General features: G+C 43.3%; 3 protein-coding genes across 3 annotated transcripts; 1 reads left to right on the top strand and 2 right to left on the bottom strand.

Moving 5' to 3' along the window:
- Window positions 1-2,907: 2,907 nt before the first annotated feature.
- On the bottom strand, window positions 2,908-336,434 carry ESR1 (estrogen receptor 1). The gene is made up of 8 exons (XM_073557685.1): window positions 335,730-336,434; window positions 134,611-134,801; window positions 81,425-81,541; window positions 48,039-48,365; window positions 35,366-35,504; window positions 32,848-32,981; window positions 24,581-24,764; window positions 2,908-9,256 (listed from the first exon to the last, which is right to left on the bottom strand). The coding sequence occupies exons 1-8, from the start codon at window positions 336,164-336,166 to the stop codon at window positions 9,028-9,030; spliced, it is 1,758 nt and encodes a 585-aa protein (XP_073413786.1). The 5' UTR covers window positions 336,167-336,434; the 3' UTR covers window positions 2,908-9,027.
- LOC141063564 (uncharacterized) lies at window positions 312,687-316,177 on the top strand. Its single transcript, XM_073557684.1, has 2 exons — window positions 312,687-315,087; window positions 315,249-316,177. The coding sequence occupies exons 1-2, from the start codon at window positions 314,492-314,494 to the stop codon at window positions 316,132-316,134; spliced, it is 1,482 nt and encodes a 493-aa protein (XP_073413785.1). The 5' UTR covers window positions 312,687-314,491; the 3' UTR covers window positions 316,135-316,177.
- Window positions 317,188-320,093, bottom strand: LOC141063563 (uncharacterized). The gene is made up of 2 exons (XM_073557683.1): window positions 319,865-320,093; window positions 317,188-318,929 (listed from the first exon to the last, which is right to left on the bottom strand). Exon 2 carries the CDS (start codon window positions 318,422-318,424, stop codon window positions 317,240-317,242), a length of 1,185 nt encoding a protein of 394 aa, XP_073413784.1. The 5' UTR covers window positions 318,425-318,929; window positions 319,865-320,093; the 3' UTR covers window positions 317,188-317,239.
- Window positions 336,435-487,587: the final 151,153 nt, after the last annotated feature.

The following is a 487,587-nucleotide window of genomic DNA, read 5'->3' as shown; positions in this document are numbered from 1 at the left end:
ACGAATAACATTGACAATGTAAAATATCACACCAAATACATTTTGGTGCATAAATTTCAAATTTAAACTGGTCTCCAAAGAGAAACATTGAAAAAGTATAATGAAAATTAATGTAATCCAAAACATTCAGATAAGTATTTTTTTTGTCTTATTTATTTATTTATTTATTTATTTACTGGTGCTGCATATTTATAAACTGGAAGCATACACAAAACCATCTGCTTAAAATTAATTAATTTGTAAAGCTTTCATCTTCTGCTTTAATTGTGATGCTTTCAACAATTATATTGGTAGTTTTATAACCTAAATTAAGCGCACATCATATAAAGGTCTCATCTGTAAAGCAGCTTCTCAAGACCCTGGATACTTCTTAGTAAATTTACCAAAATATGAAGAGCAGAATGCCTGTGCTAGTAAATATTACTATTATTATTTGTGTTTTGTAATAAACGTAAAACATCCACACAAAGGAAAGTACCATGTTTGATATACTGGTCCCCCGAATTCCTGAATATCCAGATTTCATTAAGGAAGTTACTCAGAATAAATAATGTTTTATGCAGGGAAAACATCAAAAGTTCTGCAATGTTACACTACATAAATCGGTTGTCCAATTTGAAAAAATGATCCTTAAATGTGTGTAATATAGTAACATGTACAATTACTCATCATACTCTGTAATTCTATGTGCAAGGATCAGCAAAGTAAAGTAAAAAAATGCATGGCGCCATTTCCCACAATGCTAAAGACTCAGTAAATAACTAATAAGATCAGGTACAACTGCACAGGCTTCCCCATAATGTACTGCAGCTATCACATCACACGATCTAGCACAGCTAATCAAGGTGGACCATTACAGCCAGTATAAAAGATGGGGCAGCGCCACTTTTAAGATAACCTGTCAGCACCATTTTGTAATGTACAGTAAAGACATGACTGTAATGGCGCTGTTATACTGGTTTAATTGATACCTTTGTTGATGAAATCTGCTTTGTGGTTCTTTTTTATCACTATTTAAAATTTTCTGCTAATTAGATTTTGGTGCACAGGGGCTGGACTGTAACCTTGATCTTTTCTTCTTTGTCTGTATATTCCCTAGGCCCCCTGCCTGGCCCCAGTCTTTGAAAAAGCAGTTACCTGCCTCCTTTGTTTCGCTTTGTAAGCTCTTCTTCAACCAGCAGAAGAGGAATCCAGTGGTGCCAGGGAATCACAGACAAGGAGTAGAAGACGTAGTGCACAGTCCGGCCCCTGTGCACCAAAATCTAATTAGCATAAAATTTTAAATGGTGATTAAATGAGAACAACAAAGCGGATTTCTTCACCAAAGGTATCAATTCAATCAGTATTACAGCTCAATTACAGCTGTGTTACAAAATAGTGCTGATAGGTTCTCTTTAAACTATTCCATAGTATAGAGGTAGGAGGTCAGAGTGTACAGCTTATTCTACTTAGGAATAGAAAAGGTCTAATCTGATTGTGGTGCACAACTGCAGCTCTGAATTACATTGAAAATGGTAGTGGAAGTCTCAGTCTGTGAATAATAATCCAAGGATTCAATTGATACAGGCAGGTGCAGTACCTGCATAGTCACTCAGCATGACTGTGAACTGGTCTGTGATACACTGTAGTAACAGAACCTTAATAACAGTCTTTTTCCATTTTTCACATACCATCAACAAGCAGGGCAATATTAAACCTTCATTGCTAATTTTGCCATTAAAGCGGAATCCTGAACCAAGACGTGTGTCACTGAAAGTGTGCTCCCTGTATTGTGAGATGGCTTTAAGGTGCAATGATGCACTGCGCTGCTGTAAGTATGATTCAAGGACAGCTCAGGAAACGCGTAGGCACCAATAAAGTTCCTTGAATCATACTTACAGCAGCGCAGTGCATCATTGCACCTTAAAGCCATCTTCACTTACAAGTCCTTGGACCCTGTGCAGACTGCAGCAGCTGTTTCATGCGTTTGTAGGTGTTGTGACCGTAGTTTCACAACCCTATCAGGTGAGTCTCTCCTTGCCTCACCATTACAATTGTGTTTTAAAGGTTTCACACAGTGGATGCGCCCTGTTTTGTTTCTTGTATTGTGAGATGGGACAGCCATATTTTTTTGGTTACATGCCAAAGAAAAAAATCTACATAATCCAGGAATTAAAACACAGCTGTCTACCTCGCAAGGTGCGCGTGTCAAAAAAAAAAATGAATTTGCTTTTTTTGTGCACACATCTTTGTCATAATAGTCCAATAATCCACTGTTGGTTGCAACTGGTTACAATCTGTTTTTCCCTCATAAGTTGGACATTAATGAGGCTATTTCCATAAAAGAGCACAAAACGTGTTCAATACAGTCCTAGGAGCACTTAGAGTACACATCAGTTCTGACCAATTAGACTCTTTTCAATATTGTGATCTGTGACAAATTTATTTGATGAGAATCAACTTTTTGGAGGAAAATTCAGGAAAACTGGTGAATTTGAGCTTCAAATGATAAAACAACTCTAATTGGAAGTATATGAGCAGGTTGTGTATCTTAAGGCCCCGTCACACATAGCGATCTCGCTAGCGAGATCGCTGCTGAGTAACAATTTTTGTGACACAACAGCGATCTCACCAGCGAGATCGCTGTGTGTGACAGTGATCAGCGACCGGCCCCCATGCCGGTATCGTTGATCGCTGCAGGAAAGGCCAGGACTTTTTTTTGGTCGCTGGTCTCCCGCTGGCCAGAACGCATCGCTGCGTGTGACAGGCGGGAGACTAGCGATCTGCTGGTAACTAACGTACACATCGGGTATCCAAGGGACGTGCGTCCCTTAGATACCCGATGTGTACGTTAGTTACCAGCGCGCTGATGCAGGTAGCTGGTAACTAACATACACATCGGGTATCTAGGGACGCACGTCCCTTGGATACCCGATGTGTACGTTAGTTACTAGCTTCCTGCATCAGCGCGCTGGTTACTATGTGCACAGCGATGCCAGGTGCTCGGCATCGCTGTGCTGATCGCTGGTGACGCTGTCTGTTTGACAGCTCACCAGCGATCACATAGCGATTCACCAGCGATCCTGACACATTGATATCGTTGTCAGGATCGCTGGTTAGTCGCTATATGTGATTCAAGCCTTTACTATTTTACACACATTTAAATATTGTTTTTATTTTAACTGGACAACCGCTTTAACTTAGATTAAGATATAATGACTAACATGGGTTAAACCAATAGTTGCTAACTATTTTATCACTGAATTTCGATTGGATTTATAAAAGATGTAAATAAGTGCAGAAGTTGTAAGGCGACACAAGAAGAAATGTATCTAACATGCCTAGCGAGTTGGAGCAAATATATCTTGGCACATTTGCAAGTTTGTAAAGCGTGGCCCCGTGTACACATTGTCTATAAATTATAAATTCAAGCATCTAAGGCTAATTTGGTGTTTGGGGCCTACATATGGCCTGACTTGTACAGACAAAAGTATAGCCAAATGTTTGTAACTGTTTCACTTTGCATATGTTTGCATATACTCTCTTTGTTTCCTTTTTTACCTCTATGGAGAAGTCCAGTTGACTGGACAATTGTATGCAAAAAGGACATCCTTCTGGAACAGGTTTCACCACTAAAGACTATAGGTATATGGATCGACATACAGTAGTCATAGACATAGTATGAGTTGATCCCACAAGACTTTCTAACTTTCATGGTTCTAACCAGCCCAATACAAGGATCATCTCAGGAGATGGATTTCTTTTAATTTAGGTTATTTGATAAATATATTGCCTCCATTCTACCTTGCAACCAACCATATTTTCGCTTCAGCTTTGGAAAGGAGACAAGGTTTAAAGACAAATTTTTGGAGGGTCAATTTCCTAATGTGTCAAAATGCAAACTTTCCAATGAGTAAGAGTGAAAAAACAGTACAAAACTCAGCTTTTTATCCATTCTCGATTTTGATAATGATTTTTATTATTTTTAGTCTTTATATTTTTCGTGTAATAACAATTCTAGGGCATCTTTTCTTATAATGCCTTTTGTGCCTTTTCTGTCATTCCTTGTAATCTTTTTTTTAATAAATTGACAACTGGATGTTACCAATTGTGGGTGTATCCCTACATATTCCGATACTGCCCAAGCAGGGATGATAATGTCAGACTGTTAAGAACAAACCCCCAAACCCTATGACAAGGAAAATAGCAAGACCCAGTTGATTTATTCATAAATATTCTGGAGGAATAATGGAGGAAGGGCATAACAAAAACATGCTCTAGATTTGTTATTTCATGGTGAACACAAGAATTTGCTAAACCATTCAAGTCAGGAGAGGTGACACGACCTATCTAACCTGTATCCTATAATACATTGGACTTTTCTCATTGCTAAAAACTGTTTTAATATCAGATACAGGAATTCTTGCTTTAAATCCCAGAATAATGCTATTTTGTATTTGTTTTTCCATTTTAGTATATTTTCATACCTGTCCTGTACAATTTATTTTTAATTTACTACTGTGTACCTACTGCCATATAGGCAAATGATCAATTTACATGGACCGACCGAAGGCACGACACGGTCAATAAACTTTTACTGTTTGATGCCTGTTTACACAGGGCGATTGACGTTAACAATGCACTGAGCAATCTACACAAGATAGTTCTCAGTAGTGCGAGTCCTGCTTACACAGGATGATGCACCGCCAAGAATGATAATCTTTCATGCTTCACAAAAGATCTTTTCACCCAATAAACGAGCGTCTTGCTGATTCATCGAGTGATCAGCAGCCTGTTTACATGGCAAGATCATCGTTTAACAAATGTCTTTAAAGGGCCTTTCTCACATAGCGAGATCGCTAGCGAGATCGCTAAAACGTCACCGATTTTGTGACGCAACAGCGATCTCGCTTTGTGTGACACGTACCTGCAACCGGCCCCCTCCGCTGGATATCGCTGATCGTGCTCGAATGGCCTGGGCCATTTTTTCATTGTTGGCATCCCGCTGGCCGGCATGCATCACTGTGTTCGGCGCTGACTAGCGACATCGCAGAACTCATGAACGCAGGCGGAAGTCGTCAGAATCGCTGCGGTGTGACAGGTAACAGCGACCCCCGATGGATTGCTGTATCGCTGCTGCATCGCTGTGAGATCTGCCTGTGTGGCAGCTCACTAGCGACCATTTAGCGATGCACCAGTGATCCTGACCGGGTCGTATCGTTGTCGGGATCGCTGGTGTATCGCTAAATGTAATGGGACCCTAACAACGGTCATTCATCACATCATCCTGCAGTGTAAATAACCCCTTAATTCTCTGTCTACCGGAACAAGACTCAAATATATTAGCTGCCAGTATCATTAGACTTAGAACACATCAACAGTTCACCTATATGTTCATCCTCGTTTTTGTTTGCACTTTAAGCTTATTAAGGACAATTGAGATAAAAGGCACAAATATTTGCATGTGCAACTTCCAATCAACACCTACAGCTTCAATTGTAGAAATCATGTGACACTGTATAAGAAATACATTCAACTGTCCAATAGCATAAACCTATTTCTATTATGTAAGGTGCTTTTCTTTATACAATCAAACCATGCATATAGGTCTACAAATATGTAATGTGGAGAAAATCATATACATACGCAAATGGAAAAGAGGCACAATTTTGGGGGTCTTGTATTCACATATACATAATAGACCAATTTATTCCCCACTAACTTTCAGTAACTTTTGGAAAATTTCTGACAAGTGAGGTGTTGAAATTGATTGATTTGGGGCTGATAATTGGTTTACTTTTCAGTGTTAGATGATTCTGCAATAGTGCTATACAATTATATTGCAGACAAATCCAACACAAATTATCAAGTTGAGCTTATATTTGGAAAAATTCATTGTGATATCATTAAAGGGTTATTTGCAAACTCAAAAGCTACCCTCTAAGGAAGGACAGGGGATAACATATTGATTGCTCAGGGTCTACCTTCTGGAACCCCCAGCGATCACCAGAACTCGATTCTGAGGAGCAAGAATCGGGCTCTACAGAGTCCCGTCGTGAATGAAGTGGTGGTAGGCATGCTACATTCATTGTCCTTGAGAATGTAGGAAAAAGCCGAGTATATCACTTTGCGATTTCCAGCAGTCCCATAGATAAAAGGAGCAAAAGTCAAACATGTGCATCTCCACCCCATTAAAGAAGCGTCTTTTTAGAGCTCGTTTTCGACACTATTGTGGGTTTATATACTGTAGGTATCCTATTATTTTATCTTAAATGCCTATGCACACACAACATTATATATCTGTGTGATATGAATGCATAATATGGCACCTAAAAAAATGTATGCCCTTGCATGGTGCCAAGGTTTGCCTCTGACTTCATACAAAGGCCTACAAAAGGTTTTTTATAATGTCATGAAGCCTTTTAGAAAAGTCAATATCTAAACAAGGAGGACTTAAACCATTAAATGACAAAATCATTTCTGTTACATTTGGATAAGAAGAATGAAAGCTGCTATCCCTTCAGACCTTCAGATATACCTATAGTAATGCTCAAAAGGTTATTTTCCTATTATTAAGTTTGTGCAGGAAAACGTAATCGTAAACTGCTGCTTGTGCGCACAGTTCAGCTTTTGGTTCATTAGGATAAGTTAGTGCATTTATGGGGTATCATCCCCATTTCGTCTGGTACCTTTAATAGTACTTTAAATGATAGTGCAACTTTGCTTTCATAACAATGTAGTTTTGAGAAAGTAATCAGAGTATGAGTATATTTTTATTTTAGGTGTTAAGACCTCAGGGGAGACCTAGTGTCATTAATTATTGTAATAAATGTTTTTCGAGTTTGCCCGGTACAGGAGCTGTGACCGGAGATTAGTGCCTCTCCCCCAATGTAAGTAAACAGCATTAGCTTAAAAAAAATCATCATTTTTGCTTTGATAATAGTGCAATTAATACGCCACTCGTGGCCTATGTAAGGTGCATAGCTTTAGAAGTTTTTACATTTTTAGCAGGATCCAAGAAAAAATGAAAACGCATGTGGGAGCATCACAGCTCAAGTAATTAGATTTGGGCTTAAGATCTAAAAAATATTTTGAATAATATATCGAACAATTAATTGCCACTAATGAGACTATTAAGTCAATTCAGAATTGGAATTTTTTTCTACTTTATTAGCGTTTGAGCAGATCAGAGACAAAGATTGTCCCTGTCTTTATTAGTCATTCTATGGTTGAGACAATTGGTGGCAAATAAACACTGAGCAATGGCAACTGTGGGTAGGTGTGCTCAAATTTATACATTTGTGAGCGCGATCTGAGATGTTCCACTTGATTTAAAACCAGAAAATCGATAAACAGGGCTTCCATAGCTGGTTAAAGCTAGTGGAAGAAGGCAATGCCCAATTATCCCACTTTGGGTTAAACCGAATGTCCTTTGCAGAGGAAATAATCAGTCAATATGTACAGAATATTGGTGTCCAAGGTCCCGTGTGTGGGTGTATTGGCAACTGTGTGTAGAAGATGAGCATTAAATATCCTATTTCCATGAATAATTGTATTAAAAGTGGAGAACAGGATTTAAACCAAGGTGTCCAGGTTACAGAACATTTCAGGGTCTGCAAAACAATATATACTATTAGACAAGCTACACAAGTAGAGCTCATGTGGCAGATGATGGACTGAAAGTGGAAAAGGACAAACTTCTCTGGCGAGATATATTCTGCTACATAATCCTGATGGATAATGAAATCCATAATAAATGTATATATCATTTTTGACCAAAAACCGTTTGGAACGTTGAAAACATTTTTTGCCATTAAAAAAGATATAAACTCAATTTGTATGGTTTTATAGTTTAGACTTTCTAACTGATTGATACACACTTATGTAATCTGCAACCCAGTTGTCAGCTGCAATACATTTCAGTCCGGTATAACAACAAATAGTAATGATTTAGAAATTCAACAATCTGCCCAGTTTGGTCAAACCATAGTATTCATTCAGTAAGTTCATTAGTCTATTCTCTCCAATTCATCCAAAATGATAAAATTTTGCCTAATGTATCCTAAGCGAAGGTGAATTTTTTCCTATAACAAATCTGATCATTTGCTTGTCGCTATTGTCTTTACGGCCTTACTAGTGTATATATCATATGGGCTGTGCATAGTGCTGAGCACAACCACTGATACGTTACACAATGGTCAGCAAAAGAACAGATAAATTATGTAGAATTGTCATGGTTAAGGCCACAAACATCTAGTCTAGCGGTATAAAACAGTATTAAGTAAAGACATAGCATAAGATTTCTTTTAGAAAGTAAAAGACTTACAAAAGTAGTTAGGATCATGGCCATGGTGACCCACTGTCGGGGATCAAGATTAATGACTTCTAGCCCTTGAGGACTACACAGTAATTATAAAAAGTACATTGTACCCATTGCAGTTTAGGCACCATGTGTATTCTCATCAATGTACTGTTTTTTATGGAAACTTGTTTGTAAAAGGGAAAGAAATCATTAAGTAATATGGATGTTGGAATCTATATACAGGTAGTACATATAATGGAACGATCAATATCTACAGAAACACTGAGAACTAGATACACTTACATAAGGTAGGTAAGGTGATCTTGTAACTGATATATGTTAATGCTATGTGTTTAATTGGTAAGGACTTGCATGTGTGAACCTATGAAATACACGAAGTGTGGAATGCGTCAGCAACTGTCCATGCTATCCCCACACTATCCATCTAGGAAATACAAGCTGAAGAAAACAACTTATGCACAGCGTTACATGCTAGAACATCACTTAAAGCTTTGATTTTGATGGGTAGAGCCCAATAAAGCAAAGGATCCTTTTCCTTGTGAAGTACAGCAAGCGACTATGAAGACCTGCACCATAAATGATTCAGCATAGATGCATGCCGGAGTGTGTGTACATATGCAGCCGATCTGATACACGGACTATAGTTAGGTAGTATACTGCTGGGAATTTCTTGGCCACAAAAGGCCAATTAATTAAAAAAAAATTAAAGTAAGTAGAAAACACTCTCATACTGTATTCTGCAAACCCGCCTCCTCTCTATTGACATAATAAGACTGTAAGCATGGTGACGTCGTGGTCGCAGCATTTATAGGGCTCTGGCTGTCTTCTTCTTGAGCTACAAATTTGTCTTTAGGTGTATGCATCCGATGGGCATCCAACATCTCCAGCAACAAGTCATAGAGGGGTACGACATTTTTGCACTTCATGCTGTACAGATGTTCCATTCCCTTATTGCTGTAAAGATAGAAGTAACAATATTATTTAGTGCATAAAATGTCTTATTTCACTGACACTGGCTTTATAGTAAAGAAATGTAAAATCAGTTTGCCTGTACCTTGTGCTGTATTAAAAAAAATCTCCAGTTATCATATAAAATCCATCCTCAAGTACCGTAAATGTTTATAGAACACAGTGTTTGCTTCCTACTATGAGTCAATTCACATCTAACTCTGCAATAACTAGTAAAATCACAACTGCGCAATTTTGTCCTTTCATCTCAGCAGTCAATCTTAGGGCTCTTTCATATGTCCGTTTTTTTTCTTAGGCCTATTTCATACCGCCGTCGTCGGTGGTCAGCTGAAATCCGCCAAAGGTTAACAGCAACTGATCCATCTCCGTTCAATGACGGACGGATTTCAGTGGACCACGCTGGTAACAGATCCGTGGGAGAAGGCAAGCGGCGAGATTTAAAGCGACCACAGCATGTAAATCACGCGGCGCCACGACTTGGAGATCGCGCGGCGGTCGCGACTTGGAGATCGCGCGGCGGCCGCGACTTGGAGATCGAGCGGTGGCCTGGAACGTGCGAGGTGAGGAGGAACGTGCGAGGTGAGGAGAGAGAATTTTAGCGGCTCCCGGGACGGCATTTCAGGGTTAAAACTGCTCCCGGCTTTCACCTTTCGGGCATGCGCAGTTAAAATTAGCGGATCGTCAACCAAAAAAAACGTTGCAGTGTCCGTCTGGTCCACCCGGGAGCTGCTAAAATTCTCATGGATCCGTCAAAAAACGGACTCAACGGACAACCATCTGTCAAAATCCGCCACTAATGCAAATCAATGGGGGAAAAAAACAGATCCGCCCAAAAATGGGAGGATCCGTTTTTTCTAAAAGTGGCTGATTTTGACTGACGTCAAAAAACTGAAGTGTGAAAGAAGCCTTATGAGTTCCATCCATATTTTTCATGAATATAACTAAAACCAAGTATAGTCTATGTTCATTGTCTGATATTTTTTGGCAGACTGAGTGGTCCACATAAGACTGTTGAGAATTGGCCGATGTTGATCTGAGTGTCGGATCAAAATCGGCAATACGAGTCTGGACAGGAGAAGGTAGAATTTTTTTTTTTCATCTGTGAAAAACTGATCAAACTTGAACCAAACTTTATTGAAATTGAACTGAAAATCTGATTAAAGTCTGAAAAAAATTACTCATGAAACGGGGACCATTTTTATTGTACGAGAAAAAAGGGAGAACATCTGAATAAGCCCTTAGTCTCAGCAAGAGGTGTAAAAGAGATGGGTTCATTGCTCACATCTGAATTTTCCTATAGACTGCCCTGGCACTCCTCCTACTGCAGCTTTACTAGCCCTACTCTTGAACATTGTTGAATGTTGGCATATAATGCTTTCTGCCTTCTGCTGGTAAAAAGTGACGACTGTCAGATTAGGGAGGTGAACTTTTGCTATGGTATCACAGCGGTGTGAGTTATAGTTTTTAGCTCATCATGACCCATTATTATTTTGTGCTACTTAAATCTATACGAAATAAAAATACAGAATGTAACAATGCATCTTAAGGCTATGTGCCCATGTTAGCATTTTTAAATGTTCAGGAAACTGATCCCCTTCCCAGAAAATGCGCATTTTATTTCCGAGCGTTTCTTGCGCGTTTTTTGCACAAAAGACTCGCGTTTTTGATGCGTTTTTTTCCGCGCGGTTTCTGGGACCATTGGAAAACGCTAAAAACGCTCAGCAATGCGGAAATTAATGAGCATGCCGCGTTTTAAGCCGCTAAGCGATTCCTGAGCGTTTAAAAACGCATGCATTGGCACAAAAAGCCAAAAACGTATGCAATTTCATTTGAAACTTCTTTTAAGCGTTTCTGCAGCGTCTGAGCTGGCACAAACGCTGCGGAAACGCTTAAAAAAACGCAACGTGGGCACACAGCCTAAAGGTAACCTAAGTTATGCTGCCCAAACAGCGGGCAGCATCAATCTGAGCCTGGCTGCATGCTTCAGAATTTTCCACATGGCGAGAAACCTGTCAATTACCTGCAGCAGTGCTGGGAAGAGGCAACAGGGGGCAGTGGCGGGCTAGTCTCATCTCCGACTATAGTGGGATCTTTAAAGTACATTCAATATATACCTGGCTGCAAATGTGCACTGATATTATGATTCATGCTGCCTGGGCTTTGGGCAGCATGAATCAAGTGACACTTTCATTTAAGAGAGCACAGCACCAAATAATATAGATAGGGCCTAATTCATTATTGCATTTTCTCTTGTTAGATACTAGATACTAAATCTAGATACTAAATTAGATACTAAAGTTAGATACTAAATCTAGTTTTTGGTGTTTTTCGCCTGCTTTTATTTGCTCCATATTCTTCTTTTATTTTGTACCTTTTTATGTCTATTTTTTAACGTGTTTGCCTTTTCTTTTAATGTCCATCGTTGTGGGCGAGGTTTGGGTTTTACAAAAGTTTTTACCTGATTCTTGAATTGCGACTTTTTAAAAAGCAGCATCATTTTTGCACAAATATACTCCCGTCTCCCCAGAGGAGTGATGTTATGCACGCTTAAAATTTTTGCATTTTATGACATTTTAGTGAATTGTGACTGTTTTGCTAAAATGTTGAAAAAAGAGCATTTTTTCCTTGGGCACAATTCATGAAGCACATGCACTACTTTGAAGCGTATAGCACAAAAAAAAGGTAATGAATATCAAAGGGCGCAAAAAGTAAAGTGAATAAAAAAAAATAATTGGGCCCTTAGTGTTCTTCACTTCTTGCGTTTACCTTGTATTCTGTGTGGAGCTGTGTTCGTTTGTGCACATGGCAGAGCTGTAAGAGTCATTCTTTTTGTGTACAGTGTGATGGCAGTGCTTAAGAGAAGGTCGATGACACTTTTTAGCAAATTACTACGTTTGTGAGTTCACATGTTCTTGACATTAAACTCTCCTTTCTGAAATCTTGCTTATGTGTGTGATCTCAGAACCTGGAGTTTCACTGAACTAATCTTCTGCCAAGATATTATTAAATTTCAGATGGGTTCTTAAATGATAGTGCCATTTTAAAGAAAAGGATTAATAGTCAGTTCGTAAAAATGATATAAAATAGGAGGCATATAGCACAATATTATGATTTTATGCTTAGATACAGGATCAAATGACAGTTTTATCAAACATTAAACATTAATGTACCGAATAGTGATAAGCGAGCATGCTCTGATAAGGTGTTGTCCGAACATGCTCGTGTGTTAATAGAGTATCTTTGGCGTGCTCAAATACTATGTTTGAGTCGTCGTGGCTGCATGTCTCATGGCTGTTCGATAGCCGCAATACATGTAGGGATTCCCTGTTTGTTAGGCAATGCAGCCATGGGGACTTGAGCATAGTACTCGAGCACGCCAAAGAGACTCTAATAACACTTTATCCAAGTATGCGCTCTAATCACTAGTACCGGACAAAGATACTTGGCACATTGACCCATCAGCTTGTATATCAGTGGTTTGAACTCATGTTGTACATTGGCTGTATTTCCCTATGGAAATCGGAACTTTTTTCACTGTTTCATATTGTTGGAACACTCAAACCACAAAAACACGGCATTACAATCATAATCTCTTTTAAATGGCATCTCTGTTAAGAAATTGGTAAAATCATATTATCTGCTAGGCTCGGCTTTCCACCTATGTGATGTCTCATGCTTGATTTATACCCTTCCAAGACATAAAATTATCTCACAGCAGCCTAACATTTGTTTATACCCTTGGGGGGGCGTTTTATTTTTTACTTAAATGCATTTAACTGGGGCCAAAAATTATTTATTCAATTGGATCTCACTAAAACTTTTGCACCGCTTGTCTTCTATAGCCTTTATGGTGCCCTGTCTATTACTGGCTGCAGAAGGAGATAACTGAGAATCTGTCAGTTGGTGTGCCAGCATGGTCTGATGGGGAATCTGTAACTGTTATCTATCCTTTTCTGCTCTCCTCTGACCTGATTTACCACTACAGATCACAAAGTTGAATGGGCAATAAAACAAAAAGCCTGTGAACGCCAAACAGTCCAGAATTTTTCATAAAACTCAATTGCAAAAATGATTTTTTTAGCCCCAAATACATGCATTTAATTAAAATAGAAAAATTATTCCCAAAAGAGAACAACCCCTTGAACAGTTAGTACATATTGCTTCCATATCAAGTATACCATCTTGTACACTTTGGAAACCTTTTAGAACCATAGTGTTTCACTGTAGACGGTTTCATTTAGGCAGAAGATTTATAATATGAGTTTGGGCCAAGAAATAGTGCATGTTGCTTAGATTTTCTTGCCAAGCATGTCTTATTATTCGAGCAGATCGGAACCCTTACTCCAAGAGATTAACATTTGCTTAAGAGCTTTATTAAAACATTCTGGGAGTAACTAGTAAAAAAAAAATTCCAAGGTTTATCTGTGATATTTTAACAATTTAGCTACATAACTTAAGAATTGGTTTATCAAAGCCAACTGTTAAGAAACACAGCCTAAATCATTTCCTCGTAATACCTGGTCAGGTGGGTTAACATGCACCTTCAATAGCTTTGGCTGAACGCTAATTTAGCTATTCTTCCTGACTCCATCATACACATGCATGCTCGCTTTGGCTAAGCATGTACTGTATGTGGGCTCTCAGTGTGGAACGGGACAGAATTTGCTGCCTGAAACATGTCAGGTTTAGCTTCCTATTTCAATTCATGTGGTAAGACTTTTAACTCAATTCTCCAGGGTGGTACTATTTTACTATTTTAAATTCTGAATTTTTAAATAAAAAAAACATTGATTTGTGCCACCAAGTTTTGAGACCCATAACAATTTCAATTTTCCATCAACGGAGCTTTGTGAGGACTTGCTTTTTTGTGTGGCGTACTGGTGTTTTGGTTGATACTATTTTGATGTAGATGTGATGTTCCTATTGCACATTTTGAGGACTTGTGGGAACCAAAAAAAATCCATTCTTGTGTTTCAACTCTTTTTCTGCTCATAATAACTTGTCACTACAGATGAGCTTCACTGCATTTTACCTAGAATTTTGGTTTGCAGCAAATAACTTAGTGCAAATCTCAATACTTGAAGGCTTGCAATAACTCAGAAAATACACATGGGGGAGAGGAGAGAGAGGACACCGCTGACCATAAGAGCTAACACTCTACGGGAGAGAGAGGACCCCGCTGATCATACACTCTACAGAAAAGAGAGATTTACCCAGTGACTCTTGAGATGGAAAATGACTCTGCTGTACAATACATGATCCGCTGGGAATCGCTGATCTGTGATGGCCCAAGTACTGACCACAACAGTACATGTTAATAATAAAGATAATCCGCTAAATTACACAACTGCAGGGAATTATGAGGAAGTCCACATGAACATGAAAAATTATTTTAGCCCACTATCTGGTGCTTCAGCAGCAGCAAGGCTCTTTTTTGCAAATTGAAACTCAAAATGTTCAAATTCTCGTGAAACCAGAAGTTTCAGAAAATTTGACTTGATTCTCCACGGATCTATCTGCTCATCTCTACTTGTCACCTCAGCAGTAGACAAGACGTCTCCAAACTTTTCATGTGTGCATTCAGTTAGTCTGCTGTATCACTGTAAATTCATTTTGGAAAGATCTACTGTAAGCTTTATTTGTAAAGGCTGCAACATGTCATGGTCCAGGTTAACAAAATTGGAGGCAAACATTTCTAGCCTAGACTCTAAAGCAAATCAGTTTCAGTTGTCATTCAGTAACAGCAGATTAGAGCCCCAGATTATTGATTACCAAATCTGGTTTCGGCCTGCTGTCTAATGTGTTTTGGGCTGACAGCTATCTAATATGTATGAGAGGCTTAAGACTAATCTCTTTCAAGTTGGCATCTTGCTTCCTTTGTGTATTGTGGGTTTTCAAATACAGTGGGGGAAATAAGTATTTGATCCCTTGATGATTTTGTAAGTTTGCCCACTGACAAAGACATGAGCACCCTATAAATTTTAAGCGTAGGTTAATTTTAACGTTGAGAGATAAAATATCAAAAATAAAATCCAGAAAATCACATGGTATAAATTATATACATTTATTTGCATTCTGCAGTGAGAAATATGTATTTGGTCCCTCAAACAGACTTAATATTTGGTGGAAAAATCCTTATTGGCAAGCACAGCAGTGAGATGTTAATTGAAGTTGCTGATGAGGTTTGCGACAACCTCTAAATCATTAAGATTTTGAGGTTGTCGCTTGGCAGCTCAGAGCTTCAACTCCCTCCATAACTTTTCTCTGGGATTAATGTCTGGAGACTGGCTAGGTCACTCCATGACCTTAATGTGCTTGTTTTTGATAAAATCCTTTGTTGCCATGACCGTATATTTTGGGTCATTGTCTTGCTGGAAGACCCAGCCATAACCCATTTTAATGTCCTGGCGGAGGGAAGGAGGTTGTTGCTCAGGATTTTACGGTACTGGCTCCATCCATTCTCCCATTGATGTGGTGAAGTAGTCCTGTGCCCTTAGCAGAGAAACACCCCCAAATCATAATGGTTCCACCTCCATACTTGAAAGTGGGGATGGTGTTTTTTTGGGTCATAGGTATGATCAAGGATACCCTACATGGTGAGATTTTGCATGGAGCCCAGATCGATGTCAATTGACAGTCATTTTGTATTTCTTCCATTTTTTTACTATTGCACCAACAGTTGTCTCCTTCTCACCCAGCATCTTACTTATGCTTTTGTAGCCCATTCCAGCTTTGTGCAGGTCTATGATCTTGTCCCTGACATATTTATAAAGCTCTTTGGTCTTGCCCATGTTGTAGAAGTTAGAGTCTGACTGATTAATTGAGTCTGTGGACAGGAGTCTTTCATAAGGGTGACTATATAAGACAGCTGTCTTTAATGCAGGTAATGAGTTGATTAGGAGCACCTAACTGGTCTCTAGGAGCCAGAACTCTTAATGGTTGATAGGGGATCAAATACTTATTTCTCACTGCAAAATGCAAAGTACATTTGATCAAAGTGTGAGGCAGTTATAACATGGATGAATGTGACATGTATCTCTGTTCTCTTCATACAGGTAACCAGCTTTTTAAATCTCTGCTCTGAATCAACTTCTGTGTGTCTCCACTCCATTCAATGTCAGCAAGCAGTTAATCCTGAATGCTACATATGTGTTTTCAACTATGCAAGCTTATATCTGGTAAACAGCTTTTTCAATCTCTGCTCTGAATCAACTCATGTGTGTCTCCACTCCATTCAATGTCAGCAAGCAGTTAATCCTGAATGCTACATATGTGTTTTCAACTATGCAAGCTTATATCTGGTAAACAGCTTTTTCAATCTCTGCTCTGAATCAACTCCTGTGTGTCTCCACTCCATTCAATGTCAGCAAGCAGTTAATCCTGAATGCTACATATGTGTTTTCAACTATGCAAGCTTATATCTGGTAACCAGCTTTTTCAATCTCTGCTCTGAATCAACTCCTGTGTGTCTCCACTCCATTCAATGTCAGCAAGCAGTTAATCCTAAATGCTACATATGTGTTTTCAACTATGCAAGCTTATATCTGGTAACCAACTTTTTCAATCTCTGCTCTGAATCAACTCCTGTATGTCTCCACTCCATTCAATGTCAGCAAGCAGTTGATCCTGAATGCTACATATGTGTTTTCAACTATGCAAGCTCATATCTGGTATATAGCTATTTCAACTTACTCTGCTTGTCCCCTTATGTTGTGAGGTCAAGAAACTTTTCAAAGTGCTTTATGAACCCTGTAGTGCTGGACATTTGTTTATCTGAACACAACATTGATTGGGTCCTGCTGTCTCAATTTAGTTTGATTGATTAACGAGAAGAGCAGAAAAAAAGGAGATCTAAGCCTTAGCCTCCTATATATTCAGACATAGCTTGGGGAAGGCATTTATGCAGGGGGCATTTATGCACATTTAATTGAAGTACATTTGATCAAAGTATGAGGCAGTCATAACATGGCAGTTAGACAGGGCAGGAGACAGGTAAGACACTTATATACATCTACTCCCTGTACATTTGGATTACAACAAAGATATACCATATGCATTTGTATAATTTATATCCTGGCCGCTGCATTCACACACATCCACCGCCCTGGCATTAACTCTCTACACTCCATCCATATCGGCCCCTCACTCCTTTCCTCTCCTATGTATAGCACTCACGCTCTTTTCACATTGCTAAATTGCACAGATCCAGTCAGTCCCACCATTCAACATCAGAGACGCTCTCACAAATCACTTAACCATCTGCTCACTCTTTCTATCCTCCTCCTAGTCGCAGGAGACATTGCTCCCAACCCTGGTCCCCCATGTTATAGAAAGTCAAACCCCCCAACTGCTACACTCAGAAACCCCTCTAATCTTATTAATATTCCCTGCATGCCATCTGTCTCTCTTAATTGTGCCCTTTGGAATTCTCGCTCAGTGTGTATAAAACTCTCCTTCATTCATGAGTTCTTCCTTTCTAATTCTCTTAATCTTCTGGCTCTTACTGAAATATAGATTCAGCAGTCAGACACTACCACTGCTGCTGCTCTTTCATATGGTGGACTACACTTCTATCATACCCCAAGAATCAGACAATAGAGCAGGTGGAGGCGTTGGTCTGCTCCTATCACCAAAATGTACCTTTCAGGTTATCCCTCAAGTACCATCACTTGACTTCCCTTCTTTTGAGGTCCATGCCGTCAGACTCTACACCCCTTTCTCCATGCGAGTGGTGGTGGTATATCGTCATCCCGGCCCCTCCCATCAGTTCCTGGATCATTTTGCCACTTGGCTTCCATATTTTCTTTGCTGTGACATCCCTACCCTCATCATGGGCGATTACAACATCCCTATTGCTCTTCTCCTCTCCCCATCTGATACTCACCTTTTATCTCTAACCTCCTCATTTGGCCTTTCGCAGCTTACTAATTCTCCAATGCATGAAGACGAAAACTCCCTCGACTTGGTCTTCTCTCAGCTTTGTGCAGTGGATGATTTTGCAAACTCCCCTCTCCCGCTCTCTGACCACAACCTTCTTTCATTCTCTATCAAGAACTGCCAGGCCGCTCAGGTCACCCCCACTGTCCATACTTATAGAAACATATAGGCCATTAACACCCAGAAACCTATGAAGAACTTGCAGTCGTCATTGGCCCCTATCTCCTCCCTCTCATGTCCTGATTTTGCATTGAAGCATTACAATGAAGCACTTCAAAGTGCCCTGGATGAATTTGCACCTGCTATACATAGAATACTACAACACAGATGGCGACAACCCTGGCACACCCTGCAAACACGTTTCCTGCAGCAGTGCACCAGGTGCGCCGAACGTCTGTGGAGAAAATCCAATCTACACGAAGATTTCATCCATTATAAGTTTATGCTTAGAATATACAACACTGCCCTTCACCTCTCAAAACAAACCTATTTCAACATCCTCATCACCTCACTGTCCAATAACCCTAAACGTTTGTTTGACACTTTTCATTCTCTACTCAACCCAAGAGTACAGGCCCCAAACATAGAGCTTCGAGCTGACGATCTGGCCAATTACTTAAAAGAAAAAATTGACCAGATCCAACAGGAAATTATCTCCCAATCACCTCATACCATGCAATGTCCTCCCTCCCCCACTGCATCTAGCTCACTCTCTGATTTTGAACCAGTCACAGAAGAAGTAAGCAGGCTCCTTGCATCTTCTCGCCCAACCACTTGCACCAGTGACCCATTTCCATCACATCTCCTCCAGTCCTTTTCCGCTGCTGTCACCCCTCACCTAACTAAATATTTAACCTCTCTCTCTCTTCTGGTATCTTTCCCTCCTCATTTAAGCATGCCATCATACATCCACTACTTAAAAAGCCATCCTTCGGCCAAAACTGTGCCTCTAACTATAGACCTGTCTCTAATCTTCTCTTCATCTCTAAACTCCTGGAACGCCTGGTCCACTCCCGTCTTATCCACTGTACACCACATCTGGAGGCACGTTTGCACCTCTCCTATATACTGACAAGGTCATTACCTTAGAGAGATTATTCTCCTCAATGCTTAAAGTACCATCATCCTTTCTGATAGATGCCTATAAGCTCTACACAATCTATATACCACACGTAACTGAAGAAGGTCATATTGACCGAAACGTCTTTTTTCGTGTACTACAATAAACCGCCTTGCAAATAACTTTAAGTTGAGTGCTAGGTTTATATTTGTTGCTTTAACGGTTTGGGAATCTAACCTTAGCACCATCTTGAGTTGTGCTCACGGTGTTCTTTCTATATCTAATGATCTACTAACAGCTAAATCAAATGGTCATTACTCCATGCTAATTCTCTTGGATCTCTCTGCAGCATTTGACACTGTGGATCATCAGCTCCTCCTCACTATGTTCTGTTCCATTGGCATCGAGGACACCGTTCTCTCCTGTTTCTCCTCCTATCTCTCTGACCGCTCCTTTACTGTATCTTTTGCTGGTTCCTCCTCATCTCATCTTCCCCTTAAGGCCCTTTTACATTTAGCGATGCACCAGCGATCCGACCTGCGATACGACCCGGTCAGGATCGCTGTTGCATCGCTAAATGATCGCTAGTGAGCTTTCACACAGAAAGATCTCACAGTGATGCAGCAGCGACGCAGCGCACGATACTCACCTTTCACACACAGCGATCCTGACATCCTCCCACCCGCCCCCACGCGTCGCTCGTCGTCACAGCAGGAAGCCCCAGCAGGAAGCTGACGACGAGAAATGGAGCCGGACATTCTCGTGCGATCAGCGATGGACAGCGGGGGAGCCGGTCGGAGGTAAGTATCACACATAGCGATATCACTAGCAATATTGCTGCTACGTCACAAAATCGGTGACGTTATAACGATATCGCTAGCGATATTGCTATGTGTAAAACCCCCTTTACTGTTGGGGTTCCTCAAGGATCAGTCCTAGGCCCCCTCCTCTTCTCTTTGTACACTGCCCCTATTGGTCAAACAATCAGTAGATTTGGTTTCCAGTACCATCTCTAGGCTGATGACACCTAATTATACGCTTCGTCTCCTGATATCATGCCTGCCTTTCTAGAAAACACCAGCGATTGTCTAAATGCTGTGTCTAACATCATGTCCTCACTATATCTATAGAATTTGGCCTTTTCTTACTTTTGACTCCGCAACAACTCTTACTGTTTCTCTTATTCATTCTCATCTCAATTATTGTAACTCTCTTCTAATCGGTCTCCCTCTTACCAAACTCTCCCCCCTCCAATCTGTCTTGTATGCTGCAGCCAGGATCATATTCCTCGCCAATCTACCTTGTGCCAGTCATTACACTGGTTACCAATCCACTCCAGAATCCAGTACAAACTTATTACCCTCACCCGCAAAGCTCTCCATGGCTCAGCACCACCTTACATCTCCTCCCTTGTTTCAGTATACCACCCTACCCGCACCCTCCGCTCTGCTGATGACCTGAGGTTAGCATCCTCAATAATCAGAACCTCCCATTCCCATCTCCAAGACAATACACGTGCTGCGCCAATTCTTTGGAATGCACTTCCCAGGTCAATACGATTAGTCCCCAATCCCCACAATTTTAAGCGTGCCCTGAAAACGCATTTATTCAGACTGGCCTACCACCTCAACACATTAACCTAATCTATCCCTGTGTGGCACAGCCACAAGTTTTACCATAACCAGGATCCCCGCATCATGTTCCTACATGCTTTATGCATCCATTAGCCCTCTGTGTCTGTACTGTTACACACTTAACATTATGGCTGGTCCATATAATCAGGGCAATTGTTACCACCCACCTTTCGTGTCTACCTTTTTCCTCATAGATTGTAAGCTTGCGAACAGGGCCCTCATTCCTCTTGGTATCTGTTATGATCTATGTGATTATTGTTATGCTGTAATGTCTATTGTCTGTACAAGTCCCCTCTGAAATGTGAAGTGCTGCGGAATATGTTGGCGCTATAGAAATAAAATTTATTATTATTATTATTATTGTTATTATGGGCAGTAAGTCAGCCAATTATCTGTTTGTGCAATGATGAAAGGGCTTTAAATTATTATAGGGTCTTATTGGTCTGTTTTACCTGCTTATTTGTCTGTGGGTGGTGGATTGAAGAGAAATATAGAGATATATAGAAGTTTACATCTATTATGTTGATGAGAATTTTCAGAGAACAAAGCTCAAGGGTGGAGATTTCCAACCAAACAAATTATCTTTTAAGACAGGATGGCAGTGAAATTGACAGTGAAGGCATCAACTTTGACATAAAAAGGCATGAGAACTTCAGGGTGAAAAAGAGCTAGCGCAAACACAAGGTATGTAGAATGTAGGTATTTAATGTCACAAATTTTGCCTTCTCATTGGTCCACATCATAGTCCAAGAAATTCTGTACAGCCCCAATGTCAATGAACACTTCAGGAGTAGAGCATGAAAGATCACTGCAATTTTTTTTTCCTATTTGAGAAAATCTCCTAAATCAGGTCAGGAAGTTTCCGAGTCTACAATGAATTAAGATGTAGAACACAAATTCTAAAAAAGGAATGCAGAAACACAAGAGTGATGGCGTTGTGTAGGAAAAATGGAATATTATTTATGGTCTGTATCTCTTTGATATGACCAGAAGGAATTGTGTAAAACTTCTTTGTTCCTAGACAAATCTGAGCCCAGGGTATGGAACTTAAGGGCATATTGGCCAATTAAAGAAAAATTACTCAGCTCAGACTTCCAAGTGAAAATAACACTGGTTCAATAATCCCCATGATGTATTTTATTAATCAAATGTAGTGGATGCAAAAGAGAGAATTATTAGTGCTCTCTTTATAGTTATCCTTGTTTCTGGATGTACTTATGTTTCGCATGTGTGATTTTAACTTTGTGTCAATTTTTGTTTCACTTTTTTTGAGCCAGTGCTAGCAGTGGATTCAAAGGCAATATTTAAAGGAAATACCTATACTTTCTGTTGCATCCGGATTGTATTAGCATTTACTAACTGCCTACATATTAACTCACCTGCCAAAATAAAGATTAAAGTATTTGCCAACTGCATCTTTTTATATGAACTGTTTTAGAAGAATTATTAATCAGAATTCTATTACTTCTGGCACTGTATTGCTAGAAAGATATATGGTAAGTGGAAGATTTCCATATACTGATATTATGTCTGTGGAGTATATCTTGTGTTGCCAATAAAGGGATTTCTTTTATGAGAACATGGAAGCTAAATTTCCTAGACTAACTTAAGTAACAAAATTTCTGCCAAAACGTAAAGTAAACATGATATAAAGGACCTCTTAATACCTATAATCTTAAAGAGCTTACCAAAGGAAGATGTTCTGGATGAAATTGATAATAGGAAGATAGAATTTTCAAAATACTGTAGTGTAGACTAAAGGGCCAATAATATTAATGAACACTAAATAATGTCTCTTCTTGGACTTATGTAAAGTTATACATCTGTCAAGAAACAAGTTCATACTGTTTATCAAATTCGATGAAGATCTCTGAACAAATAATGTACAGGTGCATCTCACAAAATTAGAATATCATCAAAAAGTTAATTTATTTCAGTTCTTCAATACAAAAAGTAAAACTCATATATTAGATAGAGTCATTACAGAGTTATCCATTTCAAGTGTGTATTTCTGTTAATGTTGATGATTATGACTTACAGCCAAAGAAAACCCAAAAGTCATTATCTCAGTAAATTATAATCTACTATATAATCGTCTTATTCTGTCTGTCTGTATGTCTGTAACAGAAATCCCGCATCGCTGATTGGTCGCGGCCGGCCGGGCACGACCAATCAGCGTCAGGCGCAGTCCGGTCACGAATTGGCGCGGCATTCGAACGACGCATGCCACCACTAGCATCTGGAAATCTGCAGTGCTAGCCGCTGATCTCCCGACGGTTGCCGCGGGTTATCTCCTGCTGCACAGAGGTCATCGGAGACGCAGCCGGGAGATGACTGGCGCAGCCCTCAATGTGCAGATAGTACCCAGGGTCCGGAGGAGAGGACTCTCCCCTCCAAGCCCTGGGTACCATAAACCTGTAAAAAATAGAATTAAAATAAAAAATAGTGATATACTCACCTTCCGACAGCCCCCGGTCTCTTTCCCTCCTCTCACCACGCGCCCAGCATCTTCCGGTTCCAGTAATGCTTTGTGCGAAAGACCGCTGATGACATCGCGCTCTCATGAGTGACGTCATCTCCGGTCCTTCGCGCTAAGCATTACTGGGACCGGAAGATGCCGGGAGCGTGGAGAGGAGATCGGGGGCCATATGAAGGTGAGTATATCTCTCTGTTTGTAACGGAAATCCTGTGTGCAGAGCACGGTGCCCTCCCAATGCGATAGCATCGGGCCTCCATCTAGTACTTTATAACACCAACTTGAAAATGATTTTAAAATCTGAAATGTTGGCCTACTGAAATATATGTTCAGTAAATGAACTCAATACTTGGCCGGGGCTCCTTTGTTATCACTAGACATCAAGCAGCTTGGATTGTGTGCCTCTCCACTCTTCCTTCAGACTCTGAGACCTTGAGTTCCAAGGTCTAGTGTGAAGTATCCACAATTAATGATGGTTTTGGGAGCCGTGTCATCTGCTGGTGTAGGTCCACTGTGCTTTATCAAGACCAAAGTCAGCTCAGTCGTCTACCAGGAAATTTTAGAGCACTTCATGCTCCCCTCTGCCGACAAGATTTTTGGAGATGGACATTTCATTCTCCAGCAGGACTTGGCACCTGTCCACACTGCCAAAAGTACCAATATCTGGTTTAAAACCAACAGTATCACTATGCTTGATTGGCCAGCAAACTCACCTGACCATAGCCCCATAGAGAATCTATGGGGTATTGTAAAGAGGAAGATGAGAGACACCAGACCCAACAATGCAGACGAGCTGAAGGCTGCTTTCAAAGCAACCTGGGCTTCCATAACACCTCAGCAGTGCCACAGGCTGATCGCCTTCATGCCACACCACATTGATGCAGTAATTGAAGCAAAAGGAGTCCCAACCAAGTATTGAGTGCATTTATGGAACATACTGTACATTTCAGTAGGCCAAAATTTTGACTTTTGGGTTTTCATTGACTGTAAGCCATAATCAACATTAACAGAATTAAACACTGGAAATAGATCACTCTGTTTGCAATGACTCTATATGAGTTTAACTTTTTGTATTGAAGAATTGAAATAAATTAACTTTTTGATGGTATTCTGATTTTGTCAGATGCACCTGTATACACATCCCTTCAGGGTGGTAACACAAGTTGTTAAATAGTTTATGGCATTTATAACCATTTGCTTACCTCATATGTCTGATATGTGAAAGGATAAGAAGTAATTGAGCCAATCGTCTTTGCTGCTGCTGAAGGGAAAGTCCAGTTTTCGCCATAAAATGCACCAATGTGTCTATAATTTTGTCCAAAATCAAATGAATTTGGTCTGTATCTTCTAGAGATTCTAAGGTACTAGACAAAAATGTATAAACACCTGAGAAAAAATAAAGATAGTTATAATTTACACCTTATTTAAAGACTTATGATGACAGGTAAATTATATCTAAGCCTTCAAAGGCTTGAGGATAACCACTGTATATATGACCTCTTAGATACTTGGCGATACAAGACTGGCCAATGTTCTAGATGTTCATTCAATGGCTGCCTTATGATGCAACTACAGTAGTATCAATTTATAGAACCCTGACCAGGCCATGTAAATAATCTGTGGCTGCTGGATGGAAGCCCTGAGAACCATGCTCTACCTCCCTGGACCCATCTTGCCGGCTTGCTAATCAAAAGCCTGGAGGCAATTGTCAAAGTGAACACAGTTTCCTGGCATTGCCAACAGACCAGGTCCTGAGAATCGGAATGGCACCACTCTAAATCCAACATTTCCCTGCAGCAGCCATGGCTTCCCACAGCAAAATCCACTCTTTGTTAGCAAGGCTTTTTCAATCTTAAAGTTTTTATTGATTAAAAAAAAATGTATTAAAGTTGAACAAACCACAAACAATCCGGAAGAATCACATCGACTTAACCATTTAGTAATATTTAAATCACCTGCCTAAAGATTCATGTAGATCCCTTCGATCACTCTTTTCATAAAGAACATTTATTTTAGTATGGCATTGCATATTATCCTGCTTAAAGGGGCCACATTCATTAAGGATTACAGATGCCATGAAGGGGTCTACTTCATCTGTCCAAGATCATGGAAAGTGTAAAAAGAACAACCATGGCAACTACAGTGGCATAGGGAGTGCAGTAGTAAGTCTAAACCATTCCTCCATTGCCTTTCCTTTGCTGTGGAATAGGAATTGTAGTGAAGGCATGGCTTAGAATTAGCACTCCCAGCTTCCAGACACCAACTTGCAAGCAGAGAAAGGAATGTCGATCTGAGCAGAAGAGGCGCGAGCCAAACAGAGGGTTGGGGGATCATTGATGTGAAATGTCTCTTTTCTGTCCCCGAGGTGGAGGTTTTGTCAAAAGCCAGGACTCAAGGTTTCCCAGCAATATACTGACTATAGCTCCATGCCTTTTTTGCATAATAGATCCAGTTGCCATCTGTCCCTAACATAAGCAAGCACATGTACATACACCTGGCCATCCATATGATGTAAACTGAACAGAAATGTAATTCATCAGACAAGTCCAATTTCTTCAATGTCTTAGGCTGGTTTCACACTAGCGTTTTTTTGTGCTGCGTTTTTGCACATACATGCGCATGCTCCCTTTTCCTCTATCTTTAACATGGGTGCGCATGGTCTAGCGTTTGTACGCGTTCGTACGCGTTTTACGTGTGCATGCGTTTTTTGTAGTGTGCGCCCAAGCGTGCCAGACGCAACCTGTTGCATTTTTGGTCCGTCCGACCTGTCTCAAAAAAACGCATGTGCACGGAATGCGCAAAAAACACATTACAGTCTATGGGAACGCAGATGTGTGCATGGATATGCGCACGTCTGCATTTAAAAACGCATGTGTTTTAAGAGTAAAAATGGCTAAAAAATGGTTAAAACACATGCGCAAAAAAGCAGCAAACGCATACAAAATGCATGATGCGTTTTTTGTATGCGTTTGCACTACGCAAAAATGCAGCGCAAAAAATGCTAGTGTGAAACTAGCCTTATTGGTCCAGTTCTGATATTTATGAGTCAATCTTTTCTGTTGCATACTCACCATCAATTTTCTCTCTGTTTAATTAATTTTATCCCACCGGAATTAGATCTATTCATTTCCCCCCTTCACTATAGGAAGTGAAGTTGGATCATGTGATCCCTAGTTAGACGAGCAGTCAGGCACATGTGCTAATATGCAGACAGGAAGTGATTGTCTGACTTCCTGTGAACTACATGATGACATCATCACCTATCAAATCACTGATGGGAGCGCTCAGATGCCTCCCCTCCTCTGATGATAAAGCAATCACAGTCTGGCTCTTGTCAGATCCTTACACTTGCCACTTTTTTCCTTCTTCTAACATATGAACTGGGGGGGGGGAATACATGTTTTGGAGTATACTATTTATCACATGGTGGCTTCGGTAAAAAGGCTGTAAAATACTTTAAGTAAAAGGAAGGGAGCTTTCTAACATGGAGCACCATCAACAAACTTATCAATTAGTAAATGCTCAATGATTTTACTGGAAGTCACTCATTTGCGTTCTTTCTCAAGGACGTGAAAGTCAGTTGTCAGAGTCTCTCACTAACTGCAATCAGACTGCATCTATACTACCTTCTACAGATTAAAGTGACACTGTAGTGGAAGTAGAATATGGAAGTGGAGATCCACTTAAAGGGAATCTGTCACCTATTTTTTCGCATATAAGATGCGGCCACCGCCATCAGGGGCTTATCTGCAGCATTCTGTAATGCTGTAAATAAGCCCCCAATTTAACCTGAAAGATAAGAAAAATGAGTTAGATTATAGTATATTCACCCAGGGGCGGTCTGGGTCCGGTCCGGGTCCGATGGGTGTCATGGTCCAGTCCGGCGCCTCCCATCTTCATGCGATGACGTCCTCTTCTTTGCTTCCCATCGCGGCTCCGGCTCCGGCGCACTGCTCTGCCCTGTTGAGGGCAGAGCAGAGTACTGCAGTGCGTAGGCACTGGACCAGATCAGAGAGGTCCGGCGCCTGCGCACTGTTAAGTTTCCAGGTCCCAAAAACCCATTTATATAATTTTTAAACTTAAAAATTATGCAAGCGTAACAGACTTTTATAAAAGTACAGTATGCATAATCATTTAAAGGAGTTTTCGCAATATTGCAAAGTATCACCTATCACTAGAACAGGGAATACCTTGCTGATCGGTGGTGGACAGACTGCTGAGACCACCAGAAATCTCGAGAACTGAGCTCTGCAGAGCCAGATCACAATGAAGTGAAGGTCAATTATGAGCACCTCACCTCCATTCATTGTCTAAAGGACTGCCGGTGCCAGCCGAAACACACAGAGATAATGTTAAATCCTAGGAAAACCACATTAATATCCATCATGACAAATTCTACATTTATATTTGAATAGATTCTGAAGTCATAAAATCCCTGTAATTTTGTCTCTACAGAGAGATACATTGACAGAAGGACCTTTTAAAAGAAAATATATTCATTAACATACTGCATTTGGAAAAGGTCATGCTTTAATTAATGAGGAGATTCTATTTGCATGAAAACGCAAAGCGAGAATATCAGTAAAAAAGGCGCGCATTCTCATAAAGCACCATAATTAGGAGTAATTTTCATAAAGTGAGAACATTCTAAATCTATTTTAGTTGGAGAATATGCTACAATTTATCCAACAGGGAACTGATCAATCTAATTAAATTACATTTACTCAATGGCTACATAATAAACATATCTGTTATACCTCATTAACAAAAATTACAATATTGGCATAAACTTATGTCATGGCCTTTCTGCGCGACAACTTATGACATTAGTTATAATTTGTTGCTAAAGCTCAAACAGAGGAATTTGCTTTAATTTATAATAAACAAGATTTTTCTTCTTCATTTTGCCACAATAAAAATGTCAGTTATTAACATAAATTAGATATGGAGAGCTTGCTGACATACTGTAACAGACTACCCTGCCTTTAATGTGGGACATTCAGAGCACCAATCAGACATTGAGATTATCAGCCAAAGAGAGCAAATAGTGCCACATTCGTGGTTTTTTTATTCCTTTGAAGAAATGCCCCCATTAAAGAAGGTACAAGTTGAGGTGGGTAGAGTAGTGACATGAGAGGGAAAGATATAGATATAGCGAGAATAACCCCGCTATGCCACTGATTGACAGTTTCCCATGTACACTGTGCGTTGCCAGCAAGCTGCTATTTAAGATTACCTGGACTGATGTACAAATGAGATCTAGTCAGGCAGAGATAATTTCCTGCTGATAAAACACTCATTGTATTGAAACTACAATACACAGCCTAATAAGTGATGCATCACTAGAATCAGGGTCTCTTGCTCTATGTTATGCTACTCTTAGATTACATAACAAAAACCTGTTGACAGATTCCCTTTAAATTGATTTTCCCTGATAGGATACCAATAAGTGATTAATTGGGCCTCAACCAATAAACCTGTGATATTTCACTGAGTGAAAAGCATTACAGCCCTTTCAGTAGATTTTTAGGCACAGCAATATATCGGTACATGTGGCATCGTATCTGTAAATGTGGCATCGTATCTGTAAATGTGGCAGTATATCTGTGCATGCAGCAGTATATCTGTAGCAGTGTATTTGTACTTGCGGCAGTATATTTGCATATGTGGCAGTATATCTGTATATCTGTACATGTAGCAGCATATTTGCAAATAGTAGTATATTTGTACATGTAGCAGTATATCTGTACCTGTAACAGTGTATTTGTGGCAGTAAATTTGTATATGTGGCAGTATATCTGTGCATGTGGCTGTATATCTGTACATGTGGCAGTATATTTGTAAATGTGGTAGTATATTTGTACGTGTGACAATAAATCTGTACATGTGACAGAATATCTGTACATGTGGCAGTATATCTACAGTGTCATGTACAAAAAGCAAAATGGGCAGATAAAAAAGTTTGGGCAGCCTTGGAGATTTGTATGCTCAGATAACTTTGACCAAGGTTTCAGACCTTAATCAGCCTGTTAGGGTTTAAGCTTATTCACTATCATTGATAGGAAAGGCCAGGTGATGCAATTTTCCTATCCTTATAAAAGTGCAGCCTTATGCCAAAAAACAGCAGCCATAGGTTCTTCTAACCAGCTGCCTAGCACTCTGAAAATGAAAATAAAGGAGGCCTACAAAGCAGGAGAAGGCTATAAGAAGATAGCAAATTGTTTTCAAGTTGTCCTTTCCTCGGAAATGTAATTAATAAATTGCAGCTAATAAGAACAGTGGAGGTCAAGATAAGGTCTGGAAGACCAAGCTAAATTTCAATGAGAGCTGCTCATATGATTGCTAGAGAGTCAAATCAGAGCCCTCGCTTGACTGCAAAAGGTCTTCAGAAAGATTTAGCAGACTCTGGAGTTGTGGTACATTGTTCTACTGTTCAGCGATACTACAAATATATCCTTCATGGAAGAATCATCAGAAGAAAACCTATCCTGCATCTTCACCATAAAATTCAGCATCAGAAGTATGCAAAAGAACATCTAAACAAGCCTGATATACTTTGGAAACAAGTCCTGTGGACCAACAAGCTTAAAATAGAACTCTTTGGCCACTATGATCAAATGTATGTGTGGAAAAAAAGACACATAATTTAAGGAAAAGAACATCTTGCTATCATTAAGCATGGGGGTGGATCAATCATACTTTGGGATTGTGTTGCAGCAAAATGGCACGGGAAACATTCCATGGGTAGAAGGAAATATGGATTCAATGAAATTTCAACATGTTCTTCATGCAAATATAACACAATCTGTAAAAAAGCTGAAGTTGAAAAGAGGATGGCTTCTACAAATGGATAATCATCCTAAACAAGTCAAAATCCAGAATAGACTACCTCAAAAGGTGCAAGTTCAAGGTTTTACAATGGTCCCCTGATCTGAACATTATAGAAAATTTGAGGATAGACCTCAAAATAGCAGTGCATGCAAGATGACCCAGGAATCTCACAGAACTGGAAGAATTTTCCAAGGAGGAATGAATCAAAATACCTCAAACAGTAACTGAAAGACTCTTGTCTGGCTACAAAAAGTATTTACAAGCTATGGTACTAGTTACAAACCATGCAGGGTAGCCAAATGTTTTCATCTGCCCATTTTCCTTTTTGTAATTTTTAAAATGTAAAAGATGAAAATATATATACAGCATATTTTTGCCTAAAATACAAAGGAAATGTGTCATCTTTAATTTGAGTCCTTTTAGAAATCATTTAATCTTTAACCCCTTTCCTACATTAGACGTACTTTTCCATCCATATGACCTGGGACCTAAGTCCCAAGGACGGAATAGTACATCTAGCCAGATCAGCGGCGCTCACGGGGGGGAGCGCCGCTGATCGCGGCTGGGTGTCAGCTGATTATCACAGCTGACACCTGGCACTGTGTGTCAGGGGTTGTCACGGACCGCCCCCGACACATTAACCCCCGGCACACTGCGATCAAACATGATCGCAGTGTACCGGCGGCATAGGAGAGAAGCGCGCAGGGTGGGGGATCCCTGCGTGCTTCCCTGAGACCCCCGGAGCAGCGCGATGTGCGGTGCTGCTCTGGGGGCCTCCTTCCCTGCAGGTCCCCGGATCCAATATGGTGGCGGGGACCTTCGGGGGCTTGCAGGGAACTGGTTTCCTCACTGCCTGTAGAGCGCAGGCATGAGGAAGCCTGTGCAGTGCCTGTGTCAGATTGCTGATCTGTCACAGCGATCTGTGATGTGTCAGATCAGCGATCTCACACATGACAGTGATGTTCACCCTGGGACAATGTAATAAAGTAAAAAAAAAAAGTTTAAAAATAATTTATAAAAAATCGCTAAATAAAAAAAAATATTCTCTAATAAATTCATTTTTTTTAATAAAAAAACAAACAAACAATAAAAGTACACATATTTGGTATTGCTTTATCATCATACCGCCAACCAAAAAGTGCAATAACGCTCGATCAAAAAGACGCATATAAATATCCATGGTACCGCTGAAAACGTCATCTTGTCCCGCAAAAAACGTGCCACCACACAGATTCATCAGCGAAAAAATAAAAAAGTTATAGCTCGTAGAATAAAGTGATGCAAAAATAATTATTTTTTATATAAAAATGTTTTCATTGCATAAAAGCGTCAAAACATAAAAAAAGACATAAATGAGGTATCGCTGTAACCATACTGACCCGAAGAATAAAACCACTTTATTAATTTTACCGCATGCGGAACGGTGTAAGCGCACCCAACAAAAGAAATTAATGAAACGCTGGTTTTTGTTTATTCTGCTTCCCAAAAATCAGAATAAAAAGCAATAAAAAGGTCACATGCCTGAAAATAGCACCAATAAAAGCGTCAACTCGTCCCACAAAAAATAAGACCTCACATGACTCGGTGGGTCAAAATATGGAAAAATTATAGCTCTCAAAATGTGGTGATGCATAAACTATTTTTACAATAAAAAGCATCTTTTAGCATGTGACAGCTGCCAAACATAAAAACCGCCATAAATAGTAAATCAAACCCCCCGTTATCACCCCCTTAGTTAGGGAAAAATAATAAAATTAAAAAAAATTTATTTATTTCCATTTTTTCATTAGGGCTAGGGTTAGGGCTAGGGTTAGGGCTAGGGTTAGGGTTAGGGCTAGGATTAGGGCTAGGGGTGTGTTGGGGTTAGGGTTGGAGTTAGAATTGGGGGGTTTCCACTGTTTTGGCACATCAGGGGCTTTCCAAATGCGACATGGCGTCCGATCTCAATTCCAGCCAAAAAAGTCAAATGATAAGTTCCTTGGGGGGGGTCTAGTTTCAAAAATTGGGTCACTTGTGAGGGGTTTCCACTGTTTAGGCACATCAGGAGCTCTCCAAACTTGACATGGCATCCGATCTGAATTCCAGCCAATTTTGCAGTGAAAAAGTCAAACGGTGCACCTTCTCTTCCGAGCTCTGCCATGCGCCCAAACAGTGGTTCCCCCACATATCAGGTATCGGCGTACTCCAGACAAATTGCACAATAACTTTTCCAGTCCAATTTCTCCTGTTACCCTTGGTAAAATAAAAAAATTGAACCTGAAGTAATTTTTTTTGTGAAAAAAAGTTGTGTTCGTTTTTTTTTTTAAACATTCAAAAAATCCCTGTGACGCACCTGAAGGGTTAATAAACTTCTTGAATCTGGTTTTGAGCACCTTGAGGGGTGCAGTTTTTAGAATGGTGTCATTTTTGGGAATTTTCTATCATATAGACCCATCTAAGTGACTTCAAATGTGATGTGGTCCCTAAAAATAAAATGGTGTTGTAAAAATGATAAATTGGTGGTCAACTTTTAACCCTTATAACTTCCTAACAAAAAAAAATGTTGTTCCCAAATTGTGCTGATGTCACCTCGTCAACAAATGAATAACATAACTGTAGGGATATATGGATGATATATAAGTTTGCATTTCATACTTACCAGAATTTAGAAGAATAATAGATTTCAAACAGATAAATTCTTCCTCACGTAGTCTCATCATTCGGAATCGAGTGGCTGTGGTGACCAGCATATCAAAAATCTCCACCAAACCCTCTACACAACGCCCCTGATTCCTGCACAAAGATGCAAACAATTAACATGTATCTCATCAATTGAAAGGTATGACACATACATTCCCCAATTTAATGGAGTAACAGTCAAGCATGTACATTTATGCTCCATTCATCCTCAAAAAATACCGAAGATAATTTCCTAGTATATATCCTGTCAATCTCCAGCAGTTCTCTAGGAAATGATTGTATTAGCAGTGCACAGGCTTGACTGCCACCCTACTAAAAAGAGGACAGAGGTCCACCTTTATGGCAATCTTTGGGGGTCTCAGTGATCTGACCTGTATTATTTAGTAGTTATTACTTTTACTGTGGATAGTTGTCAACTTGTTCTTATAGGAAAATCCCTGTATGTAGAGGAAACATAACAAAAACTGAAACACCAGTTTGAATGAGGCAGATTATGGGGTCCAGATTTTGTTCCAAGCACAGCTGTTACTGTACTTTTCTATGCGTAATATATAATTATTGGCTCATTATTGGAAATATTGTGAAACTCAGGGATATTGTATACTGTATATGCAGCTATAGAGATGTAATTAGAACAGTCCACCATGTTCCTTCACCATGAATGGTTAACATCAAGACTCAAGTCCCATTTTTAATTTTCTGCTTAGATTTGATGTTAGAAGGTGAGAAATGTTTCTTTCCCACTACGGTAATTGACCATTTATAAGGACCGCTCAGGCAGGGGGTATGTTTTTTACTACAAGGCTCATTGTTATAGTTTACCTGCTGTGACCAACCTTTCTGTTATAAAATGTAGATTTCAAAATAATTCATCTCAGTTATTCTAGCCGAAATGACGTTTTTATAACACTTTACCAAGTTTATTTTACTCTGTAAAAGCACTTTGCCTGCACCTAGTAGACTACACTGTAAATACATTAACTCTTCCAGTCTTGCCACAAAGAAGTGCATGCAAGAGTTTATAACAAGTATACTCACAATGGCAAACCAGGGGTATAGTGTTTAGTGCAGCTAGGAAGAGGGGGAACATGGCTAAGATCAAAATGGCCCCTATTAGGGTATGTCTCCACGGTTAGTATTGTCAGTGCTTCGGACGCAGCTTTGCCCATAGTGCTGTTGGCTTTTGTACGTGCAGTGATTCCGCATGTGTTCATTGAATCATGTGGAATCACAGCATCTTATACATAGACGGTGATATTTATCTTGTGGAGACGGAGCGTGTCCGCAAGATAAATAGACATGCTGCGGTCTAGAAAGACGCACCACCGCACCACATATCCGGTTATGCATGGAAGCCAGAGGCATCTCTGCAGTGGAGATGGGATTTCATAAAATTCCATCCACTATGCTATAACATCTGGCCGATGCGGATTGGACATTGCGTCCAATCCGCAGCGTTTACTTACTGCGGAAACATACCCTTAGAGGGACCAGTTTTGTCACCAGTACTGGAGGGCCTGTTTTTTTGCCTCCCCTTACCCTATTTTGATGAGCAGTAGAACAATGGTTGATGTTTGGATAAGGTCATCCTGTCCAGGTTTGCACCACCCAATACAAAAGAGTATGAGACCACCAGAATTTGGTCTCCTCTCTTAAAGAGATCATAAAGCAAGAGAATAGTCTGTCTTCTGCCACGTTCACACATTCAGTATTTGATCAGTATTTTACATCAGTATTTGTAAGCCAAAATCAGGAGTGGGACAGTCAAAGGAAAAGTATAATAGAAACATGTCACCACTTCTGTGTTTACCACCCACTCCTGGTTTTGGGTTACAAATACTGGTGTAATATACTGACCAAATACTGAACGTGTGAACGTGGCCTCAGAGGCATTCTGCTTTTACAGACTAGATACCCATTTAATATTGGCTTAATGGTTGATGACACGAAGCACTCCAACCGATGTTATAAGATCTGTGGTGTAAGCACACTGAGCAGAGCTGCACTGCATAGCTCCATTCAATGTGTAGCAGCCGATGCTGGGGCTGAAGAGCAACTCAACTTTAATGACAGCATCTTTACTGGGTACTCCAGCTGACAATCAATTACCATTGAAAGTACATAATCAATTCTCAAGAAAGTCTGTGCACTAATGCAAACATTATAAACACTTGATGTATTGCTAGGCTTTTTGACAATGCTGTACAGCATATAACGGTGGGGTTCCATTTAGTGTATATTTAAAAAAGCTTGTGATAATATACTGAAAATTACTATTTATAGTATTCTGTTACTATAATTTGCCGTTTGAGAATTATTGGAGAACTAGAGGTGATAGTATTGATCATTACTGGAAGAATCCCATTAAAAGCTATATTACTTGTTAAAAAGTGAATTACTACAACTTCTATATTAGAGCTTAAAAATAAATTAAACTTATATATGGCGACTGTTATCCATATTTAGGGGATACACACCTGTCTAGTAGGAGATTTGGAGCAAATGATAATTTGCCTGGATGTTCCACTGAGCGCCAGATTAAGCCAACCATAAGTATCTCAAGCCAAGCGCATTCCAAAAGATGGACTTGGTCATGGAGAGTCAAGTCTACAAAACCTGTGGGAAAAGAACATATTATCATGTAAATAATCTGCTGTGCTAAACTTTATAGACATGAATGATTTTTAATGTGTAGAATCTATATAAAAGGAATGTGAACAGGATTTAGAAATATTTATCTTTCTTTTCTAGTAGGGCTTAAATAACAACATCCATGGTTCCAGGCACTATTAAATTTGTTTCCCATTATGTGGACTACTATTTAAATCAGCTTGCATTATAGAGAGCTTTTAAAGGGAATCTGTCACCCCTTTTTTGAGATATCATATAATGATATCATTCAATTGTGTGTCACATAAGGATTCTCTTAGTACTTTTGCTTCCCCCTGACCCCGCACTTTTCATGCATAAATACCTTTTTTATATCGGTTCAGATGTATGTAAACTGCCGCTGTCCGGTCCGCTGGGCGGGGCTTATTCAACTGCTCCCCCCTCCCTGTCTTGCTCTGCGCATTTCTTCTTGTGTAGAGCAAGACAGGGAGGGGGGGGCAGGTGAATAAGCCCCGCCCATTGGACCGGACCGTGGCAGTTTACATACATCTGAACCGATATAAAAAAGGTATTTATGCATGAAAGGTGCGGGGTCAGGGGGAAGCAAAAGTACTAAGAGAATCCTTATGTGACACACAATTGAATGATATCATTATATGTTATCTCAAAAAAGGGGTGACAGATTCCCTTTAAGGGCTCGTTCAGACAAACATATTAAACTGCCATGTGCAGTCTGTATGCAAAATGGGTAGTATGTCTATATGATAGTTTACATGTACATTATTACACATGTACCAATGGTCTGCATGTAAAAAATCACAGAAGGCACCATTTAGATCCACATTCTGAATCATACTCGCCCATCATAAGTTAATGGATGTGCAGAAAATGAATCATACATAGGTTGCTATATGTATATGTTATGTGTTTTACATGGATATATTACAATTATGAAGATAGGAAATTGTATTTGACCTTTGTCATTTATTACATTTTTCACGTGAAACACAGATGCCATATGAATGTATAAAATGAACATAATGATTACATACGGGCGTAAAAGATGGAAACACAGATTGCATACAGATAACAATACAGATGATACATTTTCATTTTTTTCGGGACATAAAATAGACAATTTTGGATAAGCTCATGTGAACCCAACCAAATTGTTTTGTTTTTAGCAGCTTTCAAGTGATGTATGACAACAGACTCCATCAAAGCTGAATGTGTAAGGAAACAAAGAGCCTGTAAAAGCCAAATGGTGCAAACTTTTGAAATGAAATCAAACTACAAAGATTAGTGATGAGCGAGTATACTCATTGCTCGGGTCTCCACTAGCGTGCTCGGGTGGTCTCCGAGTATTTTGGCGTGCTCGGAGACTTAGTTTTCGTCACCTCAGCTCCATGATTTGCAACTGCTAGACAGCTTGAATAAATGTATGGAATGCTTGTTTGCTAGGGAATTCCCACATGTATTCAGCCTGTCTACAAGTTGCAAATCATGCAGCTGAGATGACGAAATCTAAATCTCAGAGAGCGCCAAAATACTCGGAGACCACCCGAGCATGCTCGGGGAGACCCAAGCAACGATGCTACTCGCCCATCACTAACAAAGATTATTTTTTAGCCTTAGATATTTGCATGTAAAGGTGACCTGACAGCAGATACATAGTGCTCAATTCACAGGCAGCATTTATCAGGCACTGGCTGTTTGATCTCAGCCAGGTATGTTTGACTCTGAAACAATCCAGTGTTAGTATACGTATGATGTATTTCTAAATATATTATATTCTGTATATGCATGTACAGATTATTGACTTGTGAATAAAATATATTTTTTATATAGAGGTGTGTATATCCATATTGTATTGCTTTCTTCTCCCTCTTTGTTTTTGGTCCGATTTATCTTTATTAATGTAGCACCCTTAGAACTTATTTTGGCTGTGCATGTTCATAGTTTTCATTTCTACAAGCTGTAAATCATCCCGCTAGAAACATGATAAGGAATGATGAGCAAGTATACTCATTGCTCGGGTATAACCGAGCATGCTCGGGTGGTCTCTGAGTATTTTGGTGTGCTCGGAGATTTAGTTTTCGTCGTCTCAGCTGCATGATTTGTGACTGCTAGAAAGCTTGAATACATGTGAGGAATGCCTGTTTGTTATGGAATTCCCACATGTATTCAGCCTGTCTACAAGTCGTAAATCATGCAGCTGAGACGAAGAAATCTCCGAGCACACCAAAATACTCGGAGATCACCCAAGCAATGATGCTACTCGCCCATCACTAATGATTAGCGGATCTGAGCCAGAACTAGTCTGAGGGAAGAGATGTCTCACTGGATTAGTTCTGGTTCATTGGTATACATACGCTGTGGAATAAAAGTTCAAGCACATATAACACATTATTAGAATAAAAGATTGGCATGTACTATCTACATTTAAGACTTTGCATGCCAGTAAACAACAGCTTATGTCATTTTACAGTTTTTATGAGAAAGTGGTGAATTCCCCTTAAAGGAGATTTGAGAGAAGGAGAAATTTTCTGGTGGACTGAGTAAGAAACATCTGCCATATTGTGAGACAACTTCCTTGTATCCTAAAACTGGAGGCAGGGAGTGTTAGAGGGGTCCTCCAAATATTGATCATTAATGTCAGGCTTGACTATCAATAACTAATATCCAGCTAATAACTCATGCCTTATCACACTCTGGTTCCTTTGCTATATAATATATGAATGGCGACTATCCGAGACGTAACCGTGTATCAACAAAGAATGTTTATTATAAACAAAAGTCTACAGTTATTACTCTGTTACCACACTAATATTGGATGCAATAATAGCACACAATGCTAATACCAATGAAATCCACAATTACCACACACATAATAATTACAGCCCACTCACCTATCACTCGCTATCCCTATGGAGAGCAAGGGGTTAATAACAATGATCAACAAGGGGTTAAAAGCAGTGATACTAAGCCCAGTAGCTATCTTGATGGAGAGGCTGATCCTGGGCTGCTGGTGTTCTGCTTGGGAGCAATGAGGGATGTTAGAGAAGGGACAGAGATGAGGAGAGAAAGAGGGTATAAAAGGACTGTGGGATATGTTGGAGAGAGAGCGGCTTACAGGGGGGCTGCAGAGGAACAGAGCACAGAGGGGCTATAACAGTGAGAAAGCGGAGGAGGGGGCAGAGGCAGATCAGGAGGGAGCAGCAGAGTGAGAAGCCAAGAGACTGAGTGCTGCTACCGCTGGGTATTTAAACTTGCAGGGCACGAGTGCTGGCGCAATAATATGACATCACCGCCCTGGCACGCGCATCTCTGCTTGCATCCAGGCATGGCAGAAGTGTGCTTTGAAGTGTCGTGCACTGAGCCAGTACAAGCCTGGTCAAGTGGCTTAGCAGGCTATTCGGTGCGCAGTGCTTCCTTGTTTAACTTCATTTCATTTGAATATCTTCATTTGAAGTCACTTACTACAGTACATGAATATAAAAATATCTAACATATTGATAGTATAGCCTATGCATATCTAACCTCCAATGTCTCAACTACTACAGTTGTGGCCAAAAGTATTGACACCCCTGCAATTTTGTTAGATAATACTCAGTTTCTTCCTGAAAATGATTGCAATCACAAATTCTTTGGTATTATTATCTTCATTTACTTTGTCTTAAATGAAAAAACACAAAAGAGAATGAAGCAAAAAGCTAAAACATTGATCATTTCACACAAAACTCCAAAAATGGGCCAGACAAATGTATTGGCACCCTCAGCCTAAAACTTGGTTGCACAACCTTTAGCCAAAATAACTGCGACCAACCGCTTCCGGTAGCCATCAATGAGTTTCTTACAATGCTCTGCTGGAATTTTAGACCATTCTTCTTTGGCAAACTGCTCCAGGTCCCTGATATTAGAAGGGTGCCTTCTCCAAACTGCCATTTTTAGATCTCTCCACAGGTGTTCTATGGGATTCAGGTCTGGACTCATTGCTGACCACCTTAGAAGTCTCCAGTACTTTCTCTCAAACCATTTTCTAGTGCTTTTTGACGTGTGTTTTGGGTCATTGTCCTGCTGGAAGACCCATGACCTCTGAGGGAGACCCAGCTTTCTCACACTGGGCCCTACATTATGCTGCAAAATTTGTTGGTAGTCTTCAGACTTCATAATGCCATGCACATGGTCAAGCAGTCCAGTGCCAGAGGCAGCAAAGCAACCCCAAAGCATCAGGGAACCTCCACCATGTTTGACTGTAGGGACCGTGTTCTTTTCTTTTAATGCCTCTTTTTTTCTCCTGTAAACTCTATGTTGATGCCTTTGCCCAAAAAGCTCTACTTTTGTCTCATCTGACCAGAGAACATTCTTCCAAAATGTTTTAGGCTTTTTCAGGTAAGTTTTGGCAAACTCCAGCCTGGCTATTTTATGTCTCGGGGTAAGAAGTGGGGTCTTCCTGGGTCTCCTACCATACAGTCCCTTTTCATTCAGACGCTGACGGATAGTACGGGTTGACACTGTTGTACCCTCGGACTGCAGGGCAGCTTGAAATTGTTTGGATGTTAGTCGAGGTTCTTTATCCAACATCTGCACAATCTTGCGTTGAAATGTTTTGTCAATTTTTCTTTTCCGTCCACATCTAGGGAGGTTAGCCACAGTGCCATGGGCTTTAAACTTCTTGATGACACTGCGCACGGTAGACATAGGAACATTCAGGTCTTTGGAGATCGACTTGTAGCCTTGAGATTGCTCATGCTTCCTCACAATTTTGTTTCTCAAGTCCTCAGACAGTTCTTTGGTCTTCTTTCTTTTCTCCATGCTCAATGTGGTACACACAAGGACACAGGACAGAGGTTGAGTCAACTTTAATCCATGTCAACTGGCTGCAAGTGTGATTTAGTTATTGCCAACACCTGTTAGGTGCCACAGGTAAGTTACAGGTGCTGTTAATTACACAAATTAGAGAAGCATCACATGATTTTTCGAACAGTGCCAATACTTTTGTCCACCCTCTTTTTTATGTTTGGTGTGGAATTATATCCAATTTGGCTTTAGGACAATTCTTTTTGTGTTTTTTCATTTAAGTCAAATTAAATGAAGATAATAATAACAAAGAATTTGTGTTTGCAATAATTTTCAGGAAGAAACTGAGTATTATCTGACAAAATTGCAGGGGTGTCAATACGTTTGGCCACAACTGTAGATGATAGCTAAACTCAAGTAAAGAGCGTTATGTTCGTCTCCATTTTTCCTTTTCAGCATATGTGCAATAACTGTCCATTGGCTATTGTGTCCCTCAAAAGTTTACATTAAAAAAGTCTCAACGTATTAAGTGCAATGCTCTTTCCATACAATTTATGTATGATAAGTTTGCACCCAACAAAGTAGAATGACAAAACAGCATTAAAAGGTTTGCCTGATTTGGACTCTGATTTATAGATGGAGAGTTCCCCGGGTAAGCTTATGATGAGAGATCCATTCCTTTCATGGGAGGTCTGTGGTCTTCTAGAGTACCTAGATACTGCATTTGATTCATCACTAAAGTGGGTTCTGAGGAGGAGAAGCTTTGCCAAACACCTAATATAAAATAATTAGCAGAATGTAGCTGCATAAAATAAACAAGTTATAGACCACAAATTATAAAATTATAATAGTTTATATTAAATAAGTCTGATGAATGTTATACGCTCTAGTTCTTGGCATTGAACACTGTTGATGAGCTGAAAAGTGAATGAATGACAGAAATGATAGAAATAAATAGAAATTCCTATTAAACTACTCTGTTTTGGTTTACTCAAGAAAGGAGAATGTATCTCCAAATAATTTGAACAAATTTGCTCAATCAGAACAGAGGCTTGTATTCTAACATAGCAGAAAATTAAAGTAGAAAAATTAACTTGAAGACTAACACAGCATCATATCTCCAAATAGAAACTTTTCAGAACATAATGTACTATATTGAAAGATCGGAACTTAGCCCAAGGAGTTCATGGTCTGGTCATTGCCTGTAGTTATTAGAAAATAAAATGAATTTCTGCTAAAGACACCTGCAGACAGATTAAATGATCAGATGGCTTTCATTTTAAGCCTAATTATTATTCCTTCTTGCAAAATATATAAATCATTTGTAAGGAGTATAAACCATATATTCTCTGCCGACTTCATGCCTGTTGGACATTTTACACATCTATGATCATCTCATGAGTAATGAAATGACTAAGTTCCAGCAATAATTAAACATATTCATACTTGCTTCAAAATTATAAAAAAAACCGGAATCCGTTATTTGCCCACTTTTTATACACGGCAGAGATGAATGAAAGAAAGGATGAATGACAAAATCATGGATCATGCTACACTGAATGACAGAGAGACTTAATATAAGTATAGTTATTGCCTTTCGATAAAGTCAAGAGCACATTGGGTGTTGTGTGCGGTAAACAGCCTGGAAAAACATAAGAAGTCAGAATAGGGGCAATGTGAGTAATATTATCCTGAAGCTCACTTATTTGCCTGCCTGTGCCAGTAAATGTTTGAAGGGAAACTTCTAGATGATTGTAATAATGTTATTAAAGTATAACGTTACTGACGTCACTACTTGCAGCATGAGAAATTTCTCACTCTGCGAGCGTTGACGTCATCTGCTATGAACTGCTATAACCTTTCGGACATCGCTGCTCATCTCAGCAGCCGGATTCACTTGCTACTGTCAGTGTGTTCTAGCAGCCTTACTGAGTGGTCACATTACTCATGTCACCACTCAGCACTGCATCTGGATGTAGCAGAGTCAGCAATCATCGTGGGATGGATTTATGGTAGACTCCTATGGATTATATTATATTTAAAGATAATAAATGGGTAAAATAGGGTTGGGGAGTGTTTTGTACAATTAAAGGACTTTTCTCTGTGGGTGTTTATTACTTTTGACTATGGGGTTAGCAATGAGGGTGCCTTATAGACGCCTCTCCATTACTAATCCCTGTGCTTGATGTCAGAGGACATTACACAGCTTTCATCAACCCCAAAACCATTATCCTGCTTTCCAACACACCAGGGCAAGTAGGAAGAGCCGAAGCTAAGCGCCAGAATTGGCACATCTAATGGGTGTGCCATTTCAGGGAAGGCTGAGAGCTGGTGTAATTGGTCTGGGAGGGGGCCAATATCCTTGATGCCTTCCTAGATAATTAATATCAGCCTGCAGCTGCCTGCTTAGCCTTTGCTGGTTATTAAAAAAGGGGGGACCCCACATCACTTTTTTGTGAGTCCACCTTTTTTAACAATCAGTAACGACTATGCAAACAGCTGTGAGCTGTTATTAATAGGCTGGAAAGCTTAATGGATATTGGCCTCTTCCCTAAATAACACCAACTCCCAGCTGTCTGTTTTCCCTCAGCTCGGTATTAAAAATAAGAGGGACTTCACATCATTGTTTTCTTTTATTTATTAGCTAAATATATGTATAGTAAGCTACACATGCACTACACTAATTACATATCTCACTGATATCTTTCTTACTCTGCACAGGTGCCAGCTGGTGAATACTCTTATCACCATCACCTGCTCTTGCTGCTATCAGCGAGACCAGGCGTACGATGATGAGAGTAGTAGTCAACAGCCAATGCCTGACCGGCGGTAACCTTTTCCATATCAGTCACAGCTGCTGGCTCTCGTGCTGTCCTGTGTAACAGCATAGGAATCCGTGATACCCAGCAGCTGTGACTGGTGGTGACTTCAGTAAGGTTACCGCCAGTGTTTCCCACACTGTCACACATAGACATGACAGAGTGGGAACTGCTGAATGTACCGCTAAGAACAGCGAGAGCAAACGCGGCTGATGGAAGTATTTATTAACTGGCGCCTGCACTATAAATAAATAAATTTAAAAACCGGCATGGGTTCTCCTCTATTTTTGATAATCAGCATGACAAAACTGACAGCTGCGGCTGCAACACTCAGCTGTCAGCTTTATCATGGCTGGTTATCAAAAATAGAGGGGTCACCACGCCATTTTTTAAAATTATTTCGATAAATAATAAAAAAAGCATGGGGTCCCACCCATTTTTGACAACCAGCCAAGCTAAACCAGAAAGTTGGGGGCTGGTATTGCCCCCAGCCTAAAAATAGCAGCAGGCAGTCGCCCCAGAAAAGGCACATCTATTAGTTGCACCAGTTCTAGCACTCTGCCCAGCTCTTCTCCATTTTCCCTGTGAACAGTGGCAAGTGGGGTTAATATTTGTGGGGTTGATGTCAGCTGTTTTATGTACAATGACACCAAGCCCACAAGTTAGCAATGGAGAGGCGTCTACAAGATGAGCAGAGGTAAACTTCTTACCCCTGGTTACAGCTAATGGCTCACACTGTCATCTGAGGGAGCCGCAGCTCTTTTACCGGTTGTAATAATCTTACCGCAGGACAGAGGCACCTGTGTTTCTCACACTGTCCTGCAGATGACAGTGTGGGAAGCACCCGATATTCGGGGTGCCAAACTCAAACAGCAACATGGACTTCCTGAAGAAGTCCGCATTTGGGGTTCGTGCCCGAACAGTAGGTGTTCAGAACAAATTCTAAACTTTACTATTTGGGTTCGCCCATCTCTACTCACCAACTCTCTTCGCAGCTGGTTCCACTCATTGATCACCTTCACTGTCAAAAAGTTTTTTCTCATATCTAATCTGTATTTTCTCCCTTTCAGTATCATTCCATTGCTTCCCATGTTTCCATTTGCAAATGAGAATAAGGATGATCCAGCTACACTGTGACAGCCCTTCAGATATTTGTAGACAGCTATTAAGTCTTCTCTTATTTTTCTTTTTTTGCAAACTAAACATTTATGTCTGGAAATTACTTGTGTTTTGCTACAAGAACAGTATTACTCTCACCAGTTACAATATTATGATTTTTAAAATTCTGTTTAAACTTCCCTTAACCCCTTCACGACATTTGCCGTGCTAGTACAGCACATGAAGTCTCCCTCCCATTGATGTGGGCTCCGACACTGAGCCCACATCTTTCCTGGCACATGTCAGCTGTTTTAAATGCCGCTGTCAATCGCTGACAGAGGCATTTAATGTGATCGCGCAGGAAACCCATCACATGATCGCGTGTCACTAATGGGTCAGCATGACAGCCAGCGGTCTCCAACAGATCTCCATGGTTGTCATTGCCAGATTGCAATGACCACCGCCTGGTGGCCAGCGCTCATAGCAAGTGTGTATTTCTGCTACATACAGGCGATCTGATAATCGCCTGTGTGTAGCACAGGTGATCAGGTTATCGCAGCTTCTAGTCTCTTATTGAAGCATTCAAAAAGCAAAAAAAGTTTTAAAAAAAGTAAAAAAAATAAAAGTTCAAATCACCCCTTATTTAAATTAAAACTATCAAAAAAATGAAAATACACGCATATTTGGTATTGCTGAGTTCAGAATCACCCAATCTATCAAGCTATAAAAAGAATTAATCCGATCGGTAAATGGTGTAGTGAAATAAAGTAAAAATGACAGAATTTTTTTCGTCGCTGCAACATTGCATTAAAATGCAGCAATGGGCGACCAAAAGATAATATCCACACCAAAATGATATTATTAAAAACGATAGCTCGGCACGCAAAAAATAAGCCGTCACCCTGCCCCAAATCAAGAAAAATGGAGACGCAATGATTATTTTTTGTTTTAACAAACTTTGTATTTTTTTCACCATTTAAATAAAAAGCAACCTATTTATGTTTGGCATCTGCAAACTCATAATAACCTGGAGAATCATAATGGCAGGTCAGTTTTAGCATTTGATGAACATGGTAAAATTTTTTTTAAAAAGTTGTGGAATTGCACTTTTTTGCCATTTCATCGCACTTGGAATTTTTTTTACTGTTTTCGAGTACACAACATAGTAAAATCAATTGCGCCATTCAAAAGTACAACTCCTCCCGCAAGAAACAAGCCCTCATATGGCCATATTGATGTAAATTTAAAAAAGTTGTGGCTCTGGGAAAAAGGAGAGCGAAAAACATAAACACAAAAAACGAAAAAGGGCTGCGGCGTGAAGGGGATAATACTTAGAAGTCCCCCCCAACCCCACAACCTTACTGTTTTTATTCCTCTCTAATCTACAGTTAAAACAGCTGTAAATCCTCTAGATCTGTGCACAGCATGATATAGAGAAGAAGCTGAGCAGAACGACATATAGGTTTGTTGGGAAAAATTCAGCATAACTTGCACATTCAGAACTAAAATCCCCGCTGTTTGCATGCATATATGAGTCCAGTGGGTGGTGAATCAGAGGAGCACCTCCTGCTCTAGAACATCCCGCCAGCAGATTAGATACTGTGACAGGTTCTCTTTAACTGAGCACAGATTCGGGAATTTGTACATGTTAGCGGTTAATTTCTAGTGTCAATCATTACCTTTAGAATTGCATGTGCCAACAGCATATGATAAATATAGATGTTCATGATAATTACGGCACCTACTGTATTTGAACTTTTTGAGTTACAAGCGTTATCAGCAAAGCTGCAGGTTGGTATTAAGGTTCATTCACAACTGTGTCTTCAGAGATGAATAAATCCTTGCAGGTAGGGACACATAAAAATACACATTTTCTTCTGCATTGACATTTTCAGTAGCATTTTAAAGCTCTCATTACTGTATATCTGTAGAAACTTAAAAGCTGTAGCAGCCGTGAAAATATGTCTCTGACATTCCAAATATTGTTTTATCATACTACTGTCACCATTCTGGACATTTCCTTTTCATTTATTACACAGAAATATATTTATCTATAAGTAGTAATATCCAATTGATCCCTGTACATAGCATCAATTATGTTTACTATATTACATCAATTAAAATGTAGCTTTTCTAGCATTGGCTTCATTAGGCTTTTCTACCAATGTCAGACTGGGATGATGCTGCAGAAAACAGAATGTAGATTCTAGAGAGGAGTGGAACTAAAGAAATTCAAATTTGCCAAATTCTGCCTGATATTATTGGGAAATTCAATATACAGCAAATTTAGTCCCTGTGAATTGAATGTCTTTTATTTTTCTCTGAGGTCTGTAGAGTGAGACTCCATAGCACAATAAATGTAAAATGTACAAACAAACCAACACTCTCCTCATAATTGACTTCTGGTATTTACTATACACTTTATGGTTCATGGCGCGTCTTCTTAGCACCGGCTCGTTCTGAAACCTCGGGCATTTTTGCGCTAGGTCAGGACTTTTGTCTGCATGTGCATGCAGTGTCTGTCATAAAGTTACTCTCCACGTCCTGATGTCACAATATCGACGTGACCTTACAAAACAAATACACAGAGACATTCTGGGCCTGGTCGGGGTTGTGCAATATATGTTAGTCTCATGTGAAGAGCATGGAGGTAGTAAAAAGAGATGGTGAGGAATTACAGAGGAGAGCATGGGGAGGCAGCCAGAAGGTAAGCGGTAGCGGTAAGGTGAGTATTATTTTTTTTATATTTTCTTTACATTTTGCTGAATTTGTGTGGAGCGATTTACAAAAAAAGCTCTATCCACATCCACAATAATAAAAACGCAACCTATTGTTCCTCCTGAGGAAGTGAATGCACAAAACGTGCGTTGGGGCGGCGGGAACACCTGCAGTAAAGCTCTATTACCGATGTAAGTGTTTGTCTTTTAACTATTTGTCATTTACTTTATATTCATGCTTTATAGCAGCATTTATATTCATTGCACCTTATGCTGACAGTGGTTCAAGTCCACTATTTATCTAAAGTCAGATCGTTCACCCTGGTGAAATCGGTTTTCAGTGAAGACTGATCTTCGGCTCACTCTTCTCCTCTTCCCTGAGCATACTGGTTTGTAAATCATGATGGGCGTGATATAGGCAAAAAGCAGGGATGCTTGACGGCACTCCCAGAATAGTCCGCAGACAGCAATAACAGTTAGGAATGATTAAAAATATTATGAGGAACCCGATAAAGTACTCCTAATTAGAGATTGATGGTTTGATTCACACTAGGCTCTGTTCCATTGGCCAGGTCAGTGGTTTCTGGCCACTGGACAGGAGCTTGAGAATTTCTTACCTTCTGGGATTCCCGACATGGCTTTTGATTAGACAGGTTGGTGCGACATCATCACACAAGCTCCAGCTAGTCAAAAGCCATGCTGGGAATCCTGGAAGGTAAGAGAATTGTGAGTCTCCCACCAGGTGACTAGAGACTACTGACTGTCCAATGGACTAGAGTCCTGAGAATAAATCCACCCATTACATTATAGGGATAAATCCTCTTGATATGTCATTTTTACAACATAATGAACTAATGCAAAATGAATCCTCAAAACAAATCAAGGAATTGTTATATTATTTCATTGCACCCCACAAGAATTTTTTTTTCCATTTTTCAATCTATAATAAGGTAAATTAAATAGATAATAGAAAGTTATAGCTCTTGGAATGTAAATATAAAAAGGAAGTGGAGGAACAGCTTAAAACATAATCAGTACTGTTGCTTAAAATTTCTCACCACTGAATAAATAGCAGAGCGGTCTTTATCGGTACTTTACAAACCTACCTGGCACTCTTTTGGCCCAGTTAATCATGTGCACCAGCTCCTTGTCTGCAAGGTTTGTGAGCAGTGTCATCATAGAGGCTTCACTGAGAGGTTTGGTTGAGTCATGCTCCGAATATACAATGGGTGGCTCAGCTTCCATTAAGGCACTAATTAGCTGTTCTGCTGTCAGAGACAATACTGGGCTCAGTTTCATGCTTTTAACAGTGGGGTTCACCCAAATTGATGCTGTCCTTATTTCAGATGTATTCCCATCACACTTCTGCTCCTGCTCTTCCTTCTGACGTTTGTGTTTCATCATCCGTCCTCCTCTTCGATCTTTTCTAATACCTAAAACCAAATACAGTTACTATTAAGCCTGTTACAATGCTGATAAATCCACCAATTTACCTTGATATTATATGTTCATGTACTATAAAATCGGTCACTCAATTGTTTGCTTGAAAGTAGATTTGCACTATGGCACCAAAAAGCCAATACTAATAAATGCATAATATCAAGCATTGGGCTTTGGCTACATTGTGACTTTTTGTGGCGCTACTGATTTATTTTAGTTCTTGAGCTATCTCTGCAGTCAAAAGCAATCATTCAGTAGTATGCAATTGTGTGGACTACAGCTTCCACTTAATAGTTAAAATCAATTAGTAGAGTTGTAAAATGTCGCAGTTCAGCCATGGCGGTAATGAACATATAATATCTAATAGATTTCAAGACTTATGGGTAAATTCATGATTTTCTGGGAAGTTTTCTGGATGTTGTTTGACCTCAAACATATACAGTGGTTGAAGTAAGTATTGAACACAACACCAATTTTATGAGTAAACTTGATGTGATGACAGCTTCAAGACCCCTCCTGTATTGAGAAACTAGACACATGCATTGCTCAGGTACAGTATGATTTTGGCCCATTCTTCCATGCAAACACTCTTCAAATCCTGAACGTTCCATGGGCTGCTTCTATGAACTCTGAGCTTTAGTTCTTTCCATACATGCAAATAGTTTCTCTATACAGTAGGTGTCTTGAAACTGTCATCACTAAGTCTAGTTTTACACTAGCGTTCGGCAGAGCTGCAGAGGGCTGTGTAGTTCCATTGTTAAGCCCCGCCCACTGCTGCACCCCTACCTTCAGCTCCGCCTACATCAGCATGCGTCCTGCACACCCTATCTTTATCATTGGGTATGCAGGCCATGCAAATGTATGCGGATGCCTGCGCATGCGTCGTTTTGATGCTGCGCCGAATGCAACATATTGCATTTTGTTGCAGTCGGCACAGCGTCAAAACGCATAGCCTGCATACCCAATGTTAAAGATAGGGTACGCAGGATGCATGCCGACGTAGGCGGAGCTGAAGGAAGAGGTGCCGCAGTGGGCGGGGCTTAACGGAGGAACTACGCAGCCCTCCACAGCTCTGCTCAATGCTAGTGTGAAAATAGCCAAGCAAAGGCTTTTGTACAAAGTATTAAGAAAATTTCAGTAAGCATGTTCAATACCTTTTCACTGTGTCATTTCTTATTATTACACATCATTTAATTTATGGACATTTATGGTGTCATTTCTTTGCCTGTGTAGATTGAATGGGTTTTTCCAACATCTGTTGAGAATTTCATGTCAACAGCACCTTTAGAAATGTATTTACTTAGAAAATTGGTGACCTGATCAATACTTATTACACCGGCTGTATCTCGAACATTAATGACTTGTTGACATAGGTTGTATGTGCTGTGGATTTTCTGTTTGCAGAAACATCTTTACAATTACTGCAGATAATGCCGATGCAGCACATAAGTCCTGTGTGAATATACCTTGACTCCATCTAATACCAGTTCTTCCATTTTCATTAGTAAATTTGGAAATTTTGAGGCAAGTCTCATTTCCCAATATGAATATTTGAACTCACTAGTGTCCGAATGAATATCCCATAGCTATGTTCCAAATTTTAGTGAAACAGCTTCCTAGAAAAGTTTTTTAGCCACAAAAGCTGAACCTACCCCAAATTATTATTCTATTGTTCTAGAAATAGTTGTTTTACAAGCTCACCCTAAATAACAAAGAGCTATGCTATGCTTGAATATCTTAAATTCTCTGAGGACACATGTGCATTATTTTGTAAAAAAAAAAAAAAAAAAACCACAGATGTTATGGTACTAGTAATCATCATAAAATGAAATGCTAAAAACCATTAACTGAACATAGTCTAAAGGCAAATGAGAATAACATACTCATTGTCCTAGAACAAGGGGCCAAAGGTGTGGATTTTATAGTAAACAAGCCAATTGGTTACACTTATTTCATGTAAGATGTTGCTTATTTGGCAGTCAATGATTCTAGTGCACTATTTGATTTTTTAGGGGATTAAGACTGCACAAGAAGGGCCTTCAGTATTGATAACCTCCATGACAAGTAGTAAATTATTTCACCATCATTTCTCATTCTCTTAAGGGGTTTACAATTTCCAGAATCCACTTATGATTACATATTAGAAAAAAAAATATTTTGGACATGGCTTATGATAACGGTTATCATGTTTTCTCAAGAAGACTAAATACTCCTAAAGGTTGCCTCAAATATTTGTGGTTTACCAGCTACTGAAAATGATGGAAATGCTTTTATTTGGACTGTTCCCTGTTTGGCTTGGTATTCCCACCAACTTCTGTGATTGATGAACTTAGATTCCATGAGATGTTCTCGCCTTCAAAAATTAAAGCTGTCCAGAAATGATACAGTATCTGCTTTATATCAGAAAATTAAGTTACAGGAACACACCTAAATTCCCACAATATGTCTCTCTGCACTCGTGTTATCTTAACCTTCACCCACTATCCTGCTTGCACTTACGATAAGATTAAATCGTGTATCATTTTGGCCAGTTACAGCGCAGGTTTGGTGTAGAAGAGAGCCGTAATAAAAACATCAAATACATATGAATTGTTGGTAAATATATTGTTTAACTTTAGGAACATGTTTGACGAATTTGAGACAAATTCTAAGATTTCTTTAAATTTTATTGGCTGTTGTAGACTGATATAAATTTTCAAAAATTGAGAAACTTTTTGTCCTAGTCACTACAGTTGAATATACATGGTGACTGTCACTTAATGTTTGCACCATATAGTCATGAATTCCTTGCTGTGATATCCCATTCAGGTAGAGGTGTAGTTCACTTTTCTAACTTTTCTACCTTTTTGAAGACTCACATTAGTTTATTGACTTTAACACCTTAGTGACAGAGCCAATTTTGTACTTAATGACCGATCCAATTTTTACAATTCTGACCACTGTCCTTTTATGAGGTTATAGCTGTGGAACGCTTCAACGGATCCCACTGATTCTGAGATTGTTTTTTTTGTGACATATTGAACTTCATGTCAGTGGTAAAATTCCTTCAATATGACTTGCGTTAATTTATGAAAAAATGGAAAATTGACAAAAATGTAGAAAATTTTGCAGCTTTCAAAATTTTTATCTTTGTGCCCTTAAATAAGAGAGTCATATCACAAAAAATAGTTCATAAATAACAGTTCCCTCATGTCTACTTTACATCAGCACAAATTTGGAAGCCAGCAATTTCTCATTTCTCCAACAAAATTTACAAAACCATTTTTTTAGGGACCACCTCACATTTGAAGTGAGTTTGGGGGGGGTCAATATGACAGAAAATACCCCAAAGTGACACTATTCTAAAAACTGCAGCCCTCAAAGTGCTCAAAACCACATTCAAGAAGTTTATTAACCCTTCATGTGCTCCATGAGAACTAAAGCAATGTGGAAGGAAAAAATGAACATTTATTTTTCCACAAAAATTTACGTTGGAACCACACTTTTTTTATTTTCACAAGAGTATCAGGAGAAAATGGACCACCAAATTTGTTGTGCAATTTCTCTTGAGTACACCGATACCCCGTATATGCGGGAAAGCCACTGTTTGGGCGCATGGCAGGGCTCAGAAGGGAGGGAGCAACGTTTTTGAATGCAAAATTGGCTGCAATCAAAGGCAGACACCATGTCATGTTTGGAGACTGCTGATGTACCTAAACAGTGGAACTCCCCAATTCTAACTCCAACCTTAACACAGTCCTACTCCTGACCCTAATCCCAGCCATAACTCTAAGCATAACCCTATCCCCCAACTCCAACACCACCCTAACCCCAACACCCCAACGTGACACAAATGCAACCTTAACCCCAACACAACCGTATTCCCAACACAACCCTAACCCCAACACCACATCTTTAACCTCAACACCACAACCGTAACCCCAACACAACTCTAAACCCAACCCTAGCCTAACCCTAACCCCAGCCCCAACCCTAACCCTGGCTCAACTCTAGCCTAACCCTAACATTAGCCCCACCCCAACCATAACCCTAGCCCCAATCCTAGCCCCAACCCTAACCCCAACCCTAACCCTAGACCAACACTAACCCTAACTCTAACCCCAACTCTAACCCTAATGGAAAAATATACATTTTTTAATTTACTATTTTTATCTAACTAAGGGGGTGATAAAGCAGGGGTTTTATTTACATTTTTTTTATTTTGATCACTGTGATTGGGTCTATCACAGTGATCAAAATGGACCAATAGGAAAAATCTCCTATTGTTGCAGCTGGCAGATATCGGCCAAGGGCCAGGTGTGACGGATCGCACAGGGGAAGGGGGTGTCGACTTTGCTCACTTCGGGGGAGGGGAAAGAAGTACCCATCAGGGATCCGCTCTCTGGTGCCACCACTTGCCCCAAGTCTTTCAGGGAGCTGCACAGAGGGCAAATAGTTGCCACAAAGGCTTCCCTTAAAGGTATACATTATTGTGGCCCTCCCAGTGAGGGGGGATATATATCACCAGTCCAGGCGGGGGATAAATGTATATACCTCCCTGCCATTACTGCCAGAGTTCCTCACTGACACAGTACGGTATTCTGCCACCAGTTCCTTGTTTGAAATAAGCCCCGTCCGACAACAGACTTATATCAGGTCAGAAACCAACCCGAGTAGTAGCGTATAATATAACCAACAGAGTGTGCGGCATGGGGATTCGTGAATCGAGATAAATGAGCAGCCCAAGATTAATTTTATTTTTATCCACCGAAAAGGCGCACCAGTGATATACAGGCATATATATACAGAACAATATACAAGTATACAGTCAGGAGTGCAGTACAAAGGTAGGGCATAGATAGGATGCAATTACCGTGTTATGTAGCATGTGGCCACAGGGAGGTGCTGATGGATCACAGAACCAAATCTCAGTTATGTGGTTTTCCTGTCTGCGTCAGCTAATGTACCTCCTGCCAGTAGAAAAACTAAGTCCAAAGTGAGGGACTGCCATATATCTCATAGACTGTTCCCCCCAAACTCTGATGCCACCTTTGGGCTGGGCTGCCTCCCTCCTCCCATGTCTGAGAATATGAGTTTTCTATCCAGAATCAAAGATGACCCATAACTTTCCGCCTGAAGCTCTGAATGGGTTGGCGGCACCACCACTGATCTCCGCTGGATTTTATCTACGCATAGAGACTAAATATGCCTACTGTATGTAATTCCTGTTAGCTATGCTTTATAACTCAATAATGCAGAGTGCTACAGGTGGCTGCCGGGCACAGGCGTATGGGGGAAGGAACGCCGATTCTGATTATGTGCTTGGTTTGTCTCAGAGATATTGCATTCTGTGTCTCCATGTGCTTGAGTCAGACAAAAGGATCCAATTAGCTGTGAAGCTGCAGAGAGCTCACACCCTGTGCTAATTGTTAGTCACCTGAGCTTCAAAGAGCTTGTTCATTGAGTGAAGAAAAACATTGCATTGCTTTTTATGGCCTTGGGGAATGCATGTCAAGGGAGGGGGCACATTTTTGGAGTGTAGGGGAGATCTCCCTCACATCAGGGGACAGAGCCGTAGGGTCCAGGGACACCGGAGTGGCTTGGATGACCCCATTTCTCTTTCCTCTGGTATGGTAGATCACAACAGAGGAGAGAGAAATAAATGACTATTTTTGCAGTCGCTGTTATTCAGTGAATAACGGCGATCACAACACTGGGGATGGTAAAAACCGACCCAAATCATGTTCTCCAGGATCTCAGCTACCCCGGTAGCCGAGACCATGGAGATTTTTCAACATTGTGGGCGCTATACCCTTATTTTTCAGCACCATTAAAAGTGGCGCTGAGGAATAAGTACCCTTAACTGCCACTGTTAAAAGGTGTTAAGGGCTTGCTCACATGACCATATAAAACCGACTAATGCAATCTGATACAAAAGATACTGCATTTTGCCCAATGTTATTCAATGAGATAGTGCTGATCAGCATACTTTTTCTCACATGCAGTCAGTGTGAAAAAATTGCAACATAGTGCGATTTTACTCTGAAATCAGCTGAGTGTGAGAAAAATCAGATGTCATAAATGCGTATTACTATTGCAATTCTGTATCTTAGGAAACTGTAAATGGTCCTGTAAAAGATTAATAACTGCTGCACATGGCTGGAGCAATTTTTTATACACTTGTGTCTCCCTAGCTTGTTTACTACAGTTAAGTCCAGAAATATTTGGACAGTGACACAAATTCAACATACAGTTATAAAATCAATATGGGTTTAAAGTGCAGACTCTCATCTTCTCCATTCTTTGAAAATCGGACCACACTCTGATTTTTCCCACAGACTCATTGACTTTCATGGCCAAGTGCCATCCGAATATTGGATGCAAATTGTGTATGCTGCTAATTTTTCCTTGCAATGGCTCTGTTCGAGAAAAACATCAGACACGTGAACGGCCCTATAGAAAACATTGGTCTTAATGCGATCCGATGTGTTATCAGATCTCACTTGGACCAAAAATGGTCACCCCAAAGTCGAAGCAACAAGTTGCAAATCAGTAGTATCTGCAAGAAGTTGTTTTTGAAACAACATTCTCCATTACATAGATTTAACCTCTGCTCGATATGGCTATTTTCTTTTGTTTGCATTTTTGTTTTTTCATCTTCTTTTTCCAAGCGCCATAACTGTTTTATTTTTTTGTCCAGAGATATTAAAGGGCTCGTTTTTGCAGGGCAAATTGTAGTTTTGAATGACACTGTTCATTTTCTTATGTGATATACTGAAAAATGGGAAAAAATTCAAAGTGTGATGAAAAAAAGTGCAATACCACAATTTCTTTTTTAAATTTACCATGTTCACTATATGGCAAAAATTACTTGGAAATATGATTTTCCAGGTCAGTATGATTGAAAAAAATTTTGGTATGGTGTAAAAAAAATGAAAAATCACTTGTGGCCCCATTTTCCGTGACATTTTCAATTTTTGGTCAATGGGGCTGTGTGAGGTCTTGTTTTTTTGCACCTCGAGCTGTTGTTTTTATTGATCCCATTTTGAGGTAGGTACAAAGTTTTGATCTCATTAATTGCATTTTTACAGTGGACAAAAAATGTAATTCTGGTTTTCCTATTATGCTGCTTACCGATCGGGTTAATTAATTTTATATTTTGATAGATTGGATTTTACTGTTGGAATGTAAGCAAAGACCAAGAGCTCTACAAGAGGGTCAGTGCTGGATCACTGGGCAAAAAAATAGATAACAATACTGGCAACTGTGTTAAAACTTTGCTCACACTGCCCTTTCAGATTCCTTTAACAATTTTATCACTTTTTATGGAAATGATAGCTCATAAATAATACAACATTATTCTTGCTGTCAATATCAATGAATTCTTGACGCGTCTCATTAAGTCAATGGCGTCTGTTCAGTCCCACATGAACGTGATAGACACAGTAAAGTATTAACATGACGCAACAATCGTGAACAAACATCTACTACAGTACATTCTAGACATCTCTACTCATCCATTGGTGACTTTGTAATGCTACACTTTTCCTAAGGCTGGATTCAGACAAATATATTAAAAAAATCAACTGTTTTTTAATCCAGAAAAAAAAGGATGATTTTTCAATTGTTTGGTATTTTATTTTATCTTTATGGTTATATTTGACAACCGCATTACATCTGTTACATACATCAAAAATAATACAAGACCAAATATAGTTTCCTAAATTATTAATTGCAATTGATCTAATGGATCCCTTATTGGTGAGCGCTGTACATGGACAGCGCTTGTTCGTTGAGGGTATATTGAGTCAAGCCCTCACCATTCCCATCAGATGATGGCTGTTATTCAGCCATCTTCTGCCTCTAATAGTTGCAGGTACTGCTGAGCATGGTCTGATGCAGTTAAAGGGAATTTGTCAGTATGATCAACCCTCCAAAGCCATCTATATGGGCATGTAGGTCTTAGAAAGTTGAATAAAATTATATGTTGATATCTTAAATCTGATGTGTTTTTCCACAAAAATCCATGTTTTTCCTGTACGGAAATGAGCTGTTCAGAACCATGGACTGGACATTGATCTACATGAGAATCTCCAGGGAATATTTCTAATAAAAGGAGAAATTACCATTATCAGAGTGATGTGTAATAATTGACATTTTACTCTCAAAATATATACAGCTCAGCAGTGAGATGAGATTTAACACAGTACAGCAGTGCTAACACAGTACAGCAGAGCTAACACAGTACAGCAGTGATAACACTGTACAGCAGAGCTAACACAGTACAGCAGTGATAACACAGAACAGCAATGCTAACAAAGTACAGCATTGCTAACACAGTACAGCAGTGCTAACATAGTACAGCATTGCTAGCACAGTACAGCAGAGCTAGCACAGTGCAGCAGTGATAACACAGTACAGCAGAGCTAACAGTACAGCAGTGATAACACAGTACAGCATTGCTAACAAAGTACAGCATTGCTAACACAGTACAGCAATGCTAACACAGTACAGCAGTGCTAAAACAGTGTAACACAGTACCTGTAGCTGACATGCATAGTAGACCATGATGTTTACTACACACTGAAATACAGTTGTATTGCAGTATAGAAAAAGTTTTTTTTATAAAAAATTTGAAAAACATCAAATTTCCCCCATTAAAAGTAAAAGATATTTAAAAATATAAAGCTATTTGGCATCAAAGCACCGTAAAAATTCGATCTATTATTATATAAAATAGATTAACTCATTCGGTAAACACTGTAAAGAAAAATAAAAATTAAAACGTCAACTGTGTAAAAAATGCAATAAGAAGCAATTTAGCTTGCCACAAGCTACATTTTTTCTTATTTTAATTTTTTTTTTTTTTACCTTTTCAAATAAAAAAAATAATACAAGTTTGCTATTGCTGTAATCATACAGACCTGAAGAATTATATTGCCAGGTTTTTTTTTACCAAACAATGAATGTCATAAAAATAAAATGTGGTTTTTGGAAGAAGGCAAAGAAAAAACGAAAAACACAAAAACGAAAAGCCCAGTCATTAAAAGGACGGTGCGATACCTATAAAGCTATATGTGTTCACTTCTCAATCACTACTATTGAACCAGGATGTCATTGTAGGGAGGAGGATCCCCGCAGAGTGTCCGGGCCGGAACCAAGGGGACCGCCATCTGAGTTCCTAAGGAAACAGTACCCGGGGAGCAGAGGAGGAGAGTGGACTGCTGAATGTGACAGGGCAGCAAGGGGAGGGGAGAGTATAAAAGGGACAGGGAGCACGCAGGGGAGTTAGTTGGCAGAGAGGCAGAACGGAGCAAGAAACCATGGGAGGTTAAGAGAGCCAGGGTGACAGATGTTGACCAGCGGGGAGACCTTCAGTGGCCTACGGAGGGCAAGCGACGAACCTGCCAACAAGAGACTTGTGCTTTACTCCAATCCAGGGCCGCTCCCCGCCCACGGTCAGCCGCAGCCATTACCACTGTGCTTCGGTCTGTTGCGGCTGGTCCGCCGCCCTCCTCAGTCCACGGCTGCGGCCTCTTCATCATCGGCCACAGTGGACGTCACTCCGCCACAGTCAGCAGTTGGGGCCTACTCCCCGCCTACAGGGGAACTCTTCGCATAGGTCCAAGCCGTGCATGTGGCCTGCCAACCGCCACTCCTGGGAACTGCGACATAACCCAGCTTGGAGACAAGAGTCTCATTAAACTTTCGGATAAGCCGAAACCCGCTGTGTTTACAGGGGGTTACCTCATCAAAGGCCTCCTTCAGTGCCTGTTGTGCCCCAACGTCAAGACTCCTTCAGGGCCTGTTGTTCCCCAACTCCAGGATTCCTTCAGGGCCTGTTGTGCCCCAACTCCAGGATTCCTTCAGGGCCTGTTGCGCCCCAACTCCAAGACTCCTTTAGGGCCTGTTGTGCCCCAACTCCTCCTGGGTGCTGGGGTACCCAAAGATTACAACAGATCTTCAGCAGCTGGGCCCAGCGACTGTGACGCCAACGCAGCCCATCAGCGACACCGAGGGACGTCAGGACGGATAAGTGACACTTTAGAAAATAAGGACCCGTAGTCGGCCATATCTCGGCCCTATAGCAACCGGCTATTGCCGGATTAGTCGTGTTCTCAGTTAAAGTGCTTGTTGGTGCATAGTCCCTGCGAGGACGGTATCTTCTATTATTACTTTTGGTTGCTTAGCATAGCCATAGTGGCTCAAAGTTATAAAAGTTTCTTTAGCCAAAGTTCACCCATTCTCGCGTCTCGACACTGCATCCTGCATACCTGCTGTTACCTACATTTGGCATAGTCGGCAGGATGCAGTCTCCGAGCACGGACAACGACGCCCCAGACCAAGGCAGGGCCGTGAACTTGACAGATAGCGAGGGCCACCACTCCAGCATTTCGCTGGGGGCTATGCTGAGCAACCTGCCTAGGTTTTCTGGTTCCAATACTATGCTATGGAGCTGGACAGAATGGATACGGGGGCTCTTTTGGATGCACCCGATGACTCCTGACCTGGAAGCCGAAGTAGCTCTCATGGCGTTAGATGGGGAGGCTCGGAATTCAGTAATGTTGAGGCCCATGGAAACCGCAACACCTTTGATAAAGTTTTACAGATGGTAGAACAGACCCATGGGGATCCAACTAATGTGGGAGAGTTAAGGACCCGGTTGTTCAGTCGGATGCAGGGAGAGGGGGAGACCATCACCCAATATATGAATGTCCTCCAAGAGTTGTATACGGCCATCAAAAGAAAGGACGGTGTAGGGGTAGGACCTATTGACATTACTCTATGCGACCTACTGGTGACTGGACTCCGGGACCCATTCATAAAACAGGCATTACCGGAGCAGGTCAGAATGAAATCCCGTATAGACTTTTCAGAGGTGGGAAGTCAAGCACGCGCTCGAGAACAAGAGCAGGGGATGGCAGTCCCCGTGGGAAAAGTCCGGAGTGTAGAGGCCTCCGTGAATGCAGTGGAGGAGCCTCAATGGGTGGAGGAGATGAAACAAGAATTGAAGAACATCAAGGGCGAGATGACCAAAGTGAAGAGAAGGACTGAGTCCGGGACTGGACGACCTAGTTTCAATCCCGGCCCCTGGGGGCCCCATTCCCTCTGGGGTGGTTGGTCTGCGCAGACCCGGTGCTATGAGTGTGGGGAGCCGGGCCACTTCCCCCCAGAGTGTCTGCGGCGTGGTTGATATCCACCTCGGCGGCCATTAAACTAGAGGGCTCCATCCCGGGGGGACACCGCTCGCAGCCAGCAACCATGATTAGGGGTGGTGAAAGTCCCGAAGATTTGGTCGCAAAATGTTCGGAGGTATGGGCAGAAGTAGAGGGCCGGGCAGTCCGGTGCCTAGTGGACACGGGGTCACAAGTGACAACTATGCCTGCAACTTATTTCCGGCAAAATTTCCCCGAAGCAGCAAGACCCCAATGGGGACCCATGATCAGACTGGTTGCTGCCAATCAACTACCGGTCCCTGTGGCCGGGGTGGTGTGGGTACAGGTGACGCTGTGCGGTAAATCCCTCGGTCACAGAGGAGTGGTACTGATTCAAGGGAAAACTGATAAGCAGCATCCAGACATTCTGGGCATGAACATACTGTGGGAGTTCTGCAATCTACTCCTCAATGATCCCACGCACAAGATCCTGAAGCAGTGGGGTTCCTGCACGGCCCAAGAACAGGTATTCCAGCAGTTGGTGCAGGAAGCGCGGGTACATTAGGACTGTCAGGAGGGCGAGGCTCTGGGCAAAGTCATTGCGCCAGTGGCTCTCCTGCTTGTACTGCCTCCTGGGCAAACGGTGATGGTCCTGCCAATTCGAGCCTCGATACCCTTAGAGGGCGTGGAGATGCAGGTGGAGCCATGCTACTCGGAGTGCTTACCTCCTGGCATACTGGTGACCTGTTTCCTGACCACAGTGCAAAAAGGGACCGTCCTGGTGCGCTGCGTCAACCTGGAGGACCAAGACATCGTCCTGAAAGCTCGGACCGAACTGGCCAAGCTAGTAAGGCCTTTGGAAGAAGTGTTGCCGGCCCCTGCAGTTCAATTGAGAGTGCAATCTGAGGACCCTTGGGAAGTAACTGTCCGGACTCTACAGGCTACTGAAATCTCGACTCAAGAGAAAGGTTGAAACATCCTGGAACAGATGCGGGCCGAGCTCTCTGGACTAAATTCAGCTCAGCTTTCCCAGATAGTAACACTGCTCGGACAGTACCACAAGGTATTTGCTAGTCATGAGGAAGATTTTGGGTGTACCACCACCATCACCCATGGAATTCCCACTGCAGGGGCGGCCCTCATCCGAGAACGATATTGACAGATTCCTCCACAACTCTACGAAGAGGTGAAAACTTTGCTGGCCCAAATGCTATGAAAGGGAGTTATTCGAGAAAGCCAAAGCCCCTGGGCGGCCCCTATTGTGTTGGTCCGCAAAAAAGATGGCACCTTATGATTCTGCGTGGACTATTGAAAGCTGAATGCTTTCACCATTAAAGACTCATACCCACTACCCCGAATAGAAGAATCCTTGTCCGCCTTGGGGAAGGCGACGTATTTTTCGACTTTGGACCTGGCCAGTGGGTACTGGCTAGTGCCCATGTCAGAAGAAGACAGGGCTAAGACGGCGTTCATGCTGCCTATGGGACTATTTGAGTTCAATCGTATGCCGTTCGGACTGGCCAACACCCCGCGGACCTTTCAGCAGTTGATGGAGCGGTGTCTGGGAGATCTCAATTTTGAGGCCACGTTGATATACTTAGACGATATCATCTATGCTGCCACATTTGAGGACCACCTGAAGCGGTTGGGGCAGGTACTCGGCCGGCTGCAAAAGTACAAGTTGAAGGTAAAACCCCAGAAATGCCACCTATTTTGCACCCAGATCGAATATCTGGGCCATGTCGTCTCGGCAGAGGACGTAAGGCCGTCCCGAGAAAAGGTTGCTGCCATTCAGGGATGGCCTACCCCCGAGACGATAAAAGACGTGCGGGCCTTCCTGGGGTTGGCCGGATACTACCGTCGTTTCTTAAAGAATTTTGCATGTCGAGCTCGAGCCCTGCACGACCTGCTGAAGGGGGCTCCCGCTGGGGCAAATGGACAAAAAATCCAGTGGTAACAAACTCAAGAAGAGGCCTTCCAAGACCTTAAGGCGGCGCTCTCGGATGCCCCGGTGTTAGCTTATGTGGATTTCTCTCAACCGTTCATCCTACACACTGACGGGAGTCTTCAGGGGCTAGGGGCTGTGTTGTCACAAGTTCAAGACGGCCGGGAGAGAGTGATCGCGTTTGTAAGGCTAGTTTCACACTTGCTTTTTTTTGCAGCGCGTTTTTCCCGCAAAAAAACGCATTGAAAAAACGCATACATAAGCATACAACTGCTGCATTTTTTTCAAGCATTTTTATGAGCATGCATGAAAAAAACGCAGCGTTTTTATGCGTTTGTATGCGTTTTTAGTGCGTTTTTACCGCGTTTGCGTTTTTTTCCAACATTTTTAGGTGGCCCCTCACACTACCCAAACCATGACTTTACTAACCCTAACCCTGACCCTAACCCTAACCCTAACCCTGACCCTAACCCTTAACCAAATCATACTTAACCCTAACCCAAACCCTAAACCCTAACTAACCCTAACCCTAACCCTAACCCTGACCCTAACCCTAACCCTAACCCTGACCCTAACCCTAACCCTAACCCTAACCCTGACCCTAACCCTAACCCTAACCCTGACCCTAACCCTTAACAAAACCATACTTAACCCTAACCCTGACCCTAACCCTAACCCTAACCCTAACCCTGACCCTAACCCTAACCCTAACCCTAACCCTGACCCTAACCCTAACCCTAACCCTGACCCTAACCCTTAACAAAACCATACTTAACCCTAATCCTGACCCTAACCCTGACCCTAATCCTTAACAAAACCATACTTAACCCTAACCCTGACCCTAACCCTAACCCTGACCCTAACCCTAACCCTAACCCTGACCCTAACCCTAACCCTTTCCCTGACCCTAACCCTTAACAAAACCATACTTAACCCTAATCCTGACCCTAACCCTGACCCTAATCCTTAACAAAACCATACTTAACCCTAACCCTGACCCTAACCCTAACCCTGACCCTAACCCTAACCCTAACCCTGACCCTAACCCTAACCCTAACCCTGACCCTAACCCTTAACAAAACCATACTTAACCCTAATCCTGACCCTAACCCTGACCCTAACCCTTAACCAAACCATACTTAACCCTAACCCTGACCCTAACCCCAACCCTAACCCTGACCCTGACCCTAACCCTAACCCTAAACCCCCTTAACTAACCCTAACTCTAACCCAAACCCCTAAATTCCATGGTTAAAAAAAAAAAACGCATATGCAAAAAAACGCATACATGAGCATGCCAGTGCGCACATATGCGCATCCATAGGCTATAATGGCCATTTTTAGCGCAAAACGTGCGCATATGTGCGCATGCGCTTTTTTGCAGGGCCAAAAAATGCAACATGCTGCGTCTGGAAAATACCAACGCACACCCCAAAAAAACGCAGCGCATGAAAATCGCATACATGCGCTTACAAGCGCGCAGGTATGCGCACCCATGTTAAATATAGGGGAAAAAACGCATGCGCACATATGCGTTTTTTTCCAGCGCTAAAAAACGCAAATGTGAAACCAGCCTAAGCCGCTCACTCCATGATTCCGAGTGCAACCCTGACAATTACAGCTCTTTTAAGCTCGAGCTCCTTTCAGTAGTGTGGGCCATGACGGAGTGGTTCGCAGAGTACCTGGCAGGCTCCAAAGTAGTGGTGCGGACCGACAACAACCCGCTGGCTCATTTGGAAAACGCCAAATTGGGGGCTCTACAACAGAGATAGGTGGCCCGGATGGCGAAATTCAACTATAAAATCATCTATAAAAGAGGGGCCGAGAATGTACATGCTGACGCCCTCTCCAGAATTCGACATACAACCCCAGGGAAAAGTCGAGACGATGAACTAGAAGGGGAAGAGATATCGTTCGCCCTCACCGCTGCCATGCTCACAGCTGCCACCCAGAAAGTACCTCCCACAGAGACCCTAAGGGGCATGCTGGAACAATCCCAGGATAAGTGGATCCAACAGCAGCAAGAAGAAAAAGAAATTGGGCTTCTCTGGAAATGGGTAACCGCTGGCAAACTGCCCACTGATTCCCAAAGACAGACTTTGACTCAGGACATGTCGCTGATGTTACGACAATGGGAGAGGCTGGTTATCCGAAAGGGACTATTGTATCATAAAATGACATCACAAACAACATCTATGATGATTTGGCAGGTAGTTGCGCCCAGAGCCCAACTTAACGAACTGGCTCGAGAAGCCCACGAAAAAGGGGCTCATTTCGGAGCTCAAAAGACCTTGCAATGGTTACAACAGAAAATTTACCATCCACGCTTGCATGCTGTTGTGGACGAGACTTGCCGGACCTGTCGCCTATGCGAATTAGCTAAACCGCCCGCACAGCGTGCCTCAGTACAAATTGTGACCTCAGAGCCCCTCGAGCTTCTGACGGCGGATTATCTGACCATCGGTCCCGCATTCCAGGGATATGTACACTGCCTCGTCATGGTAGACCATTTCACTAAGTTCACTGTGGTCACCCCCACTCGAGACCAGACCGCGGAGTCGGCCGCCTCCGCAATTTGTAGAAACTTTATACAAGTTTACGGCTGCCCTCAACGGATACATTCCGATCAAGGAGCATGTTTTTTGGGAAAAATAATGGAGGAACTACACCGTCTCTACGGTATTGACAAATCCCGGACCACGCCATACCACCCGCAGGGAAACGGGGCCTGTGAACGATTTAATCGGACATTAATCCAAATGTTGCGTACTCTGGAGAGTGACAACAAGTCCCGTTGGCCCGAATATGTCCCTGAACTAGTATGGGTCTAAAGCAACCGAGTACATCGAGTTACCGGCTATACCCCCTACTCCCTGTTGTTCGGACGCGAGGGCAAAGGGATCACTGAGGTAGAGTTGGACCCAGAGGAACCTCAGCCCTGGACCGGGGTATCATCATGGGTCCGAAATCACCGGCACAGGCTGCAAACTCTTCATCGAATCGTATATACCAAACTTCAAGGCTTAGAACACCCAGGAAAGAATTCATCTCCAACTCCCAACCTCCAAAGCGGAGACCGAGTACTCATACTAGACCAATGTCCCCAGAACAAATTAGAGCCACGCTGGGAAGAGAGTCCCTATCGGGTCCTACGCCGTATAAACCCTGAGGAATCTGTGTACGATATACGACCCGAGAAAGATGAAATGCTGCCTACTCGCATTGTGCACCGTAATATGTTACGCCCCTATATTTCTACTGACACGAAACAACCTGAATCTGCTCCTCAGGTCTCTGAACCATTGCCCGTGTTCTGGGACCCGGACGACGAAGAAGACTTCCCCACTATAACCAGGGGCTTTCTACTCAATGACAAACCAACTGATACAATTAGCCTGCCCAAACCAGCTAGCCCACCACTGGCCACCACCCCAGAAGACTCCACCCTAGTCGAACTAAGACGCTCCGAGCGGTCAACAGCCGGCAAACCACCCAAACGATACGAACAGGACCAGTTCATATGGCAACAAAAACTGATACCTCCGCAGACCAACCCAAGTATACTGAGGCTCTCACCTGAGGTCTGGCGAGCTTACAGGACGGAGGAGTGTAGGGAGGAGGACCCCCGCACAGTGTCCGGGCCGGAACCAAGGGGACCGCCATCTGAGATCCTAAGGAAACAGTACTCAGGGAGCAGAGGAGGAGAGTGGACTGCTGAGAGTGACAGGGTAGCAAGGGGAGGGGCGAGTATAAAAGGGACAGGGAGCGCGCAGGGGAGTCAGTTGGCAGAGAGGCAGACACGGAGCAAGAAACCATGGGAGGTTAAGAGAGCCAGGGTGACAGACATTGACCAGCGGGGAGACCTTCAGTGGCCTGCGGAGGGTAAGCAACAAACCTGCCGACAAGAGACTTGTGCTTTACTCCAATCCGGCGCCGCTCCCCGCCCATGCTCGTCCGCAGCCTTTACCACTGTGCTCCGGTCTGTTGTGGCTGCTTCGCTGCCCTCAGCAGCCGCTGCCACTTCACTCCAGCCCGCTGCGGTGGCCTGCACACTGCCGCCCCGCCTCAGTCCGCGGCTGCGGCCTCTTCATCATCGGCCACAGTGGACGTCACCCCGCCACAGTCAGCAGTTGGGGCCTACTCCCTGCCTACAGGGGAACTCTTCGCATAGGTCTAAGCCGTGCACATGGCCTGCCAACCGCCACTCCTGGGAACTGCGACATAATCCAGCTTGGAGACAAGAGTCTCATTAAACTTGCAGATAAGCCGAAACTCGCTGTGTTTACAGGGGGTTACCCCATCAAAGGCCTCCTTCAGGGTCTGTTGTGCCCCAACGTCAAGACTCCTTCAGGGCCTGTTGTGCCCCAACTCCAGGATTCCTTGAGGGCCTGTTGTGCCTCAACTCCAGGATTCCTTCAGGGCCTGATGCGCCCCAACTCCAAGACTCCTTTAGGGCCTGTTGTGCCCCAACTCCTCCTGGGTGATGGGGTGCCCGAAGATTACGACAGATCTGCAGCAGCTGGGCTCAGCGGCTGCAACGCCAACGCAGCCCATCAGCGACACTGAGGGACGTCAGGACGGATAAGTGACACTTTAGAAAATAAGGACCCGTAGTCGGCCATATCGCAGCCCTAAAGCAACCGGCTATTGCGGGATTAGTCATGTTCTCAGTTAAAGTGCTTATTGGTGCATAGTCCCTGCGAGGACAGTATCTTCTATTGTTACTTTTGGTTGCTTAGCATAGCCCTAGTGGCTCAAAGTTATAAAAGTTTCTTTAGCCAAAGTTCACCCATTCTCGTGTCTCGTAACTGCATCCTGCGTACCTACATCATTATGGCATGGCAGTGACAGTAGCTGTGGTAAGTGCCCCAAATGCCACCCTATGATAATATTTTATCCCAGGAGTGCGATAGAAGGTGCAGAGAAGTGAGTGCAGCCCCAGCCACCTGAGATGTCCTGTTTCAGACTCATCTCAAGCAAAACGTCACAGGAAGTAAAGTAAAAAAAACACATTTTGGGATTAGCTAGATAAGGAGAACCGTAGGGAATTTAATAATAAAGCTGATTACATAAGTGGTTAGGGTTTAAAGGTAGGTATTTATAAAGGTCTTTATAGGTTTTGGACCATCACTTTAAGGTGTTAGAAATGGAGGCCATATGGATTATATTTTTATGGCATGCATTTTTTCTCATGAACCTGCACTGGTTGGAGAAGCTTAACCTTGTTGAAAAGGAATGACCTAAAAATATACATAAAATATGAGTATAGAAATATGTGTATGTATTGGTATAATTTATGGATCTATTTTGAATGCCATAAGCGCAGTCTTCCAGTGTATGTTGGTTACTGTGAGCCCCACACAGGCTTCTTTAGTATTTATTATCAGTAAACTCTTAGTAACATTTTTTCAGCCAACTGTTGAATTAAAACCAACATTATGTCATTATGTGTTTAACATTTAACCACTTCCCAAAAGCTCCATGCTCTTGACCACATGGCTTTTGAAAGTGGTTTCATGCTGTATATTTGGGATACATGTGGATCTTATGATAACAATTGTTATAGATGTTCCTGCCAAGCAATAGACACTTATTGTAAATGTGGCGCCTCTCTTTCAAGATTATTATAAACAAAAATAAAATAAGCAATTAAAATCATTTTATAGGTTTCCATCACAATATATTTGTCCTTCATAAACTTCAGAAGGAATTTATATCATAAAAGGAATGAAAAAATGAACTTTCACTCCACGTCTTTATAAATGATACCAAATACAATGAATCAAAGGTGCAAAATTTGTTAACATTGTTATTTTTTTTTTAATTTAGGGGGACAACTTACCCTTACATATCTTTTGATGTTAGTAATATATGTGTTAGGCGCCGTGATTCTCACACTGCATGGGGTAGATCCCAAGCCTTTTCTGTCTCTGAGGTCCCCTATTCTGCTCTGACTGCAGTAGGGTCTGCTCAGCAAAGACGTCGGTCTCAGCGTCTTGCTCAGACCCATGCGGTTCGCTTGGTTACTGCTGGCCTTCCAGCCAAAGCTACGGTAACCAGCAGTAAGCAGCAAGTAACAGACACGCCAAAGGCTAAGTCCAGAAATCACTCTACTGAGCATGCTCGTGAGGTGGAGACCTCTCATTGGTGGTCGATCGTCAGCTGCTCAGGTGAAGTGGCAGTTCCGGATTGGCTCCTGAGGAAGGTCCTATCTCACTGGAGTTAAGTGGAGCATATAAAAGGGTCTTTGGGGTGCACGTCATCGCGCTACGATCCTTTATGCTATGTGTGTCAGTGGATACGTTACCACCCTGTGAGCACATGTGCCGCTTCTAGCATGGCGATTGTGTGTCTAGGCAGGCAGTGTAGGGTGGGAACTCCCGCTTGGCTCAGCAACTGACTCCGGGCGTCCTAAGTCGCGTGTGCCATTAGCACAGCTGAGTGTCAGAGAGCGAGCACAACCACCAGCCTCGATTTCCTTGAGGGGGGTAGCTATAGGGACCCCAACTAGTGTCATTATTTGCTGTACTCCTGTGATGTCTAACAGGGTATAGCTCCGAGTGCTCTCTGTTATTGTACCACTCTGTGAAGCAACCGAGCAGGTACTTTGCACTCTGTCCACACGGAGTGACCTTTAACTCTGTGTGTTTACGGTGTTTGCATGCAGCATCGCTCCGTCATTGTTCTTTAGCTGCGGTTCTCCATCACCGTACGGTGGACCTTCGGGTTGCGATCGCACCTTCTCATAATTTATATTTGGAACTGACAGTTCACGTACACAACCTGACAGGTGCTATGGTAATCACTGATTTTAAAGTTATGACTGTCGTCTTGTAGGAAGATGGACTGGGACTGAGCTAGTGGTGTCTCTCGTGTGTCTGGGCTGGAATTGTCGGGGCTGTAATCATTGTTACCAGGGGAAGGACTTCCTTTGGGGTTCTTGGTAGCACGCATGCTAGCCATTGTGCGGGATGGGACAGTACTTGTACGCTGTGACAGGACATCACCAGGACATCACAATCTGTCCCAGAAGCAATGTAGCCTAGATTGTGGGCATGCCTGAAGAGATAATACCACCTCAGGCTGTGCAGCTGAAAGTACAACAAGGAGACCCATGGACCGTGATAGTGAATTTCTCTTGGACGCCGGAGCCTCAGCATATTCAGGAAGGGCAAATTATATTGGAACAAATGCGGGCTGATTTGAACACACTCATCCAGGCCCAGGTGAAGGCTCTACTAGGACGATACAGGGATGTATTTGCTCGTCATGATGAAGATTTCGGCTGCACTATGGCCATCACCCACGAGATACCCACAGAAAATACCCATAAGAGAGCGCTATCGGTAAATTCCACCACAGCTGTACCAAGAGGTGAAGAGTATGTTAGGTCAGATGTTACAGAATGGTGTCATCAGAGAGAGTCAGAGTCCCTGGGCTGCTCCAATAGTTCTAATGCAGAAGACGGTACTCTGTGTTTTTGTGTGGACTATCGAAAACTCAACACCTGCACCGTGAGAGATTCATATCCGCTACTCAGGTTTGAGGAGTCCCTGTCCGTGTTAGGAAAAGCAAAATTTCTCTCTGTATTGGATCTTGCCTGCAGCTATTGACAAGTGTTAATTTCGGAACAGGGTCGAGTCAAGACCGCCTTTATTCTACCCATGGGCCTATTTGAATTTAACCGAACGCCGTTCGGTTTGACCAACGCCCCAGGAACTTTACAGTGTCTCATGGAAAAGTGTTTAGGTGATTTGAACTTTGAAGCCACGCTCATCTATTTAGTTGACATAGTCTACATGGCTTCATTTGAAGAACATCTGCAATGACTGGAGCAAGTGTTGAGCCATCTTCAGAAACACGGGCTAAAGGTGAAACCTCAAAAATGTCATTTGTTCCGCACTCAGATTGAGTACTTTTGCTACGTTGTACGTTGTTCACACTGAAGGGGTGAAGCCATCCCGAGAGAAAATCGCTGTGATCCAGGACTGGCCTACTCCAGAGACGGTGAAGGATGTCCCAGCATTCCTGGGACTGATCGGGTATTACCATTTTGTGAAGAATTTTGCCCGCCGAGCCAGACCACTGTTGGAGCTGCTGAAAGAGATGCCCTCAGGTGAGGACAACAATGAAAAGATCAGGTATCAAAGATTAAAGAATGCACATACCCCTGTACTGTACTAAATGCTTTTAGTGTGTGAGCAAAAGATCCTGTGAGGACAAAAGGTGAGGTCAGGCTGGTAAAATATATCGTCAATAGTGCCAAAATGTGTGAGGTAAGTTGAAAACCTTACCACAAAAGGGTTACAATAGAATGCTTGTGGCCGCTTTTCTAGGGGTATAAACAGACCATGCCGCTTATTAATACCTGCTCTTTTCATTGTTATCCTCAGCATTATATGGTCCCTTTTGCCCACGTACTATTTTTGTTGTATGATGATTCATGGCATATGTTATTGTACCTGTTGTCTCATACCCAGCATTCTGTTGTATATACCTTATTTTATTTATTGGTAAACAATTATATTAATTTATTTTCAGTACATTGATGAAGGTCATAAGACCGAAACGTCACTGACTGTATGTTCTATATCTTATTAAAATATCACCTTTCGCATCAGTAACCCACGTGTGTGTGCCAAGTTTATATATCATTGATCACGGATTGGGCCCCTACTTGTGCACCACCTATATTGGAGTTGTGCCAACGGTGTTTTCATTACCAAACCCAAGGGGGTGTCTTGGGGTGGTCCTGGGATGAGTGGGTCCGGTTACTGCAGGATGAAAGTGAGCTTGCTCTGCTGAGGCGGAGTGTGACATCAAAGAGATTTCCAGGTTTGTCAGAAAGAAATAATCTATCTCCTGAAACTCTGCGGATTCTTGGACAGTGGGAGTGCCTCCAGATGAAGAATGGTTTGCTGTATCGGAAGGTGCAGCTGCAGACGGAGCTGGATGTCACCTGGCAAGTCGTTGTCCCAGAAACGTTTTTGTCCGAGATCACCACCGAGGCACACGAGAAAGGAAAAGACTTTTCAGTGGTTACAGCTGTTCACTTTTCATCCTCGGCTGAAGGCAGTAGTGGAAGAAACTTGTACAGCCTGCCGGACATGTGAGTTGGCTAAGTCACCAGAGCAGAGAGCCCCCATACAATCTATTGTGACATCAGCTCCCCTAGAGCTGCTAATGATAGACTATCTGACCATTGGGCCGGCCTACCAGGGGTACGAACATTGTCTAGTAATGGTGGATCATTTCACAAAATTTGCTGCGGTGATGCCTACCCGAGATCAAACATCGGAATCAGCTGAACATGCCATCTGTAAAAACTTCATTCAAGTCTACGGTTGCCCGAAGTGGATACATTCAGACCAGGGAGCCTGTTTCCTGGGAAAAGTAATCGAATGCACATCAAATCTCACACCACACCATATCACCCACAAGGAAATGGAACCTGCAAACGGTTCAACCGGACATGAATTCAAATGTTGAGGACTTTGGAGGAAGATTGAAGTGCCCGGTGGCCCGAGTATGTATCAGAGTTGGTGTGGGTGCATAACAATAGAGTACACTGGACCACGGGCTATACCCCTTATTCTCTCTTATTCGGCCGGGCTGGAAAAGGAATCACTCAGTTGGAGTTGGATCCAGAGGAGGACTGCTCGCGAATAGGGGTGTCCTTTTGGGTTCAAGAACATCGTCATCGCTTTCAAACTCTACATCGGCTGTTACAGACCAGGCTTTGGGAACTGGAGCATACGAAAAGAACTTTGCCGCTGGCAACAGATCTTCAGGTCAGAGACCGTGTTCTAGTGCGAGAGAGACATCCTCGAGACAAACTGGAAAATCGCTGGGAAAAAGGCCCATATCGGATAAAGCGGCGAGTCAGCCCAGAGGGGCCTTTGTATGAGATTCAACCTGAAGGGGAAAGAAGCTCTCCTACTTGGATAGTTCATTGAAATATACTCCGACTCTGCCTATCGAAAGAGCCAGTGCAAGTAGAAGAGGTTCCAGAGACTGTCAAACCAGTTCCTACAGTAGGAGAGGAAGAGGAGGATGAAGAGAGCGGTGAACAAGGACCCGGGGTCCCAGAAGAATCTGAGCCAAAGCATACAGACACACCAGAGCTCCCTTCTGAGCAGTCTGATTCCGCCCCTCAAGAGGACTTCACTACTCCTCCCAACTTACGGCGCTCCAGACGAACAATGTTACGATCAAGAGCAATTAATTTGGCAGCAAAGGGTACAAAAGAAAAAAGAAGGTCACGCGGTTTCCAAGAGTTCTCACCCGTGGAATGGCTAGCTAAAGAAGTGGGGGAATGTAGGAAGATGGACCGGGCTAGTGGTGTCTCTCGAGTGTCTGGGCTGGAACTGTCGGAGCTGTCACCATTCTTGCCAGGGGAAGGACTTTCTTACCGGAGCAGAACTTTGCACCTGATTGAAGGGGTCAGGTCTGATACAAAGGGGACTGTGTGTGCGAAAACAGGGCTTTTGGCGGGTACCCAGCGTGTAGTCCAGGAGAAGGTTGACTCCCTCTCTCTGCTGTCTGATGCCAATCTACAGGCCCAAGTTGCACCCTTCCATCCCCCACGCAGACAGACTGGGTACTTTCCTCACTGACCTATGACTTCTACAGCACCAACCTGTCTGAACCGCTGACAAATGCCGACACGTTGTGCAGTACTAAACCACCTGTGCGCGTGGTCTGTAACACAGAGACTACGGCCTTCACCCTGGGATTTAGTATGCCTATTGCGGAGCTTCAGCCCTCCTCTGGGCCATCAGCTTGTTACAGGACCACAAGACCACGCGTGACGGAGCCAGGACACTTCACCGTCACTCAGAGACTGTGCAACACTTTCCTCTGGGATAGTATCAGAAACTCCTCGTGTCACCTATGGCGCCATCGTGGGATTTTCCAGCCTCTGCCGACCAGGAACCAGAGACTGATAAGTTAACTCGCTATTTGACCCTCTGTTGTTGCTCTGTGCCCTTTTACTCTGTATGTTTCTATATTCCATTACCCCCTCACTCGAGGAGTATTTACTGCTGCTATCTCTGCATAAAATACCCAGTAACTCTTGCTCTGCCTCTTGTGCTCGTCACTGCATTCCGCGTTCCTGCTAGAACCTTACAGTCGCTGTTAGAGATGAGAGAATCCAAACTATCTCTCTATTTATATAGATTTCTATAGCTATCCTACACATCATACATATACACAAAGATCTTAGTTGAGAACAGAGAAAAGAAAATGGGGGAAAGATATTTTTCAGAGAAGTTGGAAAGGATAAAAATTGCGCTATTATTGAAAATGACTTTAATATCAGAAGTCACAAAATTGTACAATTTTGAAATAAGAAATATATTCTTCTTTTTCAAATCTAGGCACTTGTACAAATCTGTGGATTTCAGAAATTGTCCTTTAATCTTCTTTTCAATAGCATAATATATAGCGAATATTGAATGCAATGTCCAATCAGTCATACTCATTATATGAGCTAACAGTAATTGCAGGTCACCTAGAAGTTCAATGGGTCATTTTGAGCATGCTCCTGACATGTGATAAGTTCAGTTATCTCTGTACAACAATAAAATAAGATTTCACATCTAGAAAAGGCTGCTATATGACAAGCGGAAAGCCACTAGTGTGGGTACATACTTTACCTTAAAGGTGTTGCAAAAGGAACACTTTCACTAAACAACTGCATATGTAGTATTTTAACTGCATATGTAGTATTTTTTCTAGTGTGCTTTGAAGTCTTTTGCTCCAATAAGTATCTGCGTACTATTTCTTACAAATTACTCCATTTCAAAATACTCTGTCCGTCACTGCTGTCTCATGCAAAGTTGGATATATTATCTTTTTTTCCAGTTCATTGGTTACTAGTTACTCTTTCTTAGCCTTTGACTTATAAATGGACTAGAGGTGAAGAAATCTGATTGAGGTGAATTCAATTCATCTTAAATATTATAAAAATAAATTTGGATTCACCATAATCTATTTTGTTTACTTGTCTTGGGCCGTTGGCCGCCATTTTGCTGTATTATAGAGAGCTGAGGAGGGTTTAAAAGAAAAAAGCACATGCTCACCTTGTATCAGCCCTCCTCCACTTGACTTTTCTCTTCTCCATCACCATTCTTCTATTTTCTAACCTCCCTCCAGTTTGTTCAATGATGTGCTTCCGACCCCAATTGACAACATGCGGCATGTCACACATTTATGACCTGCATCATGCCCCCGCATGATGACTTGGGGCCAGGTGAATGGAAGACTCAGCCAGAAAAAAAGATAGAAGACAGTCGATAGAAAAGCCAACGGGGAGCCGGGGGGCTTGATAGGTAGAGGGAGTAGCTGAGAGGAGGTGAGTATAAGACTTTTTTAACCTCTTCCTGATTAAATTCACATCAAATTTACTTGATAATTGAGTTTCCACTCTGAAATGAGTGAATTTGAATAAAAGATGCTCTCAATTTTAAAAGAGACCCTTGGAGGATACTCAGTACTAAGCACAAAAACGTGTGAAAGAAAAACAAAGCAAAAAACAACTGTTAAGATCACCTATAATCCAAAGCAATGGACAGATCAAAGAGGAAAGTGAATGGATGAACACTTGAGTGGCTGTAAGTGGGTATCCAATCAATGATAAAGATATCCAGCAACACATCCAAGAAGAAAAAAAATTCTCATAATATGAGTAAGAACACATCATTGTTCCAAATGTGCAAGTTAGGCCCCATAGGAAATTTTCTTGCATTTTTTAACATGACTTTTGTTTTTTAAAAGTTTTTTGCCTTTTGGACTTGCAGCTAGATAACTTTCTACTATTGGTTGATACTAAGCACAGTACACAAGTCTATAAACACAGGTGTATATACTTGTGGACACCACCCTGAGACTCTTCAGATTTTGCATGCTCGCAAATGTATCATCTCAAAAGCTTGAAAGCCACAGGTTGGAAACCAATGGTATAAGATCAAGTGATTTATTCATTGCAGGACATTTTATGTATGTACAATGATAATCATATTAAAGTTTACCGAAGCATGTCTTTGGGGTTAAGACAATCTGCTGGGTTTCATGTCTTAAGCAGCATGTGTTGACATGTACTTGAATGAGCAGTAACGTGTTGAACCCTATAAGGCCACGTGCACACGTTGAGTATTTAGTGAGTTTTTTACATCAGCATTTGTAAGCTGAAGCCAAGAGTGGAACAGTCAGAAGAAAAGTATAATAGAAACAAGTCACCGCTTCTGTATTTTTTACGCACTCCTGGTTTTGACTTACGAATACTGAGGTAAAACCTCAGCAAATACTCAACGTGTACACGTGGCCTAAGTAGGGAGGTGGTTCATGTAATGCTGAATTTGCGGGTATGCCTGGTTTAGTAAAGACATATTCTCCAATGAAATAACAATTCTGTAACACTTTATAGAATTCGGTTATTCCTTTGGGAAACGTGAATAAATTGGAAAATGGGTGCCACCATTTTCCCTGTCAATCCGACTTGTCCTTACATGCTGAATACATGTAATCTCTTGTGGAGTAGGAAAGGATTAAAATGCTTATCAATCTGTTGCTATTGTGAAGTTCGGAGATTGCGGGCACCTATGGAGCTTAGTTTGGAAGTGTTATCTAAGTCAATTCTTTAACTTGACTTTGCTTCTGGTAAATGTGAAAGTAAAATTATGATCACTGAGAAGTATGTGAGGAATTACCTTGCTTCCATATATTTCTGCCATCTGCCTGGTCAAAGGCTTAAAAAAGTAAATGCCATAGCAGATAGCAGTTTAGGCAAATTTAGATAAGAGGACATAAGTGCCAAGCGTTAACTCCCTGCCATAGATTGGCATTTTGAATCGGTGCCACTTGCTTGCACACTGTGTTGAGTGTTGAAGTGGGATTACATGAGATATATCATGTTTTATTATGCGAAGAATGAGCTGTGGTTTCTCTCTCAACTAAGATGTAACATTATTTTGCTTGGCTCCTGAAGAAGACACATTACTGGCAATGCAGGAGCGAAAAAAAAAAAGTCCGACATGGTGGGAAGAACAATTGAGACATAGCTATCGAAATCTGAAGATGGGAGGTATAAGGCAAGCTTCATATTATAAGAAATAACTATAGTTTCCCAACGTTTAAAAACTTCCTGTTATGCCCCCCAATGGGAAATCAATCCTCTGGAGAAAACATTGCTTGTGGTAAATCTAGAGAGGATTCTGTGTTAGTATATGTCTGGAATGTTTTGTTCTTCCACTTAAACATCTGCTTTGCTGTAAGCTCATTCTGCCTGTGTGTGATCTATCCTTCACCCCTCACGTATAAGATGTTTTTCAGCGGAACATTACTCCTAATCAAATATAGAAATGCCTGAATATTTCTTGCCTTTAACGTATAAACCCAAGAGCCTAAGGTCAGGGTAATCCAGAGTTTAAAAATAGTGTGACTCAAATGCCATATCTTACAGTATTTGCTCAGTAAGAAGCCTCAGTCGAATTCATCGGACAAGAAGAAAAGGGGCTGTCCAAACAAAATGTGTCAGTCAGTTACTGCTCTCATTGAATGAATAGCGCTGTCTGGCTTTGCTGATCAGTGTAGCAAGTGTAGTAATGATGAAAAAAAGAGATGCTCTTTAGTCCTATACATAAAGGGACTTTGACTAAAACTATTTATGAGTTTAATTGGTTTGCCTTATTCATAGCAATACCTTGTCTTTGGCTTAATTTAGGTTTTGATAATCATGCATGGAACGTACAGTGGGCAAAAAAAGTATTTAGTCAGCCACCATTTGTGCAAGTTCTCCCACTTAAAAAGATGAGAGATTCCTGTAATTGACATTATAGGTAGATCACAACTATGAGAGTCCAAATGAGAAAACAAATCCAGAAAATCACCTTGCTTGATTTGGCAAGATTTATTTTTCAAGTTATGGTGGAAAAAAGTATTTGGTCATTAACAAAAGTTCATCTCAATATTTTGTTATATATCCTTTGTTGGCAATGACAAAGGTCAAACTTTTTCTGTAAGTCTTCAGAGGGTTGGCACACACTGTTGGTGGTATGTTGGCCCATTCCTCCATGCAGATCTCCTCTAGAGCAGTGATGTTTTGGGCCTGTCGCTAGGCAACACGGACTTTCAAATCCCTCCAAAGGTTTTCTATGGGGTTGAGATCTGGAGACTGGCTGGTCCACTCCAGGACCTTCATATGCTTCTTATGAAGCCACTCCTTCGTTGCCCTGGTGTAGGGTCTCTGACCCTACACCATGCTGCTCTCATAAATGGTAGCAAAAACCTTGCTACAGATTCATTTTAATGGTTAAAATAGAAAAATATGTAAAAACATTTAACTTTGCAATTCACATCTCCTTGAAAAAATCTCCATTCTCAGGAATTTTTAATTATATTGTTTATTGCTCATTGTTTAGGTGAATGTCTTCATAAGCAACCCGGCAAGTTTAATGTGCTGCTCTGAAGCTGGCCGGACTGCCGAATACAGTGAACTTCAGTGCCTCTTGCACTTTCCCAATGCTGGAGAGTAGAGAAGAGCGAATCTGAGCTTAGGTTTGCACCGGACAGTTAGTGTCCATTGCTAAACTCCAAACACGGACTCCTCCTGGAAGTCAGTTGCAATGTTCGGAGTGCCGGGGGAAGTCTGGGAGGAGAGAGAGAGAATATTTTCCAGCTCAAAAGTTCGGGTCCCATTCTTTTCAATAGGGTTCAGGTTTTGGTTCAAATTTGGTTACAGTTCTAATACCTGAACCGAACTTTGACGGGTCCGATCATCCCTACTGTAGAGGCAAAACTACCTCTATTTGCATAATCAAAGGTCATATGGTTCAGAACAGTGGCACAACAATGATGCTTTATTGTCAGTCACTTATAAGAACATTGCCCCTTGCAGCAGGAAGCCAGAAGGCTTGGGAGCAGCACGCTCCTGAAAAACAGTCATGAGACAACAATTTTAAGAGTTAAGGATGTGACTTATGAATTTAATATTTTCCTTTTCCCTAAAACAGCTTAAAATGGAGCTGTCATGTCAAAAAATTTTCACAAGTTTTTAAGAAATACAAAAATGATTGTCCATGCTGTTGTAAATCAGCTGCTAACCTAAAAAGGTCATCACAGTCCACTGATTCATCAAAATCAGTGGTTTATAAACTCTATAGACTCATATAGCACAATAAGGGCCAAAAGGCTTAAAGTTGTTCTCTTCAACAAGTGTAGGGGGGTGGTATGGTACCTCTTCTTCCCCTGCAAATCATCCCCACATGTGTGTTCTAATATACTACAAATGTATTGTGCATGTGAGTGAATGTTGTGATAGGACAGTCACTAGGCGGCAGCAGCAGAAGGCACTAGAAGGGGAGCAGTGGTAGACTACAAGCAGGCATGGGTTAACTTGGAGGGAGGAGGCAAGGAGATAAGGGGACAGCAGCAGGAAGTTAGGCAGCAGAGCCCGGGCAGCCATGCCCAGGGCAGGAAATGAATAGAGTGCAGTGCATAGGTGGCCATGACCAGGGAAAGGAGTAAATAGAAGTTGTGTTGCAGAGACAGGGCAAGAGTAAGAAGATTCCAGACCTCTGGATCCAGAATGAGTGGTTGAGAGTATCATCCTGAGTACGCCCCATAGAGGCAAAGCAACACTACAGAACAATGTGGACATGTGATGGTGAAAATTATGCAAATTGTCTCTTCAGAGAGGAAGAGGACTAGAACTCTAGTGCCCCCTATTGGAAGTAGCAATCCTGAAAGTCAATGTTGACTCTTTAACAAGCCTTGTTACATGACTTAGGATAAAAGCAAAGCCAGAATCTCAATTTGCAGACATTGTGTTTCGGGGTACTGCCCCTCGTTAGTGCAAAGTGTGAGATCTGGTTTGGCTGTGAGAAGCGTCTGACCGATATCCTAGAAGTATCATTTCTCTTTGCGGAGAATGACATTCTAAGCATGTCGAGATGAGGAGACTTAAATCCGCAATGCTCCTCTGGGAAATATGATAATTATGCAAATTGTCTCTTCAGAGAGGAAGAAGACTAGAACTCTAGTGCCACCTATTGGAAGTAGAAATCCTAAAAGTCAATGTTGACCCTTTAACGAGCCTTGTTAAGTGATGGTGTAAGCATGCTCAGACAAGAGGCCAGTACACGTTGAGTCAAGGGACCATGTGAATACAAGAGTCCAGCAGCCTGAGACTAAGACAGGGTCAAGATGATGCACAAGCTAGGGTAATAGAAAAGAGTTGGGCAGCCTGAGACCACGACAGGGTCAAGACGGTGCACAGACTGGTGCAAAAGAAGAGAGTCAGCAGCTGAGGCTGAGGACTGAATAGAGGCTGTGGAGAAGGGATAGCATTCATATCTGAGTAGCACAGCTTCCTAGGACAAGACTGGAGGTTCAGCAACTGGGACTGAGTGTGTGCTGAATGTGAAGGACTGCCTGCTGCCTGAAGACATCTATTCTGCAAGTAAATGTTTTCGTTATAAAAAGCATTGGATGTGTCATTGTCTGTCTCTTCGCCTCCCTGGGAAGGAGAAGTGAACATGGAATAGAGATAACCAACTGTATAGCAGTACCAGGACTTTATTTATCATTTCATGTACAAGGTGCTGGGTTGCTTACTGACTGTTGCTTAGTGAACTCGCCCACGACTACAACTCCATGCCACCTTGTTACATGTGCATTTAGCTTAGTCATACTAATAATTTACTACTGAAAGGGAAAACTTTTGGGGTTGAATTTCATTTGTATATTTGTAGAAAGAAATAGAACACAGATCCCATGGATTACGAGTCTCTAGGATTTGGAAATATGCAAGGGTTTTTTCATATTTGTGTAGGCGGGTGATAACAAAGTAAATGCCCAACGAGATTTTTTAAATGCTTAGTAACTCAACCACTGAAAATGTTACAAAAATCATAGATTATCATAAATCATTATGTAATAATAACTACAATTATATATTTTCTTCGCATTTTATTGAAAACTTCACAAGTTCTTGTAACTAAATCTTGCTCCAAAGTAGCTTTAACCACAGATTGTTTGCATTATGTACACCATAATGTGATGCTCCGATTTTGCTTTGAATCAACCTCTTACCGAAAATGCGATTTTATGTTTTCTCATTTTCGTTTTTTCCTCTCTTTCTTCCAAGAGCCATTACTATTTTTCATCTACATGGCCATTTGAGGGCTTGCTTTTTGCTTATAATTTTAAATAAGTCCATTCATATTACCATGTAATGAACTAGGAAATGAGAAAATGCTAGTATGGTGAAATTGTGCAAAAAAAAAAAGGGTTTTATTTTTATGGCCTTCACTGTGCTGTTAAAATGAACTGTAAATTTGGTTTTGCAGTTCAGTTAAATTATGGTGGTGCACAATTGTATAGGTTTTTTTTTAATAAAAGTGCTGAAAAAGAATTTGGAAATTTGTAAAAGTAAAGTTTTTCTCATGTCACAATTTTCTGAGACTTGTAACATTTTTATTTTTAGGTCAATGGATCTGTGTGATGGCTGTTTTTTTTGTGTCGAGCTGATGTTTTTATTGATCCCACATTGGGGTTGATATGACATTTTGATTACTTCTTATTGCATTTTTTTTCACTGTGTTGCAATGACCAAAAAAGTTTTTAGCAGGTTTTTTATGTTTTGATAGACTGGACTTTTACGGGCACAGTGATACCACGTAAGTTTATTTATGTTTTTATTTTTTAATGGGGCAACAGGGGTGGGAGTGATTCAGCGTTTTATATTATTTTATATTTTTTAAAACTGTGTTTATTACTGTATTTTTGGCCTCATTATGGGACTTGAACCTGCAATTGTCTGATCGCTAATGTTATATAACACAATATTGCAGAATATAATAAAATCTCAGCTCTCCTGTTAACCCCATTCACAATCTGGTCTTCCTAGAAACACTGTCATGGTAGGTACGGGGGGCCTTGATCAGGCATTTAGCTCCATGACAATTCACTACCACCCCCCCGATCGCATCACAAAGGTGCCAAACAGCACATGGAAACTGTAAGGCATTAACAGCAGTGGGCAGTGCTCAGCTCCACTCTCTTATGTTAGAGGCAGATGATAGCTGTGTAACACAACCAAAATCTGCCAGTAAGGATGCAAGCTGAGCCAGCATCAAGTGGGCGGATCAGACGTAAGTCCACTAGTATGTCATATGTCAGGATAAGGTTAAAGGTCATTTTCTGTCAGATTTAAAAAGGGGCTGCCCTGTTCAACCCAAAATATTATTATTTATTAAGCTTTGCTTATATAGAACTATCATATTCCACAGAGCCTTACAGACACAATCATCGCTGTCCCCAAAGTGGCTCACAATCTAACTTCCCCATCAGTATGTCTTGGAAGTGTGGGAGGAAACTGGAGAACCCAGAGGAAACCCACACAAACACGGGGAGAACAGACAAACTTCTTGCAGATGTTGTCCTTGGTGGGATTTGAACCCAGGCCCCCAGCTCTGCAATGCTAACCACTGAGCCACCGTGCTGACCTTGGTTGTTTTGCTATGTAGCATTTTTTTATGGATTCTGAATTTTCGGTTGTTTTGGTTCTTCTGTTTCGGAGTGAGGGTTTGTCTCATTTCCAAAAATTATAGTTTTTTATATGTCTTACCATAATAGCAAACTATATATGGAAAAAAAACAGAAATAGGTTTTGATATAACATTTTCAGATAAGAAAAATGAAAAAGCCTATTACATTTCAAAATGATTACACTTACTAGACTGGGTTACAAAAGTCATCTTAGGTATCTTACATTTTGTGCCAACTTTTCATGACACAATAGCACGAAATGAAGGCTAATTTACTTTGTGCATAGAGATTGCCTTTATATTTCAATGTAGTGATCTGAGAGCATGCAGGTTGTAAGCACTTATGGACAAACTCAGGTTTCTTACATTGGAATAAAGTAAAATATCTTTTACATTCATCTTTTGGTGCACTTAGTACGTACCCCCTTTCATCATGCCCACTTCATAGCATTTGCGGAGTCGACAGGCTTGACAGCTTTTTCTCCTGTTCTTGTCAATGGTGCACTGATTGGTTGCGGGACACATGTAGTCATTATGGCCTGCAAAAAATATGTATAATTTAATGGGCTTGTTTTGATTGCTTTGAAAACCTTGTTGTATGAAAAACTTTAGAATGACAAATTAACCAATTTAGCCATTTTCTTTGAGTTGCTTAGAAATGAGTTTTTTTTAACTTAACCTCATTACCACTTAATAATTTTGCATTTTTGCACTTCTTTTTTTTCCTCCATTTCTTCTAAGAACCTTAACTTTCTTTTTCTTTTTATAGAATAAGTTCCAGTTTTGAATGACAACATCCACCATACATTAAGTTTACTAAAAAATAGGAAAAAATACAATTGTGATAAAATTTTGCATAAAATGCAATCGTACTTATTTTTTTAGCTTTATTTCTAAGGCATTCATTGTGTAGTAAAAATGACTCGCTAGTATGATTCTGCAGGTCAGTATTATTGCAGCAATACTAAACTTGTATAATTTTTTTTATTCAAGTAGTGCAAAAAATATGGAAATTCATAAAAAAAAACTTTGATTGTGTTGCTGTAATTCGAGGTCCGTAACATTTTCATTTTTACATTGATGAGGTTATGCTTTTGTATGGCAAGGTGACGTTTTTTATGGACACCATATAATAGGGGTAGATATGATGATTTCATTATTTTCATTGCATTGTTCTGCAAGTGTTGCGGCGACAGAAAAATGCAATTTTGTTTTTTTCTTTGTGGAGTATACTGAACGTTAATTCATTTAATATTTTGATACAGTGTCTGCAGCTACAGCAAACACGTTTAAATACTTTTCTGGTTTAATTTCTTAGAATTGTATTCATTGATTTCAATTTTTTTTTTCATATTCATGTTTTTGTATTTTACTTTTTATTTTTCTAACTGGACTTGAACCCACAATCATTCTATCACTTATACTTATAAAATACAATACAACCTTATTGCAACATGTGGTATAATTGAAAAGATGTTATTCTATGAAGTCCACTCACAGGCTGGGCTTCATAGGAGGACCAAAATGGCATCACTCTTCGGCATGCCCCCAGCTACCATGAGAACACATACCGTGATTGTGTGGAGCCGTTGAAAGCTGTGACCAGGTGTCCAACCTTCGTACTATTAAAATGCCGTAGATCGCTTGCACAAAATGCTGGAGGAGCCCCCCCGCACCACAGCAATTTTCGGCGTTGCACATCGGAACAACCCCCTCATCCCGGCCTGCGACCTGCAGCAACGTGCCACTCTTTCCTCCCCCAGCAGCAACCCTGGGACCAGGCTCCACTGCTGCCGGTAAGGTATATCCGCATTATAAGACACACCCCCATCTTCCTCCCAAATTTGGAGGGAAAAAAGTGCATCTTATAATCTGAAAAATCCGGTATTTATTTAGAAGATTAGTGACGTATTCAATACTTATTTAATCTGCTGTATGCTTTGCAGAACACCTTGGTAAAACAGATATCTACCACTGTATATTGGTTTGTGCTATTCATTATCACAGACTTGTTTAACCCCTTTCCGACATCGAGCGTAAATGTACGCCGATCTCGGACTCCCTCCCTTTGATGTGGGCTTCGCTGGTGAACCCACATATTTTCCGGCATGTCAGCTGTTTTGAACAGCTGACATGTGCCTCTAACAGCTGCAGGTGGAATTGTGATCCACTCACGGATGTTAACCTGTTACATGCCGCTGGCAAACTCAGACAGCGGCATTTAACTCAAGCTTCCGGCAAGCACACTGGAAATCCCATCCATCGGTGACCCCGTCATGTGATCCCAGGTCACCGATGGTTGGCATGACAACCAGAGGTCTCAAGCAGACCTCTATGGTTGTCACTGCCGGTTTGCTATGAGCGCCACCCAGTGGTCAGCACTCATAGCAAGTGAGCAATTTTGCTACATATAAGGCCTCTTTCACACATCAGGTTTTCGCCGTCAGGCGCGATCCGGCACTTTTGACAAAAACCGGATCCGGCGAAATGCAATGCCGGATCCGGTTTCCCCCCCATTGACTTGCATTAGAGCCGGATCGAGCCGGATGGCCATGCGTTTCATCCGGTTTTCGCCGGATCCGGAAATGTGTCACGATCCGGCGTCTGGAAAAAACGGCTACTGTAACGTTTTTTGTCTCCGGCGATGCGGCGTGTCCGGCTTTTTCACACAATGATGCGGCGTGTCCGGCTTTTTCACACAATGAAAGCCTATGAGCGCCGCAATGCGCCTGATCCGGCGACAGCCGGATCCGGTGGCCGGATCCGTTTTTTTTGGTCTGAGCATGCTCAGTAGCTCTGCCCACAAGACATATATAAAAGCAAGACAGTGGGACCCTCAGCCACACCCAACATGCCACCCAAGCCAAGAACCAGGAGCAGGAGAAGGCAGGAGACATCTGCAGCAGCACCATCAGCACCACCCCAATTGGAGCAGCATGCTGAACAACGGGAGGGGAGTCCAGCAGCAGATGAGAGACGGTAATTATCAAATCCCCCATTCCTCCAAACTAGGGCCATGGAATATCAAGATATTCATTGGCCCTTTGTTTCTCTTTATTCAACAGCCGCCCAAGAGATGCAGCAGCAGCAGCAGCAGCAATGGCAGCAGCAGGAACACCACCCACAGCCATGGAGTCTGGCCAGCAGGAAGACAGCACATCTTCTTCTGGGAGCCCTCCCTCGCATCGTCAGCGTTTGACGGTAAGTTTTTATTTCCAAAATCCATCATCTCTGTAATATATGTCTATTCATTGCCTTTTATTTCAAAACAGGAATCACAAGATGAAGAGCAGCTCCCAGAAGAAGAAGGAAGGGGTGGACAGACACCTGGAGTGGGCTCACAATTGGTAAGATTTTGGCATCAAACGCAGAAACACAACATCACACTACACACAACACATAGAAAACAATGTTCTGCTGACCACACACAGCAAACAAATGCATACATCCAAAGACATAACATTTTTTGTTTTCTTCTCTAGTCTTCCCAATCTGGTGCTCGGCCAAGAGGTCCTCGCAGTGCCTCCCAGGGTCGTCGGCGACAGCAACGCGGCGGTCACCAGCGTGTAAGTATAAATATTTTTGCTTTGTATTTTTGCACTTTTTATTTCATTTCTTTTGTGGAGGCTAATTATGTTATTTTTGTCTTTTTCTTTAACAGCCTTCACAGTGTGCTCGCGACTCTGATGGTGAGGATGGAGGAATCGATGTGGACCACCTCATCGATCTCGTCAGAGAAAGGGAGCCGCTCTGGAATATGGCTGACCGCCGCCACGCTGACCTTATCGTTACCCGACGACTCTGGGAGGAAATCTGTTCGCTCCTTGTGGACCGCTGGGAGGACCTCGATGCTCGGGCCCAGATTAAAGAGCGTAAGTATATACAGTACCGGTTGCTTGATTTAAACCAGTGTTTCCCGAACTCCAGTCCTCGTGGTCCCCACGGATCATGTGTTCAGGATTTCTATTTACTTTGGAAATCCTGAAAACATGACCCCTGGGGACCATGAGGACTGGAGTTTGGGAAACACTGATGTTGTATACTAACCACTTTGTCCTTTCTCGTTTCAGGGGAGAGAATTGTGAAGCGGTGGCGGTCTGTGAGGGATCGTTTCAAGAAGGAGTTCAATAAAGAGATGCGGGCCCCGAGTGGATCTGGAGGACGCAGGAGCAAGTACAAGTACACACGAGCCCTGTCGTTCCTCCGGGATACAATGGTCACCAGAAGGTAAATATTACACACCACATGTGACAAAAAAATGTTTAGATGTAACTTTTTTTTTCAGCCAGGGCCATACCATGTCACTATTTTAATTGTTTTTTTTTCTCTTTATTCCACAGCACGGTGAGAAGCACTCGGGAGCCTGCACGATTGGACCCTTCTGAGGCGATCCCTGAGGAGACCGGCACCGAGGGACACTTCGACCGCCCCGGCACATCTGCACCTTCCCAGCCTTTCCACACATTCGACCCATCTGTCCCATCCACCAGCACAGGAGCATCGTGGCCGCCTACATTACATGAAGCTGCTGGTGAGGAGATCGATTTCCCTTTACCCCACCCTTCTGCCCCTGCCACCTCTAGTACACCTGCGGGTACTGGGCGGCAGCGGCAGAGGGGTCAGGAAAAGACTTATGCGCCAGAGTTCTTGCATCTGAATGCATCTTTCCAGAACTGTCTAAAAGTCTTGTCAGAGCAAATCTCCGCAGGCTTTCAGCAGATCAACTCCAGCATTCTGGAGGTGAAGACACTTCTGCAAACCATGCATTCAGAAGCAAGATCTTCGCCAAACCACACCTTTTTCAGGTCTGTTGTGGAGCGCATGGAAACGCTATCTCCTACCCAGCAGATGCATGTAATGCATTCATGCCACGGTGCTCTCCAGCACGTTACCTCCAAACCTCCTCCTCCCACCACAGTAGTTCCTCCACCTGCACCCCCTCCAGCCACTTTCCATCCTCCCCCTCCTATTACATCTGCACCCCCTCCAGCCACTTTCCATCCTCCCCCTCCTTTTACATACCATCCACCTCCCCAGTACCAGCAACCTCCCCAGTACCAGCAACCTCCCCAGTACCAGCAACCTCCCCAGTACCAGACATCTCCCCACTTCCAGCAACCTGTCCCGTACCAAACTCCTTCCCCGTACCAAACTCCTTCCCCATACAACTTGCCATCAACATCATCTGCTCCTACAGTCCCTGCCCAACCCTCCACTCCACCGCCCACCACCTCTTCTGCCTCCCACATGTCCACCCATTCTGTAGCTTTTTCCACACCATCACCTCTAACTGTTCCTTCCCCACCACGATCCCAATCCTCTCTCCACACTCCCAGTGTCGAAGTGTCCCGCAGCCCCTCCAGCAGTATTTCCACCACACACTACACAGATTTATGATGTGTTTTGTAATAAAAATGCCCAGTTGGTTTCAAACCTTTATTAAAAAAGTTTTTTTAACTTTAAAAACAGTTTACAAAAAAAAAATATTTTAAATAAAAGTTAAATTATTGTTTACACTGGTTGTCTGTCATTTCTTTCTGCGGCGAAATATGTTTAAAAAAAAGGTTAAATACAGGGTATTTAAAAGGTAAAAAGGTATTCAAAACCAGGTATATAACTGTGGGTAAATTTTAGCTTTTTGCCACAGTTGTGTTCCTGGTTGTGTTTGAAGCAAAGTATTTCACCTAAAAAGTTGTGTTTATTGTTGGTGATTTCCTAACAATGTACACAACTTATGTTAAAAGGTGAAATACTTTGCATAAAACACAACCAGGTACACACCTGTGGCCTAAAGCTAAAAATAGAGACCATGACAAGATAGCCAACTTTGGTTGGCAAAGGTATATACTGTTGGTACAGAAGGTACACAAGTTTGGTTAAGGGCACAAATCTTTCACACTCTGTCATCCTGCCAGTGTACTCTGCCTTGAGGTGACATAAAGTATAGTGCAAAATTGTCCCTCATTACTGAAACCGTCACAGAACTTCTAGTGGTAATGTCATGGTAATCTTGCAAGGTGGTTTCTTCAGAGGTGTCCTCAATGGAAATGGGTTCTTTGCAGATAACAAAATTGTGGAGTACCACGCAAGCTTTGATCACCTCGTCCACAGTTTCTGTCTTGAGGTTGATCGCAGTCAATAGGAACTGCCATTTGGCTGTCAGAATACCAAAGGTACATTCAACCATTCTTCTTGCTCTTGTGAGGCGGTAATTAAAAATGCATTTTGTTCTTGTCAATCCTCTGCTAGAGTACGGTTTCAAAAGGTGTTCTGACAGCTGGAAGGCTTCATCCCCTACACAGACAAATGGCATAGGTGGACCAGATGTTTGCGGCAGCGGTCTAGGTGGTGGGAACTGGAAGGTGTTTCCATACAGTTTACGCCCCATGGCAGACAGTTTGAAAACTTGAGAGTCATTGAAGCGGCCATAGGCCCCAATATCAACAGCAATAAACTTGTATTCCGTGTCAGCGATGGCCATGAGGACAATTGAAAAATATTTCTTGTAATTGAAATATTCCGATCCCGATCCGGCTGGCTTTACAATGCGGATATGTTTCCCGTCCACAGCGCCCAAGCAGTTGGGAAACTGACATATCTGTTGAAACTTTTCTGAAATTTCAATCCACCTCTCTGTTGTGGGCTCTGGTAAAAACTCTTCAGCTAAGGAGTCCCACAGTGCACGGCATGTGTACTTCACTATTCCAGATATGGTGGAAATCCCGAGTCTGTACTGGAAATGCAGTGACGAAAGGGATTCTCCAGTTGCAAGAAATCTGTGGGGAATTAAAAAACAATCAATTAGTTTTAAATCACAGCATTACATACCAAAACTCAGCTATAACACTTGGAGATACAAACTACCACCAACAAGATTGCAGTGAAAGTGTGCTCTGATGCGAGCACATCCAATAAATGTGGCTTACCTTAAAGTCACCATCAGACGCTCTGCGGGTGAAATAGAGAAGCGGCAATAGGTGTCCGCTTTTCTTATGAGGTGTGCAATGCGCTCCACCAAGTAATCAAAATTCTCCATTTTCATCCGAACATATGCAAAAAATTTATCCGGGTTTTGTCGAAGGTCCATGCAGAGTGTAGAATAGACCCCACGCGTCATTCTCTTGGCTGTGATGGGGTGGATCCACAAACGTCGTCTACGATGCCTGATGCGCTGCTGTCTCGCTCTCTCCTTCTCCAGAACAATCACCCTCAAACGATTCGCCTCCGCTGTAAAATCCGCCAAATTCTTCAAAATATTTCCAATCACAACATCCATCTTCGCCAGTAACTTGCTCTTCTCTCCAACCTGCACTTTCTCCTCTACAACCTGTCAAAGAAGGGCTGTAGGAACACGCTATATATAGTTTTCCAGTAGCCAATCCCGTTCAGAAGGCCACAAGGGGTGTTTTTAAAAACCGGATCCGGCGTAATCCGTCGAAAAACGGATAGAAAAACGGATGAACCGGATGAGACGGATCCGGTTTTGTCTGTCAAGAACAAGACGGATCCGGCAGAAAACCGGATCCGTCACATCCGGTTTTACAAAACATTTGCCGGATCCGGCGTTCCGGCACGACGCCGGATCGTGCCTGACGCCGAAAACCTGATGTGTGAAAGTAGCCTAAGGGATCTGATCATCGAATGTAGCAGAGCCGATCGGGTTATGGCATCTTCTAGTCTCCCATGGAGACTATTGAAGCATGTCAAAAGTAAAAAAAAAGTGTTTTTAAAAATATTAAAAAATATAAAAGTTCAAATCACCCCCCCTTTGCCCCATTCAAATTAAAACAATAAAAAAAACAAACATACACACATTTGGCATTAATTCACAATTTTAAGTCCAAAACAAATAAACTACCAGATAATTCATAAAACCCAAGACATACACCTCTATTCACCCCTACTCGTGTATAGGAGAAATGAAGTGAAGTACCATGAAGATTAAAAATGATTTTATTGAAACATCTTTAAAAAATAGATACAGCAAGAAAGGTGCAAGTGCAAACAAGAGAGAGAGGGAATCACTACCATCTCATGTGATGCCAATAGCAGCAGGAATGTACAGTATACACAATTTAAATACAAATGCTATTTGATTAATATCTAGTGGTACACACCACAAAACACCAATAATTTACAGTGATGTCTGCACACCTGTATAATGCCTCAACTTCCAAAATGGCCCAACCAGGAATAAATGAATATCAATATTTTACCAAAAGTTCCCAAAAGAAAACCACTGTGTCTGCACCAGTGACGCTTCGACCTAACAATAGTCATAAGGTAAAGTGCTGTTTTGGGATCTATATTAAGCTGTAAAGCCATGTAATTACCTGAATAGACCACTGCTGAATCACATAAAGGGTGTCCCTATCTATTACTCTTTATACAGTTTTGTCAGATTAAGAAGCTTTCCAGACCTCGCCTTCTGACAATTCTTCTGCTTCACATCAACAGAATAAATGAATATAGTGATTAGTGAGACAAATTATTATGAATAATCCATTAGAAAATTTTATTGTCTCACAAATATAAATAGAGGGTGACAATGACCCTAAACACAATATACAGTATGAGTGCACAGAGAGGGGAGGAAAAGTACAGATGCACTAGAAGGCTTACATGTCACTCAAAAGCACCAACAATGATGTCGGTTAAAGATATACGGTAACTTGTATGGCAAAATCACCACTAAAAATATATATAATCCAAAGTGATGGTGTACTTTAAATACAAAATCCAGTGACAAGTGGGAGAGAATGACATGTACAGCCGAGTGCGTCAGTTGCCCCGACGCGCGTTTCGTGTGGCGGGCTTCTTCAGGGGCCCCTTTTTAGTGTTGATTTTGCCATACAAGTTATATCTTTAACCGGCATCATTGTTGGTGCTTTTGAGTGAAATGTAAGCCTTCTAGTGCATCTGTACTTTTTTCCTCCCCTCTCTGTGCACTCGTCCTGTATTTTGTGTTTAGGACCATTTTCACCCTGTTTTTTATATTTGTGAGACAATAACATTTTCTAATGGATTATTCATAATAATTTGTCTCACTATATTCTTTTATTGAGTAAAGTGCTTCATTTCGCTTATAGGATTAAATGATGCTTAGGAGCTACTCTTTCTGCTAATTGCAGACCTTAGTTTTTGGAGGTTATGTGTATCTGCAATGTCAGTTCTTGTTAGCTATTCACATCAATGGAACGTAGCTGCCAGCATCATGCTGAGTGAGAGCTGGTTCCTGGCAGTTATACAATGGAGAGCTTGCTGTCAATCAGTATGGAATCCGCAGTCATGCCCCATTAACAGAGCAGAGCGGGCCATGATTGTGTCAATGTTATGTCACCAGAAGCCACAGAATTTCCGACAGGACTGGTCTGTGACCCCTCTGAGCCAATAGACGTCGGTGCGGCGCACAATTGGCAGGTAGTTAGGAACTCCTTGTCTATACGTCTTTAGGCCCAAAAGAATAATAAAATAGTCATGGATAACCCCCTTAAAAATAAAAACTGAAGTAAATTAAAAGAAAAAGTCCACCAGAGTCACATGGCTGATTCTAATCTTTTTTTTTTCTTAAAACTTGGCAAGAACTGCAATATTCCCCTTCTACATTTTATCTGATTTTTATAAATCACATAACTTTTAAAAGTCTGGCACCAGATCAATCCCACATCTGCATGACAAAATCTTAACTAGTCTTTTGCTAAGAGAACTCTCACAATTTGTAGGCTATAAACAGATCAAAAGTAGGATCCATGGGAGAGTAGCAAGCTATTAGTAACAATAATGTTTAATACACATTTACACAATAAAACTAACTGGATTATCCCTCATCGTTTTAGCTCTATACTCTATGGGCAGATCTTTAATAAAAGAACTCTACAGTTCTCATTGCAGAAGTGTATGCATTTATATGGAAAATATGACTATAGTATATCAAAAAAGTTACATTTTATAGCATCATCCTAAATGACATTATCAGGTTTTTTTTGTTTTAAATTTTGCTATAATTTTTTGGATGTTCTTCTGTTTTGAATCAGATATATTTGCATGGGTTTCCTCCAGGTACTTTGATTTCTTCCCATGTTTCAAAGGGATGGCGAGTCCAAGCAGGGACAGTGATGGTGACGTCTGTAAAGCACCGTGGAATTAATGGTGTCATACATGTGCAGAAAATTAAAATAAATAAGATGGTAAGAGATGGTTCAAAACCACGTCAACTACTGAATGATTGTTTCCCAATATGTTTCAGAAAACATGTATTTCTGTGGTTCAATGAGTATGTGATCCAAGAAGGATTTTCCTGTTCCCTTCAAAGGTAAATGTCTAGATACATAGAAAAGTGGAGCATAGACTAATGACTCAATAATCAATTATCTGCTTGTCCATCTAATTTACTGCTTATATTTCATAGTCTTCAAAGAGGACATTTCATCAAATTTTTCATGTTGAACTGGACAAAAGATGCAATAGTGGCTGCAGAGCAGAATTTTTTTTTTGTTTTGTTTTTATTTTTATTTTGCCTCTCGAATGCGGAGATATTAGCAATCGTGATGAGCAAATATACTTGTTGCATGGGTATTCCCGAGCATGCTCGGGTGTCCTCCGAGGATTTTAGTGTGCTCAGAGATTCAGTTTTTGTTGACGCAGCTGAATGATTTGTGGCTGCTAGACAGCCTGAATATATGTGGGGGTTGCCTGTTTATTAGGGAATTCCCACATGTATTCAGGCTGTCTAGCAGCTGCAAATCATTCAGCTGTGTCGACAAAAGCTAAATCTCCGAGCACGCCAAGATACTTGGAGGACACCGAGCACGCTCGGGAAAACCCGAGCAACGAGTATACTCGCTCATCGCTAATTAGCAATCAAATTTTTTATCACAAAATGAGTTAACTGTTGTTTAATCCAAATGGGTATTATCAGATAGCAACTCATACATTGGGAAGAAGTGCATGCCCTCCAGTGAGAAGTATCTAATAGCTCCCACTTGTACTTAACAAAAGTTATCTCATTAAGTGCCAAATATTTTTATTGCGAATATTCCACTCTGCTGTCGCTATTACATTGTGTGTCCAGAAGACTGGAGAAGAGCAAATGTTGCTCCTATCTTCAAAGAGGGGAAGAAGGTGGACCCAGGGAACTATAGGCCAGGGAGTCTGTAGCAATATGTTATATGTTGAGGTGGCCTCTAGGGGTCTCACTACTTTGATGTGTGTAATATAGAACAGAGTCTGACTTCTATACCAGGAAAGATCTTTGAACAAACTATTAAACAACATGTTTGTAAGTACCTGGATAAGAATGAAGTGATTAACCAGAGTTAGCATGTGTTTGTAATTATTAAGTCATGTCAGACTAACTTAATTTCCTTCTATGACAGAATCACTGACTGGGTGGATCAGTGAAATGCTGTAGATACAGTATATCTTGTCTTCAGCAAAGCATTTGACAAAGTTTCTCACACCATCCTTATTGAAAAAAAATGACTAAGTATGAAATTGACAAGGAAACTGTTAGGTGGCTTAGTGATTGGACCCAAATAGTGGTCGTAAATGGCTGCACAACCAGTTGGAAGAATGTCTCAAGTGGGGTACCACAGGGTGCTGTCCTGGGCCCAGTATTGTTAAACATCTTTATCAATCATTTAGATGAAGGAATTGAGGGTATATTGATTAAATTTGCTGATGACACAAAGGTAGGAAGGATAGTTAATACTAGAGAGGAGAGAGGATTCAAAAAGATCTAAATAATCTGGAGCAGTGGGCAGCAACTAACAGAATGCATTTTTCCCTGTTAAAAACCAAAGTACTACATCTGGGCAATAAAAATGAAAAAAACATATACAGAATGGGGAGAATAGGGATAAGCAGCAGCACTTGTGAAAAAATGTGGGTATACTAATAGATCACAGACTGAATATGAGTCAACAGTGTAATGCACCAGCAAAAAAAGGAAATACAATTCTGGAATGTAATAACAGTAGCATACAGTCTAGATATTGTGAAGTCATTATTGCCCTCTACTCCTCATTGGTCAGGCCTCATCTGGAATACTGTGTCCAATTTTGGGAACCACATTTTAAAAAAGACATCAACAAACTGGAACAAGTTCAGAGAAGAGCGACCAGAATGGTGACCGGTGTGCAAACCCTGTCCTATGAGGAATGGTTACAGGATTTCGGAATGTTTAGCTTGCAAAAAAGAAGACTGAGAGGAGACTTAATAGCTGTCTACAAATATCTCAAGGGCTGTTACATTGTAGAAGGATCATCTTTAGTCTCATTTGCACAAGGAAAGACTAGAAGCAATGGGATGAAATTGAGTGGGAGGAGACACAGTTTAGATATTACAAAAAAATTTTGACAGTTAGGGTGATCAATGAGTGGAACAGGCTGCCACAAGAGGTTGTGAGTTCTCCTTCCATGGAAGTCTTCAAACAGAGTCTGGACAGACATCTGTCTGGGATGATTTAGTGAATCCTGCTTTGAGCAGGGGATTGGACAAGATGACCCAGGAGGTCCCTTCCAACTCTACGATTCTATGATTCTATGACATGAAAAATTTGGTGAAAGGTCCTCTTTAAAACCATATATGTGTTATATTAAAATTAAAATTCACCCTCCCTTGGAAAAAAAATTACATTACAGTATATGACTTATGGTTTTGAATTTCATTATTATTTTTTCCTCTTTAATTTCTGCATTGTATCTTATTATTTTGGGAATGTGAATAAAAACGCATTAAAGGGCGCAATGTTTTACAAAACACTTTTATTATGGTGGCATTAACGCAAAGTAATTTTTACTATATACAGTATATGTATATATACTCATATATATATATACATATACACAGTGGGGAAAATGAGTATTTGATACACTGACGATTTTGTAAGTTTTGTAACCTAATGGAGAGGTCTGCAATTTTTATTGTAGGTACACTTCAAATGTGAGAGACAGAATCTTAAGAAAAAAAACCCAGAAAATCACATTGTTTGATTTTTACATAATTAGTTTGCATTTTACTGCATGATATTAGTATTTGATACAATAGAGAAATAGAACTTAATATTTGATACAGAAACCTTTGTTTGCAATAACAGAGGTCAGTGGTTTCCTGTAGTTCTTGGCCAAATTTGCACACGCTGCAGCAGGGATTTTGGCCCACTCCTCCACAGAGATATTTTCCAGATCTTTCAGGCTGTCGCTGGGCAACATTGAGTTTCAGCTCCCTACAAAGATATTCTGTGGGGTTCAGGTCTGGAGACTGGCTAGGACCTTCAGATGCTTCTTACACTTCTTAGTTGTCTTGGATGTCTGCTTTGGGTCATTGTCATGCTGGAATACTCAACCATGACCAACATTCAATTATCTCACTGAAGGAAAGAGGTTGTAGGCCAAAATCTTGTGATACTGTACATGGCCCCATCAATCCTCCCTTAACCCTTTTCTGACATCAGACGTACTATCCCGTCCATGGGACCCGGGGCCCCTATGCCCATGGATGGGATAGTACGTCTAGCGCGATCAGTGGCGCCCACGTGGTGAGCGCCGCTGATCGCGGCCGGGTGTCAGCTGATTATCACAGCTGACACCCGGCACTATGTGTCAGGGGCGATCACGGACAACCCCCGACTTGTTAACCCCTTGCACACCGCGATCAAACATGATCACGGTGTACCGGGGGTTAAAGGGAAGCATCGGCAGGGAGGGGGCTCCCTCCGTGCTTCCCTGATGTGCAACGCTGCTGCGGGGAGCTCTTTCCCTGCAGGTCCCCGGATCCAAGATGGCGACGGGGACCTTCTGGGGCCTGCAGGGAGCTGGCTTCCTCATGCCTGCAAAGCGCAGGCAAGGAGGAAACCTGCACACTGCCTGTGACAGATTGCTGATCTGTCACAGTGATCTGTGATGTGACAAATCAGCGATCTGTCACAGGACAGTGATGTCCCCCCTGGGACAACCTAATAAAGTTAAAAAAAAAAAAAGTGTAAAAATAATTTTAAAAAAATCGCTAAATAAATTAAGAAAAAAATTTTCCCTAATAAATTCATTTTTTGGAGATAAAAAAAAACAAAAAAACAATAAAAGTATGCATATTTGGTATCGCCGCGTCCGTACTGACCTGCCCTATAAAACTGTCCCATTAGTTAACCCCTTTAGCGAACCCCTTAAAAAATAAAAAAAACAAAAAGTGCAATAAAACGCGATCAAAAAGACGCATATAAATATCCATGGTACCGCTGAAAACAACATCTTGTCCTGCAAAAAACGAGCCAAACACAGCATCATCAGAGAAAAAATAAAAAAGTTATAGCTCGCAGAATAAAGCGATGCAAAAATAATTATTTTTTATATAAAATTGTTTTTATTGCATAAAAGCTCCAAAACATAAAAAAGACATAAATGAGGTATCGCTGTAACCGTACTGACCCGAAGAATAAAACCACTTTATCAATTTTACCGCACGCGGAACGATGTAAACGCACCCCCCAAAAGAAATTCATGAAGCGCTGGTTTTTGTTCATTCTGCGTTCCAAAAATCGGAATAAAAAGCGATCAAAAAAGTCACGTGCCCGAACATGATACCAATAAAAACGTCAACTCGTCCCACAAAAAATAAGACCTCACATGACTCAATGGGTCAAAATACGGAAAAATTAAAGCTCTAAATATGTGGTGATGCAAAAACTATTTTTACAATAAAAAGTCTCTTTTAGCGTGTGACAGCTGCCAAAAATAAAAACCGCCATAAATAGTAAATCAAACCCCCGTTATCACCCCCTTAGTTAGGGAAAAATAATAAAATTAAAAAAATGTATTTATTTCCATTTTCCCATTAGGGTTAGGGCTAGGGTTAGGGCTAAGGTTAGGGCTAGGGTTAGGGCTAGGGCTAGGGTTAGGGCTGAGATTAGGGTTAGGGGTGTGTTGGGGTTAGGGTTGGAGTTAGAATTGGGGGATTTCCACTGTTTGGGCACATCAGGTCCTTTCCAAACGCGACATGGCGTCTGATCTCAATTCCAGCCAATTCTGCATTGAAAAAGTCAAATGGTGCTCCTTCCATTCCAAGCTCTGCCATGCGCCCAAACAGTGTTTTACCCCCACATATGGGGTATCAGACTACTCAGGACAAATTGGACAACAACTTTTGGGGTCCTATTTCTCCTGTTGCCCTTAGGAAAATAAAAAATTGGGGCAAAAAAATGATTTTTTTATTTTCACGCCCGGGCGTAATAAACTTCTGTGAAGCACTTGGGGGTTCAAAGTGCTCACAACATATCTAGATAAGTTCCTTAGGGGGTCTAGTTTCCAAAATGGTGTCATTTGTGGGGGGTTTCCAATGTTTAGGTACATCAGGGGCTCTCCAAAGGCAACATGACACCCGCAGACCATTCCATCAAAGTCTGCATTCCAAAACGTCACTACTTCCCTTCCGAGTCCCGACGTGGGCCCATACAGTAGTTTTCTCCCACATATGGGGTATCAGGGTACTCAGGAAAAATTGGACAACAACTTTTGTGGTCCATTTTCTCCTGATACCCTTGGGAAAATAAAAAAATTGGGGACTGAATGATCATGTTTGTGGAAAAAATAAGATTTTTTTATTTTCACCCCAGGGCATTATAAACTTCTGTGAAGCCCTTGGGAGTTCAAAGTGCTCACCACACATCTAGATAAGTTCCTTAAAGGGTCTAGTTTCCAAAATGGTGTCATTTGTGGGGGGTTTCCACTGTTTAGGTACATCAGGGGCTCTCCAAAGGCAACATGACACCCGCAGACCATTCCATAAAAGTCTGCATTCCAAAACGTCACTACTTCCCTTCCGAGTCCTAACGTGTGCCCATACAGTAGTTTTCTCCAACATATGGTGTATCAGTGTACTCAGGACAAATTGCACAACAACTTTTGGGGTCCATTTTCTCCTAATACCCTTGGGAAAATAAAAAAATTGGGGACTGAATGATCATGTTTGTGGAAAAAATAAGATTTTTTTATTTTCACGCCTGGGCATTATAAACTTCTGTGAAGCCCTTGGGGGTTCAAAGTGTTCACCACACATCTAGATAAGATCCTTAGGGGGTCTAGTTTCCAAAATAGTGTCATTTGTGGGGGGTTTCCAATGTTTAGGTACATCAGGGGCTCTCCAAAGGCAACATGACACCCGCAGACTGTTCCATCAAAGTCTGCATTCCAAAACATCACTACTTCCCTTCCGAGTCCCGACGTGTGCCCATACAGTAGTTTTCTCCCACATATGGTGTATCAGTGTACTCAGGACAAATTGCACAACAATTTTTGGGGTCCATTTTCTCCTGGTACCCTTGGGAAAATAAAAAAATTGGGGACTAAATGATCATGTTTGTGGAAAAAATAAGATTTTTTTATTTTCACCCCCGGGCGTTATAAACTTCTGTGAAGCACTGGGGGAGTTCAAAGTGCTCACCACACATCTAGATAAATTCCTTAGGGGGTCTAGTTTCCAAAATGGGGTAACTTGTGGGGGGATTCCACTGTTTAGGTACATCAGGGGCTTTCCAAACGCGACATGATGTCCGATCTCAATTCCAGCCAAAAAAGTCAAATGGCGCTGCTTCCCTTTCGAGCTCTGCCATGCGCCCAAATAGTCATTTACACCCACATATGGGGTATCAGCGTACTCAGGACAAATTGCACAATAACTGTTACCCTTGGGAAAATAAAAATTGGGGGTGAAAAGATCATTTTTGTGGAAAAAATATGATTTTTTAATTGTATTGCTGTACGTTATAAACTTCTGTGAAGCCCTTGTGGGTTCCAAGTTCTCACCACATATCTAGATAAGTTCCTTGGGGGGGGTCTAGATTCCAAAATGGTGTCACTTGTGGGGGGTTTCCACTGTTTAGGTACATCAGGGGCTCTCCAAATGTGACATGGCATCCGATCAGAATTCCAGCCAATTTTGCAATGAAAAAGTCAAGCGGCACTCCTTCCCTTCTGAGCTCTGCCATGCGCTGAAACAGTGGTTCCCCCCACATATCAGGTATCAGCGTACTCAGGGCAAATTGCACAATAACTTTTCCAGTCCAATTTCTCCTTTTACCCTTGGTAAAATAAAAACAATTGCACCTGAAATATTTTTTTTGCGAAAAAAGTTAAATGTTCATTTTTTTTAAATATTCAAAAAATTCCTGTGAAGCACCTGAAGGGTTAATAAACTTCTTGAATGTGGTATTGAGCACCTTGAGGAGTGCAATTTTTAGAATGGTGTCACTTTTGGGTATTTTCTACCATATAGACCCCTCAAAGTGGCTTCAAATGTGATGTGGTCCGTAAAAATAAAATGGTGTTGTAAAAATGAGAAATCGCTGGTCAACTTTTAACCCTTATAACTTCCTAACAAAAAAAATTTTGGTTCTAAAATTGTGCTGATGTAAAGTAGACATGTGGGAAATGTTACTTATTAAGTTTTTTGCGTGCTTTATCTCTGTGATTTAACCCCTTCATGACCCAGCCTATTTTGACCTTAATGACCTGGCCATTTTTTGCAATTCTGACCAGTGTCCCTTTATGAGGTAATAACTCTGGAACGCTTCAACGCATCCTAGCGATTATGAGATTGTTTTTTCGTGACATATTGGGCTTCATGTTAGTGGTAAATTTAGGTCGATAATTTTTGCGTTTATTTGTGAAAAAATCAGAAATTTGGCGAAAATTTTGAAAATTTCGCAATTTTCAAATTTTTAATTTTTATTCTGTTAAACTAGAGAGTTATGTGACACAAAATAGTTACTAAAGAACATTTCCCACATGTCTACTTTACATCAGCACAATTTTGGAAGCAAAATTTTTTTTTGTTAGGAAGTTATAAGGGTTAAAAGTTGACCAGCGATTTCTCATTTTTACAACAAAATTTACAAAACCATTTTTTTTAGGGACCACCTCACATTTGAAGTCACTTTGAGGGGTCTATATGGCAGAAAATACCCAAAAGTGACACCATTCTAAAAACTGCACCGCTCAAGCTACTCAAAACCACATTCAAGAATATTATTAACCCTTCAGGTGTTTCACAACAGCTAAGGCAATGTGGAAGGAAAAAATGGACATTTTAATTTTTCCAACACAAATTTCCTTTCAGCATCAATTTTTTCATTTTCACATGGGCAACAGGATAAAATGGATCCTAAAATTTGTTGGGCAATTTCCCCTGAGTACACCGATACCTCATATGTGGTCATAAACCACTGTTTGGGCGCACGGCAGGGCTCAGAAGGGAAGGAGCGCCATTTGACTTTTTGAATGGAAAATATGCTGGAATATTTAGCGGTTGCCATGTCGCGTTTGGAGAGTCGCTGTGTGCCTAAACACTGGAGCTCCCCCACAAATGACCCCATTTTGGAAACTAGACCCCCCAAGGAACTTATCTAGATGCATAGTGATCACTTTGAACCCCCAGGTGCTTCTCAAATTGATCTGTAAAAAAAAAAAAGTACTTTTTTTTCACAAAAATTATCTTTTAGCCTCAGTTTTTTCATTTTCACATGGGCAACAGGATAAAATGGATCCTAAAATTTGTTGGGCAATTTCTCCTGAGCACACCAATACCTCATATGTGGTCATAAACCACTGTTTGGGTGCAGGGCAGGGCCCGGAAGGGAAGGAGCGCCATTTGACTTTTTGAATGGAAAATTAGCTCCAATCGTTATCGGACACCATGTCGCGTTTGGAGAGCCCCTGTGTGCCTAAACATTGGAGCTCCCCCACAAGTGACACCATTTTGGTAACTAGACCCCTTAAGGAACCTATCTAGATGTGTAGTGAGCACTTTGAACCCCCAAGTGCCTCACAAAAGTGTATAACATAGAGCAGTGAAAATAAAAAATCATTTTTTTTTCCTCAAAAATGATTTTTTAGCACGCTATTTTTTATTTTCACAAGGGTAACAGGAGAAATTGGACCACAAAAGTTGTTGTCCAGATTGTCCTGAGTACGCTGGTACCCCATATGTGGGGGGGGAACTGTTTGGGTGCACGGCAGGGCGCAGAAGGGAATGAGCGCCATTTGACTTTTTGAAATGAAAATTGGCTCCAATCGTTAGCGGACACCATGTCGTGTTTGGAGATCCCCTGTGTGCCTAAACTTTGGAGCTCCCCCACAAATGACCCTATTTTGGAAACTAGACCCCCTAAGGAACTTATCTAGATGCATAGTGAGCACTTTGAACCCCCAGGTGATTCACAGAAGTTTATAATGCAGAGCAGTGAAAATAAAAAATCTTTTTTTTTTCCTAAAAAAAATTTTTTTAGTCTGTAATTTTTTATTTTCACAAGGGTACCAGGATAAATTGGACCCCAAAAGTTGTTTTCCAGTTTGTCCTGAGTACGCTGGTACCCCATATGTGGGGGGAGACCACTGTTTGGGCACACGTCGGGGCTCGGAAGGGAAGTAGTGACATTTTGAAATGCTGACTTTGATGGAATAGTCTGCGGGCATCATGTTACATTTGCTGAGCCCCTGTGTGCCTAAACAGTAGAAACCCCCCACAAGGGACCCCATTTTGGAAACAAGACCCCCCAAGGAACTTATCTAGATGTGTGGTGAGCACCTTGAACCCCCAAGTGCTTCACAGAAGATTGTAACGCAGAGCCGTGAAAATAAAAAATCATTTTTTTCCCTCAAAAAAAATGATTTTTAGCCCGCAATTTTTTTTTTCACAAGGGTAACAGGAGAAATTGGACCCCAAAAGTTGTTGTCTAGTTTGTCCTGAGTACGCTGATACCCCATATGTGGGGGATGACCACTGTATGGGCACACGTCAGGGCTCGGAAGGGAAGTAGTGACGTTTTGGTATGCTGACTTTGATGGAATGGTCTGCGGGCATCATGTTACATTTGCAGAGCCCTTGATGTTCCTAAACTGTGGAAACCCCCCACAAGTGACCCCATTTTGGAAACTAGACCCCATAAGGAACTTGCCTAGATGTGTGGTGAGCACCTTGAACCCCGAAGTGCTTCACAGAAGATTGTAACGCAGAGCCATGAAAATAAAAAATCTTTTTTTTTCCTCAAAAAATGAATTTTTAGCTCGCAATTTTTTATTTTCACAAGGGTCACAGGAGAAATTCGACCCCAAAAGTTGTTGTCCAGTTTGTCCTGAGTACGCTGATACCCCATATGTGGGGGGAAACCACTGTTTGGGCACACGTTGGGTCTCAGCAGGGAAGTAGTGACATTTTGAAATGCTGACTTTGATGGAATGGTCTGCGGGCATCATGTTACATTTGCTGAGCCCCTGTGTGCCTAAACAGTAGAAACCTCCCACAAGTGACCCCATTTTGGAAACTAGACCCCCCAGGGAACTTATCTAGATGTATGGTGAGCACCTTGAACCCCCAAGTGCTTCACAGAAGTTTATAACGCAGAGCCGTGAAAATAAAAAATCATTTTTTTCCCTCAAAAAAAATGATTTTTATCCCGCAATTTTTTTTTTCACAAGGGTAACAGGATAAATTGGACCCCAAAAGTTGTTGTCCAGTTTGTCCTGAGTACGCTGATACCCCATATGTGTGGGGGAACCATTGTTTGGGCACACGTCAGGGCTCGGAATGGAAGTAGTGACGTTTTGAAATGCAGACTTTGATGGAATAGTCTGCAGTCGTCATTACGTTTGCAGAGCCCCTGATGTGCCTAAACAGTGGAAACCCCCCACAAGTGACCCCATTTTGGAAACTAGACCTTCCAAGGAACTTATGTAGGTGTGTGGTGAGCAATTTCAACCCCCAAGTGCTTCACAGAAGTTTATAATGCAGAGACATGAAAATGAAAAAAACATTTTTTTTCCACAAAAATAATTTTCTAGCCCCCAATTTTTTATTTTCCCAAGGGTAACAGGAGAAATTAGACCCCAAAAGTTGTTGTGCAATTTTTCCTGAGTACGCTGATACACCATATGTGGGGGTAAACCACTGTTTGGGCACACGTCGGGGCTTGGAAGGGAGTGAGCACCATTTGACTTTTTGAACGCAAAATTGGCTGGAATCAAAGGTTGCACCATGTCGCGTTTGGAGACCCCCTGATGTGGCTAAACAGTGGAAACCCCTCAAGTCTAACTCCAACCCTAACCCCAACACACCCCTAACCACAACCCTAACCCCAACACATCCCTAACCCTAATCCCAACCCTAACCCCAACACACCCCTAACCCCAACACTAACCATAACACTAACCACAAGCCTAACCCTAATTCTAACCCTAACCCTCTTTTCAACCCTATCCCTCTTTCCAACCCTAACCCTCTTTCCAACCCTAACCCTCTTTCCAACCCTAACCCTAATTCCAACCCTAACCCTAATTCCAACCCTAACCCTCTTTTCAACCCTAACCCTCTTTCCAACCCTAACCCTCTTTCCAACCCTAACCCTAACCCTCTTTCCAACCCTAACCCTAACCCTCTTTCCAACCCTAACCCTCTCTCCAACCCTAACCCTGATGGAAAAATAAAAATAAAAATATTTTCTTTATTTCATTAGTTCTGCCTACCTATGGGGGTGATAATCGGGGGGTTCATTTACTTTTTATTTCATTTTGATCACTCTGAGAGTGATCAAAATGAAATAATGGAATCTGCAGCCGGCAGATTCGGGCGGGCGCACTGCGCATGCGCCCGCCATTTTCTAAGATGGCGGCGCCCATGAACCGGACCCGGCGGACACCAGGAGCGACGGGGGGACTTGGAAGGTGCCGGGGGAGGTGAGAGGGGGTGAGGGGGGGATCGGAAGCTGGCGGGGAGTGGAGGGAATGGGAGGGGGGCATATGATGACAGCGGCGGCAGATCGCCGCTGTCATTCAGTGGCAGGGGGGCGATCGCCGGTGGGGGGGGTCAAATCGGTGTCTCCAGCCATGTCCGATGCTACTGCAGCATCGGCCATGGCTGGATTGTAATATTTCATCAATTTTCATTGATGAAATATTACTATCGCTCTGATTGGCTGTTTCACTTTTAACAGCCAATCAGAGCGATCGTAGCCACGTGGGGGCGAAGCCACGCCCCCTGTGGTGAATTACAAAGCCCCCTGTATCTGCGGGTCAGGTGACCTTTCATTGACCCCGGTCACCCGACCCGCAGGGGGGCTTTGAATTCATGACACAGGGTATGCGTCATAGGTCGGATTGGCACCGACTTTCATGACGCATACGCTGTGTCACAGGTCGGGAAGGGGTTGGGCATAAAAATTCAAAGTTGGAAAATTGTGAAATTTTCAAAATTTTCGCCAAATTTCTGTTTTTTCACAAATAAACGCAAGTTATATCAATGAAATTTTACCACTAACATGAAAAAGTAAGCCAACAACAGAGTGAACGTAACAAAATTCACTAAATTACAAAACGTATATGGATATTCATAATAAATATATTACCCTACTCAAGAATGAATACACCAAAAGAGTCCCGGAATATGAGACTCAAATAAATTTATTGAAAAATTACAAATATAAACAGAACCAAAATAACATCATAAAAAAATAAATATTACATGATGTGTAATCACAAAAAATACATACCGTATATATTAAGCACAGTGACCACAAAAAAATACATAATCATACAGAAAATGATAAGGGTAATAATACCAATAGAGTGCATAATATAAGCTAAAAAAACCAACTACTATGAAAAGTGCATATTAATAATATATAAACCCAAATCAAAAATACCTGTAGTAAGTGGCTCAATGTGTCAAAGCTCCCTCCAACGTACGTTTCGCCCACTGTGGCTTTTTCAAGGAGTGTAGTGCAAAGGAATTAGGGGAAGTATTTATGTGTAACCCCAGCCAATGAAAACAGTAGTTCCTAGGGTTAATACCAATAGATCAAAACCAATGTAAGAATTAAAAAATTACCAAAGTGAAAGAAAAAATAATAAAATTAAATAACCATAGAAATAAACAGGTGAAAAAAATGAGTGAAAAAGAATGATTATATATCTTCCAGATGAAATAGTACGTCACCGCTACCGACAAAAAGGCCGGAAGCACATGAAAAATGTAAACAAAGTGGAGGAGACTATCCATGTGATTGCATGCGTTCCAGTCTGGAGCGCACGCTGTCGCCGCCATCACACAGCATGTAGGGAGGAGTGCCCATTACTACCAATAGCTGAAGAGCAGGAAATGATGCGATAGAAGGCGGGCACTCAACAGAGGATACCGCGTCATACAATTCTCCTCCCCTGTATGCGAACACGTGCTAAAGGTAAACAAAGTGAAGGAGATTGTCCACGTGGTCGCAGGCGTTCCGGTCTATAGCACACGCTATCGCCGACATCATCATCAAAAAGAGCCCCGATCACTGCCAATGACCACGGAACCAGAGATGATGCAATCATGGGCGGGCACTTAACAGAAATTGTCGTGCCATACAATCCTCTTCCTCATAGCACCTCACTGCTCTGCACGCTTCAATAATATATATACAGAGCAGTACACAGGCAGCAAACTAATAACATGGCAAAAAGTATAAATAGACATAAATATTAACAATAGACTCCACAACATTAATGCATAAGACATAAATAAACAAAAAAAGAATAAAAATGGAACATAACATAAATATCATATAAAAATCAATACTGGCAAATACGGACACTGCAAGCACTTAAAAGAAAATATCAATAATAAATAAATACACATAAATATAAATATTAAAAGAGTGTACAAAAATACTAAACATACATGTATATATATAAATATATAAATAAGTAATGAATACACACACATATATACATATAAAAGTATAGGAGTGAAAAAATGTGAGAGAAGGGGAGGGGCGGGGTGGGGGAAGGGAAGTGAAGTGCAACACGCGTGCGATCGAGTGAAAGTGCAAACATATATATATGTATGTATAAACACTCACATATCATACAAATTACTAAACAAAAAATATTGAAATATACTATCTAAAGTGCTATGCAGCATAGATATATGATGTAAAAGGAGGTTTCCGAGGCCAGGGCCTAAGCTAAAAACAAAAAAGAAAAAGAAAAGAGAGTTAAAATCATAAAAAAGCATTAAAAGATAATTGCTCATTGAGACCCCTAGGGGCAACAGTATCAAGTCTGAAGATCCATTTGGATTCTATCTGTGCAAGACATTTTTTAATATCACCCCCTCTTGTATTCAAGATAACATGATCGATTCCTCTGACTTTCAATAAAGATTCGTCACATTGGTGAAAGAGTTTAAAATGCCTCGGGAGAGTTTTGAGAGAATCCACATCAGAGATATCTTGTGCTGCTCTGATATCAAGGACATGTTCCCTCACTCTACGTCTGAACTCTCTAGATGTCAAGCCAACGTATTTAAGATTACATGGACAACTTGCACAATAAATCACGGCAGTAGTGGTATAGGTAATCTGATGCAAAATCTTGAAGCTCCTACTATCATCAGAATTGGAGAAATCTGTACACCTTACAATATTAGGGCATGCAACACATGATCCACATGGACGACAGCCCCATTGAGGACCCTGTGTTCCAAAAGGATTAGTCACCTTTTTCTTGTAATGACTATGTACCAAAGTATCACGGAAATTTCTAGATCTCCTATACGTAATAGATGGCCCAGAGGACAAATATTGTGCAAGAATCGGATCTAATTGAAGAACCTGCCAGTGCTTAGTCAGAATATTATTAACCTCTCGCAATTTACAATTATAAGTTTGAATGTAACGTACCCTATCTAAAGGTTGTTTGTCAGTTCCACGTTTATGGAGTGTCTCAAGGCGCTCAGTGTTCTTAGCACGCCAATATCCTCTCCTGATACAAGCAGTAGGATATCCTCTTTCCTTGAATCTGTGACTTAAATCCATACTCTGTTTCTCAAATGATTCTTCTTTAGAACAGATACGTCGCATACAAAGGAATTGTCCCACTGGTATACCACGTATTAGACTCTGTTGGTGTGATGAGGTAAAATGTAGAAGACTATTTGTAGAAGTAGGCTTTCGAAAAACATCAGAGGAAACAAAACCAGCATCATCAACTTGAAAAATGATATCCAAAAATTCGATATTAGATCTTCCTGCTTTATAAGTGACGTGTAGATTCAAATCATTCTTATTCAGATGGTTCATGAAGGTATCCAGTTCGTCTATGGAACCCTGCCAAATACATATAATGTCATCAATGTATCTCCCCCAATATTGCACTCTATCAACCAAAGGAAGAGGATCAGTTGTGAAAATTTTCCTTTCCCACAGCCCCAGGAACAAATTTGCATACGAGGGCGCAAAGGCCGCCCCCATAGCAGTGCCCTGGAGCTGTAGGAAAAACTGTTCAGAAAAAATAAAAAAATTATGTGTGAGTGCAAATTGGAGGAGATTCATAATGAAACTACAAAACTCACCCTTTTGATCGGACATCATCAAAAACTGTTTGACAGCGAACAGACCATCTTCATGACGTATGGATGTATACAAGGATTCAATATCACACGTCAAAAGAATCATGTCCTCTTCTAATTGTAAACCATCCATCTTCTTAAGAACATCATTGGTATCTTTCAAATAGGAAGGTAGTATTTCTACCAAAGGGTAAAGTACATAGTCTATTAGTTTGCAAATAGGTTCACAGAAATTATTATTACCTGCCACAATAGGGTGGCCAGGTGGACAGATCAAATTTTTGTGTACCTTAGGAAGAATATAAAAAGTAGCAATAGTTGGGCATTCCAAAATAAGGTACTCCATCTGTTTTTGGGTGATAACCGAGGACTCAACAGCACGTGATAAAATGGTCTTCAACTGTAAACAAAATGAATTAAGAGGATTAAAAGTAAGTTTCCTATAGCATTTGGTATCCCGTAACAGTTTATACACTTCCTTTTCATACATAGTGCGTGGCCAAATGACAATGTTGCCACCTTTGTCAGATGGTTTAATGACCACATCAGTTCTATTAGAAAGTTCTTTAATTGCTTTTGCCTGTGCCCTAGTACAGTTATATTCCGAAATCCCTGTTGAAACCTTTTTAAGGTCAGAACTGACTAGCTTAACCAATAGATCAATATTTGCACTAAGGGTCAAAGGAGGAAATTTCTTTGACCTAGGAACCAAAGCACTAGGAAACTTACTTTTCTTAGGAACTTGTTCTGAAAGCAATTCATTCAAAGTATCAAGTGCCTCGATTTCCTCCTCCGTGTTAAAATCGTCATTCATATCGACATTAGTACTATGATGAAGTTTTTTGAGAAGCAATCTACGGGCAAAAAGATGTAGGTCTTTTATTGCAAAAAACGGATCAAATCTAGCAGTAGGTGAAAAATTGAGTCCAAGCTCAAGAACTTCCATCTGTGATATTGTCAGTTCAATGGTAGACAAATTAATTACCTTATTGGAAGATAAACCACTTGAGACCGGGACATCCTTCTTTTTGTTAACAGGAGACACCCGTATTGGATAGTTCTTCCGTTTCCGGTCTCTTGTATTGTAATTTCTTCTGAAACCTGAGTTGGTTGATTCCATGGATGTAGAGGAAGTAATAGAGGCACTCCTAGTCCTTTTCTGTCTCTGAGGATATTTCCATCTATATACCCTATTGTTTTCTGAATCAGAAAGGTCTCTAGCATATTTTTTCGTTTTAACCTCTTTAACTAACCTCCACTAACATGAAGTACAATATGTCACGAGAAAACAGTGCCAGAACCACCGGGATCCATGGAAGCGTTTCAGAGTTATTACCTCATAAAGGGACAGTGGTCAGAATGGTAAAAATTGGCCCGGCCATGAACGTGTAAACCACCCTTGGGGATAAAGGGGTTAAATATGGTGCAGTCATCCTGTCCCCTTTGCAGAAAAGCACCCCCAAAGTATGATGTTTCCTCCACCATGCTTCATGGTTGGGGCAGTGTTCTTGAGGTTGTATTCATCAATCTTCTCCCTCCAAACAGGGTGAGTGGAGTTGGTACCAAAAAGTTCTGTTTTGGTCTCATCTGACCACATGACCTTCTCCCATGCCTCCTCTAGATCATACAGATGGCAACCTTCAAACGGGCCTGGACATGTGATAGCGTGAGCGAAGGGACCTTGAGTGGCCTGCATTATTTTAATCCATGACCAAGTAGTGTGTTACTAAAAGTAATGTTTGAGACTGTGGTCACAGTTCTCTTCAGGTCATTGACAAGGTCCTCATGTATAGTTCTGGGCTATTTCCTGACCTTTCTCAGGATCATCCTTAACCCATGATGCAAGATCTTGCATGGAGCCCCAGACCAAGGAAGACTGACAGTCCTCTTTTGTTTCTTCCATTTTCTAATAATTGTGCCAAAAGTTGCCTTCTCACAAAGCTGCTTGCCTATTGCCCTGTAGCCCATCCCAGCTTGGTGTAGGTGTACAATTTTGTCCCTGGTGTTCTTAGACAGCTCTTTGGTCTTGACCATGGTGGAAAGGGTGGAATGTGATTGAGTGTGTGGACAGATGTCTTTTATGCAGTTAGCGATTTCAAATATATAAAATTAATACAGGTAATAAATGCAGAGTAGGAGGGCTTCTTAAAAAAACTAACAGGTCTGTGAGAGCCAGAATTCTTGCTGGCTATTATTATTATTTATTATTATAGCGCCATTTATTCCATGGCGCTTTACATGTGAGGAGGGGTATACATAATAGATACAAGTACAGTAATCTTAAACAATACAAGTCACAACTGGTACAGGATGAGAGAGGACCCTGCTCGCGAGGGCTCGCAATCTACAGGGGATGGGTAAGGATACAGTAGGCGAGGGTAGAGCTGGTCATGCAACGGTTTGGTGGATTGGTGGTTACTGCAGGTTGTAGGCTTGTCAGAAGAGGTAGGTCTTCAGGTTCTTTTTGAAGGTTTTCCATGGTAGGCGAGAGACTGATATGTTGTGGTAGAGAGTTCCAGAGTAGGGGGGATGCGCGGGAGAAATCTTGCATGCGATTGTGGGAAGAGGAGATAAGAGGGGAGTACAGGAGGAGATCTTGTGAGGTTCGGAGGTTTCGTGCAGGTAAGTATCGGGATACGAGGTCACAGATGTGTGGAGGACTCAGGTTGTGGATAGTTTTGTATGTCATGGATAAGGTTTTGAACTGGAGCCTTTGGGTAATTGGGAGCCAGTGCAGGGATTGACAGAGGGGAGAGGCCAGGGAATAGCGGGGGGACAGGTGGATTAGTCAGGCAGCAGAGTTTAGAATAGATTGGAGGGGTATGAGAGTGTTAGAGGGGAGGCCACAGAGCAGGAGGTTGCAGTAGTCAAGGCGGAAGATGATGAGGGCATGGACTAGGGTTTTTGCAGATTCTTGGTTGAGGAATGTACGGATCCGTGAAATATTTTTGAGTTGAAGTCGGCAATATGTGGAAAGGGCTTGGATATGTGGTTTGAAAGAGAGATCAGTGTCAAGGATAACCCCGAGGCAGCGAGCTTGTGGGACTGGAGAGAGTGGGCAGCCATTTACTTTAATAGATAGGTCCGTTGGGGGGGTCACGTGAGATGGGGGAAAGATGATTAATTCTGTTTTGTTCTTATTAAGTTTCAGAAATTTAGCATAGAAGAAGGATGAAATAGCAGACAGACATTGATAAGTGATCAAATATTTGGTGCAATAAAATGCCATTTAATTATTTAAAAATCGTACATTGTGATTTAATTTTTTATTTTTAGATTCTGTCTCTCATTGTTGAAGTGTACCTACAATAAAAATTACAGACCTCCATTCTTTGTAGGTGGGAAGACTTGCAAAATCGACAGTGGATCAACTACTTATATTCTTATATATCAAAACCACAAAAAAAGAGTACAAAGAATTAATCATCTTTCCCCCATCTCACGTGACCCCCCCCCAACAGACCTTTTCATTAAAGTAAATGGCTGCCCACTCTCTCCAGCCCCACAAGCTCGCAGCCTCTGGGTTATCCTTGACACTGATCTCTCTTTCAAACCACATATCCAAGTTCCAGATTCTGGACCGTGAAGAAGGCGGGTTCTACCGCTGAAACGCGTAGTCCTATCTGCACGACTTTCCTGCGTTATTGCTGTTTTGAACTGCTTGGACCATTGCATTTTAATGGATTTATGAATAAAAAGAAAAAATTTTTTAACAGCATCCTGGATTGCTCACGTTATTGCTGGACTTCGCTTTGTCATTGTTCATATATATATATATATATATATATATATATATATATATAAATAATATATTGAAGGAGATGATTATTTGATCCTCTGCTGATTGGCCAAATTTTGTGCTAAGCATCTAAGCATCTCATGTGACTTTTCCTAAATTTCAAAAGCCTTTATGCTGTTCACACTTCATGTATTTCACATTGGCATACCTTACTGCAATTGAGTGCAACCATATTCTTATTTTGATATGCAAGCTGTTGATATGTAAACCTACCCCTAAAATTATAGACTGTTCATGTCAGTGGACAAACTTACAAAATCAGCAAGGGATCAAATTATTTCCTTCAATGAAGCCGAATGCTTTCGCAAGGCACTGTACATATATATATATATATATAGTATATATATATATATATAGTGCCTTATATATATTATAAAAGTCTGTCCCTGCAATGTTTAAAGCCATAGAGGCATAAAAGGTTTTAAGGTACTGGAGAATTGACCTTGGTGATATGAGAAGAATGTAATTTCATTCTGTATAAACACCTGTTAGAACAATGCTTTCAATTAAGCCATTGCAATTGACCATCTGCTTTCTTAGCATTCACAGCTTGTTGTGAGAAGATTACAGAAATGACTTGCAATCACTTTGTAATGTCAGCCTTCTAGTTTTATTAGACAGAACTGTAAAAAGATTAAGGTCATGGAGGAGGCCTTTTTGTTTGAATCTTACAAATAAAAAAAAAAATCTTTTTATGCAAAAGTCTCCCCCAGAAAGGATTAAAGAGTTTCTAAAGGAAAACCAGATAAATGGGAAAAAAAACTTACATGTTATGCCAACTCATTACACTGTACAACTTGTACTAGGCTAATTGTATCATCCAGTGACAAATGTTGTTTCTTTCCTCATAGTATCCAAATGGATTTAATGGTCGGTTCCACCATAGTCTAGATTTAATTGATTTGGCAAAGTGAACCTAATACTAATTCACTCCTCCTCAAATCAATGTCAACCTCAGTACATCCCTACATAAACTCTTGAGGGAACATTCAATATAAAATTCTGTATTACAACCAAGGGAACAAATAGAAACATGCTCAATCACATTGTAGGAAAAGACACATCCTCATTCTAAAGCTGCATTCACGCATCTGTGTGAACTTTTACATCCGTGAGAAACTGACCTTTTTACGTTATGTCATCCATTTTGCCCCTATTTTGTCCCTGTTTTTTTTTAAAGGAAGGGGGTTAGAACTTTTATATACCCTGTAGGGATTCAGCTCGCTCAGGTGCAGTGGGAGACAGTCAAGAGGCAGGTTCCTTTAAAGTTCATGCGGTTTATTTTCATAATAAACCATAAATCAGCATATCACCAAAAATAGCCTCTAGCTTAGGCAAAAAAGAACATAAAAATGTCCATTACTTCAGGCTCAGTCCTGGAGCCTCAGCAAAACACAGGAGGCTTATCCGTCCTCACATACAGCCAGCATACATAGGCCTCACCGGGTCAGCAGCCTCAGTACGTGGTCTTCAGGAAGGTAGCCCACCTTCCTCCACCTAGGCCTGCCGGGACCTTCCACATGGCCCAATCAGATCCATGCACTCTCTCTCATGTGACCGGACCTCAGGTACCTTATAAAATTGTAAAGCGCTGCGGAATATGTTAGCGCTATATAAAAATAAAGATTATTATTATTATTATTATGGTCCATAACCACACCCATAGGTGATCACATGGCTATGACCTCACTAAAGGTCCTATTACACACACATCCACACACAGGCTTCCCTGACACATTATAATGGAAACATCAGCAGTGCCTCTGCTGATCAATACACGAGCCTGCATCTCAAGGCCACCTACCTTGGGATACATAGCGGTCATTCAGCATTCTATACCCATTACCACAATGGATATCCCTGTAGGCCCGTCCTGGGACACCCACACAGCGCCCCCTAGCGGACATAGTGGTCACTACACCACAACCCATTGACTCTTATCAGTGAAAAACAGTTTATTCATGGAAGAAATACTGAAGTAAAAAGTATATCTAAAAAATAAAGTGAAATGTAGCAAAAAAAAATTTCAAAAATGTAAAAAACTCCATTAAAGTTAAAGTCATCCCCTTTTTCCTATACTAAAATGAAGAAATAGACAAAAGCATATTCTGTATTGTCGTGTATTGTTGTGTCTGTAAAAGTATAATCTATGAAAATATAAATTCATTTGGCCCATAAGGTAACCATTGTAAGGAGAAAAAAAACTAGCCAAAAAAATGCAATAAAAACCTGTTTAAATGCCATATGTACTTAAAATAGTACCAATAATTACAAGCCCTCCTATACGTAGCTCTATTGGAAGAAAAATAAAAAAGTTCAGAATTTTTTCGAAGCAACTAAAATATTAATACAAAAACATGAGGGCTTGATTTTTTGTACAATGAGTTGTGTTTTCGATTGACATCATTCATTTTATCATGTGATGTACTAGAAAGCAGAAAAAAAAATTCAAAGTGGCAAAGTAGCAAAACAGTGCAATTCTGCTATTTTTTTTTTGGCTTTTTATTTTGGCATTTAATTTATGGTAAAACTGACCTGGTAGTATAATTCTACAGATCTGTAAGATTATGAAATTTGGAACATGCCTAGTTTTTGCTTTATTTAAGTATTTAAAAAAAATTCAGAAATTTGTTAAAAAATTTTTTTTGCTTGAGGCAACAGATTTTAAAAGCCATAACATTTAAAATTTTAGGGATATGGCGCTGTATGAGGGCTTGTTTTTTGCGCCATGAGCCAACATTTTTATTGATATAATTTTGGGGTAGATAGGATGTTTTTCCTCTGTTGCAGCGGCTGAAAAACTGCAATTCTGGCATTTTATTTTTTTTCTCAATACGCCATTTACCAATCTGAATAATTTATTTCATAGTTTGATATATTGGACTTTTATGAACACAACGATACCAAATATGTGTTTTTTCAGATTTTTTTATCTCTTAATTTTTAATGGGGAAAAGGTGGGTGATTAGAACTTTTATTTTTTTACATTTTTCATATTTTTTAAAACTTTTTTTTTAAATTTTTGCAGTATTTGTCATTCCTTTAAGGGAACTTGAAGCTATGAACATCTGATCAGTTGTGCTATATATCGGAATGCCACAGCATTGCTTTATATTGCAAAAATCACTGTCTCCTATGAATGTTAGCCACAGGCTGGTTTTCACAGGAGTACCATGATTACACACACAGGGGTCTTCAGTGGACCTCTGGCCATCATGGCAGCCCTTCAGCATCCCGCAATAACATTGTGGGATCACAGATGAGGGGATAGAATGGCTTGCATCTCTGCCAGCGAGTTGTTAGTTATTGCCACTGTCACAGATTGACATTATCTGCCAAGAAAGATGCAGGCCCAGCGTGTGAGCCTGCATCAAAGGCAGTGAGATGACTTATGCTGGACATAGAAGTGCTCTTCACTAAATTGGAATATCATCAAAAAGTTAATTTATTTCAGTTCTTCTATGCAAAAAGTGAAACTCATATATTATATAGTCATAGTGATCTCTTTAAATTGTTTAGTTCTGTTAGTGTTGATGATTATGGCTTACAGCAAATGAAAACTCAAAAGTCATTATCTCAGTAAATTAGAAGAATTAACAAAAACACATGCAAAGGCTTCCTAATAGTTTAAAAAGGTCCCATAGTGTTAGGGACGGCAGAACGCACTAAATATTAAATAACAAAGTGCGTTCGCCGCCCGGGGTGCACCTTGCAGAGGTGTTAAACTGCTGCTATATAATGGCAGACGCACAATATGGCGGTATGGCACACGCGGGTTGAAGGTCACCCGCGAGTGCTGGTGAGCTCTGTTATAATCACAGAGGCGCCTAAGGCATAAACATAAATGCCGAGCCTTTTGACCTCACAGGTCTCAGCGGTGTGCACGCACGGTATACAGTCACAGGACTAGGCCCAGACTCAGGGTCAGCGTCCGTCTAGACCTACTGTGCGTGCGGCGTCACTACCGCAGAGGCCAAGAGAAGCTGCTGACTGCAGCGCGGCGACAGACACTGCCGCTATACGACAATGCCCGGAAGCAGGCACACTGTCGGACGCTAGCACTGTGGTGGATGAGTACTGTGGCCTGTAGCTTGACACTGACTGGCGTTGACTCTATTACTAGATTCCTATACACACTCGTAATATCAGAGGGAGGGGAATCTTTATGAGTCATTTGCAGTCCATACATCCATCAACATTTACACAGTAGCAATTAGAGTCTATACTAGCGCATGGCCGGGCGGCCATGCGACCCTTTTATAGCCGGGACCTTCCGGAAGCTTCCAGATCTCTGAGATGGACCAATGAGATCTGGAGAAGGACCTGAGCATGTGAGCATGCCCAGTAGCGCAATGGGAGGACTTAGCCTCTGGAATGGCTTGCTGCAGAGCAGACTGCGCTATTATTGCTGGCCCAGAGGTGGCAGCAACAACCAGACCCACAGAGCTGGTCTGAGCAGAGTGTCTGGAACACCGAGATTGCTGTGCAGGCTCCTGAGTGGTTGGAGGAGAATGGGAGACCGCTGAATGCAAGGCTCTGGATTCCTGCTGTGCAGTTGCAGGAACCCGATGCCTAACATTACTCCCCTCCTAGGGCCCTCTCCCCTTTGAGCCTCGCTACGCTCAAAAGCCGTGATCAGGAGCGGGGCATGGATGTTCTCCACTGGCTCCCAGGTCCGGGCCTCTGGACCATGACCCTTCCAGTCCACCAAATAAATTTTTTTGCCACGCACAATCCTGCGTCCCACAATGGCATTGACCTCAAACTCATCCGAAGACAAGTCTGATGTCCTGGCAGATGACTCGGAAAACCGGGCCATGTGAACAGGCTTGAGGAGGGACACGTGGAAGACGTCAGAGATGGCCAAGTGTGGTGGAAGAGCCAGACGGTAGACCACTGAGCTGATCCGCTTGAGGACCTTGAAGGGACCAATGTATTGCGGAGCGAACTTGGAGGACTCGGCCCGCAGCCTGATATTTCAGGCAGAGAGCCACACCAAGTCTCCAGGGGCAAAAGTTGGAGCGGGGCGCCAATGTGTGTTGGCGTACGCTCTCATTCTCTCTTTAGAGGCTCAAATAGCATCCTGGGTGCTATCCCAAATGTCGCGAGCCTCCACTGCTCAGTCTGCCACCCTGGAATCAGTGGAAGACACTGGCATCGGGACAGGAACGTGCGGATGCTGGCTGTAATTAAGAAGGAACGGTGTCTGACCAGTGGAATCAGCCACTGCATTATTCTGGGAAAATTCAGCCCACAGTAGTAAGGATGCCCAGTCATCCTGCCTGGCAGAAACAAAATGTTGCAGGTATGTGACTAGAGCTTGATTGGCTCTCTCAACCAACCCGCTCGTCTCGGGGTGATAGGTGGAGGACAAGTTTAGCTCGATACTGAGTAGACTGCAGAGCTCCCTCCAAACCAAGATGCAAATTGGGGACCTGGGTCACTGACTATTTTGTCTGGCATACCGTGCAAGCGAAATACATGTTTTATGAACAGTGTAGCGAAACCGCGAGCGGAAGGCAGCCGCGCGAGTGGCACCAGATGCACCATTTTAGAAAAATGATCGGTGACCACCCAGATGACCGTGCTGCCACCGGACTTGGGCAGACAGACCACAAAGTCCATGCCGACCATCTCCCAGGGTCTGTGTGCCACTGGCAAAGGATACAGTAACCCAGTCGGCCTCTGCCTAGAAGCCCTGTTCTGAGCACAAGAGACGCATGCTTGAATGTACTCTTTAGTGTCCCGAGCCATGTGCGGCTACCAATAAGACCTTGCCAGGAGTTCTGTGGTCTGCTTATTGCCAAAGAGACCACCCACCCTGGACTCGTGTGCCCACGTGAGGACCTCTGATCGCAGGCGAGGAGGGACAAAGGTCTTGCCCGGCGGTACTGCCTCAAGAGCGACCGGAGCCACGGTCCTCAGTCTCTCAGTGGGGACAATTAGCCAAGGCTCAGCCTCCTCTTCCTCCGCTGAGACCACCGAGCGCGAGACAGCATCCGCACGAACGTTCTTCTTCCCAGACAGATAGTGCAAGGTGAAGCGGAAGAAAAAGAGCGACCACCTAGCTTGACGAGAGTTCAAGCGCTGGGCCGTTTGTAAATAGACCAGGTTTTTATGGTCAGTGTACACCTGGAAGGGAAACCGGGCTCCCTCCAGGAGATGTCTCCACTTGGAAAAGGCCAACTATTTTTTAGGCATATCTAAAGAAGAATATAATGCTGTCTGCAGAACCTGCAGGGCACAAATCAGATTATTTAAAGCTGACAATGAATTGAGGCTTGCAAGAGATGTCAAAAGCAACAATAAAGGATTTTGGGGATATGTCAAAAGTAAAAGAAAAGTCAAAGATGCTATAGTATTTTTACAGGATGAAAATGATGAAATGGTAAGACAGGATGTTGAGAAGGCCGAACTTTTAAATTCCTATTTTGCATCTGTTTTCTCTCAGAAAGGAAATGTAACATCAACTGTTCTTCACTATCCTATTAAGGGAATAGAAGAATCCAGGATATCTATAAACAGAAATATAGTGAGGAAACACTCAGCTAACCTAAATGAATTCAAGTTTCCAGGTCCAGATAAATTACACCCCAGAGTACTGAAGGAGATAGCAGAAGACATTTTTGAACCCCTCTCCATAATCTTTGAAAATTCTTGGAGAACAGGAGAAGTCCCAGAAGACTGGAGAAGAGCAAAAGTTGTTCCTATCTTCAAAAAGGGGAAGAAGGTGGACCCAGGCAACTATAGGCCGGTGAGTCTGACTTCTATACCAGGAAAGATCTTTGAACAAATTATTAAACAACATGTATGTCAGTACCTGGATAAGAATGAAGTGATTAAACAGAGTCAGCATGGATTTGTAACTAATAAGTCATGTCAGACTAACTTAATTTCCTTCTATGACGGAATCACTGATTGGGTGGATCCAGGAAATGCTGTAGATATAGTATATCTTGACTTCAGCAAAGCATTTGACAAAGTATCTCATACAATCCTTATTGAAAAAAAGACTAAGTATGGAATGGACAAGGCAACTGATAGGTGGATTCATAACTGGCTTAGTGATCGGACCCAAAGAGTGGTCGTAAATGGCTGCACATCCAGTTGGAAGAATGTCTCAAGTGGGGTACCACAAGGCTCTGTCCTGGGCCCTGTATTGTTCAACATCTTTATCAACGATTTAGATGAAGGAATTGAGGGTAAACTGATTAAATTTGCTGATGACATAAAGCTAGGAGGGATAGCTAATACTAGAGGAGAGAGAGAGAGGATTCAAAAAGATATAAATAAACTGGAGAAGTGGGCAGCAACTAACAGAATGGTTTTTAACAGGGAAAGATGCAAAGTACTACATCTGGGCAATAAAAATGAAAAAAGCATATACAGAATGGGAGGAATAGGGCTAAGCAACAGCACATGTGAAAAAGACTTGGGTATACTAATAGATCACAGACTGAATATGAGTCACCAGTGTGATGCAGCAGCAAAAAAGGCAAATGCAATTCTAGGATGTATTAACAGAAGCATACAGTCTAGATCACGTGAAGTCATTATTTCCCTCTACTCCTCTTTGGTCAGACCTCATCTGGAATATTGTGTCCAGTTTTGGGCACCACAATTTAAAAAAGACATCAACAAACTGGAGCAAGTTAAGAAAAGAGCGACCAGAATGGTGACCGGTCTGCAAACCCTGTCTTGTTAGGAAAGGTTGCAGGCTTTGGGAATGTTTAGTTTGCAAAAGAGAAGACTGAGAGGTGACTTAATAGCTGTCTACAAATATCTAAAGGGCTGTCACATTGTAGAAGGATCAACTTTATTCTCATTTGCACAAGGAAAGACTAGAAGCAATGGGATGAAACTGAATGGGAGGAGACACAGATTAGATATTAGAAAAAACTTTTTGACAGTTAGAGTGATCAATGAGTGGAACAAGCTGCCACGAGAAGTGGTGAGTTCTCCTTCAATGGAAGTCTTCAAACAGAGGCTGGACAGACATCTGACTGGGATGATTTAGCGAATCCTGCTTTGAGCAGGGGGTTCGACCAGATGGCCCAGGAGGTCCCTTCCAACTCTACGATTCTATGATTCTAACTTCATTGCCAGCAACTCCCTGTCCCCAATGGAGTAGTTTTTCTCTGCCGGTGAGAACGTTTTAGAGACCAAGAAGCAGGGATGCTTCAGACCTTGAGCATCCTTCTGGAAAAGGACTGCTCCTGCACCGACGGATGAGGCATCCACCTCTAGGATAAAAGGTTTATCCACATCGGGACGGTGTAGGATAGAAGCGCCGGCAAAATGGGTTTCAAGGACGAGAAGGCCTTGGAGACCTGTTCAGACCAAGCCTTGGGATTAGTTCCTTTTTTAGTGAGGGCAACCAGAGGAGCTACCAGTGTGGAGAAGTGGGGAATGAACTGGCGGTAGTAATTAACGAACCCCAAAAAGCGCTGCACCGCTTTGAGAGGATGGGGCTCCTGCCAGTCCATTACTGCTTGCAATTTGGCAGGATCCATAGCCAACCCCTGGGCCGAGATGATGTAGCCCAGGAACATCAAGGACTCCTGCTCAAACTGGCACTTCTCCAGCTTGGCGAAGAGAGAATTCACCCGCAAACGGTCGAAGACCTTGCAGACGTCTCTCCGGTGAGAGGTCAAATCTGGAGAAAAGATGAGGATGTCATCCAGATAGACCACCTCCGAGGTAGAGAGCATATCATGAAAGACGTCATTTACAAAATCCTGGAAGACAGCAGGCGCATTACAGAGGCCGAAGGGCATGACCAAATATTCAGAGTGGCCATCCCTGGTATTAAAGGCTGTCTTCCACTCATCTCCTTCGCGAATGCGGATCATGTTGTACGCCCCCCGTAGATCCAATTTCATAAAGATCCGGGCCCCTCGCAACCTGTTAAACAACTCAGAGATCAACGGAAGAGCGTATTTGTTTTTTACTGTATTGGCGTTGAGACCTCTGTAGTCAATGCAGGGACGTAATTCTCCACTCTTCTGCACGAAGAAGAACCCCTGCACCAGCCAGCGACACCGACTTTCTGATAAAACCTCTTGCCAGGTTCTCCCGGATATATTGAGACACAGCCTCCGTCTCGCGGAGAGATAGAGGATACATGCGGCCTCTAGGAGGTTCAGTGCCTGGCAATAGGTCTATCGGGCAATTGTAAGGACGGTGCGGCGGAAGCGTCTCTGCAGATTTTTTGGAGAAGACATCTGTGTACTGGTGGTATTGTCTGGGAAGCACAGAGAGATCTGCGGGCACCTCCGTTGAGGCTACTTGACCACTGCCCCTCAGGCACCTTCCCTCACAGTCCTTGCTCCAACCCAGTATACTCCCCGAAGACCATTCTATATGAGGGGAATGGCAACGGAGCCAGGAAACTCCGAGAAGCACCTGGTCGATGCCATCTGGCATAATGAACAGGGACAAGATCTCACGGTGGGATGGTGAGATTGAGAGACCTAGGGGTGCTGTCTGGTGGGTAACCTGAGATGGTAAAGGTGCACCATTAACCATCCTGATGGTCAAGGGTTGAGGCAGTAACACCAGCAGAATAGCGTGCTTTTGGGCGAAGGCCGAGGACATAAAGTTCCCTTCTGCCCCGGAATGCACCGTGACCTCTACCTCCCAGGTGGACGCCTCGCTATCTAACATCCCCCGGAATACCGGTTTGGGGGAGAAAGGTTTCAAATCAGATAGACCCCCCACCTACGACCACTGGACATGATCGTTTTTTCAACCGCAGTGGACACGTGTTAGCCGAGTGACCAAACTGCCAGCACTGGTAACAGCGTGCGGAGCTTCGCACCGGACGCAGCCTGGGACCGGTTCGAGACACCTCCATGGGTTCAGAAGGCATAATCTCCTGAGTGGGAAGCTCTAGCGGCTCGGAGAAAGTGGGAGCCAACTTAATCCTTTGTCTGTATTGCGCACGCTCCAGCCCGCACTCCGTAAACCGGAGATTGATGCGTGTGCAAATGGCAATCAAGTCCTCCAGACTTGCGGGAACCTCTCTTGCAGCTAGGGCATCTTTGACATGCTCCGCTAACCCTCTCCAGAACACAGGCACGAGTGCCTTATCAGGCCACTACAGCTCAGAAGCCAGTGTCCGGAATCAGACGGCATAATAGCTGACCGAGTGGGATCCCTGTGTTAAGGTTAATAGCTGGAGAGAGGTGTTGTGAGTGACCCGTGGTCCCAAAAAGACCTGCTTTAAGGACGTGAGAAACTGAGCAGCACTCAGAACTAGGGGGGGTCATCACACTCCCACAATGGCGTAGCCCATTCTAACGCCCTACCCGACAGGAGGGAGACAATAAACCCCACCTTAGCCCGCTCTGTAGGAAACCGTGCGGCCAGTAGCTCAAGCTGAATAGAGCACTGGCTCACGAAACCCCTACAGGTGGCGCTGTCACCCGAGAACTTGTCGGGCAGCGGGAGACGGGATAATGTTGGTGCAGGCGTGGATGTGGGCATGCGAGAGACAGCCTCTGCGACTGCCTGAACAGCGGCCACAGTAGCATTCGCAGCTGAGGTGGGACTCTCGAGAGCCGCCAACCTGCCCTCCAGCTGCCGAATGTACAGCAGGAGCTGCTGCTTGTCCACCATTACTAGCCAGACCCTGGCGCTAGTATAATGTTAGGGACGGCGGAACGCACTAAATATTAAATAACGGAAAGTGCATTCGCCGCCCGGGGTCCACCGTGCAGAGGTGTTAAACTGCTGCTATATAATCGTAGATGTACAATATGGCGGTATGGCACACGTGGGTTGAACGTCACCCGCGAGTGCTGGCTGGCTCTGTTATAATCACAGAGGCGCCTAAGGCATAAACATAAATGCTGAGCCTGTTGACCTCACAGGTCTCAGCGGTGTGCACGCATGGTATACGGTCACAGGACTGGGCCCAGTCTCAGGGTCAGAGTCCGTCTAGACCTACCGTGCGTGCGGCTTCGCAACCGCGGATGCCAAGAGAAGCTGCTGTCTGTAGCGTGGTGACAGACACTGCCGCTATACGACAATGCCCAGAAGCAGGCGCACTGTCGGACGCTAGCACTGTGGTGGATGAGTACTGTGGCCTGTAGCTTGACACTGACTGGCGCTGACTCTATTACTAGATCCATATACACACTCGTAATATCAGAGGGAGGGGAATCTTAATGAGTCATTTGCAGTCCATACATCCATCAACATTCACACAGTAGCAATTAGAGTCTATACTAGTGCATGGCCGAGCGGCCATGCGACCCTTTTATAGCCGGGACCTTCCGGAAGCTTCCGGACCTCTGAGATGGACAAATGAGATCTGGAGAAGGACCTGAGCACGTGACTCCCGATCTCCAATGAGAGATCATCTCGTGAGCATGCCCAGTAGCGCGACGGGAGGACTTAGCCTCTGGAGTGGCTTGCTGCAGAGCAGACTGCACCACTATTGCTGGCCCAGAGGTGGCAGCAACAACCAGACCCACAGAGCTGGTCTGAGCAGAGCGTCTGGAACGCCGGGATTGCTGTGCAGGCTCCTGAGTGGTCGGAGGAGAATAGGAGACCGCTGAATGCAAGGCTCTGGATTCCTGCTGTGCAGTTGCAGGAACCCGACACCTAACATATAGTCTATTTCAGTAGGCTCCACAATCACAGGGAAGACTGCTGACTTGACCGATGTCCAGAAAGCAGTCATTGACACAATCCACAAGGAGGATAAGCCACAAAAGGTCATTGCTAAAGAAGCTGGCTGTTCTTAGAATGCTGTATCCAAGCATATTAATGGAAAGTTGAATGGAAGGAAAAAGTGTGGTAGAAAAAGGTGCACAAGCCACTGGACCATTCAAAAATTTGGGGGAGATTCACAAGGAGTGGACTGGTGCTGGAGTCATTGCTTCCAGAGCCACCACACCAGGACATGGGCTACAAGTGTCACATTCCTTCTGTCAAGCCACTCATGACCAATAGACAACGCCAGAAGCATCTTACCTGGGTCAAGGAGAAAAAAAACTGGACTGTTGCTAAATAGTCAAAGATGTTGTTTTTATATGAAAGTAAATTTTGCATTTCATTTGGAAATCAAGGTCCCAGAGTCTAGAGGAAGCGTGTAGAGGCCACAATCCAAGCTGTGTGAGTTCTAGTGTGAAGTTTCCACAATCAGTGATGGTTTTGGGAGCCTTGTCATCTGCTGGTGTAGGTCCACTGTGTTTTATCAAGAACAAAGTCAGCGCAGCCATACATCAGGAAATTTTAGAGCACTTCATGCTTCCCTCTGACGACAAGCTTTTTGGAGATGGAAATTTAATTCTTCAGCAGGACTTGGCACCTGTTGATACTGCCAAAAGTACCAATACCTGGTTTAAAAACAACAGTATCATTGTGCTCGATTGGCCAACAAACTCGTCTGACCTTAACCCCATAGAGAATCTATGTGGTATTGTCAAGAGGAAGATGAGAGACACTAGACCCAACAATGCAGACGAGCTGAAGGCTGCTATCAGAGCAACCTGGGCTGCCATAACACCTCAGCAATGCCACAGGCTGATCGCCTTCATGCCATGCCGCACTGATGCAGTAATTGATGCAAAAGAAGCCCCGGCCAAGTATTGAGAGCATTTACTGTACATACATTTTAGTAGGCCAACGTTTTGGATTTTAAAATCATTTTTCAAGCTGGTTTTATTCTAATTTACTGAGATAATGACTTTTGATTTTTTTATTGGCTGTGAGCCATTAACAGAAATAAACACTTGAAATAGATCACTCTGTTTGTATAATATATGAGTCTCCCTTTTTGTATTGAAGAACTGAAATAAATTAACTTTTTGATGATATTCTAATTTAGTGAGAATCACTTGTAGTATGTCATAAGTCGTTAAGGCGCTAAACCTATCAGCTCCCTTGCAATTGTGGTTCCTGATAGTTTCCATAGCATCCCAAAGACAAGAAATGGACTTGGGGTATTGTGACCTGTTAGGTCCTGCCAAAAGAAGGATCTAACAGGTATTGTAGTGAATTAGGCCAGCAATAAAGAAAAAAAATATTTAAGTCTATTACTAAGACTAAGTTGAAAAGGTAAAATAAAAAAGTAGATACAATTTGTAAATATGCACACAAAAAGAGTGAAAAAATGGCAAAATCTGCTTTACCACTACAACCACAGCTTTTGTGTAAAAGCAAAATTAAACAAAAAATACACATACCGTATATACTCACGTATAAGCCGAGATTTTCAGCCCATTTTTTCAGGCTGAAAGTCTCCCTCTCGGCTTATACGCGAGTCATATACACCAGGGGGTCGGCGGGGGAGGGGGAGCGGGGGTGTCAGATCATACTTACACACCCTGGCATGTCTCTGAAGCCCCCCCGCTTCTCCTACGGTCTCAGGCTCCTTCCTTCAGCGGTCACGTGGTACCGCTCATTAAAGTCATGAATATGCACATATTCATGACTTTAATGAGCGGTACCATGTGACTACTGAAGGAAGGAATAGCTGCCGGAGACCTGGGAGAAGCGGGGCTGCAGAGACCGCTCCAGGAGGGGGTAAGTATATGCGATATTCACCTGCCCCGATCCACCCCTGCGCGCTGCTCTGTCCTCCGCGTCTTCTGTCTGTGACAGAACAGTCACTGACAGAGGACCCAGAAGACAGAGCAGCATGCAGCGGTGGAATGGGGACAGGTGAATATCTCAGGTGCCGGGGCCCTGAGCCAGCAGTGACACCAGCACATGTCCCCCATAGCACGCCAGTGTCCCTGCCTGCACAGGACAATGGCACCTGACCCCCAGCAACAAGAGGTGAGTACATCTTTTTTTATTTGCAGCAGCATATGGGGCAAATTCTATGGAGCATCTTATGGGGGCATAATCTATGGAGCATCTTATGGGGGCATAATCTATGGAGCAGCATATGGGGCACAATCTATAGAGCATCTTATGGGGCATAATCTATGAAGCAGCATATGGAGCCTATTCTATGGAGCATCTTATGGGAAGCATATGGGGCAAAATCTATGGATCATCTTATGGAGCATCATATGGGGCATAATCTATGGAGAAGCATATGGGGTATAATCTATGGAGTATCTTATAGGGCATAATCAATGGAGCATTTTATGGGGCAAAATCTATGGATCATCTTATGGAGCATCATATGGGGCATAATCTATGGAGAAGCATATGGGGCATAATCTATGGAGCATCTTATAGTGCATAATCAATGGAGCATTTTATGGGGCATAATCTATGGAGCATCTTATGGGGCATAATCTATGGAACATCTTATGGGGCCATAACCTTTATGGAGCAGCATATGGGGCATATTATTCCATGGAGCATCTTATGGGGCCATTATTAACCTTTGTGCAGCATTATATGGGGTGTATTTTGTATTGAGCATCTTATGGGGCGATCATGAACTTTATGAAGCATTATACGGGGCTCCTGATTCAATATGGATATTCAAAAACATTTAACCTACTGATGTCTCAATTAATTTTACTTTTATTGGTATCTATTTTTATTTTTGAAATTTACCAGTAGCTGCAGCATTTTCCACCCTAGGAAAGTCAATAAGCTTTCCGAGTTTTTTGTGGCAAAATTAGGGGGGCCAGCTTATACTCGGGTTGGCTTATATACGAATATATACGGTAATTTTAATCACTGCATTCAAAATGACCCAAACTATAAAACTGTCACATGATTTATCCTGTACAGTGTACACTATAAAAATATAAAGAACCCACCAGAAATTTAGCTTTTTTTCATCCTCACACATAAAAAATAAAATTAAAAATGATCAAAAAATTGTTCATAAAAGTAAGGGCTACGAATGAAAATGTCAACTCGTCCTTCAAACAACAAGCTATGGCTATGTCAGTAGAGAAATAAAAAAGTTACAGCTTTCAGAATATGGTTATGCAAAACTAATATTTTTTTCTAAAATATGATGTATAGACTGCAAAAGTAGAAAAGCATAACAAACCTACATAAATCTGGTATCACTGTAATCACAGTGACTTGAAGAACTGATTTATCTTATCACCACAGTTATCGGTGTGAAAATAAATAAATAAAAACAATTACTATGTTTCACTCTTTTCACATCTGTAAAATATGAATAAAAGTGTCTATAAAATGTTTTGTACCACAAAATAACACAAATAAAAAGTTTGATGAAGGTAGGATGCCAAAATGCGAGTCAGGGTAGGCGAAATTCAAGTAGGGAAGACCACACCATCAGTATGTACTTATCATAGTTTGGTTTTGATTTACTCTAATGCTTTATAGGTCATCTGATATGTGTTGCGACAATACCCACATCTATCCTGTGTGACACATAGGTACAGTACATAATAGTGCAAGGCTTATTAACCTCTTTCTGCCATCTGACGTACTATCCCGTCCATGGGATCCAGACGGGATAGTACGTCTAGCGAGATCAGCAGCGCTCACGGGGGAGTGCCGTTGATCGCGGCTGTGTGTCAGCTGTGATAATTATCACAGCTGACACCGGCACTATGTGTCAGGGGTGGTCACGGACCGTCCCCAACACGTCAACTCCTGACACACTGCGATCAAACACGATTGCAGTGACCGGGGGTTTAGGGAAGCATCGGCAGGGAGGGGGCTCCCTCCGTGCTTCCCTGAGACCCCCGCAGCAGCACTGCTGTGGGGGCCTCCTTCGCTGCAGGTCCCCGCATCCAATATGGCAGCGGGGACCTTCGGGGGCCTGCAGGGAGGCGACTTCCTCATACCTGCAAAGCGCCGGCATGAGGAAATCTCCAGCACTGCCTGTGTCAGATCGCTGATCTGTCACAGCGATCTGTGATGTGACAGATCAGCGATCTGTCACATGACAGTGATGTCCCCCCTGGGACAGTATAATAAAGTTAAAAAAAAGTGTAAAAATAATTTATAAAAAATCGCTAAATAAATAAAAAAAAAATATTCCCTAATAAAATAATTTTTTTGGAAATAAAAAAAAACAACAAAACAAAAAAAGTACACATATTTAGTATCGCCGCGTCTTAACGACCCACCCTATAAAACTATCTCATTAGTTAACCCCTTTAGCAAACCCCTTAAAAAATAAAAATAAAAAACAAAGCAAAAAATAATGCTTTATTATCATACCGCCGAACAAAAAGTGCAATAACGTACGATCAAAAAGAATATATAAATAACCATGGTACCGCTGAAAACGTCATCTTGTCCCACAAAAAACGAGCTGCCACACAGCATTATCAGCGAAAAAAATAAAAAGTTATAGCTCGCAGAATAAAGAGATGCAAAAATAATTATTTTTTATATAAAATTGTTTTCATTGCATAAAAGCGCCAAAACATAAAAAAGACAAATGAGGCATCGCTGTAATCATACTGACCCGAAGAATAAAACCGCCTTATCAATTTTACCACACGTGGAACGGTGTAAACGCACCCCCCAAAAGAAATTCTTGAAATGCTGGTTTTTGTTCATTCTGCGTCACAAAAATCAGAATAAAAAGCGATCAAAAAATGTCACATGCCCAAAAATGGTACCAATAGAAACATCAACTCGTCCCGCAAAAAATAAGACCTCACATGACTCGGTGGGTCAAAATATGGAAAAATTGTAGCTCTCAAAATGTGGTGATGTAAAACTATTTTTACAATAAAAAGCGTCTTTTAGCGTGCGACAGCTGCCAAATATAAAAACCCACCATAAATAGTAAATCAACCCCCCCCTTTATCACCTCCTTAGTTAGGGAAAAATAATACAATTTAAAAAATGTATTTATTTCCATTTTCCCATTAGGGTTAGGGCTGTGGTTAGGGCTAGGGTTAGGGTTAGGGCTATGGCTAGGGTTAGGGCTGAGATTAGGGTTAGGGGTGTGTTGGGGTTAGGGTTGGAGTTAGAATTGGGGAGTTTCCACTGTTTGGGCACATCAGGTCCTCTCCAAACGCAACATGGCTTCTGATCTCAATTCCAGCCAATTCTGCGTTGAAAAAGTCAAATGGTGCTCCTTCCCTTCCAAGCTCTGCCATGCGTCCAAACAGTGTTTTACCCTCACATATGGGGTATCAGCCTACTCAGGACAAATTGCAAAACAACTTTTAGGGTCCAATTTCTCCTGTTACCCTTAGGAAAATAAAAAATTTTGGGCAAAAATATCATTTTTGTGGAAAAAAAATATGATTTTTTTATTTTCACGCCCGGGCGTTATAAACTTCTGTGAAGCACTTGGGGTTCAAAGTGCTCACCACACATCTAGATAATTTCCGTGGGGGGTCTAGTTTCCTAAATGGGGTCACTTGTGGTGAGTTTCAACAGTTTAGGCACATCAGAGGCTCTCCAAACGCGACATGACACCCGCAGAGCATTCCATCAAAGTCTGCATTCCAAAACGTCACTACTTCCCTTCCGAGTCCCGACGTGTACCCATACAGTAGTTTTCTCCCACATATGGGGTATCAGCGTACTCAGGACAAATTGGACAACAACTTTTAGGGTCCAATTTCTCCTGTTACCCTTGAAAAAATAAAAGTTGAGGGTGAAAAGATCATTTTTGTGGAAAAAATATGATTCTTTAATTGTACGACTGTACGTTATAAACTTCTGTGAAGCCCTTGTGGGTTCAAAGTTCTCACCACATATCTAGATAAGTTCCTTGGGGGGTCTAGTTTCCAAAATGGGGTCACTTGTGGGGGGTTTCTACTGTTTAGGCACATCAGGGGCTCTCCAAATGCGACATGACACCCGCAGACCATTCCATCAAAGTCTGCATTCCAAAGCGTCACTACTTCCCTTCCGAGCCCCAACATGTGCCCATACAGTAGTTTTTTTTCACACATATGGAGTATCAGCATAGTCAGGACAAATTGGACAACAACTTTTGGGGTCCAATTTCTCCTATTACCCTTGGGAAAATAAAAAAATTGGGGACTAAAAGATCATGTTTGTGGAAAAAATATGATTTTTTTATTTTCCCGCCCGGGCGTTATAAACTTCTGTGAAACACTGGGGGGTTCAAAGTGCTCACTACACATCTAGATAAGTTCCTTAGGGGGTCTAGTTTCCAAAATAGGGTCACTTGTCGGGGGGTTTCCACTGTTTAGGTACATCAGGGGCTCTCCAAACGCGACATGACACCCGCAGACCATTCCATCAAAGTCTGCATTCCAAAATGTCACTACTTCCCTTCCGAGTCCCGACGTGTGCCAATACAGTAGTTTTCTCCCACATATGGGGTATCAGCGCACTCAGGACAATTTGGACAACAACTTTTGGGGTCCAATTTCTCTTGTTACCCTTGGGAAAAAAAAATTGGACCTGAAGTAATTTTTTTTAAATGTTCATGTTTTGGGGGGACTAAAAGATCATGTTTGTGGAAAAAATATGATTTTTTTATTTTCATGCCCGGGCGTTATAAACTTCTGTGAAGTCCTTGGGGGTTCAAAGTGCTCACCAGACATCTAGAAAAGTTCCTTGGGGGGTCTAGTTTCCAAAATGGTGTCATTTGTGGGGGTTTCCACTGTTTAGGCACATCAGGGGCTTTCCAAACGTGGCATGGTGTTCAATCCCAATTCCAGCCAAAAAAGTCAAATGGCGCTGCTTCCCTTCCGAGCTTTGCCATGCGCCCAAATAGTGTTTTACCCCCACATATGGGGTATCAGCGAACTCAGGACAAATTGCACAATAACTTTTTGAGTCCTGTTACCCTTGGAAAAATAAAAATTTTGAGTGAAAAGATCATTTTTGTGGAAAAAATATGATTTTTTAATTGTACGGCTGTATGTTATAACCTTCTGTGAAGTCCTTGGGGGTTCAGAGTTCTCACCACATATCTAGATAAGTTCCTTGGGGGGGTTGGTTCCAAAATGGGGTCACTTGTTGGGGGTTTCCACTGTTTAGGCACATCAGGGGCTCTCCAAACGTGACATGGCGTCCGATCTGAATTCCAGCCAATTTTGCATTGAAAAAGTCAAACGGCGCTCCTTCCCTTCTGAGCTTTGCCATGCGCCGAAACAGTGGTTCCCCCCACATATCAGGTATCAGCGTACTCAGGAGAAATTGCACAATAACTTTTGTAGTCTAATTTCTCCTGTTACCCTTGTTAAAATAAAACAATTGGACCTGAAGTAATTTTTTTGTGAAAAAAAGTTAAATGTTCATTTTTTTTAAACATTCAAAAAATTCCTGTGAAGCACCTGAAGGGTTAGTAAACTTCTTGATGTGGTTTTGAGTAGCTTGAGGGGTGCAGTTTTCAGAATGGTGTAACTTTTGGGTATTTTCTATCATATAAACCCCTCAAAGTGACTTCAAATGTGATGTGGTCCGTAAAAATAAAATGGTGTTACAAAAATGAGAAATCGCTGGTCAACTTTTAACCCTTATTTCTTCCTAGCAAAAAAAGTTTTGGTTCCAAAATTGTGCTGATACAAAGTAAACATATGCGAAATGTTACTTATTAAGTTTTTTGTATGCCATATCTCTGTGATTTAAAGACATAAAAATTCAAAGTTTGAAAATTGCGAATTTTTCAACATTTTTGCCAAATTTCCATTTTTTTCACAAATAAACGCAAGTTATTTGAATTTAATTTTACCACTAACATGAAGTACAATATGTCACGAGAAAACAATGTCAGAATAAGTGGGATCCATGGAAGCGTTTCAGAGTTATTACCTCATAAAGGGACAGTGGTCAGAATTGTAAAAATTGGCCCGGTCATGAACATGCAAACCACCCTTGGAGGTAAAGGGGTTAATACGAGAACAAGTGTTACTCTTACTATTAGGTCTCATGATTCAAGCAACACATTTATGTATGTGTGAAATAGTTATATCTCTTTGACATTGTTGTCTGCACATCTATATATCTTTATTTTGAATGACTCTAAATATTAATGTTATATACACTACCGTTCAAAAGTTTAGGGTCGCTTAGAAATGTCCTTATTTTTTAAAGAAAAGCACTTTTTTTCCATTGAAGCTAACATTAAATGATTCAGAAATACACTTCATATATTTTTAATGTGGTAAATAACTATTCTAGCTGCAAATGTCTGGTCTGTAATGCAATATCTTCATATGTGTATAGAAGGCAATTTCCAACAACCATCACTCCAGTGTTCTTATGGTACTTTGTGTTTGCTAACTAAGAAGGCTAATGGATGGTTAGAATACCCTTGAAAACCCTTGTGCAAGTATTTTAGCACAGCTGAAAACAGTTTGGCTGATTAGAGAAGCTATAAACCTGACCTTCCTTTGAGCTACTTGAGAATCTAGAGCATTACATTTGTTGGTTCCATTAAACTCTCAAAATGGCCAGAAAAAAAGAACTTTCATGTGATACTCAACAGTCTATTCTTGTTCTTAGAAATGAAGGCTATTCCATGTGAGAAACTGCCAAGAAACTGAAGATTTCCTCCAACGGTTCTTTCTCTGATTTTTCTTTCTTTCTCTCTCTGTTTCTCTCTCTCTGTTCTTTCTTTCCCTCTCTAAACTCTATCTCTCTCTCTGTTCTTTCTCTCTCTAATCTTTCATTTTTTCTTTTTCTCTCTCTATGTTCTTTCTTTCTCTCTGTTCTTTTTTTCGCTCTCTGTTTTTTCTTTCTCTCTGTTCTTTCTTTCCCCTTTCGTTCTTTTCAATTCTTTCTTTCTTTCTCTCTGTTCTCTTTCTTTCCCCTATTTCTTTCTCTCTCTGTTCTTTCTTTCTTTCTTTCTTTCTTTCTTTATTTCTTTCTTTCTTTCTCTCTCTGCTCTTTCTTTTGCCACTTTCTCTCTCTGTTCTTTCTTTCTCTCTCTGTTCTTTCTTTCTCTCTCTGTGTTCTTTCTTTCCCCTCTTTCTTTCTCTCTCTCTGTTCTTTCTTTCTTTCTTTCTCTCTGTTCTTTCTTTCCCCTCTTTCTTTCTCTCTCTGTTCTTTATTTCTCTCTTTGTTCTGTTTCTATTCTTTCTTTCTCTCTCCTCTTTCTTTCTCTCTCTCTGTTCTTTTTTTTCTGTCCCCTCTTTCTTTCTCTCTCTCTCTGTTCTTTCTTTCTCTCTGTTCTTTCTTTTCCCTTTTTCTTTCTCTCTGTTCTTTCTTTCGCTTTGTTCTTTCTTTCTTTGTTTCTTTCTCTCTCTGTTATTTCTTTCCCCTTTTTTTCTCTCTCTGTTCTTTCTTTTGTTTTGTTCTTTCTTTCTTACTCTCTCTGTTCTTTCTTTCTCTCTCTGTTCTTTCTTTCTCTCTCTGTTCTTTCTTTGTTTCGATCTCTGTTCTTTCTTTCTTTTCTTCAGTACCAGTCAGTGTGCCCACAGCACCAGCCACTATGCCCATAATGCCAGCCACTGTGCCCTCAGTACCAGTCAGTGTGATCAGCAGTGCTAAAAGGGTGCGGTTGGGGTGTGGACATGGGTGTGACTAGTTGTGAAATGGGTGTGTTTGGGGCTTGGCCTAAAATTTGCTGCGACGTGCATAGCGCACCGCAGCCATTGTCCCTCTTTCCCTTCTTCAAAAGTTGGGAGGTATGGTGGTGGGCCCCAAAAATGATTTTTCTCTGGTTGGCCCAAGGTACTCCAGTCCGACGCTGATCCAAACCCCTCCTTCTGAGCCCTGCAGTGTGCCTCAACCATATCTAGTGTCCATATGTATGGCCTTGCTGTAGTGGGAGAATTCACTTGACAATTTCCTGGGTGCTTGTAACCAGAGCACATGCTGGGCACAATGTATTGGGCCCTAATCTGGCATATTTGCAATTTTCACTCCGCAAAATCTGCTCCATGCTCTTTTTTCTGGAAAACACCTGCAGGACCAAAACAGTCTATGCACCCATAGATGAATTCATTGAGCTCTACAATTTCCCAAATGGGGTGACTTTTCGGGCTTTGCAAATGGTGCCCTCAAATTATTCCAGTAATGTCTGAGTGCTAAAAGTCAAATGGTGATCCCTACTTTTCAGTGCTGCCATGTGGCCAATGGTAATTTCTGACAACATTTGGGTTTCACCTATTTCTAGAGAAATTAAGTAACACATTTTGGGGTCCATTTTCACCTATTACACCTTGTGAAAATGAAAATTTTGCAGCTAATAAAACATTTTAGTGGTAAAAATGTAATTTTCACTGCCCAATGCTATAAAATTCTATGACACATCTGTGGGTTCCAAATTCTAACTAGAGTACACTGTTAAATGAATTCCTTGAGCAGTGTAGTTTGCAAAACAGAGTCACTTGTGGGGTGAATTTCTGCTGTTCTGCCACCTCAGGAGCTCTCCAAATGTGCTGTATGTACAGCTCTGGCAAAAATTAAGAGACCACCACATCAAAACCCTGTCATGGGCAGCCCATTCTCCAGTCCTGAACCCCATTGAAAACCTCTGGAATGTAATCAAAAGGATGATGGACAGTCACAAGCCATCAAAGAAGAACTGCTTAAATTTTTGAGCCAGCAGCAGTATGAAAGACTGTTGGAAAGTATGCCAAGACTCATGAAAGCTGTTTTTAAAAATCATGGCTATTCCATAAAATATTGATTCCAGAACTCTTCCTGAGTTAAAACATTAGTATTGTTGTTTCTAAATGATTATGAAGTTGGAAATTCGGAGACATGTTGTCAGAAGATTATACAATAAAAGAACAGTGAACATTTTACTCAAAAATATACCTATAAAGAGAAAAATCAGACAAACTGAACATTTGAAAGTGGTCTCATAATTTTTGCCAGAGCTGTATATATACTGTGTATATATACTATATATATAAATATATATATATATATATATATATATATTAGCAGGTATGGGTCACTCCTCTCGGTGACCTCAGATGGGGGCTGGTATGTGGGATGTGTCTCAGGTTCCAAAAATTATGAAATCCCCAATCTTAATGATATCTGCGCCCCTTGAGGTTCTAGGTAGGAAATATTAATGCCATATTTCCTATCATGATTTTAACTTTTTTTTAGATAGGAGACATGGCATATTCAACTTTTTCCATCTAGCCAATATTAATTCGGAGCTGATGCGCAGACCGCACGTGATATAAGGAAAAGTATAATGTTCACCACAAATATATCTCCTATAACTATAAGACCTACACTGGTCACAAAAAGTCCAATATTCATTTCTGCTATCCAGTTCCAAAGTGTTTGACATTCTAGGCCAAATGTTGGATTGGGCAAAGGAAATGTATTCACGCAGTTGAGAAAAGTATCACTTCACAGCCTCTATGCCCAGATTTCATGTCTGCTTTCCATCAGATAATCTACTTAAATTACCTGCTCACAGCAGGGTCATAGTGCAAAAGAAGTTAAATGGAGTGTTAAGGCCCCGTCACACATAGCGAGATCGCTAGCGAGATCGCTGATTTTGTGACGCAACAGCGATCTCGCCAGCGAGATCGCTGTGTGTGACATGCATCAGCGACCGACCCCCCCGTCGGGTATCCCTGATCGTGCTCTAATGTCCTGGGCCATTTTTTGATCGATGGTCACCCGCTGGCCAGCATACATCGCATGGCAGCGGAAGACCAACGATCAGCAAGCTCCCAGCGCTGTAAGCAGACGCTGGGAGCTGGTATCCAGGGTAAATATCGGGTAACTAAGCGCACGGGTCACTTAGTTACCCGCTGTGTACCTTGGATACCTGGGTGCTCACGCTGGGAGCTGGTATCCAAGGTAAACAGCGGGTAACTAAGTGATGTGCATGCTTAGTTACCCGATATTTACCTTGGATACCAGCGTCCTCGCTGGTCCTGATCGCTGGTGAGTCTGCCTGTTTGACAGCTCACCAGCGATCATGTAGCGAGGCACCAACGATCCTGACAAGGTCATATCGTTGTTGGGATCGCTGGTGCATCGTTTAGTGTGACGGCACACTTAGAGTATTAGCTTTTTTTCATACAGTTTATGATAAAGCCATGCTTCTATGCTCAATATGAGGGTTACATGTCCCCTCTAAAGAGATAGTCTGAGAGATTGGTCCTAGTTTACAATTACATTTATGACACCAGGGCAGAGAAAAATGGTACTATAACTTGTATACTTCTATTACCAGGACAGAGAGAAACTGTGCTATACTTTGTATACTTCTTTACCAGGGCAGAGAAAACCCTACTATAATGAGTTTACTTCTATTACTAGGGCAGAGGGAAAACCCTACTGTAACTTGCATACTTCTATTAGTAAGGCAAAGAGAAACTTTACTATGCCTTTTATACTTCTATTACTAGGGCAGAGAGAAAGAGAGAAACTGTACTATACTTTGTAGACTTCTTAACATGGCAGAGAAAACCCTACTATAACTTGTATACTTCTATTACTACTGCAGAAAGGAACCATACTCTACCTTTACCTATACTTCTGTTACTTGGACATAAATACGGTAAGTGATATTATACACTGTATACTTCTATTACTATGGCAGAAAAAAACCCTTCTACAACATGTATACGCCTGTTACAAGGGCAGAAATAAACCGTACTATACCTTGTATACTTCTTTTGAAGAAAGCTTTGCAGCCTTCACATGACCATACTCCATAGTGGTATCCAGATGCATAGTCACTGCATACTGCACAATATCGAGTTTCTTTGCTGGACTCCATTGGTGGGGTTCCCTTTTCATTAGAAGTAGATATTCGTTCTCTTCCACTTTGGCGCCTATTGTCTGAACCTGACCTGCAAAAAAACCCCCCAGAAATTAAAATAACAATAATGAAAATAGATTAAACTTATTAATGTAATTTAACTATGAAAGTTGCCCCAATGTCAAGACAATAGACTCATTCCTGAGCCCTGGCAGCACTACTTCACACTAAAGGCCCCGTCTCACATAGCAAGATTGTTAGCGAGATCGCTGAAGCGTCACCAATTTTGTGACACAACAGCGACCTCGCCAGCGATCTCGCTACGTGTGACACATAGCGGTGACCAGGCCCCCGCTGCGATGTCGCTGATCGTGCTTGAATGTCCTGGGCCATTTTTTGATCGCTGGTGTCCTGCTGGCCAGCATGCATCGCTGTGTTTGACACCGACGAGCGACCTCATTAGCGACTCAGAACTCAGGGACGCAGGCGGGAGTTGTCAGAATCGCTGCTGTATGACAAGGCCCCAACGACCACTGAGGTCGCTATACGGATCGCTGGATCATTGCTGCATCAATGGGTAAATCTGCCTGTTTGACAGCTTATTAGCGACCATTTAGTGATGTACCAGCGATCCTTACCAGGTCGTATCGTTGTCGGGATCTCTGGTGCGTCGCTAAGTGTAAGTTTCACAATAGGAGCTTCCTCTCAGTCAATGTGACATCCTGAATATGAAGGGTCTGACTGACTAGCCCATTTCAATAGCTTAAGCCATTGCCTCTTTTCTTTCACAGCTCATGCATAGGCAGATAAGTGGGCCAGCTTAAAGTTTGAATGAAGACTAGCCATGCCCATCGGACCACACCATCTGTGATATAAGAAAAGCTCTTTTTTTGTGCTATGAAGAGGGGCTGGAGGACAAATATATATATCTTACTAGAATGCTGTAAAAGAAGCTTTAAAGGTGGTGGTCTTACTTTATATTGGGAAAACCTGGTTCCCTGATTCATTATTCTATATTATTTATACATTATATATAATATATAATGCTATAATATATTTTACTGAAACAACAGACTACTTTCCTTACCCCGTTTAACTTTTCATTCTTTTTTTGTACAGTTTATTTTAACTATTTTGAATGGAGAATGAAGAAATGAGTTATGTGACTTCACTACCGTTTCTGTGGGAGTGATACATTCTTTTGAAAGTTTAGTGTTTTTAATCTATGTTTTAGATTTTGTCATGAGTGGGAGCAGCCAACTGTGAAAGGTGCAGTTCTCATTAATACACCTCACACATCATTAAGTAAAGGCCCTATCTACTAAAGTGATTTCAAGCAGCATCTGGTTTACAATCATGAGCGATATCATTCAAAATAGCTGTAGTGGACTGCCAAGACCCATTCTAGAAATAAAACCAAGTCCATTCAAATGTGTGTCTTTTATATTAAAATGCTCTCATCTCCTGGATAAGAACGTGACAACATTTTTGTATACGCTAGTGTGACCGTAACCTAATAACGTGTATGTCCTCTTATACCACTGAAACAGCCCCAGGCAAGACATAGATCAAGCAAGACCTCAGAGGGTGTCCTGTGGTATCTGGTACCAAAATGTTAGTGACAGGTTGTTTTATGTCCTGCCAATTGCAAGGTAGGGGTCTCCATAGATCAAACTTGTTTTTCTTGCACATGTTAAAGGCTAAGACAACATTGTGATTTCTGACAAGTCCATCATTCTTGGCCATTTTTATAGTCTGTGTGCTATACTGCTTAAATGAAAACTGATGCCATGCAAACATTTACCTAGTCTTACTTGGCCTACAAAAAATCTAGGGCATTAGTACATGTGAAAATAACACCAACATGAATGTCTGGACCCAATGATTTTCAGGAAAACATTGTCTGAAGCATCACATGTCCTCCATCAGCTTGTCTGTCCACTTGTTGTAAAAGATCAGTCCTGGCCACCTTCTCCCATTACTCCATTGTTCAGATCTAATGCTTACATGCTGACTGTAGGGGTGGACAAGGGTCAGCATGAGCATTCAGTTCAGTCTGGAGCTACACAGCCTCATACGTGGCACGCTAGGATGACTGTGTGTTCCATCATCTTCTTATCATAGCCAGTATTAAAGAGTTTGGGCTAAGTGTGGAAAATTATATTAATAGGTTTGATGGGGGTCTAAGCAATGGAAATAGAGATGGAGTGACAGAGGCTTCAGATCTACAGCCTCATTTGCATATCAATTCAAATGCTGATTTCTCAGTAAAGTTAGGTTTGTATTTGTGCCATTCTCCTTCCATTTTTGAACAATGGATTGACCAGTGCTCTGCAAGATCTTCATAGGTTGGGCCATTTTTAATAACCTAACCCTGCTTTTCTCTTCTCCAAAACTTTCTTCCTGACCTGTCTGGTGTGTTCCTTACTTTTTATTATTATTATTATTATTATTATTATTATTATTATTATTATTATCCATTTATATAGCGCCATTTATTCCATCGCCTTTACATGTGAAGAGGGGAAATATAGACAAGTATAGTAAACATATGTAAGACTAGGGACACACAAGTAGATAAGGAGAGGGGACCCTGCCTGCGAGGGTTCACAGTCTACAGGGATGGGTGAGGATACAGTAGGAGAGGGTAGAGCAGGTCGTGCGGTGGTTCAGTAGACCGAGGATCATTGCAGGCTGTAGGCTTGTCGGAACAGGTGGGTCTTCAGGTTCTTCTTGAAGGTTTCCGTTGATGGTGAGAGTCTGATGTGTTGCGGCAGAGAGTTCCAGAGTATGGGGGAAGCACAGGAGAAGTCTTGTATGCGGTTGTGGGAAGAAGAGATAAGGGGGGAGTAGAGAAGGAGATCTTGAGATGATCGAAGGTTGCGTGCGGGTAGGTACCTAGAGACCATGTCACAGATGTATGGAAGAGACAGGTTGTGGATGGCTTTGTATGTCATGGTTAGGGTTTTGAATTGTAGCCTCTGGGCAATAGGAAGCCAGTGAAGGGCCTGGCATAGGGGGGAGGCTGGGGAATAGCGGGGAGACAGGTGGATTAGTTGGGCAGCAGAGTGTAGGATGGACTGGAGTGGAGCCAGAGTGCTAGAGGGGAGGCCAGAGAGTAGGAGGTTGCAGTAGTTGAGGCGGGAGATGATAAGAGAATGCACTAGTGTTTTTGTGGTTTCGTGGTTGAGGAATGAGCGGATCCGGGAAATATTTTTGAGTTTGAGGCGGCAGGAGGAGGCGAGGGCTTGGATATTTGGTTTGAAAGAGAGCACAGAGTCGAGGATCACCCCAAGGCACCGAGCGTGCGGGACTGGGGAAAGAAAGCAGCCATTAACATTGATGGATAGGTCTGGTGGAGGGGTAGAGTGAGATGGGGGAAAGTTGATGAATTCTGTTTTGTCCATGTTCAGTTTGAGAAAGCGAGCAGAGAAGAAGGCTGAGATAGCAGACAGACATTGTGGGATCTCAGTCAGTAAGGAGGCGAGGTTGGGTCCAGATAGGTAGATCTGCGTGTCATCGGCATAGAGGTGGTACTGCAAACTGTAGGATTCTATGAGCTGTCCCAAGCCAAAGGTGTAGATGGAGAATAGTAGGGGTCCTAGGACAGAGCCTTGAGGAACACCAACAGACAGGGGGCAAGATTAGGAGGTGGTGTGGGAGACACTAAATGTTCGGTCTGTTAGGTATTATGAGATCCAGGATAGGGCCAAGTCTGTGATGCCAAGAGATGAGAGAGTCTGTAGCAGGATGGAATGGTCTACGGTGTCGAAGGCAGAGGACAGGTCGAGGAGAAGGAGGACAGAGTAGTGTCACTTGCTCTTGGCGGTTAGTAAGTCGCTAGTGACTTTAGTTAGGGCAGTTTCAGTTGAGTGATGCGGTCAGAAGCCAGACTGTAACCGGTCAAAGAGGGAAAAGGAGGAGAGGTGGGAGGACAGTTCAAGATATACATGCTGTTCCAGTAGTTTTGAGGTGTAAGGGAGTAGAGATATTGGGCGATAGTTAGACACAGAGGATGGATCAAGGGAGGGCTTTTTGAGGATGGGTGTGATTGAGGCATGTTTGAAGGATGAGGGAAAGATACCATTTGTAAGTGAAAGGTTGAAGAGGTGTGTTAGAGAAGGGATGAAGACTGTGGCCAAGTTAGGGATGAGGTGAGACGGGAGTGGGTCGAGGGCACAAGTGGTGAGGTGTGATCTTGACAGAAGGGTGGAGAGCTGATCTGTCATGGTGGAGAAGCGGGCTTTTGCAGAACAGGGCTGAGCGGCTAAGAGGGGCATTGGGGGCTATGGGCCAAAGTTTTGTCTGATCTTGTCGATCTTCTGCTTAAAGAAGGAGGCAAAGTCTTCATGATGCTGTTTGATCCCTAATGTTCTCAAACAAACCTCTGAGGCCTTTACAGATCAGCTGTAGTTAAATAGAGAAAAAATGGAGGTGGACTCCATTTTCTAGTCATGTGACTTCTGAAGGCATTTGGTCACTCAGGATTTTATTTAGGGTTATCAGACAACAAGGGTTTGAATTTAATTGCATGTCTCAATATACATATTTACATTTTCAAAACAATTAGAAAAACGTATCATTTTCTCTAAACTTCCCAAATAAGTTCACAGAGTGTGAATACTTTTTCAAGGAACTGCATTACACATATATATATATATATATACAGTATATGTTCTACCATTATCCTGGCATTATGGGGAACTATAGTTTCACATGATACCAACTATGAGCATTAGGATGACCGGATCTCATATGGGGGGAAAAAATGTCAGAATCTTGTTCGTCTGGACCCCACAAAACGATTCCCCTTTCCAGATATTGAGAGAGCCAAAATTTGAGCTCGATCAAACGACGTTAACCCGTGCCGCTCGTCGCTCAAAGTTTAAAAAAATCCAAATTGAGGTATTTTAAGATTTAGGTATTTTGCATAGTCTGTTAGACTATAAAGAATGTGACAACAACATTGCAGAGATAGCCCTGACCAAATTTTCGAACCATTTGTGGTATTTGAATGCAGAGTTGGTGGGATTATCGTTTTTTGATCCCACCATTACAGACAATGAAAAGTTGTTAATGGCTAATAAATTGCTCAGTAGCACAGATGAACCATCAGAGCACGCTAACCTACATGAGTTGATAATTTTACATAGTTATCTAATCTATTCTAGAGCTTTTGTTAAAGTAGTTTTTGAAACGTCAGAATATAATGCTCGGCATTTGCTTACAACTTGCATGACATATTGCTTTTGTTCTTCATCTTTTGTCAGAAGGTCGTTAAAGTCGGTTACTTCCTACCTCTTTTAATTTTTCTTTCCTAACTTTTGGATTTACAACCCTAGCGTGCTCTGATGGTTCATCTGTGCTACTGAGCAATTTATTAGCCATTAACAACTTTTCATTGTCTGTAATGGTGGGATCAAAAAACGATAATCCCACCAACTCTGCATTCAAATACCACAAATGGTTCGAAAATTTGGTCAGGGCTATTTCTGCAATGTTGTTGTCACATTCTTTATAGTCTAACAGACTATGAAAAATACCTAAATCTTAAAATACCTCAATTTGGATTTTTTCAAACTTTGAGTGACGAGCGGCACGGGTTAACGTCATTTGATTGAGCTCAAATTTTGGCTATCTCAATATCTGGAAAGGGGAATCGTTTTGTGGGGTCCAGACGGACAAAATTCCGACATCGATTTTTTGCGGTCACCCTAATGAGCATACCTCCCAACTTTTACAGAAGAGAAAGTGGAACATACCACCACAGGGTGCTGCAAATTTTGACCATGCCCCTAGTCACACCCCAAGCCACAACTATTTAACATTTCTTCTCAGGCAGGAGGAGTTATTAGAGGGGACAGTGATTATTGCATTTTTGTAGCATTTTTTGTGCAAAAGAGCATTAGAAAAAGTTCCACATTAATGCTACATGTGATCATGGCTTAAGAAAAAAGTAAAATTGATGTGATTTCATGAAAACTCAGTGCTCGATGCGTCTAAAGGTGATGCACTATGCAGTTTTGGTGCCTTTTTCTCTATAGGCTTCTATGTGGAGCCTGCAAAAAACGCATTTAAAAAAAGAAGGTGCTGCATTTGTAAGCGCAGAAACAGAGTTTTTCTGTACTAATCTGCAGAAAAACTGCATCAAGAAGTAAGGGAGAAAATGTATAATTAAACATGCATTAATTAGAGAAGATTGTTATTGTGTCGTATGGTGCAGACACGTACAGAAAACAAGCTTTAGAAAAAGGAAACATATACACTACACATGAATATGGGCTCAGCATTACATTTTCATTGACTTAAAAGAGAAAAAAGAATAATTCACACCATTTGTTTTACAACATTCACTGCCACCTTAGATAATCTGTTCACTGTGTTGTGTGGTTTGTTATGATTACAGGTCCACCATATATGTCCATGTTATTTGTTGATTTGTGGTGTAGATTATTTTTTTTTAAAAAAGCGCATTAAAAAAGACAATGTTGTAATTGTTTTTCATTATTTTTTAATAATGTTATATGAAGAAAAAAATCTGACTCTACATTACAGGTATATGCTAATACACTGCTGTGTACAGATGTATCTCTGTTACATAATGTGAGATAACTGGGTTAGGCCTCGTCCACACGTCCTGGAGATTACTGTACAGTTTTGGTGAGATCTGTGGTCTGTGTCCTTGTGCCATCTGTATGTATGTATGTGACATTCGTGGGTCCGTTTACTGTCTGTGTGTCCATGTTTCATATCTGTGTGGCATCCGTGTGCAGTCTTTGTCACCGATGCCTGGGATAAGCAGTAGAGTTCACGCTGATCCCATCATTGGTGCTTGGTCTACCTGAGAACAGCTCGACCAGGTGACACTGATGGGAGTTGTATTCATCAGCAGTTGTGCCCCTCCTGTGTAAAATGAAGAATTAAATTAAAAAATGGCATGGGCTCCAACGTAATTTTCATAACCAGCAGAGGGAAAGCCCACAGCTGGAGGGGAGATGTTAATAATCTGGGAAAATGGGTAAAAACCCAAAAGGTTACCAGGCTATTAATAACAGCTCACAGCTGTTTTCTTAACCTTTGATGGTGAATTTATGAGGGACCCCAGAAACTAAAATAATAAAAAACCATATCCCTCCCTGTCCGAAGTGAAGATAATCCATTCTGTCCCACGCCACAATCCATCTCTGTGACATCTGGTTTACAAACTGGACGGTGCATGATGCAACCGTCCAGGCCGAATACCAAGAGACAATGAAGTGCTGCGAGCGCAGCTTCGGTGACAAGAGGTGATGTCATAGAGGTTACCGTCGGTCACTGAAGGTGCGTTGTATTCCCACCGGCAGATCACTGTGAGCGGTAACGGTGAACTGTGATGATATCATAAATTCGGCGCCTGGGAACAGTACAACTGTACCATTTCTTCCCAGGCACTGGCACATGTCTCGGTGATGACACACGGATGTACCCTACTACCCTGGAACAGTTCTCTTAGCTCTATTACCAAGGGATAGAGCTTTTCATCCCATTACCCATCACAGCGCTCTCTTAGTCTTACTACCCAGGGACAGCTATTTTATAGCCCATAACGAGTCTGTGCCTTGCAATCCATGCTTGAACCATGTTGCACGCATGTCTACATGAGCCCTTACAATTACAATTGACCCGTTGAAGTCAACCATATGGTAATGCTGATGTGGTCCTGGGTGAAAATGAGTTTGACACCCCTGCTCTAAGCCCAAGGTCCTGGTGGGGACATGATACAGCAAGTGGATGAAGCACGCAGGACATGAATAGTAGACAGTAGACCATTAACAGAGATACTGAAGGCTACAGAATGATAACTCAGAGACCGGAAACTGCAGACATACAGGTGACATCCTTAAGATTATAGAGTCAGCTGTGGTACTGAAAGTCACGCAAATGTAACTCAGGAACTGGAAGACGCAGACAACCAGGTACAGAGTTAATGAAGACCGCAGGCAGATTTTAGAGTTACTGAAGACCACAGGCAGACTGGAGACTCAAGGACTGAAAGTTGCAGGCAGACAGGAGGCATCATGGAGACTGCAGACAGGTTGCAGACAAAACTCTGGAGTAACAAGAAAGTCCAAATACCAAGGAAGCTGCAGATGGCTAGGAGACATCCTGGAAGACAGACATGTGGCAGAAGTCCTAGAAGACGAAAGACAGGTAGCAGACAGAACTCCAGAGAAACTGGAAAGTCTGAAAACCATGGATATTGCAAGCAGATAAGAGACATCCAGGAAAATCTAATCCACTTTGCAGTGGTACTGAAAACTGCAGATACATAACTCTGAACTAAAAAGTAAAAAATGTATACTGCAAATAATGCATAAAGGTAATAATAATAAGGGTATTTAGTAAGCATAATTTTGATCAAAATAATGTACAAGCCATCCCGCCATCGTGACGTGGCGGGATGGCTTGTACATTATTTTGATCAAAATTATGCTTACTAAATACCCTTATTATTATTACCTTTATGCATTATTTGCAGTATACATTTTTTACTTTTTAGTTCAGGATATTTGTGTTTTTTGCTTTTTGTTTTCTCTGGTTAATGGTCATGTGTTAATATGCACTTACATTGTGCATACACATTAACTTACTTTTCTCAGTTCAGATTTGTTTTTTATTTTTTTTATTTTTTTTTATTTTTTTAGATACATAACTCTGTGGACAGGAACTGTGTACAGACAGACTAAAAATTATACTAGCAAGTCTTCATACCATGACACACATATGTGTCTTAGGAGGCCTTATATAGGCTTAAGAAATACAACACATAAGAGCATGCCAGGCAACTTGTAAAGCCTGATGTGCAACACAAAAGGTCTTGCAGACAGGAGTGAGGAAGCAAAGCACGGATCCGGGAAAGGTGCATATCAGTACCCCCTCAAAGGGTCCCCCCAAAAAAAAGTCTGTAGGCCAACGCAACAATGTTGTTGCTTCTGCTCCTTTGGGAACCATTGTCTTGGTATACTACTACATAATGCAGGCTTACTGGATGAGGTGGCTCCTCTAAGCAAAGGTCTGGATGGGCACACATGTGGTATCCCACAAAGTGGTCATTTCTATGGGATACCAGAAATATAGTGTGTTCATATAAATGCTGTGAATTTTTATGTAGACTGTGCATTTTGAATGCATTATGAGAACTGCTGACAGGCAGCACAAAAAAGGTTAATCTTCCCCTCCCAGGCTTGATCAGCTGACCCAGCTCTGTGTTAATATGCAGAAGGTTCTGTAAAACACCTCAGGGCAATCAGCCAATGACTGTGTAGGTTACTAGCAGGTGCGTAGGATGCAGTGACGAACAGGAGGCAGAGCAAGTGCTAACGGGTATCTTTATACACTCACTGGCCACTTTATTAGGTACACCATGCTAGTAAGGGGTTGGACCCCCTTTTGCCTTCAGAACTGCCTCAATTCTTCGTGGCAGAGATTCAACAAGGTGCTGGAAGCATTCCTCAGAGATTTTGGACCATATTGACATGATGGCATCACACAGTTGGCGCAGATTTGTCGGCTGCACATCCCTGATGCGAATCTCCCGTTCCACCACATCCCAAAGATGCTCTATTGGATTGAGATCTGGTGACTGAGGAGGCCATTTGAGTACAGTAAACTCATTGTCATGTTCAAGAAACCAATCTGAGATGATTCGAGCTTTATGACATGGCGCATTATCCTGCTGAAAGTAGCCATCAGATGTTGGGTACATTGTGGTCATAAAGGGATGGACATGGTCAGCAACAATACTCAGGTAGGCTGTGGCGTTGCAACGATGCTCAATTGGTACCAAGGGGCCCAAAGAGTGCCCAGAAAAAATTCCCCACACCATGACACCACCACCACCAGCCTGAACCGTTGATACAAGGCAGGATGGATCCATGCTTTCATGTTGTTTACGCCAAATTCTGACCCTACCATCCCAATGTCGCAGCAGAAATCGAGACTCCTCAGACCAGGCAACGTTTTTCCAATCTTCTACTGTCCAATTTCGATGAGCTTGTGCAAATTGTAGCCTCAGTTTCCTGTTCTTAGCTGAGAGGAGTGGTACCCAGTGTGGTCTTCTGCTGCTGTAGCCCATCTGCCTCAAAGTTCGACGCACTGTGCGTTCAGAGATGCTCTTCTGCCTACCTTGGTTGTAACGGGTGGCAATTTGAGTCACTGTTGCCTTTCTATCAGCTCGAACCAGTCTGCCCATTCTCCTCTGACCTCTGGCATCAACATGGCATTTCCGGCCACAGAACTGCCGCTCACTGGATTTTTTTTCTTTTTCGGAACATTCTCTGTAAACCCTAGAGATGGTTGTGCGTGAAAATCCCAGTAGATCAGCAGTTTCTGAAATTCTCAGACCAGCCCTTCTGGCACCAACAATCATGCCACGTTCAAAGGCACTCAAATCACCTTTCTTCCCCATACTGATGCTCGGTTTGAACTGCAGGAGATTGTCTTGACCATGTCTACATGCCTAAATGCACTGAGTTGCCGCCATGTGATTGGCTGATTAGAAATTAAGTCTTAACACACAGTTGGACAGGTGTACCTAATAAAGTGGCCAGTGAGTGTATATCAAAAGAAAAAGATAACAACGCTCTCTTCATGCAGGGAGTTGAGATATACAAGATGCACAAAAGTATTGCGAGGGAAAATATATGGAAGTACAATATAATGCGGTGACAGCCTGACTTCAACTGTCAACAATGGTAAATAAACAGAGTAAATAAAACATGATAAATAAACAGAGCATTCTCATTTTGTGTACCATACAAGAGGTTGGTACACAAAATGAGAATGCTGGGTCTGGGGGAAAATGTGTGTAAAAGGGTAAGTAACTGGCTTAGGCTACTTTCACACTAGCGTTTTTTTGCGCTGCGTTTGGAGCGCACATGAAACGCATGTCAAAAGCGCATGCAAACGCTGCATTATTTTGTATCATTATTGTGCGCATTTTTATGCGCAATAAACAGGAGAAAAAATCCTTGAAAAATTCTTGCAACACACTCCACCAATGGGACACCAGTGGGCGTGTCTATGGAAATTCTTTCTATAGCCCCTGTTTACACCTGAATTCTTCACATTTGCTTGCATTTGACTTGAGAAACATGGATCTGCGCTGGAAGAGCTTTTACTTTGACTTGGATCTGGACATGAGGATGGCTCAGGCTTATGCCGTTGCTTGCCATGAACAGAGGGAGAGAGAGAGGCAGCGAAGACGGCAGCAGCGGCGTATGTGGATACATCTCATTATTGAACTCCGGGAGAGCCGTGGAGCGTACCACACCCTGTACAGCGAACTACAGGCAAACCCGGAGAAATTTACGGATTATACCCGGATGACCCAAGAAACCTTTAACTATTTGCTTGGTTGGGTCAAAGAAGTCATCCGGAGACAGGACACACAGCTCCGGTGTGCGATTACTCCTGAGGAACGGTTCCTGGTCACATTAAGGTAGGTAGTTTTGCTAAACCAATGCCTGTTGATTTTTCTTGCTTGTGACATGTACTCTTCCAAATCTGGCATAATTACAGTTCTGCCATGTCGGTAACTACAAGCTGCGTTAATTTTTGGATGGCATGTATTGAACCAAAGGCTGCAGAATTTTTTTTTTTTTTAAATTTAACGTGTTAAAAAATTATGTATACACAAATATTAATTATTGTTTTCTTTGTGTCACAGATTCATGGCTACTGGAGAGACCCTCTCGTCACTGCACTTCCAGTACCTGATTGGAATCTCCACGTTGTGTGGAATTGTAGCGGACACCTGCCAAGCTCTCTTGTACGTTCTTTGTCCCGAATTCATGCCCATGCCAACCGCAGAAAAGTGGTTGGAAATTGCCGAAAGATTCTGGACTGTCTGCAATTACCCTAACTGTTTGGGAGTGGTGGATGGGAAACACATCCGGATTATCAAGCCCAAAAGAACAGGCTCTGAGTTCTTTAACTACAAAAAGTACTTTTCTACTGTACTGATGGCCATTGCGGATGTAGACTGTATGTTTATTGCAGTGGACATTGGGGCATTTGGCCGTGGGAATGACTCCCAGGCTTTTAAGACCTCGGACATGGGCAGAAGGTTGTATGGCAACAACTTCAATTTCCCCCATGCCACGGCCTCTTCCCAACACCGAAGGTCCGCCACAGCCATTTGTAATGGATGGTGATGAAGCGTTCCAGATGTGCCAAAACCTGCTGAAACCCTACTCCAGCCGGGACTTGGACCACAACTAAAGAATTTTCAATTACAGGCTCACCAGGACCAGGAGAACAGTAGAGTGTGCCTTTGGTATCCTTGTATCTAGATGGCGCATTCTTGGCACAGCTATTAATCTGAAACTGGAAACCGTGGATGAGGTGTTCAAGGTCTGTGTTGTTCTACATAGCTTTGCACCCGAACTTTGATCTTGATGATGTTGATCCTAATCCATTGCCTGAATTTACACAGCACCCTCTCAGGTCATCCGTTGAAGTTGGCCAAATGAGGGACCAATTTGCGGCATACTTCAACTCAGATGTAGGGCGGGTGGAATGGCAAGAGCAAATGGTTTAAAAAATTGTTATTGCATGTTCTTTGTATGTTAATAAAAAAAACTGTTTTGATACCTGTACTGAGTGCATTCTCTGTTTTTACACTCCCAATACCATTAGCAAGTAGCCAGGTTTAGCAGTGAATTTATGATGCTGTGTTTTGTGCATCATGATTTCACTAATACTCCAGAGTAGGTGACTATATAGATTATGTGGTTATTTACAACGTATATCTATAGTTCCTTGCCTTTTTGTCTCATAGTTAAATGAGAACAATAGATATGCCTTGCACTCAACACCATCCTCTATAGCCATGGTTTTCAAAATGTAGTCCTAAATGTCAACCAACATATCATGTTTACTTTTTTTAAAAAATTTTTTTAACTCAAATTTAATTACTAAAAACATGCTATGTTGGTTTGCTTTGAATACTGTAGTTGGGAAACCCTGCTCAATTCAGTGGGTGCAATACACCAGATATCTCGATTACTGACTGCTCCCGCTCAGAACGCTCCCGCTCCGACCGCTGCCGCTCAAACCGCTCCCGCACTTCTGCAGTGCCCGTGTCCGATGTCTGTAAAGAAAGAAAAAACACATTTCTAGAGGCAGCTATACTTACCAAAAGGCAGCAAGATTCTCACCTCACGATCAGCTTGGGCCAGTTCTTGCCGTGTTGGCGAATACATTGAGCCAGAAGAAGACATATTGAAAAGAAAAAAAATACATTAGTACATTATAAAATTGTACAGGACACACAGACATTATGTTGAAGAATACTCACATTTTGGCTCCTGAAGCTTGAATCCACACTAGTAGGCTCTTGTCTGCTCTCTGCAATGCTGTCTGTAGAGTAATTGTCAGACCCTGAAGACACCTTCTTTTATTTACACTCCTCCAAAACAATGTTGCTTCTTTAGGGGGAGTTCTAGACCAGTGCGTGCACAAAGCGCTGACGTGCGCAGTGCCAAGCACTCGTCAGCGACCACATAGACTGTAATGCTATTTTTGTGCGCACACGTGCGCGCGCAATTTTTTTAACGATGTCGCCGGAAAAAAAAGCAACATGTAGCGTACGGCGCTTCTGGGCGCACACCTGTAAAATGCGCAGCGCACGCTAAACGCTGAAGAGCGCGTACATTCGCCAGACCCTGCGATCACCATGTTAAACATAGGGGAACATTGCGTGTGCGCCCGATAGCGCACGATGCGCTGCGTGATCGAACGCTAGTGTGAAACCAGCCTTAATGTCTGTGTGTCCTGTACAATTTTATAATGTACTAATGTATTTTTTTTTTCTTTTCAGCATGTCTTCTTCTGGCTCAATGTATTCGCCAACACGGCAAGAACTGGTCCAAGCTGATCGTGAGGTGAGAATCTTGCTGCCTTTTGGTAAGTATAGCTGCCTCTAGAAATGTGTTTTAAATTTTTCTTTCTTTACAGACATCGGACACGGGTACTGAAGAAGAAGTGCGGGAGCGGTCTGAGCGGCAGCGGTCTGAGCGGGAGCGGTCTGAGTGGGAGCAGTCAGTAATCGAGATATCTGGTGTATTGCATCCACTGAATTGAGCAGGGTTTCCCAACTACAGTATTCAAAGCAAACCAACATAGCATGTTTTTAGTAATTAAATTTGAGTTAAAAAAAATAAAAAAAGTAAACATGATATGTTGGTTGACATTTAGGACTACATTTTGAAAACCATGGCTATAGAGGATGGTGTTGAGTGCAAGGCATATCTATTGTTCTCAGTTAACTGTGAGACAAAAAGGCAAGGAACTATAGATATACGTTGTAAATAACCACATAATCTATATAGTCACCTACTCTGGAGTATTAGTGAAATCATGATGCACAAAACACAGCATCATAAATTCACTGCTACACCTGGCTACTTGCTAATGGTATTGGGAGTGTAAAAACAGAGAATGCACTCAGTACAGGTATCAAAACAGTTTTTTTCATTAACATACAAACAACATGCAATAAAAATTTTTTTAAACCATTTGCTCTTGCCATTCCACCGGTCCTACATCTGAGTTGAAGTATGCCGCAAATTGGTCCCTCATTTGGCCAACTTCAACGGATGACCTGAGAGGGTGCTGTGTAAATTCAGGCAATGGATTAGGATCAACATCATCAAGATCAAAGTTCGGGTGCTCTCGAGAAAGTACAAAGCTATGTAGAACAACACAGGCCTTGACCACCTCATCCACGGTTTCCAGTTTTAGATTAATAGCTGTGCCAAGAATGCGCCATCTAGATACAAGGATACCAAATGCACACTCTACTGTTCTCCTGGCCCTGGTGAGCCTGTAATTGAAAATTCTTTTGTTGTGGTCCAAGTCCCGGCTGGAGTAGGGTTTCAGCGGGTTTTGGCACATCTGAAACGCTTCATCATCAACCAATACAAATGGCTGTGGCGGACCTTCCGTGTTGGGAAGAGGCCGTGGCATGGGGGAAATTGAAGTTGTTGCCATACAACCACCTGCCCATGTCCGAGGTCTTAAAAGCCTGGGAGTCATTCCCACGGCCAAATGCCCCAATGTCCACTGCAATAAACATACAGTCTGCATCCGCAATGGCCATCAGTACAGAAGAAAAGTACTTTTTGTAGTTAAAGAACTTAGAGCCTGTTCTTTTGGGCTTGATAATCCGGATGTGTTTCCCATCCACCTCTCCCAAACAGTTAGGGAAATTGCAGACAGTCCAGAATCTTTCGGCAATTTCCAACCACTTTTCTGCGGTTGGCATGGGCATGAATTCGGGACAAAGAACGTTCCAGAGAGCTCGGCAGGTGTCCGCTACAATTCCAGACAACATGGAGATTCCAATCCGGTACTGGAAGTGCAGTGACGAGAGGGTCTCTCCAGTAGCCATGAATCTGTGACACAAAGAAAACAATAATTAATATTTGTGTATACATAATTTTTTTAACAAGTTAAATTAAAAAAAAAAAAAATTCTGCAGCCTTGGGTTCAATACAAGCCATTCAAAAATTAACGCAGCTTGTAGTTACCGACATGGCAGACCTGTAATTATGGCAGATTTGGAAGAGTACATGTCACAAGCAAGAAAAATCAACAGGCATTGGTTTAGCAAAACTACCTACTTTAATGTAACCAGGAGCCGTTCCTCAGGAGTAATCGCATGCCGGAGCTGCGTGTCCTGTCTCCGGATGACTTCTTTGACCCGACCAAGCAAATAGTCAAAGGTTTCTTGGGTCATCCGGGTATAATCCGTAAATTTCTCCGGGTTTGCCTGTAGCTCACTGTAGAGGGTGTGGTACGCTCCATGGCTCTCCTGGAGTTCAATAATGGCATGTATCCACATACGCCGCTGCTGCCGTTTTCGCTGCCTCTCTCTCTCCCTCTGTTCATGGCAAGCAACGGCATTAGCTTGAGCCATCCTCATGTCCAGATCCAAGTCAAAGTAAAAGCTCTTCCAGCGCAGATCCATGTTTCTCAAGTCAAATGCAAGCAAATGTGAAGAATTCAGGTGTAAACAGGGGCTATAGAAAGAATTTCCATAGACACGCCCACTGGTGTCCCATTGGTGGAGTGTGTTGAAAGAATTTTTAAAGGATTGTTTCTCCTGTTTATTGCGCATAAAAAATGCAAATGCATTAAAAACGATTACAAATGCATAAAAACGATGCGATTTTTTGTTGTAATGCGCACAATAATGATACAAAATAACGCAGCATTTACCAGCGTTTGCATGCGCTTTTGACATGCGTTTCATGTGCGCTCCAAACGCAGAGCAAAAAAACGCTAGTGTGAAAGTAGCCTTAGTGATAGAAAGCAGAGGGTGGTTATAAATGGTATATTCTCTAACTGGGTCGCTGTGACCAGTGAGGTACCGCAGGGGTCGGTGTTGGGACCTATTCTCTTCAACATATTTATTAGCGATCTGGCAGAAGGTTTACACAGTAAAATATCGATATTTGCAGATGATACAAAACTATGTAAAGCAGTCAATACAAGAGAAGATAGTATTCTGCTACAGATGGATCTGGATAAGATGGAAACTTGGGCCAAAAGGTAGAGATGCGGTTTAGCATTGATAAATGTAAGGTTATACACATGGGAAGAAAGAATCAATATCACCATTACACACTGAACAGGAAACCACTGGGTAAATCTGACATGGAGAAGGACTTGGGGATCCTAGTTAATGATAAATTTACCTGGAGCAGCCAGTGCCAGGCAGCGGCTGCTAAGGCAAACAGGATCATTGGGTGCATTAAAAGAGGTCTGGATGCACATGATGAGAGCATTATACTGCCTCTGCACAAATCCCTGGTTAGACTGTACATGGAGTACTGTGTGCAGTTTTGAGCACTGGTGCTCAGGAAGGATATAAAGGAACTAGATCGAGTACAAAGGAAGGCAACAAAATTAATAAAGGGGAAGGGGGAACTGCAATACCCAGAGAGATTAGCAAAATTATGGTTATTTAGTCTAGAAAAAAGATGACTGAGGGGCAATCTAATATCCATGTATAAGTATATAAGAGGATAATAAAAATATCTCTCTGAGGATCTGTTTATACCAAGGAAGGTGACGGTCACCTGCGTCTGGAGGAGAGAAGGTTTTTCCACCAACATAGAAGAGGATTCTTTACTGTTAGGGCAGTGAAAATCTGGAATTCCTTGACTGAGGAGATGGTGATGGTGAACTCAGTCGAGGGGTTCAAGAGAGGCCTGGATGTCTTCCTGGAGCGTAACAATATTGTATCTTACAGTTATTAGGTTGTTTGGAAGGATGTAGATCTGGGGATTTATTCTGACAGAATATAGGCTGAACTGGATGGACAAATGTCTTTTTTCGGCCTTGCTAACTATGTTAGTATGTTACAATAATGCATCTGCAGTCTCTAAGCATAACTTAGAGGTTCAGGTGTCCACTGTATACAGAAAGTAGCCACATTAAACTGCCTTAGATGCAATCCAATCAGCATTGAGGTGTATACTCTCCTTATCAACCCCTTTATCAGTGCGAGGGAACCCGGCTTTATGTGCGGGGGGGCCCCTAACTGGCCAGCAGGTGTTAAGGGGTTAAGGTGCTGCCTCTCTCCTTTTTTTCCTTACGGGCACAGGGAAAGGGTTAAAAGTAAGTTGTGTTACCTGGTGGCAGGTGCTCATTGGCTGAGAAGTGTCTTTCCGGTGTTGGTTCCTCCCCTTCCAAGGGGTATAAATTGTGGAGCTGGAGGGAACCCGGCCTCTTTGACCGGAACGATTGAGAGCTGCCCACCCTTCCCTACCTTTCTTTGGTTTTGCTTTATTTATGGTTATGGGATATAAATAAAGTTGGTTGGTCATTTGCAATGATGGTTGAAAGTCGCAGTGCTGGCGGAAGAACAAGACTGGGTAACATGTGACGGGAGTCCGGTGGCATATCCCCACAATTTCCACTGGTTAACATGGAGAGCTGCGACCTTACCCCTCCAACGTTTGGGTGTTAATATAAAAGAGGAGTTCGGTTGTAAAGGATTACTCCCAAATAAATTTATAATTTGAATGGTGGTTTGTGTTGCTTTCTTTTCGGCGGGGGAAAAAGGAGGGTCGAGTTTATGAGGTATGGACAGTCTCACCAGCAGCTTTTATGTACTCCAAAAATGGCATCTTTGCCAAGTGCCACTTTGCATAAAATGCATGTCAGAAACAGACAAAAAGTAATTCTTAATAAATGCTTGAGGATGTTTTAAACAAACCCCTTTTTAAAGTCAAATGCTATATGAGTGATCTGGAGACTAACCTGCTTTCCTACTTGGAGCATTAAATTAACATTAATGGCAATGAAAGATAATATCTTTGACTAATAAAACCACTAAAAAAACTGATTCCTTAAATGTAACTTTTACGCCAATATTTAATAAATTAGAGAATGATCTTTACTATTTTCTCAAGATGTAGTTGAAAATAAAATTGAGTTACTACTTAAAAAAGAAGCAAATGCCTCGTGTTATTTTTAAAAGCTGCACATTCTATTATCGTGAAGACGCTTTTTTTTTCAAGTGGATTACATCACTTGAATAAGACTCCTAAATCAAATCCCTGTTTATACATTTATAGCACATAAAATATTCTTTATCACTTTGTGATTTAAAGTGTAGACTACAGATAATATTACAGTCTATATATGTCAGACATTTGCGATTTTCTATAAATACACAAAGACAACTATTTCATTTAAGTCTGGGTCAATAGCATTTCTAGTTACAGTATGAAAATACAGCAAGTTCACAGCGACCATTAAACCAGAAGGTAATTTTATAATGTTCTGTATAAACCATTCATCTTGATCATTTGGTGAAAGATCATAGAAAGAAAGTTTTGTTCATCTTTGATGATCTTTAATAACAGCTGTTCAAGTATTCAATATATCTCATGGCAAACTAGATAAAAAAGTGAATAAAAATTCTAAATACCTTTTGATTAAAATTTTCTTAAAATATACTTGAAATGAAATACGGTACAATTTTCATCAGTTTTTACCTCTGCATGCTCTATCTCGAATTGTCAGTTGTAGTGAGTGGAAACTAGCTGCTGTGAGGTCTTTCATACACAGCACACAGAGATAAAGATGTATTCCTAATCTTAATTTTCTTTAGCATACAAACAGATTAATCAGCAGCGACACTATGGAAGACACTATACATCAGTACTGAGCTATGTAGCAGTGAATCCAGTATTTAAGTAAAATACATTTGGTGAAAGTTGCAGATTCTTACTCCTCCTCCCTTTTCCATAGATTTTAATAGGCTATGTAACCTGATAATTCACTGAGCTAGTTAGTGGTCTGTCTTAACTTTGAAGGAGTATATAACAGCTGCAGACTTATGCTGGAAGGACTGATTTGAGCAGACAGCAGGTGGCATTGTGTAAATTGTTATAACTGCTACAGATTGTTGATATGTGTGTAGTTCTTCTCTATAATATGTTGCATGACCTATTTGCTTTGTTTATGCTAGCTCTTTTTTGTAATCCTTCATGATGTGAAGATGAAGAGAATGGTTGTTGTATCGTGTATGTCCCATGTTTATGGCTAAATGCTGAATCATTCTTAAAGCTGAAATGTTTAATAGGTTGTGGGTAGAGATGAGTTAGTACACCTATTGTCCGGTAACGAAACCCGAACATGGACTTTTTACTGTATGTCCAGTTTCCTGTTCGGGCTCATCAGTCTAATAAAGCTTATTGAAAGGCTGCAGCACAGCCAAGCAGCAAGCGTTTAGAGTGCCACTGCCATTATGCTCTCATTAGTGTAAAGATAGGATGCAGTGGGGGTGAGATACAGATACTGACTGCGCACTCTGCAAACACAATGCTGTGTGTACTCTGCAACCCATAACTGTGGTAGTACTGTGCTAGCACTGTGCTAAAAGCTGCTGTGTGTACTCTGCACTCATATATGTGGGAGTACTGTCCTTTAAGCTGCTGTGTGTACCCTACACCCCTCCGACTGGGTGAGTACTGCCCTTTAAGCAGCTATGTGTACTCTGCACCCCCTGCCTGTGGCAGTGCAGTCCTTTAAGCCGCTGTGTGTTCTCTGTACCAATATCTGTGGGAGTACTGTACTCTAAGCCACTGTGTATACTTTTCATCCCCGCCTGTGAGAGTACTGTCCTTTAAGCCTCTGTGTGTACTCAACACCCCACCGCCTGTGGGAATACTGTCCTTTAAGCTGCTGTGTGTACTTTGCACCCCCACCTGTGGGAGTACTGTCCTTTAAGCCTCTGTGTGTCCTCTGCACCCCACCGCCTATGGGAGTACTGCCCTTTAAGCGGGTATGTGTACTCGGCATCCCTGCTTATGGGGGTACAGTTAGCCATTGTCTGGGTGTGAAATTTATTATCATCTTCTGTGGGGCGAATGTGCTCTGTGGATGAAATTTTTAACTGGACTGCTGGTAGCAAGCTTCGCTGTGGACCGTCAAGTTCATACTAGAAGCTTTTCATCAGTGGCATTTGGACCATACGCTACTGGAGCAGACATTTTGGAGCTGTTATCATCTTCTGTGGTATAAATGTAAAAACATGCTCTGTGGGTAAATTTTGTTATTAGCTTTTGTTGGGGTACTGTGCCCAAAAGCCTCTGTGTACTCTGTCTGTACGAGTAGTTCACCTAAATAATAATATTACTCTACCTTTGTGGCTGGGCCTAAAGCTCATTAAAAGATTTAACTACTCATTCCAATTACAGAGCCTCTAAGTTGTCATGGATGGCTATTCTGTCTCGCAATTTTAGCTGCTGCTTTATTTCAGAAGTGGTTAATTTGCTTGACTACTGCTTTCCTTGGATACACGTTTATAAGAGTGCTTCTGCAAAATAGAAACTTGATTCTCCATTACACATGTGTTCTCTGTAACCCCACCCATGGGTGGTTCGAGATTGAATGGCTCAGAATGCCTCCAGTTCCTTCATTTTGTGTTCTATTGAGTCTCCTCTTAATCATGGCCCCAGTTCAAGCAAAGAAAAAAATAGAAACAGAGTACAATTCCATTATCACTAAATGAAATGTTCATACATGGTTGTCAGCCTTGAACAATATTTTTTTCAAAGGAAACACTTAGGGCCCCTGGGACTCTAAGGTAACAGCATTGGAGGTGCAAAGTAACTGGGACTGGTGGTAGCAAGCCTCGCAGCAGAAAACTATCGGTATACTGAATCAAACTGCAAGCTTTTTATCCATGGCTGTGCTACTGTACGCTAATGAAGATGAAAGTTTGGCCCTGTGGGTGAAATTTGTAAGCTGTTAATGTAGTGGCTAGTGTTGAGCATTCCGATACCGCAAGTATCGGGTATCGGCCGATACTTGCTGTATCGGAATTCCGATACCGACTTCCGATATTTTTTCAATATCGGAAGTCGGCATCTGAATCGGAAGTTCAAAGTTGATTGACAGCCTGACGTCATCATGATGCGCGGTGTGTGCGCATCATGATGCGCCGTCATTTCGGGCCTTCCGGGGGTCTCTGCCGGCCTGCCGGGGGGCTGTGTGGACTGCCCGGGGTCTGTACCGGCCTGCCGGGGGGCTGTGCCGGCCTGCCGGGGGGCTGTGTGGACTGCCCGGGGTCTGTACCGGCCTGCCGGGGGGCTGTGCCGGCCTGCCGGTGGTCTGTGCACCCTGTGGGGGTCTGTACCGGCCTGCCGGGGGGCTGTGCCGGCCTGCCGGGGGGCTGTGCTGATGTCCGGGGGTCTGTGCAAGCATCGTCCGATGGGACTATAAGTCCCATCTGGCGATGCCTGCTACCATGACAGTGATTGACACATTAGCCAATGATGGGACAGTAGTAGTCCCATCATCCGGCTAATGTGTTAAATGTTAAAAAAAAAAAAAAAAAAAATACTACATACATACTACATACATACTACATGCATGCTACATACATACTACATGCTACATACATACTACATATATACTACATGCATGCTACATACATACTACATGCTACATACATACTACATATATACTACATGCATGCTACATACATACTACATGCTACATACATACTACATATATACTACATACATACTACATATATACTACATACATACTACATGCATGCTACATACATACTACATACATACTACATGCATGCTACATACATAACACATATATACTACATGCATGCTACATACATACTACATGCTACATACATACCACATACATACTACATACATACTACATGCATGCTACATACATACTACATGCTACATACATACTACATATATACTACATGCATGCTACATACATACTACATGCTACATACATACTACATATATACTACATGCATGCTACATACATACTGCATGCTACATGCATGCTACATACATACTACATACCTACTACATGCTACATACATACTACATATATACTACATGCATGCTACATACATACTACATGCTACATACATACTACATATATACTACATACATACTACATATATACTACATACATACTACATGCATGCTACATACATACTACATACATACTACATACATACTACATGCATGCTACATACATAACACATATATACTACATGCATGCTACATACATACTACATGCTACATACATACCACATACATACTACATACATACTACATACATACTACATGCATGCTACATACATACTACATGCTACATACATACTACATATATACTACATGCATGCTACATACATACTACATGCTACATACATACTACATATATACTACATGCATGCTACATACATACTGCATGCTACATGCATGCTACATACATACTACATACATACTACATGCTACATACATACTACATATATACTACATGCATGCTACATACATACTACATGCTACATACATACTACATATATACTACATGCATGCTACATACATACTGCATGCTACATGCATGCTACATGCATGCTACATACATACTACATGCTACATACATACCACATACATACTACATACATACTACATACAATACATTCATACAATACATACATAGACATACAGTACATATAACATAGAGTAACATACTTACCAATACTTGTCACATTGTTCCCCAAAGCCATTGTCTTTTACGGAATAAATATTAACATAACAATCCACAAAAATACTCACCCACGATCCGAAGCAGTCCACGAGTGTGTCCCACGACGATCTTGGGTAGAGAACTGCAGCATCAGCTGATGCCGCCGTTCTCTACGGGCTGCAGGAATCCAATGACGGAAGGTAGATATCCTTCCGCACTGTATTCCTCCGCCACTTAAAAAAAAAAAAGTCCCTAGTCTCACTTTATGCCATTGCTGCGTGGGAAATTCCCACACAGCAATGGCATAAAGTGAGACTAGGGACTTTTTTTTTTTTAAGTGGCGGAGGAATACAGTGCGGAAGGATACCTACCTTCCGTCATTGGATTCCTGCAGCCCGTAGAGAACGGCAGCATCAGCTGATGCTGCAGTTCTCTACCCAAGATCGTCGTGGGACACACTCGTGGACTGCTTCGGATCGTGGGTGAGTATTTTTGTGGTTTGTTATGTTAATATTTATTCCGTAAAAGACAATGGCTTCGGGGAACAATGTGACAAGTATTGGTAAGTATGTTACTCTATGTTATATGTACTGTATGTCTATGTATGTATTGTATGAATGTATTGTATGTAGTATGTATGTAGTATATATGTGGTATGTATGTAGCATGTAGTATGTATGTAGTATGTATGTAGCATGCATGTAGCATGCAGTATGTATGTAGCATGCATGTAGTATATATGTAGTATGTATGTGGTATGTATGTAGCATGTAGTATGTATGTAGCATGCATGTAGTATGTATGTATTATGTATGTAGCATGCATGTAGTATGTATGTAGCATGTAGTATATATGTAGTATGTATGTAGCATGTAGTATGTATGTAGCATGCATGTAGTATATATGTAGTATGTATGTAGCATGTAGTATGTATGTAGCATGCATGTAGTATGTATGTAGTATGTATGTGGTATGTATGTAGCATGTAGCATGCATGTAGTATGTATGTAGTATATATGTGGTATGTATGTAGCATGTAGTATGTATGTAGCATGCAGTATGTATGTAGCATGCATGTAGTATATATGTAGTATGTATGTAGCATATATGTAGTATGTATGTAGCATGCAGTATGTATGTAGCATGCAGTATGTATGTAGCATGCAGTATGTATGTAGCATGCATGTAGTATATATGTAGTATGTATGTAGCATATATGTAGTATGTATGTAGCATGCAGTATGTATGTAGCATGCAGTATGTATGTAGCATGCAGTATGTATGTAGCATGCATGTAGTATATATGTAGCATATATGTAGTATGTATGTTGCATGTAGTATATATGTAGTATGTATGTTGCATGTAGTATATATGTAGTATGAATGTAGCATGTATGTAGCATGTAATTTTTTTTTTTTTTTTTTTTACATTCAACACATTAGCCGGATGATGGGACTACTACTGTCCCATCATTGGCTAATGTGTCAATCACTGTCATGGTAGCAGGCATCGCCCGATGGGACTTGTAGTCCCATCGGACGATGCCTGCACAGACCCCCGAAGCCTGCACAGCCCCCCGGCAGGCCGGCACAGCCCCCCGGCAGGCCGGCACAGCCCACCGGAGCCTGCACAGACCACCGGCAGGCCGGCACAGCCCCCCGGCAGGCCGGCACAGCCCACCGGAGCCTGCACAGCCCCCCGGCAGGCCGGCACAGCCCACCGGAGCCTGCACAGCCCCCCCGGCAGGCCGGCACAGCCCCCTGGCAGGCCGGCACAGGCCACCGGAGCCTGCACAGACCCCCTGGCAGGCCGGCACAGCCCCCCGAAAGGCCCGTACAGACCCCAGAGAGGCTGTACAAGGCAAAAACAGGGTTTTTCTTATTCCGATACCGGAAGTCCCATAGACTTGAATGGGACTTCCGGTATCGGAATCGGCGATACCGATACTTTTTTTTAAGATCGGCCGATCCATTCCGATCCGATACTTTGAAGTATCGGACGGTATCGCTCAACTCTAGTAGTGGCACTTTGCCCGTTGCTCTGTGGATGAAATTTGTAAGCTGCTAATGTAGTGGCACTTTGCCCGTTGCTCTGTGGATGAAATTTGTAAGCTGCTAATGTAGGGGTATTGTGTCCCATACTCTGTGGATTAAATTTTTAAGCTGATAATGTAGGATAACTCTGCCCCTTGCTCTGTGGGTGAAATTTGTAAGATGGTAATGTAGGACTATTGTGCCCCATGCTCTTCTGAGGAGGTACTCGACCATATGCTCTGTGGGTGAATTTTTCCACTGGACTGGACTTAGCTAGCCTTAAGCTGGAGTCACACATAGCGACTTACCAGCGATCCCGACAACGATATCAACGTGTCAAGATCGCTGGTGAGTCGCTATGTGATCGCTGGTGAGCTGTCAAACAGACAGCTTCACCAGCGATTAGCACAGCGACGCCGCGCACAGCATCACTGTGTTCATTAGCGCTGATGCCATATTCATGTCAAAAATAGAATTAAAATAAAAAATATTGCTATTCTCACCTTCCGACGTCCCGCGCAGCATTCCCGCCTCTCTCCACGCAACGGTCCCAGTAATCCTTTGCGAGAATTACCGCGATGACGTCCGAAGTCTCGTGGTCATTCTTGCAATGGATTACTGGGACCGGGAGCGTGGAGAGAGGCGGGAAGACTGCGCGGGACGCCGGAAGGTGAGAATAGCAATATTTTTTATTTTTTTATTATTTTACAGCTGATCGCTGGTCTCCCGCCTGTCACACGCAGCAATGCATGCTGGCCAGCGGGAGATCAGCGATGAAAAAAATGTCCAGAGGTTTCTTGCAGCGATACCGGCAGGGGGCCAGTCGCTGATCGCTGTCACACACAGCGATCTCACTGGTGAGATCGCTGTTGTGTCACAAAAGTTGTGACTCAGCAGCGATCTCGCTAGCGAGATTGCTGTGTGTGACGGGGCCCTTAGACTCTGTAAGGGCATTGTTAAAATTTTTATGTTATTCATTTACTTCCTATTTTACCATGATTGTTATGGTGACAGAATTCCTTTAAGTAATTTCCCTATTCACATTTGTTTGCAGGGCAATTGTCCTGCTCTTATCCCCATTTAGCTTCCTTTTGCAGCCCCCTAGCACTGACTATAACCATTGTAAAGCATCAAAGTTTGGGTCCTCATTGAATTCTATTCAATCAATGATTTAGATTCCTAAAACACAGATGAAACCTTATTTCTCACATTATTTTTAGGTGTGGGGCATAATCAGGCTAGGGTCACACAAGAGTACCGTATATTCTCTCATCCGAGAGAATCGAGCTGATTAAGCAAATCACAGTCTGATTAGAATTTGATCAGTGTGCAATCATCTTGTGATCCATTTCTCTCGGGTGAGGAGAAAATGGTGAAAAAAAATTCTCCATCTTTTCCATTCTATCAGTGCGCGGAAATCAGACTGCACTCAGATGTTCCACAGGCTCATTGACTTTCATGGCTGAGCGTGAGCTGATAATCAGATCAAATATGTGTGCGGCCCAATAGAATAACATTTTTACAAGTGCAATCTGATGTTTTGTTAGATCCCACCGGCCCAAAAATACGATTGTCTGCACAAGGCCTAAGGAGCATGTGTTTGTGTGCCTCGGGCAAGAAAACGGGTTGGCAGCTATCTAGGCCATCATTGTAGATGTGACACAATTCACAGATTCAAAAAATTAAAATGCAAAGATCCTCTACAATATATACCAAAGTTTGTCCGACTTATAAACTTATAAACTTTTAAAAGGCAGCAAATGTTATAAAATAATAAAAATGTATACCTATCAGCTCAAAATACTATTTCTTCACTCAGGGTTATTCCAGTGAGTTCTGCCAGGGCAAGGACTGATAACATTATAGCATTTTTTACTTTTGAAAAAAGACTGTTTATTTTTCCACGCAACGGTCCCAGTAATCCTTTGCGAGAATTACCGCGATGACGTCCGAAGTCTCGTGGTCATTCTTGCAATGGATTACTGGGACCGGGAGCGTGGAGAGAGGCGGGAAGACTGCGCGGGACGCCGGAAGGTGAGAATAGCAATATTTTTTATTTTTTTATTATTTTACAGCTGATCGCTGGTCTCCCGCCTGTCACACGCAGCAATGCATGCTGGCCAGCGGGAGATCAGCGATGAAAAAAATGTCCAGAGGTTTCTTGCAGCGATACCGGCAGGGGGCCAGTCGCTGATCGCTGTCACACACAGCGATCTCACTGGTGAGATCGCTGTTGTGTCACAAAAGTTGTGACTCAGCAGCGATCTCGCTAGCGAGATTGCTGTGTGTGACGGGGCCCTTAGACTCTGTAAGGGCATTGTTAAAATTTTTATGTTATTCATTTACTTCCTATTTTACCATGATTGTTATGGTGACAGAATTCCTTTAAGTAATTTCCCTATTCACATTTGTTTGCAGGGCAATTGTCCTGCTCTTATCCCCATTTAGCTTCCTTTTGCAGCCCCCTAGCACTGACTATAACCATTGTAAAGCATCAAAGTTTGGGTCCTCATTGAATTCTATTGGGTTTGGGTCCAGGGTCAAGTTTGAGATGAAGTTCGAACTCAAACCAAACTTTTTACTGTATGTTTGTCAAACCTGGCAAACCCTAACATCCATCTCTAGTCCTGTAAGCAAGTAAGAAACTCAGTATTCTCATATAAAAGAGGGAAGAAAAAATGTCCAGAAGCTCATAGCTTAATTTATTGTGGCCAAATTGAGTAATAACAATTTCCAGAAATGGAAGTTTAAAGGGGTGTTCCCATCTCAAAGATCCTATTTCAATATGTACTAGGTGTAATATTAATAACAATTAACAAAAGCTGACATGTCAGATACACATTACATGTATAGCTCCAAAATTGGAACCTATATTCAAAGAATAGGGCAACTCTCTACATGACAGAGTCCTACAAAAGCAATGGAGCAATATTCCCTGAAGAATGTGAGATGAGGCACAGTAATATCAGTGGCATATAAAGATTTTTATAAAATACTCATGCACATATAAAGTAAGGGTATAAATAAGCCACAAACACAATATAAACTGGATATAAAAGGGGAAAAGACCTGGCAACATATACCATCGAAAAGTCATATCAAAAAATAGTAACACATGGCATAAATAAAACCCAAAGGAAAAAACAATGTGTGTATATACCCTAATGAAAATAAATAAGTAAAACAGAAAGTGCATTAAATAACATAGGGTACTTGGTAAACACTGTTTTGATCAATAAAGTATAAAGCTGTCCCACCACGGCAAGGTGTATCCATTTGAGACAGTAACTACACTAACGGTAAAACCTACCTAGTGTGAATAGTGGCAGAGTCTCTGGGTCCCAAATGGACACCCAGCTTAAGAGGGACTATAAATGAACTACACAGCGCAGTAGAAAGGAGGCCACACCCTATTTGTACTGAATACAAAAATACTAAAGAAACACAAAAAAACTGAACTGGAGTAGACTTGAATGACATGCATGATGTAAAAGCATGTTCACACTGGCCATAAAAGCAAGCAAAACCAAAGGAAAAAACAATGTGTGTATATACCCTAATGAAAATAAATAAGTAAAAAAGCAAGTGCATTAAATAACATAGGGTGGTACTTGGTAAACACTGTTTTGATCAAAAAAGTATAAAGCTGTCCCACCACAGCAAGGTGTACCCATTTGAGACAGTAACTACACTAGGTAGGTTTGTACCGTTACCAAGTACCCTATGTTACTTAATGCACTTGTTTTTTTACTTATTTATTTTCATTAGGGTATATACAAACATTGCTTTTTCCTTTGGCTTTGCTTGCTTTTATGGCCAGTGTGAACATGCTTTTACATCATGCATGTCATTCAAGTCTACTCCAGTTCATTTTTTTTGTGTTTTTTGACATAGCATAAATAAGTTAGCACATGTACCTCAAAAAGACAGCTTTAGGTAACAACCATGGATATGGGAGTATCATATGGGAAGGTGGCAAGTAACATAACAAATATGCATCTACATTTCATAGGTATAAGGTGCCGCTCATAGTGCAGTGAAAGACTAGTGCTTACCCAAGTGGGAGAGAAAAGGTGATGAACCGTGTATGCCTCAGCCCCGATGCGCATTTCGCATGGTGGGTTTCTTCTGAGGGCTATGTGGACTACCTCCCATGCTGCAATACATAAAGGGAACCTCTCCAGGTGTAAATAATTAGTGTCACACTCTCGTGAGCGCATGTGGGGCGGTCATCCAGGATGCATTGTGGGTCTAAGGAAAACACTTCCTGTGATGTCAATGACCCACACTAAGCCAGAAGCATGCCTGCTGAGATGCAAGCTGACCGAGGATCCACAGCGCATGCACACAGTGTGGTAACCATCGCAAGTATGGAAAAAGGTATAGGCAGATAGAGAAAGCATGTTTGGTAAGTATAGAAAATACAAGTATGCAGTACTACAGATAAAAACAAATGAAAAAATCTTAAAGTACACTGATGATAGGGTAATACATACAAGGGACAAAGATAAAGCAGGACAATAGGAGGATAAAGTCTCTATAGAAGGTGTGCCAGGTGTGTATCATTATCAATATTTCAGATAATCCACCAGATGTTCAGTCCCGAAAGTGACATTCAGAACATATAGCTTGGTGGTGGAAAGGGGGGGCAGAAGAGGAGAAAATGAATAATACCAGTAATTACCTCCAACTAGATATTCTGTATAGTTTTTTTATAGTTGTATTGCTTACCTCATGTGCAGGGTGTTTCCATCAATCAGGTAACCATAGTTATGGCCACTATAGCATTCCAGGCCGTGCTTGCGCAGTCAGTAGCGAGTTTATCATTATAATTGGCCGGGTTCTCGGGAGCACGCATACTTTTTTTTAAAATCAGATAGTTTTTATTCAACAGGTAAATAAAGTACATCTTATACCCAATAACATATAATTAGGGTTTAACAGATTTTGTCCTCCCCCAGTAGACAGTAATCACATTTTCCCCCTCCCTTTGGATACCAAACTACCAGATTTCACAATATACACATCACTCTGTAATATGCAGCTGGATCAGGTCACTCACTCAGGAGCCTTTATGTTACCTCTAATATATCTTTAATGTCCCTAGACCTCCCTACGTTATCTTCAACCATGATACCCAAATTTGTTCAAACTTATTTACAGCATTCCTTCTCCGATATATACTTTCTTCTATAGTCACTGTATAATCCACTTGCTGAATAAATTCCTTTCTAGAGGGCGGCTCGGAACTCACCCAATATCTGGCAATTACTTTCTTGGCCAGTAGCCTCGCCACGCCCAACTTCTTTGGGATATTAATTCCTATTTCTTCCATGTACCCCAATACACACACTAATGGAGTTCTAGGCACTACACATTCATACCTCCCCTAAAGCAGACTAATCACCAAAATCCAAAAAGCTTGTAAACACGGACATTCCCATAGCATATGCAAAATACCCGAGCCCTCATTCATACATCTCAGACATTCAGGAGTGCTTCTTACACCAACCCTATGTAGCAACTCAGGGGATCTGTAGGCTCTATAAATGGTAAATAATTGTGACAAACGACAAAACTCATTTGCCCAAGCACCATCCACAAATACTCCCACTCTACACAATCAAATATCTTATGGGCATTAAGTGACAATTTCAGAATATATTCTAAGATAGACTCCCAAACTTCATCATCTAATACTCCCAATTCCTCCAACCATTTATCCTGTGCTCGAACAGGGTGCCGCAACAAATAGGTGTGTAACAGGTCTTCATAGATCGTGGATATAACCCTTTTCGTGGACCCTTCCATACAAATATAGTCTAAAAAAATGTCTTTCTGCACCCCCAGACCGCAAACCCACCTCTTCAGCCAATAGGCATGTTGAATCCTTATATAGAGAAACCAATCCGTTTCTGGCACCTGAAACTCTTCTTGTAAGGACACAAATGACCTTAACTCCTGATTCACCAATAGTTGCGATATATAGCATATCCCCCTATGCAACCAAGCTTTATGTTCCCCAATTTATGGAATTTGCCCAAATTTTCATTTCTTCAGACAGGAGAATAGATCGTCATATGCTTGCCTTGGGACGTCAGGAAGTATGTCCACGGATTTGGCAGTCAGTCCCCCATCATCCTTGGGTCTTTGCAAGATCTCTAGTTTTATCCTGGGTTGACGACCACCCCAGACCAAGTCTCAAAATATGAAATTAAGTCTCTGAAATAAACCCCACGAGAGCCACATCGGTGAATTATGAAGTACATATAGGAGCTTCGGCATAAGTATAATTTTAGACAGATTCGTCCTATCTACCACTGAGAGACGCAGCTTGCACTTATTCTGGGTTATTATCTTTAAATTTAGCCAGGAGTGGAAGCACATTCAGCCTAGTATATTCCTTAATTGGTAACGCAATCTGCATTCCCAGATATTTAAATTGGTCAACAACTCTGAGTTTAGTACATCCCATCTCTCCCAGCTTACCAACTCTATCCCTGTCTGCCATCATAAGATTGGATTTTTCCCAATTTATCTTCAATCCTGACATAACCTCAAACTGCTCGACAATAACTACCGCTTGGTTCAATGTCTTGAAGGGATCCTCCAAAAACAGAAGAACTTCATCTGCATGTAGTGCAATCTTTTCCTCCACCAGGCCACACTTAAAGCATTTAACTCTAGCTGCTCTCCGAATATGAGCAGCAAGTGGCTCGATCGCAAGGGCGAACAATAATGGAGAGAGGACATCCCTGCCTAGTCCCTCTGGTAAGATCAAATTTATCTGATCTTTCTCCGTTCACCCTTATTCTAGTCACCGGGGGGGGAATAGAGTAGCCTTACCCAAGAAATGAAAATCGGCCCAAAACTCATTTGCCCAAGCACCATTGACAAATACTCCCACTCTACAAAATCAAACATCTTATGGGCATCGAAAGAAGTCACCGTTCTGTAACCCACATTATCCGCCGGCAGTAGAATATTTATGAATAGCCTTCTCAGATTGATGGCTGTTGATTTATTAGACATAAACCCAGACTGATCCAGGCGAATCACACCAGTAACTACCCTCGCCAGCCTGCCCGCCAGGACTTTTGTCAATAATTTGACATCTACCGACAGAAGTGAGATGGGCATATACGAATCCGGTCTCCGAGCATCTTTCCCTTCCTTAGGCAAAACCACAATTGTTGCCTCCCTCATAGACTCCAGAAGCCGTCGTTCCCCTAGGGCCCCCTTAAATACATTGCATAATTTAGGTAGCAACACATCCTTAAGCTGTTTATATACTTCAACAGGTAGGCCATCTACCCCAAGAGCCTTATCATTTGCCATGGACGCCAACACCTCCTCCAGCTCTTCAACTGTTAAGGGTTTTTCCAAACTATCCTTATCCTCCTCACTGAGCTGCAACAGGCCCGCCCCCTCCAGAAAGCATAAAATTTCTTCACTAGAAGCTGAAAGCTTAGAACCAGGGCCACCATCAGGGTATTAGTGCCCTCACTGGCGTATGGGGCCCGATCAGCAGAGGGGGCCCGCATCGCACCCCGTCACCTCTACCCATCGGGCCCCACTGCCCCACCCCCAGTGGCAAGATTCTGCCAATCAAGTAACTGATCCTGCATCCAGGACGTAGGGTCAGTTACTCAATTGCCGTGTGGGCCCGCACGGCAATAGTTAAATCCGCCAGCCAATTGAAGGCTGGCAGCTGACGTCAGTGCGCACATTGCTGGCATCTGACATCATTGTCAGTCACCGGCGAGTGCACGCTTTCAGGTTGAGGTGAATATTGCTCGCCCCTGGAGCGTGGCAAGGTAAGGAGAAAGCTATTTTTTTTTTAAATTAGTGTTAAAAGTGGCAAGCCAGCAGGATTGGAGACATTGGGGGCAGGATTGGAGACAAGGGGGCATGATTGAAGACATGGGGCATGAGTGGCGACACTGGAGGCATGATTGGAGACACTGGGGGCATGATTGGATACACTGGGGGCAGGATTGGAGACTCTGGGGGCAGGATTAGAGACACTGGGGACATGATTGGAGACACAGGGGGTAGGATTGGAGACACGGGACAGGATTGGAGACACTGCGGACATGATTGGAGACACTGGAGGCAAGATTGAAGACACGGGGGCATGATAGGAGACACAGGGGGCAGGATTGGAGACACAGGTGGCATGATTGGAGACAATCTCCTATGCTGGGTCTTCCAGCACATCGGCGCCATCTTGGATTTTTCCTCCCTCAGCATTGCCGGCATCCTGCGGGTCATAATGGCATCCCGCTCTGCACTGGATATACCATTGAGGTCCAGGGGTACTCCTCACGCTGGCTCTTTTATTCAATAGGTCCTGTAATGCGGCGATCTCAGCCCACAAACGGCGTTACAGGCGGGAGAGCTCTGAACATGTGACCGCTCACATCACAGGTTAGGCCAGTGCACATTCTTAAAGCCTGCGCAGCAGATCCCTGTCGCCCACCCGACTCTGGCACTATAGAACTGCTGCAGCGCATGCAAAAGGAGTTTATCATTATTAAAGGCCAGGTTCTTGGGGGCGCACATAGTTAGAGCCAGCGCAGTAGCTTCTTGCCCAGCCACCTCACTCCTGCACTGCACATTATAAATGGCTGGGTTCTATGCGTACTGATTGTATGGATGTCCTGTCTGGAAGCTCCTCTTCTCATATAGAATGATAATGATAAACTCCTTATTAACTGCACAAGGGCAGCCAGGAACGTCATAGTGGCCGTAACCATGCTTACCTGAGTGACTGCGATATACTGCACATGGGGTAAGCAATACAACTTGAAAAACCTACACAGGATATCTAAGTGGTGGTAATTACTAATATTATTAATATTACATCTAGTACATATTGAAATAGGCTCTTTGAGATGAGACATGACACAATAATGTCATGAAGATAATGGTTGCTGTATGGCCAAATGAAAATAGTCCATTCTCCCATAACATCTATGTGCTGAATTCTGCTGAAAGCTGAAATACATTTTGATCAGGATGGATTTCAGAGTGGATGGTGAATCCAATAGGCTGGAGAAAGGGGAAACAGTGACTCATAAGTAGACAGAGACGCAATTTTCTACATATGATATATTACAAAGTTTCTTACATCCACTTGTACTAATGAGTTATAGTGTATGGAGCAGTATAAGCAATGAAGAGAACAAATTGCTTACAAGAATTCCGCAGCCTCCTGCAAACAGCTGATCGGAGGAGATGCAGAGCGTCTAATCCTCACTTATTTAAGGGAAAGGCTGTCAATTTGTAACAACTGGAAAATTCCTTTTAGGTGATTGAACTTAATATAGGACATGTTCTAAAGAGTTATAGATCTGCACGAGCTGACTATATTATTGTATTGGTTGTAGGAAAAGTTTCGATGTTACTCCTTATTTATTGATGATGATAATCCCTGTTCAATACTGATTTAGGAGTCCAGGGGGTGTTCTCACTTGATGCACATATTTTGCATATTAAAAAAAGCTTAGTTTCATTGAAAAGTACTGGACGCTGGACTCAAAAGCCCAAACACTGCAAATAACTGAGATCTGAGACACCAACTGGAGCAAAATGTCTAGCACCTATCACCCTAAATGACAGAAAGAGTTAGCAATTTGGAGATCTAGTTCCAATGATTGGTGAGGGCATTTTGCTAACCTAAGACAGTGAAAACGTGCTTCAATACCAAAAAAAAAGAGTATACATTCTATTTTAGAAACAAAATTGTACAGTAGCTTACTCATTTCTTTCATGATAAATGGGTATGCATTGCAAACTGAGAAGGTTCTCATCTGCATTAGGACTTCATACAAGAAACAGGTCGGTTTCATCACAGAGAAAACTGATGCTGGAAGAACTCTATTAATCATAATGGGATCCATTGTATTTCTATGATGTTGTCTGTCATTTTAATGCAAAAAATATTGCTGCATGCTACAGTATTTCTTATGGAGACTGAAATATGTGAATGGAGCCCTGCAACTGCAGATTCACCCCAGCCACATAGTGCTCTAGTGTGTCAGCTATGCCATAGGTATATTGTATGGTCCCAAATCACCATCCACATTGATTACAACATCATTCAGTTCAATTAGCCTAGGGAATAATACTAGTCAATGATTTATATTCCTAAAACACAGATGAAACCTTATTTCTCACATTATTTTTAGGTGTGGGGCATAATCAGGCTAGGGTCACACAAGAGTACCGTATATTCTCTCATCCGAGAGAATCGAGCTGATTAAGCAAATCACAGTCTGATTAGAATTTGATCAGTGTGCAATCATCTTGTGATCCATTTCTCTCGGGTGAGGAGAAAATGGTGAAAAAAAATTCTCCATCTTTTCCATTCTATCAGTGCGCGGAAATCAGACTGCACTCAGATGTTCCACAGGCTCATTGACTTTCATGGCTGAGCGTGAGCTGATAATCAGATCAAATATGTGTGCGGCCCAATAGAATAACATTTTTACAAGTGCAATCTGATGTTTTGTTAGATCCCACCGGCCCAAAAATACGATTGTCTGCACAAGGCCTAAGGAGCATGTGTTTGTGTGCCTCGGGCAAGAAAACGGGTTGGCAGCTATCTAGGCCATCATTGTAGATGTGACACAATTCACAGATTCAAAAAATTAAAATGCAAAGATCCTCTACAATATATACCAAAGTTTGTCCGACTTATAAACTTATAAACTTTTAAAAGGCAGCAAATGTTATAAAATAATAAAAATGTATACCTATCAGCTCAAAATGCTATTTCTTCACTCAGGGTTATTCCAGTGAGTTCTGCCAGGGCAAGGACTGATAACATTATAGCATTTTTTACTTTTGAAAAAAGACTGTTTATTTTTCAGACAACATCTAATATTTATTAATCTGTTAATATTTACTAATGAACATTTTTTTCTTTTTTTGGGTGAGATAGACACAGTTCAAAATCCTTTACACAGTTTTAGTGTGTTTTTTTTTTTAAATCCTGATTTTCCTGTGTTTACAGGCTTTTTGTAGTTATTTTTTCCTATAGAGAAGGCTGTGAAAACACCTAAAAATCCAACACACTGGTGCATTTGGAAAATAATACATTTATACACACTCTAGCCGAAAGGAGAGCAGAAGAATACTCTGGTGGGTCACCATGCATGAATGGACTTTCCACTCCACCTATTTGAGAAGTAGTTGGCACAATACATTTGTTTCAATGTGTGCAAAAAAGGGCATCATCCCATCATTCATTTAACAATCTACCAAATTTAGCATTATACAGAAACATAAGCAAATTTGTTAGCAAAGGTTATGTGACATTTGCATGTAGCTGAAATATGGGCTACCAGAGTCAATGTTACTGGTAGGCCCTTGTCACCTCAGTCCAGCACTGCACCTATGGCATGCTGCATTTAGAAAATGCACCCAAAGGTGTGTTATTGTTTGTTTCATATTTTCTATTAACTTAAAGTGAACCTGTCATTAGGTTGGACAAATATGAGATAGGGCCACCACCTTTCAGGCTTTAAAGACATGAAAAAGTCAGTCGGGGCTCTTTGACCTTTCCCGGCGTCTGCACACTGCAGTACTTTACTCTACTTTACTTTACCCTAGCCAGGTCAGAGAAGTACGCCTGTGCAGGAGTGCGATGCCGGTGAGACTGTGTGGATCACAAGTAATAGGGAGGTGCCGGACCAAGACCAGCGACACCCCTCGGACCAGATCGCCCCGCAGGTGAATATAATAAAAGTTCTTTTTTGTGTTTTCAGGTTGAGTTGGGGGCTTAAATACAGCATTATAGAATGCTATATATAAGGTCTGAAAGGTAGTTGCCATCTCTCATGTGGGTCAAATCTGGTGACAGGTTCCCTTTAAAGTCAACATGCTACAAAAATTTGATATGAGACAAAAGTACTGCAACACTCCTCTGCTTCCTCCAGACATTACTTGCCTAGTATGTAGTAGGAGATGACAATATTACCTTTAACCCCTTTACCTGCAAGGGTGGTTTGCATGTTAACCCCTTCACTACCAAGGGTGGTTTGCACGTTAACTACCGGGCCAATTTTTACAATTCTGACCACTGTACCTTTATGAGGTCATAACTCTGGAACGCTTTCATGGATCCTGGTGATTCTGACATTGTTTTCTCGTGACATATTGTACTTCATGTTCGTGGTAAAATTGCATTCAAATAACTTGCGTTTATTTGTGAAAAAAACGGAAATTTGGCGAAAATTTTGAAAATTTCGCAATTTTCCAACTTTGAATTTTTATGCCCTTAAATCACAGCGATACGGCACACAAAAAACTTAATACATAACATTTCCCACATGTTTACTTTACATCAGCACAATTTTGTAACCAAAATTTTTTTTTGCTAGGAAGTTATAAGGGTTAAAATTTGACCAGCGATTTCTCATTTTTGCAACACCATTTTATTTTTAGGGACCACTTCACATTTGAAGCCACTTTGAGGGGTCTATATGATAGAAAATACCCAAAAGTGACACCATTCTAAAAACTGCACCCCTCAAGGTGCTTAAAACCACATTCAAGAAGTTTATTAACCCTTTAGGTGCGTCACAGGAATTTTTTGAATATTAAAAAAAAATGAACATTTAACTTTTTTTCACAAAAAAAATACTTCAGGTTCAATTTTCTTTATTTTACCAAGGGTAACAGGAGAAATTGGACTGCAAAAGTTATTGTGCAATTTGTCCTGACTACGCTGATACCTGATATGTGGGGGGGAACCACTGTTTCGGCGCATGGCAGAGCTCAGAATGGAAGGAGCGCCGTTTGACTTTTTCAATGCAAAATTGGCTGGAATTCAGATCGGACGCCATGTCACGTTTGGCGAGCCCCTGATGTACCTAAACAGTGGAAACCCCCCCAAGTGACCCCATTTTGGAAACTAGACCCCCCAAGGAACTTATCTAGATATGTGGTGAGAACTTTGAACCCACAAGGGCTTCACAGAAGTTTATAACGTACAGCGGTACAATTAAAAAATCATATTTTTTCCACAAAAATGATCTTTTCACCCACAATTTTTATTTTTCCAAGGGTAACAGGACCCTAAAAGTTTTTGTGCAATTTGTCCTGAGTACGCTGATACCCCATATGTGGGTGTAAATGACTATTTGGGCGCATAGCAGAGCTCGGAAGGGAAGCAGCGCCATTTGACGTTTTTGGCTAGAATTGAGATCGGACACCATGTCGCGATTGGAAAACCCCTGATGTACCAAAACAGTGGAAACCCCCCACAAATGACACCATTTTGGAATCTAGACCCCCCAAGGAACTTATCTAGATGTGTGGTGAGAACTTTGAACCCCCAAGGGCTTCACAGAAGTTTATAACGTACAGCAGTACAATTAAAAAATCATATTTTTTCCACAAAAATGATCTTTTCACCCTCAATTCTTATTTTTCCAAAAGTAACAGGACCCTAAAAGATATTGTGCAATTTATCCTGAGTACGCAGATACCCCACATGTGGGTGTAAACCACTATTTGGGCGTATGGCAGAGCTCGGAAGGGAAGCAGCGCCATTTGACGTTTTTGGCTGGAATTGAGATCGGACACCATGTCGCATTAGGAAAGCCCCTGATGTACCAAAACAGTAGAAACCCCCCACAAATGACACCATTTTGGAAACTAGACCCCCCAAGGAACTTATCTAGATGTGTGGTGAGCACTTTGAACCCCCCAGTGCTTCACTGAAGTTTATAACGTCCGGGCGTGAAAATAAAAAAATCGTATTTTTTCCACAAACATGATCTTTTAGTCCCCATTTTTTTATTTTCCCAAGGGTAACAGGAGAAATTGGACCCCAAAAGTTGTTGTCCAATTTGTCCTGAGTACGCTGATACCTCATATGTGGGAGAAAACTACTGTATGGGCACACGTCGGGGCTCGGAAGGGAAGTAGTGACGTTTTGGAATGCAGACTTTGATGGAATGGTCTGCGGGTGTCATGTTGCGTTTGGAGAGCCCCTGATGTACCTAAACAGTGGAAACCCCCCACAAGTGACCCCATTTTGGAAACTAGACCCCCTAATGAACTTATCTAGATGTGTGGTGAGCACTTTGAACCCCCCCAGTGCTTCACAGAAGTTTATAACGACCGGGCGTGAAAATAAAAAAATCGTATTTTTTCCACAAACATGATCTTTTAGTCCCCATTTTTTTATTTTCCCAAGGGTAACAGGAGAAATTGGACCCCAAAAGTTGTTGTCCAATTTGTCCTGAGTACGCTGATACCTCATATGTGGGAGAAAACTACTGTATGGGCACACGTCGGGGCTCGGAAGGGAAGTAGTGACGTTTTGGAATGCAGACTTTGATGGAATGGTCTGCGGGTGTCATGTTGCGTTTGGAGAGCCCCTGATGTACCTAAACAGTGGAAACCCCCCACAAGTGACCCCATTTTGGAAACTAGACCCCCTAATGAACTTATCTAGATGTGTGGTGAGCACTTTGAACCCCCCAGTGCTTCACAGAAGTTTATAACGACCGGGCGTGAAAATAAAAATATCGTATTTTTTCAACAAACATCATCTTTTAGTCCCCATTTTTTTTATTTTCCCAAGGGTAACAGGAGAAATTGGACCCCAAAAGTTGTTGTCCAATTTGTCCTGAGTACGCTGATATCTCATATGTGGGAGAAAACTACTGTATGGGCACACGTCGGGGCTCGGAAGGGAAGTAGTGACGTTTTGGAATGCAGACTTTGATGGATTGGTATGCGGGTGTCATGTGCGTTTGGAGAGCCCCTGATGTACCTAAACTATTGAAACTCCCCACAAGTGACCCCATTTTGGAAACTAGACCCCCCACGGAGCTTATCTAGATGTGTGGAGAGCACTTTGAACCCCCAAGTGCTTCACAGAAGTTTATAACGCCTGGGCGTGAAAATAAAAAAAACATTTTTTTCCGCAAAATTATATTTTTGCCCCCAGTTTTTTATTTTCCTAAGGGTAACAGGAGAAATTGGACCCCAAAAGTTGTTTTGTAATTTGTCCTGAGTAGGCTGATACCCTACATGTGGGGGTAAAACACTGTTTGGGCACATGGCAGAGCTTGGAAGGGAAGGAGCACCATTTGACTTTTTCAACGCAGAATTGGCTGGAATTGAGATCAGACGCCATGTTGCCTTTGGAGAGCACCTGATGTGCCCAAACAGTGGAAACCCCCAATTATAACTCCAACCCTAACCTCAACACACCCCTAACCCTAATCTGAGCCCTAGCCCTAACCCTATCCCTAACCCTAACCCTAGCCCTAACCCTAGCCATAACCCTAGCCCTAACCCTAGCCCTAACCCTAACCCTAGCCTTAACCCTAGCCCTAACCCTAGCCCTAACCCTAGCCCTAACCCTAGCCCTAACCCTACCCTAACCCTAACCCTAGCGGGAAAATGGAAATAAATACATTTTCTTTTAGTTTTATTATTTTTCTCTAACTAAGGGGGTGATAACGGGGGGTTTGATTTACGATTTATGGCGGTTTTTATGTTTGGCGGCTGTCGCACGCTAAAAGACGCTTTTTATTGTAAAAATAGTTTTTGCATCACCACATATTGTGAGCTATAATTTTTCCATATTTTGACCCACCGAGTCATGTGAGGTCTTATTTTTTGCGGGACGAGTTGACGTTTTTATTGGTACCATTTTCGGGCACGTGACATTTTTTGATCGCTTTTTATTCCGATTTTTGGGATGCAGAATGAACAAAAACCAGCTTTTCATGAATTTCTTTTGGGGGGTGCGTTTACACCGTTCCGCGTGCGGTAAAATTGATAACGCGTTTTTATTCTTCGGGTCAGTACGGTTACAGCGATACCTCATTTAGGTCTTTTTTTATGTTTTGTCGGTTTTTTGCAATGAAAACAATTTTATATAAAAAATAATTATTTTTGTATCGCTTTATTCTGCGAGCTATAACTTTTTTATTTTTTTGCGGATGATGCTGTATGGTGGCTCGTTTTTTGCGGGACAAGATGACGTTTTCAGCGGTACCATGGATATTTATATGCGTCTTTTTGATCGCGCGTTATTGCACTTTTTGTTCGGTGGTATGATAATAAATCATTATTTTTTGCTTCGTTTTTTATTTTTATTTTTTAAGGGGTTCGCTAAAGGGGTTAACTAATGGGACAGTTTTATAGGGCAGGTCATTACGGACGCGGCGATACCAAATATGTGTACTTTTATTGTTTTGTTTTTTTTTTATTTTCAAAAAATGGATTTATTGGGGAATATTTTTTTTTTTTTAACTAATTTATTTAGCGATTTTTTTTAAATTATTTTTAACACTTTTTTTTTTTTTTTTTTTACTTTATTACCTTGTCCCAGGTGGGACATCACTGTCCTGTGACAGATCGCTGATCTGTCACATCACAGATCACTGTGACAGATCAGCGATCTGTCACAGGCACTGCTGCAGACTTCCTCATGCCTGCGCTTTGCAGGCACTGAGGAAGCCAGCTTCCTCAGGCCCCCGAAGGCCCCCGTCGCCATCTTGGATTCGGGGGCCTGGAGGAAGGGAGTCCCCCGCAGCAGCGCTGCACATTGCGCTGCCGTGGGGGGCTCAGGGAAGCACGGAGGGAGCCCCCTCCCTGCCGATGCTTCCCTTTAACCCCCGGTACACCGCGATCGCGTTTGATCGCGGTGTGCAAGGGGTTAACGTGTCGGGGGCGGTCCGTGACCGCCCCTGACACATTGTGCCGGGTGTCAGCTATGATAATTAGCTGACACTCGGCCGCGATCAGCGGCGCTCACCACGTGGGCGCCGCTGATCGCGATGACGTAATATTCCGTCCATGGTAATTAGGTCCATGGTCACATGGACGGAATATTACGTCAATTGTAGGTAAGGGGTTAATGACCAGACCAATTTTTACAATTTTGACCACTGTCCTTTATGAGGTAATAACTCTGGAACGCTTACATGAAGTTTGGTGACTCTGACATTTCTTTATTGTGAAATATTGTATTTCATGATAGTGGTAACATTTCTTTGATATAACTTGCATTTATTTGCGAAAAAACAGAAATTTGGCAAAAATTTTGAATATTTTGCAATTTTTCAACTTTGAATTTTTATGCCCTTAAAACAGAGAAATATTTCTCACAAAATAGTTAATAAATAACATTTCCCACATGTCTACTTTACATCAGCACAATTTTGGAACCAACATTTTTTTTTGTTAGGAAGTTATAAGGTTTAAAAGTTGACCAGTGAATTTTCATTTTTACAACACCAATTTTTTTTAAGGGACCACATCACATTTGAAGTCACTTTGAGGGGTCTATATGATAGAAAATACCTCAAAGTAACACCATTCTAAAAACTGCACCCCTCAAGGTGCTCAAAACTACATTCAAGACGTTTATTAACCCTTCATGTGCTTCACAAGACTTTTTGGAATGTTTTAAAAAAAAATTTGCTTTTTTTCACAAAAAATTTACTTCAGATCCAATTTGTTTTATTTTACCAAGGGTAACAGGAGAAATTGGACCCCAAAAGTTTCTGTACAATTTGTCCTGAGTACCCTGATACTCCATATATGCAGGTAAAACACTGTTTGTGGGCATGGCAGAGCTCGTAAGGGAAGGAGCACCGTTTGACTTTTCAATGCAAAATTGACTGGAATTGAGATCAGATGCCATGTCATGTTTGTAGAGCCTCTGATGTGCCCAAACAGTGGAAACCCCCCATTTCTAACTCCAATTATAACCCTAATCCCACCCCTAACCATAACCCTAACCACAAACCTAACCCTAGGCAGAATGAACAAAAAACAGCGATTCATGAATTTCTTTGGGGGGGGGCATTTATACTGTTCCGCGTGTGGTAAAATCGATAAAGCAGTTTTATTCTTCGGGTCAGTATGATTACAGCGACACCTCATTTATATTTTTTAAGGTTTTGATGCGTTTATAAAATAAAAACTATTTTATATAAAAAATAATTATTTTTGCATCACTTTATTTTGAGAGCTATAACTTTTTTATTTATTCGCTGATGATGCTGTATGGCAGCTTGTTTTTTGCGGGACAAGATGATGTTTTCAGTGGTACCATGTTTATTTATATCTGTCTTTTTGATCGCGTGTTATTCCACTTTTTGTTCAGCGGTATGATGATAAAGCATTGCTTTTTTGCCACTAAAGGGGATAGTTTTATAGGGCAGGTCATTATGGGCGTGGCGATACTAAATATGTGTACTTTTATTGTGTAGATTTTTTATTTATTTAAATATTTATTGATTGATTGAATAAATATGGATTTTTTAATTACTTTTTAATCATTTTTTTAAAATATTTATACAATTATTTATATTTTTTTTATTTAATTCTTACTTTTACACTGTGTCCACCTATGGGACACTCATTTTGTGCAGCCTGATCTCTTCTATAGCACGCAGATCTACATGCTATAGAAGCTGTCAGCGCTGCACAAAGTTGCACACTGACCTGAGAGATTTCCTGGTCATCACTGCGCATGAAAGGAAGTCTCTCAGCAGTGGAGACCCGGATGTTGTCGTGACAACATCAGGTCTCCATGGCAGCAATCGGGACCTCGCATCATGCCGCGAGGTCTCCGATCCAAAGTCAGAGGCGCTGTCACAGCTGACAGCCCTTCTGCCTGCTCCCGGAATGCTACGATCACGTTTGATCGCAGTGTACCGGGGGTTAAATTGCCGGGAGCGGTCCGTGACCGCTCCTGACACTTAGTGTCGGGTGTAAGCTGTGATAATCAGCTGACACCCGGCCGTTCTCCCATCGTGAGTGTGGCTGATCGCATATGATGTACTATTCTGTCCATGGGAATTAAGTCCCAGGGCACATGGGCGAAATAGTACATCATATGGCAGAAAAGGGTTAACCCCTTACCTACAATTGACGTAATATTCCGTCCATGTGACCATGGACCTAATTACCATGGACGGAATATTACGTCATCGCGATCAGCGGCGCCCACGTGGTGAGCGCCGCTGATCGCGGCCGAGTGTCAGCTAATTATCATAGCTGACACCCGGCACAATGTGTCAGGGGCGGTCACGGACCGCCCCGACACGTTAACCCCTTGCACACCGCGATCAAACGCGATCGCGGTGTACCGGGGGTTAAAGGGAAGCATCGGCAGGGAGGGGGCTCCCTCCGTGCTTCCCTGAGCCCCCCACGGCAGCGCAATGTGCAGCGCTGCTGCGGGGGTCTCTTTCCCTACAGGCCCCCGGATCCAAGATGGCGACGGGGGCCTGCAGGGAGCTGACTTCCTCACTGCCTGCAAAGCGCAGGCATGAGGAAGTCTGCAGCAGTGCCTGTGACAGATCGCTGATCTGTCACAGTGATCTGTGATGTGACAGATCAGCGATCTGTCACAGGACAGTGATGTCCCACCTGGGACAAGGTAATAAAGTAAAAAAAAAAAAAAAAAAAGTGTTAAAAATAATTAAAAAAAAAATCGCTAAATAAATCAGTAAAAAAAAAAAAAAATATTCCCCAATAAATCCATTTTTTCAAAATAAAAAAAAACAAAAACAATAAAAGTACACATATTTGGTATCGCCGCGTCCGTAATGACCTGCCCTATAAAACTGTCTCATTAGTTAACCCCTTTAGCGAACCCCTTAAAAAATAAAAATAAAAAACGAAGCAAAAAATAATGATTTATTATCATACCACCGAACAAAAAGTGCAATAACGCGCGATCAAAAAGACGCATATAAATATGCATGGTACCGCTGAAAACGTCATCTTGTCCCGCAAAAAACGAGCCGCCATACAGCGTCATCCGCAAAAAAATAAAAAAGTTATAGCTCGCAGAATAAAGCGATACAAAAATAATTATTTTTTATATAAAATAGTTTTCATTGCAAAAAACCGACAAAACATAAAAAAAGACCTAAATGAGGTATCGCTGTAACCGTACTGACCCGAAGAATAAAACCGCTTTATCAATTTTACCGCACGCGGAACGGTGTAAACGCACCCCCCCAAAAGAAATTCATGAAAAGCTGGTTTTTGTTCATTCTGCGTCCCAAAAATCGGAATAAAAAGCGATCAAAAAATGTCACGTGCCCGAAAATGGTACCAATAAAAACGTCAACTCGTCCCGCAAAAAATAAGACCTCACATGACTCGGTGGGTCAAAATACGGAAAAATTATAGCTCACAATATGTGGTGATGCAAAAACTATTTTTACAATAAAAAGCGTCTTTTAGCGTGCGACAGCCGCCAAATATAAAAACCGCCATAAATCGTAAATCAAACCCCCCGTTATCACCCCCTTAGTTAGGGAAAAATAATAAAACTAAAAGAAAACGTATTTATTTCCATTTTCCCGCTAGGGTTAGGGTTAGGGTAGGGCTAGGGTTAGGGCTAGGGTTAGGGCTAGGGTTAGGGCTAGGGTTAGGGCTAGGGCTCAGATTAGGGTTAGGGGTGTGTTGAGGTTCGGGTTGGAGTTATAATTGGGGGTTTCCACTGTTTGGGCACATCAGGTGCTCTCCAAAGGCAACATGGCGTCTGATCTCAATTCCAGCCAATTCTGCGTTGAAAAAGTCAAATGGTGCTCCTTCCCTTCCAAGCTCTGCCATGTGCCCAAACAGTGTTTTACCCCCACATGTAGGGTATCAGCCTACTCAGGACAAATTACAAAACAACTTTTGGGGTCCAATTTCTCCTGTTACCCTTAGGAAAATAAAAAATTGGGGGCAAAAATATAATTTTGCGGAAAAAAATGTTTTTTTTATTTTCACGCCCAGGCGTTATAAACTTCTGTGAAGCACTTGGGGGTTCAAAGTGCTCTCCACACATCTAGATAAGCTCGGTGGGGGGTCTAGTTTCCAAAATGGGGTCACTTGTGGGGAGTTTCAATAGTTTAGGTACATTAGGGGCTCTCCAAACGCATATGACACCCGCATACCAATCCATCAAAGTCTGCATTCCAAAACGTCACTACTTCCCTTCCGAGCCCCGACGTGTGCCCATACAGTAGTTTTCTCCCACATATGAGGTATCAGCGTACTCAGGACAAATTGGACAACAACTTTTGGGGTCCAATTTCTCCTGTTACCCTTGGGAAAATAAAAAAAATGGGGACTAAAAGATGATGTTTGTTGAAAAAATACGATATTTTTATTTTCACGCCCGGTCGTTATAAACTTCTATGAAGCACTGGGGGGTTCAAAGTGCTCACCACACATCTAGATAAGTTCATTAGGGGGTCTAGTTTCCAAAATGGGGTCACTTGTGGGGGGTTTCCACTGTTTAGGTACATCAGGGGCTCTCCAAACGCAACATGACACCCGCAGACCATTCCATCAAAGTCTGCATTCCAAAACGTCACTACTTCCCTTCCGAGCCCCGACGTGTGCCCATACAGTAGTTTTCTCCCACATATGAGGTATCAGCGTACTCAGGACAAATTGGACAACAACTTTTGGGGTCCAATTTCTCCTGTTACCCTTGGGAAAATAAAAAAATGGGGACTAAAAGATGATGTTTGTTGAAAAAATACGATATTTTTATTTTCACGCCCGGTCGTTATAAACTTCTGTGAAGCACTGGGGGGTTCAAAGTGCTCACCACACATCTAGATAAGTTCATTAGGGGGTCTAGTTTCCAAAATGGGGTCACTTGTGGGGGGTTTCCACTATTTAGGTACATCAGGGGCTCTCCAAACGCAACATGACACCCGCAGACCATTCCATCAAAGTCTGCATTCCAAAACGTCACTACTTCCCTTCCGAGCCCCGACGTGTGCCCATACAGTAGTTTTCTCCCACATATGAGGTATCAGCGTACTCAGGACAAATTGGACAACAACTTTTTGGGTCCAATTTCTCCTGTTACCCTTGGGAAAATAAAAAAATGGGGACTAAAAGATCATGTTTGTGGAAAAAATACGATTTTTTTATTTTCACGCCCGGACGTTATAAACTTCAGTGAAGCACTGGGGGGTTCAAAGTGCTCACCACACATCTAGATAAGTTCCTTGGGGGGTCTAGTTTCCAAAATGGTGTCATTTGTGGGGGGTTTCTACTGTTTTGGTACATCAGGGGCTTTCCTAACGCGACATGGTGTCCGATCTCAATTCCAGCCAAAAAGTCAAATGGCGCTGCTTCCCTTCCGAGCTCTGCCATACGCCCAAATAGTGGTTTACCCCCACATGTGGTGTATCAGCGTACTCAGGATAAATTGCACAATATCTTTTAGGGTCCTGTTACTTTTGGAAAAATAAGAATTGAGGGTGAAAAGATCATTTTTGTGGAAAAAATATGATTTTTTAATTGTACTGCTGTACGTTATAAACTTCTGTGAAGCCCTTGGGGGTTCAAAGTTCTCACCACACATCTAGATAAGTTCCTTGGGGGTCTAGATTCCAAAATGGTGTCATTTGTTGGGGGGTTTCCACTGTTTTGGTACATCAGGGGTTTTCCAATCGCGACATGGTGTCCGATCTCAATTCTAGTCAAAAACGTCAAATGGCGCTGCTTCCCTTCCGAGCTCTGCTATGCGCCCAAATAGTCATTTACACCCACATATGGGGTATCAGCGTACTCAGGACAAATTGCACAATAACTTTTAGGGTCCTGTTACCCTTGGAAAATTAAAAATTGGGGGTGAAAAGATCATTTTTGTGGAAAAAATATGATTTTTTAATTGTACCGCTGTACGTTATAAACTTCTGTGAAGCCCTTGTGGGTTCAAAGTTCTCACCACATATCTAGATAAGTTCCTTGGGGGGTCTAGTTTCCAAAATGGGGTCACTTGGGGGGGTTTCCACTGTTTAGGTACATCAGGGGCTCGCCAAACGTGACATGGCGTCCGATCTGAATTCCAGCCAATTTTGCATTGAAAAAGTCAAACGGCGCTCCTTCCATTCTGAGCTCTGCCATGCGCCGAAACAGTGGTTCCCCCCCACATATCAGGTATCAGCGTACTCAGGACAAATTGCACAATAAGTCTTGCAGTCCAATTTCTCCTGTTACCCTTGGTAAAATAAAGAAAATTGAACCTGAAGTATTTTTTTTGTGAAAAAAAGTTAAATGTTCATTTTTTTTTTAATATTCAAAAAATTCCTGTGACGCACCTAAAGGGTTAATAAACTTCTTGAATGTGGTTTTAAGCACCTTAAGGGGTGCAGTTTTTAGAATGGTGTCACTTTTGGGTATTTTCTATCATATAGACCCCTCAAAGTGGCTTCAAATGTGAAGTGGTCCCTAAAAATAAAATGGTGTTGCAAAAATGAGAAATCGCTGGTCAATTTTTAACCCTTATAACTTCCTAACAAAAAAAAATTTTGGTTCCAAAACTGTGCTGATGTAAAGTAAACATGTGGGAAATGTTATGTATTAAGTTTTTTGTGTGCCGTATCGCTGTGATTTAAGGGCATAAAAATTCAAATTTGGAAAATTGCGAAATTTTCAAAATTTTCGCCAAATTTCCGTTTTTTTCACAAATAACCGCAAGTTATTTGAATGCAATTTTACCACTAACATGAAGTACAATATGTCACGAGAAAACATTGTCAGAATAACCGGGATCCATAGAAGCGTTCCAGAGTTATGACCTCATAAAGGTACAGTGGTCAGAATTGTAAAAATTGGCCCGGTAGTTAACGTGCAAACCACCCTTGGTAGTGAAGGGGTTAAGGTTGCAACCGAAGCATATTTAAAATGGCTTATTAATGAACACCTTTAAAAATCAGCTTATGGCTGAAATATGATTTATTTTTCAAGTACTCTTAAATCAAGACAACGCTCCTTACATGTTTACCTTTCACATCTGTTCTGTGCTATTTCATTGAACTTCAACTATTTCTATTACAATAGTATCAAAATGGAATCTGAATTAAAATCCACAGAATCAAATTAAAAAGAACATAAGTATAGAGAAAAAAAATGTAAAAATTACTCAAGCAAATGTCCTAAATGAATAAAACATATGATGAATTATTACAAAATTGTCCACAACATTTCACACAACATAAAATGTTTAGCCACAGCTATTACAAGGACCATTATTGCACTGTGACTATTATACTGTTCTGCTCTGTCCTGGGCCACTACCATATTTCTCTAGCACAATAAATAAATCTATGATGTATAATGTAGAATACTGATGAGTTCAATACCTCAAAACATCCATCATTTCTTCAATCAGTAATATTATTCAATATGTAGTAATGGGTTTTATGTTTTTCTGATGAAGAAGGTTCCAGTGAAGTCTTAATTCCCCAGAAAAAAAATAAAATACTTGCTGCAAATATTGCAGGTAAGAGATACCCTATCAGATGTACCTGCGATGCTCAGCACAGGAGGCTAAAACCATTGTTCCGGATACATCTGGGGAAGAAGGTCCAGCAAGGACATGAAAATAAGTGTGAAGTAGAGGCGTCTGAGAGACACAAGCTTGTGTTGTGCAGAGGTGCTGTAACAGAGGAGATAGCAGAGTATGGTCAAGAGATCCAGCCATCAGGATGATAATAGAGCAGAGAATAAGCCAAAGTGGCACCAAACTGGAAATTTTGGCCACGACAGGAGTCAAACATAGAGCGTATAGATGCAATATTCCAAATATTCCTCCAGCATATTCTTTTCAAGATAAATCGAGTACATGGGGCAAAGCCCATGCCACACAATGAACCAAAACAAACAGGAACTGTTGCCTGTGGGTGAATTCAAACCTAAAACTTCAGTGCTATAAGGTCACATAATTAAAAGGGTATTCTGGTCTAGCAAGAAATGCTACAGTCACTGTACATCTAATATATGGAATAATTGGGTGTTTCAATATGGAAACTGCTGGTGGTACTAGCCTCTTGCGTGGTACCACCAGAGGAACACCATCGCAACACACACTGTATACGCCGTATGCACCACACACACACTGTACAGTATACGCCGTATGCAGCCTCTTGCGCGGTACCACCAGAGGAACACTGTAGCGAACATGCCGCCGCCTGGATCAGCCGAATGATTCACTGACCACCGCCATCTTTGTACAGGAGGAGCGCATGCACAGTTTTAATGTCACCGCCGCTATCTGTCTGCACAAAGATGGCGGCGGTCTGCTTTACTGCGCCTGCGCAAATTCCGCGCAGGACCAGTAAATCATTCGGCTGATCCCAGTGGCAGATGCGCGACGTGTCTACAGGCAGTGGAAGCCGGTCACTTTAGAGGGGTTTCCAACAAACGAAAATTCATTTTAAAAATTGTCTGTGTCTGAACATGTACGGAGCATAACACATCTCCTGGGCAGAGGAGGAAGCAAAAGAAAATACTGACATCAGGGCATCATAGAAGATTCATTTTATGAGGTAAATGTCACGGCCCCCGGTCCTACCATCACGGCCCCCGATCCCCCTGTCACGCTCCCAGCCCTGCGCCCCCATGCGCGCAGCTATACTTACATCGCCCGGCAGCCGCGCTCCCTCCAGCAGCCTCGCTCCCTCCAGCCCCGGCATCGGCCTTTCTCTTCCTCCGGCCCGCGGCTGGTGACGTCACCGCGGGTCTCGCGCATGCGCTGTAGGTCGCGGCCGGCCCTCCACAGCTAAGCTGGTCTCCGGCGGTGCCCTGCCCCGATTGCACCGCTGGACCAATGAGGGCACAGCAGCAGCCATATCAGGCCGCCCTTCCCTAGTGGAGGCGCCTGACCTTGGTTGGTTCTTACAGTACCTCAGGCCCTGTGTTCTCGCCTGGAATCAGGCTCCCTGCCTAATCTCTGTGTTTGCTTCCAGCCCTGCTCCTAGTCCTGTGTCCGTGCCTGCTCAAGTCCTGTGTCCGTGCCAGCTCCAAGTCCTGTGTCCGTACCTGCTCCAGTCCTGTGTCCGTGCCTGCGCAAGTCCTGTGTCCGTACCTGCTCCAAGTCCTGTGTCCGTACCTGCTCCAGTCCTGTGTCCGTGGCTGCGCTAGTCCTGTGTCCGTACCTGCTCCAAGTCCTGTGTCCGTATCTGCTCCAGTCTTGTGTCCATGCCTGTTCAAGTCCTGTGTCCGTGCCTGCTCAAGTCCTGTGTCCGTACCTGCTCCAAGTCCTGTGTCCGTACCTGCTCCAGTCCTGTGTCCGTGCCTGTTCAAGTCCTGTGTCCGTGCCTGCTCGAGCCCTGTGATCCATTCCGAGCCGCCCCTCTTGGTTCCGGCTGCCGTGGCATTCGAGTCTCTGGTCTTGCGCCAAACGATCCCTGTATAGGGGTCGGTCACACCTGGTTGCTCGTCCGGGGCCCCTCGGTGCCACGGTCCAGAGGGTCCACTCCAGGGAAATTCCGCCTTACCGTGTGCGGTGCTAACAGTACGGTCAGGCCATGGATCCCGCTGGTGTTTCCGCTCCCGGTCAAAAGGAGCTCCTCTTTTTATGGGAGAACCAGGGGCGCATCATGTCGGTCATGAAGGCCATGGAGTCCCGCCTGTCCGCTCTTCAGGAGGCCGATCCGGGGAATGCCGCTCAGCTGGCCGGCCTCCAGCAGGAGTTGAGCCAGTAGCGGGACGCTCAGTCCCATATTTTGTCGTATATGGCCTCGGTAGATAGCCGTCTGGGAGATCTCCAGTCCGCCGCCGCGGCCTCGGCCGCCATCCCCAGTCCCGCTCCGTTTCCCTCTCCTCGCCTTGCCAAACCACCCCGATACGGTGGGGACCCCAAACAGTGTAGAGGGTTCCTAAACCAGTGTGGCTTGCATTTTGAGCTTCAACCTCATCAGTATCCCTCCAAAAGGGCCAAGGTGGCCTTTATCATGTCCCATCTGGAGGGAGAGGCCTTATCTTGGTTAAATCCGCTCTGGGAGAGAGACGATCCTATAGTCTCTAACATCCCAGTTTTCTTGGACACCTTTCGTAAGGTGTTCGATGAGCCTGGACGGGTAGCCTCGCTTACTGAATCACTTTTCAACCTCCACCAGGGCACCCTGACAGTTGGTCAATACGCCATTCGGTTCCGCACCATGTCCTCCGAATTGGGTTGGAATAACGCGGCATTGGTCGGGGCCTTTTGGCGTGGGTTGTCGGGCAGAATTAAGGATGAGTTGGAGGGGCGGGATACTCCCACCACCCTCGAGGACTTCATCTCCCTGGCCACTCGAATAGACCTCCGGTTCCAGGAGCGCGCCAGAGAAACGGCGAGGGATAGGAGGCCCATTAGGCCTGCCCTGATCGCTAACCGGTCCTTTAATCCACGCCCGCCTGGTCCTGTACATACTCCGCCCCCTGAGCCCATGCAGGTGGATCGGGTCCGGATGGCTGAGAGACGTCAGAGGGAGAGACGGGAGCAAGGTCTTTGTCTTTATTGTGGAGGGGCATCCCACTTCATCCGCTCTTGTCCTGAGAGACCGGGAAACTCTTCCACCTAGGCCAAGTAAGAGAGGCCTTCCTAGTTAATTATGATTCCTCTCAGGCCCTCACACTTTCTGTTCTTCTACTTTCAGGGGAGAGGCGTGGGTCCGAGGTGGCCTATGTGGATTCGGGCTCAGCAGGCAACTTCATCCGGCGTGAAGTTGTGGACAAATATCGTATTCCCGTGGTCACCCTGAAGAACCCCCGGATTATCGTTTCCGTTGATGGCCGACCGCTATTGGAATCCATCACCGCGGTCACAGAAGAGGTAATCTTGCAAGTTGGCGCCCTCCCCCGTGAAAAAGTAGCCTTCTACGTGTTGCCCGACTTGTCTCATGCCATTCTACTCGGTCTCCCGTGGTTACGGACACACCAGCCGGTACTCAACTGGTCGACCGGGGAGGTCTTGCGCTGGGGAGACCCGTGTCATGGTCGCTGTCTGAACCCCATTCATCCAGTGGTTTCCGTCCGCCCACCTCAGGATCTCTCTGGGCTTCCTTCAGCCTATTGGGCTTATGCAGACGTTTTCGACAAGAAGGAGTCGGAGGTCCTCCCACCGCATCGGTCCTTCGACTGCCCGATTGAGCTAATCCCAGGTTCTACTCCTCCCAGGGGCAGGATCTATCCGCTGTCCCCTGCAGAATCCGCAGCCATGTCCGAATACGTCACGGAGAACCTCGCCAAAGGATTCATTCGGAAGTCTTCATCTCCTGCCTGCGCCGGGTTCTTCTTCGTTAAAAAGAAAGACGGTTCGCTGCGCCCATGTATCAATTATAGAGGATTGAACAACATCACTATCAAACACTGGTACCCACTCCCTCTTATACCGGAGTTGTTTGACCATCTCAGAGGGGCACGCATCTTCTCCAAATTGGACCTCAGGGGGGCATACAACCTCATCCGCATTCGTGCCGGCGATGAATGGAAGACCGCCTTTAACACCCGTGATGGTCATTATGAGTACTTAGTGATGCCATTCGGTCTGTGCAATGCCCCGGCGGTGTTCCAGGAGTTCGTCAATGAAATCTTCCGGGATCTCCTGTACTCCTGTGTCGTAGTATACCTGGATGACATCCTGGTCTTCTCCCCAGATCTTCCATCCCACAGGAGGACTGTCCGCCTTGATCTTCGGCGTCTTCGAGAGAATCGTCTATATGCCAAGATGGAGAAGTGCCTGTTCGAGTAGACCTCGCTGCCTTTTCTGGGCTACATCATTTCCGATGCCGGGCTACAGATGGATCCCGAGAAACTGTCCGCCATTCTCAAGTGGCCTCGCCCCATTGGCTTAAGAGCCATTCAACGGTTCTTGGGGTTTGCCAACTACTATCGGCAGTTCATTCCGCACTTTTCCTCACTCTCCAGGCCGATCTCGGCCCTTACCCGAAAGGGGATCTCTGCTAAGTCTTGGACACATGACATATAGATACTGCATTTACTATATAAAGCAGAGATGACATACAGGTATATACTATATACAGGGGAGATGACATACAGGGATGTACAGGGGGGTGATGACATGTCATACAGGTATATACTATATAAAGCAGAGATGACATACAGGTATATACTGTATACAGGGGAGATGACATACAGGTATATACTATATATAGGAGGCGATGACATACAGGTATATATTACATACAGGAGGAGATGACAAACAAGTATATACTGTACTAAATACAGGAGGAAATGAAATACAGGTATATACTATATACAGGGGGAGATGACATACAGGTATATACACGGGGTGATGACATGACATACAGATACTGCATATACTATATAAAGCAGAGATGACATACAGGTATTTACTATATACAGGGGAGATGACATACAGGTATATACTATATACAGGAGGAGATGACATACAGGTATATACTATATACAGGGGAGATGGCATACAGGTATATACTATATACAGGGGAGATGACATACAAGTATATACTGTATATAGGAGGAGATGACATACAGGTGTATACTACATACAGGAGGAGATGACAAACAAGTACATACTAAATACAGGAAGAGATGACAAACAAGTATATACTATATACAGGAGGAGATGAAATACAGGTATATACTATATACAGGGGGAGATGACATACAGGTATATACAGGGGGTGATGACATGACATACAGATACTGCATATACAGTTGTGGCCAAAAGTATTGACACCCCTGCAATTCTGTCAGATAATACTCAGTTTCTTCCTGAAAATGATTGCAAACACAAATTCTTTGGTATTATTATCTTCATTTAATTTGTCTTAAATGAAAAAAACATAAAAAGAATTGTCCTAAAGCCAAATTGGATATAATTCCACACCAAACATAAAAAAGAGGGTGGACAAAAGTATTGGCACTGTTCGAAAAATCATGTGATGCTTCTCTAATTTGTGTAATTAACAGCACCTGTAACTTACCTGTGGCACCTAACAGGTGTTGGCAATAACTAAATCACACTTGCAGCCAGGTGACATGGATTAAAGTTGACTCAACCTGTGTCCTTGTGTGTACCACATTGAGCATGGAGAAAAGAAAGTAGACCAAAGAACTGTCTGAGGACTTGAGAAACCAAATTGTGAGGAAGCATGAGCAATCTCAAGGCTACAAGTCCATCTCCAAAGACCTGAATGTTCCTGTGTCTATCGTGCGCAGTGTCATCAAGAAGTTTAAAGCCCATGGCACTGTGGCTAACCTCCCTAGATGTGGACAGAAAAGAAAAATTGACAAGTGATTTCAACGCAAGATTGTGCGTATGTTGGATAAAGAACCTCGATTAACATCCAAACAAGTTCAAGCTGCTCTGCAGTCCAAGGGTACAACAGTGTCAACCCGTACTATTCATCGGCGTCTGAATGAAAAGGGACTGTATGGAAGGAGACCCAGGAAGACCCCACTTCTTACCTCGAGACATAAAAAAGCCAAGCTTGAGTTTGCCAAAACTTACCTGAAAAAGCCTAAAACGTTTTGGAAGAATGTTCTCTGGTCAGATGAGACAAAAGTAGAGCTTTTTGGGCAAAGGCATCAACATAGAGTTTACAGGAGAAAAAAAGAGGCATTCAAAGAAAAGAACACGGTCCCTACAGTCAAACATGGTGGAGGTTCCCTGATGTTTTGGGGTTGCTTTACTGCTTGACCGTGTGCATGGCATTACGAAGTCTGAAGACTACCAACAAATTTTGCAGCTTAATGTAGGGCCCAGTGTGAGAAAGCTGGGTCTCCCTCAGAGGTCATGGGTCTTCCAGCAGGACAATGACCCAAAACACACTTCAAAAAGCGCTAGAAAATGGTTTGAGAGAAAGCACTGGAGACTTCTGAGGTGGCCAGCAATGAGTCCAGACCTGAATCCCATAGAACACCTGTGGAGAGATCTAAAAATGGCAGTTTGGAGAAGGAACCCTTCAAATATCAGGGACCTGGATCAGTTTGCCAAAGAAGAATGGTCTAAAATTCCAGCAGAGCATTGTAAGAAACTCATTGATGGTTACCAGAAGCGGTTGGTCGCAGCTATTTTGGCTAAAGGTTATGCAACCAAGTATTAGGCTGAGAGTGCCAATAGTTTTGTCTGCCCCATTTTTGGAGTGTTGTGGGAAATGATCAATGTTTTGCTTTTTGCTTCATTCTCTTTTGTGCTTTTTCATTTACGACAAATTAAATGAAGATAATAATACAAAAGAATTTGTGATTGCAATCATTTTCAGGAAGAAACTGAGTATTATCTGACAGAATTGCAGGGGTGTCAATACTTTTGGCCACAACTGTACTATATAAAGCGGAGATGACATACAGGTATATACTATATACAGAGGAGATGACATACAGGTATATACTGTATGCAGGGGATATGACATACAGGTATATACTATATATAGGAGAAGATGACATGCAGGTATATACTACATACAGGAGGAGATGACATACAGGTATATACTACATACAGGAGGAGATGACATACAGATATACACTATATACAGGGGAAGATGACATACAGCAACAATTTATGTGCAATATAATAATTATAATTTGTTATAACAAACACACCATAGTTAGTTACCATGCCCGGGCAATGCCGGGCTCTTCAGCTAGTTCCTTAGATACACACAATGAATGCTTATTCTTAAACATCACCTGAAAATGCAATTACACTTAACCTAATTCTCACACTAAAGAGCTGCATAATAAATCAAATTAGAAACTTTTTATCATTAAACTTTTTAGGAATTTTTAGCAATTCAAGGTTAAAGGAGGGAGGAGGAAAGCAGTTAGAAAGGGTGTCAATGGAGGACAGCCTGTACAGAGTGGTTGTGACTAGTGGTGCACCTGAATTAACGATTATAGGATCCAATGGCCCTTAGTGGAACAGTTGTTTCTTACTCAGGGAAAGCAGAAAGAGTCCAGGTAAGGTGATCTCCTTCCCTCAAGCTGGCAGAAATTTAGGCCGGAGCATTTTGCAAGGTTCTCTGTGAGCTACCCTAAATCACTAGGTATAGTAAGCTACTCAGTCATATAGTTATTTATTCCCACTTGCTAGCAAGCAATGGCGAGAGAGATTTCCTGCTAGGCTGCACAGTTTTTTCATCGATACCCCTTCTACCTTTCTTCTTCATTTGTGAGTTCCTGGCTTATACTATCTAACTATCTGATTCTAACATTGTTTTCTCGTGACATATTGTACTTCATGTGAGTGGTAAAATTTCATTCAAATAACTTGCGTTTATTTGTGAAAAAATGGAAATTTGGCGAAAATTTTGAAAATTTTGCAATTTTCCAACTCTGAATTTTTATGCCCTTAAATCACAGAGATACAGCACACAAAAAACTTGATAAGTAACATTTCCCACATGTTTACTTTACATCAGCACAATTTTGAAACCAAAATTTTTTTTTGTTAGGAAGTTATAAGGGTTAAAAATTGACCAGAGATTTCTCATTTTTGCAACACCATTTTATTTTTACAGACCACATCACATTTGAAGCCACTTTGAGGGGTCTATATGATAGAAAATACCCAAAAGTGACACCATTCTAAAAACTGCACCCCTTAAGGTGCTCAAAACCACATTCAAGAAGTTTATTAACCCTTTAGGTGCGTCACAGGAATTTTTTGAATATTTAAAAAAAAATGAACATTTAACTTTTTTTCACTAAAAAAATACTTTAGGTTCAATTTTTTTTAATTTACCAAGGGTAACAGGAGAAATTGGACTGCAAAAGTTATTGTGCAATTTGTCCCGAGTACGCTGATACCTGATATGTGGGGGGAACCACTGTTTCGGCACATGGCAGACCTCAGCAGGGAAGGAGCGCCGTTTGACTTTTTCAATGCAAAATTGGCTGGAATTCAGATCGGACGCCATGTCGCGTTTGGAGAGCCCCTGATGTACCTAAACAGTGGAAACCCCCCACAAGTGACTCCATTTTGGAAACTAGACCCCCCAAGGAACTTATCTAGATATGTGGTGAGAACTTTGAACCCACAAGGGCTTCACAGAAGTTTATAACGTACAGGGGTACAATTAAAAAATCATATCTTTTCCACAAAAATTATCTTTTCACCCCCAATTTTTATTTTTCCAAGGGTAACAGGTCCCTAAAAGTTATTGTGCAATTTGTCCTGAGTATGCTGATACCCCATATGTGGGTGTAAATGACTATTTGGGCGCATGGCAGAGCTCGGAAGGGAAGCAGCGCCATTTGACATTTTTGGCTGGAATTGAGATCGGACACCATGTTGCGATTGGAAAACCCCTGATGTACCAAAACAGTTGAAACCCCCCACAAATTACACCATTTTGGAAACTAGACCCCCCAAGGAACTTATCTAGATGTGTTGTGAGAACTTTGAACCCCCAAGGGCTTCACAGAAGTCTATAACATACAGCCGTACAATTAAAAAATCATATTTTTTCCACAAAAATGATCTTTTCACCCTCAATTCTTATTTTTTCAAGGGTAACAGGACCCTAAAAGATATTGTGCAATTTGTCCTGAGTGCGCTGATACCCCACATGTGGGGGTAAACCACTATTTGGGCGCATGGCAGAGCTCGGAAGGGAAGCAGCGCCATTTGACGTTTTTGGCTGGAATTGAGATCGGACACCATGTTGCGTTTGGAAAGCCCCTGATGTACTAAAACAGTAGAAACCCCCCACAAATGACACCATTTTGGAAACTAGAACCCCCAAGGAACTTATCTAGATGTGTGGTGAGCACTTTGAACCCCCCAGTGCTTCACAGAAGTTTATAACGCCCGTGCGTGAAAATAAAAAAATCATATTTTTTCCACAAACATGATCTTTTAGTCACCAATTTTTTCATTTTCCCAAGAGTACAAGGAGAAATTGGACCTCAAAAGTTGCTGTCCAATTTGTCCTGAGTACACTGATGCCTCATATGTGGGAGAAAACTACTGTATGGGCACACGTCAGGGCTCGGAAGGGAAGTAGTGACGTTTTGGAATGCAGACTTTGATGGAATGGTCTGCGGGTGTCATGTTGCTTTTGGAGAGCCCCTGATGTACCTAAACAGTGGAAACCCCCCACAAGTGACCCCATTTTGGAAACTAGACCCCCTAAGGAACTTATCTAGATGTGTGATGAGCACTTTGAACCCCCCAGTGCTTCACAGAAGTTTATAACGACCGGGCGTGAAAATAAAAATATAGTATTTTTTCAACAAACATCATCTTTTAGTCCCCATTTTTTTTATTTTCCCAAGGGTAACAGGAGAAATTGGACCCCAAAAGTTGTTGTCCAATTTGTCCTGCGTACGCTGACACCCCATATGTGGGAGAAAACTAGTGTATGGGCACACATCGGGGCTCGGAAGGGAAGTAGTGACGTTTTGGAATGCAGACTTTGATGGAATGGTCTGCGGGTGTCATGTTGCCTTTGGAGAGCCCCTAATGTACCTAAACAGTGGAAACCCCCCACAAATGACCCCATTTTGGAAACTAGACCCCCTAAGGAACTTATCTAGATGTGTGGTGAGCACTTTGAACCCCCAAGGGCTTCACAGAAGTTTATAATGCCCAGGCATGAAAATAAAAAAATCTTATTTTTTCCACAAACATGATCAATTAGTCTCCAATTTTTTTATTTTCCCAAGGGTAACAGGAGAAATTGGACCCCAAAAGTTGTTTTGCAATTTGTCCTGAGTATGCTGATACCCTATATGTGGGGGTAAAACACTGTTTGGGCGCATGGCAGAGCTTGGAAGGGAAGGAGCACCATTTGACTTTTTCAACGCAGAATTGGCTGGAATTGAGATGAGACGCCATGTTGCATTTGGAGAGCACCTGATGTGCCCAAACAGTGGAAACCCCCCAATTATAACTCCAACCCTAACCCCAACACACCCCTAACCATAATCTGAGCCCTAACCCTAGCCCTAACCCTAGCCCTAGCCCTAACCCTAACCCTAATGGGAAAATGGAAATAAACTTTTTTTAATTTTATTATTTTTCCCTAACTAAGGGGGTGATAACGGGGGGTTTGATTTACTATTTATGGCGGTTTTTATGTTTGGTAGCTGTCGCACGCTAAAAGACGCTTTTTATTGTAAAAATAGTTTTTGCATCACCACATATTGAGAGCTATAATTTTTCCGTATTTTGACCCACCGAGTCATGTGAGGTCTTATTCTTTGTGGGACAAGTTGACGTTTTTATCGGTACCATTTTTGGGCACGTGACATTTTTTGATCGCTTTTTATTCCGATTTTTGTGACGCAGAATGAGCAAAAACCAGCGTTTCATGAATTTCTTTTGGGGGGTGTGCTTACACCGTTCTGCGTGCGGTAAAATTGATAAAGCGCTTTTATTCTTCGCGTCGGTACGGTTACAGCGATACCTCATTTAGGTCGTTTTTTTATGTTTTGTCGGTTTTTTGCAATGAAAACAATTTTATATAAAAAATAATTATTTTTGCATCGCTTTATTCTGCGAGCTATAACTTTTTTATTTTTTTGCTGATGATGCTGTATTGTGGCTCGTTTTTTGCGGGACAAGATGACGTTTTCAGTGGTACCATGGATATTTATATGCGTCTTTTTGATCGCGCGTTATTGCACTTTTTGTTCGGCGGTATGATAATAAATCATTATTTTTTGCTTCGTTTTTTATTTTTATTTTTTAAGGCGTTCGCTAAAGGGCTTAACTAATGGGACAGTTTTATAGGGCGGGTCGCTACGGACGCGGCGATACCAAATATGTGTACTTTTATTGTTTTGTTTTTTTTATTTTCAAAAAATGAATTTATTGGGGAATATTTTTTTTTTTTTTTACTAATTTATTTAGCGATTTTTTAAAAATTATTTTCACACTTTTTTTATTTTTTCTTTACTTTATTACATAGTCCCAGGTGGGACATCACTGTCCTGTGACAGATCGCTGATCTGTCACATCACAGATCACTGTGACAGATCAGCAATCTGTCACAGTCAGTTCTGCAGACTTCCTCATGCCTGCGCTTTGCAGGCAGTGAGGAAGTCAGCTCCCTACAGGCCCCCGAAGGCCCCCGTCGCCATCTTGGATCCGGGGGCCTGTAGGGAAAGAGTCCCCCGCAGCAGCGCTGCACATTGCGCTGCCGTGGGGGGCTCAGGGAAGCACGGAGGGAGCCCCCTCCCTGCCGAAGCTTCCCTTTAACTCCCGGTACACCGCGATCGTGTTTGATCGCGGTGTTCAAGGGGTTAACGTGTCGGGGGCGGTCCGTGACCGCCCCTGACACATTGTGCCGGGTGTCAGCTGTGATAATCAGCTGACACCCGGTCGCGATCAGCAGCGCTCACCACGATGGCGCCGCTGATCGCATTAGACGTACTATCCCGTCCTTGGGAATTAAGTCCCAGGGCACATGGACGGGATAGTACGTCTAATGGCAGAAAGGGGTTAATTAGCCTGTTAGGGTTATGGCTTGTTCGCTATCATCGTTAGGAAAGGCCACGTGATGCAAATTTTCCAGCTTCATAAAAACCCAGCCTCCTCTAATCTTGTGCCTAAAAAAAGCAGCTATGGGTTCTTCTAAGCAGCTGCCTAGCATTCTGAAAATGATGGAGCCCCACAAAGCAGGAAAAGGCCATAAGAAGATTGCAAAGCATTTTTAAGTTGCCCTTTCCTCATTTTGAAATGTAATTAAATGCAGTTAACATAAACAGTGGAAGGCAATATCTGAAAGACCAAGCAAAATTTCGGTGAGAGCAGCTTGAAGGATTGCTAGAAAGGCAAATCAGAACACTTGATTTATTGCAAAAGATCTTCATAAATATTTAGCAGACTCTCTAGTTTAGGTACATTGTTCTATTGTTCAGAGACACCAGGTGAGGAAAAACTAACACTACTGCTGCTTTATTAGATATATTAATGGAAATGTCTTGTATATTAGTTTTACACATCAGGTGCATGGCACTGTTGCTACATATTTTGATGTAACACTTATGGGGGATGACTCTCTGGGGATAATTCATACATCTACATACAGGAAAGAGATCAGCGGTAATGCAATCTTGCATGCAGAGAGTTGCCATCCACCGCATGTAATCCGTAATCTTCCACTGGGAGAATTCATATGTGCCAAAAGAATATGTTCCAATGTTGTACCACCAGAAGTTTAAAGAAAAGGTTGAGTGAGCATATCACCGCTGCAAATCCATTGTCCGCAGCAAGTTGGAAAAATATCTCAGGTTTATCAAAACATTTTTTGGATATGCATGGTGGGGACTTACGGGGTTTAAGGGTTAAAGGAATTGAAATGGTCAATAGACCGATTAGGGGAGGTGACTGGGAGCGCACGCTTCAGTGTCGGGAAGCTTTTTGGATATTGGCCATGAATGCGCGTTACCCAGAAGGTCTCAACTATAGAAATGACCTTTTATATTTTCATTAAATTATTCCTAACCCTTTCCAGGTATAAGTGCTTGTAACAATTTTCTGAGTAGCAGTTTTCTTAATGCATTTTTATATGTGAAAATAAAAAATAAAAACACCTTTTTTTCTGTTTAAATTTTCACTGTAATAGGGTTGAATATATATGCTGCTTATTTGTAGTGATTGATTAATTGATTATGCACATGAAAATAGGTATATATATTCTTTGCGGCATTTAGGTGCTATTATGCGCTTTTTTTAACGAGATCATATTCTAAACCTTTATTGTAGAATGTTTTTCGTGCATTTTTGTATATTATTGTATCCATATATGAAAAAAAGGTTTTTAGAATTTAATGCTTGTAGATCTCCAGTTAACCTTGCCAGTTCACAATAAGCGATGTATATAAATATCTTTATTTGTTTAATATGCACATGAAATCAGCATGCACATATGCGGTATTATAACAGTGACATGCGCTTTTTTGTGTGACCACATTCTATGAAAATAGTACTGGTTGTTAAATAGTTAAATGGAAGTGGTATCCTTAATTAACCACATGTGCTTTTGCAATGGATGAGAACACGTAAAGAAATTGTTGATTTTATGTCTGTATGCCTTAGAGGAAGGACCGGTTCAGGTCCAAAACGCGTCAGGCGTTGGGGCCTTCCCCCTCATGTATTGTTTTTTAACCATGAAGATTTTTTGAATAAAGATGATGTGTTTTATGAAAAAATCTCCAGTGCCGGAAAATCCTTTGTCTTCAAGCCTGTACAAATATGGCCTTCATGGAAGAGTCATCAGAAAAAACCCTCTCCTGCATCCTCACCATAAAATTCAGAGCAACAAGTATGCAAAAGAACATCTAAACAAGCCTGATGCCTTCTGGAAATAAGTCCTGTGGACCAATGAGTTTAAAATAGAACTCTTTGGCCACAATTATCAAAGTTATGTGTGACGAAAAAGGGCACAGAATTTTAGGAAAAGAACATCTCAACAACCATTAAACATGGGAGTGGATCAATCATGATTTGGAGTTGTGTTGCAGCCATTGGCACGTGGAAAATTTCACAAATAGAGGGAAGAATGGATTCAATGAAATTTAAAAATATCCTTGATGCAAACATAACACCATCTGTAAAAAAGCTGAAGTTGAAAAGTGGATGACTTCTACAAATGGATAATAATTCTAAATACACATCAAAATCCACAATAGACTACATCAAAAAGTGCAAGCTGAAGGTTTCACAGTGGCCCTCACAGTCCCCTGATCGGAACATCATTGAAAGTCTGTGGCTAGACTTCAAAATAGCAGTGCATGCAAGATAACCCAGGAACCACAGAACAGGAAGAATTTTCCAAGGAAGAATTGATGAAAATCCCTCAAAAAAGAACTGAAAGACTCTTAGCTGGCTACAAAAAGCATCTACAAGCTGTGATACTTGCATAATGGGGCACTACTAGACACTAACCATGCAGGGTGACCAAACTTTTACATGACACTGTACAAAGGGCTTGTTAGGCAGAGTATTTAGAAAGAAATGTACAAATGCTAGTGTGCTGGTGGGCATGGGGGACATGGTATGCTCCCTTTAATGCAACATTACTCAAAATTGTTGCACAAATTGTCATACATCTGTCACAATTGAGTCACAGCACCACACATTAACAATATTATAACTGGACTTTATAATGACAATGTTTACTTATCTGGCAAGGCATTTCCAGTGCTACAAATCAGGTATAAAACACCATATTATATCACATGTTGTGGCACAACATCAGTATAAATATGACATCTACATAGTACTAAGGTAGCATGTCTAACCAGGCGGTATACACAACCAACAGGATCTAGAGCAAAACACAACAAACAAAAACAATTGTCTGGTCTGGATCAGAACTCAACAGTGAGGTTCAGGTGGCAAAAGGGGATGATGGACTTATTTACTCTCTCACAAAGAAAAGCTCATTGATTTAATTTGGTGCCATTTAATGTTTTTTTTGTTCTGGAAAGTGGACTGCAAAGGAATAGGACATTTGTTGCTATATTATGATTTAAATGCACTTTTGCTTTTTACTTATTTAATTATAGCAGGGTTTTTTCATTTTGCCTTTTCTAGGTTTTGCATGCTTTTTGGCCATGTGAACATGCATTTTATGCTGCATGTGTACCAACTCAAACCAAGCTCAATTTTTGTGTTTTTTCTTTGTATTTTTGCATTCTGTGCAAGCTGGGGTGTGCCCTCCATCTCCTGAGCTGGAAATTGTATTTAAAGGCTTCCCCTGACTGGTGTCCGGTGGTTGGGACCCGGTCCATGTCTGTCCTTATTCACACAGTCGTCAACTTTGACACATGATAAGGTTATTAATATTAGACAGTGTAGGACCGCCCCGACCACAGAGTCACCTTGTCGATGGTGGGACGGCTTTTATGCTATGTTTAATCAAATACAGTATTACTAAGAACTCTCTATGATTTAAATGCACTTTTGCTTTTTACTTATTTAATTATAGCAGGGTTTTTTCATTTTGTCTTTTCTAGGTTTTGTATGCTTTTTGGCCATGTGAATATGCATTTTATGCTGCATGTGTACCAACTCAAACCAAGCTCAATTTTTGTGTTTTTTCTTTGTATTTTTGCATTCTGTGCAAGATGGGGTGTGGCCTCCCTCTCCTGAGCTGGAAATTGTATTTAAAGGCTTCCCCTGACTGGTGTCCAGTGGTTGGGACCCGGTCCTTGTCTGTCCTTATTCACACAGTCGTCAACTTTGACACATGATAAGGTTATTAATATTAGACAGTGTAGGACCGCCCCGACCACAGAGTCACCTTGTTGATGGTGGGACGGCTTTTATGCTATGTTTGATCAAATACAGTATTACTACGAACTCTCTATGATTTAAATGCACTTTTGCTTTTTACTTATTTAATTATAGCAGGGTTTTTTCATTTTGTCTTTTCTAGGTTTTATATTATTATACAGACAGTAGTAGAATTCTGGGGTCCCTGCAGAAGAACACCTTTTGTTGATCATATTTTCAGGACACTCTTGTAAAAAAGGGATTGGCAAAAGAAGGCCACCCTTTAAAATTATTATTAAAATTATTACTACTACTACTTATAAAATAATTTTTCAAAGTTCTCAAAGTTTTTTAAAAAATAGAAATTCTCATCCTAAGTCATACCTCACAGTTCCAATTGAAATAATTTTACATTTTCAATGTTCTCTAATACTTGATCATGACACAATCGCTGGCTAAGGTAGCTCACCACTATGGCCAGTAATTAGTTGAGTGGGTGCTTCTGGCAATTTCCAGTCCACTGAGACTGAAGCAGGAAGTCATTACCAGTAGGGATCAGGCAATTACTACATTTTGAGCTACAAGGGATCGGAGAGTGTAATCTCAGTTCTTTTACAAAATATTTTTGATCCACTGAAAAACCCTCTTGAGTAATTTGAAATAACTATTCCTAACCTTACGTGATTGCTACACCCATCTTCACATTTGGCTTGTCTGTATAAAAAAATAGAGACTTGATAACAGAGGTAACAAGATCAGTTATTTATTAATCAGCATGATTCTATTCCAACATCTGAATTTATTGAGCATAACAAATAAGGAAATAAACACATGTCAGACTAATTAAATTTCAAGCGAAAAGTTTAGGAAGAATATGTACCGTATACTGATTTCTTATTGAAGCCTTATTGGAAATATAAGAAAGAGAAAAAAAGACTAACGGATAATGAGAGTTGGAAAACAGAGACCAACGGCAAAGGACAAGGTCATTCTAAAATAACATGTACAGAATGAGAACGGAAAAAACGAGTGCGTGTTCAGTGACCACATATTACAGAGAAAAGGGGACTTTGGATCTAAGTGTTGGCAACTCTTCCAGGGCACAAAATACACTTTAGAAAGTAAATTAAAGAAATGTTAAAGTTTTTAAATTATCTAAGAAAACTTTGCTGGATATTTGGACTGGATATAAAAATGGAAAAATAATGAGGCCTTCAATGCTGTGATACCACTTTGTGCTTAGCACAACAATGAGCACAAAACATGCAGTGATGTAGATCAATAATGTTATACACATTTCTGACATTATGTGAAAATGTGCTGACAATTATTATAATGCTTATGGTAAAGATATTCTGTAGTTAAAAGGTTGTGGTCACAAAGTTTTCCCTATATGTGAAAATCAAAATGTTGTCACATCCACTACCTCATATTGGTTCATGTCAACATGTCCTCTGCAACTTAGGATAGTCATTTCACATGAAGAAAGAAAAGAACAATATTTTGAAGAGAAATCATCTTTGAGGATGACACCTGTGCTTTGCTGGTTGGAGAACTACAAGTTCTAGTGAGTCTGTGTCATCTTTAACTTTAGGCCTTTTGGAGATCATTTCATCTTCAACTTGTGACAGAGCCAATTTGGTACGTAATGACCAAGCTAATTTTTACAATTCTGATGAGTGTCCCTTTATGAGGTTATAACTCTGGGACACTGCAACGTATCCCACTGATTCTGAGATTGTTTTTACATGAACAGTCACTCCACATGCATGGAGAACACAACAAACAGGCTCTTTACGCATCCCTAATTGTACTTCATGCTAGTGGTAAAATTTATTTGATATGACTTGTGTTGATTTATGAAAAAATTTTTGAAATTTTGAGTCATATCGTACAAAATAGTCAATAAATAACATTTCCCACATGTCAACTTTAAATCAGCACAATTTTGGAAACAAGTTTTTTGTTAGGAAGCTATAAGGGTTAAAACTTGACCAGTGATTTCTCATTTTTCCAACAAAATTTGCACAATCATTTTTTTAGAGACCACTTCACATTTGAAGTGAGTTTGGGGGGTCAATATGACAGAAAATACCCAAAGTGATACCATTGTAAAAACTGCACCCCTTAAGGTGTGCAAACCCACATTCAAGAAGTTTATTAACCCTTCAGTTGCTTCAGTTGAAAGAGAAGAAAAATGAGTTAGATTATTCTCACCCAGGGATGGCCCGGGTCCTGTTCGGGTCCGGTCCGGCACCACCCATCTTGCAGTGATGACGTCCTCTATATTCCTGCCTGTCGAGGCTCCGGCGCAGGCCCACTGCTCTGCCCTGTTGAGGGCAGAGCAGAGTACTGCAGTGCACAAACGCTGGACCTCTTCTGGCGCCTGCACACTGCAGTACTCTGCCCTCAACAGGGCAGAGCAGTGCACCTGCACTGGAGCCACAATGGGCAGGAATGAAGAGGACGTCATCGCTGCAAGATGGGAGGCGCCAGACCGGACCGTGACTCCCTCCAGACCCGAACCTCCCCATGGTGAGTATAATCTAACTCATTTTACTTCTCTTTCAGGGTACATCGGGGGCTTATCTACAGCATTACAGAATGCTGTAGATAAACCCCTGATGGTGGTGGCAGCAGCTGATAGGCAAAACATAGAGTGACAGATTCCCTTTAAACACAATATCATAGTTTAACACAACTGCATAGTTTGGTGTTTTCCATACTAGTATTTAATTGTTTTTCTGGTTCTGTCTGTACTGTTTATCCCCATTTAGTATGTGCTCCATGGACAATGCCACCATGTGTGCATCTTGTAAGATGTATGCATGCCTTGAACAGCTGTTTGAAGGTGACTATATCTGCACTCGATGCCAGCGAGTTACATGTTTGGAAGCCGAGATAATGGATCTAAATTTGCAGCTTGCAACACTCAGGAGCTTTGCAAACCTGAAGAGTAGTTTAAAGCTCACTGAGCATGCACTGTTTGGGGCTAGTGATATGGAGGCGGGTGGAGGTGGGGAAGATCAGGAACCGGAAGTATGTAGCTGGGTGACAGTTACAAGACGGGGTAGGGGATAAACTGCCAGGGAGCTCAGTCCTGATCTGGCACAACCTAGTAAATATGCCTGTTTGCCTGATATTAGGAATGCAGGCCCAGGACTAGGATCACTGCAACAGGACGTTGCTCGTAGCAACCAAAATGACTGCTGTAGGAAGGGGGGAAATAGGAGTGCACCAAAGGCCAGACAGATATTGGCAGATGTTGGTGGTAGGGGACACTATGATTAGGCGGACAGACAGGGTCATCTGCTGCTGAGACCGTGAATGCCGAACAGTGTGTTGTCTGTTGGGTGCTTGGATTCGGTGTATTGTGGATCAGATAGATTGCTGGGTGGGGCTGGGGAAAACCCAGCAGTCATTGTACACATCGGTACTAATGACAAAGTTAGAGGGAGGTTGAAGGTCCTTAAAAACGATTACAGGGAACTAGGAGAGAAGCTGAAGGCCAGGACCTACAAGGTAGTGTTTTCAGAAATGCTGCCAGTGCCATGAGCATCACTAGAAAGACAGTGGACGCTTAGGAAGATAAATAATGGAAATCTGCTAATTGGAATTTGCTACAAGCCTCCTAATGTAGCTGAACAAATAGAGGTTGAAATGCTGCAGGAAATTAAAGAGGCAGCAAATAATAATAGGGTCCTTATTATGAGAGATTTTAAGTATCCAGACTTTCAAAGGAACATATAATCTTCTGGTTGCACTAAAAGCTGCAAGTCTTATCTGCAGTTTAAGACAATCCTCTCTCAGATGGTAGATGAACCAACAAGGAGAAATAATCTGCTGGATATGGTTCTGTCTAATAGACCAGATACCATTTCAGATCTACAGGTCAGGGAGCATTTGTGATACAGGAATCATAATATAAGTTTCATTGTAATTTTCAATCAAACAATCAAAAGGGGAATTGCAAAAATCTGGAACTTTAGGAAAGCTGATTTCAACAAATTAAGGAAAGAGCTTAATCGTGTAGACTGGGACCAAGTCATGGTAACTGTAAATACTGACAATAAATGCGGCTTGTTTACAGATTTAATGCTAGAACCCTGTAGAAAACTTACACCCTCTCTCAATAAAATGTCCAGGAATAAAAATAAACCATTATGAATAAATAAGACAGCACAAAGTTTAATAACACAAAAACAAAGGGCATTCAAAATCTTGGAGGCCGAGAATACAGAAATAGCATTTCAAGAGTATTAAGATTTCAATGAGAAATGTAAAAAAAGAAATCAAGCTGGCAAAGTTATCTTCAGAAAGACAAATCACCAGCCACATTAAAATAAATCCCCAAAAATTGTAAGAATACATCAATGCCTAGAAGTAAAAAATGGATGGTGTTGGCCCCCTAAAGGATGATATTAAGAATATAGAGGACAAAGGTAAGGCTGAGATATTAAACAGGTACTTTTCATCCCTGTTCATCAATGAACAGTCTGTTCCAAGGATCGTTCAACAATGCGAAAATCAAGAAGTATGCCTGCGTCTGAGCAAATTAAATATTGACAAATCCTCCGGCACAGATAGCATTCATCCACGGATATTGAAGGAGTTGAGCTCAGTAATTGACAGACTGCTGTAGCTCATAGTCTTTGACTCTTGTAACAGGGATAGTGCCACAGGATTGACGGATGATTGACTTGGTATCGATATTTACGAAAGGTGAGATCCAGGCAAATACTGTCTGGTAAGCTGACATCAATAGTGTGCAAAGGGCTTATAAGAGATGACCTGCATAAATATATTACAGAGAATAATATAATAAATGACAACCAGCATGGATTCATAAAGAATAAGTCATGTCTTACTAACATGTTGAGTTTCTATGGGGAGGTAAGTGCAAATCTGGATGTTGGTAATGCAGCTGATGTGATTTATCTGGACTTTGCAAAGGCATTTGATATTGTACCACATAATAGCCTTATACTGACGCTACAGAAGCAGGGACTTGGGGAAACTATATGCAGACAGTTAAGGAATTTGCTAAAAGATAGAAAACAAAGAGTCTTTGTAAATGGTACATTCTCTAGTTAACGAAACGTACATTGGGGTGGTGGGAACGCTGCATTCAGATGGTGACAGTCACATGTAAGTTAAATACCATTACTTTAGTCCCCCTTCTGTTGCATATACTGTATGTGTTGGAAAGCTTTAATCAATTAATCACAGTATACGTACGGGACTATGCTATACTAATGCTACATTTTGCATGTCCTCTCACCTCCTGCATACCCTTGTGTTCCCCTGCATGTGTGCTTAGCAGCCTCTGTTTTTCTATTATTTATTTATGCATCAAGTTAATAAAATATTTCTTATGGGTAAATATACTGCTCAAAAAAATAAAGGGAACACTTAAACAACAAAATGTAACTCCAAGCCAGTCACACTTCTGTGAAATCAACACTGATTGTGATTCAATTTCTCCTGCTGTTGTGCCAATGGAATAAACAGGTAGAAATGATAGGAAGGTCACTAAAGCCCCCGTTACACACTGCGATATCACTAGCAATATCGCTGTAAAGTCACCGATTTTGTGACGTTGCAGCGATATTGCTAGCGATATCGCTGCATGTGATACTTACCTCCGACCGGCTCCCCCGCTGGTTATCGCTGATCGCGCGAGAAGCTCCTGGACTATTCCTCGTCGGCCACTTCCTGCTGGGCTTCCTGTGGCGCCAACGAGCGACGCGTGGAGCAGGGCGGGAGGACGCAGGATCGCTGCGTCTGACAGGTAAGTAGCGACCCCCGACCCCTGCGATGTCGCTGGTGAGATCTGCCTGTGTGGCAGCTCACTAGCGACCACCTAGTGATGCACCAGCGATCCTGACCGCGTCATATCGCTGGTCGGGATCGCTGGTGCATCGCTAGGTGTAACGGTACCCTAACATCCATGTGTCTGCTCAGTAAGAGTGTCTAGGGTTCCCTTTATTTTTGTGAGCAGTGTATATTCTTTAGGGTTTTTTCCTACTTCCTCTTGTTGTAGTATTCTCTAAATGGGATAGTCAGCAGTGGGGACCAAGGATCTGTTATAGGACCAAATCTTTTTAACCTCTTTATGAATGATCTAGTGGATGGGATTAAGAGCAAAGTGTCAATCTTTGCTGACAACACAAAACTATGTAGAATACTAAAATCTGACCACGGCATTATATTATTGCAAAACGATCTGGATAACATGACTGAATGGGCAAACACTTGGCAAATGAGATTTACTATTGATAAATTAAGAATTTTGCACCTAGGATGGAGTAATCCTATCACTGTATATACATTAAATGGGAGCATACTCTGGACTACAAAACAGGAGAACGACTTGGGCATTCTGGTTACAGGTAAGCTAAGCTGTAGTTCTCAATGTCAAGCAGCAGCTGCAAAAGCAAACATGATTTTAGGGTGTATAAAAAGAAAGATAAAGTCCCATGCTCCCAAAGTATTGTTACCTCTAAAATCACTTGTGAGGCCACATCTAGAACGGGGATCCAGTTTTGGGCTCCACATATTAAAAAGGATATTCAGAAGTTAGAGTCAGTTCAGAAACAGGCAACTCTCATATGAGGCTGAAAAAGTTGGGCTTGTTGAGATCTCATTTACATGTATAAATACTGTATATGTGTGGTCAGAACATAGGACTATCACATGACTTATTCCTTCCAAAGACTATACTAGGGACAAGGGAGCACTCATTACAGGTGGAGGAAAGGTGAAAAAAGGGTTGGATGATTTCCTCAATACACATAACATTTATTGTTAATATAGTGACAAAATGTTCAATTTGTGGGGAAAGGTTTAATTTGATGAACCTATGTCTTTTTTCAACCTATGTAACTATGTAACTATGAGGTTGTGATGAGAGACAGACTCAATTGTATGTACACTATTAGGGATGAGCGAGTACTGAAGAATTCGGACTCGCTATACTCGTACCAAGTATACCCTAATACTCGGGTATTCGGTACGAAAAGCGAGTCCAATGATAGTCAATGGAAAATGCGAGTAATTGTCTGCTGGACCCTACACAGCGGTCTTGGGGATGAGGAAAAGGCTAAAAAATGTGTAAATGTTAAAAAATGTATGCTGTAAACAAATGTATATAACATGGGGGCACCTGGTCAGGGGCTGCAGGAGTGGTTTTACACCACTGCTTCACTAGAATGTACAAACACTATTTGAAGTCCTGTGGTTTTTTGCCAGAAGAGCGGGACTTGTACGCCACTTACGCAGTGCCAGTGATATATCAGAAGTGCAGTAAGAGCGAGTGATGATGGAGGCGATCTTCTGACAGCTAAGTGTGTAAGTGGTGTAAGGAGAGCAATCTGCCCTAGGGGCTGTGTGATGGTTAACACAGGAAGAAGCCACCCATCATCATCATCATCATCATCATCATCACAAGGGATTCACAATTATAAAACTTGGAGTACTGTCCTTGGTGTGCCACTGCCCAATGTGTAGGCATAGATATAGTGTCTTCAAAACATTAGCCCTAGAGGCTGTATCATGGTTGATGAAAGAAGCAACGTAGGTCTGAAGGCCCAGACAATTATGATAAAGTCAGGACTACTATCATAGAGGTGGCCATGCCCAGTGTCCAGGCATAGCCATAGTGTCTCCAAAAATTAGCCCAAGGGGCTGTATCATAGTTGATGAAGGAATCAAGACAGGTCTGAAGGGCCAAACAATTATGATGAAGCTAGGACTACTAGCATAGAGGTGGCCATGCCCAGTGTCCAGGCATAGCAATAGTGTCTCCAAAAATTATCCCAAGGGGCATGATACCATGGTTGATGAAGGAAGAATGGTCTCACTCTCATCACAAGTGCCTCCGATGGGAAATATTAATTAACGTAACATTGTTTTTAGCTTATTGACCATGAGGTACATGTGTCAGAAGCAGGTTTTGAAAACATGTGTAAGAAGAAGAAAAGGGGCTTGTATGGGAAGGGATGGATGTGTTCACCAATTTAAAAAAAAAAAAACATGTTGGGTGACTTTAGGTTGGGATGCTGTCATCTGGAGGGTTTAAATACTGTTGCAAAATCCAGTCCTTGTTAAATTTTATCAGAGGCAGCCTGTCTGCATTTTCTGTTGTCAACCATGTGCGTGTATCTGTGATGATTGCCCCAGCGACACTGAAAACACCCTCTGACATCACACTAGCAGCAGGGCAGGCCAGCACCTCCAAGGCATAGAAGGAGAGGTTGGGCCAACTATGCAGCTTGGATATCCAGTAATTAAATGGTACAGAAGCGTCAGGAAGGACGCAGGTATGGTCACGTAAATAGTCGTTGACCATCTTGTTCAACGTCTCCCTCCTTGACATTGCTACAGTTCCAGCTAGTCCTTGGTGATGAGCCAGTTTATTGAAGATGGCCCAGTTTGTGGACATTTTACCACCACCTCTTTTGGACCTGCTTGGCGTATCTCTCCCCATTAATGCATGCTGTTGCACAGAGCTGGTTTCTCTGCTAGCAGTGGTGTCTGAGGGTGCTGTTACCATCAAATGACCGACAATGGCCTTTTTGAAGGATTCCATTGTGAAACCCCTTGGTGACTGCAACAGTAGCAAAGGAAATTTGTCCTTGTACCGTGGGTCTAGAAAGGTGGCCAACCAGGATAGGTTGCTATTGAAAATGTGGATTAAGCGAGGGTCTTGGCCCAGACAGTCAGATATGAAGTGTGCCATGTATGCCAAGTAGAGTTGAGCGAAACAGGTTGGTCAGATTCAAAAGTCGCTGACTTTTGCCAAAGTCGGGTTTCATGAAGCGAAACCCGACCACAGTGTGAAGTCGGCCATGCGGTCAGTGACCCAAGCGCCAAAGTCGGGTTTCGCCGAATGCTTGCGCTTGACTTTTTTCAGCCAATGAGAGAAGCGTAGCATAGCATAGAGGGAGCATAGCTGGAGTGGGAATGGGAGTGGGGGAGAGAGACAGAGAGAGTGAGAGGGAGAGGGAGAGAGAGAAGAGAGAGAGAGAAGAGAGAGAGAGAAGAGAGAGAGATTTCGCCGCCTCTAGGGTTAAAATTCATGCCAGGTGTGTTTACAGTCCTCCACTCACTGCCGACTTTTCTCCCCATTGACTTGCTTTGGGTTTCATGTTTCACGACCTTTCCCTATAGTCGGCCGATTTCGTTCGACTCAACTTTTGAGAAAGTCGGGTTTCATGAAACCCGACTTGACCCTAAAAAAGGCAAAGTCGCTCATCTCTAGTGCCAAGCTGCAAAGAGGCAAATGTTCTGTGACCCCTGAAGGAGGAACAATACCCATCCTCTCCTCACACTGACTCTCCACCTCCTCCTCTTCAGCCCACCCATGCTGGACAGACATGAAGCTGGGGTTGGGATTCCTCTCTGAAGCATGAGGTGTCCCCTCGGTACCACTGAAAAAGAAGTCCTCTCCCTCCTCATTTTCATCATCATCTTCATCCCCCAATGTTACCTGATGAAATTGGCTTGGCTGGGTAGGATTACCCATTGTGAAACCTTGCTACATACCCAGCTTCTGAGCATGCAAAGATTCCATTTTTTGATTCTGCAGTGATTTTTTCAGCAGACATAGCATAGGGATGGTTACGCTGATAATAGCCTGATCACCGCTCACAAGCTTCGTGCAGTACTCAAAGTTATCAAGCACCTCACAAATATCAGCGATCCACACCCACTCGACAGTTGTTATGTGTCTTGGCTGAGTCTCAGTGTGACGGGCATGTTTAAGCTGGTATTCAGAAAGTGCCCTCTGCTGCTCACTTACCCTTGCCAACATATGATATGTTGAGTTCCACCGTGTTGGCAGGTCGCAAATGAGTCTGTGGTTTGGCAAATTAAATTGATTTTGAAGCGCTACAAGACCGTCCACAGCGGTTGAGGAGTGGCGGAAATGGGCGCAAATACGGCACACCTTCTCAAGTAGGTACTGCAAGTCAGGGTATGTTTTTATAAATTTCTGCACCACCAGGTTCAGCACGTGAGCCATGCATGGCACGTGTACCAGCTTCCCGAGCTTTAAGGCCGCCACCAGGTTACGCCCATTGTCGCAGACATCCAGACCAGGTTGGAGTTGCAGTGGGGAGAGCCACTGATCGGTCAGTTGTTTTATTCCTTGCCACAGCTCTGCTGCAGTGTGTGGTGTTTCAACTAAGCAGATCAGCTTCAGCAGAGCGTTTTGCCGCTTTGCCGATGCACTGCTGCACAGCTCCCAACTTGGGAGTGATGGGGAGGGTAATTCAGCATAGGATGACGAGGCGGAGGAGGAGGAAGAGGGGAGACTGGACGTATATGATGAGGCGGAAACCCTGGTTGAGGTTGGGCCAGCTATTTGTGGCGTGGGTAGGATATGTGTTGATGGTCCAGTTGGAGACTTTGTCTCAATCTCCACTAGGTTGAGCCAATGTGTCGTGACAAAGATGTATCGTCCCTGGCCACAAGTACTTGTCCACGTGTTTGTTGTAAGATGGTCCTTACCGGTACGGCGTTGGTGAGAGCACACTTTAGATTATTTAAGATGTGCTGGTGTAACGTGGGGACGGCACACCGGGAAAAATAGTGCCGGCTGGGAACCGAGTATCGTGGGGCAGCCACAGCCAAAAGATCACGGAAAGACTGTGTCCCCACAAGCCTAAACGGCAACATCTTCATGGCTAGCAACTTGGCAATGTGCGCGTTCAGTATTTGTGCTTGTGGGTGTGTGGCTTGGTATTTACGTGCCCTTTCATACATCTGGGGTACGGACAATTGGACGCTTTCCTGGGACAAACAAGTGGATGAGCTTGTTGTGGCCTGTGTCTGTGCAACCGCAGCTTGTGAGCAAGAGGTATGATGATCACCTGCTTCCTGCCCAGCAGATTGGTAAGGACGTATCACAGGCGACATGGCAGTGGTTTGACCCGCAGTCGCAGACACTGATTTGGTACCCTGTTGTTCAGCCCACCAACTAGGGTGCTTGGCTGCCATGTGTTTCCGCATACTGGTGGTTCTTTGGTTGCCTTTGCCCTGGCATCTGCTCAGCTTCCTATGGCAGATGCTACAGATGACAATATTTGGTTCAGAAGGACTATCGGAAAAAAATTTCCAGACAGCGGCTGAATGCACCCTTGCCTTGATTGGGGCACAGAGGTATTGCTCTTGGCAGCAATTGACACACTTCGCACTCTGCTCAAACCAGTAGCCCTTGGTGCCTTTGTTGGTGCTACGTATCCACCTTCATCCTCTGTGCTGCTGTACTGGCTATGCGTACCAACGGCCCAGGTCGGATCGGTGGTCTCATCATCGACCACCTCGTCGTCCAAGTCATCCTCCTTCCGTGTTGATATTGGTGATTGGCCAGATGGCAACTGTGTGTCATCACCATCAGTCTCCACCTCTTCACCCGGTATATCACGTGGATGAAAGTGGCTTTCTTCTGGAAGTGGGGTTTCAAATATTTGGCCATTTTCAACAGACAATACTCCCTCACGTTCCTCTTCAATGTCGCACGGTGAAATGTTGTGAGTTCATTTTCCCCTTCACCATTGAGGTCTGATGAACTCCCTCTTCTGGTGAAGGAAGGGAGTGAGGCTGATTACCAAGCACCTGAGCTTGATGATGATGACTGGGTGACTGGAATTGCTGACTGGATATAAGGCAGCCGACGCCCTTCTGCCTTGCTGGTGATTTCCCTGAGGGATTTTAGGAGACCAGTTTGATTCCTGCTCCTCAAAAGCTAAGTTTTCTGCTCTGCTTTTTGCATTTGTGTTTTGGTTTTGTTTTGCCTTGTTTTTCTGGATTTCTCCCATTCCCTGCTGGGGTGAGCTGAATTCCTTTTTGCTTTGTCTTCAGAAAATACCTGAGTACTGAGTACCTGAGTACAAAGACTGATATAGTCTTTTTGAAGCCTAGCGTCTTCAGGGCTTTTTTCCCTATCAGTCTGTTGGCTCTTGTTTTGATAGGGTTTTGGCAGATTGCAGACAGCAGCTTTTCTATCCTGTCCTATTTAGTTAGCTTTGGCCCCATCATTTGCTCAGCCTATCTTTCTACTGTGTGAGTGTTTTTTCATCTTGCTTCACCGTCATTATATGTTGGGGGCTGCCTATTGCTTTGGGGTCTGTTCTGGGGCAGTTTAGATTTCCCTTTCTGTCATTAGGCTATTTAGTTGTCCGGCTGTGATCTAGGGGTCTAGGGCACCATAGGAACCCCCCACGGCTACTGCTAGTTGTTGTTGTTAGGTTCAGGGGTCTGCAATCCGATAGCTGCCAACTTCTCTGGTTTTCTGGACTTAGCTAGTATTTCTGTTTTTGTCTCCTACGGTGACTCATTCATAACAGTGAAAGGCCAGAGGCAATGTAAGGAAATGGATCAAACAGATCCTTGGAGTGACCAAGGTTGGGGTCAAATGTTTCCTGTGACTTCTGACCGGGTGATGAACTAGGAACAGGTTGAGAATAGGATGACCCAGCGTTATCTGTATGGACAGTAGACTGTTTTGTCATGGAAGATTTGGTGCTGCTAGAACATTTCCTTGAGGCCTTATCAGCCATCCAAGACAGTATCTGCTCTTGTTCTTCTGGCTTCCAGACCCGTTTATGTTCCAGACCAGAAAATGTTGCCAGGAACTTACTGTAGATGCATCAACCTTCTTCGATCTCCCAGACTCTGTGCCTTGTTGGTCACCAACGACCCCACGTCCATGTCCCTGTCCCTTCACAACAGCCTTTTTAGGAATTTGGGATTTTTCTGCCATAGTTGCAGATGTTCAGATGCAGATATTGGGGAACAAGGAGCAGTTAGTGCTTTGTGGAAGGAAGCACTACAGCCTAGTACTGCTTTGTGTTTTACAAACAGCACCGCAGCAGCAGAAAAAAATTGCCCTGAGGTTTAAGGTGAGATTACGCATCCCGGTAACCACACAAGACAGCGGTGCTGCCACTAAAAAATTGCCCGGAGGTTTAAGGAAAGAATACGCAGCCCAGACACCACACAAGACAGCGGTGCTGGCTGCGCGTCAGTTGTGCAATACCGTGCGTGCGTACTATTCGCTGTGATTATGTGAACACAGCACTGCAACTGCACAAAAAACTGCACTGAGGTTTAAGGCAAGAATATGCAGCCCAGACACCACACAAGACAGCGGTGCTGGCTGCGTGTCAGTTGTGCAGTACCGTGCGTGCGTACTATTCTCTGTGATTATGTGAACAAGGCATCGCAACAGCACAAAGAAACTGCCCTGAGGTTTAAGGCAAGAATACGCACCCCAGACACCACACAAGACAGCGGTGCTGGCTGCGTGTCAGTTGTGCAGTACCATGCGTGCGTAAAATTCGCTGTGAACACAGCACCAGAACTGCACAAAAAAATCTGCCCTGAGGTATAAGGAAAGAATACACAGCCCAGACACCACAGAAGACAGTGGTGCTGGCTGCGTGCCAGTTGTGCTGTACCATGCGTGTGTACTATTCGCTGTGATTATGTGAACACAGCACCGCAACTGCACAAAAAAAACTGCCCTGAGGTTTAAGGCAAGAATATGCAGCCCAGACACCACACAAGACAGCAGTGCTGGCTGCGTGTCTGTTGTGCTGTACCGAGCGTGCATACTATTCGCTGTGATTATGTGAACACAGCACCGCAACAGCACAAAAGACTGCCCTGCAGGGGTAAATGTGACCTCAAAAAAAAGTGGGAAAATGGTCACTACTCAGTCCCTGACCTTATACTTTCAGCTCTGAAAAGAGCTTTTGGTTTTCACAGAGGATTTCTGGATGATTTGCACCAAAAAACACAACTCTCCCTATCAGCTGGTCACACTCTCCCTACACTAGCTGTGTTCTGCATGCAGAATATGGCAGCGGCAGGGCTTAGTGCCAGGCTATGATGACTCATAGGACGCTGGGCGGCCAGCCAATCATAGTAATGCCGCCCACAACCAAGATGGGTGCAGCATTACTGTCATTGGCAACTGCTGGGCAGGAGAACCGAATAGTGCGAGGCAAGCAGTGAAATACTCGCGATGTTCCGAGTACTGCGAGTACTGCATTACTCACCGAGTTCCGAATACCCACGAATATGCTTGCTCATCCCTACACACCATGCATCCAGTATATACAGTCTGGACCACTGTCTCTATCTACTGGTTTGTAAGAGTGATGAAGCCAAAAAAAAAATCCTAAATTCCAGTGTCCACATTATCTTTTTAATACTTTGTGTCTTAGCTTTCAATATACTCAAGAGTAATATCTGCATGGAGTTTCTCCCTGTTTTGGCATGAGTTTCCTCCGATTCTGCAAAAATGTACTAAGAGGTCAATGCTGTGAATGGTAACAATGTCTGTATAGCACTGTAGAATTTGTTAGTGCTATATAACCAATGGGAAATAAAGTATGTAAAAGCCCTGGGGGATCCAGATTCATTGAGAGACATAAATGGAGTGTGTAAAGGCAATCATTGAACCTTACTTCATTGTTATCAATGAGAAGGTCTAGGTTGAGATGTCCTTGAGACAGTTATAGCTTTCTATTAGTCCAGAACTATGTTGTTGTGTTTATTTAAAACACTTTTAGGAGAGACAGTATCCACCCGAAACATTTGTGCATCCACATGATATTAAGGTTTGATTCTGTCTCAACATCACTACTAAAGGATTAAAGCCTGTCAAAAAAAAAATGTACTCAAAGTATACTCAAAAAGATGTGTGTTGGGTCACTTTCTGTTAAACCGTGATTTAAAGCTTGTGAAGCCTTCAGAATTTTCCATTTTTCTGCATTTATTTGCCCTAATGCTACATCAGATTTTCACAAAAGTCTTACAAGTAGGCTAAGAGATCCAAATTAAACAAATTAGACAAGATATTACTCTTTTCGTTTTTAATTGATGAAAATTATCCAAAATCACACGTCTGCAGATGGCAAAAGTATGTGAACCTTTGCTTTCAGTATCTTGTGTGACCCCCTTGTACTGCAATAGCTGCATGTAAATGTTTAGTAATTGTTTATTAATCCTTCTCCTTAGTATGGAGGACATTCCACCCAACAAAACAGCTTCAACTTATATTGGTGGATTTTCTCACATAATACGCTTACTTCAGGTCTTTCAGGTCCTTCCACAACATTTTGTTAGTGTCACAGCTCACCATGTGAGGTAGATTCACCCGGGTCAGGGTGGGCACATGATCCCCGGGCATTGATGTAGTAAGCAGGAAAGCATGTGGCCACCGAGGACTGTAAAGGATCACCAGAAATTCATGATCAGCAGGGCAGTTGCAACTGAACCTGTTTGCAAGCACAAACACAACGCATAAGAAGCACAAAGGGTGGAGCACACTGTGTGGATGACATAGTATGCATCATCCATGTGAAGCAGGGAAGGAGGACGGAGTTTGTGAACAGAGAGGAGGCGCCTGATCAAGACCAGTGACGCCTATTGGACCGGACTGCGCCATATGGTGGCATTCTAAAAGATATTTTTGAGGCTTTGCAGAGGGGGTGGAGACTCATAAACAATCTTTCTAGAATACTGTAAAACAGGTGGTAAGGGTGGTAGCCATAGTTTTTATTGGTGAAACCTCATGACAGGCTCCCTTCAGGAACTACAGTGCAGTCAGTCAATTAAATCGGTTAAAAACCTAAAATCTGAATATTTCAGAAAGTAAAACTGAGGTATTCATCTTTCTTAGAATATATGTGCGTGTATAATCATTGGGCAAATATTACTCAGCAGAATTATTACGCAAATAAATAAAAATGTACATTTTCCCATCTCAATCACATGAAAATCGGTTAAAATGAGGATAATAACCAAACAAATCACATGTACAAAATACATTTCTGACATTTAAATAAAATATCAATGACTAATGTAGCCACACTTCTTCTCAATAAGATTCATAAGCTTTCTATCCATGGAATCTGTCAGTTTCTTAATCTGTGTAACATTCCAATATGAATACACTCCTGCCACGTCAGACATGATTATTAGCTTCACGAAACAATCACTGACCTCATGGAGGCCAGTCAAAGAAAACACTGCGGCAGCCGGCAAAGGCGCTCAATCAGTGAAATCCTAGGTGCATTGCTTCCTGGGAAATACGAATATGCAAATAAAGTCCGTGGAGCCTCATTTAAGAGTCTCAAACACAGGACTAGCCAGATCTTCCTCCAGGGAAGGACCCAGCCAAGGGGTGGCTCCTTTCAGAAACCACCATTACCACCATATTAAGTGGCCCTTTAAGTCAATATCCAGCTCTTTACAAGTTTACAGATATGACAAGGGAAATACCAAGGCCAGGTATCCATCCACAGACAGCTGTTTCGGGGTGTTGCCCCTCATCAGTGTGGAGTCCTTCCATGGAGGAAGATCTGGCTAGTCCCGTGTTTTAGACTCTTAAATGAGGCTCCATGGACTTTATTTGCATATTTGTATTTCCCAGGGAGCAATGCACCTAGGATTTCACTGATTGAGCGCCTTTGCTGGCTGCCGCAGTGTTTTCTTTGACTGGTCTCCCTGTGGTCAGTGATTGTTTCGTGATGTTGGTCTACTAGACATAGCTCCCACCTAGCCAGAATCCTACTCCACACTGATGAGGGGCAACACCCCGAAACAGTTGTCTGTGGATGGATACCTGGCCTTGGTATTTCCCTTGTCTTATCTGTAAACTCGTAAAGAGCTGGATATTGACTTAAAGGGACACTTAATTTGGTGGTAATGGTGGTTTCCGAAAGGAGCCACCCCTTGCCTGGGTCCTTCCCTGGAGGAAGATCTGGCTAGTCCCGTGTTTGAGGCTCCACAGACTTTATTTGCATATGATTATTAGCTGGCATGGAGTTAGTGATGCGGTTGCCGCTGGGCAGTGCAAGTGTGGTCTAAATAAACCTTAGGATTGCTGAAACTTGTTTCCTTTCAGCCTGTTTCTTCGGTTTTATTCTGGTAGCTCATTAGTTTATTGCTGGAGCCAGGGGCAGTGCTCCTTCCTATTAAACTTCCAGCAGTCAGACCTTGGCTGCCAGTTATAGCCTAGCCATTCTGGTTCTAAGTAATCTCCAGTACTGTTTGTTTACCTCTTGTTATTAACTTTGACCTATTTAGTGACATTCCCTTGATTGTTGATTATGCTTATCATTTTGGACCTCCTGATTTGACTTGGCTTACTGACTACTCTTTAATAGCCAATTTTCCTGGCTAGTGATTACATACTGTCTCCATTACAATCTGTTGACAATCAAATTTTAGGCAAAACCAACAGCAGCCTCCCAGACACTATTCAGAGAGGTGTAATGTTTTCTTTCACAGTAAATCTGCTATTCAGAAGTGCCCACAAAATTCTCAATAGGGTTTAGGTCAGGAGCTGAAGGGGTCCATATCATTATTCTTTCAGTTTAAAGCCAATAAGTGGAGTACTTTTATGCATCCAATGGGGTATTGTCCTGCATAAAAAGCATGGTTTTCTTTAAGGATGCAGTCTTTTTCCTGTACCACTTCTTCAAGAAAGTGTCTTCTAAAAGCTGGCAGTAGGTTTTGGGCTTTTTTTAAAGTTCATCTTCAAGCCAAAAAGGTCTCATTGTTAATATTACTAGCCCATAGTAGTATCCCACCTCCACCTTGCTGGCGTCTGAGTCAAAATGGAGGTCTGTCCCTTACTAATCTAGCCACAAGCCTACCCATTAGGTTGATCTAGAGTCATGCTCATCTCATCAGTCCATAAAACGTTAGAAAAATCTGTCTTCAAATATTTATTGATCCAATCTTGGCATTTCAGCTTCTGTGTCTTGTTCAGTGGTGGTTGGGTTTTAGCCTTCTTACCTAGGTCATGTCTCTGCACACTGATCACTTTACTTCTGGGAAATCCAGGGAGGTTTCAGTACTGGAATATGATAGTATTGGAGGATAATGGGTTCCTGGTCGCTTCACGTTTGTGTCTTTTCAAATCTTTGGCAGTTAATGTGTGTTTTTTTTAAGAAAACAATTTTTGTGATTCTGTTGACTATTTGCAACAAAACATTTGATTTTTCTGTGATCACGCCCTAAAATTTTAGTAATTTCAAGAGTGCTGCATATCTCTCTAAGGCCTGTTTCACACTTGCTTTTTTTTGCAGCGCGTTTTTCACGCAAAAAAACGCATTGAAAAAAGCATACAACTGCTGCGTTTTTTTCAAGCATTTTTATGAGCATGCATGAAAAAAACGCAGCGTTTTTATGCGTTTGTATGCGTTTTTAGTGCGTTTTTACCGCGTTTGCGTTTTTTTCCAACATTAGGTGGCCCCTCACACTAACCCAAACCATGACTTTACTAACCCTAACCCTGACCCTAACCCTAACCCTAACCCTGACCCTAACCCTAACCCTAACCCTTAACCAAACCATACTTAACCCTAACCCTGACCCTAACCCTTAACCAAACCATACTTAACCCTAACCCAAACCCTAACTAACCTTAACCCTAACCCTAACCCTGACCCTAACCCTAACCCTAACCCTGACCCTAACCCTTAACCAAACCATACTTAACCCTAACCCTGACCCTAACCCTGACCCTAACCCTTAACCAAACCATACTTAACCCTAACCCTGACCCTAACCCTGACCCTAACCCTAACCCTAACCCTAACCCTGACCCTAACCCTAACCCTGACCCTAACCCTAACCCTAACCCTTAACCAAACCATACTTAACCCTAACCCTGACCCTAACCCTTAACCAAACCATACTTAACCTTAACCCTAACCCTAACCCTGACCCTAACCCTAACCCTAACCCTAACCCTGACCCTAACCCTTAACCAAACCATACTTAACCCTAACCCTGACCCTAACCCTGACCCTAACCCTAACCCTAACCCTGACCCTAACCCTTAACCAAACCATACTTAACCCTAACCCTGACCCTAACCCTGACCCTAACCCTAACCCTAACCCTGACCCTAACCCTTAACCAAACCATACTTAACCCTAACCCTGACCCTAACCCTAACCCTAACCCTGACCCTAACCCTTAACCAAACCATACTTAACCCTAACCCTGACCCTAACCCTAACCCTGACCCTAACCCTAACCCTAAACCCCCTTAACTAACCCTAACTTTACCCAAACCCCTAAATTCCATTGTCTAAACTAATGGTAAAAAAAAAACGCATGTGCAAAAAAACGCATACATAAGCATGCCAATGCGCACATATGCTCACCATAGACTTATAATGGGTGTCTTGCTGTAAAAAAACGCATTGCGCGCGCATGCATTTTTTTGAGGCAAATCGGACGCACAAAAAATGCAACAAGTTGCATTTTGTGCGCCCGAGCGCATACCGCAAAAAAACGCATGCGCGGTAAAACGCGTACAAACGCATGTGTATGCGCACATAAGCGCATCCCATGCAAAGTATAGGAAAAAAAAACGCATGCGCTATTTAGCGCTAAATTACCGCGAAAAAAAACGCAAATGTGAAACCAGCCTAATACTTATAAAAAAAATTTGACTTGTCAGAATGAGTTAAATAATTTTTTGGGCTCAAATTGCCCAAAGAAAACAAGCTGCGTAATAATTCTGCACACCTTGATAAAAGGTAATGATATCCTTAGGCCACCCCCTCTCTCATTACAGTAATACACATCACCTGATCTGCTTCATTCAATAAGCATTCATGTTTATGCTGCTTGGAGTTGGAAAACTTGCATAAAAATGATGATATGGTCAAAATATTCACTTCCCTAATAATTGTGCACACAGTGTATAAATATATAGGTAAAAGATCTAAGTTGTCAGGATTGTATGAGGTGCAAAGGACGGTAAACGCTTGTCCCTTTGCAGCAGTGCTGAAATAATGCTGCATTAAGAAAGCTCTTCAGTGGGTGAACAACCTGGTAGCTGCAATTAGAATGGGCAGATGTCACTACAGGTTTCCTTTCAGATATTAATGGGCATGGATAGCTAAAACTCCAGAACGGTATAGATTTATTTATTTTTTACTTTTCAGTATTTGCGGTGAGAGGTAGTTGACTTGCCTGTGCCTGTGTATCGTCCTACACACCTGTAGGACGATACAAAAAATTGGTAATTAGGTATAGGGGTTCTGTATTAAGGGAAGAAGGAAATATTATTTTAATCTATTTTCTTACATTTTATAAGTATGGCGATTAAAGTTGTGACTTGAAATGGATGGGGAATAGGAAGTAGAATCAAAACTGCATGAATATTTGGCCAATATAAAGGGAACCTGTCAGCAGGATTGTGCATAGTAACCTACACATAGTGTCACATAGCTCCATTATACAGTACTGATTAAAATGATACCTTGGTTCAAATCCATCTTGTTGTTTCTTAATCTTTATTTTCAGTTTTGTGTTAATGATATGCTCGTGCCATAAGGCATGGTTGGTGTATGTGGTGCTCTGACTAGATATTCATAATGCAGACTGCTGACAGGTCACTGATCCCTCACTGCCCTGCCCCCTAGTTGCATAATGAATAGCATCTCACACTGAATGAAAAAAAACTCTTCTGCAGGCGGGTGCCGCCTGTGGCACCTGCACTGCAGCATAATCGCATGGTTACTGTGCACTTAATCCCTTTTGCAGATTTACTTGAGCAAGGGGAAAAAAAGTCATTTTGAAAATGGTGCCTGGCGTGCCTGTGCAGTAGCAGCTATCAGTTTGTATAGAGATCCGATAGCTGCTGTTGCGCAGGCGCCGGTGGTGCCATCTTGCTGGAGAAGAAAAAATGAATTGTCGTCCACCAAGATGGCGACATTGGCACCTGCGCAACAGCAGCTATCAGATCTCTATACAAACCGATAACTGCTACTGTGCAGGCGCCCCGGGCGCCATTTTTAAAATGACTTTTTTTCCTCAATCAAGTAAATCTGAAAAAGGGATTAAGTGCACAGTAACCATGCGATTATGCTGCAACACAGGTGCCACGGCCGAAACCTGCCTGGAGAAGCCATTTTTTTAATTCAGTATGTGATGGTATTCATTATGCAAACTAGGGCACGGGTCAGTGAGGGATCAGTGACCTGTCAGTAGTCTGCATTATGAATATATAATCAGAGCATCAAATACATGAACCCTGCCTTAGAGCACGAGAATCTCATTAACACAAAACTGAAAATGAAGATTAAGGCCTCTTTCACACATCCTTGTCTCCGATACGTGTGGTGACAGTTTTCGCACGTACCAGAGACACGTACTCACATGCACATGTCAGTGTGTTTCCTTGGACCGTGTGTCTGTGGACAAAACACACTGACATGTCCGTTTTTTGCCGTCAGCAGGGACGGCAAAACGTCCTGCACACGTGCACACTGAGAACACACATTGATGTCCTCCGTGTGACACGCATCGGCATCGGGGAAGAAGCGCTACAGTAAGCGCTGTTCCCTGGCGGCATGTGCTGAAGCCAGCTGTCATCTTTCTCCCCTGCTCTGCCAGCAAGCAGAGGAGAATGGTGAGCGTTATATTAAAGTCAGAATGACAGCAGGTGGGGGCTTTTGGGATTCTTACCCCCATCATCCGACACCTGCTGCCGCTAATAACAATGACAATAGGTGCTGATGATCGGGGTATTCCACAGCCCCCACCTGCTGTCGTTCGGACTTTAATATAATGCTGATCATTCTCCACTGCTCGTTGGCAGAGCAGGGGAGAATGATGAGAGCTGGCTTCAGCACCTGCCGCCAGGGAACAGCGCTTACTGTAGCGCTTCTTCCCCAGCAGCTATCCGTGTGGAACTGATGCGGCATGGACGTGTGAAAGATGCCTAAAGAACATCCACAAGACAGATTTCATCAATCAAGGTATCATTTTATTCAGTACAACGGCGCTGACCTGGCACTGTATGTGTAGTTTGCTATGCACAATCCTTCAGACAGGTTCCCTTTAAAGCAATAGTCTGTGCATAAGGATTTGATAACCAATCTGTATGAGCAGTCATCAATAGCAGATCAGTGGGGATCCGACACCACGTCCAGTATTAACTGATTTTTCTTCTCTGGTAGCTACCAGATGTAAGCACGTTGAACAGAGATGCTGTATGCAGCTCCATTCAAAATGTAGAGGCCGTAACCAGACTCTGCCTCTTCTGCAGCAGGCAGAAGCCAGCAATGGCCACTACACCTTGAATTGAGCTGCGCCCAGCAAAGGGTTTACAGCTGTGTTCGTAGCAAAAAACAACTGATTGGTGGGATGCGGAATGTTGGACCCCCACTGATCTGCTATTGATGACGTGTAGACATGTCATCAAAAACCCATGCCTGGATAATCCATTTTATTGTTAACTTCCTTTTCATTGTGCCTATAAGGAGACCAATTAAGTCAAAGAAAAGCACATTTTGGTAAATTAAAAGTGGATTAAACATCAGTGTCATGCTTGTCACATTGGCTTTTCAGGCGGAGCCACCAAGAGGTTGAATGCCATATGTTTTGTCTATGCAGGACATAGAAGGATATTTTATTTTTCCTGTCATACTGTTAGAGGCAGGGTCTAATAGGATGACAGCCAGTGTTATGCTGTAAGGTATAATATGCTGCAATATAGAGGTTTTCCTTTCAGCACATTATTTGAGTTTTCAAATTGAAGTCTCCAAGTGGAATTACATTAAATAGTATAAAAAAATAAAACAGTAAAAAAGCACAAAAATACTATAAACTTTTCCTCTTTATTAATAATAATAATAATAATCTTTATTTATATAGCGCCAACATATTCCGCAGCGCTTTACAGTTTAACAGTTTCAAAACACAAGTCATAAGTAACAATGTTAACAATACAATAATTAAAGCAAAATTAGACAACCCTGCTCGTGAGAGCTTACAATCTACATTGAGGTTGGGGAGATATAAAGTACAGGTGTGTTTTTACAATGATGGTCCAGCCATCTTGAAGGAGTGGGGGATAGATGGGGATAGTGAATAGAACACACACACTTACACATAAAATGACTTTGAATAGTGAACGTGATAGAGGCTGCTCTGAACAAATGTGTTTTGAGGGAGCGCCTAAAACTATGCAAATTGTAGATAGTCCTAATTTCTTGGGATAGAACATTCCATAGGATTGGCGCTTGAAAAGCCTTGGAGTTGGGGAGTGGGAGGTGCAGATTAGTGCAGAGGTTAGTTGAAAGTCATTTGCAGAGCGCAGCGGTCGATTAGGCCGATAGACAGAGATGAGGGAGGAGATGTAGGGGGGTGCCGCACTCTGGAGTGCCTTGTGGGTGAGAACAAGTACTTTGAATTGGATCCTATAATGAATGGGCAGCCAATGTAATGATTGGCATAGAGCGGACGCGTCCGAGTACCGATTAGCCAGATGTAAGACCCTGGCTGCTGCATTAAGGATGGAATGGAGAGGGGAAAGTCGAGTAACGGAGAGACCAATTAATAGAGCGTTGCAGTAGTCCAGGCGGGAGTGGATCAAGGTGACAGTAAGGACTTTTGTTGTTCCCATGGTGAGAAAAGGGCGGATTCTAGAGATGTTCTTTAGGTATAAGCGGCAAGAGCGGGCTCTTTACTATTTTATATAATATTATGTAATAAAGTAAAAATATAAAGAATATAGTACTATGAACCTATAAAAATATTGTGTTTTTAACCCATATCATGAGCTAATAAAAAAAGACATAATTGCGGCTCCAAAAAAATAAAAAATACGTGTAATATTACTGAATAAGAACAATAAAAATGTCAAGGTATACAGCAAAAACAAGATCTCATGCAGCTCCGTTGACGAATAAAGAAATGTGTGACTCAGAATATGTAGACACAAAAATAAATTATTTATTTTAAGAGCGTTAATTGTACAAAATTAGTGAAACATGATTAAATAAATTTAGTACTTCTATAATTGTATTAAATGAAGAATAAGCCTAATGTAGACATGTCACACGGTGAGCTTCATAAGAAAAGAAATCTAAAAAGGAAAACAGGAAAAATCATACATTTTTTCCATCTGAGGTGGAAGAAAGAAGTATGAGACTGCTTTCACCAGCTTAGCAAAATAGTGGCAGCTGACTGAATGGAGTGGTCACCTGAGGCACTCTATTGGAAGAGGAAGCCAAGAGACCGCTGTTGGACACCTGCGGCAGTAAGAAGAAGTGACAGTGGTCCATAAGTGAGTGTGGTTTTGTTTTTATTTGACCATTGCCATGGGCCAATTTTAAGTTTGTTTAGTAGTGCACTCCTTTAAGATTAAACCAAGAAACCAAGCATAGATGTGAAGCTTATTTGTTATTTCACCCAAGGCAAACATTAAGTCTGGTGCCCCTTTGCCACAAATTACAATCTAACTCTATCTAAAAAAATTTTTAAACCTTGCTATATTGTATGGACTCTATTTTTTATTGACTCTTTAGGAATTTGTGGCCTTTTGACAACCTTGATGTCAAATAACAACTTGAGCCGGGCAGACAGGGCTGGTTATACACTGTATAAGTGTTGATGTATTACTGCTGATATATTATTATTGCTAATTCTGAGCAGTGGCAGTAAAGTAGTGCTTATAGGGCTGGTCCAAAGAAGTTTTCATCCTAAATCCCTATCTACTTAGTGCCATAATATAATCTATTTTCTAATATACTTGAATGAAAAATTCCCTACCAGTTCCCTAATTGCACTATCTAACTGATTTTTTTTTTTGACAAACCGTCATCAGGGGGCACAGGCTGAGGTCACTGCCCCCTTCCACCTGTCTGAAATCAAGCATCTTTAGTGACTCTTGAGTCAGCATCTGAGGTAGGTAGTCCCAGCATGATGTGCAGTATGTACAATGACAGCATGCTCTCTGTTGCCGGCTCAGATCAGCAGTAACAAGGCAGCAACAGAGAGCTTTATCAGAAAACCAGATGTGCAGAGACCAGTGCTAACCCCACTAGTCATGTGACTGGTCTCTGCAAGTTAGGTACCCTGGTCTGTTACTGGAATCTTACTGCTGATCTGGGATGGCAACAGAGAACAGTCAATGTGCACATTATACTGGGACTAACCCAGCCCCTGAAACCAGCATCACTGATGAGTGATGTTTTGTTTCAGGCAGTAGACCGTGGCTGTGGCAGTGACCAAAGCTTCTGCCCCTTGATGACGCTTTGTTTGAGTATCCCAGCATGCACTGAGGCTCACAAACTAAGTATCTTCAAAAAGGAAAAATGACAATGTCAAAAGTACACAATGACGCTCCTGGGACTAAAAAATTGCAGTAGCTGCAAGTGAAAATGCAGGAACTGTGCAACACCTGCTAAAGGGTTAAAACAATGTAACAAGTCTTAAAATTCACTTCGCTTACTACAAACTATAAAATAAAAATATATAAAACAATATGCCAGAATAAGTACCAATAGAAGGAACAATCTGGCAATCCTGGATAGGAAATCCCTGTAAAAATATGTACAGTACAGACCTACTGAAATAATTAAAATAAAAAAGGAAGTTGAAAAAAAGGAAAGCAGTTAGATAGTGTAGTTAGGGAAGGATAGATTTTTTTTAATTCAAGTACACTGATGACCAAAAGGGTAGCAAACTTTTGAACTCTAGACTTTCAGACTTCATGTCTCACCATCCACTGTTGCTGTAAATGTGAAACTACCATCATTTTATAGACAATCATCTTGGCTATCTCCTATAAAAATTTGCCTTGCAACTATTTTGCATATGATTAATTATGCAGATTCTTGTCATGTCACTGCATTGTTACTGTTTTGCTCCTGGTGGTGGGAAAATATTTTTCTTTGTGTATACTACAAACTATAACCTGTTCTCACATTTCCTAATAGCTCTGTGTGTTATTAGGTTGATTCCCAAGCAAAAGGTCACTGGTTCAAATTGAGGGTCAGACATGAAGAAGATTTTCCAAGAAAAGAGAAAAAGCATCATTGAGCTCATCAATAGCGGTCTCTCAGCCAAGAAAATTACCAAAATCCATCATGACAGTTGGAAGAATATGAAATTAATTCCATCCATGCATTCAAAAGCCAAGTGGTGGACGATCCAGGCAAAATATAGGAGTTAACAAGTTGGGTAATCTCAAGGTTTTTCAGTTCTGGCTCAACAAACACGGCAGTGGAGGTGGCTCATATGCTTTGCAATAGTGAAATCACAGACGTCCATGCAAGCACCCTGCGACACAAGTTTGGAATTGTGGCCCGAAAAAAGGTGACGAAGCCTCTATTTCAATATCGTCATAAGTAGCATCGGCTCAAGTTTGCACAAAAGTACTAATTGTGGACAGTAGGAAATTGGAAATGGGTGATTTGGAATGATGAGACAAATGTCAATAGACAAGGCTCTGATGGGTGCAAATGGGTCTGGAAGAAGCAAGGAAAATGGGCTAATGGATCTAGAAATTGAAGGAACTGTCAAGTTTGGTGGAATATAAAAAAGGGGGAGACAGAAGCGCACAATAGGGTCTTATCCAATGATATAAACGTTTCAACAGATATGGATCCACTCACCTGGTTCAGTTGTGTGAAACACAACAACCATAAGCACAAATGGGTAGGATCCGATGAACTGCAGCAATCAGCCGGTCACTAGAATTGCATATATAGGAAGGAGAGAAGTCCGGCTTTCAGGATCGCGCTGTTCCAGTCCAAAGTTCACAAGGAGTTAATCCAAGGACCAAGCAGTGATTATAACTTTCTTTTTATTCCATAAACTCTACGCGTTTCGTGTACACACTGTACACTTCCTCAGGAGCAAAGTTACACTGGCATCACATTCCATTCTCCTTATATACTAACTCCCCCAGGAAGTGAGGTAGGTGCTCATTGCACTTAAAAAAAAAAATTCACACATAACTATCAACATAATGTAAAATCACAAAAATCACTAAAATTCATCTATAAAACACACTTATATAAAAACACACATATGTAAAACTTCACACTAGAAAAAATGTAAAACATTATAATAAAATTATGATTATACTCAATAAAAGTCTAAAATTCTTGGTACATCATATCAATTAGCAGAACAACATTCACAAATCTCTTATATAACTGCACTTATATTTTCCTTTCAGTATTAACCCTTCATTCAACATATTATACTTTTACTTTCCTTATATTTCAGGCAGATGATCATATATTAATTAATGTATGTACTCCTATGCAGATTCGATCCTGCACAGCAGACCCATGCTCTGCACTCAAGAAACTTTTCTGTTCTCTCAGCCAAAGGCTCCACATCTCCAGAGCTGTCAGTTCCTTTTCAAGGCACCAGCCAACTATTCCAATCATAGTAAAATGCCGCCGATTGTATCTCTTTATATGTTAGCGATATGATCATTCCCTTGCTGTAATGTTATAGCATGGACATCACACAATTATCAGATGCCAATACTACTCTAATCCTTAGCAGACAAATATGCAGAGCACCAAAATTATTTAAAGATGTCAGATATTTCATTTAAACCGTATGGTTGCAGAGTCTGCAACCTGTGAATCCTGTAAATTTCCTTTCTCATCAGAATGACACTCCTGTTCACAGAGTCTTCTGAAACATAATCAATTGGGGCCACTTTAATACATGGTTTCTTCCCATGTTTTATAGTGCAATGTTTTGATACTCCATGGAACATAAAACCTTCAATTATATTGTGTCTGTGCGAATTCATGCGGTTATGCAGTTCTTGTGTGGTTTTACCCACATACTGCAAACCACATTCGCATTCTATCAGATATATCACAAAACTACTTTTACAATTCAGGGAAAACTTTATATCAAACACCTTATTATTCTGAATTGATCTGAATGTGGTCATATTATGCATAATCATGCCACAACACAGACACCGAGCGGTATTACATTTAAAGACTCCTGGTTTTTTGCACTGTTCATCCCTAATTTTTTCTTTTTTCAGGCGACTGGGGGCCAGTATATTTCTAAGAGTAGAGGATCTTTTAAAGGTTAGTCCTGGTTTATTTGGTAGCATACTCCCCAACACTGGATCATTAAGAAGAACAGACCAATGATCCTGTAAAATATTCCTAATTTTTTTATTTTGTTTAGTAAAATTAGTTAAAAAGTTTAAGGAGAAACTATCATTCTCTTTTTCTTTTTTCTTAGGATTTACTAGGTCCATCTGTTCCAAACCTGCGCACTCATTATATGCTTTTTCTAGCAGTTTTTTTGGGTAGTTTTTCCTCAATAAACCTATTTTTCAATTCCTTGGCTTGTAATGCAAAATCTGACTCTAAACTACAATTTTTCTTAATCCTTTTATACTGGTTCTTCGGGACATTGATTAACCATTTATAATAATGGCCACTATTAAAATCTAACAGACTATTTGCATCACACTTCTTAAAAAAAGTTTTAGTAAAAATCTTCCCTTCTGAATGGAAAATGGTCAGATCCAAATAATCTATACTCTCCATATTATATACCCATGAAAAGGTGAGACCCCAGTCATTCCTCTGAATGCTCTCCAGAAATTGTTCTATGTTATTACATTTATTATCAAAGACTATCATAAGGTCATCTATGTACCGTTTAAAAAATATAATATGCTCTGAAAAAATGGAATTTTCTATATAAATGAATTAAAAAATGGCCATAAATAGGTTAGCGAAAGTTGGCGCTACTTTCGAACCCATTGCGGTACCGACTTGTTGGTGATATAGTTTTCCCTGAAAGTCAAAAAAGTTATTGTGCAGTATAAACTTCATGCTATCCATTAAAAAGGCTTTCTGATTCAATGGTAAACGGGCATCTTCTTTCACATATCTCCCAAAACAATACAATCCTAGATCATGTCTAATATTTGAATAGAGGGATGCAACATCTATAGTCAGAAACATGTATGAATCTTTCCACACTATATCCTTCATCAAATGAATCAGCTGGGCAGAATCCCTAAGAAAACTTTTCACAGACATCACATGGAAATACATAATATTATCTACATACGCTGCCAATCCTGACGTGAGAGAACCTATGCCAGAAATGATGGGCCTCCCTGGGGGGTGGTTTTGATCCTTATGAATCTTAGGAAGATGATAGAAAAAAGCTCTAGGGGGATTTTTCATAGTCAGAAAATTATATTCATTTTTATTTAAAATCCCCTCCTTTTTTCCAGTTGCAATTAATTTATTATATTCAGTTACCGCACTCTTATAAATATCCATTGTGACCACTTTATATGTATTCTCATCATTTAATATTCTATATGCCTCTTTCAAATATTCCTTCCTATCTTGGATTACAACTCCCCCCCCTTATCAGCTGGTCTAATAACCACCTCTGTGTTCTCTTTCAGACTTTTAACAGCCTCCCTTTCTGCTTTAGTCATATTTCTTTCATTTTTATAATCTGCAGGATTTATATTCTCAAAATCCTTCAGTACTAAATCAGAAAATGTTTTGTTTTTAAATGGTGTCCCTGGTTCTGTATCGGGTAAAAATTAGATTTATTCCTCAATGTAGTGTGTAATATTTCATTTTCAGTATGCTGTGATGAAACTTCCTCATCTAAAGACACTTTTTTACTATCCTGTATCAGGAAGTGCCTTTTTACCGTTAATTTTCTGATAAAAGTTTGCAAATCAATAAAAAGATCCAGTTCCTGTGAATTCGTGACAGGACAAAAGGATAATCCTTTTTGCAACACAGAAATTTCTGCTGTATTTAATATGATAGATGATAAATTAAAAATATTATTTATTATTTTGTATTCTGGTGTCGGTATCTTTATTCTGTTTTGTTGCGTTTGCCCCCCTCTGCAGCCTCTGTAACACTTTTTCTTTTTCTTGGCTGGTTTGAAAAAAAGTGCGTTATTACATTCTGCTGGTTTTTTCCCTTCACTAAAAAAGACGGTATATCATCTTGAAAGGATTGTTTCTTCTTTTGTTCACTACTGTTAAATTTTGGAAGAAAAGGGACCAAACTGCTCTGATTTTTAGAGTTATCAATAATACACATTTTGTTCAACTCTTGTGAGTTGTCACATACAATGGACTCCTTCTCTGCAACTGCAATATCTGTCGCTCCCACAATTAAATTATCATCCAACCCCACTTGGGGGAGAATATAAATATTTTGTCTATGATCATCAATTTTATCCAGGAGATTGCTCTTCATGTTATCATCTGAAAAATTAATCATATCCGGGGGTTCAATCCTCATAGGAGTCATAGGAGGTGGCAAGCTTTTATTTCCATCTTTCCTATTCACCTGTTTTTTATCCTGATTTTTCCCACTTCTCTTTATTGCATCTATTTGTTCTATTATTTTCTTAATCTGCATCTGTGAGTCTATAACTTCCCCAGTAACATTAGTATTATTGGTGGTATTTATATCAACTATTTTTACTAGTGCACCCAAATCATTATTTCTTGATTTATCCGTCACATCCATTTTGTCATTGTCACTATTGTCACTAATGATCCGTGGTTTGCTTATTTCAGCTATCATATCACTAATATTTTCATTTCCATTTTTATTTTCATTTTCATCCTTATTAGTGTAATTTTCAGTAATCACTGTTTCACATAAACCCGTCTGTTTTACTTGTGCATCAATGTTTTTGGGGACCTCACTTACTATAGTTTCAAAAGAAGGTTTTTGTGTAATCTTCAAATTAGTCTTTGTAAAATTTGGAGTATTTTCACTATAAAATTTTTTTTTATTTCCATTTCTGGGTGTACGTGTAGGCACCATAGGAATTTGAGGGGTGTTTTTCTGTATATTCCCATCTTCCTTATTCACATTCATTATATTGTTCTTCCCACAATCTAGTGTGTTTTTATCAATACTATTCGCTTTCTTATAATCATCTCTATCTCTATATAGTTTGCGTGCCTTTCTCTTAATTACAGTCATATGTAAAAGTTTGGGCACCCCTATTAATGTTAACTTTTTTTCTTTATAACAATTTTGTTTTTTGCAACAGCTATTTCAGTTTCATATATCTAATAACTGATGGACTCAGTTATATTTCTGGATTCAAATGAGGTTTATTGTACTAACAGAAAATGTGCAATCTGCATTTAAACAAAATTTGACCGGTGCAAAAGTATGGGCACCCTTATCATTTTCTTGATTTGAACACTCCTAACTACTTTTTACTGACTTCCTGAAGCACTAAATTGGTTTTGTAACCTCATTGAGCTTTGAACTTCATAGCCAGGTGTATCAAATCATGAGAAAAGGTAATTAAGGTGGCCACTTGCAAGTAGTTCTCCTATTTGATTCTCCTATGAAGAGTGGCATCATGGGCTCCTCAAAACAACTCTCAAATGATCTGAAAACAAAGATTATTCAACATAGCTTTTCAGGGGAAGGATACAAAAAGTTGTCTCAGAGATTTAACCTGTCAGTTTCCACTGTGAGGAACATAGTAAGGAAATGGAAGAACACAGGTACAGTTCTTGTTAAGCCCAGAAGTGGCAGGCCAAGAAAAATATCAGAAAGGCAGAGAAGAAGAATGGTGAGAACAGTCAAGGACAATCCACAGACCACCTCCAAAGACCTGCAGCATCATCTTGCTGCAGATGGTGTCACTGTGCATAGGTCAACAATACAGCGCACTTTGCACAAGGAGAAGCTGTATGAGAGAGTGATGCGAAAGAAGCCGTTTCTGCAAGCACGCTACAAACAGAGTCGCCTGAGGTATGCAAAAGCACATTTGGACAAGCCAGTTACATTTTGGAAGAAGGTCCTGTGGACTGATGAAACAAAGATTGAGTTGTTTGGTCATACAAAAAGGCGTTATGCATGCGCTGTATTGTTGACCGATGCACAGTGACACCATCTGCAGCAAGATGATGCTGCAGGTCTTTGGAGGTGGTCTGTGGATTGTCCTTGACTGTTCTCACCATTCTTCTTCTCTGCCTTTCTGATATTTTTCTTGGCCTGCCACTTCTGGGCTTAACAAGAATTGTACCTGTGTTCTTCCATTTCCTTACTATGTTCCTCACAATGGAAACTGACAGGTTAAATCTCTGAGACAACTTTTTGTATCCTTCCCCTGAAAAGCTATGTTGAATAATCTTTGTTTTCAGATCATTTGAGAGTTGTTTTGAGGAGCCCATGATGCCACCCTTCATAGGAGAATCAAATAGGAGAACTACTTGCAAGTGGCCACTTTAAATACCTTTTCTCATGATTTGATACACCTGGCTATGAAGCTCAAAGCTCAATGAGGTTACAAAACCAATTTAGTGCTTCAGGTAGTCAGTAAAAAGTAGTTAGGAGTGTTCAAATCAAGAAAATGATAAGGGTGCCCATACTTTTGCACCGGTCAAATTTTGTTTAAATGCAGATTGCACATTTTCTGTTAGTACAATAAACCTCATTTGAATCCAGAAATATAACTGAGTCCATCAGTTATTAGATATATGAAACTGAAATAGCTGTTGCAAAAACCAAAATTGTTATAAAGAAAAAAGGTTAACATTAATAGGGGTGCCCAAACTTTTACATATGACTGTATTTCTTGTTCAGCTTGTAAGAGCCTAGATGTAATAGCTGTGTTAATCCTATTAAATTCCGGGTGTGTCCCAAAATGAAGGAGTTCTAATGATAAACTTTTTAACTAATTTTACTAAACAAAATAAAAAAATTAGGAATATTTTACAGGATCATTGGTCTGTTCTTCTTAATGATCCAGTGTTGGGGAGTATGCTACCAAATAAACCAGGACTAACCTTTAAAAGATCCTCTACTCTTAAAAATATACTGGCCCCCAGTCGCCTGAAAAAAGAAAAAATTAGGGATGAACAGTGCAAAAAACCAGGAGTCTTTAAATGTAATACCGCTCGGTGTCTGTGTTGTGGCATGATTATGCATAATATGACCACATTCAGATCAATTCAGAATAATAAGTTGTTTGATATAAAGTTTTCCCTGAATTGTAAAAGTAGTTTTGTGATATATCTGATAGAATGCGAATGTGGTTTACAGTATGTGGGTAAAACCACACAAGAACTGCATAACCGCATGAATTCACACAGACACAATATAATTGAAGGTTTTATGTTCCATGGAGTATCAAAACATTGCACTATAAAACATGGGAAGAAACCATGTATTAAAGTGGCCCCAATTGATTATGTTTCAGAAGACTCTGTGAACAGGAGTGTCATTCTGATGAGAAAGGAAATTTACTGGATTCACAGGTTGCAGACTCTGCAACCATACGGTTTAAATGAAATATCTGACATCTTTAAATAATTTTGGTGCTCTGCATATTTGTCTGCTAAGGATTAGAGTAGTATTGGCATCTGATAATTGTGTGATGTCCATGCTATAACATTACAGCAAGGGAATGATCATATCGCTAACATATAAAGAGATACAATCGGCGGCATTTTACTATGATTGGAATAGTTGGCTGGTGCCTTGAAAAGGAACTGACAGCTCTGGAGATGTGGAGCCTTTGGCTGAGAGAACAGAAAAGTTTCTTGAGTGCAGAGCATGGGTCTGCTGTGCAGGATCGAATCCGCATAGGAGTACATGCATTAATTAATATATGATCATCTGCCTGAAATATAAGGAAAGTAAAAGTATAATATGTTGAATGAAGGGTTAATACTGAAAGGAAAATTTAAGTGCAGTTATATAAGAGATTTGTGAATGTTGTTCTGCTAATTGATATGATGTACCAAGAATTTTAGACTTTTATTGAGTATAATCATAATTTTATTATAATGTTTTACATTTTTTCTAGTGTGAAGTTTTACATATGTGTGTTTTTATATAAATGTGTTTTATAGATGAATTTTAGTGATTTTTGTGATTTTACATTATGTTGATAGTTATGTGTGATTTTTTTTTTTTAAGTGCAATGAGCACCTACCTCACTTCCTGGGGGAGTTAGTATATAAGGAGAATGGAATGTGATGCCAGTGTAACTTTGCTCCTGAGGAAGTGTACAGTGTGTACACGAAACGCGTAGAGTTTATGGAATAAAAAGAAAGTTATAATCACTGCTTGGTCCTTGGATTAACTCCTTGTGAACTTTGGACTGGAACAGCGCGATCCTGAAAGCCGGACTTCTCTCCTTCCTATATATGCAAGTTTGGTGGAAGAAGTCTGATGATTTGGGATTATTTCAAAGCTAAAGGCATTGGATACTTGACCAGGATCAATGGTGATCTCAATGCTGAGCTTTATGTGAGTATCCTACAAGGTGAGTTACTTCATACACTCGAGTATGACATAGTATACCAGCAGCAAAACAACACAAAGAATACGTCAAGAGTGGAGAAGAAATTATTAAATGACAATGAAGCAGAGGTGCTGGATTGGCCTCCCAAATCCCCAGACCTCAACCCAATCGAAGACTTGTTTGTAGAGTTGAAGAAAAAGCTGTATACATATCCAAGCGAGTCAACCAGTATGCACCAACTTTGGGAATGTGTAGAAAAGACCTGGGATCAGATTAAAGTCAAGACATGCTTGAATCTGATCAAGAGAATGCCCAGAAGGATTCAGGTAATGTTGAAAGCCAAAGGTGGATTTACAAAATAATAACACAATAATAAAAATTAACATTTAGATTTTTAGGAGCAATACAGTAACAATGCAGTGACATGGCAAGAATCTGCATGACTAATCATATGCAAAATAGTTTCAAGTCAAATTTATGTATGAGCTAGCCAAGCTGATTGTCTATAAATTGCTGACAGTCTCATGTTCGAAGCTGTAGTAGATGGTGAGATATGGAGCCTGAAAGTCAAAAGTTCAAAGCATTGATAGCCTTTTGCTTGTCAGTGTAAATCATATGATGTAATAGACCTAATGGAAAAGAGAAGAATTAACTGAATAGAAATGGAATATAAGCAACTGTAAGTACACAGTGCCATATAATAAAATGATTGCAATACAATAAGAGGACAAAACCTTTGATGTGAGGAATGCTTCTTTCGACATCCTTGTCTACCAAAGTTCTGTTTTTTTTCCAGAAAAAAAACACAATTACTAAGAACAATTACTAATATGCACCGTGTCTCTTAAGTGTAATGTTTTCTTATCTTCTTTAGCAAGGCCCAGCATGTAATCATCTCCACCTCATATGTACAAGGGATAAATGGACAGTATCTGTACTGGGAACTGGGAGCTAAGTCAGTGTGTGAAACAATATTTCCTGGCGAGAGTCTATCGTTTGGACACTAGCTGCTATCTACTGGTTTTTGAAGTTAGGCAAGTTTTGAAAGAGCAACCTTTTTTGTTCCATGTAGAAATTCTGATTTGAGAAATGGGGCATATGGGATTTTCTATCCCATTACAGCATAATGAAGGAACTTCACTGCTATAATTGTACTTAGAAAAATAAGAACATATAAACATGAAATCTGAAGGTCTACTAAACATGTGTATCTAAAATAGAAAACTACTGAATTCCTTGAAGCAGTCAATCAGCAAGGGCAACTGCATGCTTTTACTAGGGAAATTGAAAAAGAACCTCTGCCAAAGGAGGTTTTTCAATGTAGAATAATCAGTTTGTTATTAAAGAAGCACTCCTCCCATCAAAGTTTTTATCCTCTTAATAAATTGCAATCATCATATTATATAGCACTGTGCACTTACAATTGCTCATTTTGTCTTTTTACCGGCTAATTCTTCTCTTTTCTCTGCTCTTTGTAGAAACAGGAAGTCTCATGTTCCTGCATTCATTTCCCCATTCAACTCCTGACACAGCTGCTCCCTTTTCTCGCTTGCCAGGAACGTTTACAGTGACTCATGAGTCATGCAGGGGAAATTGATTTCCTGTTTCTACATAGAGCTTGGAAGGATTCAGCTAGCCAGTTTTTAATGACATGATGTCGTAGACCTGATGAAAAAGAGAAGAAATAGTTGGGTAGAAAGGCCAAATGAGCAATTGTAAGTACACAGTGCTATATACAGAAATATGATAATTTCATTATTGTAAGAGGATAAAAATATTTGTGGGAGTGCTTCTTTAACTAGTTAAAAGACTTGTCCCACTAGAAAATATCTTATTCATTGCATCGATGAGCAAATAAGCTAAATGCTGGTGATTATGCATAATTATTGATTCTCTCCACAGTCTGTTCTCTGTGTAGTGACATGAGTCCGGTAGAAGCCAAGTCAATTTTTACTGTTTTATTTTATTATATGTTCATGAATTCTAAAGGAATCCATAGAAAGTATAGCACATATATGATGTGCAGGTAAGAAGGGACATATTGTCAGCTGCCAAAATGGGAAGATGTCTGATTCTGCTCAGAGCCCGCTTCTATCAACACAGATTTGCAATAGAGCCAAGAGACACACAGAAAGCGAGACTGAGAAAAGTTGTATTTTTACACAGTGTGCTGCAAATGCTGTCAGTAAATTTAAAATATATCTGGACTTTGTACATGAAATTATTCAGATGAGTAACCTCCTTATCTGAAATACTCAGATCGTATCATTTAGTAGTGGGATAAAACAGGGATGTAAACTTTTCAATACGTTATTACTCAATGTTCAGGTGGCATACAGAATTTATATAAAAATATACAGGGAAGATGTATATCTTTGTTCTGTGTTAGCCAGTAGATAGAAAAATATTCAGGATTGAGAGTACTCAGTGGTTGATACCTTTTAATGGCTAACTGAAAAGATGGTAACACATTGCAAGCTTTCGAGACTACTCAGGTCTCTTCATCAGGCTAGACTAATACAAAATCTGAAGTCACATATTTATGCACAATACAGCCTAGAAAAAATGCAATAGATAAGACAAGTGACGTGAAGCAGAACTATCAATATGGGAGGGGGAGAAACATAAATATAAACATTGGACCAGTTCATAGATAAGGAGTCCGGATGTTTTATGGTCCTCTGATTGGGGTCTAGTTCTGTGTTGTGATGCCCCCACAAGGTTTTAAAAGGAAATTCCTTAGTTGATGTAAAAAGACATAAATCCATGTGACACATTCATTCCAGCACTGAGAGTGTCAAAGCTCGTCATAAATTTGTACTCCCAAACTCGTCTCTCTCTCTGAGAATTGAAGTTACCTTTCAATACCAGTAATTTCATATCCACGTTGCTGTTATCAGGGATACGAAAATATTTTGCCACAGGTAGATCCATTCTTTTTTCTCTTATTGTGTGACGATGAGCATTCATCCTTGTTCTAAGCTTTTGCCCTGTCTCCCCCACATACAGACCCCCAGTTGGACATTTAGTACAAATAATTAAGTACACCACATTAGATGTAATGCAGGTGAAAGTACCTGGGATCTTGTAGTCCTGATGTGAGTTGGGGATCTTTATCTTGTCCGTGGTCATTATAAATGGACAGGTTTTACATTTTTTCTGGTTGCAAGGAAAGGTTCATGTAGCTGTTGGAGAGGACAGGGAGCTTCTGACAATGATGCTTCTTAAATTTGGGGGCTGCTTAAAACACAGCAGTGGGGGGTCTGGAAAAATGGATTTTAATCGGGCATCTTTTTGTAGAAAAGGTTGTAATTTCCGTGCAGCTCCCCTTAGCACCTACAGATTAGGGTTGTAGGTGACTACTAGAGGCACTCGGTTATTTTCTTCTTTAGCTTTGTAATGTAGCAGGTGATTCCTTGACAATCTGATGGCTCTTGTAATTTGGTTTTCAATTGTTCTTGGATGGTAACCCTGATTCAAAAAGGTCTTTTTGAGGCGACCAAGGTGTTTGTCTCTATCCATGGGGTTGGAACATATACGATTGTATCTGATGGCTTGGCTATAGATAATAGAGTTCTTTATGTGTTTTGGATGGAAACTGTCCCATTTAAGGTATGTTGGACGGTCGATTGGCTTCTGATACAGGGATGTCTCTATTTCATTGTTTTTTAGCTTAATGATGGTGTCCAAAAAATTAATCTCAGTACTGGAGTAGTTGAGTGTTAAATTGATGGTGGGATGAAATTGATTAAACTGTTCGTGGAACGTCTTTAGCTGTTGCTCAGACTCCGTCCAGATGATTAAAATATCATCAATGAAGCGGTAGTAGGCCAGGGGCCTGATGGGGCATGAGGACAAAAAGTCGCTTTCAAGCTTGGCCATGAAAAGATTTGCATACTGTGGAGCCATTTTACTTCCCATAGCTGTGCCAGTCTCCTGTAGAAAGATCCTGTTGTCAAATTCAAAGTAATTGTGGGTGAGGATGAATTTTATAAGTTTCACCACAGCATCAGCATCAGTCCCTGTGTTTTCCATGAAGAATTTGCAGGCATTTAAACCATCTTGGTGTGGGATATTAGAGTACAAAGATTCCACATCCATGGTGGCCAGGATGGTTCCTTCTGGTAGAAGACCTATTGCTGCTAGTTTATTCAATAGGTCAGTTGTGTCCTGAATGTAGCTGGATGTATCCTTCACCAGTGGTTTAAGAATACCCTCTACCCATCCAGATACCTGCTCAGTGAGGTTGCCCACACATGAAATAATTGGTCTTCCTGGATTTCCAGATCTGTGGATTTTGGGAAGCATGTAGAATGTCCCTATTCTTGGAGTCTCTGGTATCAGGTCATCGCCAGCTCTTATGGACTGGTCAGGCAGACAAGAAACCAACTTGTTTAGTTCCTTGTAATAGTCTGTGTAGGATCCGACTCCAATTTTCTATAGTAGCGTGTGTCCATAAGTTGCCTGTTTGCTTCCTTCATGTAGTCTGACGTATTCATCATGACTATTGCACCTCCCTTTTCAGCAGGTTTAATGATGATTTCTTTGTTGGTTTTTAAAGACTGTATGGCCTTTCTCTCCTGGGCACTGATGTTGGATGCTTGTCTCCTGTTAGTGTCTATGATTGTGGATTTTATCAAATGTCTGAAGGAGTCTATATATTTATCCAAATGAGGCTTGCGTCCAGGTGGAGGTGTCCAGTCTGACCTTTTCCTAGTTGTTACGATCCCTTTTCCTTCGGTCTGAGTGTTTTCTGAATCTTCTGTATCATTGAAATATTCCCTCAGGCGCAGTCTCCTGAAATACTGTTCCTTATCACTGCAGAGTTCAGTTTTATCTAGGGCCTTAGTGGGACAAAATCAACTAAGGAATTTCCTTTTAAAACCTCGTGGGGGCATCACAACACAGAACTAGACCCCAATCAGAGGACCATAAAACATCCGGACTCCTTATCTATGAACTGGTCCAATGTTTATATTTATGTTTCTCCCTCTCCCATATTGATTGTTCTGCTTCACGTCACTTGTCTTATCTATTGCATTTTTTCTAGGCTGTATTGTGCATAAATATGTGACTTCAGATTTTGTATTAGTCTAGCCTGATGAAGAGACCTGAGTAGTCTCGAAAGCTTGCAATGTGTTACCATCTTTTCAGTTAGCCATTAAAAGGTATCAACTACTGAGGACTCTCAATCCTGAATATTTTTCTATAAAAATATACTGAAACAATATGGGGACGATATAATTTAATATAAGTATTTGGGAAAGTTGAAGTCTTAGGAAATGTGCACACAATGTCTTTTTCATGTGGATCTGCTCTATAAACTGTCTGAAAAAATGCTACAGAAGTGCTAAAAAGAATGAACATATGCACTATAATGACTTGCTGTGCATATGATCCGTCATCTGAGCTTCTAAAATTGCTTCAAGTCTCCAAAGCCCTAAAAAGGTTAAAAGAAGTGACCTGATCTAAACATATAAAAAAAAAAACACTATGCGTGTTCTCATGAAATGTCTTCCAATTGAAAAATTCAAGAGGTTCGCCAGCATCTAAGAGACATTGTATTCACATACAGTGGCATGTAAAAGATCTTCAATCTTCATCCATTCTTCCTTGGAAAATTCAGATCAGGGGACTGTGAGGACCATTGTAAAACGTTCAGCTTGCGCCTTTTGAGGTGGTCTACTGTGGATTTTGATGTGTTTTTAGGATTATTTTCCATTTGTAGAGGCCATCCTGTTTTCAACTTCAGCTTTTTTGGAGACGGTGCTATGTTTGCATCAATAATTTCTTAAAATTTATTTGTACAGGTATCTCTGAACAGTAGAACAATGAACCACAACTTCAAAGTCTGCTAAACCTTTCTGAAAGTCTTTTGCAGTGAAGTGGGGGTTCTGATTTGCCTTTTCAGTAATCCTACAAGCAGCTCTCACTGAAATTTTGCATGGTCTTCCAGTCCTTATCTTGACATCCACTGTTCCTGTTATCTGCCATTTGTTAATAACATTTCGAGCTGAGGATAAGGTAACTTGAAAACACTTTGCTATCGCATAGACTCCTCCTGCTTTGTGGGCCTCCACCATTTTCATTTTCAGAGCTCTAAGCAGGCAGCTGCTTAGAAGAATCAATTGCTGTTTTTTGGCACAAGGTTAGACGAGGCTGGGTTTTAGAAAGCTGGGAAATTTACATCACCTGGCCTTTCCTAACAATGATAGTGTACAAGCAAAAACCCTAACAGGCTGATTAAGGACTGAATTCTTGGTCAAAGGTACCTAAGCACACAAATTTCCAAGGGTGCCCAAACTTTTTGCGTTGGTCCATTTTCCTTTTTTTAATTTTTTCAAATGTCAAAAATGGCAATACATATATATATCTAATCTATAAAGCTCAATGTGGGTGTGTATGTATGTACAGTGGGGCAAAAAAGTATTTAGTCAGTCAGCAATAGTGCAAGTTCCACCACTTAAAAAGATGAGAGGCGTCTGTAATTTACATCACAGGTAGACCTCAACTATGGGAGACAAACTGAGAAAAAAAAATCCAGAAAATCACATTGTCTGTTTTTTTTCATTTTATTTGCATATTATGGTGGAAAATAAGTATTTGGTCAGAAACAAGCAATCAAGATTTCTGGCTCTCACAGACCTGTAACTTCTTCTTTAAGAGTCTCCTCTTTCCTCCACTCATTACCTGTAGTAATGGCACCTGTTTAAACTTGTTATCAGTATAAAAAGACACCTGTGCACACCCTCAAACAGTCTGACTCCAAACTCCACTATGGTGAAGACCAAAGAGCTGTCAAGGGACACCAGAAACAAAATTGTAGCCCTGCACCAGGCTGGGAAGACTGAATCTGCAATAGCCAACCAGCTTGGAGTGAAGAAATCAACTGTGGGAGCAATAATTAGAAAATGGAAGACATACAAGACCACTGATAATCTCCCTCGATCTGGTGCTCCACGCAAAATCCCACCCCGTGGGGTCAGAATGATCACAAGAACGGTGAGCAAAAATCCCAGAACCACGCGGGGGGACCTAGTGAATGAACTGCAGAGAGCTGGGACCAATGTAACAAGGCCTACCATAAGTAACACACTACGCCACCATGGACTCAGATCCTGCAGTGCCAGACGTGTCCCACTGCTTAAGCCTGTACATGTCCGGGCCCGTCGGAAGTTTGCTAGAGAGCATTTGGATGATCCAGAGGAGTTTTGGGAGAATGTCCTATGGTCTGATGAAACCAAACTGGAACTGTTTGGTAGAAACACAACTTGTCGTGTTTGGAGGAAAAAGAATACTGAGTTGCATCCATCAAACACCATACCTACTGTAAAGCATGGTGGTGGAAACATCATGCTTTGGGGCTGTTTCTCTACAAAGGGGCCAGGACGACTGATCCGGGTACATGAAAGAATGAATGGGGCCATGTATCGTGAGATTTTGAGTGCAAACCTCCTTCCATCAGCAAGGGCATTGAATATGAAACGTGGCTGGGTCTTTCAACATGACAATGATCCAAAGCACACCGCCAGGGCAATGAAGGAGTGGCTTCGTAAGAAGCATTTCAAGGTCCTGGAGTGGCCTAGCCAGTCTCCAGATCTCAACCCTATAGAAAACCTTTGGAGGGAGTTGAAAGTCCGTGTTGCCAAGCGAAAAGCCAAAAATATCACTGCTCTAGAGGAGATCTGCATGGAGGAATGGGCCAACATACCAACAACAGTGTGTGGCAACCTTGTGAAGACTTACAGAAAACGTTTGACCTCTGTCATTGCCAACAAAGGATATATCACAAAGTTTTGAGATGAAATTTTGTTTCTGACCAAATACTTATTTTCCACCATAATATGCAAATAAAATGAAAAAAAAACAGACAATGTGATTTTCTGGATTTTTTTTTCTCAGTTTGTCTCCCATAGTTGAGGTCTACCTATGATGTAAATTACAGACGCCTCTCATCTTTTTAAGTGGTGGAACTTGCACTATTGCTGACTGACTAAATACTTTTTTGCCCCACTGTATGTATGTATGTCTGGGATTGGCATCCGCACCGTCGTAGCTACAGCCACAAAATTTTGCACAGTCACAGTCTGGACCCCGAGAGCGTCATAGGCTATGTTGTGAGGTGAAATTTTAACCCCGCGCGGTCCAATTCACCAAACAATTTTTCCCCTATCTACATAATGGGGAAAAAGTGAAAGGAAAAGTGTTGGAGGCAAATTGACAGCTGCCAGATGTGAACAACGGAGACTTAAAGAATGAGAGCGATGGCGCCAAAGAGTATATACCGTACAGTTGCTAAGGTGGGGCCCTGACATGGGATACTCACCACACACGGGGATATGAACACACACACAAAATGCGCCACACACTACCACGTGCTTCAACACATATACCACCCTCAGCACACATTTCACCACACATACACCAACCTCGCCACATAAAAGTCGAAACACAAATGTCGCCACTCAAAACTCACCACACTGTCCCAGAGCTGTTTAAAAGATGAAAAATGAGCTGTGATTGGTTGCTATCAGCAGCAGTTTTCTTTGTAGACAGTTGTGGTAACTGAGGCCTATTATTCTTATCATTTCTATGGTGTTATCGTCCTTCTGTAAAGCTGGAAATAGCACAATTTATTACCGTGACAACACAGACCACCCTCTGACACAGACTGCAGGGGGAGCCCAGTATCACACAGGATAGGATTAGATACATGGCTCAGCAGGCAGTATCACACAGGATAGGATTAGATACGCAGCTCAGCACACAGTAGCACACAGAATAGTATTAGATACATGGCTCAGCAGACAGTATCACACTGAAAAGGATTAGATACACGGCTCAGCAGTCAGTAGCACACAGAATAGTATTAGATACATGGCTCAGCAGACAGTATCACACATAATAGGATTAGATACATGGCTCAGCAGTCAGTATCACACAGGATAGGATTAGATGCACGGCTCAGCAGACAGTATCACACAGATTAGGATTAGATATGCAGCTCAGCACACAGTAGCACACAGAATAGTATTAGATACATGGCTCAGCAGACAGTATCACACTGAAAAGGATTAGATACACGGCTCAGCAGTCAGTAGCACACAGAATAGTATTAGATACATGGCTCAGCAGACAGTATCACACATAATAGGATTAGATACATGGCTCAGCAGTCAGTATCACACAGGATAGGATTAGATGCACGGCTCAGCAGACAGTATCACACAGATTAGGATTAGATATGCAGCTCAGCACACAGTAGCACACAGAATAGTATTAGATACATGGCTCAGCAGACAGTATCACACAGAATTGGATTAGACACATGGCTCAGCAGTCAGTATCACACAGGACAGGATTAGATGCACGTTTCTTATGTGCAATATAATAATTATAATTTGTTATAACTAACCACAGTTGTTTACTATGCCCAGGCAACGCCGGGCTCTTCAGCTAGCATACTGTATATATATACAGTTGTGGCCAAAAGTAATGACACCCCTGCAATTCTGTCAGATAATACTCAGTTTCTTCCTGAAAATGATTGCAAACACAAATTCTTTGGTATTATTATCTTCATTTAATTTGTCTTAAATTAAAAATCAGCTAAAAAAAATTGTCCTAAAGCCAAATTGGATATAATTCCACACCAAACATAAAAAAGAGGGTTGACAAAAGTATTGGCACTGTTCGAAAAATCATGTGATGCTTCTCTAATTTGTGTAATTAACAGCACCTGTAACTTACTTGTGGCACCTAACAGGCGTTGGCAATAACTAAAGGTACTGTCACACTAAGCGATATCGCTAGCAATATCGCTATAACTTGTGACGTTATAGCGATATTGCTAGCGATATCGCTGTGTCTGATACTTACCTGCAACCCGCTCCCCCGCTGCTTATCGCTGATCGCGCGAGAACGTCCTGGACTGTTTCTCGTTGTCCGCTTCCTGCGGCGCTTCCTGCTGTGACAACGAACGACGCGTGGAGCCGGGCGGGAGGACGCAGGATCGCCTGGTGTGACAGGTAAGTAGCGACCCCCGTCCCCAGCGATGTCGCTGGTGAGATCTGCCTGTGTGGCAGCTCACTAGCGACCACTTAGCGATGTACCAGCGATCCTGACCGCATCATATCGCTGGTCTGGATCGCTGGTGCATCGCTAAGTGTGACAGTACCTTAAATCACACTTGCAGCCAGTTGACATGGATTAAAGTTGACTCAACCTCTGTCCTGTGTCCTTGTGTGTATCACATTGAGCATGGAGAAAAGAAAGAAGACCAAAGAACTGTCTGAGGACTTGAGAAACCAAATTGTGAGGAAGCATGAGCAATCTCAAGGCTACAAGTCCATCTCCAAAGACCTGAATGTTCCTGTGTCTACTGTGCACAGTGTCATCAAGAAGTTTAAAGCCCATGGCACTTTGGCTAACCTCCCGAGATGTGGATGGAAAAGAAAAATTGACAAGAGATTTCAACGCAAGATTGTGCGGATGTTGGATAAAGAACCTCAACTAACATCCAAACAAGTTCAAGCTGCCCTGCAGTCCGAGGGTACAACAGTGTCAACCCGTACTATCTGTCGGCATCTGAATGAAAAGGGACTGTATGGTAGGAGACTCAAGAAGACCCCACTTCTTACCCCGAGACTTACCAAAACTTACCTGAAAAAGCCTAAAACATTTTGGAAGAATGTTCTCTGGTCAGATGAGACAAAAGTAGAGCTTTTTGGGCAAAGGCATCAACATAGAGTTTACAGGAGAACAAAAGAGGCATTCAAAGAAAAGAACATGGTCCCTACAGTCAAACATGGCGGAGGTTCCCTGATGTTTTGGGGTTGCTATGCTGCCTCTGGCACTGGACTGCTTGACCATGTGCATGGCATTATGAAGTCTGAAGACTACCAACAAATTTTGCAGCATAATGTAGGGACCAGTGTGATAAAGCTGGGTCTCCCTCAGAGGTCATGGGTCTTCCAGCAGGACAATGACCCAAAACACACGCCAAAAAGCACTAGAAAATGGTTTGAGAGAAAGTACTGGAGACTCCTAAGGTGGCCAGCAATGAGTCCAGACCTGAATCCCATAGAACACCTGTGGAGAGATCTAAAAATGGCAGTTTGGAGAAGGCACCCTTCAAATATCAGGGACCTGGAGCAGTTTGCCAAAGAAGAATGGTCTAAAATTCCAGTAGAGCATTGTAAGAAACTCATTGATGGTTACCGGAAGCGGTTGGTCGCAGTTATTTTGGCTAAAGGTTGTGCAACCAAGTATTAGGCTGAGGGTGCCAATACTTTTGTCTGGCCCATTTTTGGAGTTTTGTGTGAAATGATCAATGTTTTGCTTTTTGCTTCATTCTCTTTTGTGTTTTTTCATTTAAGACAAATTAAATGAAGATAATAATACCAAAGAATTTGTGTTTGCAATCATTTTCAGGAAGAAACTGAGTATTATCTGACAGAATTGCAGGGGTGTCAATGCCTTTGGCCACAACTGTATACTAAATTATAAAGGAAAGGAGTCATCTCTAACTTTAACCCTTTTAGAGATCATTTCATCTACAACTTGCTTAATGGTTCATGATAACAGTAATTCTGACCAGGGATGCCCAAATTCTTAAATGTCACTGTAACCTTAGATGGAAAAGTATCAAACTGAGTTTGTTATAGGTAAATACACCACCACAAATTAATTACAGAAATGTAAGAATGTGAATGGAAGAAGAGTTTGGGATATTAATGTATAGCAAATTTAATTGCAACCCATGAAATGCAGTAGCTACCAGGGTAAATAAAATCAGGGAATGTTGGTATGACCACTGGGACCTCTACCAATTATTTAATCGTGAAACTGTGGTCCTTCTAAACTACATGAACAGTTTGAATGGTGCAACTGGACATGTACTGTATGATGCCACTCCATTTAAACTCTAAAATAGCACTTTTACACTTTCAGGAAAAGGTCATGTTAAGGCTATGGGCCCACGTTGCAGAAATGCTGCGGAAATGTCCGCAGCATTTCCGCAAGTCCCTGCCACGGGTAAAACGCATGCGGAATTCACATAAGTTTTCCCGCAAAACACAAGCATTTTGCAAGCGCTTTTAGCCTGCAGAATGCTTGCACTTTCCAAGCGATTTGTAGCATCGCTTGGAAAGATGATTGACAGGTTGGTCACACTTGTCAAGCATAGCGCTTGACAAGTGTGACCAACTTTTTACTACTGTTGCTGCCTATGCAGCATCAATTGTAAAAGATAGGATGTAAAAAAAAATAGGGATATACTCACCTTCTGATGGCCCCAGGAGCTCTCCCGCCTCTCAGCGACGCAGCCGGCAAGCTCCATTCCCAGGGATGCATTACGAGAATGACCTCAGATGACGTAGCGGTCACGTGACCGTGACATCATCTGGAGTGATTCGTGCAATGCTTTCCTGCAAACAGAAGATGCTGGCAACGTGGCTTATCACCCCCCCGTTGTGAGAAAAGGGCGTCAACCTGCACATGCTGCACATTTTTTTGAGGCCTAGGCAGCATGTGCAGGTTGACGCCCTTTTCTCACAACGGGGGGTTACGCCCACACAGCATATAAAGCTGTCATTTGTATAGACCGATCACAACTTTGTACTGTAACCTGAAGAAGAGGTGCGGTTTGTCACCTCGAAACGCGTAGTTTCTGTAGTACATATAATAAAGAACTTGAAAGATTTATATGGATTTCTGAAGAATTCTTATCACTAAAGCAGCGTGGATCCTCAGAAGTGCTCTTCTTGGATCCTCAACTTATGATACCTAGTGGACGCTGTCCACCTGCACGAGCTCTGCAGCAGCTATATGAATGCAACAAACGTTGAGAGTGGTTGTGTCTGAACACAACCCATAAAGGGTGAGTACTCCAGAGTACTTTTATATTTTATTTGATTTATACCAGGTCAAGCCCTATGTCTGCGCCCCCGCCCTTGTTTTCTCTTAAGACTCAAATTCTGAAAATCACACAAATTTAATAAACGTAAGATGTAACAAAAGAGAATTAATATCACACTGCTCTCCTGTTCCACTGTCTGATCCACAGTGTATTTTCTTTCTGTTTTACTCCATTCCTTGCTTAATCTTCAGCTTGGTTCATTGTGCCATTGCGGTTGAAGTTGTGATGTAATGATATGGGACTCCAAGGTGCCAGCTTGGATTCGGGAGACCTACATTGTAATACTTTGATGCCACAGCACACAGTGACATCATAGGTCTACTTAGTGCTGGAAGCCCTTCTAGAGTAAAGCAAACCAAAGAGGATGAGCACAATGGAGGAAAGCAAAAACAAGAGGTGCCGAGGACTGGACAGCCTGCTGCACGGTCAGAAGGATAGACAAATGGTATTGTGAGTATTAAAGGGGTACTCCTGAGAGACATAAACATTTTGTAATTTTCCTGCACTCATAAACTATAAAGATGAGATGCCCAGTGTGCTTCGATTATCTTTATAACCCTTGTAATTCCCTGTGACAGGATCTGCTCCTCACTGCTCCCCCTTTCTGTGTGGGTCATTACATCATACACCATGTGCTACTCTAATGAGGTGGCCCGGCTTTATTTGTCGGGGACCCCTGACTGGTCAGCGAGATGGTTAAGAGGTTAATTTCTGCCTGCCTTCTAAGCTGTGACCTTACCCCTTCAACGATGGGTGTTAAAGAGATTAGCGAAGTTGTATTTGATTACACGCTAATAAAGTGGTGTTTTGAAATTATTGGTTTTTGTATTGTTTTCTTTGCGTCAGGGAAAAGAAGGAGGGCAGGTTTCATAAGGTATGAACAGTCTGAGGGGGTCCGGCTTTATTTGTCGGGGACCCCTGACTGGTCAGCAAGGTGGTTAAGAGGTTAATTTCTGCCTGCCTTCTTGTTCCCTGGGGCGCAAGGAAAAGGGTTCATTTAATTTGACCTTACCTCGTTGGTAGGCGAAGTGTCATTGGGCAAGATTGGGTTACCCTGGTAATGGATCCTCCCCTTTCAAGAGGTATTTATTGGTGTGCTCCGGTGATCCCTCCCTCTTTGATCTCGGTGTTCGAGAGCGGAGCCACCCAGGGGACTGAGGAAAAAGATGGCAGAGCTGGAAGCCGCAATAAGTAAGAGGATTAACAGGGAGGGTATGGGTTGGTTAAAGGCTCTGTTACAGGAACTGGTGGGCTTGCAGGGGCGAGCGTCAGGTGCGGTGGGAGCTGATGTAGCGGGGGTTGGGCGGCGGTCTGGGTGAAGCCCCCGCCTCCCTGAGGACTGGAGCCCTGCGTCTCTTCAGAGGAGTCGGGCGCGAGGTGCGGCTTGTGTGAGCCGTGCTGCCGCGTCTGTGAGGGGAGGGGGGAGCGCGAGCGATAAGGAGGCAGGAGCATTGTCAACGGCATCGCCCCTCAGACGGGTGATTTCAAAAAAGAGCAGGAAGGTATCCCGTTGGGGCAGTGCTGTGTCAAGGCTCTCATCCCTGAGGCGGCCTCTGAGCGCAGACAAGCTTAGAGCTGCGGCATTACATAGTGGGGAAGAGTGGTTGGCAGGAGCACACCCCACAGTACCTGGAGTGTTTGGGGAAGCTGCTGGTGTGGTGGGTGGCAGAGCGCCATTTCCTCAGCAAGTGATGAGAATGGAAATAAAAGGGCAGAGAAGGAGCAGCATTGTGAGGTACAGCAGCAAGGGGGAAAATAGACAATAAGGGAGGTGGCTGAAAAAAGTAGTCAGGTGCTAAGTAACCAGCAATTGGTTACTATGCCTCACATGAGGGATGCAGTGCTATCACAGCCTGGAGTTTGGCAACTGCCCCTAAATAGGCAGTTGAATTTGCTGCCCCCTATGTCCCTTGCGCCACAGGTATTTAATGTCCCGCCTGCAGTAGGGTCACCGTCGGTGTTAGAGGGTCCCACCATTACCTCACAGGCAGTTGGGGCTGGGGTGTCCCTGGCCCAAAATCAGTTGGTGGTACCGGTAATGGATTTGGCAGTTAACGCACCGCACCGACTGTGGGTAATTTGGGAGCATGACCTCAGTCACAGCAGCAATGTGGGCCACCCCCCTTAGGTACAGAGCATAGGGGAAGTCCTTCAGAACCTCTGAGGCGCAGGAGCGCTACAAGTAGAAGACAGAGTAGGACGTCGTCCTCTTCATCTGATTCTATTAGAAGGTCTGGTAGACGTCATAGTCGTCACAGTCATCGAAGAAGTAGGAGATCCGTGTCCAAAGGCAGACGCTGTTCCAGGTCTGCACGGTATCATTCGTCATCATCATCAGGGTCTCGAGGTCAGAGTAGGACATCTTCTCGAAAATCAGCTCATATGCAACAGGAGCAACAGAGGGTGCGCAGCGAAGAAGCGGTGGAGGTTACAGCAGGAAGTATGGTTGCGGAAGCGGCAAGTGATGAGTTTAATTATGCGGGAGCTTGGGGGAGCAAGGATAAAAGATTTTTGACTATGAATAATTTGAGGAGCTTTTTGGGGGGTGAAAAATTGGTAGTTAATCCAAAATTATTAGTACAAATCAAAGGGTCCAATCCTCCTTCTCCATCTTTGAGAGCTGATGTGCAAAGGCATGTTTTCTATTGTGGGATAGCCCCCTTAGGTTCGTATTTAGAACAAGAGATTATGGAAAAAATTTGGGTGAATGCTTATGTAGATATTTGGTCCCTGGTTTCGGTAGATTAAAGCACATTTGATCGGGAGCGGCGTCAGAATGACAGGCCTTACGAAAGGCGTCCGAAGGTGGCAAAAACTATTAATAATTGGCTTCAAGCCGTTTTTGTTTTAGGTTGTGTTATGGGAAAAAAGCATCCTGAGCGCTCCTCAGAATTGTTTCTTTATATGGATACCATTTACAATTCATATAAGACGCATGGCGGGGCAGCGTGGTGGAGATATGATGAGGATTTTCGTCGGCGCTTAGCCATTAACCCGCAGTTGAGTTGGGGTGTAAAAGCGACGGATTCCTGGTTGTGTCTTATGATGTCTCAAAGGAATAATCAGCCCTTTTATTTCGGGGCCAACAATCCGGCTTGGGGCCAATTGCGGTACGTAGGCCAGGAACCTGTTGGTTGTTTAATGAAGGTCTCTGCAAGTTCTATGGATTATGCAAATACAAGCATGAGTGCTCATCATGCGGGGGTTCGCATGCAGCCGCAAAGTGTTTGCGCACAAGCGCAAAAGGAGGTAGTTCTAGATCTACAACACAGCAAGTAAATAAGGACCCTGGTGAAAATCACCGTGATGGAGCCATGGTTAAGCAGGTACCCTAAAAAATGGGCTGCAGTGCAGTTGAGGAGTGGTTTCAAATATGGCTTCTTTATACCGTTCAACCTGTCCAAAGTTTCGTCGTTTTCGAATAATTTGAAGTCGGCCAAGGAACTGCCATTAGTTTTGTCACAAAAAATAGAGAAGGAAGTCTCTCTTGGTCGTATGGTGGGACCTTTTGTTTCCCCCCCTTTTCTAATCTCAGGGTTTCTCCTCTAGGTATTGTTCCTAAGAAGGAACCTGGGGAGTTTAGGCTTATTCATCATTTATCACACCCTAAAGGTTCCTCGGTTAATGATGGTATTAGTGCGGAAGAGTCTTCAGTGGTATATGCTTCTTTTGATCAAGTGGTTTTGCTTGTTCATCAAGTGGGGCACGGGGCACTTCTGGCTAAGTCAGATATTGCATCTGCTTTCCATCTGTTACCAGTGCACCCGGATTCTCATCATTTATTGGGATGTTATGTGGATGGTGCGTATTATTATGATACGTGTCTTCCGATTGGTTGTGCTATTTCATGCAAGCATTTTGAATTATTTAGCAGCTTTTTGGAATGGGTTATTAAGTTCGAAACTGGTTCTCAATTTGTGACACATTATTTGGATGATTTTTTGTTTGTAGGTACAGCAGAGTTGGATAGCTGTAGCATTATTTTGCTTAAGTTTCGAGAACTCATGTCATATTTTGGAGTTCCTTTAAAAGAGGGAAACAACTGTCGGTCCAGTCACTTGCCTTTCCTTTTTAGGCATTGAGATTGACACAGTCGGCATGATTTTTCGTTTACCGCTTGATAAGATATCGAAGTTGTTAGGGTTAATTGATGGTTTTCTTTCTGTCAAAAAAGTCACTTTGGTTCAAATGCAATCATTGTTGGGTTTGTTGGCCTTTGCATGTCGGGTCATGCCGATGGGCAGAATATTTTCTAGGCGTCTGGCTATGGCTACAAGAGGAGTGAAGTGTGCACATCACAGGATTCGTTTGGGCCTTCCCTTACTGGAGGATTTAAGGGTATGGAGGAGTTTTTTGAGTAAGTATAATGGAGTCACCTTTTTTCAGGATTCGGAAAAGTCGTGTCAAGAGATGTCGCTGTTCTCGGATGCGTCTGGCTCAGTGGGATTCTGAGTTATATTTCATAACCAGTGGTGTGCTGAAAGATGGCCATCCAAATGGGTGGAGTATGAATGGACAAAAAATTTGACTCCTTTGGAGTTGTTTCCATTGGTGGTGGTATTGCGGATATGGGGGGGGAGCAGTTGCGAAATTCTTGCATCTGTTTTTGGACGGATAATAAAAGCTTGGTTCATGTGTTGAGTCACTTGTCTTCATCTTCCATTCCGGTCATAAAGTTGATTCGTTTTCTAGTATTGGAGTGTTTGAAGTGAAATATTTGGTTCCGTGTGTTTGGAACAGCGGAATGTACTAAATAAAAATAATAATAAAGTGCGTTCGCCGCTCGGGGTCCACCGTGCAGTAGGTGATATAACCTCTACTAAGTGGTGGCAGGAGCAATATGGCGGAAATGCGCACAGGTTTATACTTCACCCAGGTGCGCAGAGCAATCTCAGTTAATTCACAGAGATGCCAAATAAGTACAAACACAAAAGACTGAGCATGTTGAGGTCACAGTACTCAGTAAAAACGCACACACGGTATCAGGTCACAGGAGTAGCCCAAGACGGCGGCACTACGTCCGTCTAGACCTACCGTGTGCGGAGCATCGCAACTGCGGACGCAAAGGGGCTGCTACTGCAGTGTGGCATGGACACAGTCGCTAAACGACAAGGCTAAGGCGCAAGCGCAATGTCGGACGCTAGCAGCTGTGGATGTTGCAACAGAGGAGCGCTGGCTAGTGTTGAGCATTCCGATACTGCAAATATTGAGTACCAGCCGACATACGGATACCGGAATCGGAAGTTCCCATAATGCAATGAGCCAGTGTTGTGGCTGTGATTGGCTGCTGAAATGATGTCATCATGATGCGCGGTCTGTGTGGGCCTGCCGGGGGTCTGTGCGGGCCTGCCGGGGGTCTGTGCGGGCCTGCCGGGGGTCTGTGCGTGCTGCCGGGGGTCTGTCCGGGCCTGCCGGGGGTCTGTGCGGGCTGCCAGGGGTCTGTACGGGCCTGCCGGGGGTATGTACGGGCCTGCCGGGGGTCTGTGCGGGCTGCCGGGTGTCTGTACGGGCCTGCCGGGGGCTATGTGTGTGTGCAGGCATCGTCCGATGGGACTACAAGTCCCATCGGGCTATGCCTGCTACAATGACAGTGATTGCCACATTAGCCAATGATGGGACAGTAGTAGTCCCATCATCCGGCTAATGTGTTGAATGTAAAAAAACCAAACAAACATACATACTACATACTACATACATACTACATACATACTACATATATACAACATTCATACAACATACATACATACTACATACATACTACATATATACTACATTCATACAACATACATACATACTACATATATACTACATTCATACAACATACATACTACATATATACTACATTCATACAACATACATACATACTACATACTACATATATACTACATTCATACAACATACATACATACTACATATATACTACATTCATACAACATACATACATACATACTACATACTACATACATACTACATATATACTACATTCATACAACATACATACCTACTACATACATACTACATATATCCTACATTCATACAACATACATACATACATACTACATACATACTACATATATATTACATTCATACAACATACATACATACTACATATATACTACATTCATACAACATACATACATACTACATACATACTACATATATACTATATTCATACAACATACATACATACTACATACATACTACATATACAGTATACTACATTCATACAACATACATACATACTAAATATATACTACATTCATACAACATACATACATACATACATTCTACATACATACTACATACAATACATTCATACATTCATACAATACATACATATAGACATACAGTACATATGACATAGAGTACATACTCATCATCACTTGTCACTTTGATCCCCGAAGCCAGTGTCATCTGTAAAAGATATTAAAATAACAAACAAGCAATATACTCCCTGATCCGCAGAAATCCACGAGTGTCCCACGACGATCTCCTGCAGTGCATCACTGAGAGGTTACTATAGTTCACTGGTCTCACTTTATGGCAAAAGCTGCATGAGAACTTTCTCACACAGCAATGCCAAAAGTGAGCCTAGGGGCTATTTTTTTACAGTGGCGGAGGAATACAGTGTGGAAGGATACCTACCTCCCGTCATTGTATTCCTGGGGCCCCTAGAGAGCGGTGGCATCAGCTGATGCTGCTGTTCTCCACGGGAGATCGTCGTGGGACACTCGTGGATTTCTGCGGATCAGAGAGTATATCGGTTGTTTGTTATTTTAATATTTTTTAAAGATGACACTGGCTTCGGGGATCAAAGTGACAAGTGATGGTATGTACTCTATGTTATATGTACTGTATGTCTATATGTATGTATTGTATGAATGTATGAATGCATTGTATGTAGTATGTATGTAGTATGTCTGTAGCAAGTTTCTGTATGTTGTATGTATGTAGTATGTATGTAGTATGTACTATGTATGTATGTTGTATGAATGTAGTTTATATGAAGTATTTATGTAGTATGTATGTTGTATGTATGTTGTATGACTGTAGTATATATGTAGTATGTATGTAGCATGTAGTATGTATGTTGTATGAATGTAGTATATATGTAGTATGTATGTAGTATGCATGTTGTATGTATGTTGTATGAATGTAGTATATATGAAGTATGTATGTAGTATGTATGTATGTTATATGAATGTAGTATATATGAAGTACGTATGTTTGTTGTATGAATGTAGTATATATGTAGTATGTATATAGTATGTATGTTTGTTGTATGAATGTAGTATATATGAAGTATGTATGTAGTATGTATGTTGTATGAATGTAGTATATATGAAGTATGTATGGAGTATGTAGTATGTATGCATGTTGTATGAATGTAGTATATGTATTATGTATGTATGTTGTATGAATGTAGTATATATGTAGTATGTATGTAGTCTGTATGTTTTTTTTTTTACATTCAACACATTAGCCGGATGATGAGACTACTACTGTCCCATCATTGGCTAATGTGGCAATCACTGTCATTGTAGCAGGCATAGCCCGATGGGGCTTGTAGTCCCATCGGACGATGCCTGCACACACACACAACCCCCTGGCAGGCCCGCACAGACCCCCGGCAGCCCGCACAGACCCCCGGCAGGCCCGTACAGACCCCCGTCAGGCCCGCACAGACCCCCGGCAGGCCCGCACAGACCCCCGGCAGCCCGCACAGACCTCCGGCAGGCCCGCACAGACCCCCGGCAGCCCGTACAGACCCCCGGCAGGCCCGCACAGACCCCCGGCAGGCCCGTACAGATCCCCGGCAGGCCCGCACAGACCACCGGCAGGCCCGCACAGACCACCGGCAGGCCCGCACAGACCCCCGAGAGGCCCGCACAGACCCCTGAGAGGCCCGTACAGACCCCGCCCGCACACACAGACACGCACAGTGTCCACCCACGCACCGCCCACACTCTTCCCCCCTCACCAACTGGATGTGCAAGTAAAGATAGGGTTTTTTTAATTCCGATATTTCTGTCCCATTGACTTGAATGGGGTTTCCGGTATCGGAATCGGCGATACCCGATACTTTTTGTGTATCGGTCCGATCCAATCCGATCCGATATTTCTCAATATCGGAAAGTATCGCTCAACACTAGCGCTGGCGCTGATTCTAACTCAGTCCCTAACCACATACATAATATCAGAGGGAAGGGGTTTTATAATGAGTCATTCACCAGAATTATACATCCGTCCTCATACACACAGCAGCAAGTAAGTCTATACTAGCGCATGGCGGAATAGCCATGCGCGCCTTTTATAGCAGCCGGGACCTTCCGCAAGCGTCCAGATCTCTGAGATGGACCAATGAGATCTGGAGCGGGACCTGAGCACATGACTCCCAATCTCCAATGGGAGATCGTCCCATGAGCATGCTCAGTAGGAGGACAGAAGGACTTAGACTCAGGAGAGATTTGCTGCAAGGCAATCTCCTCTGCAATCTCCTCTGCAGTAGATAAACAGCAGGAGACTGCAGAATGTGAGGGTCTGGATCCCTGCGGAGTAAATGCAGAAATCCGACGCCTAACACCGTGCCAGGCATGTTCCAGGCTTAAAAAATGTGATGGCTGATTCATTATCACGTTTTGAATTTCAGAAATTTCGGGAGCTCGCTCCAGCCGCCAACCCGAAAGGAATGAAGTGCCCAGATTACATTTGGAAAATACCGGAAACCTCCTAATGCCATTGGGACGGGCGTCTGTAACTCCGTCAACATGGAATGCATATGGTAAGGCGTGGAAGGAATGGTTGGGATTTGTGGGTGAATTACCGGTGGGTCCTTGCAGGGATGCTAGGTTGGAGGTGACTGTGGCCTATGTTCATCATTTGCATGATAATGGTTTTTCTTCAACACTCGCCAGGAACAGGTTATCAGGACTGGCTTTTCAATTTAAATTACATGGATGGGAAGATGTCACCAAGCATTTTGTTCTGAGACAAGCGTTAAAAGGTTGGGAAAGATTGAGGGTTCCGAATAGTACGAGACAGCCTATTTCTTTTTCTCTTTTAGCCAGAATCATCGACGGCACGAATTCAGTCTGCAGCTCAGTTTCCGAAGCAATATTGTTTTCAGCGGCTTTTGGAATTGCGTTTTTTGGGGCATTGTACGTCAGTGAGATAGTACCACAGTCAGCCCGTGCTAATGGGGGTTTACAGCATAACGATATAGTTTGGTGTAATGGGGGCATTCATATTCATATTCGGAGGTCTAAAACTGACCCTTCGGGTAGTGGGCTTTGGTTTTCCTTAGTTTCCATAGATGGCCCGGTTTGCCCCATTTTGCTGTTGTCTCAGTACTGCGAGATAAGACCTAATAGTCCATCATTTTTTGCCAACGCTGATGGGTCTTCATTAACGAGATTTCAGTTTCTCGTGTTGCTGCGTAGAATTATTTTTGCTTTGGGTCTCCCACCAGGTGATTTTGGCATGCATTCTTTCAGGATTGGCGTGGCGATGGAAGCAGCTTGTGCGGGTCTCAGCGACAAAGAAATAATCAGGATAGGCAGGTGGCGTTCTGATTATTTTTTCCGTTATATTAGGCCTGAGTTGTTAACTATATAATAAGTATGAGTGTTTTTCTTTCTCTTCTCTTTTAGGTCGTTCAAGACCCAGTGTCTGGATTCTAGGCCATTCATACGTTTTTTGGGCCGAGCAGAGGGCTGAGATGCGCCCTGGTGGGATGTCTCTGAGTCTTTATAATGTGGATGTAAATTGGAGAGGTATTCGAGGTTTGAGGTGGTCACAGGTGTTACTAGAGGTGGTCCAAATATCCAGAATATCAGCATCTCCAGTCATCCTGGTATTGCATGCCGGGGGAAATGATTTAGGGTCAATACAACTTACGGAGCTTATCACGTTAATGTGTGCAGATTTGGATAAGTTTCCGGGTTTATTCTATCAGCCAGTGATGATTTGGTCGGAAATAATTCCCAGGATGGTCTGGCGAGGTGCACGAGATGGGACGGGTATAGAAAGGGCACGTAGAGCATTAAACCAACGCATTTCTCGTTTCATAAACTTTAAGGGAGGCATTATAGTGAGGCATAGAAAATTAAAGGTCAGTAATGATAGGCTTTTGCATCCGGATGGGGTACATTTAACGGATATGGGTTTGGACATTTTCCTTGCAGGTCTTCAGGACGGTATCGAGGAGGCAATTTTTCCTTTGGGTGGGGGTCGCTGCTCTTAAGGGTCGCTACTCCGTGGCGGAAGAAAACAGGGCTGGATAACATGTGCCGGGAGTCCGGTGACATATCCCCACAAAAATTTATGGATGGTGTAACATGATAAGCTGTGACCTTACCCCTTCAACGATGGGTGTTAAAGAGATTAGCGAAGTTGTATTTGATTACACGCTAATAAAGTGGTGTTTTGAAATTATTGGTTTTTGTATTGTTTTCTTTGCGTCAGGGAAAAGAAGGAGGGCAGGTTTCATAAGGTATGAACAGTCTGAGGGGGTCCGGCTTTATTTGTCGGAGACCCCTGACTGGTCAGCAAGGTGGTTAAGAGGTTAATTTCTGCCTGCCTTCTTGTTCCCTGGGGCGCAAGGAAAAGGGTTTATTTAATTTGACCTTACCTGGTTGGTAGGCGAAGTGTCATTGGGCAAGATTGGGTTACCCTGGTAATGGATCCTCGCCTTTCAAGGGGTATTTATTGGTGTGCTCCGGTGATCCCTCCCTCTTTGATCTCGGTGTTCGAGAGCGGCCCACCCTCCCTCCCTTTTGTTTGTTATTTTAGTGTTATAGTTCGTTTTGGTGTTTAGAGTGTATGAAGTCGCAGTGTTGGCAGAAGAAAACAAGGCTGGGTAACATGTGCCGGGAGTCCGGTGACATATCCCCACAAAAATTTATGGATGGCATTCATCCACTCAATGCCGACTTTTATTCCCCATTGACTTGCATTGGGGTTGGGTTTCGGACGAAACTCCGACTTTTTTTTGCCCTAGTCGGACCAGTTTCATCTGTAACAAAGTTTGTTTCATGAAACCCGATCCGACTAAAGTCGCTCAACTCTAAATAGGAACTATTCCATAATGGCATTTCAGCTATAACGTCAACAAAGCGAACCACTCGTTTAAGTTGTCTCCAGACTGACCTTGTCATCCGGAGAGGGTAATAATCCACAGACGTTAGGTATGTCTATTTCTAAAAAACTCAACAAGCAATCAGACCCTGCAGCATGAGCCAGATGGCTCTCCGAGTTAGGCAAATAATTATTAGGCAAACAATTCTTATAAAAAGAAATACGGCAATGCTGCCCCGCCCAACTGTTTAGACCTATGTAAGGTAGACAATTTGAGTTTAGGTCTAGTCTTCCCCATATAAAGGATGAGATTAATGAATTTAGGCCTGAGAAAAAAGATTTATGGATCAGTACTGCGCTATGTTGGAGGGAGTAACTGAGTTTGGGGAGTAGGATCATTTTAATCAGGTCAATACGTCCGGAGACAGATAATGACAATTTACTCCAGATAGCAAATTTAAGTTTAACAAGATCTATCAATGGGAGAATATTCATTTTTAAGTTGAGTCTACTATATTTTGAAATATTTATTCCCAGGCACTTAAAGTTAGTTACAACAGGCAATGGGGATAAGGTTTCAAGGTGATCCATTGGACAAAAGGAGAGAGGCATCAAGGCGGATTTATCCCAATTTAAGTATAATCCCGAATAGTTGCTAAATTTGTCTATAGTAGTAATCACATGGGGTAGTCTTTCTTCTGCTTCATCCGTAAATATCACCATATCATCAGCATATAGGCCAATGGTATCTAAACGGCCCGCTATTTCTATACCTTTAATGACTTGAGTGGATCTTATACGGATTGCCAATGCTTCAATTGCAAACATGAAAAGGGCCAGGGAAAAGGGGCACTCCTGGCGTGTTCCTCTTGCCAAAGAGAATGATTCGGATACAGAGTTATTAATTATTATTGGGGCTTTTGGTTTCATGTACATCGCGCAGATCCACTTCCTAAATTTGGAACCGAATTCATATTTTTGTAAACATGCAGATAAAAATTACCACTCTAGAGAATCGAAGGCCTTAACCACATCCAGTGAGGCCAAGGCCCATTCATTATCTGGCACTAGGGAACTGTCCTGGACCACTGACTGAACTCTCCTAATATTAATAGATGTATTTTTCCAGGGCATGAAACCGGTCTGGTCTGGATGTATTATTTCTAGTATCACCAAATTTAATCTAGTGGCCAGGATTTTAGTAGAGATCTTATAGTCCACATTTACCAACGATATGGGGCGATATGATCCACATTCAAGAGGATCCTTCCCCTCCTTCCTAAGCACTATTATATTTGCCTCATAAAAGCAGTCCGGTAAAGAACCTTACTCCCAGGTTCTCTGAAACACCCTCAGAAGGAGTGGTGCCAAAACATCCCGATATTTCCTGTACATTTCTATGGGAAATCCATCCAGCCCAGGCGCCTTCCCAGAGGCCAAATCTGCTATAGCCTCATTTATTTCCTCTATTGTGAAGTCTGCATCCAGAAAGGCATGTTGAGCGGGACTCAGGGTGGGAAACTTTACATCTGATAAATACTCAAGGCAGTCCAAAGTACCAAAATACCCTTTGGAACTATATAACGTTTTATAATAGTCATGGAAACTCTGGAGTATGTCACCCGTTGAGGTTACTATTGAGTTATCTAGTTTTCAAATTTGAAGTATGGTATTAGATGTGTTGTGTTGGTGTACTATAAATTCCAACAACTTGCTGGACTGATTTCCTAGTTCAAAATATGACTGATGAGTAAAAAATAATTTACGTTTAGATTTGGTATCTATATATTGCATATATAATCTATAGGAGTTTAGCCACTCATTTCTATTTTCATTTGCTTGATTAGCTATATAATTTGCTTCCGAATCACTCAATCGCTTCTCCATCTCATCATCTTCCCTACATATCACCCGTTTAATATAGGAAATTGTGGAAGACAAACATCCCCTTAAGGCCCCGTCACACATAGCAATCTCGCTAGCGAGATCGCTGCTGAGTCACAACTTTTGTGACACAACAGCGATCTCACCAGCTGATCGCTGCAAGAAACCTCTGGACATTTTTTTCGTCGCTGATCTCCCGCTGGCCAGCACGCATCACTGCGTGTGACAGGCGGGAGACCAGTGATCAGCTGTAAAATAATTAAAAAAAATAAAAAATATTGTTATTCTCACCTTCTGGTGTCCCGCGCAGCATTCCCGCCTCTCTCCACGCTCCCGGTCCCAGTAATCATTTGCAAGAATGTCCGCGAGACTTCGCGATCCCGCGAGAACGGACGTCATCATGGTCATTCTCGCAAAGGATTACTGGGACCGGAGCGTGGAGAGAGGCGGGAATGCTGCGCGGGACGTCAGAAGGTGAGAATAACAATATTTTTTATTTTAATTCTATTTTTTACATGGATCCATGGCATCAGCGCTAGCGAACACAGCGATGCCACGCGCTCGGCATCGCTGTGCTAATCGCTGGTGAAGCTGTCTGTTTGACAGCTCAGCAACGATCACATAGCGACTTACCAGCGATCCTGACACGTTGATATCGTTGTCGGGATCGCTGGTAAGTCGCTATGTGTGACTCCAGCTTTAGAAACGCTTTAAGGGCGTCCCAAAACAAGTTAATATTCTGGGGTTCAGGGTGGGATGAAATGAAGCAGGTTCAACTTCCAAAATAGATTACGACTCCTTTGGCTAAATCTAAGTGTAAATATTATCTAGCTATGATTTGAGATGCCCCTGTTCCCATGTTCCACATCCCCCACCCACATTGCCAGGTTGATGGAACAAAATATATAATCTATATGAGATAGAGTGTGTCTAATGGACGAGTGACAGGTATACTCTCTCACGTCAGGATGACGTATCCTCCACAAATCCAACCAACCTCTGGCCTCGATGAGCAATGATAGCGGAGATGGAGAACAGGCCTTCCCAGATACTCCGTGATCTAGTCTAAGTCTATCAAGACCGTTATCCATGGCAAGGTTAAAATCTCCCATGCACATAACTAATGCATCTGGAAAATTTAAGGCAAAGCTTTCTGCCTTTTTAACGACTGATATATTGGCTGGGGGTGGGTTATAAACACATTATGACGTAGTCTTTCAAATCTATTGACGAGTGCACAAAAACAAAGCACCGCTCAGGGTCTTTCCGAGCCTCCTTGACCTCCCATCTAGTGTCCTTATAGATTAACAAAGAAATCCCTCTAGAGTAACTGGTGTGGAATGCATGTATGGATCATTGTACCCATTGTTTCTGCAATTTACAAGCTGAATCTCTGGTCAAGTGTGTTTCAACCAGGGCCACAATGTGAGGACGTTTAATCTGGGAAAAAAGCTTAATTCTCTTTCGGGGAGACCAAAGACCTCTCACATTCCAAGTCATGCACATTAATTCAGACCCCATGGTGCTCTGTCCTGAACCTTACAGGCAGCATAATTAGTATCTTGGCAACAATATCTATATAAACATCAACTATCAATACTGAAACAAGAAAAAACAAAATAAAGTTTAAAGAGGAGCACAGTCCCAAGCTCCTGTCATATTCCCAAAAAGAGGGTACCCTCACTAAACATAGTGTCCGGTATTGGTGTTACATTGGACGTTGGTGGAAAGAGACCCTTTTTCCAAATATATACCCATATAGGGGACGGCTGCAGTCAAATCAGAGTAACATTCCATTCGCTCTCTCATGGGACCACAGCCATTCCATGGCCTCCATCGGGGTTGTGCAGAATATGGAAGAGCCCTCATAAACAATTCGGAGTCGAGCTGAGTAGATCATTGAGTATAAGATGTTTCTTTCTCTGAGTTGCTTCTTGATCTCCATAAATTGAGCCTGCTGCTTCTGTAGCTCCATGGAAAAATTGATATCGTGGCATTATTGAATTTAATGGGGCTTTTTTGCCTTGCCATGTGGAGGATAGCGTTTCTGTCCCTGCAGTTTAGGAGACGTGCCAAAAAAGGACGTAGCGGACTGCCTGGGGGAGAGAATTTGTTGGGATCCTATGGGCCCTTTCTACCAAAAAGGTTGAAGAGAACTCATCTCCCAGAGTGTCTTTAAGCCAATTTTCCAAAAATTGCTCTGGTCATTGACCTTCACCTTCAGAGCGTTCTAATAATCCAATGATTCGGATATTATTCCGACGCAACCTCTTTTCCAGGTCGTCCGCCTTCTGCCTCCAGGCATTTATGGAGCCAGCTACTTTTGTCAGTTTAGTTTCCAAGGGCGTAAGGGTATCTTCCAGGCTGGAGACTCTCATTTCAACTTCCGTAATGCGCCCTCTCATGGCTTGCATATCCTGCCGAAGACGCCACACTTCCGAATGTACCTCCTCAATTTTCCCAGTCACGGATGTTCTAGTTAGAGATATGGCTTGTATTAATTGTTCACATGCCTGCCTTAGAGTCAAGTCTTCTTGATCCCCTCCCTCTCTGCCGTCAGAAGTGTGATTTTTACACTGGTCCGCAGCTTTAATATTTGATGGAGTATTTCTGTGGGATCTGGAATTTTCAGAGGGGTCGGGCCTTGCAAATTCTTTTAGTTTTTCAACCTCCCCTGAAATCTTCAGCGGGCTCATGGTTAAGATTTATGTGGTATAGCAAGTTGGTAAATTGTCCCTTTCCTTTGCCTCTAATTTATAGCAGCTCTCTTGTAGTGCAGGAGCTTAATTTGCCAGAATTTACTAATGTGAGACAGAACAACCAATCTTATCTGGTCAGTTGTGCAACTGTTTTCCAGATATAATATGATAATATGCTACTCTGTCAGCAAGTCGCTGCGTTATCCACCCTTCCAGCTCCAGGGAATTGGGGAACTGAAAGTGAAAGTACAGAAGTACAGAGATATCAGCACAGTCTGTTATGTCATTTTATCAGCAGGATATAGTACCCAATGCGACCTTTGCTTCAGGGCAGTGAGATTGTATTATAAAGTTCCTACAACAGACCCCAGGGTGCAATTCGTTGAAGTGTGCTGTCAGCAAACTGATGCGGAGACCGCGGCCCCAGTCCCAATCAACTGAGAGGTGATGAAAGTGGTGAATGTAATCAAGATGGCTGCGCCAGCGGGCAGCATATAACTTCAATGAGGGAGTACGGGGCTCATTTCTCAGAGCTCACGCCATGCGTACCCTTCTGTGTACCTTTATGAGTCCTGCATTCCGTCCAACCCGCAGCACCTGAGGTGAAGTCTTCCAGGCTGCTTCTCAGTTTCAGAGCACGCAGTAGAAAATGGACTCCACCTCCTTGCAGGCTCTGCTTTCTGTACAGGTCTCACAGGATCTACCCTAACCAGAGCCGCATTCTGCACCTCCTCGGAAGCAAGCGGTTCCCCAAAACCCAGGGGGGGGCCACAGTATTATCAAGGTGGGTCTTTTAGGTGATATAAAGGCAGGATTTGAATCAGGATTGTAGGATCTCTGCCTAAGCACGTCCTCTCAGCTCCTCCGCATCGCCACGCCCCTCAGTTCATTCTTCTTTAGTCCAGAAACCAACTATTGTATATACCACTATAAGTAAATATATACAGTATCTTATTCAAGCAAGCCAATGTTGCAATACATGGTTCTCCATGAGCAGCAGCCACTCTTTTGAGTGGCTCTTCAGACTGATATATATACAGTTGTGCTCAAAAGGTTACATACCCCAGCAACATTTTTGCTTTCTTGGCCTTTTTTCAGAGAATATGAATGATAACACCAAAACTTTTTCTTCACTCATGGTTAGTGGTTGGGTGAAGCCATTTATTGTCAAACTACCGTGTTTTCTCTTTTTAAATCATAATGACAATCCAAAACACCCACATGACCCTGATCAAAAGTTTACATACTCCATTCATTAATATCGTGTATTGCCTCCTCTAACATCAATGACAGCTTGAAGTCTTTTGTGGCAGTTATGGAGGATGTTCTTTATTTTCTCAGATGGTAAACTGCCCACTCTTCTTGGCAACAAGCCTCCATTTCCTGTAAATTCCTGGGCTGTCTAGCATGAACTGTGTGCATGAGGGCTCTATCATGATCCCAGTACAGGTTTTTGAGCTGCACACCGGGGGTTAATGTCTGGAGCTCTGTGCAGGTTTTGACCTGCACACTTGGGGCTAATGATTGTGGCCTCTTTCTGGTTCTGGGAGAGCTTCATAAACCTCTGGGTAGCTTCAATCCCTGCCAGTTATACTTTTGCCTTTGGCCTAGTGTGCTGACCCCCGTGTGCCTGTTTGTTGCTATAGCTTGTTTATATGGTTCTGACCCGGCTGTGTTTCCCGTTGTGAGTTTGCCTGTTGTTTTTGTACTGCGTTATTATCTGTGTATGACTCATTGCCTGTGACCTGACTACTCTCTGCTCGCCCCTCTTGTACCTTGCAGCTATCTGTGTATGACTCATTGCCTGTGACCTGACTACTCTCTGCTCGCCCCTCTGGTACCTTGCAGCTATCTCTGTGTGTGACTCATTGGCTACGTCCTGACTATTCTCCCTGTCTATGCCCCTTGGTAACTTTGTCTCGCAGTTACTCTGCTAGGAATTGTCTTGCAGCTCCTAGCTCTGTGGAGTTTAGGCCACGCCTCTAGCAGTCACGTGCTTCAGGTCCTGCGGCTCTGAAGTACGCATCTATTCGGTTGCTGCCCGCTCCACAGGTAGCTTTGAGTACGCTTTCACTTTACTCAGGGCACGCGCACTGGCTCAGTGAGCAAGTTCAGTGTGGTGTCTCTGACATTATAACTGGCCTGCAGGACTGGTACTGGGGATGCCTTGGCTTCAACGCCATAATCCTACCATTGATTGGGTTAGAGGGGAAATCACTCAATGGGGATGCAATAGTAAATGTGGTAACCGGGGGGACATCTTGTTAACGCTGTTAAATCTGTGTCTGTGTCATCTGTCGATCTGGAAGGTATTCCGGAGTACCTGAAAGATTTCGAAGACGTTTTTACCGAAAGTGAGGCTGAGGCGCTGCCACCACATAGACCCTATGATTGTGCCATTGATTTAGTACCTGGAGCCAAGTTACCTAAGGCTCGATTGTTCAATTTGCCTGGGCCTGAGCGCCAAGCCATGAAGGAGTACATAGCTGAGAGTCTCCGCAAAGGGCATATCAGGCCTTCTGTGTCACCTGTGGCAGCAGGGTTCTTCTTTGTGAAGAAAAAGATGGTGGTTTGCGGCCGTGCCTCGACTTTCGGGAACCGAACAAGATAACGGTTAGGAACTCTTACCCGCTTCCCCTCATCCCAGACTTATGTAACCAGTTAGCTGGGGCCCAATGGTTCTCCAAGTTAGATCTGCGGGGGGCCTACAATCTGATAAGGGTTCGGGAAGGGGACGAGTGGAAAACAGCATTCCTCACATCAGAAGGACTCTTTGAGAACCTGGTAATGCCATTTGGGTTAACTAATGCACCCGCTATTTTCCAAAATTTCATCAATGTTGTGTTTTCTGATCTGATAGGCCGTTTTGTTATTATTTATTTGGATGATATTTTGGTGTATTCCCCGGACAGTGAATCTCACTTGCAACATCTAAAGACTGTTCTCCAGAGACTCAGGGAGAACCAATTGTTCGCCAAATTGGAAAAATGTTCGTTTTTTGTACAGGATCTGTCTTTTTTGGGGTTGATTGTGTCCTGTGAGGGGTTTCGTATGGATCCTAAGAAGGTGCTGGCGATCGCTGACTGGGTTCAGCCTCGAGATCTCAAGGGGCTCCAGTGCTTCTTAAGATTTGTGAACTATTACTGGAGATTCATTAAAGGTTTCTCACAAGTGGTTAAACCACTCAAGGATCTTACCCAGAAGGGAGCTGATGTAAAAAATTGGTCTGTACTCGCTAAGGAATCCTTCTCAGCAATTAAGAAATGTTTTATGTCTGCCCCGGTGTTGGTGCAACCTGACCCGTCCAAACCATTCATTGTGGAGGTGGATGCTTCGGAAGTGGGGGTGGGGGCTGTGCTGTCCCAGGGTCCGGCCACCCTTACCAATCTCATACCCTGTGCTTTCTTCTCCAAGAAGTTCTCTTCAGCTGAGAAAAACTATGATGTAGGCAATAGAGAACTTCTTGCGGTCAAGCTGGCATTTGAGGAATGGAGGCACTTTTTGGAAGGGGCGGCTCACCCTATCACGGTTGTTACGGATCACAAAAATTTGGCATACCTTGAATCTGCTAAGAGGCTTACTCCTAGACAGGCCCGTTGGTCACTTTTTTTTTTCACGATTTCAGTTCTCAATTACTTTTTGACCGGGGTCCAAAAATGTTAAAGCAGATGCCCTGTCCAGAAATTTTGATTCAGTGTCTCCCCCTGAGCCACCGTCCTCCATTCTTCCCCCAGGGGTGGTAGTGGCGGGGGTCTCAACTGAGTTGGAACAAGAAATCCTAAGGGCTCAGGCCCTAGCTCCGGCAACCAGGCCAAGCGATAAACTGTTTGTTCCAGATTCATTGCGGCCTAGACTTCTGCAGGAGTTTCATGATTCTAGGCTGAGTGCTCATCCAGGTATCATGGCCACTAGAGAGGCAGTAACCAGGGGTTTTTGGTGGCCTTCATTAAGGTCCGATGTCAAGGAATTTGTTTCTGCTTGTGGCATGTGTGCCCGTTCCAAAAGCTCGCATAACCGACCGGCTGGGGAACTCATACCTTTACCGGTTCCTGATAGGCCATGGACTCATCTTTCCATGGATTTTATTACCGACCTTCCAGGGGCAATACCGTGATCTGGGTGGTGGTGGATAGGTTTTCTAAACAGGCCCATTTCATTCCCTTGGCAGCATTACCTTCAGCAGAAACATTGTCAAGGTTGTTTGTGCAGCATGTGGTCCGATTGCATGGGGTACCCCTGAATGTGGTGTCTGACAGAGGTGTGCAGTTTGTGGCCAAATTTTGGAGGGCGTTCTGTATGAAATTGGGCATCTCACTCTCCTTCTCGTCGGCATATCACCCGGAGAGCAATGGTCAGATGGAACGCACCAATCAATCCCTGGAACAAATTCTCAGGTGTCTGACCTCCGCCAGACAGGAGGATTGGTGTGATGCGTTACTGTTGGCTGAATTCGCTTTTAACAACCGGGTGAGTCAGTCCACCAACATGTCCCCATTCCTGATTAACTATAGCTTTAATCCGCATTTTGGGGAGTTTTCTCGGGTGGATTCTGGTTGTCCAGGAGCAGAGGGGTCCGTTCAATGGTTAAAAAACCTCTGGACTGAAGTCCGGCGTAATATCTCTCAGGCCCAGGGGAGATACAAATATTTTGCGGACAAAAAGCCTCGGGAGACATGTTTCAGGTGGGAGAGAAGGTTTGGCTCTCCACGCGTAACATCAACTTAAAGGTACCATCAGTTAAGTTGGGACCAAAGTTCATTGGTCCGTACGAGATTATGGAGATAGTCAACCCTGTGGCATATAGGTTGCGTCTCCCCGCCTCCTTAAAAATATCTAATGTGTTCCATAAGTCTCTGTTGAAACCAGCAGGATCTGTCAAAGAGAACTCTGAGACTGTTGTTCCTCCAGTGCTGGTGGAGGGTCAATTGGAGTATGAGGTCGGACATATTGTGGACTCTCGGCGGGTGCGCCGCTCTTTGCAGTACCTGGTCCAATGGAAGGGATATGGACCAGAAGAGCGCTCATGGGTCCCTGCTCGTTCGGTACATGCAGATCGCCTGGTTCAGGCGTTCCATGCCAAGTACCCGGGGAAGCCTGGGGGTCCAGAGGCCCCCCGTTGAGAGGGGGGTACTGTCATGATCCCAGTGCAGGTTTTTGAGCTGCACACCGGGGGTTAATGTCTGGAGCTCTGTGCAGGTTTTGACCTGCACACTTGGGGTTAATGATTGTGGCCTCTTTCTGGTTCTGGGAGAGCTTCATAAACCTCTGGGTAGCTTCAATCCCTGCCAGTTATACTTTTGCCTTTGGCCTAGTGTGCTGACCCCCGTGTGCCTGTTTGTTGCTATAGCTTGTTTATATGGTTCTGTCCCAGCTGTGTTTCCCGTTGTGAGTTTGCCTGTTGTTTTTGTACTGCGTTATTATCTGTGTATGACTCATTGCCTGTGACCTGACTACTCTCTGCTCGCCCCTCTTGTACCTTGCAGCTATCTGTGTATGACTCATTGCCTGTGACCTGACTACTCTCTGCTCGCCCCTCTGGTACCTTGCAGCTATCTCTGTGTGTGACTCATTGGCTACGTCCTGACTATTCTCCCTGTCTATGCCCCTTGGTAACTTTGTCTCGCAGTTACTCTGCTAGGAATTGTCTTGCAGCTCCTAGCTCTGTGGAGTTTAGGCCACGCCTCTAGCAGTCACGTGCTTCAGGTTCTGCAGCTCTGAAGTACGCATCTATTCGGTTGCTGCCCGCTCCACAGGTAGCTTTGAGCACGCTTTCGCTTTTCTCAGGGCACGCGCACTGGCTCAGTGAGCAAATTCAGTGCGGTGTCTCTGACAGGCTCAATGATATTGAGGTCAGGAAACTGAGATGGCCACTCCAGAACCTTCACTTTGTTCTGCTGTAGCCAATGACAGGTCGACTTGGCCTTGTGTTTTGGATGGTTGTCATGTTGGAACGTCCAAGTACGTCCCATGCGCAGCTGTATTTGCTGATAACGTGCAGCATTCATCTTTCTTTCAACTTTGACCAAATTTCCAGTGCCTTTGTTGCTCTCACATCCCCAAAACATCAGCAATACACCTCCATGATTTACAGTAGGATTGGTGTTCCTTTCATCATAGACCTTGTTGACCTCTCTCCTAAATGTAACATTTAAGGTTGTGGTCAAAAAGTTCAATTTTGGTCTCATCACTCCAAATTACCTTGTTCCAGAAGTTTTGAGGCTTGTCTCTGTGCTATTTTGCATATCGTAGGTGAGATTGTGGCATTTACGCAGTAATGGCTTTCTTCTGGCGACTCGACCATGCAGCCCATTTTTCTTCAAGTGTCTCCTTATTGTGCATCCTGAAACAGCCACACCGCTAGATTTCAGAGAGTCCAGTATTTCAGGTGATACTATTTGTGGGTTTTTCTTTGCATCCCGAACAATTTTCCTGGCAGTTGTGAACAAAATTTTTGTTCGTCTACCTGACCGTGGTTTTGCTTTTATAGCGCCACTGATTTTCCATTTGTTATTCACAGTTTGAACACTGCTGACTGGCATTATCAATTCCTTGGATATCTTTTTGTACCCCTTTCCTGTTTTATACAGTTCAACGACCTTTTCCCGTAGATCTGTTGACAATTAATAATAATAATAATAATAATAATCTTTATCTATATAGCGCCAACATATTCCACAGCGCTTTACAGTTTAACAGTTTCAAAACAAGTCATAAATAACAACGGTAATAATACAATAATTAAAGCAAAATAAGACAACCCTGCTTGTGAGAGCTTACAATCTACAATGAGGTGGGGGAGATACAAAGTACAGGTGTGTATTTACAATGGTGTATTTACAATGATGGTCCAGTCATCTTGAGGGAGTGAGGGATGGATGGAGATAGTGAATGGGCTACACATGCACACTTACACATAGAATGACTTTGATTAGTGAATGTGATAGGCCGCTCTGAACAAATGTGTTTTGACGGAGCGCCTGAAACTATGCAAATTGTGGATTGTCCTAATTTCTTGGGGTAGAGCATTCCAGAGGATTGGCGCAGCACGGAAGAAGTCTTGGAGTCGGGAGTGAGAGGTACGGATTGTGAATGTGATAGGCCGCTCTGAACAAATGTGTTTTGAGGAAGCGCCTGAACCTATGCAAATTGTGGATTGTCCTAATTTCTTGGGGTAGAGCATTCCAGAGGAAAGGCACAGCACGGGAGAAGTCTTGGAGTCGGGAGTGGGAGGTACGGATTAGTGCAGAGGTTAGTCAAAAGTCATTTGCAGAGCGCAGCGGTCGGTTAGGCCGATAGACAGAAATGAGGGAGGAGATGTAGGGGGTGCTGCACTGTGGGTGAGAACAAGTACTTTGAATTGGAACCTATAATGAATGGGCAGCTAATGTAAGGACTAGTGAAGAGAAGAGCGGACGTGTCCGAGTACCAATTAGCCAGATAGATGACCCTGGCTGCTGCATTAAGTATGGACTGGAGAGGGGATAGTCAAGTAATGGGGAGGCCAATTAATAGAGTGTTCCAGTAATCCAGGCGGGAGTGGATCAATGCTACAGTGAGGGGTTTTGTTGTTTCCATGGTGAGAAAAGGGCGGATTTTAGAGATGTTCTTTAGGTGTAAGTGGCAAGAGTGGGCAAGAGATTGTATATGGGATGTGAAGGAGAGATTGGTATCAAACATAACACCCAAACAGCGCGCCTGCTGACGGGGTGTTATTGTGGTGCCACCAACGGAGAGAGAAATGTCAGATTTAGGGAGGTTAGTAGACGATGGGAGCAGAAGAAGCTCAGTTTTGGAGAGGTTGAGTTTCAGATAGAGAGCGGACATGATGTTGGAGACTGCGGACAGTCACTAGTGTTCTGTAGTACAGCGGGGGTAAGGTCGGGGAATGACGTATATAGTTGTGTGTCATCAGCATAAAGATGATACTGAAAGCCAAATCTGCTGATGGTCTGTCCAATTGGGGCTGTGTAGAGAGAGAAGATAAGGGGGCCAAGGACTGAGCCCTGAGGTACCCCAACAGCGAGAGGAAATGACGTTGAGCCAGAGAACAAAACACTGAAGGAGCGGTCAGAAAGATAGGAAGAGAACCAGGAGAGAGCAGTGTCCTTAATGCCTAGTGACTGGAGCCTAGAGAGTAGGAGATGGTGGTCAACAGTGTCGAAAGCTGCAGATAGGTCGAGAAGAATGAGCAGAGAGTGGTTTTCACCGTTACGTTTTGCTGTTAGAAGGTCATTGGTCACTTTGATGAGTGCAGTTTCAGTCAAATCTAGGGGGCGGAAGCCAGACTGTGAAGGGTCTAGAAGGGAGTGAGTAGAGAGGTAACGGGTAAGGCGGGAGTAAACTAGGCGCTCCAAAAGTTTAGAGATGAAGGGGAGATTGGAGACTGGTCTGTAGTTGTTTGTGCAGGATGGGTCGAGAGCGGGGGACAATTCCTTTGTTTTCCCCATGACTCACAATCCAGAAATGTCAGTGGCTGGATGAAGGATGCAAGAGTCTGTCTGGATCCAAGAAACTCACTCAGCTTTTATACACACACACTGAATCCACAGCTGTCTGTGGATGGATACCATGTTTTGGCATAGGTGGTTTCCTTCATTGGAGACTGCCCTTCCCATGGTTGTTCCTTCTCGGGGAAAGACCTGGCTAGTCATTGCTTGAGATGAGAAACATGTGATGGTGTCTCCACGGCTTGTGTTTTGCATGTTTTTACATATTTCCCATAAGGGATGGGGGCATTGCTCTAGAATCACTGCGTTGAGAAACATGTAATGGTGTCTCCGCAGTGTTGAATGTTGATCTCCATGAGTTCATTCATCCTCATTTTTCACAGTCTTCTGCTAGGCATTGCTCCTACTGGCCAGTTTCCTACTCCACACTGATGAGGGGCAATACCCTGAAACAGCTGTCTGTGGATGGATACCATGTTTTGGCATAGGTGGTTTCCTTCATTGGAGACTGCCCGTCCCATGGTTGTTCCTTCCTGGGGAAAGACCTGGCTAGTCATTGCTTGCATTGAGAAACATGTGATGGTGTCTCCGCGGCTTATGTTTTGCATGTTTTTACATATTTCCCATAAGGGATGGGGGCATTGCTCTAGAATCACTGCGTTGAGAAACATGTGATGGTGTCTCCGCAGTGTTGGATGTTGATCTCCATGAGTTCATTCATCCTCATTTTTCACAGTCTTTTACTAGGCATTGCTCCTACTGGCCAGTTTCCTACTCCACACTGATGAGGGGCAATACCCTGAAACAGCTGTCTGTGGATGGATACCATGTTTTGGCATAGGTGGTTTCCTTCATTGGAGACTGCCCTTCCCGTGGTTGTTCCTTCCCGGGGTCAGACCTGGCTAGTCATTGCTTGCGTTGAGAAACATGTGATAGTGTCTCCGCGGCTTGTGTTTTGCATATCAGTAAAATAGGTAGAGAATGAAACAGGTTGTCTACTAATCATGCAAATCCCCTGTCTTCAAATCTGTATGACCAAAATCCAAAAACGCCATATTTTATCCTGAGACAGTTTAGATAAAAGAAGAGCACAGCCAGCAGCCAGATGACACTGGTTTTTCAATGGCAACAGTTCCGTGTGACAGCAAGAACAGGGTTAGTAAGTTGTTGTCACTAGTGAACAGCAAGTAGACGTCATGTTGGCAAAATGTGATGCCAGCCTCAGAATAGAAGGTGAAAGCCAGCAAATCCTGACGTGTTTTATTATACCGTATTCTTTGATAAAAACAATTTTTTAAAATAAATGTATTTGTTAACACATAAGAGGAGATTATTTTCTTCCTGTCACTATGTAATTCGGTAGTCTCCACTTGAACGCACTTAAAATCACTTAAAAGACGTATTTGACAGTCTTATGCACTGATTTTTGACATAAAGCTTCTAATGGAAACAGCAAGAAATCACACGCATTAGCTTAGCTAAAATGGTAGGCCTGTTCTATTCACATATACCCATATTATTTTGTAATTTAAAAAATGCTTTTATAGGTGACACACTTATAAGAGAGATATTTACCACTCATTTCTTGAAAACTAGTGGGATTTTACTGTAAATCTCGGCTGATGCTTCAGCTTTCTAGTTTTTCAATAATGCTTCATTGCCAAGTGCTCAGAAGACATAAAAATGATAAAGAAAATTTCTACCCAAACAAAAAGTCAATTTTTGGTGTTCACTAAACTGGCTCAGAACAAAACTTGCCAACAGAATTAATTGGCAAACTACCTGATATCTGGTTTGCAATATGAATGGTAAACTTTTTCACAGTAAATATACAGACCTAACAGGATAGATTACTTTTCACCTGATCCTATTCTTTATCGCAGCTTTGAGAGGACTTTATGGTCCTTTGACTTATACTCTGTTTTCTAAGAAAATAAGTTCAGCTTAGCATTAAACCTAGAATCAAATCTTTAAATGAAACATGATGTACAGCTACCCTCTTTGCGTCTTAGTCGGTGGCATTTTCTGCATACTCCTGAAATGGTTAGTTTCATAGAAATACTACAGAGAACACAAGGTTAATCTTCTGCTGATCAATTACATCTACAGCCATCAGAACCTCCACCCCATTAGCTGTGGGAGAGCTTAACAATTTGTTATCATACTACAGGTGGGAAACCTGAGGGATGGTTTTGATTTAATCAGGGCATTGAGAAGGAGTAAGAGGGGATATGGAGGCGTTCCTGAGACACACACAGAAAAATGTCTTTATAAATCTCAAATTTATGAGACAAAATAGGGTCAATAAAGAGAATCAGATTACAGGAGTTGCCTCATCTTCTTAAATAGGTAAAATGGAAAAGTGTTTGCAAAAAAAACAAACTTTGCCATTTACTTCTTATTAAAAATCTTTTACATTCTTAAGAACAGTCTACCAGCATTGGCCTGTTTCCTATGCAAGGTACAGAGTTTACAAGATCATTGCTAGAGAACTTGCAAACACCACTCTGAAGCTGCCCCTGTGATCCTTCAGTGCTGAAGAGACAAAGTTTGCAGCATCAAAGAGCACACAGATTGGGTCAGTGGCGAAGTAATGTCTGTCAGTCATCCAGAGCCCACAGCTCCACAGGTAGCAGGAGAGTTGTGCGCCAGTGGCACTGAGCATTCTACGCATGCACAGCCACCCGCGCCATTTCCCAGAAGACTTACAAGAGTTCAATCTGAACAAACACCGTTCATGGCTGGAACGAAGCCAACGCAAAATTTTAAATAAATAAAGAAGAAGAAGAGAAACCCAGACACAGTCAGGGGATGGAACGAAGCTGAAGATCCTACCCACAGGTCCGCCCACAGGCCTACTCAGATGCACAATGATATGAATACAAGGAAGCTTTAAAGAAAAACTACAAACCTGATTTTCTCACCTGAGATATCATTTTAATCAGTATGACAATGCCAATATGGTCCTGCCAAGACTTTACTTAGTAAAATTCTGCTGACAGATTCCCTTTAAGGTGATAAGGACGTAACTAAGGGGGCTGCTAAATTGACTTTCATGTTGATTTTTTTAATGCAACCAGGTAAAGTTGTTCATTATGTTGATATATTGAGTGGGAAATAAGTAAAAAGCACAAAATAAGCATTTCATGAATCAAAATGGTCACCAAACTAAAAGATCAATTTATTAATGTAAGCACTTTGAATGGTGAAATCTGGCGACAGATGTCTATGAACTTTCTATAATTAGCATTTTTTTCCAATATGTAGTTAATGAAGGTGTGCGTTACATTTTTTCTTCGAATTAGATTCAATTATTACAGTTCTCAGAGGCAGTCTTTCAGTGTTGAATAAACTGTTTCAACAACAATTTCCTAGCAGTCAATGAACATGCGTAGGTATGATGATATTACCCGTTATATGATTTTCTTGTTTGATGTGTGATGTGTGATTCTGTTAGTGTACAATAATAATGGGATTCTATATAGAAAGTCTAATCAAAACTACATGCAATTTTTAAGTTAATCCGAATATAAGGCAAACATAAGAATCTACTTCGATTGTTAGCAAAACAATTAAGACACCTAAATCTTTTTTAAATGTTTTAATCAATAAAGTACTGCACCAAAAACTGTCATGTAGAGCAGGATGAGGAATTCTAAAATCTTTCTCTAATCTCAAGAATGTCAAAGTTCCTCCCTGGGTCTTGGAGAGATGTACTCCTCACATAGCGGGAATACCACACTAAATAGCAAGGAAGGAGATCACATACGGTATTAGCTGTGAACATCTTTCCTGCAGCCATGAGTATATTTCAACCACCGCACTTCCAACTCCCTTACACTGTGACAGCCTGCATAGTAAATGTCAAGGCCTAAGTAATATGATATTTATATAAAAAATATATTCGTGTGTATTTGCTTTTTTCATGTATCCTAAAAGTCACTGAGTAAAAAAGTATCTGGCAAGGTCAAACAAAGGCTAGCCGCTTAGTAAATACATTGCATGTGTACAAGGTCACTCGAGGATTCACCATTTTTCCTGGAAATGTTACAGAGGACATTAAAAAACAGCTCTAAGTAATTATTTTATTAATTCCTATTAGAGGGATTTTTTCAGAGATACAATAAAACTTCTTGAAAAGTGAATTTGAAAGTGGATCTGTCACTAGGTGTCACAATGCAAATTATATACATATTGGAAACTAAATATATTTATTAGACTTAATAAAAGTTCAGCATTTGCTTTGAAAATCCATGTCAAAATGGCTGTATTATTATTCTTCATGAAAGTTTAACTCAATCTGCACTCTCTTAGCCTGATTGACAGCTCCTCAGTGTTCTCCTCCCTCTTGCTGTTGAGATCTCATACTGCTCAGTACTAGCTGCAGCTGTCTGTCAGGCTGAAAAAGTGGAGACTGAGTGCATTAGGACTCATGAGCCATTTCACTTCATAGCTGGAGTCATAAAATTATCATTTGACATAAATTTATTTTGAAATGTGGAGACAGATCTTCTTTAAATCTTGAGGATATTACCTTAAAGGCTTTTTAGAAATTGCCTTTCGAAGTAGTGAAAAATGGGATATGATGAAAGTATACAGTGTTACTGTCAGAGTGCCACCTACCCAACCAAATCAGGCTATCCTGCTTTGCACGGATGGTGGGCAAACACCCCAAAAGATGTGTCTGAAAATGGATTTTCTGATTTGGATTCATATCCTTAGTCATGTGGTAAGGTCCTTCTGAAAAGGACCAATGTTGACTTTTAGGATTGCTACTTCACTACACAAAAATTACTGTCCTCTTCCTCTCTGAAGATGCTATTTGCATACTTGAATTCCCAAAGGAACATTTCATTTCCTTTAACCCCTTCGCGACCCAGCCTGTTTTCACCTTTCTGACCCAGCCAATTTTTACAATCCTGACCACTCTCCCTTTAAGAGGTAATAACTCTGGAATGCTTCAACGGATCCCACTGATTCTGACAATGCTTTCTCGTGACATATTGTAGTTTATGATAGCAGTAAAATTTCTTCGATATGACTTGCATTTATTTGGGGAAAAAAATGGAAATTTTGCAAAAATTTGGAAAATTTTGCAATTTTCAACTTTTAATTTTTATGCCCTGAAATAAGAATCATATCGCACAAACTAGTTAATAAATAACATTTCCCACATGTCTACATTACATCAGCACAATTTTAGAACCAAAATTTTTTTAGTTAGGGAGTTATAAGGATTAAAAGTTGAACAGCCATTTCTCATATTTTCAACAAATTTTACAAAACCATTTTCTTTTGAGAGACCACATCACATTTGGTCTATATGATAGAAAATACCCACAAGTGACACCATTCTAAAAACTGCACCCCTCAAGGTACTCAAAACCACATTCAAGAAGTTTATTAACCCTTCAGGTGTTTTTTTGGAATGTTTAAAAAAAAATTAACATTTAACTTTTTTTCACAGAAAATTTGTTTTATTTTACCAAGGGTAACAGGAGTAACTGTACCCCAAAAGTTGTTGTACGATTTGTCCTAAGTATGCTGATACCCCATATATGCAGGTAAACCACTGTTTGGGCTTATGGAAGAGCTCGGAAGGGAAGGAATGCCGCTTGACTTTACGATGCAAAATTGGCTGAAATTGAGATTGGATGCCATGTCGCATTTGGAGAATCCCTGATGTGCCTAAACAGTGGAAACCCCCACAAGTGACATGATTTTGGAAACTAGACCCTCTAAGTAAATTATCTTGATGTGTGGTGAGCACTTTGAACCCCCAAGTGCTTCACAGAAGTTTATAACATAGAGCCGTTAAAATAAAAAAATCTTATTTTTTCCACAAAAATTACCTTTTTGCCTCCAATTCTTTTCCCAAGGGTAACAGGAGAAATTGGACCCCAAAATTGTTGTTCAATTTGTCCTGAGTATGCTGATACCCCATATGTGGGGGTAAACCATTGTTTGGGCGCATGGTGGAGCTCGGAAGGGAAGGAGAACCATTTGACTTTTTCAACGCAGAATTGGCTGGAATTGAGATCAGACGCATGTCGCGTTTGGAGAGCCCCTGATGTGCCTAAACAGTGGAACCCCCCAAATCTAACTCCAACCATAACCCCAACCCTAACCATAACCCCAACAACAAACCTAACCCTAACAAACCTCTAACCCTAGTCCCAACCCTATCCCTAATCCGAACCCTAATCCTAACTTTAGCCCCAACCCTAACTCTAACCCCAACCATAATGGGAAAATGGAATGTATTATTTTCCCTAACTAATGGGGTGATAAAGGGGTTTGATTTACTATTTATAGTGGGTTTTTATAGTGGGTTTTTATGTTTGGCAGCTGTCACACACTAAAAGACGCTATTTATTGCAAAAAATAGTTTTTGCATCACCACATTTTGAGAGCTATAATTTTTCCATATTTTGGCCCACAGAGTCATGTGAGGTCTTGTTTTTTGCAGGACAAGTTGACATTTTTATTGGTACCATGTTCGGGCACATGGCATTTTTTGATCACTATTTATTCCGATATTTGGGAGGCAGAATGAACAAAAACCAGTAATTCATGAATTTCTTTTTTGGTGGGGCGTTTATACCGTTCAATGTGTGGTAAAATTGATAAAGCAGTTTCATTCTTCCGGTCAGTACGATGACAGCAATACCTCATTTATATCATTTTTTGTGTTTTGGGGCTTTTATACAAGAAAAACTATTTTACAGAAAAAATTCTTATTTTTGCATCGCTTTATTCTGAGAGCTAAACTTTTTTATTTTTCTGGTGATGGAGCTATATGGCAGCTAGTTTTTTGTGGAACAAGATGACGTTTTCAGCGGTACCATGTATATTTATATGCATCTTTTTGATCGCGTGTGATTCCAGATTTTGTTCGGCAGTATGATGATAAAGCATTGTTTTTTGCCTTGTTTTTTATGGTGTTCACTAAAGGGGTTAACTAGTGGGACAGCTTTATCGGTCGGGTCGTTATGGATGCAGCAATACCAAATATATGCACTTTTATTGTTTTATTTACATAAATAAATGTATTTATTGGTAAAATATTTATTCAATTATTTATTTATTTATTTGGGGATTTTTAAAAAAAATGCTTTTACTCATTATAATATTTTTTTTTAAATTTATTACATTGTCCCAGGATGAGACATTGCTACATGAAGTCAGATCACTGATCTGACACTTTGCACAGCACAGGGTCACATCAGCAATCTGACAAGCAGTGAAGGAGGCTTATCGTCACCTCACTGAAGGACCTGGAAGGACCCCGTGGCCAACTTGGAGCCGGGGGTCTCCATGGAGACCACAGGAAAACGTGCATCACGTTGTTACTGTGGGAGAGCGCAGGGAGCCACCTCCTGCACTATTCTTCTCTATTCCGCTGTCAGTGCTGACACCCGCACCCGATCATGTGGCGCTCAGTGTGAGGCTGAGGTAATCGTGCTGCCATACTAGTACTGCTGCGGGGAGAAATGCAGTTCCCGTAGAGCTGTACTAGTACGACGAAGGTCAGGAAGGGGTTAATTTTCTTGCTCTGACTTGGCACACTCCACAAGGAGAATCTTTACCCTTTAGACACTCTGTCAGAAGCCCCTCACCCACCCAAATCAGCTCTCCTGCTTGCACTGATGAAGGGCAAATATCCCAAAAGATGTCTAAGCAAATGGAATTTTGTGGACTATAAGAGGCACTTTTTTCTCCAAAAATTTTGGAAGAAAGTGGGGACTGCATCTTATAGATCGGATGTACATGGCTGTGGTGAGCAGCGGAGCAAGTCACAGGAGGCAGGATAACAGGTATTCCTTGCTATTAAGGAGGAAGAATATGGACTGCTCCCCACGCCCATAATCCCACCCACTCCTCCAAACTGAAGCCGGCGAAATAGGTGGGTGGGACTATGGGTGTGGGAAGCCGTGCATATTCATTTTCTTAAATAGTGGGCACATATGTTAGCCGCAGTTGCCTGCTACCTGCAGCGACTGGAAAATCTCATGTATCCGCTATTAATGAAAATTAATAATCACTGCTCCATAGTCCTAGGCGTGGGGAGCAGTGAATATTCCGGCAGCTGACATCCTGAAGTCAGTTGTCAACAACAGAAGAGGATGCCCCCCTGTTAGGGAGTGCAGGGGAAGTGAGTAGAATAGTTTATTGTTTTATGTGTGCAGTGTGATGGGGACATACACACCAGGAGAGGGATCCATATATATCACGATGGGGTCCATAAATACCTGGATGAGGATCATATATTGTGCACCAGGATGGGGGATCATGTATTAGGATGAGAGCCATATATACCATGATGGGGATCATATATACCAGGATGGGGGCCATATATACCAGAATGGAGACTACATAAAAAACGATGGGGTTCATATATATATATATATATATATATATATATATATATATGAGGATGGGGGCCATACCAGGATGGTGATCATATACTATATACGAGGATGGGGATCATATACACCAGGATAGGGGCTATACATACTAAGATGGGGTCCATATATTGTATACTAGGATGGGGATCATATATACAAGATTGAGGACCACATACTATATACTAGGATGAGAATAATATATACCAGCATGAGGGCCATATATACTAGGTTGGGGGCCATATATACAATGATGAGGATCATATACTGGGATCCATATATACCAGGATGGGGATAATATATACTAGGATGGGCTACATATACTCCAGGATGAGGGACATTAGCACAGAACTGGGGACATTACCCCCATACTAGTGCAGCATCAGATTCTCCCTATAACACTGCACCATGACCACATTTTTTGCTTCAAATTTTTTTCTATTTTCCTGCTCTAAATCCTAGGTGCATCTTATAATCTGGTGCTTCTTATAATCCGCAAAAACTGGTACACTGTAGTAAGCAAGCAAGTAAACAGTACATGCAAATAACAAAGTGTAGTTAGTGAACACTATTTTGACCAAAAAAACATAAAAGCCATCCATTTGTCACAAGCTGTACCTAATCAGGATGGCTTTATCCTGTCTTCATCCCGATTGGGTACATCTTAATACAGTGGAATGGTGTTTACGCTTATTTGATCCAAATAGTGTTAACCAAGTACCATATTATTTACAAGTATTATTACAATTTACTTAATTACTTACTACAATGTATATGCTCTTTTTTTTTCTTGGGTTTTGACTGTGAAATGGCCAACTTATATTGCGGCTTATTTCTTTGGTTTTGCTATAGTTGCCTGTACTTTGTACAAACAGGGGAATGGCCCCCCTGTTTGAGCTACGCATTTCATCTATATAGCTTCCCATGGGCAGGTTTCTGAACAGTCTGACCCCTGTACTGCTTTGCCCTTGTCTACATTGAGATCAGCTTTCACAAGGTAAGGTTTTAATACTAGAGGCAGACTAGGACTAACCCGATTGGGTACATCTTGTTGCAATGGGATGGCTTTTATGCTTTTTAAAACAAAATAATGTTAACTAAGTGCCCTACTTTATTTACCTTCACTATTACTATTAACTTACTACAGAATATATACTAATTTTATTTTTTTCTTAGGTTTTGTCTGTGCTCTTACACACTGCACATATACCAACTCATACTCCTGCTAATTTCTTTGGTTATCCTAAGTCACGTGGCAATGCCTTTTAGAGGGGGATATTGACTTTTAGGATTGCTGCTTGCGACAGGTGGCATTAGACTTCCTATACTTTTTTCTCTTTCTCTCTGAAGCGGCAATTTGCATATTTCAATTCCTAACGCAGCATTGTATGGAATATAAGCCTCCTTATGCAAACTTGACACTATACAAGGAAAAATGTTATTCCTTATATCTGCTTTAGAAGTCTCTCACCAAGTCAAATCATTTTTTCTGCTTTGCATTGATGATGGGTACAAACCCCTAAACATGTGTTTGGTTTGATTTGGCATCTGATCCTAAGTCTTGTCGCAAGGCCTTTATAAAGTCTTGATATTGACTTTTATCATTGCTACATCCAATAGGTCAAACAATAGTTCATGTCCTCTCTCTCTGGAGGGGCTATTTGCATATTTGAATTTTCTGGGGAGCTCTGCATGCCCTATAGTTCTCTGTACATCAACTTCACCATCTTCATATCTTTTAAATAGAAGGAGGAGTTAACAATATGAAACATATAACTAACAGAGAACAGGAGAAATTAAATTTGTTTTGCTTCTCTCTGAGCTCTGCTGTATTGGAAGAATATTGCAGCCCTGCCTGCCTGTGAAATGGGAGCTGCAGATGTCAGGTATAATCACACACAGCTCTACAGTGAGATCAGGAGAGCAAAGAGCGACAATTACACATCACACTGGTAATGCTCCCTTCTTGTAGAATAATCTCTGGAGGCAGAGTTATCTTCCAGGCACCATCCTCTCCTTAGCCTGGAAGAAGTCATTTACATAAAGTGATAAAAGATGATTTCTCAACAACAAGGCATGTGATACAAGGTGTAAGGGGGTTACAGAAACTGTCCTGAACCTCCAAACTTGCCCCAGTTTAGTGTGTATATTTGTATAATTGTCTATATATTGTTGGCTCGTAATGATGTGTACAAAATCTTTTATGTAGAAAGGTATATGATTAGAGAAAGTGTAGTGTACAAGTTTGATCACTAGATGGGGCATTATAGATGTGCTTAGTGTAGGACAAGAGTTCATTCGTGTAAATGGTTAACCATACGATGGGTTAGCTGAGTGTAAGGCAGGAATAGTTCCTGGTAGAATCAGTCAGGGATAGGTAGCTCAAAATGCTCAGGTGAGCTAAATACCCGAACTACTCAGCACCGCACAACGTTTAAAGAGGAACCCAGCCATCCAGAGTCAGTGGGACAGCATAGCCTCAGATATAGCAGCTACAGCATCTACAGGAACATGAGGATTCAGGAGAAGTCATGGCAGCACAGCAGGGCATGTCGCTCACCATGTGGCAGGTCATTGCTTGTGCTCATGCTCTCAGAACCGGGGCAAAACGGCTGAGGGAACACAGGTATGCAGTGAGGCTTGCCAGGGAGAATGCTGTGGAGCCATTTGAAAGGGTCCAACCCAGGAACGTGCAGTGCAACAATGAGAGCAGTGCAGAGAAAGACAAAGTGACGTGTAACGTACAAGCTGTCGAAAGTGTTGTAATGAATCTGGATGTGCTGCAAAGTCATGAAAGTAAATTTTTACATTTAGAGTTGCACTTGGACTGTATCTCTGCTTATTCAGAAGCAGCCAGAGGTGACCATAAAGAATGGAGAACAGACCCTGACGACGGAGGGGACAGACAGGCATGTAAGCTGACAGTTGATCATGATTTTTATGTATTAGAAGGCCAGGGTACACAAGCCCCGAAGAACTCAGCCACAACTACGGCCCTGGCTGACCTCTACACTTGGCATAGTTGGCAGGATGCCAAAACCATGCCACGTGAGAAACCTGTGGATGATGTGAATGATGTGACCAGAAATGAAAGAGATGAATTTATACTACTGAAATGCTGGAAGTGACTGATACATTGGACTTGTCAAAAACCTTTAATGAGACTGACATGATGAAGGCCAAGATGGCAGCTCTACAGATGGCAGATAATGGTGCGCAATTGAGGGACAACAACTCTGATCCCTCCCCTCGTGGGTGTCCTGAAGGAGAATTGGCACGAGAAGCTGTCTGGCAGAGTCTGTGGCCTAACCATGGTGCCCGCCACTGGTGGGTGCATCTGAGAAGAAGAATCTGCCCCTTACAACAGGTTAAAAGGAAATGGGTGGACCGGCTGGAAGCAACCCCACTCTGGAACAGATGAGGCCCAGAAGAAAATTCCGTGTGCAGCTGCAAAGCGTCATTATGAGATACGATGCCGGCAGCAATGCACCACTCCTGCACTTGTCACTGCGGAGGCATAGGCCGCATAGAAAGGAAGTTGAGACAGGAGGAGGAAAGAATCTGGCCTAGATGTAAAGAAGATGACACTGTTACAGGTTACCTGCCCTCTACAGAAGAGAGTCACTGGCTTTTGCCGGAGACCGAGTCATCACATCACCGCGAGTGGGAGCATAAGTGCCAGGTACCGGAGATAGCGTCTTCCCTGAAGGAACCTTGTCCGGGAGAAAGTGCCGAGCAGTAGCTTCCACCACGACCGGAGCAGAAACATCACCGGAAGGCGGAACATTTTCACCTCTACAAAGGCATAAAGGTAGGACTTTTTTCCGCGGTCTATAACTTCTGTTCCCTTATTATTAGTTTAGATAGGTCATCCCTCTAAACCTGAATGAATCAATATTTAGCCAAAGGTTTATTCCAGGTACCAGAGCACCCAGCAGAATCTGGTGTCCTTATACTTCACAAAAAATTTGGATTCACGAGAATCCAATTTTTTTATAGAAATTGATTTGTGCAAATCCAACAAAATTGTGTCTGGTTGGGCACCATTTTAGTGGATTAAAAAGGGTCTGAAAGGGGTTACAAATGTCACTTCAGTGCATTCAACGCCCACTATTCCACACAATAATGGGAGTCAAGGGGAAATCCAAGCATTTTTCTGGCAGACCCAACAAGGAGGTCTGAGGGACAGAGAAAATGTTGAAATAGATGGAAAAAGTGCTGAATGGAATGAAAAAAGCATGGGGAAGACCCCTGGAAGTATCTCTGACTACTGACAATCTGCTAAGAACAATGGTGTCACACTTTTACTCCACTTTAAAGACTGACAATAAAACATGTAAAAAAAAATCCATGAAAAAATTGAGTTTACAGGAAAAAAATGTTAAGAAACATTCTTTCCTTCATAATGACTTGTATATAAGACAACATTTTAAAAGGATTTAAAAGGATTTAAAAAAAAAATTATAATCTAAGTAAAGAAAAATGTATTTCTTTTTTTTAATTGGAAATTTCAGTGTAATTTATGAAGGAAGCAAGAACTGCCAAAAATGTGATGGAACACGCTGTATTAGACATAAAGGAGGGCCTCATACAGTGGGTACGGAAAATATTCAGACCCCTTTAAATTTTTCACTCTTTATTTCATTTCAGCCTTTTAGTAAATTAAAAAAAGTTCATTTTTTTCTCATTAATGTACACTCTGCACCCCATCTTGACTGAAAAAAACCCCAGAAATGTAGAAATTTTTGAAAATTTATTAAAAAAGAAAAACTGAAATATCATATGGTCATAAGTATTCAGACCCTTTGCTCAGACACTCATATTTAAGTCACATGCTGTCCATTTCCTTGTGATCCTCCTTGAAATGGTCCTACTCCTTCATTGGAGTCCATCTGTGTTTAATTAAACTGATAGGACTTGATTTGTAAAGGCACACACCTGTCTATATAAGATCCCACATCTCACAGTGCATGTCAGACCAAATGAGAATCATGAGGTCAAAGGAACTGGCCAAGGCACTCAGAGACAGAATTGTGGGAAGGCATAGATCTGGCCAAGGTTAAAAAAGGATTTCTTCAGTACTCAAGGTTCCAAAGAGCACAGTAGCCTCCATAATCCTTAAATGGAAGAAGTTTGGGACCACCAGAAGTCTTCCTAGACCTGGCTATCCAGCCCAACTGAGCAATCATGAGAGAAGAGCCTTGGTGAGAGACGTAAAGAAGAACCCCAAGATGACTGTGACTGAGCTTCACAGATGCAGTAGGGAGATGGGAGAAAGTTCCACAAAGTCAACTTTCACTGCTGCTCTCCACCAGTCGGGCCTTTATGGCAGAGTGGCCCAACGGAAGCCTCTCCTCAGTGCAAGGCATATAAAAGCCGCATAGAGTTTTATTAATAAAAACACATGAAGGACTTCCAGACTATGAGAAATAAGATTTTCTGGTCTGATGAGACGAAGATAGAGCTTTTCAGTGATAATTCTAAGCGGTATGTGTGGAGAAAACTAGGCACTGCTCATCAAAAATAAAGATTATTATTATTATTATTATTTATCACCTACCCAACACACTCCCAACATAAGCTTTCCCCCTGCTGCTAGTATTGTCTGATGGAAATTTTTCCAAAATATTTTCCACAATGACCTTCTGCTATAGTACCATTTTAGTAGAACTCTCTGCCTAAGAAAGGAGTGATGCAAGATTCTTCTTGTAGCATGGGTCTAGCAGGGTGAACAACCATTACTCTTTTTTGGCCAAAATGAATGTAACGCCAAGGTCACAGGAAAGGCAGAGGAACATAAAGTCTGCCATGTGTGACAAGGTCCTTACAGCCAGCACTTCCCTGTCTCTACCATGATGGCTACTCTCCATCTCCTCCTCCCCCATCGCTTCATGCTCATTCCCCTCGTAGGAGAGATATGATGAAACTTGTGTGGGTACTAGCCACTGTTGAACTATCTCTTCCTCCTCATCATCTTTCACATCATATTTTTTACCAAATCCATGATGAGCAAATGAAATAAGGCTGGACTGGGTAGTATATCCCTTTCTCATGTTTTCCCATCCTCACCTGGTCTGCATGAAAAGCTTCATGTTTAATTGTCAGCAGTGACTGTTTAAGTAGGCACAAAAGTAGGATTGTGGCACTGATGATGACATCATTGCTGATCACACTTGCATTTGCTGCTACAGCACTGTCTGAGTGGCAGCAGCTGTGTCATCCCTTGGCCAGAATCTCTGGCAAACTGCTGAACTACCAAGTTGAGCATGTGGGCCAAGCATGGTACGTGTGTGAGCTTGCCAAGCTTCACAACCGACACCATTTTACAGCCATTATCACACCCGACCATGCCTGGTTGTAGGTTCAGCGGTCAGAGCCATAAATCTGTCTAGTCTGTTATTCCTTTCAATAACTGTGCCGTGGTGTGCCATTTGTCTCCTAGACAAATTAGCTTCAGCAGAGCTTGTTGCTGCTTCTCTGTGGCAGTGCTGTAGAGCTTCCAGCTGATGTGTGCTCTGAGAAAGCAAATTGGAGATTTAGGATGAAGAGGAGTAGGAGGTGGTGCAGAAATTGGTGTAGGATGTGGAGGAAACCCTGATAGATGTAACACCTTCAATCCTCGGCATCTGTAGCACATGTGCCTTGCCAGGGCGGGACTCGGCCCTGACCTCCACAATTTTCATCCAGTGTACAATCAGTGAAATGTAGCATTCCTGGCCACAAGCACTTGTCCATGTGTCATTCATTAAAGTGGACAATCCCAATAACCACGTTGGAAAGGACACGGGTGATGTTCCTGGATACGTGCTAGTACAAGGTGAAATTGCACACAAACCAAGTTCTATAGTTTATACGACAATAGTCAATTTTTGAGCAACCAAATTTGTACACCTGTAGCAGGCCAATTTTGTTTTTTTTTATTTTAAAACAATAAAATTTCACACAAAGCAGGTTCTACAATATTTAGGGGAATAGCCAATTTTTGGATTTTTGGAACAATAACATTTTGTGAGCTGTACCAGGCCAAGCGGTTTTTAAAAATTTTAAAGCACCGTAAATTTACACAAAACATATTAAACTTTATGGATAACTAATTGAATCCATAAAAAAATTTGGAAGGTTTTTTGGGAGTTTTCTATACTACTGTAATGTAACAATAGCCACGTTAAACTGTATGGATGACTAATTGAATCCATAAAAAAGTTTGAAACATTTTATTGCTGTTTTATATATCATCATAATGTGACAATAGCCACATTAAACAGTATAAATGAACAACTGAATCCATGAAACAATTTTGAAGGTTTTTTTAGTTTTATATATCGCAGTAATGTAACATGAACCGCATTAAAATATATGGGTGACTAATTGAATCCATAAACATTTTTGAAGGTTTTTTGGAGTTTTATATACCACCGCAATAAAACAAGATCTGCGTTAAACTGTATGGATGACTTATTGAATCCATACAAATTTTTTTGCAAGTTTTTTGGCGTTAAACTGTATGGATGAATCCATAAAACATTTTTAAACTTTTTTTTAGTTTTATTTACCACCATAATGTAACAAGAACTGTGTTAAACTGTATGAGTGACTAAATGAATCCATAAAAAAATTTGGAACTTTTTTTGGAATGTTACAGATCATTGAAATTTAATTCAAAGCACTTAATACTGTATGGATGATTGAACTGAATCCAAACTAATTTTTCAATGCTCTTTTGTAGTGTTATATACTGCTGAATTGTAACAGAAAGCATCTAATACTTTATTGATGACTAATTGAATCCAGAAAAAAAAATTCAACTTTTTTAGAGTGTTATATACCACACTAATGTCACAGAAAGCACATAATGCTTTATGGATGATCAATTGAATCCAGACAAAATTTTCAACGCTTTTTGGGAGTGTTATGTACCACTCTAATCTCACAGAAAGCACCTAATACTATATGGATGACTAATTGAATCCAGACAAATTTTTCAACGCTTTTTTAAAGTGCTGTATACCACTGAAATTTAACACAAAGCACATAATACTGTATGGATGAGTAATTGAATCCAAATAAATTTTTCAAATCTTTTTTGGAGTATTATGTATCACAGAAAAGTACCACAAAGCATGTAATACTGTATGAATGAGTAATTGAATCCAGCAAATCACAGAAATGCAATCACCAAGATGGCTATGGCATTACAGTGACTCACAGGCAATTCCCGCATGCTTATGTCATGAAGTGACTGTCCTAGCGTGACACGACCCAATGATTGGTTGGTCAACAGATGGCACAACACACCAGGGAACACCAGGGACACAATAACAGCGGTAGGCCCTGTCGATAGGTGAACGGGGGAATAGACACCTCCTTCACTCACCTAAGAATGTGCCCTGATCTCCCTATCATCCCTATAGGGATGCTTATTAGGTTGCCTGCTGCCTTACTTGGACTGAGAGCATCATTGTCAGCCTCCTAAAATCTCTAGGGAGCTTCCAATTCTCCCCAATACTATATATACACCTTGTACTTGGTCATACACCTGCCTATTTCAGCCTGTTAAATTGAGGTGTAATCTATAGTGGGCCTGAAATAATAGGTCAGCCTCCTAAAATCTCTAGGGAGCTTCCAATTCTCCCCAATACTATATACAAACCGTGTGCCTGGTCATACACCTGCCTATTACAGCCTGTTAAATTGAGGTGTAATCTATAGTGGGCCTGAGATAATAGTTCAGCCTCCTAAAATCTCTAGGGAACTTCCAGTTCTCCCAAATTCTATATACACACCTTGTGCCTGGTCATACACCTGCCTATTTCAGCCTGTTAAATTGAGGTGTACTCTATAGTGGGCATGAGATAATAGTTCAGCCTCCTAAAATCTGCTGGTAGTGGCAAAAGCACAATAGCACCTAAGGCAGTAGGTGTTGAGCCTGCGTCATCGTCTGGCTCCACAAGGCCTTGAAGTCTCCCTTTTCTGGGAGTAGGTAAACCGCTTTTAAAGCCGGAGCTTCAGAAACAAGTTTTGGCTAACATTGCTGACACAGCCTCCAGCTCAATCGTCTCCTCTTCTGAAGTTTCAAAAAATAAAAGCACTGAGTCGTCAGTGGAGGCTCCTGGTCAGGAACAACACCTTTCCTTGTGTCCTTCACCCCTACCAAATGTGAATGATGCAGCAGGCCACACTTCACATTAGTCCATGTAGCTCTTTCTCACATACTATGCCTGGGTTATCAAGTCAGATCGTGAATTCCCCAGTCCAAGATTAATCTGACATGGAGTGTGGGTGGCCAGCCAGGGCAGTGGGGTTAATCGGTACTGGGCCTGTGTCTCAGAGGGATGTGTCACGGTGGTGGTGACCCGGTCCGTGGCCCTGGGCGTCCATGCAAAGGGGTGAATAAGGTTTATAGGTGAATGATATGTGACGCCACCTGTGGTTTCTGATCAGATTGACCAGCGCTGCAGTGTCGCTTCTCTGGGACAGATGTTGTGGTGCAGCTAAGATGTAAAAGCCCTGCACAGGTAGGGCCATAGTCGCAAGGCAGATGAAAGAGTTGGTAGATGGTGTGCAGTGCAGGATGTAGCAGAGCCGTGCGCCAGGCGCAGGAGAAAGATGACAGACACAGTCGTGCAGTTCCTTTACCTGTACTTGGTAAGTGCCGTCCAGGACCCAGAGTACAGATGGAGAAGGAGTTGGTCAGCCTGGAAGCAAATTAGGAATTCTCTCTCTGCAGATAGGTAGTGTGGCCTCCATTCTAGCGCTTAACTGAGGTACTCGCAGTACTGAGTTCACTGAAGTTCCCACTGTTGACTCTCTTTTGAAACTTTCTCGTATGGCAGGCAGCCGTAGCCTTTTCCTTCTGGCTCACACAAGTCGCTGCTGGGGCCTCCGAGCCTTAGTTGGGAACAGAGCATTTACAGCTGCTACTTCCTCCGGTTTCTGCTGCAGGACCGTCAGTGTCCCTACAAACTCGGAGACCGGAATCCGGACCATGCGCTCCAGCTAGGAATGAGCCTTAACTCTACTCATCCTCCAGCTCCCCTTCTCACGTCCACACACTCCCCCTTCCCTTCACAGACTGCCCTAACTTCCCTCCTCCAGACCACAGAGAGTAGCTCCTCAGCATTCAGGTTCAGAGCTCTCCCTGCTGGCCTGGAGTGGGAACTGTGTTATGTGTTGGTTTAATTGCTAGAGAGATCCTTCGTTGCTCCCAAGCATGACATCACACTCCCTAGGAGGAAGGTAATGCCACTGTGGCGACCGTACTCCTGGGGTCACCACAAGTGCACTGATGCCCAGCTACTGCTAGAAGATTCTGCTGGAACATTGACCCAGACCACTACATTCCCCTCGCACTCTACACAGCCAGAATCTGACCCTGATGAAACTCAGGTTCCCCTTCTCGCATACTATACCACCTTACACGGTGACAAAGAGGAAGGTACAGATGAAAGTGCAGGTTCCTTGAGCAGGTGGGGGGCATACTCATGGGCGACGGCACTGGCACAGGGCCCCTCAAGGTAGGCAAAAGTGTCTCTGCCAGTGGGAGGGCCACCCGCCATCAGACACACCGCCGTACTATGAGGGGCCCTGTGCCAGTGCTGTCGCCAACAAGTGGGTCCCCCCTGCTTGCTCAGGATCACAGCACTTGCAAAGTTGAAATACTTACCTCTCGCTGCTCCACCGCCGTGACGTCTTCCGCATTTCCTGACAGTGACATTCTGGTCAGAGAGCGCGATGACATCACGTCTGTGCGCCCTCTGCCTAAACAGTCCAAGTGCAGAGAGAGGGAAGATGGGGACGACGAGGAGCCCAGACTAGTACAGGGATTCCCTAGCGAGGAGACTTATTTAATTGTTTTAAAGGCTGGGAGCAATTTTTGGGGAGCACTATACTCTGGAGAAAGATACAGTGGGGAAAAAAAGTATTTAGTCAGTCAGCAATAGTGCAAGTTCCACCACTTAAAAAGATGAGAGGCGTCTGTAATTTACATCATAGGTAGACCTCAACTATGGGAGACAAACTGAGAAAAAAAAACCCAGAAAATCACATTGTCTGTTTTTTTTTCATTTTATTTGCATATTATGGTGGAAAATAAGTATTTGGTCAGAAACAAGCAATCAAGATTTCTGGCTCTCACAGACCTGTAACTTCTTCTTTAAGAGTCTCCTCTTTCCTCCACTCATTACCTGTAGTAATGGCACCTGTTTAAACTTGTTATCAGTATAAAAAGACACATGTGCACACCCTCAAACAGTCTGACTCCAAACTCCACTATGGTGAAGACCAAAGAGCTGTCAAAGGACACCAGAAACAAAATTGTAGCCCTGCACCAGGCTGGGAAGACTGAATCTGCAATAGCCAACCAGCTTGGAGTGAAGAAATCAACTGTGGGAGCAATAATTAGAAAATGGAAGACATACAAGACCACTGATAATCTCCCTCGATCTGGTGCTCCACGCAAAATCCCACCCCGTGGGGTCAGAATGATCACAAGAACGGTGAGCAGAAATCCCAGAACCACGCGGGGGGACCTAGTGAATGAACTGCAGAGAGCTGGGACCAATGTAACAAGGCCTACCATAAGTAACACACTACGCCACCATGGACTCAGATCCTGCAGTGCCAGACGTGTCCCACTGCTTAAGCCTGTACATGTCCGGGCCCGTCTGAAGTTTGCTAGAGAGCATTTGGATGATCCAGAGGAGTTTTGGGAGAATGTCCTATGGTCTGATGAAACCAAACTGGAACTGTTTGGTAGAAACACAACTTGTCGTGTTTGGAGGAAAAAGAATACTGAGTTGCATCCATCAAACACCATACCTACTGTAAAGCATGGTGGTGGAAACATCATGCTTTGGGGCTGTTTCTCTGCAAAGGGGCCAGGACGACTGATCCGGGTACATGAAAGAATGAATGGGGCCATGTATCGTGAGATTTTGAGTGCAAACCTCCTTCCATCAGCAAGGGCATTGAAGATGAAACGTGGCTGGGTCTTTCAACATGACAATGATCCAAAGCACACCACCAGGGCAACGAAGGAGTGGCTTCGTAAGAAGCATTTCAAGGTCCTGGAGTGGCCTAGCCAGTCTCCAGATCTCAACCCTATAGAAAACCTTTGGAGGGAGTTGAAAGTCCGTGTTGCCAAGCGAAAAGCCAAAAACATCACTGCTCTAGAGGAGATCTGCATGGAGGAATGGGCCAACATACCAACAACAGTGTGTGGCAACCTTGTGAAGACTTACAGAAAACGTTTGACCTCTGTCATTGCCAACAAAGGATATATCACAAAGTATTGAGATGAAATTTTGTTTCTGACCAAATACTTATTTTCCACCATAATATGCAAATAAAATGAAAAAAAAACAGACAATGTGATTTTCTGGATTTTTTTTTCTCAGTTTGTCTCCCATAGTTGAGGTCTACCTATGATGTAAATTACAGACGCCTCTCATCTTTTTAAGTGGTGGAACTTGCACTATTGCTGACTGACTAAATACTTTTTTTCCCCACTGTATATGGGGCCCACCATACACTGGAGCATTCCAAAGGTGGACATCAGACACTTGAGCAGCATTTACAGGGCCCATTATACACTGGAGCATTAGAAATGGTGCCCATTATATATGGAGCATTATTTGGGCCCATAAGACAGTGGAGCTTCATCCATGGGGACCAACATATACTGTAGCATTATGTGGAGCTCATCATATACTGTTTCAAACATTATATGGGACCAATGATTCTGTATGGAGAAATATATGGGCCTCATTACTCTGTATAGCGCACTATGCGGTGGCCATAATACTGTATGGAGTAATATACTGTCCGTTTTTGTAGCTATTGGAGAATTTAAAATGGATATCAGTCATGTGATGTAAGAAGTGAAGTATTTTTCATTGTACTATGCCGCTATTTCTCTGCCGTATCAGAGGATCATGAATTGTGGCATGTGTTAAAGGAGCCCATTGACACTCTTTGGCCCTGGGCCCGTGAAAATCTGGAGCCAGCCCTACCCCCCCCACAACTTTAGCAAAATAACCCCCAGTTTTCAATGTCTAACTATTATTATAAAGTAAACTAAGGTTGACAAGCTTAAGTAATAAGAATTGATGTTTTTGGCATTAAAATGGGCACTGTAGGTGTGTTTCCTGTCCTCCACTCACTGCTGACTTTTCTTCCCCATTGACTTGCATTGGGTTTCGTGTTTCAGTCAGCCTTCGACTTTCCACGATAATCGGCCGATTGCGTTCGACCCGACTTTTGCGACCCGAAAAAAGGCAAAGTCGCTCATCTCTAATCACCAGGTACTCAAAATGTCCCTCCGGAGTATTAAACGCCGTCTTCCATTCATCCCCGTGCTTGATGCGAATAAGATTATACGCACCCTGAGGTCAAGCTTAGTAAACCAGCAGGCACTTTTAACGCTGGAGAATAAATCAGACATCAGGGGTAAAGGGTACTGATATTTAACTGTCATCTTGTTAAGGGAACGATAGTCAATACAAGGTCTTAATGAACAATCTTTCTTGGCCACAAAAAAACCCCAGCACCTAAGGGTGAAGAGGATGGTCTAATATGACCCTTCTCCAATGACTCCTTAATATAGGATCGCATAGCATCATGTTCGGGTACTGATAAGTTGAAAAGCTGACCCTTGGGAAATTTACACCCAGGCATCAACTCAATTTCACAGTCATAACTCCTATGAGGAGGCAAGGACGCAGTCTTACTCTTACTAAATACATCAGAAAAATCAGCCAAATAATCAGGAATATCATGAGACTGAGGGGAGGTGGAGAAAACAGTAGTGTCCCTGAGAACACACTGACAACCCCAACTCACCACAGACACAGATTTCCAATCCAAAACTGGATTATGAGTTTGCAACCAGGGAAAACCCAGAACAATAGTATAATGCAAATTGTGCAGCACCAAAAATTTACAAATTTCTTGGTGGTCTGGAGCAATTCGCATTATCACCTGGGTCCAAAACTGAGGTTTATTCTCCGCCAAAGGAGTAGCATCAATACCCCTCAAAGGAATAGGCGTCCGCAGAGGTATCAAAGGAAAACCACAACGTTTAGCAAAGTCCAAATCCATAAGATTCAAAGCTTCTCCTGAATCTACAAAAGCCTTAGCGGAAAATGTGGATAAGGAGCAGATCAGAGTAATTGCCAAAAGAAACTTATGTTGTACACTGCCCACAGCAAATGTGTGTGCAAATCGTTTCTCTCATTTAGGGCAGACAGAAATAGTATGAGAGGCGTCTCCAGAGAAAAAACACAGCTTATTACGCCTTCTAAACTCCTGACGTTGCGCCCTAGACAAAACCCTATCACATTGCATAGGTTCAGACATTTGTTCAAAAGGTGGCAATGCCTTTCGTGTAGTTTTATGTTCACGTAAATGCCGATCAACTTGAATGACTAATGACATAGAATCATCAAGACCAGAGGGAACAGGAAATCCCACCATAACATCTTTTACGGTCTCTGATAAACCCTTCTGAAAGAGAGCTGCCAATGCACCATCATTCCATGTAGTAAGGACCGCCCACTTTCGGAATTTCTCACAGTATAACTCTGCAGAATCCTGACCCTGGTTCAATGCCAATAGGGTTTTCTCAGCTTGATCAATAGCATTAGGTTCATCATACAACAACCCCAAGGCTTGAAAAAATGTGTCCACATTAGTCAGAATAGGATTTTCAGGTGTCAGAGAAAAAGCCCAATCCTGAGGATCGCCGCGCAGCAAGGAGATGACAATTTTAACCTGCTGCACAGAGCTCCCCTATGAGTTAGGCTTCAAGGCAAGAAATAATTTACAATTATTCTTAAAATTCAAAAATTTAGACCCATCGCCAGAAAACACATCAGTAGTAGGGATCTTTGGTTCAACAGCATGTGACTGAGTGAGATAGGCGGAAATTCCCCGCACTTCAGCAGCGAGCTGCTCCACACGATCAGACAATTGATTAATCTCCATTAAAGAAAAAATCCTCCTATGGCCCCAGAGAAAAAGAGGAAAAAATACATATAAAAAAAAAATTCTGAAATTTTTTTTCCTGCTTTTGAGTACCCTAGAATCTGCGGTACGGCTGGTGATTCTGTTATGAATGGGTCACCGAGGAGGAAAACAAGACCAAGCTAAGTCACAGAAAACCAGAGAGGTTGGTAACTACGCGGATTGCAGATCCCTGATCCTGACCACACAACTAACAGCAGCCGTGGAGCGTACTTACGATGATTCTAGACGCCTAGTCACAGCCGGAGGACTAAATAAGCCTAAAGCAAGAAAAGGGGAAATCTAAAACTGCCACAGAGCAGACTCCAAAGGAATAGACAGCCCCCACGCATGTATTGACGGTGAGACAAGATGAAAACATGAACACAGGTAGGAAAAAAGGGCGGAGCAAACAATGGGGCCCACACTAACTAGAAAGGACAGGAAAAGAAAGATACTGTCTGCAATCATGCCAAAAAACCCTGCAAAAATGTCCAACACTTCTGATAGCAAAAAAAACCCTGAAGTCACTAGACTTCTCCCACTATATCAGCACTCTGGCATATTCTGAGAACAGAGCAAAAAGAGGCCAACCTAATAATGGACAAAAAGCAAACTGGCAAATACAGTGACATAAGAGTGGAAATTCAGCACAGCCCCAGCCGGGGCTGGCTGACCACACAAAAAACTGAATGGACCAACCCAAATCAAATGTGAACATTAGCAAAGACAACTTAGCTTGAGAAGGCAGGAACTGAGCTGGAAACTAAGACCTCAGGAGGCAGGAAAAAATTACCAGCATGGGAATAGGGAGTCGGCTCTCTTAAATCCAGCCTGAGACTCCAGATGTCCACTCCTCTTCCTCATTATCAGGTGGCAGGTCTCTGTTAATTAGATCAGCTTCATTACCTCCTGCCACCACCAGAGGGAGCCCGGAAAGAGAACTCACAACTCCTCTGTCAGCACAACCAGCTCCCTCACCAAAAACCAGAGGCAGACCAGAAAATGAGTTCACAAAACGCCACCCTCCCCTGACCCCTCCTCCTAAGAGGACTCTGATGCACAGGGGTAGCTTGTAGTGAGGGTAGAGTATTGCCCCTACTCCCTGGCAGCACCTCTGCTGCCCCCACCGGAGAAGAAGGGGACAGTTGTAGCAAGATGGCAGAGACAGTAGCCTCCAGGCAACAGCCCTCACATGACTGATCCCAGCTGACTACTTCCCTGGACTGCCAATCTATGACCAGGTTGTGTTTTTTCAACCAAGAGAGTCCTAAAATGATGGGTGTTTGCATTTCCCCAAGACGTAGCATGACAGGGACTATTCATGATGAGTCCCTATATGCAGGTGTATATCATCTATAAATTGGGTCACCCTCCCCTAGCTGAGTGGGACAGAGTCAATGGCCTGGACGCATAGGGGTTTTGCTAGAGTCCTACGCCTCAGGCCATGGGTCTGGACTATAGTTGAGCGAAATGCGTCAGTCAATTTAAAAAATCACCGACTTTCGCCAAAGTCGGGTTTCATGAAATGAAACCCGACCATAGCGTGAAATCAGCCATAATGTCGGTGAAGCGAGCGCCAAAGTCACGTTTCAAATGATGCTTCCAGCACCTTTTTTCAGCCAATGATGGAGGACGCACACTGTGGGCAATGCGATGACATAGGCAGCGGCCACTACTGTTGTGAGTTCATTTTCCCCTTCGACACTGAGGTCTGGTGAACTCCCTATTCTGGTAAAGGAAGGTAATGAGCCTGATTATCAGGCACCTGAGTCTAATGATGATGACTGGCTGAGTGGAGTCACGGACTGGATATAAGGCTGCCGACGCCCTTCTGCCCTGCGGGTGATTTCTCTGTGGACTTCTTTGAGACCAGTCTGATTCCTGCTCCTCTAAAGCTAAGTTTTCTGCTTTGCCTGTTAGCATTTGTGTTTTGTTTTTTGTTTGCCTTGCTTTTCTGGATTCTGCCATTCCCTGCTGGGGTGAGCTGAATCTCCTTTTGCCTGTTGCTCTGTCTTCAGAATATTCCTGAGTACTGACATAGCTTTTTGAAGCTTAGCGTCTTCAGGGCCTTTTTTCACTGTCAGTTTGTTGGCTCTTATTTTTGTAGGGTTTTTCACGGATTGCAGACAGCAGCCTTCCTGTCCTTTCCTATCTAGTTAGCTTGGGCCCCGTCTTTGCTCAGTCTATCTTTCTGTCTGTGTTAGTGTTCTTTCTTCTTGCCTCACCGTCATTATATGTTGGGGGCTGCCTTTTGCTTTGGGGTCTGCTCTGGGGCAGTTTAGATTTCCCTTTCTGTCTTTAGGCTAGGCGGTTCTCCGGCTGTGATCGAGGGGTCTAGGTCATCGTAGGAACCCCCCACGGCTACTGCTAGTTGTGTTGATAGGTTCAGGGGTCTGCAATCGGATAGCTGCCAACTTCTCTGGTTTTCTGGACTTAGCTAGCATTTCTGTTTTTGCCTCCTACGGTGACTCATTCATAACAGAGGCGGGTGATTCTGTTATGAATGAGTCACCGTAGGAGGCAAAAACAGAAATGCTAGCTAAGTCCAGAAAACCAGAGAAGTTGGCAGCTATCGGATTGCAGACCCCTGAACCTATCAACACAACTAGCAGTAGCCGTGGGGGGTTCCTACGATGACCTAGACCCCTCGATCACAGCCGGAGAACTGCCTAGCCTAAAGACAGAAAGGGAAATCTAAACTGCCCCAGAGCAGACCCCAAAGCAAAAGGCAGCCCCCAACATATAATGACGGTGAGGCAAGAAGAAAGAACACTAACACAGACAGAAAGATAAACTGAGCAAAGACGGGGTCCAAGCTAACTAGGTAGGAAAGGACAGGAAGGCTGCTGTCTGCAATCCGTGAAAAACCCTACAAAAATAAGAGCCAACAAACTGACAGTGAAAAAAGGCCCTGAAGACGCTAAGCTTCAAAAAGCTATGTCAGTACTCAGGAATATTCTGAAGACAGAGCAACAGGCAAAAGGAGATTCAGCTCACCCCAGCAGGGAATGGCAAAATCCAGAAAAGCAAGGCAAACAAAAAACAAAACACAAATGCTAACAGGCAAAGCAGAAAACTTAGCTTTAGAGGAGCACGAATCAGACTGGTCTCAAAGAAGTCCACAGAGAAATCACCCGCAGGGCAGAAGGGCGTCGGCAGCCTTATATCCAGTCCATGACTCCACTCAGCCAGTCATCATCATTAGACTCAGGTGCCTGATAATCAGGCTCATTACCTTCCTTTACCAGAATAGGGAGTTCACCAGACCTCAGTGACGAAGGGGAAAATGAACTCACAACACACTACCATCTTAGAGAAGGGCATTGAAGTGATTGGCTTACTTTGTGTGGCGTCACAGTGGGTATAAAACGCTGTGACCGCCGATCGCCATCTTACTTCTCCCGATCTTAGCATAGGGAGAGGTGCTGCTGCTGATTCTGAATAGCGAGAGCGTTAGGCAGGGAAGAAGAAAAAAAACTGCTTCTGCTGATAGCCCTTTTCACTGTACAGTAGAGTTGAGCGACTTTTGTTTTTTTAGGGTCGAGTTTCGTTTCGTGAAACCCGACTTTTCCAAAAGTCGGGTCGAGCAAGATCGGCTGATTATAGGGAAAAGTCGGGGTTGTCCCGAAACACGAAACCCAATGTAAGTCAATGGGGAATAAAAGTCGGCAGTGAGAGGAGGACAGGAAACACACCTACAGTGCCCATTTGAATGCCAAAAGCATCAATTCTTCTTACTTAAGCTTGTCAACCTTAATTAACTTCATAATACAAGTTACGCACTGAAAAATGGGGGTTATTTGGCTAAAGTTGTGGGGGGGTAGGGCTGGCTCCAGGTTTTCATGTGCCCTGTGCGAAAGAGCGCCCCTTTAACACATACCACAACTCATCATGCTCCGATACGGCAGAGAAATAGCGGTATAGTACAATGAAAAATACTTCACTTTTTACATCTCATGACGAGGCCCATCTATTTCTCCATACAGAATCATTGGTCCCATATAATGTTTGAAACAATATATGATGAGCTCCACATAATGCTACAGTATATGTTGGTCCCCATGGATGAAGCTCCACTGTCTTATGGGCCCAAATAATGCTCCAAACATAATGGGCCCCATTTCTAATGCTCTAGTGTATAATGGGCCCTGTAAATGCTGCTCCAGTGTCTGATGTCCACCTTTGGAATGTTCCAGTGTATGGTGGGCCCCATCTATCATTCTCCAGAGTATAGTGCTCCCCAAAAATTGCTGTCCCAACATTGAAAACAATCAAATAAGTCTCCTCGCTAGGGAATCCCTGTACTAGTCTGGACTCCTCGTCGTCCCCATCTTCCATCTCACTGCACAGTATTTCAACCTTGCAAGTGCTGTGATCCTGAGCAAGCAGGGGGGCCCACTCGTTGGCGACGGCACTGGCACAGGGCCCCTGATAGTACGGTGGTGTGTCTGATGGCGGGTGGGCCGAACCTGCACTTTCATCTGCAGCTTCCTCTTTGTCACCGTGTAAGATGGAACTGTATATGGGAAGGGTAACCTGAGTTTCATTAGGGTCAGATTCAGGCCGTGTAGCGTGCGAGGGGAATGTAGTGGTCTGGGTCAATGTACCAGCAGATTCATCGAGCAGTGGCTGGGCATCAGTGCACTTGTGTCACCCCCAGGAGTACGGTCGCCACAGTGGCATTACCTTCCTCCTAGGGAGTGTGATGTCATGCTTGGGAGCAACGAAGGATCTCTCTAGCAGGTTAACTGATTGGACGGCGTTATTCCCACGAGTCATGACCCTCCAAACAGCGTTCATGAAGGCAAAGTGTTTGTTTTACGTGGGCAGTATGGTTGCAAAGCTGAACCTTAAAGGAATGTCCAGAAGGGCACCACCAGGAGTGGAGCCTACGGTTAAATTCGACTCCACCTGGGAAACCTCAACCATGCCAGCTACAGAAAAGATGCACACATTGCAAGCTTAATTCTGTTAACGAACGAGACTCTGTCATGCCCCGCGGTCCGAGTCCGGCTTACTAGAGGGACACGTGAGGCTCTGGCACATGAGATTGGCCAATAACTGGTGTGTCATGCCCTTACATGTCCGTTGCTGCATGTGCGCTACACTGAAAAGGCCAGCGTTTGTCACTTACAGGTGCAGATAACCCCCTGAACAACGTTAGTGATGGGGATCACTGATTACAATTATTACCCGCGAACGATGATTTCCCAGTAAGTGCAGGTCAACCGCAGTTCCGGAATTAGGCCTAACCGTCATTCCTGAAAAAATGAAAAACTTACGTGTGCAAACCACAGGTGCTGTAGCTTGCTTAACAGCTCGCAAGCCGTTCTCACGCCCAGTATGGATTACACGTGATTGCACAAAGGTGAGAAAGGGTACTGTATCCCCGGATAACATGTATGGATAGCGTACACATTCAAAAGATATGTCTATACATCAGGAGGCAGGCTCAGACGGTGTTAGGCCCAGTATGGATTGCACGTGATTGCACAAAGGTGAGAAAGGGTACCGTATCCCCGGATAACATGTATGGATAGCGTACACATTCAAAATATATGTCTATACATCAGGAGGCAGGCTCAGATGGTGTCAGGCACAGTATGGATTTGACGGCCCAGACTACACAGCGGAGGAGCAGGGAGAGGTAAAGATTGCAAATGCTGGGGCCCTGCCCAAGCAAGGGGGGCCCACTCGTGGGCGTCGGTACTGGCACTGGGCCCCTCATAGTACGGCGGTGTGTCTGACGGTGGGTGTGCACCACCACCGTCAGAGACACTTGATTGCACTATGAGGGACCCTGTGCCAGTGCCCGCGCCCAAGAGTCGGCCTACCCACCTGTCCAGGGCAACGGCACTCGCACGGTGTCATGCGCTAGGTGGTGACCCCGGCCATGAGGGGGGAGGCAGCACAGTTAGGGAGTTTTAGAAAGTGGCATATGTTGATGTTGGACATTCAGCTGATGCAAAAGGCGAAATAGGTCAAATCCCAGGAAGAGGTGGACCAAAGCAAGCCATTTTTCTGTCACCCTATGTGTCATCAGGGGAAGGTGGGACAAAATCCTTGGAAACCCATGCATGGTTCATTTTAATGAAGGATAGATCATCCACATTTTGGGTTGACAGACGGGTCCTTTTTTCTGTCAGGATTGATCCAGCTGCACTGAAGACTCTTTCCGATAGCACACTTGCAGCTGGGCAAGCGAGCTCCTGTAAGGCATATTGTGCCAATTCAGGCCAGGTGTCCAGTTTAGCGGCCCAATAGTCAAAGGGGAATGACCTGTGTGGGAGAACATCGATATGGGAGGAAAAGTAGTTTGTAACCATAGTTGACAACTGCTGTCTCTTGTCACTTTCCATCGATGCAGTATTACCAGTTGTGTGAGCGGTACTTGAAAAATCAGTCCACAACATTGTCATGAAACCCCTGTCTCCAACGCCACTTCTGCTGTGTGCACCATGAACACCTCTGCCAAGCTGTCCCCGGCCCGTACGGCTCGTGTGAGAACCATCACCGCTGCTGTGTGCTGGGAATGCCTCAAGCAACCGATTTACCAGAGTTGCTTGTTTATTAGCCAATATTAGGTCAAGGTTCTCCTGTGGCATGATGTTTTGTAATTTGCCTTTATAGCATGGATCCAGGATGCTGGCCAACCAGTAGTCGTCATCGTTCATCATTTTGGCAATGCGGGGGTCCCTTTTTAGGATCTGCAAGGCATAATCTGACATGTGGGCCAATGTTCCCGGTGTCAATGATGCACTGCGAGTGCTGGTTGGAGGAGCACTTTCTGGCAAATCCACATCCCTCCAGTCACGCACAAACCCTGTACCAGACCTTGCCACGCCAACATTTTCACTTGCCCCACGAGATGCATCCTCCTCCCCTAAGTAATCATCCTCCTCCTCCTCTTCTTCCTCCACCTCGTCCAGGAGAGGTCCCTGAGCAGACAATGGCTGAATGTCATCAAGGATTCCCTCCTCCTCTTCCTCCTCATCAACATTGGCTGCAGACGCCTGCTCCTTAAGGTGTGTCAAAGTTTGCATGAGCAAACAAAGAGGGAAGATTGGAGGGCACCGCTGAATGAAATCAAATATGGGGGGGTTCACCAAAAGCAAGTCAAAAATTGAAACATGAAACTGGAAGGAAAGCGGCTTGCTTATACAATGGGAACACCACAGATATAAATGATATGCACACAATTTTATTGAAAAAAATCAACACAGACAAGGAAAAGCACAAATTCCATAAAAACATTTAAAAACATGTGCAAACAGAATCATAAACCATGTCATGTAGTACTGACATGATAACCCACCCACATCAAAAAATCCCACAGAAATAGACAAACAACCACATGAAATGTCTAGTATAGCATAATTTGAATGAAGTAGATCCAAAAAAGATCTAAAATGCACAATCCAAAAAAAAAAAAAAATGTATGCAGTTGAAAACTATTCACAGCACCATGAAAAATGTGTATGCAAAAACCTTATGGGAGGATGAGGCTGATATGTGTGCACCCCTGGTGTGATTAATAAAAGCATGCAAACCGCATGTTACCAGGAAAGTACAGCCAGTAAAAAATTGAATGCAAAAACCCATATAGGACAAAGGAGCTGGTGACTGAGCACCCCTGGTGTGCTGAGTGAGTACGTGTAGACCACAAACAACCAGAAGATGCAAACAATAACCATCAATTATACCAGAACTCCATGGATACACATATAAAAAGCGATGAAAGTGCCTAGTGCCTCTGTGAGATAAGATGGTGGGGGGGAGCAAACCCCACGCGTATCGCCACCAACGAGTGGCTTTCTCAAGGGAGGGATAGAGCGCTAAATCCATGTGTGTGTCGGTCATATTTATATGGTAAGCACATGTGCAGTATAATTAAGTTAACACTTACTGGAGTGAGGCAATGAGAGAAACACATGGCAGTGGCCATCTTGTCAGCATAACATGGCTAGCAATAAAGTTGAGCAGGGTGGTTAGACCACGCATGCGTGGAGAGCATCAAGAAATCAAGCGATTAGATACAGATACAGCCGCGGCCATCTTGTCAATGTCAGACAAGAGGGCAATTAAGTTTGAACAAATGCACAAAGGGAAAAAAAAAACCAAAAAAAAAAAAAACCCCAAAACATATGTTTATAGACATTCGCGTCAAATACGCGCCTGCGGCATCTGGAATATAGTTAATTTTTATTGTAAAACAGTAGATACACTCAGTTAATCACCACAGAATGTGCATCTAAATACTGTACGTACTATATACCATATATAATGAAATGATCACAATATGCTCTAGATAGAAGCCTGCGCAGACATTTACACATGAAGGTAAGCACACATGCAATGAAGCACATGCCCAAACATCCGTGCAAAATTTTTTGCATCTATAATCCTCAAGCTGAAATCTACCCTAATCAACCAAATGGGCACAATACGCTGCATATAGAAAATGGATATTGATACTATTTTATAATTAGTGGCATATAAGGCTACTTTCACACATCAGTTTTTTGCCGTCAGGCATGATCCGGCTTTTTTTAGAAAAAACGGATCCGGCATAAATTTTGGAGAACTGTAGAAACGGATCCGTTTTTTTGCTGGATCCGTCTCTGTTCCTGGAGGCTGGCCAATTGGATCTGAGCATGCGCAGACTTAAAAAAAACGGATCCGGTGGCTGGATCCGTCTTTTTCTGGATCCGGCGCATTCCGGCGCCCATAGACTTTCATTGTAGCAAAAAGCTGGAAGCGCCGGATCCGGCGCTTCCGGCTTTTTCGCCGGAGACAAAAAACGTTACAGTAGACGTTTTTTCAAGACGCCGGAATGAGACAAGTTGCCGGATCCGGCAAAAAACGGATGAAACGCAATGCCATCCGGCACGATCCGGCGCTAATGCAAGTCAATGGGGAAAAACCGGATCCGGCATTGCATTTTGCCGGATCCGTTTTTTCCAAAAAAAGCCGGATCGCGCCTGAAGGCAAAAAACTGATGTGTGAAAGAGGCCTAAACATCTATCAAAAACACAAATATGAAATCAGATGCATAAAAAAATCTATAGATATAAATCTAAGTATATCTCCATATGATGAAGTAAACGCATCCACAGTGTATACTCATATGCGTAAGTTGTAAAAAAAGTTTGCATGAGCAGACGCATAAGTGGGAGGCTCATGCTTAGGATGGCGTCGTCTGCGCTTACCAGCCGTGTGCATTCCTCAAAACACTGAAGGACTTTACAGAGGTCTTTCAGCTTCGACCACTGCACACCTGTCAACTCCATGTCTGATCTCAAAGTGCCTGGCCGTGTATCCTCCCACAAATGCATTATGGCCTGCCTCTGCTCGCACAGCCGCTCCACCATGTGCAGGGTGGAGTTCCACCTTGTTGCAATGTCGATAATGAGGCGGTGGTTGGGAAGGTGGAGCAATCGCTGCAGCTTCTGCATACGAACGGAGTGTACAGGTGACCAGCGGATGTGCGCGCACAGTCTTCGCACCTTCTGGAGCAGGGCTGTTAACTCCGGATAATTTTTGAGGAAGCACTGCACCACCAGGTTCAAGGTGTGAGCCAAGCAAGGTATGTGGCTGAGTTTTGAAAGGGCTATGGCTGCCACAAAATTACGGCCGTTATCACTAACTACCTTGCCTGCCTCAAGATGTACACTGCCCAGCCATGACTCCGTTTGTCGCTTCAAGTACTCGGCCAGCACCTCGGCGGTGTGTCTGTCGCCCAAACACATCATCTGCAACACAGCCTGCTGATGCATTCCACTAGCTGCTCGATAGGGGGACACCTCGTGTGCAACAGTGGCAGCTGCAGATGGAGTGCTCGTACGACTGCGCTCTGTGGACGAGCTTTCGCTTCTGGAGGAGGAGGAGGAGGAGGGTCGAACGCCTACAGCCAATTGTTTCCTATACCGTGGGCTAGGCAGCACTGTCCCACCACCACTGTCCCCTGTGGACCCTGCATCCACCACATTAACCCAGTGCGCAGTGATGGACATGTAACGGCCCTGGCCATGCCGACTGGACCATGCATCAGTTGTGAGGTGCACCTTTCCACTCACTGACTGCTTGAGTACATGGACAATGCGGTCTTTTACATGATGGTGGAGGGCTGGGATGGCTTTGCGAGAGAAGAAGTGGCGACTGGGTAGGTCATAGCGTGGTACTGCGCTTTCCACCAACCGATAGGGCATCATCTCAAACGAGATTAGTTTGGCAATGTGGGCGTTCAAACCCAGTGTACGCGGATGAGAGACTGAGTACTTTCTTGACCTACTCATAGTGTCTGGGAGGGTGAGCTGGACTTGAGAGCTGCATATGGTGGAAGTAGCGGTGGACAGGGCGGACTGAGAGAGGGTTGATGATGGTGATGGAGTTGGTGTTCTTTCTGATGGCCTAGATTCAGTATTTTGTTGATATAACAGTGGGATTCCCTGACTGCTGTGGCCTTGCAACGACACCTCAACATTTGCTGCTGTGCTAACCGGTGGGCTTACAGTGGGGGAAACAATGTAGCGTTGCTGACTACCTTCTTTGTGATCAGTTGCACATGTGGCACTTGAGGTTTGGTGTTGTGTCCACGCTTGCAAGTGCATGCTGGTTAAATGTCTAAGCATGCAACTGGTATTCAAATTTTTCAGATTTTTCCCTCGGCTAAAGGTCTTTGCGCACTTCTTACAGATAACCTTGGCCTGATCATGAGGATTTTATTCAAAAAAGTGCCACACTGCACTCTTCCTACTTTGGCAGACATTTTGCGGCCTAGCACGCTGTGATCTTTTGACCCTCTGGACAAGCTGTCCAGCAACTCTTTTGATTTTTGGAACCTGTCTTTGGAGTGCTCCGGGCCTGCCAGATAACAGCTGTTGCGATGTTGATGTCTGCTGTGGATGCTCCTCATCTGAGCTATTGGAAGCAGCACCCTCTTCCCCCAATGGATGCCAATCTGGGTCAACAACTGGGTCATCCATCACCTCCTCTTCAATGTCATGTGCACCTTCCTCTGTGTCACCGTGTATGGTGGTATAGTGTGCGGGAAGGGGCACCTGAGTCTCATCAGGGTCAGAATCTGGCTCTGTACACTGCGAGGACAATGTAGTGCTCTGAGTGAATGTACCAGCAGAATCATCTGTCAGCGGCTGTGCATCAGTGCACTACATGTCAGATTCATCTTGGCCTGGGTAATTCACCATTTCACTTGATAATCCAGGCATGGTATGTGAAAACAGCTCCATGGAGTAATCAGTAGTATGGCCTGCGTCATCCTTCAATCTTGGTTGGGGTGAAGGACACAAGGAAAGGTGTGGTTCATGAACATGAGCCTCCAATGACGACTCAGTGCTTTTACTTTTTACAACTTCAGAAGAGGAGGCGATAGAGCTGGAGGCTGAGTCAGCAATGTAAGACAAAACTTTTTCCTGATGCTCTGGCTTTAAAAGCGGTTTGCCAACTCCTAGAAAACTAAGCCTTCGAAGCCTTATGGAGCCAGACGATGACGCAGGCTCAACACCTCCTGCATTCGGTCCTATTTTGCTCTTGCCACTACCATCAGATCCACCACCAACACCATCATTACCAGCTGCCAAACCCCGCCCAATTCCACGGCCTCTTCCACCAGCCTTCCTCATTTTTTGTAGAAATGTAGACAAAATCCAACAAACTATATAGTAATGTAAAACAAGGTACAAGGTGTCTATAGGATAAGGGAGATTTTGAATTTCTGCACACACTTGTGGACACTGGACACTTATGGATTATGTGAGGCCCAATGAATATCACAGCGCTATGTCACAGGCTCGATGGCACAGGTGTGAAAAAAGTGACTACAGGATAAGGGAGATTTTGAATTTCTGCACACACTAGTGGACACTGGACACTTTTGGATTGTGTGAGGCCCACTGAATATCAGAGCGCTATGTCACAGGCTCGATGGCACAGGTGTGAAAAAAGTGACTACAGGATAAGGGAGATTTTGAATTTCTGCACACACTAGTGGACACTGGACACTTTTGGATTGTGTGAGGCCCACTGAATATCAGAGCGCTATGTCACAGGCTCGATGGCACAGGTGTGAAAAAAGTGACTACAGGATCACAGAGATTTTGAATTTCTGCACACACTAGTGGACACTGGACACTTTTGGATTGTGTGAGGCCCACTGAATATCAGAGCGCTATGTCACAGGCTCGATGGCACAGGTGTGAAAAAAGTGACTACAGGATAAGGGAGATTTTGAATTTTTGCACACACTAGTGGACACTGGACACTTTTGGATTGTGTGAGGCCCACTGAATATCAGAGCGCTATGTCATAGGCTCGATGGCACAGGTGTGAAAAAAGTGACTACAGGATAAGGGAGATTTTGAATTTCTGCACACACTTGTGGACACTGGACACTTATGGATTGTGTGAGGCCCACTGAATATCAGAGCGCTATGTCACAGGCTCGATGGCACAGGTGTGAAAAAAGTGACTACAGGATAAGGGAGATTTTGAATTTCTGCACACACTAGTGGACACTGGACACTTTTGGATTGTGTGAGGCCCATTGAATATCAGAGCGCTATGTCACAGGCTCGATGGCACAGGTGTGAAAAAAGTGACTACAGGATCACAGAGATTTTGAATTTCTGCACACACTAGTGGACACTGGACACTTTTGGATTGTGTGAGGCTCACTGAATATCAGAGCGCTATGTCACAGGCTCGATGGCACAGGTGTGAAAAAAGTGACTACAGGATAAGGGAGATTTTGAATTTCTGCACACACTAGTGGACACTGGACACTTTTGGATTGTGTGAGGCCCATTGAATATCAGAGCGCTATGTCACATTCTCGATGGCACAGGTGTGAAAAAAGTGACTACAGGATCACAGAGATTTTGAATTTCTGCACACACTTGTGGACACTTATGGATTGTGTGAGGCCCACTGAATATCAGAGAGCTATGTCACAGGCTCGGTGGCACAGGTGTGAAAAAAGTGACTACAGGATAAGGGAGATTTTGAATTTCTGCACACACTAGTGGACACTGGACACTTTTGGATTGTGTGAGGCCCACTGAATATCAGAGCGCTATGTCACAGGCTCGATGGCACAGGTGTGAAAAAAGTGACTACAGGATAAGGGAGATTTTGAATTTCTGCACACACTAGTGGACACTGGACACTTTTGGATTGTGTGAGGCCCACTGAATATCAGAGCGCTATGTCACATTCTCGATGGCACAGGTGTGAAAAAAGTGACTACAGGATAAGGGAGATTTTGAATTTCTGCACACACTTGTGGACACTGGACACTTATGGATTGTGTGAGGCCCACTGAATATCAGAGCGCTATGTCACAGGCTCGGTGGCACAGGTGTGAAAAAAGTGACTACAGGATAAGGGAGATTTTGAATTTCTGCACACACTAGTGGACACTGGACACTTTTGGATTGTGTGAGGCCCACTGAATATCAGAGCGCTATGTCACAGGCAGAAATTGGCTAGTGTATCACAAACTACAATTTGTATGTAGAATTGGGCAGAATAGGAATCTCCCTAGAGTGTAGGGAAAAATATGAAAATAACAAACAAGCCATATACTCCCTGATCCGCAGAAATCCACGCGTGTTCCACGCCGATCTCCCGTGGAGAGCAGCAGCATCAGCTGATGCGACCGCTCTCTAGTGGCTCAAGGAATCCAGTGTCGGGAGGTAGGTATCTTTCCGCACTGTATACCTCCGCCATTGTAGAAAAATAGTCCCTAGTCTCACTTTTGGCAGTGCTGTGTGAAAAAGTTCCCACGCAGCATTTGCCATAAAGTGAGACCAGGGACTATTTTTTTACAGTGGCGGAGGAATACAGTGCGGAAGGATACCTACCTTCCGACACTGGATTCCTGAGCCCCGTAGAGAGCGGTCGCATCAGCTGATGCTGCTGTTCTCCACGGAAGATCGTCGTGGGACACTTACTCGTGGATTTCTGCGGATCAGGGAGTATTTGGTGGTTTGTTATTTTCAGATTTTTCCTTAGATGACACTGGCTTCGGGGATCAAAGTGACAAGTAATGGTGAGTATGTACTCTATGTTGTATGTACTGTATGTCTATATGTATGTATTGTATGAATGTATTGTATGTATGTTGTATGTCTGTAGCATGTTGTATGTATGTAGTATATATGTATGGTGTATGAATGTAGTATATATGTAGTATGTATGTAGTATGTATGTAGTATGTATATATGTAGTATGTATGTATTATGTATGTAGTATGTATATATGTAGTAAGTATGTAGTATTTATGTAGTATGTATATATGTAGTATGTATGTAGTATGTATATATGCAGTATGTATGTAGTATGTGTGTAGTATGTATGTATGTAGTATGTATATATGTAGTATGTATGTAGTATGTATATATGTAGTATGTATGCAGTATGTATGTACAGTCATGGCCAAAAGTTTTGAGAATGACACAAATATTAATTTTTACAAAGTCTACTGCTTCATTTTTTATAATGGCAATTTGCATATACTCCAGAATGTTATAAAGAGTGATCAGCTTAACAGCAATTACTTGCAAAGTCAATATTTGCCTAGAAAATGAACTTTATCCCCCAAAACACATTTCAACATCATTGCAGCCCTGCCTTAAAAGGACCAGCTAACATCGTTTCAGTGATTGCTCCATTAACACAGGTGTGGGTGTTGATGAGGATAGGGCTGGAGATCAATCTGTCATGATTAAGTAAGAATGACACCACTGGACACTTTAAAAGGAGGCTGGTGCTTGGCATTATTGTTTCTCTTCTGTTAACCATGGTTATCTCTAAAGAAACACGTGCAGTCATCATTGCACTGCACAAAAATGGCCTAACAGGGAAGAGTATCGCAGCTAGAAAGATTGCACCTCAGTCAACAATCTATCGCATCATCAAGAACTTCAAGGAGAGAGGTTCCCTTGTTGCCAAAAAGGCTCCAGGGCGCCCAAGAAAGACCAGCAAGCATCAGGACCGTCTCTTAAAAGTGTTTCAGCTGCGGGATCGGGCTACCAGCAGTGCAGAGCTTGCTCAGGAATGGCAGCAGGCAGGTGTGAGTGCATCTGCATGCACTGTGAGACGGAGACTCTTGGAGCAAGGCCTGGTCTCAAGGAGGGCAGCAAAGAAGCCACTTCTCTCCAGAAAAAACATCATGGACAGACTGATATTCTGCAAGAGGTACAGGGAGTGGACTGCTGAGGACTGGGGTAAAGTCATTTTCTCTGATGAATCCCCTTTTCGATTGTTTGGGACATCTGGAAAACGGCTTATTCGGAGAAGACCAGGTGAGCGCTACCACCAGTCTTGTCTCATGCCAACTGTCAAGCATCCTGAAACCATTCATGTGTGGGGTTGCTTCTCAGCCAAGGGAATGGGCACTCTCTCAGTCTTGCCTAAAAACACAGCCATGAATAAAGAATGGTACCAGAATGTCCTCCAAGAGCAACTTCTCCCAACCGTCCAAGAGCAGTTTGGCGATCAACAATGCCTTTTTCAACACGATGGAGCACCTTGCCATAAAGCAAAGGTGATAACTAAATGGCTCAGGGAACAAAACATAGAGATTTTGGGACCATGGCCTGGAAACTCCCCAGATCTTAATCCCATTGAGAACTTGTGGTCAATCATCAAGAGACGGGTGGACAAACAAAAACCTTCAAATTCAGACAAAATAAAAGCATTGATTTTGCAAGAATGGACTGCTATCAGTCAGGAATTGATCCAGAAGTTGATTGAGAGCATGCCAGGGAGAATTGCTGAGGTCCTGAAGAAGAAGGGTCAACACTGCAAATATTGACTTGCTGCATTAACTCATTCTAACTGTCAATATAACCTTTTGTTACTCATAATATGATTGCAATTACACTCACTGGCCACTTTATTAGGTACACCATGCTAGTAACGGGTTGGACCCCCTTTTGCCTTCAGAACTGCCTCAATTCTTCGTGGCAGAGATTCAACAAGGTGCTGGAAGCATTCCTCAGAGATTTTGGACCATATTGACATGATGGCATCACACAGTTGGCGCAGATTTGTCGGCTGCACATCCCTGATGCGAATCTCCCGTTCCACCACATCCCAAAGATGCTCTATTGGATTGAGATCTGGTGACTGAGGAGGCCATTTGAGTACAGTGAACTCATTGTCATGTTCAAGAAACCAATCTGAGATGATTCGAGCTTTATGACATGGCGCATTATCCTGCTGAAAGTAGCCATCAGATGCCTGTTCTTAGCTGAGAGGAGTGGTACCCAGTGTGGTCTTCTGCTGCTGTAGCCCATCTGCCTCAAAGTTCGACGCACTGTGCGTTCAGAGATGCTCTTCTGCCTACCTTGGTTGTAACGGGTGGCAATTTGAGTCACTGTTGCCTTTCTATCAGCTCGAACCAGTCTGCCCATTCTCCTCTGACCTCTGGCATCAACAAGGCATTTCCGGCCACAGAACTGCCGCTCACTGGATTTTTTTTCTTTTTCGGACCATTCTCTGTAAACCCTAGAGATGGTTGTGCGTGAAAATCCCAGTAGATCAGCAGTTTCTGAAATACTCAGACCAGCCCTTCTGGCACCAACAATCATGCCACGTTCAAAGGCACTCAAATCACCTTTCTTCCCCATACTGATGCTCGGTTTGAACTGCAGGAGATTGTCTTGACCATGTCTACATGCCTAAATGCACTGAGTTGCCACCATGTGATTGGCTGATTAGAAATTAAGTCTTAACACACAGTTGGACAGGTGTACCTAATAAAGTGGCCAGTGAGTGTATATTTCTGTATGTGATAAAAACATCTGACAAACAGATAAAAACCAGAGGGCAGCAGATCATGTGAAAATATAATATTTGTGTCATTCTCAAAACTTTTGGCCATGACTGTATGTAGTATGTATGTAGTATGTATATATGTAGTATGTATGTAGTATGTATGTTGTATGTATGTAGCAGGTATGTAGTATGTATGTAGTATGTACATATGTAGTATGTATGTAGTATGTATGTTGTATGTATGTAGTGTGTATATATGTAGTATGTATGTAGTATGTATGTAGTATGTATATATGTAGTATGTATGTATTATGTATGTAGTATGTATGTAGTATGTATATATGTAGTATGTATGTAGTATGTATGTAGTATGTTTTTTTTTTTTACATTCAACACATTAACCGGATGATGGGACTACTACTGTCCCATCATTGGCTAATGTGTCAATCACCGTCATGGTAGCAGGCATAGCCCGATGGGACTTGTAGTCCCATCGGACGATGCCTGCACAGACCCCGGACAGTCGGCACAGCCCCCCGGACAGTCGGCACAGCCCCCGGCAGGCCGGTACAGACCCCCGGCAGTCCGCACAGACCCCCGGGCAGTCGGCACAGACCCCCGGAAGGTCCGTACACACCCCCGAGAGGCTGTACAAGGACAAAAAAGGTTTTTTCTTATTACGATACCGGAAGTTCCATAGACTTGAATGGGACTTCCGGTATCGGAATCGGCGATACCCGATACTTTTTTTTAGATCGGCCGATCCATTCCGATACGATATTTTTCAGTATCGGCTGGTATCGCTCAACACTAATCATGAGTTGTGGTATGTGTTAAAGGGGCGCTCTTTCGCCCAGGACACATGAAAACCTGGAGCCAGCCCTACCCCCCACAACTTTATCCAAATAACCCCCAGTTTTCAGTGTGTAACTATTATTATAAAATAAATTAAGGTTGACAAGCTTCAGTAATAAGAATTGATGTTTTTGGCATTGAAATGGGCACTGTAGGTGTGTTTACTGTCCTCCACTCCCTGCTGACTTTGCTTCCCCATTGACTTGCATTGGGTTTCGTGTTTCAGTCGGACCCCCGACTTTTCCCTATATTCGGCCAATTTCGTTCGACCCGACTTTTGAGATAGTCGCTATCTCTAGTCTGTACAAAGTGAGCATCTACCAGATTGACACCTGCTCCACTGTCCACAAGCACTGGTATACCCTCAGTTACCCCACCAACCACCACTTCAGCAGACAGGGTACACTGAGGGGAAAAAATGGAGAAAATATCCACTCCCTAGTCGCCTCCGTCCACACAACCAGGGGGACGCGGCTTCTTAGATGGTACTACTTTGGTGCAATCTGGGCAGACACAGATGAAATGACCAGTCTACCCACAGAAAAAGCATGCCCCCACACCATGGCAAACCACAGGCAACCCCGTTTGGGAACCAAGTCCTCCCACCTGCATGGGTTCTTCCACCAGCTCAGGTGTGTTCTCCTCCCTAGCAAGAACTACAGGGGGCACCTTTGATGTATGTCTCTCCCTCAAGTGTCTATCAACTCAGATGGCACGGGACATGGCGACCTCCAATGACCTGGGAGCAGCATACTGCACAAGAGTATCCTGCAACCTTGGGGACAGACCCTGCATAAACTGGTTCCTAAGGGCAGGGTCATTCCACTGTGTGTCAGTGGCCCACCTCCTGAACTCCGAGCAGTACTCCTCAGCCGGCTGACCCCTATGCTTGATTTTTTGGAGTCGGGATTCTGCCAGGGAGACACCATCAGAATCTCCATACACCAGTGCCAAAGCCACAAAAAACTCATCCACTGACAGTAGAGATGGAGAACCGGTCGGCAGGGAGAAGGTCCACGATTGGGGGATCACCCTTAAGAAGGGATATGATAATTCAAACATGTTGTCCCTCACTCCCTTCTGAATGAGGGAGCAGGGAGTGAGGAACAATGGGAACACCAGGGACACAATAACAGCAGTAGGCCCTGTCGATAGGGAATGGGGAAATGGACACCTCCTGCACTCACCTAAGGATGTGCCCTGATCTCCCTATCGTCCCTATACGGGTTCTTTCACCCCGTCGCCTACCAAGATACCTAATTCCTCACTTGCCCTGCTCCTATCCCTAAGTAGGGAACTGGCAGGTGAGCACACTGGTCCCACCGCTGCACTAATACAACAAAAAAGAAAGGAAAAACAGGCACCACAGGGAATGGGGAACAAAAATATAAGACTTAACTTTCTCTGCTGCAATGCACCGCACAGCAGAGTAAGGCATCAGGTCACAGCATTCAGCTGAGGCACCACTGCAACAGAAAGCTCCTGTCTCCAGTTCGGTTGGTCTCCACAAGGACCTTTATAACCAACAGTCAGCTGATGCATCAGGTGACCTTTTAAGGAGGTGGGAGTGGTCACCACCCACATCAGCAGAACTAGCAGCAATGCAATTACACCAGCATGAGAGTGGGGGGAAAACACTGATATTACCCCCCCCGATGGCCAGAAAGAAAAAAAATGCTTTAATATGAGAAGCCAAATATGCCACAGATCTCTGCTCTAGAGCAGATCTGCATGGAAGAATGGGCTAACATACTATCAACAGTGTGTGCCAATCTTGTGAAGACTTACAGAAAACGATTGACTCTCATAGTTGTGGTCTACCTATGATGTCAATTACAGGTCTCTCTCATCTTTTTAAGTGGGAGAACTTGCACAATTGGTGGCTGACTAAAAGCTTTTTTTCCCACTGTAAGTATGGTGTGGCGACTGCTCAAACTGACCAAACTAAAGTAGAGAGTGACTCACAAGGAGAACATACTCATCTTAAAAAATGTAGGAAGGACTTGAGCTATCGATACTGCGCTGAGCAGTGTGAACATCTCATAATTGCATGTTCATGTTGTGGAGTGCTACAGGCTAAATAATGGGGAAGATTATTCATAGTATTTGTCTCTCTCAGTGTCCTGAGCGTCCAAATACAGTTGAAACTGAAAGTGGCAATGGGCGGACCATGATCCTTACCACTGACAATGGTCATGCATGCATAGAGAGACACATATTTCTGAGTTTGTTTTTGGCAGCAATTTTTAAATAAATTCACAATTTTCACACTTTCAATATTTGTATCCTTAAACCAGTCATGCTTTACAAAAAAATTAATAAATAACATGTCCCATATGTCTACTTTATATCTGCATCATTTTTCAGAGGTCATTTTATTTTGTTAGGATGTTAGGCTAGTTTCACACTTGCTTTTTTTTGCAGCGCGTTTTTCCCGCAAAAAAACGCATTAAAAAAACGCATACAAATGCATACAAACGCTGCGTTTTTTTCCAGCATTTTAATGCGCATGCAGGAAAAAAACGCAGCGTTTTTGCGCGTTTGTATGCGTTTTTTGTGCGTTTGCGTTTTTTTACAGATTTTGGAAAAACCCCACAAAAAAGAAAAAACAACCATTCAACAACACACAAGACCAATGGGACTTCATTGTGGGTGTGGTATGTTAATATATATAGACCCTGTCTACAGTATTCTTCACATTTGCTTGATTCTTCTCGTGACCATGGATCTGCGCTGGAAGAGTTTTCACTTCAACTTGGATTTGGACATCGCGATGGCTCAGGCGTATGCAGTTGCTTGCCATGAACAAAGGAAGAGAGAGAGGCAGCGAAGACGGCGGCGTATGTGGATACATCCGATTGTTGAACTCCGGGAGAGCCGTGGGGCATACCACACCCTCTACAGCGAGCTACGTGCAAACCCGGAGAAATTTACTGATTATATCCGGATGTCCCACGAAAGTTTCATGGATTTGCTTGCTCGTGTCCAACAATCCATCCGGAGACAGGACACACAGCTCCGTCGTGCGATTCCTCCTGAGGAACGGCTACTGGTGACATTACGGTATGTTTTAAAAACAAAGGGGTGTGGTCTGATGTTTTTTTTGTAAATTTAGTATTCAAAACCTTGGGTAATTAGTTTTCGTGAATGTACTAATATTTTTTTTTATAGTTTTTAAAAATAATATACATAAATATTAATTTTACTTCTTTGTCTGTTCACAGATTCCTGGCGACTGGAGAAACCCTATCCTCACTACACTTCCAGTACCGTATTGGAATCTCTACCTTGTCTGGAATTGTTGCTGACACCTGCCGGGCTCTCTGGAATGTTCTTTGCCCAGAATTTATGCCCCTGCCCACCGCTGAAAAGTGGATGGAAATTGCTGACAAATTCTGGACAGTATGCAATTTTCCCAACTGTTTGGGAGCTGTTGATGGGAAACACATACGGATCATCAAACCCCAAAGAACGGGATCTGAGTACTATAATTACAAAAAGTACTTTTCAATAGTACTCATTGCAATTGCGGATGCCGGATGTATGTTTGTAGCAGTGGACATTGGAGCATTTGGCCGTGGTAATGACTCGCAGGCTTTTAAAAACTCAGACATGGGCCGGAGGTTGTATGGCAACCAATTTAATTTCCCTATGCCACGGCCTCTTTCTCACACCGAAGCTCCGCCACTGCCCTTTGTAATGGTTGGCGATGAGGCTTTTCAAATGTGCGGAAACTTACTGAAACCCTACTCCAGCCGGGACTTGGACCACACCAAAAAAAATTTTAATTACAGGCTGACCAGGGCCAGAAGAACTGTCGAGTGTGCTTTTGGGATTCTTGTTTCCAGATGGCGAATTCTGGGCACGGCCATTAATCTTAAACTTGAAACAGTCGATGAGGTGGTGAAGGCCTGTGTGGTTCTACATAACTTTGTGATGGCTAAAGAGCACACGACCTTTGAACTGGACGATGATGCTCCTAACCCATTGCCTGAATTCACTCAGCACACTCTCAGGTCATCCGTTGAAGTTGGCCAAATGAGGGACAAATTTGCGGCCTACTTTATTTCTGATGTAGGACGGGTGCACTGGCAAGATGAAATGGTGTAATGTTGTTGTTTATGGTAATAAAAATCCTTATTTGATACCATTACTGAGTGCACTATATTTTTTAAACTCCAATTAATTAAAAAACTTCCCATGTATAACTGAATTTTGTTATGTTCACACACCTGGGCAGGTAAATACACATACGAGTTAAAATGCAGCATTGCTAGTCTGCGTGAAATATATTGGAATGAGCAAAGCTGCAGGCCATGAATCAGGAAACCATTTTTTTTCAAGAGAAAATTGTGCAACTAGTTTAAAACAAAGTATGTGATTTTCTCAAAACACAACCCTCAAAACCCAACCCCAATGAAAGTCCATGGGGAATACAAGTCAGCATTGAGTGGATGAATGTAATCTGCTCATGTAATCTGCTCCATTACAAGTTATTACACTAGGCCTTGGAATGACTATACTAGGCCGTGGTATTTCAAATATGAGTATAGTAGGCCTTGGGGCTAGTAGTATAGTAATATGTGAAATACCACGGCCTAGTATAGTCATACCAAGGCCTACTGTAATAACTCGATTTTTAACAACTAGCATCTTGTTTCACCAAAAACAAAGTGTTGAAACTAGAAAGAAACTTATTTTTTAGACAAGTTTCAACAATTTGTTTTTCATGAAACCAGATTCTATTTGGTAAAACTAGAGTTATTACACTAGGCCTTGGAATGACTATACTAGGCCGTGGTATTTCAAATATGAGTATACTAGGCCTTGGGGCTAGTAGTATAGTAATATGTGAAATACCACGGCCTAGTATAGTCATACCAAGGCCTACTGTAATAACTCGATTTTTAACAACTAGCATCTTGTTTCACAAAAAACAAACTGGTGAAACTAGAAAGAAACTTATTTTTTAGACAAGTTTCAACAGTTTGTTTTTCATGACACCAGATTCTATTTGGTAAAACTAGAGTTATTACACTAGGCCTTGGAATGACTATACTAGTCCATGTTATTTCACATATGACTATACTAGCCCTTGGGTTGGTTTTTAACATGTATTTACCCATCAGTGTGTGTGAGCGGCGCAAACAACATTAATGAAACTTATTAATGGTGAACCACAAATGTAAATTTATTTTTTATCACAAAAAAAAAATTATTTTTTACGGCGTTTGGGGGCAGATGGTTTCAATTTGGGGGTGTGCAGGGAATATGCAACACTTGCAGTTGAAGACGGTGTTTGAGGGGAAGGGGCAACAAAACTTGTGGGGGAAGGTAGTCCAGTTAAGGGAATTAAACTTGGAACACTTGTAGGAGAGGAAATCTGTTCAGTTACATTAGTTGTAATGGCATGTCGCCGTAGGCTTGTGTGCCTGGACCGACTTTGGCCCAATGCCCGCCTTGATTGATTTCGCCTTGAAGTAGGGGCAAATATGGAATGTAGGTCCCCCGTCTGCTGGTATGGCTGCTGCTGCTGAGGTGGCGGCTGCTGCTGCAGAGGTGGCGGCTGCTGCTGAGGTGGCGGCTGCTGCTGAGGTGGCGGCTGCTGCTGAGGTGGCTGCTGCTGCTGAGGTGGTTGCTGCTGCTGCTGAGGTGGCGGCTGCTGCTGAGGTGGCTGCTGCTGCTGAGGTGGCGGCTGCTGCTGAGGTGGCTGCTGCTGCTGAGTTGGCTGCTGCTGCTGAGGTGGCTGATGCTGCTCTTCGTTGTCAGTGCTCGTCCTTGCAGGAGGACTGGTGGCGGCAGTGATGGCCCAGGTTTGCAGAGTGGTGGTGGCAGGGCTACTACATGTTGTTGTAGCGGCAGGGCTGTTCCATGTTTGCCTAGTGGTGGCTGAGCTCCACGCATGCATGGGATTGGCGGTGGTGCTCCAGACAGGAGCAGCGCTTGCCATGGTGGTGTCGGTGAAGTGACCAGCTGCACTCAGACTTGTGGTGGTGTAACGGTGGGTGTCCTGGCTTTGAATAGAGGTGTCCGTGCAGTGGTATGCAGCACAAGTCGGTAGTGAGGTGAAGCGAGTCAATGGTGGCACAGGTGGAAAGGACACCACTGACTGCTGACCGTACCGATTATGCTGCATAGCCTGCAAGAAAGCATTGTTGCAGGCCTGCAGCACATTCAGCTGTTGATCAGGACTAAGGTGTTCCGCCATGCCCTTTTCAATCTTACTAAAAAAATGGTGTGCTGGTCTGTTGAGGTCGGCCTCCAGACGGTCAAGGCGCTGTTCTACAGAATTGAAGCGGTGTTCAAAGTGGTTAAAACCACGTTCCATGAGTGCAAAACCGCTTTCAACTCTGTCGGACAGTGACTTGAGGCTGGAATTAAATGTCTCGCTCAAATGCATAAACTCGGGCAAGACATTCCTGTCCAAGGCCCTCTGCCGCTGGCGGGTAGTGCCCGCATAACCAGTGGCAGAGACCTGGGACAGGGGAACACCTGATGGCCCAGCTTCCTGGTCACCAGCTGTGTGTGTGGCTGACCTGCAAGGTGCTTCCTGGCTGTCGGATGGCTGGGACGGGTCAGAGGACGTCCGAGGAAGGACCGCTCCAGGGCCAGGTTGCAGGGTGCTGCTCCAGGTGCTGTGGAAGAAAGGAAAATCATTACTACCATGCCTTTACAAGAAGCATCAGCTGTGGATTAGAAAAACACAGATTAATAAAAATAAAAACCCAAAATGTATAATACTTACGATCTTGTGGCAAGGACCGGTCTTAGGAACAGCAACGCGTGATAGTGACGGTATCTAGTTCTGGTCCTTGACGCAGATCCACTGCGAACCTGGCCCTCAGCACGAACATCACTGTTGAAGCGGTCCTTGATTGAACGCCAACGTGTTCGGACTTTGTCCACTGTTGATAAAAAAAAACAGTGCCGTCAAGGACAACAGTCACTGCGGCACAATGTAGCAATACAATACTCAAAGCAGTCACTGTAGACCCCGATGACACTGTTGGGTTTCCTGCTAGAATACGCCAAGCACGAAACCCAACAGTGCCGTCAAGGACAACAGTCACTGCGGCACAATGTAGCAATACAATACTCAAAGCAGTCACTGTAGACACCGATGACACTGTTGGGTTTCCTGCTAGAATACGCCTAGCACGAAACCCAACAGTGCCGTCAAGGACAACAGTCACTGCGGCACAATGTAGCAATACAATACTCAAAGCAGTCACTGTAGACCCCGATGACACTGTTGGGTTTCCTGCTAGAATACGCCTAGCACGAAACCCAACAGTGCCGTCAAGGACAACAGTCACTGCGGCACAATGTAGCAATACAATACTCAAAGCAGTCACTGTAGACCCCGATGAAACTGTTGGGTTTCCTGCTAGAATACGCCTAGCACGAAACCCAACAGTGCCGTCAAGGACAACAGTCACTGCGGCACAATGTAGCAATACAATACTCAAAGCAGTCACTGTAGACCCCGATGACACTGTTGGGTTTCCTGCTAGAATACGCCTAGCACGAAACCCAACAGTGCAGTCAAGGACAACAGTCACTGCGGCACAATGTAGCAATACAATACTCAAAGCAGTCACTGTAGACACCGATGACACTGTTGGGTTTCCTGCTAGAATACGCCTAGCACGAAACACAACAGTGCCGTCAAGGACAACAGTCACTGCGGCACAATGTAGCAATACAATACTCAAAGCAGTCACTGTAGACCCCGATGACACTGTTGGGTTTCCTGCTAGAATACGCCTAGCACGAAACCCAACAGTGCCGTCAAGGACAACAGTCACTGCGGCACAATACAGAGCAGGGAAATACTCACTAAACGCCTTTTTGGAGGATGCTGTGGCGCTGTCCCAGCCATCCATCAACGCTGCGGCCACCTCATTCCATAGCCGCCGGGTCACCACATTGTCCTTGTACAGCCGGTCACGGCTGTCCCACAACGGCGAACGCTCCTGGACCAGGCTGATGAGCTGCTCATTATCCAGGTAGACGTCTTCATCCCGTTGTGGAACCTAGACAAAACACATTCATTAGAATAATCAAATTTAAATTGAATAAAAAGTTACAAAAAAAGAAACAAAAAAATGAGTAAAAATAGAAGATAAAAAATAAAGAACATTACAAATCATTTGATACTTACATTCCGTATCACCACCGGGACTTGGCTTCGCTGCTCCTGCTCTTCGCCCTCACTAGTGCCGTCCGCAGATGATGATGACGATGTCTTAAGAAAGTTGAAAAAACGTAAGAGATTTGGAGAAGCAGCAGATATACTTACCAGATGCACGAAAATAATCACCTCACGGTCTGCTTGCGCCAATTCCTGCCGCGATGGGGAATACTCTGATTCTGAAGACATACTGCATGTAAAAATAATAAAAATTATTAGTACATACATAATTTAAAAGGACAGGCATATAATGTAATATACTCACATTCTTCGCTGATATAATGGGTTCTTGGTTGACTGTCTGCTCTTCAATCTCTCAGTGTAGTAGTGGCAGAGTTTTGGCAGGCACCTCCTTTATATAGACTTTTTTTTTTTGACTTTAGAAGATTCTAACTAGGATAAAAAGTGGACACCACCCAAAAAACGCAGCGCTAAAAAATCGCATACCTGCGCATGCCAGTGCGCACGTATGCGCATCCATAGGCTATAATGGCCATTTTTAGCGCAAAACGTGCGCATACGTGCGCATGCGCTTTTTTCCAGGGCCAAAAAATGCAACATGCAGCGTCTGGAAAATACCAACGCACACCCCAAAAAAACGCAGCGCATGAAAATCGCATACATGCGCTTACAAGCGCGCATGTATGCGCACCCATGTTAAATATAGGGGAAAAATCGCATGCGCACGTATGCGTTTTTTTCCAGCGCTAAAAAACGCAAATGTGAAACCAGCCTTAGAGGGGTTAAAACTAGCAACAATTTCTCATTTTTTCAACAAATTTGCAAAACCTGTTTCTTCAGGGACCTATTCAGATTTAAATGGACTTTTTGGGGCCTATACATTGGAAACTCCCAAAAGTGATACCATTTTAACCCCTTCACCCCCAAGGGTGGTTTGCACGTTCATGACCGGGCCAATTTTTACAATTCTGACCACTGTACCTTTATGAGGTCATAACTCTGGAACGCTTACATGGATCCCGGTGATTCTGACATTGTTTTCTCGTGACATATTGTACTTCATGTTAGTGGTAAAATTTCATTCAAATAACTTGCGTTTATTTGTGAGAAAAACGGAAATTTGGCGAAAATTTTGAAAATTTCGCGATTTTCCAACTTTGAATTTTTATGCCCTTAAATCACAGAGATACGGCACACAAAAAACTTGATAACTAACATTTCCCACATGTTTACTTTACATCAGCACAATTTTGGAACCAAAATTTTTTTTTGTTAGGAAGTTATAAGGGTTAAAAGTTGACCAGCGATTTCTCATTTTTACAACACCATTTTATTTTTAGGACCACATCACATTTGAAGCCACTTTGAGGGGTCTATATGATAGAAAATACCCAAAAGTGACACCATTCTAAAAACTGCACCCCTTAAAGTGCTCAAAACCACATTCAAGAAGTTTATTAACCCTTTAGGTGCATCACAGGAATTTTTTTGAATATTTAAAAAAAAATGAACATCTAACTTTTTTTCATAAAAAAAATACTTCATGTTCAATTTTTTTTATTTTACCAAGGGTAACAGGAGAAATTGAACTGCAAAAGTTATTGTGCAATTTGTCCTGAGTAAGCAGATACCTGATATGTGGGGGGGAACGACTGTTTCAGCGCATGGCAGAGCTCAGAATGGAAGAAGCGCCGTTTGACTTTTTCAATGCAAAATTGGCTGGAATTCAGATTGGACGCCATGTCACGTTTGGAGAGTCCCTGATGTACCTAAACAGTGGAAACCCCCTACAAGTGACCCCATTTTGGAAACTAGACCCCCCAAGGAACTTATCTAGATATGTGGTGAGAACTTTAAACCCACAAGGGCTTTACAGAAGTTTATAACGTACAGCGGTACAATTAAAAAATCATATTTTTTCCACAAAAATGATCTTTTCACCCCAATTTTTATTTTCCCAAAGGTAACAGGACCCTAAAAGTTATTGTGCAATTTGTCCTGAGTACGCTGATACCCCACATGTGGGGGTAAACCACTATTTGGGCGCATGGCAGAGCTCGGAAGGGAAGCAGCGCCATTTGACGTTTTTGGCTGGAATTGAGATCGGACACGATGTCGCGTTTGGAAAACCCCTGATGTACCAAAACAGTGGAAACCCCCCACAACTGACACCAATTTGGAAACTAGACCCCCTAAGGAACTTATCTAGATGTGTGGTGAGAACTTTGAACCACCATGGGCTTCACAGAAGTTTATAACATAAAGCCATACAATTAAAAAATCATATTTTTTCCACAAAAATGATCTTTTCACCCTCAATTCTTATTTTTCCAAGGGTAACAGGACCCTAAAAGTTATTGTGCAATTTGTCCTGAGTACGCTGATACCCCACATGTGGGGGTAAACCACTATTTGGGCGCATGGCAGAGCTCGGAAGGGAAGCAGCGCCATTTGACGTTTTGGGCTGGAATTGAGATCGGACACCATGTCGCGTTTGGAAAACTCCTGATGTACCAAAACAGTGGAACCCCCCACAAATGACACCATTTTGGAAACTAGACCCCCTAAGGAACTTATCTAGATGTGTGGTGAGCACTTTGACCCTCCCAGTGCTTCACAGAAGTTTATAACACCCGGGCGTGAAAATAAAAAATTCGTATTTTTTCCACAAACATGATCTTTTAATCACCATTTTTTTATTTTCCCAAGGGTACCAGGAGAAATTGGACCCCAAAAGTTGTTGTCCAATTTGTCCTGAGTATGCTGATACCCCATATGTGGGAGAAAACTACTGTATGGGCACACGTCAGGGATCGGAAGGGAAGTAGTGACGTTTTCGAATGCAGACTTTGATGGAATGGTCTGCGGGTGTCATGTTGCCTTTGGAGAGCCCCTAATGTACCTAAACAGTGGAAACCCCCCACAAATGACACCATTTTGTATACTAGACCCCCCAAGGAACTTATCTAGATGTGTGGTGAGCACTTTGAACCCCCCAGTGCTTCACAGAAGTTTACAACGCCCGGGCGTGAAAATAAAAAATTCGTATTTTTTCCACAAACATGATCTTTTAGTCACCATTTTTTTATTTTCCCAAGGGTACCAGGAGAAATTGGACCCCAAAAGTTGTTGTCTAATTTGTCCTGAGTATGCTGATACCCCATATGTGGGAGAAAACTACTGTATGGGCACACGTCGGGTCTCGGAAGGGAAGTAGTGACGTTTTGGAATGCAGACTTTGATGGAATGGTCTGCGGGTGTCATGTTGCCTTTGGAGAGCCCCTAATGTACCTAAACAGTGGAAACCCCCCACAAATGACCCCATTTTGAAAACTAGACCCACTAAGGAACGTATCTAGATGTGAGGTGAGCACTTTGAACCCCCAAGGGCTTCACAGAAGTTTATAATGCCAGGGCATGAAAATAAAAAAATCGTATTTTTTCCACAAACATGATCAATTAGTCCCCAATTTTTTCATTTTCCCAAGGGTAACAGGAGAAATTGGACCCCAAAAGTTGTTGTCCAATTTGTCCTGAGTACGCTGACACCCCATATGTGGGAGAAAACTACTGTATGGACACACGTCGGGGCTCGGAAGGGAAGCAGTGACGTTTTGGAATGCAGACTTTGATGGAATGTTCTGCGGGTGTCATGTGCGTTTGGAGAGCCCCTGATGTACCTATACTATTGAAACTCCCCACAAGTGACCCCATTTTGGACACTAGACCCCCCACGGAACTTATCTAGATGTGTGGTGAGCACTTTGAACCCCCAAGTGCTTCACAGAAGTTTATAACACTCGGACGTGAAAATAAAAAAATCATTTTTTTCCACAAAAATTATATTTTTGCCCCCAATTTTTTATTTTCCTAAGGGTAACAGGAGAAATTGGACCCCAAAAATTTTTTTTTACAATTTGTCCTGAGTAGGCTGATACCCTACATGTGGGGGTAAAACACTGTTTGGGCGCATAGCAGAGCTTGGAAGGGAAGGAGCACCATTTGACTTTTTCATCTCAGAATTGGCTGGAATTGAGATCAGGCGCCATGTTGCATTTGGAGAGCCCCTGATGTGCCCAAACAGTGGAAACCCCCAATTCTAACTCCAACCCGAACCCAAACACGCCCCTAACCCTAACCCTAGCCCTAACCCTAGCCCTAACCCTAGCCCTAACCCTAACCCTAGCCCTAGCCCTAACCCTAACCCTACCCTAACCCTAACCCTAACCCTACCCCAACACACCCCTAGCCCTAACCCTAGCCCTAACCCTAATGGAAAAATGGAAATAAATACATTTTTTTAATTTTATTATTTTTCCCTAACTAAGGGGGTGATAACGGGGGGTTTGATTTACTATTTATGGCGGTTTTTATGTTTGGCGGCTGTCGCACGCTAAAAGACGCTTTTTATTGTAAAAATAGTTTTTGCATCACCACATATTGAGAGCTATAATTTTTCCGTATTTTGACCCACCGAGTCATGTGAGGTCTTATTTTTTGCGGGACAAGTTGACGTTTTTATTGGTACCATTTTCGGGCACGTGAAATTTTTTGATCGCTTTTTATTCCGATTTTTGGGACGCAGAATGAACAAAAACCAGCGTTTCATGAATTTCTTTTGGGGGGGTGCGTTTACACCGTTCCGCGTGCGGTAAAATTGATAAAGCGGTTTTATTCTTCGGGTCAGTACGGTTACAGCGATACCTCATTTAGGTCGTTTTTTATGTTTTTGTCGGTTTTATGCAATGAAAACTACTTTATATAAAAAATAATTATTTTTGCATCGCTTTATTCAGCGAGCTATAACTTTTTTATTTTTTTGCTTATTATGCTGTGTGGTGGCTCGTTTTTTGCGGGACAAGATAACGTTTTCAGCGGTACCATGGCTATTTATATGCGTCTTTTTGGTCGCGCGTTATTACACTTTTTGTTTGGCAGTATGATAATAAATCATTATTTTTTGCTTTGTTTTTTATTTTTATTTTTTAAGGGGTTCGCTAAAGGGGTTAAATAATGGGACAGTTTTATAGGGCGGGTCGTTACGGACGCGGCGATACCTAATATGTGTACTTTTATTGTTTTTTTTTATTATTATTTCCAAAAAATGGATTTATTGGGGGAATTTTTTTTTTTTTCTTCTAATTTATTTGGCGATTTTTTTTTAATTATTTTTACACTTTTTTTTATTTTTTTTTTAACTTTATTAAATAGTCCCAGGTGGGACATCACAGATCACTGTGACAGATCAGCGATCTGACACAGGCACTGCAGAAGGCTTCCTCATGCCTGCGCTTTGCAGGCACTGAGGAAGCCAGCTTCCGCAGGCCCCCGAAGGCCCCCGTCGCCATCTTGGATTCGGGGGCCTGGAGGAAGGGAGTCCCCCGCAGCAGCGCTGCGCATTGCGCTGCCGTGGGGGGCTCAGGGAAGCACGGAGGGAGCCCCCTCCCTGCCGATGCTTCCCTTTAACCCCCGGTTCACCGCGATCGTGTTTGATCGCGGTGTGCAAGGGGTTAACATGTCGGGGCTGTCCGTGACCGCCCCTGACACATTGTGCCGGGTGTCAGCTGTGATAATCAGCTGACACCCGGCCGCGATCAGCGGCGCTCACCACGTGGGCGCCGCTGATCGCGCCGACGTACTATCCCGTCCCCGGTCATATGGGCCCGGGTACCGTGGACGGGATAGTACGTTGGATGGCAGGAAGGGGTTAAAACCAAACCCCTCATATACTTAAAAACTGCTGTCAGGAAACGTTTTAACCCTTCAGGTGCTACACAGGAATTAATCTAAAGTAAAAAAAAAACATTTTAACCTCTTTCTGTCATGTGACGTACTATCCCGTCCATGTGCCCTGGGACTTAATGCCCAGGGACGGGATAGTACGTCACAACGATCAGCGGCGCCCACGTGGTGAGCGCCGCTGATCGCGGCCGGGAGTCAGGTGATTATCACAGCTGACACCCGGCACAATGTGTCAGGGGCGGTCACGGACCGCCCCCGACACGTTAACCCCTTGCACACTGCGATCAAACACGATTGTGGTGTACCGGGGGTTAAAGGGAAGCATCGGCAGGGAGGGGGCTCCCTCCGTGCTTCCCTGAGCCCCCCACAGCAGCGCAATGTGCAGCGCTGCTGCGGGGGGCTCCATCCCTGCAGGTCCCCAAATCCAAGATGGCGACGGGGACCTTCGGGGGCCTGCAGGGAGCTGGCTTCCTCATGCCTGCAAAGCGCAGGCAAGGAGGAAGCCTTGTGCAATGCCTGTGACAGATCGCTGACCTGTCACAGTGATCTGTGATGTGACAGATCAGCGATCTGTCACAGGACAGTGATGTCCTACCTGGAACAATGTAATAAAGTTAAAAAAAAAAGTGTAAAAATAATTTTAAAAAAAATCGCTAAATAAATAAAAAAAAAATACCCTAATAAATTCATTTTTTGGAAATAAAAAAAAACAATAAAAGTACACATATTTGGTATCACCGCGTCTGTAACGACCCGCCCTATAAAACTGTCCCATTAGTTAACCCCTTTAGCGAACCCCTTAAAAAAAAAAAGAAGCAAAAAATAATGATTTATTATCATACCGCCGAACAAAAAGTTTAATAACGCGCGATCAAAAAGATGCATATAAATATGCATGGTACCGCTGAAAATGTCATCTTGTCCCACAAAAAACGAGCTGCCATACAGCGTCATCAGTGAAAAAATAAAAAAGTTATAGCTAGCAGAATAAAGCGATGCAAAAATAATTATTTTTTATATAAAATTGTTTTCATTGCATAAAAGCGCCAAAACATAAAAAAAGACCGAAATGAGGTATCGCTGTAACCATACTGACCCGAAGAATAAAAGGGCTTTATCAATTTTACCGCATGCGGAATGGTGTAAACGCACCCCCCCAAAAGAAATTCATGAAACGCTGGTTTTTGTTCATTCTGAGTCCCAAAAATCGGATTAAAAAGTGATCAAAAGATGTCACGTGCCCGAACATGATACCAATAAAAGCGTCAACTCGTCCCGCAAAAAATAAGACCTCACATGACTCTGTGAGTCTAAATATGGAAAAATTATAGCTCTCAATATGTGGTGATGCAAAAACTATTTTTACAATAAAAAGCGTCTTTTAGCGTGTGACAGCTGCCAAATATAAAAAACGCCATAAATAGTAAATCAACCCCCCCGTTAAAATAAAAAAAATGTATTTATTTCCATTTTCCCATTAGGGTTAGGGTTAGGGCTAGGGTTAAGGCTAGGGTTAGGGCTGAGATTAGGGTTAGGGGTGTGTTGGGGCTAGGGTTGGAGTTAGAATTGGGGGGTTTCCACTGTTTGGGCACATCAGGTGCTCTCCAAATGCAACATGGCATCTGATCTCAATTCCAGCCAATTCTGCGTTGAAAAAGTCAAATGGTGCTCCTTCCATTCCAAGCTCTGCCATGCGCCCAAACAGTGCTTTACCCCCCACATATGGGGTATCAGCGTACTCAGGACAAATTGCAAAACAACTTTTGGGGTCCAATTTCTCCTGTTACCCTTAGGAAAATAAAAAAATTGGGGGTAAAAATATCATTTTTGTGGAAAAAAAATGATTTTTTTATTTTCACGCCTGGGCATTATAAGCTTCTGTGAAGCACGTGGGGGTTCAAAGAGCTCACCACACATCTAGGTAAGTTCCTTGTGGGGTCTAGCTTCCAAAATGGGGTCACTTGTGGGGAGTTTCAATAGTTTAGGTACATCAGAGGCTCTCCGAACGCACATGACACCCGCAGAACATTCCATCAAAGTCTGCATTCCAAAACATCACTACTTCCCTTCCGAGCCCCGACGTGTACCCATACAGTAGTTTTCTCCCACATATGGGGTATCAGCGTACTCAGGACAAATTGGACAACAACTTTTGGGGTCTAGTTTCTCCTGTTGCCCTTGGGAAAATAAAAAGATTGGGGACTAAATGATCTTGTTTGTGGAAAAAATACGATTTTTTTATTTTCATGCCCGGGCATTACAAACTTCTGTGAAGCCCTTGGGGGTTCAAAGTGCTCACCACACATCTAGATAAGTTCCTTAGGGGGTCTAGTTTCCCAAATGGAGTCACTTATGGGGGGTTTCCACTGTTTAGGTACATCAGAGGCTCTCCAAAGGCAACATGACACCCGCAGACCATTCCATCAAAGTCTGCATTCCAAAATGTCACTACTTCCCTTCCGAGCCCCGACGTGTGCCCATACAGTAGTTTTCTCCCACATATGGGGTATCAGCGTACTCAGGACAAATTGGACAACAACTTTTGGAGTCCAATTTCTCCTGGTACCCTTGGGAAAAAAAAACAATTGGTGACTAAAAGTTCATGTTAGTGGAAAAAATACGATTTTTTTATTTTCACGCCCGGGCGTTATAAACTTCTGTGAAGCACTGGGGGGTTCAAAGTGCTCACCACACATCTAGATAAGTTCCATGGGGGGTTTAGATTCCAAAATGGTGTAATTTGTGGGGGGTTTTCACTGTTTTGGTACATCAGGGGCTTTCCAAACGCGACATGGTGTCCGATCTTAATTCCAGCCAAAAACGTCAAATGGCGCTGCTTCCCTTCCGAGCTCTGCCATGCGCCCAAATAGTGGTTTACCCCCACATGTGGGGTATCAGCGTACTCAGGACAAATTGCACAATAACTTTTAGGGTCCTGTTACCCTTGGAAAAATAAGAATTGACGGTGAAAAGATCATATTTGTGGAAAAAATATGATTTTTTAATTGTACGGCTGTACGTTATAAACTTCTGTGAAGCCCTTGGGGGTTCAAAGTTCTTACCACACATCTAGATAAGTTCCTTGGGGGGTCTAGTTTCCAAAATGGTGTCATTTGTGGGGGGTTTCCACTGTTTTGGTACGTCAGGGGTTTTCCAATCGCGACATGGTGTCCGATCTCAATTCCAGCCAAAAAAGTCAAATGACGCTGCTTCCCTTCTGAGCTCTGCCATGTGCCCAAATAGTCATTTACACCCACATATGGAGTATCAGCATACTCAGGACAAATTGCACAATAACTTTTAGGGTCCTGTTACCCTTGGGAAAATAAAAATTGGGGGTGAAAGGATCATTTTTTTGGAAAAATATGATTTTTTAATTGTACGGCTGTACGTTATAAACTTCTGTGAAGCCCTTGTTGGTTCAAAGTTCTCACCACATATCAAGATAAGTTCCTTGGGGGCTCTAGTTTCCAAAATGGGGTCACTTGTGGGGGGTTTCCACTGTTTAGGTACATCAGGGGCTCTCCAAACGTGACATGGCGTCCGATCTGAATTCTAGCCAATTTTGCGTTGAAAAAGTCAAACGGCGCTCCTTCCCTTCTGAGCACTGCAATGCGCCAAAACAGTGGTTCCCCCCACATATCAGGTATCAGCATACTCAGGACAAACTGCACAATAACTTTTGCAGTCCAACTTCTCCTGTTACCCTTGGTAAAATAAAAAAAATTGAACCTGAAGTATTTTTTTGTGAAGAAAAGTTAAATGTTCATTTTTTTTTTAAATATTCAAAAAATTCCTGTGAAGCACCTGAAGGGTTAATAAACTTCTTGAATGTGGTTTTGAGCACCTTAAGGGGTGCAGTTTTTAGAATGGTGTCACATTTGGGTATTTTCTATCATATAGACCCCTCAAAGTGGCTTCAAATGTGATGTGGTCCGTAAAAATAAAATGGTGTTGCAAAAATGAGAAATCGCTGGTCAACTTTTAACCCTTATAACTTCCTAAGAAAAAAAAATTTGGGTTCCAAAATTGTGCTGATGTAAAGTAAACATGTGGGCCATATCTCTGTGATTTAAGGGCATAAAAATTCAAAGTTGGAAAATTGCGAAATTTTCAAAATTTTCGCCAATTTTCCATTTTTTTCACAAATAAACGCAAGTTATATGAATGAAATTTTACCACTAGCATGAAGTACAATATGTCATGAGAAAACAATGACAGAATCACCAGGATCCATGGAAGCGTTCCAGAGTTATTACCTCATAAAGGGACAGTGGTCAGAATTGTAAAAATTGGCCTGGTCATGAACGTGCAAACCACCCTTGGGGGTTAAGGGGTTAAATGTTGCTTTTGGCTTAATGTTTTTCACTTTTCTAAGAGGTAACACCAAAATGTGGAACCCACAATATATTACACAATTTCTTATGAACGTGTCGATACCCAACTTGTAGACAAAAAGTTCTGTTTGGACAAACGACAGGACTTGGAACGGAAGAAGAAATATTTGAATCTTGGAGCACAAAATTGGCTGAAAGAGATGGTGGCCACCATATTGCATTTGCAGGGTGCCTAAGGACCTTAAACAGCAGAAACACCTCACAACTGACTCCCCTCAAAGATTTTATTCAGGGGTATATTGAACACTTTGAACCCACAGGTACAACACAGAATTTGGTAACATTAGGTCGTCATATTGAATATGTCATCATATCGCCATAATTTTTTGGGAACTTAAGGAAAAACTGTACTGGCACATCTCCATACAGGCAGTGTAGGAAGAATGGAAGCACAGCAGATCTATGAGAGGAGAAGAGCTGATAGAAGGGTTTGTGATATGACACAACTAAACTCAGTTGTGATGTGCCTTCCCCACACTATGTCATGTGGGAAGTTAGACCAGGAGATCAGAGCTGTATCATTACACACACTGAGAAACCTGCTTTAAGCTATTGTGGAGATGTGTTCTATTTCCTTTTGAGTGTTGCTACCTGCCTATGATTGGTCAGCATCATGCAGAAAAAAGAAATACCTGCGCCCAGTGAACACTATCTGATAACACCCACTTGACTTAACAAAAGTTTACTCATTGGTAATCAAATTGTTTGATTGATGATAACTCTGCAGTGGAGAGGAACATTTTAAAACAACAGCAAAAAAAAAATTTTCATTCCGCTTTGCAACCACTATTACATCTTGTGTCCAGTTCAACATGAAAAAATTGGCGAAAGGTTCTCTTAAAGATAAGCACAAGAGCTCTTATGGTCAGAAGACTACGTAAAAGACAACATTGTTACCTCCCACCAGTTCTTCTAATCCTTGCATTCTGTAGGGGACCTAACACTGCAGCTTACAATACTGAAATAGCATGACACAGAAAGAGCTTCATATTCAGACAAGATCATATTAGCTCTGTAATTTTATGCTGTGTTCTTTACCAAAACTTGCAAACTAAGCTTTGCAAAATGCATAATGACACAGACAAATCTACATCCAAACAAAGAGAACTGACAATCTGCTACCTGTAATACATGTATAGACAAGTATAAAAAAGTACTGAATATGCCAGCACTCGGGATATATTCCAAGCTTAAACAGTAACTGTCCTTTTAATTTTTATTTAATAGGGAAAGTGGAGCAAAAGGCAGACACAGACATTTTGCGACAATATGACTGTCTTTTTAGGAGGACTTGCTGCAGACTGCCTTATATTTTTGGCATGTGTCTGCCTTTAGCTTCTCCCTCCTTCTCCCCCATGCTCCATAAAATCTTATGAGTAGCATTTGTCATTTCCTATCTCATTAATGTGAAAATCTGTCTTCACTGACTACAAATTTTACAGATTTTGCCCACAAATTTAGAGTGTAAAATCAGTTCAGGAGGTGAAAAAGACAGATTTATCTGCTAAAATATATTACAAAGTTTCTTACCTTCATGTACGCTATTGAATAATCAACTAAAATTAAAACAACAATGACTTTTTTTAAAGTAAAGAAAACTTATCTGAGGACATATTTATGCTCCTATCTTCCTCCATCTTACCTTTATCAAATTCAAATGCTAACCAAAACAAAAAGTATCATGGTCTCCTCGTTCTGCCCACCTCAGTGCTCCTAGATGTCTTTTTACCCAGGGGGCAAAAATTATGCTGGCATGTAATCAATATAAGTTGCCGGCCCTTCTGCAGTGTAGTGGATGTAGTGCTCTCTTTTTTACAGGAGAAAAGTTCCCAACATATTTACCTCCTGACCAACTACCTCATCATATCTGGGTAATATTTGGCATGCATTACATTTACCCTAGGAAATCTCACTAATAGATGAATATAGTGGAAAATTGTTTTCTTTATAGTTCCCCTGTAAAATTATTATCTGAATGTTCAAGGGATTTGCAAAATCTAAAATTTATATTTAATGTTGTTTTTCAGGTTCAATAAAAATTTAGACAAGATCAAAAAATGGGTTACATAAAATGAAATGCCCATGTCCTCCTACCACTCCAGCACCACCGCTTCAGTTGTCCTTACCAGTCTCTGCCTACTTTCTGCAGCTTTCACTTGCAGGTGGCCACATAGCCAATCACATACCATACAAGCAAGATAGTGAATGGCTGCAGCGATCATGTGAAAGATATATGACACCTGATCTCAGGCAGGAAGTACGCAGAGATTATGGAGTGTCAGCACTGGATGTACAGGGATAGAAGAGGTGAATTAAATTTATAATTTAACTCATTCTCTGCTCTTGACTTAGTAATACTAAATCCCAGAAAAAAAACTTTGTCTTAAGATTTATATTCCATAAAATAATTTCGAGGGCAGAAAAATAGCTTTTCGGAACTTATTAACTTTATATTTACATGGGAAAACAGCCATCTGTTGTAACATTTGTCTCCATCAGAACAGATCTAGTAAGACCCTACCACTCAGCACACAACGAGCAACTAGAGATTACATGATTCATACAGAAAGCAGAATTGCAGTCTATTGCACTGTGTACAAGAAACGTTTTGTGCTCAGTATATATAGCTACAAGCAGGTGAAAAGTGGCTTTGCTTTCTCTCTATGGTGGTTGCAGGACATCTGAAAGGCAGTACATAACTTTTTGTGCTTGGACTTTTTACGTGCATGTTTACTACAGAAAAAGCAAATAAACTGCGCAAAGCCTTGCAGAAGCTGTCTACAAAGCACTCTAAAGAGAGGATCTATGTGGCATACACGACCTTTGTACGCCCTCCACTTTGCACACAATTGTCTTTATAATATTAATTTTGTCCACAAGTTCAGATTTATGGTTTATGAGAGTGCATGTTTAATGTATAAAATATCAAAGTGAAAGATTTTTTTATTTTATTGCATTCACAACAGTAAGATTGCAAGCTGTGATGATGACTATTTGGTATGAGTACATCACGGCACTCAATGAAAATGAGACGGAGGTACCTAAGTCAGGTATCCAACCAAACAAAGTGTCTTGAAACAACTTGGCACTCAATTGGTGAAGCAATTTGACAGTTCTTTTATTTGCATCCAGACAAACAAAAAATATTTGAACGTTTTCGGTCCTACACTGGACCTTCCTCAGAAAATAATTTTCATAGCAGATTACTAGAAGATGAGCTGTGAAAACAAACCCATATTTTAATGGGTCAATTATCCATGAAAGTTATACCGGGAGGCTGGAACTGTCAAATTGCTTCACCAATTGATTGCCAAGTTGTTTCAAGATGACTATATGGTAGTCACTAGTCACCCATCTTTTACCAGGAAGAAAGGATTAAGTATAGGCCAACCACTGTCTTCCAAAAATAAATATCATTTCTGTATGTCATGAATGTATGTCATGCCATATGAGTAAAAGTTTTTGTCAGTAGAGAGTAAAACTGTCCAGTATGGCTCGTATCCCCTCTTATTTTCTGGGGCTATAAATAAATGGTCTTTGCATTAACCAAAAAGTAAGTTAAAGTAATTAAGTAAAAAGTCTCTTAAATACAATACTGCGAATGAAGCAAAAAATATGAAATATACTGAAGAAAACCTAAAGTGTAAATGTAGAGTTATGGGATAAATTATATTATAGAATATATTAATAATATCGCGTGTGCACAGTCATCATTTTGTAAAACCTTTAAGCATCTGGTATCCATGTTTGGTTAACCCACATGGAACTCACATACATTCCACAAAAGACTAAAACATTTCTTAATGAATAAATTATTTAGTAATTAAATTAGTATTGTGTTAAGGCAAACATGATTCATGTGATCCATCAATACTGATTCATATAACAATATTTGCTCTTAATATTATTACTACTACTAATATTAATAATAAGTGATTGTAAAATCATCTCCTGGGTTGGTCATTTGCTGGCATTGACGGGTTAATGCCAGCATGAAAAGTAAAGCTCACTTTGTCACAATGACCTGGTGCCATCTGTTAGATTTACACATCTTGTACACATCATGTATACATCAGGTGGACTAAACAATTTTATTACTACAGAATGTGTTAGAAAGCTTTACACATTCCTAAATCAAGCCCACTTGGTCACTCTGTACAAGTTATCACCCCCCAAAAAAACAAATGGCTTATATATAATCCTGTACACGTAAGACATTGGAAATAAAGCTGAATAAACTGATTATGCGTCCACACAATTGCGGTAACATCTTTGATATTCTGGTATCAAATATTACTTTTAATAAATATTTTCAAAACCGCAAGAAACAAATCGGACTTGTCAGGACTTGGTTTTTATGGAATTACTGTTTCTCCATAAATGACAAAATAAATTGCTCAAAGTAAAATGTTTTAAAATAGAATGATTTAGAAAGAGAAAAGAAGAGATGTGAAAAGATTCTTTCATAATGACTAATTTCTAGAAATAAAATGGAAGATACACAAGATACTTATGTCTTCAATTATGTGTCCGCGCATTCTCCAAGTAAAATTATTACACCAATTGATTTGACACTAGAATTCTCAAAAATCTGCAGCATTCGACATAAATGTCTGCTAAGGAGCACCGTAATTAGTGCGAAGACCGGACATGTGTGGACTGTCATTGTAAAGAGCAACAGTTAGGATTACTGATTTCTTCCTCCTGTACTGAGTCTCATTTCTGATGTAAATTCATATATATTAATATGGATTAGTAGATATTTAATTCAACATACAGTGTACATTAGATAGAAATAACATAGATGACTGTCACTGTATTCACATATATTCAGTTCTCTACATAATTTCCTGTTGTTCGTGCATTATGTCTTCCGCCTATTACAAAACTATAATGTTTTATGCATCAGCCGCAAATAATTACCGTAAGCTCAACACTTGCATACTTTCTATGTATCTTTAATTTTACTATTCCTAATAACATCAGTTTTGTTAAAAATTATAATTTTATAATTCAGTTCCTCACTTTGTTGTGACAGTATAATAAAGTTTATTAAAAAAAATAAACTTTCAAAATGAACTGACATTACAACATTTCAGCTACACATCGGGTTAATAGTGGAGTAACTAATAATTGAGGATTTCTTAGATTATTTAAAATAGTCTTTTTTTAAAGTGAAGGTAAAAACACTAAGCTTTATTCAACAGTGTGGCCTTGATCATTTAATAGTTAAACTACATCGGTAAGAAGTAAAAGTTAATGGGTGTAAATTTAGGCTAGAAGACAGAACCTAATTCAGTAGGGAGAAATTTATTGAAAGAGAATTGGGTGAAAATTTAATGCATAGAAACAAAAAACTGAGAGAAAATGAAAGATATTCATTGAGAACTGAAATTTTTTTTTTAACTTACCTGTAGTAGGTTGGGGGTGCTGCTTCTCTTACTCCAAAGGAGCTCTGTTCACTCTCCAGATAGTATGGTACCTGCTGGCCATGGTGGTGGATAAATGGTGAGATCTGTGGAGCTGTTTGCAAAAAAACTACTGGACTTGGTGGTACATTGTTCAAAGAATGAAGCCCGGCTAGGCTGCTTGATCCAAATGTTTCAGAACTGGCTGCATAGCTTAAGCTGGCAGAGCTGTAAACCGGTGCAGTAGCAGCAGTAAAGTCATAAGAAGTGCCCTCTGGGTAGTTAAAAATCCCTGTCCTGTTGCTCTCCACATACATTTCACCGAGTGGTCTCTCTAGGGGTAACTTCAGTGGTGGTCTGCTTATTGTCTCCAATTCTGAGGCTTGAATCTGATGCAATAAGGCTATTCCAGATGTTTTGCTGTGGAGGGGCATGGTCATAACTACTGGCAGAGAGAATGTGGCATGGCTGTTGACCGTCTTCTTGCCAGGTTGGAGTCAGCACATGGATGGCCACCTGAGAACAGAACACAACCTGATGTTAGTCTGATCAGCAATCATGCTGTAGCTTAGCACTGCACAGGTATTCAGCAAGCTCTAGTAAGGAGGAGGTACAAGTGAGAGCTGAACACACCACAAAAAAAATCCATCCTCCCTTTTTTTAACTGATTCTCTCTTTCAATCCTAGACTCATTCTTGTCGAAGTTAATCCACACAGTGTTGATGGCAGATTGTCAAGCGCTGCTGTATTTAATTGACATTGGTATGTCACATCTGTGTGTCACAACTGAATTATTTTAGCTTTGATTTCTCCTTTTTGTTGTGCCTTTTGCTATTCTTTTTCCATGCAGTCCTCCTCCACGCCAATAATCACATCACCATTATTTCTGCACTCGTAGAAAACTTTCTTTCTGAACATGACTTATCTTGTTTAATGTAACTTGTGATGGAAAACACTAGATTTTGCTTGTCTGACCCTGACAGTGATTTGGTTGTAGTAGAGATGAACCAGTTCAATACAGCGGACATGCTATCTTTTCTGACACTGTCCTTGAATATATTTTCCTCTGAATGTATGATTCCATTAGCACAGCGTCCATAAAATAGTTCTTACAGAGATTACTTGAAACCACACATGGCGGCTCTGTGGAGACTTTTTTCAAACAGACTTAACTGTATGTTATATTTGTTTGTAGCAACTTGTTGCATACAACTTATAAATTACCATGCACTTGGCATGCCCTTGAGAGGAGAGAATTTTAGAGCAACGGCACAGAATGATGGGAAGCTGACCAGAACAATGAAAGGTTAGCACTTACATAATGTAACCGCTATCCACAGCTCAGATATATCAATGACTCACAAAAACGCCACTGAAATAATACAAGGCAAATACATACATGTGTATAATAATCATAACATCAAAATCTGAAAAACAAAACTGATAGCAAATGCCTTATTAAAAGGGCATGTAATTGAGTAACGAGCATTCGCGAGAAGGATCATTCCCAACTATGGGCCTGGGAGGAAAACAGGGCAATTGTAGGGCATTGTCTGTATAGAGCTTGCCTTGGACTGCCCTTTTCAGGGCTAGAGTGTTTGGAGCATTTAGAGCCAGCATAGACTTCTAAGGGCTCAATAGGGCAAGCTCCGCTCTGCTGGACAGACAAGTCTTTGCAGCATTGAATGATGTATGAGGACTCCCTCCTTTGGGTTTGACAGATGGATGAGATGGTTTTTTCTTTTCATCCAACTTCTCCCCTGTAAGTCACTAATGGTGTGTTACATAGTCACTTTGCAGTAGAGATGAGCGACTTTGCCTTGTTTAGGTTTGAGTCGGGTTTCATGAAACCCGACTTTCGCAAAAGTCGGGTCGAACGAAATCGGCCGACTATAGGGAAAAGTCGGAGGCCGACTGAAACATGAAACCCAATGCAAGTCAATGGGGACGCAAAGTCGGCAGGGAGTGGAGGACAGTAAACACACCTACAGTGCCCATTTCAATGCCAAAAACACCAATTCTTATTACTGAAACTTGTCAACCTTAATTTACTTCATAATAATAGTTACGCATTGAAAACTGGGGGTTATTTGGCTAAATTTATGGGGGGTAGGGCTGCCTCCAGGTTTTCGTGTGCCCTGGGTCAAAGAGTGTCAGTGCGCCCCTTTAACACATACCACAACTCATGATGCTCCGATACGGCACAGAAATATAGGTATAGTACAATGACAAATACTTCACTGCTTACATGACATGACTGATCTATTTTAAATTGTACAATAGCTCAAAAAAGGACAGTATATTACTCCATACAGTATTATGGCCACCACATTGTGCATCATACAGAATAATGAGCCCCATATATATCTCCATACAGAATAATTGGTCACATATAATGTTCCATACAGTATATGATGAGCTCCACATAATGCTACAGTATATGATGGGCCCCATGGATGATGCTCCAGTGTATGATGGGCCCAAATAATGCTCCATATATAATGGGCCCCATTTCTAATGCTCCAGTGTATAATGAGCCCATAAGTGCTGCTCCAGTGTCTGATGTCCCCCATATGGAATGCTCCAGTATATGATGTGCTTCATGGATGATGCTCCAGTGTATGATCTGCCCCATTTATAATGCTCCAGTATATGATGGGCCTCATGGATGATGCTCCAGTGTATGATGGGCCCAAATAATGCTCCATATATAATGGGCTCCATTTCAAATGCTCCAGTGTATAATGGGCCCCATAAATGCTGCTCCAGTGTCTGATGTCCCCAATCTGGAATGCTCCAGTATATGATGGGCCTCATAGATGATGCTCCAGTGTATGATGGCCCTAATAATGCTCCATATATAATGGGCCTCATTTCTAATGCTCCAATGTATAATTAGCTCCTTAAATGCTGCTCCAGTGTCTGATGCCCCCTATCTAGAATGCTCCAGTATATGATTGGCCTCATGGATGATGCTCCAGTGTATGATGGGCCCAAATAATGCTCCATATATAATGGGCCCCATTTCTAAGGCTCCAAGGTACAATGTGCCCCATAGTTGCTGCTCCAGTGTCTGATCTGCCCCATTTATAATGCTCCAGTATACAATGGGCCTCATGGATGATGCTCCAGTGTATGATGGGCCCAAATAATGCTCCATATAAAATGGGCCCCATTTCTAATGCTCCAGTGTATAATGAGCCCCATAAATGCTGCTCCAGTGTCGGATGTCCCCTGTTATGAAAGAGTCACCGTAGGAGGCAAAAACAGAAATACTAGCTAAGTCCAGAAAACCAGAGAAGTTGGCAGCTATCCGATTGCAGACCCCTGAACCTAACAACAACAACTAGCAGTAGCCGTGGGGGGTTCCTACGGTGCCCTAGACCCCTCGATCACAGCTGGAGAACTACATAGCCTAAAGACAGAAAGGGAAATCTAAACTGCCCCAGAGCAGACCCCAAAGCAATAGGCAGCCCCCAACATATTATGACGGTGAAGCAAGATGAAAAAACACTCACACAGAAAGAAAGATAGGTTGAGCAAATGATGGGGCCCAAGCTAACTAAATAGGACAGAATAGAAAAGCTGCTGTCTGCAATCCGCCAAAACCCTCTCAAAAACAAGAGCCAACAGACTGATAGGGAAAAAAGCCCTGAAGACGCTAGGCTTCAAAAAGACTATATCAGTACTCAGGTATTATCTGAAGACAGAGCAAAAAGGAATTCAGCTCACCCAACAGGGAAAGGCAGAAATCCAGAAAAACAAGGCAAAACAAAACCAAAACACAAATGCAAAAAGTAGAGCAGAAAACTTAGCTTTTGAGGAGCAGGAATCAGACTGGTCTCCAAGAATCCCTCAGAGTAATCACCTGCAAGGCATCGGCTGCCTTATATCCAGTCAGCAATCCCAGTCACCCAGTCATCATCATTCTGCTCAGGTGCTTTGTAATCAGCCTCACTACCTTACTTCACCAGAAGAGGGAGTTCATCAGACCTCAATGGTGAAGGGGAAAATGAACTTACAACAGTACCTTCCCCTTGAGGAGGGGTCACCGAACCCTCATCCACGCCACCAGGGCGATCAGGGTGAGCCTGATGAAAGGCACGCACCAATCTTTTGGCATGAATATCAGAGGCAGAGACCCAGGAATTATCCTCCTGACCATAACCCTTCCACTTAACCAAATACTGGAGTCTCTGTCTAGCCAGACGGGAATCCAGTATCTTCTCTACCTCATATTCCATGTTACCTTCAACTAATACAGGGTCTGGAGGTGCCACCCCAGGAACAACTGGTTCAACAAATCTCTTTAACAAGGACTTATGAAACACATTATGAATTTTAAATGTGACAGGAAGGGCCAAACGAAAAGAGACCGGATTAATAATCTCCAAAATCTTGTAAGGTCCAATAAATCTAGGCTTAAACTTAGGAGAAGCCACCTTCATAGCGATATTTTTTGATGATAACCAAACCATATCACCAACCTTAAACTGGGGACCAATGGTCCTATGTTGGTTGGAAAACCGCTGGGCCTTTTCCTGGGAGAGAGATAACTTATCCACCACTTGGACCCAGATCTGGTGCATTCTCTCCACCACAGTGTCAACACCTGGGCAGGCAGAAGGCTCCACCTGCCCTGAAGAAAATCAAGGATGAAACCCAGCTCCGCTTGCCCTGAAGAAAATCGAGGATGAAACCCAAAGTTACAAAAAAAAGGTGACATCAAAGTGGCAGAACTAGCTCTATTATTTAAAGCAAATTCGGCCAAGGGCAAAAATGAAACCCAATCATCCTGATCAGCGGAAATAAAACATCTCAAATACGACTCCAAGGTCTGGTTTGTTCTCTCCGTCTGCCCATTGGTCTGAGGGTGAAAAGCAGAGGAGAAGGACAACTGAATTCCCAGCTTGGAACAGAAAGTCCTCCAAAATCTAGACACAAATTGAACTCCTCTGTCAGATACAATGTCCTCAGGAATCCCATGCAAGCAAACCACCTGTTGCAAAAACAGGGGCACCAACTCAGAGGAAGATGGCAACTTAGGGAGTGGTACAAGATAAACCATCTTAGAGAACCTATCACAAATCACCCAAATAACAGTCATTCTCTGAGAGACAGGCATATCAGAGATGAAATCCATTTAAATATGGGTCCATGGCCTCCTGGGGACCGGCAAAGGCATCAACAACCCACTTAAGCGAGAACAAGGTTTAGACCGGGAGCAAGTCCCACAGGACTGCACAAAATTCCTGACATCACGAGACAAGGAGGGCCACCAAAAAGACCGACTCACCAGATCTCTAGTACCAAAAATACCTGGATGACCAGCCAATGCAGAGCAATGAACTTCAGACATCACTCTCTTCTTCCACTGGTCAGGAACATACAACTTTCCACTGGGACAATGCTCAGGTTTGTCCTCCTGGAACTCTTCCAGAGCACGTCTCAAATCGGGCGAGATGGCAGAAAGAACTACCCCTTCGCCTAAGATGGTAGCAGGCTTGGTCACCACAGGAGAATCAGCAAAGAAGCTCCTAGAGAGGGCGTCTGCCTTGACATTCTTAGTGCCAGGAAGAAAAGAGACCACAAAATCAAAACGTGTAAAAAACAAGGCCCACCTAGCCTGTCTAGGGTTCAAGCGTTTGGCCGACTCCAGGTAAATCAAATTCTTGTGGTCAGTGAGGACCACGACTTGGTGTCTAGCTCCCTCCAACCAATGTCTCCACTCCTCAAATGCCCATTTCATGGCTAACAGTTCCCGATTCCCCACATCATAGTTACGTTCAGATGGAGAGAACTTTCGGGGAAAAAAAACACAGGGATTCATTTTAGATGTTACAGGATCCTTTTGGGACAAAACAACTCCTGCACCAATCTCAAAAGCGTCCACCTCTACCTGGAACGGGAGTGAGACATCAGGTTGCCGCAAAACCGGGGCAGAAGTGAATCTTCGCTTCAGCTCCTGAAAGGAAGAAAAAGCCTCCGGAGACCAATTCAACACATCAGCACCCTTTTTAGTCAGATCAGTCAATGGCTTGGCAATACTAGAAAATTTTGCTATAAATTTCCGATAAAAATTAGCAAAACCCAAAAACTTCTGGAGGGCCTTCAAAGAAGTGGGCTGAACCCAATCATAAATGGCCTGACCTTGGCCGGGTCCATTTCAATAGTTGACGGAGACAAAATAAATCCCAAAAATGAAATCCTCTGTACCCCAAAAAGGCATTTCGATCCTTTGACATACAGGGAATTCTCCCTCAAGATCCGGAACACAGTCCGAACATGTTCCACATGAGAATCCCAATCCTTGGAGAAGATCAAAATATCATCCAGATAGATAATCAAACATTTATCCACAAAGTCTTGGAAAATGTCGTTCATGAAGCACTGGAAGACAGAAGGGGCATTAGTGAGCCCAAAAGGCATCACCAGGTACTCAAAATGTCCCTCCGGAGTATTAAACGCCATCTTCCATTCATTCCCATGCTTAATGCGGATAAGATTATGCGCCCCCCTGAGGTCAAGCTTGGTAAACCAGCAAGCACCTTTAACTCTGGAGAATAGATCCGAAATCAGGGGTAACGGATACTGATATTTAATAGTAATTTTATTGAGGGCACGATAATCAATACAAGGCCTTAATGAACCATCCTTTTTGGCCACGAAAAAAAAACCGGCACCTAAGGGTGAAGAGGATGGTCTAATATGACCCTTCTCCAATGCCTCCTTATATAGGATCGCATAGCCTCGTGCTCGGGTACAGATAAATTGAAGAGCCGACCCTTAGGAAATTTACACCCCGAGCTCAGTTCAATTGCACAGTCATAACTCCTATGAGGAGGCAAAGACGCAGACTCATTCTCACTAAATACATCATAAAAGTCCGCTAAATAGTCAGGAACATCATGCGACTGAGGAGAGGTGGAAAAAACGGAGCCTCACTAAGGGCACACCGACAACCCCAACTCACCACAGACACAGATTTCCAATCCAAAACTGGATTATGAATTTGCAACCAGGGAAACCCCAGAACAATGGTATCATGCAAATTATGCAACACCAAAAATCTGCAATTTTCTTGATGTTCTGGGGCGACCGGCATTACCACCTGGGTCCAAAACTGAGGTTTATTTTTCGCCAAAGGAGTAGCATCAATCCCCTTCAAAGGGATAGGCGTCCGCAGAGGTGTCATCGGAAATCCACAACGTTTAGCAAAATCCAAGTCCATTAGATTCAGGGCTGCTCCCGAATCCACAAAAGCCTTGGCAGAAAATGTGGACAGGGAGCAGATCAGAGTAATTGCCAGAAGAAACTTAGGTTGAACACCACCCACAGAAAACGTGTGTGCAAAACGTTTCTCTCGTTTAGGACAGACAGAAATAATATGCGAGGCATCTCCACAAAAAAAAACACAGCTTATTACACCTTCTGAACTCCTGACGTTGCTCCCTGGACAAAACTCTATCACATTGCATAAGTTCAGACACTTGTTCAACAGGTGGCAACACCTCTCGTGCAGTCCTGCGTTCACGTAAACACCGATCAACCTGAATGGCTAATGACAGAATCGTCAAGACCAGAGGGAACAGGAAATCCCACCATAGTATCTTTTACGGCTTCTGACAAACCCTTCCGAAAGAGAGCTGCCAAGGCATTATCATTCCAGGTAGTAAGGACCGCCCACTTTTGGAATTTTTGACAGTACAAATCTGTAGAATCTCGACCCTGGCTCAATGCCAACAGGGTCTTTTCAGCCTGATCAATAGCATTAGGTTCATCATACAACAACCCCAAGGCTTGAAAAAATGCGTTCACATTAGTCAGAATAGGATCATCTGGTTTCAAAGAAAACGCCCAATCCTGGGGATCGCCACGCAGCAAAGCGATGACAATTTTAACCTGCTGCGCGGAGCTCCCTGACGAGTTACGCTTCAAGGCAAAAAATAATTTACAATTATTTTTGAAATTCAAAAATTTAGACCGATCCCCAAAAAACACATCAGGAGTAGGGATCTTTGGTTCGGCAGCATGTGAATGAGCAAGGTAGGCGGAAATTCCCCGCACTTCCGCAGCGAGCTGCTCCACACAATCAGACAATTGCTTTATCTCCATTGAGAGAAAAAAAAAATTCCTCCTACGGCCTCAGAGATATAGAGGAAAAAATATACACACTTTTTTTTTTTTTTTTTTACAATTCTTTCCTGTTATTGAGTACCCTAGGATCTGCGGTATGGCGGGTGATTCTGTTATGAAAGAGTCACCGTAGGAGGCAAAAACAGAAAAACTAGCTAAGTCCAGAAAACCAGAGAAGTTGGCAGCTATCGGATTGCAGACCCCTGAACCTAACAACAACAACTAGCAGTAGCCGTGGGGGGTTCCTACGGTGCCTTAGACCCCTCGATCACAGCCGGAGAACTACATAGCCTAAAGACAGAAAGGGAAATCTAAACTGCCCCAGAGCAGACCCCAAAGCAATAGGCAGCCCCCAACATATAATGACGGTGAAGCAAGATGAAAAAACACTCACACAGAAAGAAAGATAGGCTGAGCAAATAATGGGGCCCAGGCTAACTAAATAGGACAGAATAGAAAAGCTGCTGTCTGCAATCCACCAAAACCCTCTCAAAAACAAGAGCCAACAGACTGATAGGGAAAAAAGCCCTGAAGACGCTAGGCTTCAAAAAGACTATATCAGTACTCAGGTATTATCTGAAGACAGAGCAAAAAGGAATTCAGCTCACCCAGCAGGGAAAGGCAGAAATCCAGAAAAACAAGGCAAAACAAAACCAAAACACAAATGCAAAAAGTAGAGCAGAAAACTTAGCTTTTGAGGAGCAGGAATCAGACTGGTCTCCAAGAATCCCTCAGAGTAATCACCCGCAAGGCAGAAGGGCGTCGGCTGCCTTATATCCAGTCAGCAATCCCAGTCACCCAGTCATCATCATTCTGCTCAGGTGCTTTGTAATCAGCCTCACTACCTTCCTTCACCAGAAGAGGGAGTTCATCAGACCTCAATGGTGAAGGGGAAAATGAACTTACAACAGTCCCCCATTTGGAATGATCCAGTATATGATGTGCTTCATGGATGATGCTCCAGTGTATGATGGGCCCCAATAATGCTCCATATATAATGGGCCCCATTTCTAATGCTCCAGTGTATAATGTGCCCCATAGATGCTGCTCCAGTGTCTGATCTGCCCCATTTATATTGCTCCAGTAAATGATGGGCCTCATGGATGATGCTCCAGTGTATGATGGGCCCTAATAATGCTCCATATATAATGGGCTCCATTTCTAATGCTCCAGTGAATAATGGGCCCCGTAATTGCTGCTCCAGTGTCTGATGTCCCCAATCTGGAATGCTCCAGTATATGATGGGCCCCATTTTTAATTAATCCAGGCATGGTATGTGAAAAGAGCTCCATGGAGTAATCTGAAGTGTTTGCTGCTGCATCCTTCACTTTTGGTGTGGGTGAAGGACATAAGGAAAGAGGTTGCTCCTGACCAGAAGCCTGCACTGACGACTCAGTGCTTGCATTTTTTTAAACTTCAGAAGAGGAGGCGATAGAGCTGGAGGCTGTTTCAGCAATGTAAGCCAAAAAACAGTTCCTGATGCTCTGGCTTTAAAAGCAGTCTACCTACTCCCAGAAAAGGGAGCCTTGCAGGCCTTCCAGAGCTACACCATGACGCAGGCTCAACACCTCCTGCCTTAGCTGCTATTATGTTTTTGGCACTACCAGCAGATGCACCACCACCACCATCAGTACTAGGTGGCCCACCACGCCCACATCCGTGTCCTCTTCCACCATATGTCCTCATGTTTTGGAAAATGGACCCAAAATGCCAGCAGATATATGGTACTGTATCAGAAGCGTACAGCTCTATACAGTCTAGGGATAACAGTAAATTTCCGTATATATTTCATGAGTCATACACAGACACTCACAGGCTCAGTATGGATTACACAATAAAATAAAAAGTTGAAAAAGGGTACAGTATCACCAGATGCAAGGTATATATAGTATAGTGTAAACATTCTGATTCTCTGTATGCATTTCAGGAGGCAGACACAAACGCTCTCAGGCCCAGTATGGATTACACAAGAATATGAAAAGCTGTAAATGGGTAATGTAACACAAGCGTACAGCTGTATACAGTGTTGGGGTAATCTTAAAGCTCCAAATATATTTCCGGAGTAACAGACAGACGTTCATAGGCTCATTATGGATTACACCAGAATCTAAATAGCAAAAAAGGTTACCTTATCTGAAGCATACAACTGTATACAGTGTTGGCCAAATTTGAAATCTCGGTATATATTTCCGGAGTCACCCTCAGACGCTCACTCAGTCTGGGTTTGACCATAATAAAAAATGTTGTAAAAAAGGTACTGGATTACAAGATAGCAAGTATATATATTATAGAGTACAATTGAAATCTCCATATACATAGTCCCGTAGTCATTCTCAGATGCTTACTCAGTATGGATTTGACCATAATACTAAATGTCGAACAAAGGTACTATATAACAAGATGCAAGCTGTATCGAGTATAGGGTAAAAATTCGTATCTCCGATTCACCGTATATATAGAAGGTGTAAACCACACACGCTCACTCACTATGGATGATACCGTAATAAAAAATTTTGAACAAAGGTACTGTATCAGCACATACCAGGTGTATCCAGTCTAGGGTTAATTGTAAATTTCCGTCTATACTTCCGTAGTCAGACACAGACAATCACAGGCTCACTATGTATTACACCAGAATTTAAAAAGTAGAAAAAGGGAAAGGTGTTGTGGTACTTTTAAATCTTCGTATACATTTCAATCTCAATAAGCCAGTCCAGACTCTCCGCTACTGGAAACTACATGGGTACAAGTACAGATGGAAAGTCGAGTGTTAGCAGAAATTTGGGAATTACTCATTGCTGGAAAACCTCCTGGTAGATGTTGCAGGGGCGATGCAGACCCTCAATTACTGTGTCTGTGGAGACAGCGAAAACGGTTCTTTGTGAAGAAAGGATTGCTTTATCGCAGTAGCGTGGATCACATCACCGTTACTCGTCTCCATCAAATTGTGATCACAGGGAGAGATGTGGACATGGACCTCACTGCCTATCATGATGTGTCTGGTCATTTTGGAGTGCAAAAGACAGAAGCCACAGGCCGTAGGTGATTCTATTGGATTGGCATGAGAGGAGACATAGAAAAATTGTGGCAGGAATGTCACACGTCTGTGACATCACAACTGTGAAAGGTGATCATAAAGCACCACTGCATCCGCTTGTAAGTTGACGTCCATTACAAATGGTAGCCATTGAACATCTGAAGGTAGAGTCCAGCAGGACAGGCCATAGTTACATCTTAACCATCATTGATCAATACACCAAATTTCTAGTGGCGTCCCTGTGAAGGATTTAACTGCCCAGACTACACAGCGGTGGAGCAGGGAGAGGTAAGTATTGCAACTTGCAAGTGCTGTGGCCATGACCAAGCGGGGGGGCACACTCGTGGGCGACGGTACTAGCACAGAGCCCCTCATAGTGCACTGGTGTGTCTGACGGCGAGTGGGCCCCCCCACCGTCAGAGACATTGTATTGTACTATGAGGGGCCCTGTGCCGTCGGCCATCAGTGGGCCCATCCACCTGTTCAGAGCAATGGCACTTGCCCGGGTGCGCCAGGTGTTGATCCCAGCCCTTGGGGGGATGGGCAGCCCAGTTAGGGAGGTTTAAAAAATGGCATATGTTGATGTGTAGGCTGGACATTCAGCTGCTGCAAATGGTGGAATTGGGCAAGTCCGAGGAAGAGGAGGACAAAAGCGAGGCAGTTTTCTGGCAACCTACGTGTCATCAGGGGAAGGTGGGACAAAATCCTTTGCAACCCATGCATGGTTCATTTTGATGAAGGTTAGATCATCAACATTTTGGGTCGGCAGACCGGTCCTTTTTTCTGTCAGGATTGATCCAGCAGCACTGAAGACTTTCAGATAACACACAAGCAGCAGGGCAAGCGAGCTCCTGTAAGGCATAGTGTGCCAATTCAGGCCAGGTGTCCAGTTTAGAGGTCCAATAGTCAAAGGGGAATGACTTGTGAGGGAGAACATCGATATGGGAGAAGTAGTTTGTAACCATAGCTGACAACTGCTGTCTCCTTTCACTTGTAATCGATGCAGTATTAGCAGTCGTGTGAGCGATACTTGAGAAATCATTCCACAACATGGTCATTAAACCCCTGTCTCCAACGCCACTTTGGCTATGTGCACCACAAACACCTCTTCCATTGTGCCCACTATGGCTCGTGGGAGAACCAGCACCGCTGCTGTGTGCTGGGAAAGCCTCAAACAAACGGTTTACCAGAGTTGCTTATTTGTTAGCCAATATTATCTCTAGGTTCTCCTGTGGCATGATGTTGTGTAATTTGCCTTTGTAGCGTGGATCGAGGATGCTGGCCAGCCAGTAGCCGTCATCCTTCATCATTTTGGCAATGCGGGGGTCCCTTTTTAGGATCCGCAAGGCATAATCGCACATGTGGGCCAATGTTCCAGGTGTCAATAATGCACTGTCACTGCTGGGTGGAGGAGCACTTTCTGGCAAATCCACATCCCTACAGTCACGCACAAACACTGTACCTTACCTTGGAATGCAAACATTTTCTCTTGCCCCCTGAGAAGCATCCTCCTGCCCAAAATAATCATCCCCCTCATCCTCCTCCTCTTCTTCGTCTTCTTCCTCCACCTCGTCCAGGACTGTTCCCTGACCAGACAATGACTGACTGTCATCAAGACTTCTCTCCTCCTCCTGTTCCTCCTCCACTGCAGACGCCAGATCCTTAATGTGCGTCAAACTTTGCATGAGCAGATGCATAAGTGGGATGCTCATGCTTATGATGGCGTCGTCTGCGCTTACCAGCCATGTGCATTCCTCAAAACACTGAAGGACTTTACAGAGGTCTTTCAGCTTTGACCACTGCACACCCAACAATTCCATGTCTTTCCTCAAACTGCCTGCCCGTGTATCCTCCCACAAATGCATTACTGCCAGCCTCTGTTCACACAGCCTCTCAACCATGTGCAGGGTGGAGTTCCACCTTGTTGCAACATCTATGATTAGGTGGTGCTTGGGGAGGTGGAGCAATCGCTGCAGCTTCTGCATACGAGTGAAGTGGACGTTTGAGCGACGGATGTGCGAGCAGTCTTTGCACCTTATGGAGCAGGGATGTTAACTCTGGATAATTATTAAGGAAGCACTGCACCACCAGGTTCAAAGAGTGAGCCAGGCAAGGTATGTGTGTGAGTTTTGCACAGGCTATGGCTGTCACAAAATTACGGCCGTTATCACTGACTACCTTGCCTGGCTCAAGATGTAGAGTGCCCAGCCATGACTCAGTTTGTCACTGCAAGTAGTCGGCCAGTACCTCTGCGGTGTGTTTGTTGTCACCCAAAGACATCATCTTTAACACAGCCTGCTGACGCTTACCACTAGCTGTTCGATAGTGGGACACCTAGTGTGCAACACTGCCAGCTGCGGATGGAGTGCTCGTGCGACTGCGCTCTGTGGACAAGCTTTCTCTTATGGTGGAGGAGGAGGGTCGAAAGGCTACAGCCAGCTGTTTCCTATACCGTGGGCTAGGCCGCACTGTTCCACCGCCACTGTCCCCTGTGGAGCCTGCATCCACCACATTAACCCAGTGTGCAGTGATGGACACGTAACGGACCTGGCCATGCCTACTGGACCATGTATCTGTTGTGAGGTGCACCTTTCCACTCACTGATTGCTTGAGTGCATTGACAATGCAGTCTTTCACATGCAGGTGGAGGGCTGGGATGGCTTTTCAAGAAAAGAAGTGCCGACTGGGTAGGTCATAGCATGGGACTGCGTAGGCCATGAGCTCGTGGAAAGCTTTGCTTTCAACCAAATGGTAGGGCATCATCTCTAATGAGATTAGTTTGGCAATGTAGGCGTTCAAACACAGTGTACACGGATGAGAGGATGAGTACTTTCTTGTCCTACTCAGAGTGTCTGGTAGGGTGAACTGGACTGGAGAGCTGCATATGGGGGAAGTAGGGGTGGACCGGACGAAGTGAGAGGGGGTTGGTGATGGTATTGGTGGTGATGGCCTTGATTCAGTGTTCTGTTGCAAAACCATTGTGATTCCCTGAGTACTTTGGCCTTGCGAGGACACCTCAACATTTAGTGCTGGTGGTGTGCTTAACGGTGGCGGTGGTCTTACAGTGGGGGAAGCGATGGAGCATTGCTGGCTACCTTCAGTCGGAGCAGGTGCACATGTGCTACCTGAGGTTTTGTAGTCCGTCCACGCTTGCAAGTGCATGTTGATTAAATGTCTAAGCATGCAACTGGTATTCAAATTTCTGAGTTGTTTACCTCAGCTAAAGGTCCTTCCGCACTTCTTACAGGTAACCTTTGCCTCATCAGTAGGATTTTGGAAAAAAGAAGTGCCACACTGCACTCTTCCTACTATGGAATACATTTTCCTGCCTTGCATGCTGTGCTAAGCTGACCGTCTGGCCAAACTGTCCTGCAACTCTTTTAGTTTTTGGTCCACGTTTTTGGACAGCTATGGGCCTGCTAGATAACCGCTGCTGTGATGTCAATGCCTGCTGCGGATCCTTCTCCTTATCTGAACTATTGCCAGCGCCACCCTCCTCCACCAATGGATGCCAATCCGGGTCAAGAGCTGGGTCATCCATCACCTCCTCTTCAAAGTCATGTGCACCTTCCTCTTTACCTTCCTCTGTGTCACCGTGTAAGGTGGTATAGTATGCGGGAAGGGGCACCTGAGTTTCATCAGGGTCAGATTCTGGCTCAGTAGACTGCGAGAGCAATGTAGTGCTCTGGGTCAATGTACCAGCAGAATCATCTAGCAGTGGCTGTGCATCAATGCACTCCATGTCAGATTCATCTTGGACTGGGGAATTCAGGATTTGACTGGATAACCCAGGCATGGTATGTGAAAAGAGCTCCATAGACTAATCTGAAGTGTGGGCTGCCGCATCCTTAACTTTTGGTGGGGGTGAAGGACACAAGGAAAGGTGTTTTTCCTGACCAGAACACTGCACTGACGACTCCGTGCTTGCAGGTTTCGAACGTTCAGAAGAGGAGGCAATAGAGCTGGTGGCTGTTTCGGCAATGTACGCCAAAACCTGTTCCTAATGTTCCGGCTTTAAAAGCAGTTTTCCTACTCCAAGAAAAGGGAACCTTACAGGCCTTCTTGGGCCAGACGATGACGCAGGCTCAACACCTCCTGCCTTAGCTGCTATTGTGCTTTTGCCAAAACCAGCCGATGCACCACCACCATCATTACCAGCTGCACCCCCCTGCCCACATCCGCGGCCTCTTCCACCATACTTCCTCATGTTTGGCAAAATGTACCAAAAATACCAGCAGAGAGATGGTACTGTATGAGGAGCGTCCAGCTGTGTAAGGTGTATTAAAAAATTTAAATCTACGTATATATTTTGTTAGTCAATGACGCTCTCCCAGTATGTATTTGACCGTAATCCAACAAGCAGATATACGGAACTGTATCAGAAGTGTACAGCTGTATACGTTTTTTGTGTAACTAACAATCTCCGAATATGTATTTACGGAGTGTCACACACACATGCTGACTCTGTATAGATGTGACTGTAATGCGAATGGCAGATATACAATACTGTTTGAGTATCGGACAGCTCTATACGGTGTCTGCATGGAAAATTGTCAATCTCTATCTATTTTTATACGGAGTGACACACGCTGTCTCTGTCTAGTTTACACCGTAATCAAAACAGCAGATATACGAAACTGTTAGAAAAGCAGACAGCTCTATAAGGTGTAGGTCTGGAAAAATAGAAAATCTCCTCGTTTTGTTTTTCCAGAGTCACACACAGGTAGCTTGTATTTGTCCGTGATACCAGTCGGTACACGGTAGTGTGTGAGGAGCGTACACCGCTATACGGTGTCTGTATGGAAAATTGTCAATCTCCGTCTATTTTTATAAGGAGTGACACATGCTGTCTATGTATAGTTTTGACCGTAATCAAACAGCAGATATACAAAACTGCTTGAAAAGCGGACAGTTCTATAAGGTGTAGGTCTGGAAAAATGGAAAATCTCCTCGGTTTGTTTTTCCAGAGTCACAGATAGCTTGTATTTGTCTGAGATACCAGCCGGTACACGGTAGTGTGTGAGGAGCGTACACCGCTATACGGTGTCTGTATGGAAAATTGTCAATCTCCGTCTATTTTTATACGGAGTGACACATGCTGTCTCTGTATAGTTTTGACCGTTATCAAACAGCAGATATACGAAACTGTTTGAAAAGCAGACAGCTCTATAAGGTGTAGGTCTGGAAAAATGGAAAATCTCCTCGGCTTGTTTTTCCAGAGTCACAAACAGATAGCTTGTATTTGTCTGTGATACCAGCCAGTACATGGTAGTGTGTGAGGAGCGTACTCCGCAATATGGAGTGTGAAAAAATGAATGCTCGGTAATTCACCAGAACAAAATAATAAAAGTTGGAGTGCTTTGAAAAAAGCAGCTTGAACAGTAGTGTGCACACAGCAATGCAGCTATCAGGTAGCCTTAAAAGGCAGCCTAACCACCACCAGCGCTGCTGCACACAACAAAAATCCTCCCCTTTCACTGCACACTAACTGTACAGTGAAAAGTGCTATCAGCAGAAGCAATTTTTTTTTCTTCTTCCCTGCTTAACTCTCTCCCTTATTCAGAATCAGCAGCAGCACCTCTCCCTATTCTAAGATCAGCAGAAGTATCTAAGATCGGAAGAAGCAAGATGGGGTCGGCGGTCACGACCTTTTATAGCCACTTTGACGCCACACAAAGCCAGCCAATCACTTCAATGCCCTTCTCTAAGATGGTGTTGGCCGCTGCCCATGTCAGCGCGTTTCCCACAATGTGCGTCCTCCATCATTGGCTGAGAAAAGGCGCTGGAAGCATTATTTGAAATGCGACTTTGGCGCTCGGCTCGGCGACCTCATGGCATCCTCATGCTATGGTCGGGTTTCGATCGGCGAAACCCAACTTTAGCTAAAGTCAGCGATTTTTTAATTTGACCGACTCGTTTCGATCAACTCTACTTTGCAGCATACAGGTGGCTCCTTGATTAGAACAGACCATCTGTCGTTGGCTGACCACTGTCAGGATTTATTTAGCTTACCTTTTTTCACACATGTAAGGCTAGTTTCACACTAGCGTATGGAGTAGCTGCGGAGGGATGTGGACTTCCTCCGTGAAGCTCCGCCCCCTGCCGTGCCTCCTCCGTTCAGCTCCTCCTACGTCGGCATGCGGCCTGCATACCCTATCTTTAGCATTGGGTATGGATGCTTCCACATGCATCGGTTTGATGGTGCGGCAACCTGCGCCGAACGCAACGTGTTGGATTTTGTTGAGTTCGCCGCACTGTCAAAACGACGCATGTGGAGGCATCCGCATATATCGGCATGGCCTGCGTGCCCAATGCTAAAGATAGGGTATGCAGGCCGCATACCAACGTAGGCGGAGATGAACGGAGGAGGCAAGGCAGGGGGCAGAGCTTCACGGAGGAAGTCCGCATCCCTCCACAGCTCCTCCATATGCTAGTGTGAAACTAGCCTAAGTGACACTATATGTCATACATGCATTCATCATTATGGATAGGGCATTTGTGCTATTGCCTGCTGTGTAATTTTATGTTATGTAATTATTGGTATATTGGTATATCTCTTATATCATTGTCTATTACAGGTTATGTTTTATCTAATACTCACCAGCTTCTGATCTACTTTATAATTCTGTGCGTTAACTAAGAGTCCCTGGAAGGTAGAGACAGGACTGTCTCCGTTCCCCTTTTTACTTGTTTACACCAACTTTGGGCCTCACTAAATAGACCGTCAAACACCTGATAAAGAAGCAAAACACTTGTTTGTTCTGGATTTAGATAGTATGATCAGTGCCATTAAATAATTTGATGGCCTGTTTAATGGAACTGTTTTCTGCCCATAGTAAACCATTTTATTGGCAGCACATCTTGTTTCTATGCTGCAATGTGCTGACAAAAAATTATCATTTTTAAGCCAGTATAAAAAATCATCATACCTGGCGAACAAGCGGAGTGTTTACCAGCCTGTTTAGATGGACCAATAATCAGGAACATACTTTCCTTGAAATATTAATTTCACGAGTATCTGCCCAACTAAATGGCTTAACCAACATCATTATCGGCAGGACTTCATGCTGTGTAAACAGGTTATATGTTGCTGATAACATGATAATTGCATGCACACAGAAACATTATATCACATTCTGTGTACATAGAAGTGGGGTCAGCCAGTTTAAACAGGGTAATAAACAACCGGCAAGCAACTTGCACATAGCTGATTATTGATCGTTCAATGCCTACGATCATGTTGTCTATGCCCAGCACTAGAAAGAGAGACAGCATTGGATACCTTTTTTATGAAAATAATAATTTTAGGCATCATACATTTAAAGTAAAATGTTTAAATGAAAAATTACTATTCAAAGGCATAATAAAACGTACGGAAGTTATGCTATATCCTAACGTGACCATCAAGGTGTATGTGGTTAGTTTGAATACATGTATTTGTGCTCACTGTGTTCATAAACTGCACTTTATAGACACATACATAAACAGCAGGACACATTCATTTATCAGACATTTTAGAACATATTATGCCAGATCTTTGTCATCCCCAAAAGCAAACCTTTGACACAAATTTGTCGATCTTGGTGCAGCCTTGGCTGTTATTACTGAACATTAGTTCAATAATAATCTTAATAAGGCTCTTCTAATTCAGCAATCCAAGGTCTTCTGCAGGTTTAAAGGATTATGAAAAAAACATTTATCACCTATGCACAAAATAGGCAAAAAATATGTATGGTTAGTTAGGACTCAACTACTAGAATGCGCTTGATCGTTAGAACTGGAGATCTGTTCCCCTCAATAACACAATCAAAATGTCACTTTCATGTAATTTTCAGGGACGGGGTTTGTTTCTGATCACCCAGTGATCTCCTTACAGTGTGCATTGCCAGTGCTCTCTATTGCTGGCTCATCACTAATTAGAGCTGGTGAGTGAGCGCACTGTCACTGTGCAATGAGAAGAACATTGCACAGGAAGAAGGGAGCTTGTCGTGAGCATACGTCAGAATTGACAACCGACGCATGCTCAGTAGTGCAGGGACTAGCCCAGTCCCTGAAATGGACGCCAATGTTGCTGCTTCATTTCATTTCAGCAGTGACCACAGTTTCGTCCCCCGATGACGACCTGTTTAAGTAACTCAGCGTGCACTGAGGATTCAGAAACAAAGTGTCATCAAAACATAAATAGGTAGGACAAACGTAAAATAAAGCAGTAAGATTAGAGAGGGAAGGGTAGGCACTTTTCAACTAAATAATATTAGAAAAACTATTATATTATTAAAATAAATAGAGCGACATTTAGGATGAAAATCAATATCAGTTTCGGACTGACCTTTTAAGATTGTTAAAATTAAGGTTTCTAATAATTATTCCCAATGTTTTCTTTCCTATACTCATGTAAAAGCATTATATTTAGAGTCAAACATAAAATAATCAAGAAGGTAAACAAGGAACAAGGAAAGGAACAGACTATCCCAAGGCTAAAAGCGTGACTACACAATTCATCATCACAAGACTTATCACACTAACTCTGCTTTATCTATCTATATAAAGAAATATCAGGTTTTAATTAGGTGCTATTACAACAATTTTTTTAGATTGAACTTTTCTGAGTCATTGTAAATCTGATAGGAAATTTAGCTCTCAATTGAAAGTGGACTGCTAGACTGTGCTACTGTGGGCTGTACCAATACTGCCAAAGTGGTTGGTTTTGATGTCCAGTTTGCATTCCACAGAAATTAATGTAGATAAAATCGAACCTTCTCAGTTTATTTTTAGTAGTATCTCTTACATTTGTAGTTTATCCATAGAATAATGCACTCTTCTAATTTACAGTAATTGGCTGTAGTGGTGCTCTTACTTTTGAATAGGTCGGTGTTTATATAATAACCCATGGCATAACATGATTGGACAAGATTAAGAGTATAACTCATTTACGATAATTTTTGTTTTTAAACTGAAAAATTATTACCAAGTAACCGATATTAAGGGTCTCATTTCCTCTTAAACCTCTCCTGTCTACATCCTGTTTTAATGGGAAATCTGTCTTAACAGCTAAAACAGATTACCAGAAGTGGCTGGCAGTTGGGAGGATGTGACAAAAAATGGCATTTTAGGTAAATACGATTGGCACTTTTGAGTAATCACATCACTGTCATATCGACTGAGGCCACAGCAAGCAGGTAAAAGTTGGATAAAGTTGGAGATTTAGTTAGCCATTTGATTTTTATGGTGGGCTTCCATCCCTCACCTGACAAAAGATGTCAGGAAAAGCAGGCAATTGGAACACCAATGCACAATCCTTTTTCCAGATGTGATAAGCCCCTACCAGTTGTATCTGGTAGGGGCTCCCATAACTTTCTCCATTAAAAAAAAACAATTAAAGCTTGACTGTGAAATCATGAGAGGTAGCTGCTTGGCTGACAGCTAACTCATGCATGTAGCCATCTTTACTTTAAACAATAGTAATCTTTTAATCACTGAGCAAAAAGCCTCTTCAGAGAGGAAGAAGAGAAAATCTAGTGTCACCTATTGCGGGTAGTAGTCCTAAAAGTTAATATCAAGTCCTTAACGAGTCTTGCCACCATTTAGGATAAAAAGACAAAACAGACACTCCATTTTCAGACACGTGTTTCAGGGTAGCATAAATAGGAGAAACGTAGGAGTTTATAGACAAAATACAAAATTTTATTGCCACCATACAACAAATACATAGACAAATGAATAGTTAAAAGATGTGTTGAGAAAAAGATACCAGAAAACGAGGCACCCAACAGCATGAATCAATAATTCCTATAAAGTGTCAGCAAGTGCCATTAATCAGGGAGACAGCTTCCAAATACACAGGTTGAAAAAGTACCTTATATCGGTTATATATCAATAAGAAAATACCAGTTGGATCTTATAGAATATCAGCAAATGCTATTATAAAGGAAGAGCGTTGCAAAATACATGGGTTAGACTAGTGCCCTGTGTTAGTCATCAGACCATAAGAGACTCCCTTCATGAGGGTTGGTCCACAAAATAAAGTCTGTGGCTATTAAAATACCAGCCCGCCCCATGTAACAGCGCTACAAATGTGACCGAAGCAAGAGACTGCGGGACTTTGGAAGAACCAGAGTGACAGACAGTGACCTGAGAAGAGACCAGCAGCAGAGGGGAGACTTTCAGTGGCCTGCGGAGAGTAAGCGACGAACCTACCAACCAGAGACTTTACTCCAATCCGGGGTCGCTCCCTGCCCACGGTCTTCCACAGCTGTTACCGCTGTACTTCACCCTGTTGCGGCTGGTCCGCCGCCCCTCGCTGCCGCTGCCACTTCACTCTAGCCCACGGCTGCGGCCTGCTTGCTGTCACCCTGCCTTAGTCTGCGACTGTGGCCTCTCCATCATCGGCCACAGTGGACGTCACCCCGCTGCAGTCGGCAGTTGGGGCCTACTCCCCGCCTACAGGGGAACTCTTCGCCTAGGCCGTGCATGTGGCCTGCCAACTGCCACTCCTGGGAACTGCGGCACAACCCTGCTTGGAGACTGGACCTCATTAAACTCGCTCACAAGCCGAACCCCGCTGTGTCTACAGGGGGTCACCTCATCAAAGGACTCTTCTGGGCCAGTCGTGCCCCAACTCCTCCTGGGCGCTGGAGCTCCCGAAGACTACAACAGATCTTCAGCAGCTGGGCCCAGCGGCTGCGACGCCAACGCAGCCTCATCAGAGACGCCGAGGGACATCAGGACGGATAAGTGACACTTTAGAAAATAAGGACCCGTAGTCGGCCATAGCGCGGCCCTATAGCAACCGCTGTTGCTGGATTAGTCGTGTTCTCATTTAGAGTGCTTGTTTGTGCATAGTCCCTTTGAGGACAATATCTGTTATTGCTTTGGTTTGGTTGCTTAGCATAGCCCTAGCGGCTCAAATTTATAAAAGTTTCTTTAGTCAAAGTTCAACCCAGTCTCGCGTCTCATCACTGCATCCTGCATACCTGCTGTTACCTACATTTGGCGTAGTCGGCAGGATGCAGTCTCCGAGCGCGGACAATGACACCCCTGACTAGGGCAGGGCCGTGAACTCGACAGATAGCGAGGGCCCCCGCTCCAGCATTTCGTTGGGGGCTATGCTGAGCAACCTGCCTAGGTTTTCCAGCTCTAATACCATGCTATGGAGTTGGACAGAACTGATGCGGGGGCTCTTTCGGATGCACCCGATGACTCCCGACCTAGAAGCCAAAGTAGCTCTTATGGCGTTAGATGCAGAGGCTCAGAATTCAGTAATGTTGAGGCACTCGGGACACCGCAACACCTTTGATGAAGTTTTACAGCTTTTAGAACAGACCCATGGGGATCCAACCAATGTGGGAGAGTTAAGGACCCGGTTGTTCAGTCGGATGCAGGGAGAGGGGGAGACCATCACCCATTATCTGAATGTCCTCCAAGAGGTGCATACGGCCATCGAAAGAAAGGACGGTGTAGGTGTAGGACCTATTGACAATACCCTATGTGACATGTTGGTGACTGGACTGCAGGACCCATTAATAAAGCAGGCATTACGGGAGCAGGTCAGAATGAATCCCCGTATAGACTTTTCAGAGATGGGAAGTCAAGCACGTGCTCGAGAGCAGGAGCAGAGGATGGCGGTCCCCGTGGGAAAGGTCCGGAGTGTGGAGGCTTCCGTGAATGCAGTTGAGGAGCCTCAATGGGTGGAGGAGATGAAACAAGAATTGAAGAACATCAAGGGCGAGTTGGCTGAAGTGAAGAGAAGGACTGAGTCCGGGACTGGATGGCCTAGTTTTAATCCCGATCCCTGGGGGTCCCGCTCCACCCGGGGTGGTCGGTCTGCGCAGAATCGGTGCTATGAGTGTGGGGAGCCGGGCCACTTCGCCCGAGAGTGTCTGCGGCGTGGGAGATACCCACCTCGGCGGCCATTAAACTAAAGGGCTCCGGGCTGGGGGGACGCCGCTCGGAGCCAGAAACCACGATTAGGGGTGGTGGAAGTCCCAAAAATTTGGTCGCAAAATGTCCGGTGGTATGGGCAGAAGTAGAGGGCCGGGCCGTCCTGTGCCTAGTGGACACGGGGTCACAAATGGCAACTATGCCTGCAACGTATTTCCGGCAAAACTTCCCCGAGGCAACGAGACCCCAGTGGGAACCCATGGTCAGACTAGTAGCCGCCAATCAACTACCGGTACCTGTTGCCGGGGTGGTGTGGGTACAGGTGACACTGTGCGGTAAATCCATCGGTTGCAGGGAAGTGGTACTTACTCAAGGGGAAACTGATAAGCATCATCCAGTCATTCTGGACATGAACATACTATGGGAGTTCGGCAATCTGCTCCTCAATGATCCCACGCACAAGATCCTGAAGCAGTGGGGTTCCCACACGGCCCAAGGACAGGTATTCCAGCAGTTGGTGCGGGAAGCGCGAGTACATCAGGACTGCCGGGAGGGCGAGGCTCTGGGCAAAGTCATCGCACCAGCGGCTCCCCTGCTTGTACTGCCTCCTGGGCAGACGATGATGGCCCTGTCAGTTCGAGCCTCGATACCCTTGGAGGGCGTAGAGATGCAGGTGGAGCCATGCTACTCAGAGTGCTTGCCTCCTGGCATACTGGTGGCCCACTCCCTGACCACAGTGCAAAAAGTGACCGTCCTGGTGCGCTGCGTCAACCTTGAAGACCAAGACATCGTCCTGAAAGCCCGGACCGAACTGGCCAAGCTAGTAAGGCCTTTGGAAGAAGTGCTGCCGGCCCCTGCGGTCCAATTGAGAGTGCAATCCGAGGACCCTTGGGAAGTAACCATCCGGACTCTACAGACTACCGAAATATCAACTCAGGAGAAGGGCCGAAACATCCTGGAACAAATGCGGGCCAAGCTCTCCGGACTAACTTCAGCTCAGCTTTCTCAGATAAAAACACTGCTCGGACAGTACCACGAGGTATTTGCTAGTCATGAGGAAGATTTTGGATGTACCACCGCCATCACCCATGGAATTCACACGGCAGGAGCAGCCCCCATCCGAGAACGATATCGACAGATACCTCCACAACTCTACCAAGAGGTGAAAACTCTGCTGGCCCAAATGTTGCGAAAGGGAGTTATTCGAGAAAGCCAAAGCCCCTGGGCGGCTCCCATTGTGCTGGTCTGCAAAAAGTATGGCACCTTACGATTCTGCATGGACTATCGAAAGCTGAATGCTTGCACCATCAAAGACTCGTATCCACTACCCCAAATAGAATCCTTGTCCGCCTTGGGGAAGGCGACGTATTTTTCAACTTTGGACCTGGCCAGTGGGTACTGGCAGGTGCCCATGTCAGAAGAAGACAGGACTAAGACGGCGTTCATGCTTCCTATGGGACTATTTGAGTTCAATCGTATGCTGTTCGGACTGGCCAACGTCCCAGGAACCTTTCAGCGGTTGATGGAGCGGTGTCTGGGAGATCTCAATTTTGAGGCCACGTTGATAAACCTAGACGACATTATCATCTATGCTGCCACATTTGAGGACCACCTGAAGCGGTTGGGGCAGGTACTCGGCCGGCTGCAAAAGTACGGGTTGAAGGTAAAACCCCAAAAATGCCATTTATTTCTCACCCAGATTGAATATCTGGGCCATGTTGTCTCGGCAGAGGGCGTAAGGCCGTCCCGAGAAAAGGTTGCTGTCATTCAGGGATGGCCTACCCCCGAGATGATAAAAGACGTGCAGGCCTTCCTGGGGTTGGCCGGATACTACCGTCGATTCGTAAAGAATTTTGCATGTCGAGCTCGAGCCCTGCACAACCTGCTAAAGGGGGCTCCCGCTGGGGCAAATGGATGAAAAATCCAGTGGCTACAACCTCAAGAAGAGGCCTTCCAAGACCTTAAGGCTGCGCTCTCGGATGCTCCGGTGTTAGCTTATGCGGATTTCTCGCAACCGTTCATCCTGCACACTGATGGGAGTCTTCACAGGCTGGGGGCTGTGTTGTCACAAGTTCAAGACGGCCGGGAGAGAGTGATCGCGTATGGAAGCCGCTCACTCCATGATTCCGAGCGCAACCATGACAATTACAGCTCCTTTAAGCTCGAGCTCCTCGCAGTAGTGTGGGCCATGACGGAGCGGTTCGCAGAGTACCTGGTGGGCTCCGAAGTGGTGGTGCGGACCGACAATAACCCGCTGGCCCATCTGGAAAATGCCAAACTGGGGGCTCTGGAACAAAGATGGGTGGCCCGGATGGCGAAATTCAACTATAAAATCATCAATAAAAGGGGGGCCGAGAATGTACACGCTGACGCCTTCTCCAGGATTCGACATACCACCCCAGGGAAGAGTCAAGACAACGAACTAGAAGGGGAAGAGATACCGTTCGCCCTCACCGCTGCTGTGCTCACAGCTGCCTCCCAGAAAGCACTCCCCTCGGAGACCCTAAGGGGCATGCTGGAGCAATCCTGTGATAAATGGATTCAACAGCAGCAAGAAGATGAAGAAATTGGCCTTCTCTGGACATGGGTCGCCGCTGGCAAACTGCCCATTGACTCCCAAAGACAGACTTTGACTCAGGACATGTCGCTGATGTTACGACAATGGGAGAGGCTGGTTATCCGAAAAGCACTATTGTATCGTAAAATGACATCAAGAACAACATCTATGACGATTTGGCAGGTAGTTGCGCCTGGAGCCCAACTTAACGAACTGGCTCGAGAGGCCCACGAAAAAGGGGCTCATTTCGGAGCTCAAAAGACCTTACAATGGTTACAACAGGTAATTTACCACCCATGCTTACATGCTGTTGTGGACGAGACTTGCCGGGCCTGCCGCCTATGCGAATTAGCCAAACCGCCCGCTCAGCAAGCCTCAGTACAAGCAATCGTGACCTCAGCGCCCCTCGAGCTTCTGACGGTGGATTACCTGACCAATGGGCCCGCATTCCAGGGGTACGAACACTGCCTCGTCATGGTAGACCATTCCATTAAGTTCACTGTGGTCACTCCCACTCGAGACCAGACCGCGGAGTCGGCCGCCTCTGCAATTTGTAGAAACTTTATGCAAGTTTACGGCTGCCCTCAACGGATACATTCCGATCAAGGAGCATGTTTTTTGGGAAAGATTATGGAGGAACTACACCGTCTCTATGGTATTGATAAATCCCGGACCACGCCATACCACCCGCAGGGAAACGGGGCCTGCGAACGATTTAATCAGACATTAATTCAAATGTTGCGTACTTTGGAGAGTGACAAGAAGGCCCGTTGGCCCAAATATGTCCCTGAATTAGTATGGGTTTATAACAACCGAGTACATCGGGTTACCGGCTATACCCCCTACTCCCTGTTATTCAGATGAGAGGGCAAAGGCATTACGGAGGTAGAGTTGGACCCAGAGGAACCTCAACCCTGGACTGGGGTATCATCATGGGTCCGAAATCACCGGCACCGGCTGCAAACTCTTCAATGAATCATACATACTAAACTCCAAGACTTAGAACACCCAGGAAAGAATGCATCTTCACCTCTCAACCTCCAAACGGAGACCGAGTGCTCGTAGTTAACCAACGCCCCCAAAACAAATTAGAGACACGCTGTGAAGAGAGCCCCTATCGGGTCCTACGTCGTATAAACCCTGAAGGACCTGTGTACGAGATAGACCCGAGAAAGACGACACGCTACCTACTCGCATTGTGCACCGTAATATGTTATGCCCATATATTTCCACTGACCCAAAACAACCTGAACCTACTCCTCAGATCTCCGAACCATTGCCTGTGTACTGAGACCCGGACAATGAAGAAGACTTCCCAACAATATCCATATCCAGAGACTCTCTACTCAATGACAAACCAACTGACACAATTAGCCTGGCCGAAACAGCTAGCCCACCAACGTCCACCACCCCAGAAGACTCCACCCTAGTCGAACTAAGACGCTCCGAGCTGTCAACAGCCGGCAAACCCCCCGAACGATACGAACATGATCAGTTCATATGGCAACAAAAACTGACACCTCCGCAGACCAACCCAAGTATACTGAGGCCCTCGCCCAAGGACTAGCGAGCATACAGGATGGGGGAGTGTAGGGAGGAGGGCCCCCGCAGAGTGTCCGAGCCGGAACCAAGGGGACCACCATCTAGGTTCCTAAGGGAACAATACCCGGGGAACGAAGGAATGGGCTACTGAGAGTGACAGGACGGCAAGGGGAGGGGCGAATATAAAAGGGACAGGGAGCGGACAGGGGAGTCAGTTGGCTGAACGGCAGACACGAAGCAAGAGACTGCGGGACTTTGGGAGAACCAGAGTGACAGACGGTGACCTGAGAAGAGACCAGCGGCAGAGGGGAGACTTTCAGTGGCCTGCAGAGAGTAAGCGACAAACCCACCCACCAGAGACTTGTGCTTTACTCCAATCCGGGGTCGCTCCCTGCCCACGGTCTTCCGCAGCTGTTACAGCTGTACTTCAGCCTGTTGCGGCTAGTCCGCCGCCCTCTCGCAGCCGCTGCCACTTCATTCCAGCCCGTGGCTGCGGCCTGCCTGCTGCCACCCCGTCTCAGTCCGTGACTGCGGCCTCTTCATCATCGGCCACAGTGGATGTCACCCCGCTGCAGTCGGCAGTTGGGGCCTACTCCCCGCCTACAGGGGAACTCTTCGCCTAGGCCATGCACGTGGCCTGCCAACCACCACTCCTGGGAACTGCAACACAACCCTGCTTGGTGACTGGAGTCTCATTAAACTTGCTCACAAGCCGAACCCCGCTGTGTCTTATTTATAAAAGTTTCTTTAGTCAAAGTTCAACCCAGTCTCGCGTCTTGTCACTGCATCCTGTGTACCTGCTGTTACCTACACCTGTGGAGAGCTATTGCAACTCTGCTGCATTACACCATCAGTCAAAGAGGATCTGCACTGCAGCGCTGGTCACCTCTGATCAGATACCACAGGTGGCATCACGAACACTCATTACAAAAACTCTTTACTTTCATCCCTTGTAAATATACCCCTTTTATTGGACACCCAGAGCCACGGACTGGGTCACCGCCGCTGTGACACTGCCCCTTTAAAGAAGCGGCCCGGTACCGAGTACCCCACGGCCCTGGCAAGGCGCTCCAATTACATACTGAAATCCAGTATGCCATTGCTGTTGTAAGTTAGCCAGAGACAAGCGTGAGGTTTCGGTTCTGAAGTGAGAACCTTTCTCAAGCATGCTAAGCATCATATTCTTATTGCTCAGTATCACGGCAAAACCACATTCTGGTACCATGGCTGTGATTTTACAGTATTATTATAGCCCATTGTGTTTCACTCTGAAGGAGAATTTAGGTCACTGACCAAGATTTGGCAGATTTGGGTCAACTACAAAAAAATCCATGTTCCTGTTTGTCTGATGTTATGACTTGAAAGGCATTTAGTATACTTTAAAAATCTTGAAGAAAGTCTGAGACTTCATGTAATATCTGCTGTACAACTTGTATGTATCCCAATATGAAATAAACTCATAGACCACAGCCTTTGGTCTCTAACACACTGATCATAATTCAAGTATAATAAACTTTTTAGGCTAGCTTCACACTAGCGTTTTGGGCCGCAGCTCATGGCCGCCGCTAAGCCCCGCCCCCTCCGGTTATTTCTGCCTAGTATCGCACACGGCTGCATGCGATCTGCACATCCTATCTTTAGCATAGGGTGCGCAGACCATGCGCTGACCTGCACTAGTAGAATTTTGCATGCGCTGCGCCCTTTTGACGGTGCGCCGGTGTGCGCCGAATGCACCATGTTGCATTTTGGTGCGCTCGAAGCACCGTCAAAAGGGCACAGCGCATGCTAAATTCTACTAGCGCATGGTCAGCTCACGGTCTGAGCACTCTATGCTAAAGATAGGGTGTGCAGATCGCATGCAGCCGTGTGCGATACTAGGCGGAGATTACCGGAGGGGGCGGGGCTTAGTGACAGCCGTGCGCTGCGGCCCAAAACGCTAGTGTGAAACTAGCCTTACAGAACTTGTCTACATAATATTCTTGAAATAGGTCTAAACTATATCCTCATACTTCATTACCAAATGATTGTACAAATATTCCTATGCTTATAAAATCACATCGGGATATGCACAAAACAGTCAGAGTTACAGGAGGTAGTAGGATTTGATAGGATACTGATAACATCAAAGCTTCCTATCAGTAAAAAACAATACTGTGTTACTGATCTTAGAGAAACACTGGGTCACCATAGATATTTACCAGAACATCAACATTTTCTAATGTAATTAATCTCTCAGAAACCAATTATAGTAGCAATTCATTTTGAGTGAAAAAACATATGCTCCACACATAAAATACCAACCGAAACCTGGACATTGTTAAAAGCTAATGTGGCAAACAAATACTTCAGTTACTTGTAGAAATGAGCGAACCTTTCAAGGTTCTGTACTGATTCGCCGAACGAACCTCCGTTCGCCGAACAAATCAACAAAAATACCCGAACCTCATTTGATTCAATAGGAGGCAAGAAGAAACGGATATTCAACACCTTAAGGGGTGACAAAAAGCTTCCAAACAGCTAAAATTAGGGGAAGACAACAGGAAAAGTGGCTTCAATTGACCCAAAAAAAGGGGCAATTTTTACCTCCCTATACCTCAATAATAAGCTTGACTGGGCCCATCACTTGGATGAAGTGAACAGGCAGGGCCAAAGCAGGCTTTATCTGCTCAGAAGGCTGAGAGCCTTCGGAGTTAGAGGGGCACTCCTTGCATCCTTCTTCAACTCTGTTGTGGCATCAGTCATCTTCTTTGGTGTGGCGTGCTGGGGTAGTGGCATATCAACCAGGGACAGGAATAGGCTGGACAAACTGATTAGAAGGGCCAGCTCTGTCCTGGGATGCCCCCTTGACCCAGTTCAGGAAGTAGGCGACAGGAGGATACTGGCCAAGGTGAGCTACATGGTGCAAAATGATTCCCATCCCATGCATGAGACCGTGACAAAGATGTGCAGTACTGTCAGTGACCGGCTACTTCATCCTAAATGTGAGAGGGAGCGCTATCGAAAGTCCTTCCTTCCTGCTGCAGTTAGGCTGTATAACCAGCACTGTCCAAAACGGAGAACGACCCAAACAGAGAACTGATAGATCCAAAGTTGTGACAGTCCGGTTACATTTTTTTTTTTGCATATATGTATCTACCTACTGTCAATGTAATGCATTTTATGCATCTGTATCTGTACTTGTTCCTGCCTTGCTGCTGTAATGCTCTGAATTTCCCCATGGTGGGACGATTAAAGGATTATCTTATCTTATCTTATCCCCATAGTCTCACACACAGTATCATGGTCCTTACACAGTATCATGGATTGGCAGTATGATACCCCCATAGCACCCTAGTCAGTATAGTGGCCATTGCAGCCCCCTTCTTGGTATGAGGGTCCCCAGACTCTCCTATTTAGTATGATGGTCCCCACAGTCTCTTACTTAGTATGAGGACTTACTCAGTCGCTTACAAAGTGTGAGAGCCCTCATAGCTCTCCCAACTCAATAGGGGGGCCCTCACAGTCCCCAACTCAATATAGGGGCTCTCACAGCTCCTCACTTACAGTAGTAGCTTGCTCCTCAGCCTCCCAGTCATTATTATGCACTGCATCAGCCCCCCACTCAGTATAAATGCATGCCTCACCAACCCCCATTCAGTATAATTACACCCACTAGCATCCCAATCAGTATGATTAACCACTACCAGTCTTGCATTTAGTATGCCTGGCCCTCGCCAGCTGCAAATTCAGTATAATGGTCCCCACAAGTTCCCCCATTCAGTATGATTGGCGCCTTCCAGCACCCCAATTCAGTATGATTGGCCCCATCACCCCCCCATTCAGTATGATGACCCCACAGGCCCCCCATTCAGTTTCATGTTCCCCATCAAGCCCCCCATGTAGTATGATGGCTCCTACAAGTATGACACCTACAATTACTGACATAAAAAACGATTACTCGCCTTGCCCCATTCCCCTGGCACGCTGCTCCAGTCTGTGCAGTGTGATTACTGAGGCTTCAGCACAGCAGATATGGTGTACTAACCTGCAGTGCACAGAGTCTCAGACTCACTAGCCCAGGATGAATCGTGAGTTAGGGAGCCTTGGGAAATTGTAATGATGGAGGATAAGAGGGGGCCTGATGCCGTTTGGCCTGGGCTGCAGCTATGGACAGTACACCCCTGGGAAGTAATTATACCAACTGGTCTATTTCTACCCAAGTAACTTTTTTTCCACATCTAAAATAAAAATATTAATGTGAATATCTACAGAGATCAGGTTTCTATCACAGCTGCTGTCTTATATTCTTTTAGCTTTTATGCTGCTTCCTTGACATTTAACAAATGCAAATCCCCTTGCTAAATATTGTGTTCTAACACTATCAATTTTCTGAAACCTACTCATCTATATAAAGTACACATGGACACAGGAGATGTTTTTGTTCAAATGCTTTGTAGGGTCATGGGATTTATAGATCAATGCCTTAGGACATATCAGTCATATTCTGTGTGGCATTAGAGTTTTAAAGCGAAATATCGAAATAACCATCCCACCTCCATTGATGATCAGATCATTAGGGCCACAAGGATCCCTAGAAGTCAAGTTCTTCAATACAGAAAACAAGAGGAAAATCATCCTGTACCTCTGGTAGTGATCTACAACCCACAGCTTGAAATACTTAGAAAAACGGCTAAGAAAATTCACCATATCCTACACAAGGATGACCTTTTAAAAATATTATTCAAAGACCCCCCCTTGCTATGTTACAGGCAACCTCCTAATCTAAGAAACATCATTATCTGAAGTTCAATGCCCTCAGATTCACCAAGAGGGACATATCCTTGCAATGGGAGAAGATGCAAAACCTGCATTCATATAGAGACCAACGACAAGATCCAAATCCCCAACACACAGGAGGACTATAAGATCCCAGGGACATTCACATGTTCCTCTTCCAATGTGGTGTATTTAATTCCATGCAATATATGTCCTGTTGGTGGCCTCTATGTTGGAGAAACAGGACAGAGACTGAGAGCAAGGATGAGGTCTCACCGTCATACAATTACAGACAAAAAAACCCATTTACCTGTGGCCAAACATTTCTATCGTCCAACACACAACATAGACAATATGAAAGTTGTTATTTTGAAAGGCAATTTCACATCACAGAAGCGTCGCAGAGTTTGGGGGAATGCAAATTCATTACAATCTTTGATTCTATTCACACAGGACTCAATTTGTCAGAAGGATTTATGGCCCATTACCAAATCTGAGCTATTTCCTCCAAAAACAGTGAAAGCACAATCAGCCCTTTGATCTCACATATATATATGGGGAGCTTTCACACCCCTTACCTAATCTTACCTAATCAAGGATTCTCTCTTTAAGCTCAGTGTTTTTTTATTGAAATGTCCATGTATCACACCATGCATGTACTCTTTACTGTATATAATTAGGTTTCTTCAAATATTTTGTTATATCAGCCTGATGAAGGGAGGTAAGCAGTCCCGAAAGCTTGCCTTGTAACATCATCTAATATATAAAGCTCAAAGTGTGTATGTAGGTATGTATATATGTGTGTATGTATGTGTGTATGTGTGTATGTCCGGGAAAGGCATCCGCACCGTCGCAGCTACAGCCACAAAATTTGGCACAGTCACACGTCTGGACCCCACGAGCGTCATAAGCTGTGTTGTGAGGCGAAATTTTAACCCCGTGCGTTCCAATTCACCAAACAATTTTGCCCCTATCTACATACTGGGGAAAAAGTGTGTGCGCGTCAAGCCCCGCCCCTCATTATGATGTCATAATGCTCCTATTTGCATACTGGGGAAACAGTGTGTGCGTATCAAGACCTGCCCCTCATTATGATGTCATAATGCTCCTATTTGCATACTGGGGAAACAGTGTGTGCATATCAAGCCCCGCCCCTCATTATGATGTCACAATGGTTGCCATGGCGCTGATGTCTTCATAGGTTGCAAACCCCGCCGCTCATTATGATGTCATAATGGTTGACTATGGGATGGAGGATGTGTGATGGGTATATGGGCACTGGACTATGGGATGGAGGATATGTATGACGGGTATATGGGCACGGGCCTATGGGATGGTGGATATGTATGACGGGTATATGGGCACGGGACTATGGGATGGAGGATGTGTGATGGGTATATGGGCACTCAACTATGGGATGGAGGATATGTATGATGGGTATATGGGCATGGGACTATGGGATGGAGGATAATTATAATTTGCTATAACTAACCACAGTTAGTTACTATGCCCGGGCAGCGCCGGGCTCTTCAGCTAGTTCACTATATTTTGATAGCCATTAAAAGGTATCACAAGATTCCTATTTTGTTTCTATTACTGAGAGAACGTTATTATTATTATTATGCATTTATATAGCGCCATTTATTCCATAGCGCTTTACATATGAAAAGGGGAATTATAGACAAGGGTAATATACAGTATACAAGAATAATAAACAAGTGTAAGACAAGGGACGCACAAGTACATAAGGAGAGGGGACCCTGCCCGCGAGGGCTCACAGTCTACTTTATATACATTATATTAGAGGCATGGTACAGTTTTGTACTTCTATTAGCAAAAAACTGTACATAATTTTTTGTGTCTTTTGGCTAAAAGAAGTGATGATTAGAGTTGAGCGACTTTTGGTTTTTTAGGGTCGCGTTTCGTTTCGTGAAACCCGACTTTTCCAAAAGTCGGGTCGAGCAAGATCGTCCGATTATAGGGAAAAGTCGGGGTCGTCGAAAGAGCGCCCCTTTAACACATACCACAACTCATCATGCTCCGATACGGCAGATAAATAGCGGTAAAGTACAATGAAAAATACCTCACTTTTTACATCTCATGACGAGGCCCATCTATTTCTCCATACAGAATCATTGGTCCCATATAATGTTTGAAACAGTATATGATGAGCTCCACATAATGCTACAGTATATGTTGGTCCCCATGGATGAAGCTCCACTGTCTTATGGGGCCAAATAATGCTCCAAACATAATGAGCCCCATTTCTAATGCTCTAGTGTATAATGGGCCCTGTAAATGCTGCTCCAGTGTCTGATGTCCACCTTTGGAATGTTCCAGTGTATGGTGGGCCCCATCTATCATTCTCCAGAGTATAGTGCTCCCCAAAAATTGCTGTCCCAACATTGAAAACAATCAAATAAGTCTCCTCGCTAGGGAATCCCTGTACTTGTCTGGACAGGTGCTGTAGCTTGCTTAACAGCTCGCCAGCCGTTCTCACGCCCAGTATGGATTGCACGTGATTGCACAAAGGTTAGAAAGGGTACCGTATCCCTGGATAACATGTATGGATAGCGTACACATTCAAAATATATGTCTCAGGAGGCAGGCTCAGACGGTGTCAGGCCCAGTATGGATTGCACCTGATTGCACAAAGGTTAGAAAGGGTACCGTATCCCTGGATAACATGTATGGATAGCGTACACATTCAAAATATATGTCTCAGGAGGCAGGCTCAGACGGTGTCAGGCACAGTATGGATTGCACGTGATTGCACAAAGGTTAGAAAGGGTACCGTATCCCCGGATAACATGTATGGATAGCGTACACATTCAAAATATATGTCTCAGGAGGCAGGCTCAGACGGTGTTAGGCCCAGTATGGATTGCACGTGATTGCACAAAGGTTAGAAAGGGTACCGTATCCCCGGATAACATGTATGGATAGCGTACACATTCAAAATATATGTCTCAGGAGGCAGGCTCAGACGGTGTTAGGCCCAGTATGGATTGCACGTGATTGCACAAAGGTTAGAAAGGGTACCGTATCCCTGGATAACATGTATGGATAGCGTACACATTCAAAATATATTTCTATACAGCATGAGGCAGGCTCAGACGGTGTTAGGCCCAGTATGGATTGCACATGATTGCACAAAGGTTAGAAAGGTTACCGTATCCCCGGATAACATGTATGGATAGCGTACACATTCAAAATATATGTCTCAGGAGGCAGGCTCAGACGGTGTTAGGCCCAGTATGGATTGCACGTGATTGCACAAAGGTTAGAAAGGGTACCGTATCCCCGGATAACATGTATGGATAGCGTACACATTCAAAATATATGTCTCAGGAGGCAGGCTCAGACGGTGTTAGGCCCAGTATGGATTGCACGTGATTGCACAAAGGTTAGAAAGGGTACCGTATCCCCGGATAACATGTATGGATAGCGTACACATTCAAAATATATGTCTCAGGAGGCAGGCTCAGACGGTGTTAGGCCCAGTATGGATTGCACGTGATTGCACAAAGGTTAGAAAGGGTACCGTATCCCCGGATAACATGTATGGATAGCGTACACATTCAAAATATATGTCTCAGGAGGCAGGCTCAGACGGTGTTAGGCCCAGTATGGATTGCACGTGATTGCACAAAGGTTAGAAAGGGTACCGTATCCCCGGATAACATGTATGGATAGCGTACACATTCAAAATATATGTCTCAGGAGGCAGGCTCAGACGGTGTCAGGCACAGTATGGATTTGACGGCCCAGATTACACAGCGGAGGAGCAGGGAGAGGTAAAGATTGCAAATGCTGGGGCCCTGCCCAAGCAAGGGGGGCCCACTCGTGGGCGTCGGTACTGGCACTGGGCCCCTCATAGTACAGCGGTGTGTCTGACGGCGGGTGTGCACCACCACCGTCAGGGACACTTGATTGCACTATGAGGGACCCTGTGCCAGTGCCCGCGCCCAAGAGTCGGCCTACCCACCTGTCCAGGGCAATGGCACTCGCACGGTGTCGTGCGCTAGGTGGTGACCCCGGCCATGGGGGGGAGGCAGCACAGTTAGGGAGTTTTAGAAAGTGGCATATGTTGATGTTGGACATTCAGCTGATGCAAAAGGCGAAATAGGTGAAGTACCAGGAAGAGGTGGACCAAAGCAAGCCATTTTTCTGTCACCCTATGTGTCATCAGGGGAAGGTGGGACAAAATCCTTGGAAACCCATGCGTGGTTCATTTTAATGAAGGTTAGATCATCCACATTTTGGGTTGACAGACGGGTCCTTTTTTCTGTCAGGAATGATCCAGCTGCACTGAAGACTCTTTCCGATAGCACACTTGCAGCTGGGCAAGCGAGCTCCTGTAAGGCATATTGGGCCAATTCAGGCCAGGTGTCCAGTTTAGCGGCCCAATAGTCAAAGGGGAATGACCTGTGTGGGAGAACATCGATATGGGAGGAAAAGTAGTTTGTAACCATAGTTGACAACTGCTGTCTCCTGTCACTTTCCATCGATGCAGTATTACCAGTTGTGTGAGCGGTATTTGAAAAATCAGTCCACAACATTGTCATGAAACCCCTGTCTCCAACGCCACTTCTGCTGTGTGCACCACGAACACCTCTGCCAAGCTGCCCCCGGCCCGTACGGCTCGTATGAGAACCATCACCGCTGCTGTGTGCTGGGAATGCCTCAAGCAACCGATTTACCAGAGTTGCTTGTTTATTAGCCAATATTAGGTCAAGGTTCTCCTGTGGCATGATGTTTTGTAATTTGCCTTTATAGCGTGGATCCAGGATGCTGGCCAACCAGTAGTCGTCATCGTTTTGGCAATGCGGGGGTCCCTTTTTAGGATCCGCAAGGCATAATCTGACATGTGGGCCAATGTTCCCGGTGTCAATGATGCACTGCGAGTGCTGGGTGGAGGAGCACTTTCTGGCAAATCCACATCCCTCCAGTCACGCACAAACCCTGTACCAGACCTTGCCACGCCAACATTTTCACTTGCCCCATGAGATGCATCCTCCTCCCCTAAGTAATCATCCCCATCATCCTCCTCCTCCTCCTCCTCTTCTTCCTCCACCTCGTCCAGGAGAGGTCACTGAGCAGACAATGGCTGAATATCATCAAGGATTCCCTCCTCCTCTTCCTCCTCATCAACATTGGCTGCAGACGCCTGCTCCTTAAGGTGCGTCAAAGTTTGCATGAGCAGACGCATAAGTGGGATGCTCATGCTTAGGATGGCGTCGTCTGCGCTTACCAGCCGTGTGCATTCCTCAAAACACTGAAGGACTTTACAAAGGTCTTTCAGCTTCGACCACTGCACGCCTGTCAACTCCATGTCTGCTCTCAAAGTGCCTGGCCGTGTATCCTCCCACAAATGCATTATGGCCTGCCTCTGCTCGCACAGCCGCTCCACCATGTGCAGGGTGGAGTTCCACCTTGTTGCAATGTCGATAATGAGGCGGTGGTTGGGAAGGTGGAGCAATCGCTGCAGCTTCTGCATACGAACGGAGTGTACAGGCGACCGGCGGATGTGCGCGCACAGTCTTCGCACCTTCTGGAGCAGGGCTGTTAACTCCGGATAATTTTTGAGGAAGCACTGCACCACCAGGTTCAAGGTGTGAGCCAAGCAAGGTATGTGGCTGAGTTTTGAAAGGGCTATGGCTGCCACAAAATTATGCCCATTATCACTAACTACCTTGCCTGCCTCAAGATGTACACTGCCCAGCCATGACTCAGTTTGTCACTTCAAGTACTCGGCCAGCACCTCGGCGGTGTGTCTGTCGCCCAAACACATCATCTGCAACACAGCCTGCTGACGCTTTCCACTAGCTGCTCGATAGGGGGACACATCGTGTGCAACAGTGGCAGCTGCAGATGGAGTGCTCGTACGACTGCGCTCTGTGGACGAGCTTTCGCTTCTGGAGGAGGAGGAGGAGGAGGGTCGAACGCCTACAGCCAACTGTTTCCTATACCGTGGGCTAGGCAGCACTGTCCCACCACCGCTGTCCCCTGTGGACCCTGCATCCACCACATTAACCCAGTGCGCAGTGATGGACACGTAACGGCCCTGGCCATGCCGACTGGTCCATGCATCAGTTGTGAGGTGCACCTTTCCGCTCACTGACTGCTTGAGTGCATGGACAATGCGGTCTTTCACATGATGGTGGAGGGCTGGGATGGCTTTGCGAGAGAAGAAGTGGCGACTGGGTAGGTCATAGCATGGTACTGCATAGGCCATGAGTTCGCGGAAAGCTGTGCTTTCCACCAACCGAAAGGGCATAATCTCAAACGAGATTAATTTGGCAATGTGGGCGTTCAAACCCAGTGTACGCGGATGAGAGACTGAGTACTTTCTTGACCTACTCATAGTGTCTGGGAGGGTGAGCTGGACTTGAGAGCTGCATATGGTGGAAGTAGCGGTGGACAGGGCGGACTGAGAGAGGGTTGATGATGGTGATGGAGTTGGTGTTCTTTCTGATGGCCTAGAATCAGTCTTTCGTTGATATAACAGTGGGATTCCCTGACTGCTGTGGCCTTGCAACGACACCTCAACATTTGCTGCTGTGCTAACCAGTGGGCTTACAGTGGGGGAAACAATGTAGCATTGCTGACTACCTTCGTTGTGATCAGTTGCACATGTGGCACTTGAGGTTTGGTGTTGTGTCCACGCTTGCAAGTGCATACTGGTTAAATGTCTAAGCATGCAACTGGTATTCAAATTTTTCAGATTTTTCCCTCGGCTAAAGGTCTTTGCGCACTTCTTACAGATAACCTTGGCCTGATCATGAGGATTTTGTTCAAAAAAGTGCCACACTGCACTCTTCCTACTTTGGCAGACATTTTGCGGCCTAGCACGCTGTGATCTTTTGACCCTCTGGACAAGCTGTCCAGCAACTCTTTTGATGTTTGGAACCTGTCTTTGGAGTGCTCCGGGCCTGCCAGATAACAGCTGTTGCGATGTCGATGTCTGCTGTGGATGCTCCTCATCTGAGCTATTGGAAGCAGCACCCTCTTCCCCCAATGGATGCCAATCTGGGTCAACAACTGGGTCATCCATCACCTCCTCTTCTATGTCATGTGCACCTTTCTCTGTGTCACCGTGTATGGTGGTATAGTGTGCGGGAAGGGGCACCTGAGTCTCATCAGGGTCAAAATCTGGCTCTGTACACTGCGAGGACAATGTAGTGCTCTGAGTGAATGTACCAGCAGAATCATCCATCAGCGGCTGTGCATCAGTGCACTCCATGTCAGATTCATCTTGGCCTGGGTAATTCACCATTTGACTTGATAATCCAGGCATGGTATGTGAAAACAGCTCCATGGAGTAATCAGTAGTATGGCCTGCGTCATCCTTCAATCTTGGTTGGGGTGAAGGACACAAGGAAAGGTGTGGTTCATGAACATGAGCCTCCAATGACGACTCAGTGCTTTTACTTTTTACAACTGAAGAAGAGGAGGCGATAGAGCTGGAGGCTGAGTCAGCAATGTAAGACAAAACTTTTTCCTGATGCTCTGCCTTTAAAAGCGGTTTGCCAACTCCTAGAAAACTAAGCGTTCGAGGCCTTATGTAGACAGACGATGACGCAGGGTCAGCACCTCCTGCATTCGGTCCTATTTTGCTCTTGCCACTACCATCAGATCCACCACCAACACCATCATTACCAGCTGCCAACCCCCGCCCAATTCCACGGCCTCTTCCACCAGCCTTCCTCATTTTTGGTAGAAATGTAGACAAAATCCAACAAACTATATAGTAATGTAAAACAAGGTAGAAGGTGTCTATAGGACAGGGGAGATTTAGAATTTCTGCACACACTTGTGGACAGTGGACACTTTTGGATTGTGTGAGGCCCACTGATATCTGAGCGCTATGTGACACGCTCGATGGCACAGCTGCCTGTGACCAAAGTGACGAGAGGATAATGGAGATTTTGAATCTCTGCGCACACTTTTGGACACTGGACACTTGTGGATTGTGTGAGGCCCACTGATATCTGAGCGCTATGTGACAGGCTCGATGGCACAGCTGCCTGTGACCAAAGTGACGAGAGGATAATGGAGATTTTGAATCTCTGCGCACACTTTTGGACACTGGACACTTGTGGATTGTGTGAGGCCCACTGATATCTGAGCGCTATGTGACAGGCTCGATGGCACAGCTGCCTGTGACCAAAGTGACGAGAGGATAATGGAGATTTTGAATCTCTGCGCACACTTTTGGACACTGGACACTTGTGGATTGTGTGAGGCCCACTGATATCTGAGCGCTATGTGACACGCTCGATAGCACAGCTGCCTGTGACCAAAGTGATGAGAGGATAATGGAGATTTTGAATCTCTGCGCACACTTTTGGACACTGGACACTTGTGGATTGTGTGAGGCCCACTGATATCTGAGCGCTATGTGACACGCTCGATGGCACAGCTGCCTGTGACCAAAGTGACGAGAGGATAATGGAGATTTTGAATCTCTGCGCACACTTTTGGACACTGGACACTTGTGGATTGTGTGAGGCCCACTGATATCTGAGCGCTATGTGACAGGCTCGATGGCACAGCTGCCTGTGACCAAAGTGACGAGAGGATAATGGAGATTTTGAATCTCTGCGCACACTTTTGGACACTGGACACTTGTGGATTGTGTGAGGCCCACTGATATCTGAGTGCTATGTGACACGCTCGATGGCACAGCTGCCTGTGACCAAAGTGACGAGAGGATAATGGAGATTTTGAATCTCTGAGCACACTTTTGGACACTGGACACTTGTGGATTGTGTGTGGCCCACTGATATCTGAGCGCTATGTGACACGCTCGATGGCACAGCTGCCTGTGACCAAAGTGACGAGAGGATAATGGAGATTTTGAATCTCTGCGCACACTTTTGGACACTGGACACTTGTGGATTGTGTGAGGCCCACTGATATCTGAGCGCTATGTGACACGCTCGATGGCACAGCTGCCTGTGACCAAAGTGACGAGAGGATAATGGAGATTTTGAATCTCTGCGCACACTTTTGGACACTGGACACTTGTGGATTGTGTGAGGCCCACTGATATCTGAGCGCTATGTGACACGCTCGATGGCACAGCTGCCTGTGACCAAAGTGACGAGAGGATAATGGAGATTTTGAATCTCTGCGCACACTTTTGGACACTGGACACTTGTGGATTGTGTGAGGCCCACTGATATCTGAGCACTATGTGACAGGCTCGATGGCACAGCTGCCTGTGACCAAAGTGACGAGAGGATAATGGAGATTTTGAATCTCTGCGCACACTTTTGGACACTGGACACTTGTGGATTGTGTGAGGCCCACTGATATCTGAGCGCTATGTGACACGCTCGATGGCACAGCTGCCTGTGACCAAAGTGACGAGAGGATAATGGAGATTTTGAATCTCTGCGCACACTTTTGGACACTGGACACTTGTGGATTGTGTGAGGCCCACTGATATCTGAGCGCTATGTGACAGGCTCGATGGCACAGCTGCCTGTGACCAAAGTGACGAGAGGATAATGGAGATTTTGAATCTCTGCGCACACTTTTGGACACTGGACACTTGTGGATTGTGTGAGGCCCACTGATATCTGAGCGCTATGTGACACGCTCGATGGCACAGCTGCCTGTGACCAAAGTGACGAGAGGATAATGGAGATTTTGAATCTCTGCGCACACTTTTGGACACTGGACACTTGTGGATTGTGTGAGGCCCACTGATATCTGAGCGCTATGTGACAGGCTCGATGGCACAGCTGCCTGTGACCAAAGTGACGAGAGGATAATGGAGATTTTGAATCTCTGCGCACACTTTTGGACACTGGACACTTGTGGATTGTGTGAGGCCCACTGATATCTGAGCGCTATGTGACACGCTCGATGGCACAGCTGCCTGTGACCAAAGTGACGAGAGGATAATGGAGATTTTGAATCTCTGCGCACACTTTTGGACACTGGACACTTGTGGATTGTGTGAGGCCCACTGATATCTGAGCGCTATGTGACACGCTCGATGGCACAGCTGCCTGTGACCAAAGTGACGAGAGGATAATGGAGATTTTGAATCTCTGCGCACACTTTTGGACACTGGACACTTGTGGATTGTGTGAGGCCCACTGATATCTGAGTGCTATGTGACACGCTCGATGGCACAGCTGCCTGTGACCAAAGTGACGAGAGGATAATGGAGATTTTGAATCTCTGCGCACACTTTTGGACACTGGACACTTGTGGATTGTGTGAGGCCCACTGATATCAGAGCGCTGTGTGACACGCTCGATGGCACAGCTGCCTGTGACCAAAGTGATGAGAGGATAATGGAGATTTTGAATCTCTGCGCACACTTTTGGACACTGGACACTTGTGGATTGTGTGAGGCCCACTGATATCTGAGCGCTATGTGACAGGCTCGATGGCACAGCTGCCTGTGACCAAAGTGACGAGAGGATAATGGAGATTTTGAATCTCTGCGCACACTTTTGGACACTGGACACTTGTGGATTGTGTGAGGCCCACTGATATCTGAGCGCTATGTGACACGCTCGATGGCACAGCTGTGACAAAAGTGACTAGAGGATAAGGGAGATTGGATTGCTTTTAAAAAAGCAGTTTGCGGAGCAGTGGGTAAACAGCAATGCCAGCCTGTCAGGAAGCCTTAGAAGGCAGCCCAACAACCAACACCACTGATACACCACTATATAGCCTCCCCTTGCACTGCACACACAGTGACTTGTGTGTTGTGCAGGCCAAATCGCTAGCAGCAGAAGCAGTTTTTTTGTCTTCTTCCCTGCCTAACGCTCTCCCTACAGAATCAGCAGCAACCTCTCCCTATACTAAGATCGGCAGAAGTAAGATGGCGGTCGGCGTGCACGCCCTTTTATACCCCCTGTGACACCCACCAAAGCAAGCCAATCACTTGCATGCCCTTCTGAAAGATGGTGGTGACCCGTGCCTAGGTCATCACGTTGCCCACAGTGTCCGTGGATCCTGATTGGCTGAAAAAGAGCGCAAAACAAACTTTTGAAACGCGACTTTGGCGCGTAAGTCGCCGACCTCGTGGCCGACCTCATCCTAGGGTCGGGTTTCGTTTCATGAAACCCGACTTTGCCAAAAGTCGGCGACTTTTGAATTTTTTCAACCCGTTTCGCTCAACTCTAGTGATGATATAATATAGCAAACTCATGTTTAGTTTCAAAGTCCTGGTGGTGACTGATTGATGTGCATAAGTATAGTACAAACTTGTAGAACTTGTCATTTATCTACACAGCTTGTAATATACAGTGTGGGCCATTTATATGGATACATCTAAATAAAATGGGAATGGTTGGTGATATTAACTTACTGTTTGTGGCACATTAGTATATGAGAGGGGGGGAAACTTTTCAAGATGGGTGGTGGTGACCATGGCAACCATTTTGAAGTCGGCCATTTTGGATCCAACTTTATTTTTTCCAATGGGAAGAGGGTCATGTGACACATCAAACTTATTGAGAATTTCACAAGAAAAACAATGGTGTGCTTGGTTTTAATGTAGCTTTATTTTTTCATCAGTTATTTACAAGTTTATGACCACTTATAAAATGTGTTCAAAGTGCTGCCCATTGTGTTGTATTGTCAATGCAACCCTCTTCTACCACTCTTGACACACTGATAGCAACACCGCAGAAGAAATGCTAGTCTCAGGGGGTCAGATTCCTTGTAGGAATGCTCGGACCTGACACCCATAAGGTGCTGGTGCACCAACTTGCTGGAAAAACTCAGGGAAAGTGCTATCTTCAGTGCATAAAGAGGGCAACACATCATCATGTAGCAATTTCAGATATCCAGTGGCATTGAGGTTTCCATTGATGAAGAATGGCCCCACTATCTTTGTACCCCATATACCACACCATACCATCAATTATGGGTGTCAGGTCCGAGCATTCCTACATGAATGGTTTCCTGGAAAGTGGATTGGTCGTCGTGGCCCAGTTGAATGGTCACCAAGGTTCCTCGATCTGACCCCCTTAGACTTTTATCTTTGTGGTTATCTGAAGGCAATTGTCTATGCTGTGAAGATATCAGATGTGCAGCATCTGAAACAATGGATACTGGGAGCCTGTGCTAGCATTTCTTCTGCGGTGTTGCTATCACCCATCTTGACAAGTTTCCCCCCTCCCATTTACTAATGTGCCACAAATAGGAAGTTGATATCACCAACCATTCCCATTTTATTTAGGTGTATCCAAATAAATGGCCCACCCTGTATGTAACGGGGGCCAGGGTGATAGTCATGGTGAGGGGCTGTTGTTCCGGCACACCCTGATGCTCCGTTACATAAATACAATGTCCATTCTGCTGTGTGCTGTGTGTGGCACCCACCTGTGGGTTAGAGATCTCCTCAGACTGCAGAATTCCAGCATTCTTCAGCAACACACAAATATTCTCAAAGTCTGCCGGCAGACGCCGAAACGCGCGTCGGGGACGGGCACATCCAGGAGAGCTGTCTGCACACTGGCACAAGGTATGGTTTGGGCACTTTAATCATTTGGCACAGCCATTATATATTCCATCTTGAGCGGCATGGATAAATACACAATCCTTTAGGAAGATATTTTCATTTGGAGCCGCACAAAACTTTATAGGATTAGTTAATACAGGACTTGGTTTATACTTGCCATTGTGCATTTTTTTTGCCCATTAGGACACTTGTCCATTTTTTGTCCATATAAATTATCCTTAATTACTACCAAAAAAACCTCTTTTAGTATATGGTTGTATGCCTAAGCCCATGATATTTATGTTGCACATTGCACTTTATTTATGAATTATCTTGTATTTACCTGTGCTTACTTATGAACTATTTACGGTAATTGCACTTTTTAATAACCATGGTATGATTTATTATTTTTTCATTATCTTTTGTAATTTTTATGAAGCTGCATTATAATCGAGTGCATTTTACTTGTGCAGACTGTCTCTGGTGTTGCCCCCTTTGGTAATTTTTCCCACCCCTGCATTCATTGTTTGGAAATGATTTTTCAATAAATATTTATAATCAATACTGGATGTTGTTTTCGGTTCTTCTCGTTGTGTTATGGTTTGATACCCGATTTGTTCTTCTTATAATTGTCCATTTGTGCTTCAATAAGGTTTATAAGTTTTCCTTTTTGAATATGCACTTGTTGACCTAAGAATTTTGTTGAAGAAATGTGTCTGGGCCCACTCCTTTTATGGCGACAAAGCTATATATATCTAAATATATATATACACACACATACATGTATATACAGTATATATTACATAGTCTCCTTTACTATGTATATCCCTTATACTGTGCCCTCTCTTGCCATGTACAACTTCGTAACTTACATATTGGATTATATAGAGCCCTGTTTATTACATACCATCCTCTCTTGTTAGATATATAATGCAATGATGGCTGATGGAGCATGAGAAAGCTTCTATTCTAATGGAGGAGATGATGGACTGGCAGTCTGGTCACCGGCTCCTCCATCAGCAATCATTTTATATCTGACAAGAGAGCGGACTATGTAATAAAAGAGGGAGTTGTGAATAACAAAAATAAAAAGAATACACTATGTAAGAGACAGCATTGTACATAACAGCAGAGGAAGCTATATAATAAAGGACAGCACCATATATAACTAGAGAGGATGGTATGTAATAAGGGACGGTGTTATACATGATAAAAGAGGAAACTATGTAACTAAGGATGGTGTTACACATAATAAGTACACTATATACTAAGGGACTGTGTTAGACATACCGTAATAAGTGAGTACACTATATACTAAGGGACTGTGCAATACATAAAAAGTGACTACACTATATACTGAGGGATGGCAGTGTAGATAATAAGCGAGTACACCATATACTAAGGGACTGTGCTATGCATATTAAGTGAGTACACTATATATTAAGGGACTGTGTTAAACATAATAAGAGATAATAATGTCTTCTTCCACCTCCCCCTGTTCCTAAATCCATTATAAATCCCCTTCCTGCCTTCCTAATCCCCCACACCCCTCATTATCCTTCTCCCCGCTTCTCATTATTGTCCTCTCCCCCACCCCCATCATTGACTTCTACCCCATCACCCCCATCATTGCCCTTTCCAACACCTCTATCATTGCTTTCTCCCCACCACCCCATCATTGCCCATCCAACCACATCCATCATTGCCTTCTTCCCCCACCACCCCCACAATTGCCCATTCCACCACCTACATCATTTCCTCCTCCCCTATCACCCCATCATTGCCCTTTCCATCATCATTGTTCTTTCCACTACCACCATCATTGCCTTTTCCCCACCATCCCCATCATTGCTCATTCCACTACCTCCATCATTTCCTCCTCCCCCAGCACCCCCATTATTGCTCTTTCCACCATGACATCATTATCCTTTCTACCACCACCATCATTGCCTTTTCCGCACTACCCCATTATTGTCCATTCCATCACCTCCATCAAAGCTTTCTCTCCCACCACCTCCATCATTGCTTTCTCTGTCTCCCCCATCATTGCTTTCTCCCCATCACCCCCATCTTTGCCTTCTCCCCCATGACCCCATCATTGCCCTCTCCTCCACCTACACTCACACACAGACACACACAGCACCATTCACCTCTCTGCACGTTCGCCTGCAGCACTACGCACGCACGCACACACACACCACCACCACTACTCTCTACCCACACATACGTATGCACACACACACACTCACACATTCACACACAGCAGTCAGCACCTCTCACTTCTCCGCATGCTCTCCCACAGCCACATCACCGTTGTCGGCAACTTCCTCTCACTGGCACAGCGGCCGCATAGCTGAATGAAGATGTAATCAGGCCTCGACGCTGACTGCTGTGTGAGACAGGAAGCGCAAGCAGGAAGCAGGATGGATTGCTGCAGCTCCGCTGCCATTTTCTCTTATAGGCTTCGGAGCTGCAGGGATCTCTCCCTGCCCGCCACACATGAGGGCAATCTGGACAGGGGTCCCCAGATAAACAAGCCAGATTGCCTTCATTATTAGCCACCCTGCAGGGGCCCCCCAGAGCCTCTGGGCCTCAGTGCATACCACGAGTGCAGACAGTGTGACTATAGTGTACTCACTTTTCCATATGGAAAAGCCATGTAAAACATCATCAGTATGAACAAATAAAGGAAGGACAATAAAATCCAAATATAAAGAAGACATAAAATGAAACAAGTTAATGCAGAAGCATATTATGCAGTGAATTATTATAAAGGTAGGTATTTAGCATATCATATATTAATATATATGTTCCAAAGACCCAAACACAAGGGGCCTTAGGCAGGTGCACTCTGGGTGAAGACTTAAGAGAACAACTCCAGCCATCTAGACCATTTCCTAGAATATTTAGCAAATTGATCATGCACATTCGCAAATTTCAATTCAAAAGAATGATGAAGGGTAAGTTTGTCTATAATTTCATTCATTTGTGGGGGTTTTGGGTTTTTCCAAAGAAAGGCAATACTATGTTTGGAGACTAGTAAAATGTGCATAATCAATAGCCTGTTAGAAGTATCAATTTTGTCTGCGTCCAGAGAAAGAAGGGCCAGACGAGGAGACAAAATAAGTCGTGTTCCTAGGATAAAATCAATAAGGTTAGAAATCTTTCTCCAAAAGGGAACAATTTTGGGACATTGCCAAAATATATGCAAGATATTTCCTGGCCTTCCACAACGCCTCCAACAGAGCGGAGAATTGTCAGGGTTGATTCTATGAAGTCTAACGGGGGTATAATACCATCTCATTAAAAGCTTGAAGTGGGTCTCTTGTAGTGATAAGGAAATGGATGAGGCATACGAGAGGGTGCATGCCTGTTCAAGGTCAGAAGGGTCAATTGTCGTGTGCAATTCCGTTTCCCATTTGATAATATTTTGAGTCTTTACCGCTTCAAAGCTATTATTACACCATTTGTACGTGTATTCAAAACTCCAAAAAATATTAGGATCTATATTACAAATAAAGTTAACTGCTGGTTCAGAGATTCTCGGGTAGATAGTAATGAACTCATGGATTATGTCTTTGAGGATAACATATTGTAAGAAAGCAGGAGTAGTAGATTGAAATCTTTCCTTGAGTTTATTGTAAGGTGTACAAGTAACGCCATCGTATAAATCTTTAATTTTTTTAAGTCCAAGCTCAGACCAAATGGGGTCAATGGTCTGATTAGACGCTTGAAAGATAACTGATAGAGCCAGATTTTTTATTGTGACTTCTTTGTTAGAGCCTCTTTTTGGAGCAGAAAATTTTTTCCAAGCTTCAGAAATAGCTTGAAAAATCGGGTGAGAATTTGTAATTAATTTTTTATGAAGGCGTTGTTCAGAATTAGTAGGTGAAGAGGTTTATAATTAATAAAGAACAGTTCTAGTTCATGCCAAGCTGGTGTCTTATCATGAGGCCACCAGTATGAGCTTTGTTTGACTAAATTTGCAATGTAATAGGCCGTAATATTTGGGGAACCAGCTCCACCATAAGACTTATGGTTGTATAGAATATTTTTTGCTATTCTGGGTCTTTTGTTATTCAATAGAAAGGAGTTTAATGAGGTTTGAAGGTTTGTGAGAGAGGAAGTGGGTATTTTTAAAGGCAGTGAGCGAAGTAGGTATAGGATTTTTGGGAAAATATACGACTTGACCATCATGATTCTTCCCCACCAAGAAAGCCCATCATCTCAAGATGTACAGAATTCATTAAAAAGTAAGCAGCTCTAAGTTTATTTTTATTAGCGAGTTTACGTTTTTGACGAATTTTAGGCCTAGATATGTCAGCCCATCAGTGGCCCACCCCCAAGGTGAGAGGCCCTCAATTAACTGATAGAGCCAGATTTTTTATTGTGACTTCTTTGTTAGAGCCTCTTTTTGGAGCAGAAGATTTTTTCCAAGCTTCAGAAATAGTTTGAAAAATCGGGTGAGAATTTGTAATTAATTTTTTATGAAGGAGTTGTTCAGAATTAGTAGGTGAAGAGGTTTATAATTAATAAAGAACAGTTCTAGTTCATGCCAAGCTGGTGTCGTATCATGAGGCCACCAGTATGAGCTTTGTTTGACTAAATTTGCAATGTAATAGGCCGTAATATTTGGGGAACCAGCTCCACCATAAGACTTTTGGTTGTATAGAATATTTTTTGCTATTCTGGGTCTTTTGTTATTCAATATAAAGGAGTTTAATGAGGTTTGAAGGTTTGTGAGAGAGGAAGTGGGTATTTTTAAAGGCAGTGAGCGAAGTAGGTATAGGATTTTTGGTAAAATATACGACTTGACCATCATGATTCTTCCCCACCAAGAAAGCCCATCATCTCTAGATGTACGGAATTCATTAAAAAGTAAGCAGCTCTAAGTTTATTTTTATTAGCGAGTTTACGTTTTTGACGAATTTTAGGCCTAGATATGTCAGCCCATCAGTGGCCCACCCCCAAGGTGAGAGGCCCTCAATTAACTGATAGAGCCAGATTTTTTATTGTGACTTCTTTGTTAGAGCCTCTTTTTGGAGCAGAAAATTTTTTCCAAGCTTCAGAAATAGCTTGAAAAATCGGGTGAGAATTTGTAATTAATTTTTTATGAAGGAGTTGTTCAGAATTAGTAGGTGAAGAGGTTTATAATTAATAAAGAACAGTTCTAGTTCATGCCAAGCTGGTGTCGTATTATGAGGCCACCAGTATGAGCTTTGTTTGACTAAATTTGCAATGTAATAGGCCGTAATATTTGGGGAACCAGCTCCACCATAAGACTTTTGGTTGTATAGAATATTTTTTGCTATTCTGGGTCTTTTGTTATTCAATATAAAGGAGTTTAATGAGGTTTGAAGGTTTGTGAGAGAGGAAGTGGGTATTTTTAAAGGCAGTGAGCGAAGTAGGTATAGGATTTTTGGTAAAATATACGACTTGACCATCATGATTCTTCCCCACCAAGAAAGCCCATCATCTCTAGATGTACGGAATTCATTAAAAAGTAAGCAGCTCTAAGTTTATTTTTATTAGCGAGTTTACGTTTTTGACGAATTTTAGGCCTAGATATGTCAGCCCATCAGTGGCCCACCCCCAAGGTGAGAGGCCCTCAATTTCCTCTTGGTCTGATCCTAGGTTAAAGCTAAGTATTTTGGATTTTGAGTTGTTTATTTTAAAACATGAGATTTTAGCAAAAGTCTGGATTAAGGTTTGTAAGGCAGAGATTGAGTTGCTTGGATCTGTGAGGGTAAGAATAATATCGTCTGCATACAACGCTATTTTAAAACCTCTGTGCAGAGCTTTGATTCCCAAGATCTTTGTGCTGTTCCTGATTAGTTGGGCCAGAGGTTCAATAGCTAGTGCAAAAAGCAATGGAGACAATGAGCAACCCTGTCTGGTCCCATTAGCTATATTAAACGTAGAGGGCCAGGGCCAGAGTACAAAGCCATAATACCTCTGGTGATCTGAGAAGCCATTCCAAATTTTTTGAGAGTTGCTTGGAGATATGACCAATTAAGGCGGTCGAACGCTTTCTCAGCATCAAGAGAGATAACAATGGCTCTGAGATTGTTCGAGGAAATAAGCTTAATTATGTTAATGAGTAGAGTTGAGCGACTTTTGGTTTTTTAGGGTCGCGTTTCGTGAAACCCGACTTTTCCAAAAGTCGGGTCGAGCAAGATCGTCCGATTATAGGGAAAAGTCGGGGTCGTCCCGAAACACGAAACCCAATGTAAGTCAATGGGGAATAAAAGTCGGCAGTGAGAGGAGGACAGGAAACACACCTACAGTGCCCATTTGAATGCCAAAAGCATCAATTCTTCTTACTTAAGCTTGTCAACCTTAATTAACTTCATAATACAAGTTACGCACTGAAAAATGGGGGTTATTTGGCTAAAGTTGTGGGGGGGGGGGCTGGCTCCAGGTTTTCATGTGCCCTGGGCGAAAGAGCGCCCCTTTAACACATACCACAACTCATCATGCTCCGATACGGCAGAGAAATAGCGGTATAGTACAATGAAAAATACTTCACTTTTTACATCTCATGATAAGGCCCATCTATTTCTCCATACAGAATCATTGGTCCCATATAATGTTTGAAACAGTATATGATGAGCTCCACATAATGCTACAGTATATGTTGGTCCCCATGGATGAAGCCCACTGTCTTATGGGCCCAAATAATGCTCCAAACATAATGGGCCCCATTTCTAATGCTCTAGTGTATAATGGGCCCTGTAAATGCTGCTCCAGTGTCTGATGTCCACCTTTGGAATGTTCCAGTGTATGGTGGGCCCCATCTATCATTCTCCAGAGTATAGTGCTCCCCAAAAATTGCTGTCCCAACATTGAAAACAATCAAATAAGTCTCCTCGCTAGGGAATCCCTGTACTAGTCTGGACTCCTCGTCGTCCCCATCTTCCATCTCACTGCACAGTATTTCAACCTTGAAGTGCTGTGATCCTGAGCAAGCAGGGGGGGCACACTCGTTAGCGACGGCACTGGCACAGGGCCTCTGATAGTACGGTGGTGTGTCTGATGGCGGGTGGGCCGAACCTGCACTTTCATCTGCAGCTTCCTCTTTGTCACCGTGTAAGATGGAACTGTATATGGGAAGGGTAACCTGAGTTTCATCAGGGTCAGATTCAGGCCGTGTAGCGTGCGAGGGGAATGTAGTGGTCTGGGTCAATGTACCAGCAGATTCATCGAGCAGTGGCTGGGCATCAGTGCACTTGTGTCGCCCCCAGGAGTACGGTCGCCACAGTGGCATTACCTTCTTCCTAGGGAGTGTGAAGTCATGCTTGGGAGCAACGAACGATCTCTCTAGCAGGTTAACTGATTGGGCGGCGTTATTCCCACGAGTCATGACCCTCCAAACAGCGTTCATGAAGGCAAAGTGTTTGTTTTACGTGGGCAGTATGGTTGCAAAGCTGAACCTTAAAGGAATGTCCAGAAGGGCACCACCAGGAGTGGAGCCTACGGTTAAATTCGACTCCACCTGGGAAACCTCAACCATGCCAGCTACAGAACAGATGCACACATTGCAAGCTTAATTCCGATAACGAACGAGACTCCGTCATGCCCCACGGTCCGAGTCCGGCTTACTAGAGGGACACGTGAGGCTCTGGAACATGAGATTGGCCAATAACTGGTGTGTCATGCCCTTACATGTCCGTGGCTGCATGTGCGCTACACTGAAAAGGCCAGCGTTTGTCGCTTACAGGTGCAGATAACCCGCTGAACAACGTTAGTGATGGGGATCACTGATTACAATTATTACCCGCGAACAATGATTTCCCAGTAAGTGCAGGTCAACTGCAGTTCCGGAATTAGGCATAACCGTCATTCCTGAAAAAATGAAAAACTTACGTGTGCAAACCACAGGTGCTGTAGCTTGCTTAACAGCTCGCCAGCCGTTCTCACGCCCAGTATGGATTACACGTGATTGCACAAAGGTTAGAAAGGGTACCGTATCCCCAGATAACATGTATGGATAGCGTACACATTCAAAATATATGTCTCAGGAGGCAGGCTCAGACAGTGTTAGGCCCAGTATGGATTGCACGTGATTGCACAAAGGTTAGAAAGGGTACCGTTTCCCCGGATAACATGTATGGATAGCGTACACATTCAAAATATATGTCTCAGGAGGCAGGCTCAGACGGTGTTAGGCCCAGTATGGATTGCACGTGATTGCACAAAGGTTAGAAAGGGTACCGTATCCCCGGATAACATGTATGGACAGCGTACACATTCAAAATATGTCTCAGGAGGCAGGCTCAGACGGTGTTAGGCCCAGTATGGATTGCACGTGATTGCACAAAGGTTAGAAAGGGTACCGTATCCCCGGATAACATGTATGGATAGCGTACACATTCAAAATATATGTCTCAGGAGGCAGGCTCAGACGGTGTTAGGCCCAGTATGGATTGCACGTGATTGCACAAAGGTTAGAAAGGGTACCGTATCCCCAGATAACATGTATGGATAGCGTACACATTCAAAATATATGTCTCAGGAGGCAGGCTCAGACGGTGTTAGGCCCAGTATGGATTGCACGTGATTGCACAAAGGTTAGAAAGGGTACCGTATCCCCGGATAACATGTATGGATAGCGTACACATTCAAAATATATGTCTCAGGAGGCAGGCTCAGACGGTGTTAGGCCCAGTATGGATTGCACGTGATTGCACAAAGGTTAGAAAGGGTACCGTATCCCCGGATAACATGTATGGATAGCGTAAACATTCAAAATATATGTCTCAGGAGGCAGGCTCAGATGGTGTTAGGCCCAGTATGGATTGCACGTGATTGCACAAAGGTTAGAAAGGGTACCGTATCCCCGGATAACATGTATGGATAGCGTACACATTCAAAATATATGTCTCAGGAGGCAGGCTCAGATGGTGTTAGGCCCAGTATGGATTGCACGTGATTGCACAAAGGTTAGAAAGGGTACCGTATCCCCGGATAACATGTATGGATAGCGTACACATTCAAAATATATGTCTCAGGAGGCAGGCTCAGACGGTGTTAGGCCCAGTATGGATTGCACGTGATTGCACAAAGGTTAGAAAGGGTACCGTATCCCCGGATAACATGTATGGATAGCGTACACATTCAAAATATATGTCTCAGGAGGCAGGCTCAGACGGTGTTAGGCCCAGTATGGATTGCACGTGATTGCACAAAGGTTAGAAAGGGTACCGTATCCCCGGATAACATGTATGGACAGCGTACACATTCAAAATATATGTCTCAGGAGGCAGGCTCAGACGGTGTTAGGCCCAGTATGGATTGCACGTGATTGCACAAAGGTTAGAAAGGGTACCGTATCCCCGGATAACATGTATGGACAGCGTACACATTCAAAATATATGTCTCAGGAGGCAGGCTCAGACGGTGTTAGGCCCAGTATGGATTGCACGTGATTGCACAAAGGTTAGAAAGGGTACCGTATCCCCGGATAACATGTATGGATAGCGTACACATTCAAAATATATGTCTCAGGAGGCAGGCTCAGACGGTGTTAGGCCCAGTATGGATTGCACGTGATTGCACAAAGGTTAGAAAGGGTACCGTATCCCCGGATAACATGTATGGATAGCGTACACATTCAAAATATATGTCTCAGGAGGCAGGCTCAGACGGTGTTAGGCCCAGTATGGATTGCACGTGATTGCACAAAGGTTAGAAAGGTTACCGTATCCCTGGATAACATGTATGGATAGCGTACACATTCAAAATATATGTCTCAGGAGGCAGGCTCAGACGGTGTTAGGCCCAGTATGGATTGCACGTGATTGCACAAAGGTTAGAAAGGGTACCGTATCCCCGGATAACATGTATGGATAGCGTACACATTCAAAATATATGTCTCAGGAGGCAGGCTCAGACGGTGTTAGGCCCAGTATGGATTGCACGTGATTGCACAAAGGTTAGAAAGGGTACCGTATCCCCGGATAACATGTATGGATAGCGTACACATTCAAAATATATGTCTCAGGAGGCAGGCTCAGACGGTGTTAGGCCCAGTATGGATTGCACGTGATTGCACAAAGGTTAGAAAGGGTACCGTATCCCCGGATAACATGTATGGACAGCGTACACATTCAAAATATATGTCTCAGGAGGCAGGCTCAGACGGTGTTAGGCCCAGTATGGATTGCACGTGATTGCACAAAGGTTAGAAAGGGTACCGTATCCCCGGATAACATGTATGGATAGCGTACACATTCAAAATATATGTCTCAGGAGGCAGGCTCAGACGGTGTTAGGCCCAGTATGGATTGCACGTGATTGCACAAAGGTTAGAAAGGGTACCGTATCCCCGGATAACATGTATGGATAGCGTACACATTCAAAATATGTCTCAGGAGGCAGGCTCAGACGGTGTCAGGCACAGTATGGATTTGACGGCCCAGATTACACAGCGGAGGAGCAGGGAGAGGTAAAGATTGCAAATGCTGGGGCCCTGCCCAAGCAAGGGGGGCCCACTCATGGGCGTCGGTACTGGCACTGGGCCCCTCATAGTACAGCGGTGTGTCTGACGGCGGGTGTGCACCACCACCGTCAGAGACACTTGATTGCACTATGAGGGACCCTGTGCCAGTGCCCGCGCCCAAGAGTCGGCCTACCCACCTGTCCAGGGCAACGGCACTCGCACGGTGTCGTGCGCTAGGTGGTGACCCCGGCCATGGGGGGGGCAGCACAGTTAGGGAGTTTTAGAAAGTGGCATATGTTGATGTTGGACATTCAGCTGATGCAAAAGGCGAAATAGGTCAAGTCCCAGGAAGAGGTGGACCAAAGCAAGCCATTTTTCTGTCACCCTATGTGTCATCAGGGGAAGGTGGGACAAAATCCTTGGAAACCCATGCATGGTTCATTTTAATGAAGGTTAGATCATTCACATTTTGGGTTGACAGACGGGTCCTTTTTTCTGTCAGGATTGATCCAGCTGCACTGAAGACTCTTTCCGATAGCACACTTGCAGCTGGGCAAGCGAGCTCCTGTAAGGCATATTGGGCCAATTCAGGCCAGGTGTCCAGTTTAGCGGCCCAATAGTCAAAGGGGAATGACCTGTGTGGGAGAACATCGATATGGGAGGAAAAGTAGTTTGTAACCATGGTTGACAACTGCTGTCTCCTGTCACTTTCCATCGATGCAGTATTACCAGTTGTGTGAGCGGTATTTGAAAAATCAGTCCACAACATTGTCATGAAACCCCTGTCTCCAACGCCACTTTTTCTCTGTGCACCACGAACACCTCTGCCAAGCTGCCCCCGGCCCGTACGGCTCGTGTGAGAACCATCACCGCTGCTGTGTGCTGGGAATGCCTCAAGCAACCGATTTACCAGAGTTGCTTGTTTATTAGCCAATATTAGGTCAAGGTTCTCCTGTGGCATGATGTTTTGTAATTTGCCTTTATAGCGTGGATCCAGGATGCTGGCCAACCAGTAGTCGTCATCGTTCATCATTTTGGCAATGCGGGGATTTAGGATGGCGTCGTCTGCGCTTACCAGCCGTGTGCATTCCTCAAAACACTGAAGGACTTTACAGAGGTCTTTCAGCTTCGACCACTGCACACCTGTCAACTCCATGTCTGCTCTCAAAGTGCCTGGCCGTGTATCCTCCCACAAATGCATTATGGCCTGCCTCTGCTCGCACAGCCGCTCCACCATGTGCAGGGTGGAGTTCCACCTTGTTGCAATGTCGATAATGAGGCGGTGGTTGGGAAGGTGGAGCAATCGCTGCAGCTTCTGCATACGAACGGAGTGTACAGGCGACCGGCGGATGTGCGCGCACAGTCTTCGCACCTTCTGGAGCAGGGCTGTTAACTCCGGATAATTTTTGAGGAAGCACTGCACAACCAGGTTTAAGGTGTGAGCCAAGCAAGGTATGTGGCTGAGTTTTGAAAGGGCTATGGCTGCCACAAAATTACGGCCGTTATCACTAACTACCTTGCCTGCCTCAAGATGTACACTGCCCAGCCATGACTCAGTTTGTCGCTTCAAGTACTCGGCCATCACCTCGGCGGTATGTCTGTCGCCCAAACACATCATCTGCAACACAGCCTGCTGACGCTTTCCACTAGCTGCTCGATAGGGGGACACATCGTGTGCAACAGTGGCAGCTGCAGATGGAGTGCTCGTACGACTGCGCTCTGTGGACGAGCTTTCGCTTCTGGAGGAGGAGGAGGAGGAGGAGGAGGGTGGAACGCCTACAGCCAACTGTTTCCTATACCGTGGGCTAGGCAGCACTGTCCCACCACCGCTGTCCCCTGTGGACCCTGCATCCACCACATTAACCCAGTGCGCAGTGATGGACACGTAACGGCCCTGGCCATGCCGACTGGACCATGCATCAGTTGTGAGGTGCACCTTTCCGCTCACTGACTGCTTGAGTGCATGGACAATGCGGTCTTTCACATGATGGTGGAGGGCTGGGATGGCTTTGCGAGAGAAGAAGTGGCGACTGGGTAGGTCATAGCGTGGTACTGCATAGGCCATGAGTTCGCGGAAAGCTGTGCTTTCCACCAACCGAAAGGGCATCATCTCAAACGAGATTAGTTTGGCAATGTGGGCGTTCAAACCCAGTGTACGCGGATGAGAGACTGAGTACTTTCTTGACCTACTCATAGTGTCTGGGAGGGTGAACTGGACTTGAGAGCTGCATATGGTGGAAGTAGCGGTGGACAGGGCGGACTGAGAGAGGGTTGATGATGGTGATGGAGTTGGTGTTCTTTCTGATGGCCTAGAATCAGTCTTTCGTTGATATAACAGTGGGATTCCCTGACTGCTGTGGCCTTGCAACGACACCTCAACATTTGCTGCTGTGCTAACCGGTGGGCTTACAGTGGGGGAAACAATGTAGCGTTGATGACTACCTTCGTTGTGATCAGTTGCACATGTGGCACTTGAGGTTTGGTGTTGTGTCCACGCTTGCAAGTGCATGCTGGTTAAATGTCTAAGCATGCAACTGGTATTCAAATTTTTCAGATTTTTCCCTCGGCTAAAGGTCTTTGCGCACTTCTTACAGATAACCTTGGCCTGATCATGAGGATTTTGTTCAAAAAAGTGCCACACTGCACTCTTCCTACTTTGGCAGACATTTTGCGGCCTAGCACGCTGTGATCTTTTGACCCTCTGGACAAGCTGTCCAGCAACTCTTTTGATGTTTGGAACCTGTCTTTGGAGTGCTCCGGGCCTGCCAGATAACAGCTGTTGCGATGTCGATGTCTGCTGTGGATGCTCCTCATCTGAGCTATTGGAAGCAGCACCCTCTTCCCCCAATGGATGCCAATCTGGGTCAACAACTGGGTCATCCATCACCTCCTCTTCTATGTCATGTGCACCTTCCTCTGTGTCACCGTGTATGGTGGTATAGTGTGCGGGAAGGGGCACCTGAGTCTCATCAGGGTCAGAATCTGGCTCTGTACACTGCGAGGACAATGTAGTGCTCTGAGTGAATGTACCAGCAGAATCATCCATCAGCGGCTGTTAGTGTTGAGGATTCCGATACCGCAAGTATCGGGTATCGGCCGATACTTGCTGTATCGGAATTCCGATACAGACTTCCGATATTTTTTCAATATCGGAAGTCGGCATCGGAATCGGAAGTTCAAAGTTGATTGACAGCCTGACGTCATCATGATGCGCGGTGTGTGCGCATCATGATGCGCCGTCATTTCGGGCCTTCCGGGGGTCTCTGCCGGCCTGCCGGGGGGCTGTGTGGACTGCCCGGGGTCTGTACCGGCCTGCCGGTGGGCTGTGCCGGCCTGCCGGGGGGCTGTGTGGACTGCCCGGGGTCTGTACCGGCCTGCCGGGGGGCTGTGCCGGCCTGCCGGTGGTCTGTGCACCCTGTGGGGGTCTGTACCGGCCTGCCGGGGGGCTGTGCCGGCCTGCCGGGGGGCTGTGCTGATGTCCGGGGGTCTGTGCAAGCATCGTCCGATGGGACTATAAGTCCCATCTGGCGATGCCTGCTACCATGACAGTGATTGACACATTAGCCAATGATGGGACAGTAGTAGTCCCATCATCCGGCTAATGTGTTAAATGTTAAAAAAAAAAAAAAAAAAATACTACATACATACTACATACATACTACATGCATGCTACATACATACTACATGCTACATACATACTACATATATACTACATGCATGCTACATACATACTACATGCTACATACATACTACATATATACTACATGCATGCTACATACATACTACATGCTACATATATACTACATGCTACATACATACTACATGCATGCTACATACATACTACATACATACTACATGCATGCTACATACATACTACATGCTACATACATACCACATACATACTACATATATACTACATGCATGCTACATACATACTGCATGCTACATGCATGCTACATACATACTACATACATACTACATGCTACATACATACCACATATATACTACATACATACTACATACAATACATTCATACAATACATACATAGACATACAGTACATATAACATAGAGTAACATACTTACCAATACTTGTCACATTGTTCCCCGAAGCCATTGTCTTTTAAAGGAATAAATATTAACATAACAAACCACAAAAATACTCACCCACGATCCGAAGCAGTCCACGAGTGTGTCCCACGACGATCTTGGGTAGAGAACTGCAGCATCAGCTGATGCCGCCGTTCTCTACGGGCTGCAGGAATCCAATGACGGAAGGTAGGTATCCTTCCGCACTGTATTCCTCCACCACTTAAAAAATTTCCCACGCAGCAATGGCATAAAGTGAGACTAGGGACTTTTTTTTTTTTAAGTGGCGGAGGAATACAGTGCGGAAGGATACCTACCTTCCGTCATTGGATTCCTGCAGCCCGTAGAGAACGGCGGCATCAGCTGATGCTGCAGTTCTCTACCCAAGATCGTCGTGGGACACACTCGTGGACTGCTTCGGATCGTGGGTGAGTATTTTTGTGGTTTGTTATGTTAATATTTATTCCTTTAAAAGACAATGGCTTCGGGGAACAATGTGACAAGTATTGGTAAGTATGTTACTCTATGTTATATGTACTGTATGTCTATGTATGTATTGTATGAATGTATTGTATGTAGTATGTATGTAGTATATATGTGGTATGTATGTAGCATGTAGTATGTATGTAGTATGTATGTAGCATGCATGTAGCATGCAGTATGTATGTAGCATGCATGTAGTATATATGTAGTATGTATGTGGTATGTATGTAGCATGTAGTATGTATGTAGCATGCATGTAGTATGTATGTAGTATGTATGTAGCATGCATGTAGTATGTATGTAGCATGTAGTATATATGTAGCATGTAGTATGTATGTAGCATGCATGTAGTATATATGTAGTATGTATGTAGCATGTAGTATGTATGTAGCATGCATGTAGTATGTATGTAGTATGTATGTAGTATGTATGTAGCATGCATGTAGTATGTATGTAGTATGTATGTAGCATGTAGTATGTATGTAGCATGCATGTAGTATATATGTAGTATGTATGTAGCATGTAGTATGTATGTAGCATGCATGTAGTATGTATGTAGTATGTATGTAGTATGTATGTGGTATGTATGTAGCATGTAGTATGTATGTAGCATGCATGTAGTATATGTGTTATGTATGTAGCATGCATGTAGTATGTATGTAGTATGCATGTAGTATGTATGTAGCATGCATGTAGTATGTATGTAGCATGCATGTAGTATGTATGTAGCATGCATGTAGTATGTATGTAGTATGTATGTAGTATATATGTAGCATGCATGTAGTATATATGTAGTATGTATGTAGCATGCAGTATGTATGTAGCATGCATGTAGTATATATGTAGCATATATGTAGTATGCATGTTGCATGCATGTAGTATATATGTAGTATGCATGTTGCATGCATGTAGTATATATGTAGTATGTATGTTGCATGTAGTATATATGTAGTATGAATGTAGCATGTATGTAGTATGAATGTAGCATGTATGTAGCATGTAATTTTTTATTTTTTTTTTACATTCAACACATTAGCCGGATGATGGGACTACTACTGTCCCATCATTGGCTAATGTGTCAATCACTGTCATGGTAGCAGGCATCGCCCGATGGGACTTGTAGTCCCATCGGACGATGCCTGCACAGACCCCCGAAGCCTGCACAGCCCCCCGACAGGCCGGCACAGCCCCCCGGCAGGCCGGCACAGACCACCGGAGCCTGCACAGACCATCGGCAGGCCGTCACAGCCCCCCGGCAGGCAGGCACAGACCACCGGAGCCTGCACAGACCCCCTGGCAGGCCGGCACAGACCCCCGAAAGGCCCGTACAGACCCCAGAGAGGCTGTACAAGGGAAAAACAGGGTTTTTCTTATTCCGATACCGGAAGTCCCATAGACTTGAATGGGACTTCCGGTATCGGAATCGGCGATACCGATACTTTTTTTTAAGATCGGCCGATCCATTCCGATCCGATACTTTGAAGTATCGGACGGTATCGCTCAACTCTAGCGGCTGTGCATCAGTGCACTCCATGTCAGATTCATCTTGGCCTGGGTAATTCACCATTTCACTTGATAATCCAGGCATGGTATGTGAAAACAGCTCCATGGAGTAATTAGTAGTATGGCCTGCGTCATCCTTCAATCTTGGTTGGGGTGAAGGACACAAGGAAAGGTGTGGTTCATGAACATGAGCCTCCAATGATGACTCAGTGCTTTTACTTTTTACAACTGAAGAAGAGGAGGCGATAGAGCTGGAAGCTGAGTCAGCAATGTAAGACAAAACTTTTTCCTGATGCTCTGGCTTTAAAAGCGGTTTGCCAACTCCTAGAAAACTAAGCGTTCGAGGCCTAATGTAGCCAGACGATGACGCAGGCTCAACACCTCCTGCATTCGGTCCTATTTTGCTCTTGCCACTACCATCAGATCCACCACCAACACCATCATTACCAGCTGCCAACCCCCGCCCAATTCCACGGCCTCTTCCACCAGCCTTCCTCATTTTTGGTAGAAATGTAGACAAAATCCAACAAACTATATAGTATGTAAAACAAGGTACAAGGTGTCTATAGGACAGGGGAGATTTTGAATTTCTGCACACACTTTTGGACACTGGACACTTTTGGATTGTGTGAGGCCCACTGATATCTGAGCGCTATGTGACAGGCTCGATGGCACAGCTGTGACCTAAGTGACTAGAGGATAAGTGAGATTTTGAATCTCTGCACACACTTTTGGACACTGGACACTTTTGGATTGTGTGAGGCCCACTGATATCTGAGCGCTATGTGACAGGCTTGATGGCACAGCTGTGACCTAAGTGACTAGAGGATAAGTGAGATTTTGAATCTCTGCACACACTTTTGGACACTGGACACTTTTGGATTGTGTGAGGCCCAATGAATATCTGAGCGCTATGTGACAGGCTCGATGGCACAGCTGTGACCTAAGTGACTAGAGGATAAGTGAGATTTTGAATCTCTGCACACACTTTTGGACACTGGACACTTTTGGATTGTGTGAGGCCCAATGAATATCTGAGCGCTATGTGACAGGCTCGATGGCACAGCTGTGACCTAAGTGACTAGAGGATAAGTGAGATTTTGAATCTCTGCACACACTTTTGGACACTGGACACTTTTGGATTGTGTGAGGACCACTGATATCTGAGCGCTATGTGACAGGCTCGATGGCACAGCTGTGACCTAAGTGACTAGAGGATAAGATAGATTTTGAATCTCTGCACACACTTTTGGACACTGGACACTTTTGGATTGTGTGAGGCCCACTGATATCTGAGCGCTATGTGACAGGCTTGATGGCACAGCTGTGACCTAAGTGACTAGAGGATAAGTGAGATTTTGAATCTCTGCACACACTTTTGGACACTGGACACTTTTGGATTGTGTGAGGCCCAATGAATATCTGAGCGCTATGTGACAGGCTCGATGGCACAGCTGTGACCTAAGTGACTAGAGGATAAGTGAGATTTTGAATCTCTGCACACACTTTTGGACACTGGACACTTTTGGATTGTGTGAGGCCCACTGATATCTGAGCGCTATGTGACAGGCTCGATGGCACAGCTGTGACCTAAGTGACTAGAGGATAAGTGAGATTTTGAATCTCTGCACACACTTTTGGACACTGGACACTTTTGGATTGTGTGAGGCCCAATGAATATCTGAGCGCTATGTGACAGGCTTGATGGCACAGCTGTGACCTAAGTGACTAGAGGATAAGTGAGATTTTGAATCTCTGCACACACTTTTGGACACTGGACACTTTTGGATTGTGTGAGGCCCAATGAATATCTGAGCGCTATGTGACAGGCTCGATGGCACAGCTGTGACCTAAGTGACTAGAGGATAAGTGAGATTTTGAATCTCTGCACACACTTTTGGACACTGGACACTTTTGGATTGTGTGAGGCCCAAAGAATATCTGAGCGCTATGTGACAGGCTCGATGGCACAGCTGTGACCTAAGTGACTAGAGGATAAGTGAGATTTTGAATCTCTGCACACACTTTTGGACACTGGACACTTTTGGATTGTGTGAGGCCCACTGATATCTGAGCGCTATTTGACAGGCTTGATGGCACAGCTGTGACCTAAGTGACTAGAGGATAAGTGAGATTTTGAATCTCTGCACACACTTTTGGACACTGGACACTTTTGGATTGTGTGAGGCCCAATGAATATCTGAGCGCTATGTGACAGGCTCGATGGCACAGCTGTGACCTAAGTGACTAGAGGATAAGTGAGATTTTGAATCTCTGCACACACTTTTGGACACTGGACACTTTTTGATTGTGTGAGGCCCACTGATATCTGAGCGCTATGTGACAGGCTCGATGGCACAGCTGTGACCTAAGTGACTAGAGGATAAGTGAGATTTTGAATCTCTGCACACACTTTTGGACACTGGACACTTTTGGATTGTGTGAGGCCCACTGATATCTGAGCGCTATGTGACAGGCTTGATGGCACAGCTGTGACCTAAGTGACTAGAGGATAAGTGAGATTTTGAATCTCTGCACACACTTTTGGACACTGGACACTTTTGGATTGTGTGAGGCCCAATGAATATCTGAGCGCTATGTGACAGGCTCGATGGCACAGCTGTGACCTAAGTGACTAGAGGATAAGTGAGATTTTGAATCTCTGCACACACTTTTGGACACTGGACACTTTTGGATTGTGTGAGGCCCAATGAATATCTGAGCGCTATGTGACAGGCTCGATGGCACAGCTGTGACCTAAGTGACTAGAGGATAAGTGAGATTTTGAATCTCTGCACACACTTTTGGACACTGGACACTTTTGGATTGTGTGAGGCCCAATGAATATCTGAGCGCTATGTGACAGGCTCGATGGCACAGCTGTGACCTAAGTGACTAGAGGATAAGTGAGATTTTGAATCTCTGCACACACTTTTGGACACTGGACACTTTTGGATTGTGTGAGGCCCACTGATATCTGAGCGCTATGTGACAGGCTCGATGGCACAGCTGTGACATAAGTGACTAGAGGATAAGTGAGATTTTGAATCTCTGCACACACTTTTGGACACTGGACACTTTTGGATTGTGTGAGGCCCAATGAATATCTTAGCGCTATGTGACAGGCTCGATGGCACAGCTGTGACCTAAGTGACTAGAGGATAAGTGAGATTTTGAATCTCTGCACACACTTTTGGACACTGGACACTTTTGGATTGTGTGAGGCCCACTGATATCTGAGCGCTATGTGACAGGCTCGATGGCACAGCTGTGACCTAAGTGACTAGAGGATAAGTGAGATTTTGAATCTCTGCACACACTTTTGGACACTGGACACTTTTGGATTGTGTGAGGCCCACTGATATCTGAGCGCTATGTGACAGGCTTGATGGCACAGCTGTGACCTAAGTGACTAGAGGATAAGTGAGATTTTGAATCTCTGCACACACTTTTGGACACTGGACACTTTTGGATTGTGTGAGGCCCACTGATATCTGAGCGCTATGTGACAGGCTGGATGGCACAGCTGTGACCTAAGTGACTAGAGGATAAGTGAGATTTTGAATCTCTGCACACACTTTTGGACACTGGACACTTTTGGATTGTGTGAGGCCCACTGATATCTGAGCGCTATGTGACAGGCTCGATGGCACAGCTGTGACCTAAGTGACTAGAGGATAAGTGAGATTTTGAATCTCTGCACACACTTTTGGACACTGGACACTTTTGGATTGTGTGAGGCCCACTGATATCTGAGCGCTATGTGACAGGCTGGATGGCACAGCTGTGACCTAAGTGACTAGAGGATAAGTGAGATTTTGAATCTCTGCACACACTTTTGGACACTGGACACTTTTGGATTATGTGAGGCCCACTGATATCTGAGCGCTATGTGACAGGCTCGATTGCACAGCTGTGACCTAAGTGACTAGAGGATAAGTGAGATTTTGAATCTCTGCACACACTTTTGGACACTGGACACTTTTGGATTGTGTGAGACCCACTGATATCTGAGCGCTATGTGACAGGCTCGATGGCACAGCTGTGACCTAAGTGACTAGAGGATAAGGGAGATTTTGAATCTCTGCACACACTTTTGGACACTGGACACTTTTGGATTGTGTGAGGCCCACTGATATCTGAGCGCTATGTGACAGGCTCGATGGCACAGCTGTGACCTAAGTGACTAGAGGATAAGTGAGATTTTGAATCTCTGCACACACTTTTGGACACTGGACACTTTTGGATTGTGTGAGACCCACTGATATCTGAGCGCTATGTGACAGGCTCGATGGCACAGCTGTGACCTAAGTGACTAGAGGATAAGGGAGATTGGATTGCTTTTAAAAAAGCAGTTTGCAGAGCAGTGGGTAAACAGCAATGCCAGCCTGTCAGGAAGCCTTAAAAGGCAGCCCAACAACCAACACCACTGATACACCACAATATAGCCTCCCCTTGCACTGCACACACAGTGACTGGTGTGTTGTGCAGGCCAAATTGCTATCAGCAGCAGAAGCAGTTTTTTTTTCTTCTCAGCAGGACAAAAAAAAAAAATTGGGATTGCTTTTAAAAAAGCAGTTTGAGGCCCAATGAATATCTGAGCGCTATGTGACAGGCTCGATGGCACAGCTGTGACCAAAGTGACTAGAGGATAAGGGAGATTGGATTGCTTTTAAAAAAGCAGTTTGCGGAGCAGTGGGTAAACAGCAATGCCAGCCTGTCAGGAAGCCTTAGAAGGCAGCCCAACAACCAACACCACTGATACACCACTATATAGCCTCCCCTTGCACTGCACACACAGTGACTGGTGTGTTGTGCAGGCCAAATCGCTAGCAGCAGAAGCAGTTTTTTGGTCTTCTTCCCTGCCTAACGCTCTCCCTACAGAATCAGCAGCAACCTCTCCCTATACTGAGATCGGCAGAAGTAAGATGGCGGTCGGCGTGCACGCCCTTTTATACCCCCTGTGACGCCCACCAAAGCAAGCCAATCACTTGCATGCCCTTCTGAAAGATGGTTGAGACCCGTGCCTATGTCATCACGTTGCCCACAGTGTCCGTGGATCCTGATTGGCTGAAAAAGAGCACAAAACAAACTTTTGAAACGCGACTTTGGCGCGTAAGTCGCCGACCTCGTGACCGACCTCATCCTAGGGTTGGGTTTCGTTTCATGAAACCCGACTTTGCCAAAAGTCGGCGACTTTTGAATTTTTTCGACCCGTTTCGCTCAACTCTATTAATGAGTCTTCTCGTACCATGAATTGTCTTCTTCAGATGAAACCTATCTGATCATTGGAAGTTAAACTCGGGAGGAATTGATTTACCGTATTTTTCGGACCATAAGACGCACTTTTTTCCCAAAAAATTTTGGGGGAAAGTGGGGGGTGCGTCTTATGGTCGCAATATACTTACAGCCGTCCATGACTGGTGGCTGTGCGGGTGCTGCGGGGCTCTGTAGTGCGGTGGTGGCAGCCGGCTCTCTGTGCTCCGGTGCAGGGCGGCATTTCCTCCAAGCCCGGAGGCCCTCGCACATCTCTTGCTGGCCGTCGCCATGTTGCGGTGGCCTCCGGGAACATGGACGCCGGGAAGATGGCCGCCGGTCCGGGGACGGTGCATGCGCAGGTTCAGATCTCGTCCCGAGATCTCGGGGGACGAGATCTCGTTGCCGAGATTTGAATCTTGTTTGAAAGTCCAGCTCACCCACGTCTGACCTCACCGCACCTCAGACTCGGATCCGGCCCTGCCCTGGCCGCACAGCAATAATAAAAGAAGAAGCGATACAGCTGAGTGCTCTGGTGATTTATTGAATGCTGTTCAAACAACAGAGCGTTGTTAACGCGTTTCTGGCTAGACGCCCTTAATCATAACAACTAGTGAATGTTGTCAGTTTCACTATATACCCCTCTTTAATAGGGGAAATTAAGTGCAAGTGGAAACATATGTGTCAGCAAATAATGCTGAATTATACAAAAGTGAATAAGTGAAAAAACAAAGCCACGAAAATAAAAAATGTGAAAAATGTCTACTGAAACCACATGTAATGCTCTTTCAAATTATATACTGTATGACAAAAAGCTCAATTGAGATTAATTCTGAATGATTTTATATATATATATATATATAATGACCGATAGTAAGTCATTTAATGTATAGTTTTTATAGTTCATGTTATTAATCATTGTAAATCATTGATAAACAATGATATGAATAAAATATAGAGCAATTATAAGGGTTTTCACAAAATAATATCAACATGATATATGATACTTGAGGGTGGAAAACATACACTTATAGACAATCATTATATATGAAATCCTAAGAGCTGGAAACAAAAACGAAGACAAAAAATGAATAAATCATCTTCAGGTCATCTTGGGTGAATATAAACAAAGTCCCATAATGGTCAATTCCGATGTTGAAGACATGTTCCTTTCTCAAAAAGTTTTTTTCACATCGATCATTATGGAAATGACCGAGCCAACACAACCAAATGTGAACAAAGTCCTACAACAAATCATTCCCGACATCGAGGACAAAATCTCCATGAAAGTCTTCCGAACCAAATATGATCACAATTTCAAGTGATCATAGATAGACATAAATAGATCCTATAGTACTTAATTTAAGGATCATTTCCATGATTAAAGAAAACCAATGATATTTTCAGGTGTATATCTGTAAAATGCAAGAATTGTTGGTTATGAGCAAAGTCATATTAATGAACACTGTCATAAAATAAGGTGCCAAAGTTGATCATAAGAAAAATTCTACAATCACTGCACAATCACACATATTGTCGCAGTGATTAAAACTCTAGCACCTGAAAGTATCAATACATGTTCAAGTTTAATAAATAAACTACACAATGAACCCAGTTAAATTATCACAAAATTTAAATAGATTTATACTAAAATCAAATAATGACAGTGTAAGGCTTGATCTATATACGTTATACCAAACAGATCAATGTTGCGATAACTAATAATGCAAAATGATATCTCGTCTAAGATTCAAGCCTTGTGGAACTCTGGTATCTAATTGAAAAATCCACCAAGCCTCTCTATTTCTCAAATCATTTAGATTAAAGCCATGTCTAGATTTTTTGTGAAGTTTTTCAATCGCATATGCAGAAAAAAATTCAATTGTTTTATCATGTTTTTGAATAAAATGTTTCAAAGCCTGTGATATATTTTTTGCTGGATTATATTTAACAATATCATGAAGATGCTCCTTAATTCGAGTACAAACTGAACGTTTTGTACTACCAACATATTTGAGATTGCATTTGGTACATTCTATGATATAGGCAACCCACCGAGTGTTACAATTCAAGAAGGAACTAATCTGATATTTGTTATTATTAGTTGTACTGGTAAAAAACTTACATTTCTTAGCCACTGTGCACATTTTGCAGTTATGCAAACCGCACTTGTAAAAACCCCTCAATGATAACCAATTACCTTTAGATTGAGAAGATCTGATAGCACTAGGTGAAAGAATATTGGCTAGTGTGGTAGCCTTTTTATATACTACTTTGTAGTTGTTTTGTAAAATATTATTTTAATATGTTATCTTCTTTCAAAATAGAAATATTTTTGTGAAACATACGTTTGATAATATCAAATTGATTACTGTATTTCAAAACAAGTGTGAGTGAGTTATTTTGTGACGTGTAGTTCTTCTTCCACTCTTTAGATTTTTGATTTAATTTTAATTCTGATGAATTTTTTAAATTCTTTGATTTTTTAAATTTTTTATTGGTATCTACTATTTTTTTGGCTCTATTGATCATCCAATTTTTATATCCTCTGGCTTGTAAGCGATTTTCAATGCTATTTATTTCTGCGATATAAGAATCAGGGGTGTTGCAATTACGGTCTGCTCTAATGATCTCACCCAACGGAATCGCTTTGATTGTATGTGCTGGATGGTGGCTGGTAGCATGCAAAATAGTGTTGCCAGCTATCTGCTTTCTATAAGTTTTAGTAAGAATCCTAGAAAACATCCTCCCCTCCAAGGTCAGATCCAAAAATTGGATGACATTATGATTATGTTGAACTTTAAATTCGAGATTGAAAATGTTGTTATTTAAATAGAAAATGAAATTCTGTACGGCAGTCTCACAGCCCATCCATATGATTAACATATCATCTATGAATCTGCAGTACCAAATTATATCCTTCAAAAAGGGATTCAATGGATTATAAATATACAATCCCTCCCACCAACTCATGGTCAAGTTTGCCACAGAGGGTGAAAATTTTGCTCCCATTGAAACTCCTGCACTCTGAATAAAATATTTGCCCTTAAAATAAAAATAATTATTAAGCATGAGAAATTGGACAACATCTACAATGTAATTTATAATGTCCATAGTCATATCAGAATAGGTAATTAAATGGTGTTTGAGTGCAGCTAGTGCCACAGCCACGGGTATGGATTGATACAAAGACATCACATCTATAGTTAACCATGAATATCGTGGAGACCACCTTATTTGTTTCATATTTTGGATGACAGAAGAAGTGTCTTTAAGATAACCAGGGACCCTGCAGACAAAAGGTTGTAATATTCTATCTAGCCATTCCCCTAATTGTTCACTGATGGAACCAATCCCTGATATAATTGGACGCATGGGAGGAGGTGAAATTCCTTTGTGTGTTTTAGGTAATGCGTGCATAATGGGGGTAATGGCCTCTGTTTGCTTGAGAAATCTTGCTTCTCTATTGTCAAAACAACCCAAAGAAAAACCTTCATCTATGAGTTTGTCAAAGTGTATTTTTAATTTATTTGTTGGGTCCGATGGTAGAGGTGAATACGTACTGGTGTCACTCAACATATTCATTATCCATTGGATATAATCCACAGTGTTCATCACAACCACCGAACCCCCCTTGTCTGAACATTTGATGGTTATGTCCAAATTATCCTTTAGTTGTTTTAGTGCAGTTCTTGCCTCAACAGACAAATTATTATTTGGCACATTTTTTTGACATTCACTATTACGGAGTGATAAATTTCTAAGATCCCGCTCCATGGTGGTTTGGAATTTATCCATGGCAGGACAACGGTCCTGCGCTGGATAAAATCTTTTATTCTTGACCTTGGGATGATTTTTTCCTATGATGTTATTAATTTCTACACTTGATTCTCTTGCTAGATCTTTAAGACAAGAGAGGGCAACCTGATCCTTAAAATTAAATGACTCGAACGAATTATCAAGGTCTGTACTTGTAGCACCATCTGCACTGACACCCATGTTATCCTCATTATAAAAATGCTTTCTCAAAACCAAATCTCTTACAAACTTATTAATATCACAAATTGTTGCAAATAAATCAAAATTACAGGTGGGAGCAAAATTCAATCCCAAAGAAAGAACCTTGTTTTGTTCGTCATTAAGATGAAAATTAGACAAGTTAATAATGTCATACTTTCCTATGTCTTGCGACGCCGTAAATTCCGCTTTTGGAAGATTCCTGGATCGGTGTTTCCTCCCTCCTCTTCTTCTGTTTTTCTTTTTGGAAAAGTTTTTTTCCTGAAATAATAGTTTTTTGAACTCGAAGGTTGGGCTTGCTGACGGTTTCCTTGGTCCAATTCTGAGTCATCGTTTTGACTTACTGATGTGTCAAGCTCAGTTGAGCTAAATGAGACTCTAGTAGGTTGCAGTTTATTCCAATTTCTATTTCTGTTTTTATTGGTACGTGGAGTTCTCAATATTGAACTTTGAGGGTTCTCCCAGCGACCCCATTCATAAACTTGGTTGTTAATGTAATCATACGAATCCATGTTAAATTTCCTCTTCTTTATGTCCATAATTTTATTTTCTGCTTTATCAACAGATTTTTTGATGTTTGTTTCCAGTTCATCAATTTGTATTTGTGTTGTATCCTTTATATAATCTTGTTTTAATATATCCAAATCCTCTTGGATTTTTTTAAGCTCTTCTTCTTCATATTTAATAATTAAACTGATTAATTTAAAGGAGCAATCCGACAAAATTGAGTTCCATTGTGTCACAAAGTCCTCCGAATGATCATGACTGGGGACTTTTTTCAGTCTTAGACCTCTTGGAATAATCATTTTGTCAGAATAATTCTTTAATGATGTTAAATTCCACCAAAGGCAATTTTCTTTTTCTGCTGACTTGATAATCTTGGTTATTGCACTTTCATTATTAGGATTATTAGGGTTATCATTCAGTTTGGTGAATAGTTCCCTAGCTCGCTCACTTCTCTGCTGGCGATAATCCATTATAAGGTTTAAATTGTTACCTTAGGAAAGTGCTGGCTTCATTGGAACCAAGAGGAGAATTTCTCCGGAATGTTGTCTGAATGCATTAAAGAATTTCTGGTCAGCTTGGGAGCACGTTTTCTAGGATTCTTACTAAAACTTATAGAAAGCAGATAGCTGGCAACACTATTTTGCATGCTACCAGCCACCATCCAGCACATACAATCAAAGCGATTCCGTTGGGTGAGATCATTAGAGCAGACCGTAATTGCAACACCCCTGATTCTTATATCGCAGAAATAAATAGCATTGAAAATCGCTTACAAGCCAGAGGATATAAAAATTGGATGATCAATAGAGCCAAAAAAATAGTAGATACCAATAAAAAATTAAAAAAATCAAAGAATTTAAAAAATTCATCAGAATGAAAATTAAATCAAAAATCTAAAGAGTGGAAGAAGAACTACACGTCACAAAATAACTCACTCACCCTTGTTTTGAAATACAGTAATCAATTTGATATTATTAAACGTATGTTTCACAAAAATATTTCTATTTTGAAAGAAGATAACATCCTAAATAATATTTTACAAAACAACTACAAAGTAGTATATAAAAAGGCTACCACACTAGCCAATATTCTTTCACCTAGTGCTATCAGATCTTCTCAATCTAAAGGTAATTGGTTATCATTGAGGGGTTTTTACAAGTGCGGTTTGCATAACTGCAAAATGTGCACAGTGGCTAAGAAATGTAAGTTTTTTACCAGTACAACTAATAATAACAAATATCAGATTAGTTCCTTCTTGAATTGTAACACTCGGTGGGTTGCCTATATCATAGAATGTACCAAATGCAATCTCAAATATGTTGGTAGTACAAAACGTTCAGTTTGTACTCGAATTAAGGAGCATCTTCATGATATTGTTAAATATAATCCAGCAAAAAATATATCACAGGCTTCGAAACATTTTATTCAAAAACATGATAAAACAATTGAATTTTTTTCTGCATATGCGATTGAAAAACTTCACAAAAAATCTAGACATGGCTTTAATCTAAATGATTTGAGAAATAGAGAGGCTTGGTGGATTTTTCAATTAGATACCAGAGTTCCACAAGGCTTGAATCTTAGACGAGATATCATTTTACATTATTAGTTATCGCAACATTGATCTGTTTGGTATAACGTCTATAGATCAAGCCTTACACTGTCATTATTTGATTTTAGTATAAATCTATTTAAATTTTGTGATAATTTAACTGGGTTCATTGTGTAGTTTATTTATTAAACTTGAACATGTATTGATACTTTCAGGTGCTAGAGTTTTAATCACTGCAACAATATGTGTGATTGTGCAGTGATTGTAGAATTTTTCTTATGATCAACTTTGGCACCTTATTTTATGACAGTGTTCATTAATATGACTTTGCTCATAACCAACAATTCTTGCATTTTACAGATATACACCTGAAAATATCATTGGTTTTCATTAATCATGGAAATGATCCTTAAATTAAGTACTATAGGATCTATTTATGTCTATCTATGATCACTTGAAATTGTGATCATATTTGGTTCAGAAGACTTTCATGGAGATTTTGTCCTCGATGTCGGGAATGATTTGTTGTAGGACTTTGTTCACATTTGGTTGTGTTGGCTCGGTCATTCCCATAATGATCGATGTGAAAAAAACTTTTTGAGAAAGGAACATGTCTTCAACATCGGAATTGACCATTATGGGACTTTGTTTATATTCACCCAAGATGACCTGAAGATGATTTATTCATTTTTTGTCTTCGTTTTTGTTTCCAGCTCTTAGGATTTCATATATAATGATTGTCTATAAGTGTATGTTTTCCACCCTCAAGTATCATATATCATGTTGATATTATTTTGTGAAAACCCTTATAATTGCTCTATATTTTATTCATATCATTGTTTATCAATGATTTACAATGATTAATAACATGAACTATAAAAACTATACATTAAATGACTTACTATCGGTCATTAAATATATATATATATATATATAATCATTCAGAATTAATCTCAATTGAGCTTTTTGTCATATATAATTTGAAAGAGCATTACATGTGGTTTCAGTAGACATTTTTCACATTTTTTATTTTCGTGGTTTTGTTTTTTCACTTATTCACTTTTGTATAATTCAGCATTATTTGCTGACACATATGTTTCCACTTGCACTTAATTTCCCCTATTAAAGAGGGGTATATAGTGGAACTGGCAACATTCACTAGTTGCTATGATTAAGGGCATCTAGCCAGAAACGCGTTAACAACGCTCTGTTGTTTGAACAGCATTCAATAAATCACCAGAGCACTCAGCTGGATCGCTTCTTCTTTTATTATTTGAATCTTGTCCCCGAAGATCTCGGGACGAGATCTGAACCTGCGCATGTGCCGTCCCCGGACCGGCGGCCATCTTCTCGGCATCCATGTTCCCGGAGGGTCTTGAGAGTTGGAGATTCTATAGCGGTCAGGTATCCTGTAGTAGGACAGGAAATCTCTTCCTTCTTTAGGTGAGAATAGGATGGTCGTCTTTCCTTTGTAGATTATCAAAAGTTTAAGTGGGAAGCCACATTTATAGGGGATATTATTTTCCCTCAAGGTGTAAGTGACTGGCTTAAAAGACTTGGAAAGATCCGTAAACAGCTGAAGGTGAGCATAGGGTTCTGGAAAACCTCCTAGATCTTTAACCGATTGTTGAATTTTTTCCTTAATCTTGAAGAAGTGTACCCTTAAGATGGCATCTCTAGGTAGATCTTTATCGATATTCCGTGGTTTGGGAAGTCTGTGGATCCTATCTATGATGAGATCTTGGTCTGTAAGTGTTGGTAGTAATTTTTTGAAAATTGTCTTGACGAAGTCTTCTAGTTTATCCGGTGAGATAGATTCTTGTATTCCTCTTATTTTCAAGTTGTTTCGTCTGTTCCTGTCTTCTATATCCGCAACTTTAATTTTAAGTCTGTGAAATTCAGATTTTAGGTCATGGGTGTCTTTTGATAAATCATCAGTGTGTTCTTGCACTACAGTTAGCCGTTTTTCTTGGTTGTCTAACCTGCTGCTAAATTTATCCAAGGTGGACTGTAAAATTTTATTTTGGTTTTCAAATGAGTGAGACATACTGGACGTGATTTTCTGGGCAAGAGTATCCATGTAAAGTGTATGGATATAACATCCAGACTTTGGGAAGGAGAAGGATTGGTGTTATCCATCTTAAATTTTGACCTTTCCGGTGAAAAGTTTGGTGAATTATCTCCAGACTCAGGACTTGAAGCGTCGGCTGGCGATGTGAATTTTTCAGAAGTTTTACCAGGATTTTTCCTTTTTGATGATAGAGATGTATCCATGACCTCTTTATGAGGAGATCTGGCCTTAAATGGGTTAACGATATCCACTTGATCTTTAAAGTGAGGATTGTAAGAATCCTGAAATTTTTGTGCTTTTTGAGGAGTCGTATTAGACACTTTCGTTGATTTGGACACTGGAGTAGCCTTGTGACTCATCTTGTGCCCTTTTTTGAATCCTGCCTTGCAGGGATTATATTAGAGGTAATTGATATTATTGGTGATGTTGATACTGAATAAATGTTAAAAATATATAAAATTCTTGTGTCGTCCTATGCCTTTTTATAAAAGGGACCGTGAGGAATGAGATACACCACAGAATCAGATGGCACTTTCAATGTTGTATGATGCATACAGTGAAATCCTTTATTAACTGCGCGCCGATATAGACGTGCTCCCTGTGACTTTAAATGCAGCCGTGACAGGCGGCTAGTCTTCACAAAGGGCTCAGTGACGTCAGTCCCCACTCATAAAATATGCAACAGGGGAGCCGGCAGCTGATACACGGCACCACTGAAGAAAGGCAGATCACCCCAGTGGAGCCGCACAGGAGCGGTGGGGAGCGGAGGTAACATAGAAATAGACACAAATCACGGACTATTTTGTGTCCTTTCGCCTCACAGATCTGTCATGACAGGAAAATGGCGTACTTGAGATAGGACGTTGAGATGAAAGAGATCCCTCCGCAGCCGTTATAGCTCCCGCAGCCTCGCACAAAGCAGGGGAATATAGCTAAATTAGGACACCCTGGGATTTCCAAAGGGTCTAAAACAGACAAGAGGAGATTCCAAAAAAAAAGTCAATGTCTTTTAATTATGCAATGAGAGAAATTCTGTCAGATTAGGCACAGGGTGGGGACTATTTTGTATCCTTCCACCAATCAGCTGGTATATGACAGGATTTTTGTAAAAAAATATCTCCAAAAGACAATAAAAATCTTTAAAATGTGGTAGACAAGTGTGGAGATACTTTTACTGAGGACAAGGACAGCCGGTGGGTAATGGAGGGAGCAGGGAAAGGATTTTTTCACTCACAGTTCAAAATGGTGTCACCTTGCAGTAAAATGGCGGGAAAAGGCCTCAGATTTCAAAAATGTCTTTTTTAATGTCCAAAGCTCAGACAAGGGGTATCAGAAAGTACCTCTGAGTAACGAGAAAACAATCCTTCTGTGGGTTATCGAAGAGAGCGATTTTCTTTTGCTTTATTTGTCGCTTTAGGAGATGCCTCCTCAGAGATCCTCAGCCGTGCGTGTTACACCATCGCCAGCTCAGGCCATGCCCCTCTTGGTGGGATTTGAACACAGGAACCCAGCTCTGAAAAACAACAGTGCTAACCACTGAGCCTCCATGCTACCTATGACCAGTAACGGCATTTAATATGCAGTAATGATAATGGAGTTTCTTATTCAGATTAGTGTAGCACCCTGTGGGTTCCTAAAATACTGATCTGGGCAATATGCTATTCTATCAATATTGCTGCTGGATGGCTTATAGTAGACATTATAAGAGACCTGTAAGCTACATTTCCTAAAAGCAGAGAGGGCTCAGGAGCAGGAAGAAAACTAGAGAGCCAATAACATACTAGCTCTAATACTGGGCAGGATGATCCAGTTTGGGCTGGCTGGTTTCCTCAGGAATGTGTGAGGAGGAGAACTGCTGTCTGTATGAGGAGCCAGTAATCAGCTCTTCTTCACAGACATGGACACAAGCATGGTACTGTGGCGGTCATTTTATACTTTCAACAATTACACAGCTGACATTATAGGACTGAGGGAAATCGGCCACTGAATACTCAAGACATCATACCTCCCAACTATTGAAGTATAGAAAGCAGGATAAGTGATGCAAATTTTGGCCCCACTCCAATCCACACCCATTTACCATTTCTTTCTTCCCTGGCAAGGGAAAATGTCAATAGGACAGTGGCAGAGAATGAAATTCAGCAGATGCTCGAGACTGCAGGCCGCAAACCCAAATCCTGGACTCTTAACTTTAGGACAGTTGGGACTAAGCATGAGTTGATCAAATCATTGGACTCTGGTCCAGCGTCCAGATCAGTGTTACCTGGTGGCTGAATGGTAGACCACGAATCTCTTATCCTCCAGCGTCTCCGACACGGCTTTTGATTAGCCAGGGCTGGATTGATGTTATCTGTACGTCCTGCTCATCTCTAGTTGGGACCTATGCATTCATTTTGTGTTCCTACATTCACAGTTGGAGCAGTCAAAACTTTCTCATCCTTATGTAGCTTCACTATTTGACAAATGTTTTTTTTGTGCCTGTAAGGCCCTGTTCACACATTGCAGAAATACTGTGTTTTTTTATTTTCTGCAAGTGTCCGCATAAAACTGCACAATAACAATCTCTTCAGATTATTGCTGCATTTTTTTTTAGGCCTTCTGGCCCTTATTTGATGTGCTTCTGGTGCAGATGTGAAGCTACATTTTTAATGTGTCTTAATTCTGTACTTTAGAAAGTACCTGCAGTTTTTTACCTGCATTGCTTTTAGGCTCCACATAGAAGACAGGGGAGAAAAAAAGCACCAAAACCGCAAAGTTCATCAGCATCTTTAGACGTTCAGGGGCTCAGTTTTCATGAAATCACATCCACTTTGCTTTGACAGAGACAAATCATTTCCAAGGCACCAGAGATCTGATTCTATTCTTTTATTAATCCAAAATGCATAATAAAGTGCATCATAAAAGCAACACTTTGGCCAACAAGCAGCGTTTTTCAAGCATAAGCAAAATGGCAGATGAAGCTTTATCTGCTACTTTGTTTATTCTTGAAAAAGGCTGCTATGTTGCTTTATGATGCATTTTTCCCATGCCTTGGAAACTATTTGTCTCTGAATTTGCTGGTAATTCTGTGGGAAGTTTCACAAAGGAAACACAGAGCCTGTGAAGTGGTGCAAAGGGAACTACCATTACGGACACTTTGCTTTGATAGTTAAGCGCAGCAGAAAAAAAAATTAGAAAATAAGTAGCATTTACGCTATGTGAACACGGTCTAAATGTCTAAGCAAAGTAGATGTGATTTCATGGAATCTCCATCCTCAGCACGTCTAAAGAAGCTGCTGAACTCTGGTTTTGGTCCATTTTTTCTCTATAGGCTTCATCTGAAAAAAAAGTACGAAAAAAACCTCTGTTGTAGTTTTAAGTGTAGAGTCGAAGCTTTTCTGTACTATTAAAAAAAAGATTTATAAACTCTACTTTATATCTGCACCAAATTGCATCAAATAAGGGGGAACATGCATAAAAGAAACGTAAGTAACACGCAATAATCAGAGAACATTGTTATTGTATTGTGGAGTGTAGCGTTTTTCATTATTTTTTAGTAAATTTATAGGAAGAAAAAAATCTCTTTTATTCTCCCTCTAGAATCCAGGGACATTGAAATACTCTGCTCTATACAATGTATCAGTACAAGGCCGGTTTCACACGTCAATGTCTCCGATACGTGTGGTGACAGTTTTCTCATGTAACAGAGACCAGGGCTGGCTGGCACTTTTCAGCCTGGGGGCAATCACAAGGCAGTGGCCCTCCAGTTGCGGTGCTTTTGCCCTGCTTATCTCTGGCCACTGCTACGTAGAGATAAGGAAACTAACTGAAGCTTACTACAGAGATATGGGAGCCGAACCAAGCTTACTACAGAGATATGGGAGCCAAACCAAGCTTACTACAGATATATGGGGGCAGAACCAAGCTTACTACTACAGAGATATGGGAGCAGAACCGCGCTTACTACAGAGATATGAGAGCAGAACCGAGCTTACTACAGAGATATGGGAGAAGAACCGAGCTTACTATAGAGATATGGGAGCAGAACCGAGCTTACTACAGAGATATGGGAGCAGAACCGAGCTTACTATAGAGATATGGGAGCAGAACCGAGCTTACTACAGAGATATGGGAGCAGAACCGAGCTTACTACAAAGAAATGGCAGCAGAAATGAGCTTACTACAGAGATATGGGAGCAGAACAGAGCTTACTACAGAGATATGGGAGCAGAATGGAGCTTACTACAGAGATATAAGAGCAGAACTGAGCTTACTACAAAGATATGGCAGCGGAACGGAGCTTACTCCAGAGATATAAGAGCAGAACTGAGCTTACTACAAAGATATGGGAGCAGAACCAAGCTTACTACAGATGTATAGGTGCAGAACAGAGCTTCCTACAGAGATATGGGAAGAGAACAGAGCTTACTATAGAGCTATGGGAGCAGAACTGAGCTTACTACAAAGATATGGCAGCAGAACCGAGCTTACTACAGAGATATAGATCAGAATGGAGAATACTCCAGAGATATGGGAGCAGAACGTAGCTTACTACAGAGATATGGGAGCAGAACCAAGCTTACTACAGAGATATAGGAGCAGAACCAAGCTTACTACAGAGATATGGGAGTAGAAATGAGCTTACTGCAGAGATATGGGAGCAAAACCGAGCTTACTACAGAAATATAGGAGCAAAACGGAGCTTACTACAGAGATATGGGAGCAGAACAGAGGTTACTACAGAAGTATAGGAGCAGAGCATAACTTACTACAGCGATATGGGAACAGAACGGAGCTTACTATAGAGATATAGGATCAGAACCAAGCTTACTACAGAAGTATAGGAGCAGAACGGAGCTTACTACAGAGATATGGGAGGAGAACCAAGCTTACTACAGAGATATGGGAGCAGAACAGAGGTTACTACAGAAAGCTCTGTATATACAGAATGATGGCCCTACATATCACAAAACACAATATGATGGTCCCCAAAGCCCTTTATTATACATTGAGGACCCCAGATCTCCCTATATATAGTAAAATGGCTACATAGCCCCTATATAAAATAAGATGTTCCCATTGCCCCTAAATATAGTATGATGGTCCCCAATGACCCTATATACAGCATGAAGGTCCCCATGCCCCCTATATATAGTATGAAGGTCCCCACTGCTCCCTGTATATAGTATGAAATCCCCACTGCCCCCTATGTACAGTATATACAGTTGTAACCAGAAGTTTACATCCACTATATACTGTAAAAAAATACAAATCTGCATGTTTTTCTCTATCTGACATGAAATCAGAATAAACCGTTCCCATTTTAGGTCATATGTGTCTTTATATAGTGTATTGAAACTACTGTTTTCAACTGTATAGTATGATGGCCCCACTGCCCTGTATATATAGTATAAAGGTCCCCACTGCACCAAATAAATAGTTTGGTGGCCCCAGTTACCCCGTGTATATAGTAGGATGGTCCCAGTTCCCCCATATACCGTATATTCAGTATGATGACCCCACAGCCCGTTCATATATTCAGTATGATGTCCGCAGTTTCCCCCCATATATATAGTATGATGGCCCCACAGCCCATTCATATATACAGTATGATGGCCGCAGTTTCTCCCCATATATACAGTATGATGGCCCCATAGCCCGTTCATATATACAGTATGATGGCCCCAAAGCCCGTTCATATATACAGTATGATGGCCCCACAGTCTGTTCATATATTCAGTATGATGACCCCACAGCCCGTTCATACATACAGTATGATGTCCGCAGTTTCCCCCCATATATACAGTATGATGGCCACACAGCCCGTTCATATAAACAGTATGATGGCCGCAGTTTCTCCCCATATATACAGTATGATGGCCCCACAGCCCGTTCATATATACAGTATGATGGCCCCACAGCCCGTTCATATATACAGTATGATGGCCACACAGCCTGTTCATATATTCAGTATTATGACCCCACAGCCCATTCATTTATACAGTATTATGGCAGCAGTTTCCCCCCATATATACAGTATAATGGCCCCACAGCCCGTTCATATATACAGTATAATGGCCCCACAGCCCGTTCATATATTCAGTATGATGGCCCCACAGCCCGTTCATATATACAGTATGATGGCCCCAAAGCCCATTCATATATACAGTATGATGGCCCCACAGCCCGTTCATATATACAGTATTATGGCCCCAAAGCCCGTTCATATATACAGTATGATGGCCCCACAGCCTGTTCATATATTCAGTATGATGACCCCACAGCCCGTTCATATATACAGTATGATGGCAGCAGTTTCCCCCCATATATACAGTATAATGGCCCCACAGCCCGTTCATATATACAGTATAATGGCCCCACAGCCCATTCATATATTCAGTATGATGGCTCCACAGCCCGTTCATATATTCAGTATGATGGCCCTACAGCCCGTTCATATATACAGTATGATGGCCCCAAAGCCCATTCACATATACAGTATGATGGCCCCACAGCCCGTTCATATATACAGTATTATGGCCCCAAAGCCCGTTCATATATACAGTATGATGGCCCCACAGCCTGTTCATATATTCAGTATGATGACCCCACAGCCCGTTCATATATTCAGTATGATGTCTGCAGTTTCCCCCCATATATATAGTATGATGGCCCCACAGCCCATTCATATATACAGTATGATGGCCGCAGTTTCTCCCCATATATACAGTATGATGGCCCCACAGCCTTTTCATATATTCAGTATGATGACCCCACAGCCCGTTCATATATACAGTATGATGTCCGCAGTTTCCCCCCATATATACAGTATGATGGCCACACAGCCCGTTCATATAAACAGTATGATGGCCGCAGTTTCTCCCCATATATACAGTATGATGGCCCCACAGCCCATTCATATATACAGTATGATGGCTGCAGTTTACCCCCATATATACAGTATGATGGCCCCACAGCCCGTTCATATATACAGTATGATGGCCGCAGTTTCTCCCCATATATACAGTATGATGGCCTCACAGCCCATTCATATATACAGTATGATGTCCGCAGTTTCTCCCCATATATTCAGTATGATGGCCCCACAGTCCGTTCATATATACAGTATGATGGCCGCAGTTTCTCCCCATATATACAGTATGATGGCAGCAGTTTCTCCCCATATATACAGTAGGATGGCCGCAGTTCCTCCCCATATACACAGTATGTTGGACGCAGTTCCTCCCCATATATACAGTATGATGGCCCCACAGTCTATTCATATATACAGTATGATGGCCGCAGTTTCTCCCCATATATACATTATGATGGCAGCAGTTTCTCCCCATATATTCAGTATGATGGCCGCAGTTCCCCCCCATATACACAGTATGTTGGACGCAGTTCCTCCCCATATATTCAGTATGATGGCCCCACAGCCCGTTCATATATACAGTATGATGGCAGCAGTTTCTCCCCATATATACAGTAGGATGGCTGCAGTTTCCCCCCATATACACAGTAGGATGACCGCAGTTCCCCCCCATATACACAGTATGTTGGACGCAGTTCCGCCCCATATATACAGTATGATGGCCGCAGTTCCTCCCCATATATACAGTATGATGGCCACAGTTTCTCCCCATATATACAGTATGATGGCAGCAGTTTCTCCCCATATATTCAGTATGATGGCCCCACAGCCCGTTCATATATACAGTATGATGGCCGCAGTTTCTCCCCATATATACAGTAGGATGGCCGCAGTTTCCCCCCATAACACAGTAGGATGGCCGCAGTTCCCCCCCATATACACAGTATGTTGGACGCAGTTCCTCCTCATATATACAGTATGATGGCCGCAGTTCCTCCCCATATACACAGTAGGATGGCCGCAGTTTCTCCCCATATATACAGTATGATGGCCACAGTTTCTCCCCATATATACAGTAGTATGGCCGCAGTTTCTCCCCATATATACAGTAGGATGGCCGCAGTTTTTCCCCATATATACAGTTGGATGGCTGCAGTTTCCCCCCCATATATACAGTATGATGGCCGCAGTTCCTCCCCATATCTATAGTAGGATGGCTGCAGTTTCCCCCCCATATATACAGTAGGATGGCTGCAGTTTCTCCCCATATATACAGTAGAATGGCCGCAGTTTCCCCCCATATGCACAGTATGATGGCCACAGTTCCTCCCCATATATACAGTATGATGGCCGCAGTTCCTCCCCATATATATAGTAGGATGGCCACAGTTTCCCCCCCATATATACAGTAGGATGGCTGCAGTTTCTCCCCATATATACAGTAGAATGGCCGCAGTTTCCCCCCCATATGCACAGTATGATGGCGGCAGTTCCTCCCCATATATACAGTATGATGGCCGCAGTTCCTCCCCATATATACAGTATGATGGCCCCAGTTTCTACCCATATATACAGTAGGATGGCCGCAGTTTCTCCCCATATATATAGTAGGATGGCCGCAGTTTCTCCCCATATATACAGTAGGATGGCCGCAGTTTCTCCCCATATATACAGTAGGATGGCCGCAGTTTCTCCCCATATATACAGTAGGAAGGACGCAGTTTCTCCCCATATATAGTAGGATGGCCGCAGTTTCTCACCATATGTACAGTAGGATGGCCGCAGTTTCTCCCCATATATACAGTAGGATGGCCGCAGTTTCTCCCCATACATACAGTAGGATGGCTGCAGTTTCTCCCCATATATACAGTAGGATGGCCGCAGTTTCCCCCCCATATACACAGTATGATGGCAGCAGTTTTCTCCCATATATACAGTATGATGGCCCCCGCCCCCATATACTGTATGCAGCATGATGGCCCCCGTTTTCCCCCATATATACAGTATGATGGCCCAACCCCATATATACAGTATGATGGCCTCACAGCCTGTTCATATAAAACATAATAAAGTTTATACTCACCTTTTCCTGATTCCTGGCACCGCGGCCTCCGTGTCCTCCTCTGGCCTGTAGAGCGGCGCAAGACAATGACGTCATCGCACAACCTGCGAGCACAACACAGTCTGTCTGTCTCATAAGCTTAAAGCCGCAGACCGCGGCTGAGACAGACTGTGAAGTGCACGGCCGTGTCTGCTGCCGGCCACATCACAGCACAGCAGACTCGGCCGCACGCAGTTCACTGTGCAGGGCCATCAGGCGGCTGGCCTGCACAGCTGCTGGGGAAGCGGCCCGGGGGGCATTTTCCTCCCTGCCACCTGGCCCAGCCCGCCCCTGACAGAGACACTGACACATGTCAGCACGTTTTCACGGACTGTGTGTCCGTGTGCAAAACATGCAGACATGTCCGTTTTCACCCGGACACACGGGCTGCAAAACGTGTTACACACGTGCACACAGAAAACAATGCACACTGTCCTCCGTGTGCACGGATGGCCGTCGGGGAAGTAGCGCTACTATAAGCCATTGTTCCCCAGTGGCTGGTGCTGAAGCCAGCTGTCATCCATTCTCCCCTGCTCTGCTGGTGAGCAGAGGAGAATGAATGAATGAAAAACTGACTTGCTGTGACCTCAGGACCGTGGAAGAATGCAAGTGATGAGGTCCCGGCCGTTCAAGCTCTGACACAGTGACCTCATCACTGGCATTCTCCCACGGTCCGGAGGTCACAGCAGTTCAGTTTTTCATTCATTCATTCTCCTCTGCTCCCGCTGATCACGGCAGAGCAGGAGAGAATGGATGACAGTGGCTTACAGTAGCGCAACTTCCCTGACGGCCATCAGTGTGGTCCTGATATGGCACATGGTTGACGTACGTGTGCTGAACGTAGTACACACACGGACACTGATATCTCCAGGACCGGTTTTTCCAGTACCGGAAATATCAGGACTTGTGAAACTGGCCTAAATCTGTCTGTGGAGTCAGAGCCTGCAATACAGATCAAGTACACAAAATTCTCCATCACTGGAGACTGCAAAGTTGACTGAAAATTCATCACTCTGCTCACTAAGATCATCAGTTTTTAACTCTTTTTTTTTAATAATCTCTTTATTTATATAGCGCCAACATATTCCACAGTTTGCACACATTATCATCACTGTCCCCCATGGAGCTCACAATCTACATTCCCTATCAGTGTGTCTTTGGAATGTGGGAGAAAACCCACGCAAACACAGGGAGAACATACAAACTCGTTGCAGATGTTGTCCTTGATGGGATTTGAACCCAGGGCTCCAGCACTGCAAGGCTGCAGTGCTAGCCACTGAGCCACCCTACTGCCCAACTCTTTCATCTATCTTTTTCTGATATTCTCTCAGCTGATTTATGACCGTAGATTACATCAAAATTGAATGTGCATGAAACCGTACAGCAATATAGTGCAATGTTTTTAATAAATACCATTGTTGACTGGGAGTGGCTGCCAATGTCATGCAGATTGACAGCTGGCTTTCTGCATTTAGGTAGTGAGGAGTAAGTTGTCAATCAAACAAAGCAACCTGGAAGAGAAAGAGCTGCTCTGTTAATGTGGAGCAACTAAATAGCTGGTGGAAGCAGTTAGAGACTGCTCCTAGCTGGTGCTGGATAGAACAAGCAAGTAGATAGCAATTTGCTCTTAACTAGACATGAGCAAATTTGTTTGGATTTTGTCCCCGAATCTAATTTTGACATATTCAAGCCATATTTGAACAATATTCATGCCGAATGTATGTCTTATGATCGGTTCCGAACGTATTCGGTAATTTCTACTCCCATTGATTCTAATGACGTTCGGCTGTGTTCAACAAATATTGCAAAAACAATATTCGATTCCGATTACACTTGGAACCTAATCTGAACAAATTCGCTCATCTCTACTCTTAGCCCCTTCATAACCTTATTTAACACCCTTTCCTCTCTTGGATAAAAACCTACTGCACTTTTTCTTCCTACTTTTATTCTCTTAACTGGAGCGCCCTGGGGGCGCGTGCGGCGGGAAGGCGCGAGAGGGTGCGCATGCGCTGTGCAGGACCTTGGGGTACTCGGTACCGGGCCCGTCGACTTCAATGGGGGATGGTGTCACGGCGGCGACCCGGTCCGTGGCCCTGGGGCGTCCATTAAATAAAATGATGAAAGGGGAAGGGAAAAGTTGTTTGTTGTTGAAGTGTGGTAAAAATGAAGATAAAGTTTATAGATGAATAAATACGTGATGCTGTCAGATCAACTCCCTGTCTTGAACTGACTGGATCTTCCAGAAAGATCTTTTTACTTCACGTTTAACTGTCTTGTCATTTCTCCTCACAGCTCACAGCTGCCCTCGTTTTAATGACAACTCCCTCAGCTCACTTCTAGCTGACTCAACAAGCCCCTCTGCTGGCCAGAATTTATAAGGGAGCTCCCTTTTCTGACCTGCAGCAGGAATTGTGATTTAATCTATGTTACCTGGCATGGGGGTCCCCTTTCTGCCTCCAAGCATGACTTCACCTCTTAGAGGGAGGTAATGTCATTGTGACAACAGGACTCTGGGGTGACACATAACCCCTTCATGACATTTAACATACCTATATGTGATGGTCGGGCAGGGGTTCCCAACCAATGATGCACAGGCATGTATGAACCATCACATATGCAATCAACATGCGTTACTCTGGGAATCCCACTGCGCTAAAATGTGGACCAGCGGCCCTCAGCAACCATCAGATGCCCCATCAATCGCATATGCTGCTTCTTCCTCCTCCTCTGTTACCGTGCCAACTATTGAGATGCAGGTCTCCGATCTCGGAAACTTGGGTTCTTTACCCACTGACGTCACGCTGACTGAGAGCCTGCCATCAGCTGTAACGGAAGCGGACATGACTGCTGTTTTTGACCAATCTAAGAGAACGAGCACAACACAATTTTCTCAATCTACCGTAACATCTCCGCCAGCACCTTCCTCACGGTCCATGGTTCACCATACTCTGCCCTCTCTCAGCACTGTAGCCAACCCACGGTACCGCAGTTGTGGTCATGTAAAAGATTGTTTCCTCCTACACATGACAAATCTAAGAGGTTGAACTCCACCATCTTCAATCTGTTGGCCACGGAAATGCTGCCTTTCCACCTGGTAGATAGACAGTTTTGGAAAGCTGATAGCCGTTGCAGTATCCCAGTACTTGTTGCCCAGTCGCCATTACTTTTCTAAGAAGGCTGCAGGCTGTGCCTGCTCTACACCAGTATGTTGCAGACCACATCACACGTTCCTTGACTAAATTTATGTCTGTTGGGTGCATTTCAACACAGACACTTGGACCAGTAAGCATGGCCAAGGACGTTACATCTTGCTGACTGGACACTGGGTGACTCTGGTGGCTGTTGGGGCAGGCACTACTCCATAAGTCTTGGAATCCCCGAGGCTTGTAGGACAAACCTCTATATCTAACACTTCCTCCACTGCTTCTACCTCCTCCTCTATCTTTTCTAGGGCCTCCACCTGCATCCTCAACAATTAGGCAGAGTTAAAATTGATAAGCCTTGGAGATCACAGTCATACAGCTGAAGAGTTGTAGATAGCTCTCCAGGCCGAGTTTGAGCAATGGCTGTCTCCGCTGAACCTGCATCCAGGGAAGGCCGTGTCCGATAACGGCAAGCTCACACACGTGCCCTGAATGGCTCACATCCCCAACCTGGTGGTACAGCATTTTCTCTGCCACTATCCTGGCCTGGGGGAGCTGCTCCAGAAAGCACATAAGCTGTGTGCTCATTTCCGCCATTCGCACCTCTCTGGTCATCAACGTGCATCGATACAGAGGTCTTTGTCCATGCCAGAAAACAGGTTGATATGTGATGTGTCAACATGGTGTAATTCCACTCTGCACATATTGCAGTGACTGTGGCAGCAGCAACGATCCCTGACACAGTATGTCATGTCGTAAAGCCTGGGAGAATGCAGTACAGACATGGCGCATAACACGTTTACGGAGTGGGCACAAATTAATTACCTCTGCACCCTTCTGCACAGTTTCAAAATGGCTACTAAGATGGTTAGCGCTGATGACACAGTCATCAGCATCACTATTCCAGTCATCTACTATATGCTGGAGCAGACTTTGAATAACATGCAGGGGGGAGGTGGTTGCAGAGGAAGAGGAGGAAGCAGAGGAGGATGTGGAAGGGACTACATGGTTTCAAAGTTCCAGACTGTCGTCACACAGGCTGTGCCAATGAAGGGTGAATTACTGCAATTGAGGGGGGCTGGTGATAACAGACAAACTGTTAGTGAAGGAGCAAGATCTGCAGAATAAATGGAGGAAGAGGTGATGGGTGAGCAACTGTCAGGAAATGAAGAAGATAATCATCCCTTCACTGTTATTTGTGGTTGGCGGGAGTAGAGTGACGGAGGAAACTAGCATCAGTGCTACTCAGTCACCAACACATCATGGGCTTGGACCTCATAGCAGAGCCCGACATAGTAGAGCCTCTCACAGTGTGAGTTTTTCTCATGCTGCTAGCGGGGATCTCACTAAGGTCACTGCAGTTCAGCCTGGCTGGGAATGCAGCCTCAGTGACTGGAAGTAACCTCAATGACATCACCACTGGTCACTGAGGCTGCGCTTGCAGCAGTTTATTCACCAGTGGTTCTCAGCCTGGACAGTCGCATCTTGGCATCGTCCAGGTTGAAAACTATGAATTCCCCAGACATGGATTTCGGCGTGGGACAGGATGACAGACAGGTATGGTATATTGTTGTTTTTTTATTTTTGTTTTATTACAGGAGAACGAGGGCTTTGGAGGAATTAGGCGTTAGGTGAGTATAACTGCATTTGTTATTTTAAAATAAAAAAGTAAAAGTGTATTTTGTTTTATTTCTAATAAAGGGCTTTATTCTGGCCTTGTCTTTATTTACCATACAACTATAGGATTAGGAATGGATAGGTGTCTTATAGACGTCTCTCCATTACTAATCTGTGGGCTTGATGACACCTGACAATACAAAGGTGGAATCAACCCCACAAATATGAACCCCACTTGCCACTGCTTCTGTTCAAGTGGGAAGAGCCAGGCAAAGCGCCAGAATTGGTGCATCTAATAGATGTGCCTTTTCTGGCCAGCTGTGGGTTGCTATTTTTAGGGTGGGAGGGGCAATATCCATGGCCCCTTACCAGCCTGGGAATAGCAGCCCCCAGCTGTATGCTTTTGCAAGGCTGGTTGTCAAAAATGGGGGGACCCCATGCCATTTTTTTAAATTATTTATTTAAATTATTCTTGATAACCAGCCTTGCTGAAGCTGACAGCTGAGGGTTGCAGCCCCCAGCTGTGAGTTTTGCCTGGCTTATTATCTAAAATACAGGGGAATCCATGCCATTTTTTTTCTAATTATTTATTTACAGTGCAGGAGCCGACTAATGAATACACCCATCAGTCGCTACTGCTCTCACTGTTATTAGCAGAAGCAGGTGTTGGATGATGGGAGCAGTAGTCCCATCAGCTGACACCAGTGATCGGAGGTAAACGTTATACCTCCGATCACAGCTGAGCACTCATGCTGTCTTTTGACAGTGTGGGAACCGTGGCTCTCTGACTGGTGGGAATGATTTCACTACCATTCAAAAGCAGTGTTTGCAGCGCTGTCATGCACATAACAGCGCAGCAAACACTGGATGTTCGGGCCCCCCATTCAAGTGAATGCGGTACCGGGTTCGGGTCCCAAATTTTTATAACTGTTCAGATGAACCCGTTGGACCCGAACATCCAGGAGTCCACCCATCTCTAAAAGCTACAGTTTTGTGCACCTATAAGCAGGACACCTGAACAGAGGCCATATGGAGTCTAGCAAAATCTGAACACTAATAAGGCGCTGATTTCTTTCTAAGCAATTCACTATGCCTCAAAAGTAGTTTTTGACCATATATGGGATGTTGTCATGCTCAGGAGAAATTACGTAAGAAATTATACCATTCATTTTCTCCTGTGGCCCCTTTCGAAAATTAAAAAGTTGAGGCAAAAGCAGCAATTTATTGGAACCAATGGTAATATTCCATTTACTCAGCCCAATGTTATAGAATTCCGTGAATTGCCTTAGAGTTAAAAATGCTCATTACACCCATAGATTAATTCTCGAGAGGTGATGTTTTCAAAATGGGGTCACTTGTGGGGGTTAATGCTTTTTGTCATGTAATAGGCTATTCAAATATTACATGGCAGTCTATTCCGCCAAAATTGCGCTCCAGAATTCAACTTGCACAGCTTCCCTTTCGAGCCATGCCGCGTGCCCAAGCAGTAGTTTTCTGCCCAATATCGGAGAAATTGCTCAACAATTTGTATTTCCAACTTTCCCCTGTTATCCTTGTTTACAAGAAACATTTGGGACTAAAGCAGCATTTTTTTCATCTGCTTGACTCAATGATATAAAATTTTGTGAATCACCTGGGGGGTTCAAGGTACTCACCACACCCCTAGATAAGTTCCTCAAAGAGTGCAGTTTGCAAAATGGGGTCAAGAGAGAGTTTTCCAATGTTTAGACACAACAGGTGCTCTGCAAACACAACATGGCATCCGCTATCTATTTTAGCCAATTTTGAGCTCCAGAATTCAACTGGTGCTCCTTCCCTTCTGAGCCCTGCCGTGTTCCCAAACAGTATTTTTCTACCACATATGGGGTATCAATGTACTCAAGAGAAATTGCACAATAAATTGTATGGTCAATTTTCTCCTGTTACCATTGTGAAAATGAAAAAATTGGGGCTAAATCAACATTTTTGTGGGAAAAATGTATTTTTTTTAATTTTCAGGCTCAACATTAGAAAACTCTGCGTCATGATCCCAGTGCAGGTTTTGACCTGCACGTCAGGGGTTAATGCCTTGAGCTCAGTGCAGGCTTTGACCTGCATGCCTGGGGTTAATTATTGTGGCCTCTCTTTGATTCAGGGAGAGCTTCTTATAGCCCTGGGAAACTCCAATCCCTGTCAGTCATACTTTTGCCTTCTGCCGAGTGTGGTGACCCCTGTTGCCTGTGCTTGTTCGTTGTCTTCTAGCTTGCTTTTATGGTTCTGACCCGGTTCTGTCCCCCGTTGTGAGTTTGCCTGTTGATTTTGTACTGTATATCTCTTTCTCTGGTTTCTGACTTCTTGGCTACGTCCTGACTATCCGTTCTGTCTAAATCCTTTGGTATTGTCATGCTATCTCGTGCTTTGACCCCGCCTGATCTGGTTTACGTCCCTGTCTATGCCCCTTGGTAACTTTGTCCCGTAGCTACCTTTCTAGGAGTTTTCCTGCAGCTCCTAGCTCTCTGGAGTTTAGGCCACGCCCCCAGCAGTCACGTGCTTCAGGTCCTGTGAGTCTGAAGCACGCATCTTCCCTGCTGCTGCCCGCTCCATAGGTATCTTAGAGCACACTTTGTTTGTCTTACTCAGGACACGCGCACTGGCTCAGTGAGCAAGTGCAGTGTGGTGTTCCTGACATTATAACTGACCGTGAATTTTTTTTTTCTTTCACTTCTGCAGCATGGACCCAATGCATGCTTTATCTGAGCAGGTGAAATACTTGACTAAGTCGCTGCAGAAGCTAAGTTTGGAGCACCAAACTCTGGCCCAGTCCCAACGGCAGGTTGAGGACTCAGTTCAGGGGGCGCTTTCCGCAGGCTTTCAGCAGGTGGGGAATAGAGATGTCATTTTAGTCCCACCCGAATCCCCGGTTAAGTCACCAGATACGTTTGCTGGTAACAAAAATGAATTTAGAGCGTTTAAGGAGGGCTGTAAGCTCTTTTTCTCCTTGAGACTCCGTTCCTCTGGGGATGAGAAACAGAGGGTGGGGGTGCTTATGTCCCTGCTTAGGGGTCCCAACAAGCCTGGGCATTTTCACTTTCCTCTTCTGCCCTGGAGAGAATGACTGTGGATGCATTTTTTGAGGCCTTAGGGCTTATTTACGATGAGCTGGATAGAGTGCGTTTGGCTGAGGACAAGGTGATGAGTGTTTGTCAGGGGAAGCACTCGGCCGAGTGGTTCTGTTCTGAGTTTAGACGTTGGGCAGCCGAGATTTCTTGGAGTGATGCCGCTCTTCAGAGGCTGTTCCGTAGAGGCCTGTGTGAACGTCTGAAGGATGCCCTGGCACTCCATCCGACTCCCTGGATGAGGCCATGACCCAATTGGTTCGCATGGATCGTAGACTGCAGGCAAGAGGTGTTATGCAAATTGAAACATCATTATTCTCCAGTGGAGGTGAGACCCGGACTCCTTCTGTGGCTATGGAGGTGAGCGCTGTCACCTGTGATGAGAAGGAAAGAAGACGCCGCCAGGAGAAGCAGTTGTGCTTCTATTGTGGGGAATCTGGACATTGGAAGGACTGCCCCTCCTGTCTGTCATTCTCCAAGAAGGAGGGAAACTACTAGGTCTGGGTAGTAGTCGAGGAGGCTACCCAGACCTTCAGGTACAATTTCCCTCACTTGCAAAATTGTGCTTCCAGATTGAACTGGAACTTGGTTATGGTCCTGTTCAGACTACTGCTTTTGTTGACTGTGGCTCTGCTGTGAACCTAATTGATACCCGATTTATGACTCTTAATAAGATAGGGACAGTTAGGCTTCAGGAGCATGTTAAACTTGTGGCAATTGACTCATCCCCTCTTACCCAGAACGGTATCTGTTTCAGGTCTGAACCTTTTTCTCTAAAAGTGGGTCCCACTCATGTGGAAAAACTAAGCTGTCTTGTGTTAGATAACTTGCCTGCAGGACTGGTACTGGGGATGCCTTGGCTTCAACGCCATAATCCTACCATTGATTGGGTAACAGGGGAGATCACTCAGTGGGGATGCAAAGATAAATGTTGTAACCTGGGACCTCTTGTTAACTCTGTTAAATCCGTATCTGTGTTGTCTGTCGGTCTGGAAGGTATTCCGGAGTACCTGAAGGATTTAGAAGACGTTTTTTCCAAAAGTGAGGCTGAGGCGCTGCCACCACATAGACCTTACAATTGTGCCATTGAGTTAGTACCCAGGGCCAAGTTACCTAAAGCTTGATTGTTCAATTTGTCCGGGCCTGAACGCCAAGCCATGAAGGATTACATAGCTGAGAGTCTCCGCAAAGGGCATATCAGGCCTTTTGTGTCACCCGTGGCAGCAGGATTCTTCTTTGTGAAGAAGAAAGATGGTGGTTTCCGGCCGTGCCTCGACTTTCGGGAACTCAACAAGATAACGGTTAGGAACACTTACCCACTTCCCCTCATCCCAGACTTATGTAACCAGTTATCTGGGCCCAATGGTTCTCCAAGTTAGATCTCCGGGGGGCCTACAACCTGATAAGGGTTCGGGAAGGGGACAAGTGGAAAACTGCGTTCCTCACATCAGAGGGACTCTTTGAAAACCTGGTTATGCCGGTTGGGTTAACTAATGCCCCTGCTATTTTCCAGAACTTTATCAATGTTGTGTTTTCTGACCTGATAGGCCATTTTGCTATCATTTATTTGGATGACATTTTGGTGTATTCCCCGGACAGTCAGTCTCACTTGCAACACCTACGGACAGTTCTCCAGAGACTTAGAGAGAACCAATTGTTTGTTAAATTGGAAAAGTGTTCATTTTTCATACAGGAACTGTCTTTTTTGGGGCTGATTGTGTCCTGTGAGGGGTTTCGTATGGATCCTAAGAAGGTGCTGGCGATCGCTGACTGGGTTCAGCCTCGAGATCTCAAGGGGCTCCAGCGCTTCTTAGGGTTTGCAAACCATTATCGGAGATTCATTAAAGGTTTCTCACAAGTGGTTAAACTACGTACAGATCTTACCCGGAAGGGGGCTGATGTAAAAAATTGGTCTGTACTCGCTAAGGAGTCCTTCACAGCTCTTAAGAAATGTTTCATGTCCGCCCCGGTGTTGGTCCAACCAGACCCGTCCAAACCATTCATTGTGGAGGTGGATGCTTCTGAGGTGGGGGTGGGGGCTGTGCTGTCCCAGGGTCCGGCCACCCTTACTAATCTCAAACCCTGTGCCTTCTTCTCCAAGAAGTTCTCTTCCGCCGAGAGAAACTATGATGTAGGCAGTAGAGAACTTCTTGCGGTCAAGCTGGCATTCGAAGAAAGGAGGTACTTTTTGGAAGGGGCGGCTCACCCTATCACTGTTATCACGGATCACAAAAATTTGGCATACCTTGAATCTGCTAAGAGGCTTACTCCTAGACAAGCCCGTTGGTCACTTTTTTTTCACGATTTCAATTCTCTATTACTTTTCGACCGGGGTCCAAAAATGTTAAAGCGGATGCCCTGTCCAGAAGTTTTGACCCAGTGTCTCCCCCCGTGCCGCCATCCTCCATTCTTTCCCCAGAGGTGGTAGTGGCTGGGGTCTCATCAGAGTTGTAACAAGAAATTTTGAGGGCTCAGTTCCTGGGAATAAATTGTTTGTTCCAGATTTATTGCGGCCTAGACTTCTGCAGGAGTTTCATGAGTCTAGGCTGAGTGCTCATCCCAGTATCACGGCCACTAGAGAGGCAGTAGCCAGGGTTTTTGGTGGCCTTCACTGGGGTCCGATGTCAAGAAATTCATTGCTGCTTGTGGATTTTGTGCCCGTTCCAAAAGCTCGCATAACCGTCCGGCTGGGGAACTCATACCTTTACCTGTTCCTGATAGGCCATGGACTCATCTCTCCATGGACTTTATTACCGGTCTTCCACCTTCCGGGGACAATATCGTGATCTGGGTGGTGGTGGATAGGTTTTCAAAACAGGCCCATTTCATTCCCTTGGCAGCATTACCCTCAGCAGAAACATTGTCAAGGTTGTTTGTGCAGCATGTGGTCCGATTGCATGGGGTACCCCTGAATGTGGTGTCAGTTCAATGGTTAAAAAACCTCTGGGCTGAAGTCTAGCGTAATATCTCTTGGGCTCAGGGGAGGTGAAAATATTTTACTGACAAAAAGAGAGCCCCGGGACACATGTTTCAAGTGGGGGAGAAGGTTTGGCTTTCCACACGTAACATCAACTTGAAGGTGCCATCAGCTAAGTTGGGACCAAAGTTCATTGGTCTGTACGAGATTGTGGAGATAGTCAACCCGGTGGCATATAAGTTGCATCTCCCTGCCTCCTTAAAAATATCCAATGTGTTCCATAAATCTCTGTTGAAACCCATGGGGTCTGTCAAGGAGGACTCCGAGCCTGTTGTTCCTCCAGTGTTGGTGGAGGGTCACTTGGAGTATGAGGTCGGACATATTGTGGACTCTTGGCGGGTGCGCCGCTCTTTGCAGTACCTGGTCCACTGGAAGGGATATGGACTGGAGGATTGCTTGTGGGTCCCTGCTCACTCTGTACATGCAGATCGCCTGGTTCGGGCTTTCCATGCCAAATAACCGGGGAAGCCTGGGGGTCCAGAGGCACCCTGTTGAGAGGGGGATACTGTCATGATCCCAGTGCAGGTTTTGACCTGCACATCAGGGGTTAATGTCTTGAGCTCAGTGCAGGCTTTGACCTGCACGCCTGGGGTTAATTATTGTGGCCTCTCTTTGGTTCAGGGAGAGCTTCTTATAGCTCTGGGAAACTCCAATCCCTGTCAGTTATACTTTTGCCTTCTGCCGAGTGTGGTGACCCCTGTTTGCCTGTGCTTGTTCGTTGTCTTTTAGCTTGCTTTTATGGTTTTCACCCGGTTCTGTCCCCCGTTGTGAGTTTGCCTGTTGATTCTGTACTGTATATCTGTTTCTCTGCTTTCTGACTTATTGGCTATGTCCTGATTATCTGTTCTGTCTAAATCCTTTGGTATTGTAGTGCTGTCTCGTGCTTTGACCCCGCCTGATCTGGTTTACGTCCCTGTCTATGCCCCTTGGTAACTTTGTCCCATAGCTACCTTTCTAGGAGTTTTCCTGCAGTTCCTAGCTCTCTGGAGTTTAGGCCACGCCCCCAGCAGTCACGTACTTCGGGTCCTGTGGGTCTGAAGCACGCATATTCTCTGCTGCTGCCTGCTCCACAGGTATCTTAGAGCACAGTTTGTCTTACTGAGGACACACACACTGGCTCAGTGAGCAAGTGCAGTGCGGTGTTCCTGACACTCTGTGAAGCACCTCTGGGTTCAAGGTGCTCATCACACCTCTAAATAATTTCCTTGAGGAGTGTAGTTTCTAAAATGGGGTCACTTATGGGGGGTTTCCACTGTTTAGGTACATCAGGGGCTCTGCAAATGTGACATGGCAATCTATTTCAGCCAAAATCGCACTCCAGAATTCCTGGCGCTCCTTCCCTTCCGAGCTCTGCCATGTTACCAAACAGTAGTTTTCTACCACATATGGGGTACCAATGTATTTAAGAGAAATTGCACAACAAATTTTGTGGTCTCTTTTCTCGTGTTACCCTTGTGAAAATGAAAAACTAGGGCAAAACCAATATTTTTGTACGATCACTTGTGGGGAGATTCCGCTGCTCATTGTACTCAAGAAATTACACAATACATTGTAAGGTCTATTTTCTCTATTTTCCCCTGTTACCAAAGTGAAAATGATAAAATTGGGGCTAAAGTAACATTATTATGGGAAAAATTAACATTTTCATTTCTTCTTTCCACGCTACTTTAATTCCTGTGAAGCACCTAAACGGTTAATAAACTTCTTGGATGCAGTTTTGAGCACTGTGAAGGGCGGAGTTTTTATGTAGTGTTAGATATTTTCTGTCACATAGGCTCCTCAAACTCAAATGGTATGTGGGCTCTAAAAATGTTTTTGTAAATTTCGTCGGAAAAATGCAAAATTGATTATTAACTTTTAACCCATCCAACTTCCTAATAAAAAAATTTTTTAAAAAATGATGCTGATGTAAAGTAGACATGTAGGAAATCTTATTTATTAACTGTTTTGTGTAGTAGACCTATCTAATTTAAAAGCATAAAAATTAAAATTTAGAAAATTGCTAAATTATCAAATGTTCATTATTTTCATCAAGGCAAATCATATCCACCAAAAATTTACAAACAACATAAAGTACAATGTGTCACGAAAAAAGTCTAAGAAACAATGGGATCCATTGAAGCGTTCCAAAGTTATTACCTCATAAAGTGGCACTGGTCAAAATTGTAAAATTTGACCTTTTCAGGACGGTGAAAACAGGCTCGGATGTGACAAAGTTAATATTACATAAGGCTAAGTACCGTATATGTACCACATACTAGAAAAAAAAGTTATTTGTGCAATTTTTTTTCCACTAGCTGTAATAAAATAGTATTTCAGGTTAAGTTTTTTGTCCTGTGTAAAAAAATATTACGGTAAACTAGCATTTCTTACCCCAGCATTTTGAGCTCTGCGTTTTATCCTCTGTCCCAGTCCTTTTTTATATTGTTGCAGCAGTGACATCACAACTAGAGATGTGACGTTGACTTGTTTTTTATAATGTTCTTATGACCTTGCTAAAAACTTTGCGCTTTCTTGACAATCTTTTTGAATTTTTTAGTTTGCATTTTGACTAGGGTCAATAGAAGAAACACAATTTCCTTTTATTCGTGTATTTGTTTTCCTATTTTCCAGACTATAATTATAAAATAGAAGAACTATGTGCCCAGAAACCACATGATGCACCTTTCTTTAATGGGACCCTAAACTGTTGGACTCACAAGAAATAACCAATTTGTGTAGTAAGTTCTTCAGTTTTGTAAGTATAGTCTATCAGGCCTACGTGGGGACTTTAATATTCAAGACTAATTTTGCTTTCATTTTTGCCTCTCTACTTTGCAGCAGCCATTCAATTCTTTACCTTATTAATTGAAGTGTCTGCATGAGGCTAAGTGCAGACGAACTTTTTAGCCCTGCGGATTTTTCCGCATAGAATTGAAGAAATCCGCAGGTCAAATGACCTGCATTTTTCCTGCGGATTTCTTCCTTGTTTCTTGCGGTTTTTGTGCGGTTTTCCGCTGCGGATTTCCCCCTGCGGATTTGGAGAATGGAGCAGGTGGAAAACCGCACAAAAGAAGTGACATGCTGCATATTTTGAACCACAAGAAAACCGCGCGGGAAAATCCGCAGCGTCTGCACAGCGTTTTTTTTTCTATTGACTAACATGGTACGGTACATCACAATGCGGATATGCAACGTTTCTGCGTGGTAAAATCCGCTGCGGAGCCTCTTGATATCTGCATCGTGTGCACACGGCCTGAGGGTTTTTTTAATGCGGGCCACATTGAATTACTTTTTAGAACTTTTTTTGGGGAACATATAAATTATTGTTTCCCTGGAGCCATTTTTCTACTTGATATTGCCAGGCCAAATGTTGCTTTTGCTATTATGAGTAACCTTCGTGGGCTAAACCAGCTACAATGGCTTGCTTCATCTTCAGAGTTGTCTACCTTTGAGCACATCTGGGATGTCATAGGTTGGCAATTGCTAAAGTAGCTGCCAGCAGCTTATAGTGATGGTTTATGTGCCCAAATGCATTCAGTGTGCTAAAACATTCCTCAGGTATCCATTAATAACCTAATTGATAGCATGTCTAGGTGTGTAAGTGCTTGTATTTCATATAGCGCTCTAATTCGTTACTGAATAAATTGAGATGTTTTGAAAATGTTTCCATTTTTTTATTTGCATATCATTAGGAGAAATGGCCCCCTGCCCCGTCCCATGTTATTGACAGAGCTTATCTGGGTCTGTTAGGAACCAACAGCTCTGCTATACTGGGTGGAGACCAGGTGATCAGCACAGTTGATTCTTCTTTTCGCTGCAAAACGCTCAATGAGTGCTATGCAGCCAATAAAGGAGAATACAGAGTAAATCCAGATTGATCTATTTCAAGTGTTTATTTCTGTTAATGTTGATGATTATGGCTTACAGCCAATGGAAACCCAAAAGTCATTATGTCAGTAAATTAGAATACTTTATAGCACCACTTGCAAAATGACTTTAACCCCTTCATGACCCAGCCTATTTTGACCTTAATACGTAAATCAACAGCCGCGGAGACACCATCACATGTTTCTCAACGCAAGCAATGACTAGCCAGGTCTTTCACCGGGAAGGAACAACCATCCACAGACAGCTGGCATTGCTCCTACTAGCCAGTTTCCTACTCCACACTGATGAGGGGCAATACCCCGAAACAGCTGTCTGTGGATGGATACCATGTTTTGGCATAGGTGGTTTCCTTCATTGGAGACTGCCCTTCCTGTGGTTGTTCCTTCCCGGTGAAAGACCTGGCTAGTCATTGCTTGCGTTGAGAAACATGTGATGGTGTCTCCGCGGCTGTTGATTTACATGTTTTTGCATATTTCCCATAAGGGATGGGGGCATTGCTCTAGAATCACTGCGTTGAGAAACATGTGATGGTGTCTCCGCAGTGTTGGATGTTGATCTCCATGAGGTCACTCATCCTCATTTTCGCAGTCTTTTTACTAGGCATTGCTCCTACTAGCCAGTTTCCTACTCCACACTGATGAGGGGCAATACCCCGAAACAGCTGTCTGTGGATGGATACCATGTTTTTGGCATAGGTGGTTTCCTTCATTGGAGACTGCTCTTCCCGTGGTTGTTCCTTCCCGGTGAAAGACCTGGCTAGTCATTGCTTGAGTTGAGAAAAATGTGATGGTGTCTCCGTGGCTGTTGATTTACATGTTTTTGCATATTTCCCATAAGGGATGGGGGCATTGCTCTAGAATCACTGCGTTGAGAAACATGTGATGGTGTCTCCGCAGTGTTGGATGTTGATCTCCATGAGGTCACTCATCCTCATTTTTGCAGTATTTTGACCTTAATGACCTGGCCATTTTTTGCAATTCTGACCAGAGTCCCTTTATGAGGTAATAACTCAGAAATGCTTCAACGGATCCTAGCGATACTGAGAATGTTTTTTTCGTGACATATTGGACTTTGTTAGTGGTAAATTTAGGTCAATAATTTTTGCGTTTATTTGTAAAAAAAAACAGAAATTTGGCAAAAATTTTGAAAATTTCACAATTTTTACATTTTAATTTTTTATTCTGTTAAACCATAGAGTTTTGTGACACAAAATAGTTAATAAATAACATTTCCCACATGTCTACTTTACATCAGCACAATTTTGGAAACAAATTTTTTTGTTAGGAAGTTATAAGGGCTAAAAGTTCACCAGCGATTTCTCATTTTTCCAACAAAATTTACAAAACCATTTTTTTTAGTGACCACCTCACATTTGATGCCAGTTTGAGGGATCTATATGGCTGAAAAAAAAGTGACACCATTCTAAAAACTGCACCCCTCAAGCTGATCAAAACCATATTCAAGAAGTTTATTAACCCTTCAGGTGTTTCACAGCAGAAGAAGCAACATGAAAGGAAAAGATGAACATTTAACTTTTTAGCCACAAAAATGATCTTTTAGCAACATTTTTTTAATTTTCACAAGGGTAAAAGGAGAAAGAGGTCCCCAAAAGTTGTTGTCCAATTTGTCCTGAGTACGCTGAAACCCCATATGTGGGGGGACCACTGTTTGGGCACATGACAGGACTCAGAAGGAAAGGAGCGCCATTTGACTTTTTAAATGGAAAATTAGCTCCAATTGTTAGAGGACACCATGTCGTGTTTGGAGAGCCCCTGTGTGCCTAAACTTTGGAGCTCCCCCACAAATGATCCCATTTTGGAAACTAGACCCCCTAAGAAACATATCTAGATGCATAGTGAGCATTTTGAACCCCCAGGTGCGTCACAAATTGATCCATAAAATGAAAAAGTACTTTTTTCACAAAAAATTTATTTTAGCCTCAATTTTTTCATTTTCACATGGGCAACAGAATAAAATGGATCCAAAAATTTGTTGGGCAACTTCGCCTGAGTACACCGATATCTCATATGTAGTCATAAACCACTGTTTGGGCGCACGGCAGGGCTCGGAATGGAAGGAGCGCATGTGACTTTTTAAATGGAAAATTAGCTCCAATCATTAGCGGACACCATGTCGCGAAACATTGGCTCTCCCCCACAAGTGACCCTATTTTGGAAACTAGACCCTAAAAGGAACTTATCTAGATGTGTGGTGAGCACTTTGAACCCCCAAGTGCTTCACAGAAGTTTATAACGCAGTCGTGAAAATAAAAAATCATTTTTTTCCTCAAAAAATTATTTTTTAGCCCGCAATTTTTTATTTTCACAAGGGCAACAGGACAAATTGGACCCCAAAAGTTGTTCAGTTTGTTCTAAGTATGCTGATACCCCATATGTGGGGGTGAACCCTGTTTGGGCAGGGCTCAGAAGGGAAGTACTGACGTTTTGAAATGCCGAATTGATGGAATGGTCTGCGGGAGTCATGTTACGTTTGCAGAGCCCCTGTGCCTAAACAGTAGAAACCCCCAACAAGTGACCCCATTTTGGAAACTAGACCTCCCAAGGAACTTATCTAGATGTGTGGTGAGTACTTTGAACCCCCAAGTGCTTCACAGAAGTTTATAAAGCAGAGCTGTGAAAATAAAAAATAATTTTTTTTCCTCAAAAAATGATTTTTTCTCAAAAAATTATTTTTTAGCCCGCAATTTTTTTATTTTTACAAGGGAAACAGGACAAATTGGAGCCCAAAAGTTGTTGTCCAGATTGTCCCGAGTACGCTGGTACCCAATATGTGGGGGGAACCACTGTTTGGGCTCACGTCGAGACTCGGAAGGGAAGTAGTGACGTTTTGAAATGCCGACTTGATGGAATGGTCTGCGGGCGTCATGTTATGCTTGCAGAGCCCCTGATGTGCATCAACAGTAGAAACCCCCCACAAGTGACCCCATTTTGGAAATTAGACCCCCCAAGGAACTCATCTAGATGTGTGTTGAGAACTTTGAATCCCCAAGTGCTTCACAGAAGTTTATAATGCAGAGCCGTGAAAATAAAAAATCATTTTTTTCCACAAAAATAATTTTTTTAGCCCCCAATTTTTTATTTTCCCAAGGGTAACAGGAGAAATTAGACCCTCAAAGTTGTTGTGCAATTTTTCCTGAGTACGCTGATACCCCATATGTTGGGGTAAAGCACTGTTTGGGCACACGTCGGGGCTCGGAATGGAGGGAGCACTGTTTGACTCTTTGAACGCAAAATTGGCTGGAATCAATGGTAGCACCATGTCACGTTTGGAGACCCCCTGATGTGCCTAAATAGTGGAAACCCCTCAACTATAACGCAACCCTAACCCTTACCACAACCCTAACCAGAACCCTAACCCCAAGACACCCCTAACCCTAATCCCAACACTAACCCTAGCCACAAGCCTAACCCTAATCCCAACCCACCCCTAACCCTAATCTTAACCCTAATTCCAACCCTAATTCAAACCCTAACCCTAATTCTAACCTTAACTCTAATTCCAACCCTAACCCTAATTCTAACCATAACCCTAATTCCAACCCTAGCGCTAACCCTAATTATAACCCTAACTCTAACCTTAACCCTAATGGAAAAATAAAAATAAATATATTTTCTTTATTTTATTATTTTTCCCTACTTATGGGGGTGATAAACGGGGGGGGAGATTATATGCTTTTTTTTATTTTGACCACTGTTAGGGTTTATCACAATGATCAAAATGTACCTGAAATGAAAGAATGAATCTGCAGCTGGCAGATTTGGCGGGCACACTGCGCAGGAGCCTGCCATTTTTGAAGATGGCGGCGCCCATGAAGAATCCAGGAGGGACACCCGGAGGGACACAGGGACATGGCATGTACCGGGGGAGTGAGGGGGGGATCGGTAGGTGGGGGAGTGAAGGGCAGGGGGAGCAAATACTAACATCAGCGGCAGATCGCCGCTGTCAGTCGGTGGCGGGGGCTGATCGCCCCATCAGTCGGTGAAAGGAGGTCAGATCGAGGTCTCCAGCCATGGCCGATGATATTGCAGCATCGGCCATGGCTGGATTGTAAGATTTCACCAAATTTCATTGGTGAAATATTGCAATCACTCTGATTGGCTGTTTCACTTTTAACAGCCAATCAGAGTGATCGTAGCCACGGGGAGGCTAAGCCACCCACCCTCGGGTGAAGTACAAATGGTCCTGTACCTGTGGGTCATGTGACCTTTCAGTGACCCCGGTCACCCGACCCGCAGGAACGCGATCAATTCATGATGCCACATAGGCATCATAGGTCGGATTGGCACCAACTTTCATGATGCCTACATGGCGTCAAAGGTCGGGAAGGGGTTAAAATCCAAAATGTTGTCCTACTGAAATGTATATTCGGTAAGTGCACTCAATACTTGGTCAGGGCTCCTTTTGCATGAATTACTGCATCAATGCTGCATGGTGTGGAGGTGATCAGCCTGTGGCACTGCTGAGGTGTTATGGAAGCCCAGGTTGCTTTGATAGCAGCCTTCAGCTTGACTGCATTGCTGAGGTGGGGTCTCTCATCTTCCTCTTGACAATACCCCATAGATTCTCCATGGCGTTAAGGTCAGGCGAGATTGCTGGCCAATCAAGCATAGCGATACTGTTGTTTTTAAACCAGGTATTGGTACTTTTGGCAGTGTGGACAGGTCTTGTTGGAGTATTAAATTTCCAGTCCCAAAAAGCTTGTCAGCAGAGGGAAGCATGAAATGCTCTAATAATTCCTAGTAGACCGCTTCGCTGACTTTGGTCTTGATAAAATAATAATAATAATACATTTTATTTCTATAGCGCCGACATATTCCGCAGCACTTTACATTTCAGAGGGGACATGTACAGATGATAGACATTACAGCATAACAATAATCACCTAGATCATAACAGATACCAAGAGGAATTAGGGCCCTGCTCACAAGCTTACAATCTATGAGGAAAAAGGTAGACAGGAAAGGTGGGTGGCAACAATTGCCCTGATTGTATGGACCAGCCATAATGTTAAGTGTGTAACAGTACAGACACAGAGGGCTAATGGATGCATAAAGCATGTGGGAACATGATCCGGGGAACCTGGTTATGGTAAAACTTTTGACTGTGCCACACAGGGATAGATTACGATGTGTTGAGGCGGTAGGCCAGTCTGAATAAATGCGTTTTCAGGGCACGCTTAAAATTGTGGGGATTGGGGACTAATCATATTGACCTGGGAAGTGCAAACACGGTGGACCTACACCAGCAGATGTCATAGCTCCCCAAACCTTCACTGATTGTGGAAACTTCACACTAGACCTCAATTGTTTGCCTCTCCACTGTTCTTCCAAATTCTTGGACCATGATTTCCAAATGAAATGCAAAATTTACTTTCATCTGAAAACAACACCTTGGACCACTGAGCAACAGTTCAGTTCTTTTTCTCTTTGGCCAAGGTATGATGCTTCTGGCGTTGTCTATTGGTCACGAGTGGCTTGTGTGTGGTGGCTCTTGAAGCAATGACTCCAGCAGCAGTCTACTCCTTGTTAATCTCCCACAAATTTTTGAATGGTCATTTCTTAACAATCCTTTCAAGGCTGCAGTTATCCCGGTTGCTTTTGCACCTTTTTCTACCACACTTTTTCCTTCCACTCAACTTTCCATTAATATGCTTGCATACGGCACTCTGTGAACAGCCAGCTTCTTTAGCAATGTCGTTTTGTGGCTTTCCCTCTTTGTGGAGTGTGTCAAAGACTGTCTTCTGGACCTCTGTCAAGTCAGAAGACTTCCCCATGATTGTGGAGCCTACTGAAACACACTAAGGGACTTTTGTAAAAGATTAGGATGCCTTTGCAGGTGTTTTTTGTTAATTATTCTAATTTTCTGAGATAATGACTTTTGGGTGATCATTGACTGTAAGCCATAATCATCAACATCAACAGAAAAAACACTTGAAATAGATCACTCTGTTTGTAATGACGCTATATAATATATGAGTTTCACTTTTTCTACTGAAGAACTGAAATAAATTAACTATTCTAATTTTGTGAAACGCACCTGTATCTTGGCACACACATAGTACTCTCTGTGTGAACCAATACTAAAAAAGTATTAACAAAACTAAGCATTCATTATGGTTAACAACAGTGTTTTGTCATATGCACTAGTTTAGTGATGACCAAGCTTTTATGGTCTATTGACCATGTTCTATAGCAGAAGTATAATTTCTTCATATAAAGTAAGTTTTAAGTTTTAAATCTCAGCTAAATCTATTCTGAAACTCTCTATATAGCTGGCATTAATGTGTGCAATAAGGCTGCAAATTGCCTCATCAGAGAGGAATAGGATTTGAACTCTATAGTGCCACCTGTGTGAAGCAGAAATATTACAACTCACTATCGACCCTTTAACGAGTCTTGCAATATGACTTAGAATAAAAGCCAAATCGGAAGCTCAATTTGCAGACACGGTGTTTCTGGGGTTTTGCCCCTCATCAGTGCAAAGTACAAAAACTGATTTGGCTAGGTGAGAGGCTCTGGACTAGAGATGAGCAAACATTTTAAGGTTCAGTTCGATTCGCTGAATACTTACAAGTTCGCCGAACAGTTTGGCGAACGTACCCAAACCCCATTACAGTCAATTGGATGCCAAATCATTCGTATACACAACACCTTAAGGGGTGACAAAAAGCTTCCCAAACAGGTAAAATTAGGGGCACACACCAGGAAAAGTGACATCAATTGACCCACTGTAGAAATTTGCAAATGGCACAGCAGCAGTCAGCCAGGGGCATGCATGAGGTTTCAGGGTCTGGGCCAACATTTATAACTTTGAATTGAAGTTTCAATGAGGATCTGGTCATTAAGGGAGCAGTGTAATCCTTCTTTGCTGGGAGCCCTGATACCTCATGCAACACCTCAATTTTTTTTTTCAGTCACACTCAGATGGCACCATCATTTCTTTCATACAGTACTATTGGTAGAAAAATGTAAGGAAAGTAACACAGGTAGTTGATTGAACAATTGACCCACAGAAGAAACTTTTATAATGGCACAGAAGCAGTCAGTCATGGGCCATGCATGAGGTATCAGGGTTTGAGTCAGCATTTGCAGCTTTGAATTGAAGTTTTAATGATGACCTAGTAGTTAAGAAAGTGGTGTAAGCTTTCTTTGCTCAGAACCCTGATACCTCATGCAACACCTCCAAATGTTGTTTTTCAGCCACACTCGGGAAAAAACATAATTGGTAGAAAAATGTAAGGAAAATAATACAGGTAGTACAGTGAAAGAAAGTCCAGGCCTGCCTGTTTGAGAGCACTGATTCTACAGACAACACATATGAACTAAACCGAACTTGAATTCTCCACATTGCAAAAAAATTATTGTCACACACCAGAAAAGGGGCATCAATTTTCACGGAGTAGAAATAGTATAATAGACCTCTAACACACCTACATCAACTTTGCCTTTTTTAGGATCGAGTTGGGTTTCATGAAACCCGACTTTCTCAAAAGTCGACTCGAACAAAATCGTCCGACTATCACGAAAAGTTGAAGGTCCGACTGAAACACGAAACCCAATGCAAGTCAATGGGGAAGCAAAGTCGGCAGGGAGTGGAGGACAGTAAACACACCTACATGCCGGACTGCTTTTTTAAAGTGCGCGAAATCTCTCTCTCTCTCTCCCCGGACGCTGCACATGTCATCTCGTTGCCCACAGTGTACATCCTTGCTCAGTGGCTGAAAAAAGTCACGTGCAAACATTCTGGGTAATCCGACTTTGGCGCTCGTTTTGCCGACGGCATGGCTGACGTCACACTGTGGCCGGGTTTCGGTCGGCGAAACCCGACTTTACCATAAGTCGGCGACTTATGAATCTGGCCAACCTGTTTTGCTGAACTCTAAATACAAGCAATTCAACAGATGGAGTCTCAATTTGGAGTCTCCACATTTCAAAAATTATGATCACACACGACAAAATGGTGTCAATTTCCAAAGAATAGAAAGAGTATAATAGGCCTCTGACACACCTTTTACTACAGGCAACACACCAGATGGAGACCCAACTTCGAGCCTCCACATTTCAAAAAAATTAACATCACCATTAATAATAATAATAAATTTTATTTTTATAGCGCCGACATATTCCGCAGCACTTTACATTTCAGAGGGGATTTGTACAGACAATAGACATTACAGCATAACAATAATCACATACAGTAGATTATAACAAATACCAAGAGGAAAGAGGGCCCTGCTCGCAAGCTTACAGTCTATGAGGAAAGAGGTAGACATGAAAGGTGGGTGGTAACAGTTGCCCTGATTGTATGGACCAGCCATAATGTTAAGTGTGTAACAGTACAGACACAGAGGGCTAATGGATGCATAAAGCATCCTCAATAGTCCTCCCACTCCCGTCTCCAAGACTTTACACGTGCCGCACCAATTCTTTGGAATGCACTTCCCAGGTCAATGCGATTAGTCCCCAATCCCCACAATTTTAAGCGTGCCCTGAAAACGCATTTATTCAGACTGGCCTATCGCCTCAACACATTAACCTAATCTATCCCTGTGTGGCACAGCCAAAAGTTTTACCATAACCAGATTTCCCGCATCAGGTCATCAGCAGAACGCAGGGCGCGGGTAGGGTGGTATACTGAAACAAGAGAGGAGATGTAGGGTGGTGCTGAGCCATGGAGGGCTTTGTGGGTGAGGGTAATAAGTTTATACTGAATTCTGGAGTGGATGGGTAGCCAGTGTAATGACTGGCACAAGGTAGAGGCATCGGTGTAACGATTGGTGAGGAATATGATCCTGGCTGCAGCATTCAAGACAGATTGGAGAGGGGAGAGTTTGGTAAGAGGGAGACCGATTAGAAGAGAGTTACAATAGTCGAGACGAGAATGAATAAGAGAAACAGTAAGAGTATTTGCAGAGTCAAAAGTAAGAAAAGGTTGAATTCTAGAAATGTTTTTGAGGTGCAGATGACAAGAGCGAGCCAGTGATCGAATGTGGGGGCAAAGGAAAGCTTGGAATCAAGTATGACCCCAAGACAGCGGGCCTGTTGCTGGGGAGTAATAGTGGAACCACACACAGAAATAGCAATGTCGGGTATAGGTACATTAGTAGAGGGAGGAAGCACCAGGAGTTCAGTCTTTGACAGGTTCAGTTTCAGATATAGTGAGGACATGATATTAGACACAGCGTTTAGACAATCGCCGGTGTTTTCTAGAAAGGCTGGCGTGATGTCAGGAGAAGAAGCGTATAATTGGGTGTCATCAGCATAGAGATGGTACTGGAAACAAAATCTACTGATTGTTTGACCAATAGGGGCAGTGTACAAGGAGAAGAGGAGGGGGCCTAGAACTGATCCTTGGGGGACCCCAACAGTAAGGGGAAGGTGAGAGGAGGAGGAACCGGCAAAAGATACAGTAAAGGAGCGGTCGGAGAGATAGGAGGAGAACCAGGAGAGAACAGTGTCCTTGAGGCCAATGGAACGGAGCATAGTCAGGAGGAGCTGATGATCCACAGTGTCGAATGCTGCAGAGAGATCCAAGAGAATTAGCATGGAGTAATGACCATTTGATTTAGCTGTTAGCAGATCATTAGAGACTTTAGTGAGGGCAGTTTCAGTGGAGTGTAAAGAGCGGAAACCGGATTGGAGAGGGTCGAGAACAGAGTTTTCTGAGAGATAGTGGATAAGACGGGAGTGGACCAGGCATTCCAGGAGTTTAGAGATGAAGGGAAGATTAGAGACAGGTCTATAGTTAGCGGCACAGTTTTGGTCGAGGGATGGTTTTTTAAGTAGTGGATGTATGATGGCATGCTTAAATGAGGAGGGAAAAATACCAGAAGAGAGAGAGAGGTTATATACTTTAGTTAGGTGAGGAGTGACAGCAGGGGAAAGGGACTGGAGGAGATGTGACGGAAATGGGTCACTGGTGCAAGTAGTTGGGCGAGAAGATGCAAGGAGCCTGCTTACTTCTTCTTCTGTGACTGGTTCAAAATCAGAGCGTGAGCTAGATGCAGTGGGGGAGGGAGGACAGTGCATGGTATGAGGTGATTGGGAGATAATTTCCTGTCGAATCTGGTCAATTTTTTCTTTGAAGTAATTGGCCAGATCGTCAGCTCGGAGCTCCGTGGTTGGGGCCTGTACTCTTGGATTGAGTAGAGAATGAAAAGTGTCAAAGAGACGTTTCGGGTTATTGGACAGTGAGGTGATGAGGGTGTTGAAATAGGCTTGTTTGGAGAGGTGAAGGGCAGTGTTGTATGTTCTAAGAATAAACTTAAAATGGATGAAACCATTCACCAGCAGTAGCAACAGCAGGCACAGAAGCCATGACAAAGTTGGCACAGACTGCAATAATGCGAGATCAATGCATGACACAATCAACTAGTCTCCCCAGTATGCGACTGGGGTGCAAAAGTAATTCGAGATCCATGACTTCTTCATTTTGATGAAAGAAAGGCGACCTACACTTTCAAGGGTCAGTCGGATATGCTTATCTGTCAGGACATCACCAGCAGCGCTGAAAACACTTTCGGAGAAAACGCTAGCTGCGGGCATGACAAAACCTCCAAAGCATGACAGGCAAGCTCAGGCCTCTCTTCCATTTTTGAAGACCAGAATGCTAAAGGGTGCTAATCAACATGATGGCATTGACATTGAGCTCCTGCACCATCCTCTCCAGTTATTCATAAAGTGTCAGACTTATATTCTGCCTGCAGGTGCACGGGCTGGTATAAAAAATGTATGAAACGACTCACAGAAATTGCTTATGCCACTTACACTGCTGCTGCTGCTAAAGTTTTTGCGATGACGTCTTCAAGCTCCTGGGGTTGGACATCTAGAACATGCGCACTGTGTGCCTCACTACTGTCTTGAAAACCACTCTTAAGATTGTCTAAGCAAACTTCGATACTCCAGCATGCACGCATCTCCTTCCAGGGGGTGAAGCATGTGGCAAAATTTACTCTTGTACCATGGATCTAACAGAGTGGCAACCCAGTACTCAGAACTATTACAAACCCTAAAAATACATGCATCGTGTTGAAGATAGTGGAGCAGGAAGGTGCTCATGTGTCTGGCAATCTATTAGGTCCAAGTCCATAGTGTGTTGGTGGCGGGGTAATACTCAAAGTTTCTTCCTCCGTCCCCTCCCGCCAACCATGGACAAAAGAGAGGGATTATTATCCTCTTCATATCTGGACTGTTGTGAGTCCATCACCTCTTCCTCCTCGTCCTTCTCCATTTGTTCCTCAGCTCCTGCACCTTCACTAACAGTTTGCTTGGTACTATGAGCCCCCCTCAATTGCTGTAAGCCACCCTCCCATGGCACGTGCCTGTGCGATGACAGTCCGGAAATTCCTCTGGAACCTCCACCTCCTCATGCAGACTATTCAAAGTGTGCTCCAGCATGCAGATGACCGGAATAGTTATGCCGATGACGTCATTGTCAGCGCTAACCATCTTAGTGGCTATTTCAAAACTGTGCAAAAGGGTACAGAGGTCCTTCATCTGTGTCCACTCCGATTTGCACCATGTCCGTACTGCGTTGGCCCAAGCTATGCAAAAGTACATACTGCACCAGGGCTCGTCACTATTCCCACAGTCGCTGTAATATGTGCAGAGTAGAATTCCACCGTTTTGGAACATCGCAAATCAAGTGGTTAACCAGATAGCCGAAAAACCTCTGTAGCGATGCAAATTGATGACCTGCAGAGTGGGATTGTTGAAAGTGAGCACACATTGACTGTGATTTCTACAGCAGCGGATCCAGGCCGGAATAGTGGCAGAAAAATTGCTTTACCCCCAAGGTGAGGACATGAGACATGTAAAGCACGGGTGTGAGGTTGCCACGGCATAGGGCTGCAACCAGGTTTGTAGCGTTATCATACACAGACTTCAGTGGAGACAGCCATTTCTCTAACTCGGCCTGGGTAGCTGTCCTCAACTTTTGAGCTGTGTGACTGCGATCTCCAAGGCATATTAATTTAAACACTGTGATTGAGTTGGGCCACGGCTGCGCAGTATAAAGGTGGGGGATTCTATCTGCACTGTTGGAACATGGGCCCTAATAAGAGGTGGATGTCAAATAGCGGGGTGGAGGAGCCAGAATCAGTGGAGTAAATGTTAGATACATAGGTTTTTCCTGCAAGCCTTGGGGATTCAAAGACTTGTGGAGCAGCCCCTTGACCGTCTGCCCCCACAGCCACCAGAGTCACACAATGCCCAATCAGCGAGATGTAACACCACTGCCCATGTTTGCTCGTCCTGATATCAGTAGTGAAATGCACCTTGGCAGACAAAGATTTTTTCAGGGAATGGGTAATATTGTCTGCGAGATGCTGGTGTAGTGCAGACAAAGCTTTCTTAGAGAAATAATGGTGACTGGTAGAGTTGAGCGAAACGGGTCGAAAAAATTCAAAAGTCGCCGACTTTTGGCAAAGTCGAGTTTCATGAAACGAAACCCGACCCTAGGATGAGGTCGGCCACGAGGTCGGCGACTTACGCGCCAAAGTCGCGTTTCAAAAGTTTGTTTTGCGCTCTTTTTCAGCCAATCAGGATCCACGGACACTGTGGGCAACGTGATGACATAGGCACGGGTCACCACAATCTTTCAGAAGGGCATGCAAGTGATTGGCTTGCTTTGGTGGGCGTCACAGGGAGTATAAAAGGGCGTGCACGCCGACCGCCATCTTACTTCTGCCGATCTTAGTATAGGGAGAGGTTGCTGCTGATTCTGTAGGGAGAGCGTTAGGCAGGGAAGAAGACAAAAAAACTGCTTCTGCTGCTAGCGATTTGGCCTGCACAACACACAAGTCACTGTGTGTGCAGTGCAAGGGGAGGCTATATTGTGGTGTATCAGTGGTGTTGGTTGTTGGGCTGCCTTTTAAGGCTTCCTGACACGCTGGCATTGCTGTTTACCCACTGCTCCGCAAACTGCTTTTTTAAAAGCAATCCAATCTCCCTTATCCTCTCGTCACTTTGGTCACAGGCAGCTGTGCCATCGAGAGTGTCACATAGCGCTCAGATATCAGTGGGCCTCACACCATCCACAAGTGTCCATTGTCCAAAAGTGTACGCAGAGATTCAAAATCTCCATTATCCTCTCGTCACTTTGGTCACAGGCAGCTGTGCCATCGAGCGTGTCACATAGCGCTCAGATATCAGTGGGCCTCACACCATCCACAAGTGTCCAGTGTCCAAAAGTGTACGCAGAGATTCAAAATCTCCATTATCCTCTTGTCACTTTGGTCACAGGCAGCTGTGCCATCGAGCGTGTCACATAGCGCTCAGATATCAGTGGGCCTCACACCATCCACAAGTGTCCAGTGTCCAAAAGTGTACGCAGAGATTCAAAATCTCCATTATCCTCTCGTCACTTTGGTCACAGGCAGCTGTGCCATCGAGCGTGTCACATAGCGCTCAGATATCAGTGGGCCTCACACAATCCACAAGTGTCCAGTGTCCAAAAGTGTACGCAGAGATTCAAAATCTCCATTATCCTCTCGTCACTTTGGTCACAGGCAGCTGTGCCATCGAGCGTGTCACATAGCGCTCAGATATCAGTGGGCCTCACACCATCCACAAGTGTCCAGTGTCCAAAAGTGTACGCAGAGATTCAAAATCTCCATTATCCTCTCGTCACTTTGGTCACAGGCAGCTGTGCCATCGAGCGTGTCACATAGCGCTCAGATATCAGTGGGCCTCACACCATCCACAAGTGTCCAGTGTCCAAAAGTGTACGCAGAGATACAAAATCTCCATTATCCTCTCGTCACTTTGGTCACAGGCAGCTGTGCCATCGAGCGTGTCACATAGCGCTCAGATATCAGTGGGCCTCACACCATCCACAAGTGTCCAGTGTCCAAAAGTGTACGCAGAGATTCAAAATCTCCATTATCCTCTCGTCACTTTGGTCACAGGCAGCTGTGCCATCGAGCGTGTCACATAGCGCTCAGATATCAGTGGGCCTCACACCATCCACAAGTGTCCAGTGTCCAAAAGTGTACGCAGAGATTCAAAATCTCCATTATCCTCTCGTCACTTTGGTCACAGGCAGCTGTGCCATCGAGCGTGTCACATAGCGCTCAGATATCAGTGGGCCTCACACCATCCACAAGTGTCCAGTGTCCAAAAGTGTACGCAGAGATTCAAAATCTCCATTATCCTCTCGTCACTTTGGTCACAGGCAGCTGTGCCATCGAGCGTGTCACATAGCGCTCAGATATCAGTGGGCCTCACACCATCCACAAGTGTCCAGTGTCCAAAAGTGTACGCAGAGATTCAAAATCTCCAGTATCCTCTCGTCACTTTGGTCACAGGCAGCTGTGCCATCGAGCGTGTCACATAGCGCTCAGATATCAGTGGGCCTCACACCATCCAAAAGTGTCCAGTGTCCAAAAGTGTACGCAGAGATTCAAAATCTCCATTATCCTCTCGTCACTTTGGTCACAGGCAGCTGTGCCATCGAGCGTGTCACATAGCACTCAGATATCAGTGGGCCTCACACAATCCACAAGTGTCCAGTGTCCAAAAGTGTACGCAGAGATTCAAAATCTCCATTATCCTCTCGTCACTTTGGTCACAGGCAGCTGTGCCATCGAGCGTGTCACATAGCGCTCAGATATCAGTGGGCCTCACACCATCCACAAGTGTCCAGTGTCCAAAAGTGTACGCAGAGATTCAAAATCTCCATTATCCTCTCGTCACTTTGTTCACAGGCAGCTGTGCCATCGAGCGTGTCACATAGCGCTCAGATATCAGTGGGCCTCACACCATCCACAAGTGTCCAGTGTCCAAAAGTGTACGCAGAGATTCAAAATCTCCATTATCATCTCGTCACTTTGGTCACAGGCAGCTGTGCCATCGAGCGTGTCACATAGCGCTCAGATATCAGTGGGCCTCACACAATCCACAAGTGTCCAGTGTCCAAAAGTGTACGCAGAGATTCAAAATCTCCATTATCCTCTCGTCACTTTGGTCACAGGCAGCTGTGCCATCGAGCGTGTCACATAGCGCTCAGATATCAGTGGGCCTCACACAATCCACAAGTGTCCAGTGTCCAAAAGTGTACGCAGAGATTCAAAATCTCCATTATCCTCTCGTAGATTTGGTCACAGGCAGCTGTGCCATCGAGCGTGTCACATAGCGCTCAGATATCAGTGGGCCTCACACCATCCACAAGTGTCCAGTGTCCAAAAGTGTACGCAGAGATTCAAAATCTCCATTATCCTCTCGTCACTTTGGTCACAGGCAGCTGTGCCATCGAGCGTGTCACATAGCGCTCAGATATCAGTGGAACTCACACCATCCACAAGTGTCCAGTGTCCAAAAGTGTACGCAGAGATTCAAAATCTCCATTATCCTCTCGTCACTTTGGTCACAGGCAGCTGTGCCATCGAGCGTGTCACATAGCGCTCAGATATCAGTGGGCCTCACACCATCCACAAGTGTCCAGTGTCCAAAAGTGTACGCAGAGATTCAAAATCTCCATTATCCTCTCGTCACTTTGGTCACAGGCAGCTGTGCCATCGAGCGTGTCACATAGCGCTCAGATATCAGTGGGCCTCACACAATCCACAAGTGTCCACTGTCCACAATTGTGTGCAGAAATTCTAAAACTCCCCTGTCCTATAGACACCTTGTACCTTGTTTTACATTACTATATAGTTTGTTGGATTTTGTCTACATTTCTACCAAAAATGAGGAAGGCTGGTGGAAGAGGCCGTGGAATTGGGCGGGGGTTGGCAGCTGGTAATGATGGTGTTGGTGGTGGATCTGATGGTAGTGGCAAGAGCAAAATAGGACCGAATGCAGGAGGTGCTGACCCTGCGTCATCGTCTGGCTACATAAGGCCTCGAACGCTTAGTTTTCTAGGAGTTGGCAAACCGCTTTTAAAGGCAGAGCATCAGGAAAAAGTTTTGTCTTACATTGCTGACTCAGCCTCCAGCTCTATCGCCTCCTCTTCTTCAGTTGTAAAAAGTAAAAGCACTGAGTCGTCATTGGAGGCTCATGTTCATGAACCACACCTTTCCTTGTGTCCTTCACCCCAACCAAGATTGAAGGATGACGCAGGCCATACTACTGATTACTCCATGGAGCTGTTTTCACATACCATGCCTGGATTATCAAGTGAAATGGTGAATTACCCAGACCAAGATGAATCTGACATGGAGTGCACTGATGCACAGCCGCTGATGGATGATTCTGCTGGTACATTCACTCAGAGCACTACATTGTCCTCGCAGTGTACAGAGCCAGATTCTGACCCTGATGAGACTCAGGTGCCCCTTCCCGCACACTATACCACCATACACGGTGACACAGAGGAAGGTGCACATGACATAGAAGAGGAGGTGATGGATGACCCAGTTGTTGACCCAGATTGGCATCCATTGGGGGAAGAGGGTGCTGCTTCCAATAGCTCAGATGAGGAGCATCCACAGCAGACATCGACATCGCAACAGCTGTTATCTGGCAGGCCCGGAGCACTCCAAAGACAGGTTCCAAACATCAAAAGAGTTGCTGGACAGCTTGTCCAGAGGGTCAAAAGATCACAGCGTGCTAGGCCGCAAAATGTCTGCCAAAGTAGGAAGAGTGCAGTGTGGCACTTTTTTGAACAAAATCCTCATGATCAGGCCAAGGTTATCTGTAAGAAGTGCGCAAAGACCTTTAGCCGAGGGAAAAATCTGAAAAATTTGAATACCAGTTGCATGCTTAGACATTTAACCAGCATGCACTTGCAAGCGTGGACACAACACCAAACCTCAAGTGCCACATGTGCAACTGATCACAACGAAGGTAGTCAGCAATGCTACATTGTTTCCCCCACTGTAAGCCCACCGGTTAGCACAGCAGCAAATGTTGAGGTGTCGTTGCAAGGCCACAGCAGTCAGGGAATCCCACTGTTATATCAACGAAATACTGATTCTAGGCCATCAGAAAGAACACCAACTCCATCACCATCATCAACCCTCTCTCAGTCCGCCCTGTCCACCGCTACTTCCACCATATGCAGCTCTCAAGTCCAGCTCACCCTCCCAGACACTATGAGTAGGTCAAGAAAGTACTCAGTCTCTCATCCGCGTACACTGGGTTTGAACGCCCACATTGCCAAACTAATCTCGTTTGAGATGATGCCCTTTCGGTTGGTGGAAAGCACAGCTTTCCGCGAACTCATGGCCTATGCAGTACCACGCTATGACCTACCCAGTCGCCACTTCTTCTCTCGCAAAGCCATCCCAGCCCTCCACCATCATGTGAAAGACCGCATTGTCCATGCACTCAAGCAGTCAGTGAGCGGAAAGGTGCACCTCACAACTGATGCATGGTCCAGTCGGCATGGCCAGGGCCGTTACGTGTCCATCACTGCGCACTGGGTTAATGTGGTGGATGCAGGGTCCACAGGGGACATCGGTGGTGGGACAGTGCTGCCTAGCCCACGGTATAGGAAACAGTTGGCTGTAGGCGTTCGACCCTCCTCCTCCTCCTCCTCCTCCAGAAGCGAAAGCTCGTCCACAGAGCGCAGTCGTACGAGCACTCCATCTGCAGCTGCCACTGTTGCACACGATGTGTCCCCCTATCGAGCAGCTAGTGGAAAGCGTCAGCAGGCTGTTTTTTTGCAGATGATGTGTTTGGGCAACAGACACACCGCCGAGGTGCTGGCCGAGTACTTGAAGCGACAAACTGAGTCATGGCTGGGCAGTGTACATCTTGAGGCAGGCAAGGTAGTTAGTGATAACGGCCGTAATTTTGTGGCAGCCATAGCCCTTTCAAAACTCAGCCACATACCTTGCTTGGCTCACACCTTGAACCTGGTGGTGCAGTGCTTCCTCAAAAATTATCCGGAGTTAACAGCCCTGCTCCAGAAGGTGCGAAGACTGTGCGCGCACATCCGCCGGTCGCCTGTACACTCCGTTCGTATGCAGAAGCTGCAGCGATTGCTCCACCTTCCCAACCACCGCCTCATTATCGACATTGCAACAAGGTGGAACTCCACCCTGCACATGGTGGAGCGGCTGTGCGAGCAGAGGCAGGCCATAATGCATTTGTGGGAGGATACACGGCCAGGCACTTTGAGAGCAGACATGGAGTTTACAGGCGTGCAGTGGTCGAAGCTGAAAGACCTTTGTAAAGTCCTTCAGTGTTTTGAGGAATGCACATGGCTGGTAAGCGCAGACGACGCCATCCTAAGCATGAGCATCCCACTTATGCGTCTGCTCATGCAAACTTTGACGCACCTTAAGGAGCAGGCGTCTGCAGCCAATGTTGATGAGGAGGAAGAGGAGGAGGGAATCCTTGATGACATTCAGCCATTGTCTGCTCAGGGACCTCTCCTGGACGAGGTGGAGGAAGAAGAGGAGGAGGAGGATGATGGGGATGATTACTTAGGAGAGGAGGATGCATCTCGTGGGGCAAGTGAAAATGTTGGCGTGGCAAGGTCTGGTACAGGGTTTGTGCGTGACTGGAGGGATGTGGATTTGCCAGAAAGTGCTCCTCCACCCAGCACTCGCAGTGCATCATTGACACCGGGAACATTGGCCCACATGTCAGATTATGCCTTGCAGGTCCTAAAAAGGGACCCCCGCTTTGCCAAAATGATGAACGATGACGACTACTGGTTGGCTAGCATCCTGGATCCACGCTATAAAGGCAAATTACAAAACATCATGCCACAGGAGAACCTTGACCTAATATTGGCTAATAAACAAGCAACTCTGGTAAATCGGTTGCTTGAGGCATTCCCAGCACACAGCAGCGGTGATGGTTCTCACAAGAGCCGTACGGGCCGGGGGCAGCTTGGCAGAGGTGTTCGTGGTGCACACAGCAGAAGTGGCGTTGGAGACAGGGGTTTCATGACAATGTTGTGGACTGATTTTTCAAATACCGCTCACACAACTGGTAATACTGCATCGATGGAAAGTAACAGGAGACAGCAGTTGTCAACTATGGTTACAAACTACTTTTCCTCCCATATCGATGTTCTCCCACACAGGTCATTCCCCTTTGACTATTGGGCCGCTAAACTGGACACCTGGCCTGAATTGGCCCAATATGCCTTACAGGAGCTCGCTTGCCCAGCTGCAAGTGTGCTATCGGAAAGAGTCTTCAGTGCAGCTGGATCAATCCTGACAGAAAAAAGGACTCCTCTGTCAACCCAAAATGTGGATGATCTAACCTTCATTAAAATGAACCACGCATGGGTTTCCAAGGATTTTGTCCCACCTTCCCCTGATGACACATAGGGTGACAGAAAAATGGCTTGCTTTGGTCCACCTCTTCCTGGTACTTCACCTATTTCGCCTTTTGCATCAGCTGAATGTCCAACATCAACATATGCCACTTTCTAAAACTCCATAACTGTGCTGCCTCCCCCCCCATGGCCGGGGTCACCACCTACCGCACGACACCGTGCGAGTGCCGTTGCCCTGGACAGGTGGGTAGGCCGACTCTTGGGCGCGGGCACTGGCACAGGGTCCCTCATAGTGCAATCAAGTGTCTCTGACGGTGGTGGTGCACACCCGCCGTCAGACACACCGCTGTACTATGAGGGGCCCAGTGCCAGTACCGACGCCCACGAGTGGGCCCCCCTTGCTTGGCCAGGGCCCCAGCATTTGCAATCTTTACCTCTCCCTGCTCCTCCGCTGTGTAATCTGGGCCGTCAAATCCATACTGTGCCTGACACCGTCTGAGCCTGCCTCCTGAGACATATATTTTGAATGTGTACGCTATCCATACATGTTATCCAGGGATACGGTACCCTTTCTAACCTTTGTGCAATGACGTGCAATCCATACTGGGCCTAACACCGTCTGAGCCTGCCTCATGCTGTATAGACATATATTTTGAATGTGTACGCTATCCATACATGTTATCCGGGGATACGGTACCTCTTCTAACCTTTGTGCAATGACGTGCAATCCATACTGGGCCTAACACCGTCTGAGCCTGCCTCATGCTGTATAGACATATATTTTGAATGTGTACGCTATCCATACATGTTATCCGGGGATACGGTACCCTTTCTAACCTTTGTGCAATGACGTGCAATCCATACTGGGCCTAACACCGTCTGAGCCTGCCTCATGCTGTATAGACATATATTTTGAATGTGTACGCTATCCATACATGTTATCCGGGGATACGGTACCCCTTCTAACCTTTGTGCAATGACGTGCAATCCATACTGGGCCTAACACCGTCTGAGCCTGCCTCATGCTGTATAGACATATATTTTGAATGTGTACGCTATCCATACATGTTATCCGGGGATACGGTACCCTTTCTAACCTTTGTGCAATGACGTGCAATCCATACTGGGCCTAACACCGTCTGAGCCTGCCTCATGCTGTATAGACATATATTTTGAATGTGTACGCTATCCATACATGTTATCCGGGGATACGGTACCCCTTCTAACCTTTGTGCAATGACGTGCAATCCATACTGGGCCTAACACCGTCTGAGCCTGCCTCATGCTGTATAGACATATATTTTGAATGTGTACGCTATCCATACATGTTATCCGGGGATACGGTACCCTTTCTAACCTTTGTGCAATGACGTGCAATCCATACTGGGCCTAACACCGTCTGAGCCTGCCTCATGCTGTATAGACATATATTTTGAATGTGTACGCTATCCATACATGTTATCCGGGGATACAGTACCCCTTCTAACCTTTGTGCAATGACGTGCAATCCATACTGGGCCTAACACCGTCTGAGCCTGCCTCATGCTGTATAGACATATATTTTGAATGTGTACGCTATCCATACATGTTATCCGGGGATACGGTACCCTTTCTAACCTTTGTGCAATGACGTGCAATCCATACTGGGCCTAACACCGTCTGAGCCTGCCTCATGCTGTATAGACATATATTTTGAATGTGTACGCTATCCATACATGTTATCCGGGGATACGGTACCCTTTCTAACCTTTGTGCAATGACGTGCAATCCATACTGGGCCTAACACCGTCTGAGCCTGCCTCATGCTGTATAGACATATATTTTGAATGTGTACGCTATCCATACATGTTATCCGGGGATACGGTACCCTTTCTAACCTTTGTGCAATGACGTGCAATCCATACTGGGCCTAACACCGTCTGAGCCTGCCTCATGCTGTATAGACATATATTTTGAATGTGTACGCTATCCATACATGTTATCCGGGGATACAGTACCCTTTCTAACCTTTGTGCAATGACGTGCAATCCATACTGGGCCTAACACCGTCTGAGCCTGCCTCATGCTGTATAGACATATATTTTGAATGTGTACGCTATCCATACATGTTATCCGGGGATACGGTACCCTTTCTAACCTTTGTGCAATGACGTGCAATCCATACTGGGCCTAACACCGTCTGAGCCTGCCTCATGCTGTATAGACATATATTTTGAATGTGTACGCTATCCATACATGTTATCCGGGGATACGCTACCCCTTCTAACCTTTGTGCAATGACGTGCAATCCATACTGGGCCTAACACCGTCTGAGCCTGCCTCATGCTGTATAGACATATATTTTGAATGTGTACGCTATCCATACATGTTATCCGGGGATACGGTACCCTTTCTAACCTTTGTGCAATGACGTGCAATCCATACTGGGCCTAACACCGTCTGAGCCTGCCTCATGCTGTATAGACATATATTTTGAATGTGTACGCTATCCATACATGTTATCCGGGGATACGGTACCCTTTCTAACCTTTGTGCAATGACGTGCAATCCATACTGGGCCTAACACCGTCTGAGCCTGCCTCATGCTGTATAGACATATATTTTGAATGTGTACGCTATCCATACATTTTATCCAGGGATACGGTACCCTTTCTAACCTTTGTGCAATGACGTGCAATCCATACTGGGCCTAACACCGTCTGAGCCTGCCTCATGCTGTATAGACATATATTTTTAATGTGTACGCTATCCATACATGTTATCCAGGGATACGGTACCCTTTCTAACCTTTGTGCAATCACGTGCAATCCATACTGGGCGTGAGAACGGCTGGCGAGCTGTTAAGCAAGCTACAGCACCTGTCCAGACAAGTACAGGGATTCCCTAGCGAGGAGACTTATTTGATTGTTTTCAATGTTGGGACAGCAATTTTTGGGGAGCACTATACTCTGGAGAATGATAGATGGGGCCCACCATACACTGGAACATTCCAAAGGTGGACATCAGACACTGGAGCAGCATTTACAGGGCCCATTATACACTAGAGCATTAGAAATGGGGCCCATTATGTTTGGAGCATTATTTGGGCCCATAAGACAGTGGAGCTTCATCCATGGGGACCAACATATACTGTAGCATTATGTGGAGCTCATCATATACTGTTTCAAACATTATATGGGACCAATGATTTTGTATGGAGAAATAGATGGGCCTCGTCATGAGATGTAAAAAGTGAGGTATTTTTCATTGTACTATACCGCTATTTCTCTGCCGTATCGGAGCATGATGAGTTGTGGTATGTGTTAAAGGGGCGCTCTTTCGCCCAGGGCACATGAAAACCTGCAGCCAGCCCTCCCCCCCCACAACTTTAGCCAAATAACCCCCATTTTTCAGTGCGTAACTTGTATTATGAAGTTAATTAAGGTTGACAAGCTTAAGTAAGAAGAATTGATGCTTTTGGCATTCAAATGGGCACTGTAGGTGTGTTTCCTGTCCTCCTCTCACTGCCGACTTTTATTCCCCATTGACTTACATTGGGTTTCGTGTTTCGGGACGACCCCGACTTTTCCCTATAATCGGACGATCTTGCTCAACCCTACTTTTGGAAAAGTCGGGTTTCACGAAACGAAACGCGACCCTTAAAAACCAAAAGTCGCTCAACTCTAGTGACTGGTATTTAAAAACCTGGTCATGTGTATAGTACCTATATGAGCAGGATTCAGACAGGTAATGTCCGATGTGGACACGCTGCAGAGCTACACATGGCCAGGTTTATAAATACATCAGTTAGGGACTGCTCTGATATGGGTTACCTTGACTTTTGGTAGAGTGGCTTAATATACAAATTTTGCAAAAAACGTATCAACCAACTACTCTGTTTTTTATCTTCTTTTTACCAGCAATTGCTGTTTACTGTTACTTATTTACAACAGAGTATTTCTATACATCTGTTTTACTGTGCTTTTCTATGTTTCAGTCTTTTGGTGATGTGAACACTGTCCTACAGACTTGTTCACTGTGTGCATGACCCATGAGTTCGCATTTAATTGGTTTCTTGTTTTTGCATGATTAGGGAGGTTTTCCACCCCTCCCTTGTGGGCCATGCGCATAAAGGCCATCCTCTGCTGCGTGTCCACATCAGACATTACCTGTCTGAATCCTGCTCATATAGGTACTATACACATGACCAGGTTTTTAAATAAATCAGTTAGGGACTGCTCTGATATGGGTTACCTTGACGTTCGGTAGAGCAGCTTAGTATACATTTTTTGCAAAAAATGCATCAATCAAATACCCTGTTTTTTATCATCTTTTTACTAGCACTTGCTGTTTACTGTTACTTCTTTACAATAGAGTATTTTTATACGTTTGTTTTACTGTGCTTTTCAATATTTCATCCAGCACAGGATCGACCATGAAAATATTTTGGGTATCGGTGCAGATGCTTTCATCCTCTGGATTCTGTGAATCTTTGAAGCAGATCTCATGCCCATGGAATAGAATGTGTGAACATCTCTGCAGAGTAGCCCATCTGTGGTTCCCCACACTCAGTTGGGCGTTTGCAAATTTATGACACAGGGGGAAGCAAGAGTGATTGAAGTGCCACCTCTGAAAATTGTACTGTGTATGATGCTAAGGTGAAAGAAGAGGAGGAGAGGCCGCTTGATGCAGTGCTTGCCATCCACTGGAGCACATGCTGTTCCTGGCCCTCATCTGCAAGGCATGCCGCTGTGCGGCTGCAAAAGAAAGGGAGTTGAGCAGTCTGTCCACTAACAGATGTTGTCAGTGGTCTTTGGATAGGACGAGACAGTGTTTGTTCAATTGATCCTTCATTAGCACCTAACCCAAGCAGACATCGAACACCAAGCCTATTCCCCCTTCCACCACAACCTCGCTTTTTTCCACTCATATTGAAGGTGCCCTTCCCTTCTGGTAACTGGCTGTTTTACAACCATAGGCCCACAGCTGTCAGTCACCTGTCACTAAATGAACAATCAGTATTTATTTTCTTAGATAATGTGCCTGAACAGCACTGTTATTCCTTAACGATTTTTAAGAGGAATTTTGGTCTTCTAATTTCCTCACTGATAGATATCAAAGAAATAATTTTTGGATTAACCGTGCGCTGCTAGACAAACTGACTCCTTTCCAGATTGTGTACTTGTATACTTTTATTTTCCCAACGCGTTTTGAAGTTTGAAACTTCTTCCTCAGGGGATGATATGTACTGAGGAAGAAGTACATAGTAACAGTTCCGGATTTATTCGTCGTCCTCCTGACGACCACAACCACGCGCCGCAGCCTCTTTACAGTTCTCTGTCTCCAGTCCCGGGTACTTGCACCTTTGCTCCAGTCGACGTAACGTCCCTCGCGGATCTTTCGCTGGGGCTGTCTTAGACCAATCTACCGCCAGCGCTTCACCTGCCCGAGGTCATCGTCCAATCGGTACCCCCGGGGCCTCGTCTGTCCTGCGGTCCGTCGGGTCAGGGCCACTCCCCTGACTGTCTCTTTGCTGTCTGTCCCCTGGTCGAGCTCTTCTCTCTTCACCGTCTTCTACTGAGCTCCTCCCTGGACTAGCCTGTCTGGAACCCCAACCAGTTCTATTTATCCCCTCTCTCACTGGGGAATTCCCCTCTTGGGTTCCTATCTCCCCGCCCCCCATGACTAAGCTTTTTCTTGAGCCATAAGCTGATGTTCAGTCCTCAACTACTCCCCCCTGCCATCTTGTGGTCATTTCTAGGTACTGCACTCTCCTATCCACCTTTCCCAGTTGTCACCCTTCTATCCGCACAAACCATCCCCTCCTACTACCAGTCACGTCTGTCCGTCAAGTCACCTTCCCCACACTCCCCCTCTCTTTGTCCATTGTCATCCCGACAATCATATTCTGTTATGAATGAGTCACCGTAGGAGGCAAAAACAGAAATACTAGCTAAGTCCAGAAAACCAGAGAAGTTGGCAGCTATCCGATTGCAGACCCCTGAACCTAACAACAACAACTAGCAGTAGCCATGGGGGGTTCCTACGGTGCCCTAGACCCCTTGATCACAGCCGGAGAACTACATAGCCTAAAGACAGAAAGAGAAATCTAAACTGCCCCAGAGCAGACCCCAAAGCAATAGGCAGCCCCCAACATATAATGACGGTGAAGCAAGATGAAAAAACACTCACACAGATAGAAAGATAGGCTGAGCAAATGATGGGGCCCAAGCTAACTAATTAGGACAGAATAGAAAAGCTGCTGTCTGCAATCCGCCAAAACCCTCTCAAAAACAAGAGCCAACAGACTGATAGGGAAAAAAGCCCTGAAGACGCTAGGCTTCAAAAGACTATATCAATACTCAGGTATTATCTGAAGACAGAGCAAAAAGGAATTCAGCTCACCCAGCAGGGAAAGGCAGAAATCCAGAAAAACAAGGCAAAACAAAACCAAAACACAAATGCAAAAAGTAGAGCAGAAAACTTAGCTTTTGAGGAGCAGAAATCAGACTGGTCTCCAAGAATCCCTCAGAGTAATCACCCGCAAGGCAGAAGGGCATCAGCTGCCTTATATCCAGTCAGTAATCCCAGTCACACAGTCATCATCATTCTGCTCAGGTGCTTTGTAATCAGCCTCACTACCTTCCTTCACCAGAAGAGGGAGTTCATCAGACCTCAATGGTGAAGGGGAAAAATGAACTCACAACAGTACCTCCCCCTTGAGAAGGGGTCACCGAACCCTCATCCACGCCACCAGGGCGATCAGGGTGAGCCCGATGAAAGGCACGCACCAATCTTTTGGCATGAATATCAGAGGCAGAGACCCAGGAATTATCCTCCTGACCATAACCCTTCCACTTAACCAAATACTGGAGTCTCCGTCTAGCCAGACGGGAATCCAGTATCTTCTCTACCTCATATTCCATGTTACCTTCAACTAATACAGGGTTCGGAGGTGCCATCCCAGGAACAACTGGTTCAACAAACCTCTTCAACAAGGACTTATGAAAAACATTATGAATTTTAAATGTGACAGGAAGAGCCAAATGAAAAGAGACCGGATTAATAATCTCCAAAATCTTGTAAGGTCCAATAAATCTAGGCTTAAACTTAGGAGAAGCCACCTTCATAGCGATATTTTTGGATGATAACCAAACCATATCACCAACCTTAAACTGGGGACCAATGGTCCTATGTCGGTTGGAAAATCGCTGGGCCTTTTCCTGGGAAAGAGATAACTTATCCACCACTTGGTCCCAGATCTGGTGCATTCTCTCCACCACAGTGTCAACACCTGGGCAGGCAGAAGGCTCCACCTGCCCTGAAGAAAATCAAGGATGAAACCCAAAGTTACAAAAAAAGGTGACATCAAAGTGGCAGAACAAGCTCTATTATTTAAAGCAAATTCGGCCAAGGGCAAAAATGAAACCCAATCATCCTGATCAGCGGAAATAAAACATCTCAAATACGACTCCAAGGTCTGGTTTGTTCTCTCCGTCTGCCCATTGGTCTGAGGGTGAAAAGCAGAGGAGAAGGACAACTGAATTCCCAGCTTGGAACAGAAAGTCCTCCAAAATCTAGACACAAATTGAACTCCTCTGTCAGATACAATGTTCTCAGGAATCCCGTGCAAGCGAACCACCTGTTGCAAAAACAGGGGCACCAACTCAGAGGAAGATGGCAACTTAGGGAGTGGTACAAGATAAACCATCTTAGAGAACCTATCACAAATCACCCAAATAACAGTCATTCTCTGAGAGACAGGCATATCAGAGATGAAATCCATTTAAATATGGGTCCATGGCCTCCTGGGGAACAGCAAAGGCATCAACAACCCACTAGAGCGAGAACAAGGTTTAGACCGGGAGCAAGTCCCACAGGACTGCACAAAATTCCTGACATCACGAGACAAGGCGGGCCACCAAAAAGACCGACTCACCAGATCTCTAGTACCAAAAATACCTGGATGACCAACCAATGCAGAGCAATGAACTTCAGACATCACTCTCTTCTTCCACTGGTCAGGAACATACAACTTTCCACTGGGACAACGCTCAGGTTTGTCCTCCTGGAACTCTTCCAGAGCACGTCTCAAATTGGGTGAGATGGCAGAAAGAACTACCCCTTCGCCTAAGATGGTAGCAGGCTTGGTCAGCACAGGAGAATCAGCAAAGAAGCTCCTAGAGAGGGCGTCTGCCTTGACATTCTTAGTGCCAGGAAGAAAAGAGACCACAAAATCAAAACGTGTAAAAAACAAGGCCCACCTAGCCTGTCTAGGGTTCAAGCGTTTGGCCGACTCCAGGTAAATCAAATTCTTGTGGTCAGTGAGGACCACGACTTGGTGTTTAGCTCCCTCCAACCAATGTCTCCACTCCTCAAATGCCCATTTCATGGCTAACAGTTCCCGATTCCCCACATCATAGTTACGTTCAGATGGAGAGAACTTTCGGGAAAAGAAAGCACAGAGATTCATTTTAGATGTTACAGGATCCTTTTGGGACAAAACAGCTCCTGCACCAATCTCAGAAGCGTCCACCTCTACCTGGAACGGGAGTGAGACATCAGATTGCCGCAAAACCGGGGCCGAAGTGAATCTTCGCTTCAGCTCCTGAAAGGAAGAAACAGCCTCCGGAGACCAATTCAACACATCAGCACCCTTTTTAGTCAGATCAGTCAATGGCTTGGCAATACTAGAAAATTTTGCTATAAATTTCTGATAGAAATTAGCAAAACCCAAAAACTTCTGGAGGGCCTTCAAAGAAGTGGGCTGAACCCAATCATAAATGGCCTGTACCTTGGCCGGGTCCATTTCAATAGTTTACGGAGACAAAATAAATCCCAAAAATGAAATCCTCTGTACCCCAAAAAGGCATTTCGATCCTTTGACATACAGGGAATTCTCCCTCAAGATCCGGAACACAGTCCGAACATGTTCCACATGAGAATCCCAATCCTTGGAGAAGATCAAAATATCATCCAGATAGATAATCAAAAATTTATCCACAAAGTCTCTGAAAATGTCGTTCATGAAGCACTGGAAGACAGAAGGGGCATTAGTGAGCCCAAAAGGCATCACCAGGTACTCAAAATCTCCCTCCGGAGTATTAAACGCCGTCTTCCATTCATCCCCATGCTTAATGCGGATAGGATTATACACCCCCTGAGGTCAAGCTTGGTAAACCAGCAAGCACATTTAACTCTGGAGAATAGATCCGAAATCAGGAGTAACGGATACTGATATTTAATAGTAATTTTGTTGAGGGCACGATAATCAACACAAGGCCTTAATGAACCATCCTTTTTGGCCACGAAAAAAAAACGGCACCTAAGGGTGAAGAGGATGGTCTAATATGACCCTTCTCCAATGCCTCCTTAATATAGGATCGCATAGCCTCGTGCTTGGGTGCAGATAAATTGAAGAGCCGACCCTTAGGAAATTTACACCCCGGGCTCAGTTCAATTGCACAGTCATAACTCCTATGAGGAGGCAAAGATGCAGACTCATTCTCACTAAATACATCATAAAAGACCGCCAAATAGTCAGGAACATCATGTGACTGAGGAGAGGTGGAAAAAACTGGAGCCTCACTAAGGGCACACCGACAACCCCAACTCACCACAGACACAGATTTCCAATCCAAAACTGGATTATGAATTTGCAACCAGGGAAACCCCAGAACAATGGTATCATGCAAATTATGCAACACCAAAAATCTGCAATTTTCTTGATGGTCTGGGGCGACCCGCATTACCACCTGGGTCCAAAACTGAGGTTTATTTTTCGCCAAAGGAGTAGCATCAATCCCCCTCAAAGGGATAGGCGTCCGCAGAGGTGTCATCGGAAATCCACAACTTTTAGCAAAATCCAAGTCCATTACATTCAGGGCTGCTCCCGAATCCACAAAAGCCTTGGCGGAAAATGTGGACAGGGAGCAGATCAGAGTAATTGCCAGAAGAAACTTAGGTTGAACACCACCCACAGAAAACGTGTGTGCAAAACGTTTCTCTCGTTTAGGACAGACAGAAATAATATGTGAGGCATCTCCACAAAAAAAACACAGCTTATTATGCCATCTGAACTCCTGACGTTGCTCCCTGGACAAAACTCTATCACATTGCATAGGTTCAGACACTTGTTCAACAGGTGGCAACACCTCTCATGCAGTCCTGCGTTCACGTAAACGCCGATCAACCTGAATGGCTAATGACATAGAATCGTCAAGACAAGAGGGAACAGGAAATCCCACCATAGTATCTTTTACGGCTTCTGACAAACCCTTCCGAAAGAGAGCTGCCAAGGCATTATCATTCCAGGTAGTAAGGACCGCCCACTTTTGGAATTTTTGACAGTACAATTCTGCAGAATCTCGACCCTGGCTCAATGCCAACAGGCTCTTTTCAGCCTGATCAATAGCATTAGGTTCGTCATACAACAACCCCAAGGCTTGAAAAAATGCGTTCACATCAGTCAGAATAGGATCATCTGGTTTCAAAGAAAACGCCCAATCCTGGGGATCGCCACGCAGCAAAGAGATGACAATTTTAACCTGCTGCGCGGAGCTCCCTCATGAGTTAGGCTTCAAGGCAAAAAATTATTTACAATTATTTTTGAAATTCAAAAATTTAGACCGATCCCAAAAAACACATCAGGAGTAGGGATCTTTGGTTCAGCAGCATGTGAATGAGCAAGGTAGGCGGAAATTCCCCGCACATCCACAGCGAGCTGCTCCACACGATCAGACAATTGCTTTATCTCCATTGAGAGAAAAAAAAATCCCCCCTACGGCCTCAGAGATATAGAGGAAAAAATATACACACTCTTTTTTTTTTTTTTTTTTTACAATTCTTTCCTGATATTGAGTACCCTAGGATCTGCGGTATGGCGGGTGATTTTGTTATGAATGAGTCACCGTAGGAGGCAAAAACAGAAATAGTAGCTTAGTCCAGAAAACCAGAGAAGTTGGCAGCTATCGGATTGCAGACCCCTGAACCTAACAACAGCAACTAGCAGTAGCCGTGGGGGGTTCCTACGGTGCCCTAAGTAACAAAGTAAACCCGACACTCAAATGAGGACAAAGGAATAAATGCATAAGTGAATTTATTGACACACTGCAAAGGGAACCTAACCAGAGCAACAGCACCAATGTTTCGGCATAAAGCCTTTCTCAAGGTAGTTGCCTGAAGAGGTGTGAAAAAATAACAAAAATAGTGAGTGCATTTATGTACACGTGATACATGGAATGAATACATACACAAATAATACAAATATGCATAGAAAATGTACTGCGGACGGAACGTACATTACTGGTTAGAGCAGGAAAACACGGGTCTCACAGGACAACCGAGTATTTTCAAATGGAGGTAAGGTTCCATACATTTCGCAGAGTGTGCTTCTTAGTCACATGGGGAAAAAAATTCAACATAAGTGGACAAATATGTACCAAAAAAGATGCAATATTGGTCAAGGCACAAATAATGCAACAGCCAAAGATAGTATCCGTATGGGGAAGGGAAAAAAAGGGGAAAAGAGAAAAGAAAAGCAGAAAGAAGGAAAGAGAAAGAAAGGAGAAGAAGAAAAAAAAGGAAGGAGCGAAAGAGAGAAAAAAGAGAAAAAGAAGAAGAAAGGAACGAGAAAAGGAAAAGAAAGAGAGGAGAAAAAAAAGGAAAAAAGAACAAGGAGAAAAAGGGGGGGAAGAAAGAAGAGAAGGAAAAAGAGGAGAGAGAGAGAGAGAGAGAAAGAGAAAAGAAGAGAGAAAGAGAGAAGAGGAAAAAGAAAAAGAAAACAGAAGGAAAAAGATACGGAAAAAAGGAAAAGAGACAAAGAGTGGAACAGAAAAGAAGAAGGAGGGGAAGAGAGAAGAGAAAAGAGGAACGAAAAGGAGGGGGAAGAAAGAGGAGAAAAGAAAGCAGGGGGAAGAGAGGAGGAAAAAAGGGAAAGAAAAGAAAATGGGAGCTGGGAAAAAGATAAGAGGGGGGAAAAAAGGGGGAGGGGAGGGAAAGGAAAAAAGGAAAGAGAAATAAAGTAGAAGAAAGAGGAAAAGGGTAAACAGAAAAAGAAAATAGGAAAGGAAAAGGAAGGGGGAAAGGAGAAAAGAGAAATGAAAAAGAAGGGAGATAGAATGACAGAGGGAGAGAAAAGAGTGAGAAAAAGATAGAATAACGAGAGAGAAGAGGGAAGAGAGGAACACAGCGAGTAGGCACAGTTGACAGCAAGAATGCACCGGAGAGAAGGGGGGAACACAGCAAGTAGGCACAGATGGCAGCCTCAGGAGGGCAGGACACATACCGTGGGTGGAGGAGTGATCAGGTCACTATGCTAGGTGAGTGGATGGTGGATGGACGCCTGAAAAATAAACGAGTATGGTAAAACAGAGCAAAACAAGAGAGGAGTGAGAGATCAGGACCAGAGGTACCTGCAGTAGAGGTCCAGGACAGGCACATGTGGCGGTGGGAACGGCTGTGGCGGCGTGGTATAGACCGGATGGACGGCGCCATTATAAAGGGGCCGGCAGTGTGAAGGAGACGGCGTCATGTCCGGTGGCGCGCAGTAGGGCACGCACATGGGGGGACAATGTGCGCATGTCCGTGACGCGCTCAGTCATGAGACCGCGCGGTGGAGTGCAATGGGACGCGCATAAAGGGACAGACTATGTGCACATGTCTATGGTGCGCAAAATGGGAGTGGGGCGGCCAGTGAGAGAGAGGTATTACCTCTCATATTACCTGTTGCAGGGGGTGAACGGGGGTGTATCGCTGGAAGGGTATGGGAAAGGTGGGGATCAGTTGTGTGAGATCTAGAAAGAAAAAAAGAGAAATAAATATTATGAAAAGAAAAGGAACATAACAAGAAAGAGAGAAAACACATGGGTACATACATATATATACCCACATTTATATATATACACATATGCACCGAAGCGTATACGAATAAATGTGAACCCAGAGGGACAAAAAATAAAAAATAAAAAATAAAAACGGCATATAGAAAATCGAAATCCATCAAAGCAAGCATAAAAGCCACCAGTAATGCAGTCCCATATACAAGATAAAAGAACAATAGGGCATAAGGTATAAATCAACGGGGGGCATCGTATTCCCTATTAAGCCCTAATGGCTCTAGGGTTTGGAGGGTATGGATCCAAAACGCCTCGCGTTCCCTGAGGGTATTAATGCGATTCCCGCCGCGGCGGGGTTGGGAGATCTGTTCGATCACTTGAAATCTGAGTTGTGGGATGGAGTGGCCAGCAGTATGAAAGTGAGACGGAATAGGTAAGGTAGTCAATTTACAGCGGATAGTGGATTTGTGCTTGTTGATGCGGTCACGGATATGCTGAGTGGTCTCTCCAACATACCCGAGGCCGCACGGACATTTGATCAGGTAAATAACATAATTCGATTCACAGGTGAAATATCCAGGGATTGGGAACTTCTTCCCAGTGCGTGGATGTGTAAAAAATTCGCCTTTAGTAATATGTGAACATTGGAGACAACGTAAGCAGGGGAAGGTACCCTTGCGTTGGCATAGGAAGAAGGTCTGTCTAGCCAATGGCTTAGAGGGGCCAATGTCGGCCCTGACAAGGTAATCCCTAAGATTCTGTGGATGTTTGTGACAGATCAGGGGCCGAGAGGCAAATTCAGGGATGGAAGGATATGCTTGATGGAGTAATGGCCAGTGTTTGAAAATGGCGCCGTTGATGAGAGGGCTAAATGGGTGGTAGGTGCATACAAAAGGAATACTCTTGCGGCTCTGTAGGTCAGAAGTTGGGGTAAGGGGCGAGGGTTTTACATATGACGGGTAGCCCTTTGCTGAAAATTTATTGTTCATGTCGATGTGTCGTGCATCTCTGATGGAAGGATCTGAAACGATCCGATCGACGCGGCAGTGCTGGGAGTGAGGTAGGGATCTCTTAATATGTCGCGGATGACAGCTAGAGTATAAGAGAAAACTATTTCTGTCTGTCGGTTTAGTGTACAGATCCATCGAGAGGGTGTGATCAGGATTGACAATCACAGTGGTATCAAGGAAATTAATGGAGTGGTCACTATGATGGAGGGTAAACGAGATATTGTCGGTGGCGTTGTTGATGTCGGAGAAGAAGGAGGTTAGTGATATAACATCACTGTCCAAATGAGAAAAATGTCGTCTATATAGCGTTTCCACAATGCCACCTGACTATCAAATAGTGGATGAGGGTAGATGTGACTCTGCTCAAAAAAGTCCATGTAGATATTAGCGTAGGGGGGCGCGACGCTGGATCCCATCGCGGTCCCCCTGCACTGCAAGAAAAATTGATCCACGAAGAGGAAAAAATTCTGAGTAAGGACCACCTCGAGCATATCAAGGCAGAACTCCTTTTTGGAAAGGGAAAAATCTGTGTGGGTATCAAGGAACCTGTCAACTGCGTGGAGGTCTTCGTGGTGGCCGATGCTGGTATATAGGCTCGAAACATCTAGGGTAACTAGCAGGCAGTTGGCAGGGACATTCAGGAGAGATCTGATTATGGACAAGAAGTGGTTGGTATCCTTCAGATACGAGGAAATTTTGGGAATATGTGGAGTGAGTATTTTCTCAAGGGTAATGGAAATGGGTGATAATTAGAGTTGAGCGAAACGGGTCGAAAAATTTCAAAAGTCGCCGACTTTTGGCAAAGTCGGGTTTCATGAAACGAAACCCGACCCTAGGATGAGGTCGGCGACTTACGCGCCAAAGTCGCGTTTCAAAAGTTTATTTTGCGCTCTTTTTCAGCCAATCTGGATCCACGGACACTGTGGGCAACGTGATGACATAGGCAAGGGTCACCACCATCTTTCAGAAGGGCATGCAAGTGATTGGCTTGCTTTGGTGGGCGTCACAGGGGGTATAAAAGGGCGTGCACGCCGACCGCCATCTTACTTCTGCCGATCTCAGTATAGGGAGAGGTTGCTGCTGATTCTGTAGGGAGAGCGTTAGGCAGGGAAGAAGACAAAAAAACTGCTTCTGCTGCTAGCGATTTGGCCTGCACAACACACCAGTCACTGTGTGTGCAGTGCAAGGGGAGGCTATATTGTGGTGTATCAGTGGTGTTGGTTGTTGGGCTGCCTTCTAAGGCTTCCTGACATTCCTGCATTGCTGTTTACCCACTGCTCCGCAAACTGCTTTTTTAAAAGCAATCCCAATTTTTTTTTTTTGTCCTGCTGAGAAGAAAAAAAAACTGCTTCTGCTGCTAGCAATTTGGCCTGCACAACACACCAGTCACTGTGTGTGCAGTGCAAGGGGAGGCTATATTGTGGTGTATCAGTGGTGTTGGTTGTTGGGCTGCCTTTTAAGGCTTCCTGACAGGCTGGCATTGCTGTTTACCCACTGCTCTGCAAACTGCTTTTTTAAAAGCAATCCAATCTCCCTTATCCTCTAGTCACTTTTGTCACAGCTGTGCCATCGAGCCTGTGACATAGCGCTGAGTTATCAGTGGGCCTCACACAATCCAAAAGTGTCCAGTGTCCAAAAGTGTGTGCAGAGATTCAAAATCTCCCTTATCCTCTAGTCACTTTGGTCACAGCTGTGCCATCGAGCCTGTCACATAGCGCTCAGATATTCATTGGGCCTCACACAATCCAAAAGTGTCCAGTGTCCAAAAGTGTGTGCAGAGATTCAAAATCTCCCTTATCCTCTAGTCACTTTGGTCACAGCTGTGCCATCGAGCCTGTCACATAGCGCTCAGATATTCATTGGGCCTCACACAATCCAAAAGTGTCCAGTGTCCACAAGTGTCTGCAGAAATTCAAAATCTCCCCTGTCCTATAGACACCTTGTACCTTGTTTTACATTACTATATAGTTTGTTGGATTTTGTCTACATTTCTACCAAAAATGAGGAAGGCTGGTGGAAGAGGCCGTGGAATTGGGCGGGGGTTGGCAGCTGTTAATGATGGTGTTGGTGGTGGATCTGATGGTAGTGGCAAGAGCAAAATAGGACCGAATGCAGGAGGTGTTGAGCCTGCGTCATCGTCTGGCTACATAAGGCCTCGAACGCTTAGTTTTCTAGGAGTTGGCAAACCGCTTTTAAAGCCAGAGCATCAGGAAAAAGTTTTGTCTTACATTGCTGACTCAGCCTCCAGCTCTATCGCCTCCTCTTCTTCAGTTGTAAAAAGTAAAAGCACTGAGTCGTCATTGGAGGCTCATGTTCATGAACCACACCTTTCCTTGTGTCCTTCACCCCAACCAAGATTGAAGGATGACGCAGGCCATACTACTGATTACTCCATGGAGCTGTTTTCACATACCATGCCTGGATTATCAAGTGAAATGGTGAAATACCCAGGCCAAGATGAATCTGACATGGAGTGCACTGATGCACAGCCACTGATGGATGATTCTGCTGGTACATTCACTCAGAGCACTACATTGTCCTCGCAGTGTACAGAGCCAGATTCTGACCCTGATGAGACACAGGTGCCCCTTCCCGCACACTATACCACCATACACGGTGACACAGAGGAAGGTGCACATGACATAGAAGAGGAGGTGATGGATGACCCAGTTGTTGACCCAGATTGGCATCCATTGGGGGAAGAGGGTGCTGCTTCCAATAGATCAGATGAGGAGCATCCACAGCAGACATCGACATCGCAACAGCTGTTATCTGGCAGGCCCGGAGCACTCCAAAGACAGGTTCCAAACATCAAAAGAGTTGCTGGACAGCTTGTCCAGAGGGTCAAAAGATCACAGCGTGCTAGGCCGCAAAATGTCTGCCAAAGTAGGAAGAGTGCAGTGTGGCACTTTTTTGAACAAAATCCTCATGATTAGGCCAAGGTTATCTGTAAGAAGTGCGCAAAGACCTTTAGCCGAGGGAAAAATCTGAAAACTTTGAATACCAGTTGCATGCTTAGACATTTAACCAGCATGCACTTGCAAGCGTGGACACAACACCAAACCTCAAGTGCCACATGTGCAACTGATCACAACGAAGGTAGTCAGCAACGCTACATTGTTTCCCCCACTGTAAGCCCACCGGTTAGCACAGCAGCAAATGTTGAGGTGTCGTTGCAAGGCCACAGCAGTCAGGGAATCCCACTGTTATATCAACGAAAGACTGATTCTAGGCCATCAGAAAGAACACCAACTCCATCACCATCATCAACCCTCTCTCAGTCCGCCCTGTCCACCGCTACTTCCACCATATGCAGCTCTCAAGTCCAGCTCACCCTCCCAGACACTATGAGTAGGTCAAGAAAGTACTCAGTCTCTCATCCGCGTACACTGGGTTTGAACGCCCACATTGCCAAACTAATCTCGTTTGAGATGATGCCCTTTCGGTTGGTGGAAAGCACAGCTTTCCGCGAACTCATGGCCTATGCAGTACCACGCTATGACCTACCCAGTCGCCACTTCTTCTCTCGCAAAGCCATCCCAGCCCTCCTCCATCATGTGAAAGACCGCATTGTCCATGCACTCAAGCAGTCAGTGAGCGGAAAGGTGCACCTCACAACTGATGCATGGTCCAGTCGGCATGGCCAGGGCCGTTACTTGTCCATCACTGCGCACTGGGTTAATGTGGTGGATGCAGGGTCCACAGGGGACAGCGGTGGTGGGACAGTGCTGCCTAGCCCACGGTATAGGAAACAGTTGGCTGTAGGCGTTCCACCCTCCTCCTCCAGAAGCGAAAGCTTGTCCACAGAGCGCAGTCGTACGAGCACTCCATCTGCAGCTGCCACTGTTGCACACGATGTGTCCCCCTATCGAGCAGCTAGTGGAAAGCGTCAGCAGGCTGTGTTGCAGATGATGTGTTTGGGCAACAGACACACCGCCGAGGTGCTGGCCGAGTACTTGAAGCGACAAACTGAGTCATGGCTGGGCAGTGTACATCTTGAGGCAGGCAAGGTAGTTAGTGATACCGGCCGTAATTTTGTGGCAGCCATAGCCCTTTCAAAACTCAGCCATATACCTTGCTTGGCTCACACCTTGAACCTGGTGGTGCAGTGCTTCCTCAAAAATTATCCGGAGTTAACAGCCCTGCTCCAGAAGGTGCGAAGACTGTGCGCGCACATCCGCCGGTCGCCTGTACACTCCGTTCGTATGCAGAAGCTGCAGCGATTGCTCCACCTTCCCAACCACCGCCTCATTATCGACATTGCAACAAGGTGGAACTCCACCCTGCACATGGTGGAGCGGCTGTGCGAGCAGAGGCAGGCCATAATGCATTTGTGGGAGGATACACGGCCAGGCACTTTGAGAGCAGACATGGAGTTTACAGGTGTGCAGTGGTCGAAGCTGAAAGACCTCTGTAAAGTCCTTCAGTGTTTTGAGGAATGCACACGGCTGGTAAGCGCAGACGACGCTATCCTAAGCATGAGCATCCCACTTATGCGTCTGCTCATGCAAACTTTGATGCACCTTAAGGAGCAGGCGTCTGCAGCCAATGTTGATGAGGAGGAAGAGGAGGAGGGAATCCTTGATGACATTCAGCCATTGTTTGCTCAGGGACCTCTCCTGGACGAGGTGGAGGAAGAAGAGGAGGAGGATGATGGGGATGATTACTTAGGGGAGGAGGATGCATCTCGTGGGGCAAGTGAAAATGTTGGCGTGGAAGGTCTGGTACAGGGTTTGTGCGTGACTGGAGGGATGTGGATTTGCCAGAAAGTGCTCCTCCAACCAGCACTCGCAGTGCATCATTGACACCGGGAACATAGGCCCACATGTCAGATTATGCCTTGCAGATCCTAAAAAGGGACCCACGCATTGCCAAAATGATGAACGATGACGACTACTGGTTGGCCAGCATCCTGGATCCACGCTATAAAGGCAAATTACAAAACATCATGCCACAGGAGAACCTTGACCTAATATTGGCTAATAAACAAGCAACTCTGGTAAATCGGTTGCTTGAGGCATTCCCAGCACACAGCAGCGGTGATGGTTCTCACACGAGCCATACGGGCCGGGGGCAGCTTGGCAGAGGTGTTCGTGGTGCACACAGCAGAAGTGGCGTTGGAGACAGGGGTTTCATGACAATGTTGTGGACTGATTTTTCAAGTACCGCTCACACAACTGGTAATACTGCATCGATGGAAAGTGACAGGAGACAGCAGTTGTCAACTATGGTTACAAACTACTTTTTCTCCCATATCAATGTTCTCCCACACAGGTCATTCCCCTTTGACTATTGGGCCGCTAAACTGGACACCTGGCCTGAATTGGCCCAATCTGCCTTACAGGAGCTCGCTTGCCCAGCTGCAAGTGTGCTATCGGAAAGAGTCTTCAGTGCAGCTGGATCAATCCTGACAGAAAAAAGGACCCGTCTGTCAACCCAAAATGTGGATGATCTAACCTTCATTAAAATGAACCACGCATGGGTTTCTAAGGATTTTGTCCCACCTTCCTCTGATGACACATAGGGTGACAGAAAAATGGCTTGCTTTGGTCCACCTCTTCCTGGGACTTGACCTATTTCACCTTTTGCATCAGCTGAATGTCCAACATCAACATATGCCACTTTCTAAAACTCCCTAACTGTGCTGCCTCCCCCCCATGGCCGGGGTCACCACCTAGCGCACGACACCGTGCGAGTGCCGTTGCCCTGGACAGGTGGGTAGGCCGACTCTTGGGCGCGGGCACTGGTACAGGGTCCTTCATAGTGCAATCAAGTGTCTCTGACGGTGGTGGTGCACACCCGCCGTCAGACACACCGCCGTACTATGAGGGGCCCAGTGCCAGTACCGACACCCACGAGTGGGCCCCCCTTGCTTGGGCAGGGCCCCAGCATTTGCAATCTTTACCTCTCCCTGCTCCTCCGCTGTGTAGTCTTGGCCGTCAAATCCATACTGTGCCTGACACCGTCTGAGCCTGCCTCTTGATGTATAGACATATATTTTGAACGTGTACGCTATCCATACATGTTATCCGGGGAAACGGTACCCTTTCTAACCTTTGTGCAATGACGTGCAATCCATACTGGGCCTAACACCGTCTGAGCCTGCCTCCTGAGACATATATTTTGAATGTGTACGCTATCCATACATGTTATCCGGGGATACGGTACCCTTTCTAACCTTTGTGCAATCACGTGCAATCCATACTGGGCCTAACACCGTCTGAGCCTGCCTCCTGAGACATATATTTTGAATGTGTACGCTATCCATACATGTTATCCGGGGAAACGGTACCCTTTCTAACCTTTGTGCAATCACGTGCAATCCATACTGGGCCTAACACCGTCTGAGCCTGCCTCCTGATGTATAGACATATATTTTGAATGTGTACGCTATCCATACATGTTATCTGGGGATACGGTACCCTTTCTCACCTTTGTGCAATCACGTGTAATCCATACTGGGCGTGAGAACGGCTGGCGAGCTGTTAAGCAAGCTACAGCACCTGTGGTTTGCACACGTAAGTTTTTCATTTTTTCAGGAATGACGGTTAGGCCTAATTCCGGAACTGCGGTTGACCTGCACTTACTGGGAAATCATTGTTCGCGGGTAATAATTGTAATCAGTGATCCCCATCACTAACGTTGTTCAGCGGGCTATCTGCACCTGTAAGCGACAAATGCTGGCCTTTTCAGTGTAGCGCACATGCAGCCACGGACATGTAAGGGCATGACACACCAGTTATTGGCCAATCTCATGTGCCAGAGCCTCACGTGTCCCTCTAGTAAGCCGGACTCGGACCGCGGGGCATGACGGAGTCTCGTTCGTTAACGGAATTAAGCTTGCAATGTGTGCATCTGTTCTGTAGCTGGCATGGTTGAGGTTTCCCAGGTGGAGTCGAATTTAACCGTAGGCTCCACTCCTGGTGGTGCCCTTCTGGACATTCCTTTAAGGTTCAGCTTTGCAACCATACTGCCCACGTAAAACAAACACTTTGCCTTCATGAACGCTGTTTGGAGGGTCATGACTCGTGGGAATAACGCCGCCCAATCAGTTAACCAGCTAGAGAGATCCTTCGTTGCTCCCAAGCATGACATCACACTCCCTAGGAAGAAGGTAATGCCACTGTGGCGACCGTACTCCTGGGGGCGACACAAGTGCACTGATGCCCAGCCACTGCTCGATGAATCTGCTGGTACATTGACCCAGACCACTACATTCCCCTCGCACGCTACACGACCTGAATCTGACCCTGATGAAACTCAGGTTACCCTTCCCATATACAGTTCCATCTTACACGGTGACAAAGAGGAAGCTGCAGATGAAAGTGCAGGTTCGGCCCACCCGCCATCAGACACACCACCGTACTATCAGGGGCCCTGTGCCAGTGCCGTCGCCAACGAGTGGGCCCCCCCTGCTTGCCCAGGATCACAGCACTTGCAAAGTTGAAATACTGTGCAGTGAGATGGAAGATGGGGACGACGAGGAATCCAGACAAGTACAGGGATTCTTAAGCGAGGAGACATATTTGATTGTTTTCAATGTTGGGACAGCAATTTTTGGGGAGCACTATACTCTGGAGAATGATAGATGGGGCCCACCATACACTGGAACATTCCAAAGGTGGACATCAGACACTGGAGCAGCATTTACAGGGCCCATTATACACTAGAGCATTAGAAATGGGGCCCATTATGTTTGGAGCATTATTTGGGCCCATAAGACAGTGGAGCTTCATCCATGGGGACCAACATATACTGTAGCATTATGTGGAGCTCATCATATACTGTTTCAAACATTATATGGGACCAATGATTCTGTATGGAGAAATAGATGGGCCTCGTCATGAGATGTAAAAAGTGAGGTATTTTTCATTGTACTATACCGCTATTTCTCTGCCGTATCGGAGCATGATGAGTTGTGGTATGTGTTAAAGGGGCGCTCTTTCGCCCAGGGCACATGAAAACCTGCAGCCAGCCCTCCCCCCCCACAACTTTAGCCAAATAACCCCCATTTTTCAGTGCGTAACTTGTATTATGAAGTTAATTAAGGTTGACAAGCTTAAGTAAGAAGAATTGATGCTTTTGGCATTCAAATGGGCACTGTAGGTGTGTTTCCTGTCCTCCTCTCACTGCCGGCTTTTATTCCCCATTGACTTACATTGGGTTTCGTGTTTTGGGACGACCCCGACTTTTCCCTACAATCGGACGATCTTGCTCGACCCAACTTTTGGAAAAGTCGGGTTTCACGAAACGAAACGCGACCCTAAAAAACCAAAAGTCGCTCAACTCTAGTGATAATAACGAGTCAGTGGATGCGACTATGGGACGGCCAGGTGGAAAAGTCAAATTCTTATGAATCTTAGTAAGCGTGTAAAAAACAGGAGTAATGGGATGGTTATTGATCAGAAAGTCGCTAAGTTTGTCGTCAATGATGTCATTCTGTTTATACATTTTTGCTTTCTCTTGTATGAGAGTGGAGATGCGAGCTGTGGGATCACGGGATAGTGGACGGTAAGTATTGGTGTCACTAAGTTGTTGGCGGATCTCGTCAATATAGAAGGTCCTGTCAAGGACTACAATGGCCCCGCCTTTATCGGTTTGATAATGATATTCTTATAGTTTTTAAGGGAGGCCAAGGCCCTACGTTCGTCGGGGGTCATGTTGTTCTTGACATGGAAAGCGCCCTTACTAATATCAGTTGTAATAGTCTGAATATCTCTAGAGACTAGACTGATGAATGTCTCAACGGGATGATAACAGCGTGGAGGTTGATAGCTACTAGGGATCCTAAGATTAAGACCCGTGAGTGTGAACCCTGTAGGGGATACGGATGTCCCAGATGTAATGGATGTTCGGTCGGTGTCAGGGGCTTTGCTGGCAAAATGTGCTTTCAGACGAAGGTTTCTAAAAAGTTTATGAAGATCATGTTCACTCGGTTGTCCTGTGAGACCCGTGTTTTCCTGCTCTAACCAGTAATGTACGTTCCGTTCGCAGTACATTTTCTATGCATATTTGTATTATTTGTATTATTTGTGTATGTATTCATTCCATGTATCACGTGTACATAAATGCACTCACTATTTTTGTTATTTTTTCACACCTCTTCAGGCAACTACCTTGAGAAAGGCTTTATGCCGAAATGTTGGTGCTGTTGCTCTGGTTAGGTTCCCTTTGCAGTGTGTCAATAAATTCACTTATGCATTTATTCCTTTGTCCTCATTTGAGTGCCGGGGTTTACTTTGTTACTTATATAGTTTTTTACCCCCAGAGCACCCTCAATGGGTGATAGAGCCTGGAATTTCTATACTCTTGCCCTACGGTGCCCTAGACCCCTCGATCACAGCCGGAGAACTACATAGCCTAAAGACAGAAAGGGAAATCTAAACTGCCCCAGAGCAGACCCCAAAGCAATAGGCAGCCCCCAACATATAATGACGGTGAAGCAAGATGAAAAAACACTCACACAGATAGAAAGATAGGCTGAGCAAATGATGGGGCCCAAGCTAACTAAATTGGACAGAATAGAAAAGCTGCTGTCTGCAATCCGCCAAAACCCTCTCAAAAACAAGAGCCAACAGACTGATAGGGAAAAAAGCCCTGAAGATGCTAGGCTTCAAAAGACTATATCAGTACTCAGGTATTATCTGAAGACAGAGCAAAAAGGAATTCAGCTCACCCAGCAGGGAAAGGCAGAAATCCAGAAAAACAAGGCAAAACAAAGCCAAAACACAAATGCAAAAAGTAGAGCAGAAAACTTAGCTTTTGAGGAGCAGGAATCAGACTGGTCTCCAAGAATCCCTCAGAGTAATCACCCGCAAGGCAGAAGGGTGTCGGCTGCCTTATATACAGTCAGCAATCCCAGTCACCCAGTCATCATCATTCTGCTCAGGTGCTTTGTAATCAGCCTCACTACCTTCCTTCACCAGAAGAGGGAGTTCATCAGACCTCAATGGTGAAGGGGAAAATGAACTCACAACAGTACTCCCTACCTACGTCGTTCTGAAGCTTGTCCACAGTCTGTTGTCGGACCGGTCGTTGGGCCAAACCCGCTGCCCACGGGTGGCCAAACCAAATCGGGAGCACCATGCTCCGAGCAGCCTACTGCTACCCGCCGGCACGCACACCACGTGACAACTTCGCTCAGGTTGGCGAGGTCCACCCAGACTAATCTACTGCATGTACCTCCCACTACTCTCCCCTTCTGCTACCTTCTACTGTCCGGAACGACATGACCGAGGCCTTTCACCTACCAGGCCCTCGCTGGCGCCCGCTCATCCTTTTGGGGTGTCCGTGTTGTCGGGGACCTGACTGATGGACCACTGTCTGGTTCGATGTTCTTTGTGTCTTTGTCCTTCACCTAAAAAGAGTCATGGTCGACAACTTCGTCACATCTACCTCGTACCCGGAACCTGTTACACACATTTTTTTGCTATACACACTACTCGCTAAATCAACTCTTAACATACTATTATCTTTACTTTAATAACCATAGGAGTTACTCAACCGGAGTAACCACTTTTTCTTTCTTTTTTTTGTTTTGCTTTTTTTTCCAAACACGTTAACATTATTTTTAACACAATATTCCCCGAACAGCATTTTTGAAATAAGTACTCCCCCTCCCTTTAACAGTAGTACTCCCTTACCCGTATCTCCGCTATATCAGGAGGAAAAGGTCAAACAAACAATAAAACTTTTTTTTTTCAACCTGGACGAAAAACTGTCCTCGTGGCCTGCACAACGGTGCAACGAAGTCCCGACAGTCCGGGCCATCTCCTGACGGCTGATGTTGCGCCAGTCCAGCAGGGAACCCCACAGCCGTGAGGCTCCCAGGATGTCTCAACTGTTCCTGAGCCACGAGTGTTCTTTTTTCCCAGGGCTCAGGGGTCATCTCCCTCCTGAGAGATGAGTCAAAAGGGGTAGAAGGGGCTGAAAGTGGTTCCACGGCGCACGTTCAGTGCCATTTCTCTACTTGGGGACCAGCAGTCCACCACCGGTGGTGGCGTGGACGCTCTCATCTCTGTCAACGTGGTGGCTTCGCTCCATCTGGCCCCCAGCTCCTGCAGCTCCAACCGCAGGTGAGGGACCGGTGTCATTGACTGATGAGAAGCAGAGTGGCAAAGCTGGGGCCTGCTAGTGTGGATGGCAGAGAGCTCCGCAGAGGTGGCGGAGCCCGATGATCCGGCCGAAGCCGCCATCCGGAGTGGGGCCGGAGCAGCCGCGGACCTTGATGGGCAGGCCGCAGCCACGGTATGGACTGCGGCAGGCCACAGCTGGAACCATGAGCGAGGCCGAGGCAGCCGCAGGTGCCGCCGGGTAGGCCGTGGCCGGCGCCGCAATTGAACCAGAGGCGGCCGCGGAGCATGCCGCAATCAGAGTCGCAGACGGTGCAGGAGTGGCAGCCGGAACTGGTGAGGAGGCCGCAGGGGAGGCCGGAGTGGCGGCCGGCTTCGGGTGGTAAACCGCTGCTGCCAGGTGGAACGCAGCAGCGTCGGCCACGGGCTGGTTCTGCACCGGCGACGTGGGCCGATGCGCCGCTGGGAGGGGTGGCTCAGGGTGGAGGGTGAGAGCGTCGGTCGGCCCAGCGGAGGCCGCAAAGCCCTCTGCAACCGGGCCCACAGGAACGCAGGAGGCCACGTGGGAAGGCCGGGTGGGGGGGCCAGTCGCGGAGCCGCGGGCCGGGCCAGGGGATCTCTCATCTTCCCCGGCGCCGCGGCCTCCGGCAGGTCACTCCGCAGCTCCTCCCGCGACCTCCGATCGTCACCCCACCGTCCGGCAGGGCTAGCCTCCAGGCTCGTGGATCCCACGAGGAGGCTCCCAGGCGCTGCCTTCGGTGGCTGCTCCAGCAGAGCCCGAAGTCGCTCCTCCTTTCCGCCCGATGTCTGGGGGCCGTCAGTGGCTCCCGAAAGCAGGCCTCCCAGTGAGATTCGACCTCTCGATGCCACCGCCCCAGATCCAGAACCAAGTCTCCAATTATAATCCACAGGTGAGCAGTCTTGTAATCCACAGGTATTTGTAATCCACAGGTGAACAGTCCAAGTCCTGTTGGGTTCTTCAGACGCAGGCCTGCCGCAGAAGATGTCGTATTAGCGGCGGCGATCCTGCCGACTACGCCAAATGTGGTAGGGGCCAGGATTGGGGGGGGTGGACCACTGCTTACCCTGTCCAGATGACACAGACACCAGGCGATGCAAGGACGAGGTGGAGACAGAGTTCAATAGTAACAGTTCTGGATTTATTCGTCGTCCTCCTGACGACCACAACCATGCGCCGCAGCCTCTTTGCAGTTCTCTGTCTCCAGGCCTGGGTACCTGCACCTTTGCTCCAGTCGAAGTCACGTCCCTCGCGGATCTTTCGCTGGGGCTGTCCTAGACCAATCTACTGCCAGCGCTTCACATGCCCGAGGTCGTTGTCCAATCGGTACCCCGTGGCCTCGTCTGTCCTGCGGTCCGTCGGGTCAGGGCCACCCCCCTGACTGTCTCTTTGCTGTCTGTCTCCTGATCGAGCGCTTCTCTCTTCACCGTCTTCTACCGAGCTCCTCCCTGGACTAGCCTGTCTGGAACCCCAACCAGTTCTATTTATCCCCTCTCTCACTGGGGAATTTCCCTCTCAGGTTCCTATCTCCCCGCCCCCCATGACTAAGCATTTTCTTGAGCCATAAGCTGATGTTCAGTCCTCAACTACTCCCCCTGCCATCTTGTGGTCATTTCTAGGTACTGCACACTCCTATCCACCTTTCCCAGCTGTCACCCTTCTATCCTGTCAATCTCTGTCTCTTGTGCACAAACCATCCCCTCCTACTACCAGTCACGTCTGTTCGTCAAGTCACCTTCCCACAAAAATGTGCCAGCAAAACCAGATATCCACTTTTTATATGGACAGGGACATGTCACTTTGGTAGCCAATCACAGACGACCTTGTGTCAGCCTAATTGGCAGATGGAATGTACACAAATTGAGTTATTAAAGAACAAAAAGCTAAATATTTTGAATACTCAACTTCTCTGACCTAGCTAAAGTCATATCAAAAACATTAGTGGAAACGTGATGATTTACTGAACTGTGACCAAGTTTTCCGACTTTAAGTAAAATGCTCGGAAAGCTGAACACGAATCCGAATGTGCTACATTTGTGCCCCTTTTAAAATTGGAGAATGTTTCCCAAACAAATTCTCTCATTTCAACTCTGGACTGAGGTCTAAGGCTGGTTTTACACTTACAGCATTTTTTGCGGTCCGCTATTGCGGCTCGTTTTTGCGGGCCGTATCGCCCCATTTTTTGTGGTGTACCGCAATAATGGTCCACAATAAAGTTTGTGGATCGACGTTTTTTTCCCCAATATTGTAGAAATAGTATAGGAAAAAAAAACGGCGTTTCGCAAAACCGGAAGTGACGGCGCACCGCAACAACAAAGTTCAGTTTGTTTTTGCGGCCCCATTGATTTACATTGGCTGACATGTCTGTACGCTGTATAAAATTTCGAGCAAGCTTGATCTTTTATCACGGCTGCAAAAACGTCCCTCACGGCCATACAGCACATGGCGCACCATGGACTTTCTGCGGGCCGATTTTTCGGCCCCATAGAAATCTATTGGAGCCACAAAATCGGCCCGCAAAAATATGGTAAGTGTAAAAACAGCCATATTAGGGGTAACGTTTCTCCTTGTGGAGTATGATATACTGGCTCTAGCATGCCAATGTAAGGAGGGTTATTCTCCACGCTATGCTCCTCTGGGAAATTTAATATGCAATAAGGCTGGTGAATTTGGATGTTGTCACAAGTAAAGCATAGAGTCATATCTCTGACATCATGAGGCTTGTTGGCTCTCTTCAATGCCCTATTGGGTCATAGGTAAGGAAACAAAACAAGTAGTCTTTTCTCTTTTTATTGTACTAAATTACTGATATTAACCACACAACATTGTTTCTGCACAGAACAATGTTCCAAGAAATCAGAGTGAGGTATGTAAGCATTTAGATCTTGGCCACACACTGTGCAAGCTTCCTGCCTTCTTCCCTCTATCCTCCACCAGCACACTATTCTTAAATTACTATGCAATATGGCCTTGACATCATGACTTGTTAGTCAAAATAAAAAAGGCAATGATAAATAAAAGTACTGGCCTACATCAATGTTTACGTATCTGAAGAATGTAAACACTATTGCTAAAGTTTCTTTTTACTTTATGACTTGCAACATTTAGTTAAATGAGATCTAAAACTCCAGACAACAAACGCTCTCGCACTTTACAAAAATGGGAATAGACACTATACTCCTCCAAGAAACACATTTCAGGGAAGGTAAAATGCCTTCGTTTGAGAAAGCGTACTATGATAGATGGTATTACAATGCCTCCCCGCATCCAAAATCGAGAGCGGTCTCTGTGGCCATAGCCAGGGGAATCCCCTTCCTTTCGTAAAGTTTACTAGTGGATCCTGAGGGAAGCTACTTATTTGTTAAACGCTTGTTGGCGGGCAGTGTGGCCACCATTTGTAGCCTATATGCCCAAAATAAAAGACATTTAAAATGGTTATTATCGGTGTTAAAAAAAAATTAGAGACTTCAGAGAAGGTACATTAATTATGGGGGGAGACCTTAATATCGCCCTAGAACCACTTATCGACACAACCAAAATAAAAAGTGCCATCTCATTAAGAGACTGAACTAGGATCAAAATAGTGCTTCATTCACTAAACCTGATTGACCTATGGCGATATATACATCCAAAGGAGTGGGATTACACATACTTCTCACCCCCACATAACTCTTATCATCGATTAGACTACCTATTTGCCCCCAGATCACTTTTGCCTCATGTCCGACAATCAAAGATTCTCCCATCCCCTTTCTTAGACCATTCAATTGTTTTAGTGGATCTAACTTTTCCAAACCTTTCTCCCCCTGTAGATCATGGCAACTAAATGAATCGCTTCTAGACAATTCCACATTTAAAACTCGCATCTCTAAAGCCTTATCATTGTACTTTGATTGCAATAATACAGAAGGGATATCACACCAAATACTGTGGGAGGCACACAAAGCTGTAATTCGGGGAGAAATTATTTCCATTACCTTATATCTAAACAGATCAAGGAATCAGAAAGTTAAATCCCTTCATGATGAAATATTAATTTTAGAAACCCAACACAAAAAGACATTAGAGCAACAAACTCTTACAGAACTGGCGACCAAAAGACAACAATTAAAAGATCTGCTTTCAGCGCAGTCGGTCAAATTATACGCATCATGGAAAAATCGTATATACATCCACGGGGATAGAGCTTCCAAACTGACAATGGTGATGATAACAAGAAAACAGGAATGCACTTTTGGCCAAACCATTACCACTAGATCAGGCACTAAAACCCAAAACGCCTCCCAAATAGAAGCAGAGTTCTTGCAATTTTGTAAGGATCTTTATCATTTACATCCAAATGAAACATCACAAGAGAAATCTCAAAGGAGGCAGTACAATAGAACTTTTCTAAGTGACTTGAACCTCCCTAAACTGACTGATACTCAGCTACAACAATTAATTAGACCGTTGGGAGGGCTCCTGGACCAGATGGGCTCCCGGCCTATTATTACAAATCCTTCCCCTCGATCCTGCTTCCACATCTCCTTGACATGTAAAATTCAATGCTAAGAGGCGGGGAGGCTCCGCGTCAAATGGTGGAGGCCAGAATCTCCTTAATTTATGAAGAGGGTAAAGATCCAGAACAATGCGGTAGCTATAGACCGATATGACTGCTTAATACAGACTTAAAACTTTATGCTAGAATGCTGGCCAACAGAATAGTTGACCATCTGCCTCTGTTAATCTCCAAAACCCAGTCTGTTTTGTGAAAGTGTGTTTTTATTGAGCATTGACGCTGAGAAGGCCTTTGACAGAGTAGACTGGACCTTTCTTGAGGAGACTTTGGTTAAATTTAGCTTTCCCCCTTTAATCATTAATACAATAATGGGAATGTACTCGGCCCGTAAATAATGAATACAGCAGCCAATGACAATATTCATATTACCGGAAGATGATTGGACATTTGCCACAGAAGATACCGAAGCAAGGGTGGAGTCATGGCTTGTATGTGGGTGTGGATGTGTATTGGTTTAATATATACCGTATATACTCGAGTATAAGCTGACTCGAGTATAAGCCGACCCCCTTAATTTTGCCACAAAAAACTGAGAAAACTTATTAACTCGAGTATAAGCCTAGGGTGGGAAATGCTCCATAGATTATTCTACATATGGTGTCCCCAGGACCACAAAATAGACCAAATCTACCACATTGCACAATTAGTGGCTGGAGCGAACCATTTTGTAAACAAATTCCGTGAAACTTGGAAAGCTTGGATCCACTTCCGATCCCAACCTTTGAACCACACAGCAATCTCATCTCAACGAAACACTGATAATAACACCCGAGGTGCTGATTTTGCAATATTGCCCACTGACAAAGACATGAACAGTCTGTAAAATTAAGGGTAGGTTAATTTTAACATATAGAGATAGAATATCAAAAATAAAATCCAGAAAATCACATTGCATAAATTATATATATTTATTAGCATTTTGCAGTGCGAGCTAAGTATTTGATCCCCTACCAATCATTAAGAATTTTGGCTTCTACAGACCAGTTAGACGCTCCTAATCTACTCGTTACCTGCATTAAAGACATCTGTCTTACATAGCCACCTAGCGATTTTTTTTTAAACCGTCCTTAATGAGCAATAGACATAAAATACAAAAATTGTATGAAAGCATCAGAAAAAGATCTGATAAGTAAACATTTTACAGTACTTTGACTATTAACTTTAATCCAGCTTAACCGGAGTTCTGCCATCAGTCTGCTCTCTCATGTACCAATCTGTAAATTGGAAGCAGTCATGAATCGCCTGGCGTATAGATCGTGTCTGAGTATTAATAAAAGAAGACCATGTAAGAAAAAAACTCTTAGTGTGTTTTTCTTTATTTAATATGGACTCTATCCAGTCCATCCAGAAAAGATAGGCCACCTTTGAAGAAATGAAGTTCAAAGAGGGGGCACTAACCTGTGCCCATAGATGCATTATACTTTTGCGAGTAGCTGCCGCTGGAGCGCCCTCACTCGCCAGGGCCGTGGGGTACACGGTACCGGGCTGGTTGATCTTCTCAATGGGAGTTGTCACGGCAGCAGTGACCCGGTCTGTGGCCCTGGGGCTCCATTGCAAAAGGGGTTGTTTCAGTGTGCTTATGGTGGTGAAAGTTTATAAGTGATTCGTGACGCCACCTGTGGTGTTCGGCAAATGTTAAGCCGACGCTGCAGACAGATCCTCTGGGACAGATGGTGTAGTGCAGCAATGATGTTATAGCCCTCCACAGGCAGGGCTGTAGTCCCAGGGCAGTGTAGGTGAAGTGACACTTAGATGGTGTAGTGTCAGGCGCAGGAGGGATGTAGCGGTGTCGGGCAGGCTGGCGCAGGAATAAGTGGAGGACACCAGGGCATGTAGTTCCAAAGCTTTACTCACAGTCTGTTGTGGTACAGGTGCCCGCATCCGTACCTTGTCCTCCGGGTCAGGAATTCAGCCAACTTCCAGGCAAGATGAAGTACTCCCTTCCAACACTCTGCCAACATATGTGCCTTTTCTGAACGTCTCCCTCTTAGCACCTTTGAGTGAAGTACTCACAGTACTGAGTTGCACTGGAGTTCCTCCTGTCAGATGTTCCTAAGAATCCTACTTGTACAGCAGACAGCTGTAGTCTGCTTCGGGGACTCCTTCTACCTAGTCCCGGCTCACACACGTTGCTGTTGTGCCCCCAAGTCTGGTGTGGGTATAAAGTGGTCACGACTTCTAGTCCTCCGGTGTCTGCTGCAGGACCATTAGTATCCATACAACCTCGGGGACCGGACCCCGGCCTTGCGCTTAGAACTTGGGAAGGGTTCTCTTCTAACCCTGGTCCTTGTTCTCTTTGGCTGGTTTCACACTTGCGTTTTTTTGTGCTGTTTTTTAGCGCAAAAAAGCATGCGTTTTTTTCCCCTATCTTTTACATGGGTGCGCATAGGTGCACATACACATGCGTTTGTACGCGTTTTATGTGCATGCGTTTTTTTGTAGTGTGTGCTCGGGCACACAAAATGCATCCTGTTGCATTTTTTGTGCGTCCGACTTGCCCCAAAAAAACACATGTGCACGCAATGCGTTTTTTTTTACAGCCAAACACCCATTGTAGTCTAAGGGTGCGCATACATGTGCAAAAAAACGCACCAAAACCTGCAAAAAAACGCAAACGCATGATGCATTTTTTATGTGCGTTTGCACTGCGCACGGTGCGCAGCGCAAAAAAACGCAAGTGTGAAAGTAGCCTAATTCTCCTCACGTTCCCTATCAATGCTTTCTTTCTTATGGAGAGTCAGGCTTTCAATTAAAATTCCTTTCTTGTGCCAGCGGACCCAGATCACTGAGGTCAGCTGCAGCACTTCCTTCATTCATCCCACTCAGGGGATCTCCTTTCACAGACTGACCTCGTCAGACTCCTGTGACTAACTGACCAAATCCTATCCTCTCCCCACTCTTTTAGTGCAAACTAAACTCCACCCGCCTCCCAGCACGCTTCGTGTTCCAAGCAGGGAGCCACCAAAGGGTGCTTTGCTACACTACTATGTTGTGTGGGATGCAGGTGTTGGAGTGTGGGCAGGTGTCTCCACCTTACCTGAATGGTGGGGCACCACACCTCAGGAGGAGGTGCAGTACCTCTGTGGCGACTGAACCCTCAGGGGCGCCACACCACCCACACGAATAGAATACTACGTTGCTGAACAGAAAGCCACACGAATTGATCTCGTGGGAGAATGTTGAGTACGGTCCACTCCGGAGAAAGAAATATTTATACCAAAAGTGTTAGTGAGATATTGCAAAAGTGTATCCCAAACCTCCTTTATTTTCCCAGAGACAATGAAAAATATCAGCTGGAGAATGTAAGCATGTAGGGCAAGGAAAGTCACCTGAGGGGGACATTTTAGATTCAATCTCTGGGGAGATATATGCTCTATGAAATATCATGAGAGTCATGGTTAGGTAACTATCATACGGTAACATAGAGTTAATACGTAATGTGGCTTTCAAAAGGTCTTTTACCTGACAGTCTGTTAGTTGAGATACCCATCTCCCCAGGCTCGGTGAAGAGTCTGACCACTGTATGGAAGGTTTTATGGTCTAGCGATTTTTAAAAGGAAATGTGGCCACCTGACACAGTTTTATCCCAAGCGATATATTAGGCCTAACAATTTTTAAGGCAAAATGTGGCTTCTTGATTCCTCACAGCAACGTAGTTTTATCCCAAACGATTTGGATTAGCAAATACGGGCATCTGGCTGATCCCCTTTATTAGGCCAAACAATTTTTAAGAGGAAATGCAGCCTCCTGATTCCTCACTGCAACATAGTTTTATCTCAAATGATTTGGATTAGCAAAAACGGCATCCTGGCTGAGCCCCTGTATTATGCCTAACAATTTTTAAGAGGAAATGTGGTCTTCTGATTCCTCACGGCAACACAGTTTTATCACAAACTATTTGGATTAGGAAAAAGGGACTCCTGGCTGAACCTCTATATTAGGCCTAGTGATTTTTAAGAGGAAATATGGCCTCCTGATTCCTCACTGCAATACAGTTTATGCCCAAATGATTTTGATTATCAAATGGGGCCTCATGAGACTGTAGTACAGTTTTAGCACAATCTAGTTAGATACTGGAAGATCAATTTCACACAGGACAGGATCCTATCTAGCTAACTGACAAGTTCACTTTCAGCGGCAGCAGTTGCAGAAGCGGCCTCTCTGCTGTGACTCTGAGAAAATGGCAAAACAAGATGTCCGCTTTTTATATGGACAGGGACATGTGACTTCGCCAGCAAATCATAGAAGACCTTCTGACATGACGTTGTGGCTGGTTTCTGGGCCCTGATTGACTGCTGGAATGTAGACACATTAAGATATTAAAGTAAAAAAAAATAAAGAAAAAAAATTACACTGCAGCTTTGTGGGCCTCCACCTTTTTCATTTTCAGAGTGCTAGGCAGCTGCTTAGAAGAACTCATGGCTACTGTTTTCTGGCACTAGGTTAGAGGAGGTTGGGTTTTTATAAAGCTGGGAAATTTGCATCACCTGGCCTTTCCTAACTATGATAGTGAACAAGACATAACCCTAACAGGCTAATTAAGGTCTGAAACCTGGGGCAGAGTTATCTGAGCCCAGAAATCTCCAAGGGTGCCCAAGCTTTTGGAGAGGCCCATTTTCCTTTTTGTAATTTTTCAAATGTAAAAAACAATATAATTTTTACGAAGGAAATGAATCTTCTTTAACTTTAGGACTTTTATAGATCACTAGCTGAAGAGCCCGGCGCTGCCCGGGCATAGTAACTAACTTTGGTTAGTTATAGCAAATTATAATTATCCTCCATCCCATAGTCCCGTGCCCATATACCCATCATACATATCCACCATCCCATAGGCCCGTGCCCATATACCCATCATACATATCCTCCATCCCATAGTCGAGTGCCCATATACCCATCACACATCCTCCATCCCATAGTCCCATGCCCATATACCCATCATACAAATCCGCCATCCCATAGTCCCGTGCCCATATACCCGTCATGCATATCCTCCATCCCATAGTCAAGTGTCCATATACCCATCATACATATCCTCCATCCCATAGTCCCATGCCCATATAATACCCATCATACATATCCACCATCTCATAGTCCCGTGCCCATATACCCATCATACATATCCTCCATCCCATAGTCCAGTGCCCATATACCCATCACACATCCTCCATCCCATAGTCCCGTGCCCATATACCCGTCAAACATATGCTCCATCCCATAGTCCAGTGCCC

The sequence above is a fragment of the Dendrobates tinctorius genome, unplaced genomic scaffold, assembly GCF_039654945.1.
Source record: "Dendrobates tinctorius isolate UK_male_01 unplaced genomic scaffold, ASM3965494v1 ptg000250l, whole genome shotgun sequence".
Classification (NCBI taxonomy): domain Eukaryota; kingdom Metazoa; phylum Chordata; class Amphibia; order Anura; family Dendrobatidae; genus Dendrobates; species Dendrobates tinctorius.
The sequence above is the reverse complement of the archived record's forward strand: the minus strand, read 5'-3'. Positions and strand labels throughout refer to the sequence as shown.

Bases quoted from the DNA above. Each gene is read 5' to 3' on its own strand.
- LOC141063564 (XM_073557684.1), top strand. From the start codon at position 314,492: ATGCATACAAACGCTGCGTTTTTTTCCAGCATTTTAATGCGCATGCAG. The intron at 315,088-315,248 runs GTATGTTTTAAA...GTCTGTTCACAG, and splicing joins CGGCTACTGGTGACATTACG to ATTCCTGGCGACTGGAGAAA.
- LOC141063563 (XM_073557683.1), bottom strand. From the start codon at position 318,424: ATGCATTTGAGCGAGACATTTAATTCCAGCCTCAAGTCACTGTCCGAC.
- ESR1 (XM_073557685.1), bottom strand. From the start codon at position 336,166: ATGACCATGCCCCTCCACAGCAAAACATCTGGAATAGCCTTATTGCAT. The intron at 81,542-134,610 runs GTATAGTACGGT...TATTTTTTGCAG, and splicing joins CTTCAAAAGAAGTATACAAG to GCCATAATGACTACATGTGT. The intron at 9,257-24,580 runs GTAAGCAAATGG...CTATCTTTACAG, and splicing joins TCACATATCAGACATATGAG to CAATAAGGGAATGGAACATC.